Source organism: Prinia subflava, chromosome 1 (assembly GCF_021018805.1).
Source record: "Prinia subflava isolate CZ2003 ecotype Zambia chromosome 1, Cam_Psub_1.2, whole genome shotgun sequence".
NCBI lineage: Eukaryota > Metazoa > Chordata > Aves > Passeriformes > Cisticolidae > Prinia > Prinia subflava.
In genome coordinates this window covers 110,416,686-110,993,082 of record NC_086247.1, presented here as the reverse complement: position 1 = coordinate 110,993,082, position 576,397 = coordinate 110,416,686, and the positions used below count along the sequence as shown (strand labels likewise).

Below are 576,397 nucleotides of genomic sequence, written 5' to 3'. Positions count from 1 at the left end.
AATAGTCTATGTTGATGTTTCTCAGCCTTTACTAGTTGAATAACAAACAAAATTTAAGCAAAGAGAGATTTATCTTACTTGTTTTGTCATGATTATTTTCTTGTGCAACTGAACAACAAATGCATTGAAATGGGATCATTCATGCTTTCATTTTTTATACTACCATTTTTATTAATTTTTTGCTTGTATTTGGCTGTATATTTCACTAACATGATGGGATTTTAAATTGTTGGGAAAATGAGCCATCTGAGATATGATGAGACAGTGGTGAAAAGCTGTTGAGAAGCCCTCAGCTAGGAAACTTCTACAGGTCCTTTCTATCCACTTGCTCCACAGCCCTTTGATATGTAGTTGTTTGCAAGTAGCTGTTCCTTGGCACCTGACGTGCACCATTCACTTCCGAGCACTGAGAGTGAGGATTCAAAACTTCCCCTGCATTGCCCTGCTCTGTTTACACTGTTAAGCTACCAGGGCAAACAGAAATGTTTACTGCTGCTGTCTGCAGCCTGTTCATCCAAATTTCATTATTTCAGTGACCTTTCTTGTAGTAACAGTATGTAATTTTTGTAACAGCAAATTTCGAGGCAAGGGATTTATCTATAAATTCTCATTTGCTGCTACCTGCTTTATTTCTGATGAAAGGTTCTGACTGACAAATTAAGTGTAATTGCTTTAAAAAACAGCCTTGATGCATGCTGCCTTACAACTAATACTTCATGAGGTGTTTGTGAACTCAGAGTCAGTATAAATGTCAACATGGGAAATATATTTAATCTTTCTGCACAGCTGTTTTTATCAACCTTTTCCTCAACTATTAACAAATAGCTGATAAAGCCCTCAGGGGAACATGCCGTGACACATAGTGAAATTAGTTTGCCCATCCTATCCCTTCTCTTACCTAGTGGAAGGTTAATGCTTTAAATTGGTGAGAGAGTTTGAGAAGATGGACTAATTCAGGAGCAGTTACACAAACGATGAGAGGTCTGACCTTGTCCCACCATCTGGTATGAAATTAGAATACAACTCATTTTACTGAAAACAAGACCCCTCTTCTCATGCTGGGATGAATTTTGTGATTTGCTAATTTATATCGATGGCTCAGCTGCTCCAGATGGAAATTCCGACTCACAGCTAGTGGGGTTGCAGGTGAAGTGAGGGTAGAACATTTCCCATTCATCTGCAAGTTCCAAAGGAATGCTGTAACTTTGTGAATGCTATTACTGACTAATTCTTGGCACTATTCCTTTAAAAAGATTGTGTTGAAATCTTTCCCTCATAAAATTGATAAGAACATTTCCATTACTTTCAGTACAATCAGGATTTTATGCTGAAGAGGAAGAAGTGTATTTCAGAGTGACTTTTTGACAGTAGAGACTGTATGCCCATGATTGACCTAGGAAATCATTTTTCTAGTGCCTGGGAATTTCTGTTTTTCATTTTTGTCAAAATTGCTCTGTTGACAATGTTTATTCATGACACATTGCACTGTAGGATATTCTTTGTTTGCTGCGTTTACCTGACAGAAGTGACTCAGTGGGACAACTGTGCTCTTGAGTAAATGACATTTAGGGGAGAATGTTTGAATTGTCCTTTGGCTGAAAGACCGTGGGAGTCATGCTGATTGTTGTTCATTCTGGCCATTTTTGAACTTAAAAGGTGCTGGGGAGTGCTTCAGTTCTGGAAAGACATATGCTTTTGAGGGACAAAAAGGATAAGATTGTACATTACCTTTTTATTGGAGTTTTGTGACCTAAAAAATAATATTGCAAGAGTGACAAGTGTTTTCCAGTGAATTTATGGCCTTGTTCATAAACAGGAGCCCTCACAACATTATCGGAGGTACTCTGGATTTACACAGAATTGTTTAATTTGGAAAAGACCCTTATAATCGAGTCCAGCCATTGCAGATGTGCAGGAGCTATAGAAAGTAAAGCCTTTTATTTGCAGCCAAGATGTAACAATTGCAATGCTCTTGTAAAATGCCTCTTTTCCCTTCTAGTGTCCTTTCAGCTTTTGGTGTGGAGGATCCCAGCTGAATCTAAGAATGGAGGCAAGGTTTGGTTTTCATGCTTTTCTCAGAAAATGCATGTGGTAAACACTCCTTATGTTACCTGTACGTCTACTTCTATGTCACTTACATGTGACCTGTATGTATGTGACCACCACTGGACAAAATACATGAGGTAATTTTGCAGCTCAGTTACCTTTCATAAAAGCTGGAATCCAGGGCAGTGGGCAGAAAGAGTTTTTTTATATGACTGTTCCATCATCATTATGCAATGAATCAGTGATGACAAAATCCACTTTATAGCACACAATATTCATTTCATCACAGTGGCCATAATGAGGCTGACTGGGTACTGGGACTTAAAGATCCTCTTACCCTTGAGTGAGATTTGGCCTGTGTTTTTAGCTGCCTGAGATTTGTATCTCATGAGTAGACAGCTCCTTGCAAATGCATCAGATAAATTATGCACAAACACTCTATCTTAAAAAAACCCCATTCTATCTATCTTAAAAAAACCCCCAGATACAAATGCTGCTTTCCTTTCCCTCAAAAGTGCTTGTTTCTATCCACACAATCTCCTCCTATCTCACACAGTACATTTATTTTATTTCCATTAATAGCCACTCTGTGCACTCATTTCATCAAGGGAATAAAATAACTCTGCACTATTGAATGAAATACTGATACAGTAGAAATAAATGCAGATGTTTCCTATATGCAGGCTTTCCAGCTGGTTAATTGACAGTCTATACTGTTATTTTCTGGCACCGTTAATAATTTTTTTTGTGATTTGTGTCATAATCCATTTATTTACAGAATCTATAATTGCACTGACAGTGGGGAGTACAGTGTACTTTTTGTAAAGTCAGCGTGAAGATTGTTATTTAAAGCAGAGTCCAAGGCTTACGAAGAAGATATCCCAGGAGGTGATAAGGGAAATTGCATTGAGACAACAGAGCAGGAGGTTAGCTTCCTGTGCTCTGGAATGGAGAGATATGAGAAGTAAAACAGAACAGTAGTAAATCCCAGGGTAATGGCATCATGTTATTTCCTGGAATGCCATGGAAAAACAAATGGAAGAAGAATAGTAATGTCTTACAGATGCACTGTAAGTACCTATAGGCAAATTGAGTGACCCATGTGGTGAAGATGGGTTTTAAATAGAAAAATGGGGGAAGACAGGAGTGAGATGCCCTGCTAGCTCCAGTTCCAAGTCCACTAACTCCACTGGAAACCCTGTCTTGAAATGATCTCCTGAGTGTACAAAATGCGACTCTTCATTTTCCCACTCAAAACCCATAGCAGCTCAAAAGCTCAAGAGCAATGTTCTGTGTACAGGAAGCCCTCGAGATGACTCTTGACAGAGAACGCTTAAAATGCAATCATGAGGAAAATTGAGTCTTCCTGTTTCTTCAGTGTTTTAAAGCCAGCAGATCACCTGGCATCAGCTTTCTGCATCAGATAGGGAAGTGGGTATCATCTCTTGCAAGATAAGCTGCTGTTGGGGAGCAGCAACAGCCTGGAAGTGCTTTGAGAAGCTCCGGGTAGGCTGGGAATGCACAGTATGTGCCAGCTTAGACTGGGCCTTGTGGCATTTACTCCTGGCTAACTTTGCCAATAAGCTCTCACGCTCCATCCCTGAATATTTTTTCTTGGTGTTACAGGGTTTCTTGCACTTTGAAAGGCAATGCAAATCAGGTATAATAGAGCATCTTATCCCATTGCACATTCCCATTGCAGAGACATGGGGAAAAGTCCCTGTGTTTGACAGCATCAGAAGATGATCCCATTCTGCTGATGTCTTAATCTGTTGTAGCTCTGCAGTGTTATTTTTCAAATTTCTCCATAATCCATAGAGTTAGTAAGCATTTCCCACTTACATGCTGCACTGAATATCCCAAATACAGTGACTGTAAGGAAATTTTCATTGCTGACTGACAAATTGTGTACTCTTTCTCTATCATGGAACCTTGACTGAGTCTCGAAACAGCATTTGAGCATATTTGGTGTATTGTATTTATCAAAACCAGGAGAAAGGCAAAAAAGGCGTTCTCCATAGAAACACAAGGTTACAGTGGGAACACGGAGTCTTCTCTTGGTGATAAATGGCACTGACAGTGTGATTGCTCTGCTCTTGTAATCTCTGGAGGTGTCTCTATGCAATAAATTTTCTACTAGCATGCCCTCTATTTTCCTTTTTTAATCTGCTCAACATTTTGGCTGCCAGATTTTACATTAAGTGAAACACACTGTATCATTTTTTCCAAGAGTAGTTTTGCTAATAATTCTAAGCCCAAAATTTTATATTTACATGTGAGCACAGTAATATCAAATCATTCAAAGCAACTGATACTTCTAGATCAAGGTCTGTTCTCAGTTACGGGTAAGAATCCAGCAGTAATTTAGCTACACAAATTTATAGTTTCTGCTTTTTGGAGTGATTATACAAGGAATTTGACAGCCAGAGGAATGATAAGAAAGGGAGCTCATTGCTACAGAATGCCGTGGGCACCAGCAGTTTATATGAGCTCTTAGAGGAATTAGAGAAATTCGTGCAGGAAAAAATTAATCTGGGCTGCCACACCTAAAGACACCCCCCCGATGCAGGAACTCCGTGACCTGGAGACTGCTGGAAGCTGACGAAAGTACCTGGGGGAAGCCATGCTGTGTGCCTGCTCTGCTCTCAAGTCAGTTTGTGTGCATCTGCTAAAAGCCCTTGCAGGAAGCAGCTCTCAGGGGACACATCTTCTGAGCACGTACGGCTGCTCTTGTGAGCCACTTCTGGCAAAGGCTGAGACCTGCACACCCCCAGAACTGTGAGCTGAAGTACAAGAACACAGCAGTGCTCCTTCTGTTTGGCAGAAATGGATGAGGACAGTCTCTGCCTCATGTCAGGGCCTTGAGGGCACCCTCTGCCCCTCCTGGGAGTTTGACTGCCAGGGCTCAGGGCCAGTCTAATGCCCTGTGACACAGCTGCTGGGCTTAGGGTGAAAGTTGGTCTTTCCTCACCTGCCATTCACACAGGATCTGGTTTTAAGCTCAGGCTCTGTCCCTTTGGTCCCAACCAGTCTGCATTGCAGCCACATCATGGCCATGCCCGTGCTTGGCTGTGGACCCTTCTGATGGACTGCCCTTGACCCAAGAATTGGTTTCCCAGCCTGACCCCAGACTTACCTCATCAGCCATGGCCTTGCTGTGCCTGGCTGCCCCCTTCCAGCCTGCCCTGCTCCCTCCTTGAGGGCAGTGGGATGAGCCCTGGCTGGTGCAGCCATCCCCCGTGGCTCTTACCTTGGGAAATCCCTCCCTTGCTGTGCCCCACCGGTGTCCAGTGCCACAACAGTAGCCATTCTGGGGTGCCATGACCAAGTTGTTGACCCAGTCTGTGATCCATTGCAGGTGATGAAAGGTTGGTGTTTTGTTCACCTCTGGTTTTTATGCACCTTTAGCTGTAGGGCATGGGCACACCCTCCAGATCTCACACATCCTAATCCTAGCCTGCTTACCTTTTGTCAAGTGAATCTAGCACATGTGGTCCCACACACTGGGACCAAAAGTAATGGGTCTGACAGTAATATGCTCGGTCAAACAGTGCCATGATCTTATAATTCAATTACATCTTTACAGAGATTCTCCTACAAGAATTTATAAAGTTGAAGGTTGCCATGCTAAACACAAAGGTTAAGGGTATTTATGGGCTCAGTGAACTTCAGTAATAATTGTAAAGTGACTCAGACATGTTTTGCCTGGGATTTCTAGAAGTTTGTCAGAGGGTCCTTTTGACTTCAAACAAAGATAATAAAATGCCCTGGGCTGAAACATGGCTTGTGGCTCACTTGTAGTCATAAACTAGGATAATGAAGATCACTCAGCTACCATCAGGTTTTGTATTGACATAGGCTGTGTTCAAAGTTGAGAGAAGTTAATAACACAGCAAACTCTGCAACTGGAATCTGTTCATCTAATTTCCCTCATGAGACAGAAAATCAGTTGCAGGTTTTCTCTTTCTACGTTCCTTCCTTGAGAATTCATTGGCAGAGGAAGCTAGTGTCAAACAGCCCTGACAAATTATCATTTCTGTGCACAAAACACATAATTCAGATTTCATCACCCCTTCCTGTCAACAAGTTTTAGTCTGCTGGGGAATGATCATTTCTATATTACCTTCTGCCTCTGCTAGAACTGAACTATATTCAAGCTCAGGATGGGAAAATACATATAGGAAATCATTTAGACAAATTGCCTCCCTGGTAAACCATCAACTTATATTAACAAAACTTTAAAACTTTTAATATTGCATCTGCTCTGTGATTTTTGTTTTAATAAAATTCCATTTATTCATCTCTTCAGTATGTCACATTTCTGTTTCACCCTCTCTATAAACCTGATGTTCTTTTACTCAAAGATTTGGAGCACTTTTCTTGTCTTTTCACAGTTCCACCTCATTGGGCCTAACCTCAGAACCTCGAGTTGTTTCTCTCTGGCTGATTAACTGATGTTTCATCCCTTTCATTTTTCTAAGGACTAAGTTGGGGATTTTCTTTTTAAGTCACTACATGTTGATTCATTTGTCTATTTACTAATTCTGTTTCTATGTCTTTTTGTCATCTATATCCTCCCCTTGTGTTTTAGGTCAAAGGCATTATAAATGAATTAACAATTCTTTTCCTGCCTTCCAGAATAATTGTTCATAAAAGTCTGGTTTCTAATTCCTTAGAGTTGATGAGAGACCTTTGCCCTGAAGCATACAGTTTGATATCCCAGCCTGCACCTGTTCTAATGAATGTTCCCATTATACACTCACTTGTTCAATCTTCCTTTGAATCCGAGTAACATTTGACCCCTGAGACGACATGCAGGAAAAAAAAATCCACATTTTAATCACTTCCTATTTTATTTAAAAGAAAATCTATTCTAAAAAAAACAACAGACTTCCTTCCTGTGTTTCAGATGTGCTGTACCTAGTTCTTCCACAGTCTTTCCTTCTGTGTCTGTCTCCTGCCAGCTCTAAACAGTTTGCTTCTTTTCAGCCTTCTTCATATAAAAGCTTTTGTAGGACTATTCATGACCACTGTCTGTCTCATGTCTTTCCATTCCTGCAGCTGGTTTTTGTGAGATGATGATACATCTGGCTATGGGTGCTCTCAGTTAGACACATCCTTCATTTGTAAAACAGAAAATAATACAGCCCTCTATTATTCTCTAGGCACACTTTTTTGATCACCTGTGCATAATGTGAGCAATAGCTTCTTCTTGATGTCTTTAAAGTGACTGTATATTCTCTGCACTAGAGATCCAGGCTATCCAAAACTGACAGATAATTCAATTCTAAAATAATTTTCGGAGTGTGTACAAGGCAGAAAGAAGAGATTGACATGTAGCTACCAGGAAGAGTGTCCTTTGATATATAAACAGATAAAATATAAACCAGACACAATTTTTCAGAATCCATTTTCTGAATGTCTTTTTACTTTCAAATACCATTCTTCAAGTCAGATGTTTGCCAATTTACAACATGAAATTCAGAGCCTGTTGGGTAAGCTTTTATTCTAAACTATCATGCTGGTTCTTCCTTTTAGCTGTATGTAGGTTTTCAACACATTCTTCTTTTAATCTGATCAATAGATAAATGAACTGCCCTGAGAGATAGATATTTCAAAATGGAATCTTTTATGAAGTAGGAGATGGGTTTTTTTTTTTTTCAGTAGATGCTACGGAGCTGAATTATTAATTGCACCTGGAGTTTCAGGTGCTCAGCAATTGGTCCTTACTCTCCACTAGCTTTCAAATGACATATATGCTTTCAATTAGATCCTTTATATCCTGTCAGTGGCAGGATTCACATTCTCCACTGTAGGATAAGGCACATTTCATGCACTCACACCATCTCCTCTCCTTGCTTGCTTAACTCAAATCTGAGATCTTCACAGAGAGAAGAAAAAAATCTGGAAATACCTAGCAGTAATCTCCTTAAATCATATAAGCTAGGTGTTTATAAGTGAGAGGAAGGGAACTTAAGGTGAGCCCTTATAAAGCCAATGTTGCAATCCTTTTCCTTTCCTCCTCTGTTGTGTGTAGTATTGATATAAGAGAAATGTTCCTAGGGGATCATTTGGAAGGGCCTTGGAAAGGAAAAAGAATTACAGACCATGAGAAGATGGGAAAAAAAGGTTAGTTATTTTTATTTCTCAATTGTTGAATTATCTTCAGAATGGTAGGTACATTCAGAAAGAAAAAGGTGTTTGCACAGTTATAAAGTCAGAAGAAAATATAGCAGAAGAAATTGCACAACAAGTTTGAGGAGTAAAGTTAAATTGCTAGAAGGGGCTGCTTTCACTTGAGTGAAGAGACTCCTTAATTTCATGGAGAAAGTTATATGCCAAATCTGGCAGAATGCATGTTGAATTTCCATGTTATCTTTCCCTAGTCTGATGAGGGGAATATTTTGAAAAGGTAACACTAAGTATTTAAAGGTGAATTGCTGAAATCAGGCTCAGTTTGAGAAAGACTTTCTTCTTTTCCTACAGTCTCCTATGGAGCTCTTAGCAAGTACAAGTCTTGTATCCCTGTGTAAACCTGCAGATCTAGTCCTTGCTGTCCAGGATGCAATTTCTGTAGAGCTTGTACTTGAACAGGAGAGGGTTTTCTCAGTAATCTGACCTTGTGTGTGTGTGTCTGATTTTGCCATAAATAAGTGCACTTACCTGGACTGTACTGTAAATGTTCTTCATCTTAGGCAAACCTGCAGGGGAGGTGCTTTTGCTTAGGGCTCTTCTGAGTAAGATGTGGAAACCGTTCAGGTGAGTCCTCCTTGGAGCTGGAAGAGTTGTGTGTCTGAAAAAAGGAAAACTAATGAGTAAAGGCCCTCTTCTTCCACCCTTTAGGCTCTTTCTATTGGCTGGGAGCTTAGTGGGCTTTTGGATGGGCTGCTACCTGCTTTTGAGTGTTTGAAGGCAAATCTGAGGATAGTAACAATGCTATAGGAAGATTAACTGGGCTAGACAGATGAGACTGTGGTGATGTAATGAGTTAAACCTCAGATGAAAGAGTTAGAGGTGAGAAAAAGCTCAGCTGGCTGCCAGGTTCACAAGCAGTGAACTTCTGCCTGGTCTTTCTAGCCCCACTGCTAAAACTAACCCACAGTCCATCAGTGCAGTGGAAAGGAGGTTTTCATGCTCCTTTGAGATGTGTGTGAATAATTAGTTGAACTTTTTTGTTCAGATTAAGTTAATAAGCTACAGTATATTATGTGTTTAGTAGACAAGTGAAAACACAGTGGATTTCTGTTATCTACCTCTACCATGGCTTCTTGTTGCTATGTGTGGGAAGCACCTTCAGGAAGGATTCGGTAGGAAAAAAGCCCTTCTCAGCTTCACAAACCTGTAACGTGAATACAGAATTGCCTGGGCTGCAATGTCAGGATAATTAACAATGAAACACTCGTGGTGAGGGAGCTATCAAATGGGATATCTCTGAATCAGTATCGGCTCTGGTATTAATTAATGGAAGGACTAATTAAGGTTTCTATTAAACAATCTGGAAGACAGAATGAAGCATGCATTGATCAAATTTGTAGAGGCTAGGCTGAAACTACAGAATGATTGATCAAGAGATTTTAAAGCAAGAGGCAAATTTTAAATAGGGTGTGATTTTAATTTAGATAAATTTAAACAACGCACTAGAGGGTGACACTTTATAAAATGGAAGGCTGCTGATTACAGCTCATTAATGCAAAGAACTAGGAGAGTGGGTAACAAATGGGGCCCAAATCCGAATACCACAGAGTTTTAAAAAGACAAATAGCTTTCCTGGCTGTGCAGAGAGTAAAAGGTAGGTCGTTTGTAGGACAGTGGCTATAAGAATATCTATTCTGTGTTTCTAGTGTGGCAGTACACTAGGGTGTAAAACTTCAACCTCTTATCCATGTGAAATTAACTCTTTGATTATGACCTCAGGGTTGGCTATTAAATGAATTAAGTTTCTGCTAGCAGTGCTGGGCTGATAGATCTGTACACAGCCTCTGAGAGGCAGATGAGCACAGTGTGTTCCACTGACAGCCCCTTCTCAGCCATGTGACACCTGATCACACACTCTGGTTATGATCCATTGACTTCTGATGCCTTCCTTTCCTTGGCACAATGCAGTGAGAGGAAACTGCTTCAGTCAAGGAAAATGCAGCAGGACACAAGTGTAGAAATCTCAGCCTCTGTCTACCATCTTATCAACCTGTTCCTTCCTGTTCCTGCAAAACTGAATATTTGACATTATCTTCTGACTGAGCAGGGTAAATCAGGTGAACATGAAGAGCATATCCAAGGAAAGAGGTTTTGAGAAATGGGTGCTGGGTTTGGAGCTTTATTTTACATCTGGGGTCTCTCTTTTCTAAGAGTGACATCATCTAGTTTGAAGCCCTGGTACAGCAGAAGTACTGGCTGCAGCCAGTTGCTCCTCATGACTTTGCATTCTTGGGAAATAAGGAAGAAAAGGGGGAAACAAACTGCTTCATGCATGCTTGGGAGAGGTAGAAAAAAGTCTGAAAATACTTCAGCATCTAGGAGGAATTATAGACCAGTTATCTGGTCCAACAATTTCAAGTAAGCTGTTGGCAACCAGACTTGTAGTGTATGTAGTTATTTGATGCCTGTGTGAATGCCTCTACACAAGAGTGCTGTATTATGTTTGAGAAGCATTCTGGAAACTTGGACAAATTTTCTTGCAAGAAAATGAAATACTATTTTTTGGAACTTCAATGAATCTATATATTTGGGAATCAGTTTACTGGTGACATTTCTTTAACCATATCTTCTTTCTTTAAAAAGCTTACTTACTTTTATGCGGAATTAATGATGCCATTTGCATATCCTTAGGGGGTTTTAATAGGAACAGCTTATAACTGCACAGAATTACAGAATAGCTGAGGTTGGAAGAGACTCTTTGTAGATCATGCAGAACAATACCATGCTCAAAGCAAAGTCAGAAAGAGCAGACTGCTCAGGATTGATAGCAAGGCTTTGAACATGGCCGAAGTTGAAGACTTCACTACATTTTTAGCAACATATTTCAATGTTTCATCACTATAACAGTGGTTTCATAAACAAATAATTACATTTAGGTGGAACTTCCTGCATTTCAGTTTCTGCCCATTTCCTCCAGTGCTTTCACAGGGCACTGCTGAGAAGTCAGGTCCCTCCTCCTTCATTTCAGCTTCTCAGGTATTTATGCGTATTAAGAAAATCTCCCTAAGTCTGCTTTTATCCAGACTAAACAGTCCACGGTCTTTCAGCTTCTCCTCCCATAATGGATATTCCACTCCCTTAATTATCTTCATGGGTCTTTTCTGGACCTGCTCCAGTATAATCATGTCTTTTTTGGACTTGGGAGACTGTGACTGAACATAGAACTAAATTTGAAGCATTAAAGTCCTAGAAAATCTAAATTAGTGATGCATATCAAAGAGTTTGCATCATTCAAAACAAAAGGAACTGGATCAAGTTTTAACTAGAATTGAACTAATTAATCCTGCTCAAAAATACAGAAAATTAGATTAGTTGAAAATGGACTAACAGCTCTGCTGGAGTTAGTTATTTATCAAAGCAATGAGGTAGGGGGTGATGGGGAAAGAAGCAAATTCTTATTTGACAGCACACAAAGCCAAATGCAATACTTCCTTTATACATATAGATGTCCTATATGTATATAGGACTTCAAGGACTCCAATGCAATGCCTTCCTTGGGATCGAGGAGCTTTGCAATGGAAGGCTTTAGAAGGTGAAGGGGTCTGCCTGAGATGCCCAGATGGTAGGAGAAGACAGTTAAACAGCTCACAATGAACAAGAATTTCACGTTGCTGCCTGTCCTGCTGCCAGCAGCTTGCACTGAGTAGTAGGATAAAGTCTGTGTTTGTTTGCTAGCTCCTTAGATGTGTTTTCAGGGTGGGGGCATTGTGTATATATGTGGTACCTGCATCTCTACAGATATACACATATATCTGTGTAGATGCATACATATCTCTGTTTTGGTGCGGGTTTGTTGGGTTTTTTTCACGCAGTGAAAAGAGAATTATTTGCTACTTTTACACAGGATTTGGATGCTGTTTGTGGATTTTGGCTGCTAGTGATATATTTTATTACTGTCATTGGAGAAGGTTATAATACAGGGCAGGGGTTGTCTAAATGCTGTGTGGGAGATGCTCAATTCACCTTGACTGATACCACAAGAATTAGTTGAACAAATAGGTTAGTGCTGTTCTAGTTGTTACTGGATAATTGTCAGGCCAGAGCTGAGGAGTTTTGTCTCTGTTCTTTGCTGTTTTATTAGCACATAATAGATCATTATTTTAGTATAAATTTAATTCATCCCTAGATTAAATTCCTTCCATTTTCTTTTAACATATCATGACATGAGAAGTGAAGGGATTTCTTTAATAAAAACACAGGGCACAAAAAGAAACTGTTCTTTCAGGTGTCAGAATTCATGTTTGGAAATTTTGTCACATTATTTTATACCAGAGAAAGGAGACTTTTTCACTAAAACCCTTAAACTAAAACATTCTGACAGCTGATATTGTATGTTGAAAGCTTGTCTTTGCTTTCCTTGGCTTGTTACTGCTTTTCTTAAACAGGGTGGAGGGAGGAAGAGCATTTGTGACACGTACCCATTGACTTACTCTTGACTGTGCAAGTATTTCCTAGTTAAGAAATCCTTCTCTCTGTTCCAATAAAGCCTTTAGGTGCTCATCAAGGAAATGTAGAATTGGCAAAGGCCAAAGTATGGCTCAACCAGGTGATGTTGACCTACGTTCCTGAGGCTCCATCCATCTGGATTACTGCAGTTGTCTCCCTTTGTGCTCCCCAAGCACCCACATGCAGCATCGAAGGGGTGAGTGTACAAGTGCCTGCTGAAACACTGTTAGGCCAACTTGAAACCAGCCTAGGGTGCCCCATTCCTCTGAAAGAGCTTGGTCATGCACTTCAGAACTTCACAGAGAAGCATCTTCAGCCTGGTATGATTTTGCATAAACATAACACTGGTTTTAGATAAAAGTCTGAGATAATACAAAAAGAATATGTCCTAATTGATGTCATTTAAAAGGAACCACTACAGCAAAATGGAGCTCAGTGTTTTCCCCCGCTTGACTCTTTTATGCCTGTGCCTTGTGTTTTTGCTTTTACTATTCTTGTTCTCTTGCTTGTGGTGATCCTGGCTTTGCAGAGCAATTAAACTTCCTAAAATTAAGTGCTACAATGTGTCACTGATCCTTCTAACATCCCCCTGGCTTCACAGTAACCAGCGTACTTGGCAATTTACAGTGCTGACAACTCCAGTTTTCTTCCTCTGCTGCTCAGGTGGTCAGAGTCACTCAAGTGCCAACAAATTTTATAAAGCACAGGAGCAGTGTTTCTAACTCAGCAGGGCTTTGTACCAAAGTGAGGGCAGGAGAGGTATTGTGCCCAGAGCCCAAAATTGGCTGGCATCTCTCGATAGGAAGCGAAACAGGAAGATCACCTTGTAAGCAGGCTTGCTGCCATCCAAACAGATGGGCTGAAGTATAAGCTGCCAAACAGTCATTTAGGAACACAAAAAGGATTTGTTGAAGGCACATTTCCAAGCATGAAATGTCAGAATGGTTGCCTGTGTCGAGCATCAAACCTGAAGGGAGGGATTTGTGCAAGTAGTGTGGGATGAGTTAACACTGAAAACAAACATGTAAATCTGTCTTGGATTCTTTCCTGAATCCATTGAAAGATTTTTTGTAGCTGTGAGACCTAAAAAGGAGGAGTGGGAGAAGAGTCCTGCAAAACAGTATTATTTCCCTACCATATGGATCACTTTCCCCAAACTGTGCTGATAAGGTAAAGAACTTATTTATTTTGCTTCTCACAAATGTTGATGTGCAGGTGGCACATAACATTCTCTTGCTGGTTAGTCTTTAGCAGCTGTATTTAACAGCTTCAGGATAAATTCTGTAGTATTAGCCAAGCTCTAAATAATAGAATCCTAGAATGGCCTGGGTAGGGAGTGACCTTAAAATAATTTATTGTGCATGGAAACATACCTTAGGTAGATTTAAAAAACTTGGAGTTAATGGCTCTGGAGTTGTAGCAAGGACTGAATTGCTTTACTGTATTAAGAACCCAGCTCTCTGACTTCTCTGCACAAAAGGTCAACAACAAAAGGGAGAGGGAGATATCCACCCAAACTTCCATAACTCTGAAACTCAAGAACTCAAGCACAAGAAATGTGCTTTGCTGCTTTTCCATCCACTACAAAGGCCAGACAAATACTTGTCTGCTGATCAAAGGTGCAAAGTAGAGAAGGGGTCATAAAGAGAAATGTAATGACTTGAAAGGAAATCAGTTTGCAGGTAAGATTCAAGGCAAAGCCCCCTCTTGCAAGCTAAGCTTTATCTGAGCTTGCACTGTTACGCTCTGTAACTGGTGCCTTGCAGTTCCAGTTTAGAAAGCAGGGAATGAAAGAAAGCATTAATCTGACTGAAATCCACATAACAGGATTGTGTGTGAAACAAAAGTGAAACCAGACAGTGCAGTCGGTGAAATACAGCTTGAGGAGGAGGGGTGAATGTGCTGGAAACAGCAGTTTTCTAACCTCTTTACTGCAGCTGAACAAGCTTTAAGAGGCATTAGGCATTAGGAGGGGTAGGCAAAATCAGTACCCAGTTACTGTTATTTGATTTTTGCAGCAGAATGTTCCTACCAGAAGTAGAGCTGATAGAACAGGCTGCCAGGGAAATGATTTGCATTTGGTAGAACTGCCCCTCAGTTCTTGCAGCTCACACTGCCCCTGTGGCACTTTAACACTAGCCATTTGTTTGAGGCTCTGCATTTGATGTTTTGATTTTCACCAGTTCCTCTGCAGAAAAGGATTGTGCAACAGTCGAGGACTACGAGTCTTTGGGAAGAGGCAGAAAACATGCATTCAGAACTCCAGACAGGGAAGCAGTAAGAGAAAGTGCCTAAATTATGGATAATCTGCTGCATAAGTCTGTCTTCTCCTGTTTTATAAAGCTTCCTATCCATGCAATTTGGAAACTTATATCGACAGTGAAAGCCAAGAGGATTCAAGAAAAGGTAAAAGCAAATTAAAAAAAAGGAACTACTTCAGTTGTAACCCTGGGGGTGACTTAGCTATATCTTAAAGGGGAGGATCACAATTTCAGCTGCACTGTTTTCTAAATGTCAGTACCTGTGAGTAATGGTTCTATTTAGGATTTTATGAGAGCATTGTGAATTTGAAAAAATTTGCTCTGACACCAAATAATTTTTGATTCTGAGGAAATTACTGGACACTTTAAAATGATTGGGGTTTGAGACCATGAAGCTTTAAGAAGTCATTACCTGCCTCTTGAAGATCACAGAAGCCCATATTTCACTGCTGTCATGAGTAGCTTTCAGTGTAATTCCAGTTTATCTTGAACCACTCGTCTCCATACTAGCTGTGTAAAAAAATTGTTAAACTTCCTTATATTCAAGATAGTCTTGTTATGCTAAGGGGGGTATATTTGACAAAATTAATTTCTAAATAGTTATATAAAATAAAAAAAAAAAAACCCAGACTTTCCCTCTTTTAACTCTTCTCTTAGCCATAGGCTTTATGCTGTGCTGTTCTCTGTTCTGTAAGGGCTTTATCTTTGCTAAGAGATGTTAATTCTTCTGAGATCAGGTGTAGGCACTGGTCAGTATTTGGGCCCGTTGTCAGGTAAATCTGTGTTAAATAAAAGGTTGTCTTCTTGACAGTAGGGCTTGTAACATGATTTCTTAAATGTTTTGGTAGATCATGATTTCTTGACTGAAATGCAACACAAATATCCTTAGGAGAACTAAATTGTAATCTGAAGCTGTTGCTGTTTCACAGAGAAATGGAAGCTGTTTAGCACGGGCGGGGGGAGAAGGGGTGAGTCTGCAATGAGGCCGTCTCAGATGAGTTCCTTTTCACCCAGTATGTGCTGGATATTAAGCTGTGTGATGAGCATTCAGAAGAACTCTGTAACAAGAGCTGAAATACTGCATTCCTTTGAAACAGTTAAACTTCTTTGTGTGCTAAATGATGCTGAATAGCATACTTCTCCAAATCAGAGGTCAACAGGCAAAGAAAGACACATTCCCACATTCCTTTGGCGTGATATATTTTGGAAAAAAAAAGGACCAGCGCTGTAACTGGCAGGGGGTGGGTGGGAGGGAAATCTGCTTTTCCTGTTTTGGTACAGTAATGTTCATTATTTTCTTTCATGCTCCTAATGTTTTTACAATGGCTAACAGCTCAAGCACTGCATGCTTAAAGAAACATCGTGTTCATTCTCCTTGGGTTTGTCAGATGTTGGCAGGGCTGATACCACATAGTAACACTTGCTGCTTTGACTCTACAAACACAGAGTGCAGTTTTGCTCTGGAGGCTGCCCTGCATGGTGTTGAAAATAGGCTCTTTATTTCACATGAGGATCACATTCTTTTATTTAGCAGGGTAAGTCCTTGGGATGGCTTGCTTAATACTAACTATGTCTTTTAATAAATGTTATCAGTAGATAAATGCCTTTTTCTTTGAGGGTTTTTGTTGTTTTCTCACTATTCACCCTTTTCTGATCTCAGTGGGCATTAAAGTTCCAGAGAGCTTAGCACATTCTAACTGTGCTATTGTCATGTTCTGCTCAGATAGATCTTGTCTAATGTACATAGTGGTGCTTGTCCAGTCACAGAGGCAAAAATCACAAGCAAAGGATGCATGCAGGCCTGGTTGGCTAACAACTTTTGAGTTGTTCAAGATTTTTATCCTGACAGCTGAACTTCAGAGGATGCACAGGCCAGTTAAGTTGTAACTTAAACATTCATTGGTGGAATTGAATGAGAAAATTAGAGATTGAATTAGAGAGCAACCTGTACTTTGCTGCTAAATTTAATCATTCTGCTTGCATAAGGATGTGAATATCCTGAGTGCAATATACTTCTGGCACTGCTGCTTCCACTGCTGGAAGAAATCCATTTAATCAAAACAAGCATTGATGTGCTTATTAGCATGTTAGTCCCGAGACACAAAGCTTTATCGATATAAAATGAACTGAATGTGGTGCTACTATTCATTCTCTCTACATTGCTTGATATTGTGCACCGAATGTAATGAGGCTTGTTGAAGAACTGCTGTTCACTCTGATGTTCCAGAAAAGTTATGCATCCTAGGAGACTTGTTCTCTGATCAAACATTTTAAATGAAATAGAACATTAAAATAAGTGTAATGGCTACAATCTGAGGTTAGCTTTGCATGCTCACTTTAATGAGTTGCAATTTCCTCTGGAAACTGACAACTAAAAAATCCTGTTTACCAGTTGCTTAGAAACTGATCATCAGTAAGAGCATTAGACATCAAATATTTCAGTAAAAACTAAAGCAGGGAAATACAAGTGTATTGTTCAGAAAAGATAGATTCTGGAAATTACCAGAGATTTTCATTAAGTCAAAGACATAAACATTATACAAAGGACATGTGTATAGATAATAACATCCAGACTTACACTAAGAAGGATAAACTTGCTCGGTTCAGGTATACAATAAGGTTTAAGAAGACTATTTCAATACTGGCAGTGTATTAAATGTTTCCTTTCTTGGATCACCTTCTGCAATCATTCCTTACTGAACACACAAAGCCCAGGAGCATGGACTTCAGGGAGTATGAGTATGATCCAATAATGGAATTATTTACGACATTTGAGATTTCTCTGTTATTTTTAGTTCAAACTTGAATGTTTTAAAGCAAAGAAATCTGAAAGCTTTTTAACAAGCCTTATAGAAATGATATGAAAATGTGTTTTGTGCCTACATGGTAAAGTTTGTTGAGATCAAGTGACATTTTAACAGCATAGTTGAGTTTAGGAGGTAATTCTAGCTAAATGAGGCTTTTATCTAGACCTCTATAGCTTCTATTTCTTAGTGGAATATGTATTTTTTTAAGAGCAATTCTTATCTAATTCTATACATTGAATTTTTCCATTAAAATTATTATGATTAAGTTCTTGGAAGGTATGAGGTTTTTAATATTAATTCAGTCTGAGTAAGGAAATGAAACATGCCACTTATTTTCTTGTCAAACATAAAAGGCCTATTATTTCAACATGTTTAAGCGGCCTCTTGGCTCAGATAAAAAACAATAGAAGGCATGTATGTGGCTTATTTAATGGTGTTTATGCTGGCAGGATTATCTCCTTTCCTTGAAGTCATTTTTCAATCGATTTGGCAAAGCAAGAAATTATTTTCTTTTGCCTTTGTTGCTAGTTAGAGTATATCTCATTAACATTTGAGGAAATTACTTTTCAAGAGTATTGTAAGGTTACCTCTTTCCAAAACATGGCCATAAAGCTTAGACTTCCTGCTGAAAATTCCAGCTGGACCCAGATAAAATCTTTTTCCTGGAAGGAACTACAGGATACTTTTTTCATTCACGATCAGTTTCCAAAGGGTGTGTGACCAACGCTAAAGGAAATGTAAGAACTATCATTTTGTGCTGAGAAACCACCATCTTTCCTCCTGAATCCCAGAAGTAAATAGACATTTCTTACATCCTTTCTGGCCAGTGCTTCTTTAGAATTATTTCTCAGCTACACACCAGCCACAAGATGAGTGCTAAAATAATTTCTCTAGTTCATGCATAAGAGTGATACCATCAGTGAGGTTCTATATATGAGGAGAATTAACAGATGGGCCTTTGTCTTTTAGAGAACCCACCAAAAGAGCTTTGGGAGTTCAGAACTGAGGCAGCACAAAGTGATTTGTACATTGTGCTTGGCATTGGGAGTATGTTTCTTTAACAATTAACACAGCTGCTTTAGCAGAAACCTTTTTAACCCCTTTTCTGAAGGAAGTGAGCTGTATCTGTCCCCTTCCCCCAGTAACTGCAGAACTCATGGATAGAGAGCCTCAAAGACGTGCAACACCCACACACCTAATGAAAATGAGGCTGGTTGGTAAGAGGGGAGGCATCCCATTAAAACTGCCTTTAAGAGCAGCATTACATCAAAGAGATCACGCAGGGGAGAATAATCAGCAGTACTTCGTGTACTGGGAAAGCTCCCATCAGTGTTTGCACCTCTCAAGTATTTAAAAGAATAATTCCCAAAGCCTACCCTGGAGAGGGTAATTGAGAACATCCTTGACTCCTATCCCTGGTAGTGGGTGATTGCTGCAGCTCAGTCAGTTTACCAGATACCAATCAAGCAGAGGATACCAGACTGCTGGAGACCAGGCAGGACATTCCCCTACTCATAAGAAAGCTACTGCCATTAAAACATATTTGTCTTTCTCAAGTTTACCAATCAAATTAATTTAAAAAGCAGTGACTGAATTGGGAGTAGAGCTGGATAGTAGCATCTAGGCTGAGTGGCATTAAGCTGTCTTTCTTTCAAATCTCGGTTCTAACTGTGATGGGCAGGATTTGTAGGTCCTTCTAAGGTCTGAGTAGGAACAGAGGACAGATCCTCTTGTGAGGATGTTCTCCTAACAGAGCTTATCAGATGCTTGCTTGTTTAGTGCATTGTTCTTTCGCCTTATCTTTAGTTTTCCTCAAAAATGGCAACTTTATTCAAGTCAAGGTCTTATCTCAAAGTAACTGAGGATTTAACACTATCTTTGAGGAAGAGAGTGCTCACAAAGGATGGGTCTTTATTCAAGGAGAAAAAAAGCTCACAGCCTGCATGCAAATAGGATATAAGGATATAAACCACCTTTCAATCTGTATTTAACATCTGGAATAATTTATCTCTTGTCAGCCCATACTCTGAAGTTGTGGTTAGAAGTGCTTATGAAAGACTTTGTACAGATGAAATAGAGGTTCTAGTCCTCGTGCACACTTTGCACAGTTTGCAGGTGGAAGTTTTCTGTTACATATACAGTCAGACTGAAATAAAGAAATAATTCCTTACAGCTTTAAAACCTTAGCTGAATCAAATTGGCACTGTTCAACTTTGTAAATGTAGTTGTATTCCAAGCAACATTAATGTAACTGAATCTGACATATATTTGACACCTAGTTTCTGAAATTACAGGACTATAGGCATTTTAAAATACATATTTCATGTGACAATCTAAGACTTTTGCAATAATCATCCCTTCCAAGTGGAAAAGGATTCAGACATCTAGTTAGTTAGCCTGCAGAAAAGATACTGAGAAGCAGCTAAGGGGTCTGAACAGGACATGACTTTATCCAGTAAAAGATCTGGCAGCTTTTGCTGAAATAGCTGGCACTTGATCTCTGCTCTGAGATGAACAATACATCCCATTCCACACAGGTTAACCTCTAGCTAGAAGTGATGTCTCCTAGCATGGAGAGATGCTTCTCTCAGGAGAGATGGCATCTGTGGTTGCTAGTGTTGTGATAATGCTTTTATTACGGCTGTGATAGTTCAAGTGCTACTGCTGGCTCACAAAAAAAAAAAAAAAAAGAAAGAAAGAAAAAAAAGAGGCAGAAAAGAGAGAGGCACTCTGCTTTTGTTTTGCTTTTCTAAAGATTTCTGTATCTAAAGATTCTAAAGATACATTTGGTGTATGTGCCTCAGGTTTACAGTGTGAGCTCTCTATGAAATACACAGGTATTACAAATGATACAGTACTTCTCTACTAGGACAGCTAAGAAATCTGTATAGCTAATACATATACAGATTTCTTAGCTGTCATTTGTAGTGGCTTTATCATGACTAGTTAGTTGTGTTTAACAGCAGTGGTATTTTTACTTTTTGGTATGTAAAAACTAATGTATATGTTAAATTTGAGGCGACTCTTTAAAAATGCTGCTTGTTTTGAATGACTAAGGCACTCTGATTTTTGTGGTTAAACAGAGGCTTGACTAATTTTTCTAATGAAGCATTTTCCCTCATTTCTCTTATTTGTGTACTGAAGCATAAAAAGCTCTGAGTGCTGTGTATCCATGTGATGTGGTATGGTGTGTGTGTGTGATCTCAGCATCTAAAATATTTTGATTCTCTGGGGCTGATGGATATTATGTTGTTTAATATTTTATACTTACATCCATTGTGTCAACACAATTACTATGGTCTAACTGTTCCTTGCAGTTCACAAATTCATTTGGAACACTAAATCTGATAGAGATGGGTAGCTCAGGTATCTTCTTTGCCACATTAGCTTCTCCTAAGCTCACTTAGAGGAGTATTTGAGAGACTGCATCAGAACAAATCCCCATTTGGTCCAATTTGGCTTTGTGTTAGACTTTCTCCTGTAGTCATAGAGAAATTTCTGTCAGGACTGTATGAAGTTTTCCAAGCATGTGTAGATTTTTTGTTTTTTACCCAAAGCAGATTTTCTACTTGAATTATGATCAGTAGCTTGAATGTTTTGCTGCTTCAGATAAACATCTTTGTTGAATCTCCATCTTCTATTTCAGTCATTGGCTGGGTCTCCACTGATTTGTGTCAGACATGACCAGAAAATTTTTCCAGCACATGCTATGTCTCTCTATACAGACACATTTTAAGATGAGCAGGTTTTGGTGTTGCCATAAGATACCAGAAAGTAATAAAAACCACTTGAAGAAACCACTAGGCTAAGCAAGGATCCTAGTCATAAGGCACTGAGCTTCTGCCTTTTTCACAAAAGCAAAGAGGAGCTGTTTTCCAAACACAAATCATAGAACTTATCTAGCTGCTGATGGACTATGGCAGATCTTGCCTAATGGTTTATTCAAATTCTTATTTTAATTTGTTGCAAAAGTATTACTCTAAATGGTCAATGCTTATTTATCTTTGGAGTCTAAGTCTGAGATGATCTGGAGAAATTTTACACCACTGACATTTTAAATAGAATAGTAGTACATTTCCTGAAATACTGTTTTTCATTTAGGCACTTTTTGTGACACAGATGTCACCTCAATCAGATATGGCCAGGTTGGATGGGGCTCAGAGCAACCTGGTCTAGTGAAAGGTGTCCCTACCCACGGCAGGGAGGTTGGAACTAGATGATGTTTAGGGTCCCTTCCAACCCAAACCATTCTGTGTTTTGACAGTTCTTCATTTAGGCCAGTATCAAGACTGAAGGGTTGCTGCTGACAGCTGTTGCTTGGAAAGGGATGGAAGTGGGGCAGGCTGACTGCCACTTCTCAAATCTAGTGAAATGAAAAACCTTAACAGAATAGGCTGTGCAGTAGAAAGCTTATTCTCTCTTTAATCCTGAAGCTCAACTTTTACAGCTTTATTTAAATAACTAGTAGAACAGTGCATGAAAACAGAAGTATGTCAAGGATTGAAAACCAAGAGAAATACTTGAAAACTAAGATATGTTCAATTACTGAAGCTTTATTTGATTATAAATGAAACAAATTGTTTGTAAGTAGAAAAAAATCTGTCTTATCCTACTGTTTCCTCTCTTTTTCATATAAGAATATGTCATATATATATGTCATATAAGATACAGATGGATTAGATTTAATTTTTGGAGCCCTCATGTTCGTATTTTTAATGTCATGGAAAGACAAGGAACCCAACAAAGGAACAAAGCTTAGGGAGCTTTTTAAATTCTGAGACAGTCAAAACAGATGCTTGGTTCCTGTCTTCTTAACTGAATTTCCTCAGCTGTGCCCTGTCAAATTATATTCTTGCACCATCAGATGTACCAAACATGTGCTACAGTTAAGAGGTACTGTGCTCATGTGCACTCAGTAACATATATATTTATTTACATTTCTCCCCAGGAAATTAGACAGAAATATAGCAGTGCTACTTTTTAACCACATTTTTAAAAAAACAGAGCAGAAACTGCTCAAGAGGCATTAAAAAGGGCTAGGTGAAAATGCTTTTGAATGTTAGAAATTCCAGGATTGTCAATCACAATCATTACAAAAATGAATTACCCTTTCAAATTCTGATTTCTATTCAGGGAAATTTCATTTGGCCTTTCTATTCAAGTTTTGAGGTTCATGCCTTCCAGATTTTCTATTCAACTAAAGGGATTAGAAGCTTTTTTCAGCATAGGCAAAGTTCTTTGATATAATGGCACCGTTCCATGAACCAGCTTGTAATATCAAACAATACGATATTAAAGCCCAGGAACTACAAAAGCTTAAACACAGCAGTGTTATAGGCATCAGGCTTCGGGTTGTAACCTTCCTCTGGCATTCATGACATATCAAGCCTCTTTATGATATTTGCTTTGCATCCACAGGAAGTTATAGGCAGCTACAGCCTATGTCCAGCCCTGTAGACAAAGCAAGGAACCTGAATTAGTAAAAGCAATCTTAATAATAGTGGTTGCCTTTCATTGTAACACATGGCATTTTCACTGAGGGCTAGAATTAAAAAAAAAAAAAAAAAAAAAAAGCAACCATTTTATGTATAGGACTCAGAAGTGCTGGCATTGCTGCTGGAAATGTTTAAACCTGACCAAATTTCACATTGCTGCTCCTTCAGTTACAGGGCTGCAAAAGGCTCTGTGTTTGGGCATGTTTCACATGGAAGGACAGGATGTCATGCCACAGCTGTTTTAAAAGGTTGCTTGGAATTACTGTCACCAGTGACTAGACTATTTCAAAATCATTTAAATATATTAAAAAAAAAAAAAAAGGTTCTGTTTAAAGAGAAATGCTTGTGATGCTTGCATACCTGCAATAAATCTGAAACTCATCAGAAAATATTTGCTAAGAAGTTCCCATTGGGATCAGAAGCCATTGTGTGCAGAACTGCAAAAATGAAGCCACTTGATTTTTTTTCTTCAGCATGGCTGTACTTCTTTGGGTAGCCTAGGGCTTGGTGGAGGAAATGGTGGTATTCCTTTTGCTACAAACTACTAGAGGAAATGCTGTTTCAGAGGTTTTGGCAAGTCTGAAAATGGACTTTATTTTTCCTCACCAATTTTCAGTTTCTCTGCTAGAGTTCTGCATTCTTTATGTTTTGACCCTAGGAGCAGTATCTTGATTACACTTTGTAGAATGTAACAGCTGAATTGATGCAAAGCTTAATTTATTCAAACCTAACTCTCTTTAGATATTGAACTGAGGCTATGGTTTCAGATAAAACAGACTTTATAAACAGGAAAAACTGCAACACCAAGGTTAGTTTGTTCTACATCCTTTGTAATCTGTCCCTGGAAGTGAAAAACAGCATCACTGTACATTAATGTTGAAGATGTGAGGCTGTAAACAACCAAAGATCAAGTTTTCAAAGAGGGAAAGCAATTTGGAGTGAAAATTGTGGGAGACATGAAAGATGAATTCTTAAAAGCACCTGGCTTACTGAAATCTGTATCTAATGAAGAAAATCCTCCAGAGCTCTGTTTTGCAACTCCAAGAGAAGCAAAATCAAGATTTTGGTTCTCAATGCATACACACGTAAGTGATTTCTGATTAATCCATGCTGCTACTACAATGTCAGGGGCTTCCAACAATTGTTTTGTTTTTTCCCTGGATGGATGATTTTCCACAAGTGAATGACTGATGAATCAGAAACATTTACATCTTGGTATCTTTTTAATTCTTCATATTAAATACGTCATAGTTATATGGCTGGATAGATTTATTATTAGATATATCATAATAAACAAATGATAAGCAGATTTATGATTAAGTAAATCATAGATATAATAGGAATCATATAAATATAAAATGTACAATATATTTGATGTGATGTGATAGATATGTTCTCATTACAGTATCTTAATACAACCTAAGATAATCTTCTGACCTTAAATTTATTATATGACTTATGAAAGAAGTAGGATAGAAACCACGCCTCTCATTAGATATCAAAATAATCTGGTCAAGTATTAAATAGTATATAGGAAATCCAGGGGTTTAATTTACTTTAAGCTGAACTTCAAAAAAGAAACAAGATTTTTGCTGATTTATCACTACCAGTTTCTGTACTCTATTTATAGAGTTGTATCCTCAAAACTCCTCAACAGATCTGGATTAGGCTGGAGGCCCTTAAAGATGGAATGGGAACTGCCTAATTTTTTTCCTGAATGAGAAACGTTTTTTTTTTAAAAAATTTCCTTTTGAATAGGCAGTTGTCATGCTGAATTGTACTGAATGTCCCCACTAGCCAGATGGTGGGGAGGAGGGCCTACGATACGATTTTCAACTCTTTTTAAATTAAATCCTCCTCTGGTGCTTCTTGGCTTGTTGCAGGTGCACAGAATGCAGCTGATGTTAGCTGCTGAATTACTGGGAGACAGAGGGACATCTCAGGGCTCTTTTAGCCTTCCCATTGTGACAGGCTGCTAGAATATACTCTCCCAATTCATATGATATAGCTGTGGGGCTTGTCCCTCCCATATCCACTCCTGTCACTTTCAGCTGGAGCTGTACCCAACCATTGGTGATGCATGAACCGAATATGGGATCTATTATTTAGAGTCAGGCTACTAAAGATGGTGATGTAGCTATTTTAGCACCTATTTTCAAGGCAGACAGGAGCCTTCTGTGAAATGTGTGTTTGTTTTTTAATTCCCTTGTGTTGAAGTTTGATATTCATTAGCAGCAGGGTATGGAAACACTCCCGAGCACTTGCTCCCACCTCCACTTTGTCCTAGCACAAACTTGTGTAGTTGGATAGGGAATTTAACAACCTTGTTAAATTCGGGTATTTTTTCAAAGTGTACTTTTCTAAGTTTCTAAATGTTACATAACCTGTGTGTGCAGTTTTTATTCCTCCCCCTGCAGCCTTATTGTTAACTTTGACCAAGAAAGAATCTGAATACAGATTTAGTCTTTCAATTCACCAGTTGGCCCTATCTTAAAGTTAGAGGTCTTTATGATAGAACATGTAGTTGCAATAGAAGCATGCTACATTAATTGCTTTCATCAGTAACCTTTACCAGCTTTAAAAATGTGAGCTCAGGCCACTCTTTTTAAGACATAAAGGAGGAAAAAAATCTTCAGTACATTTGACTCAATTTACATGAAAATTGTGGTAATACTAAAAATAAAAAGGTGTATGTGTTCTCCTGTAAAACAAAAGTTTGTAACAAATTCCTCCCAACCTGAAAAGCTGCCACATGCTTTCACTTGATAACATTTTTTTGGCTCCGAGTCTGAATAAAATTTTACAGTCCCACATATTATGCTTAAGTGTGTTATCAAACAAATCATCATATTCTTGCCAGGAGCCAAAATCATATAACTGTGTAAACATCTGTTTATTAACTGCCAGCTCCTCATTGAGTCTTACCTTTGCCCTGTTTTGCTCTCACCCATAGTCTTGAAGAATTTCCAAGAGGGTCTTGGCAAACTTACTCGTCTGTAATATATGCAGCATTCCTGAAATTCTTGGCACATTAACCTTGAATCAATTAAAATGAAAGTACTTTGCCATTGCTGGTGTTTTTTAGCTGTTTATACTTTCATTGTTGAAATGTCTTTGTTCTTCACCACAGCTTGCTATAATGTAACTGAAAGAATTTAAAAGTAAATGGGGTGCCTTCTTTGCTATGTAATAAATTTTGGTAATCCTTCAGAAAGACATAAAGCTTTACTAGGAAGGAGTTTTCCACCTTCTGCTGTGTTCAGGCCACAACACGATGGTAGCTGCAGCTGGCAATGCAGGGGAGTGGAGTCTTTGTCCTGTAGCAGACACCCTAACAAGGCATTTTGCCTGCCTCAGCCAAGACTTCCAATAGTAACTTGCTTCACAGCATATTCCAATTATAGAGCACATGTTTCTTGGCTGTCTTTTACAGGCAATGCGAAACTAGATCTTTACTTCCCAAAATGTGTCTGGAAATGTGAAGCCTCCAGGAGATAGGATAGAGGCGCTTGGAAAATGTGCAATTAATATTTTTAACTATTTCAAAATAGTGCAGCTGAAGAAAGAAAATAGCAAGTGAATAGTGAGTATGTGTGAGATGGAAGGTATTAAAGAAGAAAAGCATGGAAGATGAAATTCAAGTTTGAGATAAGTTGAGTGCTATGGCCAGAAAATGAATTAACTTTGCCTCTCCCTGAAGGATAGATGAAACCTGATTTTCTTGAATGCTCTGAGTATACATTCACAACAGTTCAAACTGATTAAGGGTTTTAGTCCTGTCACTGCTCTACACTGCCTTCCTCCACTAGTTCTGAGAGTTCAGCAGTAGAGCATTTTTTGAGGCAGGCTTTCTTCTTGGCTAGATCAGTGCTCCTGAGCTGTGTTATCAGAGGAGGAGAATGCAGAGCTTGGCACCAGCAGAGGGGCAAGCACAGAAGCCTGATTTTATGACAACTTAAACTACTGTGGTGCTGCACTCCTCTGAATGCAGAATATTGGTAGGGATGCTGCTTAGGGATGGGATGACATGGTTAAATTCAAGTGTTTTAAAAATCAGTGAAATATAATTTAAGACTCTCATAAACCAAAGTTCCTTAATTAGCATAATTGCACAGTGTCAAGACAGGGCTGAGCCAAGGTAATTTGAAAATGTAGTTATGTTTCTTACATCTTAACATGCTCAGAATTATAAAATTAAATGAGCACTTATTTCCTCTGGGAAAACGGTATCATTTTTCTTCTTTTAAACTTGAACTGATTTTATACACACACATACATGCACACAACATACACAAAAACGTTTGAACTTTAGTGGGTTTTCCTTGGATTTTCCTCTGGAGAATTTGATTTGGAGATGAGGTGATTGCTTCTATCTGTCATTAGTTGAACAGAGTGGATGAAAAGGATGTGGAGATGAAATTTGCAACACACACTTTACAAATGACATGCCATTTAAAGCATGTAAATGAGAAGCTCCAGTATAATCCCTATCCTGTCCCGACTCCAGTCCTACAAGAACTCTGTAGAGGACTGTAAAAGCACTGGTGAGTTTTTGACTTCCAGATGAAAGACAACAAAAAAAGTGATTAAATCAAACGAAAGTCCGTCTTACCAGAAACCAGGTTTTTTTATTCCAAGAAAGCTAATTTATGCTCAGTGTATTGAGGGCTGTTTAAGTTATACCTAAAGCAAAGCAAGCAAGCAGTGAAGAAGCCTGTTTTGACAGAAGGATCATATATTAACCCAAACTGAAGTGCTATAGAAAGTTTTGTCCATATTAAAATATTATCAATGATATGGTTCAGAAAAACATCTCTTGTTATAATGTATAAATAAATTCTTATGAGATTAACAAAATTTGGAATAGATTTCAGTAGCATTACTCAACACTGACAGACTTTAAACAAATGCAAGGATAAGGACAGGATATTATAAAACAATACTTTAAAAGAATTTGGAAGCTCACTTCAAAGCACCAAGTATTTCAAGTGCTTGTTATGGTCTGAAAAGTGACTTCAACAGAATTCTGTGTAATAAATCTCTAATCTGTGAACCATGCAGTTATAGTTATCCTTGTTATGTTTAAAATACATTTTACTGCTTTTGGTAGTATTGTAGCACATGGGAACTATTGAGATAAAGCTGAATTGATCGAGATCCCAAAGACTAAACCAAACATGAAGTTCAGCTTGCAGATAAATAAGCTGCAGGTTAAGGCCTAGCTGTTTAAAGCCATTGGAGTGAATTCTCCCTTTTTCTCTTCCAACTGATTGATGGCGCTTCCTGGATTGCAATGTATTTCCTACTTTTTAATTTTTCCAAGCTTTCTAGATGTCTTTAATTCTTCTGAAGAGATAGAAAGGCAGCTAAAAACTGGGGATGGGGTGGTGGTGGTGGTGGTTGGGTGGCAGGAACTCTTTTTTGTTGATGCTTAGTATGGACTAAGCTGGTGCTGTGTGGCATTGAAACCTGGTAACACAGAAAGAGAAGGAGAATGCCTGGGGAAGGGGCTGCTTAAGCTGCCGTTGAACCCTCATGAAACTCTGCCCTCCTGAATGTAAACCTATTTCCAGAAGGTTTGCTTGTTTTTATGAAGTCTTTTCAGGATTGTGAACTAGAAAGAGTAACTTCTAACAACCACCAGTGTTCAGTCTCTTTTCTCCCCCAAACCTATCAGCAATGCATATCCTTTCAAGTACTGTTTTTTCAAAAAAGAGACTCTAACTGTGGCATTTAAAGACTGTTTGTGTGTATTTTTCTGGTTTGTGTATGTATTTTCACAGGAATTATTTTGTTTGGACTAAACATGTTTGCTCACTGGATATTCAGAGGAGCATTTCATTGCAAGATTTCTTTTCAAGATTAAAAGAAGTAAAACAAATATTATTGTAATTTGTGAGTGCAACCGGCTAGGACAGGTTACTGTAAGTAAAGCCTTTTTTTAAATTTCAGATTTCTCTCTACAATCATATTTTAATAATGTGCTTTGGTTTGCCAAATAATGCCTTTGCCACACACTTTAATGAGGCTTCCTGAAGATATTAAGGCTGTTTTAATACTCTTGTGAATCAAGCTCACATTAAGGATGGGATTTTGGAAGAAACAACATTTACCAGCAGTTGTAAATAAAATACTTTGAGGTGTTTATTAAACAGCCACTGTTTGCAATGTGTCGAATATGGCAGAAACTGTATTATCATTTTCAAGGATGGATATAGTCCTTGTATAATGCTGAAGTGGCACTTCCCAGCTGCCTGGCAGCGTCACAGGCTATAATATTGGCAGATGTACATGATGTGAAAGAGATTAAGCCTGAAAGACACAACTTTTTTAGTTGTTGCTATAGAGTATGACTTGCTTTTGGCTTCTCTTCTTGTGAGATAGGTGAACACAGAATGTTTCTTAGTATGCAGACTTTGTCACAGATATTTAGGTCTCAATTATGAACAATCTCAGTAATGTTCAGGAACTCCCACTCTTGTCCCCAAAACTTCACAATGCAAAGAAGTCCAAACATGTTGTGGATGTAAACGGTATTAGGACCTACAGGCTTTGTTTTTTTCTCCATGAAATATTTACCTAAGTTTTTAATATTTAATGATAGAATATGATATTGAAAGCAAGACCTACCTGTTTTAGCAAAGTAACTAAAGGTTTTTTTTGTTGGGTGCATCAGTTTTGTGTTGAAATTGTGGCATTATAACTGTGAGTGTGTCATGAGTATCTTGGAAGGGTTCTTAGTTCGTGTAGTTCTTACATACAAGTTAAAAGAAGCGCTGTCTTGGAGGACAGTCACTGCTACTTTTAGTGGGATACTTCATGGAGTAACCACGGAGATACTCGGGTAACATGGCGACTACACGGGACAGGTCAGAAATTATGTAGTTAATCTCAAACTATTAATCTGCCTGTTGCCATCTTAATTTCCTGAATGCAAATATCTGGAGCCTACACTTTAGGACATCACTTCTAACTCTTCTTTACTTCTCAAAATATAGTGACAAATCTATATTACATTAGCATTCAAAGTTATCTTTAAAAGCTTCAAAAGAAGCAAGGATGCTCTTTAGCTTCAAGAGGCATGCTATTATGGGTTGTGAGATTCATTTGAAATGTTAAAATTCAGTTCTGTTAAATGCTGCTTATGAACTGACAAAGACTGGGTTTGGCTTCTGCCGCTGCTGAAGGAAAACAAAACCAAGGTGACAGGTCGTTAATCATGAGATGTCAATGCAAGTGCTTTTTTCAGACCATGTTGTCACTGCTCCTTTAGAAACGGGATGTAAAGCCTGCAATTAGCACGCCTTCATTAGATTCTGACCTTGGAAGTTGAAAGGTATTTTGTTCTTGCTAGTAGTGTACATCATACTTTAAATTAAAACTAATCATCTCAGTGGAAGTTATTTTTACTTAAAAACTTCCCCAGCTGAAGAGCTCAGCATTGCAACTATAGTTTCAAATATTCCTTTGGTGTCTAGATGAACATAATTGAGTTGATAAAGTATTTTTTCTCCCCAGAATTCAACTAGTTATTAGGGTTGGTGGCTCCATAATTGGTAGCTTTAAAAGAAGTTACCTGATGTGTTTTAAGATTTTGTATTGTGTTGGGTTTTTTTCTGCTAACATTTACAAGAATATAATGCAGTGGCACAAAACCAACCAGGGCTGCCAGCCTAGCCTGGCTGTATTGTAACTCTAGTAGGAGCTACCTAAGGCCTTAGGATGCCACTGGGGAGATTCCCATTATTAGGAAAAAAACCCCACAAAACAAAACAAAAAACAACCAACCAACCAAAAAAACCCCAACCAACGAAACACCGCCCCCCCTCCCCCCCCCCCAAAAAAACCCCCAAAACCAAAAATTAAAAGCTTTTACGGTGATCAGGCATTTGAATGGGCTGCCAAGGGAGGTGGTGGAGTCACCATCTCTGGAAGTGTTCAAGAGGCGTCTGGATTTGGCACTGGGTGTTATGGTTTAGTGGTTTACGGGTCTCAGGGGTAGTGCTGGGTGCACAGTTGGACTGCATCATTTTCAAGGTCTTTCCCAGCCTCGATGATTCCGATTCTACCCCGTGTGCGTGACCCCGCTGTTCATGGGAGGGCAGCAGAGCCGCGCTCGGAGGCGAGCGGGCATCACGGGGTTGTTTTCCCCCGCCAGCAGGGCCGGGCTTGGCTCCCGGCGCTGGCGCCGGGCCCGGCGGGGCCGAGGGCGCGGGCCGGGCCCCTCAGCACGGCCCGGTGCTCTCGCTCCCCGCGCCGGCCGCTCAACGCCGCTCCCGGATCCGCCTTCTCGCGGCGCCGTGCGGCTGCTGCCCGGGCAGGGGCCGAGGTGGGCACCGGGCGGGCCCCTCCATGGCTCCCTGCAGGGGCTGCGCGTTCACACGCGTTCATTTTCAACCGCGGCGCGGCTCCCGCAGCCTGCGGAGCTGCCCGGCGCTGCGGGTGAAGCCGCTGCGCCGTGCGGTGGCACCGCGGGCCGGCACCGCGGGGCTGCCGGCGGGGAGCGGGCACTGCCGGCGGGGGCGCGGGCGGCGGGCGTGTGTGGGCTCCGCCCGCCCTTCCGCCGCGGCGCCCCGCCCCGTCCGCCGCCTCTGCCCGCGGAAGTGAGCGGAGCGGGGATGCGGCCGCGCCGCCCCGGCGCTCCGAGGTGAGAGGCGCGGCCGGGCGGCGGGGCCGGGGCGGCGGCCGTGCGGAGCTGCCGCTTGCGCCTCTGTGCGCCGCCACGGCCGCCTCGCCCGCGCTGCCCCGCGGCCTGCGCTGCGCTGCGGGCGGGGCCGAGGGGGCTGCGGGCTGGCGTCGCTTCGGGCAGGCAGCGCTTCCCTTTGCCGCTCCTCTGTCTCCCGCCTGGCGCCGAGGATGCGGGGTGCGGGCAGAGCCGGGAAGGGGGGGTTACTTGGGGTGAGGGTTTATTTTTAGGAGCGAACGCCCCTCCCCGGGCGGGACGAGGCTGTTAGAGGCGCTGGTGGCGAGGGAGAAGCGGCGGCGCTGCTCCTCCGGGTTGCTGGAGCTGCTGGGCGGCTAATCCTAATCCTCATCCTCGGTGGTCTCTGACAGCTGTGCGGGCTCCCTGTGTGTGCGTGTGCTGCTCTGCGCTGGGCAGCATCTACTTTATTTGTTTATTTATCTAGGGATTCTTTTACATTATTTTTTTCCTCTTTTAGCGTTGGTTTCTCTTGCAGATGTTGCTGCAGGTGGGGGCAAAGGGAGCACTGTGATTGCCTGGGATCTTGGGGCATTCCTCTCTTCACCTTTCTGCTCCCGCTCCAGCGCTGCTGTTGCTAAAGACTTTTGTAACTATCGACTCAAGTACAATTTCGATGGAAAATGAAGGTAAAGGTCTCATCAGAGTCACTGACTTCATTGGAGCTAAGAGGATTTTTGCATGCAATTTGGTGACTACTCCTACTGGTGCGTGTGTATGTTTTACCGTTCCAGGGGTTCGCAGGGTTGCTCTCGTGTGTTAATCTTGTGGTAGGGATTTTGATCTGCATTTCGAGGTTTAAGATTTGTAGCATCATCGTTTTTCTTTATTTGTGCTGCTGCTTGCTGAACTAATCGTCAGACAGATTTTATTCCCTCTTGACAGATACTCAAAGCATCTATTGTGCGTTTTAGTGTGTTTGGAATAAAATATTTTATTTAGACAGAAGCTTCTTAGCATTAGTTGCTTGGTATTTGCTTAGATTATATGACTCTCTTAAATTTATATTTTAGGGGGAAATTGAGAAGCATTAGTTGCATTTTACATAGAAATATTTTGTGTATTTATATTCTTGAAAATGACTCGAATTTGCTGTCTTGGACAGTATTTAATTGAAAAGTGACACTGAAGTTTTGAGTACTGGAAGAAGTTGCTCTGTTATGTTTTCCCCTTCTTGTCTAATTTGGAAATTACTTAGCCTGGGGAATTACTACGTTTTTTTTCCCATTGGCCTTCAGTTTATGCTGTGGGAACCTTGAAAGCCCCTTTGCATTGTGACTGTGAACTTCACTGTTTTTTTTTTCTTTTTGTTTGTTTCTCCTTGTTTGACTCTATATGATGAAAATCTATAAAATTAATTATTTTTATTGCTATATATTTAAGAGAAGAACCATTGATACCCCCTCCCCCCCATGCCATCACTATTCTTTGAAAATGGGTGGTGTTTTAGGTGGCTACTGGATTTCCTTTGCTATAAGTTATTACATGACGTGTTAGGTGCTCCTTTTCCTCCCACCCCTGTCTGAAAAGAGGAGTGTTTTTTTAATGGTTTGACTTGAAAGAAGACCTACCAATTGAGATTGGTAGACCTAAGTTATTTTTTATGGTTGGATATTTTTCTGGTTTGAAATATGTTTGTCAAGGATGACTGAAAGTTGTGGTAGTTGTGAAGTCCAACCCAGGTTGAAAACTATGTAGGTTGCTGTCATCTGGCATTTCAGAACTTTCTTCTAACCTTAAAATCATGTTAGAATATTTGAAATTCTATTGATCGTGCCTCCAGGTGGGTATTTGTAAAGAAGAGCGTGGCCCTTGTTAGGTAGCAGGAATTTTGAAGTGCTCAGAGCACCTCCAGAAGATTGGTCTTTGTTTTTAGAGGCAGGGTAGCTGACAGAAGTGGGGTCAGTGCCTTTGCATTGCAGTCACTGTTGCAAGTAAAAGGATTTTGAATGGGCAACGCCCAGGAGCAGGGGAAGGCAAGCAGAGATAATATCACTGAATAGAATTACTCTTAAGGGAAAAAAAGTATCTCTGTGCCAAAACCCAAGTGGCAGAACGACTTTTAATGCCTTACAGTTCTGCTACCAAATACATGGTATGTCATGGATGTAGTGCACAGTCGAGTTGTGTGTGATAGTGTGGCTCTGTTGTATTCTTCCAAACGCACAAAGATGGCATTTCTTATGAAATAAATAAACTTTGCATAAAATTTAGTAGTATTTATGTGATAGAAGTAATATTTATAAAGCTTTAGCTAGGAGAAAATGCTTTAAAATATGATCAGATGCATATTTCAAAGGCAGAAATAAAGGCTGTGGTTTATTGAGGGTTTTCAAAATGAGGTAAGCTTATGGGGGTAGGAGAAAATGATATATGATAAAAAGACTGAAGTGCTTCTCTGAACACATGAATTGCTTCTTCTCCACTGTTTCTGCTCTCATATCCCTCCATCTCATAATTAATTGAGTTTCCAGATGGGCATGGATATTTGGAACTGTGTTCTGTCTGTACTGGTGTTCTTGGTATTTCTGAGCCCTTCTTTTTCTATCAGTGTGACATTTTGAGGCAGCTAGACACCAACAGCTTTCATATTGGAACTTTTCAGCACTCTTGACGTTCCTTAATGTATTTTTTCCTGGTGACAGCTGAATAATCTTTGTAATCTTGTAGAACAAAGATTTCATTTAGAATATTTTTAAGCTTTTTTTTCCCTCAAGTATGTGTTTGGAAAGTCTCTGAGGTTTGGATATTGAGCAAGAGATGGCAGATTGTGAGGGGTTTTTTTGTCATGTACTTGAATGAATATTCAATATGGGGAAGTGATGAGATGGTTAGGAAAACTGATGTTTTTCTGTGTTAATTCAGTACTCATAAGCAGTGTTATGTGTTTATGTCCAGGCTAGTTAATGTTTTGTCTCGAGACTTTGTGGTTCCTGTTTCTTGTGTCAGGTTGATTGAACTTCTGCAAAAATTCATGTTTCTCATGGTAATGAGGAAGAGAGAATTTCCCATCATAGAAAGACTTCTGCTTGATCATAAAACTATGATTTAGAGGAATGATGTTTGTATTTCCATTTGGAAAGATGGAATTTTGTGACTTCTTTCTGTAAGAGCTTTTTCTTAAACGGTAGGCAGTTGAGGAAATCTTGCATGGACAAAACATAATTTTGTAATTTTTGGATCTCTCCGTTGGTACCTCTGGGCCATTTGAAGTAATTTTCTGTAGTGTAGTCTTAAATTTTTTTCTTCCTCTTATCATATTTTAGGTTGTGACTTAGGCTGTTTGCTTGAATGAGATTTGTCTTGTAGAAGTCTGCCTTTTAGTAGAAAAATTAGGTACACCGTTTAGGTTTCACAGATTTTGAGCTTCTTTGAGGTCAGACTTGATGACAAATACAAATTGTGAAGTAGAAGTACTGTTTTGTGATCAAGGCCTTAGTAGTATTTGTTTTCATATCATTAAGAGCTGAATGGGAGTGGTCAAAGTAACATTTTACTGCAAAATGTTTTCCCAAAATCATATGGAAGGTTGTTAAAAAAACTTAGACCAGACTTGCTGCATGTAATAAAACATCATGTGGTGATTCAGAAATCCCCCTTAATCCTCATTGTTTTGAGTCCTAGTTAATTTTAGCTAATCTTCAAAGATGATGGTCGGCTTCAGCCTATAGTCTGTATTAATTTCAGGATAATTTTGATGGTTGGATGAATAGAGTGTGAATAGATGTAAGTGAAGACTGTTTTATTTCTTAGAAAAAGATACTTTAGTTCTTCATAAAATCCTGGCAAATTAATAATTCTGTTTGTCTCATGCATGAAGTGCAGTTGAATTTCCTAGTGAGTTTCATGGTTGGTGGTTTTTGGTTTTGATGTTTTTTCTAAATGATGAAAATGAGCTTAGTTGCTAAACTGTCAGGTTGAAGATCCATGAATAGATTTTGGGGTTTGGGAGCAGTGAGTTTTAGCACCCTGGGCTGGCTCATCATAGATTAGGCAGCCCTAAGTACTAACAAAGGGGTGGAGCCTGTGTACAGCGGGGGGAGGGATGCCTGCGGCAGCAGTGGCTTGAAAACAAATTAAAGGGTTCCAGAGTGGCATCATCAGTTGTTCGTTAAGTAATATCCAAAATAATCAGATTGAAATTTGCAGTGGAAAATGTTGGAGTTTCTGAGATGGACTTAATGTTCCCACAACAGTTCAAGTTCCTCTTAGAATGTAGATGATTTCTTAACAAATTAGTAGGTGAAACAAGAAATTTGATATTCATTGATTACAGTTTTTACTATCTACAGCTTGTAGAAAGCCAGAAACTAATACTTTACACTTATGTTAGCAGAAGTTACATCTTTTGAACTTGGAGGTTAAGGTGAGAGAAGAGAATTTTTCTTTTCTTTTTTTTTAAAGTGGGAGTCTTCACTTAAGACCAATTCCATTCCTATATTTAAGCAGTACTTCGTTTACTTAAATAACTGCTAATTTATTTTTTTATATAGTTCAGTCTTGCATTAGAAACGTATATTTCCTTTTTAAATGAACAGTGAGAATCATCTTTTAATCTGTTTGGTTGATGGAGCATTAGATAGTTTTAGCCTTTTTTCCCCATGCAGGTAACTTGGAAATGTTAATGTATAATAACCTAGAAGTGATGTAACATGGTGTCAGTTTGAGTTCAGATGTTGCAGAATGTATATGTAGTTATTTTGCTCGCTCTGTAACTTCTTTACTTGCAGAGTCTATGGCGTAATCTCCTGGTGAGGCAGGAGAAGCATTGCTGTAAGGAAAATGCAGATGAAATTCAACAAAAGGGAAACAAACACTTTTGGTTGTGTTTTTGTGGTGAAGAGTGTCAAATATGCAGTGATTTTGAGTGTCTTGGAGTGCTTTTTTGTAGGACTGAATAAAAAGGTCTCCTTGTTCTTGAAAAAGATCTGTTTCTGAGCTGTGTTCCTGCGCTAGTGTTGTGTTGAGTCTGGTGGCTGTTGAGTTTGTCTGGCTTGCAGGCTTGGCAGAAGGTTAGCCCAGCCCTTCCTTCCCCTTGCCCTTGTTGGACAGCTTTCTGTTGAGTTGGAAAGTTGAATGGGTTTGTGAAGTGTTCAGGTAATGTTGACAAAGGTGATGGACAGAGGAGTGAGACCTGTTAGCTCGACTTGGTTCCTTACGTAATCATGGCTTCCACTCAGTATCAATTCACCCACAGACCGTGGTGGAATTTTGCAAGAAGTGGCATAAGTTAATAAATAGATTTTCAGTTGTGAGAGCTGCTTTTGATAAGCTGAAAGAGTTCAGATGATAGCTAATTGACACTGGGTGATAAAATTGACATTTGTAGTGTGGTTTGTAGAAGCTAGAAGGAATGATAAAGGTACAAGGTATAAATTTAGGACAAGCATCTGTTTCAGTTATTTGTTTTGTAAACATTCTGCTCTAAACAACTAAAAGGGATGAAATGGATAATGGGTTAACAGTTGCCATCTACAGAATCTATTACAAAGGCTTTTAAAATATTTGTAAATCATAAATTTTTTGCGGCCCTTTTTCTGCATATATAATTCACAAAAAAAAGGGAATCATTGTCAATACAGTGTTGCTGCTTTCTTGATACTAATTGTAAGAAAATTTAGTGCTATAAGTGGAATAATTATTCAGTGAGTTATGTTTGCATTTAAATTGACACTGACACTAGCTTGGTCCTGAGAACTGTTGTAAACAGTAAGTTCAGGGGTTTTTTTACTTAGAATTTTGTTTTGTTGCATTATGAAGAGACTGCATAGCTGTCAAAGACATAATCAACTATGGGATCTTGAAGCTTCATAATTTTAAATGAATACTGAGAGAATTTTTTTATTGGTGTTTTTGCTCAATACCATTATATGGCAACTAAAATCTGCATGTCATGGGTACATTAGTAGCATATCACAGGGTGATGAAGTTCTTCATTTTAGTGTTTGCCATTCAAGTGCCATCCTTGATTCAGAGAAACTCAGCACTTCTGAATGTTATGAGATACAGGCAGACTGTTGGAGAGCAGCCATATGATCTTATTTCTAAGTTTAAATGTTCTCTTCTAGAAAGTTAGTGACTCTCTGGCAAGATAAATGACTGATACTTAGACCCAAAGATTTTTGGCCTTTAGCTTCTAAAGGGCTTCCCATGAATCAGGATTTAAGCTGAAGCAGGAGCTATTTAGAGTCAAATGAGGTATGGCCAGCAGCGCTCTTTTCCTTGGTCGATGAGTTTCTGAGCTGATAAGCTTTGCTTTCATCGAGGCACTAGCATTGATTTGGTCATTTTGGTGTGTGCTTAGGAATGTTGATCTTTTTTTTCTTCTGATTAATAAATAATGACAAATGTAAGAAATGTCCAAGCAGACTTTTCCAGTGTTCAAGGAGTTTTTTTGAACAGGAAGATTGAAGGTTTTGGCCAACCAACTATAGACAGGTCTGATGTGTTTGTCAATGCCTTCTTGGTAAAGATGATGCCATCTCTGGGCTTGCAGCAATGAGGCTTTAAGCTCATCATAGTACATACTCCAGAGTATGCTAAATGCTCGAAATGGTAAATCTTTTGTAGAAATGAAATAGAAAATGTATTTGGCATTCTTAAGTTTCCTCTGTATTCTACATCAAATAAGCTAAAGGAAGATAAAGTGGTGTTGGAGTTTTAGTTGGATTATTTTGCCATTACTCTGACAGTCCACAGCACTGCAGTCAGGTTAAGGTGTGATTATTTTGTGAAATATTTCTCTAGCTAGGGAGCGGGCAGTTGTCACTCACAAGGTTTGCAAGATAATCACATGGTGGATACTATGATTACAGCAAACTGCCCATTTTTACTCTTTGCTGCTAGCCTCAGTTGAACTAGATGTCCTACTTTCTGTTTTTTAAATTAAAGAAGACATGGGGAAACATCCTGAAAGAGCAAAATGTATTCCAGTTGTGGAGCCGTGTTTCTCAGAGAGTATTCTTGGAAAGTATTTTTAGGACTGGAAAGTAGTTTGTGAGCTTTATAGACTATTGTAGAGTTAATAAATTGGATGTTAAATGGAGCATCTTAGTCTTCATTACACTGCCTGAAGTAGATGGGGTTGGGGATAGTTCGGTTAAATATTTTATGACTTTTAAGGTAGGACAAACCTTGAGATTTAAAATGGACAGTGCCAGTATTCAATTTCTGTTTCTTATTTGACCAGAAATGCCAAAGTGTTGTGTATCAAAGAATGTGGTTCTGCATTATGGTTGTTTCGTGGCCATAGTGAAGGAAGGTCCTAAGCACTGGTGAAGTGGTCCTGGAATATAAGGCAGGATTTTTTTCAGGCTTACAGAGCAGCTTAGCAGGTTGTTCTCATAATTTAGGTGTTTATATTTCTTTGGTTAATGGGTGGTGTCTTACCCTTTTTCTATTAAGTATTATGAAATGACACACAATAGCAAGGGGCTGAAACTGTGACCTCCCAGGATAAAATTACTCTGCAAGGAGAACTCATTAATACAAGTTAGTGGTTTTCTTTCCTTCTGGCTTTTTTAGAGTCAGAACTTTCCTGTGTGAACTGCCTTTGATGTGGAGGCTCCTGGTAAATGTTTTAACTAAAGTACTGTTGAATAGGAACAATTTTTTTTTTGACTGTTAGAATACAGGGTTGCTGCAGCTCTTTTCCCAGAAGTGAAAAATCATTACACTTTTCCAGAGGAGTACATTCAAAAAAGACAGTAGACAGTAATTTCAAAGCCTTCAGAAAGTATTTGTTTTTCTGAGCAAACAGTGCCTGGTAGAAAACAAGAGGCTCGTTAGTTTGCAGTCTTCAGTCTTTCAAGGGGTGGGAAGGGACAGCTCTTTGCAGTGACAAGTAAAATATTCTTTTTGCAAGTCGGTTGTGGGTGTTTGTGTTGAGTGTTGGCCCTCCTTGTTCTAAAAGCCTTATTTCCCACAGAGGTGTGTGTCAGAGTTCAGTGCTCTCTGAGCATGTTCTTTGAGGTAACCCACAAGAAGGAGGGTACAGCACTGAATATTAGGGCAACAAAACTGGTGAAGGTCTGAAGCACAAGTCCCGTGAGGAGCAGCTGGGGTTTAGCCTGGCGAAAAAGAGGCTCAGGGGAGACCTTACTGCCCTCTAGAACTACCTGGAGGAGGTTGTAGCCAGGTGTGGGTTGGTCTCTTCTCCAGGCAACTCATGACAGGACAAGAGGACGTGGCCTCTAGTTGTGCCCAGGGGAGGTTCAGGTTGGACAATAGGAGGAGTTTCTTCACAGAAAGGGTGATTACACATTGGAATGGGCTGCCCAGGGAGGTGGTGGAGTCACTGTCCCTGGAGGTGTTTAAGGAAGGACTGGATGTGGCACTCAGTGCCATGGTCTAGTCACCATGGTGGTGTTTGGTTGTAGGTTGGGTCCTGATCTCAGAGGTTTTTTCCAGCCTAATTCATTCTGTGATAGCAAATGTGTGTGCTTGAAGGTACTTGATGTTGTGTGGGGTTTTTGATTCAGCAGAAGGACACATTAATATTATGTTTTCAGTGTATTTTGTAAGTGTAGTTTGTAATTAGCAAAATGTAGAAATTTCAATACACAGTTCAGTCACAATACCAATGTGATTCCCACTTCCTGTCTCTATAGTATGTGCACCATTGTCATGCTGGGCATCCCTCATGGCCAGAAAGGATCATGTGGGTTGAAACTCCATAAGGTGCTCCTGAAATTTTGTCAGTGGTTTAGTGCATGTACTTCACCCTTGCTCATCTCCTCCTAAAGCCTGGTACAGGGCTTTATTGGTCAGTATTTATCATACCTAAATTAGAGCCCGAGGCTCATTTGAGAAGTTGCAGGTTGCTAGTCAATCACAGTTGGTGCTTGTGATTTAATCACATATAAAATACAAACAACTGTATCACTGTAGTCTGTAAAGATAAAGTCTTTCTCAATATAACTTCCAATTTTATGCACATAATAAAAATATAGATAAATTAGGTCAAAAGCCAGGAATAAGACAGTAAAAATCAGAGTTTACTTAAGGTAAATTTGTAGCTTGACTGCATTTATAGTTTGTGAACTTGATTGCACTGGGTTTTATTTATTTAATTAAGTCTCTATTTGCCATACTCAGCTGCTTCCACCTGCTTCTTCTGTTAGCATAACTGGTTAATTTCTCTGGAGATTTAATTCCTGTTAAAATCTGGTGGAATCTCACTGATAAAATCGTGTCGTAGTCACAACCATGTTGAGTATTGCTGGTTTCAGAATGGTCTGAGGGCTATTGGTGTGCTCCTATCTGCCTTACCTCCACTTCTGGAATCCTGCTGTTGCTTCAGGGGTTTGCTTCTGGCTGTACACTTGCTCTAGGATTTACTGTAACTATTAAATGTGCCTAATGCATTTTTGGCGGGGGGGGGCTTGGCTTTTTGTGTCTTGTCATCACCTGGACATGGTTCTGTGACTGGGACTTGTATTGAGGTTCCAGAAGCATTTTGCCTTCTAGACAAAAGGGGGAGGGAAAGATGGCATAAATATCTAGTGAGATAGGTATTTTTAAGGTTAGTTAATTTTAATTGTTAGCCAGTGACTCTGTAGAATCACAGCTGTGATGCTGAGCAATGATCTATTGAAACAGAGATCTTGATGATGCTTAAAATAGATAAGATAGTTATGCTTTAAAGAAGACAGTTAAAAAAGTGCATCTCCAAAACCTCTAGCCACAATGTCCTAATCAGCAGGAGAGGATTTTGCAGTGATTCCTCATATCTGATGGAACTGACAGGAAAAAAGGATTACTTGTATTCTGGGTAGTCTTTTCCTTAAAGATGCCTTTTGCATCTTTAAGCCAAGAGTCTCTGCCTAGTGGGAACTGTGTCCCAAGTCTGAGTGCATCCACAGACCACTGTGCCCAGTGACATCTAGTTGAGCTCTAGTTCTGTGTGCTTTCAGGATTCCAGACAGTGCAGAAGAGGTAAGCACTTGGTATTTAATTATCTTTCTATATCCATGGGTATCTGTGTTGCCCCTGTGCACCTGTTATCCTGACTCTGAATTGAACAGATTTGGAGAAGAACATACTTTTTAGGATCTGAGCTTTTAAAACCTTTCAGTGTATATCACACATAGTTTGATCATATAGAAAGTTCTGGAAATGGGAAGCTTGTACGTTTCAGTCTGGTGTTCAGTGAAATACCTTTTATTGTGTTGAACACTACTGTTTTTTCAGCGTGGGAAAGGTAGATAAAAAATGAAACCTAATTCTTACAGTGAGTGAGGAAGTCCTTATTCTTTTGGGATCCCAGTAAAGAAAGGCGTGAACACTTGAAAGGCAGAGCACTACTAATAACTGAGAAAAGGCAGTGGCAAGGTATGAAATCATATGTCCTTTCTGATGCTGGGAATCCTGAGATGATACAGCTCTGGAAGGATCTCTGGTCAGGGCATGGCAGACTGTAGATCTTGTTTGCTCATTGCTCATTTGTACTGTTATGGGGTTTTAATTACAGTACAGGCATCCATCACTGATAGTCAGGTCTGGAATGAGAGCTTTGAAGTGTCCCATGGACAACGTGCTCTAATATCCTTATCTCATTAATAAAACTGCAGTTCCTGAGCAAGGTGCATATAATATTTCAGGTGGGAAAGATGGCATACTGTACACATACTTAAAATGAAATGCACATTGATTCCATGGGCATTCATTAATTGTGCTATTGATTAGACACAGCATGACTCAGTAAGGATCACATGGGATCCGCCATAATCACATACCTGAATGTGGGTCACTGACTGCTCACACAATAATAATCTTACAGGCAGATCTTTACAAACAAGTTGAAAGGTCTTTGTAGTACTTGAATTGGCTTGAAAGGGGTTCAGTTTTACGGGGATTGTTGGGACAGATTGAGGCAGATTTAGTGAGCTGTTCAGATGGACCTGAAGATTCAGAAGGAATCTCAAAGCATCAGAATTTCATTCAGTACCTCAACTGTTTTGTGAGCATCTGGGGTGTTTTTCACTTTTGCTGTTCTCTATAGATTTGTTTCTCTACTATGTTTGTATTTCATACTTTGTAGGTCAGTTGAGTAGCCGTATGTAACATTTGCAGGGCTTTATACTACCTAATTAGCCAAAATGTTTTGGTCACCAGCTTGTCTAAAAATAGATTTTGCTATGAGACTGTTCTAAATTTTTAGACTGCTCTCGGTGAATGTGGGTCTTTCCAGTTGCATTCTCTGAGCAAGAAGAGGTAAAATTCCCCTTAAAAATAATTATAGGAGTTTATTGGTATCAGTGAGCCCTACTGATAAATAATGGACTCATCCTGCTAAGCTGAAAAAGGCAATGGTAGAGGTAAGCTGTTGGAACTTCATATTGGTCATAGTAGAAGGAAGTTAGGTAGGCTCTTGTAGCCTGTGATGAAGAAGAAACAGTAACACATTGCTGCTAACTACATTTTTCTTCAGAGAAAACAGAAGAGAACTCTAAATTTCTGGGTAGTTTAAGCCTTCCAGACAAATTTGTATTAATTTTGATAAACATCCTTTGGTCACAGTTCCATGGTCGTATGACTGATGCATATTTCTTGGCCTAGAAATGATGGCGTGTACCTTGGAAGCGGTCCAAGAAAAGCCCTTCCTGAGGCAGTGGTTTATTTTTGTTAGTTAGCATCCTGCTGCTTTGTTCCTTGGTGGAATTAGCTGCAAGTGGAGAGTGGAAAGCTCTAGATATAGAAGCTTCAGTGGTGATGTGTGTTCTGCCTAATACCCGATGTTGGCCAGCATCATTTCTTAGCCCTCATTTTCTTTATCCATAAAAAAACTTGGCCTGCAATGAAATACTGAGCTATTTTAAGGTATCAACTGATGAATGATGGAAAATTAATTTCAGCATAGGATGGAAAGAAATTTTGCTCTATGTGGGTTGTCTCCTTTAATACAGAGCACTGTGGTTCTGGGAATAGCTTCTGTTGGATACCTTAAAAGGTGTTGCGGAGGCCCAGATCTCTGGTGGGCAGCAGTGCAAAGGACTGTAGAGAACACTTGCCAACTGTATTGAATAAGTAATTTTTCTAGTTTTGTGAAAGTAAAAGTGAAAGCTGCATAATAAAAGCAAAATCATTTGCTTGAATACTATAATTGTGGTCCAGCAGATAGCAAGGACAGCTGGTTTTCGGACCTGAATCTCTTGGTGTAACCCACTTTATATTTTGTGAGGGGAGCAGTGATTGATTTCTCCTTGGTAAGCAATTGAAATTTAATTTGTGGCAGTGTTAGATATTTGAAGCTGTTCTTTTCTGAACTACAGCTGTAGTTTAATGTACAAAATTGTAGAGGTTTTTTAGAAATTAGATGAGGATTCATCCAGAATTATTGTACAATGTGTAATTCTGCTCTGGTGAAAGGAGCTGGTTATGAAAAGACATTCTGAGCCTTTATCCTTCTGATTCTGTATAAGATTTTCTGTGTAGATTTTTTTCACCACATACTGTACAGTGTTCTTCATAAAAGTGGGAGATAATATGAATGAAATACATTCAAAATTACTCATTTTTTGAGTCTGTCACAAAAAGGTTGTCAAAATAATCTTTGCTGTTGCACTGTAGTTCTGTGCTAATGAAGATTTATTTGGAAAACAAACCTAGTCTGTGAAAGAACCTTAACATCTCTGTTTAAGGATACTTAAATTCTTAAAATAATCTTAAAAAACCATCTTATTAGACTTCCTGAAGTCCTAATTGATAATATTAGGGAAATGACCAGTAATGTGTCCGGAGTTGTTGTTTGTGTTTAGCAGTGATGTCAGTTGCTACAGGGAAAAAGGTTTTTCTCAGCACTAAAATTTGTAATGGCTGTCAGTTCATTTCTGCCTGCCCTTACTGGGAAAGCACAGTTGTTCAGCTTTTTTGTTGAGACTGTGGAGTCATCTTGGTCAAAGTCGTATGTTGGTGGGCTTGTTTTGGAACAGCACTCAGGCTTAATGGTTTCTGCCCTGAACTGGTGTTTGGTAGCTGTGAAGAAAATAAGCTACAGTAGTAGAGTACATGGCCAATAGTGTCCAATATAGAAAATGAAGCTTGCCATACTTTTTGGGGGGCATGAAATGCTGGAAGCTTCTAATGTGTTGTCATCTTTAGGTACTTGTATTTTAAGTATCAGCACCCACAGAGGAGATATATACAATACAGTAATTATTTCCTAAACCCTCCAGTTGAAATTCTGTGCAAGTATAATGTGAAAGCCATTTCTGTGGTCTGCATGTTTGCATGTTAGATCTCTTCCAGTTAATGATGGGGGGATGTGTGTGCAGCATGAAGTATCAATTGTGGGTGCAGTGGCACAGTCAGCAGGAAAAAGAGAGTATCACTCTAGCTTCTCACGTGAACAAAAATCAGCAACTCTAAAGTTTCATTAAATATCAAAGCAGTGCTGACCTATGTAATCAATGTTGCTATTGTGCTCTTCTGCAGTTCACAAAATTTTAGCTTCCTAAAATTACAGAAAACATTACTTTTTATAGCATTGATTTGAAACTTTTGTGCTGTAGTCAAATTTTATGGCTTCACTTGCAACTCTACTCTTGTTTGAGGTTCTTACTGGCATTTCTCCTTTCTTTATGTACAACAAAATGTAAATAGACCTGCTTAGAGCACCTTCATTAATGATTACAAAGTAGGAGCAGGGAGTGAAATTTATCTAGAGCGACTTTCTGACTAGATATTGATGATAACGAGCTAAAGGATTATTAAGTTATTTTGCTGTTATGATTTTGCCATCACTAAACACATTGTTACAGAAATTAGTGTTCTCACTTGCATGTCCAGTGTTTTATTATTGCAGGTGATAAGAAATGAAAGTGAGCTGAATTGTAGATTATTTAAGTGCAATGTTTATAATAAACTGCCTTTGGAAGGTATTAATACTTAATTGCTCTGACGTATGTTGTTTAAAATAAAACATTAGCACTCTCCTTCCCTTCAGACTTTTGTTGTGTTTCTAGGTTGCACGTCTTCAAAAAATCCCTGATGGTGACAATGAGACAATGATTCCTGTACTGTCTTCAAAAAAAGCAAGTGAATTGCCAGTTGATGAAGTAGCAAGTATTCTGCAAGTAAGTAATTGTTTCATATCTAAAGAATGTACTGATGTTAGCAAACAATAAATTTGATATTTCTTAAGGACAGATCTTGTAATTGAAAGTTGATGCATTATCATGCAGTTTGATGTTAGCTATTACCTGCTTCTAAAAGCAAGTTGAGTTTTAAATTGTTACCAGAAATGCTCTAATCTCTTAATATTTAAAAAGAAATTGGGCATTTGCAGGGGGAGTGAGATTCAGCTTGAGAATGTTTGGATTTCTCTGCTTTGAAAATTGCAATTTGTTGATAAAAATCCTAGAGTCAATATTGCTATAAAATTCTGTCCTGGGTTTTTCTTTTTTATTACTTCCATTTCTCAAAGGAATCTTTAATGTTCTTTATTTATTTTGGTAACCTCTGTCTTAAGTGGAGAAACAGGACTGAGAAGGCTGCTTATTGACAGATTTATGAACCATTCAGTCTGGGTTAATTTTCATGATAGATGGTCTTTTTTCATTTTCTCTATGCTTGACTGCTTGAGGAGTGTACCATGATAAATGTTTGTCACTGACAACTCAAGATCTTGAAGCTATTGCTGTCATTTGGCTGAGTCACTGAACTCCTGACATAACCCTCAAGAGGCTGAAGGATGCCCACAGTTTGATTTGTTGTAGAGTTTTTTGCAGGGAAGATCAGCAGTCATTTACAGATGTGAAACAACATCTGCTTCCGTAGTTCTTCTGTGAATTTTTGATTGAATCCCTTAAATATGGCCAAACAGAGTTTTAAAATAGTAGTTAGTTAGCTTTGATTGTCATACAAACCTTAGTACCAAGCTTGTCTTTCTGATGTTGCCCAAATTTGTATAATCTAAGGCTGTGTATTTGGGTGTGAGAATTTACACTAGCTTCTCAGTGTAATTGCTGACTGTTTTATTCTTTGCATATTTTAATAGGCTAATCTTCAGAATGGCTTAAAAAACTGTGAAGTTTGTCATAGACGGGCATTCCATGGATGGAATGAATTTGATATTAGTGAAGATGAGCCACTGTGGAAAAAATATATATCCCAGGTGAAGATTTTTTGTCCTTTCTGCTTTTTGGTTTTAATACTTTTCAATAGTTTTGCTCTTTATTTTGTTTTGCTTAGCTTTTGTGTACATGAATTTATTTTGATAAAAGTGGGAGAAATCTAATAGAGTGGGAAACTACAGCTTGTATAATTTGTATCTGATTTACCTATTAAAAAAGCTTTTATTTAGGCATATACCTATAAACATCATAGTGTTTTGATTGTGATTTGTTCTTATATGTATGTTTATAGCTATCCAAAGGGTGCCATTCATAACTAGCCTGGGGGCTAGAAAAGCAGAATAAGTGTCCCTGTAGTCAGACTTGGTCCTTAATTGTACTAAGGTCAGAGAACAGTGCGTATGACCATTGGTAAATATTTAAATGCAATGTGAAATAAGAATAACTTGGTAGGAAATTTCAAATGCAAATCACTGCCTTTGATCTGAGGGTGGAGGTGGGACCAGCCCTGATTCTGGTGTTGAGCAGAACTGGCAAGAGTCAAGTGTGAATTTTTGACTTACCAGCGTGATATATCTCAAATACATATGTGCATATCTGATGTGAAAGTGTCACTACTTTCTCCTGCCCACCCGTCCCACCCCCCAGCTGTACAAGATATTTACACAGATGATTCTTCCAAGGAATTTGTAATGTTAAATATTTTGGTCAGTGTTTGCTGCACCTTGGCTGTGCAGCTGTGCAGCCCTGAAGTTGCACTCTGTGGTTTTGACTCTGTGTTCCTTGGGAGAGATTAAGAAGACATTCAGTGCTCTGATGATGGCAGTGGTGGGAACACATCCCATCCTGGCTGTCCTCTGGCATTTATGCTTTACTTCCAAATGTGTAGGGTCAATTCCTCAGGTACATCAGAACGCTTCTAAGGCATATTGCCCAGGCTTATTTTAGATAGGATTTATTAAGATTCATACTTGCTTGAGTGTGCATATCAGATTTGCTTTTGGAATGTTCTTCAACTCAATTGTAGTAATGTTGGTTTTTTGTAGTGTTTCTCAAAAAAATCACCACGTTGGCAACCAGCTGTCATAGAAGCAAGATCCTTTGTTGTTTTAGCCTTAAAAATCTGTGGAAATGATATGATCTAAAAGGAAAACTTTTATCTTGTAAAGCAAGAAATCATGAATTGAAAGTTAAGAAGTATATTGCTACCATAATAGTGATTAGTTGCTGGAACAACTAATTCTTTTACCTCAAAGTACATTTTGAATGTATTTCAGCTTTTTTTTTAATGTTTAAATACAATTTAAACAGTTATAGGAGATTGTTCTTTTTGCATTTAAAATGTGAATCAAAAATGTAAGAAACATTTTCTTCCTGTTTAATATTGAATACAGTCTATTCAAGGTCTTTGATATTTAAAAGAAAACGCCTCAAGTAAGCATCTGAACTGTAGAGTTCTCTTTTCTTTGTACTGTAGGTTATAAATATTTTAATAATAGCATAATATGTTTCAAAAATAGATCTGGTGTGCTTTGAGGGGTAGGTAAAATGGCCTTTCTGTCAAGAGTGTGGCTGAATTACTTTTCTGTTTCATTTCAGTTTAAAAACCCCCTTATTATGCTTCTCCTGGCATCTGCAGTCATCAGTGTTGTAATGCATCAGTTTGATGATGCTGTCAGTATTACTGTGGTAAGCAACTAAAATTCTGTCTTGGTCGGGAGTACTTGGGAATGTGTGACCACCTGTGTGTTCAGCATCATGGGAATGCCAGTGTGGGCTGGGATCACTGGCTTGCAGTTACTGAGTTGGATTTGTGTGTTAATCATTAAATCCGTTTAGTTCATGACTGGATTTTGGTTTTTTTTTCTTTTCCCTGATTGCTAGCAGCAATACATATCAAAATACATCCATGAATAATTTAATGACTGCTTCTTGCACTTTTTCTGTTGGTTAAAATGCCTGTCTTTAGGCATTTGTTCAGAGAAGCAATTTTTGGCATAGTCTGTTTAATTTAATCTTAAATTATGCTTTAATTTCAAATTGAAGCCAACATAAACCTTCTGTGAATATACTTGAAAGAAGTAATCTTTTAAAACATGGAGAAGTAAAACCTGAACTGTCTAGAAATCACAGAAGAAAGATAGAAGCTGAAATAATAAATTTTTTGTAGAAGGTTGCAGTTAAATAGGGTGCTAAACTAGTGAGCCAAATATAGTACCCGTAACTGTTCGTCACTGCAATTGGCACAGAGAATAACACTGTAATCCCTTTGACCTTTTAGAAGTGATAGGTGGTGACTGAAAATCATGATTTCTGTATGGCTAAAAGCACATTCTAGCTGTTTTTTTTTTTCCTGTGTTGCCTTACCTCTGCACTTTCTCTGTTGACTTTACTTCTGTACATAACTTAGGGTAACTGGAGGTTTGCTCCTAACCCCTCTAATTTTTTATAAAGAATAGTTGCCTATGAAAGATAAATTGTGTGGCCTCTTAAAGATAAAACTTTTTTATCTTTAACTGTGATTTTGAATTTGAGTGTAGTGTTAGTTTGGAATAGTTTGTTATGTTCCTAAGTTGGATATATATAATTTGTTGTATTATGAAATATATTTAATTCTTGTGGCTGAAAGCTGAATTATTTCATGTGTTTCACCTTGGTTAGTGCCCTCAATTCTATTTCTTAACCCTCTTGAGCAAGGCAAGGAGAAAAAATCAAGACAGTTAGTGTAAGAGAGTGGTAATTTCTGCATTCTTTGTTGCAGCCTGGGGAAGAAATCTTTCCATAGCCTTGTCAACATTGGTAGAAGTATCTTAAAATACAGAGAAAAAGTGTGATTGAGTTAAAGTTATCAGCTGTGGGTTTTGTCTAACTTCTGACTAACTTGTACCATTTAGTCTTGTTATTATCAATTATTCCCACTTTATCACCAAGTGAATATTTGTTTTACTTCATTTTCAGATGATAGCAAAATTTTTCTATGACTATGCATTTGTGCTCAGAGCCTTGGCAACAAAACTCATTTGCTACAAAAGATCAATAGCATATATTACTTTTGGTAGCCTTGCTGTTTTGAGCTGCTTCAGCCATCCTTTTAGCTCTGCTGGTACAAATGTAAAACCTCTTGATCTGGACTGGGAACTGATGAAGATTAAAAGAAAAAGAAAATCATTAAATACTTTCCATTTGGCTTCTTAATGCAAGCCATTACACACAGACACAAGCTGAGGGACGGATGTGAGGCTCAGAATGCAGAGCTTTGTCGGTGGTCTGTGGAATAGAATATAGCCTCCAAAAACCCATGCATCAGTGGTGGAAATATTCCATGGGCAGATGAAACGTATGTAGTTATTTCCTCATACTCAGCTGGTGAGGCTAATGTAACTATCACAAGTAAAGTAGATTTATTTAAGAGTTCAAGAGAGTTTTTCCCTTGCAAAATGGTAATACCTTGGTTATTTTTAGTAGTTGCTGTGTGAAAGGCTTAATTAATATTTGTTGAGTTAGAGTTCTGGAAGAAATCAGTGTAACAACTCAACTTAAGTAACAAATTCAGTTAATGTAGCAAAACTCAATTTGAGAGAGTATTGAAAGAGAAGATGAGACTTGCTTTACAACAAACTGATCTTTGTAGTTTCCTGGAACAGATTTATTTCATTTGCTCACTTCCATGTCACATGGTCAGAAGCCCTGTAAATTTTGATGTTGAAGTGTTGCAACCATAGCTGTATATGTTAGAGGAGACTACAAAGGCTGCTCTTGAGGCCTTAGTACTTACCTTGGATTCTTCATAATAAGCAATATTTTTTAGTTTTTTTGTTTAGGGTCTCTGACATCCTGTCTGTTCCAGTTGTGCCAAGTGTCCTGTTTCACTCTGTGGGTGCCTTGGGCAGAGTTTCTGAGGCTCATCTTCCTCAGCTAGGCTGTTTTGTGGCTCCAGACAGGTTCTTCAGCTTGCTGCCTCTTACCTAGTCTTTCTGTTATCTTGGTATTTGAAAAAAAACCACATCTGTGATGCCCTGTAGCAGTTAACACACCTTTGTTCTGGTCACAGAAGACACCAGTCAGTTTTTCTGTTTGTGTCATGGGTCTCTTTCCATTGCTGACTCTTACTCAGTGTTTAGAAACAGGAAGCAGAGGCAGATTTTCAAGTTTGCTATCTAGTTATTAATCTTACTTTCAGTAAAATCAGGTTATTGCATTCTTGGACATCACTGAAGCAGGTGCGAATAGATAACATTGCTTTTATGACAGACCAGAGAGACACCGTGTGATTTTGAGCATGAGAAAATTAGTTTGTTTCCAAATCATCTTGTTAATATGTAGTTACAACCATGACTGAGCAAAATCAAATGTGATTGCTTACTTTCATGGTCATTTGGAATGCTCTTGTCTCATCCACTTCTGTTCTCTTGCAGGCAATAGTCATTGTTGTTACAGTTGCCTTCGTTCAGGTAAGACAGCTGTTGTCCAAATAAGATCATTGCTTTTATGTAAAGTCTTTTATTAGAAAGACTGAAGTGGTTGTCTTGGTGCTTTGTGCTGTGAATGGTTGAGTAATGTGCTTTCATCCAAGTCTTTGCCTTGTCTAAAGTGCACGATTTGTCCTGCTTTAACCATGTTGACATTTATGCACCTGTATCAGTATTATACTCAGCAATAAGAGTACTTGTAAGGAAGCCCTTGCAATAAACAGTGTAGAAGTACTTAAACATGTAACTTCATAGAATCTGAAAATGTAACTCTTGCTTTAATTTTGTGCAGAAGTGGGAAAAAAAGATGGTCTGCGTTTCCCAAGTCATAAAAAAGTTGTTTTCATTTTGTCAATGCACAGCTTCAGTCAGGGTGTGCCTAAACCAGAATTGCTTTGTCTGTTTGTGCTTTATAGTTTTAATTACCTTAATTCTGTAACCTGTTTATCTAGTTAAAGATGAGCTGTGTTACCTTAGTTCTCGGGGTGGGGGCTAAGAGCATGAACACAGTATTCTTGGTGCTTATTTGTTAAACTGTAGCATTCAATAATGTGTCTGATCCCTGACTGTAGAAGCATTTTAGCAAGTGTTACAAAGACTGGAAGATATTGAAGGAAATGCAAAGCACCTCTGCTTTTTTTTTTGATTGTTTTGCATGTAGGTAAATCTGTAAATTTTTCAGTGTTTGGACCATATTTGCTTTTTAACCTATCTAATACAGAACTGTTGAAAGTAATCTCATACCTGTTTGGAATATTACTTAATGCAACTTTATTAATGAAATGAATCTCAGTAGCCGCATTTTATGTTGTGTAAGTTTTCCGTGTTTAAAACTATAATCTCCTTTATTTTTACAAAAATGTCTCTGCAGGAGTACAGATCAGAAAAGTCTCTTGAAGAGCTTAGTAAACTAGTGCCTCCAGAATGCCATTGGTATGTAGTTTTGTCCTTTGAGTTTTTGTCCTAACGTAAATCATAAGAAGTTTAATCTAGAATGAGTGAATGGGAAAGATTTTATTGAACTTAGTTCTTTTGTATCAAGTTCTTGTGCTGACACAGAACACAATTTGCTTTTGCTCATTTTAAAGATTGTTTTATAAGCCTAAAAAACTACACTGCGGGGTTGTGTCTCTGAACCCTTCCCATGATGTTACTGATGTGTAAGCTCTCAGGAGGAAGCAGCAAATTAGAAGTATTTTGCTGAAATGTGTAGCAGTGCAATGTGCAATGTGCAATGTGAATGTTCTCAGCCAGAATGCCAGAGAAGTCACTGTTACTGCTCTTTGTGCCTGCAGCGTGCGAGAAGGTCGGGTGGAACACACACTTGCAAGAGATTTAGTGCCAGGTGATACAGTCTGCCTGTCAGTGGGAGACAGAGTCCCAGCTGATCTACGACTGTTTGAGGTACATTCCTGACTTGGATTTAATATTTAATAACTTTAATTTTTGTGGGACACAGGGGAAGGGAAGATAGCCACTGAATACTGAAGTGCAGTAAGTGGTCTTGTTTGGAGTTCACAGCTATCGTGATAAAAATCTGAAATTATTACTTTCCAAATGTCACATACATTCTTAACCAATGTATGTAGTTTCTTACTGCAGGACAGGAGAAGAAAGAAATTTTCAATTTTATGTATAATGTATTCTTGAAAATGTTGTTTTTTCCCCCTCAATGTTAAATATGTTGTAAAAACATTGTTTTCAGTCTGAATGCTAAGATATTTTGGCATCTGGTTGAAGGTGGTTTTCACTCTTACTTTGCATTACATTTTAAGGTGTAGTTCCAGTTCTCCAGTAGTGGAATATCAGAAAAACTTGTGAAATTGTGCTGGTGTAATCTTTTCTCTCTGATACTTTTTCATCAGTGTGTGTTGTTACATCTTCTAGTTTACTAAATACTTAATTTGTGGTATTAGCATTACTGGAAGTGCTGGAGTTGAAGCAATTGCACTATAGCAGTACTTGAACATTCTCTAAAAATGAAGTGGAATGTGTGTATATATTCGTCTGTCATATTTTGGTGGTTTTAGTTCGATAATGTCATTTTTCTATCAGATTGAGCATCCTCAGTTTGCTCAGTATCTGTGCTATCTGTCCTGTAAAAGTAGTGTCTGGATATAAAAACCTGTATGTCTAGGTTATCCACAGTTGTTACTTAATTAATCAGTGTTCATTTCATAGACAAGTTCAAAATCAACTAGTTTCTTGACAGATTTGTTTGGATTGTGTTTTTAGCCTCTGTGGTGTAGTTGGTGCTTGAGTGGGTTCATTTTTTATGACTGCAAACACTCTGCTTCCCTTGGCAATTGTGAAGTTCCTGCATTGTTATGAAACTGCTGTTGCAGCGGCACCTACTTTCTTGCTCATATCTGATACCACGGTGTGATAGCAGCAAGCTCAGAGCTCTTGCAAAGGAAAGCAGAAATGGAATTAGAAGTTTCTCAGCTGTCTGCAGCCCTTCACTGGATGAGAATTTTTGCCATTGTAAACTGTTCTTGCACATTATTGGAAAATAAGAGCATATCATCTTACTTTCCTCTTGTGTCTACTGGGCATTGCTACAGGGTGGTGGGTTTTAAAAAGAAATTGTATGGAGATCATTTTTCCAGAGGAGGAACTAGATTTGTTCTGCATATTCTGATTGATGCTGTCCCAGAAAACAGTAGAACTGGTAACTAGGCACTATTTGCTTTGGGAAGGCATTTGTATAAGTGAAAACTTTCTTCACTGGCCTGATTTTTTGGGGACAATCTTGATTTTCAAAATGAATTTGCAGATCTTTTCTAGCCTAGGTTTTCTGTATGTTTATGAGTGGTCCATCAAGTTTTGTGATCATCTTCTCTAAAGCCAGTGTATTGAATCAAAAACTAACATACCTATAACAGTGTAGACTTGAAACACAATTCCTTTTGCTGGTGGTGATAAACATTTCAGAACTCATAGCTAAATCTGAATAGTAGCCAAGCGGCATCTTCATCTTCTGTCCTTGACTCTGCTGAGAGCTTTGTAGAAGGGCTTGTTGGTTTGTTGGTCCTTAAAATACTGACTTATCTCCTTATCACATGAATATATTGGTTGTATTTTAATGGTCAAAATTGTGAAACTTACCTTTACACTTTGGAGTACTTACAAAATATTGTCATGCTTTTTATCTTTTTTGTTTTCAAAGGCTGTGGACCTTTCTATTGATGAGTCCAGTCTCACAGGTGAGACAGCTCCTTGCTCCAAATCTACAGCTCCTCAGCCAGCAGCAACCAATGGAGACCTTACTTCTAGGAGCAATATTGCTTTCATGGGGACATTGGTCAGATGTGGAAAAGCAAAGGTAAAATCATTATTGAGAGAGAAGAATATATTTCGTGCTTCAACTATTTGAAGGCAGTTCTTACTTTTTAAGTTTACATCCTGGTGATTAGTGTGATACTTTGCAGAGCTTTTCTCACTGGTGCTTTCTCATACACTAGTTTAATAAGAAAACTATGGCCATGAGAGCTCAAATTCATTGGGAGCACATGATGTGAAACTGTCTAGGTTGTGGTGTTTTGCTTCTAGAGCTACACTAACATGTTTAAAAATGTGTAACAGAAAATATAGTTCTGGCTAGTGTTAGGTGTGACCAATTTGAATTTTGCTACTGGTAGTTAGTAAGTACTTCTGCAGTGCACAGAAGAAGTTCCCTACTTGTGACAAGAACTAATTCTATAAACCAATTTAAAATTTTTATTGGGCTGAGTGGCATTTGCCCATGATTGGAATCAAATCTGTCAATAACAATGACTAACATTAAAACTTCAGATTTGATTTGGTGTTGTCTTTATGTTGTTTTTTGGTTTTTTTAGGGGATAGTTATTGGAACAGGAGAAAACTCTGAATTTGGGGAGGTTTTCAAAATGATGCAAGCAGAAGAGGTAAGAGAAGATATTTAGAAGCAAAGACATAGTTTGAAAGTGTGTATTTTATTCATTAAAACTTTGAATTTATTCCATAGAAACTTAGTTAAACATACATTGCTTTCAGTATTTTCCTTCCCTCTAATGAAGCAAATCTTTGCTTTTGGACATGAAAGCAGTAATTGAATGCAGTGCAACAAAATATCTGCAGCTGACCTAAAGATACTAACTGTGAAAATAATACTCTGCACCTGTCTAAATATTTACATAGCTTTCTCTTTTGGTAAATTGAATTTTCTGTAGATGATTAAAAACATTCCTTCTGAAATATAAAGGGCCTTCCAGGGCTCTAATGCCTCTATTTTGAAAATCAGTTTTATTCTTGCTATCAAGAGGTTTTTTGGCCTTGGAGGAAGTGCTGTGGCTTGTAGTTGGTATGATGTTTTGTTTTTTAAATGAATTTTTTGATAAGACCTTTTATATTCAATTTGTTACAGATATCACAAAGCCCTTTATTATTATTCTAATAAATATTTCATTTCATTGAATTATTTTTGAATCTTGTTGAATTTTGTAAAAGAACAGTCTATTTTCCTAAAGTAAGTGTATGGAAATATAGGGTATAACTGCATCTTATTCACTGGCTATCTTGAATTTTGCATCTGTGAAGTAAAATGTGATGCAGTCCATTTGTTAACTGCTGCATGTTTGCCATTCATCAGGCTCCAAAGACACCTCTGCAGAAGAGCATGGATCTCTTGGGAAAGCAGCTTTCCTTGTACTCCTTTGGTATAATAGGTAAGATAATTTATGTAAAATAATTGCAAAAGATTATCTAATGGAAACTAATGCATAGGCCTGGGAAATTGAAGACTCTTTTGGCTCCCGATTTCATTGGTCACTTTGAGTTCATGTCACTAGTCATAAGAAAATGTGACATAACTCTGATCATAAGGGTGTTTACTTGCTTCTTCCTGCAAACGTAGTTTACTGACTTTTTGTCCCCCAAGTGCTTCCTTTTAAATCGCAATGTGTCTTGGATTCTGATTCAAGGTGTGCATAAGTGAGTACCTCACTTAGAGATATGATTGGGCAACTTGACTGATACTTGGCTGATACTTTCTTCATCTCTGCCGTACTAATGGAATCATGATGGTGAAATAAATAATCATTTTTTATAGGTAGCACAATGCTAAGCTTTGTTCTGGTTATTTGAGGTTTTTTTCTTGTCCCCATGAAGCTACAGTACATGCTGATTTTGCATTTATCCCCTTGACTGTTTTCTTTGCAGGAGTTATTATGCTTGTTGGCTGGTTGCAAGGAAAGCATATCCTTGATATGTTCACAATTGGTGTGAGGTAAGATTTATGTTTTGAAATCATGTAGATCATGCATTACAGCAAGTGTTTGAAAGCTAGTGGTCTGTTTTATAATATGCTTGCATACACTGCTCTTAACTTCATGTAAGTAATTCAAAATGAAAATAGAAAAGCAAGTTCATACATATTTTTAATGATGCAGTGTGTTCCTCTCAGTCTCTTAAACTTTACATTCATATGGTGATTTCTGAGTGTCTTGTGGAACATCTGCAAACAGGCAGTAGAGTTGTACAGTTTGAATTTTTGTTGCTGAGTAAATGAAGTAACTGTAATTTTACACAGCATATGACAAAACTGAGTTATTGTAAGCTTTGTGTCATGTAGTTCAATAACTCATCTTCTGCTATATTATGCAAACTTAATCCCAGTGTGTTTGCTGAGAACAGCACTGAATTTAGATGGTCTAACTCCATACTCCTAGAAAAGCTGTTGGGTTGCTGGTTACATGGCAGTGCATAAGGCAGAAGGTTTCTTCAAGTGACAGGATCAGACTCTGAAGATCTATGCATTTGTGGAGAGGAGGAAAGAAACCCAGGAACTGCATCTTTGAGCATTGCCTAATGAGTTGTGATCTCGTTTATGCTGTCATCAAGTTCTTTGTTTGTTTTTTAAATGTCCTTAAAGGCCATTCCTTCACTTAATTTGCTGCCACATCATGATCTAGCAGTAGCAATTGTGGATCAGTGGTGGCATTTCCCAGTTTGTTTAGTGCTGACTACACTTTTTCTCCACAATCTAGGCTGTTTTGTGTAGCCCTAATGAGTGTTTTGTGTAGGCAAAACAGATGTACAATTGATTTCTCCCCTACATTTCTTTGTATTTTTCCATAAATAATGAGTAGAAATGATCTAATTTATTTCATTTGTTGCTGTCTTCAGTGGGTTTCTTATAATGAATGCTATACAACTAGAATCACATGGAAACTCCTTCCTTTCTGTTTTAATCTCAGTGACCAGTCAGCTACAGAAACAATGTTCTGAACTGTAAATTCATCACTACTGTGTATCCCTGTACGACATTTGAAAACAGATCTGTGTATTTACTTTTGTTGCAGTTTGGCTGTAGCTGCAATCCCTGAAGGACTCCCAATTGTGGTAACGGTGACACTGGCCCTTGGTGTGATGAGAATGGTGAAGAAACGGGCTATTGTAAAAAAGCTGCCTATTGTTGAAACGTTAGGTATGACTAGACTAACTTAAAGATGGTGTTTTTGATGTAAATGTTAGGAAATATTGATGACTAATGAGGAAAACAAAGCTACCTTTACTTGTAAGGTATTCTTATACAAAGGTGTTCTTATTTTGCTAGCAGTGTGGTGGCATCTTTAAAACATTCCTGAATTGAATGTGTGTTACACAGGAGCAATTCAAGGAGATATTTTTGTTTCTAACTACTTCTTTTGAACTGAAATACAGAATCTGCCAGTTAATAACATGCCACGCTAGCAATACACTAAACTGATTGTTTGCTGTAAGATGTTCTTGTTAAACAAGACGTGTAAAATGTTTGTTAAATTAAAACTTTTTGGTGTAAATTTAGGAGTGATATTGACAGTTGAAAACAAATCCATATTTGTAATAATAATGCACCTTCAGGATGTTATATTAGAATGTAAAATCATTTAAAAACTTTAAAGCTCAAAGAAGTTCTGTGTGCAGGTTGAGTCATAAAACATGTGAAGCACAGAAAATGGAAAAGAAATAGAAATACTAAGTTAAATAATTCTGTTGCATCCGAATTCCTTTTTGCAATTTGAAGACTGAGAATGTTTTTTCCAGTGCCTCTAGCAGAGTTTCATTAGTGTGGCAAGGTTTTGTGTTGCTTGTACAGTTCCTGCTATCGTTTTCAGAAATGTCAATATGCTGCAACGCTCTCTCAGAATCTCCATCCCAGAGTTAAAAAGGCATATGCAAATCTCACATTTTTGTAATCTTTTCAAGGTTATTAAAATTTGCAGATTTATTAGTAAGTCACATTTGTGACTTACTAGTGTAACACTTGTGTGACACAGATATTGTGGCTAGTGTTAAATACATGGACTTTTTAATAAAGAAGAATGATTTCTGTAAAGCAGACTCGTAGTTTTTCTCCTCACCAGGAACCACAATTGAGATTTCAGTAGTGTAGCTTGAGGTGTACAGCAGAATAAAATAAAGGAGAGGTAGTGAGTAGACATATTTTGTATAAATTGTGGATTTGAGATTTAAATTAGTTTGGAGGGGTTTTTTATTTATTGGACAAACTCTCAAAGAACCTTGTACAATTACTCATTAGTAGTTGAAAATTTGCTGTCTCTCACTTGTTCTTGTTCACAGACAGCTGCAGTATTTCTAGAAATTTGCTCAGCTTGCATACTTTTCTCTTTGTTAGTTACTCAGATTATTCTGAACAAGAATTGTCTTATAAATGTTAATTTGTTGTTTTAGGTTGTTGCAATGTCATTTGTTCAGATAAAACTGGAACTCTGACCAAGAATGAAATGACTGTTACCCATATTTTTACTTCTGATGGGCTGCATGCTGAGGTATGTAGTGTGACACTTAGACTTGAATTTGCCTTTTTATTTTGTTGAGTGTATCAGCTGAAACATGCTGGACTATACTGCAGGTAAAGCATCAGTTAAGAAAGCATAAATTTGTTGCACTATACTCCTGTCCCTCTGTTTATTTAGTAGGCAGCCTTTGAGCTGTGCCATTCAAGCCTTCTCTGGTTACAGAACTTTTTTTAATATATGTTAAGTTCTTAAAACTTTTGGTGACTGTAGTCACACATGATAAGAGACAGATGCTGAAATACACAGACAAGTTGAGAGATTGTGTTTTTCTTCAGTACAGAAAGTTGAGGCTATTTTACTGTTTCAGGTACAAAGAAAACCTAAAATTTACATGTTTCAAACATGGTTTTGTTTCCACAATAGACTTGATAGATGGTCTTGTAATTACATTCTGTAAACAAAAATACTGGCATTTTTCACATTGTTTCCTATTATTTACCCATATTTTCTTGTATATCCTGATATTCGGTTTTTTATTGCTAGAAGTCTATATGAATACTGCCACTAGCAGAGTTGTATCTGGGTCAAATCAGCTCCTTTTTCCTAATGGAAAGAGAACTTAAAATGGCTGTGAAATATATTAGCTGTTAATGCTGTAGATATGAAGACTTTTTTAGGATCCTAGTAGGATGCCTGATTTTTATGCACTAAAAATAATTTTTTACTGATCTAACACTCTTCTGAGGTCTAAACTGAGAGGCTGTTCAACTGTTTCTTTTTTTTTTTTTTTAATAACTCTATGGAAGTAGGAGTCTGCTCTTTAATTCCATTCCCCTGCTGGGGTATGCATTATTAATCAGGGTAAAGACAAACAGGAGGAAAAAGTTAGAAAGCAAAAGAAAGAAGAAAAAAGAAAGCATGCCTAGTATTGTAAGGAAACACATACTGCATTTGTTTATGCTAAGGAATAAAATTCATACTGTTTAAAGAAATTAGTCTCAAATATATTTTACTGAACTCAGTGTTGCTGCATTAGAAGCTGAGTAAGAAGAATTCATGCACACTGAGTAAAAGCAGCCATTAGAATGGCCTTTTGAAATTCTTCTGTAGTTTATAATAAAAAGCTGAGAGCAGTTAACCTGGTGCACACTACATTGCATGTTGCCTCTGGCCGCTTGTTTTGCAGGTTACTGGAGTAGGTTATAACAGGTTTGGAGAAGTGATGCTCGATGGTGAAGTTATTCATGGTTATAACAACCCATCCATTAGCAAAATTGTGGAGGTAAGATCTTGACAAAAAAAGCTGAGTTTTAACTGATATAGCACAGAAGCTTTGTATGGCATTTACTTGGTGTTCTGTTTTCTCCCCTTTCCTTCCTCATCTTTTAGGCTGGTTGTGTGTGCAATGATGCCTTGATTAGAAACAACACATTGATGGGGAAGCCAACGGAAGGGGCCCTAATTGCACTGGCTATGAAGGTGTGTACTTGATGGTGCTTTTTGGATTCATGGCAGGTGGGAAATATGTAGAAATAAGTTGTGGCTTTGTTTTTCTCATTTTCTTCTCTTTTGGATCTCCTAGATTTGTATTGCAACTGCTCATCTCCTATGTTTCTTTCTTGTAAATCTTGGGCGTTCTGAAGGATCAGAAAAAAAAATTTACGAGTGAAGTAAAATCTCTATTTTCATCTTTTTGCACTTAGTACTGTCTTTTTACCTGCCACAAACTGTTGAATTCTGACTGTGCCGTCTCTTTCCCAGTTTCACATCAGTAGCAGAGGAAAGTTGATAACTGATGTATCGTGACTGCAGAATTTTTAGTGCCTCTTAAGGGCTTTTGAACAGTGGACACTGTGCTGAACTGTTTGGGTTTTTTCTTTTGGGAAGGGAGGGGGGTTGTTGTTCGTTTTTTGTGTAATGCTGTGACACACCCATTACAGCTACTGAGAAATGTAGCAAGGCCTCATGCTGAAGCCTGAAAGAAGTTTCTAGGTGTTCTCAGTGCTAGTTTGTCAAGAAGTCTATCTAAATTGGAACAGTGTGCTCAAAAGGCAGCTTTGGAGACCAAATAGTTCTTTATTTAAGTGATGTTTGCTAACTAAGGTGTTTCAACAAGTCACATTTCATACCTATTTGAAAAGAAAAGGTCCTCACATGGTGGTGGTACTTCTGTTTTATACAGATGGGTTTAGATGGAGTCCAGGAAGACTACATAAGGAAGGCTGAATATCCCTTCAGCTCAGAACAGAAATGGATGGCTGTCAAATGCATTCACAGAACACAGCAGGTAAACTTCAATCACTGTTTCCATGGGCACTGGCTCTGTAGAATGGTTATATACCTTGTTTAATATCTTTCATTTTTTTTCTTCAGAAGTTTTGGAAGGCTAGCAGTAATGCACAGTCCTAGAAAATTCGTTTGATAATAGACACAGGCTTAGTTTCGAGCTCTGAAATAGAGAAAAGGAATCACAAGAAATAATCTTCATAAAAGGCATCCTGGGAAATTATTTAAGTATTTTGAAAACTGAGACCTTGACTGTATACTTAGCTATTTTTCCAACCTTTTTTTCCTTCTCAAACATCTAAAGCAATTCTTCCAGTCTTGTGCTGTTCCAGTGCTTCATAGTTATATAATGAATTAAGAACAAGAATGTGCATTGATGTTCAGTAGTAAAATTTCATTTGTTTGAAAACACAGGGTTTCTGGTTTTGATGCAGACATCATGTCCCCAGTGTTGACAGATCTTATTGATGTCATCACTGGCATGGATTATCAATAAAACTCACTCTTTAACCTCTTTTTCTGTCTTCTGGTACTTTCACAGATATGCATCCATTCATGTTTGATTTAGATCCATATGAATGTTGTTACAAGTATTGACATAGTCACTGCCAGTCTGGTAACTGGAGCCTTCTAGACAACACATGCAACAACAGGCCTTATACTGGATTTATGAAAAAACTTCCAGTACTTCACACCAAAACCAGGCTTGCTGCAGTGTTCCAGTACCACTGTACAGTCTTTGCTTTGGAAAGAAAGCATTTGACTCCTTTTAGCCATATGGGTTATATTGTTGATTATCCATGTCTGTGTTAGAATGGTGAGCAGAAAATGGTATAAGATTTTAATCTATTTAAAGACTTACTGTGTCTGTGTTTTGAAATCAGCAATTTTAAGTGAATGTTGGAAAATTGGTAATAGATTTAAAGGGAACATAAATTATTTGAAGAATAAGAAAATACAGTGGATTTAGAAACTTGGAACTCTCATCAGTTAAGCCTGTCATGAAAGGTTGAGGTAACTTGACTGCTGTGCATATAAATAACTTCACAGGAAGAAAAGGGATATATTAAAAAGGAGCTTTTTAGTTCAGCTGGAGAGAAGATGAGTAATCAGTGTTTGGAAATTTAGCTGAGGCAGCAGTTCTTAATGGAAAGGGGGGGAAGGGAAGGGAAAGAATGAGTTGATTAGAATTGGAGTTAAGTGTTTGAGGTAGGTGGTGGACTCTCAGTCCCATGATATCATATCAAGGTTAGATGGCTATCTGGAAAATATTAGAGTTATTAGGCCTTGTACAAGAATGGAGGGGATGTTTAATGACCTTTGCAGCTTAAGGTCTTTCAGGTCTAATGTCCTGTGCAGATTGAGTTCTGTCCTTTGCGTGGCCTCTTAGTCTGTAAACTGTGGCTTGCAGTGCCTGTGTCTGATGTCTGCTGAAATGAGATATTGATTATTACCTGCGCTCTTTTGACTTTACCACTTTAGAATGTACGCTGTCTAGAGACACTCAAAAGAACAGATTTTTATGTTTGGAAGGGTAAATTTGATTTGCGTGAAGTTCTTCAGATTTTTAACAAAAGTACTCATCTGTCATTCTTATGTATCCATGTGTGTATGTACTTGTGTATGTGCAGTTGTGCATACACACACATGTGCACACAACAGCTCTTTCTTCTTTTAGGACAAACCTGAGGTTTGCTTTATGAAAGGTGCTTATGAACAAGTCATTAGGTACTGTACATCGTATAACTGCAAGGGGCAGAGCCTACCCCTGGTGCAGCAACAGAGAGAGCAATACCAGCAGGAGAAGGTGTCTATGGGTTCTGCAGGCCTTAGAGGTAAGGCTGTTTCAATCTCTCAGAATAACAATCTCCTTTAAATGGCGCCGCTTCTTGTTAAAAAAAATCAAAATAACGCTAAACCAACAACAACAACCAAGAGCAACCCAAAACACAGGGGTCTGCTTTTTTGTTTGGATGGTTGGTTTTTTTTTCAGTAAGTGCCACTGTGTTGTTTAGTTTTTAGGCCTGTATAATATGATTAAACTGCAGAGAGTGAGAAAGGGCACTGTTGCTTGCTGTCATCTCTTGCATGTGACCATAACTGTACAGTACATTGCTACTTAATGTCTTCCATACCTTATTAAAGATGCCTGTGGGTTTTCTATTTTTTGTGAATGTGTTTATTTGTCCATTACCTTGGCTCCTGTCACCTTCATGAGTTAGGCTAGCACAACTGAATACAGGTCAGGAGATGCCATCAGAATTACCTTCTGTTTTAACAAGCTGTGTAGAATTTTAGATAAAACAAAGTATTTTTCACAAGATGATTGACAGGAGTTAATTATGGGACAGGATTATACATGACTGGCTTTGTTTGGCCTCTGTAAAGAGATCTCTAGGCTGTTAGGTCCATGCACAGCTTTTTAGTTTTGTTTTTTTTTTAAGGGAGGGGTACTCTGTGGCTTGTGAAATTCCTAAGATGCAAATTATTAGAAGCTGAATGGATATGCTAGGAGTGGTATTTTTTTTTCTGTTTTATTTGAACTGTCATTTGTTCTGTCTGTCAAACAAAAAAATCAAGGGTATTGTTTTGAAAAAAGCAAACTTGCTTTTTCCTTACAACTCTAATGACATTTAAATATATTTGAATTAAGAATCGTACTTGAAAAGATATTCAGAAAATATTCAGCACGTACTCTATGAAATCTGCCTCTCAAAAGATAAAAAAAACCCCAAAAACAAACCAAAGCAGAAAATAAATACGTTGACTGATCCTCCCTTTCATCCTAATGCATAAAAGAAATGCACAGAGAAATCACAAAGCTAGATGTGGTTCTCTTTCCACACAGTCAAAATATAAACACTTTCAGATGAGAATAAATAGGAAAGTTATCTTTAAAACCTGGCTGTTAGGTAAAAAATTCTTTGGAAGATAAGAGTGTATGTAAGTACATTATTGTGAATGCTCAGCATTGCTACTACCAAGGTTTAAAAAGAGGAAAATATCAATTCCAGCCCTTTGCTTTATGCTGGCCTGTTAGGTTGAAAAGTTGTTTTAAGTGCTGATGTAAACATTTATGCCAAATTTTAACATTTTTATTTCTTTTTTTTTCTTCCTGAAGTTCTGGCCTTAGCTTCTGGTCCTGAGTTAGGACAGCTGACTTTTTTGGGGCTTGTGGGAATAATCGATCCCCCACGGACTGGTGTAAAAGAAGCTGTTACTACACTTATCACCTCAGGAGTTGCAATAAAAATGGTTACAGGAGATTCACAGGAAACTGCAGTTGCCATTGGTAAGAATAATTCATTTCCTTTCATATTTCCTTCAATTCAATTCCTAGTCAATTGTTATGAAGTGTGGGTATTGAAGTGTGGGTATTAAGTATTTAATGTTTGTGAGTTCTGTATTTTGGGTTTAATGTGTGTTACAGTGGAATTAGCAGGGAGAAAGACCCCAAAAACCCAGGACCCTAGCCTGAGTGATACTTTGATTTCTGCTTGAACAGTGTTTTTTCTAGTTTGGTTAATACATGACCTCATCTGTTTGAAACTGTATTTTTATGGTGTTTTCTTATTACATGTGCTTGATTCTGATTCTTCCTGTTACATCACCACCACAACCCCCCTGCCTACCCTCAGCTTTGGATGGCTGTCTCTGACAACAGGGAGAAACTAAAATAGCCAGTAAAGGAGTAATGACTCCAGACAAGGAGTAATGATGGATGGCACTTCAGTGATGTCCAGTACAATTTTATCCATACAACTAAGTTTGAAACTTAAGTATTATTAATAAATATTTAAGCAAACTGTTTAACTTCTTTTAACAATACAGTGCATTAAAGAACAAGCACTTTAACTGGAACATTACTTCTTTACAAACAGGATAATGAACAGTTGAATAGGCACATTAAAAATATGCCTCCAAATTCAGAGTATTTTATCAGAGGTTTTTTTTTCTTTCCCTTGTCCCCCTCTTGTTATTTTTCATTTTTCTGTCATGTTATTTTTGAACGGTAAATTCTTTGAGAGGATTGAACTCCATTTTGTTCATATGACACCTGACATAATCAACTACAGACCTTTAGACCTAAAAGGATTAAGCAAATAATACCTGGTTTAGGATAGACTTTGTAGCATGTTGTTGTTACTCAAGAGTTCATCTCATTTACTCCAGCATACTGAATGCATACTGAATCAATAATGTAGTAAGATCTTCTGCTCCAGGTATTTCAAATCTGAAATGCTGCAGTAAATATTAGAATTAAAAAAAAAAAAAAAAGTGGGTACCTAATGTCTTTAAAGGGTAAATTATTTAGGGTTTTTTATTACTTTTTTACAGCTAGTCGTCTAGGATTGTATTCCAAAAATTCACAGGCAATCTCTGGAGAAGAGATAGATGATTTGGATATTCAGCAGCTTTCTCAAATAACACCAAAGGTTTGTTTCGATATACTACTTACTGAAATGTGGCAAGGAATACATTTACATATTTTTTTTTCTGTGGCAAGCTAAAATGTAATTTCTGAGTTACAAATAATATTGTTCTAATAATGGTCTGGCATATATGACCAATTTGAAAGTCTATTTATTTAAGCTTACATAGCTATCTTTTTAGGGAGTTTATTACTTCTGTCTCTTTTCATGATTCAGGTTGTTTCTACCTTTAATTTTGCCACCTCTTGGTGAAGATCACCTTTTTGTATTATAGGCCATTTTATTTCTGAGCAACTCAGTTCTTAATCTTAGAGTCTGCATGCTCAGACAGTCCATTCTTTTGCAATTCATACGATCACTTGTCTGTGCTTTTAATGATTTTGATGGATCTGAGGTCACTAGTTGGGAATTTTGAAAGGGTCTATTTATTAAGTTACTGCTAAATACTTTTTAGTTATTAAATAACTAAATGGATTAACCAATGTCAAAGTAAAAAATGTGAAGACAATCAAATGCAATAGGGATTCAGTTTTAGCTGTGTTGCAAAATTCATGCACCAAAATGCTCCTTTGTTTGCAAAGGACTGCAAAATTAGACTGCAGCATGCTTGAGCCTGGTGTAAGCAAGCCGAAAGCCAATATTTGCAATCAAGAAATGTGTGTGCCAGCTTTTTGTCTTTCCTTAGTGACTCACAGAACCTGAGAAAAAGAAAGAATTGGGTGGCAAGTAGTAATTTTTTGATTTATTTGGAAATATGTGTTCTCAAGGGCTATCCACATTAAACAACTGAAATAGATACAAGTTTACTTCCTTGTGTTTGACCTTTGACCCAATTGCTTTTCTAGGTATTTGCTTAAAATCTTATTAGGAATTAATTCAAATCAACCAAAAATGTTGATAGCTATATACAGTCTAAAATGATTGATGAGAAGTCTAGGTTTTTGTCAGGCTTCTTGAAGAGGAAAAATGCTAACTGTATGGATGTTGTGGAAAACTAAATTTTACGTGCTCAAATTTCAATTTACAGAGAAGTCCAGAGACCGAGAAAAATCAGAAAACTGGTCCTTCCAAGTCAGAATTTTTAATTAGCTTTAAAACTTCAATTGTTAATAATATCCTATGAGATAGGAAAATTGAAAGATCCTGAGTAGCTTGTCACTTGTGCTCACAAGGAAAAAGGATGTTGATTGTAGTGTCAGCATCACAATTTCCAGGATGAATTTAGTCAGGAAGGCCAGCAGCAAGCCATTATACCACAGTTGCTTCATTATTTTAGAAGGCTTTTAAATTGCACATTCTATCTTGAAATCAGTAGCACTAACTTTGTTTACTAGAACAAACTTTGAATCTTCTCTGAAATTAATGATTCACTCAATTAAAAACACAGCTCACTGGTGCTTCAGCTTAAGAGCTAACAAGAATACAGTTGGCCTTTGATTGTATTTTTTAACCTCTGCCTTAATAGAATGCAGTGCAATTCTTTACATTTTCACCCTTACTTCATTATTCTTTTAATAGGTTGCAGTGTTCTACAGAGCCAGTCCCCGACATAAATTGAAAATTATAAAGGTATGTCTTACAGAGGCTCAAATGCTGGACTGTTGCTATGAGTATTGCCTGTGCTGCCTTTACTTAAAGTAGAACGTGGTACAGTGTGTCAAGATGAAATCAGAAATGCATCTGATTTGACAGTGAAGTGTACTTGAAAATATTACCTAGAAAAATGCATAGTTGCCCACAAGGAATAGGTGGGTAACATTGTGCTTTCTTCTGTGCAGGGAGCTGGGGATTGATTGAGATTTTGTGTCACGTTGCAGTTGAATTGGCTAGGAGTTTGAAAGAACCATATCTCTGATACTTGTCAGATGAGATAAAAGGGAATGAATTTCAAGCTATGTCTGTGGCAATGCCTCTATTCAGAAGTTAACAAAAGAAGGTAGCAAAGAGGGACACAGTGTAGCAATTGGAGCAATCAGAAAAGTAACAGTAAGGAGAAGTCAAAACACTGAGACCGTGGGGATAAATGCAAGACTTATAAGAAGATGATAATGGTAATACGTAAATACAATATCTTCCACCTTTCTCGAGAGTTTTTTTGTTTCCCCTAAAGGAAAATTTTCTATACCCTAGCTTTAAAATTTAGGCTGTCTGAATATACAAACTGAAGTTTAACCCAAAATACTGCATAAATAGAATAGAACCAACTACTTTTTTCCTAAGGACTTTATGATGCAATTATAAGAAATGGGGGAGGGGGAGTAATGCCACAAAGCTTGTCTGTGGAATAATTTTATAGGATGGGTTATTTCAATCCCTGATTTAAGCTCTTTTCCCTCTCTTTAGTCCCTGCAAAATAACGGTGCCGTGGTAGCTATGACAGGAGATGGAGTGAACGATGCTGTTGCTCTGAAGGCTGCAGATATTGGGGTAGCCATGGGACAAACTGGAACAGATGTTTGTAAAGAGGCAGCAGATATGATCCTCGTGGATGATGATTTTCAGACAATAATGTAGGTAGCCTTTATGTACATATCTTATACTATACAGCATTAATGAGATGTTTCCTGGGTTAAAACCAATAGAAGTTTCCCTGAACTTGTAAGTGTAGCAGCTGTAAATGAGTTTTCTGCTCAGTCAGGAGTATTAGCATGGTTGGAAACATAAATTAAGTGAAATTGTGAGTCTATTAACAGTTAGTAGATCTCATTCAATATCTTAGTTCAGAAGTATACAACTAATGAAAAAATGACAGAGCATTCCACTCAAGATTTTAAAAATACATGTAGTTCTCTGTTTTCAGCTCTTAAATCTAGTGATTTCAGAAAAGAAAAAAATATAAACTATTTAGATATTACAGGTGAAAGTGGGTAATTAGCATCTGGTAACCAGCTGTTTGTCCTTGTTTAGGTTTTTTTGGTTGGTGTATTTCAAAAAGAGCTTAGCTAAACTTTTCCTATTTTGACTTTAATTCATCTGACTTTTGAAGGTAGTGATTGTTGACAGAGCTGACCTGCTGTCTGGTGAAATAGCCTTCATTTTGAAATTATGCATCAGTCTCAGAACACTTCAGTTCCAAAGTATGGCACTTAACCCTTGGGAAGAAGTGAAATGGAGAAGGACAGTAGAAGAAAATCTACTTATGTAGCACTATGGCAGAGGATGGTCTGAGGTTGTCATACTAATTCAGCCAACAGAAATGTGCTGTTATGCAAAAACAAAGCAGAGAAGGGAATAATTTTAACATAGTCAGAAGAGTACGTAGGAAGGGCATCTGTAGTAAGTACTTCACACGGGCTTGGTGAGGTTTTCGTTGGAATGTGTTATCCAATTTTGCTCACTTCATCGGGAGATTTCAGTAGGAGAGAGAAGAGAGTTGTTAATGCTAAGGAAAAAAGAAAGAGAAGAGTTGTTAATGCTAAGGAAAAAAGAAAGAGAAGAGTTGTTAATGCTAAGGAAAAAAGAAGTATGAACTTCCATTGTTTTACATCTTTTTCCCATCCTTTTTTTTTTTCTTTTAAGTTACCAAAGGAATACTGTTTAATTATTGGGAGAATGGAAGAAAAAAAAAAACCAGTTTTATTTGCAGCAAAGTAGGTTTGATTTGGATATCAGAAAACCCTTTTTCACTGCAGTGATTGTGATAATGTGATAGGCAAGTTGTGACACATGCTAGAGGTTGTGAAGATGGTCTGTACATATTTCGTTCTGGTAGAGGAAGAATACATGGTCCTCTAAAGCCATGTTTTTTTTAAAAGGGGGGGGTTGTTGGCTTTTTGGGTTTTCTGCCTTTTTTTTGTTTTGTTTTAATTATCCAACTTGATTGAGGAGCTCTTATCAAGGATGCTGGTGATTTTTGAACATAGAGGAGATCTTACTAATGATTGCATTTTCAAAGTTAAGCATCTGGAAAAATAACTTGTGATTATTCACAATGACAAAATAGTTTGGGTTCTTCTAGTCAAGTTGAAAAACAATGGCTGTCAAAGTTAAAAGAACCTCAACTTCATTTGTTTCTTGTTGGTTTTATTGCTGCTTAAATTAATAGCTTTTTTGGTTTGTTTTGTGCTTTTCTTGGCAGTAGATTAATTAGTCTAGTAATGTAATCTTTGTTTTTAATTGCAGGTCTGCAATTGAAGAGGGTAAAGGAATTTATAATAACATAAAAAATTTTGTTAGATTTCAACTGAGCACGTAAGTTTTAAAAGCTGTCAGTATCAGAAGTTTCTTGTGAATGAATCAAAACATGAAGCAGATGCATAAATTCATGTTAATAGTGTAAATTTCAAGTGGGATGCTGATATACTGTGCTTTTGAGTTTTTACTGTTTTGTGTTTGGTGGCTTATTGTATTTTTAAAGACCCAGAAGACAGTGCAATAAACAGACATGTAACTTTGTCACGGTTCTTCCTGTTGAGATGTGTAAAGTCAGCTACAAAAGGGATAATGAGAAACAGCATAGCTGCCTTTGGGTCCCTGTTTAAATGAGAAGCTTGTAGTCAGTCCCTCCTTAACCAGAACATGTATTGAGATGGAGGAAACTAGGAAATCAGGAGGTTCGTTTTTCTGAAATCATGTACTGGTTTGTGGAGTGAGCTAACTATATGAAGCTGACTTCCTTTTCTTGGACATAAGGATTCATGGGCTGACTGTATAATAGGTATATAAGGCAAGAGGACAAGAGTTTATTAAGCCTTAGTTCCAATTTTTTTGTGGGTTTATCTTATTGGATCTGGATTCAGGGATATGGTTTTTCTCTTCACCATGTTGTTCATGTACTTTTTTGAAGCCTTCATGGCATTTCAGAGAGGTCTAAAGTTTGCAGAGTTAAAAAAAACAAACCAAACCTAAGACCTCAAATAAAACAAACCCAGAAAAGCCTCACAAAAACCCCAACCCACGAACAACAAATACTACCCCAAAAAACCTCAGAACAACAACAGAAAAATTCTGAACAAAAATTCCCAATCCAAAAAAAGTCAGAAATTACCAATTTGTTTACCTGCATAAACACTGTAAGAAGTGGTATATACTTTCAATCTTACCAAGTGTCCTGTCTAGTCTTACTCAGACTAGACTAGAAATCTGCTGCTGAAAAATAACAAAGAGTAGATGTTCTAGGAAAGTGTGCTTACCTGTTTTTGATGAATCAGTTACCCTTTGGTTTTTTCTGTCCCTCTTTGCAGGGGGAGCATAATAGGATTCAGTACAGTGCTAAATTGGAATTATTATAAGCCTTGCTCTCTTCTTCTTGGTTATGAAACCACTTAATCTTGCACTGAGAGCAATCAGCACATACTTGTGTATGGAGGTTTCTAATGCCGAGCTTGCAGCCGGCTAATCTGTTTTGCAATCTTTGGCCTGGCCTTCTCATCTTGCTAGTAATGAGGAGTGGTTGTAGGTATTTTTAGGGAGCTTGAGTAGTACCTTGCCTTGGCTGACCAGGCAAACCAGTGACAGGTGGACAGTGTGAGTTTGTTTACATCAGGAGTGGAAAAGCAGTTTGTTTTTCAAAACCATATTTAGAGGTTCCACTTTTGGCACAGGAAAAGTACATGACCCAGTTCCCCATAAAAAAATCAGTTAGGTGATGGTGAGTGATAATTCTCAGCTGTTACCTAGAAGTTTGGAAGGTGTTAAAATGCCAATTTGCTGCCTTTTTATTGCCAGAACAATGCTGTTTAAATGTGGACTGTGTCAGAATGAGTATTGTAAAGGATTTCATGCTCTACCTTTAAAGTTCGACTTAACATCAGTCATGATTCACACTGTCAAAATCTGTATCTACTCTTAAGCAGTGGAAGTGTTGATTACAAAGCAGTTGTCAGTGGATCTTCAGAAATATTCCATACTGACAGTTGTAAAAATGGATTCTTTCAACAGGAGTATAGCAGCACTGACTTTAATCTCACTGGCTACCTTAATGAACTTTCCTAATCCTCTCAATGCCATGCAGATCTTATGGATCAATATTATTATGGATGGACCTCCAGCTCAAAGGTAAATAATTACTCTTTAACTCTGTTAGGTTCTGTAAAGCTTTTATTTCAACAAGGGAAACGATTGCTCATGAAGGAAACCATGAAGTGTTAAACTTGAGTGAGATGTTTCAGAAATAGTGAACTTCTCTTTACAGCTCCCTGGAAGGTGTTGTAGTCAGGTGGGGGTTGGTCTCTCTCCAGGCAGCAATTGACAGAACAAGAGGACACAGTCTTAAGCTGCGCCAAATATTATGGAAATATAGGTTGGATATTAGGAAAAAGGTTTTTACAGAAGGAGTGATAAAGTACAGGAATTTTCTGCCCAGGGAGGTGGTGGAGTCACCATCCCTGGATGTGTTTAAAAAAAGACTGGATGTGACACTCTGTGCCATGGTTTAGTTGAGATGTTAGGGCTCGGTCGGACTCGATGATTGTGAAGGTCTCTTCCAACCTGGTGATTCTGTGTGGTTCTGTGTACTTTCTCTGTGAACTTCAGTGTTTGCAGTATGTTTCTGTGTTAATTCTATTTAGTTTGCTTTAGTATCTAATTATATGGGGGCAGCAAGGATACCTAAAGATCCATGGATATGCCCATGGAACTTGAATGCAGGGTTCTGGCTTCCCTCTGGATTCTTCCTCTGACCCTTTTCACTGCAAGTAGATGGTGGAGGGAGAGATGGTGAGGAACTAGCATTAAATCCTCCTTTTTTTCAACTCAGAAAATCTAATCCTTAAGTTAAAAGCAGTGAATTAACTTTATAATGATAAAAATGTAAGATGTTCTTTTAATTGTAAGCCTTGGGGTGGAGCCTGTGGATAAAGATATTATTCAAAAACCTCCAAGAAATCTGAAGGACAGCATTCTGACCAAAAACCTGATTGTTAAAATACTGGTTTCATCAATAATTATCGTCTGTGGAACACTGTTCGTCTTCTGGAGAGAGGTATGACAAAAGTGCAAAACTTAGAGCACTAACAGCCTAATTTAGAAGAAATCCTTTTTATACCAGCAGTTGGAATTCGGAGTTAATATGAACTTAGTTGTGAGTTTTGGCCATGCTTACTTAATACTAGCAGAGTAGAGAGGAAGATTTTCAAAATAGTTGTTGAAATGCAAAATACTGTTTTGTTCCCCAATCTCTATTTTGACATAGACTTTTTCAGGTTCCAAATCTACTTTGGAAATTTTACCCATAGAAAGTAATTATGTAAATCTTCTAACCAGATTATTATGAAACAGCCGTTTGACTTTGTTTCCCAGTAGAGGAAAATGTTGTGGGAACATTTGATAGTGCATCATAGAATTCCTTCTATTCCACATGCTTGAATAAATGTTGGTCAGGAGGCTTCATTTAATCATAGCTTGGACTTACAAATTTTTATAAGTTACAGGTATGTAATATTTGCTCTATGATTTAATAAATCAGCTTGGGGCAAACAAGTTACTTTTGCTTTAATTTCTTAACTAGTAAAAGTTATTGTAGACTTATTGTAATAATTTTGTTTAATTTACTTTGTTTATTTGTGGAGGGTTTAAAGCTTGCTAAATCTATTTCATTTTATTTTGTTGGCAGTTAAGAGACAATGTAATAACACCACGAGATACAACCATGACTTTCACCTGTTTTGTATTTTTTGATATGTTCAATGCTTTGAGTTCTAGATCTCAGGTGAGTGATTCATATTGTCCATTTACACAGTATTAACACAATAATAAGAGTTTTCTTTGAGAGAAGATCTTGCTGTGTTTGTTTCAAATGTTTTTCTGCAGATTTACTTCACATCTGCTATTAAGTACAGAGTTTCATGTATTTAATAGGTAGGATTCCTAAATTACAGATGAGTTAATTACTTAATTTCTTTACATGGTGGTGTCCTGACAAAAGCAAGAAAGTAACAACTTAAGTAACATTAAGAGCTGAAGTGTGATGGTCCTTTGTATTGCTGTGTATACTTGGTTGGTTTTTTTCTCTTCCTGGAAATTCTGTAAGTTCAGCAGCCTTATCAGAATGTGAAATTTCGTGAAGGCTTTGGCTTTTATATTTTGTAATCCTAAACCCATAGTCCAAGGAAAATTTCTGAAACTGTTCTGTATTTTTTTATTGGTGTATATTTTTTCATTTTAAGGAAACAAGTCGGAAATTTTGTGATAGTACACATTATTACATCCGCTGTAATTTGCAGTCTTATCTGTTATGGACTAGTGTAGGGGTAACCTTTTCCTGATGAACTGTACTTGTGGAATAGTGAGCTCAATATGCAAGCTGTTGACTATGAAGACAAGACTTGTACTCTGTTTACCAGGGAGAAAATGCAATTAGCCTATTCAAGAACTTGTTCTGGATTATCTAAGAGGTCAACAGTAATATTTTACATTTTTCTAAAAGTCTGGGTGAAAAGAAATTGTAGTTTCTTGTCTAGATAATTAAGATTACATGTACATTGTAACATATGTTTTTTTACAGACAAAATCTGTGTTTGAGATTGGACTTTGCAGTAACAAAATGTTCTGCTATGCTGTCCTTGGATCTATAATGGGGCAGTTATTGGTCATTTACTTTCCTCCACTTCAGAAGGTTTTCCAAACAGAGAGCCTGAGTGTCTTGGGTAAGAACAGTTCCCTTTTCAAAGCTGTGCATGAAGGATTAATTTATAAATGTGGTGGGTGGTGGTTCTGTGAGAGCACCTTCTGGCTGTTCGCATACAGCAGGAATACAAAGCCTGCTGATACTTTTTGTTTTGTGGGTAGGGTTTTTAGGAGGTTTTGTTTGTGTCATTGATTTGGTTTTTAGTTTTTTGAAATGTTCTAGAGGTTTTCTTTGGAACCATGATTTAAATGCATATGGTACATAACTGATCAGTGTGTCTTTAAATTTCTGTAAAGGTGCTTATTTATTTGGGAGTTTTTAATATAAATTTTGTTGCAGGCAAAATTATTGACTTTGTAGGTTTCTGAGCACTATTAATTTAACCATTTCACAAGTTTTTTCTCTAAATATAAACACCTTATTTAGAAATCCTGATCCTTCAATATTGATTGCATTGATATAGGGTAAATAAACAGGAGGATTTAAAAAAGCTACAGATTCATAATCCTGTTGGCCTCATTAAGACTTAGATTTATTACTTTTGTGGTTTTCTGGAGTTAAGTGATTGTAATGAAATATGTGTATTTATTGTAGCATAATTTCTGATAATATTCTTTTTTCAGAATTAAGTTAATTATGTTGCTAAAAATAAGTTTATGCATGTTAATCTTCTGGGCCTGCAAAAAAATTGAATCTTGCTTAATTTGTCCTGAACTTTCCCAATGACTGGGAGAAAATTTGAAAGCCTTGTTCTTTTGAAAAATCTCCCCTTAGCCTTAAATAGCAATTTTAAAGATGGTTAATCATCTCTTCCAGATTTACTGTTTCTTCTGGGACTCACTTCCTCTGTGTGCATAGTGACTGAGCTAATAAAGAAGTTTGAAAGAAGCAAGGAAAAGATCCAGAAACGTGGAAGTTCTTCTTCATCAACTTCGTCTTTTCTTGATGTATGATGCATATTGCATTCTTGTGTTTGCAAACTTGGCGATTGCTGTCTGAAGATGTTGGAGAAAGCAAAACAGTATCTGGAGGATAAAGAAATCCTGAGGGCTTTTGACAAGTCCTTTGTTTCACTGGCTAACAACGAACTTCATGTTTCAAGACTGTTTAGAATTTAACTTCCAGCTGTGGAAGTAAAAAATGAAATTATGCAACTTTGGTAACATTTTTCCTCAAACATAAATTTACTTTTAAGATTGAATGGTATTGTGGGGGGGAGGGGGCGGGGGTTAATTTAAAGAAAGATCTAAGCCCAAGTCCCATTTTCTGCACTTAAAAGATATAACTGTGTAAAATCCTTCTCTTAGATATAAATATTTTAGTTTGTTTTTATTTAAAGCATTGTACTATTCTACTTTTATGGTGGTGGGACTTTGCTACTAATACAAGGATAAAAATATTTCAGAGGCATTCCACTGGGTTTAGAGTCTGTCACAAGAGTGCCATATTCTAGCTACTGTATTTATTTACTTTATCCTGTAATGTGTAAGCGGCTCAAGTACCTTGTGCTACAGGTTTTTTGTATCCCAAATTTGGTTTTTTTTTTGCACAGGATGTGACCGCTGTTGGATCACTGTTTTTCTTTTTCTGTGATTGAAAAGCCTATACTGCAATTTGAAGTAAATGTTTGCTTTTCTTATAAGTGTGTTGTCTCTTTGTTTTAAAAGAAGCTGGCATTTACACCAAATGAACGAGCTTGTTTTGATATGATTGCAGATACAGGCTCTGTTTCATGTCTTGTTCCATATTTACTTTAGCTTGTGACTGTTAGATCACTTGAGTGACTATAAGACAGTAGTTATGGAAATTACTTGTAGTGTACTGAATTAGAAAATTAATGCAATAATCCTCACTGGGCAAAAAACCCCCCATCCCTTTCTCAAAGAAGCTTCATTTTCCTTCCTTCCTTCCTTAAAAACAACACCGTTTTCCTGGTAGGGTAACTTTGAATTTAAACCCACAGAATTACTTTTGGAGCTAGAAAAGCATTATAATAGATTTGTTTTGACATTGTGAAAGTATTTTTAATATATTACAATGTCTGAATACTCTAATATTCACTAATTGGAAATAGTGTTTTTCGTCAATATAGTCTTGTCCTGTTGTCATCAGTGCCATCTCATCAGAGAAGAGAGTGTCATCAGTGTCACTTCATCATCCTTTCAGGAAATACAAGGAGCTATCACCTAAAGAATGTTGAAAAGAGGATGTCCAAAGATCTCTGTGGGGGTGTCACAGACATGGTATCTCTCTCCATTGTAAACTTGTGCATGTGCATCTCTCCTCACTGTAGCCTGAAAATGTGGCAGAGGCATTGGCTCTGGCCCTTGCTGTCACAGGGGTCATCCTGTCATTGGAGGAGGAATTGTCATGAGCAGACACTGGGATATTTCTCCTCTTGCCATCGTAACTTGTCCCACATGCCATGCTTGAAAGTGCAATATGAATTTCTCTGTCAATGTTGCTGGAATTGTTTTCTTCTTTTTGCCTGTGGGATTCCCAGACTTTGACAGGAATGAGTGGGCAGGCAGGGCATGAGTGCACTTTAAGTCTGCTTTATACATGCAATTCATCCATGGCTCTTCCTGACCCTCAGTATGCCCATACCTGGACTACCAATATGCTGGAAATGTGGTTGTGTAAAGACAAAGATCCTGCAGCACCTGGCCCTCATCTCCTCCTGGGGCTGTTACCACTGAGCTGGGAGGGCCTTAACAATGTGACCTCTTACAGAAATGCTCTCATGTCTTCAAGGAAAGTTTCTTACAGCACATCTGCCTTTCAGAAGTTGGACAAATTTGAGTTGTTGAACCATGACTGTCTTTGGCAAGTGGGGCTCTAGCTGTTCAATATTATAGCGTGTTCAGTATTTCAATACAATTTCAGAGCACTTCATTAATAAAATCCTCAGTGTTCATTAATAAAGACAGATAGTAAAAGCTAACAGTGCATGCTGATGAAGAATCTTGAACAAACTTTGATTTTGGGAAGGGACAGCAACTTTGTACCTTTCACACAAGTCTTAACTTGTGGTTGGTATTCTTCCAATGGTGTTTGACTGCTTTGTGCTCTGCTCTTGGTCTTGGAGTCCCAGATGTCTAGGTAAGTACAGGTAAGTACAGATGACTGCTAGATTCTTGTCTTAGCTTGGAAATGTAATTGCCAAGTCTTTGAACAAATGTTATCAAGTGGCCCTTTCCCAGCACAAGTCCCACTTTCTGAATGTCATTCTAGACAAAATTTTAGTCTCTTAAGGACAATTTTGCCATATTGCAGGATGGGCTTAGTTCTATGTAGTTGCCAGAAGTTTTGGTGCTGTGTTTTCCAATGGAAGGCAAAATACAAACAAGTAATAAATCTAGTTCAATGTCATTATATATAAAAAATGCCTGGACTGAATTCCATTGCCATTATTTTGGCTCCTCTCATGATTAATTACCCCTTTACAGCAGGCTTCAGAGATTTTTTTCCAGAGCAGTTGAATCAATAGTGGAAACTTTTCATAAAAATCAAGAGGCATTTCTTATGGGGTGGAAATAAGCAACAAACACGGAATTTACTTGCTTCTACTGAAGCATGGAATAAAGAATTTTGGTTTTAATAAGTAAAAGCCCTTTTTATAAAATTTTCCTACAAAGAAGACAGAAGACCTATAATGAGTCAAAAAGGAAAACTGTAACCCTTTAAATTCTGCATGGTAACTCTAGAATCAATAATTATTTTTCTCAGTCTACAGGACTGGGTTTTGCAATGAGTGTGTATCATTTCATTAGCAATAAAGAACGGCTGAATTCTGTACTGAGAATATTTCCACTACAGCAGTTCTTGAGTCAGCTTTCACAAAGGTATTCTCACAATGCTATGTGGTCATAGCAGTGTTTTTATCCCAAAGTAAAATGTTTGACCTTATTCCAGTCTTCTGAATTATCTAATTGAAAATATGACTTCTTATCAAGCCTCAAGAACTTTTATGATCTCCAGCAATTTTCTGCTGTGGGATTCAGAGTAAATGAAGATCTCTTCTCACCAGCACTAACAAAGTGGAATCAAACACACCTGTATTTTTATATTTAAGAACTTATTTTGCATGTGATTATTTCTGATGATTAAAAACTCCAGCAAATTACAAACTTGGTAAAATAAAGCTTATGGGATCCTAATGGAGAAGAGCATGATCTGGACAATTAAAAATTTCAGTTTTATTTAGTAAAATCAGTAACTTTAACCCCTTTCAACTTTTATTTAAAGTCATCTAATGGAAATGTGATGTGTAGGCTGCTGTACATGGAAACCTATAGAGAAATGGGTTGTGAGGTTCTGGCTTGTGGTGTGTTTGGGTGTCCGTGCCATCTGCTGGCAGTTCAGTAAGCAGCAGCTTTTGTACTGGAAAAAAGTTACATCTTGCTAGGACAGGCTGTATCTCAAAACTAGATTTCTCTTTAATGTCACATTTTGTAGATTGATTCTTTTCTCAATGACTATATTTGGGCAGTATCAACACTTAGGGTATAGGAGATCTTTCCTTTAAATCCTAAGATATGGTGAGTTACTTCCATGGGAACAGAGGTAATAGGGAGTATAAACAGCACTGAAAACCTGAGCACACAATACAGGAATCAAGCTTGAATTCTGGAAAGTTATGGGCAAAACTTTGATTATTAAGGGTGGAAGTAATGATTTTCCTAAATGCATGAAAAGATATGTGGGTTCTTGAGAAGAAAAAACCCAAATGTAACTATATTTTACACAGGGAAAACCAAGAGTTTCATAAGGAAAACATTTATATAAATTGACTGATTATGCTGGAAAGTTTGCTAATGCAAAGCACTGAGAAACAGATGATGTATGATTAAAAAAAAAAAAAGTTTTTCAGTATTACCGTATTGATAGCAAGGGTTTGTCAAGTAATTAATGTACATAGGGGAAATCAAAACAGGTCTGGTTTTAATGTAGCCATTGTAGAAAGAGTAAGAGTGACAACAGCTTAATAGCAGAGGATTGTACACAGTTACTGTGACAACTACTGAGAATTAGCAAACTTGTAGAAACTTGCTCCCATGTGACAGCTTTGTGTGTGCATGCAACTTTCTTTAAATCCATCACAGGGGGAAGGGGGAGAATGAAAATCTGAAGTTTCTCCCTGAACATTGACAGAACCTGTAATACTGCAAGCACAACTTACTCAGTTGTCACTGATCAAAGCTACGTCTCCCTGTGAGTAAAATACTCCACCAGTAATGACTGATTTTACAATATTTTTAAACCTGTCAATTTCTATTTTCATCTTAACTGTTAGACTGTGACCACTGTGTTCCTCAAACACAAACTTTAAAGTTGGATTTTTTGTAAATGAAGTGTTCAGGGAGATGAGGCAGAGCCAACTATAAATCAGGAAAATAATTCCTCTAAAACTGTCCTGAAATGCTGAAAAACTTTGCTCTCATTTTCAATTAGTGATACCCTTAAAAAAACCCAAACCATCACAACTTTTAGACAGCATTTCTTTTATACAAATGTAAGTTACAAAAAGGTAAATAAAAAAGATCTCCTGAAGCAAGTTTTTTGGTAAAGACTGAATCAGGAACTTGTCTGAAAACAGTTGAGCAAATTCCAATACAGTCACATAATTTAATGTTACTTCTCTCATCAGCATGGCATGAGAAGTTATTCCAAGAATAATGTTTTCAGTCATCCACTTCCAGTGATGCAAACCTATTAACATTGCAGAAATGCTGAGTTTCTGGCCTAGCACATCTGGTTGGTTTTTTCTTGTTAGATGCTTTCCTCTTTTTGCAGGACCCTGATCTGGTCTTCATCTTTGTCTGAAAGAAGTCTGGAGATACCACTGACTCCACTGTATTTAACAAAACCAGATAAAGCTGAGCCATTTTTGGAGACGAGATAAACAGATTTTCTACTGAAGGTGCTGATTTGAGCTCTTGATACAGTCTGTGCACAAGGGTCCCAGTGTAAAGCCTGCTCAAAAGAAAGAGAGAATCTGCATTTAGAAATGCACCTCAACAGGACAGGTACAGAAACTTGTTGCTTGATGACAATATACACTATCCAACAGTGAACTCCTATGCTAAGAGTATTTTTCTTTATAATTCGTTTAAAGAAGGGAGTTCTACTGCAAGTACTGGACAAAGGAGTTTGACAGAGAAAATGAAATGTTAACACATTCCATCAGGGGCTTGTGTGGAAGGCAAATCTCTGGAACAACCTTACCTACTTAGGTCTGGCTCAGAGAGAGGAGTACCAAGTAGCTGGTTGAGATACAATCCCATTTGAAGACAGCACTGCCACTGGCAAAAACTGTGTGCAGCATCTAAATCGAAGTCGTTATTTTCCAGTTTCTTTTCCTTCCATTTTAGAAATTCCTTATATGCAATGTTGTCATCTTCAGCAGGTAGAACTGTGGGATCTAGGTTATAAATAAAAAAATAACTTGGAAATAAATGTTCTGCTGTGAGCAGTACAAAAGGAGGGTGAAAGGAGGGTGTAGCCAGGTGGGGTGGTGTCTTCTCCCAGGTAATAATCGATAGGCAAGGAGAAATGGCCTTAAGTTGCACCAGGGGAAGTTTAGCTTGGACATTAGGAGAAATTTCCTGACAGAAAGAGTGATTAGACACTGGAATGGGCTGCCCAAGGAGCTGGTGGGGCCACCGTCCCTGGAGGTGTGTAAGGAAAGACTGGATGTGGCACTCAGTGGCATGGTCTGGTTGACAGGGTTGTTTTTCTTCAGTCATGTGTTGGACTCAATGATTTCAGAGATATTTTCCAACCTAATTGATTCTGTGTGACCAAATCCAAACAAGCTTTCCATCTCACTACAGCCTGCTTGGAAACCTTGTCAGTCTGGTTTCCATAAACCAGAACCTAAAGCAACTGTGTAACCCTGGCATGCACCGTCTTTGCCATCAAATGAAGTACTCCTGGAGGAAATGCCCATAACCCTAACAGGTGTAAATGTTACTGAAGCAATTCATGTGATTATTTAATAGTTTCAAATACGCAATGCACAGGCAGAAAAAGTGTGCCTTTTCTGTGAGGGCAGCTCAGCATATTTAAGTGCAAATGATTTTAGAAAAACTCAAAAGCAAAAAAAAAGTATTGGAATGCTTCAACAGTAGTTTTTTGATGCCTGGGTATGTTAAGCTTATGTTTTTGTAATTTTTATATATTAATTAATATTTTGTTCCTAAAGAAAGTATTTATAAATGCAAATTAATGTTTTACAATGTGGTAGAGTAGTTTTACCTATATAAAATGTTAAATTGATGGTTAGCATTTTTTCTTTGTGCCTCTCAATGCAAAGAGTGTGACACCTCAGTGTAAATCGAGTGTAAATATAGTGTAAATCGAGACTAATTCCTCTAAATTTGGGCAACTCCCTGTAAGTGCAGAAAAATGAATTATGGTCTGGAATTTTGTAGTAACTGAACACCTAAAACTGTATTCTTTGGAGACACACCTGGATCATCGGTTATCCTCTGCAGTTCTCCAGAAACTATCATCAGAAGCAGAGCCTTTAACTGGTTCAGCTTCACTCGTGGTTCTGAACAACGTATCCAGTGACATGTTACAGCAATAGGCAGTTGTAAATGACTTGGGACAGGTTCTAGGACACTCATTTTCACTCCCAGAGTCTCCAGCAAAAGCATCTGACGGCATGACATGGGCACCTGAAAAAAGATTTACAAATTGGAGGTAAGAGACTTGATCTTTTCTGAGCAATTTCTAAAAGGTTAATATGTTCCTGGGTAAATTAGTTACTGCTTTAGGTTTTTGATAAAAAATTATTTAAGTTCCATAGATATTCTGAACTGGAAATATTTTTTTAAATACTACTTAAAACTTTAAAAATTACACAGTTAAACGTCAGGTAGAAAGATAAAAGTAACTAATAAGTAATTAATTCCTAGCACATGTTCCCTTTTTGCTGAGCCATTTAACTTCCAGAAAGTGGTGTTATAAGCTTTGTCCATAACTTCATGCATGTAGAATTGCAGCTGTTCAACTGTAATCTGAGTGCTTTGTAAACCTTGATTAGGATTGTTTTGCCTACTCTTAGGCAGACATTCCCAGAGCAGAAGAGAAACTGAAGTCAGTTTTGTCTGGAGTACTTTAAATGCTAAACAACATTACTTCTTCTAATCTTTTGTTCGATTGGTAATTCCCATATATTCACTAAGGAAAACTGTTATAGTAGCAAAGCTCAAATTCATTAAACAAACAGCACACACACCAAGGTTGAAGTAAGGTGTCATTAATGTCTCTTAACATGAAACTTGATTTTCCAAAGTGTTATGTATTGTTTAAAAGGCGTGTGCCAATAACCTATGTAAAGTAACCTGTACTTTGGACCCATAGCTATCTGTAGCATTGAAGGAGTGTAGCAGTGATAGATGTGGTTCCTTTACAAAGACGCCACCAGGAAGTGATAAAAACATTGAGCACTGCCCACACACAGAGATGTGTTAATACTCAGTCTGAACGCCAGAATGGATAGAGCATGTGCCTTGAAAATGCAGAATTAAAACATACGGTTTGTAGTTCTACATGTTGCAGAATGTTTTGCTACTCAACATCGAGAATGGGAGATTACATCCCATTATGGCAAGAGTTACACTCTTAATCACTAGAATTTACACAGAAGTGCTACAATGGTGACTGGAAGTTACCTAGTACAAGTTTCCTGCCATTTTCAGGTGTTTTTCAGGTGCTGTTCTGCTCTGTCTGGCAAGCACCAGAAGTTCCTGTTAGCAGGAGCATACTTGGGGCAGGTAAAACTGCTGGGCAGCTGCAGCATTCACACGTGAAATAATGACTTCTAGTAAAAAGGCACGGGTCAGATTTTGTTTCAAAACACTGCTCTGAAACATTCCACAGCTTGATCAAATACAAATTAGGTTTTGTAGTGTTAAAATCGATCTTTCTTAAACTACAATGCAACTGAATTCCTACCCATAAAAAGCAAGTATTGGCAGCAAAAAGCATAGGATGAAATAAGGGCTTCCAATGGAAAATTCAGGGAGTGTTGCATATACACACACTACAACTTCTCTTATAATTTGTCTTGGTACACTTGGAGGGGGCAGGAAGGAAAGGAGATGAAGACAACCTGATGTAGCTTCTTAAATATCAGAGATACTTCTGTGTTAAGTAGTTACTTACTGAGGTGCCTTAGTTCAGACATCACATTTAGTAAGTGGCCAGATGGCAAACGTGAGTCCCAACTATTTCTGTGTCACTCGTGAAACACTGTTAAGTGTGATCTGTTGTGACAACCATTTACCTCCATTAACTTGTCCAAAGGAAAACGATCATCAGAAAAGTCTGGGGGTAGGCTTGCTGCTTGAACAAATGTTTTTTTAAGTGTCTTTTGGCATCTGTCAAATTCACATACAGTAGGCAGCTCGTTGGTCTGCTTACTCGGAGAAGCATCTTCCGTACTGTGAGATACTCTCAGAAGCAGTCCATAGATAACTTGTCGGATGGGCAGAGCTGTGCTGTGAGCACTGGGTCTCTGCATGTTCTCCACCTGAACGCGGAGGAAGGTACTCCTAAGCATCAGGGCATTGATGACGAACGGGGCCAGCTTACCTTTTGCCAAAGCATCGAGTACCCACCGCGGTACGTCTGCTTTCGTGGCAGCCTCGCACTCATAGCTCCCATTCTGAAAGAAGTCCTCCAGATTCACCTCAGACGGAGCATAATCCTCCATTGAAGCGCACAGAAGTTCCCGTATTTCTTCCCTCTGGTGCTTCTTGAGGTATTTCAGCACGTTGTCGAGGGCCTCGGCGGGCTCCGCGAACTGCGCCAGCCAGTTCAGCAGTCCCTGCAGGCGGAGGTGCTTCCCGCCGCTCCGCGCCACGCAGCCCCTCGGCAGGCGCACCTTGCTGAAGAACGCCTCCAGCGCTGCCAGGCCCGTGTAGTCGTTCCCGTTCATGACGGCGAAGAGCGGGAGCAGCGCCTTGCGGAGGCGCCCGAAGTGCCCGCAGAACCTCTCTGCCGAGAAGCACCGCGCGGGCACGTAGCGGCAGCCCCGCGGCCCGGCGGCAAGCACGCTCTGCCACTGGAAGTGGGACAGCGGGCAGTACCCGCCCGCCAGGTCGAACACGAAGAAGTCGCTGTCGAGGGACAGGACGGGGCAGCCCCAGCGGTTGGCCAGCCCGGCGATCTCGCGGTCGGCCTCGGCGAAGCACTGCACGAAGGGCACGCCGAGCCGGCCCAGCGCCTGCACGAAGGCCTCGCGGGTCAGCAGCGGCACCAGGCAGCCGCCGGCGCCGCGGGCCAGCCCGTGGGCCGTCCGCAGCTGCTCGGCGGCGCGGCCCCGCAGCGTGGGCAGCTTCCTGTCCTCGGCGCCGCGCCCGCCGTCCAGCACCACGAAGGGCGCCACGCCGCAGGCGCGCAGGACGCCGAAGAAGTCGCGCACGGCCGCGGCGAAGGCGCCGTAGTCGCCGCCGCGTCGGAAGTCGGCGTCGGGGGCGAGGCAGAGGCGGTGGTAGAGGCTGCTGCCGTCGATGACCAGCTTGGTGTCCCGCACACGCAGCTCGGTGAAGAACACCCCGCGCTCCTCCACGAAGCCCGTGAGGCCCTGCACGCCCATGGCGGCGGAAGCAGTGCCGGCAGCGACAGGCGGAGCGCTCCGATCCCGGATCCGCTTCCTCTCGCTCCTCCCGCCCGCCCGCCGTCTCCTGGCGACGGGGCCGCGAGCGCCGCCAGCCCCGGGGGACACGGCCAGCCCCGGGGGACAGGCCAGCCCCGGGGGACACGGGCCAGCCCAGGGGACACGGGCCGGCCCCGGGGGACAGGGGCACCCCGAGGCACCGCAGCCCCGCCGGGACGGGCTCTGGGGGCAGCGCCGGCTCCCGGGGAGTCCCGCCGCGCCCGGAGGGGTGAGGAACGGGGACGCCGCCCTCGCCCCTTGCCGTGCTGGAATGCGGGTGCTAACTTGTGTGTTTCGGGTCTCACGCAGGCTTGTAACGAGGTAATAGCAGCGCTGAGCTATCCCAGGGGATCTCGGCTTCCCGAATGCGCGTCAGGGAGATACTAAATTTAACAGTCGGGTACACTTGACCCCGTTTTACCATCACCCTCAATCTCCTTTGCTTCCAGCTCTAATAATAAAATATAGTTATCATTTCTTTAGGAACACTAAAAACTGAGCTAAGTGAGATGATGTCACTTTAGCCTTGGGTGAGTTTATAAAGATGCTGCAGAAAATAATGATGGAGCCAGTGTTAAAAAGTTAATTTTATTTTTTTTTCATGAAGGGAAAAAAACAAACAAACAAACGAACAACGAAAATATAATTTTTTTAAAATTTTCAAAACATTTAAAGGAGCAGGCCAGTGAGGTCATCAGCAGGAAAAAAATCAAGTAGTAAATACTGAAGATATTTAGAGCTAAATATAAAGACTTCAGAATTTGTGCTGCAGGGGGTGGAGGGTGGCAAGTGAACACAGTGGTTCTTTAGGAATATAAGGAAAACCTGATAAAATTGGAAAATGGCCTCTATTGGCAAAGAAGGGACTATCTTAGAAGGAGAAAATGTCAGAGTATCTTAGCTGTTGCTAAAGAAACCTGAAGGTTAGTCTTACAGAAATTACAAAAGGTCAGGGAAGAAATTGAGATGGTTTGCGCTTAGCATGTGTAGGTGGTACTATGAAACCCTAACCAGCAACTTTCCTTTAGTTTGCAGCACAAAAAGCAAGATTTAACTCTAGCCAAGGAAGAAAATATTAAAAAATAGTGATCCAGGCAATGTAATTGCATCAGTTTGGTTGGCATCAGCAGGCTGCTGGCTCTGGAATGAGACTTGGGAATAGTGGATGGGACAAAGGAAACTCCTTACCAAAGATGCTGGATAGGGTATGCTGAGATTTTTTTAGGAAAAGAGGGCTGGAGACTTGATTGCTTTGTTTTATCTGTAGTTGTTCTGAACTTTAATGAAGCAGTTGATGTTTCTGCTTGGGAAGCACCTGCTCGGTGGGAGATGGACACTGGTAGGAAAGGAACACAAGGAAGCTTGGGGTAAAGGTTTGAATGATGTAGGAGAGGCTGTGGTTCATAGACATCTTGAAGAATCCATCAGTCTTATGACTGAGTCAATCTTTAATCTCTATTGGCTCTTAAAAGGCATTGCTTTCAGATGCAGTGCTCAGCAATCCACCTCTTCTGAGTCATTAAAATGCACCTGAGATGCCACAATGGCCATTGCTGGCCTCTGCTTTATAACACTCTTCAGCAGAAGATGCTAAAGCATTTCAAAAAGTTACATGATAATTATTACTATTATTATATAGGGAGGGGACTTGAAGCATAGAGAGTAAAAGGTGGGAGGCATTATTAGAAATAAAATCCAGAAGTTAAACTCAGTGAGCTACTTGATCTTAAGCATGGTTTTGTGGTCATACAGTCCTAGGCCCAAGTAAGTATAAACATTTGAAGGTGAGATGTGTTAAGTGACTGCAGAAAGAAAACAAAAATAGGTATAGAGAGCTCAGCTGTTTTTCTAAGTGCACATATTTCTTAAGGAATTTATCAAGGCATGCAAAAAACAGCAATTAGGAGACTAGAACAGGAAATGAAAATTGCATAAACTTTCTACAATTGGCAATATAATATTTTATGGAGTTCATCTTTCTGCCCTCCCCTACGCTACACCTCAACATGATCTATTTTTGCTCCTTCAGAAAGATTTGGAGTTACAGAGAAATGATTTTCTAGCTGACATTCTTTCCTTAGCATTGGCATTTCAAAATTTTTGTCAGTGTTGCTGAAAGAGAATAAAGAAACAGTATTAAAAGTGCTGTAGTTTAAAAAACATGCAGGATTTGTATTATTAAGATATCTTATAGTACTTAAAGTTTATCTGTGTTTCATAAGATTAACATGGTGACAGTGCAGTGTAGTGTCAGGCTTTTTGGTATACTGTGACAGCAGCTCATGAGATGGGTATGAAAGTAGGTTCTTGTGCCAATACACACACACACACAGTTTGTTGTTGCAAGATACAAATCTGTAATCTTAATTTAGGCTCTGCATTCGTTTGGAAGAGAAGCTAGTGACTTGGAACATAAAGTTGTACAGCTTTTAAAATTAGGCCATTTGTCTGTGGTCTTCCAAAACCACCACCACGAAAATCCTGTTTATGTGCTTGCCTTGGCCTTGAAATGATGTGAGCAAGGCCAGTGTGGGCCTGCTGCTCTGCAGAGCTGATGGATGGTAACAATTGTAGCACTCATCTTGCAAGACCTGTACTTGCTCTAAAGGATCTTGGAGTAAAATGATGCATATAGCATCACATAAAGACAAAGTAATGAAAGCAATACTGTTTTCTTATGTGCAGTGAAACACTTCTCCTTTTTCATTTGGAATGAGAAGGGTTGAGTAAACAAAGTTACTCTAAACTTTTGAGCTATTGAAAACCATAGAAATGGTAGAGCTTGGCCTTTGCTGCCCTTACGTTTGCAGGATTACGACCTCAGACAAGAATTCCCAACCAAAGCTAACTTGTTGGAAAGGTTGGAAAGGTGAGTTATGAAAGGACACAGTGAAGAAGAAATGAACTTTAGGGAGCGTTAGGTTTTTTTGAAAGTCTTGCAGATTTTTTGTGGAACTAATTTGCTGAAGATAGTAGTAGTGAGTCACAGTGGAGCTGTGAGGTCAGCACTGGAACAGATGGTGAGATCTGAGGGGTAAATGAAAGAGCAGAGAAAACAGAGATGGGAGAGAACTCAAATTATGGGTGGAGGTTATGCCTCAATATCTACAATAATCTTGAAATTAGGATCCTGAAATGCATATATTTTTGGTGTCAGGTCCTGTGGTGCTATAGACAGGTGGTAAGGAAGAGTGCCATATCTAGGGGAAATGTACTATCAGTTCAGTGAATTAATTTAATGTTGATTTACAGATAGACTGACTATGTCACATCTACATTATCTGGAGTTTGTTTATCAAGCCTGCTCTTCACAGTTTAGCAGCTAATGATTCCACTTAATTTGTGTTTGCTGCAAGCTGGGTACTGTAAACACCGCCACAGAATTAAATGAGAAGTTTAATAAGAATAATACAATGACAAATCAATATTTTTCTGTTTCAAGTGATTTCTGTGAGCATCCATGGAAGAATAAAAGGATTTGAAAGCTACATCCTTGAGAAATTGGTGTCATTTTTGTTGCACAGAGAAATGCTGAAATTTCAAGAAACTGCTAAGCATGCCACTGTTGCCAGATTTAATTCTGCTTGCTCAGATGCTGTGATTGCAAGAAGATACACTATTCAGATGAAACTTGGCAATGGAAGCTTTGGAAGTGTGTATTTGGTTAATGACAGAAAAGCAAAACAAGGAGAAGAACTGTAAGTAAACTCTTCACATGCTTTAAATAAAAATGTTGGGAACATATTTCTTGCACTGTAGATATTTCCTTTGTATTTGTGTCTCATCTCTCAGTTTGGTGTTATGTTGCAACATTTACTGTCTAACTTTAGTGAGGATGTAAGGTAGACACAGACTTTTTTGATAACATTTCATTGATTGCCTTCAGGAATTGATTCTATATTACTGTAAAGACTCAGACTGTTGGAGGGATCTCAAAAAAACCTTGTACAGTATTGGTGACCTAATTTTTATAACTGAGTTGTCTAAAGGAAACCTGAGAAGGAAGAGTTACAGAAATTCCAGTGAACAACTTTCTATTTGCTGTATACCTAACCAGTAGAAGGTTTGATCTTTTTTTTTAATTGCCAGCAAATCTTGATTGTTTTATAGCTTGCCTGAATTTGGACAAGTCTCATCAGTTTTACTGATGAACCCTTTGGGATCCTGAAGCCACAATGACAAAAGAAAATTTTCCAAGTGTTGACATTCCTGTATGTGGCTTTGGTGTTGGTTTTGTGGGTGGGCTTCCTGTTGTGTAGAACTGTGTTTGTCTACCTTGATAATTTCACCAAGTGAAATTTTAACTATAAATATTTCTTTGTATCCAAAAATATTTGTAAGACTCTTTGTCTAAAGTCAGAAACAGCTAATCAAGTTGCTCCTCAGCCAGAAATGCATAATTCCTTTAAATAGGGGGTCTGTTGGTCCTTATTGATGGACACATTAATGAGCACTTATGTGATTAAGGAGCTTTCTCTGATTCATTTGTGCCTCACTTTTGCTACTTACGGCCTCACATTATTGGCAATTTTGCTTTAATAAGTGTACAACCAAGACATAATTCTGTTAAATGTTTTTTTCTACATCAATTTGCAGCTTCTCAAGTCCTTGGATTAGGGTTAGGGTCCACTAAGCTCTTTGCTTTTGTCACAAGGCTTAAGCAGTTTTGACTATCTCATAGCTTTAGCTGCACTTTTCTCAAGAAAAAAAGTTCTTTAATGAAATATTTCATTAAAACCAATAAAGAGTATTTTTAATTTTATTTTTATGTTAAGATAGTCTATCATGCACATGGGGTGACAGGAACTACCTGAGGTTCTAAGATGCTTCGGAATTCAGCTGTTACTAAACTCATTCTTAGACTATTAATAGTGAAATCACACATTTACTGCTATAGCACAACCTGCCAAACCTCAAAAACAAGGACCATGCCTTAAACTTTTAATTGGCTATTTTAATGTTTTTTTTAATTATTATTTTCTTAAGAATTTTGAGTGCCTTGAACCATCATTCACTGTCTGCAGCATTTCATGCCTGTGTTTTGTTAGGGATGAGCCTGAGTGTGCCCTCTGCTATCTTCAGGACAGAGAATGAAGATCAAATTACTTATTTTTGTTTTTATATTTAATTTTTTAATTCGTGTCTTTTTGTGACCACAGTACAATAGAAAGACACAGTATTTAACCAGTCCAAGTGTTTTAAGATGTGCAATGCTGTGTTTAAGCCTTCCATCACGAGGGGGTGCTCGCCTATCACAGTTCATTCTTTCCATGTCTCAAGCGTGAATCGACGAGGGGATCCCCCCAAATTTCTACCACGTATATGCTAGTAGATGACAGATATATGGTCCCAGTTGGGCAGGAAAACACAGGTAGCATAATGATATGGAGTGTAGGATTTAGAAATTCTGGTTTCTTAAGGTGGTAAATTATGCTACAAGTCACATTCTTAATACTGCTTTCAGATATTCTCATAGGGAACCGTACTGGGTGCTGCTTATGTTATATATATTTTTTTGAATGAAAATTTATGTGGTTAAAAAGAAAGATATTAATACAACTCTGAAGGAACTGACAGAAAAAAAAAAAAAAACACAACACAACTGTGACCGACCTCAGCAGAATCAGAATTCTATTTTTATTGTTTCAGAGATGATCTGACAGAACGAGAGGATGCAGTCTTAAGTTGTGCTAAGGGAAATATAGGTTGGATATTAGGAAAAAGTTTTTTATGGAAAGAATGCTAAAGTACTGGAATTGTCTGCTCAGGGAGGCGGTGGAGTCACCATCCCTGGATGTGTTGAGGTAAAGATTGGATGTGGCACTCTGTGCCATGGTTTAGTTGAAGTGTTATGGCATGGGTTGGACTCAGTCTTGGAGGTCTCTTCCAACCTTGTGATTCTGTGTCATTCTGTTCAGGGATGTCTTTCTTGATTTGCCATTAGTGCAATGTCCACAGAATGAGTTAATGCAGAGACTAGCAGTGGTTATCATATAATTTCAAGTATGCTCAGCAAAGCTTCTGCATGACTCTAGAAACAGTTTTAGATTGTGCCTTGTATTTTGTTACCTCTCAGGGATCATGCCTGTAGTGGGTGAAGTGTTATGCAGAATTGCTTCAGCATGGAAGGAGAGAGAGTTGATTATTTAGGGCATACTTCAAACTAACAGATTTATTTCACATAAAATTTTCAGGGCTGCTCAGGCCAGCAGTGTCTGCCTTTCTAAGAAGTACATGCCAGCTTCATGCATCTTCTGGTTCTTTGTATGGATAGAATCATGATTATTGATGTTTGCAGATGATATTAGATGAGTATGATATGGTTGACCTGCTTACTCTATAAATAATAAGGTTATGAAGTACCACAAGTGTAGTAGCATATGGAGGTTCCTTACTGTAAGTCTCTCTTAAGTGTTGCATTGTATGATATATCCCTTGCCTGTTGCTTTAACTTCCTAACTGGGATTTTTTTTTGGTTTTTTTTTGGTAAATCCTTTTTTCTGGTGCAGGAGCTTTTGATCCTGTTGTATGATTCTCATCGACTATGACAGAGGGTTAAATATCTCAGATAAAAGTCCCTGCAATTTTTGTGAAAGCAGCAGAGGAGAGAACAAAAAGGATGCCCTCATAGAAAGGTCAGAACCTGAGAGATTCTTCACTATGAACAAAGTTTATCATGGACTAAACAATTTATACAGGAGAGAGAATATCCATTTCTCCCCTTCTTTTGGAAGAAACTAGAATCAGAATTCATATCTTAGACCCTAAAGTCAGTTGAGCACAAAGGACACATCTGTACAAAAGCAAACTTCTTAGTTCCAGTTTACACAGGATGTCTTAGTTTGTGGATTATTTGATATTTATTTGTTCCTGGACATTATGGACCTAGACCTACCCAAAGCAGGTAACTTGGTTTGTATAAGGAAAGTAGCAGGATTGTACCAGCATTTTTACAACTAAGCAATATTCCTGCAGTCACTTCTATACTAGTCCCCCTGAATATCTTCTCAGATAATGCTAACAGGTAGTTATGGTTAAAGACAAAGTCTTTTACAGCAGAGTTCAGCAGTAGTCTTGAAGGACAGTGCCATCACTTAAAGAAAATGAATGTCCTAATCAATTGTGCCAAGGGAACCTCTGGGTTAAGTGTCACTGATTCATAACCATGTATGGGCAAGCAGCTGAAGTGCACAGTAGGCAATAGGAACTTCGAGTTCATAAATATTCACAAGGTATTTACGTGTCCCTGTAGTGGAAAGGACACGCTGACAAGTGCCAAACTCCCTGGACTGCTCCACTGTGTGCTAGCTGTGGGGTGTCAGCTCAGCTTCTGCATCTGACTTGCATTATTGCTTTAATCCAGACTCATGCTAGGATTCCTTGGAAACTGTGCGCTTAGCTGAATAATTTATCATGTGACTTTCAATTATTTATGATTTCTTATAACAAATGATATAAAATCTGAGGGTGGGAGAGATTGGTTCCTTATGAATATCCAAGTGACCATCAGCAGATTGCTGTGTTGTCAAATCCTTGTGTTTGCTGTGTGTTTGCTTCTCTGAAGGTATTCCAAGGGAATGGTCATTTGATGCTGAATTGATTAAAACAGAAACAAATTACTCCCTGCCAATTATTGTGTGCATATTCAACTAATTACACTGCTTTCCTTTATTCTTATTCATTGACTAATAAAAACTAGAAATTAAAACTGGAATTTATTGGGGCATTTTAGATTTGTGAAAGAATATTCACAATCTCCTTGAAAACTGATCAAAGGTGCATTTGCTGTAGGACATTCCTGATTGTGGCTTTTTTTTATATAAGCTTTTCTTAGTGAATCATCTTTTGCTTGGTTCAGTCACGTGTACCTGTGCTTTTGCATGAAAGGCTCAGCTACCATGCCATGCCTGCTGACTGGGTACTGTCATGCTTGGCCCAAATAGGAGACCATAAAAGCATTGACCTTGTGGATTTAGCTAGAGCAGTTTGAGAAGTGAGCCTTCATGAGCTTTCCACTTGAGTGGCCAAGCATGACTTTCACCTTCTGTGAGCCAACGTTACAGGAGTCAAGGCCTAGAGCTAGGTGTGCAAGCAATTTCCTTGCTCTGTAAGGGTGGCTGATGCTCTCATACTTTATTCCAGACTACGCCTGCAATGGAGGTTGCCAGGGAATGAAACTGTAAATATTTTGCTTCAAATTTAGCAGGCAGTCCCAGCTATGACCACAATGGTTTCAGGTCATTTCTAGTGCAGGCCAGTATGATCCTGATTCAAAGACAAGTTTGATAACCTTGGGCTCACCCAAAGCAGGTCTCACAGGAAACCATGTGGGAAGGTGCTTTAGACCCTACCTCCTGCATCCCTGTACGTGTTCAGTTTTTCCTGCAACCCAGCATGGCACAGTAGGGCTCCTCCAGCTCAATGTAAGAAAGTTTAGGAAGCCTCTGTGCTGGATAAGGCTCTAGGGGTGCTGCAGGGTGGCTTGGCATTGAAGCACAAGGTGTAAGATTTCATCCTGCCCATGCTGGTGATGGATTTGGCGGTTTAAAGTCACAGCCATGCTGCAGTCCTTTGCGCAGGGAATTACTGTGTTAAATTTCCTAGTTCCCTCATATTCAAAAGCATAAACCCCAGCATTCTGTGGCTTCTTTGGAAGCAAAAGGTCCATACTGGAACATGTCGAGACCCTTTGTTTGGCTTGTGTAACACAGGTGTCTGTGAAATCCCCCTCAGTGCTGTCTGATACAACTTTTACATCTGCTCAATCACCTTTATAAGCTTTGGTGGTATCATTATTGGTATTTCTCTTTTTTTTTTTTTTTAGTGCTCTCCTTTTAATAAACCTTTCTTAAACTAAGCAGCCTACCTTTACATTATTGGTCCATTTGACTGGGGAGGATTCTAACTAGGTCTTTAACATATGTAAGTGGGAGGCAGCATGCACTAAAGGAAATACTACTTGGGTTTACAATAAATCTTTTCCCGCAACAAGCCAAGCTCCCAGGAGCTCAGTGCTGCAGCACTCACCACATTCTGATCTGACGTGCGGGCAGTGAGCAGTGCTGCTGGTTTAGCTTATCGTTTTGAGAATTGTTTACAAGTCACATTTTCAACACTGGGTGGAGAACTGTGCTTAAGGCATTATTGGTGAATTACCTTTCTTTGAGATGCACGGCAGACACAGAATTTAATGATTTTGTAATTAAACAAATGCCTTGAGATCACTTCTGTCTCATTCATTTTGCTGAAACTAGTTTTCATGCATTTGTAAGCTAGTTTTAGTAAGAAAATGGGGAATGAATATGCCTGTCTCCTGTATCTTCTTATGGGTTACTCTTGCTGGCAATGTGTTTCCTCATAAGTCTGCATCGGGGTGGTTTGAACTTCTTTCATTCAGAACATTGTAATGATAAAACTGGGCTGCAGTGGGTGGAATAAATTCTAGATTTGCTGGACAGTCAATGCACTTTTCCCTATTTCTTTTCTGGTTTGTTTTGTTGTTGTGCTTATATGACTTACTAGTAACTGCAATTCCTAGTTCATTGTTTCCCTTGCATCCACTGTGTGCCCTTCTAAAACCTTTTAATCTCGCTGGATAGTTGCTTAAGTTTTGAATTGCATGTGTTTCACTGATTGTTAAGATCAGAGAATCATACTCAGGAGGGCTTAAAAGTATGAAAGGATTTTATCTAACAAGGGATGTTATATTCATTTCATTTCCCCAGCATTGCTTGATTCCCTTTGCCTTTGATTATAGACTATCTTGTAATGTGCTTTTGTAAAGCTATAAACCATGCTTTTATATTTTTCTACGCTTCTCTCTTTTTTTTTTTTGTACTATAGATATTGAATGCATATCAGAAATAAACATTGAAGGAGATGCCTGATGGAAAGAGACATGTAGGGAGAGTGAATTTTCCTCATTAATGTTGCAGCAATTACTATTTAAATTACCTTTGGGAATTAGTTCCACTGGAGGGACAATACTGTTGTCATAAATATCCTTGCAACAGTGAAAGGAACATAATTCTGCTTACAAATATACTTAAATTAAATTTGGCATTAACAAGTGTTTTAGTTGAATTTTTATGGAATGCATTCTTACAGCAATTTTTAGCATGTCTTTCCCTTCAAAACTCCTATTGTTCAAAATAGCCTGTTTGCTGTGAACTGATGAATATAGATCATGATATGAAGGTCTTTCTTCAAAATTTCTAATTGCATCTAATTTAAAAATTCAAACTAATTCTTACAGAAGTAAAATTTTTTTGGCAGATGCTCTAGCCCAAGGCTACTAGTTGAAGAGTTGTAACATGACAATTATGAGATGTTTAATCATAATAAAAAGCTTGAAGACAAAATGCTGCATTCAGTCTTAAGTTCTGTAATGGTGTTTCCTCTTGTTTGAAAGAGAATGTTAATTAGCAGAGAGCAATTAATTTTAAAGTATATTGTGTGTGTAATGAAATCACAGTGCTGGTTTGGAAGATTTGTTGTGTGATGAAAGTCTTCAAAAATACAGGGAATAAACCAATTATTTAGTCCTTGTTGTATTTCTCAAAAATCCCCTTTAGGTTAGGGTGCTAAATTGCATTCTTAAGCAAGACTGGGCTGTAGGAAAAAGGTTGGATGAACAGTAGAGGGGGATAATGCAACATGTAAGCATAAAGTATTGCTAAATATAAGTACATTCACAGGTATTAGTCAGTACCTCATCATCATTTTTTGTAATTTTTCTGTTAAGACACAAATTTCTTCTGTTGAATCACAGTCTATTAGTATTTGATTTAGAGCTGAAACATATGAATAGACTACAAATGTATTTAGATTTTATTTTTCCATTTTTCTATAGGAAAAAAGTTCTAATTTCAAAAATGTGGCTTTAGAAAAAAATTCTTCCTTTATTAATCAATGCCTACTTTTATTCTGTCATTTTTAATCAATGTAGATGACTACCCAAAGTATGCCAAAGAATTATTCACAATAAATGCACTTTTATATCTAAATAGATAATTTCATTTAATCACTTGTTTAGTTCTGTGGAAGATAACACAATTGCTCTGCTTTGCTTTATAATTACTTATTTTTTTCCAAAATTGTCACATATGGTTGACCAAAAATAATTTAAGTTATGCCCCTTTGTATGAAGGAGAATTTGCTCAGTGCAGAAGAAAATGATATAAGTTGTCTTCCTGGAGGCTAACTTATTTCAGCAGTATTCTCTTTCCAGAAAATATATTCTATATTTTCTGAGATACTAGTTAGGGACTGTTAATTTTCAAATAAGCATAAACTGTTTTCATCATGAGTTGGCCTATTCAGTGTTAGTGCATATGTTAGAGCATTTGAAAATTTGGCATCTTGAAAAATATTTGTACGTGCTATAATTGTGACTTGCTGATGGAAATGGAAAGTGAATCATCCATTTCACTTGCAAATTTAAGAAATCTCATTGTCATTCAAAGATATTAAAGCGAGGTTAAATTAGTTAAAGTGCTTATTCAAAAAATGAAATTATATTTAATTCATCTGCAGATATTACAGTGCTCACATAGTGACTGAATTCGTAGTGGTTAAGTCAGGGATTAGTTCTCAGTGTCTGTGGATGTTCATGAACAGTGTGAACAGGATGTTTTGGAGAAGAGAAAAAACGAGTTGCTGATGACTGGCGTTACTAGGAAGTCAATAATGTCCAGGGAGACAACAAAAGAAGTGCAGGATTTGATTTAAGAAGCTGTGCATCGATACTTGGTATTGAAAAGGGGTTTTGGCTTACTAATAAATCCACACTGGGCATGGGAAGCCAAGATTCAATTTTAGAAGTTGCGTAGTAATACTTGGGTCTGAAATGCTTTGGGTAATGGGTAAGTATGTATATGTAAGGAGTAATACCTAACAGCACTTGTTTGCTTTTCACTGGAAGTGTAAGCTAATCCTCTTGATTTTCCCACAGAAATCAAGTGCTCCTAATTTACTGTGTTTCTTTCCTTAGCTAAAACCAAGAATTCTTCTAGGCAGGACTGATTTGGGTATTCTGACTTACTGTATTTCATGGTTGCATCAGCTTCCTCTTTCTCTAACAGATAGATACATGTCTTAAAATTATCTGACCATGTAGACATTGGTGTTCCAGAAATGATGGATAAACTGTAAAGAATGACTATTTGAATTTTTGTTGCTAAGCTGTCAGCTGCAAAAAAGAAGCAGTAGTGATGGTGGGTGACTTCACCCTGTCTGTAGGCACATGGTGCCTTTGTTACCAAATTCCCCTAACAGTTTTAATAGTGTAGAACCTTTATGCAAACTTTCTGCTAGAAGGTTGTCACCACTTCTTCATTTTGGTCCCTCTTTGCAGAGAGCTGTACCTTCTCTGTTTGCCATTTGATAAGTAGAATAGAAGGCATCCTTAATTAGACAGGCACTCCTTTAATTTTATTGTTTGTGACCAATTTCAGATCCAGTTTCAGACCCAGTAAGAGGTGATGTGTTTTTACAGAATCACACCCAGTCCTTGTACAGAGGAGTTACCAGGTGAAGGGGTAGTGCTGCAAAGGTCAGCATGGATAAAAATAGAGCACACAGTTATGGGTTATGCTACAATTCTCCATAGTGGCATCTCAAAACCTAAATGAAATTATAATTAACTGCAGTTAACTGAAAAACTGCCTGTGTAAAATGACGTTTCTGTTTAATTAAAAGCTTCAACTTTTGATCTTATATTCCTAGATGACAATTTTTCCGTTATTTTATTGGACCTATTTATTCTTGACATTAAAAGAGTTACATTTGTTTAACTTCCTTCTCAGCAAGAAAATTTACCTGGGCAATAATTCATATTGCAGTTTGCTCAATAAACAGAGTGCATTTTGAGAAGCACTGCCTTTTAAGAATTGCATCTGATCCAATAAACCAAATTATATAATAATAAAGTATGTCACCGATGTAAACAAATACCAGATGGGTTGTAAAACATTCAATTTTAGATCAGTGCAAATAGCCTGAGATAAACACTGCTGTGATGTATTGTCAGTGACTAGTAAAGCTCAAAAAGGGATTCCCAGGGTGAGCCTGAATCCTGGCAGGTTCCACCTTCATGTTTGTTTTTCTCTTGCTCTGTTTAGCCCCACTTGCTCCCCATTATTGCACTTTCAGACCCAGTGCTTGGCTGCTTTTCAGAGTGTGAAGCACATGCCAGCAAGGTTTTGCTGATGGAAATCAAAAAGTGTTCCCAGAGAAAGATGTTGCTTTCTGTATTTTGGGAAGAGGGAGTGGGCTCATCTCTCATGTTATTTTCCCACCCCGAAAGATGGATGTTGTGGCCTGTACCAGGCCCAGCTTCCTCCAGGATGGATGTACATGGTGACAGTTGGATTTTTTTACTCTCCAGATATGAATGCTTTCACAGCAAGACCCGTTCAGTTGTGGCCAGCTGAAGATAAAGTTTAAAGTGTGTTTCCATTATTGACTGAATTGTGAGGCTTTTAAAATCAGTTAAAATCCAGAGGCCGTTGTTCTGTATTTAAGATATCTGCTAGTGCTTCTGTAATAATGTTTTCTTGTTGTGTGTTCATTGACATTTTATCTTATCTTTAGATATATGGTCTGGTGGTGGACTTGGCAGTGTGAGGTTTGTGGTTGGACTCGATGGTATTAAAGGTCATTTCCTTTAATATTTAATAAAATTTCTATGATCAGCTTCTGTGTTGTATTCTACGCTAAATCAAACTTATAATAACTTAAATTAGCATATCTCATTTAGTATTCTATCAGAAGCAGTAGTTAAATATTGTATTTGGAGGATATCCACATTTTTGTGTCTTTACCTGGTTTTCTATATATGCCACCTAAATCTCTATTTTCTGTGTTCATATGATTTCTTAGTTCACGCAAACAACTTTAGACCTTTAAAATCCTGCTTAATACTTGAACCTAAGTGGCAGAAAATATAGGGGCAGATTTTTTTTGAAAAAACTTAACTTTCAGGTGGCTCTGTATACTCCAGATGGAGTCTTGGTAAAATCTGAACCAGAGCGTATATTATTCCCAAGATCCAGAATGAGTGTTCATGTAACACTCTTCAAAATACTTGTTCAAAATACTTCAAACAGTTTACAAAAAATAGTTAAATATCACAATGCAGGCAAATTTTCAGCAGATTTTCAGAAGATGATGTACTAGTACCATTTCTGAGTTATCAGCAATGATGGCTCACTCTTTATTATTAGCCAACCATAAAATGCAGGTTGGATCATAGAAACAGAAACCCATTTTCTCCTTCAAAATGCAGAGCTGGATTTTATTGGTAGAGAGGAGATGCAGTCAGGATGGCTTAGTTAAGAAATGTTTGTTGTTTTCTCATGATTGCTAAGCTTTTATTTGTGGATCTATCAGCCTATCACCAGGGGTGCCAAATTTGAGTTATCTTAGGAGTCCTATAAAGCACAGAATGTGCCAATTTTAGCTGCCTCTTCGGGTGGGATTTACTTGTAAATACTGAAATGGGGTAGGGTGAATTTGAGCACTCTTTAGGTGTTTCATGTATTAAAAAGTATAGTTAATTTATATAGGTGAATTTCTGGTTGCAGACTTTAATTTTCCTTGTTTTTCTTCTGAAGTTAACAGAAAAAAGCCACTTCAGATCTGGAGACTTCTTCATTTTCTCTGTGAGGCTTCTGAGAGTCTGGCATAACTTCTTTGTCAATACTTAATTAACGCAGAGGTTTTTTTAGTACATATCTTAAATTTTTAAGTGTATTTACCAAAATATTATCAAATGCTTTGCAGAAAGTATGAAAACTAGTTAGGTTCTTCGTATTTAATGCAGTAAAATCAAACCTTATCTGCATAGAGATACAGTACACGCATATACCAGAGGCATGCAGCTATGCCTAATCTTGATTGCATCCAGAAGTTTTCTTTCTAGAAGCAAATGCCTTCCAGCTGTGGGTATGAAGTAGAATTGTGTTGCAGAAAACCAATATCTTATTTACAAGAAGTATATTTTTGTGATTTCTTATTCTGGGAATTAATTTAAATAAGAAAACCACCTGTCATCTTGTCTGACAGCTGACGACAGCATTAAGATCACTGAGTGACTAAGATGATAAACTATCTGTACACATCAACACATCAAGCTTTTATTGCTGTCTTGGGTATGCAGAAAACTTTTATTAAGTGGTCTTTAACAAGGACTCATCCTGGTTGTCAGTTCTGTGACATGATTTTCATGAAGGAAGGGGTAATGACCCATGTCAGCTGAAGATGAAGAGATTACAGGGGGTATTGCCTATGTTCCATGAAGCTTGTCTGCAGAGATGGAAACAGATCAAAGGGCATGGTTTTTACATCACAGTTCCTGATGGGGATTAGGCAAGTTTATACGAAAATTCAGACATTGCTAGGCAGAAACTGCTTGTTCAGACTTAGGAAAAATTTTTCTCATAAAGAAACACAGCTTTTTTTTTTTTCTCCTTAGATAAGGTAAATTATTGTAGTTTTATCACTGTCATGTTTAACTACTGTAACTTTACAACCACGCTCTATTGAATGGGGAAATTACTAAAAGCACTGTGAAAGCTTCCATTCAGTCTGAAACTTGCCTTTCATGTATTCAAAAGTTTGGGGAAATTCACCATGGAGAGACTTGGGCAGAAGCTGCATATGCAGTTTCTTGCTACTCCTTATTTCATATATGAATCTTGACCATATGCTCTGAGTGGGTTTGGAATAACTTAGATTTGATTTTTTGTTTATGTTTATTATGCAGTAATCCATAGCACTGAAAACATGTTCTAAAGAAAACAGTGCAGTAGGTAATTAGTGGGAGAAATATTTGAAAACAATATTTTTAATAGATTGCTTAATCTATATGGTGAGTAGCATATTTGTTTGATTTTTAATGCATTCTCATTGTTTACCCATATTTTCCTCATCATTTCATGTTGCCAATAGTTGGTCAATGGAGCTGTTTTGCATTTAAGGAAACTTTTGGAAGGGATTTTGAATGTTACGTATCTTTGTATTTTTCTAGTTTTATTAATATGAAGATTTCTTTTTTTTTTCCCCCTCTAGCAAGGTCCTAAAGGAAATCTCTGTTGGAAACCTAAAGCCTAATGAAACAGTTGAAGCAAATCTGGAAGCACAACTACTCTCCAAATTAGACCATCCAGCCATTGTCAAATTTTATGCAAGCTTTGTGGAGCGAGATAGTTTCTACATTATCACTGAGTATTGTGAGGTGAGACTGAAGAAATTTGAAAAAAATGTATGTATTAAAATAGGGTCTTCCAAGAAGCCATTTTATAAAATGTTTTAGTTTGAATTTTAGTCTTTATTTGTTGCTTGTGGCATCACCTGCTACTTGTTAGGTGTGTTCCTCTCAGATAAGGAATGTTACCTGCTCATGTGAGACTCGTAGACAAATAAACCACAGAAGAAGAAATAAGTAATATTAAGTGCAAGTTCATTCGGTGTTACAAGTGCTACAAGAAAGACTTAAATGCAGACACACTGCCAGATCTGTGGGAGAACTCAGGAAGGTTGTACCATTTGTCTGATGTGCTGCTGATAGGTGAGAGAGGATGAGATTGCGGGCATGGAGGCACGATGTAAAACCGGATATAAATGAGGAGGGGAAAACTCACTCGTGGCTTGGAGGTGATTACAAGAAGCTTAAGCCTGATCACATGGATGATGAGTTTGGCAGCAACATTGGCTTTATAAAATGAAAAACAGTGTAAGTCAAAGACCAGAGTGTAGTGGATACAACAAATATTACAGCAAGATGTTCTACAGTATAGTTACCATTAATTTTTTGACTCCAGCATTTGGTTAAAGAACATACTGCTGGAATCTGTCTTAAAGCTTTCAAATAAGAATTTAAGCATATTTAAGCCAGTTTTTTAGTAGTTTATATAAAACAAGTGCCTACTTTGTATTAAATATAGATGCACTCTTTCAAAAAAAATCTACATACATAAAGTGATCTTTTTATGAAACTGTGAAGCAAACTTCAGTTGTGCTCTGCTAGACATGCTGAAATGCTTTGGAAGATAATGAGCTTAGACTGCTGGGTTACCTATACACAAATCAGATTTGACTTAACTAATCACACGTCTTCAAGAATTTAATTTTCATGGGAATAATTAGAGAAGTAGCATTCCTGTCATTTATTTTATCCTTGGAAGCTTTCTTTGATGACATTAAATGTATATTTATTTCTGGGATATTTAAAAATTAAATCTGAAATGTTCAGTTCTGTGATACAATCTAAGTATTTGTTCACATAGTATTTTAACACCCCTGCAGAACTTTTTGTGCCATTCCCTGAATGTCTGACAGCTGGGGTTTGAAAATATTGTCAACTCTTTGAGGAAATCCAGACCTCAGGGCTGAAGGATTATTCTAACTCTCTAGCCATTCCCATGCACGCATAATTTGCTCTCTACTAGCAGTACAAAGTGGCCCAATACCAGATCAGGTAAACATGTAGGAATAAAGGAGCCTATTTCAGGAGCACTGTAGTGTTTTTTATCTATCCACTGGTTTTTACTCTTCTGTTCATTTGGCATAAATTTATAGATAAGTAAGAAAGAGCATTATAGCAGAGTAATCACAAGCATCACCCCTTGGAGCTTTGGGGTTTTTTATGCAGGCAATATAAATCACCCTGCATGAAAGAAAGTGTTTTGGTACAGAGTTACCCTAGGATTTGGGAGTCACATCCTCAAACAGGTGAGAATGTATTACAGCAAGGCAGGTGAAGGAAGAGGAAATGGATTCACTGGCTATGCTCTGAATCTTTTCAGTTTTGAGTATGCCAAGTGAGGTCGGGATGATACTTGATCCAGGATGTGCTTCTGACTTTTCCCCAAAAGACATGTTCTGTGGTATCGTTGAATTGAAGCCATTACAATGTTTCATTGGATGTTCAGACAAGGATAAGTACAAAGCAAAGTTGCACACAGTGCTTTAAAGTTTCTTTTCTGTTTTGGTTGGAGTATTTCCAGAAGGTATACTTCTGTATTTACTTGTTTATAACCTGCCTTTGTATGTGGTGGGATTTGGGTGTTTTGACCTAAAGGATGCCTGTTTAAACCATGGATAAATTGAGAATGAGAAAAATACAGTGCTACCTGATCCTTGCTTGGAAGTCTAGTACGTTCAGTTTCTCATGCATAGACTAATTACCAGATTGGCAGTAATTGCTACTCTTGGGCAGACTCAAAACAAAGAGCACACATTATGTTGGCATGGAAACGGAACTACCCCCCTGAGCTCTATTCTGTTTTCTCCAAAGTACTGTGACTTATTCATTAGCCACGGTGCTTTGTTCATTCTGGCGTGATTAGCATAGAGTGAGCCTCCAGTGCAGCTGCCCCATGCTATAACCTTGTCCTGTGAAAGAAAAACACAGAACATTGGTCTCCATGGCTCAGCTTGACATCTTTTATTGCAACTGAATTCAATCAAAATTATAGAAAAGTGTATTTGTTCTGTTTTGATCTTACTTGTTGAATTTCTTAGACACTTCCCCCAAATCAAAATCTTATGGGTAGTATAAACATTATCACCTAAGACTGATTTCAAACAAAAATGCCTTAATGAACCTTGGACTTCATTTTGTAGTACAAATTTGACTTCAATAGGACACAGTTTTTACAAAGAGTTACTTTAAAAATTGCATGATTTTAATGTATTATAAGGCAGAACTTGTTGTACTTTTCCCCCAGACAGTTATTTATGTCTCTTGACTGTGGTCTCAGCTGTGGTGTGTGTACACATATGCTAAGGAAATCTGAGCAAAAGGAATAACTAAAGCAGTCAATGCCTGTTCACGTTATCAGCTCTAGATGCTAAGCTGTTTTAAATAACTTATTGGTGTGTTTGATACTCTGATATTTAAATAGAAACTGCAGCTTGGAAACTCCATATGTACTTAATTTGTTATATTGTTGAATTCCTTATGAACTTCATTAGACTGACCTTCCAAAATGTGAAATTGGGTTAACAATTTTTTTCAGAGTTTCACAGCAGCAGTATTTCAGCATATCTTTTATTAGGTGTTTTTGCTTTCTTTCTTTTAGACACAAAGTCAAGGCTAAATTAATTGTAGGACATTGAGACCACTCTTCCCTGCTTGAAGGTTATGCAGTCATGGTGAGGGCACATGTAGTGCATCATTCAACTGTTCTCCTTAGACCTTTTGCAGGAACTGTCCCTCAGCTTCACAGTATTCACTGCCGTAACTCTGTAGGTGCTGCACTTATTTTTCTCTGTGTTTTTCATGGCAATGTGTTATTGTGAGAGAGGGCACACTGGGACAGGGAAAAACAGTCATTGGAGCTTTCTGCACTTCATCTGTCCTCACCTGGATAGTACACAGTCCCCTGAGGCCAGCAGCCAGCTGACACATGTTTGAGCACCCCCTCAGTCCTGGGCTCTGCATGGTCTGGGGCAGCTGACTGGAACGGTTTGTTTTATAATAATGACTCATTGTTTTCGAGGTTCTATTAGCAGACTCGGTCACAGCCCTTCTGGCTGCCATGCAATGGAGTACCCAGCAACAATTTTTCTTTCCTTCCTCTTCTCTACTGCAAGCAACCAGGAGGAAGCTGCTGAACATTTGGAGTTGCAAAGGGGAAGCAGCTGCTGAGAGTTCCAAGTTCCCAGAAGAGCTTCTCTCAGGCTCCAGTAGGGCAGCAGATGGAGAGCTGAACCCATATTCCCTTCCCTAGTGTATGAAATGAGTCAGACATTTCAATTAAAAAATTGTAGGACATGGTCAGGGAACACATTTTTGATAGATGACAAAACAGATTTACTTTGTTTTAACACACATTTTTGAATGCTGTATCTTAGAACCAGAAAGGCCATAGAAATTACTGTAAACTCATATCAGAAGCACATGAATATATAGATCTGTAAAGGACAGAATCTGCTTATTTTGTAGCAGCACTGCGAAGCACTCTGGTGTTGGGAACAGAAAACCAAGAAATGCTGAAGACACCATAAAATGGTGAGAGTTAACGGTGCAGAGGAATAAAGGGATGATGGTGGGAAGTGATGGTACTGTTACAGCTGTACAGGCAAAATAGTTCCTTGTAAATGGCACATAAAACTTATGATATTATGTAGAATGTATAATGCAAAAGTAATGATTTATGGCTAATAAGCTGTCCTGATGCAAGCTAATTAGTCACTAGAATGTAATCAAACTCACAGTCCATTTGCTCTGGGGTTAGCTACCTCAATACATTATGTGTGTATGGCATTAATGTGTGTGCATTCTTGTAGACAAAACTAATTTATTTTGTAAACTGGATAAACAATCAGCTGACAACCATCTGTATATTTCTGAGCAAAAAGAATGGGTTTCCTGGAAGTCTTAAAATCCTCTTTCATTGTGTTGTTGTGCAACTGGTATTTCCAAATTTCTGGATAGCAGTTTTCAGGTAGTCTTTTCCTGGATATATTATCTGGTTTATTGGCACTCTCTGTTGTGTGTCCCATTGTTCCATTCATATGCTACTTCAAGATCAGTTGTTGTTGTTTTAGTGAAGTATCACAATAACACATGCTATGTATTCTTGAGGCTTTAAATGTCCTGGCAAGAGTTTGAAAGAAGGCAAAGTATCATAATTAAAGGGACTGTATTTTAATTCTTAAGAGAATAACATGGTTTCCTTGATGCTGATGTGGTTATTATAACAAAATAAATGACTATTGCTTGAGTATGCAATGTTTGACTGGAGTGGAAAAGTTTTTTTTCAAATTTATTAACATATTCAGACCGACTGGGGCAGATTAATTTTACTTACCTAAATGTCTATATCATAGCCAGTCAGTGTAGGCCCTCATCATAAATTTGGCAGAGAAACAGTGTCTCCACAACATGATCCATTCCTTCCAAAGGTTGACGACTAGATGACAGAGATAGTTGCACTAAACAGGTGTATGTTCCTTTGTGTGGACACAAACGTTTGGGATGACCAGCTCAGATGCTGAAGTTGGGTGACATGAAGGAAGAACAGTTGGAAACTTTGATGATCTTGTGTAATGCTAAGAGAAAACTACAAGGCCAGACTGGTTGATACCATTTTGATCCTCCTTTGCGTATGTGTTTGGTGCTGGGAAAATTCAAAATTCACGTGCATATGTTGATTTTACAGATCTACATGATAGGATGCCTGAAGGCCTAAGGAAATGAGGTCCTGTACTATGATGAAGGAGATAGCATTTTGAAAACTTACTTTAAATGTACAAATATGTTGTGATATTTTTCAGGGTGGAGATCTAGACTTTAAAATTCAAGAGTACAAAGATTCTGGGAAGATGTTCACTCAAAGTCAAGTAATAGACTGGTTTATACAGTTGTTACTCGGAGTCAACTATATGCATGAAAGGTACAGTCATTTGATATGAGAGCATTTGGCTTGGGAGGGGAGTGAATGGACTTACTGACTTGGAGGTATTCAAACAGAAATGAAAGTTCTGTTCACCAAACTGTTATAGTTAGTTTATGTCCAATATGTCAAGTGTAATTAATTATGTACCCCACAGGAACATTGTGCCTTGCATCTTTTAGCAGGACCATGTTAATTTTCTTTCAGCCTTAGACACACTTTTTTCAGAGCCAAATGGAAAACAGAGCACAGTGGAAATAGTTCAATATTGTTAGAAGAAAATGGATTAAAATGTTAAAACAAAGTCATCTTTTTAAAGGGGAGTCAAGAAGCATATCCTGCACATATTTAATGTGAAGCATCCAATATATATGCTTCATGGACTCCCAGTAAAATCAGTGGAGTTACATACATGCATTCTTTGAAAAGAGATGTCACTCTTAACAGCACATCAAAGATTAACTTTAAAAATTACTGCAGGTCATCCAGATATGAGGAGATCACACATGACTGGGGCAGGGGCAGTGTATATAGATGAATACTAACCTGGTCATCTCCATGAGTGTAGCTCTTGCCTGCAGTGTGATTTAGATAGGCTGAGTGCAGTGATGGAAAGACTTCCCTTATTGCCAGTGTGCTGGACATGTACAATGCCTGTCTGGTCCCTTTCTGCATCATCCTTTGCAGGGCTTGGGCAAAATTTGCTTGCCTGAATTTTAGGTGCAAGCAAGCAGTAGGTAGAGAGGTCACCTGTCGTCAAGAACAACTATTCCTGAGCTGAAGTGAAGCAAAGTGTGTGGGACGTGTTTGACCTAAAGTGATGGATGCCTAATGAGTTTTTGCCAGTGTCAGACTGTAGAGGGAAAAGGGCAGAGTGAAGTGCTGCCGAAGAGGCAAGAGCATTTTTGTTCCTAAATGCCAATTTATCTAGGGCTTGTACATGAAATGCTGCGCTGGCAGTGATGGGAGGACACAAATAGAACTCTCCTGGGATGCTGTGCTCTTCAGCATTCACCTCAGGCCAAAAGGACAGAGGGAAGTGGAAATAAAAGTCCTGACAGTTTAACTGAATTATCAGTGTGATTTGAGTTTTTTTCCTCTTTCGAACCTCAATTTAACAACTTATCATTAAAAGTTTTGGTGCCCTGGAAAGTTCCCTTTTGACGAAATCTGCTCATTAAAGTATGTGTTTAGAAGATGCATTGTGCAGAATAATGCAGCATAATAATATAAACATTACATTTGGGCTGATGGATTGTAAGCCCCTTCCAACTGAACTACTTTGTTTTATTCTGTGAGTTATTATTTTTGTCTTTCATTTTCCATATTTCCTTATGCCTCTTTTATCTCTTCTCTCTATTTTACTTATCTTCTAGTTGTTCTCAAACAAATCTTTAAAATCAAATAAGATCCTAAAAATGAACTTTATTTAGTAAATATGTATATAAAATTTGCTTTCCTGAGAAGTCATTTAATTCTCCAATTAAAGCAATTTGATTTTCCAAACAGGATTTTATTTTCTTCTTTTCTATAATAGCTAATAGTACCTCTCCAGACACTTACAAATGACTTGACATTTATTTGTATTTTGTGTTATTTGGTTGTATGTACATTATGAAATACAACCTTTTTCTCATTAGTATAGAGTCAAGCAATAGCTTACGTGGAAAAGGTTAGGCTTAAAAGAATTTAAAACTACCTACAGAAATTTGAAATACTAAAACGTAATAACAGCTCTCTGTTTCTGTATAGAGGAGTCATGCATGATTTCTTCTCTACTGACATGGAAAAAACTGTAATATATTTGAATTCTAATGCAAAGAAAGCTTTTCCCTAGAATTTGAACCTTAAAGTGTTTACAGCCTGTGGGTTGGTCCTTCCCCATGTCATTCCTAAGAAAACTCAGCTGCTGTGGATGGAAGATTTTTTTTTTCCAGAGCAGCAAAAATTATTATTTATGGTTTTGAACATAGACTATTCACTTGTCCTTCTTGCACAACTTTAGTTGAACTTCCACACTTTTTGAAAACTCTTATGCTGGAAACTTAATCTAATTTTATTTAAAATTTGAAACTTGAAAACCAAATTATCTAGAAATAAACAGATTCAATCCTTATCTGTCTTTGATGCAAAGAAAGGGAGAAATAAAAGAGAGACGACACAGTTCCGTGGTCTTATCTTGATGGAGACCTTTAGCATGAAACCATCCTGTAGTCTCTTGTACACATGGCCCGTTGCATGTAAGTGCACAAAATTAATCCCACAGCAATCAGACAATGAGGCCATTGATTAATTTAACCTCAATTTGAATAAGACTGACCAGGATGTTTCCCTCATTTTGCTAATCTTTATGAAGAATTTATGAACACAGATTTTTATAAGGTTACTCTTTATGCAAACAGCAGATAATACAGGGTTTAGACTTACACAGAACCTCTCACTCTTCTGCAGAGTTCTTTAGACAGAGAAAAGAGAAATTAATTGTGCAGTGATATACCTCAGCTTCCCTCAGCTTCACTTGCAGCTCATTCTGTTGCAGGCAAAGCTTCATTCAAGGAAGCTGCCCACTGCTCAGGACTGGTCCTGTCCTTTTGTGACTAGGAGCCAGCAGGCAGGTACTCTACAGAACACAGATATATTTACAGCCCAGATTTGAAACTGTCCTCAAGTGTTAATTTCTGCCCAGAACAGCTACTCAATAATCACTTCTCTGTCCATCAAGTAAAGTTTTGCTGGAGCCCAGCCAATTCATGTTGCCTTTATAGGTCTGTCTTTTCCTACAATAAAAGAGTTGCTCTCTTTCTGTAGCTGGGTTTACAGTGCAGGCTTGATATTAATTTCTTACTAGTATTAAAGAATTCTTTTCAGGTAAGATTTCAGCTGCTACCTTGTTTATCTTCAGACATATCATAGGAGAATAAGTTGCATTACAGTGAGAGATATCATCATGGAAAGCTGAAAAAATCACCCCAAATATTTCTTTGTCATATTAATATATGAAAGCATCTTATAATTATTGGCAATGTAAATAAAATACATAACATTTCATCAATATGTTGCAAGATTACAGTAGCATTACATTGTATTTCAAACTAATATGACCCAAACATCTTTTTTTATCTTCTTTTCAAATAATATGCTACTGAAAGCTTTCTGGATCATTCTTTTACTTCAATATACCTGTTATTAAAATAACAGATATTCAGAAAAGTTTCAGATTCAAAAATTCTGTGAATATATTTCTACAAAGGAGTACTATTAAAAGAAGACTGAAATCCACCAATTCTCAGCAACAATGTGCAAGAATAACTTAATTCAGTGAAAGCAAATTCTTTCAAAGGATCTGTGTGATTAATAGTAAGAAAAGTCCTTATGAATCTCAATTAACACAGCAAGGTTTCTGTAAAAGTGTGTGTGCATATATACACACATATATATACTTATGAAAGAATAACAAATATCACCTTAGTTTAATTTCCTTACTGATGTATTTTATGAGTGTATGTGTATTGCTCACATAATTTGTCAAATAGAGAACAAATTATTTATAAACAATATTTTATAAACATGAGTGGAGGCATATTGAATAAAATTTTCATTTTTCCCAATGTGCAAACCTTTTTCTAATGAAGGTAAAGGCATTACTTTCAGGACAAAAAAAAAAAAAATTGGAAGAAAAACAAGTGAAAAAAGACTGCTATAAGAAACATGAAGAACTCTTTTTCTTGACCCATAAAAACAGACATGTTCTTTTTTCATGTTCAGTCTATCTACATATGGCAATGAATTCTACTATTATTTTTCATGGTTTTTTCCATTTGTAAACTGATTATATTGAATTGCATTTTTTTTTCTCCTGTTGCAAGAAATATTTCCAAATTAGTTATGGACAAAATTGGGTATTTAAGTTGTGCTTTAGAATGCATATTTTCTGATCTTAGTCTAGACATTATGTTGGAAATAATTTCATTATGTCAATGCTTAAGACTATTAACTCAAATTTGAGATAATACTTGAGGATTGCTCAAAAAACAGGAAATTGACTATTATATATTTTTTTCTGTCCTCAAAAATTGTAAAGCATCAGTTTCTTTACATTGTCTAAATGGCTGAATGACTACTGTGTTTGCATTAGCAAATTCAGTTTCTGTAGCCAGCATGTAACAAATGCTATTCTAACCTATGCTCCTGAGCAGAGCTGCTGACTAATCCTGTAGGTTAGTAATTATTTGAGAAATGGATGAATTCTGGTTGAGGTGAGATTATAGGCAGCAATGCTTTTGGAAGCATTAGTAGCACAAATTAATTGAGAATGTTTTGTATACTGCAGAGATACTTTGTTTTCCTAAGAGATTGCAGAATTACTGTCACACATGTAAGACTCATAGAAATAAGGAAGGTTCTATATATCTTTACATGGTGTGTAGCTTATAATTTTTTTTTTCAAAATCTGATGGAAAAATAAGTCTGTACAAACTAATTGTTCTGTTCCTTTTCCTCTTCATCTTTGTCTTTGTACAGTTCTTTCATCTTCCACACTGTTACTGTAAAAATTGAACTACTAGCTTAGGCTATATACATATTTGTCTTTGAAGTAATACTTTTGCTCTGTAGGAGGCTTTGCTTAGCTTTGAGAAGCTCTTATTGCTGTTCCTCTCTTCTGTTATTCTCTTGTGAGACATCTTATTCTTCTGGCAGAAAATAAGATGTAATACTTTTAAGTCAGATAGGAAGACTTGCCTTTCTCCCTTCTTCTGCAGCTCATGCTATGTCTGTATCTGTATTCTTAAGCTGGGATCCCCAGGTATATTTTTATTATCCTGCTTAGGCGCTCACCCTGCATGTGGGTGCCTGTGAATGCAGCTCTGTGAAGCTCCTTGATGCCGTTGTCCATGGATTGTCACTGGCAGAGTTAGACTGTGGCAGTGGTGGGCTGGCCTTTCTGAAAAGGGCTGAAGTTAAATACCTCAAATACTTAATACATGACTCTGAATGCTTCCATTTGGATAAGGCTGAATTTCCTTTTCTATTCCAGGCGGATACTTCACAGGGATTTGAAAGCCAAGAATATATTTTTGAAAGATAGTCTTCTTAAAATTGGTGAGATTTCCATTCTTTTTAAAGATATATTTTCATGTGATAGAACATTCCAGCAGACATTCTGTCAATAAGGAGATTTAAAGAAAATCGTGTCTGAAAGAGCATTTTGATTTGTAGTCAAACGTTTATGTGACAGATGCAGGAGAGGCAGTGAAATCTCTAGCCTTGAGGATGCTTCAAGCTTGGCTGGACCTAGACCTGAGCAGCCCCATTTAACTCTGAGCCAGGGATTTGAATCAGCTGACCTTGTGAAGTCTCTTCAAACCCACAATGTTCTATGATATTATGCTTTTGTGGTGTTTTTGTTTTGAAGAATTACAGAAAATAGTTTTTCCCATTTTTTTACATACTAACCGAATTTTCTGGATGTACAGTCACTTTATGATGTTTGACAATAAAGAATTATGTAAATAGATATATGTTTATATTAATAGATTATTGTTTCTACTGATATTTTTAGGAGACTTTGGAGTTTCATGTCTTTTGATGGGTTCATGTGATCTTGCAACTACTTTTACTGGGACGCCATACTACATGAGTCCAGAGGTTCTGAAGCACCAGGGATATAATACAAAATCTGACATTTGGTGAGTAGTCATAATGCGCTTTTGGTTGGATTAGGCATTTATCTCCACTAAAATGATTTCAGGACATTAGAATCAAACGTTGCAATCTGAAGCCTTGCCCTTTTGTGTTAAGAAGCAGATAGTTGGCTTTTATTCTGGGCTATCTGAGACTTTAGAGGAGAACAGGATTCAGGTCCAGTCTCTGATGTGATACAGGATGATTTTGTAGACAAAGTTCAGGTTTTTCTAGGAAAAAAACTCTTTTTTTTTCTCATATTGAGATAGATGAATTGAAAGAAGCAACTTTCTGTGAAACTTTAGGTGGATGAGCAAAGAGTGATTCTGGCTGAGGGGATAGAAGACCTTCATAAGAATTAAATTTAAAAATATTTTCAAATGTTAAAAGCAAGAAAGTATTTGGAAGTGGAACAGAAAATGAGAATAACTGTGGTGTTAGAACAGAAACAAAAAGGTGCTCTATTTTAGAAAAAGCTCAAAGGTAGAAAAAAAGTGTCAGTTCTGCATTTAGATGGGACAAATTATTGAGATCAGGACTTCTGAGGTGATGATTAAAGGATCAAGTTTAGGAGCTGTGGTCTGTTGCAAGACTTTAGGAAACTCTTAGGTGTGCAGGTGCTCTTTCAAGCTAAGATTAAGAATGATTTTTTTGGAATGGCAAAAATATCTGGCTTGTTTATATGTGTGTCCTAAAGCATCTCATGTTTTAAGATTATAGTTAGAAGTGTTTTTTAATTTTATCATAGTATTTTATTTAAGGGTCTTTGTTTCTTTTATGAGGTGCTTTGGGTTTTTGTTTGTTTGTTTGTTTTGTTTTTGTTTTTATTTTCTGCAAGTATGTATATCACAAGATTAATTTTTTATAAATATTTCAAATATTTCAAAGGAAAGTTCCTTTGTAAAACATTTGGCCCCTGGAATATAGTTTGATTGCATGATAATTTACTCTAGCTTTATCTCAGTTCTGCCTTTTCAAAATTTACTTGTGGATGCAGGATATAATTCTAAAAGTGGAGAACAGTCATCTGTATTTTTAAATGGTAGAGACCATTTTTCACAGCTGACATATTCAGTCCAGTCAATGGATATGTCAGGAATCTCATTTCATGGCCTGTGTAGCTCACTGCTATGGATTTGATGTCAGATTCTCTCTTGTTCATCTGTAGTAAATATCAGTTAATACATGCAGTCAATAAAAATATGTTGGGAGAGGATTTCAAAAGATGTTGAAACAAATTAATTTGTAAAATACATGTTTAAGTTCTATCTGTGGTTACTAGTGTTAATCCATGTAGGTCATTGAAGCTGTATGGAGTTTGGTCCAATACTTTGATAAATCATGTGTTGATCACCCTTTCAAAATTTACAAAGACACAGGAAAAAAGCCCCCCATCCCAAACTCAGTAGCTACCAGCTTTCTGCTATACTTTCTGCCTTTTGTGATCTTTCCAAAGCATTACCAAGAGCACTCACCTGAGGTTGAAACTGCGTTCCGCAGGAGCTGCTTGGCCCTCTCTGTAGCAGCACTAAGGAGAAGGTGTGCCCTGACTGAGTGCTTCCTCAGCCCACAAACCCCTTCCTTTTTTGAGCCAGGAAACTCGTCAGATCAGTGCTTGATTGACATTCTCATCTTTTAATCTTTTAATAATGATTCTATCTGATTTTTTTCCACTGTCCCCATTTAACATGGGCCAAAAGACAAGAGGACACTGAATATACAGGGGAGCCCACCCTGGAGGCTCCAGGTGAGATCAAGTCCTTGGGCCACTGTGCAGGAAGTTTGGTTGCTCATGAAGAGTCAAAGACTCATGGAATGGTTTGGGTTGGAGAACCCTTAAAGATCATCTCATTCCACTCCCCGCTCCTGAGGACAGGAACACTTTCCACCAGATGAGGTTGCTCAAAGCCCCATCCAGCCTGGCCTTGAGCTTTCTCTCAGTTTGAAGTTGTTACCCCTTGTCCTATCATTACACACCTTTGTAGGAAGTCTCTCTCTGACTCTCTCTCACTTTATGTGCTGGGAAGTGTTCAGAGGTCTCCCTGGAGCTGTCTCTCCTCCAGGCTGAACAAGCCCAACTCTCTCAGCTGTTTCCATGAGGGTGTTCCAGCCCTCAGATCATCTTTTTGTGCCTTCACTGGACTTGCCTCAGCAGGTCTGCATGCTTCTCATCTTGAGGGCTCAGAGCTGGATGCAGTACTCCATCTGAGGTCCACGAATAGTGGAGTAGAGGGAAGAATCTCCTTCCTCAGCCTGCTGGTCACACTGCTTGTGATGCAGCCCAGGATGTGGTTGGCTTTCTGGGCTGTCAGCACACATTGCCAAGTCATGTTGAGCTTTTCATCAAGCAACATCCCCAAGTCCTTCTCCTCAGGCCTGCTTTCAATCCCTTCTCTGCCCAGTCTGTATCTGTGACCTAAGTGCAGGCCTTGCAATTTTCCCTGTGCTCCATAAGGCTGGCATGAGCCCACCTCTCAAGTCTGCCAAGGTCTCTCTGGACAGCCCTTCCTTCCAGAGTGTCAACCACACAGCTGAGGATACGCTCAATCCCTCTGTCCATGTTGCTGACAGAGATGTTAAACAACACTGTTGACCCCTGAGGAATTTCACGGAGCTGCCCAAGTCTTTTATATGTAGGTGAAGTGAATTCTCTCTTCAGACTTGTCCTGATCCTCTAGCAGGACCCAAAAATTCACATGCAAAAATTCAGACTTACAAGTGTTCCCATGTAAAACGTAAGATAATGTAAAATATCTTCTGGAAAAGACAATTAGTGCTATCTCACCTTGTTACCATGATCATCTCACTGTTCCATTCAGTTCATTGGAAAGACCTTAATTTATGCTGCATTACTGATGTGCTCTAAAGAGATACTGTGCTTTTCAGGTTCACTGAAACATTCTGCAACTGACTTTTCAAAACTGGCTTGAATATTCACAGTGCAGCAGCTGGTGCAAGAAGTATTGTCCTTTATAGCCCAAGGTCAATAAATGGGGAAAAACTTCATGTTTTACAGTTTTTCTCTATGGAAGTTCTGCAGTTCGGCTCAGAGAAGTGGCTGAATTTGTTTTTCTTCAGTTGAAATGTCAGGGCTGGAGTTCTCTGCCATTCCATGCTTTATGTCAAATTCAAGTTCACAGGAGGCAAATTAAACATATTTTCCCCAGAATCCCTGAGCTTGGACTGGCCAGGCCATGAGAGAAAATCTTTGCAGGTGACACAGTCTGGGCTCTTCTCTTCTCCAGACACAGAGCTTCTTCAGGGAGCTGATCTCAGGTCAGCAGTTGCCCACCCCCTCTGCCCATCGGTGTTTCCCCCTGCAGATCTGGCAGATGATTTGTCTGTTGTGTTTGGGTAAATTGAGCTGCCCACAGCACAGATCTTGAGGCTTTGATTTTATTGTGCTTGCTTGTCTGTGCTTTTCCCCTACTTTGTCTTTTTCTTTAATATTAACAGTCAAAAATTAAGCAATGTGAAGGCTGAGGGGCTGGGGAAGACAGCAGCAGTGAGTTCTCGTTTAAGGGCTGATGAGTGAGTATTGTGGAAATTATATTCAGAGACATATTCCTCACAAACTCTGAAGCCAAAGAATTCTTAAGACCTTCTGATATGATCAGACTGAGATATAAGCCATAAAGATATATGCATTTACATTACCTGACTTTTGAATTAGAAGCTAACTTGGATCTGACAACCTTTGAAGAACTTTAACGTTTTTACAAAAGATAAGAAGACATTAAAAGGATGACAATATTTGGGTAAGCAACACCTAAAACCTCAGGGTGATTTCTCCTAAGAGGGAGAAGTCAGAGGTCTGTCAGTTGAGACTGGGGAGAGCACACTGAGGCCTGTCCAGATGCTCCATTTTATGATGTAATTGAGCATAAGTAGCTTCAACATGAACTGGTCATGCCACAATTTTGCTGAAATTATGTGCTGTTCGGGAACTTTGTCAAACCTATTTGTGAATATAGGGAGTTATCAAATCAAATGTGCAGGCTGGTTGGTTTAATGACCATTTTAGAATTTTATGACATTGGCACTTATGCAGGCTAAGATGATAAAAGTAATTAAATTATATGTTTGGATCATGTGTGGATTGCTTACGGGAATTGGGAAGCAATTTTCTCCAGCTCTTCACAAGGTGCGTAGGCCAGAAATGTGGAAACATCACTCAGAAATGCAGTTTTGAGCCAAAAGCTTGTCTGTTACTTTGGGTGTTTGCAGCTCAGCAGCTCTCTTGGGAAGAAATAGCATCGTTCAGGAACCCAGGGCAGCATTTCTCAGCTTAAGAGATATTTATTTAATTTCAAAGATTTTGATCCTGCAGAAAGAAACTTTATTCCTTTTCCTTCACTTTTCTTTACATTTTTTCCCTGTTTTTTTTCTTTCATGGGACAGATGGGATTTTCCCTGGGTAGCCTCTTCACAGCCCTGGCTGCAGCAGAATGCCCTGGGCATTCTTTTCATCTTTCTCCACCTCAGGTGTAGTCAGAGTACTAAACTAGATGAATAAATCAGCCTCCCTGATGTGTCAAATCCCGTGTTCCTAATGGCTCATTAAACAATTTCTAGCTGCCAGAATCAAGCAGCTTCCAAAACAGATTGATTCTGCAAAAATAAGTTGTAGTACAGTCTGTCAGGTTGGGATTTTCCTCCTTTTTTTCTTCTCTCTGGCTGATTTCCATTTTTATTTGATGCTTTCAGATGCTGTGTGCTTAGGGTTTTTTTTGATTGCTCTTTTTGCTTTAAGTATTTTCTCATGTAGTAATTATCTTGTTTCAGAGTCTGAACAAACATAATCACACAGATCATAAATACAGATTCGTGTCTTACTGTTTACTGATTTTGAAAATTTGAAAGCTGTTTGACAGTTAAATCTTTAAAAAACCTAGGCAACTATTTATTTACCTCAGTAGTTGTTCTTTAGTTGGTTCTTAGCAAAAATTCTCTGCTAATGGTTTTCACATACTTGCTTGAAAAGTACCAGTGAGTGGAGTGCCCCCTATTCTCTCTCTTCTTCCTTATTTGAGCTGATTGTAGAGCCTGGGTTTCAGATTTAAAATTATTTGCTCTTGTTCTTTTACTGCCAGATGGACCAAAACAACTCCTATTCTTTAACCAAAATGAATAATTGAAACTTTTTTCATTATATGCTTTCAAAGATTTTTAAACCCCTTTCCTGAAAGCTGTTCACCATACATATTTCTCATCATTATGCTTTATTTTCTTACTTCTGGAATCACAGATTAAATTACAAATACCACAGTCAAATATAAAGATATTTAAGCTGGTTTCTTAGATGAGCCTCAGCCTGTGTCTGGCTCTCACCAGCATTTTCTGCAACCTTGGTCCAGTCAATCATTGATCAAATTAGCACCCCTGACTGGAGAAAGAGCTGAGCATCCTCCGAGGCCTGCAAAAACTCCACTCCCCTATTTTTAAAAAAAAAAGTTCATCAGACAGAGCTCAGCTAAAGTGCAAATTGTTACAAATAGCCATTATATAAAATTATTATGAGAGTGTTTCTTTTAAAATGTTCAACTTGGTGACCTTTTATGATGGCCGTTAGGACTGGTGAATAATACATACTATTCCTATTTGTTTATTCTTCAAGGTCTCTGGGATGCATTTTGTACGAGATATGCTGTATGAACCATGCATTTACTGGACAGAATTTTTTGTCTGTTGTGTTAAAAATTGTGGAAGGTGAAACACCTTCTCTTCCTGATAGATATCCAAGCCAACTGAATGCTGTGCTACGCAGGTATGTTATTTTCTTGTTTAGCAGGTTTTCCAGTAAGTTTGGACAATTGCTTATTTACTACTTTTGGTTTTTAATATTTCAGTATGTTAAGTAAGAATCCTTCACTGAGACCAGCAGCAGCAGAGATCCTAAAATCCCCTTATATTGATGAACAACTAAAGGTATGTAAGAAAAAGCAGTAGCTACACACTTGCCATTTGATTATGTATTTTGCAGAAGCAAAATGGAGGCAGGGAAAGCATGTTGAGAAAAAATAATTTGATAGCTGTTGATGGGAACATTAATCTGGGGAACTTTCAGAGCTGTAGTACAAATATGACAGAGGAATGAAGCTCTCCTCACTTGACAAACTGAATGTATCCCCTCTTAAATGTTACGAGCAATAGGAAAAATAGGTTTATGTATAACTAATGTAGATCACTTGGGCCTGGGTACATATATCTCTAAACTGTTCTGGTTAGTCATAGTTTTAATGAAAACCAATGCCTTTTGGTCTTTTTGCCCAGGCTTCAATGCCTGTGTTATTTGGCTTCCTGAGAAGGTGGAGAGGGAAACTGCTCGGTCAGTTTTTATATCAGGATGGTATTTGGTAATAGCTGAAGTTTCTGGATAATTTTAGCATCAAGTCTTGATACCCCTTATGTTTTATTTTGTTGCAGAAAATACAGTACAAGTTTACAAACGTGACTGTGGAAGACAAGGCACTTAACTGGCAGAAAGAAACTGCTCCCATTTTTGGTGCTGTGTAAGTATTTTTAACAGTTTTATGGGCAGTAGTATATGAAATTACAGTGTTGCCAAATGACACCATGAACACTTGTGTCAATCTCATAGTGCTTTATGTTTAGACAAACTTATTCCCCTGAAATACAAGACAGCAACCACATTAGGGAGATGCATAATTAAGATTTAGGGAGTAACAAAAGATTTGCAGATGAAACATTTTTGTTATCTGACTGTGTAAATTGCACATGCATGTGCAGTATATGTTTATGTTAATTTAGTACCAATTGGTATATAAATCATGACTTTTTTCTTTAAATTTTGGAGGTTTAAGCTGTCATTTTAGTTAGGTCATCATCATTTGCTGTGCTGCTGTTTCTCTACCTACTAAAAACTGAATGTGAAAGCCAGGTTTCTTAAATGACACCAAGCTAAAAGCATATACACTTAAACTAATCTTCATCTAATACCTCTGTAGGCTACTGGGGTTTTTTATCTTGCAACTACAGTGAGAAATCAAGACTAGCAATGTTTCTTGGCTCTTACATAAGCAGTGTCTTCACACATGATCTCTCTCTTAGGCACTGAATATATATTGATTTAATTAATTGCATTAAATTACAATACAGCAATGTTTAAAGCAAATTCCAGCATGGACATTTTAATTTTGCCTTTGTAAATTAGCTCTGCAGTTTCATGGGCAACTTGCCCTCCCCTTTGCTCTCCATCCCTGAGTTTTCTGTAAAGGTTTTGTTCTGGTGAGAGCTAACAGGAGCAAAACCAGAAGTTTGTGATCCTGTGAGGAAGCAATGAACATCCCTGTTTCCTGTTTCCTCTAAATAACTGTCATGATTTTAACAGCTCTCTGAAATTAGTTTTGAATTATTAGGTAACAGCAATGAAGATTAAAACAATCCAGAACTGGCAGTGCCTGTGAGGCTATAGAACTTTCACCTTTGTTTCTTGTGACCTCTGCTCTTGTACAGGACCCACAGTTTTGCAGCTGTGATCACTTTTGAGATGCTGCCAATTCTGCAGCTTGCAAGCCTCCCTTCAGGAGAGGCAACCACCTTCAGCTTTTCCAAACAAAGTGTAGTTTGCTGTCAGTGGTAGGAAGAAAGCAGAGTGCAGTTGAACTCGGCATGGTAAAACCTTTTATACATCATTTTACCATGTTTAACTGCTGTCAGTGTAACTGTAGGCTCTCATCTCTACAAACTGTGTTTTGGGTTTCTACTCAACACTTCTATCCTTAGTGTCTCTTGTTGACAGATGAGTCTCTGTCTTTTTGTGAGACCAAAGTTTTCCATTTTGGTATGAATAGGTACCTTTAGTATAAATACTTCACTGAACTTTGCAAGCCTTGATGTAAAATGAAACAATAAATATATATATTCAAGTTAATTCAGTTAACTTTGAGAGGATTCCTTCCTTTTCAAATTAAATATAATAACCACAGAGATGTTCTTTAGAGATATACTGTAAATGGTTTTGGGGCACTGAAATGTTTCTCAGATATTATGCCAACTCTCTCTGAATTATATTCAGTATTTCATGCTTGTTGAAACATAGAGTGCGAAAATCTTCAGGAAACTTTTAATTCTTGCCTTTATCTTGTGGGCACAAGATTTCAGATTATCTATATGCACCAAAACAATTGAATCCACTTTGGGGAAGCAGTATTGTTGCTTGCAGAATATATATCCAGACTTCAAATATCTCATGCTTCTAGAAGAGACTGATAAAACCACTTTGTATTTTTTTAAAAAATATATACTGTATTCTATACCTGATGCACTGTCATTAGCTAGAATGTATTGAGTCTCATCTCCTTCCAAATGCACACAATTTTCTGACAGAGGTAGCATGTGGGAAGGACATTTATGTATATCCCAGAATCTTTAAGTATACTTTTTCAAAATCAAGTTTGTAGTCTCTAAGAGGGAGAGTGAGCAGTTCTAACTACAAACATCATGCTCTTATACTATTGTTAGAAGGAAATAGAAAGTCTGCTTCTGTGCAGAGGTCCAGAGTTCCTATGACTCGTGAAGCAATGAATGGCAGTTTGTCTTGAGGTTTTAGAATTCAGGGCATCAATTACAGAAAAAAGTCCAATGAGAAGCTTTACTGTTATTTATCCTCCCTTGTGCTACACTGTGATTATTTTTGCCTGAGTGTTTGGAATATGCAAGAAGTCATATAATCTTATAATAACTCTCACTGAGAACATTAGCTGCATGTGTTGTCACTGGTAACCAAAATGCCAAATAGTTCCTGCAATCCCAGATCTAAAGAGGTAGGCAAAATGAACTAAAAATACCTGAAAAATGACAGAGAGCAAAAAAGGGGAGGAGAAAAAAATTAAACATCGTGAATTCCCCATATCTGCTGTCTTGCAGCAATACTCTAGTCCCAGTGAGTGTACAAGCAGTTGCTTGCTGTGGTGTTCTCCTCAACCATTGCTACTTTATATTTATTTTTACTTTTTCTCACCAGGAATTCTTTTTGCCATGCAAAGAAAAAAGGTTGAGACTAGTTTCTTCTAGTAAAGGCCTCCGATGGCTTATTTTAATCTATTCCCATCCAAGTAATAAATTTTAAATATTTAAGAAAGTATAAGGCTGTACAAGTTCAGTTTCAACTTGAATGAAAAATTGCTTTTTCCCCCCCATGAGATTCTTTTAATTTAAATTGGAGTTTTTTACAGGAGACAAGAAAAACGTCTACATTATACTTGAAGAGTTAGTTCCATTCTTATGAATAATTGAACTCTTCTTGTCTTTATCCTTAATCTTTCATATTTCACACTAATATTCATATCTTTGCACTATTTGAAAAACGTAATGAATCTTCTCTGCTCATTTATTAAAATCCTGATTTCAAAATGATAGTCCTGAAGCAGTGGTACAATTTGTATGGTTACAAACCTGGCCTCTTGGATTATCAGAAGTGAATTTATCTCATAAGAGCAAAACCAGTAATTTGAAATGAATACTTGGTATTATAAATACGTGGTATAATAGATACATATTGTGTAAGTGAAAGGAGACTGCTAAGGCATTTCAAACTAGGGTTTAATTTTTGTTTTAATTACTGTAGGATGTGAGATATAAATCTGAGATAAGTATCCTTTTTCTGATAAAGGACTACCATTGCTCTCCTCTGTTGATAAATACAGCTGGAATACATAAGTCAATAATTCATGCTCAGCTTTCAGAGATGGTCTATAGAGACCATTTTACCTGTGAACTCTTATTATTGATTAGGACCAGAAATTCAAGAGGACAACATGATAATTATACCTGTCATTAAGAACACATAAATATTCTCTTTTATTCCACACAGCTTCTAACAATCAATGTAAAAAGTACAAGTGGTATTAAGGCTCTCATTTACAAACTGCCTTTGTACTTGGAATATGCCCAATAATGAAGCCCAGCAGGGTAAATATTTCACTGTGTTTCAGTATTTATTCTTTTAAGGAAATGAATCTACCTTTTCCCATCCTCACCTGAAATGATTCACCTTCTTCACCAATCCAAGTTTAAATATTTCAATTTAAAGAGGCATTTGCTTTCCAAACAAAAGTCTATTTAGTCTGCTATAGTTCCAGAGACTCTAATTATTCCATTTGAAATGTCACTGTGTTTCAATATCCAGTCAAAATACCAAATATTTAAATTTTTATATGAAGATGGGTTTGCTTGCATTCAATTTCAGGCAGAGGAAAGTTCATTTGCAAACTCTTCAGGAACTTTCTGAAGTACAGAAAATGACACCGCGGGAACGAATGCGGTTGAGGAAGTTGAATGCTGCAGATGAGAAAACAAAGAAGTTGAAGTGAGTTGTGCCCTAACCATGTAATTTTCCCCACCCAATAGTCTAATTGGAGAGTAGAATTGTCAAAGTAAAAATAAAAACAGTATGGGTCTTTAGCTACTAAAAGTCAGTGAGGATTTTGCATGACAATAAGTCACGCTAATTATTTATGTAGGAAAAAAAAAGAGAACGTTAGCCCCAAACTGGTTCTTTGAGTACCGTGGTTATGGCTAAATAAGTATGTGAGAGATTTTTAGATGTGTTACAATAGGAGAGGTTTTTTTAGTGACTGGTGTCAAGGGTTGACATTAGACAAAATGCCAATGCACCCATGAGGGTATATTTTACCCAATGAACTACTGTGAGATGTGGTCAAGAACAGAGCAGAGCAGGCCTAATACTTGAAACAGACAGACAATTTATTATACTACATAACAATGGACAATAGAAAAGGAAAGAAAAACCCAGCCACCCAAAAGCAGAAGAGAAAACCTCCCAAAACACTGCTTCTCCTCCCCCCAATTTCCATTCCATACATGCTCACTCAGTTGACTCCAGCACATTACCTTCATCTACTTGCTTAATCCCTCAACAACCCTGGGTTCCTAATCCAAATCATCATCCTTTAAAATTCAGACAATCCACATTCCATCCAGGACGAGAGGAGTCTCTCTCGCACCACAGACCCCCCCCCACAGGAAACACAGGTCTGCCATCCCGTGTTCCCACGTCACCCATGGCACTGCCTAGAAGAGTCTGCCAGGGTGACACCCTCCTTTCCATGTCCAGCACTCTCACTGCCGTCCATGGACCTGAACTGCAACAGGGCTCTTTTTAAGGATGTTTTGGCCAAGTACCAAAAACCAGCCATCTTCTCATTTTGGGACTCAGGTCCCCCCCATTTACCCCTGGGGCCGGGGGCTCCAAGAAGCAGGCCAGAACGTCTCTGGGTTTGAGCCAAAAACATCCACCCAAACACAGTCTTATTTATAGTCAGGAGGGTCCAGGGTCCGTCTATGGCTATCATTATGCAAGAAAAGTCCAGCCTCATAGGCCACTCCTCTTCATTCCGGCAATCGAAGGGGCTTCGTTTCATCTCACATTACCCTCTCGGTCCCAGGCTGTCCTCTCTCTTCTAAAACCACCAACTATGAGAATTCAGCATCCAGGGATAACTCTCTTCTGCCTTAGAAAGAGTTAAAAGCTTTTATCTCCCACCACCAAGGTCAGGCACAGGCGATCGCAGGCACTGCAGGTCTCACAAGCAGCTCCAGCTCGGCACCTTCTCTCTGTGGGGGGAGGAGAGAGACGGGACCGGGGGGGGGGGGGGGGGGAAGGGGGGGGAACGGGATGGGACAGGGAGGGGGGACGGAAGGCACCTCCAAAGTTCTCCCTCCACCCCTCCATTCTAGATGGAAGCTGGACCAGCTCCACTCCAGCTCCCTCTGTTCCCCACCCCGAGGCCCACCTTGCTCAGCCAGGCCCACCTTGCTCCCCTCCCCCACCCGGCCTAGCCAGGCCTGGGCAGGGGAGAGGAGAAGACGCTCCCTCTCCGAAAGCAGAGCAGGGAAAGAGAGAGTCCTGCTGGGAAATCCGGCTTTTAACCCCTCGTGTCCTCAGAGGCGTGTCCAACCTCTTAGTGGCCAACAAAGGTGCCAATACTCAGACCTAAGGAGTGATTGGTTTGACCACTACTTCCAAAAAAACTCAATTCCCTTCAAACCACGACAACTGGTTATGTTAAGAACAGCCTGGTCTGAGGAGCTGGACATTTAGTTACAATCCAGCTTTTGTCAATTGTTTTGGCCTCAGAGGTTTTCCAGTAGAAGTTAATACCTCAGAGGATAGATAGTCTTGTCAAAGGATCAAAGATGGGTAATGGTTGGGTTGTAAAGGCTTTATGATTTATAGGTTTTTTTATTAAGTGAGACATAATAAAATGTTTTGGAAGAGATTAGGTACAGTTTCTGATGGAATATGAGAAACAACTGGAAGGTTTTGTTTGGGCTTTTTAAATAAAAACCAGAATATACTGTTTTGATGACACATTTGAAGCAAAGAACTAAGACTTTCATGTCCTTTTGGAAAATATGTCTGAAGAGTACTTGTGCCTGACTGGCATTTGCTACATAAATTGATTCTCATTTAAAAAAAATCTTCTCCTTGAACTGATATAAAAAGTCTTAAATTTAAAACCTCTTCTGCATGGTTCTTTCAGTAATATGGTAGGCCAATTCTTGTACTAATATAAAATTTTTAAATAGGAAGTCTATCTCTTTCACTTTTTAAAAATGAATGGAGAATAGGAAATAATACTAATTGTGGGATGTTCTAGTTTGGTTTTAATTTTCATTGCTTTCTTGCATTTTGATGTTTTCTGATGAGATTTTCATATGGTTTTCTTTCCCTCAAAACCAAAATGAAATATATTTGTTTTGTAATATGAAGGCAACATTAATATTCAGACCTTCTTCTCAGTCATGAATCTTTAAAATGGATCAACATTGAGTTCTAGATCATTGTCAGCTGACTCTGGCTGAAAATGTTGAAAACAATGCAAAAATTATACCTTCTCAGACTGGAGATCTGCTTCCAGCAGTGCAAATCTAGAGATGGGTGGGAAGGGATTATATAAATGGAAGCTGGAAAAACTGCTTAATGTAGCACCTGTCTTAAGCGATTCCACTCAGAAAGCCATGATTGCCAACTGTCCCCCAGAGGAAGAGTTTGTAGCACACAAATGTTGCATGCCTGTCGACAGCTGAAAGGTCCCTGCACTACGAGGTGGAATAAAGCCCAAACTATTTAAGACCTTTGGAAGAACTAGAAAAGTCTGGGACTAATAATTTACTATTTTTTAATTATGTTACCCAAGTTGTGAAAGTAAAATATAATAGAGTTTGGAAATAAGGTCTGAAATGTCTTTTTGCATTCATTAAAACCTGAGAAGATGCTAAGAATATTTGTCAGCATGAAAATCTCAGTACAGAATTTGTTTTTCCACGTCTGCTTTTAGAAGATCCCTTTGTGCATGCCCTGATAACACATTCTAAGTACAAGTGTTCTGTGTTTACAGGCAGCTGGCGGAAGAAAAATATCAACAAAATATCAAAAAAGTGCAAGAATTCAGGTCCCATAATTTTCAGCAGCTGAATGTCAACATCCTACACGTAAGTATGGGCTGTTGTTTTGGAGGTCTCATTTATGTGCACCCAGTGTATAACACTTTTCTGTTTTCCACATGGTTTCTTCAGCACCTGAGGCACAGGCCTGTTCTGAGACTAATAACTGGGAAGTTCATCAAAATCTGGACTGCTTAGCTGAACCTGTTGATCTGTGATGAGGCATTCAGTTATTCAGATATGGTTCAACAAGCTCTCTATTCATTGCACGGTTTTATTTTTTTAAGTTACCCTTTCTTAATTTACCCTTAAATATAAATCTGCTCTCTGAAATGTTTTTACTGACTATATGGCATCAGAATTCAAAATACATTTCTTTTCAAGATGTTTAGAACCGTGATCCTTTGAACTTTTTACTTTGGCATGGCTGTGAGTTCTTTTCGTTTGGTTAAGCTATTAACATTTCAACTGGCTTTCTAGTAAGAATGAAGCCTTGGAATGACTCCCAGAATAAGCTGTCCTTTGCTTTTGAGCTATCTGCAACAGAGGATGAGCCAGTTCAATTCTAGCACCACATCCTATTGTAGAAAGAAAAGGGTCAGTTTGGAAATAGTTGGTGAATGCATCACAGAAATAATTTTTTGTGTGCTTTGTATTCTGTCTTTTCTTTTGCATGTCCTCTGGTTTCCATTTTCCATTGTGTCTAGAGAAAAAATATATATTAAACCTGTGTCTTCTTATGGCTGAGTCACTACTGTTCATTTACAAAAATGTTAAGATTTTTTTAGTATTTGCCTAATACAAATCCCAGAAATTGTGTAGATCAGAGCAACCATTTTGTTGTGATCCTGCTGAAAGCTCTGTTCCTGTTTCTCCATGCTGCTTCATCATTTGGCTAAGGAATCTGATGAGCAGACTTCAAAACAGCTCATCCGTTCTCAGCCGGGCACTATGGGCAGCTGTGTATCCACAGGAAATGATGAACCAGGAGGGAACGGGACAAGGGAGCTCGGCATGTCTGAACTGACAGACCATGGTAAGAGTTCAAAGGCTGATGTTAAAATGAAAATTCCTATTAAGAAAGAAAGATTCTTCCCTTGTAGTTGAGATGCAGAAGGGAAACTGCGGTTTAAAAAGTGGTCAGATTTATAAAGTTGTCAAAAAATGGCGAAGAGAGAAGGAAATTAATCTGGGTGAATGTATGTACAGCAGTTGTATGGCAAGGTTACGTGGCAGGAATTCTATGTTCCCAAAGGTTGGGTGACATGTGAGCAGAGATAGAAGTGAATGTACTTCCTCCAAAGGAGATGCTGAAGTAGAACGAAATACCTTAAACTTTCCACAAATGAGATGACTGGCATTAGAAAAGCATTTCCTAACTTATCTCTCCAGTGAAAAAGGGAGTACAGGAATTCAAAGTGTTTGCACTTTTGGTACACTTCGATGCCATTTTCTTTATCTTTAACAGTGAGAGAAGCAGATGGAACCTCTGTAAACTCTGCTTATCTATATTGTCCACAAATACTTAGCTATTGTCTAAAGAATATGAAGTACTATATAAAATGTATTTTTCTGTTATAGACAAAAAAATAGTCAAGCTTTTTGAGAAGGGTCAGACTGTGGAAATCTTGTGTCTAATGAGGAGATTATTTTTAAGATCACATTTATATGTATTTGTCTACAATGTTCTGAAGTAGTGTCTTACACTTAAATATTTAAAAATCATTGTGTGATCACTATTACGGTGAAAGATTTTTTAATTAGATTAGAATCTTGCAAATATGCATCAATGTACTTTAAAGCAGGAAGAATACTTTTCTCTAATAGCACTGCCTTTTAGTGTTGGTTTAAGTACATCTGTGAAAGCATAGGTCATTAAATTGAAGGCATCAGAATCAGTTTGCTTGTGGTGGAGGTGTTTGGGAGTTTTTTAATAGCAAATGGCGCTTTTTTTCTTTCAATGTACCCTCATTTGTGTGTGTGTGGTTGGCTTGCTGTTTCACAGTATGAGGAGGGATGACCTGTGTAGGAGAGGACCCAGCTGCTAGAAATACATCCTGGGGGGAGGGTGGGGAAACGTGCAAAGGGAGGAGTGAGAGAAAGCAGTAAACGTGGGTGAGAGATGGACTGGGAGAAGCATACAAAGACTCCTAAACAGAATTAGAACAACATGCTTGGAAGGAAAGAAACAGATTTTTCTGCCTTTAGAGGTCATTAAGCTGTTTAGCTGTAATGACAGGAATGAGATGCATTTATATCCGTGATGCAAAAGCTGGGTCAGTCCATTGTACAAAACTGAATGCATGTTTAATTGCTCATGCTAGAATCTCTGATGGAGGAGTGGTGGGCTCATGACAAAAAGGAGTTATGGATAGGCAAGAGAAATTACATGATTTCTCATCTTTGCTTTGTGAACACCTTGTTATTCCTGAAGCTGATGTCAAAGCTTGTTCTTAGTCTATTCAGTATTCAGCCTCCTCTTTTCTTTAAGCATTTAGGTGCAACGATGCATGTCCTACATGTCTAATTATTAAGTTATTAATTGCACCTTTGTATTTGAAAATGTAGAAACTGTTCCAGCTATTGATTTTCCAACAGAACTTTGTTCTTGATCAATGGCTATACAGTAATGGAAGAAAAAAACTAGAAGCAAGGCTATAAAATGGTTTTAGCAGGTTGTCTTTCATGTTATTTAATCTTGCTGACCCTTACTATGTTAACAGTAGAAGTTAGCATGTGAAAACCAGACTAAGAAGCTCCCTTGTTACACCTAATAACTAAAAACTGTTTAGAAAGGAGAGAAAAGGCAGGAGAAACTTTTAAATTATCAGGGCAGACCTAAAATAAAGGAAATTTTCTCAAGAAAAGCTGGTGAGGAATGGCTGGGGATAGTACCCCAGACCCAGCAGATACAGAGGAAAGGTCAGAATATCTGTGGTCCTTATAAAATTTTCATCATGAGCTGAAGAGAAGGGTTTGGAGTATTGAAAGAACAAGCTACTAAAGGATTAAGGAAAGGAATAGAGAATAAAAAACCTTGCACTTCTCTTTGAGTGAAAATTATCTAAACCATTATGAATCACATCTGTAGGTCATTGTGGAAGTTATCAAATACAAAGCTTAAGTTTTAGCTTAAGTAAGTAGTTTTGAATACTGTGTCAGATGTAATAGTGGTAGTTACAATTAACTGAAATTTGGGAAAAACATGGCAGTCTAGTTAGATAAACAAAACCCACTATGGCAGTTTGGGGTTTTGGACTTCACAGTGGACAAGTTTTAGCAATAACAAAATCATTCAACTGCTATAGACTTCCCTAGGAAGTTTAAGCTTCTCTCCATGCTTTTTTTATGTAATCAGCAATGATATTCTGAACATTTTTAATTCTAACTAGTATCCTTGTGCAATTGAGAGACATTTGAAAGAGTTCTTTGGAATCATCTCTAGCTGACCAATTTGTTGGTCTTCAAGCACATTTATTTTCTGGAAAATGAGAGATGTGAGTGGACCCTGTGGTTTTGATGTGGAGATGAGCTCATTGAAAAGCTTGCTCAAGACTGTTTACAGCTGGTACAAGTTCTTGAGAACCTAAAGAAATTATCTGATTCTTATTCCTAAAGAGAAATGCTTCAGGCAATGTAAATACTGTTTTTCAGCATTTTTAAGATGCATTGCCTTATTGCCTAGCAGCTGAAGTACTTCTGCTGTGTATAAACCTCCATATAGCACTTCTATATTGCTCATGTTTTAGCACTGTTCACTTTTAGCATACCCAGACCTTCTGTCCTTATTCTTTCCTCAAGATGCTTCCTAGCTCCTACCTCAGAATTTATAATAGATTATTTTGGTTTAACACCTTGAGTTTTGAACTCACAACTCTGTTTTTTGAGTTTCCTCATTTTCCATTATTCTACTTCTCAGGGTATTCTAGTATTTGTTCTTATCCTGGTTCTGGGAGTTGGTCTCTCCAGCTGGTATGCATACTAAAACAAAGGATTCTGGTGGTTTGGCTATTACTTTTCTCCACATTGCAGATTTTCAGAGAGCTGGGTGGGGTAAAATTACTTGCAATAGTGAAGTTTTAAAACTGAGCTTTAAATTTCTATTTCTCTGAAGTCACTATAATAAGTTTCTGAACAGTTTTGCATCTTTAACCATACTATCTAAAGTAAACAAATATTCTCCTTATATGTAAAAAGACAGACAATGGAGTGGCTGAGAAAGATCTAGAAAAAAATTACTTCTATGATTACTGTTACCATATTAAGTAAGTAACTGAAGTATGTTGATTGTATCATTGGAACAGTAAACGTCCTTACCATATTATTTCAGCTAGTTAGACCACTAACATGTTCCTTAGAATACTAAACCTTTGTAAATAGAAGAAATAAGTACTTCTGCTTTGCAAGTCTTTTATATAATAGTTTTAATCTGCATTAGGTTTTTAGATTGGTTAACTGGAAACAAAATGTAAATTATATTTTGCTAATGTGATATTTATGGAAAGATATTTTATAGTTGTGTTTAATATTAGTTGAAAAATGTTGATACCTCTGTCTTATGTGTCCAGTAATTTATGGAATTGCCATCATGCAAATAATTTAACTCTGTGGGGGACAGATCAGTTAAGAATATATTATATTACTAAGAACAATTTTGGGCTACTGTAGATATCTTTGTGTCTCTTCCATCTTCAGTTTCTCCAAGTACTAGCAAGAGACAAAGAGAGCTGAAATAAGATTTGTATATAGATAGTACACAGAAACACTGAGCCACTGAATTGTTAAATTCAAATATTTGTGTTGAACATATATATATATATATGTATAGATCTGTACATGTCGTTTGTTTTCAATAAGCAGCGTAAAAAGGAATAGCCAATGATTAGCATTAGGAATAGCTAATGATTAATAACTGAATTTCCTTTATATTATGATTTGGATGTTTTGTTTTCTGCTTCGTTTCTCCAATTCATTTTATTGATTAACTATTTCTGAATGTTAAAAAGCATATTTTGCAAGTCATGGCAATGATGCAGGAATGAGCAATGCAAAATGAGAAAACATCTCAGGATAAACTTGTACCTATGTTTCCTGTTCTTGCTGAGGGTTACCTACAAAGTAAATTATTCATCTTCTCTTGTTATCATCAAAGAGAAAAGCCATTCAACAATAAATTGCTTAACACCACCCACCCACATTCCCCAAACCCTGTCTCTTGAGTTATTTTTTATAGAAGCTGTCTCCATTTGGACTAGGACAGATAGGCCAATGCACATTTTTCTGGATATTACTGCATTTTCAGTGGATGTACTTATCTTTCAATAGTGGGTTTGTGAAAATAGTGGTGAAGCAAATGATATTGTAGTGCTGGCAACCAGAGGTCAGTTCATCTAATACAAAAAAACCAACAAAGCTGTGAAAAAGAACTCTGCATATTAAACTGCTCATTTCCATTAACGATAATGACTGCAGCTGGAATAAAATCATTCATTTTATAAAACACAAGGAAAAATTATCAACAAGATAATAGGACCATCCATGACCTACAACCCAGCCTTGTTGTTATGGATGAATACAGTCAGTGTCTCCCCTGCCAGTTAGAACAAGGCAGTTCCGTCTGGGCAGGTTCATTACATGTTTAAAGTTTAATGATGTGACCTTCCTCTAAAAAGCCACTGGAACCATCACAAAAGTAATGCATTGCTTCCTTATATTGCATGATAATTCATCTTCTAATTTACCTGATTGAGCTTGTCATCCACTTTTCTGATTCAAAAAGAATAACCAGAGAAGTAGATACCCCCTTTTCCAGAGAACTGGATGTTGACATTTTAGGATGCAGAAAGTCATCCTTGCCCTAGATTTTCCACTGATAGACCACCTCAGCTTCTTTTTGTGTGCTATTGCACACTGGGCTAGGTAATGGCAGATCTCTCACTGCATCACATGAATTGAGTGCAGGTAGTTTCACCTTGGTTGCAATGTCTTCTAATGAAGCCAGATTTTATAGCATAGTTCCTCTCAACTCTGTACAACTTGATTCCTTTTGACTTGCCTGAGCTTGCAGAGATATTGAATAAATTAGGAAACACTACTTATGAGGATTTACTGTAAAAAATCCACAAAAGTCTGTATCAGACCATGCACAGGTCCCACCTATGTGGGGAAGCAGTGTGGAATATCAGAAATTTCTTAGTTTACTAGGTGGAAAATCCTCTAGGTAGAGGAGCTCAGGTTTTGCAGCTGAAAATAGCATGAAGAGCAAGACATAATCCTATTATACAACAGTAATAGCCAAAGGTTCAGGGTTTCTGATTCAATTTCTACAGTACAGCTTGCCTTGAAATTGGCTACAAAATCATAAGCTGTATCTAAAAGTGCTTCTAGATAGTTCAGTGCAATTACAGATGCAACAAGTCTACCATTTCCTTACCATCATTGTTGATCCTTCTGGTTTGCATCAGTGTTTACAGCTGAAAGATAAACTGGATACAAAGCTATCTTCACTACCAAAGGCCCAGACCTTTACAGGAACCATGAGGAGTGTTGAATTCAATGAGCACACTCTAACAGGCATGAAAACGTAAAGCCATGCACTGGCATTCCTCACTAAAATTGCCACTTTATATTCGTATCAATTTCACAGCTGGTGACACATGGTAAACAAGAGTGGAGAGGATTTATTTTTAAAAAAGGGTATTAAAGAAATGATATATGCATCTATATTTTTAAGGGCTTGTCCTCATTGTACCACTTCATTGCCTGGAATGAAAGAAAGCCAAAGCAAAACAACACTGGACATACTAATAAAATATTATATCCTGCATTTTTTGATTGCCAGCTGGGGCTTCTGTTGTGTTCACATCCATTTTTGTAAGACTCCCAGCTCTGCATGGACTGCTACTGCAGTTAACAAACATATTTTTGTGTGGGAAGAGGTCAAGTTAAAAGAGGAGAATAGCTTCATTTAAATACTTGTGGTATTTAAATTCTTTCTACAGAAAAATAATGTAACAAATCAAAGCTATATGAATAATGGCACATATTATATGACCTCTCTGATCCATATTATTTTGCTTTTTATTTCTGTATACTGCAAAGATTATAACTTGATAAATTCCTTAGCTTCATATCTTGCAATACATTACACCTGGCAAACCCCTGATTTCATTGCAGTTCCAAAATAGCTGAGTATGTTACAGTAATTGTGTACATTATTCCTATGTCTCCATGGTTAATTTTAAGTTATGGATATATTGCTTTGACTTTCAAGTGGGCAAAGTTCAGTTGGCCCTCAAATAGGAAATGTTCACTCATTATAAAATACTGTGCTTTTTTCCCTGGCCTGTTATTTTTACAAGCTATGTTGAAGGATTTTCAAGGTAGTTTTGTAAATCTTGGAAGGTTAAAAACCTATAATATTTCTGAGCAGATCGTCTGGCATCTATGCACACACTCCTTTGTTTAGGTGCCTGTAAAATGGTACTTACTCATACTCATGGGTAACTGAGTAACACTCTAAAAGATGACCATACAAGTGATCACAATGCTCCAAGGCTTTAAGGCAAATCAAGTCTTGTCTTGTTTTTCAGTCTGGCAAGTCAAAATAAAGCAGAATAGTACTTACAATAAGTGGCATTAAGCACCTTTCTGCATTATTCTTGTTACATTATCCTTTGTAACCAGGAAATCTTGTTTCAATTAAGAGGAGAGCATTGCTGTGTGTTCTGCTGTGGTTAACCATTGGTCTCCTCTTTCTTGTGGTTACCCTACTTCCAGGATCATAAGGTGCATTCCCTGACTTGCTGCAATGAGAGCGTGGGATGCTTGTGGAGAGAAGCTCACTGGTTTAGTTCTGGCATTTGCAGTTCCCAGGCCTACACTTGTCCTTGGAACGCGGGGTGACAAACTGCTGAGGCTCTTGCAGGATCTGAGGGCGTAGCATGCTCCTCTGACCTCCTCATCTGTCTCTTGTTTTCATTGCTTGGTTTCACACTGAGCTCAACTTGTCCCAGATTCAGTTAAAGGAATACTAAATCTGATTTATTCTAGCAAAATCAAGATTTAATGAAGATTGCAAATTTTAGCTGGAAATTGGAAAATTAATGAATGCTTTTTTTTTTTAATCATTGACTAAAGTATTATTGTTCTTGTTTAAGGAGTTCTTCCCTTGAAGGTATTGCCTTTGGAGAGCAGGAGTTGAACTCTAGCCATAAGCTCCTCAGGAACCCTTTTCCAAATCCATCTACTCTTCAACATGCCTAGCTACTAAAATCTTTTCATAGCTTCACAAAGATTCATAGCTTTCTTCTTATAAGAGAGAAGAAACCTGCCTTGCTCTTGCAGATTCACAGAGGAAAGCTTGCAGAATGAAGTCTACACAGCAGTTATATAAAAAACCCCAAACACCTCCAAACTGTAGGGAGAGTAGATTATGTTACTGTGTAGCTCCTACTTTTTTCCTAATACATTTTTCATCCTGGTTTAGTTTGGCATTAATAAAGAGAGTCTACTTCAAAATTCAACTTGGCCAGTGGCTACAGTTAAAATTATTCTGGTCTAGTATTTTTAAAAATGGCACAGGAATTCCCTTCACTCCATCCAAAGCTTTATGTTAAAAAACATTTATGAAACACTCTGTGAATTTAGGAAGCAGTTAGAAGCAAATGCACTGAGATTGTATAAGTCAAAAACTACTGCATACTGGATTCTATAGCAAATACTTTCAGATGATTTCAGTGTTTTAAATCTTCCTTAGAAAGATGCTAGTTTTTATTCCAAGTTGTCCTTCCTACAGAGCAACATAGCTTTACACTGCACCTTAGACACAAGGTTAAACCGATGTCAATAAAGATGCACCAGGCTTTTGCTTGCAAACAAAGCATCAGTGAACAGGATGATGTTGAAAATCATTTTGAAAGGACTCCCAGTCCAACCCCAGTTGCAGTTTTATGGTCTACTTACCAAACTAGAGGACATTTCTGGGGAGCTGAGACAAATTGGTGATGCAAGAAGCTGGAGGCATTCCAAGTAAGGAAGAATTCGCTCTGAAAGAAGCTGTAAATGCTGCATTAATTTGTATATTCTACCAGTTTAGCTTCCACTGCATGCAACTGTCAGACAGCTGGGTGGAGGGAATGAGAAGGTGACAGCGATGAAGATCTTGGTTGAACTCTCCTGCTGTATTTTCTGCTTCACAGAGCAAAGTGTGCCCCTGTGATCTTATGAATATGTGTTTTCACAAGTGAGCTTCATCTAGGTGTTTAAGGGCTCAATACCTTTTTGCTTGGTTGCAATCATTTTCTTGTTTTTCTTACTTGTTCAACATATAACTTGTATTATTGCTTATATCCAAATTAAATGCATTTTGCATCTTTGCTACATCCAGACTCTTGTGTGCACAACTGCTTACACCAAGTTTGGATATGAGCCATTCTCGTTCATTTTCATGTCTTTCTGTAACTTCTGGTTGTGAAAATATCCCCAATTTAAGTCTTAAAAGTGGCATTCTTGAACCAAATCTCAGGGAGAAGGAAGTGAGTCTCTTAAGGGGCAGATTTCATGTTAACATGTGGACTTTTTCCTTCCCAACACTGTTGTCAGACTGACGGGGAAAGTGTCAGGAGGCTGGTGTCTGCCAGATTCAGGAGGAAATCTGAGGTTTTATTGGAAACTATACTTTGACTGATAAAGAAAGTTTAAAATAATTCAGGGAGGAAGGTAGTTTTAAGTTGATGTCATTAGGTCACTTTTTCTTCAATTTATATCTCTTGGCCTGTTCCTGCTGGAAGCAGTAGAGCAACTTTTACAATAATAAGGACTCTTATGCATAAATGAAATGGCTTCCAAAACTCACTAAATGCTCCCTTTTATTAACTAAATTGTTGTCTCATTTTTGGCTAATGTTGTTCTTTCTCTTTATTCACCCATCATTACTAAAAAGATTTCTGAATATTTGCAAGATTTTAGATTTGCTGAACTTTAAGTCATGTTTGAAAGGCAGCATGGATTCATCTTCATCATCACTGCCTACCAGAGCTCTCATTTCTGTGTACGTGACAACTAGGAAATCAGAAGAAATAGCAAATTATTCAGAAAACTAGGGAAAAATGTGATTAAAATCTTCCGTCTTGCTGTTCATTTTTGTTAACCACTCCTTTTAAGAGCTTCTTTTTTCCTTTCATGCCTTGTCACTGTACTTATTGATAAAATTCCCCAGGTGGTGGAATGTTTGGGTAAAAAACCCTGTGTCCTTCAAATAAAATATTTCTCTTGGAAATTTAATTTTGGTTAAAAAGAGGTAATTTTTCCTTGGATAAACACCTTGAAACTTGCTACTTTCTTTCTACATCAAGTAGTAGATGATTCCCATAAGGCCACTCTGATTTATACCCTCTGTATCTCCTTTTCTAACCATTTCACTATAGGTAGTTCTTCACTCAGTGACACCCATAAAATAATTGAAGCTTTTTACTTTTTTTGAAATACAAAGAGGAGAATTATAAAATATTAATGTTTAATTTGGTTATTTTTCCAGTTATCATTTAGAAGAACTCACTTTATGTCTAAGCTGCACATGGCCATGTCAGAAGATGATTCATTTAACAACTTCATAGTCCTGTGCTTCTCCAGAAGGATTGTACAGAACTTGCATGGGCACAGAAGTCATGTACATCCTCTAGTTCATTTCTTAAATGTGTGTTCTGAAAGTCTGTTTCAGCCTAGTTTAGAAGAGATGGACAAAACATTCCTCTGTCTTTCTGAACAATGAATCTTCAGAGCTTGAAAATGCATATATTGTCTATTCCTGACCATAGGATGGTGATTCTCTTTGACTGAAAGTTTTAAACTTCAAGGGTTTTGTCCTGCACAGGGGAAAAAAACCCACCTCAAACCCTCAAACCAGTATGAGTGAGCTTAGATTATTATAAAGAAGTTATTTTGTTTTTTCTAATCATATGGGTATTGTCCTGAGCTGCAGATGGGCACAGAGCCCTTGATCTCCTTTGTGGAAGAATTTCTTGTTCAGGATGAGGTAGCTCAGAGAAACATCTCTGTGTTTCAAACTTCTCTCCCACTGAGAGTGCTTCAGCTCTTAATGCTTTCTTCCTTGAAGGCAGAAATCCCTTTCTGTTTTCTCCCTCTGTGCTAACTGATGCACAGTTCTGAAGAGAAGCTGCCCAGCCCTGTGCACCAGCTCCTCTTGCCAGCTCCTAAGTTTCTGCTTAGCTTGTTTAGTGTGTATGTTAAATATGTGCACATACACCAGTAGATGTGGGGTGATTCTGAACTGTTTGTGAGGAATCAAATAGCCACAGCATTATGAAATAATATAGCTTGGAAGGAGCCTCTGGCAGCCTAGTCCAATCCTCTGCTCTAAGCTGTTCTTTTCAGATCAGGTTATTCAGGGGTGTCTGATGAATTTTGAACACCTCCAAGGGTAGATTGAGCTTTTGCAGGTTCTTTAAGCCCTATTCCAATATTTGATCACACTCTCTTTTTTTTCATAATGTCAAATTGGAATTTAGGATGTTCCAGGTGTTTGTTGCCTCTTGCCCTATCACCATTCACCCCTGCGAAGAGACTGGCTCCATTTTCCTTTTATCCTGTGCTGAGGCAGTCACAGACAGCAGCAGGGTTTCCTCTTTATCTTCCCTTCTCAGAGCTGCAGGGACCCTGCTCTCAGCCCCTTCTTGCACCCAGGTGCTCCAGCACTGTGCCCAGCCTGGGTGCCACTGTGCCATCTGCTCCAGTAAGTAACACCTGCTCATTTGGGATCAAACTGGTATTTGCTGATGAATTTCCACAGAGAGGAAAGGATCAGGGGCAGCTTTGTGTTACTGACAGGGCCCTGCCAGTGGCTGCCTTGCAGCCCAGTGCAGCACAGAAGGAGAAGGCAGAGGAATAATTTTCCCTGCTCTTGCCTCAGTGCCCAGCATGGCTCATGTACAAAGCCTTGCAAGGGGGACAGTGCATGGGTGTTTGTCCTCAGTTTGCTGAGTTCCCTGTGTCAGTCTGTGGTAACACTGCTTTGTGGTGTCCTGGTTCATGTCACCATCTTAGGAGTCCATTATGTCTCTTGACAGTATGTGTCAGAGCACTTGAGGGATTTGCTCCTCACTTTCCTCTGTGTGATACTGTGCAGACCCAGGAGTGTAACAACATGAAAATGTAGCAATTTTTTTTCCTTAAGGAAGGAATGTGGCAGCTGAGAAAATCTGCCTTTTTCCAGAGCTGCAAGGAAGCCTTTGGATCAGAAAAGTACAATAGTTCTTAAGAGTCAAGTGTAACTCTTACTGTGAATACAAATGGTGAAAATTTACATATGTTACACCATTCTGTTTTTTTTTTTCTTTTACTCTTTTTTTTTCTTTTAATAAAAGAGGCTTTACTTACTGTCTTCTGCATGCTCTGGATCGTGGGAATACTACATCAATGCAACAATGACAAGTATGACTTTGAGGCACAAGAAAATTAAACATATTTATCAAAGTATTTTCATCTCTTTGGAGAAAATTGTTGTTGCTGAGTTACCATGCTACCTGAAACAAGCTTTTGGTGGATTTAAGCAAAATATTATGAGTATCACATTCCTCTGTCTTTTGTTTAGCTTGTGTTCTTGGGAAATAACCATGCTTTTATGGCTTTTTTAGATAATGTTTTTTTACCCTTCATTCCACTATTAGCATCATGTCTCAGCTGGTCTCTGAAAGCCCCTTGTGCTTTATCCAGCTGAGACATATAGGGCTGTGGGGGGGAAGAAGCAGCTGCACAGACCCTTCCTTGAGCACCCTATGGAGAATATAAGTGTGCTGTATCAGAGATGTTCAGCTGGATGCCAGTCCAGCTGTCAAAACAGAGGCAGGGTCCCCTGGGTTCTGCAGCAGCAGTTTTGTTTCCTCTTTCAGCACGATAGACTTGACATTGCCCTCACTAGTACCACCTCTTTACCTGAGTACCTCCCAGGCACAAAGAGGGTTAATATCTATTTTATTTTTCAGTAAAAAAAAAGGAATGGGTCAAGGTCCTGTCACTGGAGTCCATGCTGGCCTTTGCAGTGGTCAGAGGTCAGCAGTCAAGGCCAAAGACCAACATTTAAAAAAAAATACTTCTCTGAAAGCACAAACTAAAGAATTTTCTTCTGTGCTACATTACCAAGTGTGTAACTTGACTGGTAATGTTCAGGAATGGGGCAGTGACCTTTTGTCACGTGGTTTGTGGAAATTGGAGGTGTATGGAGGTGGAAGTATGGGAAAAATCAGGTAGCAAATGTTCTAGAGGATGGACTGCAGACATGGAAATAGAAGCTTATGGGGCCTGAACTCCTCTGACAGTGCCTGCCCTGAGCTGAAAATTCCACCTTGCTCAAGCCATCTGTGCTTGGGCTTTACTAGCACAGGTACAGCTTCCCGTGTTGATTTATGGTATCTGCTGTGCCAAATCCACTTTATCTGTTCTTGAAATTCCTCTGATCCTGGGTCTCAGCTCAAGAAGCTGTTCTGTACTCAGATAATTCTGCAGAGAACCAGAGATGTCTTGTGCATCTCTAATACCTAGAGGACTGGGGGCTGGCTCTACTTTGGTAAGACTCAAAGAATTGTTATGTGGAAACAGTTTAAATAAATGTGTAAATGCTTTGAAGGCTCCTTCTTTAAAGATGCTAGTCATAAAACTAAAAAGTTTTAAGAACTTTTATTAGGTACATGCCAAATTCCCCTGCACTGGACATGCTGTCTTCTTTCAGAAATGCCACTTGGAATTGGCTTCTGAATTGGAGCCACTAAACTTCCATACCCTGGAACATCTCTGGAATCTGAACCAGAATTTCAAATTGCATTACTAAGCTCGGATTAACTGACTGTCTATGAACAGCTGTCAAAACCAATTTCACAAATGGTGAGGTGAATAATTCCAACAAGGATGCAAAAACTGGCGTGGAAGTTGGATACAGCCACTGCCAGCCTCTCTGCATAGTTCAGGGGCATCACCAGTTTTGTGTGGTTGTGGGCTGCTCACAAAGTACAGAGCTTACAGCAGCCAGAGCAGACATTTTAAAGTTACAGTTATGAGGGAAAAGACTGATTTTGATTCCTTGTTTGTTTGGAAGGGGGAGGCTTGCATTTTTTTAGTACAGCAAGAAACAAATGCAGAATGTGGGAGGAGAAGATGACTCAGAAAACACCAGCATGGTCTGATGTTTGTATTGCAACATAAGAAATGAGCTGTTTTGTATGTATTTGAATGCACATAGCCAGAATGCAGATGAACCTAATAAAATCATCCTAATCCCTGGGATGACAGCCGCTCCACAGGAAGGAAAAATTGATCACCTCACATGGAAAAGATGTATCTTGAATTTGTAGTGTTCTTTCCATGTAGAAAGGATGATATTTAAGATTCACTTTTTATTGAAGTGCTGGACTTTTCTGTCAAATGGCACTTATTAGAATTCGAGCAATTAAATAAATGCTTTCTTTGTGAGAAAATGTTTTTGGGTTGGGGTGTTCTTCTTCTGGAAACTCAGGTATTGATTAGCTGTTTGTTTGCTGGTTTGGGTGTTTGTTTGTTTTTTCAAACTAAGAAAGGTGAAAAATAGAAACAGAAAGGATTAGGATTAGAAATTGTGACAGTGGAGCATGGGGTTTTTCTGCAGCTTTCATTAATATCTTAAAACAGAAACCTTAGTGAAAATGTGTCAGCATTTTGAAGCTAAATCAGGTTTATAAAGAAAGGAAGTATTTTTGAAATTACTTTGGAGACAATAGATAGTAGACCTTATATCTCAGTAGGAGATCTTAACCATCTACTACTGCAGACAGCTACACTATTTTTCCTGAGTTCTCTTTCTTTCACCTTAAAGATTAGAATTATTGCTTCTCCCCAAACTCAAATGTCTTTTTATGGATTTTGACTGCATTCCCCTGTTTGAATCCTTTTGGTTTTTTATCCATGTGAAACAATTAAAAAATCGATTAATAATTTTTATGTCATACTGTTTGTATTTAATTCATGTCAATGCAGTAAAATTTAAGCTAGTTCTTATGTCTCTAGAGGGGCAGACTTAATTGAAGAGAGTGGTTGAAACTAGCATTAGCTAAAATTATGACAATGACAGTGAGGATTTATGACAGTGGAACATTAAATATTTTTTGTCTTCAACTAACATTTCTTGTAGTAATATCTCCCTGAAGAAGATGGAATCAGACTTCAAGCTGTTTCACTAATTCTTTTGTACAGAGTCTGGGGTGCTAAAGGATTTCACCCACTGCAGAGTGGCTGGAGTATCTTTCAAGCTGTGATGAATGTGTTGAGTTTTAGTACCAATTATTATTCTTCACAGGCTCATTGGCTATATTAATATTGCACTCACTGCTATTACTAAAGCTTCTAATAGCAATAAGTTGAGGGAGCATGACACCACAGTGAGCATATCTTGACTTTTTACTAGTTTATTTTATTTTATTATAGTTTCACTTCAAGAGAGTTTGGAAAAATATATAAATTTAATTTCTCGTATCTTTTAAACATGTACCTGATATATATTATTTTCCATTTTAGCTCAGCAGTTGTATTCACCACAAGTTATGTGTGCGTTAGAGAAAACAAAACTGAATTATAATTTCGGTTCACAAAAATTGGATTCAATTTAATACTGGCCCTGCTTTGACTAAACGATCCCTTAAGGTCACTTCCAGCTTAATTTATTGTATTGTTTTGAAATTTCACTGCAATATCAATATAGATCCCTTAAGTTCATTAATTCACACATGATGAGGTTTTTCCTTTTGCCAGAGCCAGCTTTAACACTGCTCATCATATCATTAAAGACAAACATTTTAATCTGAGAACCTATCCTTTGCTTTCAATTACAGAATGCATTGCAATTGACATAACATTGGTGCTATAAAGTTAATTTACATCTTTTCAGATCATACTTTTTTTTCTCTATATGTGCTATAAACTCATAATCGCCTTTAGAGATCCCTGAAGATCCAGAAATTGCAGAAGAATATTATAAAGATGAGTTTGAATCCTGTTCAGAAGACAGTGAAGAGGAGGAAGACGCAGAATTGTCATGGACAGTCTCTAAGACAAATCACCAGGTATATGTGACCTTTGAGAACACTTTATACACTTGATGCTCATTTTGCATGGGAAAACTGAGTTCCTCCCAGAATTTGTCCTACTGACATTGCTGAATTTTTATTTTTTTGTTAGGAATGTGTGTATATATCAATAGCATGAATTAATTATATGTGTATTATAAGATATTGATGAGAAAGATTTTGCATTCCTTCAAGATTAAAGATAACACTCCCATGAGTGCCTTAAGGTACCTTAAGGTAGATCATTGTCAGAAAACATCCTTGTGATTCTAAAACACTCAGGATGGGATCCTCTCAAATGCTAGTTATGATTTAAATTAAAGCTGAAGGTATACTTCAAACAAGATCTAAGTTCCACCTCTAATTCCCAGGCAAAGATAGTCACCCCTAGTTTCTGCCTATATTAGACATATTTTCTAGGACAGTGTGATGAATGATGCTGCAACACTTGATCAGCAAATCTGTAGAATTTCCCATTTCACAGAAAGTGTCAGTGAAAACTTATTGCTGAAAGGCTTAAAGTAGCTTTATCAGTTAAGGCTGCCACAAGAAAGTCAGAGATTGCAGCATGAAGGTTGAAGATTATTGGAAAAGGCACCTAATTTAGATCTGATCAGAATGAGCTGAGATGAATCTTGTCTCCAGTGATCAAGTCTCAGTTAAATCAATAAACTTAAGTACTTGAGGCAGTTCTGAAAATGGATCTTCCTAAGGCATTCAGGAACTATTAATTTCTCCCATGGGCCACCAGTTTCAAGCATGGCCTACAGTCCCTCTGAATGGTGCTAACTGGTTCTGCCTAGGAGCAGTTACTTTATTCTGTGATCTTGTGCAAAGTTTGCAGAACAGGGTGCAATGTCTTCTGCATTTCAGGGAACTGGCCAAGTAGACTAATACTCTTCACTAAATTAGAGATAACCTGTGGGTTTTGAAAAATTTGAACTAATAGCTTCTTTGAGATGGAGTTTGAGAAGGCAAAAAATAAAGTGTGAGAAATCAGAACTCTACTTTTCCCACAATAGCAGGGCATTCTGAAATTGTCCCACAAGAAAAACTTGAAGTTTACTCAGAAACAACTTCATTCAATCTAGACATGTCCTCCTAACTTTCAAATTAAACACACAAGATGCCTTAAAATTCAGGAGCAGTTTGCGCAGTAGTGTTCTGAAGAAATAGTTATTCTATTGTAAAACAGTGTATTATCTTAGACAATACTTTTTTTTCAGTTTGCTGGATTTATGCTTATCCACAACACATAGACATGCAAAGAAACCATTGCCCAGAAAGTCTATCACCAGATACTTTTGAAAACAAAATTACTGCTCATTTTCATCAGACTCTGAGACAATTTTTCTTTTTTAGAGTGCCTTTTGAAATTTTCATTCAGCTTTCATTGATGGTATCATTAAGTGTCAATCAATAGTGTTTTTGAACAGGCAGACTGCTGCTTAGAATTAATGAAGGGCAGAAGACAAAAATAGATTTCTCAGTAATGCAGAATAAATTAGGTGTTGGCATTCAGATGTGAGCTGCAACAGTCCCTCATGTTGGACTGACTAAAAATTCCATGATGAGAAGCAGCATGGTGGGCTGGAAGAGCCATCCCACTGCACCCTGCTGTCTCTGTCCAGGGCCCGTGGCCCTGAGGCTTTGCTTCACCAGCACACACAGCACTGACCCTGAGCTGGCCTGCAGGGGCTGACTGGAATGCACCCCCATGACCATTCGCCTTTTGGGACTTCCTCTGTAAAAGAGGATAATTATCTGTGCTTTTCTCATGTTGACCCCAGCACTTTAAGATATTCACTAAGTGAGTTTCTGGGTATTGGCACAATTATCTTTTCTATTTCTTGGGAAGTGAAAATAGGCAATTTTTGCTTTCTCAAGTGAAAAATTCTGCAGTTAGTCTGAGGTGAAAGCAGACTGAACATAGCTGTGCAAATCTGAACATCTATGTCTGAACTCAATAAAAAGAAAGGCAGTGCTGTGAGGGGAAGTAAGCAAACATTATTAGGGAGTAAACATCTAATACACGTTGGATGGAATATGCAGAGACGTCCCTCTTTGGTGATTATAAAGGGATTTACAGTTATTAGCATGCACACAACACCTTCCTTTGGATTTCAGCAGTTATGTGAGATGAATCCCACTCAAAGGTAGGTGGGATCATGCTCAGTATTAATAATAAGCTTCAAATCCTACCAGAATAGCAAAGGTTTGCTTCTGCTGTTTTTTTACTTAATACCAAAACTCCTATTTCTATTTCCCCTATCCTATGGGATTCATACTTGAAAATCCTTTCTTCAAAGATACCTGAAAGCAAGCTTTTGGAGGTGTGTGCTTATAAAGAAATCATTCCACTGCAACACAGTAACAGCTTATAAGGTGATTGCTGCAAATCTCTTAAATATCCAATCCCCAAATTGCTTTACTAGTTACTTCTGTGCAGAGAGTGCAGAAATGCTGCATCTGGTTGTGCTCTCTGGTGATCCCATTATTTCAGACAAGGATTAAAAAAAATTCCAATGTTCATGCAGTAGCATGGTGTTGGGGGTTAGATTTGGTTTTTTTTTCTCTTCTCACAGAATTTTTTCCCATAAGTTTCCAAAAGCCTTGATGACTACTTAGTCAGAACAAAAAGAGTGCTTGAGGGATATAGCAGCACGAGGCTACACCTATTGTTTCTGAGTCCCTGGGAGTGTCCCTCAGAGGGGAGAGATGATGAGCTTTGGGAAAGGCAAAAAGACAGATCTGGGGGAGGGGGAGGCACTCTTGCTCTCAGCGCCGAGGAGGACGGTCAGGCTGCCCTCTGCCTCTGCCTCATCCTGGGAAATCTATCGTCATCTGCTGTGTACCCGGGAATCCTGAACTCGCTTTCTCCAGCCTCTCCCCCCACCGCCGCTGCTTCTTCGGACCTTTGAGGTTCCACTGCTACTCTGTAGCCCTGCACTGCCCAGCCCTGCCAGGACACCCCTGCTGTTCCAGCTGCCAGCGCAGAGCTCCTCATCTCATCCACCAGCCCGGGACTTTTCCTTCCTTCCAGTTCGGCCTCTCGGAGTCCTGCAGGGGCACCCAGATCAAACTGCTCTGGGCTTTTTGTAAAAGAAAGCCCTCAAGGTTCTTGATTCTGTTTATTATTGATACTGTAGTTGTTGTTTGTTTGTCGTTTTGTCCTATATACTAGTAAAGAACTGTTATTCCTACCCCCATACCTCAGCCTGAAAGCTCCTTTAATTTTCCTTTTAATTGGAATAATTTGGAGGGAGGGGATTTGAATTCTCCATCTCTAGGGAGGTCCTGCCCCTTCCTAGCAGATATCTGTCTTTCAAACCAAGACACATGGGGTCAGAAAAGTCATCTTTATGAACAACATTTTAAGGTGCAAGATGTAGAAAGGGATATGAGCTGTTTATTCAAGCTATGTTAGGCTCCCATAGATGTCAAGACAGATTGAGAAGTAGCAGCCTCATGTGGGATGTAAGACCACTTAGGAAGGTCAAGTTAGGCACTGAAACATTGTAATTTTAGAAGTTTAGGATAGGAGCCTAGAGGGCTTTTTTTTTCTCCTCTTGATACTTTTCAGTAGAGCCTATCTGATCTCAGATACATTGGCCAGCACTGGAGTTTAGTGTCCTCTGTTCCTTTCTTTTGGAGCAGAAAGGCACATTGACAGATTTCAAGCAATTTGCCAATTGCTTTTCCAGACCTCCACCTCTTCAAGCCAGTGGCTCTTTTCCACATTTTTTATCCCTAGGAAAATTAGTTTCTAATTAGGGGGAAATCATGAAAGGGAATGACAAACTGTTTTGAAAAATATTTTAATATGTGATGCTTAACAGAGGTTTCACCTTGAAAAGTTGGTGTGTAATAAAGCTTCCATTGGCTTTGATTTAACCCAGATGCTGGTGGATGCTCTTTACTGCAATTCATCACCATGCTCATAGTGTTTTTTCTAATAACAACATAATAACAAATTCATAATAACAAATTTACCCTCTTCATTATGACAAAGTCTACTACTGTGATGCAGTAAATTCCTATTTTCAAATTCCAAGTTGCTTCTGAGATTGTCAACCCAGACAATCAGCTGACATAAATTATCATAGCTTCAGCAGTTCTGGGTGGTCTGTGTGCTGTGACCCCAAAGATGCTCCACTGGTTTCCTTACACATGTTTTGGCATGGTTAGTGGCTGTTAGAATTGGGGTTGTGTGTTCTGAATCTGAAATGTGCAAGCATTCACCCACACTGGCCCTTATGCATGTAAGTGCCTTTCTTCTGGGCATCTCTCACAGTCCCTTTTCCATTCTGTAGGGCTTTGCTTTCTCTAAAAAAAAAAAAAAAAAAAAAAAAAAAAAAAAGGAGAAAGATTAAAAAAATATATTAAATGAAACAGCTAAATTCTCTTCCAATGCTAAACCCAAGTGGGGAAAAGACAGGAGTAATAAAAGAGGAGAAAATACATATTGTGCCTTACAGCAAACAAGGTTTGTTGTTATAACTGGAGTAAATATGAAGTCCTGTTGTGAAAAGTCAAAGGTTTTAGGATTACAGGCTTTATCCCATTAATTTTTTTAAAGGTTTTATTAAAGCAATAGTATTGTATATGGTTATTTACTATGTTTTGTCTATCTGTCTGTAGATTTGTGGTTGACTGTTAGTGATAATGAAAATAAAAATAATTACAAAGTAATATTAGCAGAAAAATCAATATAACTTTTTCATTTTGAATGAAAATTATTTAATAACTTTTTTATGAAGTCCTAACAGTTCTTTTTTTTAGAATTACAGAGAAATTATATCTGTAATACTAAATCTATCTTAATTCAATATCCAGTATGTACTGTGTGCATTAACATAATGAATGCATTCCCTAGCGTTTCCCAGCTGCAGTACTGGAAACTCTTGTGCTGATTTAATCCAATCAGGACCCCACAGGCTGCTCCAAAAGGACAAAGAGGCTCCTTCAAACCTATAAGTTTGTGGGTTACCTGTGGTTATGGCCAACCAAGAAGCAGATTGCCACCTTGCAAACCTCAGCTGAAGCAGCAGAGCCCATTTCAAATATAAACCCATGAAACAGCTTGGGGTGAAGAACAGTTAGTTTGTGCTCATCCATAAGAGCTCCCACTTGCACCAGAAGATCCCTAACCAGCTGGAAGTCACTGCCAACTATTATTGCTGTCTTGTTTAGGTATACTGGAAGTTGCTAAGTTGAGAAATTTAGAATGTGCATTTTAGTAAGATCACAGAAGGATATAAAGCAGATTGTCCATTGTAGAAGTGGAGGTCAATGGTGTTTCTTTTTATTCAATTATTTTAAGTCTTAAAGGCATACAGTACTATTTTTTTAAAACATATTTTTGACATATTTTTTAGCAAGGTCAAGATTTTGACTGTCAGTTTTAGATAGTCAAGAAATGCTGTGTTATTAAATGTAATATGGCAGCAGCTTCTACACACTCAAATTCCAATTTTTTTTTTGGATTTTCATAAAATTGTGATGTACTTCCTGGACAACAATCATTGGTTAATGGCCAGAATTTTAAATTTCATCTGTGTATGCAAACAGCATTTCATATGAAGGATAACATGGCAAAACTGTTACCCATCTGTTTGGTAGCAGAACATATGAAATACAAAAATGTTAAAATCTCTTCTTAATTAATTATTTTTATTAGTTGCTGTTTCTAGACATGTAAGTAGATGCAATTACATGAAAGATAAGTATTAATTTGCTGTGGGCAGCTATCATAAGCATAAACATTTTCGGCATAGTTAAAAAATATATACTTGCCTTTTCCAATGTAATATTGGTTTAGATATTCCAGCACTAAATGATGATAAAATGCTGATATATTTTCAGAGACTGCACACCACCCTCCATAGTAAATGTATCTTCTTTAAATTCCATGCACAGTTGTTCCAAACACTTGTGTTCTACAAGGAATGTGACTGAAACAGGTGTTTGTTTATATTCCAAAGCCTGATGTTTTAGCAGAAGAAAACATAGAAAATGTCCTGGGAAATGTAACATTTTACAGTCTAGTCTTGCCGCTTACTGTTGTGATATCCTCTGTGTTTGTGGGATCGTACCTCTGGGACATAGTGTTTGTATTTAAGTTAGTGCTCACACTAATGCTATTCCTATTTGATTTATTCACAGGACAGTGATATGGAGGCAATGGTTGAGTATTTGGAGAGTGTCTTGAATAGCAGCTCTTTGGGTAAGATGATATATCTTCTTTAGATAGCAGCAGTTATTAGCGGTCTGTATGCATCACTGTCCAACTATTTGCGTTTTGTAACCAAATTACTCAAAAAATGTGATCTCCTTGAAAATTACTTCCTTAATCTACTGCAGAGAAGTATAACTATGCCAAAAGAAAAGGCATAGGTAGTTAAGTGCTTTTGTTGGAGATAATAAAGCCATAAAGCATGCTAGTCAGAAGCATAAAATGTTATAAAAATTTTTTTAAAACTTGGCTATTGTCATTTTTTTCTCCAGAGGAAAATATTTGAGGACGTGGAAGCTATTTTATAGCTTTTAATCCTGGTAACAATAAGAGAAAATGAATTGAAATACTTAATTTTTTAAAAATTATGGTCAAGGTTTGGATAATAATTTATGTAACAGTATCTCATTACAGGTACAAAGAAATCAGTGAGAACTTAAGTTTGTAATTTAATCCTAGAATCTCTGGCAAAATACTGTCTATAGACTTACAGTTTGAAAACCTGGGTCTTTGTGGTCTACGTAAACGCTGAAAAGCAAACTTACATGAAGGAAGGCTATTTACTGTGGCTGCCACAGTCACTGTCCTCAGAGGCCACCAGGTGGGACCATGCCAGCAGCAGCCCCAGTGTGACCTGCATGAAAGGCTGGCTGAGTTCCCAAAGGCTCCCACTGAGCTGCTTCATTTGCATTTTTTCAGCTGGGATAAACCTGACTTGGTATGATCTAAATCCACAACACAGGAGACTCCTAGGAAGTCCTCCTTTCAGAGATTCTTCCAGGGCTGAGCACTGTTTCCCCCCTGCTTGTGAGCCTGGACAGATGGGAAGAGAGAGTCAGAGAAGAAGGATGAAAGGGGGTAATCAAAGTTGTTGCCATCACAGTCTTGTAGCCACTGGTCACCTTCTGGGCCCCATGTCAGGGAGACCCCCAGGACTGAAGGAAGGAACATTTGCATCCAGTTTCCCTTCACACTTACAGAGAATCCCCTCTCCAAATTCTGCACTCATCTATGCAGTTGCAGCATCACTGTCTGCAATGGGTTTGCAGAAGTTGAAATAAGAACACAATTTTGCTCTGTGCTTCAATATTCCATCATTTAATTAAAGAGAGGAATTACCTTGAAGGCTGCTGAGAGCAAACAAAAATATAAGCCAAACAGTGGTGTTTTAAAATCGATCTTAGTATCAGAAACTCCCTTATCTTAATCTTTTTCATTCAGTCTTAGGGAGAAGAAGATGCCTTTTTAAAAATTGTAATATTAAAGAATTAAATTGTACTTTTATCACTGAAAAAATCTCCAACCAGTCTGTGCTGAAACTTATACCCTTACTCCAAACTAAGGTAATAATTAGGTATGATTTTCTCCAAAGAAATATATGTGATGATAAAAAGAGACAAATCTCCAGGTTCTCTTTTATCTTTCTCAGTGTCATTGAGAAAGTTTAAACTTCCATTATTTTAAGTTCTTCCAAAATCAAACTATAAACCTCCAGTTGGGGTAATTTTTATGGGTTTGCTAATGTTCATTTATACCTTGCATATTGTTCACTGGGGTCCAAATTCCCATTACATCAACATTTTCTGTACATGGTGCATTTTACATAGGTTAGATACTTGCTGTCTTTTTCACACTAAAGCTAGGTGTGTCGCCTTGCAGGTCTGCATTTCTTTAGCTGACCACTAGCACATTAATTGTAGCCATGGCATTGCCAGTACTAGGCAGGACCTCCCCTCTTGTCATCCCATGCCTGTAGACCTTTACAACTCATCCTTTGCTCCCACTTTTCAAGGCATCTGCTGTTGTACCAGGCCTGTACTTTTCCACGTTATTTGAATTAACTTAGTTATAAATATGTCTTTCTACACAGAATACTACTACCCATCTAAAAAATCAGGTTATATGTTACAAGAATAAGTGGAAATAAAACAGCCCACTGCACAGTAATTGGAAGAACTGCTGCTATAGCTTAAGCAATTAAAGTTTCTGTCAGACAAGACCAGACAAAGCCTGAAGCCTTTCAGACTCTGTTCCAGGTGTGTGGCTTGGTACAAGCAGAGACAATACCTTATTAGTAGGCTACAGAGCTACAACAGAGTTATAATGGCTATTCCTGAGACAGTATGGATTTCATGGCAATAATAGGGCAATAGAATCAGGAATCTGGCCAAGACAGAATTTCTTGTAGCATCTTTCATTATTAAAGTATTACCAAATAATTATGAGTCATTCCAAGTGGTTGTTAGAGAACAACCAAGAAGAAAAAAGCTAGAACTTTTTTTAAAAATATCAACCAAGGCTGTAATAAAAAGAATGCAATAAATATAATTTTTTTTTTCAACTGGTGTAATTTGTTTAGTATAAACCTCAGTGTTTATAAAAGGACTTGGGAGGTAACTGAGTTTTCTCCCCAAGAGGTCCCTGAACCACTCCAACTACCAGAGCTTTTGTGGTACACAATTGCTTTTGTGTTGGCTATCCAGGTCCATGAGGAGTGCATTTGAAATAAGATAGGCCATGCTGATAAATTGAAAAATTGAGAAGATCCCACCAAAAAACTGCAAAATATAATGGAGTTTGAAAAATTCATTTTAAAATTTACTAAATTTGCTTGGCATTAAGGAAGAGAAGGTTAGGGGCAGTTGGGTCACATTGTATTGTTTATGAATCTGGGAAACACATTTGATTCAGATCTTTTATATCTTGTACAAAAAGGCATTGTAGGATCTCATATGTAGCAGTGAAAGCTAAAGAAAAGAAATATGACATACAAACATAAGTTTGTGATTCAGTGGATATAACAGTTTCACAACACATCATGGCTTATGAAGAGATGCAGTAGATGTGTATCACCAATTCTTTGGTCATAAGCAGCAATGTTTCTAGGAGTGCCTTTGGACTATAATTTATGAAAACTCTTACCAGATAATGCACCTGTGAATAAATTCCTTTCTCTACAGATCCTCAGTGAAAACCTCAAACTGGTGCTCTATCACCTGAGAGGACAAAGATCTTTTGCCCTTTGCCCCATGTTGTTTCTGCAGTACTGGGTTAGACACTGGGAGACATTGAAATACATTTAGAAACCACAACACCTGGTTTTGAAAAGTCAGTGTTGTTGTTTCATTTGATTTTGTTTAATGGATCAAGAAGGATATATTGGATAAAAAATGCAAATCATTATCTGGTAACATTTTGAAGAAGCATAGTTCCTTGTTGTGTGTTGATATGTGGGTACACAAACTACCTGAAGCTGGGTGCAAAATATATTATTAATCCAGTAATTGCTTCTAAGAAAATACCTTTGATATAGAAGTTGGTGTGATTATGAATCACCCCAGCAAAATTTGTTGAGGTGTGCTGTAGCACCAATGTATCAAGCTCTTAGCAGTCTTCACTGAGAACTCATTTTTTTAATGATTAACCACACCTTTGCAGCATCCTACCATATTCCGTTTGTGCTGCCATGCAGTAGCCAAAAACATCATATTAAATGGAGAGGAAGATAGAGAGTTTGCACGTAGAGACTATGTTTTTCTTGGCCAACTGCCAATGTGTAAAGTAGACAAAATATGAATTATTTAGCTAGAAATGCCAGGGGAAAAAACCCAACCAAACAACAAACCAAAAAAACCCAATCCCCACCAAACAAGAAGGATGTCTTTAATAGTGAAATGTCAGAGGAGAAGGAAATATTGTAGTAATAAATATACTGAATTCACTAAACAGAAAGAATATGCTGAGCTCTTACTACAGTGATATATCCTGTAATAATAGTAATGCCAGAATTTATCTGGTGCCTATGGTTAAATGTACTCTTCCTTAAGAGAATGCAAGGTTTATATTTTCCTTAGGCCACTGGTGCTCAGGGCATCAATTTTTAATTGGTTTCAAAGCACCAAAGCCTTACATCTGGACCTTAATACTGTGCCAACAGAGAGGAGCATGCAGCCTAGTAAGTCATGAGCTCTGCTTTGCACAGCACCTGGGGTTTCCTCTGAGCTATCCTGAGGATAGCTGAATTTTCCAATGCTGCCAAAGGAGTTGAATGCTCCCAGACTCCATGTAAAACCATATGGATATGCATGTGCTCTGTTACAGTAACTGATCAGGAAATGTTTTTTGCATTAATAGGTAAAATAGTTGGTTGCCAGTAAGAACTGGGCTTGTCGTTTTTCATCTTTTAAACAATATTAACTATGCCTGAGTTGTCATACTTAGGCACCAGATACCTCCTAGATATTAGGTGTAAAATAAACTAGGAAAATGTTTTTAACTGTGCCATCCTGCTAACAGAATCAGAAATCCATTTCTTCTGTGCTTCCAAGGTTCTCAATCCAGCAGACACTCACTGTGAGTGATTCAGGAGGATCACTCACAGTGGAAAGTTTTAATCTCAGTATTAAAACGGATGTGATCAGGGTCTAGAATCATGTAAGGCATAGGAGCTTAACTGTTGGGAGAGCCATGATTACACATTCCAGGGAAGCATTTGGTGTTCTCTGGAGGTGTCTATACCACCTCATAGAGGGAGGGGAGCTGCAAGCTCCCTCTGGCTGCATCTGATCCCTGCTAATGCAATTCAAACTAAGCCAAACCCCAGCTGAGTCCAAGCTAAAAACCCCTGGTAGGAGGGGAGTGTTAGACAAGGCATTGTGTTAACGTGTTTGACTTTTGGCTTGCTCCTATCCTATGCAAAGCCCTCCCATGCCTGTTCAGAACTTGGGTCCTGTGTGGCACAGCCCACACATTTACACCCTGATACAGCTCCTGTTTTGGGAAGTGAAATCCTAATGCCAAACAATTTTCAATAAGAAGCTAAAAAAGCTGCTTTGTTCAGCACAACAAATTGAAAGCTGAAACAGGATCTCTTTTCCCAGTTATAAGGAAATGAAAGCATATGCAAAAGGGAAGGAAAGACCTTCATAAGCCAAGGGATAGAACTGGCACAGGAGGAAAATGAGCATGAACTGCTCCCTAAAGAAATTTTATCAGGAAATAAGAGGGAACATTTTAGCCACTAGCTCCCACTGAGGTTTTGAAATTGTCTTCCAATGGGAGTAGTCAGGGCAAAAAATACATAAATTTCTTAGGAAAACCACAGACTTGTATGATGGGATGACTACATGAAATTGCAGCATATTTGAGCTGATAACCCTGACAGTGCTCTGTGATTCAGCACTTCTGTGTTCCTGTGGATGAGTGCCTCAGTGGTATGTGAGCCCTAGGTCCTGAAATATTGAAACAGCTCACAAGGCCTGCAAACAGAAAGAGTGGGAATGTGTGTTTATGCATATGTATCTTTCTTAAATACATACATATGTATTTACATATACAAGTATGTTTATATATATATATTGATACATAAAAAGAGTACCTTTATCTGAAGGAGAAACTGATGTCGTAAGAGAAATACTTCCAGTTTACAGTAATGATCAAGCTCAAGGAGAGACTGGCCTGTTAGGAAGAATGCTCTTGCTCTTAAAGATAAGTAAAAAAACAATGAAAGAAAATGCATATTGTCTAAGCAAATTTAATTTTGTTGGATATTTGTCCATCCCAGCACTTCCCCAAGTGATTATCCTTTCTGTTGTAATTCCCTGTGTATTCCTTGTTATTTCAGTTCTGGTGCCTTTAAGCTATAAACCTACTTGTCACTCAGAAAGGAATTGCCCTTAATGTACATTTAATAATCTAATTAATCTTTAATTAAAGTGGCTCTGCCTTGTGAGAAACAGGAATATTCTTCCTCCTTCTGACTGCCCTTGATTCTGCAATAGAGCTCAGGGGATGAAGGTGAATAAGGTTGTGTGTCTGTGCATTGATTTGTAGGCTCCAGGACTGTCACCAGAGTGTCTCCAGGGGTGCCCCAGGGATTCAGAGCTCTCGACAGTACAATGGCTGAGACCAAGCTGAAACACATGAGGGAGTAAGTAGCATATTTATGTGTTACCAATGTGCAGGCAATGAATATGGATTTTAAAAACTGCGAAGCACAGCAAATGAAACCCCAAAATCCCATCAACGAAAAGAAGTGGATGGTAAGGTGTTTAGAGGCTTGCCTACCTGCCTCCAGAGAGGATGAAGGTTCTGATTGTTTTCTTGTAAGCTGCACAATCACTGACATCCTTCCAGAATCCCTTTTGCCTTTTGCCTTCCCTGCTGTTGTTGTCATTCTGGATTTCACTTTCTTTATTAGCACAGCCCATGCCCATAGATCACCTGCAGATGTACACATTACCACCACCACGTTTGCTCCCTCACCCACATTTCATTCTTGTCTGGAATGAGAAATAAGTGGGTTTGTTTCCCATGGTGATATGATGTTTTAAACTAACTAAATTTGCTGCTGTTGGCTGGGATTTTCAAATGAGACAGAGGAATGTACATGGGCAGTTCCCTTTGAAACTCACTGTCTACTTGTTTTCAGCATTGCTGAAGCCCCAGCTTTATTTATAAAGGTTTCAGTGTCTTAATAAAACAAAAATCTGTGCTACCTTTCTAGAATGCACTGGTTAATGTATCTTAAGCCTTTATCTTGATTCAGTAATTTCTGGCCTTCCAAGATTTATTGCATCCTAATTTAGGTGCTGATCTAATAATCATAGCAATGTGTATTATTTCTGAGCTCAAATATTCTTTGCAATATTGCAAGATTCAACTGCTCTCAGAATATAAACTCTTTTTAAAAGGGCAATTTTTTTTTCTTGTGTAAGTGGACAGTGCCAATAATGTGGTGGATGTTACTGGAATACAGATAAGCTCAAACAGTAGATGTTAATAATTTAAGTGAGATCTCTGAAGAAAATGAGTACAATTCCAACACCATTGATAGCAACCACTGGTTAAAACAAATCACCATGTACTCAGGAAAATACCAATCACATTTACTCCCAACAGAAGTTGTTTGGTTTTACAGTATTTCGAGATGCAGCAGCTCCCAGGGTTTCACTTCATGGCTTAGCTTTTGTTGTGGAACCAGTCCCAGGTCTCACAGCCTTCCACTTGTACTGCTTTCCATTCTCTTTTCATGGAAACTACTTATAAAAATAAATTAATGCATTATGTTGTCCCAACTACTTACAAGGTGAGATTTTTAGTCAAAATTCCCACTAAACTTACAGATTTCACCTGGTATTCTCATGGCTCCTGGATAAAACAAAATACTTGAACTTCATGGTCATTGCTTTTAGGGCTGAGGTATGATTAGATCCCTTCCTTCAAATTCTGTTTTTCCAGTGCTGTTTCATGGTTTTCATGGTTTGTTGTGACTCACATTATTGTCCTTTCTCCAAAGCATAGCATAACTTTTTCATTTTCTGAATATGTGAATATGAGAAAGGACTTAATTGCTTGGAAAGTAAAGTGTTAAGGAACAATGAGCAGAGTACCCAGCATGTGTGTAGTCAAGGAGATCCCTGCAAATGCTGACCCATGGCCGGTCTGCACACAGGGCACTGTGGGGTTTTCAGTGGTGAGAAAGAAGCACATCTGGCTATGAATCAACAGATGAAGCCACAGCTTCTCTGCTCATCCCTCAGCAAACTTCATATGATGTGTTTGTTGAATGTCATCCTCACAACTGTGCCACAGAAGCAAGGCTAATATAATTTAGACTTGTGCTATTCAGTTTTACTCGTGTAGATGGAAACTTTTGGGGGGCGGGGGGGTCTTCCAGATGACAGCTTCTAATGAAAGAGACAATGTGAGGAATTTGTCTTACAGAAACGGAGTAGCTGGAGTTCCTAAAAGGAAAGAGAAGAGCAGAGCAGAGGAGATAATGTGGAGGTGCAGTGCAATCTGGTTGGGTGTCAAATCACTCTAGAAAGAGGACTATGAAGGTTTGGGATTTGCACCATTTTCAGATGTTAGGAGCAATAGATTCTGGTGAGGGAGACTCCTATGTCGTGAACTGCTCATAAAGAAACTTTGTGCCCATGCATTACAGATGACATTACTGGAAGAAAGTGTCAGTAGCTCAGATAAAATGGTAGATTAATCTAAAATAACACAGGGTCTAACCACAAAAGTGCCTTTTAGCCATTTCCAAAAGTCACATGAATAATGTTGGCTTGCAAACTACTGTAACAAGGCAGTCACTTGACAAGAGGTTATGTCCACATTGTTAGAGTTACTGCAGCATAATTCACTAAATGCCTTCTTTGACTTGCTGTGTACAGAGCATCAATTTAGGAGTTTGTACTGTATTCTTATGCAGAACTTGACAAGGATACTCCTGTGAGAGGGAAACTGTGCTAAAATCTTTATGGGAATATAGAAGGGAGCCACTGATATTCTTGAAAGTGGTAGGTAGGAGTGCTTGGTATCCTCCAATTTCAAGTGAAAAGAAATAGCATTTTTTTCATTATAACCCCTAAATATTTCCCCTGACTTTTTCTTTCCAATTACCATTGCACTCTCTGTTCCAGTTGATCACATCCAGCATCAGTGAATTGCTGTCCTCTGAATAAAAGTCATGATAAAACCACCAACTCCAGTATCAACAATTTCTAGTTTGTTATATTTGGCATCAGAATTCATTATAAATTTTATAAGAGCAGAGATTTAACTTCACCTTTCAAGCAGATTTCATTGTCTCCACAAAAATTTCCACTTCAATGCTAAGCATTTTGATATTAGGTTCTGCAGTGTTGATAAGGAATCTCCATTTTTTGAGCTAGCTCCCACTGTTATCATTATGCTCCTCCCCAGCCCTGCATGCCAGCAGCGAGAAGTCAACCAAATATAGAAATCAGAGCTGTGAGACTCTTATTCCTCATGTTGGGCTTTGAAGCTGCAGAATCATGTTAGATGCAGGAAATGGGAGGAGCCATTTCCTGGTGTTTTCTGTTGTGGCCACCATCTAACTCTCGTGGTGGTTCCCATCCTTGGTGGTACGAGGTAACTTGGTGCATGCTGAGTCTGAGAAGCGTTACTGCCACGTGCTGTCCAGAGCAAGTTATCTTCATGGAGAGATCTGTGAAGACAAAGGAATAATGACTTTGCACTCATGTTCCCCTATAGAGACTTTCCAACTGTGCATCTCAGGAGAGAACCACGCTGTTCTTCAGAACCAGCTCCTCAAGCCAAAGCTTTTTCCCTGCCAGATTAAATTGTAGTAGCACCTATTAATTTTTTTTCCCCCCAAGGTCCATACAAAAAACTTAGTACAGATCGTTTTGTTCTCCTTTGTGGAGATATCCATGAATATCTACAATGAGTCATTTTAATAGCCATGAAACTTAATACACACTTTAGAATTCAATAAAATGTATGGCAGTAAAAGGAAAAGGCTTTTATGCCCCAAATTTTAAGTAAATTAAAATCCTTTTGCCCAGCAGTAAGCACCTCTTAGTCAGTCCCCAAAGTCTTATGCACAGCAGCATGCCCTGATCAGGCAAAAGACTTCATCATCCCCTGCTGAGTGTAAGTAAAGCAGTCTTTCAGAAGTCATGAAGAAAAGGCATTGGGTGATATTTTTATTCTGCTCCTCTGAATGCTCATAACACTATTGGTTTAGAGTTGTGAGCAGTATGTAGGTACGCTTCTTGTGCTTGTGATGCTGCCATCAAATGCATCCTTTATCTTAAAAATTCAGAAATAAAGGTCATTTTGAGGTCGTTCAGTAGGCACTGGATGTTCTTTGAGGTAAGTAGTCTTAAAATCCCAGAAGTATAGATTTTTTGTACATTTATTTGTGCATTTTTAACAAATTATTACAGTAAAGAAAGTGTTTACATGATGTAGTATTTCAGTTTATGCAGAGTGGACCTTTCTGAGCCAGCTGAAACTGATTTTGCTATTGACGTTATTGAGGGCAGCTTAAGTGAAGACAAAAGGAACAAATACAGAAAAGCTAATTGTTTTTTAAGATTTTTATTTTAAAACTTATCAGTGACCTTTTGATTGCCATTGACTGTCATGTTGAAGGTCATTATGTAAATGTGCTTGAGGAATAAGATGTCTTCTCACAGACAAGACATACTTGGTAAGGAAGTTTATTGACACTGTCTGAGCTACCATGTTTTTTGCAGGTGAATAGAGTACTCTTGAAGGTATTGATCCTGATATGTTTTTGAGCATTGAATTTCCTCTTACACACACCACAGTGTTCTGTCCAACACTCCATTTTCAGGTAATAATTTCTGTCTGGTGATCCCAAGACATCTTACAACATGACTATAGTTTTCTGCATCTCATGGGCTAAGCCAAGATTTTATTTACATATCCATCTTCCTTGTCACAGTTTCTCACACCTCATTTTTAAAGGCCAGTCTCAAATGAGTCTAATGAGTTCATTATGGAAACAAATTAAACATCTTAGTCCATGAGTTTCTCTTTCTTTTACTGAAAATCTATTTGAAGATAATTGCACCATTACCTTCCAGACCCAAATTTGAAAAAAGTATTTTGGGTTTTCTCCTTGCTTTACAAGCAAGTGACAGTACAGTAAACTCAGCAGGAACACTGAAGGATTGAACCCTAGTGAGTGAATGCTCCTGTCTCAGGAGTCATTGCTGTCCCAAGGCAATCACTGAAAGAGAAAGTGGGAACTGGTAAATCCTGGGCCTCTCCTGCCTAAGAAGAAATGAAGGTGAGCAAGACACCTCAGCAAGACTGCTCTGAAGTGCAGTAGAAGCAGCAGCAATCCCTCAAGGCCAAAGTTGGAGCTGATGGTCTAATTCCTCAGGCATTTTCCATGGGTCTTCATTCAGCTTTTTCCCACTGTCCATACTTTCCATGACAAAAATGGGCTGCTTCTCCTGTTGGCACTTTGTCTCTTCTGCTGCTCCCCTCCATCCTGCATTGGAGGATGGGGAGAGCATGTCACCTGCCAACACCATAATTTCAGCAGTTCTTAGCAGCCTTACATTTGTTATGGTGCACTTTGAAATGAATAATGTGAACAAACTTGGTAGTTAAAATGAGGGAGTGTTGGGGCACAATTAAAGTTTGATGCATTTTCTTGGGATGTTCATCTTTTGCCCATTTTGCAGATTACTTTAACCTCAGGTTGTACCCTTAAAACAATGTGTAATATTGTGTGTATTTGCTTAGATACATAAAGAAAACACAGATTTTTTTTTTTCATCTTCTCTGCTGAGCTGTATGTCATAGATCCATGAGTCATTCTGTTATTCTGAATTTTTAAGAACTTTTTTTTAAGGGCACAGTAATATTATGATTGCTTTAGCACTAGAGAGAGTTTTTATTCACTTTGAAAATTGCATCTCAGTAGCAAAACACCTAAAATTTTAAGTATAGATTCATTCATTTTAAAATGTCAAGTGGCCCCAAACACTCAAAACATTCAGAGGATTAGGCTTATACTTCTTTTTGTTTTGCACACAAAGCATAGCTTGCCTGGTTTGTCATGCTGTGCATACATAATGCATAGATTGAGCTGTTCAGATTTCCAGCACCCTGATTTTGTCAATAGTTTGCAAATGTGAAAATGCTTTCACACAGCATTAATTATATAGTGTGTTTTCAATATGGAACCACTTGAAGAATTTTGACAGTGTTTACTAGAAGTAGCATTGCAGCCTTGGAATGTTTACTTGACAGAAATATAGATAGGGAATTTTCCAAGAGGTTTGACACAGGAATGACCAGAACTCTCTTTTGAAAGATATTAATTGTTTGCTTTTTTAGGAAAAAAAAAGTGCTAGATTTCTATCTATGTCTTTAAATGCCTGAACAGCTCTGTGAAGCTTGTCTTATTTTGATACAGAAGAAACTGAATGCATAAGTCTTTGTAGGCCTTTCTGAAAATCATAGATCTACTGCCCGTAGTTGGTAATTGCTTTTCTTTCTTTCTCTATAGAATAATGTCATCATGGAATTGTATGGCTCTGCCAAAACTTGAGTTTGCCTTAGTCCTCTTTAGTGCTAGGAACTTTTAAAAGGGCTACAGATGTGAAAAGAGACCTGAAAGAAGTTGTGGACTTAATCCACCTGGCTTCAGGCCCCATTGCGTGGATACAGATGTGAACTAAGCCCAAATGGTTGATGTTTGAAAAACTGTTTGCATAAAATCTTATGCAAATGGATTTGGGAGTCTTTTTGTGTATGTTAGTGTCTATTTTTATGTATATGTGTATATACACGCTTAAATATTTGCCAGAATTGGACATCTCACATTCCACAGCAGTTGGGGTTCTTTTAGCTTTTAAAATGTGTAGCAGGAGCAGGATGTCTTGTACGGTAGAGCTATCCCAAACTGGGCCTCAGACCAGGCCTTAGACCTGGGCCTGCTAGGCCTCAAACATTTAACCTACGTAGGTCTAGATAAGCTTGTAGTGCTGTAGAAGCTGCGTTAAGGTATATCTATCCACAGAATAGAGTAATTACACTGAAACTCCGTAGCTGCCTTAACTCTAGATTGTTTGCATATTTCTTTACTCTCACTGCCTATCAGAATGCACCACTTCTTGTAAACTATGCTGTCTGTATTTAACCCGCCATCTCAAGCAATAAAGGGAAGAACGTGCAACATACCCACATTGGGTCAGCCCCCGTTCTTTAGTCCCCGATCTTTATCTGCTCCCAGCTTCAAAAATGTCTTTTTGATTGGATGTTTAGGAGTGTTTTTACTTTTACTGTAAGCTTGTATGGGTGTTTAGCATAGCTCAGAGCTTGAATGCTGCTTCACCTCCCTCTGTGGCTGTACAGTGCTCAAGGCCAGCTGGAAATTTTGTGAGTAAATTACTGTGATGTTTGTGATATTTCTATCAAGAATTGTCCATCTCCGTACCAACTGTTTACATTAATCTCTCCATTGAAGCACTCGACTCATTGACAACCTTTTAATGAGACTGACTTATTGCTAACTCAGAAATGCATTGTTTTATATCCAGAAGTAACACGTAATGGCTAAAGATAGTGCTTGGATTGAGAAAATATATATATAATAATAGTATTCTCATTGTTTCATTGAAATGCCTAAGTACCTTCTCTGTTGGAGTCCAGAGGATCCCTCTGACAGCCCTGGAGAGTCAGGGGGCTGTACAGGGGGGTCTGGGATCTGTACAAGGGGGTCAGCCAGCCTCCCACAGAGCCCAGAAGGACTCTGATTCTGGCTTCTATCCATGGAAGTGAATGCTCACATGAAGGAAGAATCACAGATCCTAAGAATTTAGAAGTAGATAGTAGTTTGTTATAGAGTATAAATATAGAGATTAGGATTCATAGTATACGGGGCTGAGAAGACAAGATGGAAGAATTGGAGAGTAGCCCCTAGTTTCCTTGTTCTTGTTCTCATCCCCCATCTTTTGCTGATTTGGACTTTAGAGATTGGTTTAGAATAGAACTGACATGTTAGCGTAGCAAGTTAGTATTGGTAATGTTCTGTAAACAATAAATACGTCTTGGACTGTGGTTGAGTCGGGAGTACGGTACATAAGGTACGGGGCTCTCTGATCCGCCCCAGTCCAGCGGCAGCCCAGCGCCAGTCCAACGGCGTGTCTTGCTTTGCTGGGGACGCCTTGCAAAGCCGAACAAGAACTGTTAGATAATATGAAATAAACAACCTTGATAACTTGAGCTGCTGGACTCACAGTGTCGTCTCTGCCTTTAGTGTGAAACGCTCAAGGCAAAGAGAAGACAGAAAACCTTATTATCTTGAAGAACAGCAACCCCAGGGAAATACCCAGAGAACAGCAACCCTGGGAGAAGATTTCACCTCCTCGGGGAACGGCCGCCCCGAGGGGAATCTCGGAGAACATCAACCCCGAGACTTCTCCTTTCTCTGATAGGCAAATTGTTGGTTTCAAAACTGTCATTTTGGTATGAAATCCTAAGTCAGGAGAGACCCCCTCCCAATATTAAGGCATGTAAAGGGACATCAGCATTAACTCTGTATTACCACACAGCTGAACAAAGGAGAAAGCAGTTATATTCTTAGATTCTTGCAAGATCTGCATATAATTATTGACACTTCAGAGGCAACTACTGTATCCTCCCATGCCCCCATTCAAGAAGTAGCTGTATATTGTGCTGCTCTTCAGATATATCTGTCTAAAACAAATGCATTGATAAACAAAGAAAATAGCATCAAGTATGTGTTAAGTGTGCCATGAATTCCTGCTTCATCCTGATCAGTGATGCTGAAGAAATTAAACTGATGACTTTTCAAAGATTCTTTGAATGCCATGGCACTGTTAAAAATCAGAATGTTGTTTAAAATAATTATAGAAAGACTAAAATATTTCAGACTGTGCATAAAGCTACTGCAGCCCAGAGAAGTGTGTTTCAGGTAATTCTTCATGGCCACAGTGAAACTGTCATTTTCACCCACCCTACCTCATGAAGAATAGCTCTATAGAAGCAAATATATTTCCTCTTTTTAGTATTGGTAGTAAATTTCTTAATATAGGAAGACTTTTAAATTGCAGTATTCAGGTTTGATTTAAATAACTGTGTTTTGTTGTAATTTGTTTCCTTCTGTGGAAATAATGAAAGGAAACACATTTTCTCTGGATAAAGCATCTTCTAAATTCATAGTAGCTAGAACTCAACTAGCAGCTCTAAATTATAATTAACACTTCTTCCAAGAGCAGATGTCAACTCCAATTCCTATTTTATAAATTCATTTATCTCTGAATATGAGGTGCATGGAGAATATTATTGTTGATATTTTTTCACCTATGTGTCTACATATTTTAATAATAAGATCCTTCTTAACTCATGGGAAAACATGTCCTAAATACGCTTTAGATTTTGCAGATCTTTGAAGTAGGACATCAGAGAGTTTTGTTTGCAATCAAATTAAGGTGCTTTAATTCAGGAATTATGAAGTAATTAAGGATGAATTAGGAAAATTATCATTGTGTTTTCAAGTGAAGAAATTTTCATTCAGCAGTAATGTGAGGATAGTTGAAGTCCATTGAGGCTTGAAGGTGAAGGTGGGGGCTACTAATAGTAATTCATATTGCTTTTCTTACTAGCTTTTATATAATAATACTTTCCATTACCTTTTTTTATTTTTTAATAAGCCTTTTTCTTACACTTAGCCATTTTTTTCACATTCCCAAGATTGAACAGCTGTCAGAACTAGAAAAGTGGTACCCTACCTTTAGAAATGAGTTCCTAAAACCTGAATCATGGAACTTATTATGCCCTTCTCCCAGCAGATCTTAAGGGGTCTTTAAACAGCAACAGAGAAGTTATGCTGCAAATGGAGGTTTGAACCCAGGGCCATTTCTTTAAAGTGTCAAAGTTTTAATCATTCATAGTTAGTAATGCCAGCAAACAGAATGACAGAAAGAGAGGACAGAGATCTTTTGTGTTCTGACTGAGATAAACCTGTTTGTTTACTGAACTGTAAGATGCTGTAGCAGATATCTTAAGATTTTCTGCTACAGTTAGAAAACAATATTTTGTATGAGACCAAGGATATGCAATTTCCTGATTCTTTTGCAAAGTCATCTCAGGAGATAAATGCAACAATCTTTTTCACTGAGATTCATATCACTACTGCTTAGCTTTTTTAAAGAGAAATATGGGGTTAATAAATTGATGCTTGGAAATAACATTAATTCAGGGACAAATTCTTGTTGGATGTATTGATGAGAATCCTAAGTAATATTGCTGGAGTCCATGGGGATAGCTCCTTGACTTGGAAAGAACAGAATTTAGAGGCACCTACTGACATTATTCTTTCAAAGATCCCTGGACTTGCTTTTATGCCCAATGAGCCAAAATCAACAAAGTTTTGTTCTGTACTTTACAATGTGCTCTTTGGTGGTGGATGCAGGTAGCCTCGCTGCATTCAAAAGGAGAAATAAATGCCCAGTGGAATGGGTATTCCAGGTCCAGAAAATTTCTTTGTTAAGGTTTGCATTGATGTAGGCATGAGTAACTGGTATTTTGAAATAACTGATTTTTCTGTGTTTGTCTTGGGAGCAGTGTGTTTGTTGCCTCTTATGGCAGAGGTGAGGTGTTAGAGCTAATGCCTGATCCGGAGGGACTTTCATGGTGTTACTACTCCGGTAGTGTTCAGCAGTGGCTTGTGCAGAGCCTCTCTTTGCACAGACCGCACACAGCTCCCTAAAGGCACCAGTGAGACCAGGATGGCTTTAAATGATAGTTGCCATTAAATATAGTTTAAATGATCATGCTAAGTGACACTGGAAAGTGAGGAGCTGAAAAACCCCTTAGCTGCTGATTTGTGTCATAGTTACCCTTCAAGGCAGGTCATGACAAGTTGCTGAGAGATATTAACCCGGCTGCTAGTGCCCATGGAGGAGCACAAACTTCAGTATTAATCTTGTTTTGTGGCTTTTGTCAGTGTGGCATAAATGTAGGGGTATTGTAATTGATCTCCAAGCCAGAAAGGAGATGTTAATATGTAGCTAGTACCAGAATAGTCAAAATGAAGACCTGTGGGATGATAGAGAATTCTTTGTTCATCTATAGAAAGATTTACAGCTTCCTTGGCCAGTTGAGAACACAACATTATTATATTGTCAAATTTTAGTAATTTTGTACTGATGCCTAGAAAATCAACTGCGAATTACCAGACAGCCTGATAAATTCAGATCCACTAAATGACTTGGAATGGGTTTAGGCACCCTGTGTCTAAAAATTGCTGTTCTCAAGGCTCCTATTTAGCTCCCCTCTAACTCCAGCAGTGCCTATGTATGATTTTGGTGATATTCTTTACTGCATCTCACATACTCAGAAGTGCCTTATCCTTGATAGAACCAAGTCTCTATTTTATGTCCATGCTCCATCGTTATCCACAAATCAAGTATCAATATGGCCTTTGGGTCTTGTTGCAGCTAATTTTCTCAGGCATGTGTTGTGTGCTGCATGAGAGCCGGCAACAAAAGGTATTTTTTTTCAGGCCACAGTGTGGGATAGAGGTCTGGCCCACAATTTTTCATAGTAATGAAATCCCAGATGTCAGGTATCCCCTTCACTCGTGTCGTCTTGGCTGAAAAAGAGATGATGACTCACAGTGAGTTTGTAGGTGAGTGAGCTATAAGATAACGTGAAGAGAGTAAATGCCAGCAAATCAGAAAACATGGATGGCCAAATGGGACAGTAAATGGGAGTTCTGCATTGCCTCTTGTTCCCACAGCACTTTTTGGTGGTAAGGCTTTAATTCTTTTCAAAGAATTAGTGCAAGTGTCCCATATTTCATGTGAAAAAGCAATCTGTAATTGTGCCTCTCTAGGATTTTACATGGATGGACAAATATCCCCTAGCACAGGACCAGGGCCATAGTGCACAAACTTCACTTTCCAGGATGCGCCTTCCCCCCTCCCTCCATCAGGCTGATAGATTGACTCGGTGACGCCTCCTTGACATTTACTCCCCGAGATCCCACACTTCTGCCTCTGTGATGCATGATGTGGTAGCAGAGTCAAATTAATGCAGCTCTCGGGTCCAAACAGAGCCTGATGTCTTCTTTTGTCAAAGCAGGTTATAATTTTTGTAACCTACCCTGTAATTTTCAACCTATGAACATTTTCCCCTTAATTCTATTGTATCAGCTATTATACAGATTAGCTGATTTGTGTGCTCTGCGAAGCTGAACAGAGAATATTCAAGTCTGCAGGTCACAATTTATTAGCAGAAGCAATACTCCCAAGGTATTTGTTTGCTTAATTTTTCATCTTGAAATAGACAGGACCGCCAAAAAATTAAACATACTTGTCTAAGAGGGAGAGAGGAGTCATTAAAGGCACTGATGAAGTAGCAGTGATTTCAGGATAGCTTTTCATGTATTGATTTTTAACTGTTGGAGAGAAACAGTGATATTTTTGGTAATGTTTTGTGAAGAAATGTACATTGTCAAACAAATTTCCATTTAGCTTTCAGTGGTAATACAATCCCTAGGCTTCTAGGGTCTGAGAATTAATTATTTCCAACAGTTTTTATTTTCTCCTAAACAACATTCTTGGTAGAAAATAAAAAGATAATTTCTAATTATAGAAAGCAGGACTGAGTTGGGTCTAGACCTGTAGAGATTCCAGGCCCTGTGACTTCTGATCCTGGGTCTTGGCTTTCTCTGCCCCAGGTTCCTGATCTGCCTCTGTGTCAGGAGCCAGCAGAGGGGTGACCTGAAGCCAAAAGGGGATCACACCTGGGCATGATCAAGGTGCTAGAAAAGCAAAGAGCAGGTGGGATGGGAGAAGTTTGAGAAGCAACAAAGTAGAATTCTTTGCAATGTTTTCCTAAGGATTGAGGAATTTACATAATATGGAACTCTTACTGGCTGACATTTAATTGTGATGATGTTTTTCCTCAGCAATAACAGGCTGACTACTGATAAAAAGCAACTACACCCTTAGGTTGATTATGCTATTGGGTGAGAAGAGTTGACCTTCCCCCGTGTTAGACATGGAGCAAAATCAGTACAAAGCCAGGAAAAACTACAGATGCAGTTTGTGAAGTTGTTGTTGGGAAGTAGGTTTAACTATTTAAACTTCCATGGGAAGTGTGCCTGCTCCCTCTGAACCTACGTGCACATTTACTGAAGTTCTAAGCGTTAACACTGGCACCAGGAGACATCTCTGATCCCCTTCTCTGCCCTGTATAGATCATTCTTGGTACAGCCACAAGCTGAGGGTGTCCCAGCTCCTGCTGCCTCAGGCACTGGCTGGAGAGCCTGCTGCTCAGCTCAACTACTCTCAACTGCTCTAATATGGAAAGGTTTAGTGGAAAAAAATCAAATCCTCTGTCAGGAGCCTGAAGAGCAGGCAGACACTCTCTGATGTGCAGAAGGAAAATAACCCTGGTATTTTCATCAAAATATGAAGCCATCTTTTTCACTGAGTGAAAAATTTTATGTTACCTGTGATACATGAATTTAAAGATGTTTTTCCTTTAGAAAGAAGAAATGCTGTTCATTGTCTTGCAGTTTTCAAATGGATCTTTTTAATAAATCAATATTAAGATGCTGTGAGTGTGTGTTTTGTCACTGAGTTACAGATCTGTGTTCTGATAAAGGAAAGCACTGTAGGAAAGAAAAAAGTGTGAAGTTATCTCATGCTGAGCTTGTACAATGGTTTTCTTGTATTTGATAGAAACTAAAATAAAGCAGTGAATAACAAAGTGTGCTCATGTAAAAAGCCAGTGGTGTTCAGCTGAATGGGGTTACTTTTTTTGGCTTTGATGAAATCCAGAGGCAGAGAAGATTCAAGTCTGCAGGTCACATTAGCAGAAGCAATACTCCCAAAGTGCATGTTTGCTTAATTTTTCCTCTTGAAATAAAACGTGTGTTTACCAGACTTGTAGATAAAAGAGTCTGCCAGACTCAGCATGAAGAGAATTCTTGGATTGTAACAGTGAAGATGGCCATGCTTCCCATGACTTTGCTATGGCCAGGTTTTTACTCTTGGGCTCTTCATATAGCAACTAACCATGGAGAAATTTGCCAGGAAACTTTGGTTCCTTTTACTGTCAGGTAAACAAGGTGCATCGTGATGTAATTTTACAGTATTTAGAAGAAATCTGCACCAGTAATGCCTGTGTACTATATAACATGAATTAACCTTTACTTGACCTTTTCTGTAATGTTTACCCCCAGGTCTGCCATTGGGAAGCTGGGAGTGGAGACATTCGAGGCAGTGTACAGCTGCCTCAAGCAGGCGAGACAGCGGAATGCCAGTGAGGAGGAGATCAGGAGCTCTTTGGAGAAACTGGTTTCTAGAGCAAGTGACTGCTTCGAAGTGGATCAGCTGCTGTACTTCGAGGAACAGCTACGGCCGTCAGAGCCACATCTTCAGCTGTGACAGTGTGCCAGCAACAGCTGGAAATGGCACTGAGGGGGAAGGGGCCTCCCTCGGGCCAGCACGCAGGTACAGGAGTGTTTGCAGGACACCGCTGAAAATGATGTATTACATCAGCATGTGGGCAAGCTCCATTTGAGAGTCCAGGCTGCAGTCAGAAGTGGGTAAATACAACACGAATTCCAGGGGCAGGAAGAAGTGCAAATGTTTGTGACAGTGGAGGGGAGGATTCACAGTTGCCCATGTCCCCTTTTTCTGCCTCTTAAAGCATGAGGAAGGGTGTTCTGGGCCGTGGCTGGGCATCAGTCCTGCACTGAGAGCATCGCTGGCAAAGCTGCCTCTGATGGAATGATGCAGGATTAGACTCCAGCTGCTGTTGATTTCTGTGCTAACTGGTCCTTATGACATTTAAGCCTATAATTTTTGTAATTTGGCAGTTTTAGTCTTAAACATACATGTATATGTGTGGCCACTCAGCCCCGAATTGTCTTGTTATTACTGATTGTTCAAAAGGGCTGTATTTAATCTGAGCTTCAATGGAACTGTGGAAATACATGCATATGTGCATATTTATATACATATATGCATGCTCACATATACAGAGATAGGTGTGTATATTCATAATGACAGAAGTATGTCTGGTCATACACTGTACTTGTATAAAGAGTTTTGGATTAAATTCCTTCTTCAAAAATGGAACAATAAACTGATTTTTTTTCTGCCTTGCACATTGTTAGTGTTAATATTCTTTCTTAGTTTTTATGCTCCCTTCTTCATATGCATCCCACTCCTGCTGATTTCAACTGTGTATCAGGCTCTGATTATATACCTTATATTTTCCTTCTACCTCTTCCTTCCTTATTCTGCATTCTGAGCTCCTTCTTCCATCTGTGTAGAAGAGTAAAGGTTAACAAAGTCATAGGATTAGTAAAGGAATCTAAAATGAATTGTAGACCAAATGAATTTTAGGCATTGAGCTGTTGTCATAATCCTTATGCTTCCTGCTTTTTCACTGCAACTCTTAAAGGATTTTGGGACTGTATTAAATAAATTAGAAGAAATTTGTATTAAGAATATAAAAAAAAAAATCTGTTTGACCTGAGTTATTTATAGTGGAGTATACCAGTATTGATGGTAAATTAAGCAGTGTTACTGATCCATCTTTATAACATGTGTTAAGAACAATGCAAAAGCCAAGTAGAGTCATCTAAATCTATTTTAGCAGCAGCATAAGCTGGGGAAGCAAAAGGCACATCCAGCTTCCTCAGCTTATTATGGTGTGGTGCTATACTTCCAGCTCAAAGTAATAAGAGATTCTGGTATGTTTCAAGTTTTTCTAGCTTCAGCTTTTATTTAGAATACATGATGCTACAAGCCAGAGACTAAAGTCCACTATGATGTTCACTGAGGTAGGGAAACATATTTGTTTGTCAGGTTTCAGTCTCTTTCCAATTATTTCTTATTGACTTACACTTCCTATCCTTCTCAATGTGGTGCATTTGTGCCTGATTCCATATTTTCTGCACAGAACTTAAGACCATTTTAAAACAGAAGTGCTGAAGTTCAAGGTACAGGAGGAGTGCTTGGATGTTGCAGGGACTATAAAGTCCAAAAGCAAACAATGAGTAACTGACACAGTGACAATAATGTCAGAAGAAGATAATCTTCACTCCTTCACTTACCTCTGCTGCAGTTCAAGGTGATTTACCACAAAAACTTCAAAAAGAGCCTCTGTAAGCAGTCAATTCCTTTTTTACTAGTGACAAAGATTTCTTGAAGCTTTTTTCCATGCAGCTTGCAAGAAAAAATACCTGTGTAAGAATGGGTCAGGCTCCTTAAGGCAGTCAAAGACTTGGGAGATCATTAAAGGGAAACTTTTAAAACCTGAAAAACATCGTTTAGTCACTCAGATTGACTTCAGGGAAATGGTTGCTCTCTGATGAGGAGTATTTTCTTTTATTTGTTGCACAGGGAAAGAACTCACAGTGCCTTTTGCACTTACTTAGTTGCTTTCTTCTCTCTGCAGGGAATGACCTTCAAGGCATGTGAGGATCTGGAAGTTACTGGTTTACTGCTTATATGCTTTAAACCATACTTTGTTTCATTTTGTGGGTTTTTTACATGAATCATACCACAATTAGCCAATGTAGTACACATATTAAACACGGCAGGAAATTTTTGGCTTTGAGCTAAAATAAAAGCACAGAAATACAAACCATGGATTTGACAGAAATTTTTACATTACTGTTTAACTTGCAAAATCCCATTGCTGGTGGTCATTAGTAGAAATCTAAAAGGTAGGAGGAGGATTGTTGATATCACAATCAACTTTATCTTTAAAAACTTTATCTTTAAACAACTTTATCTTTTAACAACTTTATCTATAAAAAAGCAACAGAACTGCTGGAAGTATATGTGAGGAAATAAATGTGAAGGCATTAAGTAGCTGTGTATAAATCTTCATAAAAAGTCCCATTTAACCTATGTATTTGTACCAAAAGTTTGCAAGCATGAGACAACCTTGCTGCCTTTATTGATTCTCTTAAAAATGCTACAAGATGAATTGCTTGATGAATAGATATTGAAAACCAAGGAAGTGGGTTGAATATTTTTTTAATGCTTTGAGGCCTTAAACCTGGTATAAAGCTGCTTGAACTAGAAAGGGAAAAACAACACCTGCGTTTTCTGATAAGAAGTATAACTATCAGTTTCTTGTTGACAGCTGGATTAGGAGGCAGACCAGTTCTATTTTTCACAGCAAACAAAAGGGAAATCCTTTCTTAGAGGCTATTGTTTGCTGGATAATTTCTAGAAAGCATCAGAATTGCCTCTCTGGCAAGGTGAAATAGAGGTTTCCAGTGCTTGAAAATCCTGCCTGCAGGAGAGGACCTTTCTCCTCACAGACCTGGCTTTGTGACTGTTGCCCTGTGATGACCAGCTCCAAGGAGCTCTCACAGCCAAACCACAAACCTGCACCTGGCACAGCAGGACCTCACCCTGCTGGATCTCCAGTTCCACACATAACCAAAGCAGTGCAGCATCAAGCAGATACAAAGGTGAAACACAAGGGTAGGAGGCAGCAAAGTGGCCACACGGATAATGCAAAGGCTGACCTTTCATCTTTGGTATAAATCAGCTCAGATTGAGCAGCTGGTGCAACCACTGTTATCCGAGGGAGTTTAGTGGGCAAGAGAAGAAAGGCTCAAACAAGAGATTTGTTTGGAAACAAGATCAATATGCACAGAGGCCCATTCATCTTTCATATTTTGTTTGTAATATGTGTGCACAACACAGCCTAACCTGAAAACTCCTTAGCCTGTCTCCACTGAGTACTCTGGTTTTTCAGGAGGGAGAAGTACAGCAGAAAGTTTCTGCATGTGATTATTGTTAACAAGTAGGAGTATAATGAAAATACGGTCTCCAAATGCTGATTTGGCTGATGATTATTCCTGTTCAGGTGTATGACTGCCTTGGTACTAACTATCCAGATGTGCTGGATATATACACATAAGAAGAGCTGGTAAACAGCAAAGGCAGATGTATTTGTTGTAATTTTTATTATTACATGCATAGCTGTAATCAAACTACAAAGGCAGTGGTGTGCAAACAATAAAAAAAAAAATACCTCTGAAGAAAAATGGCAAATTAAAGAGAAGATTACTGCTTTGTACTAGTTAACTGTCCTGTGCATTGATATATTTTAACATTTAGAGACTGCAGCCTGTCTTAGGGAGCCTGAGAATGTTGTATCTAGGTACATGTATCTATCTACATGGAGAAATGAATTGTGACTCTCTCATGAACTGTCTATCCATTAGTCATCAGTCATCTCCCTCTACATCTATGCCTGCACACACAAACATATTTATATACATGTGGGCATGTATATATCCTGATGCACAGCATGTCCCCAAACTTTCAAGAATATGCTTTCTCTCTTGATAAATGAAATATCTGCCAGCTGCTCCAAAAAATTCTTTTGAGCAGGTAAACACTCAGCTGAATGCACCTTGAGTAGAAAAAAACCTGAATGCTTTGATCAGGCACTGCACTAGGCACAGTACAAAAGAGCTCCAAGGCAATCCCAGCCTCCCAGGCTTCCCAGCTGAATTGTCCAGCAGGAATATGAGTGGGAGATAGTTCAGAGAAGCAACCTGAGCTTCTGTAGCAAAGTGCAACAGGAAGCCAACCACGGTGAGCACTCCTGATCCTCACCTGACGCCGTGCCAGGCAGTCAGCTGTGGCTTGTGGGTACCGGGGTAAGGCAAGGCGTAAAGGAGGATGCAGTGTTTGAAATGGATTTTAGTACAGAAAACCAGTATTTAATGAAATAGGACTCTGTGACTGTGCATGGAAGTGTGTGTGATGGACTGTCAATAAGGTGATTGTGTGCCACAGCTTTATGCCCTAGAGGTGACCGAGTGCTATGAAGAAGCTGAGAATCAATGAATTACTCTCCTCTCTCCATTTTCTTCTGCTGATCCCTCAGGGACTGCCTTATTGTACCATGGCATGCAGATATTCCCTTGGGCTGTGTTATTTCCTCTCAGCATTTCTGAGTTCTATTTCAGTTTTTTTCGTATGGAAGTCTCTTTCTGGCAGAGGCTGCTCTATTGATCTGCATTTATAAAGGGTCAGCAGTGTGAGAGTAGTCTTAAATAATGCATTGGAGTTTTCTCCCTCTGCTCTCAGTGAGTTCTGGGGAAGTGCTTCATAGAACTGCCATGGAATCTTCCTAGCTTGAGCTGTCTCAGTTGTCTTGTCTTGTCCTCTTTCCTCCCCAAATCCTCAAGGACAGAAAGCAAAGCAAAGTCAAGGTGCTCAGTGTGTAGAACGGATGCAGTTATTTAATGTTCAGAGGCAATCCTTTAAATCAAGAGAGGCTGCTTCTCTTGTTTTGTAAGACAGTTTTTGAGTGTGAGCATTATTTTATTGATGCCTTCAGGCATCTGACAATCAGTGGCATACTTTTGCCATCCTGTCTCTGCCAGTGAGTTGTTTTTTTCCCCACCTTAAAATGCAGCCTGCTTGTTTTGGATGCTCTTTTGGCAGGAGCTTGACTCCTGAAGCTGACAGCAAATGTTCCTGACTCCCTGGAGGCCTAATTTTGCCAGTTACTCATGTGTGTCCTTCTACAAACTGTCTTGGCAACTGGGGACTGTGTTTCTGGGAGGGAGTGGTATTCCAACAAGCTAAAGCAAGGGTGTTGAAATGATCCTTCTCGTGCCTGAGGATGACAGGAATCACTTCCAGGTAGGACAGTGGGACTGGAGGCAGCCAGAGCAGCCCCAGGCCTGAGCATCTCCCTGGTGCTGCTGGAGGAGCCCCCGGGGTTTGCTGCATCCCAGGTGGGCCAGGAGACTCGAGGACCCTCTGGATTCATGTTCACATCCTTGTGCTTGCTGTTTTGAACTAATACTGAGAGAGGAGATTCATGGAGAGCAAACCCTTGTAAAGACAATGGATCTCCAGACTACCTAATGACTACTTAATGAGTGTCTAAGCACTGCACCATTACTGAATTTTAATTGCCTTCTTTCTGACTTTGTGGTAGAAAATGAAAAAGCAGCAAACACTACATGTAATGAGGGTAGATGACTAAAAAGTAATATCTAAGAGACACCCAGGCATTCGTGGAAAAGACCACAAGCATAATGTGATGAGAGACTGTAGCAGGAACAGGATAACTTAGATCATAAGGCAGAGCTATCCACAGCTGGGCCTCAGGCCAGGCCTCAGGCCGGGGCCTAGCAGGCCTATTACGTCCAGCATACGTAGTAGCAGATAAGGTTATCTGGTACTGGGAATGTGTTAAGGTAGGGGTGCTGCTAGCATGGAACAGTTACTGAGAAGACACGGTGGCTACCTTAAACTGCAATAGCTTACATACTTCTGTATGTTCACTGCCTATCACAGTGCACCTGCTAAATGTAAACAACTCACTCTGTATATAACCCGCCATCTGGGTGAATAAACCGGAGTATGTGCTTGTAACCATATTGGTCTGGACGCACGTTATTCTAGCCCCCGATCTACCAGGCCTCAGCCAATTAGAGACCAGCACTGTTGTGTGTAGCCTGCCACCTCCTTAGACTATTACAGCTTTTAAAAATTGAATTTGTTTTCAGCATGATCTAGCAGAAAAATAGATATTTGGTATCAGCAATGTAATTAAACTTACTGATTTTATTAAATCAATAAATATTGGTTAGTTACCACTGAATGGAAAATCCAGTCCACATCACCAGGTCAGTGCAGATGGGCTTTTCACAGGCTGCTCTTTAGCACTGTGCCCTTTCTGGTGTCTGCTCACGTTATTTTTGACTGCATTCAGTGAACGTGCATTACTTTGAGCAGTAGACAGCAGAAAGGCCCAACTGAGAGTAGACCAAATGAGCCCTAAATCCATCAAGCATTTAAACATGTGCTTAGTAAGAATGCCAGTCTCACTGCTGCACAATTGCCAGGGAAACAGGGAGCACTGGGCTGTTGTACAGAGCAAAACACAGCACAGGGACTCTTTGCTCATAAAAGAGGTAAATCTCCAGAGCTGGAAGCCCACTTTTGAAGCTACATGCATTCAGAAGTCTGAGAAGACCACTTCCAACCACTGAGACAGTGCCTCAGCCTGGTGGTCCAATCAGCTGAAATAAATTAATATAGGTTTATATAATCAAAAGATAAATTTAATTAAAATGTGCATAGATTAAATAGGTTCCCATAAAAAGAGCTAAACGGCAGAAAATGTGGTTTTGAGGAAAAACTTGCATAATTTTACTCTTTTCAGCTCTGAAGGGTGTGCATTTGTGGGGTATTTCAACCTGAACCAACAGGAAATTCTGGCCAGATGTTAGTGTCTCTAATTTTACTCTTGTTTCTCTCTTTCTCTTGTCATGCCACACATTTTGTCACCAGGCACAAATCTGACAAGTCTCTCTTGTGCAGCTTCTCTCTTGACTTCTGCTTTGCTGGAGTTTATGATAACTCTTAGTGACTCTTTTGTACTCCGATGTTTTCATAGTGAAAACTTTTCCTTCCTTCCTTCCTTCCTTCCTTCCTTCCTTCCTTCCTTCCTTCCTTCCTTCCTTCCTTCCTTCCTTCCTTCCTTCCTTCCTTCCTTCCTTCCTTCCTTCCTTCCTTCCTTCCTTCCTTCCTTCCTTCCTTCCTTCCTTCCTTCCTTCCTTCCTTCCTTCCTTCCTTCCTTCCTTCCTTCCTTCCTTCCTTCCTTCCTTCCTTCCTTCCTTCCTTCCTTCCTTCCTTCCTTCCTTCCTTCCTTCCTTCCTTCCTTCCTTCCTTCCTTCCTTCCTTCCTTCCTTCCTTCCTTCCTTCCTTCCTTCCTTCCTTCCTTCCTTCCTTCCTTCCTTCCTTCCTTCCTTCCTTCCTTCCTTCCTTCCTTCCTTCCTTCCTTCCTTCCTTCCTTCCTTCCTTCCTTCCTTCCTTCCTTCCTTCCTTCCTTCCTTCCTTCCTTCCTTCCTTCCTTCCTTCCTTCCTTCCTTCCTCTCTCTCTTTTTCCCTTTTTTTCTTTCTTCCTCTCTTTCTCTCTTTTTTCTTTCTTCCTCTCTTTCTCTCTCTCTTTTTTCTCTCTTCCTCTCTTTCTCTTTTTTCTCTCTTTTTTTTCTCTCTTCCCCTCTTTCTCTTTTTTCTCTCTTTTTTTTCTCTCTTCCCCTCTTTCTCTTTTTTCTCTCTCTTTTTTCTCTCTTCCTCTCTTTCTCTTTTTTCTCTCTCTCTCTCCCTTTCTTCCTTTCTCTCTGCATTTGACTCTAAGAAGCTTTCTTCTAAATGCATACTGTGTGTCTACATCCCTGTAACATCTTCTAAAATTCTCCCTTCAGATTCCTGACAGGTATAAAGCTTACAGGTAAAATTATTCTGACACTTTGGATCAGTTGTTACGCTTTCTATGTATTTAGTAGCAGCCTCCTCTTAAAAGACACCAGAACTATATTTCTGTCACTTTCCTGCTTTTTGCTTTCCTTCCCTTTTGTAAGGGCTCAAATACGCTCTTATGCTTTCCAGTGTTCCCTAAATTTTAAATTAGTTTTGAGCTTTTGAAATAATTCCAAACAACATTCTACCTAGGAATGAGAGTTGACCACCAAGCAATACTTCAATGCAAGACAAACCCACCCTTCTCACTAAAGAGACTCTGCAAAGCAAAATATCAGAGAGACGAATCATAAAAACCAAGTTTTTTCAACTGCCAAAAGAAAGGACAGATTTTCAGAATTCATGCTATGAAATTAAATATCTGGCAGGCAATAAGAAAAATGGGAAGCATCATTTCGGCATTATTCTTACAAAAAATCTACAGTATTTTAGTATTATCATGACATGAATGTAATTCCTTGTCATCAAGCCAATTTTTTAATTACTGCATTTATATTCAGAAGAAACACGAGAAAGGTCATCCCATTATTGTCATCTGAGAAAATATACCATTTTTTCACCTTACTAATCTAAGTCTGGCAGCAGAAAATGTAAGAGACTAAAAGCAGGTGACTTTGAAGAAAAACACTTTTCTTCGAGATTTACGTATTTTTCTAGGAAAGTGAAAAGAATTTGAAAATGTCTAAAGTGTGAGCTGCATCAGCTGATCCTGTGAAAATGAGCTTCAATCAAACAGGCTTTGATTTCTCAGAGAAGGAAGCACACTTTCAATATACTCATCTGCAATCAAAAAGCCTAGACAGATTTGACTTTTTCAGCAACAGATTCAGGGATTTTCAGAACCTGAGGATGTGTTGATTTAATGACAATTCCCATGAATTATAATGAGCAACATTCTCACACCTGTGAACATTTCCATTTCCCCACAGCGCAGCACCAACTCAGTTAAAATTGCCCAAGAGCAAGAAGATATTATTCCTTGGGCAGTCACTAACTGGAAGAGCCACAAAGCTCTTTGTGTGGACCACATCTCAGGTTCAAGAAGATGGAACCTGGTCAGGATGAGGAACAACAGGACCTTAGGCCAGAAGCAGAGTCCCAGTCCCACCTCCACCTGTTAGAACTTCGGGTGCTATGGTTGGACCTCCCATGGGCAATGCTACACTGGCAGTGCCCTGAAGGCAGAACATGATCCTGTTTCTGCCAGGATGTCTTATTGCAGAGTTAGTGAAAGGAGATGATGGAGAGAAATATGTCCAAGGGTGCAGGTGGTGTGATTTTGTTGGAGCACAGAGCAAGGACAGTCAAGCACACAGTTTTAAATGGTGAGGATGGGGTGACAGCCCTGAGCTGGTCTGTGCAGGCCAGCACCCTGGTCCAGGGCCATCCCAGCAGTTTTCAGGCTTTTCCCAAAGGGTAAAACCTCAAAGTTGGTGCTATTGTGTAAAAGGAGCCTGCATTCCCACTGCTGACATCTGTCTGGAATTCCAACAAGGCACCAGAGACTCAAACAAATGAAGACAGAGCTAGTATTAAGATGTTTTGTTGCTTAGTGCTAATGGTTTCTGCCTTATTGTAGCCATTTATCCCTTTTCCCTTTCCCTTTGCCATATCCTTCTCTCAGGTACAAGTTGCTGTCCCCAAAGATGGGAAGCTATTTGCTGGGGCTGTTACCTAAGCACAAGTTGCCAATTATAGACTAGGAGCAGGCAGAAGGAGCCAGGTACATTGTGAATGTGTTGATTAATGAGCAGGCAGCTGGGCTGAGGGTCTCCAATTATGTTTTGCATGTCAGCAGACTTGCTTCTCTCCTGGCTTGTTCAGGAACCAGAGCAGCAGCCCTGCTGGGTGGATGTGTGTGCTCCCATGGGAACTGGCCTTGCGCTGATTAGCCTGCAGGTACAGAGGCTGAAAGCAGCACATCATGTGCACCCAGTGGCCTCTAAACACCCATTTAAACCAGGTGTCCTCAACATTCATTGTGAAAACAAGACAAAAACTCTTTTGGTGGTGAGGTGTGTTTTATCCTCAGAAAGAGATTTCACTCTTGGATTTGTGACTTTGTACTGGCTGTCCAGATAGAGCAGTGGCTTCTTAGCCACTGCTGCTGGCCATGCCACTGCTCTGTCAGTGTTGGGTTGGGGGGGAAGGAATGCTTCATTCCACTTGGACCACACAGCACCCCCTGGGCTCAGTAGATGGTTGTATTTCCAAGAATGATGTGGGTGAAGATGCACTAGGAAACAGTTTCTTGGAATGGAATGCGTGAAGAGAGAGGCAGAAACTCCAGATGTGCAGAGGATATAGAGGGGAAGAGGCAAAATGCCTTGAAGAGAATTGTAGACCTCAAACCCAGCCTGGTAAATGAGGATACCTCCCTTCAGCAGGTAGGGTCTCCTAAAAAAGAGGCACATTTCTGAAAAGAGAAGAGAGTGCTGCTATCCCTGTGGGTGTATGTCAGTGTTTGAAGTTCTCTTTTGAATGAAACAGCAATCAAGTCTTTTGAGTATCAATAATACCATAATCCTGCCAGCCTCTCTAAATTCAGAGAGGGCTGATGTGGCTGACCTCATGTTTCTGATAGCTGTTGGCACCAGGGCCGTGTCTTAAGTCATCTGATTTCAGCCAGAACAGGGCCCAGGAAAACACTGGAGAGAAAGTGATTTCCCTCATCCTACTCAGCAAATGAAATGTGAATAAGAGATTTCACATTGTTAGCCCTTCCTTAATATCTGAGTATTGCTAGATATGTCTGAGTTTACACTGGGTCTGATGAGTTTAATATCAGCTATCAAACATAATGGAGCAGACTGCCTGAATTCCCTTCCCAGGATAATAAGATACACTGAAGTAGGGATGATTCTTTTCGTGTTAATAAGCCAAGTGCCTTTCATTGCATTGGCACCATGAGGAATTTGAACTGGATTCAGAATAAAGCCCTTGATCTGGCAGCAGGCTGACTGTAAGGCTATTTGAGTGACTCCTTTGTTTTTAGTTTGCCAGTGTGAGGGTTAAGCTTCAGTGTGAGTTCTTCAGCAAAAGGTTGTCAATGAAATTTCAACTCCTTCATTAAGGGAAATTAGGAAAAAGGCACCATGGATAAACAGTGTGCTCTGAGATGTTATTATCATTAAATAAGCTTTGCTTTACCTGGAGGCTGGATCACCAGCAGTGTACCTGTTTGGCAGCAGAGCTATCTCCAAAGGGTGTAGAGTTGAAAAAACAATTTCTGACAGGTGGTACAAGGTCCATAGTGAACAAAAAGTGATGTGGCTAGAGGGCAAACCAGCAGGAAACATCAGCACAGGTAAGTCTAACTGCACCACTCATCTCCCAGAGAAGCACTGAACTGCTATTGCGTGACAGCAATTAGTGCACAAGTTTGAAGAGGCAGGGGAGTCAGAAAAGGGATATTGGCAACTGAGGAAGTCAAAAGTGCTGGCTGGACAATCAGACAAATGTGGCTGCTCTCATCAGTAGGGAGAGAAGGCAAGAACGTGAGGTGGTAATGAAGGAATTTGAGATAAAGCACAGAACCAAACCTACAGCTGACAAGGTCTCCAGACATGTTCAGGCTGATGTGTTTAACCACAGGGACCAGAGAAGATGTTGATTCTCAGCCTCTGCTCGTCTGAAAATCAAAACTTGGCAAACAGGCTCTAGCCCTCTACTGGCATGAGTATGAACAGTGCAGCTACAAAGTTCCAGTCACTTGACTCAGTGCAGAGCTTGGTAGGTGAAATAAAAGGATCTGTACAGGGTAACTTGTATATCACAGTAGCAGTCTGTGGTATCTTTTCTGCCTTCCCAGGCAGCTCTGCAGGTATGTTTTGTATGCAGCAACACAAGCAAGAAGCGGTTATTTTCATCAGCAGGGTCTTTTCTGTGTTTGAAAGTGCTTGGGTGAATGTTAGTTGATTGAAGAGGTGTACTCCTAAGGAGAATGTCAACCAAGTGACTGCCCATCTTTTCCAAGCAAAAAGATACAGACTGACTATATTTCTGAATTCTGCTACAGTGTCCTTCAGGCAATCAAGAAAAAATATGTTCAGAGGTGTTGCCAAATTTGATTGCAAAGGTAGAAATCCAAGTCTTCTCTAGTTTCAGTCTATTTACTTCTGAAAATTTGATTGCATTTCAATGACAGTGCACCAAAATATGTAGTGCTGAAGTTATTCATCTAGAAACAACTTGCTGCTGCTCCTGTCTGTTTAGTCTTCCCCCACTCAGCTCATGTCACTCCGAGAAGGACTTCCATTGAGAGGAGATGCTTGCTGGGCTTTCCAGACTGCTGTTTAATTGGCTCTATTCCCCAGAGACCAAGACTCAGGGGGAGCTTTCGAAGCTGAAATGACAGTGGTGCAAGAGAGTGTTCCCTCCTTCTCCTTCACTCGAGCATCCCTGCATGCAGGTCCTGTCCCCTGAGGGGCCCACATGCTGAGGAGCATTCAAGCCTCAGCTCAGGAAGGGAGGGCACGCAGAGGTGACAGCACGCGACAACGTGATTCCACAGAGATGCGGATACTCGGGAGAGGAGCAATTCCCAGCTGGGGCAGGGAGATGTGTGTGAGCTTGAGCAGAGCCGAGGAGAGAGGCAGGCAGGTCTCAGCTGGGTGAGTGCAGAAAGACTTCTCAGTAGCTGCCCCCTGACAAGCTGTCAGACAGAGTTCCCTTGCTAACTACAATATCTCTAGTACCTCCACAGCGGGCACAACTCAGACTTTGAAAAGCATTTCAGAGCCACAAACAGGACTCAGATATACTGTTCTATTACTTTCTTATTAGTTCATTTAATTATCTGCTTAAATTAATTTATATTGACTAATTAGATTGAGCCTATTCAGATTAAGACTGTTTCTTCTTATGTCTTAGTTCCAATAGTTCAGACTAGCTTCTATCTAAAACAATCCCAGGCTCCTTACACAAGTAATGGATGGAGTATTCACTGTGGAGGCCAGAACAGTTACTTACAATAGCTTGTCAGAATACACCCAGTGCCCACAGACAAGCTGAACACTCCATCCACAATTCATGGCTATTCCTTGAGACAAGGTCTTGACCAGATTCTGGGAGCTGAAGTTGTTGCTGACTCCCAGCACAGGTTAAGCATCTCCTAAAGCCAGAGACAAAGACTACCAGGTCAAAGAGGGATATTAAAGTGCGAAGCAAACAGTGCCTGGAAATTATACCTTACACATTACAAATATTTGTTACTGTACTCTATATGTACATCAGGCTACTGGAGACAGCCCAGATGAGGCTCCTTGCCTGTTATCTGCCTTTTCTTGGGCATTTCAGCCCCTTCTCAGCTCCAGCGTTCTTGCCCAGGGAAAGGCAACAGGCATTCTTCCCTGGCAGCCCATGCACAGAGGCTTTTTGTAGAGTAAATACCACAGAAATCCCTCCCCACACTGATATCTGGATTTGAGGCAGCACATTTATAACTTCCTCTGAGAAAAGCAAAATGACTCAGAAAAGAAAGCAAGTGCCCAGCCCACGAAATTTTCTACTGTCCCCTCTTGTTTCAGAGTGCAGAACTGGGGAGGGCTAATTCCTGCTGCTTGTTCTTTTGCTTCGTTTTCATGAAAAGTGTAAGATAGGATAGGATAGGATAGGATAGGATAGGATAGGATAGGATAGGATAGGATAGGATAGGATAGGATAGGATAGGATAGGATAGGATAGGATAGGATAGGATAGGATAGGATAGGATAGGATAGGATAGGATAGGATAGGATAGGATAGGATAGGATAGGATAGGATAGGATAGGATAGGATAGGATAGGATAGGATAGGATAGGATAGGATAGGATAGGATAGGATAGGATAGGATAGGATAGGGAAGGGAAGGGAAGGGAAGGGAAGGGAAGGGAAGGTGCGGGAAGGTGCGGGAAGGTGCGGGAAGGTGCGGGAAGGTGCGGGAAGGTGCGGGAAGGGAAGGGAAGGGAAGGGAAGGGAAGGTGCGGGAAGGGAAGGGAAGGGAAGGTGCGGGAAGGGAAGGGAAGGTGCGGGAAGGGAAGGGAAGGGAAGGGAAGGGAAGGGAAGGGAAGGGAAGGGAAGGTGCGGGAAGGTGCGGGAAGGGAAGGGAAGGGAAGGGAAGGGAAGGGAAGGGAAGGGAAGGGAAGGGAAGGGAAGGGAAGGGAAGGGAAGGGAAGGGAAGGGAAGGGAAGGGAAGGGAAGGGAAGGGAAGGGAAGGGAAGGGAAGGGAAGGGAAGGGAAGGGAAGGGAAGGGAAGGGAAGGAAGGGAAGGGAAGGGAAGGGAAGGGAAGGGAAGGGAAGGGAAGGGAAGGGAAGGGAAGGGAAGGGAAGGGAAGGGAAGGGAAGGGAAGGGAAGGGAAGGGAAGGGAAGGGAAGGGAAGGGAAGGGAAGGGAAGGGAAGGGAAGGGAAGGGAAGGAGGAAGGGAAGGGAAGGGAAGGGAAGGGAAGGGAAGGGAAGGAAGGAAAGGAAAGGAAAGGAAAGGAAAGGAAAGGAAAGGAAAGGAAAGGAAAGGAAAGGAAAGGAAAGGAAAGGAAAGGAAAGGAAAGGAAAGGAAAGGAAAGGAAAGGAAAGGAAAGGAAAGGAAAGGAAAGGAAAGGAAAGGAAAGGAAAGGAAAGGAAAGGAAAGGAAAGGAAAGGAAAGGAAAGGAAAGGAAAGGGGAAAGGAAATCTGAAAGCACTGCAGCACTGGCACTGCTCAACTGCCACACTAAGTCACAGACCCTGGGAAGGATCTGTTGAGGTATTGACATGAACACACTGTAGATGCAGCAGTTTTTTGCCACAGGTGTATTGCAGCAACTCTGCAAATTCCTACGCTTCACTGCTGATACTTTCACTTGTCCACAGAGGTGTGGTACTCACACATTGTCTAGATCACCCAGAATTAGCAAAACTCTTGTCTATTTTAGGACATTTAGTGCTCTCTCAGCAGTCTTTCTTGGGATAGCAGTGCATGCCCTGGTTCTCATGTTCTTACTACAGTAGATCAATGCATTGCTGAGCATACCCAGCACGCAGGTCTGCTTTCCACAGCTGTGCTGAGGGGCTCTCTTGTTGCTGAGTAACAGGCAGCTGGAAAGGGCAGCTGAATACACAGCTCCATAAAGCCTGGTAATTCATCTAACCAAGCTTTAACAAGCCTATAGCACCTTCTGCTTGGATTTGGCCATTTGGGCAGAGGACTTGCTCTGTGTGTAGTCTCCAGGAAAGAGCAGCATGTTTGCATCTTCTCACACTGCTCCATAAAAAAAAAGCAATGTTTAAGGGTGACAGCTTACAAAAGATTTACTGCCTGATCCCTGATATCGGTATTCACACTCAGCTGCTGCTGCTCAGTCCTGGAAACCTCACTTTCCAAGTGTAACGCATCTGCCAGAATTCAACTGGCAACAACAGAGGCTGCACTCAACAGAATGAGCCAGAAACAAGCAAAAGATTTACTACTTGATGAGTTTATTCTCCACTTGCAAAGAAAAAACAGATATCTTAGTATTTTGTTAAAGGAGACAAAAAAAATCTCTAGCAAGATAGGTAAGCAGTAAGCATTGCAACTATTTTCTAAGGTAGAGCTAGAGTTCAAATAATTTTACTGTATTTTCTTTTGGTGAGGCAGCTTTTAGGACAGAGGCTGGCTTTCCTCTGCTTTCTTGCACTAATCTAGATGAAGAAATCAGGATTCACTCTGTTGAGTTACAAGACCTGTACTTGTCGGAGTCTAGAACATCCCTCTGGCCACCCTGGAGGGTTTGGAGACCGGACAGGGGTGTCTGGGATCTGTACAAGGGGGTCACCCAGCCTCACACAGAGCCCAGGAGGACACTGCCTCTGATCCCTGGCCATGGGAGTGAATGCCCACATTGTATGAAGAATCACAAGCTGAGAGAATTCAAAATATGTAGTATTTAGTTTATCATAGAATGTAAATGTAGAATCTAGGACTTTTAGTATATGGGGTTGAAGAGACAAGATGGAGGAATTGGGGAGTGGCCCCTGTGCTCCTTGTTCTTGTTCTCATCCCCCATCTTTTGCTGAGTTGGATTTTAGACATTGGTTTAGAGTAGAAACAACATGTTAGCATGGGTAGTAGGCATTGGTAAAATTTTGTAAATAAAAAGTACGTTTTGGTCGGTGGTTGGGTCAGGGGTACTGTACATAAGGTCCAGGACCCTCTGATCCGCCCAGTCCGCCGCGTGTCCTGCTCTGCTGGGGATGCCTTGCAGAGCAGAGAAAGAACTGAGATAAGGTACCCTGCCAGGGAGGCCTGGCAGAGCTGAGAAAATGAAGAATAAACCACCTTGGAAACATGCACTGGCGGGCTCAGCTTGTCGTCTCTGCCTCCGGTGTGAAACACTTAGGGCAAAGAGAAAAAGCGAAACCCTATTACCTCCGGGGACAGCAACCCTGAGATGTACTGACCTGTGCAACTTTGTTGCAGCCGTGAGGCCTGGTAGGCCACTCTGGCGGTCAGTCACCTAAGGGCAGAAATGCCCAGTCATGGTGACTAGGACAAAATAACCCTTCTCCCGCGCTCGGACCCTCTCTTATCTCCCTGTAAGACAATAGGTCACTTTCTACCCCAACTCATATTATTGGGCCACTTCTCAAAACCTCAGTACCCTATAAAAACCCCACTTTTCCCCCAGCTCAGTGGAAGAGCTGTCCCTGAAACCCTTCACGGAGGATGCTAATAAAGATTCATCTGTGGAACTTCATACGGCGCTTCTCCTCTCTCTCCTTGTGTCTGCCAAGGCACCTTAGCAACCTTATGAGCTGAGAATCACTGCAAAGAGCTGATCACTGCTAAGAGCTGAATATCACTATAACTGAGCTTGCTAAGTGTTGCCTGTGCCTGGGAGCTTTGCCGGAGTTGCTTGGGCAGGGGGGTACGTAGGTGCATCCCTAACCAGGAACAACCAAGGCAGCCGAGACTGACTGAAGCTACCGGGAGAAAAACAAAACAACTTGACTCTGTCAGCTGCTCCTTGCTCTGTTAGCACCCCTCTGGCCAGTCCACCCTGGGCAAAGTATGTCCCAAGGCTGTTTGCTGGTCATTCTTAAGCATCCCTCTCTGCTTGAGCAGATAGCAACAGGCACTTTGTTAATGTTTTCTGCCCAGGGAGTTCTGGAGAAGGGAGGCTTTGGAGAGAATGGTGATGCCAGACTGGAGCTGGTGTAGAAAGCTGAAGGGATCTCACCAAACCATGCTGGTGTGAAGTGTCTGATCTGTGTGTGGCAGCCATGTGTGGACACTGGTACATGACCAGCACAAACCTCCCTCACTAATCCAGAGGGAGATTTGTGTTCCCACTGAAGATAAAAGCGATCACATAATTAAAGACAAAGTGCTTGGGCAGGATGGCACCATACTCTTAAGTGGGTGCATTATCTCTGTTGGATTTATTTGATCTGTTTGCCACATCTCTTCAGCAAGGAACTGTTTAGCAAATTCCCTGTGTCTGTCAACCTCTTTCCCTTCTCAGCAGCAGTCAGATGTATGAACTGCTGCTAGTGTTGTTGCACTCATCTATCCCTGAAAAGAGAGAATAAGTTGTGAGACTACAAAAATCATCAGGAGCCAAAAGCAATTTTTTTTTGGTTTCAGGGGAGAAATGGCTTGACCCTTTAGCTGTGTCACCATAATATCAGCTTCCAGCAATGGAACAGCCTTTGCTGTTCAGCTTGCCTGGATGAAATGATGTTGTTCCTGCTCTCCTCTCTCTTCCTTACTGTAACCCTCATGCTGCTTTAGCCAAGGTACTTATCTGGGTCCCCCCTTGCTGTAGGGAGGCTGTTAACTGCATTGTTCTGCATCTCTCTTTCTTGGGCTGCTTCCCCAAGGTGCTCCTAGAGATTAAGGGTGTCTCTTTCAGGGATTTGGAGAGACCTTTGCAAGAGTGGCATTTGTTCTTTCTGAGCCATGAGGAACTCGCTGAGGGTACAGATCTGGAGTACCACTCTTCTCCAGCAGCACTGCTGGTTAAACAATGCCTGCTAGAGAAAAAGAAAGAAAGGGGAAAAAAGAGAATGAAAATAATGAATCGGTGCCATCCTGAACCACACCAGTTCAGTTATGCTGGTAAAGGAGGAGGGATGACTGAAAAACTGGTAATAAGGATGTCCTAGAAAGTAACTGGTAGATTTTCTATCTGCTTTCCAGAGGATGTATCTTTCATTCTCAGGAATACAATAAACTTTCTTCCTTGTGCACCGTCAGCTATGCCAATGTCAAATCCACTGCCTTCACTGAAACTTCCCTTCTTTATGGCAGCTGAAGGCCTGGCTCCACCACATACTGACTTAACAGACAAATCCATACAAGGACTCGACAAGGTTTGAGAGTTTGAGCCTCAAAACAAAACCAGAGGTTCACAACCAGTGCAAATGATTTTTCCCAAACAGCCTAAGGGAAACTGTATTCCTGCATCTCACAGGCTCTCTGGGGGCCTGCAGTGTGTGCAGCACTGCAGCACTGCAGCCCTGGGACACAGAAGCACAGGGGTGTGACAAGCTGAGAAGACACAGGTGCACACAGATTTAGATCTCAGGTTTAGCCTGAGGCCAAAACAACAGCATTAGTGATGCCACCAGTTGAAAGCTTCATCTTTCTCTTGACATCCCATCCCTGCATGAGGCCAGTGGCACACACATCCCAGCAGTGGAATAGCTGAGCTCCTCTGAGTTACACAAATCAAACCCCCTTCCATGTGCTGAGCCTCACTCATAGCAGACCCTAATTTCTGTGTACTCAGTACCCAGCAGCACTACAGACCACAGTGAGCCTTGTGGCAGGGAGCAAGTGGGTGTCTGAAAGGGCCACCAGGTCATCACTATGGCCAGGGATCTATACAGGAGAGCATAAAAGAACAAAGAAGAAAATAATAACAAAAATAGAGCAGGAAAAATGAAGCCCAAATTGCACAGGAAACAGCAGCAAAGAAAAAGTGTTGGGAATAGAGTTGTTGAAAATGTCATTGCAAAGGTCAGGGCAGGCTCAAGGAGAAAGCGCTGACAGGAATACTAAGCGCGCCAGGAAATGTAAATACCTTCTTTTTGCAGTGTTCACAGAGGGATAATGAGAGCAATGCTGGGGACAGCCTTACACTTTCAGGGGGAATAAAAGAAATAATGAGGGGACTCAGGGTAAAACCAGAGTGAGTGATGAAGGACTTGCTCTTGTTGCAGATTGTTAAAGTTTCAGGGCAAGGATTCAGCTCCTGGGGATCTCATGGCTGAGGAGGAGAGGGGGCTGTGCTAGGTGGACAGACCTTGTTGTGCTGCCACTGTGGTCTCGTGGCAAGGTCAGGCAAATGACGCAGGTAGCAATGAATCAGGGTCCTTGAATTTAGCAGCCAGTGGGGCCAGCCAGATGGAAAACACCTGGAGAAGTGTCATTTGATTAAAAATAGTCTGCAAGGGCTAACAAAACAAAAAAACATATTTAACACATTCTATGGGAAGTTATTGTTCCTGAAGTGGATGACATTAAAAGCTGACTGGCAGATGCTGTGGGTGTAATTTACCTGGCCTTCAGTATGGAATAAATGAATACATTAAATTTGCATTTATATAGCCCCTGTTCATCCACACAAAGCACATTGCAGACATCACGTGGGCCATACAAAAGATACGTCCATCACAAATTGGGACAAAGAAATTATTGGGAAAGCAGATTCTGGAGAGGCTGTGGGTTGGAGTAATGGATGTCTCCTGTTAGAGGTGCATGATCCACACCTGGCTACCCATAGTCTCTCCATGGAGAGCCACTTAATAATTAGAACATAAACCTGCAGACCACTTGGAAATTTATAGAAGTGAATTCCTACTGGCCAACTCACACAGCCCCTCCCTCTCTCCAAGGGGAATCCCCAGGCAAAGGGTATCCAGGCTGTCCTTTACCTTCTTCTAGCTTTTAGGGTCTGAAGCAGCCTTACACCTCCCAGGTCCTGCAGCAGCAGCTGGAGCTGCATTAGCCAGTACATCCTGCTGCTGCTGAGGATGGCTCATAATGAACAAGTCCCTCAGCAAAATGCACATAAAAGCTTCTTAAAGTGTCCTCTGCCACAGCAACAAGCAACATACTTCCCTTTGTGGAAGCACCTAAAAGCCTCATTTAGAGTTGACCAAGTATTTTCATAGATGATGAACATTTTTCTTTAGTGAAAAATAGCAGAATTGTTTCCAGATATCTGAGATGTGGTTTATATTAACCTTATCAAAATATTAGTATTTCTTTTTTATTTTTAGTAAAGATGGTTGTTGCACAGTTCTGCAGCTGAAAGTATTCCAGCAGTGGAACCCTGCTGGAAATCACTTCAGTGTTAAGAAAGGCAGGAAGAGGATTTAGAAAAAGTCATAATCATGACTTATGTGGAAGAGTTAAAGATGACTTCCATGTCAGCCAGGCTGCTCATGGTCTCTGCCCTCTCCTGCTCGATGTAGCCTTCGTTGCCCTAGGTAATAAACTCCATAGTAATTGTGGCAGCAAGGATTTCAGCAGTGTGTTGCCATCAGGGCTGCACTGGACTCTGCAGTTCCTGGTTGTTGGTTTATCCTGTGGGCTTACAACCCCCTCATTGTCTCCAGGACTGATGCAATCCCATGCAAGCACGAGGCTGCAAATATCTCTGTGGAAGGACTATCAGTAACTTCAATGGTCCTAACCAGCCGGTTGTAATTTCCTTGTAGTTTTGTTGTTGTTGTTGTAGTTGTTTCTGTTTTAAAGCAGTATAAAGTGCTTTGCCAGTAGAAATAACAGTAACTTGAAAATCTGCCTCAAAGTTTTCGCTTCTTGAAACAATCCCTGACTTACTCCAAAAGCATTTACTATGTGAAACTATTGTGAGAAATTACACTGGCAGCCAAAGACAAGCTGTCTCCAGAGTCTGATTTTAACAGATTATTTTTATTAGAAAACACTGGGAAGAGTCAGTGAGTGACAACTTGGAGAACTGGTTTATGGCAGTCCTTTCAACAGCTATCTCTCTGCACTTACTCCACATCAATCTTAAATGAGTGGCTCCTTCAAGGCTTATCTCATCTACTCCAATTTTAGAAACAACTTAATAAAGTGCATTTATCCCCTCTTATCCCCATGGAAGCGTGGCTAATTCCACATTTATGTAACTTTTATGTGCATCTCAACCTTGATCTACTTTTCCTAAAAATACACTTATCAGCCTTTTGATGAAGGGCATTTCCTCCTCCTTTTTCATTCCCTGACGCTAACATCTCTGAGCTGTACTCATGCTGTTGCACTAAACTGTTCCATTTTCACAGTTCAGCTTTTAATGAGGGTTGGTAGTGGTTGTAGCAGGGTATTTGTGATCCCACTGCCTTCATGTTTTAGCAGGTAAGGCATGAGGCACAGTCCCAGTGCTGTTTTGCAGGAAGGCAATGTGCCCTTCTCCCAGGCTCCCACAACCACTTGAGGTCTGTGCACAGTGAATTTAGGACAAGCTCCTCAGATGGGCAGAGAGTCTGCCTAAAATCCCAGATATTACATATATGTTCATTAATATCCATATTGTTTAATTGTACCCAGTGTGCATTTTAATGAGACTCGGCTCTTTAATGAGCCTGGCCTTTTGTCTGACACTCCACTGAAGAAACTCATATATTTATGATGTAAGAAAAATGTGTTTTGGCACATTGCAAAGATTTACTGTTTTCCTTCTGCTATGGATTCAGGAATTTGCATTTGCAGCAGAAACATTGATATTCTTGTTTATAATGGGGAACAAGGATTTGTAATTTGGACTGACTCAGCTTCCAGGAGGTTTTTATACAGCCTCTGGATATTTCTCAGCAATGTTTTGTTATTGACTGGCCCTGGGGCCTCTTCTGTCCAGCCCTGCTCTTGGAAGCACTGATTGCAATTTTAACTTTGCTCAGTCCCTGTCCTTCAGTCTCTTGAGGATGGGGACAAGGTGGACCCACCTGCATGGAGGGGAAAAACCCAAAGCTATCTGCCATCCTGTAAGGAACTAGGCTCCACCTGTGTCAGTCTCACAGGGGATACTGAACAAGTCCCTGGCCCTCAGGGCACCCTCATTCTCACAGGGTTTTACAGAACTCTACCATATGACTCCAGCAGCAGTGCTGTGGCTGCTTCACTAAGTTTATGTTTTTTGCTCTTTGATTTTGCCATCATTGTGGCCACAATACTCACATATCTAATATCCCACCCTCAGTATTTTATACAAGATAGGCACCCCCAGCAGAGCCATGCACCCCTCACTGCCACCCAAGCTGGGCACTGGAGGATTCAGATCCTTTCACCCTGAAACAGATCTTGCCTCTCCCCTACCTCATCTCATCTTCCCTCTGCTGCCAGCCTTTCCCTCCCCTGGGATCCTGGGTGCACATTTGCAGGTTTGTTGCTCTCTTTCTCCTGATATCAGCAACTGTACCAGATGTCACAGATGTGTGTTGACGAGCCCACTCAAGTGTAAGGTGGTTAAATGGTTTCAGGAATAAGCCACAACTGAGATTTTAGGAGGTCAGAAATGGAGGCATTTCTCTCACATATGGTCTTGTTTTGTGTTCGGTTCACTGTCAAAAGCTACTGCTGCACAGCAGATCTGTTTGGACTTGATGAGATCTCTAGCATTCATGTTTTTTATGCACTGGAATAATGTCTGGAGTGACCTTCTGCTAGCCCATGTGTTGACCACTTTTGAAAATAATAGATTCCTTTTGACCCACCAAAACAGAGCAGAGTGTGTGTGCCTGGTGGCATTAGCAAGATGATTGAACAACCAGCTGTCCTTTCACCACAGTGGTGGGAATAGGGGATGAGCTGAAGAGGTAGATTAGTCCTTTGCATGTTGGAATAGGGAGCATGTAATAAAAAAGAAGACATTTGGAAATAAATAACTGAGATGGCATTTCAAACAAAGCAAAGATACACACACTCACCTGTTCCCACACAAAACCCTTCAGACTTACTGGGCAGAGTGAAAGCTGATCTTTGCTTTGTTCTCACCACAAAGATGCAAATGGGATGAGAAATAGCAGGAATTCAATCTCATGACAAATACAAGAGTAATACTGAGCTGCTTTATACACATAATCCGACTTCATCCATTTTCCTGCATGACAGCACTCAGTGCTACATGCTCAGGCTCTTCCTCATGGGCTGCCTTTTGGAATGACTTTGGCTGGGCAAGTGTTGTCAGAGGATAACCATGATGATCTCCTGACTTCTCAAGAAAGGTCTTGAGATCTTTCTCAAGAAAGATTTTAAACCCCCATCCAGGCAAGTCAAGTCATGCTGGCAACACTAGAGTCTGTCTTTGGTCTTTCCAGGGAGTCAGTAGTGTGTGTCCACAGAAATTTAATCACACCTTAGAGAGTAGAAAAGTGTTTTTTAACTGATTAATTAGCAATGGTGAAGTGGATTGGGCAGGTGGCTGGTTAACCTCTGCAACAGCAAAGCCTGGAAAAAATTTCCTGCAACACTCACAGGCTCATGGGACACTCTGCATGATGGGGGCCATCACACTCCACTGCAGGAGCACAGAAATCTGCTGGACACCTGAGCCCAGGCTGCAGCATGGAACTGTGGGGCCACACTGTCCCAAGCAGGGTTGTCCAATTCCTGGGAATAAAATGTCCCTCACCTTTCTTACAGTGGCAGAGCCCAGTCCCAGCCTTTACATGCTTTATTCTGTTTTGATGCATTGCATGCAGAGACCAAGGGAAGACTAATAACAGGGTGCTGACCAGTGTTTTTCCTCTTAGAAGTCTAAAGACAGAGACCAAAACCCAAAGGCAGGTGTTTGGGGTGAAATGATTTTATTTCTTTATATATTCCGAATGGCTGAGCATTACAAATACAGCATATGTCACTGGTAGTGCAAGTCCCCAGCAAACACACTGCAACTCCCCACAGTTAATGGATTGAAATAACACCATGTCAGTTTTATGAGAGGTCTCAAAATGTACAAAAGCCTACATTTATGTCTGAAAATATCCTGGTCTTACCACATAATTTCTTAAAAAGCAAAGGACCTGAGTTACTTCATTCCATTTCTAATCTTACTGGTCTGTCAGCATTGTGTAGCAGGACTCTTTGCCCTTGCATTGTGATAAAACAACTGAAAATTACCCTGTTTTGGAAGCTACCAGTGGTGGGCTGAGAGGGGCTATCGTGTGCTGCTTTTGGTGTTGAATTATGCTGAAACCTGTCTCACTTCCCAGCCCCAAATCAACATCCTGACAGTGGGGCAACCAGAGATATGAGACTGGCAGCCAATCACTTTATGTTATAAAAATCCAGTCCACTCTCATATGGTTTGGTTCTTCCAACATATTCCTCCTTGGAGTCTGTGGAGATTTCTCCCTTGGGTAGAGAATGCCCCCCCCAAGGACAACCCTCAAGGCTGGTTAAAAGAGATTAAGCCCATGATCACTGGTATGGATATGTTACATTGATCTCTATTTTAAAAATTGTTTCTTGCCTGTTTGAATATAATTAATGTAATGGCTTTGGTAAAGTGCACTATCCTATACTATACACTAATAGTCGTTTTAGCTGTGCGGTAAATAATTCTGATTAAGATTTTTTGTCTAATCATTAGTCACAATAAATAGTTCACTTTATATTTCTGATTTGCCATGCTTCATCCTTCTGGATTAAGTAATTTAAACTGCTGATAAAGTCTGGGGCTAAGATGGGATCCAGCTGCCCCCAGACTCCTCCATGAGAAGTTACAAAGCAAGGGAGGTCCTTTCTGCACCTTGTGACTCAATGGCAGGGCTTCTCCAAGGAACTTTTCTGAAGCTCCCACTCACACCCATGACACATGTGTACCCTTAGAGAGGTAAAAGATTTTATATAAAACCTTTCACCTTTATTATTTAAGATGCTATCCAGCCTGTCACAGCTATCCTGCTGTGCACAAGGAGCCAAAAGGAGAAATTCAGTGGACAAAGAGCTGTCTACATTAACTCATATTGCAGTGCAATAGGAGTAGATCTGCGGAGTGATGGAACTGGTACCAAGGACCAAAGCTGGCACCATCCATCAGATTACTTCACTTGTGGAGAGTTCCAGTCTGGTCATGGCAATAGAGGCTAGAATTCATTAGGGACGTCCCCACCTCTTCTAGTTTACTTTCATCTGAAAAAATTCCAGTTTGTGCACTCTGTAATCATGCCATGATGCAAAGCAATGCATAGGAAGTGAAGAGGATCAGAATAATAGTTTTCAAATTTCACTGCTGATTTGAACTAGAATTTGAACTAAAGCAGGACAAGTCCCACACTGACTTCACACATTTACAGTCTATACATAATTCTCATCCAGCAAAAACAAGTGACAACAAGTCACTTCTTACAAAGGTTGTGCACATATAATGTCACATGATAAAGTTCTGGAGTTTGTTGTGACATTGCATGAGCAGGGATAAGCTGTGCTGGGGGCTTTTTAGTTTAAAAGTACGGCTATTTAGTAAATGCTCAAGAAGTCTTATTGTATGATACGAAAAGGGAAATTTAAGTTCAGTTTAGCATTACAGTTTTCTCCTTGCTTTATGTACCCATTCCTCTTACCATCCATCTGATCCTCAGACTGAAGAGATGAAGCTGCATTCCTATTTCATGAGACTAAAGAAGCACATATTGCATTGATGAGAAATCTTTATATGTCCTTGAAGAAATCCAGAAAACCTCTGCCTGTAAGGACATGGAAAACACAAAACAGAGAAGATAAATTGTGGCTGACAAGGGGCTGTAGGATGAGGCCTCCCTTTGAGGAAAGACCTAATAAATTAAAGGTGACAAACAAAAGTTTTCTTTTCAAAAGGAGATAAATTCAGAGGTCTGTCTCACCAGAAGTGTGCATACCAGGGTACACAAAGAGCCTTCCTGCTTACCAGGGCAGAGGTGACCCACCTCCATCTTCTTTCACTGGAATTTCCTACAAAAAACCCTAGGCTCATGCCCTTGTGAATTTACCTTGTGTCCTCAGTCTTCATGTGACAAAACACCCCTGGAGGATTGTCTGTTTGTCCAGTTTGTGCTGTGGCAGCATCTCCTGGGAACTCGGTGCTGCCCAGTGCTCCAGCAGCCTCTCATGGAGTGGGGGCAGTGCTGACAGGTCAGTGCAGTCTAAGATCCATGGGACCAAAAGCAGTTGAATATTAAGATGAGATGATAAGGTAAAACCCTGTGGCCTCAGCCACTGGAGGTTGGGTGTATTTTCGGTCAAAACCTGGCTGAAGAACTTAAGATAAAGCTTGACTCCCAGCACAGCATGACAGAGAGGAGGGAGGGAGGTCAAGAGCAGGGTTGAGCCTGGCTGTTGGGCTGGTTGGGTGTTAGGGTCTGCACCAAGGTGTGTAACTACTTTTGATGCAATCCTGCAGTGAACAACAGAAAAATTCAGGCCCTGAACATGTTTCATGGATTATAGAATAACAGAAAGCCTGGAATCATCTGGTCCCATTTCAATCCATAGCAGGGGTAAACCTAAAGTCAGTCGAAGAGCTGATCACTCAGGGCCTTGTCCAGACAGTCACTGTCAAATCTATGCTCCAGCACTTGACCTCTCTCATGATGATTTCTTTTTCCTCTGCCTAAAGTATGCCTTGCTGCAGCCTGTGCCTTGACTCTTTACAGTCAGTTCTAGCCCCAGGACTGTCCCAAGGAGAGGATTTTGCATCTGTTTTTGCTGAACTTCAGGAGTTTACTGCCGGGTTCTCATGGGTCCCCAGCCAGCCTTTTTTAGAGCAGACCTCAGCTAGTATACCTAATGAAGGCTTACCACAATCAGCAGCAAAACCATTAGGACCTGTCTTTGAATCTAGAGAAAAGTACTAATGCCAAGGCAGTCCTCTAGAGGATGTCAAGAAAGAGAAAAAGGACCTGAAAAAACATATAAGCTGTCCTTCTCCCTTCAGTCATTTCTTGGATGATTAGACCAGAAAACTTTGGTGAGCACCAGTTCTTTACACACCGTGGCTGCACACAGACATGAGCTACCCTTCAGCAGGGCCTGATGCCATGGTCCCTGCTGCAGAGCCCTCAGATCCCTGTGCTGTGAACAGGAGGGAGGTGTCCACTCCCAGGGACCAGCCACTTGAGGGAGCCAAGGTGACGTGCACTAAGAGCTGCCAGATTACATAAGCATTTTTGGAGCGCTTCAGCTGGAATCGCCTCTTCTTCTGTAAAATTAAATCTGTTGGGTCAGAAAACTGTGAGCTTCTCTCCCAGATTTAAATGGTTTTTATCTGGTTTCCAAATGAAGTCTTGCACAGTTGTGTTCAGTCTGCCCCCTTTGATAACTTTTGATGGTGTGTGCATGTGTCCAACAGATTTCATAGCTGTTCAGAAAGTTTAATATTAACTTTCTACAGGTTGCATGAAAATAGAAAATAGTAATGAAAATAGGTAAAGTAAGGTCTTTTTGTCAGTAAATCAGTTAATATAGTTCAAAAAAACACACAACCGCTTGGCCTGCAAAATTTCCTTCAGGTCCAAGCCTACCCTATTCACCATTTCACTATTTTAAACATTAGAGACTCTCCAGAGAAGAAAGTTACTAGGAAATTATAGGGAAGCAGTTATATGCCATAGGAAATCAGGATGCAGTGGTCAAATAGACACTCATTTAGATATCACACAGCAACTTTTTCAGTATGGTTCACTTTTCCTCTCACCTTCTCTTCACAATTTCCCTTCCCCAAGACCCAGGGACTATTTTCTCCCATCTCATGAACTCCAGCTGCTATCTTCATCTTAAACCAACATTTCAGGAGCATAATGACTTGAAGAAGAAAGCTCTAAGACTTAACTTGTCCTAGATTTTAGCCCATGGGATTTACCATACAGTGAAGACTTCTTCATGGAGTCAGGAGACTTCCCCATTTCTGAGTCTCACAAGAATCCTTGCCTTTCCTAATAGGACTTTGTACTACCCAACTCAAGAGTTTCAGTCTGAGTGTCTGAATTCCAAGCTCCTCAATGACCTTGGATGGGGGTGGTGGAACCTTGTATCCATGGCAATCTTGTTCCTGAAGGGCTGTGGCGTCTCCAAGTCACGACATGAGCAAAGAAGAGAGAAAGCTAGGAGACAAGAGGATGAAGAGCAGCCTAAAAGAGAGGATTACATGCAATGCTTACCTGGTCCTAAAAGGACCACCACACTCCTCCTCCCAGATTTTAGTTAGTTGTAGACTTCTCTGGGTGTGTTATGGACGAGACCGGTTCTTGTAGAGACTCTTAAAGGAAAATGGCAAAACACTGTTAGAGTTTTGTAAACCATTGTTCAAGCATCCTTTAAAATGCTGTTCAAGTTTCAAAAATTATTGCTGAAAGTCTATGGAAGTGACACGCAACCCTTTGATTATACCTGTAATTCATCTCCATGTGTACTGGGAAATAGCATTAGAATTTTGGCAGTGGTGTTACATTATGAGCTCTCATTTGTGTTTCCTTTCCCCCCAGGTAGATTTATTTCTTGCCCACACCAAAATGCAGAGACTGTTCCATCCATCAGGACAATGGCATGAAAAGAAGGTGCCACCAAAATGCATCTTGCATCCTGGCATGGAAACCTTGTTGTCAGTAGAGATATTTAGCAAGTGGACAGAAACAGAGAGCTTCCATATCAACAGATAGTGTATCAAATAAATATATAAAGATAATAATGAATGACAGCACTGACGTCATTGCTGTACACTGAAATATAGCAGCAGCCACTTGACTGGAAGAGTAACCTGAGGAAGACCACGTGGGGATACCAATAGGATTAGCACATGACAGAAGGATGATAACAAACGACATGTCTCTTGCCCAAAACAAGCCTGTCTTCTGAAAAGACAGAAGGTATATATTCAAGAGCACTAGAGCCATGTCCTTTTTTAAAAGACCTCATTTTGCAGTGCATGTACGCATGTGTCTCTTTCTCTCTTCATACCCCTATATATGTAAACACTCATTATTTCCTTCCTCACCATCAAGAAAGGTGAAATGGCCTATAGCTAAAATGCCTATGCATGAAGCTTCATGACAAAAAAATCTGTCTCCTCACAGCAGTTCCAGGTATATACTGAAGAAGCTGTTCCAAAAGAATAAAAGCATCAGTACCATTCACCTTCTGCTGTCTTGTCCTTGTGTTCAGGAAAAAAATAGTGCCTTTATTTAGAAAACAGAATTAACACTGAAGCAATTTTCACATCACTGGTCCTTCAGCCGCCTCAAATATTGTTTGTGGTATCTGCTTTCGTGCAAGAGAATGGGGCCACATAAAAGCAATCACAAGGATGAAAATGTTCTCAGCAGGAGGAAATGGGATTATCAAAAAGCAAAGGAATAAGGCTTATGAATGTTTTGTACTCTTGGGCATCCTTATGCCATTTGAGCTATGTAGAGTGTTAATAGATAGATCTAAAAATAAAGAGTACATTATTTATTAACTTATTAAGCTTTCATAATCAGGAGCTGAATACATCTGGCTAATAAAGACATCAGAGCACATCCATAGGAAGATACAGTACATAAGGTGGCTGAAATAGAAATCTGTGGGTCTTTAGGAGGCCATTCAGGAATGCAGACACTGAGTTACCTTTTTTCTGGCAAAAATACATAGAGTTTATGCTTAGGAACAAGTTTGATGGCATCTCTTTGATATCCTATACAAGCCCTTGCCCTGCTTCTCCATGGCAGACATGAGTAATTCCATTTTTTTTTCAGAACAATATCTGTCCAAAGGAAAATATGATTCAAGGGAAATATGATACCGGAGAGCAAATTAAATGCAGAAAATAAACAACTGAAGGCTGCTTGTTAGGATCTCATGACCTTCCAGGCCTTTGGCTGAGCAAAACAAACTGCTGGGTGCACCAGAGTAGAGAGTTAATTTACAAACTGGAGAGGTTGGACCAGCTTTCTCAGGCCACCTTCCCATGAAAGTTGCATCTTGATTTAAGGATCCTTGCATCCTTGCCTAGCTATGCTGAAGGAGAGATTGGCAGGAGAGGCTGGAGGTTATTGAGTCTGTGACCTGATGTCTTTTTCAGATCCAAGGAAAGTGGTGCACAGGTTCCTGGGGAGGTCTGGTCTGTCCACACACTGATCCGTAAGCAGGCCTGGTGCAGGGGCAAGGCAGGGGTCTTGAACATTGTGATGACATTTGTGGGAATCAGACTTTTATGGAGACTCCTCACTGTTACCATTCAATCCCCTCCACGATAGCTACTCATGGCAACCATAGCACAGAGATTATATAAAAAGCATCAAAGTTGAAGAGCTTGTGGTGCTCTTCATGGGCTCATGGGCTGTGAAAGGCACAAAAAGGCTCTCTTTTTGTCCAGTTAAAAGTCACAGATTTTACTGTCTTTTGTGGTTATAAAGTCTTCCTTCTCACTCCTCCAGCCAGGCACCTCCCTTTCCCCATGCTAATCATCCCTTTCCCTCATGATAAGACCGCCTCAGGACAATCTGACTGTACACCTGGGGAGGAAGGGAATGAAGGCCAGAAAGAGCACAAAAACATACATCAGAATCATGGAGAATTCTTTTTCAAGGGGACAAGCTCTGATGAAGAAGGAGACCTCCTGACCATAAAAAACTTGTTTGGTGATGAAATGGGAAGGGAAAAACTTTTGCCCCGGATGTCCCTTGCTGCCAGCTGAACTCTGCTCATCCTAGAGAAAAGAGGTCTTTACCTCAAAGCACAAAGTCTTAGTACAGGCTTCATACTTTTGCTCATGAGATTATTTATTCCCTTTGGTTTTTTTTAACCCCATTACCTCCAGATGGCCAAATACTGGCGTGATCTGAATTGAAAGATCAACCATTGCTTGTATTTTAAAAGGAAATAGTTTAAAAAAAAAAAAAAAGAAGAAAAAAAGAAAGAGGGGCATGTTTTGAACTCATGAGTTTAAATTTTGTATTTTACGAGAAAAAATAATTTTTCCCTGTTGTACTTGCAAAATCATATTACATCTTTATTTTGAAATGTCACATCATCTAATGTAGTAATTGCATGCAGCTGTTATGTAATTGTTCCACCTATTTCTATAGAAGATTTTATTTCTATATTTCCAATTTGTATTAAAAAAAGCAGTAAGTGGAAGATTTTTTTGGGGGGGTGTTATTATGTGGCAGGTGCCTCCTGGGGACAGTAGCTATTCATCTGGTCTCAACAGGCCCCCAAAAGGCAGCTCAAAGCTCAGGAGTTACATCCTCCAGCGCTTTGCATGGAATGTCCGTGTTGGAACCAAACATCAATATCTCAGGGGTAAAACCCCCACCCTCCTCTATGTTCCCTGTTGCTGTGTGCAAAGCCCTCTTTTGTCCTCAGCCTCCTCAAGCCCCCAAACCAGTCTGCTCTCTCCAGCTTCACCTGGAAGGTCAGGCAGTAAAACACAGGATTTGCCTGTTGCATTTCGGTTAGGAAACTAACTTTAAATGGAGCCTCATACTTTTAACTCAGTGTTTATGAGTGCATCTTCTCAGACAGAGGTTGAAGAGAAGCAACACATTTTCTTTCCTCAATTGACTGAATTGGGTGTCACTAATTTCCATCTCCTGAAGGCAGGCAAGAACAAAATGACTGATATATACAGGAGCCTCCCTCAAGGGAGTAAGTGCCAAAATAACTCATCTGAGGAACTCCCCTTCACTGGAATGCCACCTAATGCTAACCATGATGCCAGAGTTAATTGCAGCAGTCAGCTGCGGCATTTCATCTGCAAGTACTGCTCAGTTTAATTAACCTTTAGGGAATTAGCATTTTGTTGACTTACAGTACCTGCTTTGAATTTCTGGCAGTATTAGAGAAACACTGTGACTTGTTTCACTCAGAGAAGAGTGATGCCCCAAAGCAATGCCTTTAAGGATGGTCCCATGGCAGCAGCAGGCTGGTCCTGAGTCAGAGGAGCCTGCAAAGAAAGAGCCCAATACATCTCCTGGCACCTGACTCATGCCCCACTGTTCTGGAATTACTCACTCACCCCCACCATGGGGTCAGGTGTGAATTTCTTACTCCTCACAGAGTCTCCCTGAGCGTTTTTCACACTTATCACTTTGTGTTCACAGTAATTTCCAAGCACCTCCTTCCAGCTGGCAGTGCTCTGCCTCCATTTACCAAATAACACATTCTGCCTTAGAAAATCACCAGGTGACCACCTGCAGGTGGCAAGAAATGATGCCCATCCCGGGAGAATGCAACCCACTGGGCACATCCATATGTACTCTGTCCTGGTGCAGTGAGCTGTTGGTAGCTCCAAGAAAGTGTTGTCTGGCCAGGAATGAGAGCTGAGTTTGGCTAAGCAGTGTATGTCCTGGGGCTTGCAGCTGTCTAAGAGCCACCCTGGCCTTGGAAAAGGTGTTGCTCAGGCTCCTTAAATCAGGCTGGCAGGATTACGTCCATCAAAGAAGGTGTTTCCAGCCTCTCTGAAGAGAGCTGTACTCCCACCTTCTACCATGCCTCACCTTTTTGACCTACACTTGTTCCGTGGCTTTTCCCCTCATTTTTTATCTCTGGGCAACATCTGAGGAACCACTGCAAAGGGCATGAGATGAGGTTATTTCAGGTGGCCAGAGGGAATGACAGATGTGAGAGCTGTGGCAAGTCAGACTGGTGCTTGGGCTGGAAGGGAAGGATGCAGCCCTGGGGTACAGGGCAGGGAGGCCATGTCAATGCTGACTCACCAGCCCTGGGACTGTTCAACAGACCTGTGGATGTGGTGCTTAGTTAGGGACATGGTTTTGTGGTTTACTTGGCAGTGTTGGTTTAATGGTTGGACTTGATGATCTTAGAGGTCCTCTCCAAATTAAATGATTCTACAATTCAGGGTTGTGGCACTGGTTGGTTGCAGGCTGAGGATACAGGACACAAAAGGTCTCTGAATGCTGCTGAGTGGTGTTCACACTGGCATGACTGACTGCTCCCATATCTTGCTGCCACTCACTATTTGTCCTGTTTTTTACCTGATTCAGCCATCACAAATATATCTGAGAGGAGACAGCAGCTGGCCAACGTGTTTGTCCCAGAAGATGGGGGAGCCCAGCCCAGCTTTGTCAGCTGGTGCACAGCTCCAGCAAAGGTAGTGGGCCTGGCCTCCCAGGACTGGCTTAACCAGCCTTGTCCATGAAGTGACCTCCTCCTGTTCTCCATGTCAAATGGACCCCAAGCTTCTCACCTGGGGATTAAACACTGCCTGCCTGAAAGTCTCCTTCTTCCAGCAAGGGAGGACATCTTCAGGGCAGCAGAACGCAATGCACTCTCAGCAGCTCCCTCTGCAGCAGGCTGACCCTGGCCTCCCACCATCCACTCCGTGCTTGGCTTCTCCCCCTGTCTTTGAAGAGTGCTGAGAACAGAGGAAAACCAATGGGGTTTTGTGAAATAACTGTGGATTGTGCTCTGGGCAGAGATCTGAGAAAGCACATCATAAATATTCTGGATCAATAGGATTCATGCAACATTTGACCTTCAACCATTAGCTCTCATACTAATGTGCTTTCATCTTTACCTCTGATTTGGGGGACTTTAATGTGATCTACTGTAAAAACTGTTTTGTGCAAAAAGGGCAAGAAGACTATCATCTGTGAGAAATGGGAAGTACTGGTTTTCCCATAATCACTTTTTTTTCCCTACCAGAGATCTATAAACTTCTTACTCAGAGGTCTGACTATAGTTTAAGAGCACAAGTAAGAAACACAAGAGACAAAATATAAAAAAGATGGATGTCGGTTATTTGGAAAGCTGATGCACAGGCATCCAGACAGTTTCCTGTTAATTTAGCAGTCACTTCAGAAGACAACATAACATTTACATCCTTTGCAGCAGAAAAAAGCAAAACAGCTTGCTATCAAAGGAGTTGTCTCTGGCACATTTTTTGACTGAGGTTTGGTGAAGTTTTTTATCCTCTCTACAGCTGTATCAGCCTTGGTGTGAAACAGACTAATTGCTGATGGTTTGTAGGAAAAGGTGATAATCTGAAGTATATTTTGGGCTGTTTTTCTTGGGAGGGGTTTAGTTGAAAAACTGTTCTTTTTAACTGCAGTTTTCAACATTGCTAAATTACTATACCATTCAATATAGGAGTTGCTGCCATGTTGTCTGAGACTGCATTTACCTGACTACCTGCCTGTTTATACTTGGAAAATTCTTTGGCAGCAAATGATACCATTAATTTCCTATCAACTTGTTATTTTATGAGGAAGTGAATAAGGGTTATTTTGACTGTTTGTGTTCTGCAGTTACAGGGTGTGAGGGTTCAAAAGGGTCCTTGCTTTATTTACCTGCCATATTTCCTATAAACAGAGATGGTCACAGTTTCACAGATTGAATCTGTATTAGTTACTTTGCCAGGGAAAATATTTTATCATTCATTTGTTTTTACAAATAAACACAAAGTTTGATTCACCAGTCCACCTGCACTGTTTTGTCAATGGAGCTGCAACAGAACAGCACTGGTTTTATAAAGGGAGAACCTGGCTTGGTACAGTCTAGTACTAACTTTTTTCCCACTCCCTCTAGCTAATAAAATTCTTTCATTTGGGATTTTACCAATCCTTCCCTGCCCTCCTCCAGTCCAGGATATTCCCCATACTAGCCTGGGCAAGAGTGGAGGTTTGCATCTTAACAAAACCATGTGCCAATTCTCTTCCAAAATGCAGCTGACACATCCCACCCTGCCACATATTTCTTAGTAAGAAGCGTTTGGCTGGGCAGCTCAGGCCTTGGTTTTTCACCTAAAATACAAGGAAATGCTCAGTTGAGGTTATAGTGCCATCTCCATTAATTATGTACCTAATTCTCATTGCTCTGGAAGCAGAGACCATCCCCTGAGCTCCCTGGAGTTCAGTCCTGTTTGATGCTTGTCTGCACTGGCTCCTTCTGCTTGGCTGGCTGCAACTCCCACCCTGCCAAACCTCTCTAGCCCTGTGTCAGGGACCAGGCTTTCAGAAATCCTTTTTGAACATTAGCCATAACAAAAATCCCTCAAAACATTAGCATCACACTTGGCTGCAACTGCTTGGGTTAAACCTCTACCTTCCTGGAACATTTTATTTATGACCTTTCGCATTTCACTTCACATGGTCCTTCAGTTAAACAACAGCAGAGAGTGTATGAAAGTGAAGGCTGCTCTGGAGATGATGGATGAGGATGCCCCTGCTCCCCACCGCTTGCAGCCCGTGAGTCATTTGCTAATTTCCTCAGCTAAAACTGACAGACAATTACCTGGCATTTCATCACAGCCAAACAGATTTTTTTTTTCCCAGAGCTCACTGTCTATCTTTTGATAGCAATGTCTACTGCCTACAACACTGTCTCTCAAATCTTTAATATTTTATTGCTATTGCTTTGAGTTCTTGCTCTCTTTTCTCTCCCAGGGTTAAGATAATTTAAATGTAGTACTGCACAATATGATGTGTCTTGTGTCTTTGCTGCTCCAAACCTTTCTCTGTATCTGCTCCTTTACAGCACATTACTCAAGAACTATTCTGTTAACTGCGTTATATAGTATTGGAACAAATCATGTTATTAATGAGTATTTTTAAAGGTTAGGGTTTTTTTCTAAATGTAACTCAGCAACTCTCCCAATTGCTTCCTTATTGCAGAGGATGATGATGTTTAATTTAAATGTAGTATTTATAGTTTTGTGCAATATCTAACAACAATCCCAGAGCTCCCCTCTCCTCCAAACCCTTTGGCTGGACTCTCAGCTTCACTAGATGGAGCATTGCACTGTTTGGCAGACAGCCCAAGTGCCAGAGGGCCTCTTTTCCCCTCAGTGGGAAGGTCTCCTTCTCCAGATGATCTGGGCCTGTAGTAAATCCCTCCTCAGCATGCCTGGTGCTCAGGGCAGCCCTGTGCTCTGCAGCTGCTGCCTGTGGTGGCACCCCTGGCAGATCCAGCCTGTCTGAGCCACTGGCTTCCCACAGCCCAGGAACCTCTCTGCTGACCACATGTGGGACTGGGAGCAGCTTTAGAGATGCTGCCCCAAACTGAGGAGCCTGTATAAGTAGAGCCATGGCTGTGGGGGAAGGACCCTGTGCTCTCCCAGCAGCTGATGCAGGGGAAGATTTTTAGAGCCCATCTAGTTCAAACTAATAGCAGAGGATAATTGGCCTGGGATCTGCTGTAACAAAGGCCAGGGATGTTTCCTGCTCAGTGAGAAAGCCTGCAGTCACTCTGCCCCACTAAGGACCTCTAGGAGATTTTTATAAAATCATGGTCATCCGATATACAGTTTTGATTCCTTTCAAACTGATCAAATGCCCCATTTTAAAACATAAGATTTTCCCTTGCAGAGATTCTCCAGCTTCAGAGAAATTATGTCCCCCACCGTTTTAAAAGACATCTTCTTTGGCAGTGCGAAGAATGTACACTCTTCTCAGAGAAGTTCTGGATGTTCCATCCCCGAAAGTGTTCAAGGCTAGGTTGGATGGGGCCCTGAGCAACCTGGTCTAGTGGAAGATGTTCCTGTCCATGACAGAGGGGTTGGAACTAGATGATCTTTAAGCTCCTTTTCAACCCAAATCATTGTATGATTCTACATCTGGGAAGCCAGTCAAAGCTAAAATGGTCCCAGAAGCTGAGGATATTTTCCCTTCCTAGGAGAGCCTGAAGAATCCCAAGCTCTGTGTTTTCATTTCATCATGTTCTCTATATGAAGCCATCTCCCTCTCAGCTTTTCAACCTTTTGATATGCTAAACCCTGTCATTTATATGGCATTGGTTAGCTGTGAATGCAGTTTGGGAAGTGACTGCATAGCCCTGGCAGGTGTTGTACATGGCCAGGTGGGCTTATGATCTAAAAAAGTAGTGTGTTAAAACTGATTAATACTTTGGTCTAGTCCTTTACACTTTTTTCATGCTAAAATTTATTCCTGGCCATCTTAAACCCATGTTTCTTTCCTGGTAATTATTTTCACACCTTCTGTCACTAAGTGCTAGAGAACAAGCATCTCTACCCTAAAAGGGCCCTCTTCTCATCGACAGCGATGTCTGTATCCCTCTGTCAGTTCTTGTGACCCCATCTGCACCTGCATCCACTGAACTGCATCTTCAACACTACAATCAGAGCTGCAGAAAATGAGCCAGGCTTTGGAAGACAAATCTTGCTGTAAGACATAAAATGTAGAAGAGCGGAAAAATTAACCAAATCAGTCATAATTCAGGAGTAAAAATATGATGTTAATTAATCTACTTTCAAAACTTACACACACCTCTTGCTCCTGGCTAGATTTTAACAGCTGGCAAGAATTCAGATGCTGGAAATGTTTTCTGCTCTTATTTACTCAACTAAAAATAGCTGTGAGTGTTAAACCACCCTATCACTTCAACATAGCACTTTTGCATTCTGTACATGTGTATATATAAAGATATATATAATGGTACATATTCTATATTTATTTATATACATGCATGTAAAATGCATATGAAACATGTATATGATATACAAATGTGTGCACACATGTATTCATACACACACATGAACACATCAACTTATATAAGTGCTTTGTTGTGCTATTTTACATGAAGCAGAATGTCCAGCCAACAGCAGCCACATAAAAATTTCATGTATTATGTGAAACTTCCTGCAGAACGAATGGCTTATCTGCATGGTGTTTGTTCACTCCAACTTCTGTAACTTTATACAAGTTGAGCTGTCACTTAAGCTATCTTGCACTAAGGTGATTAATTCCTCTCCCCCCACTGCAATTCCAAAGCAGCACTCGGTAACAGTGCGGGTCTGTAATCATAAAGTATTGATGTCACAAGCATTTATTGCCAGGGTAATCAGAGGAGGAAAGGTTACTGTCTATGTATGTGCACATTCATATGTATGACTTCTGCCTATTCTTTGTGTCTCTCCCTTTGATTCCCCAACACATCAAAAGCCTTGTGGAGGACCCAGCTGAGCAGCCACCCGTGGTGGGGAGGCGCTCCAAGATAGTTTGCCATCTTATCACAATGGCCCAGGGAAGGCAGGTGGTCTCTCCATCTGAGCTCTCTGAAAAGGACTAACTAAAAGCAATTGTTTAAATTTCAGTGCTCCCCAGGAATATGTTGAGCCCTCCCTTTAACGTGCCTGGGTTTGTTAACACGCTGTCCCAGGCTGGAGAGCGGTGCCGATCCTCTGTCATTGCATGAAGAGCAATGGCTCGGTGCTCGTGTGTGCCTGTGGAGGGCTGTGGGGAGGGAACTGGATGAGTCCCTCTTGTCCTGCATGAGCCAAGCCTGGCTGTGGCTTAGAGCTGCCAAAGGAGCTGCTCTGGCCTGTAGCCCTGGCAGAGCATCTCAGTGGATTTCTGCCCCACTCTGCCTTCATCTGATCCATGTTTCTGGTCTTTGAGACACACACTGCTAGGAAACATCCTTGCACCTTCCAAATTATTCACGCTTCTTTATCAAGCCAGAACATGACAGATCCTTGGGACAATGAATCTCAAACTCATCTCACTTTGTGAATAACCTAGGTCAAATGAAGGTACAAAGATCTTGGGAGCATAAGGATGCCAGGGAGAACAAGGCAAATAGGAGGGCTTTGTTTCACCGTGGTTAACATCAGCTGCTGCAAGTCACCCTTTCACATATTGTGGGGCCATGCAGTTGGTGACCCCAACTGATGATGAATACATCCTACTCTGACACATCTTTATTCCTGAAGACTCTTTTCCTCTAACCTGGTCTGTGGGCTGTCTGTGCAGTTAGGTCAGTTGTACAAGGACCACTGCTGATCCTGGCAGCCTTCAAGTTGAGAGCGTCATCGTACTCCGGAGTGAAAACAAACCTTGCCTTGATAAATACATCAGCATGAAATAATAATAATAAAAAAACCCCAAACCCAATTGTGTGAATCTGAGAACTGCTCTTCTTGGAACTGGCTTCAAAAGAACTGATGATCAAATCCAAAAAGTTTGTAAGTTATGAGAATGGAAAAATACCTTTTGTTTCAAGAAGCCCTGTTCTCTATAATGGCCTAATACAAAGGCTCCAGGAATCAGAGGGAAGTGTTTACCGACTCTAATGAGGGGAAGGCAGAGGCACTGATGGCTGTAAGATAATATTTTTTTCATTTGGTGCAATTAATTTAGACAAAGAAGAGTATTTTTTTTAAAGGAAGAAAATGTGCACATTATTTGACATGGCTGACTAAATGCTAAGCCACTGTGATCAGAACTTGTGCCATTATTAGTGACATGAATAAAAAACAAGAGCATGCGGCAGACATAATTCTCAAGTTTGATTTTTGTATACAACCATAACAACAGATGCATGAAGAATACTAGCCAGAGAGAGCTGAGAAATGGCAGAAATAAACAATTATCTCAAATCCTGTGGAAAAAAAATGTTGCTACTCTTAATGAAAAATAGTATCATCTCTATTTCTGCAGCGGGTAGGGGTGGATGTGGGACATAACACACAACAGCCTCCAAATCTACATCCTCACAATAAAAAAAATCTATGAAATCGTAAGAACAAGATGGAAACACTAACCCTACCATCTTCAGAGCTGTTGTGTGGATTAATATGGTCCTTGAACCACTGCCCTATACAACAGAACTCTCTTAGAGACAACCCTTCAGCCCAGTGAGCATTGGTCTGTCTTCATGCCTATCTAGATGAGCATCCTCAGCAGAGTGAGTTTCTCTGAACTTCTGTCCTCAACAGGTGTGTTCCCACAACAGGGCTCTGGGAAAGACATCTTTACAGCTCTCCTTCAACTGTGCTTCCCCAGCTGTCTCCACATCAGCAGGATCAAATGCTGTTTGTAAAGGGGAAAAAAGAGGGCAGAAGCCTACACAGAAGCACCTGAGCATCTGCACCGACACCAACTCTGTCCTTTCTCGGTGACCCAGTACCACATCAAGAGTTTTCACTTTCTCAAGATCCTTTTCAAATGTCACAACACGGCTCCAATTTGAACTCTGATCACCAGCTAGACTGAATTGCCATTGAAGGGTGTGGTAAAATCAATTCCACACCAAGCAGCTCCCAGTTAAATATGGGAAGGGAACACCATCCATTGCAGCAGACACCCCAGAGCCGACCTCCCTGGGTACACCTGGATCTGGAGACAGGAGACAGCTCTTAGGCGTTTGCAGCACACAAGGATGGCAGTTGCCTGTATAGATGGGTGAAACCCCACTCTCACCTAAAGGAGCCTGGCAAAAACCTTACAAAGATCCCAAAGAGGTTTTCTTCCTTTAAGGCATCTTGAGACATTTACGGAAGAAGGCAGTTCCTGATGGGAGAAGAGGAAAGGATGAAATCCTTGGGAGGACATGAAGCATTCATAATTAAGCAGGGCACTTACTAGCAGTGATGAGAGGAACAGAGAATATTAAAGATGTCTCTTCAGAAAGCTCTTTGCAGTTTCCAACTAATCCATGCAGCAAAAATGTTTTTAGGATCAAGCTTTAAATACAGCCATAGTTCACTACCAATTTATTACCTGTTGTTGCATCTAAGGTTGCACAATACATAGAGAAGTCACTGTTTTACCACCCCAGGTCAGTGAGGAGGCACAAATCATCTGGTTTTTTATTATGTGTTGATAAGCTTCTTGCTCATCAATATTTCTGTGCTATGCAAAATTAGACCATTGAGTCATACGCCCCCCTCTCATCTAGTGCTAATAAAAGGCCTGGCAGCCGTGTAGACACAGCAAATCAAGAGTCTGTGTGTGGGGGCAGAGGAGGAGCAGGGACATCAGCTCTATGATCTCACCCATGCAGTGTCTGGAGTAAAATGACACCCAGGGCACACACCAGCCATGACGCTGGGACACATCAGAGCACCAGCCCTGGGTGGCCTCACAGGAGGTCTCCTTAGGCACAGCCAGACTCTCCTCTCCACTCTACCTTGATCCCAACTGGTAATTCTGCATGGCTGAGCATCGTGAGGTTGTGCTGCATGCTTGAGGTTCAGGGACAAGCCTGAGTAGGTAGTACAAGAGTAGAACATTCCCCAGGCTTTGGCCACTCTTCCCTGGGGCAAACACAACCATCAAGAAGATCCAGGGTGGGTGGCTGCTTCCAGCGACCAAGCTCCCAGTCCAATCAGACTGCTGGGAAGTGATGATGGATGGAGGGGTCAGAGTGCAGAGCCAGGGAGAGGCTTCATTCCCCAGAGCCACACCACGTGTCTGCCTCACCTTCACCTGAGGTATCCATCCCACTTGACACAAACCCTTTGTGTTCCCTCAGAGCTTTGTTTTGGCCTCATGTAACACATGGGGAGCTGCAACTCCCTTCCAAACTCTCCATCTGGACTTGGCAGGAAGTGCACCTCCCTGAAGGACTTTGTACCATGTACATCTCTCATCAGGAATTAGAAGTAATTGCTATTTACAGAGCAACCAAACTGCAGAAGGCTTTTACAGACAACCAAGGATGAAAACACACCCACCCAAAGTGTTTATGCCTTTAGTGGGAGTACACAAACCGTCTGCTGAAGCTGGCTCAGATTTTCTAAGGGGCAACCAGTGCCCTCTCACCAGGGCATGACATTTTGCTGTGCTTCAGGGCAAGGGTTGCACTGTGGCACTCGGCCTGCAGGTTTTTACAGACTTTCAAAGTGGCTTTGGTAATAATAGACACAGCAGCAATTGAGACTTCTCTCTCTGCACCTCCAGATTGTAAAGCCTAAATTACATTGCAGTCTCCCTCTTCTGCTTCTGAAGGAAGAATCCCAGCAATCACCGGCACTATGGTGATTTCTGTTTTCTGATGAGCCTGTGGAGGAAGCTAAACTGCAGAATGAATGGAAATTTAGCACCCGGGTAGAAGAGTTTATCCTCTTTTTTTAATATTAACTGTATTTTGATTAATGTGACTTGATCTGTCCACCAACAGATAGGGAAGTGCCGAGCTGCACCAATGGAGCCAACAAGCAGCAGCTGCCTTCCTGTTATTTTCATCTCTCTGAAGCCTCCCACACCTCTCATGCAGACATGCATTTGAACTCTGCTTAAGTCATGAGTATAAAAGGGGAGGGAAATGGACTTCAACTGATGCTATATATAGTTCACAGCCAGTTACGGGTGAAAATCAGAGAGAAGGAATCTCCAGCCTCTCTATGTTAGGCTGAAGTTGTTTATCAGGAGAGGAAGAAGTAAACACATGGAATGAGAAGGGAAAGTAGAGAAGATGGACCAGTGTGCTGGCACTCCACTGAAGAGCCAGAGGTGAAGGTCTGGAGTGGGAGCCCTGTCACAGGACACGCACTTGGAGATGTTACTGGAGCTAGGACAATGCTGGTCAGCTAAGGGTGTATCCCAACAATTCCCAGTGGCCCAGGCTTTGTCATCCAGCCTCACTGTGCAGTGCAGCAGGACTGTTCGTGAGGGCTGTCAGGCCCTATTCACATGGGACAAAAACAGCTGCTCTCCCTGGGGGAAGAAGCTGGTGCAGAGCCTTGGAACAAAAATTTTGGAGTCTGAACACAACTCAAGACCTGGCAGCTCAGAGGTGACAGCTTATCAGGGACTGTCACAGGAAATGGTAAGCCATCAGTACTTTTCCATATCTCATGGCATCTAGCAAAGAATCTTACACCTTGGGAATTCTGTAGAATCCCTTAGGAGCTGCCCCAACCTGTACACAAGTCCCTCCTGCTCAGAGCAGGAACTCACAGCAGCACCACTGCTCCCCTTCACTCACACATCCAATGAAAGCCTGGCTGGGGAAGGACCAAGGCAAACCTGGAGACAGAACCCAGTGAAACAGGCAGATCCATCAAGTGTTGCTGAAGATTATTGGCAAAAACAAAGCAACTTTCAGACTGAGTTTATATTTGAGAACATGATTGTACCACATGGCTTGCTCCAGTAAGAAACATAGCGAGTGATTAAGCTGCAGCTATAGTCAGGAGCAGCAAGATTGGCTTATTGGGGATGGACAATGCACAGCAAGGATTTTGATAGTACATTTCATTAAAAATGAAAATAAATCCCATTGTTATCTGAATACATAGTATAACAAGTATTTGTGTTGTTTCTGGCCATTCCATAGCCATGAAGATCAACTTTCTGCCTGTATTTGAAATACAGACAGTCTAGGGTAGTTTTCAGAGTCCCAGAAATGTTGGCTGAGCACCACTCATGCCAATGTGCAGCAGTTACACATCTCTGACTCTCTATCAGACACTGGTCTAAACTAGACACTTAATCTGCAGCTTCTCAGTAACTTCTTTCAGTTCTTCTTTCAGGAGAAATTTCTTTCTAATGTCCTCCCTGAACCTCTCATGCCACAATTTGTGGACATTATCTCAGCTCAGACAAGAGTTTGAGGAGCAGAATGCAAAGATCTAAGTCCAACACAGCAGGTCTGAACATTTTTTCAAGACTGCCTTAAATATCTTACATCTAAGTTTTATGTACCTAAATAAGCAGTCAAATTATTTAAACACCTAGTGAGAAGTCCATAGTTCTGGAAAATAAGCAAAACTGAATACAGGAGACTAAATTTAGGTGCTTTCTGCAAGTTCCCTACAAGCAGAATATGGAGTGCAGTCAGGGTCTTAATTATCTGTTTCACATTGTTCAGTAGTACCATTTTGTTGGTTTGCTTCATCGATCCCAGAATTCACATAGGTTTAACATCAGGTCCTGGAGAATGCAGCTCTTCCATGGGAGCCACCACCCTTTGAGATCTTCCTTCTCTGATCTTCCTTCAGCTCAGTTAGCTCCACTGAGAGAGCTGACCAGCAAAGAGGCACAGCTCCTGTGGCTCCTCTCTTGCAGACTTCTGTAGCATTTCCAGGCATAATCATCCCAGAAGTACAACAAATTCTAGGCAAAGGCCACCCCAGAAGTACAGTGAAGGAAGGAGCCACTTTGCAGTCATTACTGATGGTGCAGTTGCAATTATTGGTGAGAGTAAATAGTAATATTAGGCTCAGATTAAGGATTTCCAGAGAAGACTCTCAACAAACAATGAAGCAGATAGGTCAAACAAGCTTAAAAGCTCAAAAGACAGAGGTATCCCTGGGTAAGGGAACCCCATTCAACCTAAACAGCAGATGATGCATGAAAAGTGAATACTTGTAAATCAAGGGGCACCCTCTGCACATTGTTTTGCACCTCAATTAGACAGGGATGATAAGAAAGAAAAAAGTGTGGTCAAACTGCAATGAAAAGGAATGGATTGATTATTTAGATTTGTTGGTAATGATGCTTGCAAATAGAGCTTGTCTCCCACTCTCTCATTTTCTTGCCTGGGACACTTATGGGACTGTGGGACCAGGACTGGATACCAGTTGCATTTAACAAGGTACTTCATATGCTGCTTGGATTTCACAGTGTTTGTGCAAACATGAGATTAATTAAAGGGAAAGATGATGAGAAGCTGCTAACAGTTAATTTAAAAAAAAAGAAGTTTTGCTTTCTGGTTCTTTCAAAGACTCAAGTATATCTTCTCATTTGAGTCTGTTGTAGCTCCAGTGATGTGGTTCTGTTGTGGCATCAGCAAAAATCGATTAGATTTTTCTTCTACCCAGAGACTGCATCACTCTGCTGAAGGAATTTGGATCCAGGGCACGAATAGAGACAGCACAAGCTTTCCTGAACACAGGCAGTGCAGGGTGAGCTGCTCCGTTCACAGGGAGCACCAACCTCCAGTGTGGCCTGGACGTGCAGCACAGAAATGTCTTGGAACAGCCTCAATGGCCTGGTTGCCCCATACTTGTTTGTTTCATGGAGCTGTGAATACGATGGTGCCAGCAAACCTCGAGACAGCTCACGAGACAGTGGGGGCCATTTGTGGGCTGTGAGGAATGGGAAACAGCTCTGAGCTCAGGGAAGAGCTGTCAGCACTCCCCATAAACTCAATAACAGGAAGCAGCTTCACTGCTGGGGCAGCAGTGCTGATACCAACTCCTGCACATCCCACCTGCATCATCACATGCTGAAGCACTGGGTAAGATAAAACTCATCTTGAAGGTTAAAACAGAGGTGAGGAAAATTTTCCAACAAGAACTTGTTTTCCTACTGTCACTGCCAGTGGTGCACACCCCATAATTAGATGACCTGAAATTTTTTGGCACTGAAGAATAGCCTGCTCTTACTTTCTGAATAGTAATTTCAAGTCCCTTAGGACTGACTTGGCTTTGTTGCTTTGCAGTCTGTGCCGCTGCAACTCATTTGAAAACTCCATTGCCTTAGTGTACAAAGGGGAGCTGAACTGCATCTGTCCCTGCAAAGTACATACATGAGGTCTCACACTTTTGTTAGTAATAGATCATCAGGTCATCAGGAAAACTAGTTTGTTTGTTTGTTTGTTTGTTTGTTTGTTTCTTTCTTTCTTTCTTTCTTTCTTGTCTGGCTGTTTTACAGAATCGCAGAATGAGCCAAGTTGGAAGGGACCCACCAGGATATTAAGTCCATCTTCTGGCTCTGCACAGGACCTTCCCCAGGAGTCACACCATGTGCCTGAGAGCATTGTCCTTGCTTCTTGAACTCTGTCAGGCTGTGACCACTGCCCTGGAGAGCCTGTTCCAGTGCCCAGCCACAATGTGGATGAAGAACCTTTTTCTGATATTCAACCTAAACTTCCCCTGACACAACTTCAGGCTGTTCCCTCGGGTCCTGTCATCAGACAGATCAGTGTCCACACCTTCATGAGGAAGTTGCAGACTGCAGTGAGGTCTCCCCTCACTCCAGGCTGAAACAAACCGAGTGACCTCAGCCACTCCTCACCAGGCTTCCCTTCCAGACCCTTCACCATCCTTGTTGCCCTCCTCTGGATACTCTCTAATAGTTTCATGTCTTCTTTACATTGTGGCTCCCAAACCTGCCCCCAGCACTTGAGGTGAGGCTGCCCCAGTGCAGAGCAGAGCGGGACAATCCCCTCCCTTGACTGACTGGTGATGCTGTCCCTGATGCACCCCAGATTGGCCCTCCTGGCTGCTGGGGCACTGCTGACTCACATTCAACTTGCCATCAACCAGAAGCCCCAGATCCCTTTCCACAGGGCTGCTCTTCAGCCTCTCATTCCCTGGTCTTTACACACAACCAGGGCTGCCCTGTCCCAGGTGCAGAATCCAGCACTTGCCCCTGTTAAACTCCATAGGGTTGGTGATTGCCCAGCTCTAATTTATTAAGGTCTCTCTGCAGGGCCTCAAGGAAATTGACACCTCATCCCAATTTTGTATCATCTCCAAACTTATTATCCCTTCCAGTTATTCATCCAAGCCATTTATGATGATGAGAAGCACAGGGCCTAAGATGGAGCCCTGTGGAACGCCACCAGGGGCAGGTGCCAGTCTGATGTCATTTAGCTCCAAAGGCTTTCCTGTGCCGCAGCAGGGAGGCCCTTCCAGGATGTGAGACATTTGTGTCTGCAGGGCTCACCCCAGGCTGCACTGGGATCAGTTTTGAGGTTGAAAGCACAACCCTGCTGTCACCTCCTGGTGACAGGAAAGTGTTTGGCTGGAGAGGAGCACACGTTCTCTGGAAGTGGAAGCACATGTGGTCCCGCAGTCCTCCAGTACAAGCCATGTCTTATAGTCACTGCTATCCCAGTCCCTCAGGTGAAGAACTGCCTTGGAAAAGCCTGCCCTCCACTTTCCTTTGCATTACTGATACTGGGGAGATGGTACATCCACATTCAATTCTTTCATGCAGGTTTGTTTGGTTTGACTATGCAGAAAAACATGCAAAAATGTGTATTTCTATATCCAGGGATTTTTTTTAAAAGTGTGTCTTTGCACAGATACTACAAGAAGTTAGAAATTATATCTAAAAGGTAAGTTTTAGTTAACTTTGACTATGGTTACTTAGTCTGTGAACCTGGAGCTAGATTTTATGAGATCCAGTCTCTAGCCTGTAAAATTCTCCAAGGCTGATCAGTTTAAGTTTGGCTTTTGAATATTTGGACCCTCAAGGTGTAAAAATTGTCAGATCCTGTCCTGTCTCCTATTTTAAACACAAAGTAAAACTGGACAAAATAGAGTGGCAAAAAGGCAGCTGAGGACAAGCAGGTTACATTAATGTGAAATAAAATCTATCTTCCAGCTCTGCAATGAAGTAGCCAAGCATCTTTTGCTTCTCACAGGAGAAAAAATGCTAGAATTCTATGTGCAGAACCGAGCCTAAGCACCACTGCTTTCACACCAAACCTGCATTGCCTAACAACAGCTGATCAGGGATTACTGACCTAGCTGGCAGTTAGAGTGAGGTACTGAAGAAAAAAAAAATAAAGAAAGGGAAAAGAATGAAAAAAAAAAAAAAGGAAAAATTATTAAAACAAGGGAAGGAAAAAAGAAAAAAGGAAAAAAAGAAGAGGGAAGACAGCTGAGCTGTTTTCAATATATTATCACCTTTTAGGATTTTGTCTGTCAACAGCTTTCTGGAGATGTTAACACAACCTGTGCCGGATAAGAACTGCCAGGAAGGCACAGATGTGATCAGTCACAGAGCCTGTCAAGCACACGCTAAATTCCAAGTGAACCTCCAATATTGCACTGTAGCTACTTTTAGGCACACACCAGATGCAGGATGAAGTCTTTTCTCTGTGCAACTCCTTCCACAGAACTTTCTCTTCCTCCACCAATCTAATGTGTTGCACTCGATTTCTCTGCTTCTTGCCGGCTGTTGCACTAAGTTCTCCGGTCACAACACACCCAACAAGTGTTGGCAGTAATTAAGTTTGTTATTAAATGAGTGGCAGCCACTGTCACAGGGAGGCAAACAGAGACAGATGAAAGGAGAACACAGAGGCAGAGGCTGATGGACTCCTCGGGGCAGATCACCCTTGCATTTCAAAATGTGAAGTCTGTACATCCTGCTGGCCCCTTTACAAAATATTCTTGGTACCAAGTGTGCACAGCAGCAAGCACAGCAAGCTGGGGATTACTTAAGCCAGCTAAGGATGGGGCTTAAATTTAGATATTGCCCTTAATCAGGGAATGAAAGCCTAGCTGCAGGCAACCGGCAGGCACTTTCCTCAGGAAATAACTCAGTGCCTGGATATCTCTTCTGAAGATTATGTGCCTGAATTTCTCGTTTCAAGAGGATTGCTTATCTTTTCAGCTGAGTTAAAGCAGGCTCACCAAGTGTGTGGAGCATTTTTATCTTCCCCATCTCCCTCCAACTTTGTTCTCCTGATAGTTCATCTATCTGATTTTGTCAGGTTGCTCTCCCAGATGATGCCCAAGTTGGATCCTTTCAATGCAGCCCTTAGCTACAAACACTTCTTAGGTTTGCCACCCACCTCCATCCTGGTTTTGCAGCCTGTTCCCTTCCTACCAACCTGCAGCACAAAGCCATGTCTCTCCTGTCAGAACTGCTTCTCTGCAAATCCCTCAGTGCCTCTTTCCTCAGTTGCTCATCTCCACACCATGCCTCCAGTGCCTGCAGTGCTGGGCTGCTCACACTCCTTACACACATCTTCCTCCTCACTCCTTCATTGTTCCTCTCTCTCCCTCAGTCTCCAGGTGTTGCCTCCAGTGCAGCATAGCTCTAACAACATTTCCAGTCCTCAGTGTCAGGTGTTTACTCTCTTCTCCTTCAAAGCCCTTTCAGAGCAGTCCCTGCTTCTCCAGCACCTCACACGTTTGTCCTGAGTCTAGTTTAAAGTCCACAGTCTGTGGGAAGAATCTTGTGATACACTGACATCTCAGACTTGTGCTCTCTTGAAGCCACTACTTACTAAATTTAAGCACACGTAAATAGCATTTGGAAAAGTAAGAGTCTGGTTTGAAAAATACTTCTTAAGTAAAGAACTGGGCACTAGTAATGCATTAGGTTTCTTGCAAGTGAATAAGCAGATACTTTAACATTTTTAAAACACCAATTATTTTCACCTGATGATTAATAACTGTGAAATTGTTTTGTCAAAACCTCTCTGTGTTTGAAAACATGCAATTACTTTCAATCATCCACAATAAAGCTCATTAAGCGATTAATAGAAGATGACCAGTTAAAGCACTGGCTTCAGATGACACTACCTGGTATTTCGAGTACAGGCTGCATTTCAGTCAGGAGCAAGCTTTGTGTTCACATCAAAGCACGCATTTTGGACATCAGTAAACATGGTAGATCTGACTGGGGGGATGCACAATAGGCCAACACTTTTGTTATGTGTCTGCACTGAAGTTTCAGGACTCCATTTGAATTTTTTCAAAGAGTGTAGAGAACAGACTTTCACCAACTGGAGCAGTTGCATGGCACCGTGAACAGGTGAAGCTTGAAAGGCTGAGACTCCTGATCAGAAATAACATACAGCCAGCACTGGAGGACAGGCATGTACATACACACACAGTTTGTACACTGTGGTGCTTGGGTTATTCAGCTGCTAACTCAGAGCTTGTAATCGTTCCCAGTTTTAACAGCCACTGTGCAGGGCACTCAGCAAACTGTGCTTCCAAAAGCTTTTCAGTAGCACGAGAAGACAAAGCCTCCCTGAAACTTCTTCCGTGGTGAGTGCCCTTATTGCAGCCCACAAAGGCAGGATTCAGCAGCCACACCATTAAAGGGTCCAACAGCTTCAAATAACAAGGCTTGAAACATTCTGTCTCTGGTGCCTGCAGGATGATAGCCTTTGGGCTCACAGCCATGGCTGTATGGATCCAAGATTGTGTGACAAAGAGCCGAAGGACATTTCACGGCACCTTGTTCTGAGGGGGTGAAGTAGCAGGTTAGAAACCAACTGGCAATTTCACAGAAAACAATTGATTTTCTCTTTAAGTGCCATACAGGAAAAGCATTTCTCTCTCAACTTGTGATCAAGGGAAATGAAAGACAAGGGCAATGAAATAAAATGTTTCTTTTCTATCAAGCTAGTTCTCATATGCAGCTCTAAAATAAAGGAAATATTCCAATAAAGGAAAATTTCAAGCTAGCCTAAGGAAGAACATGGCAACTCCAGAGGAAAATCTCCCTTTGGAAAGAGGTGGTGCAATTTAACAAACTAGTGGACAAAAATGCCTTGCTTGCTTGCTGCAGAGAAAGGAACTGTGATTTTGAAATATGTACCTTGTAGTAAATCTCTTGTTGTCCACTGCCAAATTTTCATGCATATTTTGTGTGGTGCTAGGTAGATGTATATTAAACAGGACTGAGGCACCAAAACTGTAATTTGTGCTGGAAGCTCACTATTGCATGGAGCAACAAAAGATTTCAGGCAGGATGTGGTGGGAATTTGTGGAACATCAAGAGAGGCCACATGCAGAAAAGACTGATTCAGCAGTCTTGATCTTTCCTCTTGATCTTTTAGAAAGGAAGGAACTTGTATAAAATGACTCTTGCCTGTGAATGATGAGTCATTCTGCTATTCAACAGAGCATCAGGTTGCCAAGGGACCTTCTTCAAAGTTTTGAGTGCCTGAAAAAACCCACATTTTTAAAGGTTTTCTACTACTTAGAAAGGAAGTGAGGAAGGAGATGAAAACAGACAAATGAAAACTTGACTTAGCTGACTGGAAGACTGTGTCACTCAGGGAAATGTGAAGCAAATTATACAGCACAACTTGATTGATATGAAATTGGTTTAAGTCAATTTTTTTGTTAACAACCCCCTGTTGCAATCCTGCCTCTTTCAAAACCCCGAATCTTGATTTGTGCATACTTTAACTTCGATATGTACATGTCATGCCACATTCTACACACAGGAATTTGAGAAGCAGCAGGAAGCACCACAGCACAGAGGACCCCATCTCCAATATATACTCATTACATTACAGCAAATAATTCAAGCTGTTTTCTGTTTCTAAAATCTGCACTCATTTTCTCAGCTGACTTTCCTTCTGGGTTCTGTCATAGTGTTCAAAGTTACTGCCATGACAGTGAATGCTAATTTAACCCCTGAATGGAATTATTCCCAACAGTGATTTTCAGTTCATGGGCAGTGGGTACCACTTGGATGAAAAAACAAGACCACAGCTCAGGTCTTCAGTATTCCAACACAAAACATTCTAGGATGTATCAACCCTGCATAAAGGTGGGACCCCGTATGTAATACCTTAATGGAATGAGGAGGAACCAGGACATTACTACGGACATTGACGCTGCTGGAAATCTTTCTTGATGCCCACTCCAGAGTCACATCCCCACTTACCATGCACACACTTCTGTGAAATGAGGGGAGAGATGCAAGGAAGGTGCACTGACAGAAGGGCAGGGGACTGGAGCAGTCTTCCAGAGTTCACATCCCACACATGAAATGGAGCACTTCATGAGGTGGAAATCAGCAGGCTGTACTAATTTGGAGACTACCAGTCCTGAGGTATCCCCTTCCTACCTGACATCACAATATGGCTCAGGACAAGAACATTCCTCAGGAAGAACTGCCATCTGTCTGTTTTTCTGCCACATCTCAGATGCAGCAGAGCTGCACCCATTGAAATGAATTCTCTTTCTGGTGTGATAACATAAAGGCTATGTGTAATCAAATTCCTCCCCCAGAAACTGCATGCCATCTCCAAAACCAATAAACACCAAGGCCAAGGTCAGCATTCCTGCATGTTCTTACAGCTGTTAAGTGCCTTCAAGCATCTTATATAAATAAATAAAATTTTTATATAAAATATATATAAAATTTATACAGAAATAAATCACACTAAGCTATGCTACATGCTAAAGGTGTGCAACAGAGGAGGGCAATTTGCTGCACGTGAGAGATGTTCATTAAATGCAATTAATAAGCACTACCTGTGCCCTGAACAACAGAGGAGCTAATTACTGGAAGACACCGAATACAAATGATGTTTACAGTTGTGAAACCAAGGCATTCCCACACAAAATCTCACCGGTTGGGAGGAGAATAACATAAATCAGAAAAAAGACCCACGTCAAGCCATAGCTACAGACACAGCAATCCTAAAATTAATGAACCTCAGCATTGTCCTCACTGTGGTTACTGGGCTCCTCTATTAGCCAGATTTCATGAAGCACCCTAGGATGGGACCAGCAACTTCCATTGCATAGTAATTACCTTGGCATTCCAGGGGAATCAGGAATCAGTACATCAGCTCATCAGTTTTCTTTTCTTTCAATCACAGAGTCTTCAAGGTTGGCAAAGACCTCTAGGATCATCTAGGTCCTCCAGGACCTCTAGAACTCAGCAAGGAAACAGTATGGAGGGTGGAATTTTACATATAAGCTCGTCACCCCTTCTGTTTACTAGAATAGTATTTGTTAAACACTAACAGAGCAAACCACATTTTTCCACATGAAGTGAAAATAGCAAAAAAAATCTTTATCGGTCTCACATAAAGACAGAGCAATGGTATTTGAAAGTACAGTATTTCAAGAGAAATAAACTTTCCTTGTTTATCATCAATGGCTGCAATTATGTTGTCAAGTGATACATGAGTGTTTTGATTTCCTCTTCCTGCTGTCGTCTTACCTTCAACTTATATTGTAAGCTTGACACTGTTTATTCACGGACTATTACAAAACCACTGAGAGGGGTTATTATTGAAGAGTACTTATTTGTCAAAGCAGTCACACCAAGAAGCCACAGATACAGCTAAAGCTTAACCCTACATCCTCCTCCAGTGCAGCATGTTCCTGATGTTAAAAACACTCCACCAACCCAAACACAAACAACAGCACAAGGAGAGGGTTAATGAGCTCCTGGACATGCAAACCCCAGATCAGTGCCTTGACCACAGCACAGGGGCATGGAATTAACTCCTAGACTGACTCCAGGAAAAGGCCACAAAGGGGATCAGATGCTGCAGCACCTCTCCTATGAAGACAGGGTGAGAGAGCTGGGGTTATTCAGCCTGGAGAGAAGGCCTGGGGGAGGCCTTGCAGCAATCTTCACAAATTATGGCACTGGTAGCAGAGCTTGCCAGTGATCACTTCCTTGGGCAGCATAACAGCTCCCAACACTGGGTAGGATGTTGTCCTACAGAATTCAGACTCCTGGTAACATGTTCAGTTCCTTCTTTAATAACTCTGGTACTATGGAATAAGAACTTCTTTTTGTTGCTGTTGTTGCTTGCCTGAGCAGATACTGCCTGCTGGCTCTGACCTGTCTTTACTCAGACACAGCAACAAAACACACAGATACATGTACTTGCAACAGAGCCCTTGGTCTGCCTTTTCACAAAAACCAACACATCCTTTTGCATGAGAAACTGCTGGCTCATCTGAGACATGAGGACTTGGTATTTGCCTAATTTTGTCTTTTATTTGAAGCTTAAAAGCACATCTCGATTAGCCACAGCCTTTGGCCACACTGAAGAATAAGTATTGAGCTCCAACACCTTTGAAAATGTCTGAAAATAGTTTATTAAACACCCTCAGCCTTTTCTAAGAACAAACTTGTAGGTGTTCTTGGTGGCATTACACTTATGAACAATTGTGGTCCTTGAAATAAATTCAGCCTGGTTTTCTCCTGCTCAAAGTGACCCTCTTTACTCAGAAGAACAGAGATGGGAACAAGGAAAATTAAAACACCGTAAGCCTTCCAACGTCTGATGGAAGAATGGGTCTAATGGATGTTTATGTTCCAATCTGAGTTGCACTACTCTGAGCTAACATCAGCAGATCTTACCCATCTCACTCTGCATCTGCTCCACAGAAAATACTTTGGGACATCAGTCTGCAGTTGAGCTGTGACAGTTCTTGTCTTTGATGTTCAAGCACTCCTGATAAAGATAGAAAAGGTTTCACCTGCACATCTCAGTACAAGTGGGAACTCAATAAGCAGCACCTCAAAAAATCATACAGCTCTCACCCAGCATACATTTCAAAATCAAAACTGAAGATTACTCTGACAGAATATTGGCTTCAACAGAAACTTGAAAACTGAACAAATGGAAGGCAATATTAGCTGCAGCATTCCCTGAATGGCAACACTCCCTGGAGCAACATGATCATTGGAATTTCACTTTTTATGCCAGAAAGGATAAAGTTCTCTTACCAAAGAGACAGGAATTGTAGTACTTAGTTGATTTTCCCCACACTGAAATGTTATCTGATACGGAGTTCACCTTAATGTACTTCCATAAACCTGTGGCTTTCCTTGAGCTCATAGCTTGTGAGGAAGCTGCACAGATGAGCAGACAGCACTGCCAGGGTATTAATGGTAACAGTGTATGCAAATTCCTGAACTACTGCAGGGCTTGAGAGTGAAGCGCTCAGCCAGCACTGACAGTTATGAAGGTACTTCTGTACGTGAGAGGATTTACAGAATCCAAAAGATCAAACTCATAAATAGTAAATCATGCAAAATGAAAAGTAGAAGGGGCATGATCCCAGCTGCTATTGAAAGGTGGGGTAGAAGAGAAAAATGAGCACTATCACAAAGGCAAACCTCTCACATTTGGCCTCTTTCTTTGAAATTGCTCTCCCGTAACAGCACAAGAACCCAATACAAAGACCATGGTAGATGCACAGAAACTTCTCCAGACAGCATTCAAGGCACCCTCTGTGATGTTCAGAACAAGCTGTTAGTAGAGGTGACAAACAGGTGGCCCCTGCAGTTCTGGTGCTGCTCCATTACTGAATGTTTCCCACCTGAACACTCTCTCATCCTCCTCATGGCCACCATCACCCTCCCTCTAGAAAATCTGTTTGGTATCTGCTACATTAAACACCACAAACGCAAAAGGAGAGAAAGAGCTCTGGATAAAAGAAGGAAGCAAAACAAGCCCATTCTGCAAAACAATGCTCATGCATTTCCTTGTTTTATTTTGGATTACTACTCATGGATCTCCCCACCTCAGATGCCAAGGCAGATTTGGAACCATTTTCTGATTGATCAGAGTTGTCCAGTATACTTTACATAAAAGAGAAACAGAATTTGTTTACATTTAGAGAATGAACTGGAACCATCTTCAAAACAAACTGTTTTTCAGGATTGTGTAGGTTTTCACAGCCTGAGGCAGAGGACAAAAGGTCACTGAAGACACACGATTTGGTGTGCTTTACAACCTGTCCCTCAGACTCACCTGTTGCCTTAACTACAGGTTTGAGACTGACAGAGGGAAATCTGATTACCTGACCAAAATGGCAATACCTGAAGTGTTTAAGTCAGTTGGCCAGACTGCAATTCATAGGCTTGCTTTTATACAGCATCGCAATGTACATGAAAATAACAAAACTGTGTTTTCAAAGATGTGAGGAACTCTATGCGAATGTGACAGATGGATCTGTGAACTGGAAAATCTCCTCATCAAAAAGGTCTTCTGGCAGTTCTTCATCTCCATCAGTAAAAAACGTAGGGAATGGAGGATTTTTATTGCACTCCTTGTAAGTGGGCAATTTGCTATCTCTGACCTGAAAAGCAAGAAGGGGGAGAGTACTGTTAATAAATCTTACTGATTTTTACACAGTGATACACCAGAACTTAAAGAACTCTGCTTGCATGCATAAGAAAAACCCAACAGCATTCACACTGCACTTGTTTAAAGAATTCCAGGTATAATCATCAGTTACTTTAACATCAACCCCAGCTATTAAATTTAACATTTTGTACTCATCCTTAAAGAGATTTTAAAAAACAGCATAACTAAAAAAAAAATCCCAAAAAACCCCCAATCCCCCCAAAACCTAAGAGAATTTGTCATTACAGCGAATCAAAACCCACTGACTGATACGAATTCATTGCTCAGTATTTTAAAAATTATTAAAATAGAAGTTTAGTTTCTTTAAGGAGTGCTTACTTCCCACAGTACGTTCCTACATGACATTCCAAGGTACATTATGTGGCATAATCACCTCTTCAACAAACAAGACACGCGTTTGTATGTGTGATGCAAACTAATTATGGCAACTAATTCTGCAAAGAGATGTGCAAGTGCTGTACTGAATCCCTCTGGCTACTGCAGAGATGTCCAGTGACTGCAGAGTTAAACATCTAAAATTCTGCACTCAGGAATCGGTACCTTGGTTTGCCAAACATAAGCCTCTAACACAGTTCATTTGCAAGAACTGTAGTGCCACAGAGAAATTCCTTTACTGACCTCTCTGCATGTGGAAAGATTTAAAATCTAGCCCCTGAAACTCCCAATCTCTGAAGAAAATTAGTAGCTAGAATTATCAGCAAAAAGCAGTTTGTCTGCAGGAGCAGATAGAAGGCTGGTATCTCTGAACAAAAAAAAAAGCTACAAATTCTTAAATTTGATTTAAAATTGAATTATTTTTTTCTATATTGTTACATATGATCCTCCTCCTGAGCTGTAATAATCTCTTTTTTAATCCACTTATACGCAAGTGGATTTAAAAAAAAGTGCAAATAGATTGGACAAAATTTTAGTAGAGAGAAGATAAGATCTTCCTCTTATTTTTTGGTGGGCTTGTAAAGAACAGAACTCTCGTTCTTACTTGGTTGGACAAAGACCTCACATAGAACAATTCTGATTTATGCCAAAAATTAAATTTAAAAAAATTATGCCCACTGAATGCTGTTCTGGCAGCACTGAACTTACTAAATTCATATCTATTATTACTTGAACCTTTCCCAGAGTCCATGAGGATTCTTGCAGAAGGCATGTACAATAAATTTGACATTCCAATATTTTTTTAAGGGCAGGCTTGATAAACAAAAGAAATTCTTTTACTAAGAATGAGAGGATGAGGGGCTCAACATGTTGCACTGGTTAGAATGGCTAAGAAGCTTTTCAAGTAGATCATTCCTCTTCTATAGAAGTGTTCTCTATGGCCTTGTGAACTGCCAGACCTGTATTTTTCAGTTTACATTACAATTTACATTGGATGGAATGAACTAGGCTGAAGTCCAAGTCCACAGACCTCTGCTGCAACAGCTCCAGCACCAATGAGTTCACAAGAAACAGTCAGAGAGCTTCAGCAGTGCCACCTGAAGGATGGCACCTTCAGAGATGTCATCCTTCCCCTTCAAAATGCTGTGGCTGTTTCTCTTTTACTACATGAAACCTCATTTCAATTGCTTCACTGGTTATCTATTATTTCCCTTGCTAATTTCTCCTTTACTCTCTAATCCTATTACGCACCAGAAGTTTTCTCTGCAAAATCCCCCATGATGCCTACATGAGCTAGTATTAGAAAGATCAGAATAAATTATTTTATTTATGATAACTTACTCAATTAATGTGTCTTTTATTTAAATGTTTTTCATGTCTAGTTTTTGTTATTTTTGATTATTTTCATCATTAAATACTATGTGCTGTTACATATAGGCTGTGTCATTGCAGGCAGCTCTGGCCACCCAGAAAATGAAAGGAATTGAAATGTTTGTTTTCCTCCTATTTTTTTTCCATTTCTTCTTTAAACAACTTCTTATGACAAGACCTAGTAAGACATCTCCTCTTAACTGAAGGTAAATCCAACAGTCTAATCTTAGTCCTACATTAGTTTACCTAAATGAATTTAAGATTTCTGTCCAGACTTAGCATTGTATGAATTACATATTAATGCCAAGGGGCATTTTGGACATAGTATCTCCAGTGTGTTACGGAGAATTCTTAAGATAGTTTTAAGATTCTCATGAAACATCTCCAACAGACCATTGTTGCTCTCAGAGGAGTACAACACTGTTTCATTTTGCCATTTCCAAACTCTTCAAGAAGCTTGACAGATCCCAGAAGCACAGGCCACATCTGATGTTAAAATAGTTTTCTTCTGATATGCTCTTTTTTTTTTTATTGGTATGATTGATGCAGTATTTCTTTTGACTGGTGAAACCACTGCTCTTTTTCCATCTTATTCTACATTCATAGCATTCAAATGCAATTTAAAGCAAAAAAATGCTATCTTGGAGCATCAGTACCAAACTAAATGAATCTCTTTCTCCTTGAAATTTAAAAAAGGTAGATATTATTATTCCATTACCAGGTATTATCATTATCATTTCTATTTAAAGGAAGAACTCAACTTCATTTTACACCTGAAAGTGTCGGTTAGCAACTAAAGCATGGTATGATTTATTTATCTTTTCAAGAGGATTACTTACATTTAAAAAGGGCCCAGCATACCAAAGGTTTCCTGTATCTCTTACCTCAGATTCCTGAACAGCAATTTCACAGTGGTATAAAGGGGTTCACCGCTGTGCAGCAGCAGCAGCTACACTTGTCTGTATAAGCAGTACACAGAAAAGAAGTGCAGGTGACCCAGCACAGGTCTACCTGCTCTCCTACTAACCTTCTGAGAACATCCCTAATAAAGGAGTAAGTTTTTCATGGTGTGTTATTAAAATCCAGTGAATTTGGCTTTCAGCCACAGAAGGAATCAAGCTCATAGCCCAAACTGTCACTGCAATCCATAAAAGCATTTGCTGTATACCTCATATAACAAATGCTTGGCTTACTCAACTGCTGTGTTAATAGCACTATATATTACAGTAGACTATACTACAGATGATGGTTTAACCACTACAGTGTATTCTCTGACAGGTCATTTTACTAAGAAAAAACACTAGAGAAAGATGAAATTGGAGCTGGTTGGGTTTTTGCCACTGAATCTTTAGAACAGTCATAAAGGGTTTTGCAGACAATTAATAAACTGCACTTATGCATGTCCCCTATATTGACAGCATAGTAGGTAATATAAATGAACACAAACTCAGAAATCTATCACCACAAAAGGCTTAATGGGGTCTTAAAACAAGCATTAAAAACGGATGCTTAGGTCACAATTCACATCGGTAGTTTAACAGGGCTTCAGGCTGTGTTAGCAACCACAGCAAAGAATGCAAGCTATTTGCTAAACATAAAAATGTGTTTAAATACAGAAAATTATTAGAAATAAGCTCCCCAGGTGTCACATATCACCTAACTCAGCTTCTCTGCTATTTTTGAAGCTAGACATAAAAATTGACCCCAAGAATCATATCCATTTCTGACCAGCCTTATTCTGTCTTAAAAAATAACCCAACGATACAACCTCCCCCTAAACCTCCACACAACTCTATGAATGAGCACAGGACAGAGAACATGAAAGAATTAAAGGCATCACACTATTCCTGCATGTCCTCAACTTGAGCAGAGTGCACCCAACCCAGGCACCACCAACTAGAAACACAGCACAGTAACACTGGAAGCGTGATACAAAATAAGTAGGATGCAAATCACTACGAACATCTTAAAAAAAAAAAAAAAGAAAAAAAGAGCGAGACAAAAACAAGGAATCTCAAGACTTAAGTTACTAGCTCAAGTGGAAGATCATACTAAAGCAACCTGTATACTTCAGTTTAACTCAGGTCTAGCATACTAATAGACACTTCAGTATCTGACTGGCTAAGCAACTCTTATGGACGACAAGATTTGCCAGAATTTCTGCCTTCACTAGAAGTGATACTCATAGTGATCAACACTGAATATCCTAAGAAAATCAGGTGCCTTCAAATTAGGGCAGGTATGAAACACCATCAAAGCCAAACTATAACATCATGAATTATAATATATTACCCTCCACTATAAGGTATCTGCTTAAGTCTAGTGCATCTCTCTTGAATGACAAAAGAGAGAACTTTTTGCTGATACACCTGGGAGAGCAATCCAGAGCCATAACCTTTAGAAAGAGAAAAGCTATTACAGATGGTGACTACAGGCCCTAAGAAGATACCCCAGAAAGAAACAGGTGTTTCCTGAGGTAGGCTATCTTGATAGGCCCAACACACACATTTTACAAATGCTTACTGTGCAATGTTACTCTTGTAACTGAAGAGCTCTGTGCATTCCAGCACATTCCTGAAGTTTCTTAATTTTATCAGACCTTGCAATGGAGAACGAAATCCATGCTAAAGTAAGCTTTTTTCCATTAGTTTTCCAGTTGGCTAGAAACATTACTGATGTCAGTTATTTACCTGTGTATTTCAGTGTGCAATATCAAATGAAAGCTGATTCTAATTAAAACCAGAAATCCATCAATACGGGTATTCTGCAATTTTATTCTGCTGAAAACAAAACTTGAAAAATTTAAGTGCTTCATCTCTGTCTGATACAGTGCTGATGCACAAAGTTTCCAAAAATACAACATACAAAAAAAATACATGCTTTAAAGGTGCACTATGGTTTTAATGGTTACCAAGCAACACAGAGGATACTGAACACAAATGCCTTCCCCTTGGAGGCACACAAAGAGGAGAGTGTTATGCAATATTTCACTCCAGAGCTCAAAGACAGATGGATTCAAATTCCCTAGACATTATTCCTACTTAATTAAAGGCAGGTATTTAGTGGAATGAACAGTAATTACAACAGCTAATATCCCATAATTCCTCTGCCTAACTACAGATCCAAACAAATATACAACAATATATATGGGAGTTGATGTCCATAAGCAAACAAGGAAACATCCACGAAGAAAGGCATAAGGCAAGCTAAAAACACCACAGGTGAGTGCAGCAAGATTAATGGAGAAAAAAACCCAGAAATCAGAGAACCAAATAGCATTGCTTTACCTGATTTTATAATTGAAGCCTTTTCTACTCTTTGCAGATATATTTGAAAAAATAAAGGAAAAATGAATGTCATGTAATTCATATGGTTCATGCAAGGAAAAAGGCACAGAATGGATCCACAGCTCAAGGAACTGGAATGAAATGTTGCTTACTCCATACTGCCCTCAATCTCCAAGTAAGACTGGAAGCAATTTTTGGAAACCCATTTCTTAATAGCAGTAATACCTACTGCTGTGTCTTATTATGTGTCAAACAGTGTTATTTATTATTAAATGAAAGTCACGAAAATTTGAGTCTGGAACACTTTGGTCAAGATCTTTCACATACTCTATTATCCTAAACTAAGAGCTCTAAGGGAAAAAAAGCCTCATCCTTCCCATTTATGTTCTTCTCCAAGCAGAGTGTGCAGTGTCTGATCAGCAAGGGAAGAATGATTTGCTTGAATGACATCTTCACTGTGTACATAAGAACATGCAGTATTAACACACACAGTTTTGTTTTTAAAAACAATTTATATTACATGTGTGTAATAAATGTTTGTTTTCTTAACTCAAAATCAGAAATAAAAATTAGTTTTTTGAGTGTAGTTAGAATCAAAGTTATAATCTGGTAAAAACAGGTACTGTGTTCAGTCTCAGTGGCTTCATAAGATGTTGCATCCTTAGAGATAAAACATGTGAGATGTGTACCTGCATTTGCCACCAAGTGTGGATTTTAACAGCATGACTAGGATAACAAGATGCACAATCTCTTTCAACAATTAACTCGTGCTTAAGAGAACTATTAAGATCAAAGAATAGAGTCTGGGCATCAAACATTTCTCAGTTTTTCAGCTACATTATGCTGCTTGTATGCATACATTATAATTTAAAGCTACCATCCTAAAGTAAATTCCCATTTAATTAAATTTCAGACTGACATAGAGCAACCAGCTTCATGCCTCAGGATTAGAAAAAAATACTGTGAACACAGTTAAGAAAAGGTCATTCAGTCCAATATACAGATTAAAAGCCAGCCAGACTACTCTCTTAATACTATGTAATTGATGTCATGCCCAGTAATTTTGCAGAAGTTGTCCTGGAAACTACTTTTCCTGGACATCTCTTAACCAATTAAAATAAAAACAGTTTAGAGATACCTTGCCCATGAGAAAAGGCCTTATTTGCAGTGAGAGAAACATAATTTTTCTACGGTTAAATGCCTGTTTGAAAGCAAGGTTGCTGTACGTAAGGCCCAGTAGCTGGAGAGTTTTGTTCCACAACTAAGAGACAAAAACTGGACATCCACAGTAAAAATAAGATAATAAACTATTTGAAAACACTTGAATTTGATGAACTCTTCAACTTTAAGTCCTGAACCATTTAAATCCCTGCAACACTTCAGAGGATTTAAAACTGTCAGACACACAGGTCCATGCATACCAAACTCTTTACAGTCCTTCATAGCAAAGGCATTTGATACCTTGTACCCTATTCAGTCAGAAGGGAAACAACTTCCTCCAACTAACTGGTGTTTGCAGGTGTGCAGAATATACCCAATTAGAAAGAAAAATCTACTTTGAAAACCTCCCTTAAAGAGCACTTTTCTTGCTTTGATGTGAATTATTTAGATCATAAGAACACTTATTAGACTCTCCATTGTTTCAAGACTGTCTACTGAAAACTGAAGGAATCTCCATAAAATTTGAAATGAATCCTGAAGACTGCCACAGAAAATACCACTGGCAGATTTATACTGATTCCAAAGGGAACTCAGATCTTTATTGTGAACTTCAGCTGTCTCTTCCTGTACCTCAACTGCTTCTTGGAAAGGTAACTGCTACTGGGTTTGGGAATGCTTGAAATAACCTCTAAAGCAGGCCTTGCTGTGCATCTCTGTTCACGCACACAACACTCAAATAACCTTCTGGAAATGTCAACACCATGTTACAGGCTCATATTAGCATTGAAAGGGGATGGACACAGCCTGGAGACACTAACCACAGGGTTCAGCAACTGGTATCATAAGGTACGTGGGTACAAATCTAAGAAGGAGCCATTTAGGGTGCCCACTGCCCCTGCTCACCACACAGATCTGACTCCACTGCCCTTTAATTCAACAGTACAAGACTTGTCAGAAGAAATGAAAATTGCATCCTACCAGTGTTTTTCCATTTTTCAATTGACTTGTACAGAGCTTACGAGTCACCAATACCAGTATTGAAACTAGCAAACATACCTTCACCAGACAATTGGTGTGACCTGGAACAGACCCATTTACATAAATAATGTCATGTTTTGTATTGATCCTCCACACCTAGGAGACAGAAACAAAAAATCAGACATTGAGTCCTGTTTAGAGACTATTCCCAGTTTTACAAAAAGCAGTCCAGCAAAGCCCAAACTGAGTAAAAATGTTCTGCACAGGCCTCAACTTGCCACAAAATTCACTCCACTCCACACGCCACTCTGGGTGCAAAGCTTCCTAATGCAAGAGGCTGAAACAGTTTTAAAGGGCTGGTGACCAGGCTGTATTTGGGAAAGCAGCTCTATGTTCAGTGTAACACCAACCAAAGCTCCTAGGTCTCTTTTCCCTCTAATAGCAACATGTTGAAATACATGAAAAACATCGTAAGTGACAAAGTGAAACAAATGTCCTCATGAAAATGTTCCTGTGACCATGTTAATTTCTTAACTCAACTGAATGCACACATTTTCTGATACAAAAAAATAGTTGTAGTGAACTGAGAACAGCAGCAGTACATTTTAGCAAACTAGAGGTCAATATGCTTTTTGTGCAAACTGCAGAAGTTGCCTGCAGAGACTGAGCTGCTTTAATAGCTCAGGAGCTGCTGTAGCTATGCACAAATCAGAACTGGGACAGCAACTATAACCCCCTTTTTGCACATGAAAGTGAAAGGCCATGATCAAGTTAAGGCTTCAAACAACTCAGATTTGGGTTGGGTAAGAACAATGGAATAGGCATGAAGACATTAACAGAAGTCAACAAAAGCCTGACTGTTTTCCCTCTTCAAAGGCAGAAGTCAAGGGACGTACTGAAAAACACAATGGATGGGGAAGTATCTCCCAAAATCCCAGTTCCCATGGTACCACAAACATAAAGGATGTTCAGATAAGTTACTTGTAACCCACAAGAGACCAGAACACATTTGCTGCTCTGGTATTTCCAGCTTGCTTACTTCAAGATGCTGCTGTCTGGATTCTGGCAGAGGTGACACGCAGGACACCATTGCTTGGCAATGCCACCACCTTATACAGGCACTGGTATACCCAGAACTCACCTTTAATCCAAAAGATGTCCTGTAGACGTTACCCATTTTACCAGGCATTTTCTTTCCACGATAAACTTTGGCAGCTTTCTAGACAAAAACAAGGCGAAACCCACCATGTAAACTGCAAGAGGTACACCAACAAACTCAAGAAGTGTACCAGAGAAAATACTCTGGTATTTCCAAGGCTGAAAATATATAATATCAAAAAAAATGTAATCCTGATAAGCATTTTAAATGCCTCCTGCCAGAGGTTAAGATTTACTCTACATGTGTTCTGAAATACTTGACCACAATCACAAAATTTATGTATCTATACACACATACACACACACAGAGTAGCTTTTCTCTCTCTCTTCCCAGAAAGTTTTTACACTGATGTCAATCAGATCTTTTTTAACATGTGTATTCTTGAGAATGGAGTTTTCAATTCCATTCCCTGGTATTCCTTAGTTTCTGTACCCCATTTTTGATTGGCTGGGCATAAACTGGACAACATAGGTGGGGTAAAAAAGGCAGGAATAAGAGCATTTCTTTTCAATTCTACACTGTTATCAAGGGATTTGTATCCTGCACCTCTCTGTTATTCCTTAATAATGTTTCTTGGGGTTTTTCTTAATTCTTGTGAAAATCACGATTTCAGGGAATCAGTTGCAATGCTGTTCTAGGGAGAGGATTCTCTACTGAACAGTCCTGGATTCGAAAAATGCCTGATATGGCCAAACATAAATGTTTGAAATAATAAATGGGAAAGCAATATCAAGACATTGTTTTCCCCCTGTTGCATCCTTTCACCTTGCTTCCTTCCCATCATACCTATTTCCAGTACTGTTTTTCATTCTATATACTTTGTAAAATTACATGCAGCATTACTGCTTAGGAAATTCTAATTTAAAGAAAAGTAAAGAGGGCTTATTTTGTAATGATGAATACCATCTGCTAAAATCGTGTTTGGTGTTCAAATATTTACATTCTTCAGTGAAAACAAGTGCTAGCTGTCGAATTCTTTTTCCAGCTGAAAATGAGGACTATAAATCAGTAATGCATGCTCTTACACTCTCAATTACTCAAACTTCATTGACTGTTGCCTTTTTGCTTTTACTATTCTCTGGAGCATTATTAATCCTTTTTTATATTTTAATTTCTCTAAGAAATTTACCGACAGTTCATGTTCAGTACTATGACTCAGTTGATCTTAATTAGTTTGCAAAAAATTTCTCTTAGTTCAGTCTAAATATTATACAGCCTTTATAAGACAAAGTCTAAAATTAACCTGCTCTAAGAGCTCTTATACTAATATTATTTATAGTTTGAAATGCAAAAATATGACTCTGTACTCTGCTTAGAAATGCATAGAAGCTTACACACTTCTGGGAATAATTCCCTACTAAATTATGGGGATCAGTTCATTAAGCAGCTACACATGCCAGACAAGGTGATAAAAGGAACCAGGGTTCCAAAGAACAGCACAATATCTGCAGGATAAAATAACAGGCAAATCCTTTCCAATCTATAAATGCTGTGATAAAAGACTAAGACTATTCCTCTCACTATATTACAAAATGCATATTTTAGCTCAGTTAAAATATGTGCTATTATAGCTCAGTTAAAATACGTGCATTTACCAGCAATACAGAAAATGTGCAAATCAAGGCCTAAGAGAACAGCATTGATCCTTATACAGGTTTCTGAGCTTCCTTTGCTGCTAACACAGAGTAAATGTGGCAGCTAGCTACTGTACATTTGTTCAGTTTTAGTAAGCTGTTCTAAAAACACTGAAGAATGTTTTAATGGGAAATGAGAATCCTCACATTGGTGGAGATTGCTCCAGGTCGTCTGTGAGTTTTTGTCTGGCCATGGCTTGCAGGCTGACCTTTAAATCCCCACCTTTTCACGACACCTTGAAATCCTTTACCAATTCTGGAAAAGAAAATAATTAAGAAACAAACCTGGGTTAGTCAGACATAAGGTTTCTAGCAATAACTAACAATTTCAGTCAGGCTCATGATTTTTTTACCTTTAACAACAGTCAGCTTAGGGAAGATACTTAAATAAAATCTGTATTTTATACCATGAATATATTTTTGCACAATGCCTAAAGATTGTTTTACAGAATAAGAAGCACTAGAAGAGAGTCAAATAGGCAAGAAGACTAAGACAAAATGCTCCTTGCTGTGACTGTCCTCATTAAAAATTACCATAATCAATCTGGCACGGAGTGAGCACCACAACAAACAAAAAACCCAGTCAAAACCCCAAATAATACCATATACCACAACCTAATGTCAGGCCCAAGCACTGAGAGAAGAAAGCAATGGCTACTTGGAAGGAACATTTCTTTTCCATACTACAACTCATCTCTTGACAGCAGCTTTGTGTATTATGACATGGAATTCCCTTGATCCATACTCATCCAGCAAATAAGTCCTAAAACACAGCACCAAACAAAATACATTTTCAGAGTCCATGTCCTTCATCTCTGAGCCACATGACAGCATTACTGGCTTTGGAATTCTCAATTTACTGCAGGGACAGACTCAATAGGAAAAATTACCTCACCACTGCACAAAGGAAAAGCCGAAAAAAGAGTGTGTTAAAGTGGCATTGTCTGAGTCCAAAAGGAGAGGTCACACCAGAGTGTTTATGGCTGCACTGGTTACTAAATTTAACCTGAAACTCACTCAGTTTGTCAGAGCATGGTGCTAGTAACACCAAGGCTGTGGTTTCCATCCCTGTAAGGGCCTTTCACTTAGGGAGTTGGACCTCATGATCCTTGTGGATCCCTTCCAACTTAGAACAACCTGTGATTCAGTGATTTCACAAGAGAATCGTCTTCCTCTGATTTACAGAAATCCTTTCTCTCCTAATGCACTTCACATGAAAAACAATGACATATATGCATTTTGCATGTAAAATAAAACTGGGTACGAGCAAGCACGGAGCATGCTCTATGCAGGAACTGCACTTGGCTGACTCCCTGCTCAGCACTGCTGTGAAAAGCTAGAGAACACACAGAGAAAACACCAACATTCATGAAAACTAGATTCTTTCCTCTTCCCACTTGATTCAGCTCTCTTCTAACTGCTGTCCTGCTTGCCCCGAACACATGAAACCAGTCCAAAAAAGCCATAAAGAAAGATTCTCTAAATCTACAGAACTGTAAGGGAACATGAGCTGTGCAACCACTGTGTCTGTCTCCTGGTCTTCCCCTTCCCTGCTCAGAACCTATGGGTCAATCCCAGTTAAACTTGGCAAAGAAACGTGTCATTGTTTGACTAAAAAAGTTACTGCTTAGAAGCTCCTGACTATTTTTTGCTCCTTCCCTACAGCTAAGGAAAAGCTAAAACTTAATTAAAGTGGTGCTATCTTCCTTTGAGCTGCCAGCTAGCCACTCATGCAAGTGGTTGTCACCAGCAAGGAAAATCCTTCCAGGCCAGCAGACAGTGGTGGGACATGAGGATATGAAGGGAGTCAGGGCCATGGGAGGAAGCTGAATGAAGGCACCTGTGGGAGGGAGGACCTGGGTTACCTGTGATCAGGAACACAAGACAGGAATCCAAAGGATGTAAAGCTTTGTAACACCACTTTCTGACAGAATGAGTTTATTTTAAAAGCATGCAGTAGTAAACAGCAATAGCCGTAAAAGAAGGTTTGAAAAATACACTTCAAAAGAGGCTCAAAACGTGTGTTTTTCTGTTTTCATATTGCGACGGGAGCAATAACTATGAAATACATGCAGAAACTAAGCTATAAGAAAACCCATATCTGTTCTGCCAAAACACTGTTTTTTTTCTTTTAAACTACCTATTAATGGCCATGTTTTCCAAGCAGATGACTTCTGGCATCTCTAGCTGGAAGATGGACTTAGCAAAGTCTCCAAAACCAACCGCAGGTGGGTTGCAGCTGTGCAGTCAACAGAGCGAGCAGATGGATTCTCTCTTTAAATGATGGGGCATGATAAATTCTTTACCTGCAGAAATGCCCTTGCAATTCAGAGGAAACCACACAACCATAGAAAGCTACCATTTCAAAAGTAAACTCTAAACTTAGCCAAGAAGAATAAATCTCTGATGTCATAAAACCACTTCAACATTTCATTCAGCTTACTCATTTTTTAACATGACCAATTTAGAATACCGTTAATTGTGCTTTAAAAAATTAAAACCATAAATACTTAATACATGCAAGAGATGTATTTTTAAAAAAAAAGAGTTTAGTACATCAAATATTATAAGATATCTTAAAAAAAAAAGTGATTATATCACAAGATAGAGTTGCTAGTGTTTAATGATTCATGCAATAGAGAATGCTTGGTGGCTTCTTGGTCCTTCCAATTACACACATGTTTTCTGTGAACGAAGACTCAGATTTTACAATACTGAAGCCTTAGGAAATTTACAGAAAGTGTGATCAGTCTGAAAAAAGAGCACCCTGGTAAACCCGAAAGTTCTCATGTATAATCATGGAATACGAAAACAAATTTTCAGCCTCTGAAATATTCTGCATGAAGTCAAGGAAAGATATCACAATGCTGAAATTAAGAGTATTTTCTAATGTACAATGCTTTACTATCTATCATTTTTCATCATATTAGTTCAATAATGTTTCAGATTAGTTTAATTTCTTATTTGTAAAAATTGCTCAATTACCGACAAGGACGCTTTACCTTATGACATTCTGACATTCATTTCCTATTCAATATGACAGAGCCATTGTATTTGAAATAATTAAATAAGCAGCTATACGGTTTTTTTCAATTTGGAGTTTTTTACTTTAAAAAGAATAAATGATGTGTAATGTTTTTTAAACACATGTCAAGAAGACAAACAATTACTCAGTGTATATTTCTTATTTGGTTCATGCTCTATCTGAAATAAAGCTGGACTCAGAGTACAAACAGAATAAGATTATCTAAACTGAATGTAAAGTTCAAAATAAAGTAAGGAACTACTAACATCAGGTTTATAATAAAATTGAGAACTGGTCAACTAGGCAATTAGTAGCTCAGCCAATATACCTCAAGCATTCTATAGAACAGTGTTTTTTCAGCCTAAGTTGATTTGAACAAGATCTGCTATCAGACAAGTGGTGGATTTCTCCACTATACACAAAAAAATTATGATGAGTACATTTTCCACAACCCACAATTTATGTATATTTCTAATGCACATATTTTACATTCTTACAGTTGTATGAAATACAACATGCTGTTGAAACTAATACTTATATAAACAAGGAGGAGACCTTAAGATGCATGCTACTCAACACACATTATGGAAAATCAGAGAAGGGTTTGATTGCCTCCTTTGCCCTTCTTAAAAACTACTAGGTGCAAATATATTCGCAAATATCACCAATAGAAGAAAAATAATTACTGAAACTCAACCTAAGCCAGTGGAGTTTTTGAAAAAGCATTAAGATCTGTCAAAGCAGGATGTTAATTCAGTACTATATACTGATTTAACAGAATAAATAACTAGAATCCATTCAGAAAGAAACGAATTTGCTACAGCATCTGAAATATGATAACCAAGAACCTACACTGAAGTAGAATGTTTAACATCCTACTTATCCTGTTGTGATATCATGCTAAGACATCTTCTACCTCTTGTCTTGGTTTGAATCAAGGGCTATATATTTTTAATGTTCTACCAGTAATATTAGACACCACGTCTGAATACAAAACCCCACATGCATGAGATTTATAAAACTAGATTTGAAATGTAGAATGCCCCCGTTCTTCAACAGATGCAATTTAGTGACTTAGTTTAGTTGGCTTCACTGAATGAATCATTACCTGATTCCCATGAAGTAATCACAGGGAGCAACGATGATATGAAAAACTAAGACAGGCAAGAGTTAAATAAAAGGAAAATAATCTTTCTGTAGAGTTAAAAACAGAGTTTAATTACAGTTGTTCTGGTCTCACCTGCAGGAAAGCCAGTGTTGAGGTCAGCCACCTAATTTTGTACAAACCCTCATTTTCCAGGTTTGATACAAGTTAAATGCCAGTACCTAATTAGAGATCTTTCATTTAGAAAGCTACTGGAATAAAGCACTCTAATTAAGCAACAATTTATTTTGCTAGTAAGTCTTCAAATGTAGCTAATTGAAAAGAGCATTATTTCTGTGCCACAGGGGAGATGTATTCCAGCTACTTACTCAAGTAACTTTGGGCAAATGGAGAGTTCAGATTCAGGCTCAGATTATACTGTTAATTGAGCAAAACTTAAATAAATCATAAACACTCCAGACTCACCACTTAATTCTGGCCCATTTCCAACAAAACTACTCTTGACTTTTTCTTGGGACTGACAACCTTTCTGATGTTCCTTACCACCCACACAGTGAAGGATTTCTTCCTAGTATCTCATCTAAACCTACTCTCAGTTTGAAGACATTTGTCCTGTCATCACATGCTTCTGTAAATAGTCTTCATCTTTCTTATAGGCTCCCTTCAGGTACTGGAAGGCTGCAATTAGGTCACCCTGAAGCCTTCTCCTCCTCCAGGCTGAACAAACCCAATTCCCTCAGCCTTTCCTCACAGAGGAGGGGCTCCATCCTTAGAGGGGACCCCAGAGTTGGATACAGTACTCAAGGTGGGATCACAGGGCTGCAGCCTGTGAGAGAAGTGTTTCTGGATGGTGTTATACATTTTAGCTCCAAGCTTAGCAGGGCTAAACTTAAGGACTGAGCTTTTAAATTGCTGAAAATAAATACTAAGGAAAATACTCAAGCACTACAGAAGACTGACAGCATGCAGACACATTGCCTACTCTCGGTGTTCTAAAAGCCACTCATATCACGCTGAACAACTATGAGACTTCAATAGTTATAGACACCAAATAAAAATGAAGTGCATACATAAATCTTTAACAGAACCCTCTCATTCCTGTGAAAGTGTTTTTCTTTACAGAGGTATAAATGAATCAAAATATTTCAAAAGACTTTGACAAAAACATTTGTAGGGAATATTAAAAGAGACAGTCATAAAAACCCCACCTACATTTTGGTAACCAAATTAAGAGGCTAACCCAAGACTCCTGAAATGAAGTTTGAAGTTTGCTTACTTAAAAGCAGCATATTTTTTTATTTACATTTTGGCTGAAGGAAGTACACAAAAGGATATCTTGCTCATCTGAACAATATAAAATTGGTGAAATATTAAAATATCTTTTATTCCTCTATATCATCTCCTCAGTGAGGTGACATTAGTTTTCCTTCTTTCCAGTTTAAAAGACTTACTACAATTAATCATGCTATTATCAACAGTACTGCTATTTTGATCCACATGATTTCTAACATTATACACTCTGGCGTTTCCTCCAATTAAAGCAAAATTACTGTCAAACTTAAAAATGTAAAGTACATGTTCATGTACATGGGTTTTTCTGAAACTTTACTTGACAGCATGTTTTTAGCAATTAGTGTTTTTCAAGTCCATAATGGTTTGAATTAGAAAGACCCAGGTCCTCCCTCCAAGTCCTTCCCCAGGATGGATGGGACTTGGCTGGATAAACTGCATGGAAAAAAGTAAAATAATAGAATAAAAACTGAAATGTAGTAACATAACTCAATTCTTGCCCAAGAGCTAAGGGAACATGATAAATGAAGCATTCCAAATAAGCAGAAATCAGAATGTGAGTGAGCCACAGGAAAAGGTTAAAAATTTTTGATATAGAAAGACTGGAATGATTAGAGAATCCCACTGACAGAAAATCCATTTCACCTTTCTCTTTAGTTAAAGAATGTTTCCTTCACCTTTACAGAAGGATTGCAAGAAATACACTATCAAATCAGCAGTACAAACACAGTTAATTTCTGAAATGGAATCATACAAATATCTGGAGAAAACATATTAGAAATACTGAATTAGAATCTAGGATGGATTTGCTGAACAGGACCAAGAACCCAGTCTATTTTTAGTTTGCTAGTATTTTCAAATACTAAAAGCAAGATAAAAATCAGCACCCTGTGGCTGGTCACCAGTATCTTCTACACTGCTAGAAAATCCCTTTCTTAGTTCTTGGAAAATCTCCTAGAAAAACAAAGCTTTTCTGTCTTAACAAAGACTGACACTTAATCTCCATTAAATGCCTGTATTCCTAATGATCATGTGTTTTGTTTTGCAGACAAGCAATGGTCTCTTACAGGATGCTCACTGAATGCAATTTAGAAACAGAATGAATAATATGCCAGATCTAAGTATTGCATAAGGAAGTCTGACATGGAAAAAATACTGATTCCAGTCAACTCTTTAAACTGTTTTTCTCAACAGAGTGCCCTCACAAATGCAGTGAGGCGTGGATCTGTTAGAATTGCACACTCAGCTCTGTTGATAGGGCTGGTTTCCCCATATATACAAAATCCTGTGAACAGCATTGGACATTTACAGGTATTACACCTTACATGTGGGACAATTGCAGCTGGGTACTATCTCCATTGCAGAGAAAATAAAACGTGTAATGGCAAGTATTATCTTGGTATCACAACACTAAAACATGCAGACAGGAGTTCTCCTGGCCAGGGGAAATCACAGTTGTACTACAAGAGCCAGCATCAGTCTTTGCCACAAGATGCCATTTTTCCTTTTGAACACCCTCTATTACTTGAGCTCTAATTTGGCTTTCACAGTGGTCTGAGAGGAAATTATTCCTCCTGCATTAAAGATCTTTAGCCACTGCTGGCAAGGCTATGAGCTGGAATGTGAAAGAAAATAAACAAAAAAAAAAAAAGAAAGAATGACAGCTCTGTTGTACTGCTAAATGTATTCACTATCTTTTGCTACCCTTTCTGTACACATTTCTCATCCCATCTCTTTGCTAAATTAAAATGAAGCGGTCTTTTTGAGAACCGATGCCTTTCAGTATTTATTCTCCATTTTTACTTACTAGAGATACTGCATTAAAGATCTCTTTGCCCATGATAATCATGGGCATGTGAGAGACAACAGAGGCAGAACCTCAGCCTTAAGAGTATTAATAATCTACCTGCCTTGTTCAAAATCAAGAGTAAACCTCATCAAGAAATGTAATTTGGTATTTTTGACCCTATGACTAAATGGACATCAATTTTCTGTCACTACCATTGCAAATGTATTTCAGCTTTTGTGAGCCATGGGTTCAAGCCAAATTAGAGAGGGGAAAAAAAGATCAGCCAGTCTCTTCAAGAGAGATTCAAGACAGGTCAGGCACCTACGTTTTCGCAGTAACATCCACAAACTGCCCGGGGCGGAAGTGAGCAGCATACAGAGGAGTACCTGCAGAAGAAGAGGAGAGATCATGTTCAGCTCAGTGCTGAAATCCTCAAACCACTCCCCAAGTCATTATCCTCCAGGGTAGGAGTCACAGGAACTAACAGAACTTGTTATTTACATCTTATTTGTTATTCTTTATCAACCTCATTGACTGAAACAGATGCTTTGTATTTACTATTCCAGCACACTTCTTAGGATATAACCCAATTTCAGATGAGCAGGAAAGAAGGATCAAGGCTTTACTCAGATATATTGCCCTTCATACACTGCCAAAGCCCAAAGTGCCTAATTAGTTAAGACTCATAATACATATGCTTAGCAAGAACACAGAATATGCTGCACTTAGAACTACTAGTACTTCACAAGAAGGAGGGTTTTAAAAAAAATTAAAACAAACCAAAAAACCAAACAAACCACAAAACCTCCCCACTTACTATAAAAAAATGGGGTTAAAAAAATAAATTTGCAACGCTTCCACTATTAAGACACAGCATTTCCAAACTAAAGTCTGTGGCAAAAGTACAGCTTCTTCCCCTGGGGAACTGTCTACATGCTAACCTTTAGCAGAAAGAGTGCTACTGTAGGTCAGTGACATCACTCACCTCACTGTAATTACACTAATTCCTTAACTACCTGCAGTACCAAAATATTAATTTTACATTTGTTTTGTCTTCACTGATTTTTTTTATCTAAGTGCAAACTTTCTTTCATTAGCATCTTAAAAAAGCCAACAAAGCAAAACTGATAACTTAGCTCATTATAAATGAACTTTAATCTGAATATCCATGTGGCTGCATGTTTCAGTTTGCAGTCTGTTATACATCCAGTAAAAAAAAATTCTAATTGCTTCACGTTTTTTCAATTGCTTTCATGCTTTCTCAAATCTGTATGAATGCAAACTCAAATGATGTAAACCTCTCATAAGTCTCAAGCATAAAAACTTTCATATTATTTCATGTTATATTTACATAATCCACACACTGGATAACTGCCAACTGCCACAACATCACGCACATAAAGGCTGTTATGTACAAAACATGCCCACTGCAAAACCACTTTATCAAAAACTTGCAATTCTGCTTTATCTCAAACTATTGCTTCCATTTAACAGCCCAGACTTCCTCTTCATGTCAGATTTGATTTTTATCAGTTACTGCACTGTCTTAAAAAGGTCTTGCAAAATGCTCCACTAATGGCACTGAAGAAGCAACATTAGAATTTCCTATCCTACATAAGTCTTCAGAAAATACCTGTAATTGCCAAAACCCACAATATAAATGCAACCTAAATACACTACCCAATAAAACCTCAGAAACTTAAAACTTTTCACTTGATCTCCAAACCTCCGATATTGACTTTTAGTGAGAATGTTTGTTATAAACATGTTTTAGTGTGCTTACTTTGCAAGCTGTCAGAAAAAGCAACTATCATCCTACTTTCGAATGCAGCAAGAAGAAACAAAACTCAAGCTGCCATTTCAGGGTCCTGAGAAACATTACCACAAAATTCTGTGTCCCTCTCGTAAGGATAAACACAGAACTTCCAGCAACTGTAACCACATTTATGCCCAATAAATGAGTCAAGGTTACAGACCTTTACTTCTCAATGTTCAGATTAGTAAACTTGGACTGGATTTATTTTCTCATAGATGGAAACACAGTATCCTGGAAAAAGCAAAAATCCTACATCTCATCAGCTAAAAAGTAAAACCCGTCTTCTAATTTTCCCTATCAAAAAATTTTGCTTGTGCTTAATAACAAAGAACTCAGCAATTTCTATTAAAAATAACACTGAAATATACATCATAACTTCATTTAGGGTCTACAAGTGGCAGATGCTACTAAATGATGCCCATAATACTCCGTAACTCCAAAAGATTACCTGGCTTAATTATGGCATCATTTGTTACATTAAACGTTGTAACTTTCTGCTTCGGTGGCACTCCAGCTTCTTTAAAAATTTCATGTGCAGACTCTGGTTTCTGTAACAAAAAGCAGCCATAAAAAAGAACTCCTCTTAAAATACCCAAGAATCAACCTAGCACAGAAAACGATTACAGACTGTCAACAACACTCAGAGAAGCAGATACATCACACTAGAATCTCATCCTGAGGCTAGCATTTTATCTCTATATAAAGATTATTTAAAAACTCCTGTGTCTGCCTTTTATTTTCTGTCAAGTAGTTACCCTAGAGTTACCTAATATAAACAAGAAATATAGGAAGATACTGAAGATCAGAAAAGGAAAACCAATCATTCAGAATGTAGATGACAGATGCTACTTTTTTTTTTCATGGCTTACAAGGACTTCTGTAGTAATTTAGAAGTAGGTTCTCTTTTTCAAAGCTTCTGATGGCTTAGTTCTACACCACAATAAATGTAATTTATTTAACCAACAAAACCATAGAAACAAATTCTCGTCTTGCAGAAATTTCTAAAAATGCTTAAATTTCCACAGAAGAAAATTTTGTGACTCTAGGCAAAAAAAGAAAAATTAATAACAGGTTTATGAACGATGTATTTTTAGGATATAGCAAGTACACTCAGTGTCAAACCACTGCACACTTATTAAAGCAGGGATTTTCTTTTCAGACGAGTCTGACAAATTTAGAAGTACCTAAAATTATTCTCAGCTGTTTTAAACAAGACATCTCACCAAACAGCAGACCACTGACACAAAACCAAGCAGTAGAAACAGTGATGCAGGAAAATTGTGGCCACAGGAAAAAAAAAGGCGATGCAGCTGATTTTCCTGCAAATGATTTCTGGTAGAAAGCAATTTACGCATCTAACAATACTGCTACACTTGGATAATCTCATCCCTGAGGTTTGCTTCTCAAAACTCCTGTGCAGTTCCCTCTCTCTCAACAATTATTTTGTGTATTTCAGGAGCAAGTAATGTGGACAACTTTAAAAATGTTACTGAAGTGTATTTGAAAACATAATTTTGAAAATCTGCATGTCGCCCTTCCTTTTTGTTTTTAAACATTTGTTGAAAAGTGTTAGAACAGAGGAAGTTTTATGAAGAATGAGGAAGCAAGATCATGAGATCTTTGATTTAGAAAAAACCCAGAAATTTTAAGTTTATGAATCTGTCTTCGGGAGTGAAAAGTGTTTCTCGAGAGATCTGTTAACATCACAGTACAAAATACTTCAAATACCTTTAAAAAACCATCATCAACTGCACACAAAATCTCTCCTAAGACCACAGATATTTGACGGATCAGTGGAACACCTGTATTAATCTGCAGAACTATATGTGAGAATGAAAAATAAAGATATAGACTTCCTAGTAAGTGCCATCAATCCTTTATTTCTATCTATGTAAAACTGCTGCCTTAAGCTACAGCAAGGGGAGCCCTGTGCTCAGCACGGGTGGCTGCAAAGAGCTACCACAGCTGAAGAAGAGCATCGTGAATTCAAAAGGGTAAAATTCACCTACATCCCAGGGCTCCTACTCTAGGCTGTAGCCTGGCACTGTTCTACTGTAACAGCACCTCCTCTTCAGACAGCCAAGTCAGAGAGATGTATTTTTACAAACAAAACCCTTCCTAAAAAGCAATACTGAAGACATGAAGACTGAGTGAATTCTCAGATGTTTCTTTTTTTAAAAAACACCAACAATATCTTCCAGTATTACAGGAAAATGATCGACATGCCCTCACTTACAGGAAGCATATAAAATAGTTTTGACAAAAAAAAAGTTTGAGCACTGACAGAACTGTACTTTTGTGCATAATTTTGCATTAAAAAATCATGAAAAATCTGTTCACTTATAGGAGAGTGACATACATCACGCTAAAAAGGAAAAATGAATCTTGCTAAAAATGCAATACCCCTTATCAGTTTTAAAGCAATTTGACACTCCAAAGAAATGCAGGAAATTCTTTGTTAGAAAAATTACTGAAGGAATCTTTTGATTGAATTCATTAAAAATCAGTAGCTGTGAGGAATCTGAGGAAGGCAGATGTTCCTATGAGGAATTAACAAAAGAGAAATTGCTTATGCTAATAGAAGACAGTATCAGTCACCTTTAATTCTCACCTCTGACACTTCGCGGAGAAAAGAAACACAAAAAAAGGCTGATAAACATAGGAAAACAATGATCCAAACTTGCAGCTAAACCACAGAAATACGTAACTTGTAAACAAGTAAACAAGTAAAACTGCTCAGAAGCAGTATGTCAAATTCTTCCTTAGGAATTATCTAGTTTAAACAATGATGATGTAAAAATAATAATACAGAGCTCAGTACAATAATAATATTAATACACAGTTCAGTCTCAGGCCAGGACCTCACCAAAGACTGCTCAAGGGATATTTAATTAATTGCTTTATTAAAATGAGTCTAAGTTCAATCAAACTAATAGAAGCCAACTTGGGAAAAATTATGCCCAAAGAAAGTATTTAACATAACTCACACTACTACGAAGTCCTTGAGTTGACTTTTTAGGTAGTTCTGCTTTGAAGAAATTTTCATAGAAGCTGTTTCTTTAAGAAAGAAGAAGCTGTTTAGAAACAGCTTTCTTTAGCTGTTCCTAAAGAAAGAAGTTTTCTTCATACCTCCTCACTTCTGGTGAGGAATAAAAAAATTTGACTCTGACAACATACTGGATTTACTGGCAACATCATCTTCATGAAAAGATCAGCTCTAAGTTGTCTAATGAGCAAAATACAACTTGAAAATTATTATTCTCATGACTCTTGCATGTCTTAGATCAAAGTAGCAGGAAACAAAAAACCACAGCTGTCATTTGTCCAGGAAAAATGTCATACCTGGAAAGCAGAAATGGACTGAAGTGACAGGGTACACACCTGAAGAGTACAAGCTGTGACAGTCAAACATGGCATAAACCAACGGAATAAAAGAATGGCATCTTGAAGTATAAGCCTGCTCAAAATCAGTAGAATATACTAAAAAAGCCAACAGATCCATCAAAGTAGAAAAGGTCCTTCTTCTCTTACATCCACTAAAGCAGAAGCAGCTACACAGATTAATTTTGAGGCCCTGGCACAACCATCTGTTTGAAAAATGGAAATCTATGTCCTCAAAAAGCCACAATCATGAACTGAGATAATCTGCTTAGTAGTTATGAGCCCTGGGATTTTTTTACTTGCCTAAATCAGACAAGTGAGTGTCAGGATATTGCAAGAATTGAAAAATTATATTTTCCAGAAATAACGCATCACAGAAACTGCAATCCTTTGAGGGAATATTTTGTTCCTGCTTGATCTCTAACTCATCCTGGGGAATGACAGCTCTGCCAGACAACGTCAGCCACTAGAGATATCTGGGAATTCCACATCAAGCAACTGGGATGTCTAAACAAGCGAGTGGCTTTGATACGGCTGTTGATGAGTTACAATCGTAAGTTACAATCTTCTTGAAAAGGTAAGTCTTAAAGTTACTTATCAGCAGAACTACACGCAAATTAAACAAAGTTGACAGACCTGGGGAAAATCAGAACTATAGCTAAAAAGACAGTACAGAAGAGTAAGCTAGAGCACTAAGTTGTAAACAACTGATGAAGCTGAGTAAGTTTACAACAGGCCCTTGAAGCGTGTATCTTGCAGTCCTCATCCCAACTGCATCTCCACAGACGTGAAGAACACACATTTCTCCACTGCTAGTGGTCCTTCAAACCCTGGACACCGCATATCAAAACAAATTCCTAAACCCACAGCCTTCCTAGAGAATTAAGAAGCAAAACTCTCAAAAAGTTCTTGCTATTCTCTCGACCAAGAATTTACACTCGTTTTAGGAAATGGCAGAAGTGAATGTGACAAAAGATCATTCACGGAGCACGCTTGTCTGCCAATAAATCTTTCGGAGAAGTCTGCTTATGCTACTTTTGTATTGTGATCATAACAGAAACAACTATTCCAACAGTGACCCCCAAAGTGCTTCACTTACAGAAAAAGGAGATACATTTTTGCCTCCAACGAGCAGCTTAGCCGTTTTTCCACCCGACTCTTCCTTTGAAACATATCTTAAGACATGGCAATCTTGAACCTAGAGAAAAGAAGTGTTAGTCTGAGCATAAGCAGATGTGTACACTTTGAGACAACAAAACACCAAAGTCAGTCTCTGTTTTCATAACAGAAGTACAGCCTACAGGTAAGACAGCGTGTTACGTTTTTACCACTGACATTGCTTTTCCAGTGAACTGAAGGCTTATTTTAACACAAAAAAAAAATTAGTAGGATGAAAACTAATTCCATAAATGCTCTAGAAATTATAATCACCTTTTTCACACAAGATCTGCAGATCCCCTATTATAAGCATGCAAAGCACAAAGTAAGAGCCCTCATTTTAGACTCCTCCTGCTTTTCCCTGTGAACCTGATGGAGCAGTGGCTCCTCTTATGGCAGCAGCCAGTCAGCAAAAGGCTACACCACAAGAGCAGCTGCTGCAGAGTATGAAGCAGCAGCCTCAGAGCTACAAAGGCTCAGAAACCAAGGTGAAACTAATCCCAACATGCCTGCAGGTGGAGAAATAAAAGCAGTGAAGTGGGACAGTTAACCCCAGCTTTGTTACATCACCTAGGTAACACCACTCACAGCTCTGCAGCATTTGAATAGCTGAGGTAGTGGGGCAGACTGCTCCTAGAAAGCCTGGATATAACCAGAATGGGCGTGGTGCACTATACAGCAGTGAAAGAAATCTTCACTTTCTTTCAGGATTTCCTACTGTTCAAGCAGTAAATTTCACTTTTCCTTGAAACAGCTGGTTTGCAATCTGAATACAGTGTAGGGGATGAAATTCACGATGCTTTATTTCACCTTAAGCAGTGTGACAGCACGCTTCTCTCCTGACTTGGTCCATATTGGCATCATCCCCAGTTTTACTGCAACAACGCCAACTCTGATGGAATCTGTAGATCAAAACAGAACAGGGATGCACCTTCACACTTAGTAACTGAAAGAGTTCATCTAATTATCTGCAAAGTCCCATTAACTCTCATCCCTCCTAAGGAGGTGAAGGAGAGAAAACACCACTAAATCCTTGCAGGTAGGCTGGGGGTTTTTAACCCCACCAGCAGTAAACTTGTTCCTGTTTCAGTTGTGTTTGACAGGAAATGCAACTACTTTTGGTTCTATGTTTTTCCAAAATAGAATACCCATATATTAGAGCCAAACTAACTACAGAAAAGGTCACTGTAGGAGGTTCCTCCCATCCCAATCTTTGCAAAGGCAACCTGTAAAGTCTGCCACACAAATGATGTGACCCTTTTGAAAGCTTAAAAACTTAATTCTAGTCCATAAGAATTTGTAATCGCAGACCACAAGTGGGATGTATTATATACTAGACTTTTCCTTCAGAATTCAGCAATATTAACAAGAATATTTTCAAGTTAATACACTTTATGTTCTAAGGAGACTTTTCTGACAAATCCTTAATTTATTATCTTGTTGTTGTATAGGAGTGGGATGGGCCAAGTCCTGGACTAAAAACTAAAAGTTCTTAAAAGGTTCTTAACATCTTGTAATGTTTTAAATGCTTTTTAGAGAACTGATGCATTATATTTACTTATTTACTAGGAGATTTATTGATTGACTGGTGTGAAAGACAAAAGGAGAATACTTCACAAGACACAATCCTGATGTTACTGAATGCAACACAACAACAATAATTTCAGCATGAACAGGTATTTCAGAAGAGAGCCTTTCTCACCTGGTGTCCACTTATTCAGTGGCCACGGCTCATCTTTCAGAGGGCACAGCTTGCTGGCTGTCTGAGCTTTGTAATCCTCTGCAGTTATCTTCTTAAGGAACTCCACATTCTCTTCAGAAAGATGCTCGTGCCACCACGTTGAACTGTTGATGTTCCTGACTACAAAGCCCAGCTGGCACCTTTCCAGAGGTGGGAAAAGGTTTTGAGTGTCTTATCAGTACAAGAAGTGTCTCATAACATGTATGTTACCTCTAACTTATTAAACACCTAATTATCTGTCATTTGACTAAGTGTTCTGAATTGTACCAAAGGGGAGTGAAAAACAACCAACCATCCCTTTAAGATAAAAAGACCCCAGCTAGATCCAGGAACTAAAGAGGTAACTGTAGGTACTGTTTACCTTAACTTTAGCAAGGCTTTCTAAAACAATCTCTTGTGGCATCTTTCTATCCAAGATGGGATGTTATGGCATGGATGGGCGGGCTATCAGCCAAGCAAAAACCTGGTTGGATCATCAGCTGAAGGTGTCACAGCTGATGGTTTGGACTCTTCTAGAAGGCCAGTTACAAGCAGAGTTCCACAAGAGTCTGTTCAGGGACTTGCCCAGTTCAGTATCTTTACCAGTGGCCTCTGAGAGGGGATGAGTGATTCAGTTTGAAGGGAGCAGTGGGTGACGCTCAAGGGTGTCCCTCTGCCAGCCAGAGGGACAAACCAACAAGGAACCCAGTGAAATTCACAAAGGAGAAATGCACAGTCCCATCCACAAGTGGCATGGAATAATTTGTGAGAAAGCCACTGACAAGACCAAGGCAGGCCATGTCAATGACGTGCACGCCAAGAAAGTGAGAGAAGTGCTATAAACTGAAACGAGGCATTCAGATTTGACGTAAGGAAAAAAATACTCAGCCTGAAGACAGCCAAACACTGGCACTGGGTTCTGGAGGGAGTATGAGGATTCATAGGAGGCTGGAGGCTTTCAAGGCCTAACACCACAAAGCCTTGAGCAACCTGGTCTGACCTCAGGGCTGGCCACGCTGTGAGGAAGAGCTTAGACCTCAGCTTAGAACTTGGCTCCTCAGCTCCCTTCCAGCCCTGACAACTCTCTGATTCTACAAACACTGCAAAACAGCTTAGTGTCCTGCATAAATTTTATGAGGGCTGAAAAAGGCTTGAATGCTCCCCAGTCCTTTGCAATGTCAACAAAAGAGTATTTAATAGTACAGGGAGTGAACGCACGTGGCCAGCAGGCCAAGGTGACCCCAAACATGGCAGGTCAAGTCGCTCACTACGCTGCAAAGATGCCTTGGATGTGAACACGCCTGTCCTGCCTTAACTCCCACGCAGTTGGGGCTACTTCTAAGACCGGGACTATTTCTAAGGCTGGGATGCGCCGGCAGTAACCCCTGGGACCACGAACAAAGCTTCCAGGCGCTGCCAGCGGGCTGCACGCAGAGGCCTCTGCAAAGGGCGCCCAGGGAAAAGCGCCGCTCAGGTGCCACTCACCTTCAGCACCTGAAGGGAATTTACAGGAAAGACGAGGCAGAGCTGCTTACAAGAGGATGTACTGGCAAGACCGTGGGGGAATGGGTTCAAACTGAAAGACAGTAGGCTTAGATTATATATTAGGAAAAAATCCTTTGCTGTGAGTGGTGAGGCACTGGAACAGGTTGCCTAGAGAAGCTGTGTGGATGCCCCATCCCTGGCAGTGTTCAAGGCCGCGCTGGATGCAGTTCTGAGCAACCTGGTCTAGCTGAAGGCGTCCTTTTCCATAGCAGGGGGCTGGAACTAGATTATCTTCAAGGTTCCCTTCCAACCCAGGCCATTCTACAATTCTGTGACCTCGGGGCTGCGACAGGGGCCGAGCCACGCTCTGCTCTCCGCTCTTCCTGCCGCTTCTTTCCCTCTCCTCCCCCAGAGCAGCGCCTCCCCCTCCCAGCCGTACCACTACCTGTGTCCGGGAGCCGGCGCCGCCGCTGCCCAGAGGCGCCCGCCGAGCCGGGCCAGCCGCCCCCAGCCCGCCATGCCGCCACGCCGGCGGAGCCGCCGCCTTCCGGCCGCGCCGCGTCCGCCGCTGGAAACCTTCCGTGCTGCCCCGCACAGAGAGTTCCGCCCCGCGGGCGGCGAGCCCGAGGGCGACATCAAAGCTCCTGAATCACCCCAAAGATGGGCGTGGGCTGCGGCAGCCGTGGAGCTAGGGGGAGACCCGAGGGGAATACCGCATGCAAGGGCGAGGACGTGCAGAAATAGGCACGGGCCCCTTACCCCCGCAGCCCTTCCATCATGCCATCCTTCCTCTGCCTGCGTGCCAGCCGCGAGCCGGTGAAATCCGACACGCAGGTGTCTAAGACGGGAAAATGCCAGCGGCTGGAGGGCTTTACCGCTGGCAGGCACCCCTCAGCACGCAGGGTGGCGGGACAATGCACTCAAAACCTTCCTACAGGTGTTGAGCAGAGGCCCTCGGGGGTCTGGTGGTGCCCGGGAAGAAGCGACTCTGCTGTGTCAAACTTGCTCGGGGTGCGGGGCTCAACTGCAGCGCTTTGCTTCCATGGAAATGAGCGACAGAACGAGAAGAAAAGGCCTCAAGTTGTGCCAGAGGCAGTTTAGACCTGATACTGGGGGAAAGTTCTTCACGGAAAGGGTGCTCAAGCGTTGGAACAGGCTGCCCGGGGAAGGTGGTGGGATCCCGTCCCTGGCAGGGTTCCTAACAAACGTGGATGTGGCATTAAGGACGGGGTGATGCGATGGCCCCGGCAAGGCGGGGGTAAGGGGTGGGCTCGATGCCCTCACGGGCCTTTCCCAACCTGAACTTTCCTATCACTCTGTGATTATGTGCTGGGCTGGGCCGTGTGACAGCGGGAGGGCAGCGTTTATGGGCAGTGTATTTAATAGCGTAGCGAGAGAAAGTTCCTGGTAAAATTGAAATGGGTAAGGCAGAAGGTTCTGGGCAGGCTGACACAGGGGTGGTACCTGTGACGCTCTGCCTTTGGTGTGGTGTGGCTTTCTTTAGTATTCAGAATTGACTCAGCTTTTTTTTTTTTTTTTTTTTTTTTTTTTTTTTTTTTTTTTTTTTTCCTTCCTGCCAGGTAACCATCCCAACTGAAAGTGCAGTAGTTAGGACAGTGAAGGGGTATGACCCCAAGATTCCCTTCTGGTTTCAGCGTAAATCCCTTTTTATAAAAACACACGAGCTTTCAGCATGGTCAGCTGGTATCTGTCCTTGCTTCTCTTTACCCCACTACTCCATCTTTTCCCCTACTATGGTATGTGTGTGTGGGGGGGAGGGGGGTGTTGCTCTTGAGGCTTGTAACTGGGCTGTTTTGGTGTTCACACCCAAAACTGTGATCCAGAAACTTCACAGTAGCTTTCACACACGTTCCTTGTCCCAAATTTACTTCTTGTCGTTTTATGAAGTAGCCACGTCGTGTGTTCAGCATTGCATCTCCTGAGTTTACAGTCCAATGACATTCCCTCTCTGAAGCTGGGCAGTCATCTCTGCTATCACAGTGATCACTGCATCTTTTTGCTCTCTCCCTGGCATCAAGAACATCAGGGATGTTGCTGAATTTCATGTGGATGTGTTTTCTAATGGGGTCCATGGGTAGCTTATGCTGCTGCTCTGACAGAGTCCTTTATAGCAGGAGAATAAAGGGTCTAAAAATGATAAAGGTCTTATGTCCCAATTTCTGAGCATTGTGGCAACCCTACAGTGGTGGTAACCTGACCGAAAGTCCCCAGGAAGTAGCAAAATTCTGTTTGCCCCCATTTTCGAGATCTGGAATGAAGGAGCATTGCAAGATCAAGTAACTTGCCAAACCATGGCAGATGTTCCCAGGCAAAGAAGAGTGCTCCCTTGATCCTAGCAAGCCTTGCTGCCACAGTATGATGCTTTTCTCAGGTAGGATCCTGCACAGCTGAGGTGACACAGGATTTCATGCACAATTATCATTTGTATTGTTCTGTAATTGCTGAAATTGTCTCTGGTATAGTGCAGCTCCTCAGCTCAGGACTGAAGGTACAAATAAGACCTCTGTGTGAAGGAGGGCAAGTGGTGCTATAAACTCTATTTTTCTTGTGGCAAAAATGGCACTTCCTGTAAATTAAAAAAAAAAAAAAGTAGAACACTACATTGTTCATCATGGTAAAACCTTCATATGGAAAGGTTTAACCTTAGGGTAATAAGCACTTAGTACTGTATTAGTGTTTTTTTCAAATCTCTTGTGGATGTAATGTCCCCTACAAACTAAAAATCCCAGTATCTGGCTCAAGAACTTTAGATATTAATGTATTTTGGGCTAATAGGAGTTTTCTGTGACTTCGGTTTTTGAATTGGATTTGAGATAAAAAGGAAGGCAGGGTTGTAGCTGGCAGAGCACATATTTTAGATCATTGGTTATCCCAAAAGGACAAGATGTAATTTATTTTAAAACGGTTTTCAGAATTTAAAATGATCCATCAAAAGGCAGTAGAAGTTTAAATTTGCATGAAAAATCTGCAGCAGAAATTGATGGCAGTTCAGCCTAAAGGCAGAATGGCCTTGCTAAAACCCTAAGTAGATAAAACAGGAGGAAAAATACCCCATTTCAGAGATATATTCATATATTTAATGAGGTTACCCTGCACAAAGTCCACAGTATTTTATTGCAGAGAGTAGCTTGGAGCAATGAAAATAACATCCAAAGCCTCATTAGTAAGCCTTTACCTTATGGCCAGTTTTGTCTTTTGTGCATCCTACACCAACTCATCACACCATTACATGTTTGTCTCACATGCTGAGATCTGTACAGACTGAAGGAGATTTCCAATTGATTTTTCAATACCATGAAGGTATCTTTCCAAACACTTGAGGGCTGCTACAGAATTGCTGACTTATACCAACTGCTGATAATGATTTGTTTTTAAGTAGAGAGCAGTTATAATAAGGATTGTGTAAAGTAAACAGAAAGATCTGCAGCAGCTGGGGTTCTAAAGACACATACACCATGTGCAGCCATGAAAATGACTGATGGGTTATATAGCTCAGCATACAATAGCCTGTTGATCTCTGCATTTTACATGATGCCACATTTTAGAAGCACCTCGTAACAGCTGTGGAAATGAAGAGCTGTAACCACCCAATTCTATGTAACCATAAACATTTCAAAAATTAGTTTAGTCAAAGATCACATGTACCAGAAGAACAATTTATCGGATTCCTAATTTTTCTTGCTGAAAGCTTTCTTTCATTCAGTCTGCAAAGGATAAAAGAAAAGGCTGAACTTCTCCTCAACTGTAGATGACATCCCTTAATGCAGGTGCCAGGGTAATGTAGTACTCTTTACACGGTGAGAGCACCATCATGCCTCTGAGGAAGGATCTCAAATCACTTTTCAAGTCTTAAAGACCCCCAGTACTATTGAGAGATATTTATGATACATGACAGTGACCTTCATTTTACAGATGAGGAATCTGAGGTGCAGAACATTTAAAAATCTTGGGCAAGAAAACAAAATGAGATACTGGAGGAGGAAAGAACACGGGGTCATTGGTTTTTCAGTCCTGAGCTAGAAAATGCTCCTCCTGAGAATAAGGAAGGAAAGAAAATAGGGAGGAAGTGGGATTAAGAAACTCGAGGTGTTGTATGTAAGAATTAAGAGTCATTGGCAGAATGCTGTGTGACACGTAAGGGGAGATCACAGTAGCTTCCAGATGAAACACACCCACAGAGGGAGAGATGTGCAGCCTGACAGGGTGAGCTCTCAAATGAAGTGTCAGCCATTACATGGAAATCTGCATTTGAGATCTATCAGTTTGGACATCTCCAGACAATTTACACCCATGACCAAGTAATACTGGCTGCTGCTCAGTATCTGATCAGCTGAAGAAATCTTTGCAAGCAAGTGTGAATGATGGCACTGCAGGATAGAGATGAGGCAGGACTGAATGTGCTGGGGAGGCAGCCCCATGCATCTTGGCTATCCCACTGCCTTCATTTAAGAGTACAAAATCATCAATCAAAGCTGCTCCTATGGAAGTTACCTCTAAAGGAGAATTACCTGCAAACTCATTTAAAAATATGTATTTCTTAATCAAAATCCCTTGCTCACAGGGGAAGGTTTCCAAAATATTCAGTGCTGGCCCCAAACAGCTTCTTCAGGAACTAGCAACAAGAATGTTTTCAATTCAGCGGGAGAACAACTCATCCAAAGTTGTGCCTTTTGGACAATCCCACACAGATTATTTTTTGTGAAATTTTCTCCTTAGTTTTTAACAAGTCATCCTTCAAACACAAAAAATACCATTCATTTAATTTCTTCACTTACATAGATAAATATTTCAGTGGAAAAGTACAATCCACCACCATTCTGTTCTTGTGTCCTCTATCTTTTTTTTTTTTTAAGGTGGTTTCAATATTCTTTTGGTAAAAACCAGTTCTATCACACACAGGTGTGAGAGGATTTGTCACAAAATCAGGCTGTGCAAAATTTCATCTGGAAAATGTGCCACACGGAGTTCAATACTACCAGTGAGATTTAAAAACACAAATGGAACAAAATAAGACTTCCCAAACAGAAGATTATAAATTTGGATAGCCAAAATACACCCTGTTTGAAAGCCAGCCAAACTGTTTGTGTTAAGTAGGCGTGTTTTAAGACATGAAGTCATGATGGATCATGCTTTCCAAGTCAGATCTCTTTACAGCTGTGGTCTGAACACTTTGTAACAGCTGGATTTGTCAGGCTTTTGAAAAATTACTACTCAGGCCACAGGCTGAGTGGGCTTTTTTGGGTGTCCATGTTATAAGGTGCTAACATCAGAAATGCCCAAGCTTCAGGTCAAGTATGTCTTGAAACACTTTATTACCCTTCCCTTGGAATATGAAAGTTGAAAGCAGGCAGTGTTGTGGCAGAGAGAGAAATAAAGACAACTGCAAAACTGTGTTGTTTTTATTTTAAACATGCAAAATACAGTTCATGCATCTGCCATTTTGAAAAATCCCTCAGTTCATAACAGATTAAACCAAAGACATTTTGGCTACCGACTCTCAAGAAATATTTCAAAATGCTTTACAGTGTAAATATAAGAAATTTAGCAAAATTTCAACAAACCTGTATAAAAACCAGATACAGATAACTTTTTATTTCAAGGCAACATGCTGTAATGTAAAGAGTTCACCTTTTTTTTTCTGGATTTTTTCCTCATAAAAAGTTTTCAACAATACAACTGCTTAACAGATTTAAGCCTTTAGGCTACACATGCAAAAAAAAAAAAAAAGGTTATTTTAGTTAAAAATCACCAAAACGTGCTATTTTTTTGTTTCCTTTTTTAAATACAGTAGTTGTAGACAGTAGCATTTTTCTTTTTGAAGTTTGTAAAAGAGTGCAGGCAGGTTCATGGAGCTAGTGTCCTGGAAGACTCGTACTCTGACATACATTTTGGTTTTATCCCTTTGCCATTGTAATAGTCCACGACTTGGTTTGGAACTTCAGCCAAAACACTTTTTGCTAGAGCAGCTGGGGATGCCTGCAGGAAATGGTAGAAAACACAAGCATTAACCTGGCTCTCTGCTGTAAGTGCCATGGGTTTTAGAGGCATTGGTGCCATGAGATCAAGGAAGTATGGTGCAGAAATGGAAGGCAAAAAAGACTTAAAGTGAATCACGCTATTGCTGGAAACTCATTTGATGAGTCAGTTTAGGTATGAAGCTGTAGCTGCCTAAAAGTACACTAAAGCCAAAAGTGCTCTGTGTGACTTCGGGTCCATTTGGACTATTTTAAGTTCAGGCTAACTGAACTTCCCTGCACTCTGGGAGAGCCCCATATCACAATAAAAAGCTGAAAAGACTCCATTCATCAGTGTTCAGCAAGGGACCCTGCAGAGCTCCAAGCTGAACATGACTGGACAACACTGTGAAAGGGAGGCCTTCGTCACCATTCTGCTCTTCACAGTCTGACATGGTGTTTTAATGGCTGGGAATGTTTTTAATTCAATAAAAAATACTTTTTAAAGAATTGGAATTCAACTGTGGTTACCAGAAAGGTTTAAGTCTTGGTGGAGGCTTTAAAGCTCTTCCTGAACTGTAAGAATGGGTGGTATCAACCACACTTAAGAACTGATGACCCTGAAAGGTAGAGATGGATACAGAGATGGCCAGTGGCTTTCACCCCAGGCAAGGGGTGGGCTCTCCATCAGTGCAGTGGGAAACCCTGCCCTCCATCAACAACACAGAGCTGCTGCCTCACACCCTCACAATGGGCTTTAAGCAGAGGGGCCTGGGTGTTTTGTGGGCGACCATTACCTGTGTGTGCTGCATGGTTATTCCTCAGCCCCTGAATTCAGCAGTGACAAAATGGGACCCATTCTCCCATGCACCCTCTTGCCCCATGTTTTGGATTTTCTTGTTTCTAAGCGTTTGGGTAGAACTGGTTCCAAGTCCTCCAGAACCAGCCTGCTTGACCATGTTCCTTTTGAGCCCACCACAAAAATGCAGTAAAAATGCAAGCACTTAAATTTCATTTTGAGAGGTTTAAATTGATGTATTTATCTCCACAGAGTGCAGACTGCAGCTCAGACAGAGCAAGGGAACTCAACTGGTGGCTGGATCACACTTCTTCTGCACACCAAGTATTTTTTCCCAAATTAATGAACACTTTCCTCCTCACTGTCTGTTGTGTTATCAGCCAAGTTTTAAACCTACCATCTCACAAAGTAGTTGTATTGACTGTTTTTTGACCTACTCCGTTTTGTGGGGTGGCATCCTTATCCTTACAGAGTCTTAAAATTTGGTTTACTTAGAAAAGTAAATGGTAAACTATTTGTAGGCAGGCTAATCCAAGGGTGAAGAAAACCCCAGGCTATTAGAAATTCCAGTATGAAATAAAAAGATAATGCTAGCAAAACCAGAATCTTTTCTTGTGGTTTTTTTTCCTGTATTTTTGTATTTTGACTCACTTTTGGGATTAGTAACAAATAAAATTAACTGCTGTTTCCCTACTGTGACATTTACACCAAAATATTTGTGCAGCCAAAAAAGCCTGGAGAAAGAAGTTTCTTCTGAATGAAGAAACTGGCAAAGCATAGAGCATACTTTATGTGACAGTGCAGCAAGTGCTCTAAGGTGTTACACAGTAGCAGAACCCATTCATTTTAATCCTGAAAACTGAAATGCACGGTTTTCCAGTCTTGCCTTAACCTGTTTTATAGAATCATGGGATTATTTGGGTTGGAAGGGACCTTAAAGTTCATCTAGTTACAGCTAAAATAATCAGAAAATGCCCCTTGGAATCAGACAAATGTCTGATTTCTACAATGCTATTGAAAATTACTGATTTTTAAAATCTCCTTCCCAGTGTGTCAAAGCTGTACATACCTTAGCCTGCCTCTGTGCTATCTTACCAAACAGACAACCCTACACAGAGGAAGAAACGGAGTGGGGGAAGGCGCCCTGAGCCAGCACTCCACACACAAGCTATAGCAACCAGGAAACTTCACTCTGCTCTGTCTTTAAAAATGCTGGCCAGGAGCACTGGCATCAGCTTCTCTGGATCTGTGCAGTTCACATGTTCTGAGCTTTGGGCCAACAGTACTCGCTGCTGTGCATCATCCTCCCTCCACCACTTCTCTCTGCAGACACCAAATCCATTCCTCCTGAATGAAGGGGCAGCCCTTCAGAACAGGCTCTGTCAGGGCTCAGATGCCCAGCTGAATCACTGCCACTTCAGGAGTCCTCAACTGAAAACCTTTTGTTGAGATGTAGGTGAAAAACATTCACTGTGCCCGCGGGCTCACAGGCAATACGTGCCCCACACAGGGTTGTCCTGGCGTAGCTGGCTTGCTCCATGCTTCAAGTCTGAGCATGGGAACTCGTTGCTTTACTCAGTTTCATCAGGCCAGTGATGTCTCTGTCCTGGGGTTCTCTCTAGCAGGGAACATCCCCAAAACAGGCTTGGGGTTGGTTTCCTCTCTGATGGTTTGAACCACCCGTACCTTACATAGTTTTTGTGGTGTAAAGCCCTCTCATTTTCAGATGAGATGGTGCAAATAAACCTTTTTATAAGTAAGAATTACACTCAGTATCTTCTAAGGTAAAACACAGACCTAGTTCATCAGTGTATAAGTGGTATAAGGATTACCTTTGCTGGGTCTTTAACACAGATGAGACATTAAATTAATATTTTTCTGTAACGTTTTCTCCCCTGCTTGAAGAACATTCTAGCAATAAGCACCTCAAGATGAATAGTTCTCAGTTGATAGCTGATACACAACAATCAGATCAGTGGGCACTAGGAAAATAATCCCCTGTGATTCCATAGTTGGTGTGTATTACAAATGACTGTTGGTTCAGTTCTACAGCTTCACAATGCTTAAACTTTAATTACAATGCACAGTGCAAAACATTGCTCCTTGCAGTGGTTATGAGCTGTGCTTTCCACACTCCTTTGTGATGTATGTTCCAAAGTCACAGCTGTTAACCTTTGTGATTAAATACAAGGCAGAATGGATCACAGCCTACCCGTGGCATCAGATTTGTGTCCAGTAAATATATCATACATCCCAAAGGCAGAAAATTTCATTTCTTAAAATATGACTGCGAATGGATTGAGGCAGGTGATTTTCTTCCACTGCATTTCAGTGACACAGCATCACTGTTCTACAGTTTCAGGTGAAGGACTCTCACATTACTGGGGTGGTGATGATTACAGAGAGAAAAGAGTAATTTAGATTCAGGGAAAATATGTTTCCTTTGTTTGTTATGTTCCCCTTTAGCAAATGACATTTGTCACCCACTATACAATGGGACATTTTTTTAAGTGTTAATGGTTGCCTTGATTTTACCAAGCCTCTACAACCACAGGACTTGCCAAGAGTCACTACAATTGCTATTACTCTTTTGACACCTTCAAAGATGTTCCTTAAAGAGAGGGAAAAAGCTTAGATGTTTCACTGAAGTACTTCTGCTGCACTGTATCACGCAGGAGATTAAACCCCTATAATAGAGCCTGCTGTCTACACTGAGTCTTAAGCCAGTAAAACATTGATAAGGTATAAGATTTTAGATATGTGAATAGCTGATTGAAATGTGTTAAATGCCTGTATGAGTGCTGTGCAGGCTCAGAATCTTCTCTGAAGTCAAACTTATAAAATAAAAGGAATTCATTCTATAGGTTATTTTTTATAGCTTTCTTCTCCCCCCTTCCATTTTCTCAAAGGGGAAGGTTCTGCACAGATTACTTTTGATCTCTTTGGATAGATATGAGATTTTGAGTTCTAAGCTGACCTGAGAGTAGAAGTAATGAAAAAAAATATTGCTTGGGTTGACTCCAAGAGAATTTTGGTTTACTCTTCCAGCAAAACAAAAAATAAATGCTCACATACAACATTTTCTTCTCTCCTTTTGTCATTAATAGATATAATATGGATTTAGGAATAAATAAATACTTGATTCATCAGAAAAACCCATAATCCTCACACTATTTGATTTTCAGTCTTTCTAAAAAGATCCTTCAACTTCTTTTTTCTACTCTAATAAATTAATACAAGGTACATTGTCAAAAGGAATGGGATTTGTATCTAAATACGCATTTTGCTTAAAGCTGTCAAAAGTAATATGCTGATATATGTAAATTCTTGTGTTAGGTCAGAACTGATCTGACAAAAATCTCCCAATTGTGTTAAATCTGCATTTCCTCTGTGGGAAAAATAAGTTTGAATCAAAACATCACACTCATTTCTCGCATGGAAAATTATTTCACTAGCTGCTGATGTATGGTCTTTTGTTTGTGCTAAGTAAGCAAGGAAGCTGTGAGTGTCACTTTGTTGAGAAAGAGAGATTATTTGAGATATGACAATAAAGAAATTCAATCAGAAGTGGCTATTTTTATGAGCTCTCATCCATTACACTGACATTTGTTGAAAAGCTGAAAGATCACAATAAACAGACTAAATATCATGTTGCATAAGATATATTAACTTTTCTGATAGAGCAAATACAAATCTCTCTCTATACCTATATTATCTTTACTACTGAAAGAGGGAGAAAAATATCACTATTTAACAAGAAGAATACATAAAGATTGCTTTCCTCTCCCAGCACTGGGGAAATTAACCTAAATCAGCTAAAAAAGAATATATGCTTGTCATTTGTCCAGGGCTGGCAATAACAATGCCACAGGTTCAGTCACAAATTAACACCAGGGGAATAATATATTTAGAGCCCAGAACTGCAACTGTCAGCATAAATCTATTAAATCCAAGATGATTTTAGCTTTATTAGAAAATACAAAGTGAAACTGAAAATAACAAATGTAGCTGGCTTTGCCAGTTCCTTGCAGAAACATTTTTTTTCACCTAATTAAAAGTAGCTCTCCCACTAGCCCATAAATAACTCAGCTCTGGACACTTTTCCAATGACTACAGTGCAGCACAAAGCACTTGTGATTATATGCTGAAGGAATCACAAGCTGTGAGGTGGTTGTGCTCATACTTTGATTCAGCAGGTGGGTAGGTGACTGCGTGCTCCTGTCAGCACAGAAATGTGCCTGTCTACAACTCAGTAGTTAATCTGCAGCTATTTGGCATGGTGGCACCAAACTAATGGCATAAGGTGAGTTTTCCTTCCTGTGTGCATCCATGGCTTACATAACGCTAGAAGGAAAAGAGGAACAAGAAGTTTGTTTCTCTTGCTCCTCAGTAGAGTTTGTGAAAGGAAGAAGTGTGTCTAGATCTAAGCCAAATGTTGCAAAATTGCATTTTGGAATGAGAAAAAAAGAACAATCCTTGCAAAGAGAAAAATGAAGCTTTTCCAAAATTGAAGTATTTTCAAAAAATATTTTGGAAGTAGCAAACAGGAAAAAAAAGCTCTTGTGGTGACAAAATTCCCAGAAAAACTAAAAGAGAAGCTAAATAAAAAAAGAAATGTAATCAGTGTGAACACATATGCAGATCAAAACCAGCCCAGAGCTGAGAACTTGGCTGTGACATATCCAAATCTAAGGATCTCTAGCTATGGGAGCAGATTGAAAAGAGCAATCTCATGAGGAGAATGAGTCAGTTGAACTGTGAGGGAAAGAAATTCTCAAACCAAATACTGAGGATATCCTTCCTAGACAGAGCAAAAAAACAGCCTGGAGAACCAAGTAAATGGTTCAGTAAATAACAGAAGTGAGAGGAAAGAAGGGAGAGAAAGATGGAAAAAGGGAAGGAAAGGGATGGGATCAGCACTGCAGAGGAACATAATGCATGCCTCCATAAGGAGGAAAAGGGCTCTGAAAAACCCCTGTGTGTGTGGGAAAGCCCCTTCTGCTGGTGAAACTCTGCCTTACCCTGCTGCTGAAAAGTCCCTGGAACAGATGGTACAATGTAGGGCAGGTGACTGAGACGAAAAGTTAATGACCAATGCTTTACTTTAGATTTGGCAATCTAATGCTGGTTCTATTCCTTTCTTTCCTGCATAGTGTCTTCTACACCACACTGGTCTCAGTCAGGAACAGCTGGCTGAGGGCAAAGGGAAGCTCTCAGTAATGCCACTTTCTTGCCTGTGTTCTTGTACAGAATTCGGGAAAGGGTTTGGAGGCAACCCAAATGCTGTGGGTGGATAGTCCTGCATTTGAGAACTCGGGGACCAAACTTCAATAAAGAAACAGCCTCCTGGGGAACACTATGAGGACAAGTTCAAAGCCATTTCATCTGCCTGTGGAAATGAAGGAACGGAAAGCAGAATATAGCAGTCCTAATAGAACAGGCGTAAAAGAGAATGCAAAACAGACACCATAAACAATTAGGCAGGGAAAGTAACCAAATTAAATCAGGGAGAAAGTGGAAGCAAGGACTGGCACCACAAAAAGCATAGGGATTCTGCCTCATCTCTTCCTTTCCCACCCTTACCAACTCACTAATGGAGGACATTGCATTCTGATTCCCTTTTTTCCACTATTTCTAACACATTTCTAACATTCTAAGAATGCCATAGATTTACTCAACACTTCATGCATATGCAAAGTTAAGCCCAGCCTCATGAGTCATTCACTATACCCATTCACCCTTCTGAGGCAAGGATGGAAAAATCAGCTTACATGTTTGAAGTTCCTAAATGGCACAAACTGGACGATGTCTCGGAGCACAGGCTCGCCCTTGGGAGACCTCAGGATGCCATCATCACCATCCAGCATCTGCATGTCACTAAAATCAGCGTTGCCCACGCCGACGATGATGACCGACATGGGGAGGTGAGAGGCGTGGACGATGGCCTCTCTGGTGTCAGCCATGTCTGTGATGACGCCATCCGTCAGGATCAGCAGGATGAAATATTGCTGAAGTTGTTGGCCAAGAAGTGAAAAATTATATCAATTGGTTAATATTATAAAGCTGCTTAACCTTTCAAGTTAAAAAGTATAAAAGTGTTTCTGATAACTCACTCATGGACCTTTTTAAAGAGAAAAGAGCCTTTATATTGACTATATAGAATTTTTTGTTCCAAGCTCCTCAGCTACTAATTTCTTCTTTTCAGAGTAATGGGGTCCCAAGAGGACCAAGGCAGGAATATATCCATCTTCATATTCCTCATACAGAGCCCCAAAGAGAGGTTTTCTCATTCTCCCTAGGAGAGCAAGCAATTTGGTGAGCTTGTCATTCCTTTCCCAAAACTTCAAAGCCTGAACTAGGATCATGGCCTATGACATTTCTTCTCTTGGTAATCGTGAAGAGTGGCCCTTACTGGGATCCCTTATGAATTGTTAGGCAGCTGGAGTAATTTAACAAATGTACATTAATAGGAAAAATTAACAAATCATAGCATTTGGTCATTCTGCATGAGCAATACCAACACACTAAACATCAATAATATTTATGTATATACAGTGGTATAAACTCAAAGTGTTCCAATCATCTTGTCCTGTCATGAATAAAACAAAATATGCAGGGAGAAAACTTCATCTTGAACATTCATACTCTAAATTGTTTTACAGATAGAAATGGGGAAGCTTAGCTATACCGTGAAGGAACTTATTTGATAGGGCACATTAGATCAGAAGCAGCACTGGGAACAGAGTGAGCCATCTCAAGATTAGGTGGGTATGAAATTCAAACATAGCAATTCCGCATTTTCCCCCATTTTAGGACTGGGACCCTAAATACTATCAAGATTCTGGAAACAACAGTAGAATCATAGAATCATGGAATGGTTTGGATTGGAAGGGACCTTAAAGATCATCTAGGCTGAACAGATGATGAGGCAGGGACACCTTCCACTAGATGACGTTGGTCAGAGCACCATCCAGCTTGTCCTTGAACACTTCCAGGGATGGGGTAACCTTAGCTTCTCCAGGCAACCTGTTCCAATGCCTCAGCACTCTCACAGTAAAGAGGTTTTTTTCTAATGTCTAATTTAAAGTTGTCCTCTTTCAGTCTGAAGCCATTACTCTTTGTTCTGTCACTACATGCTCTTGTAAGTATCAGTCACAAGCCCAGACTCATGAACAGAAAGATTTGGTAACTGCTGCCCTAATAGGACTTTAGAAAGGCCCAGCACATGAACAAAGCTTAGAGAAAGCTCTAGGCCAGGTGATGAGGCACATGCCAATGCACAGCTCTGTTTTGTTCTGTACTTGGGCACTTTTCATGTTGCACACATGCACGTGCAGTCTGCACAATGTCTCTCTTACATCCTTTACTTCTTTACAGCACTGCTCTTGTAAATGGCTCACATCTACTCGCTCACACATTCCCTCCATTTCTCTTGTTCCCCCATTCTCCCATTCTGCCTTCAAGGCAGGATCAAAATAAACCTAATGCATTTCAAAGGTGTACATTTAAAACATGATCTATGTGTAAGTCTTTTAGCCCAAGAAATCTGTCCTGGGATTTTTATCAGGTGCAGGCTAATGGACTTGTCTTCCAATTTCTAAAAGGCACAAATTACTTCATCAGCAATAAGAAGCTGAAAACTGTGTCCTTACCATTTTCAAATGAATAGCTAGAGAAGTCCCTTAGGTGAACAGAAAAATTTTAGTACAGCCTCTGCAGGAGAAATAAATTGCGTAGCCTGAGTAGGGAAATTATTTGAACTCATCTCCTGGTACAACCAAGAATTTTAGGGTTTCAGTGCTCAATTTTTGTAACCTAAGTTGCATCATTTCTATTTCCACAGTGAAGAACTGGGTGTGCTACATTAAAACAGTCCTAAAAGCAGGAAATAGATCAGTGGAGAAAGAGTTTAAAGCTGTGACAATCGAAGCTATAAAGACTGGATACACTTTTCCAGCTAACACAGGTTTAAGCTCCCTTCTGTGAAGGCAGTTAATAAAAACTGTGAAGGCACAATCTGCATTAAAAGGCCTTGTCTTGATTGCCTACAAGAGATCCATCATAAGACAGGAAAAAAGGCAAGCACAGCTTTTTTCCCTTACCGAGGCCTCCTTGGTGTTGGTCTCCTCTGATGCAGATTTTGCCACTTTCTGGATGATGGGAGCAATGTTCGTCGGTCCATACAGCTGCAGCTTGGGAAGGCAGCTCTGATAAGCTTCCACAACTCCTTGTATTCCTAGCATGGAAAAAAAAAATAATTGGAGCACATTGTCAATATCAGGCTTGTTTAAAACGTAGATGAAAGGTGGATTCCTAAGAAACAAATTAAAAATACTACATGATTAGCCAGGACTAGCAACTTCAGATAATTACCAGGAATCTGTCTCTAGCTGCCTTGAATCTAGTTTGTAATATATAATTCATTATACCATGCTTCTCCTTCCCAGCAGCTTTTAATGTCTATTTTTCAGATATGAGCTTGCAATGCCATGGCTTCCATTCTTCTCGGTTTAAGATGCGATAGCTTCCTGATCAACAGCTAAGATTCATGCTGAAAGGCTAGACACACATTAGGAAACACTTCAACACTTCTTTCTCCTCTTCAGATAAATATTTTTGTTTATCATGGCAATTTGGCAACAAATTTGTCCTTTGTACTTATGCCCTAAAGCTGTTAAGGAATTCAAAACATCTTTTCAACCACCTGACTCCCCTGTGCTAAGAAAGTAATTTTTCAGGGCTAATTTGCATAATCACTCACAGGTTGAATTTGACTATGACCAAAAGCTGTGAAATCTTGGAAGAAACAGCAGGATGCTTTGCAGCCCACAGAAAACGAGCTTTAGCTGAGAAATTTTGATGGAGAACTAGCTATTTTTGGCTTTTTCATTTCAGAATATATAGTCAGACCAGGGAGCAAAGACTTCTGCTGACACACTTGACAGATCACAGAATGGAAATTGGTATTTTCAATCATTGAGAAGAAGGATTTCTTGAAGTGATGCACATTAGCCTCCCCATTCAGAACTCCCAGCTTACCAGACCTAAAGGATTAGAGGTCTAATGTGGGAAAGAAAGCTATAGACTGAAAAGCTTTACAAAGGATGCTGAAGAATGAAATTACTTCAGTAAGATCCTAAGCCAGTTCCAGTTTGCACTGAGACTCGCTCACTCATGAGAGTTTTTACTCAACCATATTTACAGGATAGATGAGTGCAGACTTCTTACTACAAATGACAGGGAGCTGTAATTGTTTTACAATGACACACATATACTCCTATGAAAAAGTGGTGGAGAACAGAGTTTTGTCTCCTTAGAGACAGCTACAGCTATATTTTTCCACTGCAATGCCAACAGACTAAAGAACGTGCTCCAATTATAGCTGTGATTGGCTGAAATGTAAAGTAGTGTTACAAAATTTCCCTTGGTAATTCCAGTGACTAAATTACACATTGCAAAACTGACCTTTTGTTAACTCCCAATTTTATACTTGCTAAGGATTTCATTACATATACTTAGTGACGATGTTGCATGAAGGCCTCATAAATCTTCCCTAAGATGATGACAAGATACACTGCACTTTTCTTCTTATGCAGTCAAATAATATAAGATAAACCTTACTCCCCGCATTCCACAGAGTTTTAATGTTGTTCATATCAGAAAGTTGCTCTCATCTTCGAAAGAGACACATGTTCTAGAAACATAATTTCTTATTTGCTTTCTCAGATTAATATAATTTAGAAATATCTACTGTCCATCCAGTCCCAGCTCAACAGGATATATGAGTAGATTACTTTGTAGCTTGCTGTTCTTGTACTCCTTTATCTTAAGACAGAATCAATGTGCATTTTTTTTTTCACAATTCAACTCTTAACATTTTTATTTGGAATCCATTTTCAGCATCTCCAATGAAATACAGTACACATACAGATATGGGTTTAAGACAGATGTGTACAAACATTCATGTAGACTACAGGTTGTTGCCTACTTTCTTCCTCAGATAACAAACTAAGTATTAATTATAAGACCATAAAAGTAGTATACTATAAATATACTAAATATAAGACTATAAATACTAAAGTTTCCAAGAATGGAAATGGTAACAGGTGAGGATATCCATATTTTACTAATTCCAGTGCTCTTCATCCCAATATAAATTCTCTGAATGTAGAGTGATGTTTCACAATACCTTGTGCCAGCAAAAGCTCTACTTCCACAGAGAAAAGGAGTTCATTCCTCAAAGGCAAAATAAACACGTACTTTTTATATTGCATCCAACCGCTGTTTCTTTGTGTAAAACAAGATACTCTTAAGCAATTTTACTTTATTTTCTGGCAAGTATGCTAGATATTACAAGGTAAAATTGCATAATCGCTAAGCACTTTATCTCCTTCTCACCCTTGCATCCTTTCTCCACATGACTTGCTGATATTACTATTCCCTGTGACACCTAAGACAGTGAGAGCATCTCGAAAACATCACAGAGCAAACAAGCACCCATGACAGGCAGACGAGTGAGCTGCAGCAGATGATTAAACAACATGTTTTCTGGTTTGTCGTCTCTTCTTGCTTTCACTCAGGTGGATATTATTTAAAAAGGTATCATTTAAGACAAGCAAGTGCTTTTAATATCTTGCAGATACAGGTGCAAATGCTGCAGAATTTCTTCCCTGGCATTCTTTCATGCTGCAAAGATTTTTAATGTTTTCCTAGGACTAGAACTCCTTTCAGGTGATGGGCCAACTTATCAGATAATTCAGTCTTATGCAAAGATACAAACAAAGTTAAAATTATTAAGTGACATAAGCCAAGCCTCATAGGGCAGCTGCTTCCTGGTTTTTTTACCCGCTTTCATTTCCCTTGTTACGTTTAGTTTTGCATACAGAGTGTGGTTTGGATAGTAAATCCCTTGCTTACAGAAGGTTTGTCCAAACTCTGCTGCTGGCACCACTTAGATGTGGCAGCATTTTCAATCAATAAAAATCATTATATAACAATGCCTGTGGGATAAAAGAAGTAGCCTTGAAGTCAAAAGAAGCAATAAAGGTCGGGGGGAGGATAAAAATAAGTCTTTGCATGGACTGCTAGAGCTTTTCTTTGAAATTTGCAGAGGGTCACAAATATTGCCCAGTTAGACTGAGAAACAAAGCCCTATTTGAACATTACATGCATAAATATGTTACCACCTAATGCTGATCACTGTTAACTGTTTTAATGACACTTTATAAAATAGAATGGTCCAGATGGAATTCTTAGGTCTCTTGTGCTTCCCCACCCCATCCCCACACTGAAGTCTCAACATCAAGCCGGCTGACAAGCTTACAGGCACTTCTGGATACATACATGTAACTTCTGCTTCTTTGGAGACCTTAAAAGCAACATGAAAAGCTGTTCAAGCAGCTGTAGGACTTCTGCTCAATTGCATTTCAAGCATATGACCTGCAAAGGCTGGGGCAGTCCAATTCAAGTGCAACAACAAAGCAGGAATGCCCACTGAACCAAACACAGGTGCCTGGACTCCAAATTCTTTTAATGTCTCTGTCCCTTGAACTGCTTGTCCTCTCTTCATCACTTCATGTCTTTGCATCTTAGTTCTCATCCTGAACATGTTGGCTCCCATGCCTGAAAGAAAGCCACTAATAAGCCTGAGAAGGGCTGACACGAGCAGCTAAAAGATTTGAACAGGAAGAGCATTTTGAAATATCCAGTTCAGTATTTGGATGGAAGGAGAAGGATAAGGGAGAATAACAACCTGTGGATTTTAGACAGCAATGATCACCCAAGCAAGACTCTGAACTGTTACTCTGCTTAGAGGTTATTTTCCTGTTACTGTCTTTTAAAAAATGTGTGATTTGTGGCAGGAGATTTCAGAAAGACAGCATTCAGTCACTGCAGATCTCACTTAAAAATGCAAGACATACAGCAACATCTGCTACATAAATCTGGCCTCTGATTAACAAGGATTAATGACAGTTGGTAGAACATACCAATTTCTTACTCTGTAGCCTCCTGCTGCATTTGCTGTCAGAAAAGTAGGTTTCTTTCTACCACAATAGTCATCAGCTGCTTCCCTGCCCTTGACTTGCAGCAGACTGTAGGTCTGGTCAAAGAACTGGCTCTAAACTGAGGGAATTTTTGATCACAGAGGTTCACAGCCTGCTTTTTCATATCTTGCCCTTCTTTGCAGCACAACCTGTGATGCTGAGGTAGCTGAAGATTTTCAATTAGTCTAGTTCTCAGAAATGCTAGAGATTCTAGAAAGTCCAAGTGCTGAATTCTATCTACTTTTCAGGAAATGAATGTATGGCACTTTCCAAGATTTCTAAAGTTAAGCTCAATGGTTTGGAGCCTATCAGGCCCCCAGATCCTAGCTGCCTTCTTTAATAAAACTACTTTGAATAATACTCAAGTGATACAATAAAAAATGTACATTTTGCACACAGCAAAACTATGGCAGTCTGTCCTACTGTGAGCATTACCTGCACATTCTGGGTTGTCTTCATTGAAATTGATTGCAAAGTCATGAGAGACCTGCAGTTAAATGGAAAGAAAAGAAGACTGTTGTCAGAAAAATTATTCCAAGAGGACTTGTGGTTAAACACTCTTGACATTTTTTCTGTGGCAAACCTGAGACCTTTCAAGCTTTCAGCCATTAAGTGTGAAATACAGTCCCAGCTGGAGCTCCCTACTGAATCAAAGTAGCAAAACTCGAATCAAACTTGTCAATAACAACAACAAAACAAAAACAAAACAAAAAGGCACAAAGAAAACTCACCCAAATACATTAAAAAATCATATAAACATGGTGTCAGAATTGGGCTATCAGTGCTGGGCACAGAAGAGGAATCTACTGCTGAGGCGATTTAAATGCCAGCTCTCCCTAGCTCAGGATCTCAGACTGCAGGAGAGAGAAGGCAGTTGTGATACAGCAGTGACAGCAGAAACTCAGCTCACTTCTGCATCCCGACCTCACTGTGTGAGCAGTTCCTCATCTAAGGCCAAGGAGTACTGGGAGAGTAATTCTCCAGAGAAATCAAAGACCCACTGTGGAATAGTAGTGTAAGAAGTGTAAGGAGTCTAAGTTGGTAAAAAGTTATATTAGTCTAGGGGGTAATAAATAAAAAAAAATCCTGAAGACTCTTGGATTTCCTCGCGTGTAGTGAATATTCCAATCTCTCTCTCTCGCTCTCAATCTATCATTAAATCTTACAGAGCTGTTATTAAAAAAAATCACTGTCAATATAACAAAGTTGTTGATTTTCTAACAAAACAAAGTCTTTTTCTTTGGTGCCCTGGGAAAATAATACAAGACTTTTGTATGCTTAAATAATGCCAGACACTGTAAATCTCTAGTTCCAGAATTCCTCTTTAAGGTTTATTCTTGCCTGCATTTTTCTTTTTCAGATTCCTTTTTACTTTCTGTGATCACTGAATAGTCTTGATTCCTTTTAATCTCTTTGGTTCTGAAGCCCAGCCTCTTAATTCTGTTTGTCTTAATTTTTCTTGAATGAAAAGGCTCAGATTTTGTCTCACAATGCATAATGTGTGAATACATATATATATATATATATATTTGAATTGCAAAAAGTGGATATGGCTGAGGGTTTAGCAGGTAATTTACATAATTTAAAGTTGAATTTAGATGTATCATCCCAGATTTAAGAAGGCATTTATATAACTGCAATTATACACATTTAAAGATTGATAGATCTCTGTAGGATCTTCAAAAGTGCCAACAGTCCTAGTAATATGGGAAGCAACCTCCTGTACAATGGATTATTTGCAGGAAGAGATTAATTTGTTGGATTTTGCTGTTTTATTTGCTAGTTGAGTCTCGACAGCAGAGTATGGAAATTGCTCCATGACTAAGGGGCCCATAGATCAAATATGTGACTGCAGAGAAGCTTCAGTGAAAGTGAAGTGCTGTAAGTTGGCTAATTACTGACAAAGAGAGTTCTTCATAGAGAAATTGAATTTCCCCATCATGTGCTAGTCTTGCTTACCAGTGATGCCTGCCATTATTAAGAGGTTAAATAAAGCAGTACTTCTACCATGATGGGAAAGGACTGAAGCAAAACCTCACTGAGAAGTCTGCAGTTGCCTCAGCCCAGCCAGGTATTCAGCATGCCTACACCAAGCATCAGTCTTGGGGTTTTACATGGTCCATTCAGTCTGTCCTGCTTGTCCATGGAAGGTAATACAGGAGGTCACTATTTATGTTCCTCACCGAGCAGCACAGAAGATCAGGGCTGCCAGATTCGCTTCAGAGGTGCTCCAGAGCCCTTCTGCCTGGCTGCTCTGGATGTCTCTCAGTGCACTTTGCCCAGCTGGTATCTGCCATTCTCATGACCAGCTGCAGGCCAAAGGTAATTGCATCTGTCAAGAACTGTTATGGGAGTTTTCACTCATTGATATTTTTTGTTGTTCTTCACTAGCCTTTCTCTTTCCTTTAGGGTTTCTGTATTTTGCATTAACCGCATTATAAAAGCAAGAAGGATGGCAATGCGTGTTTATGTATTGCAGACTGATCCTTTTAACACTGCACCTCTTCAGTGATTTTATTTCTTTATTCCAAATGCACTTGAAATTATACCTAAAGGAAAATACAAATCTTTTCAAAAGCTATGAATACAGTATTTTGATTTCACATGCAAGCATGGTTTGGATGCTTTTGTTGCCTTACCTCTTCCAGAATCACATAATGCAAACAATTTATCTGGTTCAGAGCTATGGCACGCAGGCTATTATTTAGTAAAAATGTTGACAGCAGCTCAGGCCAATAAGAAAAGCCCAAGTCTAGTCAGTGTGCACAATGATCCAAAAAATACTGTCTGAGCATCAGCTGCTATCCTCCTAAAGCAAATGGCCCCAAATACACTGTCATCCTGATTCACAAAGAGCAGTGTTAAAATGTACCCTGAGGCAGCACAGGAAACACAGTGAATGTGCAGAAGCATTGGCTTGTTTCCTATGCTCTCTGGGCAATATATCACAATTTAAACAAGATTTAACTGTAATGTGAAGGAGAGAAGTTCTTTGAGCAGCTCAATGATGGTTCACAAACAGGAAATCATCACCCAAGACAAGCCAGCAGCAGATATTTTTTAAGCAGAGCTTCTCCAAATGTTCAAAACTCATCCCCCACTCTGTTAAGCAAAGCCAACTGTGCTTCAACCTGCCCCTTTTCTGTCTTCCCTGTGGTGGCCAGAACTCAGGAGTGTCCAAACCAGCAGAGACTTCAGACTTACACCATGTACTGAAGGCCTTGCTAAACTTGGGCTGCTACCTCATCAGATTCCATGTAAAGCTCATCCATGTCAAAAGGTGGTTTGGATCAAATTCAATGCTTTTGCTTTCTAAACAGTGCAAGGTGTTGAGTTTCTTTTTTTTTTTTTTTTTTTTTTTTTTTTTTTTTTTTAATCTTTTTCTCTTTTTCTTCTTTTCTTTTCTTTTCTTTTCTTTTCTTTTCTTTTCTTTTCTTTTCTTTTCTTTTCTTTTTCTATTTAAACATGCAAGGGTTTTGTGACTGAAAGGCAAACCATGCTGCTGACAGAGAACCAAAAGCTGGTATACTTAATGGCATCTTTCTGATATTGAATGAACAGCCCAGATAAATTAATGACAAAAAGAAGGCAAAATTTCAACACCCAAGATACTGTAGACTGAGAAATCCTCGGGGAAACAAGACACTTGGCTGTTTAGAAGCAGGCAAGCAGAAATGTTTATATAATTTATTAGGGTGGTTTGTATTGTGGATCGATCTAACAGTCAGGAATTCCTGGAATGTGCCAAGTCACACAAATACAGAATGACTGCTTTACATCAGTAGCTGGCATAGAGAATTTTGCCAAGAGCTGCAGACCATGGTCTGTGGTGGAAGTCAGCCTCACATTAAGGAATGTCCTCACAAAACCCTGAGTGTGTCACGGACCCTGGACTAAATTTCAGATGTGAAGCTGACCCTCTGCTCAGCCCTCCTCTCTTAACATCGATCCATAAAATCAATCCATAAAAGGGAGGGAGAGAGAAATGCTGGTGTGCTGAGGTGATTACACGGGATCAGCCTGGTGTCCCTTGGGCTGCTGCACAGAACTGCACTCAAAGCCTGTAGCTAAGACATTCATTTGCCTTGGCTGTTTTAATCTTTTCCCTCTGCAGGGCTCCAGATACATTCTTTAGCAGATACTATTATAGATGTGGGATTATTAAACCACAGCTGTACAGGAACTTCCTAGACCAGGAACATACTATTTCACAGGTAATTCCTTTGAGGTTTTTAACAAGCAATTTAACTAACTCTACCATACATTATGATATAGATTACATGACAGCATTTCTGAGGATATGGCAATTAAATAAAAAAGTACAGAATAGACTATTTTTGCAAAGGCAGGTTATAGACATGTTGTTTTTTACCACTGTACAATTCTTCCACTGTCTGTACATATCCAGTGACAAACACCTGCAGTTTTCCACCAATGTGATGGTCCCCATGAGACTCTTGGAAGAATCATAATGATACTTCCACATGCTTATGACCACTTTTGTAGAAAAATCCCATTGATTTAACATAGCAGGTACCTTATTTCCCTCATATTGGGATGTGATGAAATTCATCCTCAAAGCATAGCCCTTACTAAAAATGCTTCTAATTTAGGCTGAAAGGAAAGGAGAATTTCCTAGTTGATGAGAATTACTGAGATTTCTTTAAAAAATATTTTATGAATTTAGATAGAAACCTCAAATCACATACAAAAATCCTACCTTGGAATCTGAAAAGAATAAATCTCCCAACATTGATGAAGAAAATTGCTGGAAAGCTTTTGAACTGCGCAAAGGCATTTTATTTAAGTTTCATTGCAACTTGTTATTCTAGTTTGGCCTACACATTTTTAACCCCCTTTAACTGAATTTCCATTTTTAAAATAAGAGGCTATTGTTTTTAATTATTTCCAAACACTGAATATGGATGCCTGAATTCTGAAAATTAGTAATCCTTTCCCCCCCGCCTCTCCAGATTATCAAATTTATTTAAATTAACCTGCATGTCCCAAATAGCTCCAGCTTTCCACTATGGTGATGGTACTAGGACTATTTTACAAACAATCTGATGAATTCAGATGTTTAGGAATGCTTTCTTAATAATTTAAATAGAGATTGTCAAAAATCCATGAACAATAGATGCATACAAGTGTAAATGCCAAAAAAGCACTATGTTGGACACTTATCTGTGAATAAATTGAACACTATTAAGCCACTGCCAGTCAGAAAACTAAATATGAAATGCCTACATATTTTGCAAAAGCTTAGGACACGAATGAATTTCAAGTACTCTTGGTCAAAAGCTATTATTTTCATTTCAATTTTTCATTACTATTTTCAGAATGTTCATTAATCAAATAGTTTGGGAGCTGGACAGCTTGTGTTTCTTGCTAAGATACATTGCACACATTTCTGCTTGGCAAAGCTGGGCCATTTATTTTCCTTTATACTTCATTTTTGTGCTTGCTGCACAAGTTTCCATGTCTAAATCCAACTTGCATGGATAAGGAGACTAATTCTATTTTGTCCTTTGGTCTGTTACACATCCTTTTTTTGTCAGGTTTGCATATTTTTTAGCCATCAATGTCCTGAAAAGTGCAGGAATCATAAAGACCACAGCACTTCTCAAGTCCCTCACCCGTCGCACAGACCAGTGCAAGTTAGGGTTGTAAAGATGCTGCACTGTGTCTGTTAATGCAGTGAGTTTGTCTTCAGCACACATTCATGGCAGAAGCAGGGGATGAAGCTTTCACTAAAAATACAGAAATAACCAGGAGTCTCTTAAAACAAACTGCAAGTTGTTTAGTACCTATTCAGGTGACAGCCTGCAATTCTCCTTTAGGAAATAGGCCTTCATTAATGGCAATCCACCTGTCATGGGGCTGACACAATTTGAACTTGCTTTTCATTTTAGCAGAAAGTTTTGTGCTGCTGTGTGGTTTTTCAGCTCCTTTGAGTCCTGCCTGCTAAGAAGTCAGTGTGTGTGGTGTGCTTTCTTTCCTCCTCTTCACTGTGACCTTTCACAGCCATGTCTGAGTCCATATTTTCTACCACCTCTTCACTTTACATCAGACTTCTTAGATGCTTCCTTTCATTGGGGAAAAAAAAACCCCAACAAAACAAAAACCCCGACATTCTGCAAGTTTTGTATGATAGAAACTCACAAGGGAAATACTTCTCTCAGAGGTTTACTTAGATCAAGGAGCAGGGTGATGTGTTTGTCAGATCTTGGTGGAAGAAGATCATATTGTGGAATATTAGATGAAAGATCTCTAGACTGATGAGGAATGATATGTATGGCATGACTTGCTTCCTTCACTCCCACTGATTCCTTATGCCACTAAGAAGCTGCTGGTTTTCTGCTAACAGCTGAAGTGTGTCATTTGGAGCTGAAATGAGGGAAAGCAAAGTCAACACAACATAGCAGTGTGCTCTTGAAATGGAAATTCTGTAGAAAACATAAATAAAAATAAGATTTAAAGGGGTACAGCATCAAGAGATTTATGAAGAGCCTGCAGAGATAGACACTGATGTAGTTGAGGAAGGAAGCTACGTTGTTTAGGTTGTATGGGGGCTCCATGGTTACTTAGGAACCCTTGGCAGTGGGAATAATTTCTTCCATAGCCCTAGCAATTTGTTGTCTACTGACAGAAATAAAAGACCAGATGCTGGAGTGCAGAGACCAACATGCTGTGAGCAGGTTAGATCACTTCATTAGGACTGGAGGCTTGAAAACAGACACTCTAAATTAATGAGAAGCTGATTTAGCACACGATGGGGTCAGAACTTAGAAGTTCTCAGAATAATTCAACCTAAATTTGAAGATATAAATAGTTACAGGACTGGCATTGCTCTCCTTTAGTAAAACAAATGTATGGTATGTATGACTTGTAATACCTGTGAATGAAAACATGAAAAGATCATTTGAATAGCACGAGATCTGCACTGTTGCTGTGGTGTCTAGAGTGTCACCATATTTTTGCAGCAGGAAATAAGAGGTTAAGGAAGAAACTTGGGAGCACTGTTTTTTTCTGTAGTCCCTTTTACTTTTAGTTTTATCTGCTTCTTCTCTGTTTCCTATGCATCTTTGCTATGTTCCAAATCAGACACTAATCACTGTTGGCTTTGAATTAACTTTATACCAGTGTAGACTAAATTACTGAAGGATTTTCTGGTTTATTGGTCTTGACTTAATAATGTATCATGATGAAGCTGACTCTTCACTCCTAAAGGATGTGTCTTTCAGAAGTGCAAAGCCAAGCAGGGACTCAAAATTATTGATATGGTTTATTTTAAGAAGCCAGATTCTTTTATGGTCTGTGTAGAGTATCACAGGGAGGGACTGAACAATACAACAGATGACTGTTAACTCCTCATGCAGTTCCAGCTGGATGTACCCATGACAGACACCAAGCTGATTATTTATCCCCATCTGTTGCACAGAAGAGTTAGTCCCATGCAACGTTGTTCTTGTCTCCTTCAAAGTTTTATTATGTTTGTGAGCTGATGTCGTGTTGTTCTGTCTTTGCCACTTTCTGTCACAAGTTTCCATAGCAGAGATTAAAGATGTTGTTCTGGCCTTCACTTGGATCTCCATTTACTTTGGGACTTGTTTTATTTAGTCCCACATATGTAATCCACAAGCAAGCAGCCCTATCTTCTGAAGTTTACCCTTACTTTTCCTGAACTTTTCAAAATCTGAAGGTCCTGAGTCACATTAATTTCCTTGCTTTGAGAAGTTAGCAGCAGACAGGCTGTTCAGGAGAGCTCATGCTACAGGATAAGACTTCATTCATGCATGGATTACTAAGTTCAATGCAAGTCTCTGAGTTTCTTAAGGGCATTTGTCAGAAAATTATCCCAACACTAATTCTGCCAAAGCGGAAAATCAGTTGGTGTTGGTGATTGCAGGAATATCTGGTTACACAGACCCCTGAACTTACTTTCTGGCAAGACATCTGTTTTCCAGCTAGCACCTGAAATGTGCTCTCACAATCAGGTGAGAAGGATGTCTAACAAAGCAGGTATGTTGCCAATAGGCTCCTGTGATCTGAATCATCAGTGCTACCAGCTGATAATTTTGGCTGAGAAGAGCAGCTTTGTGCTGGGATTTTTATTATACTTCTGTCACTGTGAAACCACTGAAAAGACTTCAGCTGACACAATAACACCTTCCTTCCTTCAAGCAGTCCTTAGATGAAGATGGCTCTCTATGAGTAGAAAAGTGGTAAGTTCTCCCACATGCACTGGTGGTCACCTCGCAGACGATGGAACAGCCAGGCTCTGACACATCACCTTAAACAGCAGTGATGGTTGTCAGCTGCTGCAGCTGGAACAAACAAGCAACAGACACAGATGTTCTGAGCTCCTAATACCACATTAAAATGTATATCAAAGCTCTGGAAGCTGTCTCTGACTTTGGAAAGCAAGAACATTGGTCTTACCCTTGAGGAACAAAGCAAGGCAAAACACCTTGCCAGGCACAGACAAGCTTGGAAAGCAGTTTGTTTTAACATTAACTTACCTTAGACATCTGTTTGCAAGACAAATATCAAATTTGCTGTACATTACTACTGTTATTCTGCAGGTACCAAGCTGTGAGGAACACTGGTGCATTTCTCTTCCATCTGCTGATTCATGCCTTACAACACTGAACGCACACAATTCCACTCAGAAGTTCTTACCTGTCTAGAGTTCACCTCCCTACCTCAGCCTCAGCCCAGAGCAGGGCACACAGGGATACTGGATGAAGTCTGCATGATTAGATGGCTGATACTTCTCCTTTCCACACAGCATCTGACTTGCAGAGTCCCCACTTAGACTTTGGTTACTTATCTATGCAGAGTTACTTTACTGCCCACACAACCTCTGTGAAACAAGGGATTTGAATTTCTATTTATTTCCTCTTGGGCCTTTGTCTGTTGGATATTCCTTCTTTTACTACACTGTACCAGATGGCATATTTATGCTCACAATTGCAGCATCACTGCAGATCACTCTTTATTGTTGTTTTTGTTTATAAATACCACTTCTCTCTAGCATGGCTCTCTCTTCCTGGTATTGACCATGTCCACCATGACATAGACATTTGCCACAGCGAAAAATTCTTCTCAAGTCTTTATTTTCAGGAAGATGTTTGAAAAGAGATGTTCAAAACCTAATTTCTCCTCTAGCAAAGCTTTGCCAATACCATAAAATATTTTGGGTGTTGTCAAACAATTATTTTAAGTCTAGCCCTGCCTGATTTCTGGTTTCAGTGAGGTATCACTAGGTGAGAAAGCCAGATGGAAGAAAACAAGCAGACGAGCTGTTCCCATTTGCAACTGTCCTGGCTTTCACCATTTCTCCCTTATTTTGTGCCCTATAACTCAAGGAAATTAGAAAATTACACTTAGGCACCTACTTTGTATTCTGGGGGTATTCTTGCTCCAAATCCAAAGGCTGGGAACATTTTGTCACTGGAAAAGAACAAAAAAAATGTAAGAGTACCCATAGAGAAATATTGTTACAGTAAACATTTATTCCTCTGTATGCATTCATGAGAAATGCAAAGCAGCACAACAGCACAGAAATGGTCTGTTGTGATGTCAAGTTAAGTCAAGTGATGGCCGACTGGAAGGGTACTGGATTGGAGAAGTAGGATGTGTGCTGAACAGATTGCAGGGGGGTGAAATGCAAGATTTTTCAGTATTTCTGGGCAGTTAAAATCACTTGGAGAATACTGAGAGATCAGGATGTCTTGTACTTCCCCCACAAATGCAATAACAAGTCAGTATTACCCACTCTTTTGCATTACCTGGCTGAAGCAAGAGAGTTTATTGACTGAATAGCCTGTAACAACATTTATTTCATATGAATATGGATGTGCTCCCCCAGCTCAGAAAATGGGTCTAGCGAAGATATAACTCAGATTAAAAGTGTTTGCAAAATTGGGTTCTAGTCCAGTTGCTCAAAAGTGACTTCCTAAAATATCCAAAAAGGGAAATTTCATGCTCCCAAACCTGCAGGTTCTGTAAAGCTTTCCATCTGTGTCTTCAGTATTTCCTCTAAAACATGAGATTATTTTAATTATGCATAGATTGACTGATAACCCGCCAAAATGCCTTGGCATGGTCAGTTTGTTTTCAGACGCTATAGTGAGGCTATTCTACCCCAGTTAGAGAGAAAAAACACCTGATTCAGAGAACCTGGAAACTTCAAGGCTGTTAATACCCTTTCAGAAATGCAATAATGTCTCACACAGCCCACATGCTGTCAAGTTGCCTCTTCCCAGATGGCAAAGTGGAAAACAACAAGCTGCAAGGAATGTCTTGTCCCTGAGTCAGCAAAGCACTTGATCACACACTTGAGGTTAACAATTCACTCAAACATATGCTTAATTCCAGACATATCCTGAAGTCTCACTGATGTCACTGAACTGTACTCCAGTCCTCTGATGAATCAGACTAGGTTTACCCTAGTCTACTTACAGGGTTTCGAGGCCCTAGGAAAAATTGAGTTCCAACTACCACGATTAGAACATTTAAAAATTCCCAGGACAGGTCCAGCAGCTTCAGTATTTTTGGTGTAGTTCAAGAGATGGTCACTCCAAGTATCACCTGAATAATTCACATCCCAGACACACTCCAAAAAGATAATAGCACCCATTAAAGCTGCTTGGTTCTTTTGTCTGCCGTAGGCTGTTAAAGGCGTCATGATATTAGTGATACAACCTAAAGAAAAACTGAAAGAAAGTAGAACTGTGTCCCCTCTGCTGCATAAATCTTGGGAGCACAGTTCCGTGGACCATATGTTACACCATGTGACAATGGATCTTGGAAAGGAAGACTAACATCATTTGCATGGTAATGAAACATTTTTTTCCCAAGAGATGTCAGAAACAAAGTAGCTGCTGACATTCCATGCTAACTGCCTGCTGATAGCATTCTCTTTGATTGAACACTTCTGGAAGTGGGAAAGCCCTAACAAATGAATGCAGAGAATTCAGGCACACACTTTGAGGGCATGAAATAAGAAACCATTAGAAAAGAATCTGAGAGGGGGGGGAAAAAATCTTGTTTTACATCAATGATTAAGCATGGCTGGATTAGAAAATCAAACAGTGGAGCTGCAGTTAATTGATTTGGGGCAAGAACAAACAAAGAGTAAAAAAGAATTTTACTTAGAATTTTACTTAGGTAGAACATGTGTCTAAGTTCAATGTTGGCAGCAGTAATACAACTGGGAGATGGCTGAACCCATCCAGTGCCTGAAATCTGCTGCAATGTTTCTGGAGTGTAAACAAGTGTAGGCACTCCTGTATCTACAGCTCCATCCTCTGCTCTGCAGCAATTCAGAGGCAGCCGTAACTCATGCCTGCAGCAGCCTGGATTCTCTTTCTGGTGGCTAGACTCCCACATTCCCAGTCACACAGTGGCACAGCCCCCAGTGTAATTCTGCACCCAGAATACCTTACCTCCACAGTCAGGACACTTGTCTTTATGTTTGAACCTCCCACATCTCCTTTCCTGAGTAACTGCAACCATTACATTGTGGAAGAGTAAAGCAGGATCGTGTACCCCCTCAGGATGGGGGTCCATGTGGCTGCTTTTTAGAGGGAAGTACATGAACTCCAGAGAGGAGGGATGTCCTAAGGTCTTCTGTGCTTAGTACTTTCTGTTGTCTCAGCCAGAATCGCTTCACACTGTCATTAGGTAGCTCACCAGAATTTAGTTCCATACCTCTGGTAATCTGATTCAAGCTGCTGGGACCAAGAAATTAACTCTCATGTGCTATTGGAGCTTGATTTTTAAGGTAAGAAGGGAACCTTTTGACCCTCGTGACATCCCTTGCATAAAAGAAGAGTTCATCATATTATGCCCTGACCACACCTCAAAAATTGCAGCTGATAGCTTTCAGAATAAAAATAAAATTTAAATGTATGGAAAACTTTTCCTTTTATCACACAAAACAAAGTGTTTAGCTAATATAAAGGTCTCACTCTTCAGTAAGTGAGCAGTTGAATAGCTTAGTGGTGTTTTGTGATATAACCCCCTTGAGTCTTCCCATCCACCCCTCACTTTATCATATGAGAAACAAATCCAACAGCTGAGCCTGCTGCCCTCATTCTGCTCATCCTGCACTACTGAGACACAGTAGGGAAAAAGTGACCCAGAAGGGCAGAGAAGAACTCTCTCACTTCCAGGATAATACTTCATGGTATGGAGGTGTGAGAGAGCTGCTCTAAAACACCCAGGGCTATCACGGCAGCAGGCAGAAGGAAGCAGAGCAGCTTCCCAGCTTCTGGAAGCTATGTCAAGGGTTAGGCCATCCAGAGACTTCAACTACAGTCAGAAAATGAAAAGAAGGTTTTCTCCTGCCTCAGGGATGAATCACATGCATCAGAGACTCCAGCCCTGTTTCCTAGCCTGGCATTTCAGTAGGAAAGGGATCTGCTCTAATGACTTTTCTTCCTTTGTAATTTAAACTCACTCATAAGAAGAAAAGTGAGAACCAGTTTTCTTCTTCTTTGTGTTGCTTGCTCAGACATTTGGGTGTCATTTATAGCAGCAAATAGGCCTGTGACCCTGGCTGAAGCAATGGGACATGGCCTCAGACACGATCTGTGAGCACCCCACCGATGTGCTGGCTCCTGCCCACCAGCACCCACAGAGACTTCCCAGGGTCCAGCTGTGCCTGACACTGCTCCCAAATGCAGTTTGGGCATCACCAGGCTGTGCTGGGAGGAAGGGAGATGAGACACAAGGACATGGGCAGTGTCATGTCCTCAGCCTCAGGCCACCTCAGGACCTTTGACTTGTTTTGTTTAAAGCTGGCCTGAGTGTCCTTGGCACACAAAAAGAAACTGCTGGCCCTGTCCTGCTGGAGGCAGATCCATAAAGGCAAAGGAAGGGAGAGAAACATGCAACTGGAAAAACAAGCTGGTTCTGTAGAGCCTGGAACTTACAGAATTGAGTAAGAAAAAGAGGACTGTGACTTGGCAGAATGTTTACAAAATTACCCCGTCATGTCTACTTCACCTTTTATATTTTCTTTGTTTTGCATAGGTTCCCTTGAAAATTTAAATGTGGCATAACCTTCAAAAAGCTGAAGTACCTGACATGAAGATCAAAAAAGCAAAAGCATCGGACTCTGAATTTTACACTTGGTTATTTAAGGACCATGAGTAGTCATGCAAGCATACATGTATATGGCTTCTGGCTTCTGGTACATTTTCAGTCAAACATATATTGCTGAAAGATACCCAAGTCTGAGCAGATCTCTGTTATACCCTGAAAGAAAAATCAGGGAGAGGGTTCAGGTTCAGTGTTCATATTGATAAATGTAAATTAATGCACACAGAAATTAATTGTCAGGGTCCAAGACTGCAGTCTTCTGAACAGAAATACAACCAGTTAGAAAAAAAGTTTGTCAGTAACCTCAGCTATAACTTAACACATAGCAGAAAATACTATCTGGAAATATCCCATATTGTCCTTTGGGGACATTGCTCAGTTTTAAACACCCATCCTTCAAGCTATCTACTGGCAACAGAGCAAGAGCAATGACAAATCAAAACACTAACAGGGGCAGAGAGAGGAGAGATTTCAGAGAGCTGTACTGCACCTACAGGAAAAGAGATGAATAGAGGTAATACTGTGGTTTTGTGAATTGGTAAAAGTGATACAGATAATGATCCTGTTTTCTATTTCACCAGGAAGCCTAGTGCTACTGGAAGGAAAGAAATATGCTTATTATAAAGAGACAAAATAAAGAACATTTCAAAATTTTGTCTCATTAACCACTGGTGCCCTCTGACATGTAGTATCATTGAAACCAGGATATTACATTTATTCTGAAAAGGATTTGGTATTCCTACTAATGAGATGGAGAAACCTCTTCCACTAGGTAAAATTAATTAGTCAGACATTAAAGACACTCTGCAACCTCATCAGAAGCCTCAGGGACAGACATGCTTGAGATATTCAGCAGTGCAGCAATACCTGTATTCAAAAAGGTTGCCACTACTATGCTCTCTGAAAACCAGTTGCTTTTAAAGATTAAAATTTGAAATCTGAGTTCTTACTGTGTGGAGGAAAAAGGCCTAAGCCATTCTATATTAATTCTGAATTTATTAATTCTGAAAGATTAACTCCTAGCTAGCCACTTACACAACTTGTGCGGGACTAATTGTATTGTTCCCATTAAAGCCCCTTGGTATGTAGCTATAGCTGTGCTTAAGTTTATTCTCCTGAATTCAATGCAGCATTTGTATGGATGCTGCTTAACTGACCTTGGAGACCATCAGCATGAAAACCTGCTCACTTTATGTTAGAATGACACAGTAGCACAAACAGTACTAATGATGAAGTGAATGGGGGGAAGGGAAAAAACAGAGTGAGGAGAAAGAAACACTAAGAGCTCACTTTTAGTTGCAAATACCTGAGAATCTTAAATTTACAGCTTGCAAGGAGAACAGCAGTCTAGAATTCCTGGATATTAAGCTGTCACTTGTAATTTTAGTCTTAGATCAGATCAGAACTACCAGGGAGATATTTTCAAAGTACTGGATGCAGTAAAATCAATTATTTTGCCTTTTATTTTCAATTCCAGTCTTAAAAGAATAAACTGTGGATCTGCCCTGCTTGACATACTTTTCTCATGACAAAATCAGATCATTTTCCTCTGTTGGAAAGAAATTTCAAATTGACAGAATTAAAAAGGGAGGTGTGTGTTACACATGTAATTGAAAAAGGCATGAATGTGAGGAGAGAAAGAAGTAGAGGAAAATGGCATGGAAAGAGGGAGGAGGAGAACAGAGAGAAAAAGGTAAAGGAAAAGATAGAAGAGAAAACAGCAATGCCACAAACAAAATAGAGCTATCTCTAAACTCAATTAAAATTGTAATCTTTCATGTTCAGGGAGTGAACTGGAAGACTACGAGATGAATTGTTTCTTTTCTAAAGCATATGAATGAATCATGTTTCTGAGTATATTATTTAGTACTTATCTGAGAAGGGCTTGATGCCAGTAAATTCTGAATCATAACAGCTTACAGGGATTAACAGGAGTTCCAAAGAAAATACTGAAATAATTTGAAATATTTAAACATTTTCAGCTCCTGCTATGCAATCAGAGCTGGGCAAATAAAGATGTGATCAGGCATGGGGGTTGGAACTAGATGATCCTTAAGGTCCCTTGCAACCCAAGCCATTCTATGATTCTATGATCAAATAGGGCTAAATAAAACCATTTCAGTGGAAGGGAGCAGAGCCCATCCATTTCACCACTTGCAGTCTTGCACAGCCCCCTGTGCTCCTCAGGGTGCAGAGCCAGGCTGTGGTCCAGCTCTCAGCCTGCCCCAGTCAGAGTCAAGAAGACCACAAGGGTTTGGCAGTAGCAGTGTTTTCACCCACTGACCTGTATCCTTCCCTAAGGGGTTGCTACTCTGTCACCACATCTTCACTGTGTGGTTATGCCTGGTTCAATAGAACCACATCCCTGGTTTTGGCCAGGTTACTGTGTGTTTCAGCAAACTTGCCCTGTGCCTAACACAGCTTGGCATTCAGTCCATAGTGCCCAGTGAAAAGCAAGGATGCTTATCATACATCTTGGTCACAGAAGAGATCAGGGAGCATGCAAATCAATGGTAAATCACTGCAAGAGTAGACAAGAGTACATCGTCTGGGCTGTCACAGAGCTGCTACGTCACTGGGTACAAAATCCTGACATTAAAATTCACTCACTAGCTTTGATTACAGCTCTCAGGCACCTTAGGGGAGCTGGAATCTGCTGAATACTGAAAAATAGATACTGTCATGCAATTGTGTTTCAAAAATATGAAGCAATGCCTTCAACATCTCACCTGAGGGAGGAATAGTTAATGAAGCAGGAGAATACAAATTCCCTGAAGCTAACCACCAAAAGGCATCAACTCATGAAATAACTAACAAAGCCAAATCCAGGTACAATGGATTTAAACTTCTCCTTGTTAACATTAAAAGAATTGAAAAAGAAGCTCTGCAGGGTAAAAATATCAAGTAAACTCAGAAATTCCTAGGCTGGGGAATACACACAGAAAAAAAAATGTAATTAGAGCTTGAGGGAGGAGTAGGTTAAGCAAAAGGAAATGGCAGCACGATCTATCACTTGCTAGAAGGATAGCCTAATAAAATAACGTACTCAGGAAGGTGAAACAAAATGTCAAGCTTCCCTGCAAGATAACAAATAAATTGCAATGACCTGATTTATGCCTATATGGATGACCCAATTCAGTAAAATACATCCTGAAAAAGAAATTAGGCTCTACAACTGGGAATAAACTAGGAAAGGAGATGCTGCAAGAGGCTACAAAGTCGTCTTTAACTTCTCAAGTTAAGGTAGGTTTCAGATAGTCTTGTATTTTAAGGGATTGACATATGTTTCTATACCCTCCAAAACCCTAACTCTATATATAGTGATTTGGCTTATGTGTGGGATTTTATGTAGAAAACTATGCCATCACTGAAAAGGTAGTTCTCACACAAACTGTAACCTCAGGTGTTTAAAACTGGACATGTCTTGAAGACAACACTGCAGGCAGGAGGCTGAATTCCATCAGGTAAGGTAAAGGTTGTGAAGAGCCCCAGACTGAACAGCGATGGGGCCCTGCCCTCCTTACAGTGTGTACTGCACTAGGCAGCCACAAGAACAAAAACTCTGCCACCACATATGCACATAATTCTGTCCTTTTTTTTACAAATTACATTGAAAAGGGTTGGTAAGAGATCTTGCTCTGCAACAATTTTATATCAGAAAATATCTGTCCATAAGGGGTGTGCTGGGAAGAGGGGATAACAGGACTGCATTGGCATATATATACAGAGAATTGCTGGAATTTCTCATCAAATGCTCTCAAGATACAAATGAACTTTCCAGAATGAGCAGGATAAAACCTTTATAGAGATGATACAGTGACTTAATGTGATCAAATGAGCTGTTGATATAATTTTACAAGAATTGGAATGACATTAAGTCAAAATGAAGAACACTAACAAAATAAGTTAGAGCAATACCATAATTGTAGTGTACTGATGTACAAATTCAAGTAGGCATCATTGAATATGCAGGAGGAAATGGGCTACTATCTTCTGTTCATCTGATAATTCGGAATCTCTGACCAAAGTCAATTTAACAAATGCAGCCTAATCCACAAGAATTGTCTGGCTTTAACTGAGAGCAATTGGACACGTAAACCCGTTAAGGGCAACTCAGGCATGGTGTTTATTTACCCCACAGATGGGTTTCCAAATGTGAACAATTTGCCTCTCAGCTATACTCTAATATAATGGAGTGGCTGACTAAACGACATATATATTTAACAATGCAAGGTAAAGGAAAGGTAAAGGAAAAGATAGAAGAGAGAACAGGAAATGCCACAAACAAAATAGAGCTATCTCTAAACTCCTTTAGTTTTGGAAAGCCACACTTCCGAAATTGTAGAAATGATTGTGTTGACTAAAGGCACACGAGATCTGTATTAAATGGCATCAGTGAAAATGACAACAGAAATTGCTCTTTTCCTTATGCATATTTACTTATTATTTACACAGATTTCTAGTTGCTACAGCAGTAGGTGGAATGCAATTGTTGCAGGGTTTTATATGTCATGTTGTTTTCTTCAGAAAGGGCTTTTGACAGAGAAATCCCTTCAGTACCAGTTTGCACAGCTGTAGAAAAGCGTCAAGCTGACCAAGGCTCTTCAGAGGAGATTTCAAGCTGAGTTGAGAAATAGTAAAGACCACACAGAAAAGCCATGTAGAAGGTTCAGATTTTGAGGTTTCTACCAGCTGACAGAATGCAGAAGAGGTCTGAAAAGCATTTGGAGGAAACTGCAGCTAAGCAGTTTCTTAACAAAAGTAACTTCCAAGGGACTGCTCATGACTGGTGCACTGGCATAGGAACTCAGTTCCTGGAAGAAAAGGCACAAAGAACACACAAAGATGAAAATCTGGCAATGGAAAAGGCAGAGCTGTAAGAATTGACAGGGCCTGACCAGAAAAAGGGACTGCATAGAGATGTCTAAATGTGTGTGTGTGTTTAAATACATGTGTACACACAGCCACACACCTCTATGTATGTACATTTGCAAAAGGAGACATTATGAAGTCATCTTCCCAATACAGTTGGTGTATGAGACTAATTCTCCTGTATTGATTCTTGGGATAAAAAGTGGTGATTGTGGAAACCCCATGGTGATTGTGGAAACCATTATGTGGCAGCAGTCTACAAGTGACAGGTTCTGCAAGGTCAAATATTTAATATATGTTTGTATTCATTATGTAATTGTGCCAGTCTAGGTCCTCTAAACTTTGTTAAATCCAAGGATTTTCACTCCAGTTTGAAAATGGAAACTATTAGTGATTCCTTTTTGCCAGTGCAGTTCTAGATCTGGGTTATCCAAACACTTCAGAATAAGTTTACCCAAACCTGAGCTTGTTGACAAACATAAGCGACAAGTTTTTCTGTATAGTTACTGTGTCTCTATTTTTCTTTTGTTGTATGTCTATGCAAATTTGGCCCTATTAAAGCACTAAATAAAAAGATTCATGTCTTTTCCCTGAAGATTTTTAAATTTGTTTAGGTATGTTAATCAGCTTTTTTGCTAAACAGCCTCTAGAAAGGTTGTTTCTGTAATTAAAGTGATAAAGAGAGATGCTTAATAATTTAGCATATTTTTATTTATTGATCTACATGAGTAGATAAAATTTTAACATCTACAGTTCTATGTAGGGAGTTCATGAAATATTTAATGTCGCATATAGTGCCAGTAATTCTAGGCATCATTCTTTTGCCTCAGTTTTATTGAACTACTATTATACCACTATCACAAACAAAACAAGTTTCTGTTTTTCTCTTTGTTTGTGGCAAAATTACCTCAAGGTTTTTAATACAGATCCTTCCAGTTGAGGTAACTTTGTGAGTTTTCATCAACAAACCCAGACAGAGCTTCAGGATGAAGTGATCTGTGAAGTTATTCTTGGGGATGAGGTTCTGATTGCTAAAGTAAGGTGTAAACTCTGGGATCTCTCTCCCTTTAAAGCCTTAATTGAAACCACAGTGTTTAAATATGGACTGATATTTGTGTTTGGGACTAATTGCACTGATTTATATACGACTTCCATAGCATGTACTATGTTACACATCCCTTGTTCTCTTTCTCCTCCCTAACTGCCCTCTGCTGGTATCTCAGGAAAAATATTTTTTTCACTAAGACCTACACCAAAAGCAACATGCTGGGCTGAGAACTGTGGTCCTTTTATTTTCTCCTTTCATTTTTTTTCTTCTAAATTTTAGAAATACTGAAAGTGCAGTTTACAGGGAAGGAAAGGCTTATATACAGTTTTCAATCATAGTGAACATACTTGCTCAGGCCTAATATATGAAAAAGAAACCATAAAAGGAAATTTTTGCATTTACTCAGCAACTGCTGCAATTCACTGTTTGCAGCACGTAATGATGCAACTTGGACTGACTTCAGGAGTTTCATGTCTTTTGTGGAATGTGGCCTCGTTTCTAAATTTTCAATCTCAAGTATTTTGTAGAGCTCTACACATAAATAATTTCTGCCCTTTGCAGGAATAATATACTCTTTGCTCATTAGTGGCCTTTGGGGAGGTTGCTAGTCATGTATGTTTTACACAAGCAGTTTATTTCTTAGCATATGATCTCAGTGTGAATGCCACTTTCAAGAAGCTACATGAGGATTTGGAGTTAAGGAGACTATTTGCCTAAATGAAAAGAAAACAGTAGTGTCAGGAAACAGAGTTTATCTTCCATGTGTTTCAAGGGCTCTTGAAACTGAAGAAAAATCTGCAGTATCTTTAAGAGTGAGTAAATATATTTAAAATAATTAAGAACTAAGATTATTTTGAAATAGATTTTGAATAAAACGAAGATCAATTTGACAGGGTTTTACAAAACGATGTGGTTAAATAGATGGAATCATGCATTGAGTGCCTAGATAAGAATGAGGATGGCCCATTAAGAAAGGGAAGTTCCACAAATACCCAATGCAGTAAATGCTTTTGCAACTGATAATGCAGTAAAAGCATTTGAAAAAGTACATCTAACCTTGTATTTTTCAATGAATGAGTATTGATTTGACCATGCAAAAACTGATTCTCCTACTTGTTTGAGAATGCTTTTTATTAATCCAATGAAGAACTCTAAGTGTATGCACCAACATGACACTAGGTGTAGAAAAAAAATCAACTGGGTAAATGGGAGGCACTGGACATTTGTGTGTGGGGTAAACAATTAATAATAAACTTTAAATTCAGTGAAATTCTTAATTCCATTTTAGTGCCATCTATACTTTGCATAATACCTCAGGATTTGTTTGAGTCAGACTGAATTCAATGGGATTAGATAATAAGCTCTAGTGTCTTGCTGATTCAGAACAGAAGTTTTAATGCAAAGATAAATATTTAATGTAATTTAATGAGATTCTTAATAAGCACAAGCAAAAGAAAAGCTACTAACTGCAGAAATCAGATTTCAAAATGAGGAGCAGATTTGCAAGACCTGCCATGGGCTTCACCCACAATAACATCATTAAAACCTGCAATAATATAAAGTCCATTTAGGAAGTATTTCAGCCTTCAGCATTGAGTACAAGTAAAACATATATCCTTACAAACAAGCTATTTACAGTCCCATTCCAGTCCCTTTTTCCTTCGATAGAAACAGCAATCACTGCAGAATGAAAGATGAGCTACACTCATGGCTACTTGCTTGTATTCCAGCACCAGTAAAACAAATCATTAAAATCAAAGCACCAGCCATTTTAATAAACTGTGTGCACTGTTGTTATTGTGACTTATGGCTGTGCTCTGCACAGAGGGAAGATGTAAACAGCACAAAAGAGAAATCAATTTTTTTTACTGAATGGCTCTGTACTAGCACTAAGTATTGTACATACATAAGTACATTTAATACCTCTATGTTATAGGCATACAATATATTAATCTATACACAAGTAGAACTCCAGTTTTACGTATAAAGAGGTAGTTCAGGTCCTGACTTGCAGTCAGGACATGGCCAGACATTATGCTGGAACAAAAGGGGAAAGCAAATGTTCCCTGATTCCCCAGTTTAGCCATAGGCTTCCCTGGCTTCCAAAATGGTGTTGTTGCATGCCAAGCATTGTCCAGTTCTATGATACAAATTGAAAAGCTGTGGGGAAGAGCTGCCATGCAGAACAAGACACATTCAAAATTATTATATAACTTAAGAGAGCTTCATGGCTTTTATAAGATTTTAGTCACAGCTGCTTTATTTCAGCTGTTGAACGAGTGAGTTTGTCTTTGCTCATATCTGGGTATTCAACCAGCAAAGACACCTTCCACCTACCCTTTGAAAACAGCATTCTCTTGAAGGGGTCTCCACCAGCCTCCAAAACAAATGGATGGCCAAAACCATTGTTCAAACAGAATTGTTGAAGGTTAGAAGCCCTAAACCAGCACAGAGAATTTGGTTTAACCCCATCTGCCTTAAGTAAACTTGCTAACTCATTGTGCAAATCATGTGGAGGGAATACACACATATATAGTAGTGATTAAGTGATTTTTCAGGATCCTGGCTAGGCTGGTATTGCTGGTCATTAGAAACCATTTTATTTGACTTCTGATATGGAGAACTCAATACAGAAATTACTGAGGTAAAAAAATAAACATGAAATGATACAGAAGCAAATATTTTAATATTAAGCACTTCAATGCCCAATGATTTTTCATCATATTCACCTGTTTATGCTAAAAAAGGTGGAGTAGACTTGCACAATTTCAAGGTAGAATTATGCCAGTGGTGTAACTTTTAATATAAAAGAAAGCATCTGAAAATATTTAAAGAGAAACACATATTTCTCACTTATTACTTCATGATGTTGTTTTTAAAGATTCATGAGTCATTTATCTTAAAACAAATTCTTCCCCATGAAACTGTTTGCTTATTTTTAAGTTTTTAATGTGTTTCCCCCTTTCCAGTATTTCTAACTACATTTTAGAACCTAATTCTTTAAAACTAATGAATGTTTCTCCTTCCTTTACGATCCACTGCTGCTGTTGCTTAGCCACTGGTTATATCACCTACTTACTCTATCTTCTCTCTTATGAAAAACATTGTTATAGCCTGAAACAATTCCACCATATAGATAAAGTATTAAGTATTGTGTGCAGGTGAATAGCTCTTCTATTTCCCTTATCGTTATCAGACTGGCCTGTTCCTACAGGACTGCAGCAATTTGGCAATCAGGATAATAATCAGTGTCTCTCTCATTCTCTGAATATTGCTGATAAAAGACTGAATCTTATTCTTTCCCGCTTAACTATGCAAAACGGAACCACTCATTTAACTGTTTCAGGAATCTCTGAACCATATGGATAAAAGTGCTTTTGGATGAGCAGGGTTCATTCCACTGTACCTAGGGATGTGAGGCGACACTTAATTTGGAGCATTAATTGCTTACAGATGCGTCATGTTAGGCTGATATGTACAGAAACCTAGATTATGAGAAGATTTGGCTTGATTGATTGAACTAGCTAGAGTTTTTAAAAGAAAATTTTGCATTTTGAGTGTAGTCTCTCTATGTATTACTTGCCAATCCAATTCCTCCCAAAATACAAATAAATTTGAATGTTTCTAATGAAAGAAGTATTTTACTTAATAACCATATGGGTTTTTATTTTTACAATTTAAAAAAGCAGTCTGCTTATATAAGTAGCAAAAGTACTTAGAATTCTACAGCTCTGCTATTGGAATGCAAACAACAGATTTTACTTTAGTCATCTATTCTTTCATTTGATGCAAATACATTAATCCTGAGACCGAGTTAAAACCATTCTATTTTTCTTGGTTTGGATTGAAACCAGCCAGTTCTGCCTATTTAATTGATGGGTACAAACTATAAAACTTCATGTAAGAGCACTGTCACTGTGTGATCTCATATTCTAATCTTAATAAACACATGCCCCCAAGCAAATGATGACACTCTGGCTCCAAACGGCCCTTAGGTTCAGCAAGTCTGTTTCTTTTTACCTCTGGCTTGCCTTAATCTGGAAACAGATGTCCTGCTCCATTATCTGAAGCACAACAGGACTCACTGGTGCAGTTATGGATCTGTGCCACATTTCAGATTTTTACTGGATTTGTATTTTTTTTAAGTGTATATACAGAAGATTTGCTTTGTGGGTTATATTTGCTCAGACATACAAAGGCTGCAACTCAACCCAAAGAAGCTCTATACAGAACCTGTAGATCATTTTGTGGGAAGGCTTGCTCCTCCTAATTTATTTTCTTCTTTTGAAAATTTTAAGTTCTGTTTTCCAATTTACTGGATTCAAAATGTGCAAGCATAAAGAAAAGGTCCTCACTTGACATTTTGATCAGAAAGCACTGACCACATTGAATCGACTTGTCCATAGGAATATATTCATAGTGTCACAACTTGAGAACATGCACAGGTCAAACACATGCCCAAAATGTGACAACTTCATGGGGAAAAAACTGGCTTTTGTTCAGCCCTAGTTCATAGCTCACAGACCCTCAGTTGTGCTGATTAGCATCAATAGGCATTTTCTGCAGCACAATAGAACAGAATGATGCTGATGATTTCATTTAAAAAATAACTGGCCGTTTTTTTAGTACTGATTGAAATATACTTATTGAGAGAAAAATCCTGATTTGGAGTTAATATTTCCATATAGAAGGGACTGTGCCACTTAACTATTCAATTTTCAAAAAAAATACAACTTAAGTGATAAAATCAAAAATTCTGTGTGCATAAACCAGCCCTTTTTACTCCTTTCCCTATTTTTTGAAATTTATTAATACACTGAATTATTGCTAGTAATTATTAAATTACTGCATAATCACTGGGGAATTCTCAGCTCACTCACAATAAAATATTAATTTTCTCTGACTCATTGACTAAATCAGACCATCAAATTCTTACAGAACTCATATCAGAACAGTATTTTTGTCATTCTTTGAGAAGACATTTCATTACCATGCAAATGGAAGTGCCTCTGAGCTAGTTGGTATATGCTACATGTAACATGCAAACCATAGTCTGAAGTCACCAAAGCCAATTTATACAGAAAGTGTAACTCAAATTTGACTGAAAATACCATTGTTTTCTTGAGATCTGGTATTTACATATGGCAAAGTGGTGGGTGGGTATCTATCATATGTGCCACTATTGGAAAGAACAGCTTTGTAAGGATACTGTGTCTCACCACCAGAGAAAGAACATTTAAAGGAAATGCACTTGGTAATTAAATTAATATTTGGCAATTAATTTGATAGAAGCAGGCAGCCTATTTGAAAGCAACAGAAGTACATAAGGCAATCAAAGGATATTTGGTCCAATTACTTGCATTTGTTTATTTATTTAAAGGCACGTTGTGTACACACACTACCTTTCAACATTTGATTTAGAAGAGAGTGCAATGTTCAACAGACCAGGAGAACACTGAAAAAGACCATGGGTTTACTTCTAAAAATAGACATCATCAATAAGCAGTCTAGGAAACTACAAATTCAGTTTCATAATGTCTCAGGAGCACTCCTCAGCAGAACAGGACATAGATTCCCAAGTGTATCAGAAAGGATGCTGCCAAAATCTGCTAAACTGGCCCCAAGTTGTTAATCCTGAACACATGAAAAATCCACTCTAACATGTCATTTTAACATGCAAATAAATATAAACCTAAAATTTAACATACAAATCAGCCAAACAGCCAAAGCCTGTGACTTTCTTTATCATGAAACTAATCTAAACCCAGTGTCACTCTCAAGAGCAGGTTAAGGCAGACTAATCTTTCTGACGTGCAGTCATTCCTCGTGAGTGCCTAAACATGGAGCCTCTGCAGCCAGCTACAGGCAGTCATTAATTTCACACTGTGAAAACACTTTCTAAAGACAACTCTGTTACCAAACGTGGTTATTTACCTGTCATAGTCTTGGCAAATCTCCCCAACAGCTACCAAAGCTTTCAGGTACTCATTGGGCTGGTAGGGGTGGATGTAGTGCAGCGAGCAGCTGTTCCTGGGATCGCCGTTCGATGCAGTGAAATCTATAGCTACCTGCAAAGGGAGGGAAGTCAATGTGTTCAGAGCTCTTCTGAGCATAAATACACCTTCCTCGACTGTATATCCTTACCAGAAATAATCTGCCCCAGCAAAAAGACAGCAGCCTCACAGCAAAGGTAATTTTACAGTGTACTTAATCAAACTGGAACTAGGATTGTACTGGTAAATATATGTAGAAGCAAATGGCAGTTTATAAAATAAGAGATAATAAAACTAAAATGCCATCATTAGGTTTAAAAAATTACCTGCATTGCTATTCTATGGGGGAAATTATGTTCTGATACAAATGAATCAAATTAACTATCTCTAAGTTCTCGTACTTAATTAAATTATTCCAGCTCAGGTGATGTTCAGGACATAAAAGCTTTGCAGCAAAAACGTCCATTGAGAGTTACAAGTCCTACTAAAACTATAAATTAAAACTCAAATTAGGGACATTTCTACATCCTTACTGTGGCTGTAGTAGTAGTTATTGTTTGTCTGGTATTTTTTCTCTAACCATTAAATAATTAACCCTCCCAATTTCACAGTTGATAGCAACTTTAACATGAGCTGCAGGGTAAAAACAAAGCTTGAATCCAGCAAAGATTTTTTTTGTTGTTTTTTTTTGAAAAACCTTAGAGGAGATTGTGGGAAGTAGTCAATGCAAAAGCAAGTATTGAATCATCTTAAAATTAATTTCTCCCTTGTAAAATGCTCTTTCTATTTCTCTCTGAAGGTAGCTCTGGAATGCATCTCCCTTTGTTATGGATCAGAAAGTCCTCTGCTGAATTTGTGATGCTGCTTTATAGGAATTCCTAAAAGGAGCAACAAGAATCCCAAGGGTCTTACAGAGGGAACAAGGCCATTTATAAAATGTCCTTGTGTCCAATAACCTATTCCTCTAAAAATCCCATGAAACCTGAATATTCAATAGACAAATGCAGCAAGTTCAGATTTCAGTTTTACAGTGTTGCTGAAAGGTATGAAAGGATCTTGGTAAAGGCTGCGAGAAGAACTCTGAAGGCACAGCTTGCTTTTGCAAATGTTCAGCTTCCCCAGCTGCAGCCTCTGCTTGGCACAGGGAACACTGCTTTATGCAGCTTCAAAATGAAAATGAAACATGACATTTTCATACTTCCTTAAAAAAATTACACAGCCCTTCTGAAAGTTATTTTTTTGCTAAAAAGTTAAAGGGAAATATCATACTAGGTCAACCCAACATGGTTTTCCTCCACTGGTTGTGATTTTCCACCTCTTTCTTTTAGCTGAATAAACTAAGTAGGCTTGGAAATCCCTTCTTTGCCTTGATCATCTATGAACCCCTGGCACCTCACCACATCCAGTCAGGAGAGAGATGAGCTTTTTGGCTTGCAAATAAGAGTAAACTTTCACCTCTGCTTCCCACTCACTGTTCAGGCACCAAAGCGCTGAGTTTGTTTTCCACATAGATCTTTTTCCAAAAATGGTATCTGGATTTAACTTGAATAAATCAATGGAGAACCTCTCCTGACTTCACTTGTAAGGGCACATAACTGAGGAACACTACATGTATTTAACTGAGGAAGAAAGCAACACTAGCGGTTTGTGAAACCCGTTATAAATCCATGGATGCTTGTATGGACAAGATTAGTTTTGGGACAATTATTAGTAAAAAAATCTTATTCAAGGTATGCATATTTTGTTAAAAATAAGTATATTTTCTCTGATATTAATTCAACCTTAATTTGATTATAGAAGGTGCAAAAATGCCACTGTATGATAAGGAAACAAAGGGGATTACTGTAAAATTGTTAAAAGCAGGTGTTTTTACTGATAATCTCAAAACACTAAAACACATTAACAAGACTTTAGTGACACATAAAACAGAACTAGACAAGTCTTCCTTTATGGCTAACTGCTTTGGAAATGAAATCAAGAATATGGAGTAGGAATAAGGAGTGGGTTTCATAAGCTTGGAAAAAAGCCTGTGGCTAGTGTTTGGGAAAGCAAAAAAAAAACCTTCCTGGAACAAGCTTCCTTTTGGAAATGGTCCTTGCAGTAGAGGTCTGCTGATAAGTAAAAAAATATCCTAATTTCCTATGATGAAGAATTTATGAATATCTGTACTTGGATGCAGTGTGCTTGAATTTGATCCAAATCTCTGTTTGACTCCCACAGGGAGGACTTACAAGAGAGATGACCGCTGTAAATTGCCACGATTCCAAAATAACAGTGCAGAGCTCTGCTCCTTTAGCATTACCCAACAGGACTAAGGTCTTGTGCAAATACATTGGAGAAGGATTTGTAAAAATAAGTTAATATATGACAGAAGTTGTTAATATCACAACTGAGCTTATCTTTTGGGAAGTAAACTAGGAATCTTTCTTATAGTGAGTACATTTGATTTTTATCAGTGTATCTTTAAATGTATGTTCCATCGTAGCAGTCATCTTCTCTCAGCTAAATAAGAACATAATAGAGCAATAACTACACTCAATAGCAGCTTATTTTTTTCCCTCAGACTTGTAAAAGGGTGATTTTCACTACACTCAAAACATCCTACATAGCTGGGACCTCCTGCTAGGTCTGTCAGCAACAAATCACGGTATGCCCAATACCGTGACCTGCCTGAGACAGCATCTGTCCAATATATCTTTCTATTACCATTCTTTTTATGCATGTTACACATCCTTTCTGCTGTATTTCCTAAAGTGATGAAAATGTCTTTTGACTACAGACCCGTTTGCACTGCCAGCCTCTGAACATTTCTTCTGCAGCAGGGTACACTGTCTGATAAGAGATACAGTGTTTGGCAGTAAGCTGGGCATAAAAATAAAAGAGGGCTGTAATCAGCACTATTGATCTCTATAGATGAAAGCTTTGTAATAACTGGTGTTAAACCAAAGGAAAAGTTTACTTCCATTTTTCAGAGACATTCTTTCTAACTACAAACCATGTTTCTACAATCAAGGTAGAAAGTATCCCAAGAAGACACAGCATGATGTTACCCAGGCTTTCATTAGTGCCTTAAATTAGTGGGCACATCATACTACAGCTTTTTGTTAACAAATGTGTGCATAGCATCCCAGTTTCCTTCCCTCAGCAAGTGTTCTTTCAAATCTAAGTTGTATCATACTGCCTGTACACAGCATGAGCTCAACAAAAATGTCATTAATATCAGGACAACAACTACAACAATACACGTATCAGGAGAGTTTCAAACAATCCCAAATCCACTACAGTTAAAAAAAATGGAAATCTGGGGAAGTCCAAGGAATAGGCCTCCTCTGTTTCAGTGGTCTGCATTAATCAGAGTAGGACTATGTGAAGAGGAGATCGTGTGATGCAGGCAGAAAGCAAGGGAGAATGGAATATCTCCCCAGTGGCTGCACCCTTTTGTTTCAGTGACCACTGGAGAATTCATTTTGGAAAACAACAGCACATCTCACAACCAGCCTGTTCTGAGGACTGCTGGAAGAAGAGTGAAGGAAAATCTGTGGAGAGTCAATTTGTGACCATGTTTAGGTAGAACCACTACGCTCTGCATGCAGCTATAGGCACAGAGATGTCACAGGGGCTTACCCTGGGTGGTGCAGGTTGAAAATTGATAGCGATGAGCTTACACAATGGATTTACCATTAAGGGCAACAGTAATTCAGGGATCTCTGTGGTTGACAGTATAATGAATCTTCCATTTCTTTTATGTCCTCACTGCCCATCCTTGAAGATGAGCTTACTTAAGCTTTCTAGCACCCATTATTTTGTTTCATTTTAGTAAAGTGAAATACAGTAAAATATAGTAGAAACCACTATGCACTTTAACCCTTTGCCCTAGGACTTTAAAACTTGTGCTTTGCAGCCTATTAATAGGAAACCTGTAACAAGTAAATAAAAGGCAAGCAAATTGCCATAACCCCTCCTTGCACTAAGAACTTGCTCTTCCATTGGAAAACAGTTATGAAGAATCAGAGTTTGAAAAGCTGTAACTGAATATGTAACTCCCTAGATACTTTCTAATGGTGGCAGTGCTCCTGTTCTTGAGCTGGAGTTGTGGGAAATGCATATGAACTGGTCTTTGCATGTGCCTAACCACATGCCCTAATTAGAAAAGGCTTTCAAATATAACATGAAGGCATTAATGTCTTTCCGATAATGACCTTGAATACATTTGATAGTTGAGTTCTTCCAGTCATATTTTAGGGAGGAAATGTCAGAAAAGATAAATTAAAGGGCTTTCTAGTGACTGCCAAGTTTCAGATTTGAAGAAGAAATGTGCATTGCTGGTACGTGGGGGTAAAAGAAGAGGTAGCCAGGTAAGGCTCAGAGGTAATTACACAGTATGCTTTATATGAGAGAAGACAACTATAAAGATCTTTGTCCACTGCAGAAGGTATTTCCCTCAAAACCAAACCAGAGCCCTCAGTTCTGGGTGTTATCCGATGAGTTTGTGATGAGTATGGGCAAAGTCCAAGTTTAACACTTCAAAAAGCTGACCTGTACACAGGAAGACAATCCACTGCTGTCTATCGCTGCTGCTGGAACTTTCTGGTAGAATTAAAAAAAATCTTTCTTTTTTTGTCAAATCTTTCTGGAAAATGAAGGCTTGTCTGGAAAATGTGAAATGGAACATGTCAGTAGCATCCAGTGTCTGATACTTTATATGTGGGAGCAGAAGTAGGACAGGATGCTACAGGAAAAGATCTCCAGAGGAAGAATATTACCACTGTGCATTAGATTTTAGCCCTTTAGCTGGCATAAATTAGAAGTCACATAAACCAGATTGGAACTGAGCCAGAATCCATATTCCTATGCTATGGGAAAAATGGATATATCATATTACATTATATTAAGTATATTAATTTTTAGATACATGATATAAAAAAGATCAAACCCACACACCATTAAATGTTTCTAAATTTATTAACTGGAAATACAAAAAACTGTATTTCTGTTTATGAAGAGCACCTTTTACACCCTGTTCCTTGAACTGAATAGCTTCTGAGTACACTCTAAATTAAAACTGTGTCCCCCTGTAGTAGCATCTTACTTGGTAGCTATGGCTGAGAAATGAAACACCAGAATTTACCCCAGGCTGACAGAGAAAAGTCCCTGCCTGGATCTCTCCGTGTGTGACTTTCAGAATGGCACCATTTCAGGGGAAACTAGCAGAGGACTCATTCTGGAAAGGAAGACTGGCCCTTAATACATTTTGCAAGAAGAACTTAATAATTTACCAAGGAATAGCATGCAAGAATCATTTCTCTGAAAGTAATGAATTGGTATCTAATGGGATTCTCTTTCTTCAAAACAAGTTAGAGAAGTGAGACACTTACTGTAAACTGTATTTGGCAGCCTCCCATGATATAATCTAAGAAAGAATGCATCTTGTGTATCTGCAGACAAGAAAGCAAGACATTCAACTTAGCTGTGTACTGATATAACATAAGAGAACTGCCTGAAAAAATAAATGGGAAGGAGGAGAGAGACCAACCGAGAATAAGGTAAAGGAAGAATCATTAAATACAGTTTGAGCCAGAAACAAAACTATAAACAGAAAAAAATGTCAAAATTCTAAACCTAGGGAAAGGAAAATTCACACAAAAAGTAGAACCAACTTCCCAGTGGGAAGTCAGAGGAAATGTTGCTGTTTGTTTAGGAGGAACAACGTCAATTTTGTAGAAATAATGGAACTATTAAAAGGGATACACACAAAGTATCACAAAGTTGGTGAGTCTTTAGGTATTAGAGTTTAGTATTGCCTTTTCCATTGTACAAGAGCAGAGATAGGGCAAGAGAAATAAAAAGAGAGTTGAGGACAGTCAACTTACTTTTGAGATTCAAGTCTTTGCCTTTACTTTTTGTAGGGGATAGTTTCCATTGCTATTCTATAGGCAGTTCCACTTTGTTCCAAGCACCATTAAAATATATCACTGGGAGCTTAGTAAAGAAAGAGTCAAAGAGGAAAACATACACTTACCTTGCATTGGTTAAGGATGACAATGCCTGAGTTCTTGTAGTTCTTCTTCTTTGCTTTGTACTTGGGGTTAATGCATTCCCATTGTACCTGTGGGAAAAAAATAGCAGTCACTCTCTGCAGGAAAATTTTATGTATTCATTGAATAGTTAACAAAAACTGCACTGCCCAATTTCCACAGTTGACAAAGTCATAACACATAATGGTGCACAGAGAGGGAAAAAAAAAAAAACCCTGTTAACCATGCAGAGAATAGTTAATAGAAAAGGGCCCAGGGCAAACATCAGTCTTTGAACATATACATTGGATGTGGCACTAAGGGAGACATCCAGATTCATTTGTTGTCATCTTCCACTCTTGTAGTTTCAGGTGTCACATAAGCAAGATTGAGGGTCTTTTGAGATCATTTAAGAGGACAAAAAAAGAAGGAACTTAATACAAATGAAAATACTGGAGAGAGCAACCTGATGCATTGTATTAATTACAAAAGTGTTGCCAGAGTAAGTGAGTTTGTTATTAAACTCATGAGTAGAAAAACTCTGGTCAGCAATCATCTTGCCTTCTCCTTTAAGTCTGATAGCAAAATAAGAAGTTAAGAAAATCAGTAAAGTGTTCACAAAGATGCAGCTAACTAATGATACATTTGAAATTTATCCCTAAGAATAGATTAAAATCCCCTTTTCAATCCTTTTCATAGTTTTATTTACAAATTGTCAATTTTACAGCAAAACAGTCCTACCTTGTTACTGAAATACATCTCCTTGTTCTCATCATAACATCTCTCAAGTTCTTAATCATTTCCACTTGAAATGTTCTGCCTTCCTTTGGTTTCAGGCAGAGTGATAAGTCCAAGCTTTCAGACACTCACCTCTAATGTTTACAGTATTATTCATGCCTTTTACTGCAGGAGTAAAATGTACATTTGTACACACAAGTGTCTAGTGGCATTTGTATACACAGATTTTTATCTGTAACAAGCTGTTAATGTGGTTAATAACATGACTATTTCCCTTCAGGGAGCTGTTTTCAAGTGTGGAGGCAAAACATGTGATGCTGTGTAACAGAAAGAAATACAATTCCAAAAGGTACCAGAATGATCTATTATCTAAAAATCTCTATTATGACATTTTGAAGTGAAACATGTCTTAAGTATTACAATGTTTTGCCTACAATGAAAACCTGCCTGTGTTACAATACATTGTCTACAGTGAGGTACATATGTGATATATCTTAGCAGTGTCTGAGCAACAAAAACTATTTTTACTTTATGCTCAGCCCCAGAAATTTCACTGAGCTTCAAACCATTGTCTACCAGCAATTATTGGGATGTCTCTGAAGTATTCCAGACTTAGAGATTTTGTCAAACATCAAAAAAAAGGGAAGGCAAACCGTATGGCTTTGGAGCAATATGAGACCATTTCTGCACAGGGGAGGAGGGGTATCTTCATCACAGTGAAATGGAGAGAGGTGGCAGAGTGAAGAATAGGAGAAGACAAAAAAATTCTCCAACTGCAGGGAGCACATCTGCTTGCTCTCCCAGCTAGCCTACAGCTCAGTTATTTGTCTTGTGAAACTAATTTTCCAACTGAGAAGACAGGCAGATACAGGCCTTCATGTTCAGGGGAAATCCTCTGCAAATGTTTTTTCTCTGCTCAAGAGTAGCAGTCAGGCTCGAGAAATAAAAGCCCTTCTCTCCAAGCAAAGAGAGTGCTCTGTAACACAACACTGGAGTGCAATAAGCTCATATTTTGGTCTGAAAGTAAGGCAAAAGCACTGCCCACTCTCATCTTGATAGGTTGCTGTCAGGCAAAACAGTTTAACACAGAGTTAGTTGTCTCCAGACTTACTCAAAGCATTCCTACATAGAAATCGTGCTATCTGTATTTTATACATAAACTGTAATATATCAAATAGAAAGGAAAATAGGAGACGGGATTTGCATTCCTCCCTTTGACACTGAAATATACTGGAGAGGTACAATAGCTTTCCCCTGAATATCCAAGGTGAACCTCCTTAATTGTAGCATCCTCCAACATGAATATATTTTCAATGTGCATATCTAAACAAGGTCCAACCTATATGAAGTAATATACTATGCACATAGTTTCTTTCTTTAGGAAAAGGATTATTTAGGCCTGAAAAAAAATTTCCATGGTATTTTTATGGAAGAAGTTTACAATAAATAAGGATCAAATTGGCATAGAACATTACTTCAGGAGAGAAAAAAATATCTCAGGTTCCCTTTGCTAACTGTAAAATGCAATTATGAATTTTTACCTACTTTGCAAAGCACTTTGAGATGTATGGATAACAATTCTCAGTAACTACCTAAAGCCCATTTAACTAGGAATATTTAAATATTCTTGCACACAGAAGTGCAAGTCACTAACATTATTGGCTTATATGGATAATAAAGCAAAGGAAAGAACAGATTAGAAATTTTCCAGAATGTAGGAACAACTGTGCACTTATTAAATCTATTGATGATAGTATAACAAAGGGAAGGGAATAAGAGAGGAGAGAGAAGACATTTCCCAGTTCATAGGCTTAAAAAAGCCAATAAGACTGTTCTACATAAAGCTCAATCTTCACTTACCCACCAAGATCCAGTTCTGACCTTGGCAATTCTCGCAGTTCAAGCTAAAGATGTAGCAAGCATCATTTGAAGGAAATTCCCTACACAGGTCTTACTGTTTATCCAGCTTTTATAATGAGAACAGAGTTCAGAATACAGATCTAAGCAGGTAAGCTATAACTAGAAACAATTCTCAAATATTTTGCTTGCACCGTTGAGGCCAACCTCAATTTCCAGTCTGTTCCTACATTCCCAGTATTGATTTGGTATCTGACATTGTTTTTTATCGATCCATTTTTACTCTTAAATTAACTTTTCAGTTGAGAGGAAACTAATGCAATAGTCTGCAATCTGACACTAATGGTAAAAATTGTGAAGTTTGCATTTGTCATTCTGAAAGTCACTTAGCATTTCCTCCAAGTGCCTGACAGCTCTGGGCTGTGCAAGCTCTTTCCTATCAAACAACACAGAGAATCTGAAACAGAAAGCAACCTGGTTTTAAACCATCTACTGTTAATTTAAGTAATGTTGCAAATGTTGGTAATGGATCCTAAGACTATACTGTGCTGGCGTTTCTTTTATACACCTAAATTTAAACCACTGTGCGGGGAATTTCTGAACAAACTCCATTCAGCCATTCTTGACGAATAGGGCATCCAGAGGAGGCAACGAGGCTGGTGAGGGGCTTGGAACACAAAGCCTGTGAGGAATGGCTGAGGGAGCTGGGGTGTTTAGCCTGGAGGAGACTCAGAGGTGACCTTATCACTCTCTACAATCTCCTGAGAGGTGGTTATCTTCGAGGTGGGGCTTGATCTCTTTCTCCAGGCAGCAACTGACAGAACAAGAGGACGCAGTCTTAAGCTGTGTCAAGGGAAATATAGGTTGGATATTAGGAATTTTTTTTTCAGAGAAAGAATAATAAAGTATTGGAATGATCTGGATGAAGTGGAAATTAAAGCATTTCTTGTTTCCCCAGCCAAGCCCGCAGCCTGCCCTGTGCTTCTGGGGCTGTAGCAATGGTTGCCTCCTCACAGGGATCTGGCAGGTGCCTGGTGTGGCTGCACCCTCTGCTGAGGCCTCTGCTGCCCTGTCTGCTGATGGTGCAGACAGTCCTGGGTGAACTGGGCTGTCTCCTGATAAAACTGGAATTGTCCATAGGTGGCAATAACATCTTGGCCCATTTCCAAGACCTTAAAAGGTCTCACCCTGCAGAGTGAGACCTTTTAAGAGCTACCAGATGGAAAAGCCCTCCCTAATAACACCCTGAACTTGTGGGAATGTCAATGGAGATGAGAAGTACAGCAGGGTTTCTTCCTCCTCTTTCCTTCTGTGTGCTTTCCTTCTGTGGACATATGTGCAAATGCACACATGTCCATTTTTTATGTAATACAAGCACAGATTTTTCCCTTACATAACTCCTGTGCTGCATGGGGATCCAGGTGATTTCTCTGACTTCTTTCCTCTCAAATCCCTCTGGTTTTATTGCCTTGATTAAAAAAATCCAAAAAAGTGGGGTTTTTTTTCTCATTAATAGAGGATTTCTCCTTTCAATTATGATAAGCTTTAATAGTATTTATATTTATATAATCTCAAGCTTCTTCTTGTCCTGTTTAAATATGCTTGCTAGATTAATATTAGAACACCTTAAAAACTGCCCCTGTACACACATATTAAGAACATATATTATATGTATTCTTGGAAGAAATCCTAAGACACAATAAACTCAGAGTATTTATTAATATTTCACTTAAAAAGATAAAGACACGCTTCTTTTTACTGTCGTGGGGTTTTCTTGTGTCAAGACTATGGTGAAGGAGTAAATAATAAAGTTTGGAATGGTGTAAAGTGTTAATAGAAGATTTAGAAACCACAGAATTACATGTTGGAAAAGAGTTCTGAGATCATTGAGTCCAACTGTTAACCCAGCACCAGCAATTTCACCATTAAACCATGGCTCATGCAAGGGCTGCTTCAGATGTGCATTTGAACAAAAGGATGTCTTTGTGCTTTTTTTAATTGGTGGTCAGAATGAAAACAGGCTAGGTGTCAGAACATAACAGTCTATGACTGTAAGGTAATTTTTATGGAGCAGAAACACATAAAGTTATTATCCTGAGGTTGTTCATGATAAAAAGTCTTCTTAAAACAGAAGACCAGCAAGTTTTCCCAGAATTCAGTCCTCTCAGCCATGGAGAAGCACTTAACACTCTGAAGGAGTCGCAGTTCAAGATTTGTGAATCTCACCTAAGACATACCACATTCAGAAAAGAAATTCATAAACAACTTATGCCAATTCCGGTCAAAAACAAGTGATCTCATTCAGGTAAGGAATTTTTTCTTCTCTTCATACAGTACTGGTTCAACCACTCAGAAGATACCAGAGCTAGATGCACAGCATTTATCTAAATGATATCTGGTCTCAAAGAAGCATTTCTGAGAAATCTCGCAGCCAAGACAAGCCACTAAGCTCATCTGAGGCTGACACTCACAGGTTGGGATAATCAGTACATAGCCCAGGGATGGAGCAGTCTTAGAAGCTATATAAGCTCATATAGGTAAGCAGGTAACACATATCCATTCTGTCCACCTCAAATGGTTCTGTAGCAGTTAATTGATATATGGGCTACAAGACAAGAATATCTTTGCTTTTAGAGGGGGAGGTTGAAGAATGGGTCAGAATGCTCTGCGCTGTGTGCTTTCTGAAAGATGACTTATGTACAATTAAAAGGCATCTTCAACATCCTTGTCAGCTCCTCTAGAGATGAGGTGAGCTGTGAAATGGTGAGAAGCACTAGCAGTTCACAGATGCCACACAGTCCATCCTGCTCACCAGCACCAACTCCCACTGTCACTGCTTAATGCATTTATGGCCAATTGTGCTGCTGATTCCAACCAATACAGACATTGCTGATGGGCAGAGATGGACATCTGTGCCACTGGTGTAGCCTCCTTTAAAGCCACACAGATTTGCAGCTGAAGTTTAAACAAAGGTCCTGGATCCCCTACCAATGATGAATGTTCCTTCCAATTCTCCCCAGTTTCCTGGGAAAGTGAAAAACCCTGGCTGCCAATCACTAGGGTGTTTTGATTATCTTTTGACGGAACTATAGCAATGTACTGTAGCTGGCTGTAAAGTCTACTGCACAAAAGAAAATATAACCAGAACAAGAAGCTTCACTGCATCTCCTAGCAACTCAAATAGGGACGTCAGACCTCAGCTCTGCTCTTTATTATGGCTTCCATAGCATCTGAGATGGAGTTCCAGGCTTTGGACCTCATCTTCAACACTCAACACATGTGAAAGGATGTTAACACCAGGGGCTGGAGGATTTCGTTTTATTCCTCTGACTGAAAGGACTACTACATGGAAAACAATATTTTCTGGTCTGAAGCTATGAAAGGGTCTCTTCTAGGTACAAAGAACTATGTTTAACCTACTCTTCTCCCCACCCACATATAATTACCTTTCTCTGACATGGCCTTCCTTATCACAAATAGCTAGCAACACATCTACTTGAAGGCAAAGCACTCTCCTTCTCTATAATTTCCTCAAGGTTCACCTATAACCTCTTTATTCAAAGTAAACACTCCATTGCACATGCTTTTTCTTTAGGGAGGCTAAAACTAAAGAAAAGAACTGACAACTGCTAATCACGTTACTTAACGTTACACAAAGGATGGTGATATAAAGTATGCACTAAGATGTTTTTATGGGGTCTACAGACAATGGCATATATTGCCTTTAGCAGCAGTAATTCCTTCTGCAGAATAGAGAAAAATGAGATAGGATGAGGGAGGGACAGGGAGAGAGTGAAAGGGAAAGGCAGATTGCATTGTGGCTCCATCCAAGTGAGTAGCTTCCCACGCAATCCACCTCTCCTGTACAACATGTGATTACAGCATTGCTTTCCATAAGTACATCATCTCCACCAGGACCTGCTCAAACTTCTACTGCTTGTTCTTGTCTATCATGCTATTAGTGCTCACCAAACCCTGATTTCGCCAGGGGCAAGAGCCATCTAGCATGGGCATTTATATTTTTGGATCACCATTTATCAGTCACTTAAATGACTAATACTTTCTATGTTATACACTCAGTCATGCTTTCCTCTAGAACAGGCTACAAAACAAGAATTAGGAAAAAAAAAAGAAAGGAAACTGATTCCCACCTTGGTGGTAACTGAGAATTAGTTATACCAATGGCAGGGGTTTGCAGGTGCAAGCCCACAGAATAACTTCACAGTTATAACAGAATGAGAGGAACAAGGAAGAAAAAAAGGCATAATTCCTAGGGTGTGTGGAGGAAGATTGCAGGTAAAAGGTTACAGGTAAAAGACAACCTGCAGAATGGGAAATGGGGGACCCATAGCAAGAGTAAGATTCAGACACTCAAATCATAGGGCAAAATTAAAACATTTCTGGACAGCACTCTGATACTGCAGTGACAACCTAGAACAAGAACTGACAAATGGCTGTATTAATTTCTTATGCCTCTGAAAGAGTAATCATCCTTTTTGCTAGCTGAGAATGGGAAAAAAGCATACTATTTCTCCATCATAATAAAGAATACACAGTTTATCCTGCAGAGCCATTCCTGGCATTCTGGACTGCAAGGCTCTTGTCTTGGCCAACAAGCTGTCACCTGGGAAAGACCATGGTGTGGTTTTAAGACATTTACATTGAAAATACACACCCTTTACCACTCTCACACAGTCCCTTCCTGAGCCACAGGTACTCGTGTAAAATTCAGTGTTGTCACATCACTGGCCTTGTTAATGTTATTCATTCTGGGATTTATTTACCTCTTTATTTCCACTCAAATTTTGTTTGATAGAAGTTTTGATCCTCTGGCTTGATTTGAGAGAGCTAACAGGGTTTCGTTTACACTCAGGTTGTGTTCAGAAGTTATTTATAATGGACTAACAGATGACTGATACATATCAGCAGTATTTTACACACATGAGCAGCATTTGCCAAACTTTAGTGTATTTTAAGAACTTCAACAGAAAACATCTAGAAGAGCCATAAATGTTTCTTGACCTATGGCATAGACTGACTGCTTAACTTTTATCAAACACCTTCTGACTCTATGTTAGATTTTTACTAACACATTATAAACAGAACCTTAATATAAAACTCTGATGAAGCTTGTTAGGCATTTGTGTTTGGGACTGAGATTGCAACAACAATGTAATGATGAATACAAATTATATGCAGTATTAATGTTTTTAACTCCTCCTCAGAGAATTTATCAAAACTAACACCTTTAGAAGTAAGTAATAATAGAAAATGACAATTTCTGGAATTAGATATGCCAAATCACTTATCACATTAAGTAATTACTATCAACTGCAATATGAAAAGATCAGGCTGACATAAAGAAGTGAAATTATTGATAAGCTAACAATTTCCTTTTCCCTTAGGATTGTAAATCATGAAATATTTAGAAAACCAATTAGTTTCATCATGATGGGTTCTAGTTAAAGGTGGCGGCAATGAATGCAGCACATGAGAAATGGAGAAAGACAGGGAAACATCCTCACCCAATTTAGACCAGCAGGGAAATGCTTAGAGTAGCCAGAATGGGCATCTGCTTTGCAGCACAGCACCTCATGGAAACCATGTGCTTGGGCTCACACAAGGAAATAAATCTTAGCAGAGAGAAATGCCTGTGGAATGGGAACTGCTTTATGACAGGATTGTCTGGGGAACACTGCCCTACATAGATTACACACTGAGATTGCTCAGGTGGTTTCCACTTACCTGTCTTCCCTCCATAGCTCCTCGCATTTCCTTGAAAGTCGAGCTAAATTCTCCAATGAAGTCATGCTTTCCATTGGAATCCCAGTCCCAAACTATGCACTGGGAAGACAAAGGGAGAAAGAACAAACCAGCACATTTTTCTTCAGACAGAAAAGAAATTCTATTGAAAAACACTACAGGAGAAATTATGATATACACTGGGTAGAATGTTTTATCTGAAACAAAGTCACAAGACATATTAAAACCCTATTCTTGTTCTGATCAAAATAAAATGGAAAGTGGAATCAACACAGCTTGCTGCTGATAGTTCTGTGTGACAGAGTTTGCCTAATGAAGCAAGTCATGTATTTCAGAAGGAAAAGTTTTCTTGTTTGCATCATTTTACTAGGTATGAAAATACAGGGTCATGCGTATTTGTATATTCATGGTCAAATGGTGTCCTGACTTACCTTGTTGATGTGCTTTACAAATATAAATTAATATTCAAAACCCTGTTTGCCTTGGGCAAACATTACATTTCTCATTTTTACAGTCAGTGAAGGTGAGACAATAGTTACAGACATAATTTTTTGAAATGGGTTTGAAATTATACACATCAGTGTTTGGTGCCCATATCTTGGCTGTTTCCCACTGTTGCTCAACAGTGATTATTCAAACCAAACCTCAGTGGTAGTCTTGCCTAAATTCATGCATAAAGATGAGTATCTCAACGAATTTGAGCTTAGAGAATTTTATTTTTCAGATTTTGCTACATACAGCTCAGCTAGCCAAGACTGAAACACATAGCAATAACTAAATGCTTTGCTGAATTGTAATTTTAAAACTGCTCCAAAGAAAACAAAGGGCCTCACAGCTTTGAAGAACAAAATCCCAAATTCAGCCTCATGCTCTCTCTAGATAAAGGCCACATACATTGACTGAATCAGGAGGTCTTTACTGAAAATCTCCTGCTAAAAAATATCTTTTAGTGTTTTTTAAAAGCAGAAATGGGTCAAAGCCATCTGCCCTGTCATGAGGAGTGCACTGCTGTATTACTCTCAGATGGTTCTGAGGGCAACAGCAGTGGGTTTTATCTGGCTTCTTGGTCTCAAGTACTTTTGACCCAGCCCTGGTGGTCAGACAACACAGGAGGAAGAGCCAGGTTTGCTCCTCAAAGACTCCTCAAGCTGTTTGAAGTTTGCTTGGTCCAAAGGGGCACTGAGTTCACTCAGAAGGAAACTGAAATCATTGGATATCCACTGGATTTAGAGTTTTAAATATTTCCAAAGAAAGCACTTTATTAAAACATACCTTCCTGTCCACCAGTTACGTTTTCTAACCAGCCCAAATAAATACAGTCAAAGCTGGCAGGTGGAAAATCCCTTTTCAGAGTGCTGGAAAGACCTTAGAAAGCTTGAGATTTCGACCATAGTATCACCTCCTATTTTACTTTTTCTTTTTTTTTTTTTTTTTTTTAATGCAGGAATCCCAGACTAGAGGAAGACCTCCATATCAAAATGTGAAAACATTTTGGTCCAATACTTGGAGATACTTTTTGGGCAGCTTTGACATTGGGGTAATAGGTAGAGGGAGAAAAGGGGCAGTTCCTGCATGTGTTTGTTTACAGGCTACATTTCATACAAGAGTCATCTAATGACAGTGGGTTTCTGATTCTGATGGTGCTAATACTGCCTGGAAAAAAACTAGGCACAGTATTTTCAACACTAACAGTCCTGTCTTTTGGATGAAATCTTCCCTAAAAATTATTCCCTGTTTCTTATCAACAGAAATTTTTAGATGAGCTGGTAACAAGAAAAAATATCCAAGAAAAACTAATTTAATTTACAAAAAAACTTGTAACCAATTTTGTTTCATAGAGCTTGAAAAAATTAATTTTATTTTCTTCTGTGGAATTTCCTGCTAATATAAAATGCTTTTTATTAATTGAAATTACTTTATAAATATTTAATAAAAAATGGATTTCACAGGTGAAGCATGACCTAATTTTTTTTTCTAAAATGGTAGCAAAAACTATTTAAGATCTAAGAAGTAATACTAAATAAAAAGATTTGTCCAAATGCCATAGCAGAACTGTGATAAATGTGCAAAAAGTACAGTTTAGTAATGCTGGAAACTTTGAAAACAATGTTTTTGAAAAAGTTACTGTTTCACAAAGAAAAAGAAAAAAAAAAAACAGAACCCTTATTATGAAATTATCCAACCAGATTTCCTTTTCAGGTTCAGTCTTTAAACTCCATTGGAGCACAAATACAAGAACAGACCCAAGGCTATCAGAGTTCTCCAGGAAAAGCTACTTTGAATAATTTCTATTAGGATACCAACTCTAACAAAGAGGGAAAAGCTCTGAGTGCTTATTTGTGGTTAGAACTTTGAGTGGAGATGAGCAAGGTTAAATTACATATAAAATATCCACTCAACAGGGATCCAACCGCTTTTTCTTTCAAGCTGGAGGTTTTCTAACTTTATTTTTCAGAAAGCCAGATGGTACTTTAATCTTCATATTAGCTTCATGGAAAAGGCAAACAATTACAGTATTATCTAAGTGCCATTTGTTCAATTACAGCTAAGGGAGAAAGGGGATTCCTGCACGTACATCCATCATGACTTCTTTTTTTTTCCCTGAGTTTCACATCTGGCCATAGAAACTAATTGTTACTGTCTGAAAAACATGTTGAACACAGTAATGATCCTGCATTTCAAATGTATGTGAAAAGCATTTCTGAAACATAGAAATAATGTGGTCCAGACATTTTTATAAAAACCCACTCAGACAGATCAAATAAGCATGGAAGGATTTTGCAAATAATCCATAACCCATAATCAGGTAAAGACCACAGATGATAATCAAAGTATTACTTTCCTATGAAAGACTTTAAAGGGTTTTTTGGTCTCTATTTAAATCAAATTCTCCACAATGTAAATCATACTTTATCTTTAGGCAAACCTTAATGTGTTATTTGGTCTCTACTCTTAGAGATTGCTTAAGTAAATGATTAACAGTATACCTACACTCTATTAAAAGTCTCATTAATTTATAGAGGCTTTCCATACACTTAATTTGAATGGTGGTAAATCAGTATTCAGATAACTGAAAGAATTCAGCCTCCTACCTACTGCTGACAAGCTCAAATACAGGGAATAAAAACCTCTGCTAATCCTGCGTGGTGATGGAATAGCACTGACTGGAATGATTGAGAACATCTTTTGCCCCTGTGTGATCTTATCTTCCTCCTCAAACACCTGCTGAGCGCAGGGAGAGGGAACACTGTGCTATCCCCAGAAGAGCTAACCAGTAGGTTCAGTTAAAATGACATCAGAGCATCCCTTCTGGGTATCCACATCTTCATTCCTTCAGCTTCTCTTGTCAATAGCGCAAAATCAAAGATTTCTTTCCAGGCTGAAACTGAACCTTTCAGTGGAGAAAGGTCCATTTTAAAAAGAAAAGGATATCTCAGGTGGATGCTGCTGGAAATTTTTCCCTGGTTTAATTTCAGTTTTTTCACCAAGATTAGATTTTGCCAGTACTCTCACTACAAAGGGCATTCTCTAAAGATTGCATTGGCACTGGAGCTACAACAGCACAGGCTTCTCTGGCTGATTTTCTTAATGCTTCCAGAAGACGACAGCCAGATTAATGTTGCTACCTCTGCATGAGCAAGAACTCACTTGCATGATTTCTGATTTTATTGAGACTTTTTCCAGGTCTCAATACTAGAGCCAAAAAAATTCCAGTACAATTATCATAAAGTAATTCTTCCCATAGTCATAATCCTGGCTAGCTTTAACCACAAGAACTAAGTAAGAGAAAAGACTGGCTACTGTAAGCGTGTGTTTGTGTATGGGTGTCTGCAGATACTTAGGTTATTTTCCCTATACAGCTTCTGAGAAATGCTTAAAGTGATTTGTCCCCATTAAATTTTTACTATGAGAGAACTATTATATACAGCACCGTTGGGTATGGGTAATGGAGAAATGTGGAACTTAACCATGCAATTTATGAACAAGCCCAAAACATGCTCTGAAGGTGAGTTTCTAAAAGACTGGCAGTGAATGTCCTGACTAAATCCTATCAGGAGGCAGCTGACAGCCAGACTGTGGAAATGTAGTTCTTGAAAATAATCCATTCAAGTTTCCCTCAGCTAGCTAGACACTGCAGATTACAGCATGCACAAAGCCACTAAAAAATTGAAAATTCCCAGTCTTGCCAGCCTGAGTTTCTCCAGCTCTGTGTGTGTATATGCTCAAAGTCCCATTATGAAGAGTTAGCATGGCTTGTGCTGGTACTACTTGCCACTGCGTTGGAGAGCAACAGCATTAGACAGCCCTCCTGACAACCTAAGAGCTTATTTAACTTAAAACACTCGAATAACTTGTGACCAAAAGATATTGGCTTGGGTGGAAGAGCAAACCAAATCCTTGGCCCACTCTCCAGCTGCTCCATGCCAGCAGAAGTGCCAGACAGACAGAAATGCAGCAGCCTCAAGCAGTCATAGTCAAGTCCCTTGAATAGGAGGCTCCCTACCCTGATCTGGCTCTGATCCAGGTGAGATTCTAGTTCATATGTGGCATCAAAAAGGAGATTTTTCTCTGTGATTTTACTTCAGTATGTATCCCCTGACACTCAGTAGAGGCGTGGAAGGGATACCTTTCAAGGAAGACAACTTTCTTTATCCATTAATTGTCTGTTTCCCCTAGCTACATTTTAGGGTAACAGTACTGAACAAAATGGCTAAATTTCTGAACAGAAGCTGTCTTGGATGGTTCTTCCTTGCATTCTTGTGAAACAAGGTATGTTGTGGCTAGGCAAGAAGGAAAATGCCCATTGTTGGATTTGAATGGAACAAATTACAGCACAGTCAATCATAAAATTTTTACCAATTAAATCTAAACTAACACCTCAATAATTTTTATCCGTAGAGTTTATATGACACTATGTCTCAAAGAAATGAGGTCTTAAGACAACATCAGTGACCTGCTCTACTTCTTGTAGCCCTCAGAACTGCAGGTGGTATGAGCTGGCAAAAGGCTACAAACAAATGCTTCTTTGGTTTAGCCTCTAGGATGAGTGAAAACTTTAAAAAACCAACCCTAAAAAAACAAACCAAAACCCCACCATACACACAACCCCAACCCTTCCCCCAAATCCCCACCCCCCCAACCCACTACGAGACAGAGAAGATAAAAAAATCTCAGAAAAAAATTTACTTGATTATCAAAGTGATCTTTCTGGAACAGTCCATCCCTCATCAGAGTTGTTACTACTTGATATCGAAGCAAATATCCTACTGTACCTTCCCTAATTATCCATACCCAACCTGGAATACTTAAAAAAATGTCTTTTTGTAAGAAGACCTTTACCCACTATCTACCCATTCTCCCCACCTGGGTATCAGAAAAACCATGTAAAACCTTCAACATAAAAGCAAACACTTCAAGTTATCCTGTTTCTCTAGTTATGATGTTCCAAAGCCAAACTCTACATTATAAACATCACAGTACAGAAATTTGGTCTTTTCTGATGTATATGAAATACTCCACTCTTTTTTCCATCCAAGTTGGTCATCACCGTTTTATCTTTTCAGTAGTTGTGTTTCTCTAGAAAGTGAAAATGAACTTTTTAAGTCTCATTTCCAATTTCCTCTGAAGCTGGCCTCCAGTGGGAATAGAGTAAAGCAGCTGAAATGAACCAATGTTTCTTGCAAGTCTCTCACTAGTTGAACTAAAGCCTTCTTCAGAGCACTGTAGATAAAATATTTTAACTTTTTCTTCTCAGAGAGTTTAGCTCAATTCTTCAAACTAAAGTCCTCAAACCCCCCTGAACTAATGGAGGAAAAAAGAGTTCATACATTATGCTGTTAGAATACGTGCAGCTTCTATGAAGCAGAAGTAGAAGAAAGTTTCAAAGTTTTATTCTTGACTACAGAGCCACATTTTTTTTTGAAAACCACATCTTCTGTTCTTCTGAACTGGAATGGACTGACACCAGTCCAGTCCACCAGCACAGATGTGTTTGCTCCTTAAACATGGCTCCTTTGCAGGCAATGAGTCTTTTCATACCATCTTCAACAAGTGCCAGGATTTCATTAACACACACACAGATGGTTGTAACTGATATGTTAAAAGTTTCTAGTGTTCTACTGGACTCAGGTCCTCTGTCTGTTGAAGGACACTTGAGATACAAACTCATTGATAGCTTCTTTTTGGTTAATGTCAAGAGATTCTGCATTGCCTTTGACATGCTGCAGTAATTATAGGAGCCAAGAAAGACCCAAAACACAAAGAAAATAATCTGCCTGTGTATATAAACACATGGGAAACTTGATTTTAAAATTATTTGCCTGTAGAGAAGAGTGAGGGGAAGGAGAATTCTTATTTTTCTACAAAATGAAGCAGGTACTCTGACTCAAAATCAAAGTGAATGAGTAATTTTTGTTGACAGCTGTGATACGACAGCTGCCTGAGTCTACTTCAGTTCTTGGAAAGTGAAAACAGAGATTGTTTACAGAACCACTTTCACTGAACCAGTCTCCCTACACCAGCACCAGAGGTTTAAGTACATCAGCAGTGGCTCAGCAATGACGGAAATCCTCACAGTTGGATGTTGCCCTTTCTTGACAGCTCACAGCACGTAGGAATCATTGGGGTCATTTCAAAACCAATTACTTAAAACCATTCAGGGTCATTTCAAAACCAATTACTTAAAACCAGAGCTCGTTGATTATCCTTATCTGTATTACAAGGGTGCCTAGGAGCCTCAAACACAGATCTTTCAGTGCTGACTAATGAAGCCCACGGATATTTCTCTGAAACAGAGAAACATGCTACAATAAGTTAGAATTATGTGAAGGAGAACTTACAACTGGATTTTCAATGACTCTCTAGTTTTTCATCGTGAAAACATAAATAAGCTTCTACTTAACAGTCACAGCTAGGTTTATGCAACAATATCCTCTGTATATATACAGGCAATCATACAGTTACTAAACAGGTTCAGCATGAACACAAATGCATGCACACTTCCATTTCTGCAGATGAGACCTGACATACAGATCTATGTAGTTGTATTACACCTTCTTTATATTAAAGGACTCCATGTTAATAACATTTTTTGGATATGTGTATATTTCCCAGCCAAAAAACCCCTAGCAACTTACTATGCAACACAGAAATTAGGCAAGTGTTTTAGTGTCCTGCTTGCAGTCATGAAGATTTAGTTGCTCAACCATTAAGAGAGCAGGCTGGAGCATTTTTAAAGTAAGTATAAAATGGTGACTTTCCATGTCAATCAATGAGATTTAAGTTTCTGAGACTGTCTTTGGCCTTGTAGTCCACAACATAATGTGCAACATTTTTTCAAGTACAATAAACCAATACCAAAGTACAATAAGAACAAAAACTTCAGCAAATACTCCCCTTAGGCTCCTGTTGTGAGATTATCAATATGCTTTCAGTAGTTTTCTCCACAAATATCCCTTCTTGTAGTTCAGAATCTGTTCTGTCCTTATGCAAAAGGATATTTCTAAACTTTTGTGAGAGATTATAAACTAGTGCACTGACCCAGCAGTGCCTCCTCCTATTAGATGTATCTGGGATCTCTGCTCATCCAAGTTACCAACAATTCTCTACATAGCAAAAAAAAAAGGGCATTACTCATTGGCAGGCCTCTCTGGGTTACCTTTTGGAGAAGCTGCAAGCACAGTAGGGAAATTTACCATAATTCATGGCTGAGTATCTAAAAGCTCTCAGACAGAACAAGATTCTATCCAGTTCCCAATATCTACTTTCTGTTCCTAAAAAAAGCTCGTTAGCTTTATCTTGCCCTCTGAAAAGCAACAGATAAAAATCAGCCATTGCCTTGTATGTCAAGCAGGAAAGGAAGATGATAATATTGGACAGAAAGAGTACAAAATGCTCTTCCACACCACGGCAGCATCAACCTGTCCCAAAACCCCAATTTTAATACTGATGAGTGTTTACAGAAAGTATCTGATTACACTGTTTGTTCTGTTGTCAATCAGTGGGGGAGTTAATGACACATCTGTTGGATATCATTCCAAAAGAATGACCTGGCAAACAGGTTCAATGGCCCTGAACTGGCCAGTGGATAATAACACAGGGGAGGTGGGTCTCCCCAATTATGGGTAAGTTCTAAAATGAAGACAAGCAGAGATTTCAAACATAGAAAGTTTTTAGTATAAAGTGGACAAGAAATCAATTGAGAAACACAAAGCAATTCTAAATGTTTTTTAAAGTAATATTCTAGACCCTGTTTCCTATGGAAAATCAAGAGATATAGGTAGAGACAAAGCAGAGGCCATTGTAACAGAAATGGCTAAAGTTAACCTGAGGGGTCAATATGAAAGGTTAAATCTAAGCTTAATTTAAGGGTAAAGGTCTGAAAATAAAGAGCACAGTTCTTTATTTCATAGTCACATATTTGATTTTTTAAATACTTGTGAAATTCCTACTGAATATGTTGCACTTCTTTTAGCAGTCATCTCCAAGTACAAATGGCCTCATTTCTGGGGTGAGGTTTTTGTTCGTTTTATTTGCTTTTTGTTTGTTTTTCTCATGTTCTGAGCTTCAGTTAGTGCTTTCACACAGATGCACTGATGCTTCAAGGTGAGCCCTCCATACAACATCTTGCAGTAAGTGCACAGAACACATAATTAAAAACAAAACCACCAGCCTTTTTCAGCACTGTTATAGTTTTCTGTCCAGAGTTTTATTTTATTTCCTATGCTGTGTTTAGTGTTGAATTCGTCTCCCGTATGGACACTGAAAGCATCTCCATGAAGAATGTAAATCCCTGCAATGCCACAAGCACCTGAGGCAACTTATTATTGAAGATTTCTGGTAAAGAGTTAAATTAAGATCAGGACATGGTGTCTGGTGATCTTCCCAAATACATAATGTATCACCTAAAGATCAGATATTTTCCTGTTTCTTGGAAGCTCATGAACATGCCAAAACTGTGAAATGGCAACACTTGACAAATGTAATATTTTTTATGTACCTCCTGATATTTTTGAGGGATTTTTGTACACATTTAATAACCTGGTTTCTGATTTTTGTTCTTGTACTAAGTAGAAAATAACACTTTAACGGAATACACTAGAATACCTGTTTAAATCTATGCACACTTCCTTTCCCATTTGTATTCCCCTTGCATCCATTCAAGTGTTTAATAAGTGTTCTCCATAATTACGAGTTCTTAGTAGCTGCTCTGTATTTTCCAGGTTTATCTCTTTCCACAACAATGGATGTGACACTTGGTGTTAACAAGCAAGTTTTATGGTGAGGTAGGAACATGAGGATGAGCTTCCTGGGAAAGCTGGCACAGGAGCAGAGAGCTCTTGTGTTTGCCTATCAGGTTTGTTTCCAACATCTCAGGAAGAATCAGGGTGAAAACTTCAAGTGCTCAGCGTCCTGGTTACCCCGGATGATTGGCAAACCTGAGGGTATGGCCATAAATGGATACAGCAGTCGCTTCCCTAAGAATATTTTATAAGGATAGAGGCAAGGAAAGAAAGGAGAAAAACAGTGGCAGAAAATTTGCTGTGGAAGATAGAGCCAATGAGGCTTCCACATGGGTGAAATGATCTAGAAATCAGATGAAAGCTTAAGCCTGATGAGGTAATTGAGTGCTTTGCTGTAGTATCTAGGGAGGCCAGATTCTTCCCCTATGAATAAGATGAAACACTGTGAAATATACCCGTCTATTAAAATGTTACATATTATAATTCTATATTAATGAAAGAATATAGAATTAATTTATCAAACATGGTGTATATATATATAATACATATTATATACACATAATATATATATTCAGTAATACACATTCTAGAATATATATGTCTTCCAAATCAACAATTAAAATAGTATTTTAATCTTGCTTTATATGGGTCCTTCTCTGCTTTTTATCAAGGAAACATGATGGTGTGTAAACTCATACGGAAACTCAGATACATACACTGGAACTAAAAGAAGGAATCTGACAGTCAGCTTTCTGAGAGAGTAAAAATCCTGCTAAGACACAAATAGTCTGCTGCACACAGAGTGCTCCAGAAAGTAATTGCCTTAAATCACTATTGTGATTTTCTTTTGCCAAATATACAAAGCAAAGCATACGCAAACAGTAATTAATTTGATTAATTCTGTCTCCCTTCCTCTTCTGAACCATCCAGAAACAGATGATGATTTTTGTGAAATTATATATTTATTGTGAAGAGTTTCTGTGCTTATCCTGCTTCTCACTCAAAAGCAATATGTTGTGACTTAAGTGAAGGTTTGAAGTTTGGTACTAAACAACCTCAACAAAATTCTGTTATATTCACAACACAGGAAAATGAAGAGCCCAAAGTGCCCCAGAATCACTGATGAGAAGCCCAGCACTAAGATTATCAGGAAGGAAATATCATTCAGATTCTGTTTCTCGGCATGTTTTCCACTGACAATAAGAGGTGATGTTGTTTAATACCAGGTTTATTTTTGGGATTTCTCTATTTCCATTGCATTTTCAGATTTCTAACAGTTACTTGGCAGTTTTGAAAATAAACCTGTATCCAACCACCTTTCATTCCTTCAGAATAAGCAAACAAAGAAAGTGACACACAGCTATCATCAGTGGCATCTGAACTAGGTGACAGAGATATACCTTCATCCTAGAGACAAGATTTTGGCAAAAGATACTAGTGAAGAAAGACAGTGACTTTATTTGGGTGAATCCTTAGGTAACAGGGTTACGGGGTGGGCTTTTCAGTACAAGGAAAACCCTCTACACATAGGATGGGATCGCAGCTTGCTGCAAAAATTTTCTGCTGCAACTCCAAGTGCTGCTGCTGCATCTGTGATGTGCCAGAGTACTTTTTTTCAAAGGACAGGAGAGCTGACCCTGTTTCCTGGCCTGATTCCAGCACAAGCAATTAAATTTCTGCCGTCTCAACAACCCCTGCAGTTCAGGCTGGCACAGAGTGATTTGCTGCTTCCCGCCCCAAAGTGCTGCAGAGCATTTATGCCAGCTCGTGAGGAGGGGCCAGAGTCAATTCCGGACTCGGCGGCCCAACAGCAGCGCGTGAAGCCTTGCTCATGTGAGAGACTTTGCAATTGCTGTGTTGAAAGCAACCAAGATCATCACTGCTTGTCCTTCCACCATCATCTCACAGCAGCTGAAGAAAATCTAGCTCCTCTTTGTTATTGAAAATGACTAAGTATTGAAGACCAACTTAAAATACATAGAAAACTTCCATGGCATAACAGCATAGAAAGATAAAATGAAAACATTTGTACCTATCACCCATATTAAGTTTCCTCCTCTGTGTTTCAAATCTGTTCCCAGGGTGTCCAGGAGCAATGAGAATAAATGAAAGAAAATGTCTGATTCTGTGAGAAATTCCTGTAAAGATACACCCCATACATTTCAGTATGCTTGGTCTCAAGTTACAACTACCCACTAACACACCCCAGACTCAAGAACACAAGAAAAATAGTAGGGTTACCATACTTGACTATTTTATAACATATAAGCCTAGCAAACAGGTTTGGAAAAAAGCAGCAATGCCTGTTTCCTGGGTTTAGCAGAGGGCTCCTGTGTTTTGAGAATGCCAAGAAATGCAGCATTTTGGAAAAACAAGAACTTCCCTAAAGAGTGCAGCTGGTACTCTAAACCCAGACTTTCAATAGCTGATCTCTGTGATTGTATTCCAAATAAGTGACAGGAAGTAACAGTGCTCAGCTATCTAAGTATCTTCTCTGAATATGCAATCAGGATTGCATAAATTACAAAATTATACAAAAAAAATAACTGAAGGTGAATAAAAAGAGGTCCGGTTAAAACGGAGCTGGCAATTCATTCCCTAATGTTAACATTATGTCAGATTAATGTGCAATTTCCTTTGCGTCCAGGAAAATCATGTAGGTGCGGACATCCTTTCATTACTCTGCTGGGTGAATTAAGAAGCTGTCATTAAAATAATTACCAATGGAAGAAAAAGGGGGAATCAAACATTTACTTCAATGTAATTATAAACCCTATTTCCTACTAATGTAGGTAATTTATCTCACTACTATTAAAGGAGGTAGAGTAAAACATGTGCCTGTATCAATACCCTATTAAACAATGATCACATATCAGTGAAAAAGAGACCCTACACAGACAGAATATTCAGGCAGAAAGAAGTGGTTATTCTATCTGGTCCGCAGATAAGTCTCTGAAGACTACTCACATGGAAAAGTAATTGAAAAAAAGATCCAAGTCATAAATACCTTGGTTCATCCTATGAAACAACTGCAACTGGAACTAACAAGATTTTCTACTATCTTCTTTATTTGACCATATTTCTTTTCCCAAACAGTGCGGCATGTTTGCCCATCATCTCTGTACTGGTTGCCACTTCTTATTTTCATTTATTTAGATAAAACACAAATGCACAAAAGTCTATTTTTAACAACTGTGAAAAGGAGCTGGAAGAAATGTCAAAATTCACATATTAAAAGCAATTATGACAAAGAATTCACAGCAGAATACTTGATAGTTGGAAATAGGTTTCCCTATAAAACAGAAGAAGAGAAAACCAAATAGATCAGAAAGACACAAAATAACTACATTAATCAGTTAATCATTCTGATTTTACACTGCTAATAAAAAAAAAAAAAATCTCAGATTCAAACTCAGTGTACAGGGTACGAGCTTGCTTTATTGGTGATGTGTGCACAGGGACTGACACTTGCAATGAAGTGTCTTAGCGGGTTCCAGAGCGCTTGGGATCATAGAGAGCTACAGAGAATACTGTCCTGAGCTTTATTGGATGCCTCTGACAAGTCACCAGTGCAAACATTATTGGTGCAGTGACTACATTTTCAAGGAAAACAGTGAGAAGTTTAAGGTCTTATTATGGTAGCTGAAATTAAGCCTCTCAAAATGCAATGCCTTCTACAAATAACTGATGATTGCTGTCCTTCCCGTTTCTGTTTTTTCAGTGCTTTACTATTGTGAGCCACTTTATCTCAAACCACTTGTATAAGGCTGTGGACTGCAGGTGGCACCATTATGTCATTATGAAATGGAACAACATTATTCCTGAGACAGGTAGGCAGAAGAGAGTACTGTAACCTAATTAGTGACGTACTCTGTGAATATGAAGTATGCAATCTAATACTACTCCTATACACATATAGGAAAAACAATTCTCTCTAAGGTAAAGATTAGGAGGTATCATCTTATGCACCCTGTCAACATCAGCTGAAGTAAATGGAGCTCTATAATTTACACCAGCTGAGAATGTCCCATTGACCTTCAATGGCCTTTGGATAGGGCCCTCAGAAGGAACACCTGAGGGAAAAAACCCAAACTGCAAGCATAGTACTGTAAGAACTCTATCCTTAAAGTACCTGGTCAGGAGTAAAGCAGATGCCACACTGCAGTCAATTCTGCTATGCACTGGATGAAATGAAGAGCAGATAATAACAATGAAAAAAATCAACCTGTGATATTTTCAGGAATGTTAATGAAAAGAAAAAGGTTCCTTACATGTTCCTGATGACATTGTAAAAATTCTATACTCATGTATTACAAAAGGAGTAAGCAGTGTACCAGGAACCCATCTGGTACACAATTCCCATCCTCCTAGGAGCTGACTCTATCCTATGAACAGATAACAAGAAGTTTCTGGTGAATCTGGCAGGAAGCCGGAGATTGGCTTCACAGAGCTACTTGAAAAGAGAAGGAACACGTAACACCACTTACCTTATTTTGTGCTATAACATATGTGAAAAATACATTACACCCATGGCTACATCAAAATCACTAAACATAGCGCTCTAACCATGGAAGCTCTGCAGTCAGAAAAGACTTCCCTCTGCCTTTCACACGCACACAGAGAAATATTTCCAGTCTCCGATGACTCTGCTGTGTACAAAGACACTGATTCCTAGGAGACTTCTGCTGAGCACTCAAAAGAGTGCTCTTGCTGGCAAAGAGATCAGCCTGCAATGTGTACAGCCCACAGAGGCATTCATTTCCACTAAGTGTGCACCAGCCTCTCAGCAATTCGCTGCTTTGTCTTCGCAGGACCATGGGGAAGAGTTTTTAAGTCAGTAACAGCTGTCAATCTCCCTGTAAACTAGCCCCCACCAACCAGTTTGATCAATTATTCCAAAGCCATGCAAACTGTCCCTGCTAGACCTCCTCTGGATGCAGAAAAAGTATTTTTGCTCAGCAGTCAGTCAGTTAACAGTCAAGATGCTGCTGGTGAGGCTCAGTAGTCGGTGGGGATTCACAAGTGGAAAGATGAAATTGAGGGTAGAATCTCTCAGGAAATATAGAGAGAAATTGGTACACAACCTTTCATATGAATAGGCCTGAGAGTACTCGAGGCTCAGAGAGATCTGTATTCCAGGAAATCTAACATTATTTAGAATAGAATTTTCTTCAATATTTGTCATACACTTTGCTTTCTGACTGCTCACAGACTAGTGTTAGGCTTAATTCCAGTAGTGTGTAGAGAGTTGGCATGGTCCTTAATGGAGATTCAAATTACTGAAAACAGATCTCAGACTTGAAAGTGGATTTGCTCATTTTGAAGTCATAATTTCATTTTAGTACTGCACCGTGCAAGTGTGAGCTTGCACTCCCTGACATTTGAAGAAAGATGTCAACTCGTTATACATCATTAAATTCTCATCATTATACTGCTACATTTGGTTGGGGAATATATGTACAAAATGCCTCATATTCTCAAAATGACCTGTATGTACCTAAGCACAACACTCAGGGACTGGAACTCCTAGAATAATTCTGGGCCAGGAGTTAACTTCTGTGGATTTGTTTCACTCATCTGTTAAAACAAAGTAACAATAATCAGGCTGGCTAAGTACTTTTTCCAGATATGTTAATGAGGGCTCCAGGCAGGACCTGTTGCTCCTCTTAAAGGGATCAATTTTTATTAAGACTTGTTGACTCCTCATGCTATAATTCTAACTCATGTCCTTAACCAACAGCCTGGATATCCTGCAGGATTATATCCTGGATATAAACGCTTTTCTAATGAGAGCATAGGAAAAATGTTTTTATCTCCCTGAAGGTTTTTCAGGATTTCAGAATACTCCCTCCTCCTGTATCAGGACAAACCCATGATTGTTCATATTTCTTTTAGGGACGGAGGGAAGGAATAGATGGGGGTAAGGGCCTTTTTCATTTTGACTTCTTGCTCCATCATTTTCCCTAGCTTTTTAGGCATGGCTTAATCCACTGTTATAGAAACTATTCCAGGCTTCTGCTCTGTGCTTCTCTCTTGGTCTTCTCTGTTGAAGCTGCTTTGTTTTGCATAAATCTTTAAATATTTATTAGGGCAAAGTTTTGAATCTGAGTTTCCCACATGAAAGAGAAGCATTTAAATATCATATGATGGCATCAGCCTTTTCCTTGTTCACTCCCCCCCTTTTAATTATACAATGTGGATCTGCTTCAACAGAAAAGACTGGGAAAGACAGCTTCCAATTAGTCAATAAGTGAATGACTTGTATTCAAATGGCTTCTCCAAATCTCAGCCAGCTGTTCTGGGCCGGGGACTCTCACAGTGCTAATTGCTTCCTCACTTTCTTTCTCTCTGTTATTCCAACCAGAATTTCCCATCCTGCTTAAAATATTTCTCAGGGAAAATTTTTGTCAAAAGAGGAGTTTTTCCATGAATTTCCAGATGCAGTTAATCAGTCTTTTTTGGTAAAATTCTCTTAATCTATGGAAAACATCTGTTGATGCTTAGCAGCCATCACAAGTGTTAGGCACAAGTAGCAGTGAGCCCTGGCTCTACCACTGATGAAATCTCAGTCAAACTATTTCTGTACACATTATCACTCTTCCCATCCACTGGCACTAGGAAAAATATGGACTTCAGGTAGAGAACTTCCTGGCTATATAACCTGAGTGAAGTTGTCCCTGCATTAAACCAGAAATGTGCTGCAACTTGTCCCAAGTACTGTAAGCTTGTAAGCATTTTCAAGCATTTTTGTAAGCATCTTTAAGCTTGACCTCCTGGAGTTTAGTGACTGTATCTCAACTGATGTATAAAAATGAGTCTTTGTATATATGAAATAATTTCAGAATCTGATCATAAGGTAAGCATTAGAATTTAAAAATGTTATGCTTTTGTTTTAGTTCTGTCACTTGCTGAGATCTAATTCATTGTTTTGGACAACGGTGCTTTGAGTTAAAGGCAGGGTTTGGGCTTTGCTTTCTCTAGTCCTCCTCAGGGTGGTCATCTTGTTATAAATCAGCTCCAACACCACAAGTATACATAATAATTCATTGTAGGGTGTTTCAAAATCTTTCAAAGAAATGCTCTGAATAAATGCAAAATATTAAACCTATCAAGTAAATGTGTTATGAAAAGATTTGTTAGTTCCACACATTGGAATTGTGAAATAAAGAAATACATTTAATGAATGCACAAGAAAGCAGGAAAGAAGAGGAATAGCTTCTTTCAGTGGGTCATAACTATAATCTCCCATTCACTTACATAAAAATGGCTATTTATTACCACAACATACCAGCAAGAATTAAAAAACCAAATGCAGTTGGCATAATTCTCTTTAAGTGATGTGCTCTTTACTGTGTTAGAGGATCCTGTCTTTCAGAAGAATTGAAAAATACCATAGGAATTAATCAAACATGACAATCAACTGGCCCCTACCAGGAAACATGATCTTTGCCTCTGTTTTGTAAAATTCAGAGTCAGTCAATTTAACAGACAGTTGAGTTCAGAGGAGGCCTAGATGTATATCTAGACAAAATAATACAGTTGAGATACAGAAGTAACTTCACAAATCAAAAATTTTCATTGGAGACTTGTGATTTTTGATTTCTCCGGTTAAGTCTCTTCAAGAGATTTTTCAGAGGAAAGTACTGAGAATAAAGCTCTTTGAAAAATCAAATCTTCCTAGACTGCCTCAGGTTAGGTACATAAAAATAATTAGTACTTTTGAAAAATCCCAGCCAAAAATCCCCAGAGAATTTCAGTTAAAAGCATTTGAATCAGGCGTCACATGGTTTCAGTTTACTTCCAGTTCAGGGACAAGGCCTCAAGATAAAAATTTCTTTCATATTTATTCTCTAGTTCTACAGATTCATCTAAGAGAAATACTTTTAGAAAGGTCTTTTGAATTCAAAATATTAAGGTCCCTTCCAGGCTAAATTATTCTACAGTTTTGTATCCATCTGTGGGTATCTAGACCCAAAACAGTAGCCTAAGACCACATAATTACTCTCATTTTTCCAGGGGAGATTTAGGGAGGTCTATTATCCAAACACTCAGCATAAACCCAGGCCTGAAGAACACCTGCAATTTCATCCCAGCTCAGAAAGCCTTTCCATGGTTTAAGGCACTACTCTGATATGCTTTATTCATGGCATTGATACAGCAGGTAAAATATCTATGGAATTCTGAAGGGGATTTGGAAGTAAATGCAATGCTAGTAGAAAAATCTTGAGGAAAAATATGCTTTAGGAGTGACAATATCACATTGGCTAACCATGATGTCAGAACTGAAACAGAAATGGATAGAAAAAAGTTAAGGTACCATTCCTGAATATTATAATATATTATCCTTTTTGGAAATGTGATTGTCCTTCTTCAGTTATCAGTGGAGAGAAAAAAGTAAAACAGCAAAAAAAGTGATGCTCAGACATGTATTTGCTTTAAAATAGGTTTGATACATAATTCAAGGTAATGTAAGAATAAGGTGAGATATAGACATTAAAATCAAGTATTTCTTGACAGATCGGACTTCACTTGTCTTTCATTACCTGAGATGTGATAACCCTTGTCAAAAATTGAAAAATGCATGAAACAATTAACCCCTTTTTGAAATCACTATGAAACAATGGAAATGCCAAAGGAGAAGGAGATTCACATCATCTCATAAGAAAAACAACTTGAAAAAGGGAGTCTTGCTGAAATGTCTCTATTTCTGTCTCTATGAGTTAAGTATGGGAGAGCAGAGGAAAAGGTAGGCTAAAAAGCACTAAATCAAAAATAAAGTTGTAAAATAATTTTGTTTTAGCAGAAAATAACTTGAAAGTATGAGCAAGGATACTGCCTGCTGCCTGAGTGCTGTGTTCAGAGTGAGAGGACTTTGCACATTTTCTGCTTTTTAAAACACCCCTGAGTTCTGAAACAAATATCCATCTCCGAGATGCTTAAGATTAGCATGGTCAATGGGAACAACTTTTCATTAATAACAACACACTGGACATGGGTCATAAGCTAGAAAGGAAGCTTATGAAGGAAAGATCATGACCATTTTAACTAAAAGCATGTATTTTAATAGAGGCAAAGAGGAAAGAGGGAAAATAAGTTGACAATTTATTGTTTCAGGGGTTTTTTCCAGCAACTACTACATCTTTTTATAGATAAAATCACTCAGGTTTGGAACAAGAAATGGCACTAAGGAATTATTATTAGCATGGCAATGTCACATGAAAAATTGATTTTCAAGGAGAAGCTTTAGGAAGCTTGTTTAGCCTTTATAAAAACAAAGTGTGAAAGAGTATAAAAGAAGTGATCTATTTTTTAAGTAATCATTTTTATAAACTCCAAGCACAATTAATTTCAATATACCAGTCTGTTCATGTTCATTGAATAAAATCATTCATGCTCAACTATGGTTCTATTTCTCCCTTGCAAGATAAGAAGGTAAATGGAACATGCAGTTGCTCCTTGTAGTGCTGTAACATTCATTTTAGTAGCACTCTCCTCTAGATGAAAACAGTATTTTATCACAAAGCCAGTGACTATGTAACATCCTGACTAATATTCCAAATTTACAAGGTAATTTAAGATTCCCAGAATATAATCAAGATACATCATTTACGAACTGTACCAGGTAGAAATTAAAATGACAAATGAATGGCCCCTTTTCATACATGACAGCTGGGAGCTGCAGATCTTACTCTCATGAAATGTATTTTTCCAAAATATGGTTTTCAGCAAACTATGAGGGAGCTTGGATCAAGCACTTGAACAGGCAAGAAGCTGAATTCCTACTGCCTGTTCCCCAAGGATGTCATCCTGAGCTCACCACTATTCAGTTGCCTGAAAGTGGAACAGAACTGTGGAAAGTGCTACTTTGAACTGGAGGTTGCAAAACCTATTTCAGCAAATTTCTCTGTTTGAGCCAAACTGATAAAATCAATAAACAAAAATATAATAATAATAATAATAATTTTAAAAAAAGAGTAATGGCTTTAATTCCAGTTTTAAAATTTAAAGTAAGAGAAGAAAATGTATCTATGAAATGCGCTTTTGAGTAGCAAAAAATAAAGACATTTAGTTTGGGGAGCACTTCTTTTCATTAATAGTCTGGTGAAACTGTGATAGATTCAAATTGTTTAATGTGAACCAAACAACATCTTTGGGGGAAAAAGTTGGGATGAAAATCCTGACCAACTTTAGCCCTTTGTATTTATGCTTGCAAGAGGTGTCTTCAGCATTAAGACAGGATAAGCAGAGGGAGGGGTGAAAAAGGGATCTGAAAAAAGGATGGGTGAAGAATCTGCGATTATCCTGAGGTTCTCCTTCAGCACAGCATTATGTTGGCATAAACAGAGCATTCACTAAGTGCTCTTGTAGGACTTTTGTTGCAGACTTGCACAGATGCTTCTCTTTCTCCATGACAGCAAGTGGAAGAACATACACCTACAAGTCACAAAAGGATCCTGGCATCACTGGACCTTGTGGAAACTTTTCTAGACGATGCAGGGCAGTATTTTTGAAAAATTATCAGTAATTCTGATTGTTTTTGACAAGTAAAACTTGTGCAATATTGATATATTCGAGCAATGGATATCCCAAGAGCAGCATAAATTGATGGACAGATGAATAAGGAAGGTAAAGGAACGAGATCTTTCCTGGCAACAATTTATGGAATTGTGCTTACAAAAAGTGCATCTTTTCATTTTTTTTTAGTCCTGGCAAACAAATAAGGGAAGTATGAAAAATATGCCCGTATTTTGCAGAGTTCAGTGGAATCTGCAGTGTTTGGGGTTGTGAAGGATCCCTGCATCTGTAATTGGGGGACATATATGCTACAGCCAAAATACCAGAAGCACAACTGACTCCAGTACTGGCCTCTGCTAATACTGCAGCCTTTGAGACAGAACTATTAGAAAATTAAATGAAACAAACAAACAATCCCCCAAACCAAAACAAAAACACCCTAACAAAAACACCCTAACCAAACCAAACCTAAAAGAAACCACTGGCAAACCTCTGCATGCCTTTTAAGATGAAAGAGTGCTTAAAAGTAATATCCTATAGAGAAAACACGTGGCTTTACAAAAATCCTCAGCTTTTTGCCTATGCAGGAATGATAATCTATACAAGACTGACAAATAAGTATCCTTCTTTGACTTATTTCTTTTCCCCAAACCTCACTTTTACATCCTAAGCTCCTCTGATTATCCAACCTGCAACTAATCTTGATCTTAAGTTTGGTGGCAAGCCTGTCCCTGGGCACAGGGCAGTGACAGTGACAAAGTGGTGATCAGAATGATGGTTTGCCTTCTGTAGGAATGAAGGAAATTAACAGCCAGAGGAATCAGCACAAGAAGCTGTATGGAAGACAGATCAAGCTCTTATTTCTGTGTCTTTAATGATTAAAGATTGAAGGAAAGAACTCAAATGTCAACAACTTTATGAGTACATGCTTAATGCTCTGAGCAGCCAGGAAAATGGGAGCTAGTCAGACTGGGAGAGCACACAGCGAACATCACATTACCAGGAGCCTGGATTTTACTTTTGCAGGTCACCTTAAAGCTATGTAGTGTAGAGGATTTAAAACTCTTAAGGAGATTAAGAGTTCAAGAGGTGTGAACAAACAAATTTAGGCTGCTAAAATCACAATTCTAGATTTTAAAATGTGCATGAGATGATTATGAGTATGAGTTAGTGATTTTTAATTATTTTGTGCAAGTTTTGCATATTCATAAGTCTGCCTGGAGAAACACACGCTGCATTCTGATGAGGAATGCCATTATCTCACACTCTTAACACAGCCTCAGTATAGCACAAGACAAGGTTTCAGGGGGAGGACATGACACTGCAGCAGACTCGGTTTCAAATGCCCACAGTGACACTGGGGAGTGATCCTTCCAACAGCCTCAGTTCTAACCACATGTGGCACCTTCTGCTGCCCAGTCCGCTTCATCTCTGTCCTCCCCAGGGCTGGTAAGATTTAATCTGCCCAAATTCCTCATCCCCAGAATGGCATGGGGAATGGCTGGAGCCAAACCACGCTTCTGCTTCTGCCGCCTCAGCCAGCCTCTGCCAAGTGTCAGAGCTGGGGCATCCAAGGCTCCCGAGAGAGGAGCAAGGGATGGAGGAGGTATGACCTGTAGCACAGGGATCCCACGCTCAGGAGAAAGGTGGAAGGCATTTAGGCTTTGTTACCATGCCCAAGACAACCACAAGGTGAAGTCCCCCATGGCCAGATCCTGACTCTTCCCAGGCAGCTCAAACTGGTGGGGAGCACACACCTAGGGAGGAAGGACACACCTTCCCCACAGGTATCTCTGTCAGATAAACTGGTAGTGTCCTTTCACCTTTCTTCCTTAGTGGCAATGTCATGAAACATTTAGGTGATAACTTTCAGCACTGCTTGGATCAACATAACTCATTTATTAATAACATTTATCATCAGTCTGAAGCAATGTTCGCACAAACTTCCCCTCCCAGTTTCACTTTATTAATGAATAATACTTAGGGTATTATGGAGAAAATACTCTTGAAATCTGAAAATTGGCAATTTTTTTTACTCACATATTTTATACTGGTTGAAAACTGAGGACTCATTTCTGGCACGACTCTAATAAAATGATTCTTCAAATATTTTGAAGTGCAGGGGTCTGAAACACTGTTGTCTGTCTGGAAGAACAATTGTGTCTCCCTGATGTGAGTAGTCTACTTCTCAATTAGCCTGTAAAAATAAACCTGCCTTTCCAGACATTAGTCACCAGACTCTCAGATGTTTTGCTTGCAACTAGAAATGGATTCATTAAAAAAACAGAAGTAGCTGATATCAAGCAGGGATTTCGTTGAAGGGCAGTATTTTTATGAAAAATGTATAAGCTGATATGTACAAGAAAGGAAGGCAGCAGAGGGCTGTGCATGTGTAACCAGGGTCAGTATTTGAATCAGGATGAGTATTTGAAGGCATACACAGAATTCCCTATGCTCTACTGCTGCTGCCACAAAATAGCAAAGGACTAGACTGGCTTATCTGGCTTATCTATGTGTTTATGAACAGCAAACGAGAGACACTTCAGCCCTAAATAATCCATTTACCTTTTCATAAAATTTTACTGGAGCAGGAAAAAAACCAACCAAACCAACCTTGCAGCATGACCTACTAGCAGCATGCACATCACCTTGCCATGAATATGCAGTTTTTCAGATAATGAAGCTCTAACCACTTAAAGGTTTCTCAAATGAAAATCAGTGAAAAATCAAGCTTAAATTTCATTTTGAAAGCTCCATGCATTCATCATAAGAAAATAATAAAAGTACATTGTACCAGTATCAGCCTTCTGTCAGATGCTAGTGAACACCTAGAGAGAGGGATATTTCTCCTTACTTCACCACATTTTCACTGCTGCTGGCAGTGAACAGCTTTGCACTCTTGTGAAGCTGGAAAGATCATCTAAAAGACGCTGTTAAAAGCCAGTCGGAATGCAACTCATGAATTTGCCTACTCTAATTCTTAGCATATTGACAGATTTTTGACATCCTTTGACAAAATACCCCTGTCCCCTGTCTCTTTGTATAAAAAGAGAACTTCCTTTGTGCCTGGTCAGAGGGATTTTCAAGTTCATGTGCCCTGAGGACAAATAATCAAACCATTCCCTCATCATTTCCCCCACGTCATTCATGACTTCAGAGCTACCTCTTTATCTTTTCCTACAACAGAAGAACACCTGCTATCAGCAAATGCTGGAATTTCTCAGAAATAAAATCAATAAGGAGACTCAATAGGAACTCTAGGCTAGTAATGTAATGGTCAACAATGTAAGAGGTGATTAGCAGATCTAAACAAACCTGAGGCATTTGATATCTAGAGTTGTCTAAGAGATCAACTGCTGATGCTGTTGCTGTTCCTGTATTGTAACTTCAGACCAAGGCAATTTGGAGTGTGTGGGGCAGGCCAGCCATAGCCTTTTATATCACCTCTTCTAAGAGCAGCCTAGAAGACTTGACAATGTGTACTGGTACTACTGAGTAATGATTTCTAACATTACTTACCTTCTCTTCCACTTGAGGATATATGGACAATTAATGTGCTTTTCAGGAGAGGAAGGATTTGCATGTTTGTGAAAGGAAACACTGTCACTTTGCTAGTCTCAGGCAAAGCAGATAGAGTGGCTGCCATGCTCAGGACACCAAACATCTCTATGGTCACAAAGTCTTATGCTCAAAACAGCTTGCACATCCTTTAAGGTGTTCTGTGGCAACAATGAGCTAAACACACCAAGCTCTGGACAATTCTGTCGAGCAAAACTTCTATGAATAGCATGGTGGAAACAGCTAAGTGGAAAAGGGAAAGGATTGCAGCATCTCAGCTGGCTGGTCAGGGAGGGGCCCTGAAGAGCGCAAGAGCTGGGGCTGACACAGTGGCAACCCAGCAGATGAGGGGCCAAGGGAACACCATCCTCCCAGGCCTCCTGAAGAAGACAGCTGTGGCACTGCTCCTGGTGAGCAGGCCATTAAAATAACTCCACTGGCCCTAGTGAACAATCAGCTCTTGATTTCTTTGTCTGAGAGGTACTGGGATGAAGGTGCCACAAAGGAACTTTACCCTAACACCCAATCCTGCTCAAAGCTCTGTGCTAGTGACAGTAAACGCTGTGGCAAAGCTTCCCTGGCGTGCTTTAGCAGCTGTAACACACTAACACAGCAGCAACTACCCATAAACACACCAAAGCCTCTGGTCCCAAGAGCCCTGGCTTCGTCCAGTGTCACCACAAGGTTTTTTTCATGGAATCCTGTAGAGCACTGCCACTGAGCAATTTCAAAATCATTGTGTGAATCAGCATACATGACAACCACACTTAATTTAGGGTAACTAATTTAGATTGGGTAAGGCAGATAAAGCATTTTTTACTGCAAAACATAACTAATTATGTAAGGTGCAGATACATTATACACATGTACTTACATAACGAGCATTACAAAATGCGTGTAACATCTAGCTGGGAAAAAACATGTTTTTGTTAAACTAAAAATGCAGATCTAAATCTTAGCAGAATGCATGTTAGACGAGATCCCAGGGTACAGAAGGGCTAAATACATATCTTTACTGGGAGACAAAGTTCACCATTTTCAAGTAAATACTGTGTAATAAGACATCGTCTAAAATATTTGCATTTAGACACACTTAATACCTATTTCTGCCCTAGTGATGCCTTGAATATCACAAACAACTTATAATTAGGCCCCTGAAGATACTATTTCTAATTTTTTAAAAACAAATGTATTATTTTGCCTAAAATTTGACTCTGCTAGGTTTTCTGAGAGTACTGCAATTTAAAATTCATGTCTTTTATTATCTACTTTTATTATCACACGTAAACTATCTAATATCATTTATGAGTAGAATTTTAAGGTAATCTTTCTGTTTAAGTAGTTCATAGCAACGACTACATTTCTTACAAGATTTAACAACAAAGAAAGAATTTCTGTGAGTGTCTAATTTTCAATTTACACAGTAAAAAATACATCTGGAAAGAAACCAAAGGCCTTTGTAAGTTGATTATATATCAGCCAATGCAAGGCTTTGCTACTTTATAAGAGACTGAAATGAGATTGTCTAGAAATTGCCTTCCCTATTTTTCCCAATCTCAACAGAAAGAAATGAAAAAAAGAATATGAAAAACTGGTTAGACTTCCATTTCTAATATCATGGGATGCTGTAAGTCACACAGTAAAATGTCCTGTAGACACAAAGGCATGAAAATGATGGATTTTCTTTAAGATATGCAAACTTAATATTCTCTCACTACAGCATTCAGTTCCTTTACAAGGTTACAGCTAGGCCTAATCCTGATCTGTTTTAGTGAAAGCAGAGCTTCATTCTATTCTTTTAATTCAGAATGGTAGCACTTGTCTGTAAACTTACACAGTAAGCAGCTCCGAGCTAATTCTGGGGTCTGTAAGGATGTTCAGTGCACTATCAACACAGAGATATGAAAATTGGGAAGAATGTAGAGGTCATTTAATTAATTGGCATCCCATATGTCCACCCTCCAGTATGGAATGATCCTCATTACTAGGGCTGTGCTTTGTTTCATTTTAAATGGTCCCAGGGATGGGGTTTAGTGCTTTATCAGCTATTCCCCTGTGAAGGAACCAGACCTCTGATTTGGGTTACAGTCAGCAGCACTTATAGGAGACTCTGCTTCATTTCAGAGGATTAAAACTCAGTTTCAAAGATAATGAGAAAGAGCCCTTCAAAACATTTCTCATTCTGATGACTTGCATAGCAAAGCTGTAGAAGCCTGTATTTATTTGTCTTGGGATGGAACCATGGAGACGGTAAGCAATTTGAAGGAAGCTCACAAGAAATGCAATGCACAAATCATTTGGAGGCAATCCTCTTATTTGCAAAAGAGAAACAGAGAAAATACCCCCCAGATCCCCTAATCAAGACAAACATATTCACACCAAATATTTCTGCTTGTTTGTTGCCCTCTCTGCCCTTGTTTCAGACTATGAATTCTCCTTGGAACCTTAGGGGGAAATTTCATTTCTACCTGAAAGGCCACAGAACTGGGGGTTCTGCTAAGGAACAGGAAGTTAAGAATCTCTTTTTATAGGGTGAACTCTGAAATTTGGTCTGTCAGAGTCATCCAATGGTTGGGAAAAAGGCTCCTGTCGCTCACTACCCTGCCCATTTTATTTAATTATACAGCTCTTCAGCCTTCTACCACCTTCTGCCACCTTTTCCAGCACCCAAGGCCCTTGGAGATGTGAATATCATCTCTTTTCTTTTTAACAACAGTGTATCAGATGATCTCTCCTTGTGCAATTCACTTCGACCCTTACTTATTGTGACAACACTTGTTATTTAGAAAGCTCAACTTCAAAGCACTTCAACTTTCAACTTCAAAGCACTTCACAAACATTAATTAACCCAAATCTAAATTAATTAATCTGAAAATTAATTTACTATATATCCAGCAATTCCCATAATGGAGAACAAACTAGTGGCTATTAAAGTCATCAGAATGAATTCACTTGACTCCAACAGATATGGGATCAAGCTCATTTCTTGAGTCTGCTTCTCTCTCCTAAATCTTGACTGCAATATGGTATTTCCTTCCCCAGCATCCTCAGCTGGTTTATCAAGAATACAAATAAGGAATGGCAAGAGAGAAAAAAACCAAACTGAATCTGTACGCTGAGATCACACACACAGTAGAGTTAATCAGTTTTGTTTTAAGGGTCATCTTAAATCTTACACTCCACCTGCCTAGAGTTTATGCAGACTGATCAGGTCAGTCCTTGACACACTCAGACAAATCAGGGTTCCAAACACACTGCTGCAATTAGTGAATTCAGGAGGCACTCCTGTCACAAGCTGATTGCTAAATTACAGATTAACCCAAACAGACAACAGGGAGAGTGGCTGCAGCAAATTCCCCACAGTCACTGTAAACCTTATGAAATAGGCACCTAAAGTTTTTAATAATCATTGTAGAGCTCATGATAACATTTCTTTCTCACATGTAGAGGAAGCAAGGGGAATGTGAAAGAAAAAGGAAAAGAAACATTTACTTGAAATGAAGGTTTGATGGTATTTATGCAAGGAAGTCTCAGACACTGCCTTTCAGAGTGTGTTGTTTAATTTTATAATAATCCTCAAAATGCATCATTCTCTCTGAAGACTGTATTGAAACTCCTATGCTCATGAAGCAGTATGCACTTTAACAAATATTTTTCTGAGCTTATTAAATATATATATCATTCTATATTTAAGCCTAATTTTTTTTCTTTCCAGCACCAAGAAGGAATTTTTAATTATCCAAAATTATCAGCTGCACAGTTAGCTCTGGAAGAACTTTGCTAAAAATTCACAACATCGTAACATCCTTGAAGTGGCTAATACATAAATATTATTCAGACTATAAAGAAAGAGCAGCATTTTCCAAGAGTGAGGCAATTATTCTACAGATTCCAGGAAAATGCTTTGACCTAATGAAAAGGAAACAACTTACTGAAAAAGAAATTTGAAAGTATCTTTTGATTCATACTAAAGGCATGTAAAGGTTGAGTCCCCCCTTCTTATTTCTGAACATTTTCTACAAGAAGGACTTCATTTGCAAATACCTCTTCAACAACACCAGGGTAAGCAGGCAGAGAATGATTGGCTCCACTGGCATTCATTTGGTGAGTAAATTGAAGGGAAAATGTAGAACTGCTTAGTTAATCAAGTATGACTGAAATCACACAATCAAGTAAATAACCAGCAAGTCTAGCCTGCACTGTAATTTGTTCTTGGTGCCAGTCTCTTTCTACATAGAATTAAAAGCCCAAAGAAAACAGCAACAATAAATGAGCCTTCTCTCATGGAACAGTAAAAAATCCTTCAGGTTCATGCCTTTCTAATCATCATTTGACGCTGCTTGAATTGCCTTTTAAGCCACATGCTTTTTAAAATCCTGCAGAAATTATTGCTGTTGACCACAAACTGTATTTTTCCACACCAGTGCTTCAAACACTCCGACAGCTAAACTGTGAAAGAATAAAAGCACTAAATGGATTTGTCTGACTATATTATTCTTTGTATTTTAAACTTTATTTGGTCTTCTTCACAGGTTCTGCTCAGTTACTTTCACTAGTGGCTTTCAGAGATACTGAGGGGGTTTATTGAAGGATTACAGTTTATAATATACCCGTATAAGCAGAGCTGTAATCAAGTATTAAAGGTCACTGAAAACTTATTGATCTAGAGAACACAGCAGCAATAACTCAGAGAATATTAAAACAGCCACTGCTATTTGCTTTTCCTTAACTCAGAATGGAGCAGACAATGCATAAGAAGCAATTTCTTCCCCTAATGATCCATCATTTTGAGTGAAAGAGTCAACGCTTTTAAGAAATCAGGAGAAAACAGAAGGTTTCAACTGTCTGAAGAAGACCCAACATTCCACCCCCAAAAATGCCATAGCAGACACTGGGGAAGAGATTATTATATTAATAACAAATTCTCATGTAATGATTTTATAAAATAACATTGAAATAAAATGATTATCTATTTACATCCAGAATAATGTCAAGATCTTTCTTGTAAGCTGTGGAGCTTCTATTAATATTGTAATGAGGTTCACATGATATAATAGTATCAACAAGGCAGAAGCAGCACTGCATAGATTACTCATTTAAGAGAAGTGCAGGTCTCTCAAGAAGACCTTGTTAACAATGACCTACCAAAAAATGTAGAAAATTCACGGTCTGTGGAAATTCACATTGGAAAGGCACCTATTTATCAAGATCTTAGTATGGAAACAAATTGAAAATGACCTTTAAAGTCCTGAGTGCACCTTACTAGGAGCTAAGAGCATCATAAGTACACTGGTACCTACAAGCACATGGAAATAGACTCCTCAGCAGAAACCCAAACAATTCCTGTGCTAAGACACAGCTACTCCAACAGATGAGATGGACAGAGCCAAGGGAGTCAACTGGACATAAAAGAAAACAGGAAGAATGGCAGAACCACATTTTAACCTCATTAGAAGTGGTTAAAAAAGAAAGAGGCAACCTTCCCATGGTTACCAAAAGAATGCAAAAGAACTGTCTGGGGGCTCCAGGCTGCAAAGAGCTGTTCATACACACGGAGAGAGGCCAGTTTGTAACCCGGTGTGTGGAACAGCCCTGGTAACCACGGCTGCGTGTCCCACCACTACTGCCCCTGCACCAGCGTCCTCAGAATCATCACCTGCCATCTGGGCCACACAGGGATGAAGCAAGAAACAAACTGACAGCAATGATATAGTTGAAACATACAGATTTTTGAAAGGTAGAAAAATACCTAATGGACATGCTTCTTTGGAAAATTTCCCCTATGTAGGTGGAAGATGGAAAGGGCTTTCTATACAGATATGACATGTGCTTCCCACTCTCCTAGCCGCTTATCAATTCACCTCAGCCACATTTTTATTCCAGCTTTTTTTTGCCTCAGTTCCTACTTTTCCTTGTGAACAGAACTTCTTTTGGGGAAGTTCTCCATACAACCTCAGCAGAAGATAGAATTATTGAATGTCATACGCCCTGTTTAGCCTTTTCCTAACAAGCACCTTGTTAGCTATTTATTTCCCAAATATTATAGCACCTAATACCAAAACAAAAAGATTATTTTTCTGTATACATTACCAGTACTTCTCCAGAAAAAGAACCCTGCAACTATTAGAATGGGTGGGCAGTAGATGATCCCTACCAGAAAGTAGCCACAATACAATCTTGTATTTCAGATAAACTTCTGACAACAACATAGCTCACATGCTGAAACCAGATTTGAATGTCAAAGATTCCCAATTTACAGGACTCTCAGCACAACAGACTAGGATAAAACCTGCCCTCAGAAGGAGAACAATCCTCACTCAGCTTTGTCAGTGATTATTGTTGTGATTTGAAAATCTTTACCTATTAGAAAAGCAATGCACTTCTTTTGGACAAAGAGGTATTTTGGTCACTTCAATGCATACACTAATTGTCCTGTTAGCATTAAAAGAAGGTATGATGGACACTGAAATGTGATCAGACTTCTTGGATGGTTTCAGTGCCTGGGAACAAAAGCTCAGCAGGTTCATAAATCTAATATATCCTTTTCATCATGAAATCTAGAGCAGCAATAATTGTAATAAAGTTTTACAAGGTGTCCTGAGAGGAATAAAATGTTCATTATTCTCAGCACTGCAGATATATGAAGCAAAATTAGTTTTTTCTTTAAAAGCCCACAAGGAATTCAAATTAAGAGACTTTGTAAAGAATGCTAGCAAAACATTTTGGCAAAACCTAACTTTGGGTTGCTTTGATTTTAGTGACCTTGCTCATCTTATCTTTCCAAACACACATTTAAAACCAGAAAGTTTCAAATGCCCAGACAGTGTAAAGACTGCTTTGGGTGCAAGACTTATGAAGAGCAAACTTCCTGTAAGTTGAATGACTTTCTGTGAGTTGTTTTAGGGTACTTTTCCCATGTTAATCCTCATTGCCCATAACAAAAAGCTGACCACTAAGCTCAGTACCCATGTGAATTCAGTGGCAGAGAGGAAGGGCCAGGACTTCACGCTTCCAAATAATCTACACAGGTAAACCAAAGGTAGGTACAATTGCAAGGCATCTGCAGTAAAGAATTTCCATAAGCTGACAGCTCCCTCTGAGCCCTTCTGGTGCCTCCTTCAGCATTAACACAGATTATGCTTTCAGAGTATGTTAAAAACTAACAGCAGGAAGAGACATAAAACTACCCAGCCTTATGCAATTATTGTTCACAGTGATCAAACCATCTTGGCAAGAAGCTGGTGCTCAGCAAGGCAGCTGGAGTACACTAAATATCCCCCACGTTAAATAAGGCACAGGGAACTCTTCCAACACTTAGCAGTAACATATTGCTATATAGTTTATGAAGTGAAACAAAGCAACTGAAGTCAGATTTTCCAAAATATGGTAATGCAAAGAGTGGAATGCTTAGTCAGTCAAAGTAAAATCAAAGTAAATCAAAAATATTAACATTCATACAGTGACATACCAGTCACAGACACTTCATCTAATTCTTATCATTTTCACTCTTCTGTCCTAGCTGACATCCAATTCCTAGGTTATAGACCATATAGAAAAGAAGCAAATAATTATCTGACAAGTATTATATGCTATCTCTCAAATACCAGTGATTTGGGTGGCTGCTCTACCATAACAGTCTTATCTTACACCCACCAAAAGTTATAAAGGGCCTGAATTTGAAATAAGTATCAAGCTTCTTCTTCTTTTACAAACATAATTAGTTTTAAAATATTCCTGTACTCATGAATGATCTGATGCAAATCTTAGTACTTTTAGCTTTTCTGCAAATGGATGAATTAGCTTCAGGCAAATACTCAGATATCTAAAGCAGGGCTGCAAACATTTGCATACGCAAATGAAAAACACAAAAAAAAATCTCCCAAAAAGAGGAAAAAAGGATTGTCTTGAAAATTCTCAGTAGGTTCATAAGACCAGTCTTGCTCTGGTTTTCTTCTTCAGCCATTCTTTCACTGACTTTCCCCTCATCTTGTCTACGGGAGTCCTAAGGGGCCTCTCTTGCTCCTCTTCACTTTTCCCCTTTCAGTCTCTTGGCAATTCATCTGCAAACAATTTTGACTACTGTCTCTGCTCATAGCTCAAAAGACCACCTTTATTCCCTGACCCATCTTCTTCTGCCCATGCTGAAATCTGAGCCTTTCTTACACCTTCTTACACCAATTTTAGAGATAAGAGCATTTTTCTCCCTGTGGAACCTCAATCCTCTACCCTTATGGACTTGCCACTTTTTCCCACATTCTAGACTTTATATTTTGTTTGCTTCTCTTCCTAGGTTTTCTCACCTAAGTGATTTAAAGACCACATGTATACAATGTGATGAAGGCACTGCTGTACTAATTCTGCTTTTCATTTCAGTAGCAGAAATCTGATCCATCTCTTGCCTCAAATTTATATGTTGTTCCATATTAACAGGGCTAATTTTGTGAATCTAAACATCCATAAGACTGCTTTTACCCTTCCCACACATCTGTGATGTGCATTGTAATATATCCACACCAGCATTTTATTTTTTCTGTCTTCATAGTACATCCTGCAGTAAGTAATGACTGAAAAATTACAACACTCCTTCTGCTGGATTTTTGCAGCTATAATAACGAAAGAAGAAATGTTTGCAAGGACAAAATAAAATTCTATCAAGCAATTTGGTATAGTAAGAAAAAAAAAATAGCCATACTTTTGGGCCCAGTATCCTTTCATCAGGTCTAAGAGCCTGAATAGACACTGGGAACCAGTGCTCTTTGTTCAATGTTTTTTAATTTAGTATTAGCCTTAAACCTGGTCAGAAGACATAAAAAATTGGATAAAGACCCGATTTAAGCCAAATTAGTTAAAAGAAGATGATTCTTTTCCTACACAAATCTCCAGGTTCCCAATTATGTGTCTTTCTGCCGACTAGAAACATTTCCATTACTATGGCACGTGTCTTTTTGTGGCCATCCTGTTCTTCAAGTATAATAATGAATCTCATATTTCAGTGTTTCTTTTACAGAAGGTTCCAGGTATAGAAGTGAGGAAATAGTAGCTTAAATTGTGATAGGGCTGCCTCTTCCCTTAAGTATACTTTCACCAGTTAAATGATGCTGGATTTAAATTATCCAACTGATTGGGAAAAACAGCCCCATAATGTTTTGAGATTACTGTAAGAAATAAAGAGCATAATCTACTGATTACAGTGGATCACCACTTCTCTGCATCCTTAATTTGATTATGGTAATCATAATGCAGCTGTGTGATCATCTTTTCCATCAAAGAAGAAGGAAGTGCAGAATAGCAATCTACAGTTGAAAAAGAAAGACCGACTTTTGTTTTCTATGAGTAAAACTATTAAAAAAGTGGGAATTGCTTCTGACCTTTAGCCTGCGATCCTGGTCTCCACTGCACAGAGAATTTACAGACACTTTAAAAGTCTTCCATGCTGGATTTAAGTTATTCATCACAACCTGTAAGTGAAAAGAAGAAAGAGAACCCTTAACATTTCCACATCTCTCAGCGGAATGCTAACGAGAGCCACAGTTCTCAGTACAGTACATTCACCAGCAAGAGAAGAAAGCAGAGCTCAGCTGGAGTTTTCAGAACTCCATCCAATGAGATATGAGCCCTGGAGCAACTGGCAGGTTCCAACCCTCTTCCTCTGGAAAGCCCCCAAAAGGAGCACAAGTGGGAAATGGACCCGTAGACCCACAGACACTGCTCCAGCACTGCCACGCCTCAGTGGGAAGGAATTCACAAGGGAAAGGTTATGGAAGTGAACTGGAAGCAATGGAAAATATGCAGGACTGGGCAATGGGGATGAGCAATATCAATTTATAGGCACATGGTTTGCTTTGCTAGGAAAACTCTATGGAATCCCTAACACCTGCCACAGCACCACCCTATACACCTAAATGCCATTTTTCAAGACAGTGCCAGTCATTACCGTGGAGCAGTAATGTCACTGGGTGATGGGAAACAAATGTAAAGAACCCAGATTACTAATCCCTTTAGCACCAGGAACCTGGGAGAAGGTGGGGAAGAAGCAACATAGTATTCATGGGGAAATATGATACAGTCTCTACCTGGTTTTGGCTAAATCTAGTGTTTATACCTCCTGACCTTCCAACAGAGTAACTGCCGGTTTAATTAGGTTTGGACTTTTGGCTTCATCTTCCTTTACTGTAAGGTGCATAAATCAAGACCTGATACCCATTAGTTAATAATTACATTAGAGTATAACACTAGGAAGTGTTTTTAAGTGTGGGTGTTTGCACACCTGCATTTAAAAGCACTTCCCTCTTTGACATGGGAAGCATAAACTGTGCCTCCTGACAGCCCATCTGTGACCTTGGAAACTAAATTCAACTCTATTCCTTACCTCAGTCCTGTGTACAAGTTGTTGGGTTGCATCATCATTCACCCGAAAAATCTCCAGAAAAGGATCAGATTTGCTGAAAAAATCCTGAAATAAAATGTAGGACAGGTTACTCTTTAGGCTTCTCTTTCTTTGAGCTTTTCCGGCACAGTGCCCTGGTGCTGCCCTGACTGCTAATGAAAAGGAAGAGCCTGAGTAGTTTTAGTGAGACCTCTTGCTGTTTCTCAGCAACACTTCATTCTTGTCCTTGCCTCACAAGGATTCCCTTGGTACTGTTCTCAGTTTGACTATTTAATCACGGCATGCAAAACTGTAAAATGTCCTTTTACAACCTCTTCCTTTCTTACACCCAGCCTAGTCTCCTGAGCATTAGCTCCATCATCCACCTGGCTTGTTTCTTTCTGTCTCCCTACCTGTTTGGTCTTTTGATTTTTGATACCAGTTTTCTAATGCATTGCACTTTGAAGCATATTCCACACCGGGGTTGAATTTCACACTGTTCACCTGCCCTCTCAAAACAGAAGTTAACTGGCCAAGACATTGTGCTGCTACCAACTAACACAAGTACTGTCAAAATGGATTAGAGATGGTTAGAGAAGCAAATCCTCTTCAGGGTGTGGCAACATGGCCCACGCTAAGATGACAGAGCAGGGACATGCAGGAAATAACTTGATATCTCGAGGCAAATCTGTGGCAGACACTGAGGTTAAAAATCACACACTGCAGAACCTTCCCCTAGTCTTGTATTCAGCTAACAACCCTGAACTTTCTTACACAAACCTAAGTCGCCTTCTATAGTGCTGCTTCAGTTTGGCCACAGGCTCTTTTGCTTCAGCATATCATTTGTTCAGAACATGCTGGCTGTGGGGGGAGAAAAGTAACTGGCTGTTAACCCAGGAGGAGGAAAGCTTCCAATTTCTAATTATGCCAGGCTGAAAGAGCAAGATGTAAAAGCACTGTGTCCATTTCCTGTAGTTTCAAGTTCCTTCTTAATTTTATTCTTCAAAAAAGCCACATGATTAACTTTGTGCATATGAATATTATTCTTCTCTACAGGACATATCAAAAACCACAGACCCCCATGTCAGTTTGGGGAAGTGAGAAATTCTGTTCAGTATCCAATTGTTTCTATGATAGTGTTAGTGTAAAAATTATTCTAATATATATAATTCTACAAATTTCACCATACCTATTTTTGATTAGCTGCAAGGCCATTGGCTTGGGAAGAACTTTGGATAAGAGGCTAGCCAAAGTCTGGGCTTGGTAAAATTCATTTTTAGGACATTTCTACAATTCCACAAGTTCAAAACAAACAAAGAATTCAGGGCTTTGAAAAGAGACACCTGAATTTGAATGTCTGGAGAAGGAAATGAGTCGCTATGGAGCACAAAGCCTTGGGCAAGGCTCAAGGAACCTAAAGTCGTGTCATCCCCAAGAAATGACATAATGTTGTGTTGAGAGTGCTGTTTTGTCAGTGATCTGTTTCTTTACTTTCTAGAGAAAACCTAATGGCACATTTAGCAAACTGATGCAAAGCACATGAAGATTTATTTGTTAAATCCTATCACGGGCAGCACTGTACAACAAAGCTGTATGTTTGGCTACTTGTGCCAGCTACATGGTAAACAGGACATTTTATGTCACACTGTGTAAAACCAGTGCAAAATTCAACTAAGTATCTCTAGAGTTTGCCTCAAGGCCCTGATGTAGATTTACTATCTGGACTCCACTCAAAATGTGAAACTGCTACTATATAGGGGGGTTTTGTGATCAAATTCTGCCAGATCACCAGTGTATAGCAAAGGGAACAAGCACACAGAGAGGATGCTGGTTTAATCATAGTGACATGAAAATCCAGAGAGCACAGGGTTAAAAAAGATTGAGCTGCCTCTTCTCACACATAAGCATTCTAATTGAAGCTGAGTAAAAGCTTAATGTTAGGAGTTTCCCATCAAACACAAATTTGATAAGTTGTTTGAAAGAAAATACCTCAAAATGATACATCCAAAGAATGCACCCTGGAGTTCAAAAGAATTCAGAAAGGAAGCCAAGATTTCATTTAAGGCATAAAATATAGTATCAGTCCTAGTCATAAAGCTACAACAGCACATTAGCACAAAGGAAATAATTTTTAATACCTGGTTATAACTACCAAGATAATATCACATAAAGGGAAAGATTTTAATGCTGGATGGTGGCTTATATCACTCCCACTCCAATGCAAAAACAAAGCCTAATTACTTTCAGAATTCAGGTACAAACAAAAAAAAATCCATCTATATTGAAATGCTTTGCAGTATGTAAAAAATGAGAAGCTGAAGAAACATTTACCTTCACAATTAACATTTTTGGTTGTTATGCTGAATCTAATAGCCTTGCATTATCCCCCAAGAATATCCTCTGAAAGAATAGCAGCAATATATTGTGCTTTGTTAATAATATTTAAATGATTAATGTAGCATATCTGCTAGTGGTATAATTCACATCATTCTTTCAGTATGTGCAGCAGTTACACAGTAATAACACAAGTACATGGCCTAAACTTTAAAAATTTAGATATATCTGTTTCTAATCACCTAGTTTAACACATTTTTAGTAGATAATTTTCAGAGCCAAACAATTTTTAAAATTCAGGATTGGGGATCAAGTCAAAAGTCTCTTAAAAAGGGCTGAAGCAGCCAAAAGACTAAAATTTGGAATATTATTCAACAGCTAAACAGGGCATTTGATGAGAGGGTTTTTTTTTTTTTGGTAGTAATTTAATGCCAGGGAACTATATAAAAAAGCAATATTAGCTTGTATTTTGTAGATACTTGCTGGATAATCTTTCCCAAACAACAGTAACTGCTTCCCTCAGAACAGGAGAAGAGGTTTTCCTGCCTCAGTGCTCATAATTTATTATAGCTATCATAAAAAACCTAGCTGCTTGTTATGGTAATTGTGACACAGCTATTAATGCAATAAAACCTTTCCGAAAGTTATTGTTTCACAGTGAAGTGCTCTCAGTGGATCTCTTGAAACAAAGATGTGCCATTTGAGCTGACAGGGCTTCAATAAAACATGAAAAAGCAGTTATACCTTCCAAATAAGCACTGTAATAAAAAATATAACCATTATTTCTGCTAAAGTCAGTTAACTAAAGGAAACTCTCCTATCCGTCATTTTCCTATAATTTTTCTCTGAATGTTTCAGCCACTCCAGTAGGAAAAAAAATTATTAGGCTTTGTTTTGTAGTTTCTCTAAAATTCTTGCAGTTTTATGTCAAGAGAGTAAAAAACATGCAACAAACATATCCTGACTGTTATATCTTATCAACAAATTTTGTTTAATTTTCTAAAAATGTGTTGTTCACATGGTTTTCCTTAGTGTAGGAAATACATACACTTAAGGACCCAAGTCTGGATCAAGGATCTCCTTTATGGGATGGAGGAAGAATATTCCTGTCCATTCAAGATGGCAATGGACAGAAAGAATTTATTTTTCTTTTTATCCTGAGAGCACATGACATTCCTCCATCCCTTCCTTTATCCACAAGTTGTGAGGCATTAGGATTCTACTTGTCTTCTGCCACTCCCACAGCTACCAGTGCAGTGACCCCAGGGCTCACACAGGTGACCCCACAGCAAGCATGAGTGACTGCTTCCAGAGGCTTCCTCTGTTTTTCAGGAGATTCCAAGGCCAGTTTCAACCCTCTGTTTGTTTCTCTGATATTACACCTCTAATCTACTCTGAGTAGGGAGAGGCATGCAAAACATGCTTAGGATTTTACAAAATGGGCTCTTCTCAATTCTTTCATTTATTTATTTTTTACCTTTATGCAACATCAGAGTACTCATTCTTTTTTATCAATGGCTGAACTACGTAATTTAAGTAATTTCAAACCTTAATAAAAATAATTACTAATAGTGCTTTGCATCTAATGATGTCAAAATTCATTAGAAGCCATACTTTTCTTACAGAAGAAATAAACCAAGCTTCAGCCAGGTTTAGAGCTACATCTTTAGCTGGAGGAAATTGAAAGACTGCTTTCAATGCAATAGGCTTCCAGAGATTTTCATCAGTTGAAGACAGGAGTTTGGATTCAGATAAGACACGATGAGTCACTGCTTGACTTGCACACTGCATCATCCAAGAATTCTTTATTAGATGAAGCCCACCTTGACTGGACATGTTAAAATGGCAAGAATGACAATACTATTGCAATATTTCAGACTGATCCTTCTCACCTTATCCCTATAAAGTCTTTCCATCACTCTCTAAAACTGTTACCCAGACAACACTGACCTGGCTCAGAATTGCACTCTGGAAGTATCCTTGTAATTTATACCAACAAGAGCTAGAATCAACATTTAAATATTTAAAGCAGATCACATTTTTCATTTGTGGAAAAGCAATAACTAAGTGGAATCTTATTATGTTGTTTATGTGCTGTTCTTTTTCCTAGATGTAACAGGATGTGGGTCAGGAAGAAACTTGAGTACAAGTTTGGGAATTACCGCCAAAGATATCTGGCTAAAGAAAGGTTGTCGAATTTGCATTTTGACACCTAAATAAATTATGCAACTCAAAACCACTAAGACTCCAGCAGCTCTGAAAGAGGAAAATAATTTATCTTTCAGATGAGAAGCAACTTCAAGTCCTGATCGTTTATGATTGTTAATGATCCTGAGCACTGTAAAATTTTATAAATTTTATTTTAAAGTTATTTATCTTTCTGTATACTTTCTGTGTACTTTCTGCTTGCCTGAGATTTTCCAGTAGTTTCAACTGAAAATATTTTTCGTAAGTTACAACCTGATTTTGAAAACCTGATGTATGTGTATCCAAAAGTAGTCTCACTGATTCGATTTGAAGATACTGTCTCTCACATCAGATGTTTACAAGAACACACTTGGGGCATCACAGTTCTAAACCTTTGTATAGTGCTGCCATATTCTTCCAATCAGAAGCACCTTCATACACAAGAAGGGACTATATATCTCAAAGAACTCTATGCCTGCTATTGCACTGAAGTAACAGAGGGGTACAAGCAGTCATCAGGTTTTCTTGGGCTGTGAACTGAGATGTTTATTATATGTAAATTTCTAAATAATAACATATTTTCAGAAAGAGGTCCTCCTTATAATGTAAAGCAGAGTTTGAGTCAGTGGAAAGCTTTTTAGAGAGGGAAAACTTTTAATAAATATGCAAGTCTTTTTTCACATTTGAGCTACATTTTGCTGAACAAAATGTGTATCATGACTGAGCTGTTATGAAGTTTTCTAGCTGTATTTCAGGAAACTTCAATGATAACATCACTGACTACTCACAGAAAGTTCACTTCTCTAAACACTTCTGATCTGTGGCATTTTACATAATTAAATTGTCTTGGTTGTAGTGTAATTAACTTGTCTTGGTTTTAATTAGATTCCCTCCAGGTTTTTTTTAATTACTTCGCAACTCGAGGAAAGCCTCATTGTGAACATTCATCTGAAAACCCTGATGTGTTTAATAACACCAGGTAAAAAAAATCTGTCACAGAAAATCTCATCAAATTCTATTTGCAGGCATTCTTACATCTTTCAGAAAGGTTAATATCAAGCAGCTTACCTTGTCATCCAATTTCCGTGCACTGAATGAAAGTTCAACGTAGTCATCGTTGCCAGACAATTCCTCAGCAATCACCTAAATGGAAAGCTACATTTGAGTTGTGCATGGTGTAATGGAAGGGGAGAACAATGCCTTTTTTCAGTGTGTGAAGACTCCAGACCCCATTTAGGAAACTCAAGTGTGGACCAGGTTAATGTGTTTCTCTTTGCTGTCAGGAAGAACAACACCTTGGTCAGCCCACAAACCTGAATCACTTTGTGTCACGCAACTGTGTCCATCACCTGTCAATGGACAGACATCCACATCCACCAGGGATCCCTTCCCTCTGGCCAAGTACTCCTCCTCAGAGTGGAAAACAGAATTCTGCAATCTCACAGTGTCCAAGGGGACAAAAAAGCTCTACAAGAGTCGTACTGCTCAGGTCTAAAGCCCAATTATTTTTATGCTACTTTGACATCATTTGGCAAGATAAATGAGAAAAGGAGTGAAGACACCTGGTATTAGTTGCCATGAAAGGCCCATTTACAAGCAGGAGAGCTCTCCTGGTATAGTTTTTCTGCAATAGCCAAATGGGCAAAACAATTTACTGTAGACAGAGTCAGAAACAAGTAATCCTAAATTAATACAGCATGATTCCTTCAGATTGTGTAAGCTGTATCAGTAATGATGTCAGGCACTGTGCAGTGCAACGTTATAAAAAACCCCAGCAGAACCAACTAAATCAGTTTCATAAGTAAGCCATTAAAATGCCTCAGGGGAGAGAAGGCATTAACCAAACCTGGGATATTTCACTGAAAACTATTCTTTGAAACAAACTACATTATATTCTATTTGACAGATTTAAAACTTTTTTCTTTATTGTAAATGTTCTCCTGAGGGATTAAATCTCCCCAAAGGATGTATTCCCTGGGTGTTTCATATTCATGACCACAAATATGGCAGCCACGCCACCTTCCGAAATAGGCTCTGAGTGTCTTGACCACTTCAAGTCCTTGAGAAGCTGCTTGGAAAACCCAAAAATTTGCCAAACTGGCTTGGCAGCAGATACCGGCTGCACCCCAAAACATCAACCCAGCAGAGGTGCATACAGCACCTTTTGTGAACCTCTTATTTCTTCTTTCTTCTTGTTCCTTCTTATTTCTTCTCATTTCTTTTTATTTCTTCTTATTTCTTGTTATTTCTTATTTAATTTCTTATTTCTCATTTCAGAAAGCGCAGCAGCTGCCAGAGGCAAGAGACACAAAGGAAGGAGAGGCAGGAGGCCTGCAATGCCACCCTAAAGAAGATCCAGGAGGAGGCATGGAGAAGGGGCTGCTGTGGGGACACAGCTGGAGGTTCTCTCTCAGAAGAAGGTGCTCTGTGCTGGGGGAGGCACCTCTGAGTGTGTACACCCTCAGGTAAGGCAAATGATCCTGGAGAAAAGATGCCCCTGAAAGCTATGTGGCCTGTTTGTAAGTCCAGAGCAGAACTATGAAAATAAGTTTAAAAAAAGTCAAAAAACAGCAGCAAAAAAAACCCCAAAAACTGAAAAATCCCTATTTTTCTGATCATGACCTGTATAACACAGCACCTCATCAAAGGGACTGAGTACAACAGGAAGAGAAGGCAAAGGCAGTGAAGACCATGAAGGAGGCAGGAGAGGTGTCAGAAGTGGAGCACAGGGAAAGGGCAGAAAAAGTACTTTCCCTAAGAGGTTGTTTTTGGGTTGGTTTGTTTGTTTGTTTGGGGTTTTTTTGTTTGGTTTTGTTTTTTTGGGGGTTGGGTTTTTTTTGTTTTGGTGTTTTGGTTTTGTTTTTTTGGTGTTTTTTTGTTGTTGTTGTTTGGTTGGGTTTTTTTGTTTGTTTGTGGTTTTTTGTTGTTTTGGGGGGTTTGTTTGTTTGTTGTTTTTTGGGGTTTTTGTTTGTTTGTTTGTTTTTTGTCCTACTTGTTTCTCAGTAATTAAAAGTTTACCTGGATTGGCAATTAATTAAATAAGTAAAATTCCCTGAGCTCAGACTATTCTGGCTGCGACACCTCCCAGCAGTGAGCTGTGGTGTTTCTCCATGCAAAATACTCACATGCAGCCACACAGGGGCACAGATGCTTAGCTGGGCATTAAAGTACCATCACACAGGCACAGATGTCGTGTGCCACATCCTCCAGGCAAGCATCAGCATGCTGGAAATTTGACCCATGGAGCCTGACAAATTTCTCTTTCATGTAATCTGATGGTTTAAAAGATCTGGTTAAGCTGCCTATGATCAACAGTGCTCTGGGATTTGCACACCAAATTTCACTAGTATTTTTACCTGAAAATAATGAACCTGGTCTTATAAAGGTTTGCAGACTTCCAGCTGGAGAAGCTGAACAATGTTCTGTTTGCTTTCCACAGACCCATAGAGACATTACACAGTCAGAAGGCTAATAAAATTCAAGTTTCTAGCAAAACTTGCTAAGATAGGAACTTTCAAAATCCTATGAAAAACTCATAATTCACTACGCTGAATGAATTAGGAAACTAGTATTTTTAATTCCCATACTTGACAGACACTTGGTATGTCCCCAGGTCCAGAAACAATGATAATTAATCAGTTTTTAATTATTCTGTTGAGACAAAAAGCTTTTCACACAATTTTCTTTTTTGTCTGGGTTCAGTTTTCTCCCATTCAAGTGAATGCTCTTTATAACTGCTGGACAGAAGCCAAAGCACGTAACTAAGGTCCATATTTCATGGTTACCATCCAGTGTGAGGTCAGCAGGGACTATTAACTCATTTTCTCCCATCTTCCCTTTATCCCAGTGATTTAATTTTTGCCAGAACACTCCCCTAACAAGCCTAATAACTTTAGTTGTACTAGAGCATTTGTGTTTTCACAACACTAAACTACTTTGTATTCCTCAAAGAGAACAGAAGGAAGGTCCAGAACACCACAGGGATGGGCGAGATGAAGTATGCCCAGATTATCCCAGCAGGCAAACCACACCAAGTTATTTAGGGAACGAAATTCTCTTCTGGTTCTATTCAGCCAGATGAGAGGGCGTCTCCTTTCCAACCCCACAGTGAAACCAAGTTTACTGTATGCATTTAAGCAAATCAATTCCCAGCCAAGCACCAAGGAGGACATCTAAGAAATCAAACTCCCTGGGCTCTAAGGAAGTATCTCAGAGTCCTCTGTCTCTTTTGTGGCTGAAAGCAGAAAAAAAAATCTAAACAATTAAGCCAGAAGAAAACCATCTGGCAGATCACACATTAAGGAAAAAAATCCTTCTCAATCTCATGAGGCAGCAGAGCAGATATGCCCAAAGCAGAATATTTTATTATAGCCTTCATCTTAACACAGAGCTGCAAAACTATCAAGGTTCAGTGCAGACAAGATTGATCTCCCAAGCAAGACAGCACAGAGGAAGATGAAAGAGAGGTAATACACTGGTTTTCAGATTTCAAGATACACATGGGGCTATGACAATCCAGTCCTTAGTTGCATTACAACACATCTAAAACTAATCTCATAAAACTTTTTTTTTCCCTCTGAGAAACTGGAAAAAGCCCAAGGGAAAAGAAATATGAGGTTCCTTTATGTGTCAGAGTAGGTAAAAATTAATTTCTGAAGGTTCTAGTCCTTCAACTAAAAGTATTCAAGCAGCAGAAGTTACTTGCTGTCATCCAAGTACCTTAAAAGTAGTAGTAGTAAGTAGTGTGGCTTTTTTACAAGTCATACATTATTTGTTTCCATTTCCTTAAAACAAGGAAATTTGTCAGAAACACTGTCAAGTCATCAAATAAAAAATTTAAATAAATTTCTCAGTCAAGGGTTGGTGGTGACTTAGCAGGATGCTTTTAGAGAGAATTAGTCACTTTAGATATTTCTAAATAACAGGAAAACAAAAGCAAATTAAAGACTGACTTACTGTTATAGATGACTTTCCTGCTGTGTTGCCATGTTTGAGTAACGACTTGGAGAGCTTCCTCTGAGAAACAATCTGCACAAAAATAAAAACAAAGGGAAAAATAATTAGAGTCTGTTGTAAATACATGGTTTATTGTGATTTCAGTTTTACATTGCTTTCTTTTTCTTTTCTCCTTTTGTATCCAGGTACTTTCTCAATCCATGATCAGAGTTGGCACAGTAAGACCACAACCAACAAGAAAGGTCCCCCAGGAAGCTTGCACAGGATGCAATGGAAGGACAAAAAAAGCAGTTGGGGTCAAGCAGAATGGGGAAAACACGATTCACAGCATTGAACAGAATAGCGAGATACACATAGATTTTCCTCAAGTACTGCAGTGATGGTGACAAGAGGACAGAACTAAGGTTTAACTGGACTTAAAAGACAACAAGAAGGGAGATGTACACAGCAAATCTATCAGAGACACCTCAAAAATTCAACTCATTAATTTTTATTGGAAACTGAAGTCCATTTACAATGAGAAGGAATTTATTTTATCTCAAAATATCAGCAATGCTGAATTCAAGCCAGAAGCAAACAAGCTGCCCCATATTTCAGTTTCAAAATTGTCTCCTTTGCTTCCCATACACCAGACCTCCCCTAGAACTCAGCATTATAAATGAACTTAGTCATTAACCAAATTGTAAATATACTTCAAATAAATGGCACCAGAGGGACCCTGACAAAAGATGTTATTTGCCATATCAGTAATAACTAGCATTCCTTACAATTTTGAAACATTTAAAACCAGACCAGTAAAAGTATTATGAAAAGAAGAAACCTTACAATAATGTAGAACTGCTAAGCTACAGTGATATCCTAGGCTATTAGTCACCAGTAAAATTAATGCTACATTAATTTACTTATTTGCTAAGTGGAAAACTTCAAAATGTAGACAGATGTAAAGGTAACTCAAATCATTGCTTAGAAATCACAGTATGATTTGTAATCTGACAGAACTGTAGTACAATTGTACTGTGCAGATACTGAGCAAAAGATTCATTGTGTCCTGAGAAAAACCCTAACCTCCTGAACGTGGCTTTTATACTAGAAGTAGCACATCCTTTCCACCTTTCCACATCCAACAGCACTTGGACAACTTCATCCCGACAGCTGATCTAAGTGATCCACAAATTCACATCTTTGGCAAATATGCCAAAATATTAGTTGTAAAAGAAAGGCAGTCACCGAGTGAAAAGGAGAGTTCCAAACCCTTCATGAGAGTCCTGGGCATCATACAAATTTCAGCAATAAACCACAACAGCAGGTGTTTCAGCCAGAGCTGAAATGCTCTGAGTAATACAAAGTCAAAAAATGTCCTGTGAGACAGCAGTGAATAAGATGCACATTTTAGCCAAACATCAGTGTGGGGAAATATGTTTGTCCTGCCCATCGAGTTGCTGAATTGAACAGAAAATCAAAATATTATTTTGATTATCCTCAGCTACAGTTGTACTAGAAGCAGCATGAGAGATGCAAGTTTTAAACAGGCTTTAAATGTGGGACAGGAGAATCACCATATGACAGGACAGCACATCTGGAATCACTGTGACCAGCTTCTTGTTTCTATTGCAGCTATACCTGACAGGGGTGGGTCTAATCAGTTCTTAGGCAACTTAAAGGCAAACACTCTCCTCTGGAAATTTATTGTATTCTGTATCCTTATGTAAATATATTTTCTTAACAGCTAATCTAAATCTCTGTGGTTTAAGTCCATTATTTCTATCTAATTCACCATGAATAAGTAAAACAGTCTTTTTCCCTTTTTCAGGCAATCTTTACATCAGAAGACTATTACCAACTCCTCACAGTCTTCTTTACTACATAACCTGAGTTTGTTTTATCTTTCCTTCTTGTCCAAATTTCCTAGCCCTCAAACCATTCTCTCTACACTCTGATGAGCCTTCATGGACTGGCTCATAAACACTCTTAGAATAATGCTCAAAATTGGGCATAATAGCCCTGGTCCTTCCCATGAGACGTAAGAAGAGCTTCTCATTGCAAAGCTGATACACTCCAGAATTACATTTGCCTTATTTTAAGAACACCATGATACTGTTAACTAATGTTCATAATAGGACCATTTCAGATTGCCAGCTGCATTTTTGCAGCTGGCTATTACTTAAATGAATAATTTAACACTCTTTTTTGGACTGCCTTCCATAATGCTGTCTGTTGCAAATATCTCACTCAATTTTCCAAACTAATTTCTGGATTTCAACTCTAGTGTTGGTCAGTGGCAAGAACAGACAGGACTACAAGTAAGATGACAGTATTGCTAGGATTTAGCAGTTCCTTTTCTTCCCTAGAATCTTGGAAATATTGTTTCTGGTGACCTTCTCAGTCATCCCTACATTTATTTTCTTGCCAGCTAGACAGGTTCAGGTACAAATCATTTCACTCTTGTGAACTGTGAGGTGCAATTCAGAAAATCTTGTTTGAGATTCTCAGATAGGAGATAATAAAGAAATATGACAGATTATTCTTAATATATAATTAAACTATGGGTTCTGTACCAGCCAGACAATGAATTATGGCAGCTGAGGAGCAGGGCCCATTTATCTCCATGGCCTCTCCTCCTTCCCCAAGATGCTCAGGCAACTTTGTAAAATACATTAAGCTTTTCCACTGAAAGCTGTGAGCATTGTCCACCAGAAACCTTTTCAGACAGCTTTCATATACACAGCCATGGTATGAGACAGAGCTTGGGTGGGAACCTGTCCTAGAGTAACCTCTTTAGAGAGACAGCAGCACTTTTCCCCCTGAGCTACTCAAACTTTTCCAGCTCCCTTTGCTGCCTTCCGAAGGGTCACAGCTTTCATGAGGCATTGCACAGCTTGGGAGCTCCTGTGCAGGTGGCAGATAGACGGCTCAAAGTTCCAGGGAGGATAATTTATTCCGACGTTCTCATTAGTAGGCTGCATTAATAACACTCGCTCTCCAAGCCAGAAGCATCGTTCTGACACAGTAAGCACTCTGCATATGTAAATATGTGTATTTGGGTGCAAGTGTTTACCAATTGTTAATTAAGTGGCCACTAAAACCAATCCTCCATCTGGCAACAATGCGCCAACATCGTTGCCTCGAATTGTAATTGTAATTGCAATAACTATAAAGGAGTCTGTTTTCCATAGCAGTAAATTGATTTTTTTGGTCATGCACTGTACAAAATAGGTCTCACTGGTTTAAAGAACCACTTCTGCCATCAGTTACCTATCATATTTTTGTTAATGTCTCAATACAAATCATCTTCCAAACATTATTTGGAAGCACTTGCTGACCTGATATCAGACAGCAAGTCCTAAACAATGATAACTTAAGGGACTAGCAAGCATTAGTCTTAGTTCAGAGTTACAGAGACAGCTGAGCTGGCAAAATGTCTTACAAGAAGGTAATTGACTATAGGTCTTTCATTTGTCAGACGTTTTCGGCGTGACTCTGACTTTAAAATCTTGCAATTTAAATCTTCTGCTTCAGAGAAAAAAAAAAGGGTTTATCCGAAACTGATGTGAAGAAGTGCAGAAAGCAAATGTCTAGAAAGAGAATGTAGAATGTAGAACCCAGTTCAGCCCTAGAAAACCTCGTTACATTTCCAGAACATGTATTTTCACAAACATTTTATTAGAAACATGACCTACCAACCAGCAAATGGATGTAGAAAACAGTCCTTGTTCACACTGGAACAGAGTTAATTTTCTTCTTAGTAGCTGGTACAGTGCTGTGTTTCAGATTTAGTATGAGAATAATGTTGATAAGATACTGATATTGTGGGTATTGTGAAGTAGTGCTTATTCCATATTAAGGACTTTTCAGTTTCCCATGCTCTGCCAGAGAAGGTACACAAAAAGCCAGGAGGGAAGACAGCCAGGATGGCTGACCTGAGCTAGCCAAAAAGATATTTCCTCCCATAGACTGCCATGTTCAGTATATAAACTGGGGAGAGTTGGCTGAGAGCTGCTGATTGCTGCCAAGGGATAGGCTGGGCATCAGTCAGCAGGTGGTGATTGTATTATGCACCACTTCTTTCTCTTGGGTTTTATGCTTTTTTCTTTCTCTCTCCTGTTCATTACAGCTGCTGTTATAACAATAATAAAATTTTATTTTGTTTTAATTATTAAACTGTTTTTATCTCAAGCCATGAAGTTCACCTTTTCTTTCTGATTCTCCTCCCCACTGTGGCAGGCACAGGGCAGAGGGGGTGTAAGCAAGCAGCTGCATGGTGCTTTAGTTGCCAGCTGGGGTTAAACAACAACAATACTTTTCGGGTGCTCAGTGTGGGGGGCACGTACAAGGACCAGGCCTCAGGAATATAAAAGGTATATATAAAAGATAGAAGTGAAGTCAAGTTCATTTTCAGCTACATATAAAGTACCACCCAGTTCTGGCCTAAGAGCACCACATGTCCAATAAAAATGTTATACTAATATCTTTGCACGAGGTGGAAACATGAATGTAAAAGCCACTGTTCTGTTTCTGAGAGGAAGGATATGAAGTTATTCCTGTTTATCAGATATGCAATCAGATATGCAATCATCTCAACAGAACATTATCTCAGGTAGATTTCTGGTCTGCAGTGATAAGGGATGTCAATTCTGTGGTAAGATGGGAGTGAGCAATTCCTTTGAAGACGATCTTAATTTTCCTTATTACATATAAGCCCTTATAGGTTAAGGACAGATGCCCAATATCATTGTGGAGAAATCTGGACTTACATCTCCATTTGATCCTACGTCAAATTTAAAACAGCTAAAAGAGGCTTCGCACTTCTTTTTTTTCATTATTTTAAAAGTATGAACAGATGCAAGACTCCAGATAAAAGCACCAAGGCGCTGACACCAGCTGTGTACCGAGCATTGCTCAGCAGTCACTCAGAGACAAGGACTCTGATGAAGGTTTCCTCTCTCCTGTGCCTGAGTCGTGACTAATCAGCACTGTGTAAGATGAGCTCTGAAATATAATGACTTGTTTTACCTGGCTTGTTTAAAAAACTTTAAAAATGTCTTTCTCTAGGTGATCCTTTTTTAACCAAATATAGGGATAACGTGCAATGATATAATGCAGAATTCCCAATGCTTATAAATTGAGCCAACAGCAAGTTTTCAATATGGCTTTTTAATTAAGTTATTTCAAAAGCATTGATTCAGCTTTGGAAGGTGCCACCCTGAGCCAGAGGTCAAGCATCTCAAGTTCTCTATTTGGACTGTCCTCTTCTGCACATTGCACTTTCTTACAGGAACCCCAAATTTAGTTATTTACACCGACAGATTAGGCACAAGTTTCCATCAATCTTAACAGTACACAACTTGAAGAAGTCTTTGTATCTCTTCCTTGCTAGCAGGGATAGCCAGAGAAATAACTTTTATTTCCTAGCACCTCTGTGTTAATTCTTCCAGATGAGTTATTCCTGCTACATGGACTTTCATAGTTGCCCAGCTTTCATCTAGCCAATCTAACTCTTTTCACGACTTCAAAGAGCACCTAGTCAGTTTAGTAGCATTTTTCCCTTTATCCAAATGTCTTTTTCACAGACTGAAGCTTCATAACCAAATATATTTAAGTGCAGAGCCCTTGGTGGTAAACACACTTCAAGCCAGGAGAAGCAATTTCCCACCAAACAGCAGTGGTACATACAGGAACAGAGGGTTTTTCCAACAGCATCCGCTAGCACTGTGTTGATATATCAAGGAAAGAAAAGTAACAGTCTTACTCTTTCAAAAAGAACATGCCTCAGATCTTGCACCAACCCTTATGTCATGGTTTAATGGCAGCTTAGCCAGCAGCTAAGCTTCACACAGTCACTGCTTTACTCCACCACAGTGAGATATAAGAGAGAATCAGAAGAGTATAAGTGATAAAAACTCATGGGTTGAGACAATTAACAGTCTAATAGGTAAAGCAACTGTTATCTTGTCAAGTTTGTGTGGTGATTTTAACATATACAATCAAAATGACTTGACTGTATTCACCAAATAGTTTTAATCCTCGTTGTACAGCAAGAGAAGGATTCTGTGTTACATAAAACTTGAGATATAACCATATCAAAAGTATTTGCCAGTTATGCTACATGCTCTCTAAAGCTCTTCCCTTTTAGCATAAAAGTACAACCTTTAAAGCACCTTTCTCACTGCTACAAAGTCTCCCAAATGAAGGACAGCAATACTTTCCTGATATTGCTGTAAGTGGAATGATGCAACCAGAGTGACTAGACAAATGACTGGAGAGTTAACATTTATGAAATATATTCTGCAGCTTGTAAATTAAAATACTAGTGCACTCTTACTATAATCAATTCAAGTCAGATACTGTAAGCCTCTAAATATGCACAAATATAATGTCAGACCTTAATGACATTTCACTTGTATAGGTGAATATGAAAGACCAATTTTAAGCACTGGCAGCAGAAGTAGCTCTGCCTCACAGTGTAAAAACTCTCCCTTTCTTCATGCATTCCTCTTCAGCCTGGTTTGTGACAAAGCAAGGTTTATACAACTCTGATGTGCTTGTGTTTCTCTTACTATTTATCCCCCAGCTGTTTTTGAACCCACCAAATCGTTTTCATGAACGTGGCACATATCTGCAGATGCACCAAGCATGCTACATTTCAACATGAAGAGAGACCAGACCTTATGTAAATGTCAGTGACTGTACTCCACTCTCATGGAAAAAAAACCAGTTTGGGGAGAGGGTCACAGACACTGAGAAATCCCTTCAAGTGATCAAGTTCAGATGTATAGGTCCACGGTAAAGAAAGTTTTCTTCTGTCTAACTGCTCACAGAATTCTTGTTCCTTTGTAGAGCCAGTTTCAGTGTTATAATCATCCCTCCTGTACATATGATTCTTTCTGTACCATACTCATGACTCTTCAACACTTCTTTTGTTTTCTATAATATTGTTCAGCTCAGAGTCTATTTACAGCTGAATTATACCTCTCCCTGTCTTTGTTAAAGACCTGTACTTGACAATAGTCAATCAAAACAGAACACTGAGAATAAAGATATGCCTATCACAAGACGCATAATCTTATTACAGGAAATATCTTTTCAATAGCTTAAAAGGTCTTTGAATTTAATTAGTGTGTAGAGTAGCAGTCCTTTTAGAATTAGTCATAATAATATCTCCTTATAATAGCAAACTAAATTTAAATTACTTTTCTAAAGACTGCTACAGTAATTCATACAAAAAGATAAAGCATGTGAAAACAAAGCAGTACAAACTGTACAAGAAATTCTATTAACTGTGGCAAGATTCATCTAGAAAATGTTACAGCTTCAGAGATCATGCTGCAGTGGCAAACCAATATCCTCCTGAGGATAACAGAGGTGCTGAAAGGGTTAGACAAAGTTAGGGAGAGTGCTTCACTCATTATTTCCTTCTGCTCTGAGTCAGCGCTGGTAGAAAATGACATTCCTATCTAATAAAGTACATTATTCACCCACTAATGAATTGAGCAACTTCATTTGGAGGAGATCAAAGGCCAAGTATTTAAAGGTACCTAGATACCTAAGGAGGTACACAGACATCTAATGAGATTTAGGAATTGAAATACCTTGAAAGAAGCTGGTCCTGTCTTATGCACCACAGAAGCAGTCAACAGTCTATTAAACAAATATTCTCATGCAAACTGTTTCAGTTTAATTAATTCAGGTGCAGTCATGACTCTTTTAGCCTTTCTCTAATTCAAGAGCAAGGGGACTTGCAATGGCTGAAATTGAACTAATAATCAGTCAGCTTTTTCAAGTGCATAATCTGCTAATGGCATATATTACGAAAAACATGAGAAACAATTATATTCATTACTGAGAAGGAAGATTTTCAATCCAATTTGTACACAAATATGTGTAGGGGTAACATGAAACCTCAGAATAATACTTGAAAATGTTCTTGACAGGAAAAGATTTACATCTCTGCAGTTTTCTTCTGCTACTAGTCGAGCAAATAAGGGAGTAACAATATTTTAACAGTTCTATAAATTGAAAGAAACTAAACAAGGGATGTAATCCCAGATTTGAAAATAGCAAAGACCAGCCACAGTAAGTAATAGGAAAAAAGCCACAAAGCCTATTCTCACAAAATATGTCACAGAGAATAACCCAACCCACAGAGCTGGGGTGGTTCACAGCATTTAAGAAATGAAAACTTTATTAGTTCCCATAATTGAGTGATGTTGCATGCACAGCAGAGTGGTAATTAAGAATGTCTTGGCAATTTCAGTTTGTTTAGCTCTCATCAGAACATGGTTATTCATTGAAATAGTTTTTGTGAGCTCTTAAAGAACAAGACCAAAATTTCTGGGTGAAACTTCAGAGGAAAAAAGTCTTTATAAGCCACCCACCTGATAGTTCCAATGTGGTTAAGAAATTAGCTCCTGTTATTAGAAAGTTTGAGCCCTTACTGTACTATATGATGCAATTTCAATGTTCTATAAAATTCATGGACTATAAATCTGAACGATTCCAATAAGAGAACCCTAGAAGGTAATGACATATGAAGGCACTAACATATAAATGGAATAGGACCTGGGTTTGGGGTTTTGCTGTCTGTATTGGGTTGATTTTCCTACAGCAGCCCTCACAGGTGTGTACTGTGCACTGGTATCTGGAGAGGTGTTGATAACACACCAGGGTTTGGTGACTGCTGAGCAGGGTAGGCACAGCATCAGTTCTGTCTCTCAACATTTCCCCCTCTCATCAAGGGGCTGAGGGTGGGCAAGATCCTGGGAGACCAGCTCACCCGAATTAACCAAAGGGATTTTTCATACCATGTATCCCAGCCAAGATCAAATCACCACACTATCCCGGCTGAATACGAGGAAAATCAGGCTGTTAAATTTCTGCCAGTGCTTTTCCATCTAATCTAATCTAATCTAATCTAATCTAATCTAATCTAATCTAATCTAATCTAATCTAATCTAATCTAATCTAATCTAATCTAATCTAATCTAATCTAATCTACTATGTTGCTTTTTTCATATACATAAAACCCTGACCCACTGAACAAAAATCAATCTATCTCCTGACACTCAAAACAATTACAGATTTTGCAAGCAACCAAAAAGCAACAGAAGTACAAAACCCTCAGTGACTAGGTGAGGATTCAGTTGGAAGGGATTAGTCTGGGTGAGTGGAGTGCCTGAACACTTTTCCTAGGCACAGGGAAGGAGAACAAGAAAAACAACGAGGAGAGAAGGAAGAATCTACTCTCCAAAGTTACAGACATCTCTAAAATCAGGACAAGGCATGAACTGATTCAAAGCATCTAAAGGAAGCTGTCACCAGTGTGAAGGTGCCAAACACTGGGAGCAGTAGGAACAAGAAGAGTCCTTCAGGCTACATTACTGTGAACAGAATTCACACTATTACTTTTTCTTGGTTACCATTAAAATTACACTTCCTGTGGCATGGAAGTTGGAATTAGGTGGTCTTTATGGACCCTTCCAATCAAACCCTGCTGGGATTCTAGGGATCTAATTTCACAAATATGCTCCCAACTAAAAATAATCTTTGTGAGGTTACAAGCAACATGGTACAGTTTCCTTGATTAAACAGCTACCATATGACTCTAAAACTTAATTGTTAAAACCTGGTATTATTAGATATTAGCTTTATGAATTTAGTTAGAAATTAAATGCAAAATTAAAAGTAATAACACATTTTTAAAAATTATAGTTTTTAGTTATGCACCTTAACCTACCATTTAACAGTGTCACTTTATTTAAACAATACAACACAGACAACTTAATTGCTTGGAGTATGGTACATTCCCTTAATGGGAAGTTCCTTGAGAAACTCCATTTTTTAAACTATATGTAATTGCAGACCATATTTTAAGATTATGCTGCTAACTGGGATAAATTTGTTTGCACTTTCAACTTTCCTACCTTCTCTAATATTTTAGGGTTTTTTGATCTGGTTATCATTCCAACTGTAGAGAACATGTTTGTTAATATTCTCCAATCTGCCCATTACCAGGACACTCAAGAAGCTGGGAAACTGGAATGTAGAAAGAGCCTTTCTCAGTAGAAGGAACAGACTTTTAGTTCTGAAAAACACACCAAAAAAATCTGTCCTAAACACCTCACACTAAGCCTGCTCCTGTCAAACCTTTCAAGAGATAATCTGCTATTTTTTTTTTTTTCTTTTGGAAGAGAAACTTTTGAGTGTGATGGACAAAACAAATCACTTTGAGGAAATGTCTCTATTTAGCACATTGACCTTTATGTAATTACACTCATCAGGTATCTACCTACAACCATTTGTTCAACCATGTTTAAATGCTGTGGCATAAGAAATTCCTGTTGATGAATCTGCTTTTCACATCCAGGTATGACTGGCTGCATACCAGAATGCTGCTCACCACAGTATTTTACCAGTAGAGGCACAGAATTAACCTGTCCTGGCAAGAGCAGTATAAATAAATCTTGCTGAAAATCCAGTGGGATGTCTGTAGACAGTATATGGCTCAGGATCTAACAGATTATAAATCACTCCCCTCATCACTGTCACGGAACATAAATTTACTAGAGCACTTGAAAGGAGATTAGCGAGACCTTCCAAAGGAACGCATTTTTTCATCATTCGCATGCAGGACCCCAAATTTCTGACAAACTTGTGCCTATTGGGTGGGTTATATGTAAAACAGGTCAGAATAAAGATAACATTTACTCCTCTCTATGAGTTTACTGTATAACTGTGCTATTGTCTTTCCCGGCATTTATTATTTGTACTCATTTTGGTTTTGATAGAAGTATTACAGGATTTGGGTAAAGATCACAGATCTAAGTGATGATCTCAAAATAGGTACAGGTAGCAGTGACTCTCTTAGGAGATCAACTATTACCTAAAACAAAGCAATAGACCTTGGCACTTTTATGGGGGGTGGGAAGAACATCAGTCTTTCAGACTATGCATAAATTCTACAGCCTTCCTGGATGTCTCAGTAAGACCTGCTCACATTAGGAAAGTGAGCTGGGAGGCAGACACACACTCACACAAAATTCTGTTTTATTCAGGCATTGAAGTGATGTAGACAAATTCATGTCAAAATTGTCTCAAGAAAAGCCATGGGTCTATTATCGTCATTAAAAGAATGCTGTAATTCCACCACACAGCTAAGCAAGAGTAAGCTCCATATGTACAGCCTGTGCTGTAGGATTTTCAACTTTGGAGTCTTCACTTGGCTTGACTTGGATGATAATTCTAGTGTTACTATTCTATCAGTTTTAAATTCTATATAGGTAAAAAACTAGAAAAGAAGGGGAAGGAATACCACCAAAAAAGTCTAAATATGAGATAAGAGTCCTCCAGGCTACATTACTGTGAACAGAATTCACACTAGTTTTTTTCTTGGTTACCATTAAATTACACTGCAAACAGCCCAGCTGTGTGCTATTTATAGTGATCAAATCATTATAAAGACATTTATGCTACAGGCAGCAGCAGTGACATTTCCTCCCCCCTTCTTTTTCAAGCCAATTAAGCAAGAAGAACATTATAATAACATTTTGCTTTGTTTCTCCTTCTCCTTGGTGTTATAGGATAGCTTATTTTCATTGATTAAAACCACAAGAATTCTGTCAAAAGGAACAGACGTTATAGTGCACTGTAAATATCCTAAATAGCAACATCTTTATTTTGAGCTTCCAATTTAGTAAATGCATATATTTCATATTATTTCTCTTGGTGAGAGGACTTTTCCTCATCCAGCATGTTTGGCATAATAGGTGTGGGAAGAAAATCAAAGGGATTCCTGTGTGGTGAGGTTGAGGGAGGAGCAACAAAAGGTGAGGAAACAGGGAGCCAACGCTTTGCAGCATCTTCCATGACACGCTATCCTTTTCATAACACAAACTAATGTGGAAGCACTGCAAAGGATAATCTAAACAAAAGCACTTCCTGCTCTTGGCACACAACTCACCACAGCATGGAGAACAAATTTACGCTCAGCTCAGTGAACTTTGGCATTGCCATTATGGACAGAGCAGAAATCTGTGCTATGAAACCCTGCGTGACAAAAACTGAGCCAGTCTGAAATAAAAACTGTCATGTCTGGGACACTGTAGTGTGCCACCAGTCAGCAGTATGGGAATTCACCACAGAGCTGGCTATGATGACATCTAGATATTGATCTTGTGGGTAGGGCTGCTCACCCTTAAATTTAGGAATCCAAAAAGTTAGGTATATCCCCTAAGCCAGCTGTCTAGACTCTCTCAAGAACTGATGAGGAAAGACAGGTATCTCCTGAAGACAATTTATCCTAATCTATGGTAAGTGTCTCAGGCAGAATGAATCGATGGTTGGAACTGTCTGTTTCTCACCACTGAACTGAAGATGGAAATCAGAAGAGTAACTTAGTCTAGACACCTAACTTTTGGATGACTGAGAGTCAGGGAAAGGAATCCAACTCTATCTCTCTATTTGCCACATCACCAGGCACTACCCTGTGTAAATAAAGTGCATTTTTAAGTGTTTCTTGGACTTGGAACTGGCTTTAAATCCCATGCAATGCTAGGAACAATAACTTTCTTCAAAATCAGTCTATTTAAATAGTCTATTTATAGACCATCAGAGTATTTTCTTTGCTGGTCTGATGAGCATAAGCTTTCAATGTCCAAGGCCAGTCACTGATCTTCTATTTCCTATAAGCATTGGCTGACTTGAAGCTGTACTACAGCAGTAAAAAAAAAACCCAAAACAACAGAAGTCCTCAATTGTCCCATTCAAAGCACCGATTAAGAATTCTGCCACGGATGACAAACCTCATCCATCAGTCACTCAGAAAAGAACACAGTTCATATATATATACAAAAAACGAGCAACAAGGGGGGAGATGGCAGTGACACGTACTTGTCCGAGAGTGCACTCCATGCCACCGAGGAAATCGGCTTCCTTCAGCCCGTTGTGATTGCTGCTAATGTCATGGACCTCGAACCGCAACCGCTGCACCTCCTCAAAATAGAAGTCCACCGTGAACAGCTTGGAGAAGACAGGATTTATACAGGTTCGAATCACTTCCGTCCTGTCAACCTGTCAAATCAAAGAGAGGTCACGTGAGAGGCTTCCCTTTCTGCCAGTGATGGAAAACCATGAGCTCCTCAAACACACTTGGCTCATTTATCAGGACTGACAGCTGGGACCGTGGCCATGGACAGTGCTGTTTGTACTGTCAGCAGCAGCTGCCCTTTCTGTGCTGGGCTGACCACAAGCACAAGATAACACCACCTTCCCTTGCCTCTCCCTTCCAGCAAGTCGTTAGCAGAATAACTGGGAAATACACTACAGAATAACCACGGAATTTACATCTCCAGCAGTATCCATCCATCACTACAAAAAAGCAGCAGAGTGGTACAGTTTCATCAAAATAAATGGAAAAGAGGGTAACACCACCAGTAATTACTCATTTCAGACAATTTGCATGATTAAGGAATTGGATCCACAGCAACAGCTTTTCTTAAAAATATACAAATTTTTCCATCCTGCTAAGCTGCGTCACAAGAATCTGAAGGGTTATACAGTGTTTATTCCTACCTCTGAGTCTTAAAACTTCTAAAGAGACATCATTAAATCTATATTGTAATTTCTTTAAAAAAAGTGCTCATAGATTACTCTTTAGTTCTCTTAAGATGTAGTACTTGGGTTTACTATTTTTGAAATAGGCTTTGCTATTTTTCATTATGATGCATCATTGGTGACAACGTAAGCAATGAAGCAATTTCCTTTTTTCCACTCTCTTTGCCCTGGCACAGAAAAAAACCTTAATAATTCTATAAGATTAAAGGAACTGATCCTGAAATGAAGTAGGACTTGGGCACATCAGTCACTAGATAGGAGGTGGCTGGTGTGCCACGGAACAGACAAATTAAATTGCTCAGAGGAAGAGTGATGAGATCCTTTGTCTGATTCCCGATCAGGAACATCTGTTGTGCAAAAAATGACAGCCGCTTGCTTCACTTTTCAGAGTTTATAATGCATTAGCCTTTCTAGTAGTTATCGGCAAGGACACAAAGAGTCAAGCAAATCGACAGCAGGGTAAAAAATGAACAGTTCCTCATAGAACAGGTTTATTTTAGTGCTCATCAAAGGTGAGATTGACAGCTCTGACAGCCAAAATCCTTTAGCTAAGCATCAAACAGATGCTACCACTCCTGGAATAGACAAAAACCCAGTGTTACCACTGCTGCCTTCTCACACAGCTGTGCCAATGTGCTCTGACTATGCCAGGATGAGACCATCACAAAGAGGAAAGCAACATTACTTACATATTCATTCTTAATAGATTTGCACAGATTAACTGAAAATGATGGGTTTGATATCAGTCATGCAAAGAATATTAAGAATAATATAAGGTGATAAAGGATACCGATTACCTTCATTCAGATGCTATCTCAATTTTTTTTTGTTATCTCCACCAGCAATCAGTAAGACTCCAAATCACCCTTACTGCTACAACGAGAAGTATTTCTTATGTCAGTTAACAATGACTAATCAGTTTACTGAGACATTCCTCAGACCTCTTCTAACTGAAAAGTCATCTAATTCACTTCAGTGGTCATCTCATAAACTAGTGCTTCAGCAGACCCAATAAGCAAAACATTTAAATGTATGGTTTAAAATCTTTTTTCATAGCCACAGCAATCTCCTAAACTCATTCCTTGAGTACAAACTGTTAATTCAATGGCATCATTCATCGGTACAGATCTCAGGCAGTAACTGAAGTTTCTGTTATTGTTTCACCTCATCTCTTCCTTTCTGCTGGAAAGGGTTCTCCACTGTGAAATACATCAAGATTTACACTTGCACTCAACACAGGTTAAATATGTGGCTGCTCAAGGGAGTAAAGTACCTGAAAATGGAGGCACAGGTCTGCACACAGGGACATTAAGAATTTCAGTCTCACACAGAGATAAGACATTGTTTGCTTTTTCCAGCCTGTGATTGACTGACATCCCCTTGACAGACACTGTACTGAAATATAGCCATTTCACTGTATTTCCCCAGTCTTCCCACATTATTGAGATGATACATCAAACCAGCGTGTCAGAGAATGGGATTATGTGAGAAAAATCTGTATCGAAAGAAGAAAAGCCAACAGCTCCACAAGCAATATAAAATTCCTTGTGCCTCTCTCTGCCATCAGCTGTAGCACTTACCCCTGTCAGTCTACCTTGCCTCCAGTCTGCTTTGTCAGCATTTTTCAGTTACCCTACTCCCTGGCTAGATAGTCGGGAAGTGTCCTCAGCATGGGAAGCCCGGCTCCATTCCCTGGCTTTGATTACTGTGCAGCAGGGCTGAGCACTGATAACCAGCTGGAGTGACTCGTGACAAAGAAGCCTTGGCAAACAGGACAGCTCAAAAAATTCCCCGACTCTCATGGAACACCCTGAGGAGCGTTAGGAGATGGTATATAAGCACAAGGAATAATGTCCACTTGATTCCTGCCGCTTTTTAAAGGCTGTTCTTTCTTGAGTATTCTTGCTTTCATATTCAATCATAAAGCCTTAACACTCTCTTTAGAAATGCTGAATGAACATGAAACCTTAATGAAAACTGGCAAAAATACTATTGCTAAGTGCAGTTTCAAGCTGATAACCATCAAAAAGTTCATGATCCACAGGGCTGCAGACACTTACAAAAACAAAACAAAACAAAATAACAAGAAAAACCCCTGACCTGGTTTTGACCAAAAGTTATCCTGGCACCTGCAGGACCTGTTTAATGTCAATCAAAAATACAGTGTCATCCTCCACACTGACCCAAAATACAGGTTCATAGCTGTCTGACAAGATGACAGCCTCAAGCCAGATGCCCTTAATCCTGCTGTCACCCAAAATCACTTATAGTACTTTCATTTATATGGATGATGAAGGCTCAAATGCTTAAAGAAAACACAGTTTAGCTTTGCCCAGCCTCATTAACTGAGCACTCAGGAAGTTACAATTTCTCAGCATGAATGTTTTCCAAAACATAATGAAGAACATTAAATCTCCATTACTTTTGGGACAGACAACTTTAAAGTCCAACAACAGTATGTCACCCAGGAGTGGAACGTGCACTTTCGGTCTTGTTACAGAACACCCTAATCCTGACAAGAGACAGATTTTTCAACAGGACATGGACAGGGGTCATGCCCACAACTTGACGATCTGCTGACGCCTGACATACGAGCCATCTGGTTTTTTTGGGACTTTGCTAGAACGAGGAATTTCTCCAACTCACTGAATCAGAACAAATTTTCAAAAGAAACAATTGACAGCTACATGCACCTTTGGGGTGTGTCAGGGGGTAAAACTGACCTTAAAAAGAGCAGTGTTCATCTGACACCACGATCCGAACATCTGCTTCATGGTGCAGCTTCATCTGCACTTTCCCTTCAAGGACAATTTAAACAGAGAAAAGGACTTGCATCTTCACCTCCTGGGATGGATTCACACTGCTTTCCCTCTTCATCTCTTTAGGTCCTTGTCACTTCACAGAAGGTGGCACCCTGCTGAGTAGCCAGGATTACTTGGCAGGCCCATCTGGACGCAGCCACCCTGTGAGCTTCCCCTTGGGGAACTATGAATGACATACAAACACCAAAGTTGGCATCCACAGTGCAAAGTGCCATCTCAACAGCAGGAATTAAAATATAGGAAAGAAAGCGGGCCTTCTGAACCCTCTTGTCAAACTTGCAGGGAGCTGGAAGCTGAGTCTGAAAGCTGTTTTCTCTGTGTACTGTTGACACGGATGGACAGCTGTCAGAAATGTTTCCCTGTTCACCCACCACCACTGCTGAAGAACAGCAAAACTGTCTTTGCAGTCAGACAGCATCATATTAAAGAAAGCACAAAGGACAGATGAACAAATACTAAAATCCAGGCTTCTTATGCTGTTTATATCTTTCGTCTGTGAGCTGCTGAAAAGCAGTGAGTTTTGCAGAACTGTGATAAATATGGTATGTTCAGTGAGGAAACAGTTCTTTATCCTAGAAAAAAAATCACTGACAAAGAAGTAATTCAATGGTTGAAGTATCAACTAAGGATCTCCATCTTCCACTATTAGTTGAGAAGTGAAGCCAAGGGAAAAGATCCAGTCTGAGGGGGATTTTTTTTAATCTTCTTCTATCAAAACTAGATGAAGTTTAAACTATTGCATATACAGGGATGAACAAGAATTATGTAAAAGTTTAGAGTCACCTGGTATCTAGGGCTTTCAAGTGATCATAAAAACAACTTTGTCATTATGTCCTTGGGAATGAGGAAAATGGGAAATTGCCCACTGGACCCAAAGCTCTGCACCTCAGTGCCATGCTAGAGTGTTTAGCACAGATCAGTCATGTGGAGACTCCATGTCCCACACAGATAATTGGTACCTATCTGCTCTCCACTGTATTTCTAGCAAACATGCAACTAGCACAAAAGGAACACATCTTTACCAGTTGTTTCTTGGCATCTTTGAGGTGAAGAAGACAAGGGCCACGAAGAATTCACTGTGTTCTCATCAAAAGGACAATTCTTGGGGGGAAATTGTAATCAGGCTCATGAAATGGTATAGCTGCCTCATGAGGCAAAGAAGATCTGTGGTCTACAAAACAATGGCCTGAAAATTCATACAGGTGCTGCAGTTCCTTCAGTGTTTGTTGTAAAAGCCTTGTTGAAGAGCCATAAAAATTCAAATTCCATTAAACAGAGAACGCCTGTGCCACCAGAATATGTTTTTTGTGGTTGTTACATTTTTAGCAATTTCTTTGTCCAACAAATTGACCCATTGCTCCTTATATATTTTAGAGGCCAACAAGGGAAAACCAACAGGCTCTATTTTCTGTAGAAGTCATTATAAAATGCTGATTAAATCTAGTAGAATCACATTTGTTAGCTGAGATGACAAAAAGTACAGAGGTGAAGGGGTAGCATTATTTTTAGGTAATGTGAATCTTAACAAGACTGAAAATTTCCATGATACAGTACCGTACATGAAAATTTGATACCAAGCAGAAAGCAATTTACACTTTGCTTGCTGGTTTCCAAGAAAGTTATTAATATATTTTTTATTATTCACAGCGCTTTCACAGCATCACATTTCTATCCCACAAATGATAAGTTATTGCAAAGGTCACCATAATTTATAGCCCTTATTTTAAGTTTAATTGATTATTGAAAACAGTGGAAGGAAATTAATAGATCTTTAATTCTTTTCAAGCTGTAGAGCTCAGGGCTGAGCAAAATCTTCTCAATGTCAGCAGAAACCTTTTGCCTCAGGCTGGCTTGAAGAGAAGCATTTAATGCGAATGGTCTTAAAATTGCAATAATTTTGCAATAATTTATTTTATTTGTGTATCTATATAAGAATTAGCTTGTAAACCTCTAAGTCACAGCCATGAAGACTCTCTTTCCAGCACTGGAAAACTGATATATAGAAACAGCCCAGAGAACTTAAATTACAGGAAAACCAGGGTTATCATTTCTTAGTTGAAAAGTTCTTCATTAAGAAAGCCCACTTCTCTGCTGACAGCCACTGACCAGCCTCTGCTTGATTACTTTTACTTGCTCAGTTACTTCTCACTGCTCTGAAGCAGGAAGAGGATAATTTATTATATACAGTATGCAAAAATTCTGTGAGGAGTTCACAGATGGAGCTGCCTTACATGCTCATAGCTTTTAAAAGAGGAGAGAAATGAGATTGTTGATGGGTACTTGCATGTGGTTTGTCTCATGCAGAAGCAACACACACAACAGCTCTAAATTCAGTGCACAGTCCCTCAGTATCAGCACCTGAGGGCTTGTACTGAACCCTGTCAGACTTGAATCCTGCACAGGTTTGAGAGTCTCATCTGAGCAACTCCAAGCTCGAACAGCTAGAAAACACAAAAAAACCTGTGGGTGCAATACAGGTAAATTCTAGTGCCAGGCAAATTGTGGTGACATTGTTAAGGATAAGAATGAGGGAGATTCACTGGACTGGAAAGAGTGCTGCTCAGACCCCAGTAGGATGAAAGCAGGACCTAAATTGGTTGAGAGCCCTTGTGCCAAAATCACTGGTTTTCTGGAACAAAGATCTCTGAGGAAGCTACAACAGCCCCCTTCAGTTTTCAGACCATGTGCATTTTTCGTCACTGATTACCTGGGTAAGTCTAAGCTTTCTAGGCTGCATAAAAATACTGGAAAGTGTATGGGTATCCCTCCCACTCACTGTCCCTTTTGAAAGCTCAAATACAAGAGAAAAAAAAGCAAGAGCTCTGCTAGTGCATTAATGCACAGTCACACTGCTCCTGACTGCAGTAGCTACTTTATTTTAGTTTTCTCTGGAAAGAAAAACCTTCATTTCATTCAAATAGTTCTGGGACTAAGAGAACACCAAGTCTTCTCAGCCTAATGTCACGAAACCCAAATATTTTGGGACAGAGTGATAATTTTTAGTCACTGTATGGACTGCTATGAAAGCAAACAGATTAAAATTGTTATCTTGTTGGACTTCCATGTAATACTCTTGGATTTTAAACTGTTTTCCTGGTAGCTACTGGGACTCCAGCTGCATCATAGGGAGTGAGTCATAGCTGTTGTGTCCCTTAAGCAAAGACATGATCAGGCATATTACAGGGAAAGAGTCTGCAAACATTAAATTGGGTTAAACAAGAAGTCAGGTTAAACAGAGGTTTGACAAAAATTTTGCCTAGAAAGGTTTGAAAATAAGCCTCCTGGACACCATACTCTGTCTGCTCTGATGTAGACCAGAAACACCAACTTTAATCTCTCACGCCATCGGAGACCATCTGAGCCACCAGGCCATGGGTTATTTCACACGGCTCCCTCTGCATTCTGTTCTCTATACATTATAAAATACTATTTCTCCCAGAGAAACACACTGCTACCATATCCCACCACTAACTTTCCTGGCTAAGAGCACCTTAAAATGCCACACGCAGCCTTCTGTTTTCTTGGCACACGAATGCAGTGCCACAGCACTGGAGGCATGGGAATGTCGGCAGAGCCCCCACAACATCAGTGTCACCACAGGGTGTGTGAGGGACACCAGGACAGCGGCACAGCAGCGCCTCGGGGTCACGCTGGGCTGGGCTACCAGAGAGCCCCAACTGCACACACACAATCACTGACTGACCCCTGACCCGGCCTGGCCTCTCGGGCTCTCTCTGCCTCGGCTCAGCTGCCAGCACTGCTCTGACTCCTCTCTGTCTGCTGGATCTACAGGGGGAAGCACCAATGGGAGGAAAGGGTGGGGAACTCATGGCCTGGCCAGTTGGAACTCAGGGATGCTGAGGAAAACGTGTGAGCCAACTTTAAACTGGTCCCTCTGAATTTAGATTTGACATAAAGCATGGAATAACAAAGAACTCCAGCCCTGACATTTCAACTGAAGAAAAACATAAATGCTGCCACTTCTCTGAGCCCAACTGCCATGGGGAAAAACTGTAAAGCATGAAGCTTTTTCCCATCTATTGACCTTGAGCTATAAGGAACTATGCACCAGCTGCTGCACTGTGAATATTCAAGCCAGTTTTGAAAAGTCAGTTTCAGAACATCTCAGTGAACCTGAAAAGTACAGTGGCTCTTTAGAGCACATCATTAATGTAGCATAAATTAAGGTCTTTCCAATGAACAATGATTAACTGGACTGAAAAGTGAGAGGACCATGATAAGGTAGAGAGATAGCACTGTCTTTTCCATAAGATATTTTACATTATCTTTCATGTAACATGGGAGCACTTGGAATTCTGAATTGTTTTGTGTAATATTTTAAGTCTTGCTAGAGATAAGAAGGACAAGTTTGAAGAGAGAATGTCAAATGAGGTATGCATAATAGATTTGGGAAACTTCTTGACAAGCAGTGGAAATTCCTGCAAAGCAGTACAAGGATTGAATCTCATGGATTTAGCCTTCAGGGTAGGCTCCCCCTTGGGCATAAGGGGTCTCAGTCTTTTGGCCCTATCACTGTACAGAGTATTGCTCATTCCTCAGTGGAGAGGCCTTTTTTCCATATCCCTGCTTAAGCCATGAAGGTGTCTTCAGAATTAGCTATGAGCTATCACTCAGAGGTGACCTAACACAATACCCTCTTGGGTCCTGAAAAGTTTAGGCTTACATTTCCAAATAACTAGTTTCCTTTATAATCTCTTATAAAAAGCTTGACCATCTGCACTTGCTGTGTCCTGGTGAGGAAACCCAGCAAACTCCTTGACTCCCTCTACACAAGGCCTGCAGCTGCAGGAGCTGATATTCTGGAGGTCACACATTCCAGAGTGACCATGGACATGCACCAAGTTGTGTTTGGAGCAGGTAGCAATAAGAGTGCTGCATCCTTGCCTTCACTAGATTACCTCCTGCAGGGTGATTAAATAGAGACAAGCAACGATTATGCCAAAGCCCTTTATCTTATTCTGGTAAAATTTCTGAGCCTTAACAATCACATAAAATTGACAACTGTAGAATTTTTGGGATGAAAGAGTGCATCTTCTGAGGTACTCAAGACATCCTGACCCTAGTCAACACAGAAGGCCCTAACAGAAATCACACAGTGGCAGAAGATACCCATGTGCTGTGATCCCTGCATATTCAACAAGTGCTCAGCAAACAGCACAAGAGCATAATGACCTGCATCAACTCATGGGATAAGGTGTAATAACTCACTCAGATGTGATTACACTGGCATAAGAAAGAAGAGAAATAATTTTTTCACTGAAAAGTCTTGAATGCTACCTCCAAGCTGAGCCCTGAGCCCTCAATGCTAGATCTTTCTTTACTTGATATCCCAGATACAGCCCAGTCATTCAAAGGCTATGATGACTGCCATTTACTATTCCACAACCTTCATTTGATGTTAAGAGCTTCAATCATATCTTAATTTACATGTCCCTGAGGACACAGGCTTTCTGTAGAGGACAAACAGAAGTGGTTTGAAGTAGTAATAAAAATATTCATATATATCACCATTTAGCTCCAGTTTCAACTTGTCACGAACTGCTAGGAAGCAGTTTAGTGCCTGGCAGCTGCCTGGAAGTCAGAGCACTATGCAACCATTTGGAAGTTCTTCAGCCATATATTCTCCACACAGTTTCCCTCACAGATTAGAAAGTGAACCTTGGGAATACAGGTTTTCACTGAAGCAGTTTCAGTTTCATTGTTATTTGGTTGCTCTTTTTTTATCTGCTTCTACAGAGAAACACAGTTCTGTTGATTATTTCTGTCCGAAAAGGGAGAGTTTTTTATGTGTCAAATACTTGGCTGTTTTTCCCCATACTGATGATATTTTAATGTCGCCTGATAAGCTAAATTTTAAATTCTTTACTGTAAAATGAAATTGTTTTGATAATTCTTTTCATTCAAAATGCAACAGATGGCCTTGCCTGCATGACAATAACAAAAAATGGAGTATGATTTAAAATTTGCTAAGTACCTGATGGCTGAGTTTTTCAAATGCCATTGCTTGGGAATCTTCAGCTCATGAACAGAATACTGTACTCACACAATTAGATTCTGCTACACCATGGGGCTACAAAGAAATTAATTCAAACTTACTCTAATCAGGATGCAAAGCATTTATTTGCTAAATCCACCTTTCGGTGCTCCAAAACTAACATCCAGAATTAATTTTTAGTACAGCCAGATAATCTCACATCCAGGGCACCGAGCTTCTACAGCATTTACAGTCATGTTTCTTCTTTTCCTGATGTCCTGGAGGACAAAAGATTTAGCAGATTGACAGATACGTTGTAGTGCCAGCCCACTGGAACAGTATGGCAGACATTTGATGTTGCTGAACAGCAGCTAAGCCTGCACAGAGACCTTTAGGGGTGTTCATGGTGGCACAGGATTGATCAGGATAGAAACCCGACATTATACAATTTTTCAGGAACTGACACATAATTGAGAACAGAGAAACATCAGGTGATGGAATGATCTTTGCTTCCTGAGTATCAGTAGGGCTACATTATACTACACAAGAAGTCTACGCTGCTTCAGTAATTTGCTCTTTAATTAACTGACTATAAGAAGTATTTTGATAATTTATTTATCTTGAGAAAGATTTCCTGCCTCATATACCCAGGTAATAACTAATATAGATTCTCAGATGGGTTAATGAATTATGTCAATTGATACAGCCCTAGTCAAACTGTTAGTTTAAGAAATTAATCTTCTAATGAAGCGCTCGTAATTAAAGATTTAATAATTTGTTTTTAATGTTGTATTTCAACTGCTAAATCAATTATATCATGGAGTCATTAGCACTGGAAAGGCAAAGTACTATTACACAAGATAAACTGTGCTATACCAGTTTTTCCTGAATTCCTATACCAGAAGAAACAATATACAAAGTCCATTTAGACCAGCTTGAGTCTTCACACACAACTGGGGAATTTGGGCCATGCGTTTGAATGACAGCCTAGAAAAACAACAGATTTGTTGTGACTAAAGTCCATTATAAAGTACTCTGACTCTTTCTTTTACACATGGGTCTTTTGAACGGGTTTACCACTTGCTGAAACCATGACATCCCAACAGCTTGATCCACTACACAGAAACATCAGTGGAAGCCTTTCTGTGAACTACTGCAAAATCCAGGAAAACAGAGTAGGGCATTGTTCTTCTCCCATTTATACTCACCAGCACACATTCTGGCATTGAATAGTACAGAACTAATTGGAAGTAGAGAGCAAGTTTAGCTGAGTTGTATTACAGTCTTGCTGACAGCATCCAGTCAGACTTCTGACTTGGGACCTCTTTGGTTTGTACTGCAAGGATCTCAGTGAGTTAAGGTTGCTGTAAGTATCTGGTAATATCTAATTCAAAATGGTTTCTAAGAAACAAGAACATTGGGATCAAGCCTCATATATATGTATGCTATCCAAAGATGTATAAACTCAATCTGAGATGACAACAATTTTCCCTTCCCTGAGAATGACTGGTGCCTGGGAAATACTACATACAGGGATCTTCTTTACTGCACCTGACATGCCTACACAACCACTACAGGCAATAAGCAGCTAAAGTTGCTTCCTGTAATGGCTTCAGGTCCTCCTGGAAAGTGTTATGACTTTCCAGGAGTTATTTGTAAACATTATGTCCATAAACATAGGGTGTAAATTATACATGCTTCACCATGATTCAGTTTGTGTATATCCCACCACGAGATCTTTCAGCCCTGGCACTCAGGGGTTTTAACTTACGATGAAAGAGCCAACAAAGAAAGCACAACATTCTGTGGAAGACACTGCCCACTAGGAGGGTGGTCAATACAGATTTACAAGAAACCTAGGACAAAGACATCACAGAATAGCCAGATCCAAAACCTTCAGACAAACCCCATGGAACTGCCAGGAAGCCCCGTGAAACTGCACATACTACTGGCCACAATAAATAAGCAGTGCCAGCAGGATTTGGTCCTCCTGGTAGACTTTAAAATTGAGCTGTGACTGAATCTATGAAGAAGCAGCCTCATAGCAAGGTAGGTTTTGATGGACACTTGTCCCTGTGTAGTTCATGGCTTCCCTTCTGAGGCTCTTGTTAAGAATGGCTTTAGGGACAGACAGTCCCATAACTAACTAGGCTCTTGTTAAGAATGGCTTTAGGGACATACAGTCCCTAAACTAACCAGGACAAGACACATAGACAGGAAAAAAAAAACAGCTTCAAAATGGAAACAGGGCCCAGGCTGCTCTGACTGTGAGAATAGAGGCAAAACACTCAGCACACCCCAGCAGTTCAGCATGCTCAGACCATGAAAGAGGATCCCAGTTCCCACAGTTTGCATGCACAGCCCACCTGGATTACAACCTGGTGGCTCAGAAGTCCTGTGCTCAAGGCTATTCACAGCCCTCACAGCTTCTTGCCCCTGCCTCCTGTTCTGGAAGACCACTGCAGTGGAACGTGCTTAATTAGTTACTAAGTATTTCATAAGCCATTTGGTCTTTATGCATTGGGTCTTAAAATTTGGTTTTGCTGATACTGCTGAAAATCTGTGAGTTGTATCAGTGATGAAAGGCATCCCCAAGAGCCATTTTGGATAAAATATCCTGAATTTTATTGTGCCTTTTTTGGAAAAGAGAAAAAATTAATGCAGCTAAATATGATCATGTATATTCTTGTCCCGAGAGAACACTAAGCTTGACTCACAGAATTACCACATTTGTCAGTGAGGCTCTTCCACTTTCAGGGGCTGTAAAACTGTAATAAGCCACAGAAATCTTTGATTTCAGTTCTCTCTTTGTGTATTTGAGATCTTTTCCTGACACAAGCAATGTTGAAGTCAACAAAACTCAAATATCCATTTTCATGTCTTGCTAAACAATGGAAATGAAAAGTAATGGAAATCAGCAGCACTGCTATTATGTGGCTGTAGTGTTGAATGTGTTTATTTTCTTTGCATAAAATAGATGGCATTTTATAAACCAGCCTTTCAGCATAGTTAATATATTTCAGGCTTTTTTTTTTAAATTGGTATATTTGGGCAATTTATCCAACGCTTCCATAATAAAAAAAAAAATTACCTGCTCTCCACATATCTCCTCTAAAATTCCCTTTGACAAGAACACTTTTCAATATCTTCTGTGCCCATCATGGCATTTTCTATTAACAAACTAATACAGAAATGAGAAATGTAAATAATGCTTGACAAAGTTTGTCTTTAGAGCTGGAATACTGTAGAAAATAGCTTCTCTTGTAGATGTTTGGGGAGAAAACACACTCTTGAATTCTGTTCCAAATTATGCGACTTAGAGCAATGCACTTCTCTATCAACATTCCATCCCCAAAACCTGTGAAGGTTGGACTGGAGGATGCTCTTGGTGGTAGTTTCAGATCAGAGCCTTGTGCAGCCCACAGGCTGCGCTTATCAGGGCCAGATTTAATAAAGGAAGGGGTGGGTCCAGGCACACTGTGTGTACCATCATTGGGGTGTACTTTTCTGAAAACTACCACCAGGTGCCACCCACCCAAACAAGCTGGCACTAGACACACTCTGTCTATATAAGGTGCAGAAAATCATTATAAGGTGCAGTGTGGTGGTGCATTATTTTAAGTTTATTATGATTTCATATTTGTTGTAATAACTCAGTTTTGTGTACCCCATTTTCCTGCTTTATGTGCCCCCAATTCAGTTCTGTGTATCCCTATCCCCCTCATTAGTATTCCTTTGTCTCCTTCAGTTGCTTTAAGTTATGTGTGCACCTGTTATGTTATGTGACTTTCAGTTATCTGTCTATTATCTTTCCTGCCTTATGTAAACCCATCCCAACATCCTGGATTGGTTTCTGTTAGTTTTACCCACTGATGCAACACCCTAGATACAGACCCTAATTGGTTGCTTTAAATTTACCGCTCCCTTTACCCCTCACCTAAGCCTGTTGTATAAAACCCACTGCCCGAGCCCTGCTCGGGGCTTCTTGGGGTTTCGCTTTTCAGTTGCTCATCTCCTTAATAAACCGCTTCAGTTCACCCCAAGACCTGTCTCGCCTCCACTCCATCTCTGCTTCCAAAATAGACACTGCCGAGAATATCGGAGTCCCTGGGTGGGGAGGTGAGAGCTCCCCAGGGGGAAGGTGTCGCACCCCTGGCCGCTGTGTGCCCTGGGACTGAAGAGAGTCACACACCGTGACAGTGCAGAAAATCCTTCAGCACCTTATAATGATTGCAAAAGTCAAAAGAAAACTCTCCCTTTAGCAGCTGAGTGCAAGAGGGATTTTGGCTGAACCATGCAGTGGAAACCAGCAGCAGCATGTCAGGGGGCAACTTGCATTGATCCTATTGCTGTAAAAATATAGTGTGCACACAGCTACCAGTGAGACAGCCTTTAGGAATTTGATCACTGATGGGACACAGGGAGGTTGCAAGCTACATGTATGAGAAATCCAGCCTGTAATCCATTCCCTGTCAATCTGCCATGTGTTTGGAGCTCCAGGTGACAGCCCTGAAAGACACATAAACATCCTGCACTAAATGACTCATCCCAACACAGCACTTCATACCAAAACAAGGAGCCCATTCTTCTTGCACATTGAGAAACAAAAGCAGGACTTGGTTTTTGCCAGGTGGAAGCAGTGACATTAGTGATGTAGCAGAGTGATGTGCCATGCAATGGGGAGAAGAACAGGTGAATAGCTATCATGGTTAGAGGAAAAAACAGTCTAGGGAAAAGTGACAGCCAGAGGACGAAACTCCCATTATATAACCAGGAGAGAAGCATTGTTCATCCTACTATCTTATTGCAGGATAAAAAGATGGTGGTATTACCACAGAAAAAGAATTACCACAGGCACACTACTCTCTTCAGCTTCAAATAGAGGGAAACAAGGGCAGTAGATACCAACCATGCCAAAACATGCCAATATTCAGATACAGTAGAGACAGAAGCGGTCTTCAAACATCCTGTATCTCCAGAAGGCAAACTTGTTTTAAATCAAGAACTACCCCTTTTAAAATATTCCTGCTGTAATTTTTTGATAGGAGAATCCTCCTATTTACTCAGAAGAAAGTAGTTCAAGGAGAATGCCTTTCTTCATCTAGACACATTGAAAAACAGGAAGAAAAGAGTACAACCAATCATTTATTCATTTAGGTCGAGTCCTATGGTCTTTACCCTTCTTTCTCTACTTCTAACTTCTACCTTTGATTTTATTTTATCAATTTTAAGAAATGATTTCACATTTCAACCAGTTAGCAGATTTTATTTTGTCTCTAACATCACTTCCTGCATTTGCACAAAGCAAATCTTGTACTGCTAAATGTATTCAGCAGCAGCCTTTCACTTCAGGCATCTTTGTTTCAGCGTCTTCCCATCAAGATCTGTACAGTCTGATTTTTAAGGCTGCTCTGTTCCTGGTGCTCCAACTGATTCCAGCAAGGACTGCAAACACCCAGCACTTTTGAAGGTCAGATATAAAGTGGTGACTAGCAGGACAGGCATGACCCAGCTTGGAGGTTTCCCACAAGAGAATGTAGCTCCTCCGAGCCATGGAGGAAATACGGGAGATAGAAAAGCAAGAGCATTGCATGAAATTTGTCCTGAGAGTTACACCAAGTTGTGCTGGAATGCTGCTGAGGATGATGGAAGGCAGGCCAGGGAGCTGGTAAATGCATGGAAAACTTACTCAGAGTAACCTTCTCGATCCTTTACAGTGCTTCCAGCTGCAGGAATCATGAGTTTTGGCACCTCTCATTAAGACCCCCCCGCAAAAATAACTGTTTTCTTAATTAAAGCTACTTTCTTTGTGTTTTTGGGAAAAGTTCTAAAATATAAGGAGAATAATCTAGTAATTTGAAAACTGGATGATAACAAAAAAATGAAAATTGAGGTAACACTGATTTTTCTTAAACCCTTTCTTTTTAAATGATCTCTTAAGCTAGGAAACTTGATGCAGTGCCCTGAAATGTGTGAACTTGGTTTTGTCAAACTTTGTAATTCCTGCTGTAATGCCATGATTTGTTGGGTCACATGTAGGGAATCAGGCAAGGACTTAATGCTTTTAGGTTTTGGTATGTCAGGTTTGAAACTCTGGCATAAACTGCCAGAACATAGCATCCCGTTTGGTCCTGTGAGTTACAGTATCTTGGATGAGCATGAAACCATTAGTGAAAATTAAACAACAGAGCTGGCAGCCATTATAGCTACAGAGTCTTGCTGAAAAACACATATGTATTAGCAACTCCCCATTATAATTCAAATTGATTTAATGCTAGCTACCAAAAAATCTGCTGGAAGTTGCATGCAACCATCAGGATGCCATTAGTAATCTAATCCATAGCAGTCTGATGGTTAATGAGCCCTTTGGAATGTAAATCACTTATCTCAATTTCAGCATCAGTCTTGGTGCAGGGAAGGACAATCTTCTGCTAATCCAGGCTCAGCACTAAAAAAAGTTGGGTTTTTTCCTTTAACTACTTAATGATGTTGCAAACAAATCTAAATGTTAATATAATATGTGGAAACATGGCTGTACAAGCTGCTGCCACAAAATTTTTAAGGGACAGGTGTACCAAAACACAGAGAACAGCTGAGAAGATAATATTTCAGCCATGATTCCATTAGGGATAATGAGCTGGAATCCTTGTGGAGCAAACAGCTTTGATGAATCAGATACATTGGATCCACAACTTTGCAGGATGAATATTTGTATATGCACTGTTTATGAAAAAAAATAAACCAAGAAAATAAACTCACTTTGAATCAAAAACTATAAAACAAGACACATGAGCTATAAACTCTATCTGTTGTTTCATTTCTCCCCACAATCCCAGTCTTTATTTTGTCTTCCTAACCATAGACTCTTCAAGGCAAAAACTGATTCTTTTAAGATATGGTGAGGATGTTTCTATAATCTAATTCAGCAGCAGATTATTTCCTCATAGGCACTCATATAACAGGGGTGGAAGATTTAAGGATATCCATGCAGCTGCACCCTTGTCAGCTAATATGGAACTGCAGATCACACACATGAATGATAATGTGCCCTAAACTGTTTAAACATGTTTAATACTGCTTTCCTGCCAGTAAATCCATCAATTGATCTATCAATATTCAGAACATATGTAAACCCACAATGCAGAAAAGATGGTCTTGAATCATTGCTAAACTTTTCACTGCTTCTACAAATACTAAAAGAGCAGTGCCTTTTTTTCCAAAAAGGTCCCTTTTTTTATTCATGGGCTGCTCTATTTATTCTATGAAAACTGTTTATCAGCATATATATGAAATCCTCCAGACTTTGCAAGGCTTGTCAGAAACTAAATTTTCATGGAACAGTAGGTAGTGCTGCTAGTTTAACCCTGATTCAATAATGCATTTATGTGCCTCCTTTCATGCAGGCTCAGAGTTCTCCTATTTTAATGGATGAGCAGACTGCAAAAAGGTAATGAAGCACCTAAGTGTTCTGTGAATTGGAGCACTTCATAATACTTATGTAGCCATGTAACTCTTAAAAGTCTTCTTTTCTAACAGTTACAATACTGCTGTTCAAACAGCATTTGAGTCCTGTTTTAATTAGCTATTGCTAGGTAGAACTTTAAAAACCTTTCTGAAACTACAAAGACACAATAATTATTTAAATACTTTAAATCAAGCTTATTTTTGCTTGCTACAGCTATAATTGGTTTGTTTAGTAATCCTACACAAAAATGGCAGAAGTATTTTCCTAAATTCCTAAGTTTGAGCACTGCTCATTCCAGCAGAAAAGCTTTGCTGTTGCTTATTTTCACACATCATTTGGGCTGAAAACTACTGCAGCGAGGCAGGTTGTGTGGACCCTGGCTTCAGCTAGCATGGCCTGTGAAGCAGAGAAACTCAAAAAGACCTAGGTACTCCAACAGGTAGCAGGTCTGCCTTTTTTGGCATTTTTTTGAAGGACTTCCATAAACATACTTGCTTACACAGGAAAAAAAATCCACTGATAAATGACAACAGATTTCGTCAGCAGTAGAAAGTTACGGTTCTTGACATCTGCTCCTACACCATATGGAGGCAACAGGAATTTTAATCTAATTTTTAACCTTTAAAAATGTCTCACCTGTATCCTAGAAACACTGTAATACCCTCTATGGAATTGCCACCAGGCAGAAGATCTTTCAGCATCTGTCTTAATCATGACAATCGCTTTAATGAAAAGGGGCATTGAATTCATTCGCTTACATTCTGTAGGGAACACTTGCATTTTTAAATGTGATTTCTTAATTGTAATGTGGCATGGAATTACTGTAAGGTAAAGGCAAAAAACCCCATCTAATTGCAAATTCTTTAAAACATTATCTTGGATTTTTCACCCCTGCAATACAAACCCACAACACTGTACACTCAAACTCTTAATATATCACAGTGTGGCACAGCTAAGTAAATGGCTAGTCTCAGAAAATGAAAGGCTGGGGTCAGGTTATTTTTTAGAAGGTAACTTATGTAAAGAGCTCCAAATGAAAGCATACATTGTAGTTTTCCTCAGCTATAAGACCAATCACGGAATAAAAGAAGAAAGGAAAAAGAGCTAACATATTTAGAAATATCAGCAAGTTTCTGAAGTGGGTGTTTTTGTCATGCTACTCAGTTCTGAGATGTTCCTGGGTTAAAAATTGACGTCTAAACTTGTGCTGGTGATGTTTGGATGAAGCCCTGGTACCATTAGGGAAAACTGCACAGGGTCTGTCCACTACAGATTTCAAAATTAAGTTGAAATGGTAATTAAATACCAATTTCTCTGGCTAAAATATCACAAAAGTGACTGTTACGGTGAGTCGTCCCGAGGCTTGGGAATCAGACGGAAGGGGCCACGTCAGTGTTACCTGCTGAGACACACTTCCTAAAGTCACAACAACAAAAATAAGAAACTAATACAGTGCCCATGTTACATACCACTTAGTATCTTCTGAGAGATTTTTTTTGCTTCTGTAATTACCTATGGAGACAGCAATCCTGGAAATATTGCATGGAAAAGGTGCCAGAACACCTAAGGGGCCAAAAAGACTAGAAGATGTTGTTGGTTTGTGAGGGTGGCAGACTACTCACTGTATACTACAGAAACCTGAAAATCTAAATCTTTCAGGAAAGGAACTGCTCATGTGATGAGAAGGTCTGAAGCCTTCGTGAAATATTCTGAAGGGCAAAGCATTCCCAGATGACACATTTAGTTAAGAGAAGTGGGAGTTACTCCAAGGTGGTATAAAGTGCCTTGGAAAGCTTGTCAGGTGGCATATGGAAAATTTAAGCAATGTGTGCAGGAGTGCACATATGGTTGGGAGGCTCTCAGAAGCACTAGCAGAAGTGGCCCACAAGCAGCAAGATGATGTCTCTGACACTGCACTCATCAGTTACAAGAACAGACTGGTTGAACCCGGCTTTAGGTGCATCCTGTGACAAACAGCAAACCAAGCCACCAGTGTCACACAGATTGTCCTGTTCTCAGCAGATGTGCATTATAACAGGGTGTCTTAGTGACACAGTACCCAATCCAGCATACACCTTCCTGCATGTACATCCTCCTGGATGAAGTCAGGAAGGTGCTGTTCAAACACGGACTGGTTTTGACAGTATTTCATAAAACTCCTGAAGAGCTGGGGGGCTGAACGCTCTCCTCCTGAGCACTAAACAGCTACCCACACCTTCTGTCAAGTACATCTGTTATTGCCAAACGTATTGTCAACACTTCTATTTACAACTTAACACATTTTTAATTCATGCCACTTCCAAACTGTGTGCAAATACTACTATCCCCACCCGCTCCCCCAAAACTCAACCCTACACAAGTAATGGAAGAGTTTCACACAAAACAGAGAACTGGATTCTTGGGCAGCCTGCGATGGATGCCACAAAGACCTGGGCTCCTTTATCTGAAGAGGCTAGGTAGCCAAAAGCCAGTTCTGCTCAAGAAACCCACCCTCTGCCTTAGGGGGCCTACAAGTTTCTAAGGAACAGATGCTGAGAAGTCATACAAAAAAAGGATTAGTAAATATTTGCCCTGCCTCCTGCACAGGCCACTGCAGGAGACAAGCAGTTGACTGCTTGAATCTTTGGTCGGACACTGGTCACTTTTTGTAGGATCTGCTATCGGCATAAAGCTATGGTATCCAAACATTGCTAACTCTCTTTGGGGAAAGAAAAGCAGAATCCAAGCAAATCCTATCATATCCTGACTGGTTCAGGGGGCTTTGGGTAGCCCAGAGCCAAAGTGGTGTGCAGTGACACTATGGAGGAAGGCTGCTCACCCCACGGTTCTCAGCTGCAGGCTTGTGCTGAGCACACACCACAGGCTCTACTTCTCTCAAAGAAGTAACAGCAAAGAGAATTCAGGAGAGGCAGAAGTGCTGCTGTAAATCTATATGCACATATGCACATGGAAGCTTATTTAGATATGTCTCTGGATTTTCACATATGTAGAATGTGCTCTGAAATCTGCTTTCCTGAGTGAGAATCTGCTCTGAAATCTGTTTTCCTGAACAACTGCTAACAGAAGTGATATTAGCCATCCAATATAACACTTGCTAATTATACACACTGTTTACTACCATTGCATGTAAACACTGAAATTTGCTTCCCATTTTTTGTTTGCAGTTGGAACATCCTATTGCCTTCAGGAAGTGTCCATGTAATATGAAGGATTTCTAGGAGGGGAGGAGTGGCATTGAAAGATGTTGAAATAAAACCACATCACTTCTCCGTGAAATGTTCAAGAGCAGATGATGATTGTTCTAAAGAAGTGGTAGAAAAGCATAAACCAACCTCCATAGTGTTTAGTGAATATCTAGCCCACTTGCAATAAACCCAAGATCATTCAATTTGTTTTACTTTTAAAAATCTCTTTCTCTGTGTTGACATTGCAAGAACAGGGACTTTACTGTTCAATCCTGTGTTTAGGTTCTTTCCTGCTTTGAGTGTAATGTCTTGTCTCACAGGGCTAAGAGGAAAATAAGCCCATCATGCACATATTAAGCATACAATAATAAAGCCCATTTCAAGAAATTATAAAATATTGCTCATTGCTTTCACTGTTCTTCAAGGAGGATGATAAAAAAATATTTGCAGAAGTCATTTAGCCACTAAGATTTATTCTGATGTCTATCATCAGTAGGGAAAGAACTGGACCTAATACAGATATGAACACGATGGGTGTCAAGGGACAGCACCAGTATTAAATGGGCCATTTAATTTTGGATAGAGTAATTAAAACAAAAGCCAGAATTTCTCTAGGGTTATAAAAGCACTCGTGGATAAGCTGTACTCCAGGAAACCTGTGGTGTAGCTTCTGTGAAATTCTGATTCCTCTAAAACGAAGACATCATGCTGTGCATGGAGAATTTTGCCTCCAGAATATTAAGACATATATTAGGACATTGTGAAATAATAAGCAAGAGTCATTAGGACTGTAGAGATCCTTTGAGAGAATCTGTCCATACTTTCCCTTCCTCCTGACCTCAAATATTATTCCTCTAAGATATTTTGCTTTGGACAGTTCCTGGTGAACAAGGAAAAATACAAATAAAACCCTTTATTTCTCAGGAAGCTTTCAGAAAATGGAATATGGAAAGCAAAACTCTTTTAAGAAAAATTAGGACAGTCTCAGTATTACTCAGGCTTACATGGTTATTGGGCTAGGGAGCTAGAGAAAGTAACTGATATTTTCTAGCCTGTACTTATCAAATGATAATTGAAAGGTGGGATTTTTTTATACAACTGAAAATATATATCTCCATATATTATATATATATATGCTTTTAGAAATGCTTTAGTCATATTTACAAAAGACTTATGCATTTCAGTCAGAGAAGAAAGCTTCCAGTACCCCGAACCAAACCATACTTAATATTTTTTTTCTCTTAATATTAATTCCTACATTTAAGGAATTTTTTTTTTTAATATTCCTATTCAAATCTACGTTCTCTCTTACATGGGCAAACCTCGCTGCAGGGCCCTTACACAGTGCAGGTTACCAGCCAACACATTTGTCCATCTCAGAGAAATGGACATGAGAGGCCAACAGGGCTCCAGAGACCACTCTTCATAGTTCAAGTGCACTGCCATCCCACCATGAAAGATTTCCAGGAATTTTCAGATTCATTCAGAGAAATATTCATCTGCTTAAACAACAATTAAGAAGCAACCAAAACACAGAGGGGAGGAAAGCCAAGCATTCTCAGGGGGCTCAGAACCTTTCATTTATTGTTTTCCACGCCATTACTCATCTCTAATCGCTCTTTACATCTTACTCATCCCACTCTGAGGGAGGAAATCACAGGTTCACCATGAACACCCATGTGGGCACATCCATGTCTGAAGTGAGACTTCAGCTACACAATATTCTCCTCCCACTCCATCACAGCTGAATGCAAAGGACAGCAAGGTAAAACGAAATACATATAAACCTTTTTAGTATCAAGGAATGAAAGACAGGATGTCAGGGAGAGGAAGAGAGGTATTTTTCCTCACTCTTCCAATCTAGCAAAGGTACTACCTGACTCCCACAGTGTTTTCATCAGCTGTCAAATATCTCACATTATGTGACTGTTACAATAGGTATTAAATATCAGCATGTTACCAAACTTCTAAGTACTGATTGCAGATTTTTCCGTAACAGTAACAGGGGTTTAATGACAAATAAATATTCTTGGTATTTAGGTTGTATCTAAGTCAGCACTACATTTGTTACAGATTTCAAGAAGAAAGATTTCAAGACAAAATATTTCTCAGTTCTGCGAATGTGAATGACTGAGAAAAACTAAAATGGGAAAAATAATTAAAAGATTTTTTTAAAAAAACCTGCTTTTCAGTGAGAGCTAAAGGGAGAAATATTATTCCTTTCCCTTCCATTCACCTCCCATTGCAGGATGAAATTGATTTAACCTCATTTACTGCTCTCTAGGAAGAAATCATTCAGCCATAAGCCTCCCAGGGAGCTTCCCTTGGCTGAACAAAAGCTCAAAATGTCACTGCATTTACAAATGAACAGAGCCTCTCACTCAAAAGGCTTCAGTGGAGTCACCAGGAAGAGCTGTGGCCTACAGGTCTCTTCCTCTCAGGGTGAATTTATTAGCAGGATAATGTGCATGTTTCTCTCAGTGAGGAGAGGTACCATGGGCTTGGCAGATAAAGCAGTTCCTGGCTTAGGTTCAAATGCATTTATAGCCAGGTGTGACCTCTCAGTTCTAACAGTGTGACCTGGAGCAGTGTCCATGAGGTTATGTAAGATCAAATGTACTTGGTCTCAATTTCATTGGGAGACATTGCCAACTGCTTGAGCCTTTTCCTAAAACTGCAGCACACTATGCTCAGTCTCCTGCAGTAATGGTGTGATGGGAGCAGGTCACACAAGAAATCAGGGCACCAAACAGTACTGAGCTTTCCAATCTTCTCCTGGCTTTGCAAATCTGTTCCAGTGTCTCTATTACAGTGTTAGCCACCAACAGAGATGGCAAGAATGGGCTCTCTTGCCTCTCAGACCCATCCCATACACACACCTCTTGCACATCTACTGCCTGCAGACACACTTGGACCTTTTTATCTTTAGTCCCACACAAAGCACGACTGCAAGCAATCTCAGCTACCATGAGCCATCTTTTTTACCACTAGGCATTTCCCCTCTTGTTTTATCACTGCCTTCCCCGTGCATGCTGCTTGCCACAGAGGCGCACATATAATGCTGTCAACAGAGTGCAGCCACAGAATGCTGATGGTGGCTGTTTCCAGCTTGGTCTAGATTCCCATACAGCTGCTTAATTTGTTAGGGGAACAAGGATGTTGGTGTACATAGACTGAGACACATACAGAGCTGGTCAAACCTTTCTGGGAAAAAAATTAAATAAATCTTGTTGGAAATTTTGGTTCTTGTCTCAGACCTTCCTCCCCTGATCCTTTGTTGATGTGTCTTTGCCCTGACCTTGTGCTGATGTAGCCCTATCAGGTGTGACCTCCAAGTAACACACATGTATCCCAAGTCCCACCAAATAAAGTTCTACCAATAAAATTCTTCTTTGCCAGTAAGTTATTTTGGATGTTTTCTGGGTTTCCACAGGCTTTGCCAGCCAAGGGGCAACATTAGCTGTACCCCCTGGAAGACGTTTGGTGGTAGAGCTACTCAGGAAAAACACTGGTTACACGGATCTGGCCTGCGTTTGCTCCCCGCTGACTTTGCTTTGCCTTGAAATGGTTTCGCTGGGGGTGAAGAGCAAACATATGTTCCAGCAGTATCACTTGCAGCGCTACACAGGTGGCTAAATCCATCATCATATGGCATCCACTGCAGGCAAACTAGCTGTGAAACGGCACAACGCCAGCCCAAACCACACATGAATAGACAAATTAAAAAAAACCACAACAACCCACTCCTTAATCCAAGGCCACGAAATACGCAATTCATGAACAGAGTATTTATAGTATGTGAATTCACAAAGCAATTGAAGGAAGAGGGACAGAGAGCTGGGGATGAAAAATTCAGAAGGTGCTTTTTGCCAGTTCCCATTGCAAAATCCCACTGCACAAACAAAAATCACCTGCCTAAATTTTACTTCATTTTTGTTGTTTTGGTTTTGGTTGCTTGTTTTTGTTGGGTTTTTTGGGTTGGGCTTTTTGTTTTTGTTTTTAAATTGTGAATACAGATGCTTCATGAGTATAAAGTGCATATACAATTAGCCATTTAGAACTGACACACTTGGCAATTAACTGTGAATTCTCCACAGACCCGTGCATGTACATACATAAATCATTTGTGTGTACACTTATGGAGATTTCACACTTTGGATACCTGTGCCTTAGAAATCTAGTAAGTCGTGGGTACTTGATGTTGGGCTGAAAGTAAGTGTGACTGCCAAAGGGAATTGGTTCACATAGAACACAATGGAAAAGGTAAGAAAAAAAATGCTTGCCACAGTCAAACAAGTCCTCACAACAGTCTTTTTTGGTCTCTCAGGAGAATAAAGAGATTAAAAATTTAAAAGAAACATAACAGAAAACAAAATGAGGCTTTGCAGCCTCTTCTGTTCAAGTGATTTCTCAGTTGGCTAAGATACAAACATACACACAGTTCTCTCTTCACACATTCTTCTCTGTCAAGTGCCTGTGTACCTGCACAATGCCATTTTAAAAAGGCAGAGTCCCACTTCTCACAAAAAAAAAAGGTTGGTATAGCAAAAGCATCCACCTAAGAGATGCTTCCCACCAAACTGAGAGACTTGCTGAAAACCTTCAGAACAGTGTCAGTCATGAAAAGAAATGCAAAACAGTTGCAGTTTCTGTCATAAATGATCTCGTTTAAGATGAAAATATTTTTAAATTGCCTGCTTTCTTACTTACATGCTCTACTCATAGAAACTTTAGTGTCATGACAAGGATACTTAGAAAACCTACACTAGCTGATCTCATAATTTGCATTGTTCTGTTTCTGTTTGAGCAAAGTCTATCACATTCCTTCCACAATAACTATACTGCAGTTTGATTTACTGATATAGACCACAAATACACTAGAAAACCTACTTAGGCACACACTACAGTATATAATCTGATTAACAAAATGGTATAGGATTGCAGCATTCAAGGACTTGATTCAAGCAAATTCAGTTTCAAGCACACCCTTAAGTCTGCCTTAATTCTGTACAGTATCTACTCAAGCCCAGCTGATATCCAGGAGGTTTAAATACATACTTAAATTCTTTATGAAAGAAGTTGAGAGGAAAAGCATTATTTAATTCTAAAGTGAATTATTCTTCAGTTCAGACTGTGTTCTCAGGAATTTGATTACAAATGTTGCCAACTCCATGGTGAAAAAACCACACTGCTTTTAACATCAAAAAGCCCCTTCTTGGTATTCAAGGAAGACCTGTTGTCATTTTGGTAGACAGGAAGAAAAAGTGTACATGCTCCAGCAGAAAAACACATTAGGCAGGCCTGCTCAGCATCTCTCCTAAGTGGCCGTGCTCTTAAAGCTCTACTGCCTTAAGTATAGAGCGTGGCCTCCACAGGATTAGTTAGGTAAAGCTCAGAATTTCACTTGGATTTAGCAAAAAAAAAAAAAAAAAAAAAAAAAAAGGGGATAGATGTATCTGATAAGTCATAAAGAAATACTGGTCAATGCTGGAAAAAAAAATCCACATGAACAAAGAGAAAAAAATCAGCCCCATTCAATCTACATAATGAAAATCTGGATTAGTGCCTCATACAGGAAGACAGAATTGAGCATCTTCTCTCTCAAAGAACCATTGAGTACAAATGAAATCAAACTATAAAAGGTTCAGCCAAGTCACATTTTGAATTTAAATTGATCTTATTTGGTTGGCTTTAGTAATAATTGTTTCTGAGACAGCCTAGAAAGCTATTACCTGAAAGATTCCATATGCATTCATTCCCTTATCATTTTTTTTCCAGTTTTCTTAAAGCAAACTCACTTGCTAAATTTATGCCCTATAAACCCTCTGCTAGGCTTTCACAGCACGCACTTCTCATTAGCCTTCAAACACTTGAATCAAAGATGATGTAAAAATGAGCTCAAGTAACTGCAACTTTCAGTTCCTTAGATTTTGTTAAGACTGTAGCCTGAAATAAAGAAAGAAACTACTCTAAAATCCAACACAAATATAATTCAGCTTCTGCTTAAGCCCCAGTTAAACCAGGCTTCTGATTTGCCTTTTAGTGACTTCCCTCAGCAATGCAGTCAGACACATGTTCAATAATATGGTTGCATCCTGGTAATAATATAGATAAGTCCAAACAAAATAATAGTTACGTGCAAATGAAATCAGTGTGGCTTAAAAAGCAGCAGTTAGAAGTTAGTGCGTATTATAGAATTTTACTAAATATAACTGATTAGCTGAAACAGATTTCTCTTCTAAATGAATACAATTAGGCATATGTATTATTTAGAGGCAGCTTACAGAAGCAGTAGCTACAAAACACTCCCTTTTTATTAATAGCAATAGCAATGAGTTAAATAGCTAAAAATATTAGTATATAGTATTATATAAAATTAGTATAAAGTTAGTATTAGTATAAAGTATTATATAAAATGAGGTATTTTCATTCAGATAGAGGTTAAATCAGTTTCATAATTTTATAGTTCTTTGCATGCTTTTTTCCTTCAAATAACCTCTAATCTAAGAACCTCATAAAACTGTCTTTGCAGAGATTCCATAAACCAAACACTGCAGATGGCAAGACCAGGAATGTATCAAAAAATGTATACCCTGAAAGAGATCTCTGATCCCAAACAAAAAACTCTGAAACATCTCTGAGTTGTGAATTTCGGCCAGATGTGCAGAACAGGTGCTCACAGTTTTCTCTGAGCGCCTCTCCTCTCAAAAGCCAAATCAAACCAATCAAAAAAGTCTAATTTGGAATCACAGATTTGATTCCAGCATGGCTGAGCATCTTCCAGAACCCTGTTACAAACTACATTACTTTTTAAGAAATTGAAGATGAAATATTTATTTCATCTTTTCCTAGAGCTGTCAGTGGCTCTGAATACCTGCTGGATGACCCGAGACTCAAAGAGATGGTGACACCGTATTCTCAGACTTGAAGGAAAAAACTAGAAGGGAGGTGAAGCTGCAGAAATTGTAGCCTTGCCGCATTAAAACTGGACATTTCCAAGCAAATGGACCATATGCATTATTCTGTGTGGCACCTGCTGTTCCATTAAAGTCTAATAAAGCCAGTTCAGAGTAGCTTCTGTCTCATGTCACAGAGGCTCTCTGACCTGGCAATTTCTAGTACTCAATAATTTAATACTGTATTAGCACATTTAGTGAATGTTCCCCGAACAGTAGCATGCCACAGGTCACTGGTGATTTCAAGAGCAGGCAAGCCAAAATGGTTGTGACTTCGTTTTAGGACAGCATATCCACAGGATGGGGAAAGGTTCACAGCCCCTGCACGAGTAAACACAGCATACCTCAAGAGCCAAACTCTTATCTTCAGCTTTCAAAGATTACTTTGATCCAAAGGACAATGGAGTGGTGCCAGCCCTGGTCAGGAGTCCCTCTGTAACACACTGGCTGCAGCACTGGGTGTTCAAGCCTGCAATGACCACCTAAGATTCGATACCAGTGAAGAGTTTCCAAGTGCCCAAAGGGTCAGGGAAGCTGTGGAGAAGAGTAGCCTGCTCAGGGGACTGATTTCTACAAACTTTCATACCATAGGATCCTACCAGCTTCTTTCCCCCTCCCTTTCAGGCCATAGAACTCCACAAGCCGAGGCAGGTGGGTGAGGGTCAGCTCTGCCTCCAAGAGGATGAGACCTCAGATCTGACTGCAATGGAGTGAGCTGTACCTGCAGCCACAGCCAGCACCATGGAGAAGAGATTCAAGAGCAGCTCTGAGTTGCTAGTGCATGCTGAAGTCCCTGTAATTCCCTGCAGATTAAAGCTATTGCTGCCAAGCCAGAAAAGCTGTCAGGGAAAGTAGGACTGAAAAATGAGTCTCATTTAGACTGGAAAGAGGGCAGTACACAGACCCAACACTCAACCCTCCAACCTACTGGATATGCAATCTGAGATGTGTAAGGGTACAATAGCTCAGATCTGAAATCTATAGTGTTGTTGTGATGTAGTGGGGCTCATTGGTTTGGGTGGCTACCTTGCTTCTTAGGGCAATCTGGTTTAAACCTGTATGTCTCCATACTATAGGCTAGTTGAACAGAACTGGCAGCTATGTACCAGAAGACAGGAAAAAGGAGAAAATTATCCCAGCTCTTACAGTTGGCTAGCAGCAAAATGAGAAGAGAAGCCAAAGCCCACAGGAGGGCACTCCCCAATCTGTATTTCCTCCAAGGAACCATTTAAGTCTATCTGGCATGGCTCTTACAAAAAGAAATGGTTTTAGGAATGCAACAAACTGAAGTGTAGATACTATCATACTTGTGGTAAGTGGAGCTAGAGAGAATCAGCAGAGCTTTGCAGAATTCAGAAAGTGCAAAAAAGTTTCTCTTAAAAAAATGGCTGATTACAGCAATAGTTATTTTGGAATGGTGAAAACAGTAGGCAAGCAATTCACAAAAGGCTGGAATACCCCGAGGGTGGTTAAAGTAGGGATGCCTCTGAATTTCACAGTACAATCTGAGTAGAGTGAGGAAAGGTCCAGCACCGTATTTTGGCACTGCAGATTGCCATATTTATTTCACTTTGGACATCACTAAAACCCAAAGCAAACTAAAAAAGTTTTATCCTGAAATTACCTTAAATACTAAGCATACTGCCAGCCACAGTACTTCACAGCTGAAGGGCTCCAAGTGGAAACCTACCACCCAAGCTCAGAGCTCCAAAGACTTCCTAGGCCCCAGGCTCATGGCAAATCCCATCTGAGGAAAATGTCAATCTGAATTACAACTTTTAATGTGAATCATACTGCATTTCCTTTGAGAGAAGCAAAAAGCTTCTCTGAAACAAGACTGCCATTCTAAGCCGAATTCCAGGCAGATGTAAAGGCTGCATTACCCCAAAACCTGCGGTTTTGTGCCAAAATTTATATGATGCCTGTGGGATTGCATTTTATGGAAATGGTTTGCTCTTGTTCACCCCTGGAAAATGCATGGTTTATCCCAAGTCTGTACCCTCCCTGCAGTATCAAGTTATCTGTAACTCTATTGGCTGGAGAATGTTACCGCGCCCCTTTGAACCTCTGTGATAAGAATGCTAACGCAAGGGGGTTCGGTCTCTTTGCCCCTCTTCCCCCTGGAGGTCTCTGGATGCTCCCTTTCCCTTCCCCCACTACCGCAGGACCATGCTCCCTGCCTAGAGTAAAGCTCTGAATAAACCCTCATCTCATCAGCACCCCACCGGCGTCTGAAGTCTCTTTGCCTGCCAGCACGGGAACCCCACGACCCAAGGACCCGGGGGTCTCCCGGGGGACCCTCCCCGGGAGCCCCCCAAAAATTTAAACAACAATAGATGTCCAGGGCATTGCACTGCACAGTAAAAACCACATACAAAGCTTTGTGATCTCCTTAAGGAAGAGAGTGTTTTTATCTGCAGCGTCTCTCTAAATTAGTAGGTAAGACTTCCAGTTGAGCTAATACTAGGATGGGAGAGAAAGGCAAGCAAAAAGAAAAATTGCACAGGGTAAACACAACCCACCATTGTTGCATAACTTTGCCCTACTGCAATACTTTTCACACAAAGATTTCCCTTTGCAAGCATTAATCAGCAGTATTTGCTCTTGCTTTTAAGTGTGCAGAGGTGGAAGGAAATTATCTGACTGTGATGTAATTTTAATTGCATTAATATGCAGTAAAAGTAAGTCTGTGGCAGAAAATGTTATTACTATACTACTTATTGGTTTAAATATTAAATACAACTCTCTCCTTCAGAGCTCCTCTTCTAATTACACTTTTTATTTTCCAACATATATTTGTCTTCCTAAAAGCATTTTGGAAACTAATGACAGCTTTCAGGTTGGCCGGATTCCATCCTTTTTAATACAGCCAAGTGACATTTAATTTGAAATCTGACATCACTTTAAAATATTAATCAGATCAGGGTGGTTTTACAGTGCATATTCATCTCAGTGACTGAAAGGAGCTTCGTAAAGTTGGTGCAGGCACACCTTAAAATGTGAAAAATTTGTATCAATATGCAGATGAATCTAAATCTATAGAGACAAAATAATAATACAGACTAAGCTGAGAGGCTAAAGAGCAGATTTTGTTGCCAACTATTATTAAAGCCAGAAACTCCCTGAAAGCTACCCAAAGGGAGGCAGTTCCTGGAACTCTCTATGAGAGAGGAAGGATGTTACGTCCTCCTATAGGGAACCATATCACCCAACTCCTGGAGCAGCTCCACACACAGCTACTGCCAACATCACACCTTCAATGTCAGCTCCTTTGCTGACAAAAACTGGAGTTGTCCAAGGCATTGTTATGGATGCAGTACGTAATCACTTGAACTGCTGGCAACTCTTTTCCTAGGGAAACAGTGACATTTCCAACTCACCCTCCCATTTAAATCACTCCATTTTCACCCAAATTCACTTCAGTGGCTTGGACCATGGTGGACCAGCTAATGAGAAAAAAAATTGTGAAACTTGTGGCATAACCCTGTTAGGTTTGAGGATATGTTAAACTCCTTTTTAGAACCATATCATTTGAACAGTAGGAGCCAGGACACAAAAGCAGAGCGTGTGTGCAGGAGCAGCAACGAGAGATTGGACAGAGCTCCTCTGAATGGCTGCAAGAAAAGGTAAAAATGGGCTTTGCTTTAATGGAATCGTAAATACTGAATGCCAGAAAACAACACAAACACAGGAAGGGCAGAATGCCTGGGAAATCCACAGAAGCATGCATCATGACCCCAAGAGGGAAGAGGAGCTGAAGGACAGCTTTTTTCCTGGAGTGCTAACACAGAGAGAACTGAGTTTTTGAATCTGAGAGAAGAAAAATGCCTCCTATGTTACAATTCCTAGTGTGACTCATGAGAGCAAGCTTGGCATACATTTTTTTCACAGAAACATGGCCAGATCAAAAATGTAAAACTGACAGATTTACTTTTTCCAGAACATCAGGTACCAAAGACATACAGCCTTAAAACTGCAATAGTGACAGACAGTGCAATGCATTCAGTGCAAGACAAGAAGGATGGCAATGGCAAGTGATGAGAAATCCTAAGACTGGCAGAGTCAAAACCCAGTTCTATCTTTATTATTTTAAGCACATACTGTGCCAATCCAAGCCATCTTTGGAGGTGATGGTGCTGCTTAGTGCTACAAAGCAGTATAAAAGTTGTACTTTGGATATGTAATCAGACTTGTAGAGTCTTCCCTCAGTTTCTGAAGGATGGATATAGCTTCTTTGTCTGAACAAAACAGAATATTGTATTTCTCAGGAGCTCATGAGTTATCACTAAAACTGCACTTGTCTTCCATTACACCTAATTTCAGTATCATGCATAGCAGTACTCAATTTTCATCTCCCCAGTCCTACACTCCTTGCAACAAGAGGATGAAACATCCTCTGAACCTTTGTAATGGAGCACTCTGTTGTGAACATTGTTTCTGTCTCATTATTCTGACTCTGCCTCGTCTTTGTCACCCAAAGATGAGACAGCAAAGTAGTCTGTGTGAAAAAGACTGAAGAAAGTAAAGCATGGTGATCATTATTGCCACTGAAAACTGCTGAAGGTACAACAGTTCTGAAGGAAAACTACTTTGAATGTCAGATTTTTCAAGAAAGCAATCAAATCCAGACTCCGGGCTAGCTGAAAGTCCAAGTACTGTCACATGCAATGATGACACAAAGGATCAGAAATTCCAATAAAAAAGTTATGCAGCCAATAGAATAAGATTAGCAAACTCAGTTCAATCCCATCTTTTTGTGTTGTGGAGGGGTTTTTTTGTTTGTTTATTCAGAGTTTCTTATGGGAAGCCGTAAGAAAAAATAAAATGTTTGGTTACCTACTGCTGACAATTGCTGTTTCAAACACACAAATACTATAGTTACTTAAAAGGTTCTAATTATCTCATTTATTACACATTTATTAATTTCTTTCCTCTTGAAATAATTCTTGGAGGCATTTTCATGTAAATGTAAGCACCCTTCAAAATTTTTCATTTATCACTATTTCATTCTTGACACTTTAACCCGCTTTATTGTCAACATTTTTTGCCTGCCAGAAAAACAGAAAAGGAAACAAGTTTCAGTGTATTAAAACACTTCAGTGGTACCTAATGCTTCTCTGCACAAGTAAAACTGACTCAGAATTACCCTAGGTGCCCAAAGAATGTAAAACCACTAACAGCACGTTACTTTTTCCTTGCACCTGTTGAAGTTCATGTACAGTCGATTGCCTTAACATTTGATAAGGTAGCCACCTGACTTACTGTTTTATCAGTGGAAAAGTAAAGGTACTTAGTCTTCAAAAAACCCTACCATAAGCATGCTATTGCACTAGAGGTATAAAAAAAGACAGCACAGATCTCATTAATTTCAAGTAGACTAATGGACAGAATGTGAAAGACTGAGGCTTACTAGAAAGAAAGAGACTGTTACTTGTGTAACCTCCACTTTCATAGTTTCTTGCATTAAAAAAAAAAGCACAGCTCAGATGATCATTCTTAAAAAGCAGGATATACTAAAGATGGCTAAGAGAACACTGTGGTGATTTAACACCTCAGTCTTTCTGTTCTGTTAACAACAGTAATACTTAATTAACATTATTTGTTCTGTTTTCACAAAAGCCTTTCACAGACGTTTATCAGACAGAAGCAGATAATCAATTTAATTTGTCTAGGATGATTTTCAGTTTAGCACACCCAAGCCAAAGATACTAGCATCCATCCTAAAATGTGACTTACTATCTAAAAAGCAACAAATCCATCTCTAAGCATCAGATTGTTTTCTATGGATAACTTGAAAAGGCTAAATCAGCTAAAATAAAAACAGCAAGGATTGTCGTCATTCCCCCACTTGCATTTGCCATTCACCTGACTTTTCTTTGAAGATAAATGCAACTACACATGCAAAGGAGAAAAGAGGTTGAACACTGGGAAAAAAAAGTGCACGTTGTCCGGTGTATTCATTCAATCTATATGTGCATTTAAACTTTTTTGGTACTTCAAAAGCAAGTGCTGGTACTCATTGAATATAAATATTCATATTACAAGGAAATTATTTTAAGACAATATTTAAAACTGCAAATTTTGGTAAACTAGGAAACAATTAAAAACATTGGTAAAAAGTGCTATGAGATTATGCTTTTACTAGACCCCATCTGGTTACAAAAGGATGTATATACAATATTACAAAAGCTATTTTCTCTCTCAGAAATGCCAAACACTATTCTTCATGAATATGTAAAATTAGATGTTCTCTGTGAGTGAGAAGTAGTAATTAATTCAGTGTTAAACATCACAACCTATTACTTGAACTCCATGGCAACCAACATTACCAAAAGAGAAAATGAAATTTCAAACCCTATTTTTAGGTTATTACAGTTACACATTTCCCAAAATTTCAAAGCAAGCTTGTGGTGTTTTTGGATACAAACAATTTCACTTAACCTCTCTAATTGAGAAAAGATCAAAGTGACAACTAATGTTTTTTGTTTTTATTTTAAAAATGGCTTGATGTCAGTGAAAAGGAAAGTGGCCAATATTCACAATAGTTACTCTGTGGTTCACCCAGCACTCCAAGGGCTGTAATCCCAATGGTTTTCAGTTTTGGATGTCACTGACTGCTCTGAATAAACAGGACCTCACTGGGGTTTTAGGTTCTGACCTTAATGCTCAAACCAGTGATTTTTACCCTTGAACACACAACAATGAAGGTAGGCCGAGGAAAGCTGCAGAGAACCAGCATATCTCCAAAATATGAATAGCCTGGTTTAAATGGTGATGTTTGCACCTTTGTGTTTTCTTCTTTATTCAACCAAAGCCATAAGGGACTACAACAGAGTTCAAAATATTTGGCTTAGGAAGATGGGAACAGCAAGTTAAAAATCAATGACATTTAGAAAGGTAAGTTCCAGCACACAGAGAGGTGTGACTACAGCTCCCTAGGAATGCTGGTGTAAAGGAAAAGGGCAGTAAAGAGTAGCATTTCCTCAGAGAAAGTACAGTAATGGCAGAAATACAAATGATCCACTTGGTGGAGGTAAGACAGCATACATAGCTAGCGGCCAGATTTGATCATGCACTGAGAACATGCTGCACCTTAAATTCAGCTGTTTTAAAAGCACCAGCTCAATCTGTTGAGGACAGGTAAAAAGTACAGTATGAGCTGATACTTTTCAAACTCAGGCAAGATAAGGCCATGGATGCAATTAACAAAGCATAAGGAATAACATGAAAGTGTCAGCAAATATTTTAATATAAGAAGAAAGCCAACAAAAGTGTCTGTCTGCTACTCAGTGGAACTGGAACCTCGCTTAACAATATCACTTAGCAATGTCAGAAGGCTTAAATTGGAATGCCTGTTTTTATTATCTTTTTATTTAACATCAATTAGCTCTCATACTTAATATCAGTAATAGATGGTGAGAGATCAGACTTGAATCAGGAAATAAAAGGATTAAAGAATACCTTGGTCAATCAGACATTTTCAGTTTGGTCTGGCTTTTCTTGAAGAGCTGCTGGATGAGCGGCTGGCATTTATCTTGGGGGTCCTCTGGGATACATTGAGTTACCAAAGGACTGCAAAATGGCAAACAATTAAAGGAGGAGCCACAAATCTGTAAATTCAACACCCTAACTTCAATTCCCTGAGCTGTAAAAGTATAAATAGTTAAACTACTTGTAAATTCCTAAAAAAGAATCCAAGAAGATGAGTAACAGACAACCAATTTGTCAGGGAGAAGAGCCATCAAACCAACCTAATTTCCTTCTATGACAAGATAATGGCCATTGGGGAATAGGGAAAAACAGTAGCTGTCCCATTACTTTATTAAGTAGTTTTGACTTTGATTTCATGTGAAATTCTTTAAAATAAGGTGGAAATACTAGGATGCTCTAGAAATGTTTGGAAAAGGCTATTAAGAAAACATACTTGGCTCACCATAAGTAAAGAGAGTTGCATGCATTCAATGATATTCCCCAGGGAAGTGTCCTAAGTGTGGCATTATTGAATATTTGTCTTAATGAACTGAGGGATGGCAAAAAAAAAGCTTGTTAAATAGCACTCAGCTCTGAGGGACTTTAAGTATATTGGAAAGCAGGACTTCAAAATTTCTTAGCAAACTGGAGAATAGGCTGAATTGCACGTGCTGCCTGTGAGCAATATAATGTTTTATACCTCTCCAGAAATAATTAGGTATATCACTGCAAGTGAGGAAACACATGGCTACAGGGAAGACAATGTGTAGATCAGAAATGTACATATGACAACTGTTTCATCATACTGTTGGGAAGACTAAAACCATTTTACAGAGGTGTATGAGGAGAGGTAGAGCTTATGAGATGCACTAAGTAAATCTTCCCACTCAACTTCAAAAAGGTGCAGGAGCAACTGTTCAGCTTGGTGCATTGCATTTCAGAACAGGAATGACCACCTGAAGCAAGCTCACAGGCAAAACTGTGAAGCTTGATCACAGCTTTGGATGACATGAATTAAGAGGAAAAACTGAACAAACTGAGCTTGCTGTCTTGAAAAGACTGACAAAAAAGTATGAGCAGCAGGTACTTCAGAAAAGGAGGAAACCGTCTGTTCTTCATGCTCAGAGGATTTAAGTGCTGAAACTGCACAAAACCGCCCTAAGGTTAGATGTAATGGAAAGTAGAATAAAATGAACTTAAAGAGAAACAGTGCTAGAATAGGATGCCTGAGGGAGCTCTGGAGGTCTTGAGGAATAGGTGAGAGACACATCAGCTTATAGAGCACAGGTCTTAGGACATTTCAAGTTCTGAGAAGGACAGAGAAAAGGATCCTTTACAAGGTATCCAGAACAGAACCAAATCTGGATGACCTTTAGAAATTACTCAGTATTAGACATGCCTCTGTCCTCACCAGAATGTGGAAGGAATAGGCATTACAGTTCTACAAAGAGAAGCACTTTCTTTAACACAAAACTAAGGCTAAACCAGGCTGTGCTGGGTACTTTAGTGATTCCTATTGCTACAGTCAGAGCACGTTGTGTGTGTCAGAGATTGACAGATTAGGTTTCGTTTAAGGATCAGACACAGTCAGAGAGGGAAATTTCATTAGACACAGGCAACAGGTGAGTATTTGAATGAATAAAACACTCAGTTGCCAGGGAGCTCACACCATCTGCTGGATTGCTGTTCCTGCTTTCTGAGCAAGTCAGCACTCCCTAAGAGTGCGGAAGCTTCTGCCTGCAGTGATCTAAAGATATTAGCAATCCACTTCCAGCCTCAAAAGGCAGCCCTTTGGTCAAGCTCTCATTCCACCTCTGTTCTTTCTAAATTATTTCTCAAGAAAATACAGAAAACAGTTTTCCTTTTCAAGTCACAAGATGCGTTTTATCAGAGAAGAAAATACTTTTGACATTAAGTGGACAAGAGCCCGAATTCTCCCAGCAGGCTGTTGGATAAGGAAGGAAATCGTGGAGCTAGGCAAAGCTTCTGCTGATTTCCCTCTCGAGCACATCTCTGAATAAAGAGTTGCAGTGATTAGTCAGGTAGTTGCATTCTGCTCAAAAGCAAGACTTCACCAATAAATCTTACCAGCTGAGGTTTAAAAGAATGATCAGCATTCTCTCCATTTTCTGAGATGAAGCCATTTGGGGAACCTGGAGTTGAAAGCAATTACATTATGGATGTACTTCATATATGAGCAAAACTACAAAGCATCCCACTCTGCAACTTGCTGATATTCCAAGGCTGCTCCTCAGCTGATAGAAAATGGCCTGACTCTGCATGCTGCAGGGGAGCTATGCCAGTTTAAACTGCTGATGATATGCATTTACATTTTCATTAGACTACTGAGGAATGCCCAGAGTACTGGAGCAATCAGTCAAGGAGCACACCTGCTGAACATGCTAAGACACTGAAGTGGTTGATATTGTGCTGAAAAGGAGTGAATGAAACATTCATCCATGTACACCATTTGTGCCATGAGCAGTATTTTTTATGCTTTTTAATCTAATATTCTCATAGAGTTTAGGCAATACCTCCAAAGTGGCTAAACCCTTGATGGTTAATCCCACTGGAAATATTTTCATATCAATGAAATGCACTGTGTTCATTCAGGAGATACCACTAAAATTTACACCTAAATGGTACCACTGCCATCAAAGTGTAGGAAAAAAATTACACCACACCAAAGAAACAGGATAAGGAAATAGAAAATGTTGCAGTGCAGGATCCAGCAGTCTGCTGGCAGTGCTGGGGAGGGACAAGCATGGCAGTATGAGGACATTACCAGGTGAAGTGAGATGAAACCAGTGGACACGTCATGAAGGTTTTAACACCACTGCTTCTGCTGCTGATTTTTACACACCTAAGACCGGCTCAGTAACAGTGACAAATCTTTGTTTCTCAAAGTGTGCAGAATCAAGGCTTAAGTACATAACTGGGGAATAATTGCAACAGGCAACAAATGAGGCAGTTTGAGAGTGGCACTGAGTCTCTGAGCTGTGATATTTCTGATCAAAGAGCAGTGCATTCAACGACAGGCTACCCCTTCCCTGCCATGAACCATGGCTTTCACAAGCAGATCCCAGCTTTCAGCTACCTAATATGAAACGAGGATTAAATTGGTATGACTCAAGCTAGTTAATTTTAAGAAAAGATCTTAGACCATCTATAAGATGTCCTGTAATAAAATGCCACGAACTTTAAAACATAATCAAAACCACACTGGGTCCTCCCCAGTCACATCTGTGGCTCTCAAGAACTCTTTCTCCTGAATGCTACTGCAACTCCTGCTGAATATTTTTTTACTCATCTAGGCAAGCTCAGATGTTTAGGAAGCCCATGCTATGTGGTGTGAGAAGCTGAGTTTTTCAGTCAAGGAAAGACCATTGCGTGCACCACAAAGGCAGTCAGACTGTACAGCCAAAAGGACAAGATCCTTCACTTTCAAGTTACAAAATTAATTCTGTTTATACCATTCTTTCTCTTACCACGGTGGAGAAATAACTCCAAGTAATTAGAAATAAAAGAATTTGCAAAAACTGTGCATATGAAGGATACAGATAAAAATAACAGAAAAAGTAGGTTTAAAAACCTTACTAAAAATATAATTTCTTTAAATACTCCTTTTCTCCACAAAAACACAAGGCCACTGCATTTTAATGCATGTCTCTCGAACAGTTCCTGATTTCCTAAATCAGTTCGAGGGCTATTTTAAGGTTAATTTGATATTCTATTGCTATTTAATGACTGCCTGGAAACTGCGCAGGAGTGTCTAAAGCAATAAAGCCATTTCTGAAGTCAAGTAAAAAAAAAAAAAAAAAAAAAAATCAGATGGCAGTTGGAGAATACTCATCAGAAGAAAGGTAAAATTACATTAAGTTTGTTTTCTCCCTTAAAGTCTGCTTGCTGATGATGTGAGGTACATAATAAAAAGACATCCATTATCATGTCACACATTCTTCAGATTCTTATTTTTGTGTTTTTATGCTACAAAGTGTAGAAATAAATGACATTTGTTCAAAAGAGAATACATCTTCCTGAATGAAGTACTGAGAATACAACAGATAAGGGGAAAACACAACAATTTAAACTCATTTGAAAAGTAATTTTTCAGGTCTTAGTTCCAAAGATGATGCCTCAACACACAGAAGTCAGGTATCCTGTGTTTGCAGGAGTGGGATTTTTTCTGAGATTGAAGATAGTTCAGTTTAATTTGTGTGAGAGACAGATTTCTAACCATCCCCTTTGGAGAGGCCAGAGAGCCATCACCTGGTGTGTCTTTCCCTTAGAGTGAGATGGATCTGTCTCCCTGCTTCCAGGTCTGGAGAAGGCAAGGGAGGATTAGAGTTCAACATAGAAAAAAACCAAACCCGAACAGCCAGCAGCTACACAGGAGCCCCAGGGCCACTCAATACTGGCTGCTGTCACAGCTTTGTCCCTTTCTGCAAGTGCCTCTTGATCAGCTTTGGATGGCTTTTGAAAGCTTTACCCAAGTTTGAAAGAGGAAGAGAAGTCTTCAAGCTGAGTGACTTCCTACAAGTTTGGTGAAAATTAAAGACTTGAATTAGTCCTCAAAAGGTCCAGGGTAGTAGGGACATAACTATTTCGTTTTCTTTTTGGTGGTATTTCCATTTGACATGATGCAGAATTAATATTTGCCCTGACACAGCGAGAAAAAATTGATGGGAGCAAACCACATATAAAGTTCAGCACTTTATGATGTGCAATAGTATTACTGCATATTAATTTTATTTATGTAGCACTGTAGCACACAGCTTAAATAGACACACACAAACCTTGCATTAGGAAAGCATTACTAAAGTTTTACTACATGAAATAGACTTCTCTGCTTCTCAAGGTTGCCTGTACAACCCTAATTTTGGGCCTTTTGCCTACATGCTTTATAATACAGCTCTCGATTACATGTTTTTCCACATCCTCCTTTTTCAACCTAACCTTTGCATCATTCAGCACACAGAATAGAAGATGAGAATTCACTTAATGAGCAGCTGTCTTCTTCCTTTCTTCATCTTGTTCAATGTGTGACCCTTTATCTTATTCACTGTAGATTGTTCAAACTGGGCTCTCAAAGGAGCATTAAAAATTTCTTGGGGGTTTGTGAGCTGTATGATATTTTAGTTCTCTATAATCAGTGACAAGATTATACACTAAAATCTAATAAATCTAATAAACAGTAAACATAAGTTTACTGTTTAGAACATGCTTGTAAGTTTTGCTTATTCGTTTATAAGGGCAGATTTGCCCAGACACAGAAATGGGCATTCCTTTCACCAAACTGCTGGTGGGAGGCACTGCCCCTATCCCAAAAAATGAATTCATCTTTGACGACAGGCAGGACAGCATAGTGTATAATTGGTTCTCCCTAGCAGAAGGTTTGATGAAAGCGGAGCTGTAGGTAAAGTCACTGTGTTTGGGCTGGTGCAGCTTACATGGTGGTGTGTGGCTCAGGTCTGATCCTGAAGGCTGGTTTGGGGATCTGTCCAAAATTTCACACGAAATAATTCACCAGAAGCTTATACCTGTCTTGTAGCATGTCAGTCCAAACAGAAGTGGTTAGGCAAAATCGTAAGCAGCTGAGAACAAGACTTTAGCACGGAATCATGAGAAGGCGTTTATAGTCCTAGTAGTGATTTTGTTAGCAGAGGAGTGTGCTGTTAGCATTTGTGGTGGGCTGATTCCAGGATAAAGCACTGTGGTGAACTGAACTGTGACACCTTCTTGGCACAGAAGCAGCGATACCTAACCCAAGTGGTGTTCATCCTGTAAACTGGAAATTGAACAGCGGCCACTGAGGACAGCAAAGGCAAAGGGAAGCGTGGACCACAGGAAAGCATAATGCTGATAATGAAAAGGCAAAGCTAAAGGGAATTCTGGACAAAGATGCCAGCTATTGCTACATCTTGCTTGACCAGTACACCAGACAAGCAGGAGCTGAATTTGCCCATCCTTTGCCTTACTAAGGTGTAGTCTGTAAAGAATAAATCAGTCCTTGGAATCTGAAATGGCAATGGTGGCTTCAAAAATCATAAGTTGTTGATTTTGTTTGTATTTTAAAATAGGTACATTGTTCAACAGTTCTAAATTTGCACTGTTTTGTGACCTCATGGATATAGTCTCTCCTGCTTTCTCCACACAAAGTGGAGAAGGGGAAATAATTTAAAAAGTAGACAGTCATTGTGTCAGGACATTAATGCTGGGCATTAAGAAAAGCAATGTATTTTATGAATTTCCTGTGGGACTCAAAACATCCTTTTTCCTCGTTAGCTGCCCTCTGTTATTAAGTTGGCCTTTGCCTTTCCATACTGTTAGATAGGACAGTGATGGGGCTGAAGAAATCTACTGAAAGAAGATTTAGTAGCCCATTTCTCTTGACCTCTGGCCCATTTTCATAAAACTCTGAACTACACGTTTGTTACAAAGTAACTTAGAGGCACAGGCACTGAGGTTCAGCCACTGCACTTCTGAAACTGAAGCGGATGCATTCATCTAGAAACACAGATTTCTTTGAATGTGAACCATTAAAATTCTGCCTGTAGCAGGATTCTCCTGGAGCAGGAAACACAATCTGGTAGAATTTTGTTTCATATTCATTTAGATTCCAGTAGTTATAGCATTGTACAATGTACTGGCTGTTTTCCAGAGAATACATCCTGGGAAACTTTTCAAGAAGGAATGGTAAATAGATCAGTGAACTTATATTTCCATGTCAGTAGGAGGAAGACAAGTGAGAAATCGGTCTGACAGTGTTGCTGGGGTGATAAAAGGATATTTAATAGCAACCAAGTATAAAAACCAAATTAAGGATTTGAAAGCCAAACAGGAGTCAATTTGACAAATACCAATATAGCAATGTAAATATAAATCATCCATTACTCTCATTTCCTAGGGGACTGAGAGTTTATCAGATTTGTGCATCCTCTTGGTAAGACACTGTGCCAAACAGCAGTTAGGATTTCTAAACAGCCAGAGCTCCACATGGCGTGACTAATGGCAACCAGGCTCTGGACCAGCAGCCCAGAAGTTTGCCACCCACATTGCTGCAGCCTGCTTGGTTAAACCAAGCCTCAGACTAGGAGGGCAGAGAAGCACTCCACCCTTGTGAAACAAAAGCAGCTGCCTTCACACCACACAGATGATACATCTTTGACAAACTGTGCTTTCTCAAGCTCTTTCAGCATGAAAGATGCAGCTGTAATGGTGTGGATTTGCACTGAAGCTGGCAGCTGCTTCACTCTCTCCCTTCCCGTCTCTCCTTCCAGCACCTCCAGTGAGTGAGAAGTGGCTGTGGTAATCCCAAGGTTTTAAACAACACGTGGTAAAGAAGAGGTGGTGTGTCTGGGGAAAGACAAACCGGTCCGTATCTTTCCTGTACTGAGAACTCCAGAGCTGGACCCAGTACTCCAGGCGGGGTCTCACCAGAGCAACACAGAGGGGGAGAGTCACCTCCCTCACCCCACTGGCCATGTTTCTTGTTGTGCAGTCCAGAACATAGTCGGCCTTGTTGAACCTCACCTTGAGCACACACTGCTGGCTCATGTCCAGCCTCTCATCCCCCAGCACCCCAAGTCCTTCTGTGCAGTGCTGCTCTCGATCAGCTCATCCCCAGCTTGTGCTGATACCGGGAGCTGTCCCAACCCACATGCAGGACCTTGTACTTGGCCTTGTTGAACCTCACAAGACCTCACCCACTGTTTGTACCTTTTCCTTTAGATTAGTTTAAATGGGTATTTATTTGCAAAAAAGTCCCTGACATTTTATCAGGCTGTAGGATCATCTGAATTCCAGTTGATAGGTAAGAAACCACAGCAGCATACATACAGTATAATAAAAGGGCAGGAAGCCCAGGTTTGCTACCATCAGCTGCTCCAAATAACTGCTTAACTGACTAGGGTCCTTGATTTTCCTTTCCTTGCAATTCCAAACACCTTCCAAAGCAGCCTTCCATCTGTACACTTACCAGCTCGCAGCTATGTAGAGGCTTCAGCAGAGTGGATGCCACTGGATGAACACCACAATATTTTTACCTGTTGATCAGCTTAAGTCCAGACAGAGCTGATGTACCAAAGCATGCACCTTTCATAGCACCTGATGGTTATTCTTCTATAGGGAACACCCTTGCAGCAAGAAGAGTGGTTGTTATCCAACACAGGTGACATTTCATAGCCACTGCACGTGTTAGCTGGCCTTGATCCTCCCCGGCCTCAGGACCTGCAACTATCCTACACCACTGTGCAGAGTCACAAGACCCCCAGCAACAGACAGGCTTGACCACTCCTGCATGTCTGTCTGTCCTGCAAGAGGCATTTCAGCACCTCTGAACTGTCACACTTACAGGTGAGTAAAATCCTTCTCCAAATGACAATGGCAGAGCAGTAGAACACTCTCCTCCTAAGCCAAGTACCATTCTGCACTGCAAAATCTACCAATTTCAGATCCTACCCTTTTACTGACTAGACTTCTTGCAAAGCATCCAGCCCCTCTCTGCTCACTTAGCACTGGGAATCAGAAATTAATGTTTGATTACTTTTCTTCTAATGCTGAGGGAGGTAGGTAGCCAGAGAACCAGAGCTTTTGTATCTATCCAGAATACTTTTTTATCTATTCAAATGGATGATTAGGAAACTCGAGTGGTACAAAGCCTTTAAAAGTAGAAAATACAGAAAGCCAGCAAACTTGACAAAGACACAATTACCTTGCACTTGTAACACTACCCCCTCATATTCACATCAATTTTAATGCCGCTTTTTTAAAGATAAAATTCCAATAAGTATTCATGCATACTGTACTTTTTCAGAAAAACTGTTAAAATGTGTTTAAGAAACAAGTAGTATTTCATTGCTCAAAAACCCATTCCATAATTCAGAGAAGCAAATTTTACTGTTTTCCATATGTATTTAATAGCCTTCAGGAGACCAGTTGTTTTTTACATATTTGGAGAGCAGCATTTCTTTGCTGCCTGTTTTGCTCAGTCTCTTTTGAGAAGGTAATACAGAGTGAGGTGGGGGGGCCGTGGTGGTTGGGATTCACAACTAATTTTTTCCATTTCAGTTTGTTAGTCATTCCCAGCTGAGAATTACATATACAACACACTGCTCTAGAGGCTGAATGTCTTTACAGAAGCAGCATGGAAATGAAAATATCTGGAGCAATGGGCATCTTGGTTTTCCCAGTAATTTAAATCATAAAATGGTTTGTGTCATTGCAGAGAACTTTATGGGCATCATAAGAGACTTATTTTTGACAAGAATTGTCCTTCCTCACCATTAAGGCATATTTATGGGAAGGAAACAAATCTTACTCATTGCTTATGCCTGGTTCTCCTTCCCCTTGTAAGTATCAAGTTCGGGGAGTGGGAAGAAAAAAACAACACTACCTCCAAATATTCCCCCACCCGTGTAAAATAGCTTATTAGAATTTTTGATGAAATTCACACAAGAGGGATAGATTTTAAGAAATTTTACTTATATGGGCAGAAAACCTCAATAAAATAAGCCTCCCTCTCTAATATTCAGTGAGATTAAATATGGCTGAACTGCTTCCAAAAATCAGCAGGATTTTTTTGCCTCCCTTGGAGTCAGCCAAGGACACAGAGGTAGCATATATGGATCAAAGACCCATAAAAGGAGGTGTTTGGGAGCACACATTGAACTTTCCCCCTCCTCTCCACACTGTATAAAGAGGGGACACAACTCCAGTAAACCTGCCTTAGGATACTGCATCAGACACCTGACATACATCTGAGGTAAAATGAAGGCCTGCACCAGTCAGGGCTGCAATGCCAAAGAAACTCCTCCAATAAGTCTTCATTTTGTGGCAGAATGGTGCACTGAAGTGCCTGCCTTGAGCTGCTATCTTGAAGTTAAAAGCTCTTTTATTCAGCTGTGTCGCTATCCATATCATAACAAACTTGAGGCACTGCTGTTCATTTCAATGGCCCAATAACATTTTTGAATTCTACAACTTGCCTGAAATACTCATGTGTAAGATAGAGTTTAAGGAACAAAAAAGGATATTTTACAGTAATTATAGCTGAGTACATGTTTAAAGACAAAGTTAAAAATTAGACAATGAATCCACCAACTCTTGCAGAATCTGGATCCAAAATCACATTCAAACTTTAGGGCCTGTCTTACTGTAGAATCCATTTGTCACCCAGGTCAGAAGCAGCTCCTGAGATGCTGGGACAGGTTTGGTGGGCTCATGAAGCAGTTCCTCTGGTTATTGGAAACCAATCTGCAAACTCTGAGTCTGCTTACAAAGCCCACAAACAGAGGCAGACATCGGTGCCAAGCCACAGGCAGGTTATTCCAGAGCATATGACACAGGAGGGCAGGGCCAGGGAGCCAGCACAGCACTGCATGGTTTGGCACTCTCACAAGCACTGGGTGCTCCACAAAAATCAGATGTAGCTTAAGTTTTGCCATGAAGAAACATCATCTACCCTGTTGCATGGCCCTGGGCCGCCCCTCAGAATCTCTCTGTCATTTTTGTCTCTTTCTCTCCTCCTTGATGTTAAGACATAAGTCCATGTGGTATTGTGGGGTTGGAATTGGCATCCCATGAAGTCTTTCACTGATTGTGAAGCTTTCCAAAATGACTTCCCACTTTGTATTTACATTCACTTTGATTCTTATATGAGGAAGGATGTGCACATGTACAGAATCCATACTGAAACTCTTGAAAGCAACTCAGCATTTGGGCTTCTTGTGGCAGATGCTTTCTTCATAGCCATGTGCTTATTTATGGCTAACTTTTCAGGGTCAGAGTTATCTGTTCCTTCAGGCCAAAGCAGGCTACACTTAGCTGGCATTTGCACTCTAACCACAGTGTCAGAATGAATCCCCATTTCACATGTCCAGTTCCTGAGTGACTATAAAGAAATTATTATTAACAAAATACTCTAAAAACAACCTCTAGTTTTATGCCCCCACCATTGCAAGGGCAAACAGCTACGGATATCTGGTTAGCACAGCACATTAATATTAGTTTGTGCCTTCAGCTTAGATCATTTACAGGTCAGAGAGACATAAATCTGTCCTAAAATACTTTGTGTGGGCGTGAAAAAAACAGCACCTGAAACACATCTTCTTGCTCATACTGTATATATTTGATGTATTTACCTAAACTGCCTTCACCTTGCAAAGAAACAAGGGCACTTATAAACTTCAGTATAAAGCTAAACCACTGCAGGGTGCTTATTCCAGCAAGTGCACTTCATCTGAGAAATCATACCTTTAGGGCTAGTAAAAGACTATTATTTCTAAGACACTGGTTGGCACAAAGCCACAGGATTTGCTATTAAAATATGCAAAACCAGAGTGGAATAGTGCTGTGTGTGTAAATTATGCATGTTTCTTATTAAATCAAATCCCTTTACCTCCTCCCCTCCTCCACTTATTACACAACTTGTCATCTCTTATTTACATGCCATATGATACACAACCCAAATAGAGAGGGCAAACATCCACAATATGTGCAGCAAAGGGAGATATTTGCATTTAAGACATGACTATGCATTAGGAGGCAACACATTCAGGATACATATTTTAAAAGTGAGGCTGTGTATTTTGACAAGCCTATTGCTAGAAATGCCACTATATGCTCCCCCATGCCTCCCAGCATGGCATTTGTTCTCTGACTGAATGCACAACACCCATCCCTAGAAAGAGATCTGGCTAAGCCACTTTCAAAGCCATGGACTGAGAAGGAAGTCATAACACTGCAGGTGGAAGCAGGAAATTCCTGGGGAACAGAGGGAGAATCCAATTCATAGCATTTTCTCTTTTCTCTCTCTCTTTTTTTTTTTCCCCTCAATGTAACTTCTCTGTGAAGTCAGAGAATTTCTCAGCTAGAAAAAAGCACCACTTATGAAATTAGAATTGAAAAAGGCTGGTGTTTGCTTCTGAAAGCAAAACAGGAAGCCAGCTTTCCAGGGGAAAAAAGATAACCCCTTTCTGCTTTCCTTTTTTTTTTCCTTTTTCTTTTCCCTCTGGCTTTCTCCCAAGCAAATGGGTAAAACCTAAAAAGTTAAGTTTTTTACTTGAGATTTAGCTAAGTTTTATGCAGTCCCTTTTATTCCATAGATACTTGAATAACCATGGGCATTCACTTAGATCACCTGTTCTTGAATTCTATATCTATATAAAAACACAACAGTGCAGTTCAACGTCACAGAAGTGGTACAAGTATAAATCAACCCATAAAAATGTTATACGAAGAGCTACATAAGCTAGGCAGATAAACAGAAAGAGAAGCCTTCTGAGTCAAGGCACTGAACTCTAGCATTCAGGCTCTGCCACTGACCAGCCTGAATTCTCAATCCTATTTAATTCTCACTTCCTCATCCACAGGTACAGAGGAGTGATGCTTACCCTCCTCTCTAAAATGGCTGAAGGAATTAGACAGTTCTGAACTAGCTGGCCAAAGCTTAGACAGGATGTAGAATGCCTTCTTTTCGTAAAAGGGAGATGACAATTTTCTCATTACATTTTTCAAACATTTATTTAAAACCATAAAAACAGTGAAACACACACTTCACTTTCAGCCAAAATGTTCTAACATATGGCTGCTTGTGTTTTCCCTTCAAGTATTTTAAGATAGCAGCTTCCTCACAAGTCTCTGTCTCCCCCTGTTCAGATTTTGCTAAGGCTTTGTGAAATCCAGGAAAAACCAAATAATCCAGTTTCTACTCCCCTATTTTCCTTTTTTCTTACTTCGAGTTAATACAAACTTAGAGCTCCCTCTTCTTTCTGCACATCTACATGTGGCTTTTGCCACTTTGTCCAGAGTTTCTGAGCAGCTGTCTAGAGGCAACAGTTCATAAAGTCAAATATGAAAGGTTCTGAGTGATGGGACTTGCAACGTTCACCAGAATGAAGGCACTGAAGCACTTACTCTGTACTATTGCACAGTGTGGGCTGTGCAGTGTGCAGCAATTTTTAATGTGGCAACCCTAGAGAACTTGTCAGATGTACCAGAATTTTATAAGGGCATTGCTGCTCTGTGAGGTTTTCCTGTTTGGTTTGGCTTGGGTTTGGTTTTTGTGTTTTGGTCTTTTCAACCACATACAACATCATAAATATGCATGGTGTTTTATGGAAATAAATTTGCACTACTGTATAAGGCTTACAATATGAGGGGTCTGGTTGGTTGATTTTGTTTATTTTATGCAAGAACAAGAAGAGTGAGATGTAGAGAGGGGCTGGCATAGAAAAGACATGGTTTGCATAGGAATGTAACTAATGGTTATTTGACATATAACTAGCATATTATTCATAGACTTTTAAAATATAAAGTCTTATAGGCTTATTGCCTGATCAGAATCCAGAAGAGTATACAGAAGATAAATTTACAGAACCACAGAATTGTTTTGGCTAGAAAAGACCTTCAAGATCATCAGGTCCAACTATTAACCCAGCACTGCCAAGTCCACCACTAAACCATGTCCACAAACACCACATCTACAGGTCTTAATACCTCCAGGGACTCTACCACTTCCCTGGCCACTCTGTTCCAATGCTCAAGAAGCATTTTAATGAAGAACTTTTTAATAATACCCAATCTAAACCTCCCTGGGTGCAACTTGGGGTCATTTCCTCTTGTCCTAGCAATTGTTACTTGGGGGAAAAGAATTTATTTGAACTGCTTAAACTTTCTGGCCACCAGGAGAGAAATGTGCTATCTACCCTTAAGAAAACAGCTGAACTTCAGAAAATTTGTATCATGACACATATCACTTAATGTGCTTTTTGTTGTTCAACTTCAGAGGTTTGAAACCATGTCTGTCACTGGTTTTACTTCATCTGAAATTCACTGATATTTGGTTGCTAAAGTCCTGATTCAGAACAAAAAGTTTACAAAGCAACCAATACCACAGGATGTTCACATGTGTCAAGGCACAAGAGCCAACACTACCAAATCAGAAAGACAACACAACAATACAGGAAGATTTTCTCTGTAAAAGTTATGAATCCACAGTTAATAGTAAAAGTATCATAGTAGAAGGGCATGTAAAATGATACCTGTTTTTGGTCCCTTCTATGACAGAATAAGGAGATATTGTGCTGGCAATTCTGTCTATCTACAAAGTTCTTGAGGTAGTTATTTTAGATTCAAATCACTGCTCCAGTCTCCTAGTGCTGCTCAAGGTGTCACTGGCAATTGGAAGCAGGACCAAGGCTCAAAGGCAAGGACGGCTTCAGTGCACTGGGGGATGCACTGGAGCAACAGGATACAACTAACACCAAACAGGCAAGATCAGCCTTTGGGAAACAACAGGTCCTGGGCTGAACTAGTGAGAAGGTCATCTGGGACTGGGTTCCTGATAATGGTGAAGGAGAGATGCAACTTTATCAAACAGTGGATGGTTTCTGCTTTTCTGGATAGGAAAGAGTATCTGATACATCTTCACCAAGTTTTCTAGGGCACACAGAATACTCAAGGGAGCACCACAGTTAATTTTGTGAACCACTAAGTAAGGCCATGCCGTGACCCAGTCCTACCCTGCAGATACACCACAGTCCATTATTTTTATTTCAGTCTTTCTGGCAGTATCCGCAGTCCTGTACACCACAATAACAGAAATCCTTCCAAAGCTTTTGCTGAATCACATATTTTTATGTTACACCGTGTACTGCATGCCAAAAAAGAGATGTGAAATTAACCAAAGTACAATAAAAATAATAAAAAACTCCCTTTCTGGCCAAGAATAATGAGTTTAAACTGTAAATTGTCTTACAGTTTAATCACAGTCAACAGTACAGAATCTACTGTTACAGTCAATTAGACTATCAAACTACACCAAAGCACATTAGTATATGCTACAAGAAGAAAATCCTAAACATGTAGCAGGGCTGCCTAAATATGTTTACAGGATCTTCTCTAGCATTAAATTTGCTATCTGTCATCTGTCTGCTATCTGCTCAGGATAAAAAATAATTTTGACACAAGAGACAAACAAGGAAAGGAGAACAAGACTCCCAATGTTACTTTCTCAACAAACTGGAAGAACCTAAAACTGGTACCATTAGGCAATTAAATTATAAATCATAATGAAATAACCAACAGTAAAATCTACTATAAAAAACAAAACAAACGAAAAACCTCAAAACCCAAGCAAAAACCAAACCACTCTTCTAGAGATGAAAAAGGGGATCCAATGATAGCATTTGTGAGTATCTATAATAACTGCTCAATTTTTTCAAGTTTTTCCACAGGGAAAACCAAAGCTACCTAAACCCAGGCAAGCCTAACCCACCCCAGGCCCATTCTTCCACAAAGCTCCGTCAACTTCTCATCCTCACTTCTCACAAACTTCAGAAAGTATGCACAGCCACAGGCTGAACCTGCTCCAGGAAATGATCCAGCATAGCTCACAAGAAAGCAAGAACACAGAGTCTTCCCCATGGTTACTACAACTGTGTCCTTTCTCCACAGCAGAGGAAACACAACACAAAGGTGCCAAAATAACCTCGCAGAGAGGACACAGGAGGAGTAACCCTTTAGAGACCAAGACACAAACAGAGCCACAGAGGACATGCCACCACCTGGTCATTCATAGTTACTGTCCTTCAAGAGCAAGCAATTGCTTAAGGGAGAAAGCAGTCCCTTACAGAAGGCATCCCTAAAACACTGGACTTGCCACGAATCACATGGTCGCAGAGAGATGCTGCCCATTGGTGAGGCTCAATTGCAGAAAGCCCCTTAGCCAAAGGAGAGCTTCCTTTCCCCACTCAATGGGATGACACTGATTCATGCATGCTGAGCTAAGAGCATGCATGAATGTTTGCAGGATCAGTATCAAATATCCACATTCCTCTTCAAAAGCTCTCTATATAATCTGCAGGAAGATTCACACCAATTATATATTTCATTACTAATTATTCTAATTAAACTGACTGGTAGCACATTAGTGATTCAGACAGAAAACAAAATATTCAGACTTTACATTCTCCTCCTCCACACTCCAGTGAAATCTCTAATGTATCTTATGATTTATTTATCTCAGACCAAAAGCAAAACTACACTGAGAGTTTTTTAAAAAATCATCAGCTTCCTCCAGCCTCTTACAAGAAATCCACTCTGTACAGGGAGATGGTGATGCTGTTCAATTCCATCCTCACTGTTTCACAGTTCCAGTTTATAAAACCTTTCTGTACTGGTGTACACTTCCCCACACCATCTCTGAGCACCAGAACCATTAGTTGTAATCTGTTACCGTGAGCTGCCTGTTGGCAGCTTCTCATATTGCAGCTACTGTATTGTAAAGGTTCTCATCTCAGAGAATTTCCAGTGACTTAATGACTCACTTCTGTAGCCCCACCTGCTCACAAGCCCAACTGTGTTTGCATATAAGGGGCTGAGTGCCCTATGGAGAGCAAGAACAAAAATCCCTAATTCCTGTACTTAGGAGAGCTATGACATCTTGCTGAGAATGGATCTTGCCACATTTCTGTAGTTTTGAAAATAAAGCTAAGAAAGGACAGGGTTCTCTTGTGTCACTTTATATGAGTAAAGCACCATTACATCCCTGTATTTCTACAAGGCTTTCCAAAAACACCATTAGGGTGCAGACTTGTAGTTCAAAGTCAAGTGCTCAGAGTAGTGATTTACAGAATGGAGATGACCTATGCAGCCACAGTTTCTCTTTTTGCCTGTGAATAATGATCAGCCTTCATTACATGATGATTCTCTCGTTCCCTCCACCTCATTCCCACAGGTCTCACACGGGGCACAGGAGAGATCATACCCTCAAATCGAATATTGAATATAACTAAAGGATTGTTTCTTTCTCCCATGCCCCTTTACCCTGGATAAACCAATACAAAAAATTTGCTGCAGTGCTTCTGAATGTTTTACTAATGAAAAGACTTTCTTCAGATGCTGAACAGACATGGTATAGTTTTGCTACTTTATGTCTGGGTTTTTTGTTTTTGTTTTTTTGCAACTTATAAATGTCTTCCTGTTGACATAAGGAACTTCTTCTATGCATAAGCAAAAAAGAAAAAAAATACATTAAATCAAATGTTTGATAAATCAAAAGAGTCTAGATTCATTTCTTTGTCTGGGTGATAGTCTTAAGATGTCTGGCTTTGCAGAACCAAAAGAAGATCACGATCTTCAGCTATATGTGACTGGGAATTGGAAGCACTTCAAAATCTGAAGATCTCAGCACCATGCTGTTCAAATCAATTCCTTACCAAGTACTCAAATAAAATAATAAAAAAGAAGAATTTAAATTGCCCTACAAGGTGTTGGCCCAGAGTTCCAGTTGCTTCTAAAAAAAGATCCAGGTGCTCTTAAAAGTCTAAAACAGCTTTCTAATTTTAAATTGCTCTTCACTGCATGTGCCATGAATGCTGATCTTTAAAAAGTGTGTCTAAATCAAAACACTCCATTTTGCAGGATAATTGTTTATAAAATAAAAAAAAAAGCTGCACGAAGATAGCCCCAGCCAAGTTAAGTGGTAAGCCATGTTTAATATTTTCTCTAAGCAAAAGATAACAAAAAATAACCAAGAGTGTTTTGCTCTCTTTTCTCTGTACCTTCAAATAAGACAATACTACCCCAAGGTAAGTTACTAGTTCATTTCTACTGTATCAGACTTAGTACTACTCAGAGACCCATTGTTACAATTATTTTATTGCAATGACACCTAGAGACTTTGAAAGGTTCTTACTAGTCTTTGCAAATAGAACAGAAGATGTATTTCCTGCCCCTAAGAGCTCATAGCTAAGTATTTATAAACACAAACAACAGCATGGCAAGAAACTGGGGACAAAAAATCACCTCAGCAAAAGGACTATATTAGGTCTGAATTTGCATACATATATATTTTAGAATAAAACTGCAATTTGTAAAACCAGATAGAAGGTCCTTGAAGAGTTTAAGAGAGCACTCTTAGAAGTGATGGTGAAGAATATGTCCATCACACCTATACCTGCTGCAATCTGCTGCATGAAACATCGCTCTGCAGACACACCATGACGGATTGGAGGTACTGCCACTTTGGCAAAAAGGATCAACAGGGAGAGCATGCATCCAGGTATAAACCTCGCTGAAGTATGATCCCACTGAACTACATGCCAAGACTTGGGACCTATAAGATTATTCCACTGAGAATGAAAACATGATAGAAGCATAGGATTGTCTACTTCAGAAAACACCTTAAAGATCACCAAGTCAAAACATTAACTCAGCACTGCCAAATCTACCACTAAACCATCTATAATCTGAAGCATCACATCTAAAGAACTTTTAAATAACTCCAGGAATGGTGACTCAATCACTTCCCTGAGCAGCCTATTCCAACGCTCAATAACCACTTTGGAGAAGAATATTTTCCTAATAACTGACCTAAACCTCTCCTGGTATAACTTGAGGCATTTCATCTTGTTATCTGGCAGAAGAGACTGACACTCAGCTCTCTACAAACTCTTTTCAGGTAGTTGTAGAGAGTAATAAGGTGTCTTCTCAGCCTCCTTCTTTCCAGTCTAATAAAGTCCAGTGCCCTTGGACACTCCTCACAGGACTTTTTCTCTAGAACAGAGTGGCTTTCTAGAAGTCTCTAGAGTCAGGAAGCTTTAATGCAGCTGTTTTAAAGCATTCATAAAGAAGTCAAATGAAGAAAATTTCCCTTCCTCACAGCCATAGATGTCCTTTAAAATAATCTCGGATCCAGAGATCTATTCTCTAGGTTTCTCTTGGAACATCACTCTGCAGCTCTCCAAGCTGTATTGAAGTTTCCATGCTATTGATTTTTAGATATAATCTCATTTTGATTCTACCTTAGTGTCTGTTCCATCTTGTCTTGCACTTTCTCACATTCAAAGATACATACCATGCCCAAATAAAACTAACGTGAGCCCTTGCAGCCAGGTCATCCAGGACTTTCAGTAGCTCCCTGCTGGGGAAGAATGAGGACCCCCAGAGGTGTCACAAAGTAAGGTGTAGCCTGGGATTTTGCATACAGTCTGAAAGCAATATAGAGTTATACAGAAATCAACAATAATGTTATCAAAAACCTCAACTAACTGCTTTTGGAATGAAAAAATCCTTCATAAATACTTCTCTTCAATGCTGTGTGACACAGACCAGCTCTCCTTTGAATTTCATGTAAAAGCACCAACTTCTGGCAGAAAGAGGATTTCTGAATGACAACCACAGTATGTAACTTGGTCAGCAACCAAGTTCTACATAGGTATTACATCACCACCTTCTTTTCAGCTTTTCCTCTCCATATCTGCAATGAAGGGAAAATGCAGGCAGATGGTCATTAAATTATGTATTCTCACCACAACAATCCCCAGGAGTAGCCAAATTATGCAACACTTCACAAGAGACATTGAGATAAAAGTGTGGGCTCTTTAAATAGACTGACCTCCAAACTCCAGCTGAAATCGGCAGCAAAAGCAGAGTGATACAATGAAAAGGAGGAAAAAGCAATTAGCCTGCATCCACTGTGCTCCAGTTAAATGGGTAAGAGCACGTGGCTGCTTTGAAAGAGGATATCCAGATGGAAAGATGCATACTGTGACAATGTAAACTCTGTGAACTTCATCATTATGTCAGAATCTTATCTAAAAATATTCCCAACTGATACAATTAAAATATATTCAAAACTACAGACTTCCTTGATTTCACAATTAATTAAAGATGCATCTATTCCTTGGGGTTCATAGTATTACCCTTCTAAAAATAATACGAACATAAATTGCTGATGCCCAGCTGAGGACAGTATATGTACAGCTCATCTAAATTATAAAGAAAAATTTTGAATGGTTCCATAAAGTGTTATAATTATTTCTTTCATTCTTTAACTCAACCTAGGCAAATTGGAAATGTTTCCATCATAAAAGCTCAAGGACCAAAATATTATCAAGTGGGAAGAGTTACACTAAGTGTGTTGTTTTCCACTGAAATTGGGACTTGAAATCACCTTCTTTCCCACACAATATAGGGGTACTTGAAGGTCAGGACATGGCTACTTTAAACCATGACAAACGTCAGATCAAACTTGAAAAGGCAAGTCTAGAGTATAAATTGAAAAAACAAGCATGTAAGACCTGTGAGCATTTTATTTATTGTGCCAATGCAGTGATTCAATGTTCAGCACCAAATTCAAAACCAATCAAAATCTGGGCAAAAATCTCCAGAAGTTGCAAAACAGCATTACATGCATATTGAATTCAAAAATAACAGTTTTGGTTAGAATCAGAGTTGTGTGTAGAATTTCAACTTGTTAAAGATAAGCCTCACTCTCCACCAAACAGTTAGTTATCATCAACATTTTCCAATATTATTAGAGAATCTCAATAAATTCCCAGGGAAAAAAAATAAATTATACATACGAAAAAGGAAAATTTGTCTGTAATATTTTAGACATGACTTCATTGTGGAGCTATAAGGCTAAATATGGCAGAAGACCAAGTAAGTCCCACCAAACTAAGGAACAAAGAATAGACATTCCTTACCAAATGGCATGAAGCTGTGTCCAGGGAGGTTTAGGCTGGATATCAGGAAAAGCATTTTTACCTAGAGGGCACTGGAACAGGCTCCCCAGGGACGTGGTCACAGCACCAGCCTGACAGAGCTCAAGAGGCATTTGGGCAGCTCTCTCAGGCACATGGTGTGACTCTTGGGGATGGTTCTGTGCAGGGCCAGGACTTGGATTCAGTAATCCTTGTGGGTCCCTTCCAACTCAGGATATTCAATGACAGCTTTTTTATTACGAGAAGGAGTAAGACTAATGCAAAGATGGTCAAGAATCTACTTTGGTATTTAAATTAAAGAATCAAGGAAGCAAACAGGCAAGCACATGGCCTTCAACAAAATCAGGCACACATGGGACTGTAAAAAGAGTACATTGATGACAATGAACATAATGCCAATAACTGCAAACAGAGAAACAAAGGCATGGGAATTTATCTTGTATATTCCTGTGCAGAAGGGGAAAGACACATACATGGCAGCTGAAAAGCTCAATATACGCTGGAGAAGTGCAAATACAGTTTTAAAACAGCAAATGCCACAGTCAGTGAAAACAGTTCCTGCATCCATGTGGAACTTGAAGGGCAGCCAGGGGAGTAAGGCTGTTGAAGCTAGTCCAGTTCATTTGGCAGTGACACAGCATAAGCTTTTAAGTTTACCCCACTTACAAGGCAACGGCAGACTAATCAGCCCTCAAACAGCATTTAAAGTTAAATATAACACGATACAATGATCAACCTGATGTTTCCCTGGAGAGATATATGGAAGGCATGCAGTGCATCACTTGATTCTGCACCAGCAGCTGGTTCTACACCAATGGCATACACAAGCCAGCTGGTGCCATAGCTAGGCGATGAGTTCTCCCAAATATTTGGAAAACAAAAGCCTCTAACCTCACAATTTTAATTGACTTGTTTTATAATTGAAATTGACTTGAAAAACAAACCTCAAATCCCTCTGATTATGTTTATCATGACAAATTCAGATTACCACAACAGACAGTTTTCTGCTTCAAAAACACTACATCTTGGGTTGGTGGTGTGGAATGAAACTGAGCATCTCACAAAATTGTGACATTTACCTCAGATAGTTGCAGTTAATATTTTATGATGAATTTTAAACTAAAAAGTAGCTGAACCATACATTGTAGGCTTTTTGAATGCAAAAATTTTTTGTAAGGAGCTACAGCAATGACTCTAGTTCCAATGACTTATGTGCTCTTCTAGAGGAGACTGTTCAACCCAAGAATTGGCTTGCCACATATCTTTATTCTGCCATCTTGAAGTGTGACATTTTGAACAAAAGGCAGCTATATTTATATAGATCACCTACACAATCCACACCCAAATATTATGGGCTTTATATGGATTGTCCAAAGTGCCCTAAAATTTTCTTAGCAAATAAGCTTCTTTGTAGAGCCAAGATTGGTACAATTTTGCATTGCTGTCAGCAGCATGGTGGCATGTCAGTGGCGTGGTGGTGGTAGCAGCCACTCCAAGCTCTCTGCCAGAAACAGGATATTTTCAGCCCTGTGGTTTCCTCTTCTTCAGAGGCTAGTCTTACTACTTTACATCTAGGATCTTCTTTTGGAGTACACTATGACTGGCAAAGAAACAAGAGCAGAAATCACAATTCTGGTAATTGATGCAATGTGACTCTCCTTTGATTACCTGTTTTTACATGCAAAATTGTAAAGTTCTCAAGGGGAGAAAGAAAAAAATCAATCCATCCCATTTTTGAAAAAAACCCCAAAAATCAGGTAAAAATCAGGAAGCTATATTCTGAGCTGGTTACAACATAATTGATACAATATATTCTTAAGCTACTACCGAGCATGAGGGAATATGGAAAACAGCTGTTTCAGGGAAACTGCTTTTACTTTCTTTTGCATAAACTTGAACTCCATCAATTTGTATCAACAACAAATTCCCTTATTATGTAATGGTTTTAAGCCAAACCAGCTTAATGGACTTAGTATCCCTGGTCAATCAATATTTGAATAGAAGTCTTTTCAAAACATATTTGCAGTAGTTCAAACACTGTTTTCTAAATCACTTATTCCCAGAGTTCCGTATGTGCTCTTTTCCTTCAGGAGACAATTTGTGTTAAACCCTAAAACCCCTCACAGTAAACACAGAAGAGGCTCACGCTGCTGACAATCTCTCAGTTCCATTCTGATGCTACAGGTGAAGAATCAGTGTACTGAATCAATCAAGTCAATTATCTACTTACAAAGTGGTTCCAAAGATTCCTGTTTACTGTAGGTTTATCAAAATCTGTCAGACTACTGAAGTTAAACCAGGCTTAAAATCTGTCCTGGAGATGTGTGAAGTTTGCGTGTCTGTAAAAAGTAGCTCATGTGAGGAAGGCATATGACTGAGGTAATCTGAAATGTGCATCTGCCTGCCCATGATAAAGCAGCCTTAGACTCTCCATCCAAGTTTAAAATACTACATATCTGATAGGTAATTAAACTTCAGGTGAAAAGAGCAAAAGATTTTTTTTTTTTTTTAACATTGAGCTGCTGACATTATAGAATTCCTCCTGTATATATTCCTACCAAATCTGTTATTCAGGTTATTATTCTATTCATTTATTATTGTAATTATTCTATTCTTTTAAGAAAGGGTGGGAGCACTGTAAAACTTTCTTTTTCCTGATATTTTTCTTAGATAATTTTGAAAACATTTTCAATGGTCTCTTCTTTCTTTTTTTTTCTTACCCTACTCATACAACAAAACTCTAAGACCTGACATGGTTAAAAAAAGGTAAATATTAGAAATTTCTTGTTTAATTGCATATGTGTATATATATGACTGAGAACACTGTGTAAGAGTCACAGATTTCATGGAAAACTGTCCTGAGAAAAAGTTGTGCAAAGTTAATGAAGCATGAATTAAGAATCATCAAACAGACAGCATGGCTAAAGGCAGTATTTACAAGAATGTCTTAGGATGATTAGGAGCACTGATGAAAGTACATTAACAAAGAAATATCTAAAGCTGCATGGGAAGAGGAAATAATTCAGCTGTCCTGTTAATGAGGTAAAAAAGCGCTTTTATTAATGTAGAGTAAAATATTTTGTCAGCCATTGTACTTCAACATTTTAAATGTCATAAATACAAGAACAGATGAGAACTCCCCTCAGTTCTTTCTTAGTATTTCATGACTGTTAATCCAGTTACTCCAAAGTTAAGATGAAGACAAAATTTTCAAGTAGCTTAAAACAGTTCAAACTGTTTCTACCAGCAACAACACACAAATGTTTGCAAAGCCATGGAGAAATGTGACCACAGAGCACCCGACCCGGTTCCTTGGCAGGTACGAACGGCAAGGTCAGCACGCAGTGCTGCTGGCAAACACAGACACGCTCTGCCTGAAGACATCTGCTGGAGAAATGGCTGTAAAGAAATTGTTCACCAGGAAGGAACAGAGTTCCTCAAACATTTCCATAATCCCTGATCCTCTGGGCATTGAAATAGGATGCAAACAAGTACGGGCCATTCAGATTTCCATCTAAGCTAGTGCAGTATTGAACAGATTTTTAAGCATGTAGCTATTTCCTAACATAGCAAAATGACTACATGATCCCACATTTCATTTTCACAGCTCTCCTAGGGGCTAATTTACGAGGCAGAGGGCTCCTGGAAATCAGCCCCACCAGAAGATCTTTCTGGGAGAGGATGCTCCAGGCCACAGGTTCAGGGAGAGATCATGCAGCTTTTACCACCTCTCATACATAAGCACTCCCTCCTGACATCTCAGGAGTACACTTGGTTTTATTCAATTATGTAAACTATGAGAAAATAACTCTTCAGTCTCCGTAGCTTGAACATAGGGGACCTGAAGAGGTTTAGTTGTACAGATAGAGAAGCCAGCTTCCAGCTCTGGTAGAGAAGAAACATCCCACCCAAATATGACCACTCTCAATGACAACAAAGACATCTACTTTCTAGTTTCTCTCCTTTGCACATGCATTACATTTCACAAACTGCACTACAGAGGCAGAAAATTATGTTTGAGCTAGTGGAATGATATGATATTTCATATATATTGACTCAACATGACAGTATTTGTTTTCAGTTGAGGCAATCTGTCTGAAATGAGTTCAAGCTGAAGGACTAGCTGATTTAAAAAGACAGGAAAAAAAGCACTGTGGCTGTCTTTAAATGCTGAGACACAAAGGAGGCTCAAGAAAAAGCAGCAGTGATGGATGAGATAAAAACAAGAGGGCGTTATTAAGAAATGGATTTTAAATAAATAGATACAGTACTACTTGGGGTCTAAAAAGAAAAATCATCAAAACCTAATGATGTTCATATTTCTGAACTAGGCACAGGAGGAAAAAATTCCCAGTACCAGCTTCTTATCAAGTATTTGCCAACATAAGAAAACTACACCCTTTAGTTTTCAGACTTCCAACTTTGCATAAGTAGTTTGGAAAGATCTGGGAGCGAGTTCTCTTTCTTTTTAACAAGAAGGGTAATATAAATTACAGTTCCAGGTTTTCAGCTTACACATGTATATATTTGTAAAAATGTACTAAGTGCATTAGGGCCTGAACAGAAAATGATGAATGATGCTCTGTTGGATATGGAGGAAAACTGAACAGCAGATTCCCTCCATGTGGAGAACTTTTCTTTTTCCAGAAAGGGTTAATGACAGGAGGTCTTCAGCAGGCAAACCCTTGGAAGAAAGGGTGCCTCCAAAATATTAAGGCTTGGAAAGGAAGATATCTGATTAGATGAATTCAGGCTGAGAATGGACCAAGATAAAACATTCAATTAGCCTGCAGTCTGACCCCACAGACTTCCAGTGGTGCTTGAAAAAGATGAGCTGTCTTTGACAGTCACACCATACAAAAAGACTTCAAGGAAATGTACCAGGAACAGAAAGCAAAAGCTAAAAGCAACTCTTGGCAGCAACAGAGGTTACAAAGTAGTTTGGTGTAAAGAAACTTTCATTAGCATCAACAGAGACTTGATGAAAAAGGAGAAAAAAAAAGGTATGATATTAAATTATGAGGATGAAATAAACCATGAAGGCATATACACAAGCACAATGCTACGGTGTAAATAAAATCACAGCTTTCAGTTTGATGAGTGAAAACAAGTCTAATGGCACCTAAAAAATTCTTAAGCATCATCGTCTAGGAACATCTGTTGGGAAGTGAATGCAGCAGGACTGCTCTCATTTCTTCCTTGGTCCAGAGGTCAATAATCAACTCACAGATCATCACCTGCAAGTTGTGCAGGGCATAGACCTGTGCTCATACAAGACCAAGTGCTCTGAAGGCCTGAATGATCTGGGCAGGAGGGGCCAATCAACTTGACTGCCAGCCCTGAGTCAGGAAAGGTAGGACTTTGGCCACCTTGTGGCTTAATTAGAAAAAATCCCATTGCCTTTATTTCCTCATTAAAGTCTGATCATTTCAGTTAAAGACTCAGTTCTTCCCCATTGGCTTACATCAACCGTGATCTCCATTAATCCCATTTTACAATAGATCTAGTATTTCATTAAAGACTTTGATCTAAGCTTCCACCAGAGAACTTGCAGGTAGCATTTCCAATTATCAACCCTCTTCTACATCCAAAAGAGCAAAACTCCCAAATCTGCAAATGAATCAGAAGCTTCCTCACAAAGAGAAGAGCTAATTTCATAACCTCTATTCAGTGAACGCACCTTCTTGCCACCAAATTTGACATAATCTGATATAAAACATCTCATCAGAACTCTGTAAGTTCATTTCTTTGTCAGAGAAAGATCTTCCTAAGATGATATGTTCTTATTACGGTAACCCCATTACTGAAAAATAATTTCATACAGGCTGTTTGTTCACCAAGTTGAAATCTTAAGATTGAAATCAGAAAAATGGAATCTAGAATCTGCTCTAGCATCGACTAGAGTATTATTTAAAAAAAAAAATCCCCAAACCCATCAAACTTCCAATAAACTAGCCCACCATGAAGCCTTGCAGTTCTTTAAAGCAGAGAATAAATCCCAAACTGCTGCTCAGAAATCTCTGTGGAACAGACAACAGGTTATGGCACTACATCTCTGCAATGCTCTGAAATAAACACAGCTCAAATAACTACCCAAAGAAATCCATGTTTCATGATAGGTTAGGTATGCTGAATCTTCAAAATATGGGTTGCCTTTTTATACAGTCACAGACAAATCAGAAGAATAAAATCCCAAATGGCATTGAGAAAATGAACAGGGATTTTCTCAGTGTCTCCTTTAATAAAGGAAAAAAGGAACTTAAAAATAATCAACAAGAGGCAAGTTCAAAAAATACAAGTAATATTACTTTATTCAACCCCCACTTAAGCTGCTGAACCCTTATGTCCCATTATATCCTGAAATTTTATCTTTTATATACAAAAACTTTTAAAATTATTTGAACTAAGCCATGGAAGTTATTCTAATAACTTTTTTTACAATTACAATGGCATAAACTCATGTGTAAGAACTCCCTGAGCTGCACATCACTGTGAGCTGGAAGAACAATCTGGAAAGACACTTTTATATTTCTGTGATCTCATATTTCTTCAGCATCACCAACTAGATGCAAGATGGGCAAGACTAGACAGCCTCAAGCCTCATTCTGTATGGCTACTGGTGGTAGTTCTTGTTTGTGATCATTGAAACCTCCAGTTCCATCCAAATACTTCATATGTTTGCTGTTCATCAAAATGAACCAAAAATGATGTAATTTTTTGTGTGTACTTATATGCGGGGGGGATTTTTCCCTCTTCACAGTATTTTTGTGTGCATTTTGGAACAGTTTGGTAAAGTCATGGAATATATCATCACACAGACTCCCCTATTTCATGGCTTGTTGGCTTTTGCAGTGGGCTGTAACAGCCACAGATGGGTAACATGAAAGCTACTTTTGGGTATCTATGGAAACAAATAGCTGAAGTCTGCCTCAGGGTCTTCTCTTCAGATCCTTCACCCATGCTAGGAAGGGGCAGAAAATTTCCCCCAGTCTCCAATACACAGAGGAGAGAAATGTGGCAGCAGGTGCTGGGAATGTAAATGGGGAGCTGAGGTGAAAAGGCAGAGGAAGGAGAAGGATGCTGGAATTCAGAAAAGATGCAAAAGAGAGAGCAGGACTACTAAGGGGAAAAGCAAATACAGATAAAGAGCAAGACTGTCCTTCCTATAGCTTCATCCCTATGTAGCCTGTTTAGTAGGCTCCACGGAGTATCCTATACCTTAACTAGTTCCATGCATTTCCTAGCTCACTGCTCTCTGCCATCTGTTTGCATGAAGGTCTGTGTGGATGTGCAGGTTGATGTGAAAGGAAAAGGAAACACAGACAACTCAGTTTTGTTTGTTTAGTCCTGCCAAGCTGATCCTCCAAATGTCATGCTTAATTACAAGTGAATAACTTTTATTTTAGGAATATCAACACATTCTTACCAAAGCTCACTGAGTTTTTCACAAATTGTGACTTCAGAGAACATTTCAAGGAAAAAATCTATTTCAGATTTTCAGGTTCAAACAAACTTATCCATTCTAACGATTTTAACGAATTCCATCAAGATGGAATGGAATTTTAGCAAGTTGTCATGGGTTGACATTAGACAAAATGCCAATGCACCCATGAGGGTATATTTTACCTAATGAACGACTGTGAGATGTGGTCAAGAACAGAGCAGAGCAGGCCTGATACTTGAAACAGACAGACAATTTATTATGCTACATAACAATGGACAATAGAAAAGGAAAGAAAAACCCAACCACCCAAAAGCAGAAGAGAAAACCTCCCAAAAACACTGCTTCTCCTCCCCCCAATTTCCATTCCATACATGCTCACTCAGTTGACTCCAGCACATTACCTTCATCTACTTGCTTAATCCCTCAACGACCCTGGGTTCCTAATCCAAATCATCATCCTTTAAAATTCAGACAATCCACATTCCATCCAGGACGAGAGGAGTCTCTCTCGCACCACAGACCCCCCCCCACAGGAAACACAGGTCCACCATCCCGTGTTCCCACGTCACCCATGGCACTGCCTCGAAGAGTCTGCCAGGGTGACACCCTCCTTTCCATGTCCAGCACTCTCACTGCCGTCCATGGACCTGAACTGCAACAGGGCTCTTTTTAAGGATGTTTTGGCCAAGTACCAAAAACCAGCCATCTTCTCATTTTGGGACTCAGGTCCCCCCCATTTACCCCTGGGGCCGGGGGCTCCACGAAGCAGGCCAGAACGTCTCTGGGTTTGAGCCAAAAACATCCACCCAAACACAGTCTTATTTATAGTCAGGAGGGTCCAGGGTCCGTCTATGGCTATCATTATGCAAGAAAAGTCCAGCCTCATAGGCCACTCCTCTTCATTCCGGCAATCGAAGGGGCTTCTTTTCATCTCACATTACCCTCTCGGTCCCAGGCTGTCCTCTCTCTTCTAAAACCACCAACTATGAGAATTCAGCGTCCAGGGATAACTCTCTTCTGCCTTAGAAAGAGTTAAAAGCTTTTATCTCCCACCACCAAGGTCAGGCACAGGCGATCGCAGGCACTGCAGCTCTCACAAGCAGCTCCAGCTCGGCACCTTCTCTCTGTGGGGGGAGGAGAGAGACGGGACCGGGGGGGGGGGAAGGGGGGGGAACGGGATGGGACAGGGAGGGGGACGGAAGGCACCTCCAAAGTTCTCCCTCCACCCCTCCATTCTAGATGGAAGCTGGACCAGCTCCACTCCAGCTCCCTCTGTTCCCCACCCCGAGGCCCACCTTGCTCAGCCAGGCCCACCTTGCTCCCCTCCCCCACCCGGCCTAGCCAGGCCCGGGCAGGGGAGAGGAGAAGACGCTCCCTCTCCGAAAGCAGAGCAGGGAAAGAGAGAGTCCTGCTGGGAAATCCGGCTTTTAACCCCTCGTGTCCTCAGAGGCGTGTCCAACCTCTTAGTGGCCAACAAAGGTGCCAATACTCAGACCTAAGGACTGATTGGTTTGACCACTACTTCCAAAAAAAACTCACTTCCCTTCAAACCACGACACGAGTGCATGTTGTCTTTGGGTGCTGCTTCATGTGCTCTGCAATTATTAAGGTTTAATAAACGTTTTGAGTTAAAAGCAAAACCTCCAGCTGGCTGTTCAAACCCACAAGGCAGCAGACACTCTCTGTCCTGCTGCTGAAAACCAGAAGAGTACAACAACAGGAAGCCCTCTCTGATTCACAAACACGGCTACTTGTCTTCCTCAGCCCCTCTTCCCAGCTCCAGACATCACATCCCACCTGGTTAAGTCAGGCTGTGTGACACCTCCTGATCTCAAGTAAATCTTGGATGACCAGACACAGCTCAGCAAGTTACAGAGCTTTCAAAATAACATGTATTATGGGTATTTGTCATATGCAGATAACCTGTGAACGGGCCCAGGCTCCTTTCTTGGGAATAAGGAGTTAATGAGCATGCCAGTGCCAGCACATCTCAGCTGAAGGCTCCAATGCTATATACATTAGTTAACATTCATTACACATGGATATTCACACTCTAGATGGGTAAAATAATCATTGGAGCAAAGGAATTTATCATCATGCACCTCCGTCATTCACTATCTGAAACTCAGCACAGTATTTAAACTCCTTGAATACATTCAAAACAGGATGGAAAAACAGCCATTAATTATCCTAAACTAACACATTAAGTACAACATTTGGGCACTGTGCAAGTTTGCACCTGCCTAAAGTTATAGCCAGAAAAACTAAAACCCAGTCCTGGATCAGCAGATTGGCTTTTAGTACATAAACATATGTACTAAAAGTACATAAACATAGCATAATCTTAAATTCTGGTGTATCACACCCTGTCACGTTAGGCTGCCTGTATGAGAAGGAGCAAACTGACGATTTTCCTGGGAGCCACAACATATCATTTACACTCTAACTTGGTGGAGACAGTGTTTTTCAGCCAGCACCAACATCCATACACAGGGAAATGCAGTGGGCAGGTGTGTGTGCACACTTGTGTGTGTGCCGGTTTGTTTACAGAGAAATATCTATCCAGAAGAAGAAAAAAAACAACAGGCATATCTGTCTCAGAACAGGGTACAGCACCAAGAACCATTTGAGTATTTATTCAAGTTCCCAATGGTTTCACTACTGAGGAGTTTGGTGTCCCTTATCAAATCATCTAGGGAATTACAGGCCCACCAATTTCGCCTCAGTTCCTGGGAAGTTGATTAGCAGTTAATCCCAGGCACATTAAGGATAAGAAAATCATCATGAGTAGCCAACCAAAAAAAAGTCATGCCTGAACAGCTTGACAAACTTCTGAAATGAAGTATATCTACCTGGCCTGGTAGATGAGGGAAGAGCAGTGAATATTTTCTACCTGGACTCCGATAAGGCCTTTGAAACCATCTCCCCTAAGATATTCATAGAAGAGCTGTTGATGCAGGGAATGGATGAGCAGACAGACAGTGAGGTGGACTGAAAACTGGCCAGGCAGAGGTTGGTTACAAGTGAGACAAATTCTAATGAGATGCCAGTGACCAGCAGTGGGCCACAGGGGTCAGAGCTGGATCCTGTTTAAGATCTTCATGAATGACCTGGATTATGGGGCAGACTGTACCTTCAGCAAGTCTGTAGGTGACACACCTGGAACACTCAGGGGGCATCTTATCAATGTAATACTGAAGGGAAGGTCCAAAGACAACAGAGCTGGGCTTCTTTTCACTGGTGGCTAGCAACAGAACCAGAGGTAATGGGCACTAGGTGAAATTTAGGAACATGTTAGGAAACTTTTTTCACTTCTAACAGTGAAAGCACTGGCACAGGTTGCCCAGGAAGTATACAGAATCCCCATCCTTTAGTAATATTCAAAACCTGTCTGACATAGTCCTGGGCAACTGGCTCTAGGTGTCCTCACCTGAGCAGCACATGGACCATGGAACCTCTAGAGGTCCCTTCCAACCTCACCAATTCTGTGCCCAGGAAACAAACAAACAAAACCCTCCAAAACTAAACAAAACAGGAAAACCTAGTTGAAAAAAAATGAAAAAGAATATTGAGATGTCATTTCCAATCTCTGGAAATGGCACCAACCCACTCTACAAGAGCATCAACACATTTTCATTCTATATTTACATGTGTGGGTGGCATAATTTACACACACACACATATATGCACACACAGAACTGCAAAATTTCCTCAGCAACAGGCTGAGAATTTTATCAGAATTCTCCCAGAGACAAATGTGCACAGATCACTCACTTCCAGGGATTGTCTGCATGTGTGGAGTGACTGCCTTATATCCCAGTATCTGTACATGCACAGTGCAATCCCATCAATCTAAGCCCACATGCTTCAGCTGCATCTGGCCCAAGAGGAGCCAGCCCTCAGTACTTTCCATGGATTTCAAAAGCACTTATATGCAAGAGCACAACCTACACAGACCACAGGCTGTACTTCAAACACTTCAATTCAGGTACTCCGTGCTGACAAAACTCCACACAACCAGAGTATGCGATCAGTACATCCATTTCAGTAACACTGTATCTTGCTACAGCACACTTGGATTTCCAAGGGGTTTAAGGCATCTGGAAATTCAAGATAATTTATGAAGGCACTAAACCCACACTCCTCAGTTCTACTCCTTTTTCTGGGTTGCCTTTTTTATTGATTTCTATGTTGAATATGCTCACTTCACTGGAAGCTGGGCTTTATTATTTTTTAATTATTACTTTGTCTGTTTTTTCAGGTCTTGTTGGATCATTGATTGCCATCAGCAGAAAATTCTTCCAGCCAAATTATGTGTCCAGCTATATCTGAGTGACTCTGCTCAATTTAGCTCAGCAATTGGAACTTAATTAAAAATTCTGTTAAGAAGGTGCTGGCCAGAGAAGTCTCATCATGGCCGAGTGGCATTCACTTTGCAGCATTGATAGGAACATGAACTAATAAATTTCTTTTTTCCCATACAAAAATTAATTGCCTGGACTCTCACTAGACAATAGGAGCAACTGACGTAAGATGAGAATCCTATCAATGGGCAGATCTGTTCTTCAAGAATTACTCTATTCAGGCAATCACTTTCTGTATTAAAAACCACATCAAATAAAGGGAATCTCCATTACTACATCAGAATATATAATTTAAATCTACTTACCCTGCCAAACTGTATATAAATGCACCCAAAGCTATCAGAGAACTGAGACAGCAAAGAAGTTCTCATTGTGTCCTTTCCAAACGGGGCCATTTCATTTATGTTGACCTTTAATCCATTGCTTGGTTAATTTCTATTATTTGTATGATTCCACACAGTGCAGCTAAATGCTTTTTTACCTACACAGAGAGCTAAAATTACCCTTTTTAGGATAACTTTTGTATCACCCTAAATTTCAATTACATGGACACATTGATTTTATAGCAATAAAAGAATGGTGAGAGTTTTATTTTTATTTATAGTCTGGTTTTCTACCAGGGATATGTCTAGTGGTTCTACAAGAGTAAACTAAGAAAAGTAGAATGCTATCAAAACCCCCTTAACTTTCCTAGGCTGGTGCTGGCCTGAACTGGAAAAATTTCATAGGTCAAAATGATTAGAATAAATGGAACAAAATCCTTGAAGTCTGAAAAGCTTGGCTGAAAATGCTAAATTAAAAGACCCCTGCATTTAAAATTTTGCTTTCGGCATATGCTCATCATTATTATTTTTATCTTTTTGTAGAGAAGACAATTCTATGCTGAATGCTAACACTTTTGAAAAGAGATGGATGAATATGCACAAAAAATTAACTGGATTTAATAGATTCCTAATTTTCTCTTACATACTTTCTATTCTCTTTTTAAGTCACACCTTTTAGCTTGATTAACCACAAACACTCAACTGTAACTATTAAGTAAAATAACTAACAAGATGTCATCAAAAATATTACATTCCATTCTATTTTCCATAGTTACAATTTGAATTTTTTTAAGACCCCATGTTTCCAGTTATCAAAGAAATTATTTCCATGATAAATAAAATAACACAAAGCAGGATTTTAATCAAACATGGAACCTACAATACAAGGCAAATTGATTAAGGCCTAAGTAAAACATTAGATTTACTAATTCCAAAAACTAATCCAACTGTAATGCTCAAAATTTGCAAGTCAAGCTACTCTGTCACCAAATCCCTCGCCAACTAATAATAAATCCTCCTCTCTTCCACATTATTCCTCTTCTTTATATAGTAATGACTGGTGGTCACTATCATTATCTATGCTATTATATTGCTTTTATGAAAAAAATAAGGCCTAAAGGGAAAAGTTCTATGATGCTTCATGCTTTATTCAGCTTGATTTTTAATCTAGATTCCAAAGAGAAGTTCAAAGTTTTTGATTCAAAGTGTGTTAGGGTTAATGGAATATCTCCCTTAACACTTGCAAGATTATGCCACGGGCTTCAAATTGCGTCTTCTCTTTACTGCTCTTGCTATTTCAATTTGGCCCCAGTTTGTCTATGCCATCCTAAAGTGCCAGAAGAATCAATTTTATTTTATTAAACACTCACCTCAAACCACTGGCCGTGCGACTGCATTTTTAGGATGACACAAGGATCTGGTTTTGAGAGGGCATCCCTGTCTGATATGCCTTTGCATGCAACCCGCAACTCCACTTTAGTCAGGCATGGGCTGTTAAAAATTCCCAGGGTATTGGCTGCTGATTCATAGATGTTGCTCATTTTCTTCATTCCTTGTTCTGAAAGAGAGAAAAGGTCTGTTAAGGATGGTGCACACACGGTACAGCCCCTCCTTCCACACAGAAGCCAATGCAAAGTTCTGCTAGACACCAACAGTGAATGAGAACCAGAGCATGAGGGGAAAGAAGAAAATCAAAGGAATACCTATTGAATAAAGAAATAATCATCTCATATGTTTATAAGTAAGCCAAGTTCAGAATGAAATTTTTCACCACGCCTCTGAACTCTCGGAGTGAACTGCGACCTCAACTTCCATCTCTGCTCCTGCTTATAGAGTCACATTTCCCCAAGCCAAAGCATAGATAGACAGGATGGTAATTCTTATATTCTTATGACAGCACCTTAACAAGGGTAAATTACATTTGGTCAAGACTCTGCCAGTGTGCTTTTATTTCTCCCTATTTTTTCTAAAGAGTATGCACTTTTTACACAAACTTTTGGCATAAATGCCCTTTCATACCAACCCTAAATTCCAAAATACATTTCACTGTTTCCACACTTAATGCAGAAGATCGTCTGCCTCCATTCCTAAGCAGGTAGCCAAGACTGATGCTCTAAACAGAAGGGCAGGATATTTATGCTGCCATATCTTGTTGTTATGGAGTGTTTGCTCTTTTGGGTCGGGAATCAGAGTTACACGAGCATGGATAGCTGGAATAACAGGGACCTCCAACCCTCCTTCATTATGAACATCACCATCAATCTTGTAGCTCAAGAATTTCTTGCAACAGAAACAACAAAAATATTTTAACACAGAGTTTACCAAAAATCCCTATATAACTATTTTTGAATAAGGGAACACTACAATTTGTTCTGAGCTTCACAGCCTGACCCTTTAAAAATCTGCTTCCTAATACATGGATTAGTGCCTTCATCATACCCTATGCATAACAGCCACAAAAAATAAACCTCATACTTCTTGCAGGCAGATTTGTCTTGCCATTTTATCCGCAAGACATTCTAGTAGTCTGTTTCAAACCTTTTCACTGTCTATTCCCCAACACTCTGTTGTCAGATGTTAATGATTTTTGAGAACTGTTTTGATAAAAATTCCATTTCTGAGATACGGAAATGTAAGTGAAGTTTTCTTTCCCCAAATCTGCTAAGTTAAAAATAAACTCAAAACCCGCAAAGTCACACTTATCCCTTTTTCCTATGGATTAGAAAGGTAAAATTAGAAAGATGTTTCTCAGTTCAGAGTAAGGGGAGATAGCAATAGTGTAAACCTCTAATCTATACAGACAAATTTCAGGAATGCAAGTCTGAATGATGAGGCAGATTCTCTCAGCCCCTGGCAGAATGGATAAAAGCTTTTTAACAACTTACAATTCTTCAAATCTATACAACAACTGACTGTATGACCACTGACATGCAGTGACTACCCCATTCAGATATAGGTGCAGTGAGCCTGAGTGGACCCCAATCACCCTCTGAAGCTCAGGCTCTACAGGCATATTTAAAAATGTGAGCCCCATCACAAACATAGCGTCTGACATCCTGAGATCAAAACAGTCACCTTCAGCCCCTTCCAGTTACTTGTAAATATTGTCACCTAAACTACTGCTCCTTGGACTTACTGCCAGGAAAGAAACATGACTGAGGAAATAGGCAAAACTAAACAACACATGGAAAAGGTAATGATACTGGGCTACATTATAAAGAGAGGGACTGGAGAGACTGTTGTCTAATTATTCATCATTTTGTAATCCCATCTCCTTCAGAAAGCTCATCCCACACATTTACAAGACATTTTTACATGTTGCCCTTTCCAAATTGAAATCCATTTGAAAATTGGGTTAATTCTGTCTCATACACATCATGCATCATTAATAAAATGTCATCCTTTGTGCAGAAATAGTCTGGTGATTTAATTAAACTAGATGATTTCAACACTGAAGAGAAGAGGAAAAAGTAGCACAGTGAGGGGGAGAGATGTATTTTTCTCCCTCCTACAATAATTATACATTGGTTTTTCAGAACAGCAGGTAAGTATAAAAATTATATTTCTTTTTATCACTACAACTATTATTTCAGCTTTTGCAAGTTCTAAATTTATCAATGGAAAATATCAAGCCACAGCCTTATTCTTTTGTCTCATTATATTCTTCTTTTAATATAATCACCATCTTGGGCTGTTGTGCTGATGTCACATCACCAGGAAGCTGGAGGCCTGGAAAAAAGATTTTGAGCCCACTGAAAGCAGCTAAAAACAGTATTGTTTTGCACAAACATAGACAAGTTAGACTGCGTACGAAGTTTTTTTGTCAATTAACTATATATATTATTGATGGAGGAAAAAATTATTCCTTTTTCTTTGCTACAAACTCCTCCTTTTTCAGTTCATTAGAACCTTGTTATTCCTTCAAGTCCACACAGTTTCAATGTTCACTGAACAAGACTGTACCCATTAGAGAAAAGCATTAGCACAGATACAAAAAATAAATGAAATAAGTGATAGGTCACATACTTCTAAAGTTTTCATTTCATCATTGCATACATTCTCTCTCATTTCCCCTGCAAAACAGGAGAGTGGTGGATCATATGCTTCCCACACAAACTTATTAGCCAGTGCTAGACTGAACAGAATGGGGAAGCAAAATCAGGCCTTCTGTTTTCAACTCGCCATAGTGAAACATCAAGAAAACAGTACCAACTGGAAAAAATTAAAACTGCACTATGCTGAAATTGAAATTTACTAGGCTATAAAAAAACCCAACCAACCAACCAAAACCCTAACAAACAAACAAAAAATACCAAACCAAAGAATGTGTCAGCTACAAAGGAAAAGGGAGAACCTCGAAGACAGGCCTCTGTCTCCAGTCTCTCAAACATGTTCTATATCTGGCATATTTAGAGCTCATTTACTAGAAATTAACATGCTCTTTCAACCTTTTTAAAGAGAGTCATGGCTCAAAGTGACCTTACTGATATATATGATGAGGTGGGGAACTAAGGATATGAAGCCAAATTCTTGTCAGTAGTGCCCACTGACAGGACAAGAGGCAACTGGCACAAACTGAAATTCAGGAAATTCTGATTAAAGAAAAGGAATTTTTTTACTATAATGTTGGTTGAGCACTGCAACATGCTTCTTGGAGAAATTCTAGGGTCTTTATCTTTAGAGATATCCAAAACTTGTCTGGACACGGCCCCGAGCAACCTACTTCGAGCACAGGCTTAGAATAGATGATCTGCAGAGGTCCTTTCCATCCTCTTCTGCTCTGACACTAATCAGCAAACAATCAAATTATAAACTTTTTAGGGTACAGATTCTCTCTGTGATATGTTATTGAATTAAATGATTATTTGGGTCCCCTGGCTCCAAAGCCACACAGAAAATCAAAACATATACATGAGCCCAGCATTTCTGGTACAAAGTAATGCTACAAAGGCACCCATGTGTAGGTATTTCATTAAAAGCAACAGCACAAGAGTTCAGAAAGCTGTGCCTGCCTAGATTACTGGATTACAATGTAAATCAGTACTACACATTTGACAGCTACATCTTTCTCTATTCAGGGGGACTAAATGGCTTAAAAACGTTCAGGTGTCTAGTGCCTGCAGAAGTAAGGATCTTTGTGGCACAGAACACAACCAGTACATGCTTCTCTCTGGGAGATAAAAGACTTGAATTCAGCTCACACAACCAGATCCAACTCATTACAAAATGGTGATCCACATAACCTCACCACAAACTCATAACCAGGCTCCTTAGATTCACCATGAAATAAATCTAAGATGCAATCTGAATTCAGATTTCAAGTTTACTCCTTTGCCTGCAGTGTCATTTTGCCCTCCTACGCACACAATGTCCAAAATGTTTTTCTGCAAGTTATCTGGGTGAAAAATGAAGAGATTGCTCCCTACAGCAATCTTCTTCCCTACCTTGGGAAGAATCAGGAAAACATTCACTCTCAGCCTCACCTTCAGTTCAGGTAATAAGTGAGCAGCAAATGAGAAAGATGCTGAGATTTAAAGCAGTAATCAGTGTGCTTTGCATTTAGAGAAAGGTCTTGCTATTTAGAAACCTGCACTCCAGACCAAACCGCACACAAATGAATTTGGGGGTTGCAGGTTTCTCATCACTATAGAGTGAGAGCTGTGTCTGAATTATTTTACTGGCACTTTGGTCATGAAATGAAAATGAGCTAATAGCATCTGTCTGCTTCTACAGAAGTAAACAGCAAGAACCTGCTCCTGGAAAGGTAAATTATGTTTGCAGTATGTGCACATGGTGGGAAATACTAATAGTAGAGCTACATGAAATAAGAGCTGTGAAGAAGTGTCTCCAAGAGAGAGCAGCCCTAAAAGCACTGGATGTTGTGACACTAACTGCTCCCTACGTAGTCACACTTCTATATGGGAGAGACATTTAGTATTCAAAACACATGAACAGCTTAACTCTCTAGACAGAAAGCTTTGTACCTACAGTTTCTGGATCTTCCAGGGTTTAAAGCCTAAGAAAAGGAAGTATGAAAACCAAGTCTACACTTAGAAGCTTAAAATGAATAAAACTCAGATCAAATTAAACAAAATACAGTAAGAACAAGATTTATAGAAAAGGCTGAAATTATGTTGGGTGTTCAGGTAGAAGAGTTTTTAAAAGTTCCTCTGTTTAGTAACTTGTTCAGCTCCAGCAGAATGTAGGCCATGGATCCCTTCAGGGAATGATAGTAATTGAGATAAGTAATTATTTTTCTTTAAGAAATTTTTGTAATTGGGAATTCCCAGTCTCTAATAATTATTGTATCAGATGTTGGCACCAAGGCTTTCTTGGCTGTGAAAAGCAAATCCATTCCTTCTCATTCAGCTGTAAATAAGTTTTGTACAAATGAGGAAAGGTGGGAATTCATCAGGAGTTCCTGATTCAGCAAGTTCATTAAATTAGTATTCCATGTGCTTAATTAGGAGCTCATTAAGACACCTAGCTTGCCCAGGTCTGAACAGAGACCCCAGCATGATACGGAAAGCAGAATTACCTTTATTATGATATGTATTAAGGTTTTTTCATTATGTCTAATCTTTATTGTTGCTCTGGCCATTGCCTTGGCCTTTCTTTGTAAACCGCTCATGAACAAGCAGTGCTATCTTAAAACAGTCATGCAATTATCTTTGGACCACGTTCCTATGCTCCTGGTTTTCAGCCATATCTCAAATCACTGCATAAGACTCTTTGTCTGTTGGCATTTAAAAATTATCCTGGTCAACATCAATTATATTATAAATTGCTACAGAAGTTTAAATGATCATAGATAATATAGACAAAATGCAAGCTGCCAAAATTAATTTGAATATGAATTATTACATAATGAAAAGTCAATAGGTTAGCTAGACCCCTTCCACAGGATAGTCTGTGCAATTAAAAATACAATTTTTCCTCCTTCAGTTTGATTATCTGACAACTATTAAAGAAGATTTATTTAAAGTTACACCTGAGTTTGATAAAGGCCTTTGAAAAATGAGCAATAAACTCAGTAAGAAAGGGGGACCTGAAGAATCCACAGCAATGCTATTGTGAACAATGAGACAGATCTGATAATGCAAGTAATCTATTTGGACAGAAGGGGAGAAGGTTCGGAACAAAGTGCCAGCAGTGTAAATGGAAATATACACACACTGACAATTCAAAGGGACTCATTACCATAGAACCAGCTGTCTGAATTATAAGGGGAAAGGGAAAGACACTGAAAAGAAATTGAGACATGTAATGCATAACAAAACACTGTACAAAAGTGTGCTGCACCCATACAATTTACCCCATTTCAGTTAAGAGACAGAACATCCGCACGGTAACTGGAGCACTGGGAGATGCTGGAGTGTGCCCAGTTCTGGATGCTCTGAGTGGCTCCCACTGAACTCAGACTCAGTGCAATGCAAAGCACCTGTAAGAGTCAGTGCTAACATACATATATTTTATTATCTTCCACTGGAAGAGCAAATCTAGGATTCACCCTAGCTCCTTTAGCATGTAGCTAATGCCATCAGTCACCTCTTACTTCACAGAGTTCCCACTGTCTTCCTTCTTGCAATGCTGTAAAATATGCGGGAGAAGAGAAATCAAAAACTCACTAATACAAAAAACAGAAGACTGAACAAATACAAGTTCAAAATAACCTTCCTAGGGACAAATGTAGATAACTCCCCTACCAGAAAGCAGACTTGATGCTTTTTACTGGAGAAGCAGTGGAAGGTTTTTTTTCACAGAGCTAACCAAAGTCTGGTTCATTTACCTTCACTGGATTTGTACCAGTAATAAGGAGGCTGCCTCTCCTCCAGCAAGGCTGGCTCTCAAGCTGGCTACAGAGGGTGTGTATTTGGTCTTGTTTATAAAATGACACATTCTAAGACAGTGTGTTGGTTTAATGGGATAACAGAATGTATTTTATTTGGAACAGTGTAGAAGCTAGAGAGAAAACAGACTGGCTCATCTATATGCTGACACACCATTACACACACAATTGTCCTCTTAGCCAGTCTTGTTTCCTCAAATATGCCCATCCAAAGCCTTCACTTGCAACTCAATACTGTCAAGCAAAAACATTAAATGGTCTCAATGTTCCACTTCCAAATCATGAAAATGACATATTTTACCTTAGAAAACATTAACGAAAGTGGGTTTGTTCTTGATTTCATTTCTATTTGCAAAGCAATTAGAACTGATATTCTACAGCCCTTTCTCACCATTATAAAAGTTAAAAATGCATTTAAAAAGCAATAGAAAGAAATGCCAGCAAAGTTCACACTGACTCCCGGTGCTGATGATTTATAAGCAGGACTGAATAACATGAAACCCCAGCAAAATTCGGGCTTCCACAAGTAGATGATTTGCCTGCTGGTTTAGATATTGGTTCTCAGAGTCTGGCTTGAGTCTGTGCTGCTCTTGAGAGAATACCTGAAGCATAGGCAGCTGTAAGAGCAGGGATTAAGGAAAAGCTCAGGACCATTGATTCAACTTCAGACACCACACTGAGCAGTTACACACACACAAAAGATCCAAACCTACAATGTGCAAGCAGTTTGCTAATATAAGTGACATGTAAGCCTAGTAAATCAGAGAAATGTAATTGAATCTCTCTAATCAACAATTTCAAAGCTACTACCATGTGATACTTATTTGACTGCTTATCACTAAAAGTCATTACGATTTTCTTAGGTCATTTTAGTTTGCTGCTTGCACTAAGTGAGATATCAAATGAAACACAGGAACAAAAGTATATTCACTAGAGGATATGTCTTTGCTGCTTTTTTAAAAGTAGTTCTCCCAGTTAAGTATTAGAAGGAAAATAAAAGTGTCTTAGCAAGAAACAAAGCTTTACAACACAGTTAGTTATCCAAGAATCTTAAATAATTGGGTATTTTGCTATACTTCAAAGAAAGATAAGCCTAGAACAAAATCAAATAATCCCAGCGCTCTAAGGTGTAGCAGTCAAAATTCTGATATCATATAAATCCAACTGAGAACCTTCAGAACATGTTTGAGGCAAAATAATTCTTGAAATAATTAGACAATTCTGAACAACAAGATAGATGTATACTCTACTATGTTTATCCTTGCCTTATCATCTGCACTTGCATAAAATACATTTGAAATAAAAATTAACTTTATCCACCCTAAAAAGGCATACTATCTATCAGTTGGAGGAGAATCACAGAACTGTTTACGTTGAAAAGACCTCTAAGATCGAGTCCAGCCATTAATCCAGCACTGCCAAGTCCATCACTAATCCATGTCCCTAAGCACCACATCTACACATCTTTTAAGTGTCTGCAAGGATGCTGAATCAACCACTTCCCTGGGCAGCCTGTTCCAGTGCTTTACAACACTCTTGGTGAAGAATTTTTCTCCTAATATCCATTCTAAACCTCCCCTAGTGCAACTTGAGGCCACTTCCTCTTGTATGGCTTGGGAATGAAGCAGCAAGTTGTGTTCCTCAGCTACACTCAATTACTCCAGAGTATGCACATAAACACATGTAATGCCTGGAAGAGCTAATCCATTTACAGATGTAACATATTGCAAACTGCTAATTTTCCTCAACAGATGGCTACAGTGGCTCTTCCCGCAGCACGAAAATGATTCTACAAGAGAAGCTGCTTCCTGCTCCTGATCCAAAGACAGGCAGATCAAGAAGAGCGGTGAGGAAGGACATCCCATTTACTGTTTAGTTATTGCATTTGCAATAGAACCAGAAGGTACACCTGTAAGTTAGCTCAGGGTTTCCTAGCAGTGTGAGAAAAACTGAATTTATTGATTACACAGGAGCCACGTCGAGCCCAAACCTGGGACAGAATTTTAAAGTCAAGTTGCTCTGTCAGGTAGGGCAGGAGGAAAAGAACAAGAGAAATTGATAGTGCTGCAGGCAGTTGCTCTCTCACTTCATAATTGCTCCCCCAACATGCTTGATCCCTTCCTCAGCAACAAGCAATACTCCTATGGCTTCCCAGGACTCTGACAGACAAGGAGCAACCTGCCCACCCTCAGGGGGTTTCTGAGTAATGAACACCTTTACCTGATTGCTGGAGCCAGTCCCAAGTTCATTCCCTCTGCAACAGAGGTTCAGGGACAACACACTGGGGTTCTACCACCAGTTAGTTAGACCCTGAGCCTTTCTTGCCTTCTTGTCATTTACTTACTTTCTATTTTCTTTCCAAAATCCTTGATCAAATATTTGAAGAGTCACCCATGAGACTTAGGCCAAGCACAAATTGCCACTGTCTCAGCTAAAATCAGCAAGGAATACGATCACATTGTAGCTCCAACTGCAGGCACGAGAAGAGCCATGACAGGCAAATTATATTTATATGGAGAGTGTTAATTTCTTTCCTAGTTTAATTTCTACTACCTTATTCTTACTTTCCTCTAGGAAGTTATATCCTACTCCATATTGGGAGTGCTTTGCAATCACAGTACCACCAATACCATGATAGACTCAGTCTCTGAATAAGCCAGTAGCTATTTTTGGTATCAAATTGATTCAAAAAGAATTGCAGCATGCTGTCAGTAAAAAGTCCTACCAGTGCCAAATGTACCGCTGGTGCCAGTGCCGTGCCACTCCTCTGCTGGTGTGTCCATGCTTCCCAGGATCTGAGCTCTACTGGGCTACCAAAGATGGGTCCTAACGCGTCAGGACACAGCGCAGCCTCACAGAGATCCTAACCTGGGCCCTGGAAGCAACAAAGCTTTGTCAGCAATGTTATAGCAGACCTACTTCCTTCTGACACAGTGCCAAGACTTTGGCTAAATAACACTTTCAAAAACAAGCTCTAGAAATCCAAGCCACCAAGAATTTTCAAGTGTTTCTCTCCCTTGGGAATTCTTGAGGTGTGAGAAATATCCATGTTGTCAACCAGTAATAAAGATGAGAAAGTAATACAGTAATAAAGATGAGAAGCGAGATACTTGGAATGTCTTTTATAAAACTTTGTCTGACGTGAGGTTGTCCCTCAAGCACTTCTAAAAGGAACCTATGAGTACACACAAGAGTCAGATTTTCCTTTTGAAATCTGCAAGTCCCCATCAGTCTTTGTTAGCATATACTGACAAGAAAAGAGCAAAACAAAAATTCAGCTCTTACAGTGATTACAGAATCAGAGGTAGAGGGAAGGGGTTCTCAGTTTCTAAAATGATGCACGCAAAAAAATGAACTCACATAATCAGTATTGATGGAAGTCCTACTGCCAACTGCTACACAAAAAAACACTGGAACACCTGCTGGTCTTGACACCGCTGCCTGGTAGGGGAACACTTCATGAAATTCACACAAGGCAAGCAACACCCCTGAGATTTAGGCACATATTGCACAGGACTTCACCTACATTTATCTGTCCCTAAAGGACAACTTTATACAAAGTGCAATAAAGTCCATGAACAACCCACTGCTAACAGAGAGAAAGGAATGTCTATAAGCAAGCAGTGATGGCATTCATGGGAGAAGAGACAAGAGGCTGATAATAAAGTCTCAGACAATGTTTCCACTTCACAAATGCAATCTCTATGGTCAATTATCTATGACATAGTTCTGTATGAATTGGGAGTTGAAAGTTATTTCCAAGCTTTCTCTCCAGACCCGTGAAACTCTTAATTCCTTCCCTCACCTGCCCTCTGCTGAGTATGATTGCTCTTCAAACAGAAATTTTTCTACTCTGTTACAATGTGTGCTGAAAGACAGTTGCAAAGCATCAGAGACATAAGGGATGGTAAGGTAGAGTCACCATGATATTTTCTAAGAGCACAGAGGAGTAGAACTAGCCTCAATAGATATCCCATCATGCCAAAAAGGAGTGCTGGTAACTAAACTCAAATACTGGTCCCAAATATTCCTGAGAGATGCCAAAAAATTTAGAACATGCTAAAACCTGATTGTTGCTCAGAGCACAAAGCAATGTCTTCCTTGTTCAAGTATTTATATCTCTGTTCACTCTGAATGGATAGCCATGGGCACCTCTATACCTACATATACTGGGAATTAGGAAAATGGATGTTTTTTGGTTACTGCATGAAGACAGTAACCAAACTGCAACTGTACCAACAAATAACATTCAAATCAATCTTTGAATTCCTCAGTCATACACAAGGCATTTCCCATGTACTGTGTGTTTATCTACGTCTTATTCCTGATCTGCACTGATCCAGTGCAAATAGATCCAATGGTCAGAAATATTTTCAGTAACTTAAACAGAATTATCATTTTATAACTTCATATAATTACTGGTCTAATATACAAGTATAGGGTAACTCCAAAATGAACAGATTTAAAAGGCCTTCATCAGTATGGAATCCAAGATCTCTATTTTTGTTCCACTTAACTAGTAGAAGATTTAGTTTCTATTTTCTTCTCTAATGTCAGCAACTGCCTTAGGTAAAGGTGCTTGGAGAGGAAAAGAACAAGTAAAAACCCCATACAAATTAATACTAGAGAACATGGGTTATAGTAAATGCATGTCCTCACCAATCAGCCCACCCAATGCATGTCATCAAAATCTCAGTGACAGATGCCTTTGTAACTTCTTTATGGTATCAAATCCACCCTTGGATACCTGTGGAAAAGATGTACATAAAATTTCTAAAACATTTTGAAAAGACATGCACTTTTACAAGAATTTCACTGTTTCAGTCATAAGCACTCTTTTCCAATTACAAAGATTACAGCAATCCAGATCTGACCCAGTGAATGATGGATGACACTCTTTATGCTCCGGAGTCAACATGTAAATTTTTTCTATAATTCTACCCTCCACAAAAATTGAGTTATACAATAATGAGGTTCCTGACGGCTGATGCATTAAGTCTGTAATGAGATTGAATGCACAGTCACACCATTTAGTGTTTTCAATTGCTTCAACTTCAGAGTAAATACATCAACAAAGGCCAAGCTGGGATATTAAGTGTAGAGCAGTACATCATAATAAGATGTTAACTTGCTGATGTTACATGAAAATTATTTCCATATTTCACTGAAGAATTATTCAAGTTATTCACTAGTGTAATATGTTATTAAATGAAGCACATAGAGGCATCTTAAACATTGCCTTAATTGAAGGTAGGAATAACACAGGCAAATATTCAATACTTGCTGTAGGAAAATGCCACTTCTTCTCATGAGATTTTTACCATAAGTTAGAAAGCCTGATATGAATTACATTTCCTATCTGTGCTGGCTCTTAATTTTACCTTTTACAAGAACATGAGCATTTTACAACATTCTAAGAACTATTTCAGTCAAATGACTACTGCAGCATTTCTTATTTAGCTACTTCCAAGTGTGAAGTTTCAGCTTGTTTTTTCCATTCCTCCTCCTTTTTGGCCTCTGAGCAGCCATGTTCTTCCCATCTATGGTAAGTAACCTATGACCATTTTAGACTTCTGCCAAGATTATGCTTTCAAGTGAAATAGGTTGCCCAAGAAAATTTTAAGATCAGTTTGAATATACCTGTGTGGAGGCCCAGGGACCTGCTACCAGGAAAGATACCCTTTTGTTTAGGGTGAGAAAAACCTTCCTCCCATCAGCCTTTGCAGCCACATGTTAATAATTTTTAGGCTTTTTGTTCTATTGGTTTGCTAAGTTTATACCAACCTCTTCAGCCCATGTTCACCCATCCTAGAATGCTCTTTCTTCCCTTGAACCCCACTGGGTTAACTTCACTGCAGTGTCCCACCCCTGTAACCCTATTTGTCCCCCCAGTTCATATTTACCCCTCTGCACCATTTTTTCCCATCCCTATTGGACCCTGACCCTCAAGGACCACCCCTTTATCTGCTACATAACCCTGGATCCTTGGCACAGATCACTCTCAGCGACACGCAGCAGCACAATGCTACATACACCTACATCATGTTTTCCAGTGATACCACAAAGGAGCTCTTCAATTCTCAGTCACTTCGACATCTGACAAGTGCTGCAGTCAAATTGCACTGAGTCTTCAGTACAGTTAATGCAGGCCAATTGTCTAATAAGAGTAGTTTAGGTTGAGAGGGATATCCGGGAATTTCTAGTTCCCATCCTTAGCTCAAAGCAGATCTGGTTCAGGTGAGTTCTGGCAGTCTCCAACATGGAAGATCCCACTGCCTCTCTGGGCCTCTCGTGCAGCATTTGACCACCATCCCTGATAACAATTTATTGTTAATTTTCCTTGTTACAGCTTATGCCTGCTGCCAAACATCCTACCACTGTACCTCCAAGAAAACCCTGGCTGCATCTTCTCAGATGGCAGCAGTAAGGTCACATTCCCTTAGCCTTCTCCTTGTAACACTGAACAAATAATTTAGGACTAAAAAGGAAAAAGATCTCTGCAATTTCCTGCATGTTATGGGCAGAAGACAGTGTGTAGAAGACCATAGTTACACTAAAAAAGCAGTGTTTTCCAACTGGGACCTGCATCCATACCTGGCTTTTCAGAAAGCCATTTGCAATGACAACTTTGGCTGGTCAAACTCTACCAAAAAAAAAATGCAAGCTCTCGAACACTTCACTTACACATTGCCTACAGAGTAACTATTAATACAGAGACAAGCATCTTTTATGGGGGTGTCGTACTTCCCATGCAGTTCTTCAAGGGACACTCAAGAAAGGTTATACAAATTATTGTAAGTTTAGTCTGGTTGTTATAGTGATGTTTCAGAGCAAAAAGGTGGTTTAACAGTGATAATAAAAAGGGAGGATTGTTTAAAACCTTATCTTTCACTCCTTGGTATTTTGAATTCCTGAATAAGTCCTTTCAGTCCTTTCAACACATTTTGAACTCAGACAAATGGCTTTTAAGATTTTTTGCCCCCTCAGAACTTTGTTCAATCAAAGATTATACTGAGAAAATTAAACAATTAAAGTTGCTTTTACTTCCTGATTGTTCAAAATTAGTTCTAATTTCTGTTTGACATAGTTTCAAATTAAAGCCATAATTAAAATTGCTGTGCAATTTAAAGGGTACTAACCTTTTTTGTTTCCTCAGCTTATCTATCTGCTGTCCAGTACAATTAGTACTTCTTATTATTGAAATGTAGCAGTCTGCTAGAAAAGCTTTTGTCTAAGCTTCAACCTGCTGTCCAAAATGAAATCACTTCAAATCTGCCCATTACATGAAATTGTCTAGGAAAATTAAAAGTAGTTTGGTGACAAACTTACTGAAACAGACTCTGATAAAGCCTCTTAAGTTTCTTATCAATATAATGGGTTTTTTAATTGCCACAGAGATTGCAATTTTTAACTTTGCTGGATTTTGTGTTTTCTATTGGATGCTGTCCTTGCCTTTCCCCAGTAGTTAAAGCAATGACCAAAGAAATAGCTCAGAGAAGCAGCTGTATTTTCTATTGCCTTATTTTCAATATTCTCATCTTCAATTTTTTATCTTTAAAAATTGCTTCATGTTTTGTACTTTTCAAAACAATAGCCTCAAACTCCTCTAACACTAAGATAAAAGCTCCAAGACATCAAAACCTAATTTTGTTGTCCCCATCTACAAACAGAGAATACTGTCCTTAGAATTAGACAGAGGATCACACAAAAGTTTTCTGTCAAAGAACAAAACAGAAAATGTTACCTCAAAAACAGCTTTAAGTAAGTAAAAAAAAAAGTTCCGATTATGCTTTTTAGTCTAGCAAAGGTTAAAGGTCACAAAATCATCTTTTTGAATCTGGCTGCATGAAAACTCAAAATATTTTGCCCAAATATAACTCCATTTCTCACCCACTACTGAGGCATTTTGATTTTTGCCATTTTATTTAAGCTGTGCTATTTGCAGTGGTGTGTTTCAGGAAATGATCACTCTTAATTTACAATGACCTAACGTCAAGGAACCCTTGGTATTGTCCCTCAAGCACCTACAGGCTAAAAACTCCTAAGCTGACACAGCATAAAGCCCAAGTGGGAGGAACTCATCACTGTTCTGTCACTCCAATGTCCTCTTCATTTACAGTAAAATACACAATAGCATGTACAAATACCAAACAAATGTGTAAAACTGCATTGTTGACCTAACAGCCAGAAGTCAGCCAGCTTCCATGAGAGCAAACCCAACTCTTCACAGGAAGGAAGAAACAATTTCAATCTAGCCTGGCTTAGCCAGTTGTCTGACGTGATCTTACCCAATACTAAGCTGGCAAGTACTTGTTACCGTTGTGTCACCGAAATCAGGACCTGACATCAGGAGAAACTGAGCACTTCTTCGCATTTGATGTGCTTTGTTCTAAGAGGGGGAAAGAGACTTCCCAAAGAGTAAGCTGATTGAAACTACCCCAATGAGAATGCCAAACTGCACCTCAGCTTCTCTGTGTCTTCCAACCTCTGTGTCCAAGGACCTGACATTTCCAAACAGAAAATAACTCAAAGACCACACTGTTCCTCACTTTTTCTATCTGTTAATAGGGATGGAGTGTCCTGTTTCTGTCCTGGTCTGACGCTGTTGGAAGACTAGGCTGAGGAAACCACTGATGGATGCTACACTTGGTTGTGTCATTCCAATCTCTGCCCTTTCTAGTTGTAAGCTTTATGCTTTATTTTCCTTTACCACTCATCTCCAATGTCCCATCACGCACAGCTGTCACTCAAGGTCAAACCATACAGAGACAGGTGAATCCCTCAGATAATTAAGTTTTGGCTTCATTTAGCACTATGACATTCAGAATTCAAACATTTAACTAACGCAATTTGGTGGAAAGGGTGTGGAAAACAAGAGAGACATATTAGTTGGTGGTTTGTTGCACTACAAAACTATTAGCACTCACTTGTGCCTGTCCAGTTCATTCCATGCACTGCTCAGATAAGCTCACAAATGCCCATATATCTCTGTCTGATTACAGGCAGACCACAAATACCCCTGTAAATACCACATTTACCACTGACCCAGAGAGAGGAAGCAGCACCTCTGGCCAGCTGTCTCCCTACTGATCATGGGGAGTCAAGACAGGCATCTGTCCTACAACCTACATTTTAAAATAAGGGAAAACATCAGGTGGAAGGCCAGCTCCACATTGTCCTTCATGCAGTCTGTGCTTACCAAAACAACCTGCAGGATTTCCTGTACTTGTCCACCTTAGATGAGCAAATTTTTAGGTACAAATTACTGCACTGGATCCTACTTCACTAATTCCAGTTCAAAACACAGTCTTCACACAAAGTAATGCAGGTCATTAATCAACCTGTTGCCTGAGAGACTCAGAGATGACCTCCAAGTAATCACAAGATAGACAACGACTCTGCCTATTCAGAACCAGGACAGTCTTTACAAACCACAAAAGGTAAGACTAAAGCCTGTTTCCCCTTTTTACCTCAAAATAAAAGATCCAAACCTAATCCGCACACAACTCTTGTCCTCAGAGAGGATATAAGGCCTAAATACACAGTTGCTGTGACTGAACAAGCACCTGTGAAATTGAAGAGGAGCTATTCTTTTTCCAGTAGCCAATGTTGTTTTCCAAGACTAAGATTTGGGAAACTCATTTTATCCTGTACTACCAACAGAGTAGCTGTACCCATGTGCTCTTTGGTTAGAAAAGAGGTTTTTGGCACAACAGCTCATCTTGCCAATTATCAAAAAGGACCAACCCTTTTGGAGTGACAGTGAGGTTGCAGTGGCTGTGACTTCCACAGTCACACTGACCACAGTCAAAATCCTCGTCCTCTCCAGAGCCAGAAGCTTATATCTGATACAGGCAGTATTCTTCCAAAGGTATATTGTGCTAGAAAAGCACAAACTACCCAAAACGCACCTTTTAATTCTCCTAGATCAGTTTTTCTACGGTATTTAGTTGGATTGTTGACACTGTGGCAATAGCATGGTCAAAGGGGACCACAAAAGTCACGTGAGAGGTAAGAAAAGGACACAGACCATTAGAGATTAGTTATGAACAGAGCAAGGTGTTCCTGTCCTGAACACCACTCTAGTGGGAGCTCAGACATGTAACATGCAGCATTGAGGGCTCTTGAGAAGCCAGAAGCCAGTGTTCCCCTCAAAAAACCACAGTAAGCAATGGTTTCTCATTAAACTCTTTTAAAAAGTATCTGCCTCTGACTTTCCTGTTCTATTTATTTTTCTTTGCCAAACTTATCACAGTCCTTCTGTCCCAGCTCCACCTTGGCCAGCTGCCCAACCTTTTTTGACAGCACTGCAATGTCACTCCTATTGCCAGCTATGGACAGTGGAGTCTGCTGGTCTAGAATAAAATCTGCTAGAAGAGAGGGGAATGAAGAGAACACACACACACTGTGGTCCTAATGTTCTCTCTCTCCAACACAAATAAGAAAGTAGATCTGGGCTGCTGAGTCAAATGTATCCTGTAAATTTCCCTGCACAGAGTCTGCATCTGCTCCAAAAAGGGTGATGATTACTACAGGTGACCATAACTATACCAGGCCCACCTGTCTTCATGCAGAAAAGAGAAGAAATGTCTCCATATTTTCCCTTCAGAGCAGCAAGGAACAGAACTCTAAAACAGGTATTTTTCTATGCCAGTCTAAGAGAAAACCCTCTTTCCATCAGATTTTGGTCATATAAGGTCAAACCAGAATGAAGAAATAACATCCACTGGCTGGTCACAAGTATACAATAAAAATGGAAATCAATGTTTATGGAAGAATGTTGTTTGCTACCTAAATTTTATTAAACAGCAAATACATTATCACTTTCTTCATGGACATTCTGCAAACACAGAGAGAGGCATCACATGAAGTATCCATTCAAAACTATTTGCTCAGTTAATATCCTTTTATGGCTATGGAGGTGTTTCTGCAGGAAACAGAGTTTTTCCTCCTATATCCAGGTGTTCCAGTGATTTGTGTGAGAGCCTTACCCCCAGCAGATATGCTCTGCTGTTTTGGGCTGGGATTAAGCTAATTTTTCTCACAGTGGCTAGTTTGGGGCTTTGTTTTGTTTTGCAAAAACATCGTTGATAATAACAGGGAAGGTTTTTTTTATTGCTGAGCAGGGCCTACACAGGGTCAAGGCCTTTTCTGCACCTCACACCACCCCACCAGCAAGTGAACTGGGATTCACACAGGGCTGGGAGGGAACACAGCCAGGATAGCTGACCTCCACTGACCAAAGGGATATCCTATACCATATAGCACCATGCTCAGCATACAAAGCAGGGGCAAGAAGAGGGAAGACAAAGGCATTTGTAGTGATGGAGTTCATTTTCCCAAGCAACCATTACATGTAGTGGAGTCCTGCTTTCCTGGGGATGGCTGAACACCTGCCTGTCCAAACCAGATTGATTCCTTATTTTGCTTTGCTTGTGCGTGCAGCTTTCACTTTACCCATTAAACTGTCTTCTTCTCAACCCATGAGTTTTACTCACTTCCAATTCCCTCTCCCATCCCACTGGGGTGAGCAGCTGTGTAGTGCTTAGCTGCCAGCTGGGGTTAAACCACGACAGCTGCTGCACACTGAGAAAGCAGATCAGACCCTTACAGTGAGTTTGAAACACACATATGGAAGTAGGGAGCACGTGGTAGAGGAGAGACTCTCTTGAAGCAACTGCTTTTAAAAAGCTCAGAATAACTTTATGCTTCTTTTTACACCAACAATGTTTTAATTAAACTACAAAGATTTCCAAGATCCTGAACATTCTCTGAAGTGATATTCTAAGGCTTGAGTATTGTGAATCTTCCATCACAATTACACAAAGCTTACACTACTTACCAAATGCTTTGTTCCTTGCAATTCCCTTGATTATAAAAGGAATTGATTTTTTACCTAATTTTAGATCCTTTACATCACTTTAAATTGCATTACTAGATTGGAACATAAATCTTTACTGTTTGTGGTTTGTTTTCACCTAAGGAGAAGTCTAATAATTGTGTCAAAGATCACACCTGAACAACGAAGCATCCAAATCTTAAAAAAAAGAAAAAAAACACGTCAAATAATATATTTGAATATAAAACTTTGCTTTATATTATTTAGTGTCTGAAAGAATGCAAGAAAAAAAGTTTCTGAAACTAAAGGAGCAGTATTGAAATTGTTCTTGTATGTGTCTTCCTATCAATAAGTCATAGGAAAAGGCAAAATTCAAGTCCAAATTTTACCTTATTTTTATTTTATTCAAGTGAAATTTTATAATTTGAAGCCCACTCTAAACTCTACTGTAGACAATGAAAAGATGCCATTCCCATCACAGAGCTGGGGAGTCCCTGTATTGTCTTGCTTTTGCAGAATTTGACCTTTCCTACAGGCAAGTTAAGTAATGAGTCACCCACAAACCCATTTGCTCTTAAAAGGAGTGGTAGAATTACTACCACAGATGGCAAAGACTCTTCTGTTGCAGTACTATCACAGCAAGGCATATGAACACTTCAAAAAAAACAGTGTCATAACACACACAAACTAGAAGGCTCAATTAAGTAATTAATACAGCATATTTTGTTCTGGCATTTGCTGACCCTTGAGAGCTTGGCTTTGCTTTTCAAAGCAGGGAGCTCCTACATGAAATATGCCACTTATTCAGAAAGCGAACCGTAAGCAGACAATCCATCCAACAAACACTTGGTGGTACAAAAGGCAGGCATCAAGACAGAGGGGTTGTTATCGCACAGATACATCCTGCTCGTGGTGAAGTGGAACCTCACAGCAGCAACAGACTTTCCAGTCTGCAACAGGACCTAGCAAAGTAAAGGCTGTGCCAAAACACACTCCATGGCAGTGGGGTCTGTACAAAGGAGCTGTGCCCATCCACGCTCAGTTCCTGTCAGGAGAGCAATTACTCCCAGACAATGGCTGCTGGCACAGGCATACAGTACTCGGACCTGTGCAGCAAGTACACTGAATGCAAAAGCTCTTCTGCCAGAAAGCACAGCAAGAGCACCAGAGGTGATAGGAGGCAAGCATTTCATTAGCAAAGGGTTTGTTCATTGGTAACTCTGCTATAAATTATAGATGTAGAGAAAAAAAAACAAAAAAACAAAAAACAAACAAAAAACAAAAACCCAAAAAAACCAAACAAAAAAAACCCAAAAAAACAAAAAACCCCGAAAAAAAGAAAAACAAACAAACAAACAAACAACAACAAAAAAAAAACCCAAAAAAAAAAACCACAAAAAAAAAAAACCCACCACAACAACCCTCAGGTCCTAGTCCAGACTGTAGCACAGCTATACATTGCTCATTTATGCGTTGTTTCTGTTTGCTGCCATCTCTGCCTACCCTCTTTCCTACTCTTAGCTCACTTTCCATTTCTGCACCTCATTTGAGCTAATATCACCCATCTTCTACCAAATTTCCTTTTTCAAACAGCTTCCATTCTTGAGTGCTTCTAAACCCACTCTGCTCTCTCTCTCACAATAGTTCTTTTGGTTTGTTTTTTTTTAAATTTCTTTTTTGGGGTAGGGTTTTGGGAGGAAGAAGAACAACACACTGGTTGGTTTGTTTCAAAAAGAAACCCTTCCTTGCCTTTTGCTCCACTCACCCAAATCATCTTGATCAGGAGGCTCCCAATCATCATACCATCTAACCCTTTAGGATTCTATTTCATAAATCTGAGCTCAGACCTCATCCTTACCACTGCACCAATCTCTCCTCTGTTCTCACCTACTCATCCAAGCTCTTCCCAAAGACAACCAAAGTGTTGCCTAGCCCTTCCAACTTCCTTGCCTCGTGTAGAGCTCCCCTTTTCCCAGAAGTTAATCTGTTCCTTTCTCTTCTCATAAAAAGCCCTCACTCCTTTTTGCCAAGAGAAGAACGACAAACTTGAACTAACTGGTAACAACAGACAAGGAAAAGACTGAGGTACTCAACTTTTATTTATCCAAGTCTTCATTGGCACTCTGTTCCTGTATCTCTAACATGGATGGCCTGCAAGGCACAGATTGAGGGAGCAAAGTCCCTCCCACTCTAAGAGATCAGGTTTGTGACCACCTGAGGAATCTGGACATACATAAGTCTGTGGAACCTATAAGATGCATCCCAGAGTCCTGAGGGAATTGGTTGATGTAGTTGCCAAGCCACTCTCCATGATATTTGAAAAGTCGTGGCAGTCAGGTGAAGTCCCAGGTGACTGGAAAAAGGGAGACATTGTACTCATCTTTAAAAAGGGTAGAAAGTAGGACCTCGAGACCTACCAACTTGTCAGCCTCACTTTTGTGCCTGGGAAGATCTTGGAACAGATCCTCCTAGGAGCTATGCTAAGGCACAGGTACAACAGGGAGCTGATTTGGGACAGTGGCACAGCCTCACCAAGGGCAGGCCGTGCCTGACCAACCCAGTGGCCTCCTGTGATGGAGTGACTGCAAGAGTGGGCAAGGAAAAGACCTACGGACATCAACTGCCAGGAGTTCTGCAAGGCTTTTGCCAGGGCTCCCCAAACATCCTTCTCTCTAAACTGGAGTGATACAGACTTAATAGATGGACTGTTCTATGGATGAGGAATTGGCTGGATGGTCACATCCAGACAGTAGTGACCACAGCTTGATGTCCAGATGGAAATGAGTGACAAATAGTGTCCCTTAGGGGTCCCAATATGGACAGAGACATTCAGAGGGATGGAACTCTTCTCCTGTAAGAAAAGGCTGAAGAAAATCCCTCGTTCTCTGTCTACAAAACAGAGAACCTAATCTTGTTCAAAGACAAAACCATTGTATTTTATTTTAGAAGTTTAAAAATGTCACTTTCTTGGAACCTTACTTAACCAATGTTTGGGCTTTCCTTTGCAGTTAGGAACCTAAATTACAGCATAAAAGTTTTTTAAGTCAGTAGGCAATTCAGAATGGAGTAGTGTAGTATGAAGTGTCAGAAGACCTTAATAATAACTTTAATGTATCTTTAGTGTAAAGTGATTCAAAACAGCATCCCAGCTTCATTAATATCATAGATTCTGAAGACAAAGTGTTGTGAAACCTGCAGTAAGACAAGCATAAATGTTTTCTGAAGAAAAAGAAGTTTTAGGTTAACATCAGATGATGCCTATATTAAGAGAGGCATTTGTCTCTCCCACCCAAAACATCAGAAGAAAACCAACTCCTCAGAGCTTCTTTAAAATATTCTTTAAAATAACATTTATACTTGCTTTCAGTATCTGCCAAGATGAACTTCTGCTGGCATTACTGACAAATAATTTCAAGTGACTCATCAATTTGCACAGGACTCTGTGAAGGTTCTCCATATTCTGAAGAAAGGAATTCCTTAATTCAATCCCTGTGTCTTTCTCTGGGTTTTCTTAATTATTCACTTATCCACAAAACCAGAAGGTTACAAGCCTGGAGTTATGCATAAACATAGAAGCAGAGGACTGGAAAGAAGTCACTTGCCCATGTTTGCTTATTTTGCTGGGAAAACTTAACACTTAAATGAAGTAAGAAAGCTGTTAAAATAGTATTTTTCCCATCCCCTAACTAAAAGTCCAAAGAGCTACACATATTCATTCAGAAAAAAACCCCAAAAAAATAAACCAATCAAAAATAACTTGGTAAATAACTTGACCTATTCGGTCAAGCAATCACATTATATAAGATCACAGGATCACCTAATGCTGGAGTTGTCCCAAGTTTCTCTAATGGTACCTGGCAGCTAATCAGTACCACTCAGTCCAGTTCACACACTTATCTACTGATAAGCACCAAGTGATCAATCAGTCCCAGTGGGGCACACATCAGATCAAATGATGGTGATAAAAGCTATCTGAACCCTTCACAATCACAGCATATCCCAATAAATCTTTTTAGTGGTAAGGTATTGACAGCTTGGCTTCTTTACAAAGGTAAAGGGGAGCAGCTCATCCAAATAATTTCATCATGGAGGTTTGGCCCTGGTAACATCCTCCCTGTTAAAGAGCTGGCCAGGAGGACAGACATCTTAATGCTTCTCAAATATTCAATGAGCTGTAATATTCATTCTAAAAGATGTATTGCAGCATCCTTCAAAGAGCCCATGACAAGAGGAGATTTAAAAGAAAACCGTGATTTGTTTGTTAGATGCTGTGTTATTTTTTTCCCCTTAATATTACATTTCAGCCATTGCATTCATCAATAAACTTAGCAGGACGCTGCCTGACATTTTTAAATATGCAATCAATTATGAAAAGTCATGCTGTTTGAGAAAAATTTATCCCACACTGAAAATACGTATTTAGTGGTTCTCCAAGCTTTTAAGCTAATCTTATTATCCATATAATAATGTCCAGGGGCATAATAGTCTCCAGAGGCACCATGCCATTGTGTTAGTCACAGTGGAGTAAAGTCTACAGAAAAAAAAATAATTGCCTTGACCTTATCTAAAGTTTTCTGATGGAAACATCAGAAATCCAGCTGTTCAGCCACAAGTGTTTGCACCCTTTTTGCAGTGGCTGAAGAATATGTGGAATTCTGGCCTCTGCTCTCAAGTCCACTCCCACCAAACTGCAAACCCACAGAGCTTGCTTACACTACCAAGGCCAGTCTTCTCACACAAATCAAAGAAAACATATCCTTGAATGATATAGATCCCCTTCCTAATGTCTGTGACTTTGACACTAAGAGAAGATCGGGTTTGTTTGTTTGTTTAATTATGAAAGTGCAAAGAGCAGGCTGTGCAGTGAAAAAAATCACAGTTACAAGTGTAGCCCTGCACCCAGGTGCACTCCATCCTTGCTGTATCTTATTTGCAAAGATCAGCTATTTTACATGTGAAAGTGTTGGCAGCTCCTTTCATCTGAAGTGAAAGGACCACTCCTGTGACCAGGTTTAAACATTTGTGCAAACAAGTCTTGCTTAGAAGAGCCAAATTCCAATCTCCTTATTGCTCATCTAAGGCATTTGTTGTGCTTGGTAGGCTGTGAAGAAGAACAGCCATATTGATCCCATGACTGTGGGACTGAAACTAGAGGGGATTGCTATAAAATTTTAATATATGTCATCTTCCAGACAAAAGGAGACTCCAGGGAGCGCTGACCTTTGTGTCCAGAAACCTTAGTAAGTGGGGTTACATTTTCATACAAAAACGAATGACAAAATTGGGGAGATGGCACTACAGTTGTACTGTCTAGAAATAAGAAGGTTTCTCCTAGGCTTAAGTAAATTTGTGGGTTATATAAATTGAAACAATATTAAAAAAAATAGAGACAAAAAATGCTGATGTAGTTGCCATTGATTTCAAGCAAAGCTGTGCCCAACCACAGTTCATAGTTGATGTGTTATCTCAACTTCTGACTAGACACCCACAGCATTGACACTGTTTTTAGCAGTCCTCCTTCAACTTGTACCTTTCCATTCACACTCATTATTATTATGAGGGAGGAAAAAGCAACCGCCTGCTCAAAACAAGCAGTATATTCCCCACGAACAGAATTTCATGGAAAAGAAAACTATTTGAAACTAAATTTAGCAAATAGTTTTGGCCAGTGGAAAAAAAGGTGAAAAGTCAGAGTAAGTTAAAACTTCAAGGGATCTCAGGAGGTCATCTAGTCAGACCCAAAAGATGAAATATTTAAAAAGCCTAGAAGCCTAATTTTAAAATTTCAGAATTATTTTGTATGTGAAACAGTCTGTGGCTGACTACCTGCTTGTTTTTTAACATTTGCCTTTAAAAACATGCTTTGAAAATTGTTCCTTTCAAACTGATCTTGCCCTGTTGTATCCCAATTGCTCAGGAAACCTTTGGCAATAAACCTTTTGAAACATTATTCATCATTCTCCATCATCTCTAGATTAAGGGGCTCTACCCAGATTTATATCCCCTTATTTCATTAATTATAAGCCTGATATCCCCTTATTTTATTATCAGCCTTAATTCCTCCCCCCAAAAATGTCAATCCTCTCTTGCGTTTGACAGTAAGAAAGGTATTAAAAAAAAAAAACCAAACACAAAACAAACAAACAAACAAAAAACCACAACAAAGGAAACAAAATCAAACAAATGCTATAATCCTCAAAAATATTCTTCAAGAAGAAATTCAGTGCCTTCAGAGGAACAACATTCAAGAAATGGATATGCTTCAGAATGATCAATAGTTCCTTTCACATTAAGAATATTTCTTATCTAGCTGTTTTACAGAATATATTCCATAGCACTGCACAGTACTCCCAATGGTTTTTATTAAAAATTCAGACTATAATATGACAAGTTTATTGATTCTTTTCTGGTGTTTGAATTTCCTATGACTCTGTCTGGCATCCACCAAGGAGGAGCTGACAACTGACCTCTGGTAATAAGGGAATTATACAAGCATATGTAAAGCAAAGGCTGTGACCATCATATATTTAATTTAACACTGACCTGGAAAACACTTAATGCATTAGACCTACAAATAACAATAACTGGAATACTCAGCCCTTTGCTACAAAATCACATCAAGACAACATTACTGAGAAAAGTGCTTTTACTGTAGTCAAGCTTAGACACCTTCCTGAAAAAGCAGTGGAAAGAGAATATGTATGTTTATATACAGCTTTGGAGTAAAGCCATGTACTTCCCTGTTTTTACCAGCTTTGTTGTTATGAGATGACAGTGATCCTACACAAAGTCTGTACAGCAGAGATATTTCTGCCTTTGCACTGTGTGGAACCATTTGCAGAGGTTTCCTATTTACTTTCCTGATCAATTATTCAGTCACATATGTCTGTGCAAAATAAGAGTTTTTAAAGCATACAAAGCCTAATTATTGTCCTAGGTTAAATAATTAAAATAGGATGGCCAGAATGTTTCTCTGGGTATTTGCATCCAAGAAGGACTGCTGGACTACCAGCAAACCCCAAATATTTTGCACATAAAAACATTACCAGGACGGATAATGGAATTAATTTTCAGGACCCAATACTCTTCCTGTTCTGCTAGTTCTCTCCTGCCAGACCTCACAGTGAAAACTGAGGAAATCATGATAAGCCTTTGTCACACAATGGGCATCAGGAAGATGATTTCTGCCAGCTCTATTTAAGGCACTCCAGAGAGGGATGTGACTTGTGCAGTCATGCTGAGAATGAGCAAGAAGTAGGGCTTAGGCAGGCTTAAATAGAAATATTAGTATAGATGTTTAATTCATTAAATTCTTGTAAAAAAGTTGTTACTTTAACTGATTGATCTATCAAGACCACAGAGCTAGGACTGTACACTCCACAGCAGGTTTAAGTAGAGCTCCTCCATGTTTTATGTGTTCTTTTGCTCAGAGGTTGCTAAATGGATTTTTGTACTCAGCAACCCCAAACAATCTCCTGGTACAAATGATTTCATTTGCCCTTTCTGAACTGCGATGTCTGGAAGTTCTAGACTATTTAAAGCCTTCCAGCACAGGAACAGTCCCCCAAAAGAATGGCAATCTTCAAGATGAAACAGATCTAAGGAGCCATAGAGACCAAATGCATGTCGCTTGCAATTGTTCACATTCTCCCTCCAAGTTAAACAAGCAGTAACTTCTATTAGGGGATGTTAAAACCACAGTTAAGGTACTTTGCTCCTGTACCTGCCTCTTACCTCCTCTTAGGGTCACAGCATAAGGGGCACTGATGAATACCTCAATGCTGGTGGAAGTTTCATGCAATCAGCTTCAGGTGACTGCTAATTTTTTTTTTCTTTAATTAAAGACAAGACTAACCAAAGAGTTAGGAACAGCCCCAAGCTATTGGTTGCCTAACTTCTCACTAACTGCCTTTTTTGTTGTTGTTTTCTGCTCTGTGCATTATGCTGGACTTGCTGGATTCTGGCAATCAAACTGCAGACCTTATTTTAGTTTCTACCTGTTGTTTTCTCACATGATGTTTTTGCCATCTATCTTTATAAAAATACTCAAATTGAACTCTAGGAGCCCTATTTTTCCTAGCTAAAAGTAGTTTTTAATCTCAGCAGGAATCAGTAGCACAGTGTTTCAGGCCACATAGGAGTGTTGCTGTAAAAGGTTTTCAATGATTTTTTTTCCTCTTCTTTTTCTTCACCCCTAAGAAGTACTGCAAGCATATTGTAAAGTAGCAGCAATTTGGAATGTTTATATCAAATAATTTCTTAAAATTCCTAATTCTTTCATAATTTCATTTTTTCTACACATGAAATATATTTAAAAGTCTGTATAAGTTTTTAAGTAAAAAATCTCTTGGCAAAACAATCTCAACTTCAGAGTATATCAAAAAAAGAAAATATTGAACTAATGATATAAAATGATTATGAACAGCTGAGTGTACCCAGTAGGCCAGAGCCTTACTCTGCTTCAATAGGGAGAGTATGTAACCTTTGGACCTACTTACCATGGATTCAATGACTCCATTGCCATTTTAAGTTGTATCGTAATTCCTGTCTTTTTAAAAATTTGTCCTTTGACTCTGATAAATCACAGGCTCACTTCTAAACTTCAGTGATTCTGATGCAGAGTAACAAACTTCTTGTACACAGTGACCTATTCCATCCTTAAGACAAGGGCTGGTTTCTGGATCAGCACTTCAAGTTGCTGTCTTTGTCAGGGGGAGGGTAGTCTGTGCATGGCATGTGTTATATTTGTTATACTGCACTCCCCTTGTTGAATCATACCTGGATTTTTGGTGTAATTAATGTGCCTCCTGGTTTTTCACAGGCTAAACCAGACTTTTGCAGCTCTTGGGAGAAAATGAAGCTGCTGAATGAGAAGATTAGTACATGGCACTGCTTAGGTATTAGACTAAGGAAGATCTGATGATATAGTAACAATGATATATAAGAAAACAGAAAAAGAATTCTACAGTGATTAACTTTCTTATCTCTGGAAGCCATAGAAAAAGATCTGAGAGCTTGTATCTCTAGTTACTGTGTCTAGAGAAAACTGGATAAGATGATGGGAAAACAGATCTTTACGAAAGACTACTAGTTAGTAAAGTGGAGAGAGATTTTTTGATATATGTAAATGTATTTATCTGTCTATTTCCTTCCTGGTTTCTGGATGCTTTATTTCAGAAGGGTTTCTGCAACTCTTCTCCACCCCTTTTGCTTTGCTGCTAACAGAAAGTCAAGTGTGACTACCTGAGAGTCAGCATTTTTTTTACAGGTCTGCACCACATATCCTACGAGGAAGATAGGAGTGCAAAAGGAATCTCTGCCAAAGGTTTCCAAAGCATCATGAAAACAAATGTGTTTAAATCAGGTCTTCTTGAGGGTGTGTTGTGGTGAGGGTGGGGAAGGGCACTAACTACTCGTACACAGATAACCGTGTTATCTGTGGCAATAGTGTCCCATTTTAGACTTTCCTGACCTGAATCTGTCATCTGTAGGGAAAGGCTCTTTAAAAGAGCATGGAGTCCAAAGAATGTTTTTCTCAGTCTCTCCTGTACATTATTTAATCCTCCTTTACCTTAATTGGAAGTAAGTAAAATACAAACACTATGCAAGCTGTAGTAGTTGAATTAATATCATGACTGATGGGCGTTTTAAAAAGAAAAAGCAGTTTTAGGAAGGGCTGTCTTTAATTTGTGAGATGATAGTTCGCCAGTTTTGGTAAGTATCCTAGACCTGTCAGATGCTGTTCATGATTTAGAAATGGAGATGGGAGAGCTGTTAAAAGGCCTAATTCTAAAAGACAGAATACATGCATGATGAATTTTGAATGAGGAGGCAGAGCTCTGCTTCAGGTCACTGATGCTTACATGAAGGCTCATCAGCATTGTGCACTGGAGGGAATTTGCTGGTGCCAGGAGCTCCCTGTGCATTTGTGCAAGAGGCTGCAGCTGGGAGCACGTGTGCTGGCTGTCAGCAGGCAGAGCTGGGCACACAGCTGCCCCCAGGGCTTTCCACTGTGGGAATGTGGGATAGCCAGCAGCACACAGAGAGGGGCTGCAAGGCAGGGCAGGTAAAGAACTGCCATTCAGCAATCCTGCAGGGAAACACAGTAACTCATGAAGTGTAGGGGTTTGCTGTTTATTAAAACAAATCCCAAGCTAACTAAATAAAAGAAAAGTAAGAAATTACTCCTTCAGGTCAGAAAAATGTCCATGTTTCCTCACAATTGTTTCTGTCTCCCTTCATCCCTGGTTCTTGCTCTGACCTGTGGTCCATGAGGTCTGCTATTTCCCCTGTTCAGAAGAGGTGGGTGCAAAAGACCAGGCTGCACCTCGATGACCCTGTCAGCATGGCACATGAATGCCCATTGCATGTCCAAACCCCCTTCCTGAGCTCTGTGCAGTATTTGAATGGCACTCTGAATGCCTCAAGTGCTGGTATCACATCTCATTTAAGGCATATCTAGATAATGATGATGGAATATTATGTGACTAGTCCAGTAAATGTTGTTACTAATGCACTGCTCCTAATACTATGGACTTGCACTGCCTCTAGGATGACAATGGGGAGAATTGCTTCTAATTCACACAGCAATATGATTTGCAGTGTGGTCATGCTTGAATTGATCTTTTTTTGCTCTAGCAATGCACTGATTGCTTTGCAGCCCTTTTATCAGGGCATCTTGAATAGAAGCTGGAAATGTGAAGTAGGGGATGTGAAAATGGAGGTCTGGAAATACTGGTGTGAAAACTTGAAAATGGTAGAAGGAAGTTCCTAGAAAATCCTAGTTCTGTTTCCCTCCACAAGAGGTGCCGGTGTTCCTCTGAAGTGCCGATGTGTTGGGCATCCCAGCACTTACGGTTCCTTTAAAGAAGAACAAGAATATTGTCCTTTCTATTCAATCTATGTGCTTACTTTCTCAGTTCAAGCTCAGGCACCCTCACTCACTCATGCAAGTCCTTTTGATTAGCGAATTTACTGCCCTTATTGAATACCATTCTGAAATTAAAAGGCTGGCACATAAAAGCTTCAACACAGGACCTCTGCTGGGCCTATTTGTTGAGCAGCCCAGTCCTTTTAGTCAAGTTACTGAATTGCTCTGTTCCATCAGGCATGGTCTGGTCTCCTGAGCCTCAAGGAATTTGGATGCAGGAAGAGGAAAATGTTAAACCTATTCTAATTTAATGATCTATATTCAGAAAAGGGTAAAATTGCTATTTAGCTAAGTAGATAATGAGAAACCAATTTTTTAAGGGATTACTAGGTCTGGAAATATGCTTTGGCAATTTTTCATGGCAAATTGAAGTATTACAGTAATGCACCTCTCAAGGATTTGGCTTACATGGCTGATGGTACATCTCCATTACTCTGTAGAATGGGGTAGAGTGCTGCTGCAAGCATCATCCTGGGGAGTTTATTCATGGTATTATATGAGACAGCACTTTCAGCCTAATAGACTCTGCAATACACATGATGTGCACCCTTCTGGAGGGGAAGGGGAACATCTTGTTTGGTACCCTGAAGAATGAAAAAAATTAATCCTGAAATTCCTAGATTAGATATAGAATGGATGTCACCCCAGGACAGTAGGATAAAAAAAATTTCCATGAATATAACACACACAAAAGACTGCAAAACACTCTAAGGTTTCTGAGCCCCAACTTGTGTTAACACCCTTTCATAGAAATATGCTATACTGAAAACCGACTGGATAAATGCCCACTGTGGCTAAAGTTATTGCTGTCATACAATACTGGGTGGGAAATAACACTTGACTGAGAGGTCAAGTGGTAAACTCATATGTAGTCTCCAAAATGGAAGATCCAAAATTAAGAACCGTCTTTTCAGCATGTCATTTGAAGGATGTGTTCTATCCCTCACCATGGGTTTTCATCATCAGGGTGATTTAAAAAAACCAAAACAACAACAAAAAAGCTTCAAACACAAACCACCAATAGGATAGGGTGATTAGCTGTAGCTCTGTTGGGGAGACGGAATTTGAGCTTCCCAAGTCCTGTTTCATTAACCTGTCATTCTTACTTTCTAATAGCAAATTTATAGAAAATTAAAATAATGAAAGAATTTAAAAATTTATGAAATTGTTTGAAATAAGTATTCCAAATTGCTGCTGCTTTATAATGTAGTAAAATACTAATTTATACTTTATAAGGGTGTCCTGGCTTATGGAAAATTTTGTGAGGAAACCTTCAAATAGGGTCCCTCTAGAAAAGCAAATTCACCCCTCCCCCAACTGGTTTGGGAAAAACCAAAGGGGGAGGATGAAGAAGGAAAAATATAAATAATAAAATACTTTTCACAGCTATACTCTTACATGGCATTAAATGCTGTGCCACTGATTCCTGTTGGGATAAAAAAATTACTTTAAGCTGGGAAAATAAGGCTCCTGGAGTTCATTTGAACATTTTATAAAGATAGAATGCAAAAACGTCATGTGAGAAAGAAAAAAGGTAAAAAATAAAATTAAATCTGCATTTTGAACTGGGAACTGCAGCTTGACTGCCAGAATTCAGCAAGCAGAGTATAATACACAGAGTAGAGAAAACAAAACAAACCCACCAGCAATCAGCAGCTTCTCAAGCCAGGGTCCCAAACTGGCTTGGTTGAGCTTGTTGGATGTTTAGAGAGGAAAAATCTCTTACATAGATCTGCATGCTTGAAAATAGCTTTAAACTTGTTCAGCTGGACTCAGAATAGGAAGCTAATGCTATATTACTAGATAGGGTGAAATTCTTATTAAGCAGAGCTTTCTAAAATAATCAAAGCTAGATAAGGAAGAGCAATCAACACTGTGCCTTTGTCTACAATGAAAACACTTTGCTGGGGCACTCAATTTAAAAATTCCTCTACCATGGTCATAACACATCAAACCAGACTTGCTGGCAGAGTTTGGACCAACTTGAGATTTTACACATTTTAACCTCTTCAGCCTGTATGGATGTAAGACACACGAACTGGCAAAAAAATTACCAAGATATCTTCTGTAGGCAGCTGTGCTACCTGTTGTTGTCCCTTCCCTATGGCTCTGATGATAAAAAGTACTCCCTAATCTCCTTCCAGAAAATTCAGTGAGCTAACTCAAACCCACTTTCCCACACAAAGCAGGTTAAACGTGTCTAACAGATTTAGACTGAAGCAGACTAGAATCATCAGACATGTGCTTGCACACCTGTACAGAAACAATCTCTGTCAACATGGTGCTGGCAAGTATCTGCAGATGACATCAACTTAAAATAGTGCAAAAAGTGAATAACATTTTTGCAGCGGAAAATTTTTAGTTGGAGTTAGTTTAGTTAGTCAAGTCAGGAGTTCAGAGCATAAGCAGGGACTTAGCACATTAACCTGACTCACAGTAACTTGTCAGCCCTCCTTGACCCAAAATTTAGAGCCTGGTATTGAATCCCTTTCCTGTGCTTGGCAACAGCTGATTAGAAGGAGGGTGGAAGAGGACTCACTGAAGTACAGGTGAATGTAAGCTTTAATGGACAACTGTCACAAAGAAAAGAAAAAGAATCTTTGGACAAAGTCCCAAAATTATATTTTTTGCTTTGTCTTTTTAAAACACCCTCATTAAAAAAATTAGGATGCTACAGAGGAATACCCAATCTGTTACAATCTTCATATGATCTCATGAAAAAATACACTCGAGACTAAGGAAAAAGTGTTCTCTGACTTCACTGGGCTGTGGCCCCATCCCTTGATATCTCCTCAACATGTAGCAGTTCTTTGTGCCACTTAATGACCTATCCCTTAACACCTGGGAACACCCAAAAGAACAGTGAAGTTCAGTTCTAAGAGAGAGGGACAATTGTACCAGGGTAACATTATGAGCCCCCAGATCCTCTCCACCCACACCCAACCCAGAACACAAGCCCAATCCCTCTCGTTTCCCAGTAAGGCCCACACTTCCAGGCAGGTCTCCCCTGCATCACCCTCCTCCCTACTCCCACAAGCTCTGAGCTCAGCGAGCTCATCGGTTCGGCAGTGTATTTTCTCTTACCTTCAACCCAAGGCACTGCTTGTCCTCTCAAACAGTAATCAAATGCGATGCTAATTCTCAAACATCATCCACTGCTGTAGGCACAATGTTTTTAAAATAGTATACAGTATTTGAAGTAAATACCACACAGGCTAACTCTGTATTGCAACATGATTGAAGTCACTGTCTTCAGCGTTGTTCTACAAATCCATTTGGCTGCCAGGATGGAAAATGCCAAAGCTCTGAAGACTACTCTTTATAACAACGGGAGCGTGAAAGTCCGCAGTCATAATAACATACAAAACTTAAAAAAGAAGAAAATTGAGGACATCATTCCAAAAACCCCTTACACACAAAAGATTTGACTGTCCCTTTATGCAGCTGACAAAGGAGCTTTCTTCCCTCCTTCCCTATTACCTCATGAAAAAAAATTAATCTCAAAATATAATAAAGACTGAGAGCAGCAGGAAAAATAATTTTATGGATTTTTTTTCTACATGCATTATACAGGGCAATTTTTAGCCTAGAAAGAGGTATTGCAACTTACCTAAATTGACTCTTGAGAGTATTGTACTTAGAATGAATGTTTAATAGATGTTAGTTCAGTTGAAGTGGTAAATAGTTCACAGAAGAGAAATAGCTCTAAATCTCTCCATAAACAGTAATTTTTCCACAAGGGCCTCTGCATGGGCTAAAAGCATATCTGCACTACTGATACATCACAAGCAACTATTTCTGCCTGTCAATTTGTTTGAATTGAAATTAATCAAAACTTTGAGATCAAGCTTTCTGCTCTTTTTGTTCAATATGCACAAAATACTGAAAAATACCTTTTTGGCATTTTGTGTTAATGTGTGTGCTGGACTGGAAGTCCAGACATTCCTCTTGTGGTGCCTCACTGCCACAGGTCCCTTGTATGATTGCAGACAAACCCCTTAACCCTGCTGCCCCTCAGTTCCCAGTCAGAAGAGCTGGAGTAGCCTTACTTCCCTTCCTCACACAGATTTGAAAAAGCACAGCAGCAATGCTTGTGACTCATTTACCACAGCACAGAGGAGCCACACTTATGCTATGGTTGTAAGAATTCAGGGGCTGGTTCAAAGTGTGACTTCAAAGGCAGTTTTTCTTTTTAATCTTCCTTTCCTTTTCTCCCTGTTTCAGCCTTTCATATTGGCTCTTCCTTCCCAGGGGGTTAAAACCAGCTCCCAAATACACACCTCAGGTAAGCAAGTCCATGACAGGGAGATCTGTCACCTGGCATTGCTGCCCAGATGTACCTCACACCCGAGCCTTGCTTTCCCAGAACACCCTACAGGAACAAGTGCAAAAGAAGCTGAGGGTCACCACTTCCCTTGACAGCTGGCACAAGAGGTTCCCAAACAAGTTGAATAGGACAGGGTAAAAGCTACCAAAAATGTTTATTCAGATAAACAACCCAATAACCCATAGTTTCAGTTCCTCTGATACACCAAGTTATTAATGATTTCCACTCACTTTGCTAAATCCCTTCAACTAAAAATTGAATAACAATTTTGTTCCAGACACTACAGCTATTGATGCTGCCTCAGTCAGTGTGCCCCTGCCAGTGATGTACTCCAACACCACATGAAACCAGGCTGAAGCAGAGGCACTGCACCTCCTCTCCCTGCTGCAGCCAGCTGAGCAGGGAATCCAGGCAGCTCTCTTGTCCTCTGGCCCTGCTCCAAGTACAAACATTTTACAGAAAAAGGAAAGCTGCAATTTACCCTCAGAAAGTGGTCTAACCACCAGCCCATGCACTTAAGGACCAGCAATCTTTGCTGTTGACTTTCAAGACCACCTATGTGTTCTGCTGCCATGAAAGCTACTTCAGAAAATAAATTTTTCTTTCAGGAAAGGAATATTTAATTTGACCCTCCCAAATCTCACCCGCAAAAATAATCTCATTGTTTTTTCAAAATAAGTAACAAGTTAGATGAAGATTTGTATCAGAACAAAGCAAGCATGCATTTATGGTTACTTGGTTCAACGGCCAATTAAAAATCAAATACTTTATTCACCTGACCCTCCAAGCAAAGACAAATGTTTCCTGACAAATGAAAGCCAGAAAGCACATCTGCTTCAATCCAGGTCAATGGTTTAGAAGTATAATTCAGGCTTCTCATATCTCTCTAGTCCCTGAACCTCTAGGCTGGGCTTGGGGTAGCGATGTTCCTCCCACTGTAAGCAAAGAGCAGGTTTGGGACCATTTGATGAAACTGAATAGACACAAGTGCCCAGGCCTGATGAGATACATCCCAAAGTCTTGGGGGAACTAGATGATGTTGTTGCCAATCCCCTCTCCACCATATTTGAAAAATCATGGCAGACAGGTGAAGTTCCTGGTGACTGGAAAAAGGGAAGACTACTCCTGCTTTTAAGGGAAGAAAGAAAACTACAAGTGAACCTACCTCTGTGCCTGGGAATATCACAGAGCAGATCTCCTTGAAGCAATGTTAGGGCTTCACACAAGAAAAGAGGTGATCCAAGATAGCTTTACTGAGGTCAAATCATGCCTGAGCAATCTTTAGCCTTCCATGATGAAGTGATGGCAACAGTCCACAAGGGAAGGCCAATGGCTGTAATCCACCTGGACTTCTCTAAAGCTTTTGCACAGTCCTAAATGACATCCTTATCTCCAAATTGAGGAAACACAGGTTTGAAGTATGGACTATTTTTTGGATGAAGAAGCATCTGGACTGATGCAGCCAGAGTTGTGGTCAGTGGCTCTATGGCCAGGTGCAGGCTGATGAAAGGGGTGCTCCTCAGGGCTCTGTCTTGGGATCTCAGCCCTATCACATAATTATCAATGACAAACAGCAAGACTGAGTGCACCATCAGCACGTTTCTGGGTGCCACGAAGCTGAGCAGTGCAGTTGGTGCAGAGAAAGAAAAGGATGGGATGCCATCCAGAAGGATGTGGACAAGCCTAAGAAGTGGGCCCATGAGAACCCCATGAAGAAGTTCAACAAGCCAAGTTGTTCAGCCTGGAGAAAAGAAAGCTCCATGCAGACCTAACTGTGGCCTTTCAGTAAAGAGGGTTTATAAAAAAGAGTGACAGCAACTTTTTACATGGGCAGATAGTGGTAGGACAAGGGGGCAGATTCTTAACTAACCTAAATCTCTGCTCTTTCACATACTAGGAAGAAATTCACTGCTGTGGGGGTGGCAAGGCACTGGAACAAGTTACCCAGAGAAGCTATGGATGCCCCATCCCTGGAAGTTTCAAGGCTAGGCTGGGGGACCTCACCTACTAGATGATGTTCCTGCCCATGGAGAGGTTGCAACTAGGTTATATCTAAGATCCCTTGCGACCTGAACTATTTTATGAATCTAAAATAATTTTAAAATCAGAAAAATAAAAGTTATTATACAAATACAAAGTAATTAGAAGCAAGTTTTGTTTTTAATTTTTTTATTGTAATCAGTTTAAAGAGAACCATAAACTCCTTAAAGTCTGTTTTAAAATAGCCTAACAAAAAGAGCAGAGTAGAACCAAGAGCTAGATATTTAATGAGTACTAAAAGGCTATCCTCTTTACTTCTGAATAAAACAAAAATACTCCATTGAAAATCTTTAAACATAATTTGTTTAAATAGAAAGCAAAAAAAATCTGAAAATTTTCAGATGTTTACATTTGATTTTGAGACACTGATCACAACTATTTCATTTCCACCAGTAACAAGAAAACAAGATGACAATACAATGCAAAATATTAAACTGTCACTGCAGTTTGTTTCGTTTGCTTTCTTTTCTCATCTTCTACCCAACTCAGTGTTGTTTGGTGCTTTGTGAGCATTTTTTATGATGGAAAAAAAGACCAGTAAAGTCACAAAACCAGGCTCTGCAAATGCTGTAATTCTGCACTGAGTTCAAAGAAATAACTGGAAGCCAAGAGACCTTGCAGTTCAAAAATTATACCAATAGATACTTTATCCTAGAACGGTTAAGAAACACAGCTAAGTCACAAACCAGTCATACTCCTCAAGTCAAATCCCCACACTATGCACTGCATAACAAACCCCTAGAGAAAAAAATACTAGAAAACAATGTTCCCCATCCCACTTTCCATTTTCAAAGCAACCCAGATGGATGAAATCCTTAAACCCCACACCCAGCAAGAAAGAGTTAATGAAGAAAATGCTCTTAAATTTTTTGCCTAATGTTTCTTCTTCATGAGCTGTCATGAAAATGTGGAGTGGGGCTAATGCTTCAACTGTTTCCTTGAGATTGCTTGGTTTTATTTTTAAGCATCTTTGCTTCTTACTTGCAATAGGGAAATGTTCTGATCATCTCCTTCCTGAAAAGTCACAAAATCAGTGTTCTGAAACTCCACAGCCCTCCTTTGTGTTCCCTTAAAACATGGGTGGTGACTAGTGCAGCACAGAGAGAGGGCCAAGTGACAGCTGGAGAAACCTCTATTGCTAAACCATGCTCATGCTCAACATTTATTTAATCTTCTCTGTTTAAAGTCTGAGTGCATCTCTGAAAACATATACAGATGCTTGCAAGCACCAAACACGATCTAGCAAACTATTTAAAATGGGTATGGCCAGCCTTCCTTGTCACCAGAACCTCACCCCAGCATCCTCACACAGCTTCAAGCATTGACCCACGCTGATGGCTTAAGTTTCAACTTTCATATTTTTTCAGTTTCTGTGCTGCCTAGGTGTGTAGCTCTGAGCTTCATATTAAGTGTCAGTAAGTTCTCTTCAAAGGGTAGGTAGACAAAAGAATCCCTTTCCAGCTTGAGACCAAGGACAACTGTTACAAGTTTCAGGCCCAGAAGGTCTAAACAAGGGAGAAGTGAAGGGAGCTGTAACAAAGAAGATGGAACTTCATAACCCGAAGCTGTTATTGGATAATTAACCCCAATATGCAAATGAACCAAAATTTACAAAAGTGTGAAACCTCATGACCAGATGTCCATTTTGTGACCATTTTGAGTCCACCTTGGGTGCAGCCTCTTGTCCTGCCCAAGGTGCATCCTTTAAGGCATTTTGATAAATATCTATTTTATTCTCTTAGCTCGGTCTAGTCCCTGTTCCAGGTCAGCCTTCTCAAGGCACCAATACCACTTAAAGAGAAACCCCAGAAACAGAGATCATTCAACAGGAAAGGGATGACATGAGCTGTCATGAATCACACCCTGGTAACACCAGGGATTTCACCATGGGAGCTGTCACACGGGGCCCTTTCAGAAGTTTATCATCCACATAAACCCAACGGTACTGGCAAGTAGGGATTAAAAGACAATTCCGGCAGGACTTCCTGCAAAATGCTCAGCAGCTCCATCCATCTCCACCCGTACTGACACCTTTGAGTTCCTCTGCTCATGCGCTGTTTGTTCTGCAGAGGAATCCTGGCAACCCACTCTCCATGGTGGATTGCAAGAAAAGAAAACCAAATGTAACTACCTCACCTTTATGAGGCTCACAAGACATTTTACTCTGACAGCTAATGCGCTACCTTTTCCAGAGAGGTCATCTTCTGTGTTTTCTTCCTAATACATGGCTAATAAGAGCATTTAACACCCATCACTCACTCATTTCCAAGCTTTTGGCTGCATACTATTTTTTTCCTTCACTTCAACACAAGTGACATGAACTTCTATCTTATTTTCCACCTGCAATTCTGCTGGGTGTTCTCCATCTGCTTACAGCATCCATAATCAATTTTAAACAAATAAACAACAAACACAAACAAAACAACACAAAATCCAGACTACAAAAATTCTTTACAAACAGAGCTAGGGATAGGTCACATGAGAACCACTTCAGAGAAACTGAATTTGTGGTCTAATATATATATCATCCCTAAGCCAAGGAAACCACAATCAATAACAGGTTATGTTCAACTGAAGTTTCTTGGCAAGAGCTGCATGGAAAACATGAGGGCTACTCTCCCCTTCATTTACCCATATCTTTCAGTAACCACTGGTCACTGCCACTTCTACAGAACTTGTGCATTCTGTTGGAAACCTACACACTGGTAATCTGTGAAAATTCCTGGAGCGCAACTCTTATTTTGTCAGTGAACTTAAGGAGATCAGTTACACTGCAACTCACTTGCTGCAGCCATCTTCCCTAATTGTCTTGAACTGCAGGAGAAATGGACCATTTCAAATTAATCAAATTCTCAACATTCTTTCCTTGCTTTTTCATTCAACCCCAACTAAGCCTCCAGACACAGTTAAAAACAGCAGTCTTAGAAAAAAATCACATCAGACAATGGATGGTCACTGAGAAATGGATGCAATAGCATGAAAGAATTATTCACCTGCTAACTGGGTGGTTAAACATAACTAGATAATAGAACATAATAAAACACCACCAAGACATAAGTGCAAATAAGGAAATTAACTCTGGGTACTCACTTTAGAGAATCATTACAGACTAACTGCCCACAGTGAAAGCAGTTGTCGGAGGAAGGCAGTAAAATTCAGGTCATGCAAAAACTCTGCTTCATGCACATTATGACCCAAAATTCCTACAGAATATCTTTATATGGCTTCACTATTATCACTTGTAAAAGTCATGTTTCATCTTAAACTTACTCAGTAAAAACCTGGTTTAGACCTCCTTAATGCCACATAGGTAGTGTTTATGTAAGAAAACTGTCAGAAACAGATTTATTTCAGTAAAAGAACGACCAGCATTGTTTAATAGGACAGGAAAGCATACGAATACATTCAAATCATGAGTATCAAGGTGCAGAAATTAAAGATTTAAGGCAGGAGACAAATAAATATCTTCATAGTGAAAGTACTTTTTGTGAGCACCAGTTAAACTTTGGTTCAGAGCAAATCCATATCCATTACAGATTAAAACAGCTAATTTTAATCTACTCCAGTCAACCCTTCTGAGAGTCACTGCTTGCCTTGAGCAGCTAACTCAAAAAAGTTTAAAGAATGCTGCTTCCAAAGAGGTTTTAGAGAACTTCAAAACAAATTGTATCTGATATTCCTGACTGTTTTTAAACAAACCAACCAAATCCATTTACTTAGGTGACAAATTCAACTCCTAATTAGGGAAAAACCTGGAAAGAACACTGCCATAAGAAATTTTGATTGGATACAAGAAACCCTGTAAATTTTTGGTTTGCTACAGCAGGAAGCAAAGAACATGGATGGGGAAAAGTCATTCTTCAGCATCACATACTAATTAAAAAGAGAATTTTAGTGTGCTTACAGTCTTGTCATCCAATTGGCTGACTGCTTTCGAAAACAAAACTAGCAGGAAACATCCTATAAATACTTCTGCAATTTAACTGCTCTCAAACTGAACACTTCACAAAAAAGCAACCAACCCACAACCAACCAAAATAAAATAATAAATCATACAACCCTCCCCCTCACCACACACAACCACCACCACTCCAGTACATAAAATAATCCTTAACAAAGCAGTAAGTAGAGGATGACTGATGTGCCAGTCACTTTGATAACACCTGATTAATGCTTATGCCACCATGTCTGAAGCTTTAAGTGGCATCTCTTTGAGGAAGCTACCACAGCATCTGTCCATCTTCATAAAGAGCAGTGGGAAGTCATTCTCATCACACTTTCCATCTCTCCAGCAGCAAGAGGGGTGGCACTTTTCAAAGGTGTCAAACTAGCACTTGACTAGCAAATCATAAAAGCCATTTCAAGTAGTCAAGTACCTAAACTGCAACAGCAAATAGATCAAAAAGCACTAATAAATAGTCAGTTTACAAAACAGGACCATTACCAGCTGCACACTATCAGAACTCTTAGCTCAAGGAAAAAAACAACATCAAAACCAACCCCAAACAAGCCCCACTATTTTCACAGTTTGTTAACTCGTGTGATTTTCTGTCAGAAGCATCTTGGCTTCCTTCATGTACTGCATAGATATTAACAATTTAAGAAAGCTATGTCTCCTGTGTAGAAAGGATCAAACAAATCTGAAAGCCTAATTTCTGGAAGATTTCATAAAATCAAAAAGGATGGGGCTGAAATACCATTTGTCCCCAAAACTGAACTTACTGTATCTGAAAATTTCACAGTAGACACTCTCTGCTCTTCAAACCTTCAACTAAATGAAATCTCAATTATTTCAGATTCTTTTTCTGTTCCACTACTGTTCTAATGAGAAACACTCCCAGTGTTTGACCTGATTTTCCACTGTAGATAACAGAAATTCCAAGTTTATAAACTTACCAATACAAGAAAACATTTAGTTTCTTTCCTGATACTCTCTTCCTTTCCTGTCATTCAAGACAGGAATAATTCTAGCACCAGTGAAGGCAATGTAAGTTTTGCTTTGCATTTCAAGAGAGTGAGAACTTTACTAGCTGTTTTTACATTAAAACACACTTGTAATGTTTCATACTTCTATCCCTTGGGAAATACTAAAAGTATCACCTTCTCTCTTCATAAAACTTGTTCTTATTTTTAACTTCCTTCTAATTTTACCTACTGCAGCACCCTTTCCTGCATATAACATAGCAGGCACATGTCCTGATTCTCACCCTCAGCCTGTTGCTCCTTTACAACTCCTGTCAACATCTTGAGCTTCACCTTCCTCTATTTCCTCTTTTTCACAGTTTTTGTGGGTTTTTTTAGAATTATAGAATAACTTAGGTTGAAAAAGACCTTCAAGATCATTGAGCCCAACAGTTAATCTAATGCTACCAAGTCCACCACTAAACCATGTCCTTAAAGTGACACATCTATGACTCTTTTAAATACTTCCAGTAGTGGTGGCTCCGTCAGTTCCCTGGCCAGCCTGTTCCAGAGCTTGAGAACCTTTTCAGTGAAGAAATTCTTCCTAATATTTAACATAAACGTTTCCTGGCACAAAAATAAGAGAGTTTTCTTGACCATAGACAATCCACATTTGTCTATATCTAAGATCAGGTAAAGAACCAATTACAAACCACATTAGTGTCACATATAAAATCACATTGACAGGTAAAAGTCCAGCACAGACTAAATTACAAGGCTTCTGCTGCAGACATCCAGTTATTTTGAAAGTAGTTCAAATAACCTTGCAGCTACTATTCACTGCATGTCCTCCTAAGGGAATTGGCACAGCACAGCTCATTTCACACCTCAGCTTTGTGTGACTCCTCCTCCTAGGGGTTCAGCTATCTGTGATTCAAGGCCTAGTTTTGACACAGCAGAACTGCGTAACCTTGAATGAAACTTCTAAGGAAACTGCCAGCTTCCAAGAAAGCTGTGCATCAACACTCAGACTAGAGCTTTGATAGACAGGAATGGTAAATCTGCAGCTAGACACAAGGTCTTAGGTCTTTAACAGTTCAAGGAGTCAAAAGAAAAACAAAACACCAAACCAAACAAAAACAAAACCCCACAACCACAAAAAGCAATACTGAGAATCAGTCCATCCAAGGCACAATAGAAGTGAACTTTCCCCAGTACTGATGACTGCCAAGCCAGCAATGGTGCCAGGATGAGTGTGACCACACCTGGAGATCCGGGTTCCTCAGTGAAAGAAAAATACACTGGAGAGACCAGCAAAGAGCCACAAGGATAATGAAGGGATGGGAGCACCTCACATAAGAGGAAGAACTAGGACTGTCCAGCCTTGAGAACAGAAGGCTCAAGGAGGGGGAAATTACCGACACAAACAAACACTTGAAGAGAGGGCACAGAGAGCATGGAGCCGCCCTCTTTCCAATCATGCCCAGTGACTAGAGCAGATGTGACAGGCACATCATGAAACACAGTAGTTCCTTCTGAAGATCAGAAAACAATTTCTGCACTGTGAGGGTGACCAAGCACTGGCACAAGTTTCCCAGGGAAGTTGCAGTTTCCCTCACTAGAGAAATTCAGAAACCACCTAGACACAGTTCTGGGTGACTGGCTCTAAGTGGCCATGCTTGAAAAGGGGAATTGGACCAAATGACTCCCAGAGATGCCTCCCAACCTCAGCTATCCTATGAGGCTGTGAAGCATGTGTCGTACCTAGAAGTAGTACGTCAGTGCTTTCCCTGGTTGCTAGACACCTACCACACTTCTCAGTCAGTAAATAACAGTTTTTAAATTATGTATATCTTCTTTTCATACACTTTGTAAGTAAAGGGTGAACAAAGTGGCCAAGGGAACATTACACCTAAACGTGTTATCTTCTCCCCACAGGGGTGGTTAACAGGAGCTCCAACTAACAGAATCCACACTGCCAACCAAATTCACTGAATAGTTCATAAAATTCTGATTGTGAATGCACTGATGAAATCAGTTCATAATAAGTCCTCATGAACCAGACATTTTAGCTTTGAGTGCAAAAAGTGAAATATCATTTCCTTTGCTAGTCCATGGAAAACATTTAAGATTAATCACCTGAAGAGTACTTTTCCAATTAACTTATCCTTGCAATCTATTTTATTTAATGTTGCAGTTTTTATTACATATTGTTTGAAGTTGATGGGGAAGCATTGCATCAGCTTATTCAGGTACCTCCTCCTTGAGTCTGCAGTTGAACATAATTCATAAATAGGACTATTAAAATTCAACACACACAAAAATTATTTTCTTGTATAATCAGTCACTTTCACTTCATTATTTGCACTTAAAATAATTACAGAAGCGAGACAATATTTCATTCAATACTAAGGGATAATCTCAAAAATATTTAAACATTTTCATGCCTTTTTGTGTACATCTTATTTTAAATCAGCCATTCATTACAAATCTATGTTCAGAGATGAAGTTTTAGTCTCCTGTTTCTAATCATAAGCTGCATCTGATATTTCAAACTGCAGTTACAACCTGCATATAACGAACATTTATTCTGCTTCATCTCCCAGTTCTTGACAGAGAGAGATACAAAATACCTGAGCTTGTGAGGAAAAAGTGACTTTCAAACATAGATCACCAGTTTCTTCATTTCTGACTGCTCTGCAATCCTAACCCAATTTTTTCTTAGGGAAGATAAGATTTTGACGGATAGGAAAAGGAAGGATTGATACTATCATTTTTCCTATAAGTTGCACTTGATCTTTTAAGATATAAAATCAAAACTAACAGAAATATTTATTTGGAATCTCTAGCAAAGTTAGCATGATTGCTTATGTCACAAAGAGAAGCAAAATTACAATCAGATAGTCAGGCACCCCTTAACCTAGATGAAGAGCCAAAAGGACTTTTCCTAAATGCAGAGAAAATTACAGGTGCCTTAAAGGTTTCTGCTTGATCTTTCTTCACTTGACTTTGGCCACCTCCAACATAAACTGTCATCCCCAACATAGAGAGCTGACACTGTATTTTGTCTGCAAAATCATACACACAAAAAATTTTAAAAATTAAACTTTAGTACAGCAATTTTTTTCAGTTTTTTCTGTGCAAGTGAAGCTGAGCCTCAGCTCAGCTATTTACACAAGCTTAAGATTGAAAGCTTTCTGTGAGTTCAAAAATAACATCCCCAAGCAGTTACAAGCTGCCTGCAATCCCTCACAGAGGACTGGACCCTACTTAAAACACTCTGACAGGCAGGCTATTCCAATTTTCTGGTTTCTCTTCTCCTTCATCTATACACTCATCCAAAATAAATAATTTCATAGATTTTACAGATTTTCCATTTTCTTTTCTTCCTACTTTCTTTGATCACTATGCAAAGATGAGTCTGTCTGGCCAAATGTCTGGCAGGATCCCCAAGTCATTTTCTATCTTTTTCAGTGAACTTTAATGATCCCATAAAACTTGCACCATAAATTAAAAGCCAAGGAAAAGCATCTGCTGTTATCAACACATGATGTACCAGGGCACCATTTGCACCCGGAGTATACAGATGATGTGCAACTCCATCAGCTCACAAAGGCAATGTAATAGCAGCAGCAGTTAGTGTAAAACTGAATAAGAAACAGCTGTCTGCATTACTTAGCACTCTGTTAGCTGCAGGTTATTCATCTGTCCACATTTCTGAGGATTTTACTGGCAGTGACTTCAAAGGGCCAGTCACAGTCCTCACATAATTGTACACATATTACCTTACTGCAGATATCGTGCAAGATATTTTTAATTCAACAAGCCAATTCTGCACTTTTCACAATACTCAGTTGATTTTGGCAGGGTTCTAGATGACAACCAACATTAGCAATCCTAGTCCTTCACATAACACTGAGCCACAGTGGCAAGCATTACTAAAGACAACAATCTTGCCAGAAGGCTCTAGAAAACGTAATGCAAAAGGAGAAACTTTCTCAAGTAAACAATCAAAAACAAAGAGTCAGAAATTAATTCTGGGACCGCCCTTGTCCAAGCTGCACCCCACAGCCAAACTGGCTTTTTTCACCTGGGAGAAGGGTGAGCAAGGCACCAGTGAATGTGTCTTGCTGCCTGATGACTTTCAATCCAAGTAACTTTAAGTGATCAATTCACAGGAGAAAATTACAGAAAGCAGTTCCCCAGCTCAGTCTTTTACACAAACTTTTCTTACTTAGGGTACACCTGCTTTCCATTTGCCCCTGCTCAACTAAAGGGAATCTCACTATGCACTATTCCAAGTCTCTGTAATAGCCACTCCTTCCAGGCTTTGTGCGGTCACTAGCAAATAACGCTGTGGGTACTCCCCGCTGTGTCAATCACACATTACTGAGAGTAAATGAGGAATCAAAGTCACACAGCCGGGAATCACTGCTTTAGCCACAAAAGGTTGGTCTAGCCAAGGTTCCTCTTAGTGCCCCATCCCGAGGCGCTTCTTGCACTGCCTTCAGTCAGGCTACCAAAGAAGCCGGCAGATATTTCATTTCCAGCTTTGGAGGGCCTGGGCTGGCAAAGTAGGAGAGGTTAGTGGAAACAGTAGGGCGGGAGGAGGGCAGCGAGCTAAGTCAGGAGAGGAACCTCCTTCAGCTGAGACCAGTTGCTACACATAACAAGGCTCACAATGAAAGAAAGCGCTTTGCTGTCGCTAGTGCGACCCAGGTAAAAAGCAGGCGATCTCTGCGAACGGGAGGGTGCGCAGGATGCCCCTCACCGGGGAGCGGCCCGGGAGGCTCGGGAGGCGCGTCCCTCCCCGCACTCCCTCCGGCATCCCGCGGGGAGGATGCCCCTCACCGGGGAGCGGCCCGGGAGGCGCGTCCCGCCCCGCACTCCCTCCGGCATCCCGCGGGGAGGATGCCCCTCACCGGGGAGCGGCCCGGGAGGCTCGGGAGGCGCGTCCCGCCCCGCACTCCCTCCGGCATCCCGCGGGGAGGATGCCCCTCACCGGGGAGCGGCCCGGGAGGCGCGTCCCGCCCCGCACGCGCGCCGGGATCCCCGCGAGCTCCGCCGGTCCTCGGGCGCCCCCCGGCGGCTCCGCCCCGCCCGTCGGAACGGGAGCGCCGGGAGCGCCCGGAGCCCCCGACCCGCTCCCGGAGCCCCGGCCCCGCTCCCCGCCCGCCGCGGAGGTCGCGGGTGGGTTAATGGGACCGAGACCGGCTCGCTACCGGCACTTCCATACTTAGCGCTGGTCCCGCGTGTGGAATCAGTTAACAGGGACTGACACAAAAACGTCATTATTGGGCAAATCCCAGCGTTTCTGCAAGCCGCGGGTGGAACTACCAAGGCAGTTTGCTTAGACGCACCCTTCACATAATCATTTTCTTAAGGAAATCAGTGGGAATTGGGTCATTTACTGCATCAATTTTCACTCAGCATTTGAGTATCAGAGAGAAAGGGAGAAGTAAAATTTCCCAGTAAAACGACTTGCCAGGTAATGTTTCCATTCCTGTCAGTAGCATGTACCGTCCCACTCCTGGTTAATTTTTGCTGTCCGGATGCTCTCCAAACACCTGCCCTGAATCTAACTCCAAGCGCTGCACTCAGCTGCAGCAGACGCTGTAGGTATAGTATTTCTGCACCCTCACAGCAGTGATTCAGCAAAGCATTCCAGCTTATTCACCAAAACACTTGGCCATGTGCTAGTTTTTAAGCATGCATTTTGCTCCCCTTATCTCTGTGTAGCTCTTTTCTAGGCCACAAATGCCGCTTCCAGACCTACCTTTCTCTCTGCAGGCTGTTTGAGGACTGCACACCACTGGGAAGAAGAATGTGTCCTGAGTCAAAGCTAGATGGCAACTTCACAGCTGGGTAGCACTTGCAGCATAAAAGGGCAAGCAGGAGCAAATTAGCACAACCTCATTTGCTTAAAGACAGCAAGTAAGTTGGCTGATTAGTGGGAGACCACATGAGGGTCTTTAGTGACTCAAATATGAATTTAAACTGAATAAAAACCTCTCGCTACCAACAACTAGCATCGTTGGCAACTGCACCAGGACAGAATGCTTCAGTTCCAAGAGCAGACAAAAGCAGAACTCCTCACAACAGCTACTTTGCAAGTTTTGCGTCTTGCAAAAAGACTGAAAATAAATAGCCAACCTAAAGTTTTACACTGCAGTTTTTAGGAGCAAAAATGGACTCAAACTTTGGAGTCACAAATGCTTAAACCCCAAGTTACCATTTTCACATGAGCCTCAGCACAGCTCTTTGTAGGCATCTAGCCTTCATTCTCCAGTTAGAACTTCCTGCTTACCTAAAGTCACCTTTCCAATGAGATACACTGCAGAGGGTGATATTAAATTTTAGACTGGGTATTTATGCAAAGTGTTGCTGACTAATGGTTGCACAGGAACCATAATGCTGACCACTGGCTATCTCACATTCAAATTTCACCACTCTAACTATCCATTATCAGAGTGTTGTTTTTGCATGGAGTCTAATAGAGAATTTTAAAACATTAAAGTAGTAAACCTAGGAAAAGGGAAGCTATGATAGCATGACAAAATACCAATGCCTACCAAATACCATGTGCATGCAAAGAATAGAAAGGAATGTAACAGAAAAGCAGTTCAAACTTTAAATATTGTCAACCAACCATTGAATGCAGTACCTAGAAAGTGCTGTTTAATCTATAGCAAACAAGCCAGATTGAACTGCCAGTCTAGACCTTTTACAATGTGGCCTCAATGTTTTGCTCTTCCAAACTCAGCAAGGCACCCAATCTTTTCACATCCATGACACTTTTTTAGCCCACCTCATGAAAACAAATCAACAACTATGATATATCAGTGATAGCTGCCATAGAAAAGACTCCTTTAAACCACCACTGAGCATGGAATGCCACAATGTGCACCACTTTGGATTCTCTGTGTATGGAGAGCTCCAGGCTTTGGCACGCTGCTAAGAAGATAGTTTTTTCTGCTCAAGGTGCAAATATCTAATCTCTTGAGTAGAATTCGTTCACCATAATTCACCTTCAGTGTTTCAAACTGGGGTATGTTTAAGCACCCTGGTTTAGAAAAATCTCTGCCCAAAGGTTAGGAGATGGACAGTTAAGCATAATAGCTCAGCTGCTTGCTGGCTACTGAGCTACACAAACTGATAATGGTCTTCACATGCATATTAAGGATCTCCTTTTGATAAGTATTAACAGCTTTCTTGAATACTTTTAACTTTAGTGATACACAATTTGTTTTCCCTTCTCCTAGCTCTGGAAAGCTGTTCATCACACACCTGAGTTTTTTCCATAGACTTATCCTTAAAGATATTAGGTATCCAATCTCCAATGAGGTTAGCAATACCAACACGTGTATCTGCAGACACTGAATTTACACACAATGGATTCGTACTGGGTTGTGGTCTCAGTCTGGGAACACCAGCACTGAACACCAAAGCTAACAGAGGTACACCCTGCTTCAGAAACACTCCGTATTCTTTTAAATGGAAATGCAATTGTCCCAAACACAGCAAATACACCTGCCCCACTAAAGACTGTTTAAAGGCTTTTTAAGCTTTCCAGTAATGTGCACTTTGAACTCCACAGACCACAATACAATAAATACCTTTTCCTCACTTGAATAGCTAGATCGATCAGACCTACACCATCCGATATTTCAAGGAACCAAGAACAAACTTGAGAAGTGCCATCCCAAAGCAGTTTTTCTCATCTCAAAGTAGTTACAACCCCAAAGCAAAATGTTGGGTTTTGTTTGTTCCAACCTCCCCACGTCTGGTATGTTGCTGCTACTTGAAGGGCAAGAAAGTTTCCATTTTAATTTACCTACCTTAAAAAAAAAAAAACAAAAAACAAAGGCAATTTGACAAAACCTCTTGCAGCTGCAGCAAGAAGAAAAGCTCCACAACCAAGCCACTGGATTCTGTAAACTGCTTACTGTCAGGTATTTCAGCAGCACAGAAAAAACAGAACAGCAGTAACTGAATAGTCAGCTCACATGTGTGGAAATTGCAACCTCCAAGCTATTCTGGGAGCAACGCTCTGTTTTCTGTAACATTTCTGCATAATCACACCAGAAAGCATGCTCTTTGCTGGAGAGACTATGATTACATGCATATCTGCACACCTTATGTTACAGCTGAGTCCCTGGTTATCAAACAGAGCATCTGAGGCTTGACTGCAACACAAGTGAAATAAAACACACTCAGGATGAAAACAGTTAACCTAGCACAGCCAGCAAAACACATGGAGCATTTCTAAATTGCAATCGCTATCTCTCCAAAGGATGTCTTCTTGCTAAACAGCCTCCCAGTTTACCCAACACATTTACTCTTCTTTAAGGCAGGTATGAGAGTCCTCTCACTACCTTGTACACGTCGAACAGAGAGGGCTTAAAGCAGAGAAATGAAACAAATTTGACTTGAAAGTACTTCAGCTGGACCAGTGAAAACAGGACCCGGTTGCAAAGTTACCTAACTGAGTCCGTACTGCACGACTACAGCCAGTTGTGTAACAAACCTCAGGACAATTTTGCAGCTCTTAATCAGGCAAAACTCCCCGCTGATTTCCTCGAGGGAGCTCTAATCAATCAAAAGCTCTGAGAACTGATTCCGGTTTTCTCCGTTTTAATGAAAAGGTTTATTTTGAGCTATGAGAACATCAGATTATATGAACTCGGCAAACCCACAGCGCTCACTTTTATGGCATAAGGAATTCGTCTGATGTTTTCATCTACCAACTTGGTATTGTACAGGAAAAAAAGAAACCACACCTGAATTGTCATAGAATAATTTTACAAATAACGGACCTGTTCTCCCGACATGCAAAAGAAAAGATGGATCAGACAGAGGAAGATCCGCGGCTCTTTAATTAAACTCCATCCCCTTTGGGCGAACGGGGAAGACCAGCGTCCCCGCCCGGGTTCCTCCCTGAAGTTGCGCCGCTCCCCGCGGCAGCCGGGAAGAGAATCCCCCCGCGAGTGACCGGCGGAGGTCCCGCGAGCATCCCGAAACCGCGCAGGGAAGACCCTGGCGAGCGGCGGCACCGAGGGTCGGAGCGAGGCGGGCGGGATGCTCCACGTGCGCCCCCTCCGCGCCCGCACCGCCGGCCGGGGCGACCGAGCCCGGCGCGCCCGTCCCGCCGCCGCCCACTCCCCGAGTCCCCTCAGGTGCGCCGCCCGCCCCTACCTGCCCGCCGGCGGCAGCAGCGAGGAGCCCCTTCTCCCGCTCCGGGTCCCTGTCAGCGGTCGGCGGGAGAGCAGGAGCGCCGTCCCGCCGGCAGGGCAAGCCCCATGTGAAGAGGAGCGGGGGAGCCCGGCGGCTCCACCGGCGCGGCCGAGGGGAGGGGACGCGGGGAGGAGGCGGGAGGGCGGGACGCGCCCGGCGCGGCCCCCGCGCGGAGCCGCCCCGGCCCCGGCCCTGCCGGAGGCGCCGAGCCCCGGCAGCGCCCCCTGCGGGCAGCGGCGGGCACGGTCGGGCGTGCTCCGGGATCCCGGCACCTCTCTGCCCTCCCTGTGGGCAGCACTGAGCTGTTCTCGAGAGCCCTTTCAGCACACCCGGGCAGGAGATGAAGTTTGCTTGTACTGCTGAGGGGCCGCCACTAAGAGGCTAAGTAAGTCCAACCAGTGTTTCCAGTGAGTTGAACGTTGTTGTAAATCCGGCCTGTAACATCACATGCCGGCAGAACTGAAAATGCATCGGGGCCCACAGGGTAAGGAGGCAGCAGTGCCAGCCTGAGAGAGTGAAATAAGCTTGGATGGCTGCTGTGGGACCAGTGCTTCTCCTGGCATCGGGGCTCTTGCTGACTCTGCAGTGCCTCCCTAAATGTCCTGACAGGGAGAAGGGATAGGATGGCCCCAACTAAGCAAAAAGAGAGTTCTTACAGTTAAAAAACAGCACAAGGACTATCAGGATTCACTGTTTGACTTTGCCCACCCGTGGCAGCCGCTCAGTTCTTGATCTAACGAGCAACTGTGGTGATGCCGAAATGAGTTCTTGTTAAAAGTTTGGCTGACTTCCCAGAAATCCTCATATTACACAGGGAATTGGATTCATACATTTCAGTTAAACAAGTGCCCTAATATTTGCAGAATATGGCATCTTTGTGCCGTAGCTCCCCGTCTCTATTATCAAATCCCCCTCTCTACCCCACAAGAGTCAGATGAATACCTATCTGAGGCACAATGATTTCACAATGACAGAGCTCCTGAAGCATATCCACTGAGAGATGGATGGTGCAATTTCACCCCATTTTCCTCCAAACATGCATAAAGACATAAACACAAAATATTTGGAAAAGAAGGCATCGCCAGGGATGCAAATTTTTCAGGAAAGGAAAGGAGTGAGAGACAGAAACAGGTCAGTGTGTGCTGTGAAGTTGATACCAGGTGTTTGCTGAGCTGGCAAACCCTGGAGTGCTGCTCCTGACACTGTGAGGTGTGAAACACAGAACAGGCAGGCAAACACATTTGCTAGCCCAAACCAGGAACGCTCATCACAAATCTTCCAAATTAAAAATTTTAAGAGACATCTCTTGGGGTGTAGAGGAAGTCCTCTCTCAGAACCCCATGACTCTTTAATTAGAGACTTCAACATGATACTGGTGGATATATTAAAACTATACATGGCAAACCTGATCTTTTTTCACATTGCTGATAAAATGCAACAAAAAGCAGCACTTTACTGAGCATATTATGCAAAAAATCCTGCTGATCAGTAATTTGTTCACAGCATTAAAATCAAAATCATTCTACTTATGCACTCACAGAAATCAACTTATATTACTTTTATGGTACGGTGAGAATTATATATCTAAACTCATCTAAATATAATAAATGTTATAATTTCCCTTGTATTTTCTGCTTACCTCTACTCTGTTACTGTTTTGTAAAGCTGTGATTTTTGTTTTTCCCTTATGTACCAGTACTTAATAGCATAACCATAAATGTAATCAAGTTCTCCAGGAAGCCAGGATTTCCCTTAATTCCACTTGGATCTCACAAGTCTTTTGTTTAACAGCAGCAGGACCATATTGCACATACAGGCATAGGTGAAGCCTCCAGGGAAGATCTGTGAATTAATACGAAGGCAGGTTGTGCAGCCCCAGAGTAACTGCTGGGCGAGGCTGCTTGGCTCCCAGGCTCTGCATGCTGTGTCTTGGCTGGGAGCTGGGACAGCACACTGGCACTGCTTCCTGCTGGTGGGACACAGCCTCTTGCACACCAGGATGCTGGATGTTGTGCTCAGCTCTCTAGAAAACAGCCAGAAACACAGGATGCCCTGCAGGAAAAAGGGAGACCTCGTGCATCTGTGGCTTTGGCAGGGCTTCCACAGAACATATTTGTGGTCTAGCTGTAGGCTGGAGCCTACCCGTGGAGTAACCTGCTGTAGGGAGCAGGGTCTAACCTCCATCTGTGTTTGTCTGAGTCCAGATGAACACGAAGAGTGAGCTTTCTGTTCTCAATTTTACACTCCAGCACTAAAATAATACTTCTCATTCTGAGGCACGGATCCAGTAAGGGCTTTGAATATCACCCTGTAGTTATGTGCCCACACAGCTACATGCCTTGACGTCCCCTCTGCTTGCTAATATTACAGGCTTGTAGAGCTAAATCACTCTTAAAAGGGCAGAAAGCTGCTGTAAATTAGGACAGAACTGCTGAAAGTACCTGAGTCCTCCTGCGGGTGGCATCAGAATGTCTTCAGTGGATCAAGGCGTGCCGAGGAAAGAGGAGAGGGATGATACTCCTGCTCACCAACCGCCAGAATCATTGCAGTGCGAGTGCTGTAAATCAGCAGATCTTTAAATTAAAAGGATGATTTAATGTAGTAGTAAGAATTAACATCATTCCATCAGCCCTTTCAATTCTGACAAAGAAACCTTTATTAAACCTCGCAGCCAAGCTCTGTACAGGTTACATTTATCACAACAGGAGGATGCACATGCATGGTTTAAACTCGCAGCCTTTACAGCTTCAGCAAAATGAGAACTTCATCACCACCAAAAGTAGTTTCATACTTTTGCATGTAGGCCTCGAGGAATCAGTTACAAATTGATGAACACAAATGAATCACCACAGTTGCCCAACAGGACACAGAAGGTTTAAGTGTAGCCAGGATAACAATGGCTACAGATGCAACCAGAGCAGGGCTGTTCAGGGTTTTTAAACTGTTGTGTTACAACTGTCATGCTTGTTTCTGGTATTTATATAGATCAGGAAAGACCCTATCACACTAAGACAGGTTAGTGCATACTCCAAAGCCAATATACATTTTGGAAACATTCAAGTGCTATGGGTCTAACTGCTGAGGAAATTACTGCCTTACCTGCAGAGTATCTTGTGCTCATTTGAGAATACATTTTTCAGAATTTGAGCATGCCTTGTACTGCTCCGTTGCCCATATGACTAAATTGCACTGCCTGAGACCATAATCACAACAAACCTTGGTCAAGTTCCCAGCAACCATCATCAGTTGTAAAAGCATGACCTTCAAAAACACATCAGGAAAAATGTTTGTTACTTTTTTGTATCTTTTTTTTTTTCTTCCTCTTCTTTAAAAGCATTTTAGATGATCTACGTTGGTGTTTGTTGCCCTTGCAAGCATTAATCTGCTCGCCTGACATTTACATCTGACTTTCTTGCCAGAAAATGTGATTTTGCTTAGGAACTTCATTGACACTGTTGCTTGCAAAAGGCCTGGATTAATTTAATTAGAGACCAAATACTTGATCTCTGCAACAACTAGTAAGGTGATACCCTTTCATTTATTAAAGTTTAGGTATGTGAAAGAAGGCTGAAGTTCAAATCATCTGTCTTCTGAAAAACTGGGTCCTTTCAGGGTATTTCCAAGAAATCCCATATGTTGCCCTAAAACTCATCTCTGATTTCTACTGATAGAGGATCAATTCCAGCTTACCATTTCCTTCCATTAATTTGTTCTTAACAAAGTTAGTATAGAAAAAAAAAAGAAGGATTTGTTCTCATGAGATTTAGAGCTATGAGTCTGTATGTACAATAGTCATCACAGAGAAAGAGTGGGTTTTTTTTCTTGTCAGCAGTGATGCTATTCTTAGTTTTGTATGTGGTCCTTATGTGTGTCATAGATAGGCACAATAGATACACATTGGCAGCTTTGATCATATTCGGAGATGGGCTGATCTCCCAGTCCAGGAAATTATCCTAAAACGCTCATCATCTTGGCAGCAGGATTTTAACCAACACTTCCCAAGAGCCTCTATCAGCACATTGTTGCCTTTAGAGGATTCAGATCTACTAAACATATTAGAGGAAATGAGAAAGAAGCAGGAATTATATATTAAAAACTCAAACCCACAACAACAATAACAAAATCTACTTGAGCTACAGCGATAACTCTGTATGTCAAAGGTTTTAGAAATCATTCAGGCCGTTGTGTGATGTGTGGCACTGTCTGAATCCTCACACTGGACTCTTTTGCCTTCAATCCATCTTCACCCCGTGGTCCCTCAGCACAGCTTTGTGGCACCAAATGGCAATAAAGCTGGCACCATTGCTGACACTAGGATGTGGTATTGAACAGTGTGACAAGACAAAGTACACATTAGCCTGAAGGCAGGGCTGTGTTTTGAAGCAAAAGAAAGCTTAGTGGTACAATCTCTTTCTGCCTGCCACTGCTGAGTCACGGTCACTCATGCCATGGCGTGACTGTGAGGAGCCTGAGTAGTGCCCAGCAGCTCCCATGAAACAAGAGATACCCCAAGCAAGACAATCATAAGCAATAACTGATGCAGAAATTGATTCCGGCAACTTTTCAAGACCATATTATCTTCAGTGTCACCTGCTGAGCTATCTGACATCTCTGGGAATTGACACCAAGTGACAGAACATAAAAAAGACAAAGATATCTTTGTTTCTCTAAAAGAGTCTCTTCTTGAAGAAAATTATTTAAAAAGGAAAACAACCAAAGAAAGTGATAAGGGTTGAAGATTCTGAGGCACACAGAATCACCTCACCTTTACCTACCCATCTTGCTAGGGGAACCTCATACCATTTTGCCATGGGTAGTACTATTTCCCCTTCCCCAGTATATTCATCCCTTTTGTGCAATTTCACAGCCCTGCTTAGTGACATCAAATTGACCAACAGAAAAAACAGTAAAAAGAATCCTACTTCTGAATAAAAATATTTCTCACTCCCCAAAACTTAAAAAAGGAAAATTGAATCCTCCCTCATCCTCTCCAGAAAAGTCACAGGGGATTTCTCATGGCTCATGACAGTGGCCATCAGTGATGCCAGAGAGCATCCTGTAGCAATGCAATGCAACTGTAGATGAAGTGCAATGTGGAGCTTCATGGCAATTGTGTTTCCACCTGTGAGGTTTAGGTGCACCGTTCTCCTGGTTTCAGTACCTGCCGGTGTGGTTCTGGCTTTACTTGATGGTTAACATTTGAACAGCCACATAGCTCAGCAGAAATCAGAGTGAGCAGCCAACCATTCCCTTTGCACAACTTGCAGGACTTGTGACCATGTTCAGACTTAGCAATGACTGAAACAAAGGAGTCCATTAAAGGAGGGGACCTGTAGCTTCTCTATAGGCTCTGTAATTACTGTCAAAACATATTCAGCTACAGCTACTGCACATTACAGATAGATAATGTTAAGGACTTGCCTTACTGCAAGTCCCATAGTGCCACACCACCCAAATTTTATAAGTCTTCATGTCATCAGACAGGTAGGGGAGGCAGTTCCTCCCTATGGGATCACAGTTTTGCCTCCATTTATCCCTACATGGATCTATCCCTGTACATTTATACCTGTACATTTATCCCTTCAAGCTCAATACAGGCAGCCAAAATAGTCTTTCACTGGCCAATGGTGTGGTGATGCAAGACCTATCCAAAAAGTATGATGCTGTCATTGGCAACACTGCAAACTGGCATTGCTCAGGGTGCCATAACCAAACTTCCACACTGTGAGAAGGGATGGAGAATACGAGTTCAGTGTGCAGAAGGAAGATGTTTGCAAGCCTTCTGGTCATGTCTGAATTTAATGTGGGGGAATTTAAATGACAGTTAAAAATGCAATCTAGCTGGCTAAATATTGTGTGAAAATTAAGACAGATCACAGCATCTAGACAGAGATATAATGTTTTTAAGTGGTACTCCATTCTTGAATAAAGTTTTCCCTATAGCAATGGTGAAAATGGGAGGAATTATAGTAGGACTTATGTAATATACTTTAGTGATAATTTTTCAAGGATATGGTAATCTGCCAACACCTTTTCCTCCTGCCAGCCTTTTCTGTGTTTTGGCAGCCCATAATATATTTTCTTTGCCCCTTCCACTGCCCCAGAGCAGAGCCAAGAATGAGAAAAGGTTCCAACCTAAACCAAGCTGAGAATAATTGGTCCATCATAACCTTTTTTCTGAATGAAACATGACATTTCACCTAGAAATAAAGATTCAATTTAGCATGGTTTTTTTGTCCATTAGTTAATACAGGGTAAAGATTGCACTTTGGTCATGCTGTTGCCCACATGTGCTCGGCCTTTTGCCATTCGGGCTGTTTCCGGACAGATTCTTAGCTACTGTGTAACGTGTGCATTTCTATTACTCTGTCAAATAGCAATTGATTACGACAGCTTCATGCTGTTTGCCTTGGAACGAGAAACTCTAAAGCTGGTTTAACAGTAAGAGTCTGTCGCTTTTTCTCAACAATAGTCTGAGAGAGAAAAGGCATCTTTTGTTACAAATGGTTTGCTTAAAAACACCCCAGCTCCTTTTGTGCTGAAGTTTCACACACAGCAGGAGGCTATCTGTGTTTCAGTAAGAAAATGTCTCTACTGTCAAGGTCAGAGGTGGTTTTTTGCCACCATAGTTCCTGGCAACACTTAAAGCCCTGATACTATAGAAGATATTTAATATCCCTTATTCCCTGTATCCTACAGATGGTGATTTTTATTGGCTTTTATAAGAATATGAATAAGGAGGTACTGTACTAAATGGGAATTTACCAATAAAAGTACATTTAGAATGTACATTTAGTACATTTGTTATCTTCACCATTTAAAGACATCATTAAGCCTGTTCTCTATAATAAGGTAATACTCTATGAAGGTAAAAATCAGTTTTTCACCATCACAACAGAAAATTCCTCTTCACATATCCTCTTAGTATCCTCTTAGCAAGAAACAGAAGAAAAACATGATTTCAGTATATTCTGATGCAAAGCTAAGACTCCTAATTGCTATGCACAGCTTTTAATAGAAAAAGGGGACACCTTTATGCAGTTGACAAATCCCAGTTTTATTTATAAGATTCTTTAGTATTTCATCACAGAAAAAAAAGTTAACTTATCTAACTTGTTCCTACATTCTCTTAGGGGTTTATTATTATTATTTTAAACATCAAAAGCAGCTTTTCTAAGCCAAAATGACCTCTAGTGCAACTCTCTTCTAGTCATGCCATTAAGCAATGCCATCTTTCTAGCAGTCATGATTATGGAAAGCATTGTTTCCATCTTCTTGCTATGGAAAGCCAGTTGTGATGTTCAGGGCAAACAAAGGCTATGAAGATGGGACTCTGAACAGGAAAAGATTTGGCTTCACAACTGGAAGAGAAGGAAGAATATCCTGCAGCATGAAAAGATTTGGCTTCACAACTGGAAGAGAAGGAAGAATATCCTGCAGCATTTTCTCTTTTTCATTGTCAAATTTAAAAACTCTTTGAGATTCCCTGCAAAGCAGCTGGGAGCAAAAGTAGAGAAGAACATCATTTTACCCTTAACCCTTGCAACTAGCAAATCAGAACTAAAATCACTGCTGGCTGGCAGGGAGCATTCACAGACTAGTCACAATTACATGATTTCCTGCTTCTTTCAATAGCTGACCCAGAAGCAACCAGAGCCTGGTTTTCATTTCCTTATTGTGCACTGGTATTAGTCTGGTCATTTGAAGTGTTATTATTACACATGGCTGCTTCAGTTCTTTTCCCCTCACTTTTTAAAGGGATGCAGGTCTCCTGGAATAAGTAAGAGAAGGCAGATTTCCAGTGAAGAAGCTGCTGAATGGGAGCTCATAGATAAATGCATTAGAAGGAATTATATGAGAAATTCAAGACTAATGAAAAATTAATTTTCTCTCTCTTAAAGTATCAGATTAAATTCTGCTAAACTTGAGGTTCAATTTTTATTATTGCAGAAGCTGGCCTGGACACCAGCTCCACTTCGGCAAAGCATAAGTTGGTAAAATTAATTGCTGAAGCCAGAGATCCCAGCTGAAACTGAAGCCCCCTTTGTCGGGGCTTTACAGGAATAAAATAAGCAGTTTGTGCCTAAGAAGATGCCTAGAGAAGGTGGATGTGAGAGGGAAAACAGTGGCACAGATTAAAAATGTGAAAGAATTTGTTAACAAACCAGTGTCAGAGCCAACAGTAGATCCATAACTTCTGATAATAACCTTCCCAGATCAGCACCTGGAGTGCAAAAACTCCACAAATAACAAAATGGTCTCGACTCACCCAGAGGTTTTGATCCTAGGGAAGTATTTACTATTAAGCAGCTGTTCCTTATTCAAGAACAGGATAAACTTTACCTTTTGAAGTGCATAGTGATCCCAGTGAACATTTCAGGCAATACGAGCAATCTGGCTTGGGATAAGCCCCAGATTTCCAGAAGAGAGGAAGAGAATTACCAAAAAATATGTGTGTGTACACAACATATTTTCCAAAACTGATTAGTAAGAACTGTAGCAAGGGCAGGGTGAGGAGGTGTCAGATGTTAACAGAGAGGCCTGAACCATTCTGCCAGCTGTTCTGGCTAGTGCTAAGAGAAAGAATTACCACGGTGACAGGGTTGAAAAGGGCTTCAGGGGTGACGAAAATATACACCAAAAACATTTTACACAAAAGGATGCTTGAAATGTGTTATTTGCAGTTATTTTAACTAGTAACATGTGAAGCAGGATGCATTTTCTCTCTTGTTTCTGCCCTCCTAGCAACAGAATAAGTGTTTTAACAAGTGGGAGCCACAGAAATTCAAACAGAAAACAAAATATGCTGAGTGAAACAAGAATAAGGTGATCCTTACAGGGAGATCCCTGCCTTGTCAGACTACAAGGATGAATTTAAATGCAGAATTTGATTGGGATCAGTCACAGCAAATCACACAACAAGACAAGGACTTGAAAAAAACCCACCCACTATATTTTTAACTACATTTTTTAAAACTTATTACTATTTAAAAATCTGCTTATTTAAGAGTGCAACTTTTCATATAGCTCAGCAAATCCCAAACCCTTTCTGATAAGATTAAGAAGAAATTCTGCCTATGCACAGGTGTTTCTACATGAATCACCTGCCCATCATGGCAATGGTAGCCTTCACAAAGATAAGGTGTCAGAACAAGATGAAGCATTGGTCTGATTCAGCATGAAAAGTTCTCACATGTTGGTGCTTAAGATTTTCCCCAAAGTGCTGACTTTTATCCTCACTGACTTTAGTTCACACACAAATGTATTAAATAAAAAATAGACAGATTGTCATCCTCCTTTCTGCTGTGCATGCATGTGTATCTTTCAGCCTTTGACAGGGCTTCCAAAAATGAGGTCTGTGATATTTCAATGTTTCAGCCGTTTTGCATCATAAATAAAAGGGTTGAGGAATCCTTAGATTTCCCACAGAAAGGTTTTCTTTTGTACTGTGACTAACACTGCTGAGCTGATATTTTTCTGCATATTTGCTGAAGATGGAGGTTAAAGGTAATGAGAAGGACTTCAAGGGCACTGTGTTTTATACCTAAGATTTAATGAGAACAAGTTATCTCCTGTTGTGTCCGTTTTCAACTTTTTTTTTAGGTTAACAAAATATTTCCAAGAATTTACCCTGATTCACCCGAACTGTTACCTGTGAAGACATTCAACTATCTGCTAAAATCATTTTTATAAAGCACCTTGCTTAAATCAAAAATGTTAGCTGAAGTTCTAATTCATGACCAAAGGGAAAGGGCTCATGTACATCTCTGCCTCAGATCAGTTCTGACAGTCCATGCAGCAAGACTGAAAAAAAATCAGGATTTTTCCTTTCTAGGATCTTTTTTTCATTTTCTCTGTGTGTGTCCTGCCTCCCTTCATGAATCTTACCTTTGGCATGTCATTTGGGCTTCCACTTTGTTTTCTGTCTCTTTCCTCAATCCCCAGCTATAAATCCCCAGCTCTGTTTCACTAATCTTAGGCTTGGGTTTCCTCTCTAAACAATATTCAGGACTTTCAACATTATTATTAATGACATATTTTATCATTTTATTAATAATCTTTCATATGCATCTGCTGTACTGTTGAAGCCAATTAGAAAAATAATTATCTTCCTGTGCCTGAGCAGAAAATTGGCTTAGCTCCAAAAGGGAGTGTTCTCCAGGAAGGTTCCCATTAAAAAGTAGCTTACAACATGCAGTAGCCTAAACATTATTGATCCTACTTACTGAGTCCTACCTAGGCACAGTGTTTATTTCCCATAGCAAATCCATCAGTGATGAATAAGTGGGTTCAGCAGCTCCTGTCCAAAGATTTGCACTTGCTTACTGGAGGGAATCCTGCATCATCTGTTATCCACACGCTGTCCTCAAGGGTCATCATTAGCTAGGAAAGAGCCTGTTATTTCTCGTATGCCATTCTCTAGACACACTCAGGTCCGCTGCTGAAGTCTTTCTGGGTTCTTGGAGGCCATCCACTGTAACAGCCAGGCCTTGAGGGCCTCACCAGCCTTGACTGTCTCTGTCTCAGTGTGACCACTGCCCAGCACACCCAGGACCATCAGACCCTGCCCGAGCAGTGAAGCAGCAGAGCTGGTCTCTGGCATCCCACAGCCCTGGCTGGCCAAGGGCCCTGCTGAGTTGGGCCCCCCTCCCCTCCCCAGTGCCCAGGGCTGAGGCTGCCTCACTTCTGGGATGGTGGGATGAGCCCTGACTTGTGAGGTCCTGTCCTGCTGCCCCGGGAAGGAAGTACCCTCAGGTCCTTGTCCTTTAGGGAGTAGCTGGTATTTCGGCATGCTGACAGTAACCACTATAAAATCTTAGTATGTTAGACTCACTGGAAGAGTTGGCAACTCTGATACTAAGGGGCTAAACAAAAAAATCCTGCTATCTATGAATGTTGAGAACTAGGGATTTTCTTTTCAAGGAGGAGTTAGTAAGTGAAGTATTTGCCCAAGCTATGGACAGAAACAAATATGGGTCACCAGGAAGAAATGAAAGGGGCCAGGATAACAGCAACATGGAGATACTGCAGCCATCATCTTTTCTCCTGCTCCTCTTTGGGCTGGTTTTTATTCTTGACTCCACCTTGGCTGCCCTCCCAGCACTCTAAAGTCCACACTTCCTCACTGCAGGGGCAACAGGACAGAGGTCTCTGTAAGAGCCCTGACAGGCCATACACAATCATGCTCCACCATTTGGATCCACAATTGCAAATATTCAAACAGTTTGCTACATCTGTTCTACAGCCCAGACCACTGTCTGTCTTGATCCATCCAGGATTTAACCCTCAGCTGGAACCTGCCCTCTGTCCACGAGAGGGAAGGAGCGCATCCCCCACATCAGCCACATCTGTGATGCAGTCCCCACTTTGGCTGACCATCTCCAACCCTGGTTCCAAGAACCCTCTGGATTTCAGTTTGACCAACAACTAACATGAGCTGTTTCACAGGAGATCCCAGGCTCTGCTCACAGCTGTGTGAAATCAGAGGGCAGCATGTTCCTACCTTTGCTGGAGCTCTTCTCCCCAGGCCATCCATCTTTTGCTTTCTTTTCTGTGACTCTTCCCAAGAGACTGGAGTTGCTGGGTCTTTCATCTCCAGTGCACTGCCCATCAGTCACATTCCCAGACATGCTTTTTGACCTTCTTTCCAGCCTGCTAACAGGAGCCATTTTACATCAGTGTTACACAGCACATTGTGGAAGGTGAGCCTTCCATACCCCTGCCAAAGCCACCCCTCACAGCTTTCCATCCAAGCTCTCTTCTCTCTCCAGCCTGCCCGTGCTTGGAGAGCACCCAGTTAGGGTGGCAGCAGCAAGAGCACCACCTCTGAATCAAACATTTTTAGCTGTTACTTTCAAGTTTTATTAATGTTTGTTAATTCCTGTTGATATCTTGCCAAAAGCATTTTTTGGGGAACGGCAAAACAGTTAGACGGTATCCACACTCCTCTTCTTTTTTTTTTTCCTGGATGCAGCACAAATTGATTATTAGAGAAAGACTAATTCATTATCCACAAATAGTTCATAAGCCAAATGCACTGCCACCTGAACACATTTATTTTCAGCTGAAGTATTTTTTTCTGTTGAAGTATGCTGCTTCAGAAACTCCTTCTCTTCTGAAGCGTGACAACAAGAAATTGCTATGTAAATCTGGGGGCAGGAGGATGACTAACCCTCAACCCCAGCACTTGGAAAGGTTATAGGTCTCTATTTATCTTATTTACCAGCTACAGCATAGCAAGGGAAGAGTTTACTCCTCTCAGTCTGAGTTTTCAGCAGGAACACTTGGACAACTCTCTGCATTTCTAAAGAACTTTAGGCAGTAATACTTTAAGCCTCACAATTTCTCAAACAAGGATAACAACAGGAAAGAATACTACAGCAACTTGCCATTGAGAAATCACCCAAACCACAATTATCCTTCAGGAGCTCAAAATGTATCATCACACTTTTGTCTTCAGTCTGCCAGTGTCCCAGATAATGCATTTATTTTCTTTTTCATTCTCCATATAAATAGGCTCATTATCTGCAAGCAAAAAAGATACTTACACTCTGACAAGGAATCTGGAAGAACACTCCCCAAGAAACCAAGACATGGCCAAGTATTAATGTAAGAAAACACACAACTGAGTATAAAGGACAAAGCTGAGACAATGTGCCATGGTCTGTCTGTAGTTGTCAAAATGGACAGGTGTCTACTGCCTTGTCACAGACATTTTAAACATGCACTCTGCAGATTGGAGCTGAAATATAGATCCCAAGGTAACTCTGAAATATCCTTACTTTTATATTTCTGTTTCACCACCAACCAAATGTATTTACCTATTCATAAGACTCAGATCTGAGTGTACAAAGCAATCCCCATTCTCAGTGCTACAGAAATCTAAATAGAAAACCCTCATGTCTTCATTTTAAGACCAAACAAGGTTGCTATACAAGGACTCGTCTCACAGACAAGTTTCTCGTGAAGAAGTAGCAAGTCTCCCATCTCCTCTCATGACATTAAATCATGACCTGCCAGCTCTTCCTGGCTGGAACTACACACTGGTATTGTCACACCCATAGATCTGTCCTGATTGCACATTATTGTTGTCCCAGGGCATGCCTAACTGGTGAAAGCGAGCAGCAGCTGCAGAGCTACCTCAGGGTGGTGACATCTGTGTGCAGAACACTTCACAGTACATATCCCCTTCCTCAAAACCATTATGACTCTCCTTCTGGGGGGAAATAGATATTCTGAAATACTACCGCCTTTACTCAGAAAGTTCACATAGAGGAGCGTTCCAGTACTACTATGGAGGAATAATTTATGTCAGTTCTGCTGGGGAGGCTTTAAACCTCCTTTAAATTCATCCCACAGTTCTGCAAACAGAAAGGAAATGTAAGATACTGTTAGCAAGTGGAAAACTTTCACATCAGCTCTCTGAAACAAAAGCAGCACTTTTTGAGTCTGTCCAGAAAACAAATCTAGAGACACAAAACAGTAGTAAAGCATGACTACTGTTGTGCTGTTTTACTATTCACTACTAAACATTTTTGTGCTGACAGTAAAACTCTGCTGCACACTCTCCAAAAAAACAACAGGATACAACAGCAAATTTTCACTTTCCAGAAACAGAGAGGAGGATGAATAAGCACAGAGAATATGTTTTCTCTCAAACTGACAATGCTTTCCTTCATTCTACAATGACGCAAAGTTTTGATTACTTTAGAGTTTCATTTTTGGAAATAGGAAGTTCTTTTTCTTAGCCATTCCCAAAGCAAAATGGGCTATTTAATTAGTAAATTATTGAGGTTTAGTCAAGTTACTTAGAACATTAGTTTTAAATCATCTAATATCAACCAGGTCATTAAACACTGACAATATTCACTGGCATTACAAAACCACAAATATTTCTTATAATTCCAGAGTAGAGCTATGTGACTCATAGGGCTTTTCTGTATTCTGTAATGTATACAGGGTAAATTCTGTTTATTTCAGTTCCACAGACTAACTCCAAAGATGAGGAAAAAAGCGACCATCATGTCACTACCTGGAACTGCAAAGCTGTTGCATACAAAGATTTGCTTTTTTAATCTATTTTTTCTTATTTTGAAGGACAATCTGTATTCCAAAGGTTTCAGAGACACAGACAAAAAGTGTCTGGGAAGGTAAACTAAGGCAACATAGAGGAACTGTCTTTTATTCAAGGTCTCACACCAAGTCAAAAGCATCATCAAAAATAGCAGAACTTCGCAATTCACAGTGCAGTGCTTATCTGAGTTTTGGAGACCACAGTGTCTACAGAAAAGAAGTTTATTGTTATGAGCCTTGAAAAACCTCTACCATTCCATACTATGTAGTGGCAAGATGACCAGAAATCACTGTGCATTTGTTATGTGTCTGCTGGTAAACATGGTGTCAGCAAGAGATTTTATTTTTAACAGAAGGAAATGTAGGCAATATACAGATAAACTATTAATCCTGAAGTAAAATAAAAGTTCAGAAGAATGAAAGCTCTGAATTTCTTACTCCATGGCACATTCTGATAATGTGTTTCAGTCTTCTGAAACAAGATGGACACCCTCAGAGGATTCCTGATGCCAGATCCTTGCTGAGGGACATTTTAGGCATCCCTGGAATTGATGGTAAAAATGGAATTCAGAGCCCACAGGGATATGCCCCTGCCCTATAATGAATATCAGACTGCTGGTGACCTCATTACCACCCTATCAGAGCAAAAATTAGAAAAATCACTTGCAAAGTAAGGATATGCAGAGAATGAATGCATTAAATTTAGGATTTTTCAAAAGGAAATATTTTTACTTGCACAGAAGTGCTTAAATTGATCGCTTTCCAGGACTAAAGTGTACTTTGGGTCTTCTTGGTGAGTAAAAGATAGTAATTGAGGTGTCGCCCCCAATAATAGTACAGCGACCTGCAGACAGTCCTGTACTGCCAGATAATAGTTGAGATGGAAATGATATTAGTGTGGTTGATGAAAAGGTGCAGCACATTTTCATACTTCACAACTTGGTCAGCTTCTCTGAAGAGTGAACAGAGGAAGGAAAAGGAATATTCAGTTCCCTGCTGCCATCCTGCCTGCTGAAACATCTGTAGATGTTGCACTTCTATTAGCTCCATAATCCAGACAAGTTTGAAGAAAGCAAAATCTGCCCTCAAGAGCTGGCACAATTTTTCACAATTTGTTTCTGTGCAAATGTCAAATAAATATCCTGGACTAGAGGAGAGCATTTCAGGATGATGCTGGGGTACAGGACCATAACCCATGATTTGTATGGTTTCCTTTCAGCACTGATTTTTGCTTAGTGTTACATCTTGTGTCATTAATGGAAGCTTTGAGCTTATATAATAACTGGGCAATATTCTCTAGAGGATGGAGTGAGTACCTAGTGTATTGATTCATGTAATTTCTCTATGGGCATTTCCCAAACCTACCTCTTCAGAGTATCTGACTAGTCTAATGCATCCTCCTATTTTATTGTTCAAAATGGCTAAAAATGCTCAGTAACTTCATTATAGTTTTCTGCTAATGAGGCTCTGTTTCTTTTTTCATGTAAAATGATAATGTGTCAATACTTTATAACTGAGATGTGTTGTAGAGGTTTTCTTCCTTAAGCCAGATATTTAAAATAGCTAGTGATGTGTGATGTATATTTTTAGGGGCTGTCAGGCAATGCTATTTTTGATGATACAATATGTCTGTTTTCCCTTGCCACACAGGAAGACAGTGATGGTGGACTGAACATGTTTTTCTCCTCAAATAGCATGTCTTTGGGGAAATATCAAGAGAAGTGACAATACATAAACAAGACAAACAGTCCCTGCCATAAGACCCATTATTTAATTGAAAGAAAGGAAATCTTTCCTGGCTTATTTTTTCCAAAGAAATTAGTTCCTTATCAACCTTAAACCTACTCCTGCCCTCCCTGAATTCAGTAGAAGAATTGACTGTGTTCAGTCAGACCTCAGGCAATGCACTTATTAGTGTTGTTGCTGTTAGTGGATTAGAGAGAAGAGTCTGCTAATAAGTCAGCATTCTAATACCAGGATCAGTATCACAAAGGAGCAGAGAGAGGCTGTAATTTGTGAGCTGGTTTGTGGTGAGAGCGCTGTAGGTGTATGCAGTGGGAGTATAATATAGGCACCAGGACTGTGTTGTGATTCATGTTATAGATCTTAATATAAACTAAAAAGGAAAACACATGTATTAAGGACAACAGTGTGCCTAGCCCTTGCAGGGACCACCGAAGTAGAAGAGGAGTGTGCTCTCTCTACCCAATGGTCTTGGGATTGGCAACTAATGCTGTGCCAAAGGTGTTCATGGCAGCACTGCCTTTGCTGTTTAAGACCAAATGTAGCAGACAGCTAAGTTTAGCTTTGCCCTTTGCAAACACAAACACAATTATTCTGCAATTAAAAACAAACAAAACCCCAAAGAAAACAAGAATCACCCATAGAATTGTAAAGACTTTTAGTAAAATGAAACAAAATCCTGGAAAGACATCACTACAACATGGGTGCTAACATCAGCTGAAGACCTCTCAGTTTCTTCAGTAAAAGGAAAGAGCAGAATCTGCCCATGACATAAAATCCCTTCTGGGTAACAGCGCTGGTTCAAACCCTGCTCAAACTGATGGTCTGTAGAAAGCAAGCAGCTGCTTGTGACTTGATTGTCTTCTACAGGACTGAATATTTGAACCACAATCCAGTCTACTGCCTTCCAATCTCATCCTTTAACAAAACAATTGGCCAGAAGACTGTTCTGACACAAAAAAGAATGAGCCTTGGCAGGCACATGACACTAGCAAAGTACTCCAATTCTGAATGCTGAAGTTAATATATTGTTCCTAATTAACCCCAACCAAACCTTCACAGACTGCCCTGGAGCTAAAATAAAAATGAGTTTTGCCTATTGTGTGGAAAACGAATAGAATTCAGACATCAGATAAGAAATTGCTCTAGGTTGATGGCAAGTAAAGAATCAGGGCTCCTCCCATAAGAAGCTCTCACAGTTGCAAACCTGCTGGAACACCAACACTGGTGTTTCCTAGCATAGCAATCTGCTTCTGAACAGGGGGGTTCAGAAAAAATAAGTGCAAAATAACTCATAGGGATATTCCATAATCTGAATATAAATAATGTCAGGAGTCAAAACATTGTAAACCTATTACTATTCCACTGTAGTTATGAAAACTTAAAAGACCAGATTTCTATAACTGATCCTTATCACACAGAATATGGTCATACTTAGCTAGACTTTGTCTGATGCCATTTAACATAAGAGTATGTCCTACAGATGACTAGAACTAAGTATGGCCAACAGCCACAAAGGATTCCTCTCTTTTCTATTTCTTGGTACTCAGAGCTACAGGTTTTCATTAAGTTGATGGGAGAACAGAGACTAGAACAGACAATTTCATTCAAAGGTGTGAGCTGTAGGACTGACTTCTGGCCCAGCAAATGAACCACCCTCTGCCTTCCCAGTGTCAACAGTCTACTTAAGTACCAACAGAGACCTCATTGTTGTATTCAAATCCAAGTTCCTGTGCATTGGATACTTCAGAAATAGTGAAAGACCTTGCCCAGGGCCTTAAAACCTAAAATAAGAAACAAGCAATATTTCAGTGATGCCTCCACACTCAGTTTCTTTGTTACATGACTGTAACTGAAACGTGCTTGCCAAATAGATTTTAAGTGTGAATTAGGTGAGATGCTTTCATTCTGTCATTGTTCCTCACTAGAGATGTGGCCCAAACTGAGTTTATTAGGAGAGAAGGCTCTGATATTTTGCCCATGTATCCTCACAACTCAGAAAAGGAACCTACTTACTGCATGATTTTCCCCAGGAAGAGCAAGAGCACTTGGTCCAGATGCACAAACAACACAGGACCAAAGAGCTACAGGTATGTGGAAGGGACATGTAAGTAGCAATGCACCAGAAAGGTGACTGCAAATGCAAACTTCCCTGAAAATTTTCCAGTCTCCTCCACCAAAACAAAATTTCACAAGTTGAATTTGCTGCTAGGAAGTTGCCAAGTTCATAATGCCTTAGGTGGCTTGGTACAGACAGTCCTACAACACTAGCTGAAGTTCCTTCCAGGGAAATAAATTCCTAACTTCTTAAAAACAGCTGATCAGCCTTGGCCCCTGATTTACCTTGTAGAACTGCAGTATGGTAAACTGCCAGCTGCTGGAGAGCAGCATCATGCTGCTGCCAAAGGAGAAGGTAAGGAAGCTGCAGTGACGAATGACCTGCAGCTTGTAGTTAATTGCCTTTTTTTTTTCTTTTGTTTCTGCACTGGCTTGAAACAGCATTAGGGGTCTGAGATGAGTAGGAGAGAAGAGTTGGAAGGATGAAGGATTAAGGATGAAGAAAGGAGAAAGTGCTGGGGTGGAAGTGATGCTTCCACTTCAGATGAAAGGGAAGGATTGGTAGAAGTTTTGTGAAAAGTGATATATGGCTGTAAATATTTCCAGAGTGGCACAGATAGATTTGGTCAGTTCCACAGCTTGCAAAGTATCTTCTACATGTACCTTTTCCCCACAGAAGGGTGAAAATGTTTCACTGTGAGTAAAGTTATAGTGGAAAAATTTAATAACTGACCCAATAAACCACCTTCTGCAATTCCATGTCTACTTTTCCTTTCCTGCTATAAAAGTAGAGTTTATGTGTTTGTGTGTAGGTGGTAATAATTTCTTTTGCAAACTTCCTTGGACAGTGAGGAAGTATCTGAGATGTATTTGCACTTATAAATGTTTCTACATTCAAACTTTCTGGATGATGTGCTGCATAAAACCATCTTCCCAGGCCACTTTCTGTCAGTGTGGTTACTGTCAACGTGGAGCAGACATGAGACACTCAGCAATCACAGGCACATGCAGCCCAGTGCACATACTTTATACTTCACACAATTGCTTACAAAATCTGATTCTCCAATTGGCAACTTTTCACAATAGCTATTTTATTTTATTATTCCTTCATAAATAAGTTTCTTCCTCTTTATTTCAGTGGGCTTTCATTATTAATTTTTATAGGAGAGTTAGCTGACTGCAGTTATGTTCTCTTATTAGATCATCTGTTCAACCCACGGTACCTTACAGGATTAGTCAGGAAACAGGAGAGCACACACTATTGAATTTTGGGCTTTGAATCTCTCATGTGTAGCTCAGATCACTAAAAGGGCCTCTACAACTTAATTACTCACTAAAATCAAGAAGACAAGTGCTGAGCAGTGATGGCTGCATTTTTCCCTAAGTCCCCACCAGCAGTCAGCATCTATTGAGAAGTGCTTTATAGGTTCTTTTTCTGGCAGGGAATAAGCTGCATCACATAATTCTAAGGTCCAAAGTACTTTAGCTTTACACCCCCAAATCCCTCATCATTTTAAAGTGAGTGAAAACTTAACTTGTCTCAGTAAGCAAGCATCAAACTCCCACAAACACCTTCAACCTTCCTTCTATATCCTGCCTTAAGTACCTATACACATATAAAATATTTCTTTTTAGTTGTACTAAAGTAAAATGTGACACAAGCATTTGGTTTATGCAATATATCTGATAGAGCTGTGTTTCTGGAAATTTCTAGCAGCCATTCTTGGGCATCTGGACTCTTATGTAATAAACTGTTTCTCAGACACTGCAATTACCAAATTTATACCTGATATGCCCAGTTTTCTCATTGGAATGATATAAAAGATGATGCTTGCTTTTTCCCATTAGCAGTCCCATGGAACATCTTAGAGGAAAAAGGAAGCTACAAGTTCATTGCTCTATCTCAAAGCATTGGACAAACTTAGCACGATGGGTGGCATTTCCATCCTTACCGCACACACAGGTCCACGTAAGCTGGTTGTTTTGCCAGCTCCTTCTTTAAACACAAATCTCTTCCATGCACAGAACTAATCTGAGCAGTGACCACCATAATGGGGATACAACACTTTCTCCTGGAAATACCAGTCTTGTCTTAACTGCTGAATCTCATAGTCCAACAATAAATAGTCTTCATTCTGGTCTAGTGCAATTCTAATCTGATTCTAATAATGACCATCAGCAAGTTAAACATTTAACACAGTCCCATGTAAATACGAAGCCTCATTTTCTCTTCATAGCCTTTGTTACAAACAAATCCTGTTACAAACACATCCTCTGTTCTTATTTTCAACAATTCTCATCTCCCTGCAACTCTACCTCCCTCTAGCAGAGGAACTATGATGCTGCTCAAGTTTCGTACGTAACACTGACTCACGGGAATCACAACTTTACTTCTAGGCATTTAGGAAGAAATTGTTTCATTTATCCTTCCAATATTAATTAACTGATATTAACCCCTACCCTTTCCTTGGCAGAGTGCCCCAGTCATCTCACAAACTGCATATTCCACACTGACATGCAGAGGAATGAACTTTCACCCTCAGCTTGCAGGCCACTCTGAATCACATTAGTGTGGTCTCTACCTCCCACAACCTTATCAGAAAATTCATCTGGAGTTTTTCTTGTCAGAATGAACTTAATATTAGGAAAGTTTTGGGCTCTCAGAATAGACTGCTAGGGGAAGGCTGTTGCCTCTGACCTCATATTTCTATTTCTTCCAAACTACATTTCTATTACTAGATGTTTGTTTTAAAAATTAAGTTTGTGCTCTTCAAAATATGACAGAATGATTGTAGAAAAGTGAAATTTTTCTGTCCATAGAAGGCTTACCTGTCAAAGCTCATCATCACAAAAGCAGAGAAGATATACCCATGCTGTTGATTAACTGCAGTGCAAAATCTCAAGGGTAAAACATTTCAGCCCCCTAATTCCTTCAGACAGGAGTGTTTGCTTTTTTTCAGGAAATCCTCAAAGTGTTCAAGTTAGTATTCTCATATCAGGATCTAGACTTGCACTCCTATCTTAAAACTGCTCAAATAGTTCAGCCATCTGAGAGCTTGTGAAAGGGGTTTATCACCACCTGAATGCAATACATGGCTCTTGTTTAAAATTAAGTGTCAGAACCATCCTTTTGTTGTTTTGAATCAAGAGGATCCATTTAAATGGCATGACCACATTCCAGGCTTTGGGGAAACAGGTTTCAGGATCTTGTCAAGAAGTAGAATACTTGCCTAAGAGTCATCCTCTTACAAATCAAAGTTTGAGTAGGATATTTCTCACATATAATTATAGCAGGCAAACTCCCTCGCTCCTTTTTTTTTTAATTATTCACCAGTCAGTCAAGTCCAGACAGAGCAGTATTTCAGAAAGAACAACTTGTTCTTGGGCACAAGATCTTTTGTGACCTTTAGAAACCCTTGCATGGACTGTCTTGTGGATATAGATGTTGCTGCCAGGGTTCATTTTTCTACCTTTGTTCATTTAAGACTGGCACAGATTATCTGCAAAATCAAAACCTGCTAACCATACAAATATATTTATTTGCTTCTTTCTCCAAGAATGCAGTATTTCAGTGAACAACCTCATAAACTTTTAAAGAAAGCTGAATGCAGATGGAGCTTCCACTGCATCACTGTGTGTCATAATGCAGATTCTCAGATGAATGTTACTGCTCTGAGTAGTAAATAAGTAGAATCTTCTGGTCCTCATTATTTCAAACTCAATCATATATCAGGAACCTGAAGTTGTCCATAAAATAACAAAAGAAAACAACAAAAAACCTCCTCATAAACTCTCCACCCCCAAAACAAAAGCACCACCACAAAAACACCAAACAAAACACAAAATCCTAAAAAACAAAATAACGCCACAAAAAAGCCAACTGAAACCCAACAAAAAAACCTGTATGCCCACCTGTGCCAAAATAGGAGTCCTAAAATTTTATTAAAGTAAAAGTACATCTTATACCACATCTGCTCTACCTACTGATTTTTTCATAAATACAGAGTGCAACTCAGGACCATCTAATGCAAAGTCTTAATGTTAGGAGATCTGCAGCTTGTGGTAGTATCTGTTTCTAACTTATCTTGATGAAACTTGTGTCCATATTTCAAATTTCCTATGCCAGAGCAAATATTTCCAACCCTTTAATTTATTAGTTAATTTATTAGTAAAAGAAAAAGTAGTATCAATTCATCTATACACTAAACACATAAAACTTCAGGATAAAACTCATGTTTTGTGCCATCTGGTGCCAAAGGAAATTCAGATCGTATTAAATAGAACTATTTTTTTTTTTAGAGAAAACCAAATCATGAAGATGTTTTTATGTAAAATGTGGGAATATGAAACAATGTCCAATTTAACCAACACACTCAATGAATCAATTTAAACCAAAGCTATGTATTTTCAGCAGTATCTCACAGGAACAAGATTGAATGTATAAAGATAAACAAGTAATTTTGGTTTCTGCTTACCCCAGGGAGTAGGACAACCATTTATTGAGTTCAGTTTACAGCTATTCACTCCTATTACACACCAAAGGAATACATTCTGCCAAACAGAACCAACATAAAGCAGTCAAGAAAAAGCAAAACCACTGGCAGTCCATGCAGACAGAAAACAAACTAGATGCTGCAACAAGGGCTAAAGAGTGCATATCCTTAAAATTAGCATAGACAGTTTCTCTGCAATGGCCTTGCAAGAAGAGCTGGAAGAAAACAGATAAGATGCATGATATCAGCCAGCCTTGCAAAATTACATCACACCAGATTGAAAAAAACATAGAAAGCTGAAGAGATTGCAGCCTTGGTCATACTCTTTGGACTTTGAGGCCAAATTTAACACAAACATTCAGTTCAGAGCTCATCTCAGTCCATCTTTCAGAAGTACTCCCTTCTACAGTCACACATTAATTAACACCAGCTTCTTATGCAAGTATGGTCATGCCAAGTTTAAGCAGGTGAACTTTTTTTCTCCTAACAGTATTACTCATGAAATCAAGAAGGTACACTGGCACATGTGTGTGTATATATATGTATATTTCAAACTCTGGTCCACATTAACTCCAGCCCTTTCATACAGGAGAGAAAGTTCCAGTAACCAACAACTAGCAAAGGGTCATATGAAAAAAGAGTTAAGTTAAATAACTATTTGAAACTACTCTTTGGCTGTCAAATAGCAATCATTTCATAAGTATGGAGTCAGCTGGACAACTTAGAGGAAGCACTCTCAAGACTCTCATCTTCATTCAATTTTCAACACTAATTTGAAAAGTGTCTTAAAATTGTATGAAGAAATATTCATCTTCTCTTCACCCACAAGGTCAGCAACCCAGATCATGGTGATACTGACAAGGGGATGAGAAATTCCAAGATGATCTATTAGGTCATATTTCAGCACTAAAAATAATGAAAGACATTTCTACACATAACAGAATATAATGATAAAAATGTCTTCAGGCAGTGGTGAGAAACAGCTGTTCTGTACTGCTAAGTACCTTCATTAGGAGTTTGGATTTCCATCTTCAAAGCTCATTTGGGAAGGAGCTGAACAGAGATTTGAGGAGCCAGCACAGATATCCACATCCAGGTCTTTTCTACTTCTTCCAGTGAGTCAGTGATCATGGGAAGTCACTTTGGATCTGAAAAGTTAGGAGAGATTTGTTGAGGGTGCCTGAGGAAGGATACTGAAGTTAGGAGACCTCAAACAGTTAATAGCAGAGACACTGAGATTTTCTCCCAGTTTTCAGAGTCTACCCTTTTTCTGCTTCTTAAGCATGGAATTTCTCACAGAACAGCAGAGAGAATTATCATCTCTACTGAAGGCAAATGAATAACCTGACTAAACAGTCCATGGAGGCAGAGAAAGGAACATTTCACAAGACAACAAGAAAGAAGACAACAGTTCCTCTTCCTGTCACATTGCCCACACCAGGTTTCCTTTTAACTGTGGTGAGAAGCCAGCTCTATAATTCCAATTGTGCTGTAATTGTCTGCTGTGTACGTTTAACATCTGCTTGTGCCATAGCAATCAATGGCAGTTAACTTTGTTTTCCTTTTCCCCCTTCGTGTGATAAGTACTGTTTGTTTCCAGCTTGTGCCACAGTTTGTATTATCTTTGCTGACAGCCCAGCTTGCGAGGGAGCCCTCCTTAGTGTTATGTTAATAATTTTAGAAGGGAAATACACAGTGCTAATTCCCAAAACCCAGGGAAATTAAACACCACTGTGTACTTGGCTACAGCCCTAAAACTGGAATGACAGAGCTGTTTTGTCTGAGTGCAATGGCACTGATCTCTCATAAAATTATGCAACCTTACATCAAAGCAGTGGTTCCATTATTTGAATGTCTAGCAAACAAAACTGGACATTATATCCTGCAACCTGAATGTCTGCTATATGAAAGCTACACTAAATGTTTGGCTGCTGACAGATCATCTGCAAGACATGTCACTATAAATTGATTTATGGGGGACAGAAGGTAAAATTCTCTGGAGACAGAGAGTAAGTTACACTTGCAGTTTCAGATTTTCCACCTTAACTACTGCAGTAATACTGAAGATTGGCAAGAAAAAGCAAACACAGATGTTCCCCTGTTTTGGCTACTACTTGGTGATTGGCAGAATACAAAAGTACCAAATCTGCCTTTGGTAAAAGGCCATGAGAACTCTGGGTCCTTGTCTTCGTTTTAAAGGTGATTCCAATAAAACTTCCAGTCTAACAAATTATTTTTCCAGATTTTTCATACATGGAGAAATAAGCTGAAACATTGAAAGGTCAAATATAAAGTGGTCTGTATAATAATTTTTTTTATCTTTGAATAAAGCAGTGACAATCTCCAAATTTTTATCTACAAAACATAGCATTTAAAATGTATTTAAAAATCTCCCATGAAGAATATAGATTACATAAGTTATTATTTACCAGTGAAATCAAAAGTTTTTCTCTAAACTTAACAGTGAAGTAATACTATATTACATACTTTGGTATGCCTGTTTTCCACAGGATAAAAGTATTGAAATATTAAAAGGCTCTACTCAAGATAGTCCTCGTTGAACAAAACTGAAGAAGTTTATAAAGATCTATTTCCAGTTAATGGAGTTTGCAAAAGTTTAAGACAAGGCATCTAGCCTCCTAAATACTTTTTAAAATCAAAGCTCTGAACCATGACAGGTAAAAAGCATTCAAGAGTGTAAAATATATTAAAAAAACCCAAACAGCCAAAGCCAGTGGGTAAAATACAAAGGCTATGTGACATCCCGTAGTTACCTATGACAGCTTAATAGCATTTCAGGGATATAACAAATGCAGGCAAGATTTCTCCAGAACATTAATTCTTGGCCATACTAGCTCAAAAATAAAATGGATTATTTGATATTGATACCTACAGAAAAAACTTACAGCCTTTTCCTCCTGTCATAAACATTACACATCTTCTTTACAGGAATATCCTTAACAGTCTCATCCTCTCAAGTACCACTTTAGAAAAAAAATTGCCATAGGGTTGGAATATAGCCTGTGTTATCCATCTATGCAGCTCTTACTTCTGACATTAATGTCCATGGGAACTAGTGGAAAAGAACAGCAATAGAAGCCCATGAATGTGAGAACATTAAACCATTTTTTTTGTTCTGTCATTTTGATCCCTTTGCTGCTCGAATTTTTGTGGTTATATATTGTTTTCCTGTGTAAGGAGAATGACATGACAATCCTTTTAGTGTATTTCTTCATTCTCACACAAAACTAGCTTGACAGGTTAGCTAAGTATCAAAACCTAACTCAGAGATAAAAATGGAGAAGGTGAGGAGGAATACTTTTCCCTAAATAGTTGAGCTCAAAATAAAGTCTTCAGTAGCTCTTCTCTACAATGAAATCTGCACCTTCATGGCTTTGTGTACCTCTTTATTCAACACTAAGCTAGAAACACACACTGACAAAACCCTAGCGGTTTTGCCACACTTACAACATCTCGAACTAAAACAAAGAGTTCTGAAGGGAAACTATCAAAGTATTTACATTAATTACATTAATTACATTAATTACATTCACTGCTGCCAGAAACTGTAACTTCAAAATTGTTACGCAGAATTTAGTAAGAGAAAAAAAAGCTGGTACAGCCAATTCAGAAATGAGCAAGCACTCCAACTGACTCTTTGAAATACTAAGTCATGAAACATCAGAAATAAAAGATAATTGGACAGATACCGCATAGGAATGGTTGCAGGCTATGAATGGTTGCAGGAAGAAAAAAAAATCTTTGTGAAAAACACTGTACAGGTAAAGACAGTACTGCAGAAACAGCCAGGCTTAATTAAACACATCAGAGGGTAACACATTTTGAGGACAAGCTTAGCATTAAATGCATGATTCTTGTGAGAAGCTGTGGGAGACAAAATCCAGATGGCAGCAAATCATGACTGCAAGAGTAAAGGGACTTTATACTTTATCATTTTGATCATTACCACTATTGCTGTTTTTGGTAACAAGCAGCATCTTTAAAAGTGAGCAACATTTGGCTAAGTGTGATACACGCACAGTAGACTACTACCTCTACATCCCCAAGAGCACATCACTTCCCAGCCTTCAAGACAGACACGGTGCAAAACAGGCGGCCTCTTGTGCAATGTGCTGGCAGAAGTACTGACTTCCATTCAAGTCAGGCTTTTAGAGACAGTCAAAATTCTTAAGAAGTCTAAAGATTGATTTCAGGCTGCTTATGACTATAGGCTTCCTTAGGAAGAACCCTGCTGGAGGGTTTCTCCCAAGGTGCTTCCCTCAGACTCAGTCTCTCTGGAGGCTGCTGCCCAAATTCAGAATTCCCACAGAAAAGCCCATGGATGACTGCTAAGGAGCTTTACGGTTTTAGCTTTGTGCCAGGCCTGCTGTTGTAATGACCAATTCACACTATTCCTAACTCTATTCCTGACCAACCAAAATTTCAGTTATTAAACCTAAAATCTCAGTGTTACAAAATTGCTTCAGAGAGAGTTATCAACTCAAAGGGAGCTAAGGGAGGGCAGAGAGTCATCCTAGTCACCATACAGACTTCTCCTGGAGGACGTGGGCTGTATAGTTAATTCATCACACAGAAAGCAAGGGGGTAATTAAGATGTCTCACATAAAGAGCAGTTGAGAACACTAGTCCTGGCTATGACTCCCTGTCTCTGTCCTGACACACCAATGCTATTTTCCCTCCTCTCATCACCAAATGCTAAAACCCCCCAGGCTTTTCTTTGTCTATAACTAATCATTACTGGCAACTGGCCACAAAGTTAAAAACATCCAGTGGTAGTGTCCCATGTAGTTTTCAGAAAAAAAACCTTCTTAAGAAATTTATATTGTGAAACCAGGATACAGAGAATAAAGATCATATTTTTGACTCTGGGATCCATACTGTCATTTCACAGTACCACATTTCTGTATTGTATATATTACTGTACATACCTGCACATGTATTTACAATTTGCAGGTCCAGATCTGGATACAGAAACTACAGCCCTTCAAAGAAGGACAACAAGAAGAAAAGCTTCCTTCCAAACACTCAAAGTAATTTACTTGAACCTCTCATTTCTTTTTCATATATTAGCATTTAGAGAGTAGGGCACAAAATGTGCCTTGATTTTAAAGGGCTTACTTATCTCTGGTGTATGTGGTCTTTCATATGGAAATCAGACACTATTTCTTCCCTTGAAAAAACCCCATGCTCAGTTTATACAAAAATCTAGATTTACATGCCTAGAAGAACTATTACCCCCCCATTTATTTCCAAACTCATTTTGAAGTACAATCCAAACTCTAGTGATAAAGAGACTGACCCACAACCACTTACCATTGGTCCAAATTTACCCAGCTTTGCAAACCTTCTTTGCCTACTTTTCTAGGATTTCTGCATGTTGTTTGGACAGAAGTTCACTCAAAAGGGCTGCTACAAATCAGCAGTGCACAGCTGGTGTTTTTTGTGGGTTTTCTATACAAAACCTGGAATTCCCAAAGTTTTTGGTTTTTCACACATTGTGAAGATACAATACTGATTTAACAGCCCAGAATTGCCCAAATCATTCACTTCTGTGAGAAGAATGAATAAGCAGTAGCACATCAGGACAAACTAGCATCAACTATGCCAAAATTCAAAGCATTTACATTTGCTTAGAACCTAAACTTTGACCCTAATATCCTGATCCAAATGAGCATTAAATTTGAGAATGTTCTAGTTCAAGCCACCCACTGGTAGCCTTTCAGAAACATATAAAACACATTCAGATCAGCATTCTGCCATATGAATGTTTAATCCTAGACCCATTAAATTCAGCAGTGAAATTTTAGCTACTTTCTATGGTGTTGAATAGAAATAGTCTGAAGTAAATGGAATTTTTCTACTTACTCCAAGGTGGCATTCTAATACAATAACCCACAGAGATTATTAATATAATATGAAGTTTCTCACCCTTAGGCTCAGTCTTTGAAACAAACAAAGACTGCTGGTTCTCACATGGCATTTTTAGCATTAGTTAAATATAATCTAGAGCAGGGAGAGTCCTGGGCTAGACCGGGGTAGGTGGGAGGGATATCTGTCAGGAGACTATTTTGTCCAGACTTAAAAACAGATGACTTGAGGAGTCCTTGTTTACAGCTGTCAGATGGGAGGGAGTAGAAAATTGGTCAGACTCCACAACTACACAGTAGGTAGAGGAGAAGCAATAGACACAAGCTGCAACTTAGGAAACTTTCAATAAAAAAGAATATATTGTCAGAGTGGTCAAGCACTTTGCCCCTTGGCAGTGTTCAGTACTTCAGGTCTCACTGTAAAAGCTCATGCATGCCGTAATTTTGATGTTTATATTTGTAATTTTGCTCTGAGTAACACTTAAAAGGCAGTGCACAGAAAATATTTTTTGAAGATGCTATATATGTATTTTTGCAAGGATATCTGAAATTTTACAAGCTGTTTATTTTTTCAGAAGTTCCTTTCATTTATTCCCCATCTGAAATCATCCTGAGGTGCATCATCATTCCCGCAGGAACCAACTGATTTCACAGATTATTCTTTCAGTTGAGAGGTAAGCAGGAGATGATGAAATCTGCAGGGAAAAAAGCATTCTTGAAAACTTTCCCCCTTCCCAATCTAAAAAACAGAACAGCAGGTAAACCATATATAACTTTTTCCGAACTTTTTTTCCTGAGAAGCAAGTAGACAAATGATAGTCCTAATTCAGCAAAGTAATGAGGTATCTGGACAATCTATGAATCATGAGTGTTGGCTAAGAAGATGCCTCTCTGAATTTAAGCCAATGTTGAGTTATATTGTGTCCTCCCATTTTCTCATTTTCCTTGACCAAAAGATTCTCTCCTATGTGGCAGATATATCAGAAAAGCTAAGGAGGCTTCACAGGTACCAGCAACTGGTGAGTCCCACTCACAAGTGGAGTGTTAGTATATACTAACTCCATGTAGCTCTGCCCTCCCCCACAGCAGTTGAGTTAAGCCAGTTCTAGCATCTCCAGAATGCCATTTAACCCAACACTCTATGAGAATAAAGTTGGATTATAGTCTTCTCTGCACATCTGCATCAAGTAATAGAGGCACCTGAGGCAGAGTCTCTTCCAGTGTTACATCCCTTCCCTAGTTCTTCTGCTTCCCAGGGTAAGATATCACACCCTCTTATTAGCTAAAATCCTGCTCATTACACTGACTCAATCAGAAATACAAAGAGCAGGTGCTTCATAGCGACAACCAAATGCAATGGCTCTGAATCTTCTATGTGCCACTTTCATACAAGGCCAATTGCACTTATAATTAATTTATACAAGCTGAACCCTCAGCTGCTACCTTACACAGCCTTGCAAATGCACAGGCTGCACAAAACTTGGTACTGTATTGGTAATTAATTTGTCAAGCAAATGCTAGAGAAGAACAACACTGGTAATTTATACCATAGATATTCAAATGAAACATCTCGCCTGAGTAATCTGATGTCAGAAAGTAGGAGAGCTGCAAAGCAGAGCAAAGAATTGGAGCCTTCCACCAGCTATTTCCTCAAGAGACATTAACATGTTATGAGCTAATTTCAGACATAGAAACACATGCTTCTTCACTGAACTGTTCTGGACAGGTTTTGACATTAAAAATTGTTGTAAAATTGCAGATGCACAGCACCTTAGTTGCTGTCCATCCTCATGGACAACTAGGATGACAGAGGATGATAGAACTCAACCAGAAAAGACCTGTATGGAAGACACTCTGTGTTATCCTGAGAAAGTATGGGTTAGCTATTGAAAACATATGTTGCATTCTAGTTCTTAGCAAAAACAAAAAAAAAAGGTGCATGACTGCCCCTGTGCCCTTTCTTCTTGTTCTTTTCTAGTATATTGTCATAGGTATTAGGACCCCCAGCATTTATTACCAACAAGCCTCTCCAACAATAACACTAGTGATTGCAGTTGTTGTAGTGTTACTTTTTGTGTGTGTGAGATAGAATTTCACTTTTTTAAAAAAAAATATTGGGGTGATACTGCAGCGCTTTGCTAGGATATCCTGGATTTAGTAGACTTCAGGAAAAATCAGAAGTGGGATTCCCTGGCTTTAACTGTGCATTGGACTTGCTGTCTTGAAAGCTCTCACCTTAGCAGTCAAGAAGAAGGGGAGAAGAAGGAATTCTTGCTGGAGGCAGAAGTTAGGTAAACCATTTCAAACCTTGTTAACAATAGAATAATTTAAACTTTATAATTTAAACTGTAAGAAACATATTTTTAGATGTATTCACATGAGATGATGGGGAAATCTATACTTCTATGTAAAAATAATCAATATGCAATACAAAAGAGCCCTTTCATTTTCCAGGAGTATTGCCAGTTAGGATATTACAGCCATCTGAAACAGGCATCCTTAGCACCAAGGTGATCCATTTTCCTGACTTGTGTGTCTTAGGATGATTTAGTGGGATAAAAAAGGGTATTTCTGAAGGAGCAATGGTAGAGCAAGCAAAACACACACAAAAAAATCCTCTCAGCTGTTGATCAGGTTATGAAACCGTGAAGAGAAGTAGGTCCTTTGGGGAAAATATGAAAGCAAGGAAGGATAATTTGGAAATTGCCTGACCACTGTTAAAACCCCTTTCTCCAAGCAAAATATGTTGCTAGTCTTGAAAAAATTTGTGTTAATATAGGTCTGATTGTGGGATTTTCCCCTTAATTTTTTACACAACCCATTTGACAATAAGGCATATCACTACTAGATTTTAATCCAGCTGTACTTTACTCTCGGCAATATTTCTGAAATATATCCTGCTGAACAGAAAATGATAAAACAAATGAAAGGTGGGATCTAGAAACAAGAAGAATATTTAAAAAGAGGCAGGTAGGAGATATAATTCATGGAGAGTTGAAAAGTCTTTGAAAAAAGTGAGAGGAGATGAGGGAAGCTCTGCATACAAATTCTGCAAAAGCATAATTAGTGGATCTCCTATGTGATAAAAATATCACTGTTCACAGACACTCTAGGTGTACTTCAGCTATACAAAAGACAACAAAAGAGCTGTATCTCAAGCAGTGTGGAGATATATATTTAAAAGTCAAAAACAACAAACAGAAACCCCACAAGATCAGCTGGAAACAGTTTGAGGAATTGCTCAGGGGAATGAAACTATCATTGTTTAATGGTAGGGTACAAATTAATTCAGTCACCCAGTTTGACAATTAGGGTAACCAAGCCAAAAATATAGGATGGATGAGACGTAATCATGAGTAACTCATCCAGAGTATTATACAATAACTATAAAGCAGTGGACATATCTCATTATTGAAATATCACTCAACTTTTTGGCCTCTCTCTGCTGCCATCAAAGGACTGAAAACAAGTCATGTTCCCAGCAAGTGAAATTATAGGTAGTTTTAAAAGGGAAAAATGTGGCAGAAAGAATATACCAGCTTCCACAACATAGGCTTTAGAATGGGAGAGAGAACCGAGAGCCAACATATCTGGCTTTGAAAACCCACCTTTTCATTCATCTCCTGGGAATCCATGAACAAATCCTCTTCCCTTGCCTTCATTTTCTTGTGAAGAAACTGGAACTGATGCATGCATGATGGGAATTTGACAATCCTGATGTGATTATCACTTGAAAAGCTTTTTAAAATGTAATACAGGAATGTTGGAGAAGTTATACCTCCTCCCCAGTTTCTATTCACAAGTGTATGAGATGGAAGACCAACCTGGGGTTTTTTAAATTAAAATTCTATTTACTTAAAACCTGGATTAATTATTCCTGCTCTCAAGAGAGAAAGTTTGAGTTAGTAGCTGTTGGGAAGCTTGAAAATGGTATCAGTGGCCATAAAATGGCCACTCCATGTCCATTACACTATTGCCTGATGAGAAATGCAGTGTGGGCACTCCAATTAACCAGCTGACTAATGCTTCACACCCAAGGAGAAATAGTGTATTACAATGCACTAAGAAAGGAGACCATTTCTACATAGTAATTGTTTGATGGTTTTCAGCTGGAAAAAAATATGCTAATAGTATCAATAAACAAACAGAAAAAAGCTTTGAAACAATGATGAATACGGATGAAACAACACAGTGAAACAGAGCTGTTCCCAGAGATATTTCCAGATGGCAGCCAAGCATGAGCTAGGAAGCATTGCAGTGTCTTTTCTGAATGCAAAGAAAGAAGGAAATGCTCAGAAACAGACCTTAAATTTGTTCTTAGACAACGAGGAAAAGCTTAGTATTAGTTAGGGGTAAGGATTGTGAGGTTGAAGCAGACAAATCTGTGTCATCTCAGCTCATTTACACTCAATAAATTTTTTTTTTTTTTGACACTTTGGCCAAAAGTGTTGAATATCCTGCTTTAAAAAAGGACTGTGATCTATCATGGAGGTCACTTTTTCTGGGTGCTGTACTTCATTATTTGTCTAGGTACCTTCATTTCACACTTTTTGCTAAGATTTGAAAAAAAAAATCTCCAGGAACTGTCATTATTCTGACTGAGTTTCTCTGAGTAATTCCGTTCACACTTGGAGATTAACAATAAAAATTCTTTCAGCTCTCTCTGGGTTCTCATCAAATGTTGCCTGAAAACACCACAGTGCTATCCATCCATTCTTTCTGCCCTCAAGTTATCAACCAATATTGCTGACCAGAAATAGCCCTGCAGATGGCATGATATGAGAATTTATATTCCAAGGCTGAGAAAGAGCAATGGCACAGTGTCTGTTGTGGTTTAGTGCAGTGGTTGGATAATGGTTAGCTTCATTTCATGTGAAAACCCTACATGTTGAGTGCCTCAGCTGGGAAACAAAAGGCATGAAGTGGAAGTGTCGTGGCATTAGATTGTAAAACACAGAGCTTGCCAAGAGTAGTAAAACAGAAGAAAAGACCTGCTCCTTAATTGCTTTTTTTTTCCAGCAGAAAACCAGAGACTGGCCAGGCAATGCCATTGAGTTGTACAACATAATCTCCTGATTCAATCTTATCAGATCACTCTGGCTTGCAGAGTTACTGTACGAGGCCATTCCATCTTTCAGAGTATGTAATGGAAAGTTGGCAATGCAAAAGTTGCAAAGGTGGGTCATTTTGTATTCAATGGATTTCAAAAGAGGGATGGTTTGAGGAACAACAGCTTGTACGCCTTTCCTTATATTGTGTCATTTTTGTTACACAAACACAAGATTGTTGCTTTCAGTCACAATTCAAAGCTGACGTGAAAAGTGCACAGGTCTTGGTGCGGATAAAAGGCCCGTGTAAGTGTCCAGCAGACAACTGATATTACTTTGTTTACCTTCTGGAAACTGCACATTTCACTTTGATAGAACATTTGTCTGAAAAGCAATCACAGATTGAGCTGGTGCTTTGAGATGTGCATTGTACTAACATAGAATAGGTTAGAAAAAGCTGAAAATTACTACAGAAATGCTGTGAGCAAGATGAGATTGTTGGATGGGCCCCATTTGACACAGGAAAAAGTGGTCACATACAGCATGAAATCACAAGGGTCCCAATTGCAAAGACTTCAGAAAAGGGCAGCACTTCAGAAATATGTACTTTCTCATTATTGCCATTTGTTGGTTTTGTGTGGGGGTTTTTTTGTGGGTTTTTTTTTTTGGTTTTTTTTTGTATAGTGGAGTTATTTTGTGAAAAGAAGGAAAGTTGAGTAGTTTGCAATATGGAAGGCTGCTCTTACTTCAGAATAGCCTACAACAGCAATTTCTAGAGTTATAGGACCTGTCAGATACTTTGCCATAGCCAGGAAGGACACTATCCTTGAAAAGAAAAGAAACAACTTAGAAAATAAACACTAGTTCAATTATAAGACCAGCGTAAAGCAGTTTTCAAAATATTATTGACATGTGGACTTTTCCATCTGATGTACAGTAGGAGATTAAAAAAAAAGTCATCTATTCAAATACTGCGCTGCCAAAGAATGTGGTTTTTCACTGTCTCCTCCCTCAGTTTGTCTCACAGTTTCTCATACCAGTCCTTTCCATTTCCTTCACTGTAACACAGTTATGCCACATCTCTATGTAAGAAATTGAAAACATTCAATCAAATAATTACTGCTACATATTATACCAGAAGTATGTATGTACTCCAGTGTCCTCTCCAAGTTTACCCTAGACTTACTTCTCTTTTATGCTGGCAAATTCAAAGGAAGATTTTCTCCAGGGTAACCCGCATCATTTGTATGCAGCACATATTATGGACAAAACTGAAATCCTAATATTTCCCTCTAAAAATCATGAAAAGAAGAAAACTGTTTGGATCAAATAGTAATACACTGTATAATTTATCCAAATTACTTTAATCAGTGAGGTCCACTATAATATTTTATAAATCGGTACAGAATATTTCATGTAATTTAAACACTGACAGAAAATCTATGCTTGCTTGCTCTTCTTTTCATTATTTAAATGCTAATCCTGGAAAATAATTCTAAAAACATGAACAGTTTGTTGACTTTGCAATATTTTTTTTTAATACTGCAAAGAGGGAACAACTACATGTAATTCAATGATGTAGAGCATAAAAGACCAAAAAGATAAAATCAGATGAACCAGACTAGATCTTTTTATTAATGGGTTTCATTTGTTTGCTACTTAGGGCAGGAAATGCACCTGCTTTCATAATTGTATGTGCTTAAAATTACCTTTCCTTAAGTCCTTGGCTGTTATAATAGCCATTTATTTAACAGTCTTTCTCTCCCAAGTGGATGGCAGAGTTTTCCCCACAGCTTCACAGTTGGAGAGGTCACAGTTTCCAATTACTTTCACACTGTTGATGTGACTGACATTTCTTCATGCAGCAGGACTCTGTTCACATGGAGAAAATGTTTTTGTGCTCAGGAATCAATATATTTATCAGCAACAAGACATCCAAGGTCAAAATTTCATCTTTTAGTCAACAATATTGAACATAAAGGGTGTGAGTTTGTCCAAATATTTGACTATGTGAAGAAACAAACCCACAAAGCTTCTGGCACAAAGAGTGCTGAGAAGTAGCTGCATATTTGTTCTACTTTTTCCCTCAGCAAAGTGTGTGATCTTAAGAACACAGGTATTGTCTCTTCCCTCAGAAATACTCTCAGAACTCTCAAGTCTCCCAGATATTCATCTTCTGGCTCTTTGCCATAGGAAAATCTCAGTCTATGGCTCATAGGAAGTTTGGCCATCTCTGTTCTTACCTTACGTTTAGGAAGGCAGCAACAATCTCTGGCCACAGCTGACCAAAAAGGAAGGGGAAATTCAGTTATCCAATGCACAAAACAGCCAAATCAAAATGCACTGAAAGTAAATTGCAATACTTGCATCACAGTTCTGCAGGGTTCAATTGATATAATTCTACAGTGTCATTTACTCTACAGAATACATCTGGAGCCATTACAGAACACAGGTATGTCCCAGAACATTGTGATTGTCCCACGGGTTTAGAGATAGGTGGTGACTCAGAAATGCATAATGATATCTTTCCTTTCCCCATTTGCTTAAAAGAATGAAGAAATAATACATGTAATTTATATATATATAAAATACATATATGTTATATATATATTTACTGCATTTACTTGCAATTTACCCAAAATGTCTAAGATTGCCTTTGTTATTATCACAACCTGATGTGTATGATACAGTGACTTCAATAAAAATACATATTTTCTTGAATGGATTAGAGATAAATCAAAGCCATACCAAGACTTCCAATACAACTTCCAAAATGTTGTTTCCAGGAAAATAAAATTTTAGCAGCAGGGGGGAGATTTAGATATTTATAGTTTCACAAGGTGACAATGAAGGGGAAAAAAGTAAAGAAACATGTTGGAAGTAATTTTCTTAGAGCATTATTGACAGGAAGTGGTGAAAGTGCTATGAAATCTGCCAGAAATTACAAACTTACCAATCAACAAATGTTAGTTCCTTAAAAAGAGTATATAAGGATCAGAGCTATGTATCAAAAGATAAAGACAAGGAAATAGAATATGGTAGTGTAAGAGTTCCATTGCAGCCACGATTTTTCAACAACAAACAAAATTTAACCTGAAACCAAACCACCTCCTTATAATGGTTTAGTCAAAATACCAAGCACAAGAGAGGCTGCTAACTTGACTTGGACAATTCTGTCCCAGTGCAAGCACAGAAACTATGCCTGCCATAGAGTTAAGGATGCTTCTTCATTCCTTGTTCTCAGGATGAAAAGAGCCCAGCTGTAGTAGCAGTCCAATAGTTAATGTATATATATGTACATAGTTAGGAAATGAATAAAAGTCCATATTTACTTTTACCTTTCCAAGGTGAGCAGATGATGAAATGTACAGTGAACTTCTCCCTATTGCTTTTCTTTTCCTACCCAGCAATTTTCAGCAAATGGTTCCATGTAAATACATTAGTCTGAATGGTTGAAATCTGTTTCTTACCATCAGTTGAAGAAGATGTCTTAACAGAGAAGGCAGTGTTGCTGGATATACTGGAGCTTTCTTTATATGTTTCTAGATGAATTTTTTTAACATCATACAAAATACAGCTTCAATCACTGAAGTACTGAAAAATTTTATACATCTATAAATCAGGATGTCATAGAGGTAAAAGTTCTTTTTAGAAGGGTTTCCAGCAAGCTGATAAAGTTTTAATCTTCAGCTCTCTATCTGAAAGTCATTGCTATGAATCAAATGAGTTCAAATTAAAAATAAAACATGGAAAGAGAGATGTGAAAGCTATGTCATCTTTACTGAATACTATCAGTAATAAAACATATAAACTTTCTTTCTCACATTAAGTAAAACCAAGAGCTCAGGGGCACAGAGGAGAAAAAAAATCCCAACAAACTATGTGAAAAGAGGAAGAGAAGAAACTACATTACCTCAGCTTGATCCCTGTGACCACTCAAATTTTCTCATTTGTAAAATTAATCCAAAAGCCTCTTTCTCTTACTGAATGCCTATAACAACACAGATGAAAATATACAAAGAGAAAATTATTTAAGAGTTAATAACATAAGTGTATAAAAATCACGGCATTGTTTTTCACCACTTCTCACAGTGTTGAAAGAAGAACCAGATACTGACTTAAACTCTTAACTTCTGGTGGGGACATGTATATTTTCAGCAACCCTTAATTAAAACAGTGAAAAATGATTGAAATTAATCTTTATTTAAGTTTGGAAATGTGGCCTTGTAGTCTTAATGTCTGATTGCAGTAAAGCTGTTCTGTATTTCTCAACACATTATGGGATTTCCAATGATTCTCACAGAAGTGTCCATCAGGAACCTACTGCAGCTACAGTGGCCCAATGCACAATGAACAGAAGAGGGTTTAAACACTAGATGGCAATATGCTTTTGCAAAATATTTATCTGAGGTGCCTGTAGATAAAGGCAAATATTCTCCAAGCTATTGTACTATTTCTTGGTTCTCATGCATGTTTAGACATACAGTTTTTCTTTGGTTTGCACTAAAATAAATTTTCATTTCATGTTATTGTTTTTTTCTCATTGTTTGCTTTTAATTAAGTTTAAATCATCCTCTGATCCAGGCAGAAGAGACTCACAGTTTAGCTGAAATATGTTATGAATTATTCACTATTCTGTGTGTGTGGAAAGCATGTGCAGAATCACATGTGGAATGCTGACCAAATCTCTCCTGCTTGGCAAACTGTAAATCAAAAGGAAACTTGTTTTGCGGGCTACCATCTTCCTTCTACTGATGTAAATCAGAACACGAACATAACCATGTATCCCTTAAACTCAGGATTCCTTTGGGTAGCTTTTTTTTCCCATTACCTGAAACATTAAACTTGCTTATCCACTTTTTGCCCTCACCTAATCAAATAGCTTCCACCAAAGACCAAGTCTGTTACACTGTTGGAATAGCCTGGATTTTGCTACAGTTATCCAATGTACTTTGGATTAAAAAATCAAAGCATTCTCTACTTTGTGTAGGGCTTTTCCCAATTCCTTGGAAAGCTCTACATGTTATAAATCAAACCAATAAACCTACACTTTGTAAAACTAAACCCACATTATAATTATCAACTAAGTTGCTAAATAATGGGTAGCTTAGACATATCCAAGTATTTATTGGTATTTGAAGGTAACATTAACTTCTCTCAGCAGTCGCAGCTCAGAAAGGCCTTGGTTAATTCCCTGCATGATTTTAGGTGCATCTTCCTTTTACTGGCACTCCTTTCTCTATAAAATTAGGTCCTTGAAGCTATTACCACTCCCACATACAACTTATTCTCTCCTCCCTATCCCAAAACAAAACAACAGAGTGATTGCCAGTACTATTTTGTATGTTATCCATTTCAGCTATTGCCCTCTGGATAGCTTGTCCCATATTTCTGCAAAAGGCAATTTTACACCTTTTGTGCTCTTTATGGATGTGTCTGTGAAGACAAATATGGACAACACAAGATTATAGTAGGTAAGAAAATGGGACATTATTCAAGGTACTTTGTTGAGGCCGATTGAGATACCTGACAGAACAAAGTCATTGTTATTTCTAAATTGAAGTAAAATTTGAAGATTTCTATTACCCTGATATGCAATATTTATTTTAGTTTGATTTATAGTGAGAGAAACTGGACATATGACCTAAAGGAAAAATATACAGTTTGTTTCTAACAGCCATATTGACAGTCAATGCAAATTTCCTTGGAAATGCCAAGGAGAGCTTTGACACCACCACCAGGCAGTTTAGTCAGTATTAATAAACATAGAGTAGTGACATAAAAGCACAGTCATCCATTTTAACAGTTTTGACAGTTTCATTCAGAAAACTTTTGTGGCAATATTTAAATAAATCACCAGCCTCTCAAGAAAATATCTGATTGAAAAAGATTTGAAATGTGCCATGAAAGCATGCCTATTTCCTAGCATAAAATGCTTTATTGATTTAAATGAAGAAGATCAAATATAACAAAAACCTCCAAGAATCCAAAGTCTCTGAAAGATGGTAACAGTACAGGAACAGAACAGAAAGGAGGACAGGGAGGAATTAGCTCTGAAGAACAGCTAATTTATTAAATCTTCACCACTAATTCAGGGTTTAAGTACCAAAAAGTAAATCACTCACAGGGGTCAATGACACTGATTACCAGAAAGATGCAATGTTTATGAGAAATAGTTGGCTTATATTTTACCTCAGATAGTAATTTTATAAAGGACTTTTTGTTTTTTATTCCAATAGAAATAAAAAAGTTATTGAGAGAACATTTCTTCCCTCCCACATATTTGCATTTCAAATTCTTGCAACATGGTGCTAGGGCATGATCAGAAATCATTCCAGCTGAGCAGAACAATTGCTTTAATCATAGTTATTGTAGCCTATCTCAAAGTTAAATATAGTTATTAAAATTTAAAGAAAGCAGCAACCCAAACCCCTCAGGTATTCCAAGGTGCACAAGGACAATAGCTTGATGCTTGATTACACACAGGGAGGTTGTTTGGACTGATGTCAGCACCTGCATGAAACACTTCTGCTTTATGCCCAAGCTAGACAGCTGTGGCGATGGCTGGCTGGAAGAAAATGTTCTTTCAGTACAAGTAATACTTCATCTCTCATTGTCAAAACAGCATGATCCTGTTGGTCCATACAACCCATTAGCAAGTCTAAATAACTACATAGTGTCAGGGGTGCAAAGGCCTCCATCTCCTAGCCATTTGCTACAACCCTTACTTCTTTCCTGCAGTGGCAGTCTGGTTATGGGATACAGTCATCCATCACACTCAGGCAAGGTTACTTGAATTTGTTCACAGAATTTGGGGGAAAAAAGAATAATGGAATTTTGCACTGCACAAAATTCAGATTTGTGACTCACTGATGGCCCAAGACCAAAACACGCAGCACCACTCTGTGGAATACTGCCAGCTAAACCCCTTTGTTCTGATATTATAGTAATCATCTGCAAAACACAACTACCAAACTGCATCTTAACTGGCAATTCATCCATGTCAGTGTATTTTATGACCACAAAGTTGATGAATCATACAGAACTGGAGAGATAGTGCCCACATTTGAGAAGAGGGAGTTTTACAGTCCAGCAGAACTCCAGATGAAGGTGCTGAGAACATCATCAATGGAAGAAAAGCTGTGTAAAGCTAAAGGAAAATGTATGTGGAATAAGTTCATCAGCTTCTAAACAGTTACTCTATATTTGCACCAGTGTAATGGAGAAGCAGCTGGCCACTGTGAAAAAAAGTACTTTGTTTCAGATGACATCAAGAGTGCCGCTTTGAACCCAAAAAGAAGGCAATTGCCTAGAAGCTGAATGGCCTGAGAATAACCACAGCCTATTCCTTACAAATCCCAACACTGACTGCTGTCTCCTCTTTTCTTCTGCATATCAAGGAAGGATCAGAGAGTATGGGGCAATAAGTGCTGTATTCTCCCAGCAGGAACAAGGACATCATGCATAGCTCATAACAGCCCCAGCTGCCAGTGAAATTCACTTTATTTGCAGGACAAAGGTACGCCATTTTGTGATATTCATAACAAGCCTTAGTCTAACTCCTCAAAGTGCTGGACGTGCTTCTAACTCAGACTGAAAACATGCAGAAAAGAGTATTATTGAATGAGTATTCTTGCATGCCAGCACTGAAATCATTAACAGCAAATGTGTATCTGATTGAGGCAGAATTCATGTTGAGGCAGGGGTAGTGTGTCCCTGAGGCAAGGCATGGTGACATGACATGCCTTTGTTTTCCTAGCACAAAGGGCCAAAGAAGTCTATGTTAAGCATTAGCCAAATAAAGGCAGCTGATTCCTATCTACTTACCTATTCAGCCAGTGTCTTGGAGTTGGATTTTTTTGTTCTGTTAGTTTATTGCAGCTGAAGAAATGATACCATCATTTTTGTTCATCATTTAACCAAAGGGTGTAAGCAGGAGACAAAGATGTACACTGTAAACCAGAGCAAACCTTGAACTCTCTTGACACATATAGCTGTGATCTGACTGGAGCTGAGAAAAGATGAGGGAAAGTCATGGAAGCAGACATATGGACATCAAAACTGTGCAGAAGCCACAGAATCATGACTTCAACACCAGACGCTGGAGTAACAATTCCACTAAGAAGTTGTTTCAGGCAGGGGAGGCAGGGTGGGCAGGTTGAAATCCTCCTCCATCTGCCTTCTTCTTCCCACACTAATTCTACACTGGAGTCATCTTCTAACATGCTTATCACTGTATCTTCAACCAATTCTGATCCTTCTCCATTGTTAAGGAAGAAGGAGCATCTCAAGCTGCAAGTCCAGTCCTACCCTGTGTTTACAGATTTAACCCCACAATTAAAAGTGAGGGGAGAGGGTAAGCATCACAGCCTGGAAAGGATTCTTCATATTGTAATCTGGGGTAGAGGGTCAAATTTTGTTCTTTGGATTAATAAGCTTTCAAACACAACACTAGCACTTAAACGATGAAACAATTTTAACACACTGGAGCATTGTTAATGAACATTTACATTCCCTCAACAATGTCAAAGATCCAGCAGCATCTCTTAACAGTCTTTAGATATCACAGTACAGAACACAACACAAAGCTGTACTTTTACTTGTTGAGTAATATTTAGTTTATCATGATCCCATAAATATTTCATCAAGTTTATTGGTAAGATAAAGGCATGTGATCGACACCTCATATATTGTCCTTTGTACTCCCAAGGAAGTGAGAGAAGTACAGTTATTACCTTTATCATTATCTTTTCCTCTTCCACCTTCAGCTGTTGCTTTAACACAGGCTGCAAGCTTATTAAAGAAGCAGTTACCTTGACTTTGGAACAGCTATAGTTTACACACCTCTCACCATGGCACAGCACATTGTTTCATTCTCCCTCTGTGACCTTCAACAGGAACAGATTTAATCAACATGGTGTACTTAAAAACAATTCCAGCCCTTTACATGTCTCTTCTCACAGAATTAGAAGCATCAAGATCAGATCAAAGAAAGCAAGTACCAGCCTTAACATCAATATTTTTTCACATTTCATTTTTTACACTAATATTTACACTAATATTTTGTCATCCTCAAAGTAAGGGTAATTTTACCTTCCTAGTTACAGAAGTCTCACAGAAAGTGTGAGGCAATGGATGCTTGAAAAGGTGAAAGTTAAATCTTTCTGTTTCTTTTGCAGGTCTGCAATCCCTCCTAGACATATCTACAGTATATGAAGAACCTGAAGGGAATCTTGCAATTCTGAGAGCTTGCCTATTTTTTATGAGTTGGTCTATTTAAAAATCTTGTCTTGCAGAGTAGTGTATTTTAGGAGTGGTGTCTAATGCCATGTTCTCTAGAAACAGTAAAACAAAGACTCTTCAGAGAAATTTTTGAGGTATGAAGGGTGTGAATGCACAGTGTGAATAGCTTTAATCAGTTGACCCATATGTCCCCCCAGGTACCTCCAAAATTTAAAAAAAAAAACAAAACATTTTCTTTCTCAATAAATGTAGCTAACTCCCCACATTTTTATATTTCTGAATCTCTTAAAATTGTCAGAGATAAAGGCAGAAATGAAAATGTGACCTCTGGATGTTTCACAGAGGAATCTCTTTAGCTCTGACAAATGTGAAAGATACAACATCGTTACCTCCGGAAGGAGAACTGATCCCCCTAGACAAGTCTCTATCTAATAATCACAAGAAAAGTTTTGTTTTGTGCCTTAAACTAGCTTGAGATTATATAACCTTTTTGGGTAGCAGCATGATAAATTTTTTTTCAGTAATTTCTTTTAAATTCTTACAGAGAGCATTTGATTTGATTTCTTGACTAAGAAATCACTCTCAATTTTTACATATTAACAGGACTTCCATTAACACTAGTGGGACTGAACATAGATCAACAACCTGCAAGAATAAATTCTGTCTCTCGCAACAGTGTCTCTGAGCTAGATTTTTTTCTTATTTAAAATATACTGGGGAAATGACAGAAACAACTCTTGATATATGCACGTTATACCGCTGAGAGTGTTTGCAGCAAGAGAAATTTAAAATTTAAAAATTTAACTAGCTGTATGAAATTCTGGAGGATAGTTCTAGAGACCAGTGTCACATGCTTTGCCACTAGAGACAGAGCCAATCTACTAAAGAGATTAAAAGTTCATTCATAGATCTTTATATTTTTTGCAATGAATTTAGGCTTATTCCTGTTCCTTTGCAACAAAACCTTCTGTTGCTTATTCCTCCTACAAATCACAGCCAAATCCAGAGATATATAAAAGGACATTTGTTAGCACTGCTCCTTCTAAGTACAAAGTGTTCAGAGAAGCACTAGGAATGCAAATGGTTTAGTAGCTCTTTTGCATACAGTAAGATATCCACAGCATTTTCCTGTTTGGGAAGGCTGACTGACCCATACTAAATCCTAGTTAAATAATAGAGGGCAACCTCAAGTTCTTTACATTTGCCTGCCTTGCCAGGGGCAGGTATTAGAGTGCTCAAAGATTTCACTCCATGCTATACAAGGGACACAGAATCTGAGTACAAATGTTAAATATGTTTTTCATTTCATGAGTTCCCTGAAAAGCACTAACCCTAGAATGGGATAGAGGCAGGAGGAGACAACTTCACAGCCCACTCTCAGATTTCACTAAGCACAACTGACTCCACCCCTCTTAGCCACATATCTACTGTATCACCACATCCAGCCAGGGACCTTGGTGTGCAAAACAGCTGAAAGCTACCCTCAGGATGAGAGCGAGGCAGCTGGTCTGTGGAATCTGGAGCCTGTGTTTCATGTTCTGTCTTTTCTGCATCTTTCTTCACCAAACAACAGCTAAAAGGAAACTGAAGTTTGTGTCCCTAGTAAGTATGGGCAAATGAAATTTCTTCAAAACCTGTCACTTACTACTCTTCTTGTACTCTAGGGTAGGGAGGAGGGGGCACCTTTTCAAATATTTAAATGTTTCCTCCATATTAAAAATTCATTAGTGCATTGTCCAAAAAAAGTCAATTTTAAATAAGATTTTATCATTTTGTCTTCTTTGTGCATTCCTAGATGAACTTACTTTCTGGATGGATTTAGAATGTCTATTTTATAGCAGTAAGAGAAAAATAACACAGGATTCTGTTTTAAAATGTAAAAGAAGATTTCATAACTAAATACCAAGTGTGCAGAAATCCTCTTTACCATGGAAGAGTTTCCACTTTTCCAGTGGTTTCAATAGATTAACATGCAAAGTAAATTTCAGTATGTGAAACTCAAACAAGTGTACAATGACACTGAACAAGCAACCCAGAAACCAGCACTGTGGAGCTAATGCTATTTGCAATGATTATGATGCACCATTTGTTTGCAGGAAGCCTGAATCCTATTCTGAACATCACACACACATATAAATCATTTATATAATTTTTGTCCTGCAGTTTTTGATTACATTTCTCCCTGTTTGGATTAAGAAATTAAAAAAAAAATCTGGTGTTAAAATTTTAGAATCATATAAGGCATATATCTACAGGAATTATGCTGCAAAGCACACAAAGCAAAGAATTCATTGTACAGATGAAAAAATCCAATGTATTAGTATAAATACATCTTTTATCTGAAGTGAAATTCCAAAACAGGTTCAATGTTTTAAGAGCAACGGTTTGGCATGTATTTACACATTAGATAATACTTTTATCACCTCTTGTGATGAAAAAGCCAACATATGACTTTTTAAGGTTAATTCCTGCCAAGTAAGAGAACTTCACAGCAGTCAGCCACAGAACTGTTATCTTGAGTAATGGTTTGGGGTTTTTCCTTCTGAATTCCAGCTTAGTCATACCAAAGTACCAATGTTCAAATATTTCTGCAAAATTACTAATATGCTTCTGTTTGTTTTCTTTTCATTTAATATTATGGTCTATACCTCCTAAAACACATAAAACCTCTTTAAAATATAATAGGGTATCCTGTAGTTTTTATAACTCGCAAGAATTTATTTGAGCTAATTTATTCTCAAATGCCAAGAAAAGAACCAGTTATATTTGTCTAAATAAATTAAACAGGAAATGTAGCTATCTTAACTAAAGGCAAGCACCACTAAAATACTTAGCACCTGTCAGATATAGTACTCACTGTCATTGCATATTCCCTGTGACTACACTAGTCATAATCACCACAAAAATACCAGTAATACAAAAGCAATTTCATCTGTTTTATCAGGTATTTCGCCATGGTGAGCATACCCCACAGGAGTTTTTTCCAACTGATAAGCACAAAGAAATTGCAAGACAACAGGGATATAGCCAACTTACCAAGGTGAGTTTTTTTATCTGGTCTAAGAACTGAAATATTGGGAAATGGTGTGGTGATATTTGGGGGTTGGAACTTTGCTTTCATTTCGAGAAAGCCCTTATTAAGTTGCCATTTAAGGACAGCAAAAAAACTTACTAGAAAAATACAGCAACAGCACTCACTAATTTTAAATGAAGCTGAGTCAGTCTATTCTGGTCCAGTGTCAGTATATGTTGAGTTTTTGATTGCAGACTAGAGTCTTCTGGGAGGAGCCAGACACTGGTGACCACCTCAGTTCACCTCTGACCATACAGGAAGCTTTAACTATCAGTAGCATAAGGTGGTGGAAGTGCTAACACACAACTCTCCCTCAATGTCTGCCAAATAGGAGTGCTTCCTAACTCATGAGCTGTTCAGATCAGTCCTAGCAGTAACTTCTCTCATGCTATGCCCAAGAAAATTGATTTAACACTCAGCTATTTTAGTGCAGGGATTTGTGGAATCAGCTGTTGGTAGTAACCAGAAGCAGCTGAAACAACCAGAGAGACTGTATTGGACAGATGCTGTGCCTGCCTTGACTGTCACTTTCATGAGCTGCCAAGGGTGAAGTGTGCTACCAGACTGGAGGGTAATACTTGGCACTGAGTGGTTTTAACCCCACTTCTGCTCCCCTCGCACCAGAAGGACCTACCGTGTCTGGGTACTTGTGCTTCATTCCTTTTTCCCCAAGATATGTTATTTGGATGGACAAAAGCTATGAGTTATTTGTCCAGTAGTCAGAACCTGGCAGTCTTCCTGAAGTAGTTTGGAAGTGCCAGGAGTCTGGTTGTCCCAGATAAATGGCTACAATGCATGTGGAGGCAGACTGTGAGGTGTGACTCTCTGTTAGGCACATACACCTTATGTCCAGTGGGTCTCTTGCCTAGAGGAACTTGCCAGGTCCCCATCAGAATCAGAACAGAACAAACTACCTGAGGGGTTCCTTTCCCCACTGTTCTGAAGAGGCAAAACTGATCTCCAAAGCAAAATCAGGCCTGTTTCTGCTCATGTCAATTCTCTTGAAGAAACAGGAGTAACAGACCAGCTTCCCAACTCAGCTGTGACTCAGTCATTCCACATAAACACTATGCAAGTTTAGCAATCCATGCCAGCTTGCTCCAGGGCTTGGAAGACTTCAAGACCCAGGTGTCAGGACTTCACAACATGCGTATTAGGCAAGTTGGGGCAGAAGCCTAAACCACACCTATACCCTAGGAAACTGGATGCACAGTTCCAGAAAGAGAAAGAGAAAGAGGTGATCCCATGCACACACAGTGGGGCCTGAGCAACTTAGTCTGACCTCATAGCTGACTTGGCTTTGAGCAGGAGGTTGGACTAGAGACTTCCTGAGGCCTCTTTCAGCCTGAATTATCCTCTGATCCCATGACTTAGAAAATTGCTTTAGGAAGCAATGAATAAGCACTGTACTTGGGATCCTAGTGTATAGTAATTATTTCATGAACAAAGTGAAATATATTTAAATTTCGGCCAGGAAACACCAGGTACAAGTAAAAAGATGGCAATATAGAGACTTTTACAGGGACACTGTGTGTGATTGTGGTGGAGTCATCAGCCCTAGAGGTGTTTAAGCAAAGTCTGGAAACGGTACTTAGTGCCATGGCTTAGATGACATGGTAGTGTTAGGTAATAGGTTGGACTCAGTTATCTCAGAGGTCATTTTCAACCTGACTGATTTCATGATCATATGTCATGTGTTCACAAAAATATGTAGGTAAGTTGAAAGATGTTCAGCTAAGAGCTACTAGAATGTTGAGACTGAAAAACCTATTTTGCTTTGAGGGTAGAGAATTTTCATTAGATAATTTAACACAGATAAAGTGACTTGATTCCATTTTATGGATTACTGTTTAACTGTGAATAAGATCTGGGATGGTGAATGTTATTCAAAAGTGTAACAAGATTCAGTGACTGAAAGTTGGGAACATAGTCAAGAATCAAAAATTGAATGTTTTAGACTGTTGATAATAATTAATATTGCAGCAAAATGCCTGAAGGCTTGGAGGACTTTTACTTCAAGTCTATTCTGAAAAATTATATCTTGCCCAGGCTAAAACTAGCCCCCCTAAGGAATCACTGGTGACACTCTATGGGATTCATATCCTGGATGTGTCTTCATAGACATGTGGCTGCTCTGTCTGCACTCCCAATTAATCAGCTCTGAGACAGCAATAGAGTAGAAACAAGACAGATGGTGTTGGAACATCTCTATGCCTACTTTAAGTCTCACCAGCTCAGATAAACATACACATAGCTTTCCACAGAGCAAAATACAAAACTGCATCCATCAAGAGTCATATCTAACATTATCCAACACTGTACATGCAGCAACTTCACTACTTTTTTCTCATGTCTTCTTTCCTACTTCACTTTGAAAAGGAAAATGGTCTTTATTAAAATTATATCAAATATTACTGCATTCTTTTTTGGTTGCATATCACATTTCTTTAGCCTCTTACACTCTTGTGTTACTTCTACAGCTTGGCATACAACAACAGTATGAGCTTGGCCAGTACATGCGGAGGAGATACTCTCATTTCCTGAGTGTTGTATACAAGCAGTGTGAGGCAAGTACTGGATCTGGGCAGGAAGATGTTTTTCATGGTTGTTAATGGGATTTCCTGGAGGCATAAGAGTCTAAACCTGGTGCAGTTGGAGAAAATTTAATATCAATTGAAGTCAATGTAATTCCAAAGTGTCCCTGAAACTGTGGTTCAGTTTTTATCCTGATGGTTTACTGAAATCAACATGAAAAGCTTTTCAGGCTGCACACCAGATTCAGCTCCCTCACTGCTGTATGGGAGAGCATCTATGCCAAACACCTCCAATGCTACATTTCCACATGGACTGCAGATACAACTCCGTTTTCACTTGGGTTCCAGCTTTTCAGCACACATATGATGTCCCAAATCCTAGAGAGTCAAATAGAGTCAGTCTCACGCTGTCTAATAGGATTCCTAAGATAAATGTTACCATGCTGTAGCTCAGGTGTCCAGCAAAATTTTACTCCAGCTGCAGTCTTTTTCCCTCCTCCTTCTTTCTCATAGTCCTTCTTTGTGCCACTCCATTTTAATGACAACTTTCCCAGTACCAGCCCCCTTTTTTCCAAACAAGAAGACAATAAAGTAAACCTAATGGAAGAAATCACCTTCCAATTTTTTTTCTTCCTTCAGATTTATGTTCAAAGCACTGACTGTGATCACACACTTATGAGTGCTCAAGCAAGTCTTGCTGGACTGTACCCACCGACACAGGATCAGATTTGGAACTCCAGAATCCTTTGGCAGCCAATTCCAGTTCACACAGTGCCATTGTCACATGATAATGTGAGTATAAACCAGGGGCATCTGCTTCCCCTTAATCATTAGTAAAGTACATAAGATATGAGATGAAGGTGCAGCAAAAAGCACATGGTAAAGGCAATGAAAAGTACATTGTTACAAGCATTGTGCAGAAAGGCCTAATAAGCTGAATAGAAGTACTGGCATGGACTTACATGTCAGAGACACAATCTTAACAAAAGAAGAAGAAAAATGGAAGTGCTGGGTATAGAGAAAAAGAGTTAATTTGTAAGGTGAGTAAATCACTGTAGATTAATCCTAAATTTAACCAAACATGAATTTTTTTGTCTGAGAAAACGTTTAATCTCACTAGTGCTTCAGTATTGCTTAGTCCATAGCCAACAGAAAAGACAAAAGCATTATTCTGGGACTTACCTTATGGTGAGAATTGAGTTACAGGATTGTTTTTCATGCACTTTGCAGCTCAGTGCATGCACTTCGAGGATTGGTGAAAAAAGTAAAAGGGAAAAGGAACGAGGACTCAGCTTTATGCACAAGTTCATAGGGCAGTATGTTTATTCATCTCCCTTCCTCAGCTCCTCAGTTTGGAGTTGTAAGGAAACCTGTGGACAGCAGCTCTGTAGCCTGCATATACTTGTCCTAGAGGAGAAAGCTGTGCAGCTGACTGGAGCTGGAAATCTCCTGTGTGTGGAAAATCTATGATAAAAAGTTAAGATCAGGGGTGTGCAGTAGTCCTGGTTTGCAAGAGCAGGTTTACACATGTGGTGCAAGATAAATTGTGTGGGCTTTAAAAGTCTAGTTAACAACGTCTGTGACAATAGGGGAATCACATTAGATGGGTCATGGAGCAATAGTTCTCACCTCGGGGTGATGAGAGCATGAAGATGGAAAGTATGGAGACATATCTTCCTCTTCACTCACACAGCCAGGCACAGAGTCAGGAGCTGCTTCTGACACTGTCACAGGTGGGGATATCCCAGCAGACAGTCAAGAAAACCCGGCCGGTATCAACACAGGCAAACTCAGCAAGTGCTGTACCTCCTTCACATCTAGGGCAGCAAGGAAGTTGATTCAAACAAATCATAAAGTCATGAACACATGCACAATTTTCATACTTTTTTCAACTATTTGTGTTTAAACTTTATTCATCCTTACTACATATACAGGCTAAACCTGAGACCACATGCATCCTACAACACAAAAGAAGTGCTCATCATTTATTGATGAAGTCATGCCTGCTCATGAATCTATGGCTATAATTCACAAATACCTTTCTATCTTATGGAATACATAGATTGTATTTCTAAAAAGATCGAGGAACTGCTGTGAAGCATTCCAAGCTAATTATCCCTTCAAAAGACTCAGGGTCTTTTCAAACTTCTTTTAACATTAGGACTATATAGATGGAGCTACATTACTGGGAAAAGGACAAAAAAACACATTAGAGAAAAGCATTAATAATGGCTCATTGTCAAATTTTAACTTGTGTTTAAATTTAACACAGAAAACAAGAATAAACTCAATTTAGCTTACATATAAATAATATAAATGAAATAACACATTCTTAAGTCATTCCAGTAACCTTTAACCTTCATATATCTTAGACTAATGAAAGACAAAACCGAGTTACAGAAAGTTCACAAGCTTCTACAATTCAGCTGAACTAAATGAAGCTGTGTTAAATAGACTCAATACAGCTGAGTATGCACAAAGAGTGGATTGCAGTCCACCTGCTGCTTGGTAATTTGTTGTAAAAATGTGATGATGTGTTTAAATCAAGACTGAACACAATGAGTGAAATCATCCCTGGAGAAGCTAAGAACAAAGGAGCTCATGAGGGCTTGTCTTAGTCTTCTGTCAAGGGTCAAATTTCATCTTGTGTAAATGAAACCTTTACTTTGAACTACTGCAGCTATTACTCCTCTGAACATTTAAAGATGATTTTGTATGTAGTCATCAGTATGACTCCTAGAGTCCTGAAGATGAATATCCTTGAAACTACATTCCCAAATTATTTTTCAGCTTGTCCTTACTAGTGCAGTCAACCAGAACAGCAATCCAGCATGGGTATATTGAATTGCAGAACAAAATGCACCTTGCCTAACAAGGATTTTGCAATTTTCTTTTCAGTTGCTATACCTACCTTTCTCACACTGCTCAAAATACAAGGAGCTTCTGAGAGAAACATTTGCAACAAGGAATTTCCAAAGGCAATTCAAGCACTACAAGGTGAAGTATTTTCAGTTTTGGAAATCCAGTTAAAGTGTACCATTTCTTCAACACCATCTAACACGTAGGTTTAAAAAATAGCAGTTAATATGCTCCTTTCAGATCTCTAATATTCACAGTGGGTGTAAACAATACCCCAGAAACAATTACAATATTACAGATCCAGCTGGACCGGGCTATTTCCAGCAATTGAAAATGGCAAGTCATAGAAAAGATAAATTACTGACCTACTTGCAAAAACTTAGTTTCTAGGAGATTAGACAAAACAAAAACTCAGATAAAATCAGTGTCAATGCCTCTCCGATTATTCCAATAACTCTCTCTGTTTACTCCCATGTAAAGCAACTCCTCTGACATCTCTGCCTATATAAGTCTGTAAGCTCAGATTCATTTTCTTAGCTCAATTCCCCATAATCTCTGTAAGAGTCTCAGAGTTTTTCTCAAGTATCTATTCATGTTTCCCACCCAAAATCTTAATTTAGGTGTTCTCTTACGTTTTGTGCTTGTCTTCATGTGGTATCCTTCCCTTTGTTTCGTTACCATCAAAACCTTTGCATGACTACATAATCATATGTTTATTCTGCTGCAACTTCACATTGTGTTCATAAGGACACTATGTACCTCACCTGTTTTTCTATTATCTTTCACCTCAATCATCCATCTGTGGCTCTGCATCTGAGTACTGTATGCAAGTAAATCACAATTCCCATTTTATCAAATTTACATCATACCTCTCCTTCTGCTGAGTACCAATATCAGAATAATTCTGTTTATCACACTTTCTTTAAGCACTTTTTGGATTTCTGCCAGACTTCTTCATATGTCTGTGTTCCCTCTGCTTCCTTCTAGACATTTCCACCAAGCATAAACAATCACCATACTTCCAATCTGAACTAACATCACCAACATTGTCTAAATGGATAAGCCAAATTCTCTTACATCTAAGCAATGGTTCATTGCTTAAGTGCAAAGTTCAAAGACCATCTTCTTTCTGAAAATTCCTATGTATTAGTATGGCAGTTTGTAGAAATCATGTAAAAAGGCCCTCAGTAGTACAAATTTGTGGTTTTTTTGTATTCCAGCAATTTCTGAAGTTTTTAGCCACTCATACAGGATACCCATTGAAGAAGTTGACTACTGAAAGGATTTGGAAGCTCTCTGACACTTTACAATATGAGGTAAATAGAATCATAGCATCATTTGGGTTGGAAAAGACCCTTAAGATCTTTGAGTCCAATAGAAATTCCTACACTTCCTTCAACCTGATATTTTTATTTGGTTTATTTTTTTATTGTGAGTCATAAAAAGATCATAGATCTGTGCTTCAAAATTTTTTTAAACATAGACTATTTTCAGCTTCTTTCCCAGAAATCCTCACTTAACATCAAACTTACAACTGAAAATCCTGCAAACACTTTATGTGTGAGGCTGCCGTGGGTCATCCACCACTATAAAGAACACAAATGAATGACCTTTCATATTCAAGATCCAGGTAGTGACTGCATATGGAGACTTAGGTGAAAGCATACCTTTAGATAAAATTGTCCTGTAACTCCTCCAGACTCCACTAGGAGATACACAGTGATAAAAATATGCTCCTGGCAAAGAAACATAAACATCCTTCCACAAAGATTTTATGCAAATTATATAAACAAGAGAAGCCATTATTTGTACATGGTCAGTAATGGACGGAGTGTTTTCAGGAATTAAGAAGCCATTGGAATGACACAAGTTGCTATTTATGGAAGTTTGGGAGCTTGTTCTAAGCAAAAGTACCAGGCATATCACAAAAAAACATGGATTTTATAACAAAAGGGGTATTGTGGTGCCAAACTGGCATGGGTATCTGGGTTCCACAGTCTGGAAATGTCATGATTTGAAAAAATCCTGACTGCCCTTAACTCAGCAAGAAGTCCCACTTCAAATTCTAGACTTACCTCAGCTGAAACAACTGAAAATTGCAGTATTGTGTTAAAAAGTTATTTTGGAACGCAGCTTTTGCTATACTTTCATGCCTAACTATTTATAAACTTAAATATTAATGATAAATTGGTCATCAGTTCTGGGATATTAGTAAGGGAGTTTTCAAGCGGATTTCAGAAGCAACATGTAATTTTTTACAGGGTGTGATGCTAATGAGTTTACCTTCATTCCTGCAGTTTTTGCAGAACTCCAACTTTGATCAAAGCCGACTTGAATAGGATGTTAGCCAGGGCCTTAAGTTAAATGAAATGTTAACACGTTGGAACATCTCACTGTAATTTCAGTGAGGTCACCCTCTCATGTTTTCCAAATACAGGACCACAACTTTCTATTTCAATAGTTAAATCATACTGAGAACCTGTGTCACCAGACACAAACCCAACAACTCCCATCAAGAATCTAGCTAAACACTAGAATTAAAAAAAAAAAAAATAATTGTGGTTTTCCTTCTAGAGTTAAATTTGATGAGCCTTGGTCTTTGATATTACTGACTGAGAACTCTGAGGGTATCAATTAAGACATCTGCCATAAAACCCTCTCATTTTTCAAGCATATAGAGAGAACATTCTTACACAGTTTTTAATACAATTAATGAAATTACAATAGTACACATCTCTCTGTATTTGTTACTTTCAGCTAAGTGTTATCTGACTTTCAGGTAAGTTGGAGATTGAGGTGTTTGCTTGCCTACAGACTGTCTTAAATAGCATGCAACCAGCCAATTCTTTCCTCAAGACATAAATCACATTTATTAAAAGAGAAATGGATAACGTTGTGATCTGAGCTGGTTTAACCTAGCATGTTCTATTGTTTTCTTGTTTAAACAAACCCTTAAAGTAGTTGACATTTTCCTTTGAGCTCGCTTGTTACCAGAACACTCCTTTTGCTGAGCTCGGTCCAAAGGTTACATTGCTCTGAAGGAAAGTTACCAACCTTGTTTAAACAGGAATTCAGGGTAGTGCAAACCAGGAGTGTTGTACATACCTTCCCTTCTCACAGTTGTGATCACTAATATACATTGGACTGCCTCCCCAAGGAAAGGCTAATCCATTCCACTTTAGGTTGAGGACTGTGAGAGTATCCAATAGACCATAATAGGTAGGTATTTAATTTATATCTTATCCTTGTACATCTACCCCATACTTGGGTACATCCATAGCACAGCTACACATACTCCTATTTGACCTCTGTATTCCTCTTACATCTGAGTGCTATCTACCCTTAAAATCCTGATGTTTATATAGGATTTGTTTCAGTAAAAATATATCCCAGCACATGACTGAAAAAGTAATATAGTGGTTTTTTCCCCTGACAACATAATAATGCCAAATTTTTTTGCATAGTTTTTAGTATTATAGTTCCTCTTCCAGTTGAACACTGCCCTTCAAATTTCTTTTAAGCACTATGATACTGTAAATAGGAATTCTACAGCTGTCTAAATGCAAAATACAGTCATCATTTTATTACAATGAAAATGTTACTGGAGTGAAAACATTCAGAATTTGTTCTGAGAAGTATTTTGTGCCAGAATAAATAACAGTTAGCAGTAGGAATCAGTAAGAAAATCACCATGTTTTCTCTCTTCACTGTAGGATATTAACAATTACACTTTACCTGTTTGGGCTACTCATGGTGTCAGGACCAAGCTGATAAAGCTGTCAGAATTGTTATTGCAGGCGGAATTTGGGTTCCACAAACAAATACAAAAATCACGTTTGCAGGGAGGTAAGCTGAATTCTTACCCCATTTAAAACCAAAATTAGGATGGGAAAGAAGAAAGGGCATATAACAAACATTGCTGATGATTCCATAGTAGAATGGTGAAAGATACCATTATGGGGATATTTGCGGGCAGCACTGAAAGATTTTAATTAATGGGGAGGGAGATGGTTAACACATGAATAATGAACATCCTAATCTTGCATTATAACTGAGGTATCATTTAGATTACACTATATAAGAAATTCAGTATGACATACAGATTCATGTTGAATTGAATCAAGTCTGAACTTAGCCTCCATGTGCAACTTACTTAAAAAATATTATTTGTAGTAATGTCTAGAATGGTGACTTTGGTGCCTAACAGTCTTCATATTCCACTACTGAGAGTTCTAAAATGAGAGTTCTAAACTTCTTCTAAACCTTACTCTGCTCAGAAAACAATGGCTGAAATTTGAAAATAGTCTGTACCTTTTTAATCACTCATTTGTCTCCATTCATCCACTGTTATCTTTTGAGCCTCCTCTGTGTTTTATATGGGCAGTTTACAGGCAGGATCTGGGAGCTAGGAAGACAAATAAACATATAAGCATGAATCAATTTGTTGCATTTTTCAAAGCTCCAACTTGCAAAACTTGGCACAAAGTTCAAACCTCTGGCCCTGCTTTATTAACAATTGCTATTAAAAATGTGCCAGGAGCTAAACACTAATTCTCATTTGCTAGCTGGTACAGTTCTACTTTTAGGATTTTAATTTGTCGACATCCCAACCTTATATTAACATACGAGCGCAGCCATTGATTTAAATCAAGTAGTTTGTCTTACAATTTTTCAGCAGTTAACATTAACAAAATACAGACAACCACACAATTTATAAAGCCCCAGAGTCTAGAGGATATGCTTTTTCTTTTTTCTTTGGAAAGCAGGAAATCAATCAAGCTACATGCACAATGGGGTTGTATTCATTACTGTGCTCTTCTTGCACTGTTCTGCTGGCACAAAGTAACTGTGAATGCAGCTTGAAGCTGTTGAGGCTATTAGGGATCCCCAAAACATTTACACAGAAGAAAAACAGGCTCACTGTTCATTTGAAATATACTGTCACTCTTAATCAAGGTGCTTTGCACAAATTACTGGTTAAGTCAATTTAAAAAATCTGGTGCACTTAAAGACAGATTGCTAAAATGGCAACAACTGATACAGATATTACCACAAGCATCTCTTTCATTGTCACTGCTTCCCCATTTTCTTTCAGGTATTCTTTTAAAAACTATTCTAAAGCATATCTTAGATGCTAGAAAGCCTTCGTACCATAAAAAAATGGTTATGTATTCCACGGTGAGTGCTTCCTGTTTCTCTTGTGTTTCCTTTCTGCAGTTATTAAATGCAGCGAAAGCCATGAAATTTTATTTCCTTCATGAAATACAGCTACAAGCATTTTTGATTTGGTTAACCTTAAATATCATCAGGTTTTTAAATTTTTTTAATGAACAGATACTACTTTGAAACCTGAAGCATTCCATTTTGCACTTCATGTCATGGTTTTTTCATTGTAATGATACTTTGGTTGTGCCGGGAATGGGAAAAATCTCATGTTTTATTAAACCTGGATCATAAAGTTAATTTAAAATAAAATCTTCTTCCTGCATCTTTTTCAAGTGCAACTGGGGAAAGAAAAGAAGAAAAAAAATTAGGTTACAGTTATTTTAGAAGGCCTTATGAAGGCAATTACTCAGTTGTGATCTTGTGTTTTTGTTTAGAATGTGCAAGTGCTGTCCTCTTCCTGGAGGAGGAAATTTTTGGATTGCTCTCGCTAAAAAGCTTCTGTTTCTAAACTGTAGTTATATCATGACCTATTGGGTATATATCAGCTAAAGAGCTTACTGATCTGATCTCAAATACTGTTTATTTAATAGGCAAAACCACTAGTTCATTTTAAAAGAAGCTTTAACCGCTTCTATTAATTTTGTAAGAAGTTTAAGTGACTAAGACTTCTTAAATATTTACATATATGTATACTTTATACATGCAGTGCTTCAGTTTATATAGCCATAAAGGGGCACTATTTGCTCAACAGTGCAGAGAGCAAGTATTAATGAGGCCACACAAGTTAATGTTGAGTGGACAGATAATGTGCAGGAAATATTGTTTAATAATAGGTTCATGCAATCATTTTCAGAAGACCTTTAATAAAGGTTTCCTCTGTTCACAGCATGCAGCCACCATTGCTGCCTTACAGATGGCACTCAACGTCTTCAATGGGAAATTGCCTCCTCACAGCGCCTGCCATTTTTTTGAACTTTACCAGGAAAAAAACGGGCAAGTATCTGCAAGCTATACTGCTAATATGTACTTTTTCTAAAAACGAATTTTCTGATACCCAAGACTAATTAAACTGGATACATGAGGTTCACTATTCGGGAAAATATTACACATTGATTTTAATTATTGTAATTGCATTCAGTTTAGTATTCAGCAGCAGAATAAGCCTGAAAACCGTTTATTCATACATACAGTTATAGTTATAGTTATAGTTATGAGAGGTTTTACTCCATCCTTTTTATCTAACTCCTTGGTAAAGCCAGCAAACTACATGCAAATTGATGTTGACTCCCAGTTGCTTACAAAGTTCTCTTCAGAGTACGAATTGTATTAGTAAATCATAAACATATTAGCCAGACAAGCTGGCTAGAAGTTTGTCCCCAAGTATGATAACTGCAGCATGGAAAGGCTGTGTGGTTTTTGTACACCTAACTTTATTTTGACCCTTCTGCCTGTATTTTGAAACAGGCAATACACCATAGAAATGTACTACCGGAATAATTCCTTGAGGGAGCCTCATCCCCTCACTCTCCCTGGCTGCAAATTTCGCTGTCCCCTGGAGAGATTTACTCATCTGGTCTCTCCCATCCTCGTACACCATTGGACAAGAGAATGCAGAATGTAGGACATCAAAAGAGGTAAGCGAAGTGCTTTGGGCACATGTACTCAAAAGTAAAGGCAGAATTACTTCTTGAGCCAACAGCTCATTTGAAGTGACAACCGTTTTCACAAGGGTCTGCTCTGACATGAAAAATACACAGATCCAGGAAAAGAGAATTGTGCCCATGGCTGTCATTTCTACTCCATCAATAAATTTATCTATTCCAGACCAATTTTCTGGTGAAATGAAATCAAGGCTGATCTGACTTTAGGGTACTGTTTTTCATGTGGGGTTTTTTGGCTTGGTTTGGTTTAGTACAAAAAGACCTTCGGTTACTGAAGAAGTAGATGTAAATGCACTGACTTGCAACAGTCACCTTTTCTTCTCTAACTGAGTATTTGTCCAAGCTGATTAACAACAGTCAACAATTATGCATTCTCTTGATTTTAGCAGGCATCCAGAGATCACAACAGATGAATAATGAATAATACAGCAGATTGGTACTTACCAGAATGTCAAATGTATATAGACACACATTGGTATACTAACTTATTCCCTCATAGGTTGTCTGCATCTTCATTTTAGGATGTTTAAATTTCCATTTTGACCACTTATGATATTTAGTTTTGCAGAATGAGGGAACAGGAAGGCAGAAAATGACATTTTCTGTCTTTTATGTAGCTCTATATTACCTAAGGGAAATGAAAAGCTAAGAAACTTCACTTTTCTAATGTTCAAATATTGTACCCAACATTAAAAAATCCCATATGGCTTTCTGAATCACTGATCTCAAGAATTTGAATCATTGGAGATTATAAGAATGCAGACCAGCCAACTCATCTGGTTGAAAATAATTTCCTGTTAAATATCTTAACAGAGTGGAGATAGTCTGGCCAGAATAAATGAAAAATTAGCAAATAATGATTCACTAACAAATTTCTTCACTATAGTCATTGCTCACAAATTCTCAGGAAATATTTCAGGAAATTACCACATTTAATTGCAAAAGATAATTTGGCAGAGAAAGGGGGAGAGTGTTTCTGATGAGGTTTTTTTCCAGCCACACTACTAATACAGTCATGGAAGATAATAATAAATACCTCATGTTTATAGTGTGGTGCTTAATAATCTAAGATTTGTGGAAATTAATCCCCCTCCTTCACAAAGCAAACTGTGTAACTGATCAGATAAGTAAAGGAAAAAATTATCATGTATCAAAATTTTACAATAATAAAGACATTAAATATTTAGCCTTTAAATTTAACACAAAGGTTGTACTTTTTTTCAATCTTCACATTTTGCTGAAGTAGAAGTTAGATTGTGTTCAGGCATTTTACACCAATTCCAGCATCACTGCTTTCATTAGCAATCCTGAGTGCTGAAAACACATGGACCACAAAAGAGATTACAACCAAACCTGATACTCCAATAAAAATGTTTTCCATATTGTCATATCAAAATTTGACACTTTCAACTATTTTATACATGTTCAGAATGGACCTGTTGGGGCCCTATCCTAATTTTTTTGACTAATGTAGGAAACATTAATTTCACTTTTCCTGCAGGCAGTTTTAAATTCTCTGCTGTGCATGATTGGTACTTGGGAAAAGGCCAAGGCACACTGATCCACAGGCTGCACAGTGCAGTATGCTGACAGACTGCCCTGTGCTAAATCCCTGTGCTCTACCAGTGAGATTCTCAATGAATGCAGACAGCCTGGAACAACTGACTTTTAACACCAGTAAGCTAAATTATGGAGAAGATGAGGCAAAGAGTTTACAGGTTACAATTACACGTGACACAGAGCTGCAAAATTCCAGATTTCAGCTGTTTCCAACTCTGTCAAAAATCATCACAACTATTTTTCTTTCTTTGCTAATGCATATATTACTAATTTGATTATACATGGATGAGAGCATTTTATGAAGCCCATAAATATGATTTTAAAAATCCAGGAGTGTGACTGAGCTCAAAAGTCTAATTTATATAGACAGCTATTCTACAGGGAGACTCCAGTTCTCAAACATACAGATGTTTCTATAAAAAGCTTAATTGAAGTTTTATGGAAAGGATTTATCTCCCCACTACAAGGAAATAAAGGGGTTAGCCAAGTATTGTTAATCTAGGTCACTCAATACAATTTTAGTATTTGAGCGTGGTTTAAATCAGAGTTAAGTTTCTCCACCTCTCAATGACCATAGGGTGAAACATATGAAATGAATAAAGTTCAGCATATTGGGAAGGAGGTAAAACTGTGAGCTGTCCCTCTGCTCTTTTTGCTGCTCAGGAAGATTTCAGCATGGATTTACTCAACATTTCAACAGACTTTTCCTAACACCATCAAACAGGGAGCAAATGTGCTAACTCCTTTCTACTTAGTCTGAACTGCTTACTTGTTGAGTTACTATTAACAGGTTTGCCATGGTTTTGAAGAATGCTGTACACTAAGAATGCATCTCTGTTTTTGTTTTACTTTAGATGTTCCCTCCACTATCTTCAGCTTGGGTCACTTTATGAAAGAACTCATCTCACACTGTGATATGACTGTGGTCCAACATTTCTCATTAAATTCCATCAGCATGACCAACTGAGTTTCCTGATCTCTATCAAAAGAAAACATTCCTTTATACTATAAATAAATATTATAGAAAGCAGGGACTTATTCTTCATGAATATTTGCTTTACTTTATCACCTGGTAAAACACAAGTGCAATATGAAACCTGTGGGATTTTCAAGACCAATTCTTTTCAAAGGGACATTGTCAGAATTAATTCAACTATGTAATTACAGTTAGAGTGTTTTGAAGGCTACAGCCTTGATTTACAGCAAAACTGGAAAATACCTCTGAAGGAGTGTGCCCTCTTTTGAAGAATGAGACAAGAACTTTCAGAACTGGTGACAGAAGCAATGCTTCAAATGGAGACCCTAAAAGAAGGAGTCATTCCACTGTCCTTAGACTTTATTTGATTTAAGAAGTAATGAATCATTTTAGTCAAAGAGATCTCAGAAGCCACAAGAATTAGGATAATGCCTGCTTACTTATCTAAGAGATGTCTTTCTTCTTTTCTCTGCCTTTTACATGCATAAATATCCCATCTCTACATAGAAGGAAGATGAGACTTATGGAAAACTTGGACTGTGAATCTAGACCTAAAATGGGCCGAAAGATAGCCAGGCTAGCTACCATGAAGACCCAGCAATAAATGATTGGCCCAATAAGGCTTTCAGATATTCTTTCCAAAAAGACAGCAAGGCCAAATGTTGATTTTAGAAGAAAAATAATTTTTGGTTTAAAACAGCTTTTTAACACCTTCCTTTTGTTATGTTACTTTGATTGTTTATTCTGATCTGATCATATAAAGTCTGTTCTCCTGGGAAATCTATAAGTAGACGCTGTTCTTGACATGTACAACACAATGGCAATAAAAAATAAAAAATTCAGAGCTGCTAATTAAAACATGCAGAACATGTTGGGAAATCCTTCACTAGTTATATTTTCTAATATTGCTATTGCAAAAACAGCTTGTGTTCTTACTACAAAAGCTGGATCAGAACAATCAGATACAACTAACTTCTGAAAACAGTGGACATGTCTTTCTTTGAAGAACTAGGATTTCTTGGGTTTTGTTTTCTCACAGTGGATAGGACCTTTTGTCAACAGTCTTATTGCCCAGAGGTCATTTCAAAGAGATCTAGAGTAACAGCTGAGATGCAGAAAATTTTGCCATTCTGTCTTCCTTTTCTCAGATCAGGCTTTTAGAATGGATGCTAAACCTATGAAAAGTATATTCCTTACAGCATAAGGAGATAACTGCCACTCCACAAGCTAAAAATTAATCAAAATAATAAAAAGATCCTCTTTCCTTCCAACAAGAATCTAAGTTTCAGAATTCTCACTGTAAATGCCCATTCTCCTCTCAGCAGGTCCCAATTTCTCTGCTTCTTAAGCCACCATAGGAAATACAGTTCACCAGGAAAGCTGTAGTTAGATTTCCAGTCAAAAAATGCAACCTATTTTACCATAGCATACAAACAACAGTAAAAATGTTTTCTGACAACATGTTACAACTAGTTCTACCTGCTTCTTAATGCAAAGAAGAGCAAGCTTGTTTATTCTCTGTTACCTTAATGTCCCACAATGGACACCAGAAGAAAGTTTTCCCAGGTCTGGTAGCCCTCACAGGAAAGTTAGTGCAAGCTCTTTAAGTTATTCATCTCAAAACCACGCTGATCATCACACCTCCCTTCCTAAGAAGTAATTAAAAAAACCTGCTAGACGAAAGCAAATAGAAAGGAAAAGCCAAGACTCCATCTTTATCAGTGTTAGACTTCTAACAGATTGTAGCCTTGGCTGTCAAAACCAAATTTCTAAGCACTTTCTCTTCTCAACCTGTTCCTGTTTCTTCTTTTTTTGAACTTGTGCCAAATTGTGCTGCTTGAGTTGCTTTTAATGTTTTGTTTGCCAGATGTTTAGAAGTGGAAGTTCAAGAGCTGTAAAGGGTAAGTTTCATGCTTCTCCCATCAAAGGCAAGGGTGACTTTTGTGTTGGTTTCCTGAACTGGACAAGGCTCACACAAAAAATGTGATAGAGACCTGGAACATTCTTCATTATTATCTTTAAGCTCCAGTTCCTAGTTCCTCCCCTCCTTCCTAAACCAAATCCATTTTTCAAAAACTTTCAAAACCTCCTGAAGGTCCTTTGTCCCAGAGATCTGTCTGGTGGGGGGATCATGGACCTGGATAGACCCTGGCCTCAGCACTTCAGTTCAGTTATGGAAGTACATCCTATGTGAGGTCACAGTACAGCAATGTAAGGTCCCCCTTTTCCATCACATGTTCAGACAGTGTCTTCTTCCACGCTACATGCCCCAGTTTATATAGCTTGAATAATCTCATTTCTGCAGAGCAAAAATAAATTTCAAATTGAATTTACAAATTAAGACATTTCTAAATTATTTTCCTCCCCCATTCCTATTGAACAGAAACCCCTTCACACACATTCTTTGTAATGTTTTTTGTTCTTAAGGCTATCACTGTAGAAACACAGAAAGGAAGATTTCGTTTATACATCACTCAGAGGGAAAATAAGCATCAGTGTTTATAAAGGCTGGAACATAAAGCCCAGATCTGTTGTAGGAATATAAATTGGGATGTCAGTGAATGAATAATAAACTGCTCTAAATTATGTTTCCCTACAACTTCACCAGCTGACTTAATTTAAAGAATCTGTCTTATAGTCTTTTGCAGGCTGTTTATGAAGTCATAAACAGGTTCATTTCGGTTCCTCTTAAAGAAGAAGTCAGTCAAAATGAGTAAAAAACCCTTACAGATTGGTTTTGGAATTACTTAGATTATTTCTTTTTTAAATATGTTGCAAAAGCAGAATCACCTGGATACGCAATGCTTAGACAGACCAGTCATACTTTAAAGACTTGCTTCAATAACCTGAATAGTCATAGCTGCTGCAATATAGCTGGATATAACTTGTGATCATTATTTTTCCTTTCATATGCTGAAGCAGCATCAGCAAAATGGGGAATGAACAACAGAAAATCAACAGTAATTTTGCGCTGCCTGGGAAAGGTGGCACTGGACAGTTGAACTATCATTTTCATTAATGTCATCACCTCTGCTTCTCATTGGGTTATTTACTGAGCTGACTGATTATCAAAAATGAATGAAAGAAAAAAACGCAAACCAACCCAAACTCTGATCAAATTAATCAACGAATTTATATTTGTTTCATCATAGTATTAGAAGTAGGTTTTCCTTCTTTTTATTTAATGTTCATAGTACTTACCCAAGATGTGGCAAACACAAGTTCAAACCCCTCCTTTACCAAAAGGATTTGTCTCCATCTCTTCCAGAAAATACAATCACCACCAAACTGCAGTTTCAGAGGGGAAAGAGAAAAGGAATAATGCTTTCTGTTTCTGTCTTATTTGCTGTTCACTTTGTTTTTTGCAAAAACCTGCAAATTAGGTTTCCCCTGTCTCAGGCAAACATCTTAATCTCATAAGATCAAGAAGAAATTCTCTGAATGTCTTGTAACTTGGGACAACTAAGAAATTACTAGTAGACAGTGAATGGACAGTGAATGGACAGTGAATGGACAGTGAGGAAGACACTTTCTTCCCCCCACTTGCCTTAGATTAGCAACTGGGCTTAGGGAATTTTTTTCTGTAGTGTAAGATATAGGTTCATGCACTGTCAGCAATACAAGTAAATGAACTCTTTCTGTGTCACAAATTAACCCCCTTGTCCCTTCCCACTCCGCACAGCTGGGTGAAAACATGCCCACATAGGACTGTGAGACAGTCTTGTTTTCCTCGTGTTTCAGAATGGTGCTTGGAAAATGTGTCACCTTGTTTACTGAAACCAAATCCTTTCTTTCCCTTCTTCAGCTAAAAAAAAAAAAAAAAAGCTTTGGGAAAAAAAAAAGAAGATTGGAGATAAATCCAAACAAAGCCAAGTGCTGATCTGCACATGCAGTCAGTAGCAGGACCTGAGCTGTTTTCCTATATGAGCAGCCTGGTACATGAGGGCTGGCAGCAGTTTCATACGTGGTGCTTTGACTGCAGTGACTTCCACCCTTCCAGGGTGTAGTTGTGCTCTACCAGCAGCGGTTACCTCAGGTAACCCTTGTGTACAAAAAAGCACAGCTTCTTTTGCAAACAGCCACTTCAAAGCACATATAAGCTTCAGCAAGCCTTTAAGATAGGTACATGCACTTAAAATTTGTAATTGTGTTTAATTCTACTTAATGCCATAATGCCATAATTAGAACTCATGACAATAAGCCAAATTAACATAACCATGATTTAAATTGTTTAGGTTCACTTGCATTATAATATTTCAACAACCATAAATAGATTAAGAAGGACTTTTTATTATTTTGTTGAAGCAAATACTTCCTGAAATATTTCCTGAAAAATGCCAGGATTTAGTTTCTGCAGAATATGATGAGTTCATACCTGCCAAATCTATCTCCAGTAGAAATGGAGATAATTCCAGAAAGGCAAGGAAATTTCCAAATTAACATGCTACCAACATACTTACAGATTGCATACAGGATTCCTACATGACTCTATCTTAACCAGTATGGGATATAAGGGGATATTTTTCCATTTTGGAATGTGTAGACATTTACTTAAGTTGCTGTGGTATCTATTCCTTTGAACAAAATACCTTCCCTAACAAAGTATGTATGCCAGGGGAAGAGTGAAATCACAGAAATCACTACTACTTACCATATACCTGGTCTCGTGTTGAAGCATGATTTTTAAGAGACATTAACAAACATTTTCTATAAAATCTCATTGTCATATATTTTTAAACATTCTTAAAGGATGCCATCCAGAATCGCCCCCGCTCCTAAAAAATGAGTTCAGATCCTAAAGTCAAGCCATTAGAATGGTTCCATAATAGTGAGACTTCAGTGGTCATAGTCACTCATCAACGAAACACAATAAACAAGCAAATCTTATAAAAAATAGTTATGAATTTCATGGTAAGGTCATAAGAAGGATAAGAAAAGATTCAAAGAGCCAACAGTGATCCTTGATCAAATAGCTTAGAAACCACCTAATACATAGATTAAAAAAGTAGGACATCCATTCTTGAGTTTTGAGACATATGAAAGTATTCTAAAGAAAGTGTATTTTATGACCTACACTCTTAAATAATGGAGGAAGATGATCAGCTTATGTTTGTTTTCAAAAACACAACATATTATATATTTATGAAGTATAGATACTCTCATACACCTTCTGCATAGGCAAAGATCACAGCAGGAGAGATCAAAAAGGAGGGTGGGGACATAACAGTGGAGGAAGAAACAAGTCAAACTGCTGAAAACTGGGAATGGACTGAGAAGACAGACAGGAAAGTTTGGAAGCTGTCATGCTCCTCCCATCCGGTCCCATCCATCAGACAAAGTGGATACATAAGGACATTCACACAACTCAGAGGAGAGAATACCTGAAGCTTAGTGTGCTTTAAGGCCCTAAAGATGGAATTTCTGGTAAATGGTAAAACATCTGTTGTAGAAAATACTGCTGCAGAGAACTCAGCAGAAGACCTTGAGACAGGTTTGAGTACGATAGGAATGGAAAGACAATACACAAAGGATCTAAAGTTTTCGCATTTAAAGAACTCTACTTCTAGATCTCCACAAACTGTTTCATTACTCAAAAAATGCTTATGAAATCAAGTCTACAGGTATCATTCTTCTTACTTTATAGAGAGGAAGTCAGCAGAGACAAGCAGAGCAATCTCCTCAAAGACATTGAGCTACTGTCAGAGTGCTTTTAATCACTAACAATAAAAATGTGAGATCCAGGGCTTGCTCACAAGAAATTTCTTAATCTGAGGCCAAAAAAGATCTTGACATAAGCAGTTACAAAGGGGAAGTATAGGAATACCCCAAAGGAAAAGAAAACTGACACTCACAAATGGAAGAGCAAATAACTGCCCAGCAAGGATGTTAAAGAACGAACCTGTCGCAAAATTTATTCTAGCATTTTGTCTGAGGGACTGGTAATTTTAACCCACATGAAATGTTGTTTTAAATAATTATTCTGATTTCACAGTGATAATGTGGGAGAGGGGGAAAAAAGGGAAGGGAAGGAAGCTGAAGAGTGGATTAGCTGAGCAGCAAAGAGAAACAATATTGCCTGACTCTTGGTTCATCCTTGTGGCCATGCTATAGTTTAGAAAAATTCCAAGCATGAAGAAGTCAAAACAGAACAGGTAAGCTGAAACATTAGGAATGCTTAGCAATTCCTTTGTATTTTAACTTCATCCTCACACTCCAAAAGAGAAAAATATTACAGGGAAAAAAAGGAACTGAATTATGATTTGATTAAAAAAGAATGTAAACAGTAATTTGAAAACAAAGGGCAATGCAATTTGTTGCGTAGTCACACAACATTCCTCTTGGAATGCACCAGCAGCTGTTCCACCCCTTCTGAAAGTACAGCCTGACGTCTTGCAGTTCAGCCTGAGCAGCAGCTGGAGCTACAAAATCTTTTTTCCTCTTCTGTCAGGATGGGTGTGATACAGCTTCCCAACTTGTCTAGGATCCTGTGTTTGTCTTTGCACATTATCCTCATTCTGCTTCAACAGACTACTGCAGCAAGAGAACTGAAGTTTGTGGTTGTAGTAAGTAGATCTGTTTTCTGTTTTGTTGTGGGGAATAAAGGGACAGAATTACATGTCTGTTGAATCAGACAAGGTGGACAGTTTCTTTGCCTGTCTTGAAACTTAGAAATAAGTACTGCTGCCCTTTTGCTTACTGAGTTTAAAGACCTTACCTAAAGGAAGATAAAAATGTGTCTAGTTATTAGAATTTTAACCTCTTAATCTCTAGTTATTATTTCAAGATAACTGACTTTGTGGTAGATGCATAGTGCAGAGGAGTTGAGAGATGCAAAGTCTACATTTACCTATTCTTTCTTAGTTTAGCTGACACTCCAATGCATAGTGTGAGAGCTGGTGATTATGGATTACCTCTTCTATGCTTGGAAGCTGAAGCTTATGACATTACAGAAATTACCACACATAAACACACAAAATGAATATTTTCCATTTCACAATAACTGAATTGTCCCAGCAGTACACTCAGAAACAGAAATAGACAAGCACTTTTAAGAAGAGATTTGAGAGACATGTTGCATTGACTTCAGTTAAGCTGAAAACAGACCGTAATAATTCTTTTGCTGGGCCATTTCTTACTTCAAAGTACCTAAACACTACTTCAATGTCACTTTCCAAATACCTCTAGAAAAAGAGGGATTAATGCAATGTAATACTTTGGATTATGAAGGTTGAACCATAGTCCTTCTCATTGTTTTCTAAAATTAAAAGTATAATGATAAAGCATAGTTAGTCCAAAGGAATATTTTCTGTAAAAAGTTGAGGGAATTGGAATGAAATTTTATAAATAGGCAATTGAAGATCTTCTCCTTCAGCTTTTATTTGAGACATTATTGGTGCAGACAGGTACGAGGCAGAAATACTGTGTCCAAAACATATCATCAGACTCTAGACAAAGCACTTCATGTACAGCCATCTATTGGCTGCTTTGTGAATGCACAGCTTGGAGGAAGGCCAGAGTGCACAGGAAAAACCAGTTCCTACTCCTGCTGAGACACCACACACAGCAGTGACCTGACGCTAATTCCAGTAACATTCTGTATATAGAAATATACTTGCATGTTTTTTCAGTGATAACAGGGAGAACTGGACACACAGGTGAAAACAGGCTGTCAGCAAGCCTTGGAGCATTAACTCCTTGAAAGGAATGAGATTTTTATTGAATTGTAGCTGTTACTGTGTTTTGAGAAGCAAAGGTTTTGCAGAAAGTTACTGAAAATGTTTACCACTATGGAGATAGAGGCTTCTTATCCAAAATCTAGGGTAGCTTGTAACAATAAACATTAAAATAGTAGGTAAATTTAAGCTGTCTTCTTTTTAATCCTGTTACTTTAGCTTAGGCTGACCAAACACATAAAACATTACAATAGGTTTAATCTTATCACCATATACATGTTTTTTCTCAAGGCATGGTTTACGTATGCTCTATTGAATTTCACCTTCTGAATTCACTGATTGAATTTTCATAGAAACAGAATTGCTACTATAAATAAATGGCATAGGAACTGACCCCAGAATATATCACTGATATGATGGGATATAATGAGGGCATTGCTACAGTTGAGGTAAGTCTTAAAGGCACTTTTCTGACACACTTCAATAGCCATTGTCCAGCTGTCCCCTGTAAGTTACTATGTTTTCACCTGGGAGTATTACTGCATTGTGAAAATTGTCATAATGACTTTTAAAAACTTCCTTAGCAGAACTGCACAATATAAAATACATCTGCAGGGGAGAAGAAACACAGATAAATGTTTGCTTTTCCTCACTTCTAGAATTCTGCTGTGCCTGGGAAGGTGTCTCATTCTCTGCTCACAACTTCCAACTTTGTGCGAATTCTGTGTGTTTTCATCATTGGCCACAAGACCTTTTCTCTGAAAAGCTAAAATGCAAGCCAGTTTGTCAAAATGCTTTTTAAATTTCTTTTCTTATATGTAAACATTAGCTTTTATTATAACTCTTATGCACTGAATTTAAGATTAAAGGCAGAATTTAAACTTAAAGAACTCAAACTTTAAATTTAAAGAAAGAAGAAAATAGGAAATATGTAGGACAATCAGGCACCCAAGTAGAAATGAAATACTGATATATTGGCTCTGTTGAAAGAAGTTCTGACCTGGACCTTCTGCCTCTATGCACACACACATTTCACCTGTCACATATACAAAGAGGTGTGGTGTCTGAGGCACTGTGGTTTCATTATGTCTTTCTTCTTGTATGTAACTCAGGATAGGAAGCGTTGACTGAGCATGTTATCTCGGAGCGTGATTTGGCTAATCAAGCCAAGCCATCTGAAACCTTGACTAAACATGCTCAGTATTTCTACATCTCTGTTTTCCCTAAACTGGCAGCATGATGGTTTCACCTCACTTTTGTTTCTTCATTCCTATTGCTGGCTTCAAAGTAGGAAATCTTTTTGTTTGAAGTTAAGTCTGTCAATAAAAGTGTCTTCAAGAGGCTCACTTTTACTCAGAGACAGCTACTTTGCTGTAATTCATGGCATTTCTAAATGAAGATGTTCTGTATATATTTGTATGCTACATATGCCATATTCTCAGTGCACCCTCTCTCCTGCACCAGTTTGTCTCCAATATGATTTTTTATCTGACAACAATGGAAGCAAATGCTGGCCAAAGTGTGAGTCATGTGACCATTTTCATATGAAGTGATCGTGCTCACAAAGTTACCAAGAGTGAATGGATGAACCCAGACACCAAATCAGATTCAAGCTGTACCAGAGTGCAAGGAGAGGGTAATGGATTTGGTAATTATTCACCTACTGCTTTTGAGATAGGGTGAAGCACTTCAAAAGGAGTGCCAAAATTAATATACCAAACAGATCAGCTTTGCTCTTCTTGTGTACATTCCCCTTACCATCCCTTCCTTCTTGATTTCTGGTATCTTTTTACTTTTTATGATGTGTCCTTGCTCCTCCTCTCTCTTTCTGCCATGTTCTATATCTCCTGAAAGGTCAAGAAGGCAATCTGTAGGCCAGGAAAAATAAATGCTGCAGTACACATATTTTCAAATTAATTTGAAGAATCAACTAATTTTTAACAAAGTTGAAATTATGAGAGTTGAGAAACATATATTGATGAGTAAGGCAAGATCTGTAGGGATACACTTTCTTTTCCTATCAGGTGTTCTAATGACAAACAGTTTCAAATTTTAGGAAAAGTCTCCTAAGATGTAGCTGTGAGTGAACAAGTTAGTCTTTCAGGTTAAATGGTTGTTCATACGTTCATTGTTTCATTTGCTGCTGAAGCAAGGTCATTTTCAGAAGTAGCAAGAATGTTTAAGCACATACAAAAACCAGTTAGCTAAGAAGCTTTGTCCTTCAATTCTTAAAAACAAGGTTCTGCTTTTTTAAGTGTTTGTTCCCTTTTTGCTGCTTCCAGCTTAGTGCTCATATCATATTTATGTGACATATTTATGTGCAATGAAGGTACATAAATATGAACAAGGAGCTGAATTATTTCCTATTTTGTGAGGACTTAAAAAAACTGTGCTTCTTTTTAGAAGAGCACATCCTCCACTCCTTCAATTTCTTAAGGTTAAAAAGAAATAACATATTTTTCTTTATATCTCCTGCTCATATATTCAGTATATCTTTTGATCTAGATCTTTTTGCACACTAATCTCTATTCAGGTAAAATGTTACTCTGTTCTGGCTTATTGAAAGCTGTTAGGGCTTGACTGTTCTGACTCTTGTGACACACTCAGGGTTATGTAATACATTAAATAAAAAAATCACAAATCAGTGTTTAAAATCTAACACATTGCCAGTAATTTTTCACTAATAAAGAGGGCATATTTATGGGCAAGTGTCGATCTATTGTTAAGTATTGCCTAAAATATATGTAAAATCAGTCATTTAAACATGTTAGTCAGTTTGAACAATTGTCAGCTACCCTTAAAAATGCTTTTCTGTGAAGTTGGATAATTTAACAACAGAGGATGCAACTATATTCTAACTGGGAATTTAACCCTCATTCTTGTCCAGAAAAACTAATGAATCCTACCTGACACCTATGTACATCAACATAAGGAAATGAACAGTTGTACAAAAGTCCTTCTCACTCATTTTTCTTGCACTCAACTGAATCAGCCACCAGACAATGTAGCTCTTTACTTACTCTCCTGTTCAATACAGGTGCACTGAGAAATTGTTATAAAGAACCAACTGAGATTCCAAGTTAGTAAGAAAAGAGACTTACAGAGGATTAAAAATCCAAACAACAAATTTGATGATGAGGGTGAAAAATCCTCCTTGAATTGCTGCAAAATATTCATTTCAGGTTGGCCACAGAGTGAAATTCAACTAGCAAAACAGAAAATGTAATAAGCAGTCTTCTACATGTTCTAATGGTAACTTATACTCTAGCAGACTTTGTTGTCTATTGTAGAAAATGAACAGAGGGAGAAATCTAATTATATTTGCCTTTAATGGACAGTATTTTCCATTCTGAAGTACCTGCACTAGCACAGGCTCGTGTGCATTAGTAGAAGAGGATGATGGAAAGGGTGTGTATTTTAATTAAAACACTAAGTTACACCACTGCTATTTACTTTGAAAAATATAAACATGAAACACCTCCCAGTGGGAGTGGCAATCTAACTAGTGTGTACAACCCTCTCTGATGTCTGAGCAAGAATGATGTGGCTTAATGAGGCAATGGAGAGTATTAATTATAAACAAGTTACGTACCACTGAGGTATTAGGGCATAAATGTCATTTTATTAACAAATGTACTATGCTGCTACGTTGTCATTTTATTGTGCTAAGTCAGGAATGAAGTTGGTGATGGGAACATTGATAAGCAAAGGTAACTTTTCCAAGAAATGGGTCAGCATCCTGGAAGGTTGTCTGAAGCCCTGTGAATTTGTATTACAGCATTTCCTTTTATGTGAAACTTCTGTGGATTTAATTTTTCTAAGCCCACAAAGCATATGCTTAGAGGTGATAATTCAGTTTTTCAGAACCTTTTAATCTAGGGCTGTAACTTCCTTTGTACACTGGAATAAAAATACAAAAAGGTTCATTTAATTTTTCTGATTAAAAATAATATGATTGAATGTGTCACACTAATACTCACCATGCCGGAGTGTCCAGGATAGTAAAGCATCCAAACTCTTTGTTCTCCCTTAATTTGATAGAAATAAAATCCTACAGACTTTAAAAAAAAAAATATATATATATGCATGTAAAAGTATTAATAAATTAAGTATTAATTAAGTAAGCTAACAATGTTAATGTTTATACTCTTTCATCTTTATATTTCAGGATGATTGAGAAACTGAGCATAAGATCCATGTGTACATATAATTACTTTTAAATATACTGCTTTAAAAAACAGTTACTAAAAAATTTCAAGTGTCTATGACAAAATAACTAAATACCAATCTAAGCATGTCAGTAACTGGTTTAATACTCAGAAGTGCTGAGTTTCCAAAATTCAGTCATATTTCCTGTCTAGATGCCTAGTGAACACAATCCCAACATTAACATCTTGGGTGATTAATTTTATGTTCTAGGAGGAAGAATCATCAGGCTTTTGCCCACCTAATTCCTATATAATTATACATATTCTTGATTGTAAAGAATGTATTCATATCCCACTTGACCAGGTTTCTGCAGACTCTCCAATATTTTCGTTTGAAAAATGACACTGGAAGTATAATGTATGCCTGACTTCCAGTTAGATAAGAAAGGAGTGTTAACAGTAATGAACTCAAGGGGTTTTTATTGCTTACATTGTCAGCTTTTCCGACACGGTGACCGAACACCAATTGTAAACTTTCCAACTGATCTACACAAAGAAAGCGAATGGCCCCAGGGATTTGGACAACTCACCAAGGTATGTTGACTTTCTTAGAAGAACTTAAAAATGCTACTAAAAGAGGAAGTGGGAAGATGTTTTGTGTGTGTGTCTCAAAAGCATAAGCAAATCCCAGGTTCTGATAGTTGCTATCAGCAAATACCAATACCAGTAATTCATAAACATTTTGCAATGTTATTCATTCAGCTACTGTTAAATTCAAATCTTGTTCATCATAGCTTTATAACTACCCTCCTAAAAGCAAAAATTTCTTGATAGTGTGTCTGCATTCAGATAAATGGCAAGTTTAAACACTGTACTGTTAACATTGAAGAAGTTCTAATGACATTAAGTCCTGAGCTCTGTGACAGGGTAAAGGCATGACACCTGCCCACCAAATCAAATGAGGAGTTCACACCTCATCATTGGACTGACAACCACCAATTCACAAAACAAGAGAAGACTTGCAGGAGAAGGTTGCTTCTGGGGGGACAATGTGTCTTCTAACAAGGCCACTTGCATCCCAGAGTTTCACTAGGATGCACTGAACCTACTTGTTGCACTGGCATTTCAACATCAAGCCTTAGCTCTTTGACTGTATTTGACATATGAAGCTCTGGAGCAAAAGGAAGCCAATGCATTTCCTAATAACACTTTGTCAGGGTGCAGAAGTATGAAACAGAGACAGTTCAGTGTTTAAAGTTTGAAGGGAGGCTGGAAAGATCTGTAAAATTCAGACACTGAAACAATGCATTATGATCTTACTACCAGCTTATATACTAAGAAGATATTCCTGCTTTGGCACTGACTTTTTTGAGAGCTCTTTGCTATTTGCCTATCATTTTAGCAACAGTAATAGGAATGTACTTCTCCGACAGGTAGAAGTTAAAAAGTTCAGCTCAGGCTTTAGAAATTAATAACAGAAAAGACAGTGTGCAACCTAAGAGAACTGCAGGCACACCAAGGCAAAGATGGAAGAATGCTACTTAAGGCATGAAATACAAGCCACAAATTTATGAAGTTGAACAAATAACAGAGCAATGACAATGATAAATAGTAAGTTGTCAATCATCCTCTCTCAGCTGTCACTAAATGACATCTATTGTAAAGGACAATGTTGATTAGTGTCTACAGATCTACAGCACTGTGGAAATGGTATTGGTATAGAAGCAGGGGCATTGCCTTTCTGTAGCAGAAGTTGCAATCTTAGCATTTCAGAACATATAATTTCTTCATAGATATGAGTGAACATTTCTGTTAAAAATTCTAAATCACCTGCAACATACACAGTTGTTCTGGTTTTGGCTGACAGAGAGCTGGTATGGGGCTCTGCCTTGGGTTTGTGCTGGAAAGAGTGCTGATAATGCAGGGATGTTTTTGTTTCTGCTGAGCAGGGCTTACACAGATTCAAGGGCTTTTCTCTTTCTTGTATCACTGAGTTTGTCTGGGGGTGCACAGACAAATGTAGGGAGGGGATACAGCTAGGAGACAGCAGATCTCCACTGGCCAAAGAGATTTACTGTACCCTATGATGCCATGCTCAGCATATAAAACATAAAAACAGGAGAAAGAGGAAGGCGCAGACATTCAGCTTGATGTAATTCCTTTTCCCAAGTAACTGGGATGGAGCCCTGCTTTCCTGGAGACTTAACACCTGCCTGTCCATGGGAAGTAGTGAATAAACTCCTTGTTCTGCTTTGCTTGCATATGTGACTTTTGCTTTGCATATCAAACTGTCTTCAAACCCTGGAGCTTTCCCACTTTTACTCTTCCCAATTTCACCAGGGGTGAGTGAGTGAGCAGTTGTGTGGTGTTCAGTTGCCAGCTGGGGTTAAACCACAATAACAGTAGTTACACAAACAGTTAATGATCACTTAAAAGCTCATTGCTGAAGACAAAAACAAAAACAAAACCAACAACAAAAAAGAAAATAGAAAAAAACCACTTCTACATTACAAGTCTGACTAGTTGTCACCCATATGCTTGCCTTACAGACTGGAATGCAGCAGCTTTTTGAACTTGGGCAGTACATGAGGAGACGATATTCCAGCTTCTTGAACAGCACATACAACCGGCAAGAGGTATAGAGCAGATCTGTCTGCAGCACATTTCTCTGGCATAGCAGAACTATGGACTTATAAAAGCACATGATCATACCCATTTCATTAATGGAGAAATTAAGGTAATAGAAGAACATTTTTGAAAGTCAGACTGATATCAAGGTGAAAAAGCAAAATAAAGTCTAATTTTCAGCTCTTACATTCTGTTTGGGTCTTCCACAACCTAATTTTCCCAAGCTGAACAGCTCTAGGATGAATGAGTTGGGAATTTACACCGTGATCCATTATTATTTTACCCCATTGAAAGACAAATGACTATCCAGTCATGTGATAGGCCACACTTACATACCTCCTCCTATAACAGAGAGGTCTAACAGCTGTTTCGATGTGCTTATCATACAGTACAGATCCATTGTGGGATAGATCCCTCTAACATTTTGGTCTGTACAGGAGGCATGCATTATGGGAAGGTATGAAAGACCTTTGCTATGCTTCCGAGGGAAGTTTATGTTTTTTGAGTGCTTTAACATTTCTGAGATATCACTGATAGATCATAGAATCATTTAAGTGGGAAAAGACCTTTATGAATTTCAAGTCCAACTGTTAATCTACTGTCTACCACTAAATCACATTCCCATGAAAAGATCTTTATGAGTTTCAAGTCCAACTGTTAACCTGTCCACCACTAAATCACATCCCCATGTCTACATGTATCAACATTCCTCTGAATCTCAAAAGACAGAGAATGTACTTCTTTGAAATTGCGCTTTCTTATTACTTCAGTTCGGTCTGAGGGTTAGATTCCAAATTAAAAGATGCCTTGGAAACTCCATTCGTGAAACTGAATTAGGGCCCTGAAAAGCTGAGTTACGGTTTCACTGTTTTGACTTTATGCAAAAATATTAAAAATGGAAAACAAAAAGTCAGTATTGACAAGTTGGGTAAAATTTCCTTATTATTTTATAGTTTCCATTTTATCTTTAATTCTTTGCCATTCTATTTTCAGTTTTACATCCAAAGTACAGATTATGATCGCACCATTATGAGTGCCCAGTCATATCTTTCTGGCCTCTTTCCACCAACTAGCAGCCAAATTTGGAACCCTGAGCTTCTCTGGCAACCCATTCCAGTTCATATTCTTCAAAAAACAGCAGAGCAGGTGAGTACTGACTAGAAGCATTCTATAAAGTCTTAATCTTTCACGAAAGCAAAAGAACAGAAAAAAGGAAAATAGCTAAAAAACATATTTAAAGCTTTTTAAATTAATATAATAGAAATATAATAGTTCAATATAATAGAAAATATCAAATGCAGCTACTGGCTGACAAGTATGTCATAGGTCAACTGTAAGAGCTACATGAAAATCCTCCCTCCGTAGTTGTGGAATACCTGAATTGTCACACACACTACCATTTTCTCCAAGGTCGCTTCTTCTGACCAGAACACTTATGGATAGTACTCTAGGGAAGCTGCCCTAAATCCTTACAGGAAACGAGTGTTTTTCTAAACACCACTCAACTAGGCAGACCTTGTCTCTGGCAAGTTTGTTCCATAGTTTATTCAAGGAATTGAATGTTCACTAGCCACTGTAATGACCTCAAAATTACTACTTTCCTATTCTGCTAGCACTTAAACATTCTAATTACAGACAAGGGCTCTTTTATGCTCAATGCTATAGAAACATTTAATGAAACCCTAGCACTTCTCCTGCAGATCGTAAGAGTAGACCTGCCTGAATAACAGGTCCTGTAGAAGTTTTACTTCATGTAGGTCTCTCTGGCTGACTCAGGTTTAGATTCTAATTTCACTTGCTCTTGAGACAAGGACTGTGTAAGGAAGGCCAACAAGGATAAAAAGCTATTGAGTGTAATAACAGAAAGCCTCATTTAGTTCTGGCTTTGAGGACAGAAGTTGATGTTAAGGAAATTTGTACAAACCCCCCTATTACATAACTGGCCGTCACCAGCATCAGAGGATGGACTCACTCATTAGGGTGAGTCCACCTCTCTCCCTCTGATATTGCTCCATTCTTGGAGACCACCCTTGAAAACAGGTACAGAGAGAGAGTTCTCACAAACTGGATTAGGCAACATGTGATTCAGCCAGAAACTTAACTCTGTTCATAAACAGAAAAGAACACTGTCACTGTTATTTAAATAGGGGACACCAGAGGAAGTTCTTTCACCAAAAGACCAGAAAAGTAACAAAGTGGTCAGAGCTTTGGCCATATCATACCTCAAAGCCCTTAGGAGAATCATAGTGCAATGAAATAACCTGTTTGAGAAAGGCAAGCTCTTTTGTAGGAGTTTCTAGTACTACATCACTTCTGTGGCTGCTTTAGGAATGGGTATCGAGCTCTCAAAAACAGCTCTGCAGCAACACAAAATGCCTTTTATAATGCAAACCACCTGGAAAAAAAACATTGTTTCCTTGTTAAACCAAGCAGATGTTTGAAGGTATTTTCAAGCCCCAAGCAACACAAAGTGGAGAACTGAAGCCAGGTACAGTCCTGTAAAAAAACATAATCACAGTTTATTTTTAAGCCACTGAGATCTATCAAGACTTGACAGGCAACAATACTGAGCACTGTTTAACGAAGCCAAAGGGAGTGGCTTAATTAGTAACACCTAGAGAGGCACAATTAGGACACAGAGCAAGAGAAACATTTGTTATTGTGTAATTAAACAACATTCCCCAGTTTCATATTGAAACTTTGAGCTTTCATCCTCCAGTGTGCTGCTGTTACAGAAAAATTGCGCCCTTGGAAACCTATTCAAGTGAAAGTGGGCTAGGGTCAGTTGGTGGCTGCTGCCAGCTTCCCACTGGAGACATTCTGGGACTGTAGTCTGTTAATGTTATAGGATAATACTAGTTCTGGGTCAAAAATGCCCTAGTGATGTGACAAAGTGCTGAGCCAGCACAAGCTTGTTTTGTTCACCATGGCTGTATCAGGTATCATTTCTCTTTCTGCAATTGATATAAACCATATTTGCCAGAGCTCAGAGTTTGAAGGATGCATGTATTTACATGTTGTTCAGATGAAATACGTATCATGTCAGCTTGTAATGCACACACTTGAAGTAACTAAAAGTGAAACATATCCTTAAAGAGGAACAAAGCCCTTAGGCTCATAGCTTTTTGATATTTCAGGAGAACAATTTGTCACTCTTGTTTCATGTTCTGTCCATTAAATGGTACTTAAAATGCTTACCATAATCCACTGCTTATTCCAAAGAGAGGAGACCTGGATGTGTAGATGGAGAAGCAATTCAGGTGCCAGTACCAGGCAGAGTTAAGTTACATCTGGGGGAATGCAGAAAATGAGAGGGAAATGGTAGCTTTTTAAAATTTCTGATCATGGATCCTGACTCATTTCTAAAAGCAATCCCCAAATTGCTTTTAGATGTGTCCAATTTCTTTTTGCCAAAATCAGTTAAATTGAGGGAAATCAAACTATCACAGACACAAGTAGCCATGGAAAAGTCAAGTTACCACAGTCAATCACTTATGTTAACTGAATTAATGATTAAGGTACCCAAACAAACAATTATTGAGTAGGTCTAGCATAGCCATGAATCTGTCTAAAAAAATTACACCATTAATCTCAGCAACAGAAAAACCAGAGGGGTGTTGATAATTTTAGAACTATTCTGTTTTGCTTTTCACGTTTCAGAGGCTGAATTTTCCTCTACCCAACTGTCCTCGTTTTGATGAACTTCAGCAGGAAACACAAACATCTAAAGAATTTCAAAATAGAATACAGCCATACATGGTAAGAGAAAACAAACAAACAAACAAGAAAACAAACCCACACCCAAGATGTGAGAAAAAGGAAGGCAACTAGGTTGTAGAAGTTATGGAATTGCGTTTTTTCCTTTTGTTAAAATGTAAAAAACAAATTGAAACAATTAAACCCCTGTTTGGGTTAGATACTAGAGAAAGGTTCTTCACCCAGAGGGTGGTCAGGCACTGGGCTCCCCAGGGAAGTGGTCACAACACCAAGCCTGACAGAGCTCAAGAAGAATTTGGACAACTCTCTCAGGCACATGGTGGGATATTATGGGCAGGGCCAGGAGTTGGACTCAATGATCCTTAGAGGTCCCTTCAAACTCAGCTTATTCTGTGATTCTGTGAAAATTCTGTGAAAAGGTTGGGTGTGAGAAAATCTATCTGCATGTATGTTCCATATGTATTGAGTATTTGTGGTATACTTTTCACTTTCTCCCCACAGGATTTTCTACAAACAATGGCAGTTAACACAGGGCTTGAACTAAATCACCTTAAAATACTGGACAATTTCCAGCTCTGGAATACGTATGATACTCTATATTGTGAGGTAATAATAAATCAATAGATGCCAGGGAAAAATATAGCTCCAGCTTTGGGTTTCAGTTAAACCATGGCAATGTGTTTTCACAGGAATGAGTTGTATTCTCACCTACATTTTCTTTTTCTCTTTTTAATTTTTTGTTGTTGTTGTTGTTTTGTTTTGTTTTGTGTTTCTTTGTTTGTTTGTTTGGGTTTTTTTGTTGCTGTTGGTTTTTGTTTTGTTTTGTTGTTGCTGTTGTTTGTTTTAGTTTTATTTTGACTCTGAGTTATATTTTAGTGCTTTGGTAAAAGATAACTGAAAAACATGGCCTGCATTTGGGAGACTGTCATTTCCATTTCATGTTTTAAGAACTGTTATCATTCCCATTATTCCCTTTTCCCCCTTCCCAAAATGCTGCTATAGAATTATTCAGCATGAGGGCTATAATATATTTGTGATTTTTAACAGAGAAATGAAATTATTAGCTTTAAACTATCAACAGGTAAACATCAAAATACTTAAGATTTTGAACACAAGAGATCATGAAAGATCTAACAGTCAAAAATTTTTGAGATGGGGATTGCTACCAGTTAAAAGCCCAAACTGACCCCAAGCATGGAATAATTCCATTTGGTCCCAGTCATTACCAGAAATGCATGACGGATTTTGAACATATCTCTACAAACTGAGGTAAATAAACATGATGAGACACTGTCACTGTTTTACATGACTGGAGAGTGACACTTGTCTCTAGTTGCCCAGTGATAGAACTGGGCATGTGGACAACTGCATGGAAAGGCAGAAAAAATTAGATATTTATAACATGAAGACCCAGAGAAAGGAAGAGCAGAAGACATTTGTCTGCAATATTTCCCACCAAAGACATGTATGTCTCTAGCAAGAACACATTATACCTACAAGGAATCTCCTTCACAGAGGTGCTTCCGCTCTGTCCATTCACTCACTTCAGGCTGATCCCCATTCCTACAAAATGTGTTTAGGGCATACTCCAGAGTAAAACCACACTGTGCACAGAACTGCAGGACAGCCTCAGAAAGTCTGAACTAAGTAGTGTGAGGGTAGATGACAGGATGATGGAAAACAGTGAATTAGAAACATTCTTTTGTTTTCCTTTATCACTAGGGTATTCACAATTACACTCTCCCTGTATGGGCCACTGAAGATGTAATCAACAAGATGGAAAAATTGGCAGAATTGTCCTTATTCTCATTATTTGGGGTTCATAAAACAGAAGAGAAATCCCGACTACAAGGAGGTAAATCAAAAAATGTATAGCTCTAAGAAAGGAAGAGATAATGCAACATCCTGTAAGTTTAATAATGCAAAATTATTCAAAGTGTCATTATCACCAGTTCTCAGGATGGTTCTAGATGATTTCCTGTGAATCCTGCCTCTTCACTTGACCTGGATGATGAATCATATCTTTCTCCTCTGTAATATCTTCTCTTACAAAAATGTAGTAAGCTAAAAAAATGTATATGAGGCCTTAGTAGATGTCTTACATTTGATACTCATAATGTTTTGTCTTTTTTGTTTCCATTCAAACATTATACCTTCATTTTCCACTCCCCTTTTCTCCATTTTTAAGGTGTCCTTGTGAATACTATTTTAAACAGTATTAAACAAGCTGTCAATTCTTCAAAACCAAGAAAAATGGAGGTCTACTCTGCAGTGAGTATTTTAATCTTTTATAAATCTTGTTTTGATTTTACCAGTAAAGTTAAATGAAAGAATAATATAATACAGTTTCATTCAGCTAACAAGCTGAACACCAATCAGTACAAGAACACAGTATAGGCATGGATCTCATCTCAGTTTTAGTTAAACTATATTTGGCAAAGAAAAAATATATATTTTATCATTCATTCTTCCTACAACCTAATGGTGCAGTTTTTACTAGTAGAATCTCTCCTGAAATGCTCCAAAGATACTGGCACATAGCAGAACTTCAGCTGTGTCTCCAACCCTCTCTTCTATGGGTTCTTTTTTTTACTACTATTATTATTTTATTTTTTTAAGAGGGTGAAGAGGGCCACTTCCATCAGGCCAAGATCTGCTTAGCTCGTTCATTATTCTGTCCCTAACAAGGGCCAAAGACAGGGATGAATGAGAGAATAAAACCAGCAGAGAGTGATAAAACCCTCCAGCAATCTGTGTCTTAGGGACTTTGTGGGACAGAATTTGTCCTTGTGTTTAGTATCTCTTGACAGACTGTCTTGCATCAACATGCCTAATAACTTTTTAAATGCATTTATACTTTTGGACTCTGTAACATCTTGTGACAATTACTTGTGTGTTAAAGAAAAAAATACTCCCTCTTTTATTCACTTTTTCTGGGTCTCTAATAAATTTACTATTTTCTGTCACTCTTCTTCCATATTTCCTTTCCCAAGACAGAGTCCTACCCTATTTAATCTTTTCTCCTACAGAAATTACTTGATACCTCAAATCTTTCTCACTGTCCTTTTTATGTGATTCTAGTAGTATCATGTTCTTTTGAAAAGAAAAGAGTAGTACATCCAGGTTTTTCACTTCTGCTTTAATACCCTGAGTTCAAGTATACTGTTATTTTTGATACTGATAAGCCTAAAAAATTCCAGAACCTGAATAATAATTAAACCATAGCTGCTAGACTATAATATAAATAGGTCTAGCACATATATATATATCTATATATATATATCTATATATATATATATCTAAAGATGCTTGCAAAATTTATGCACCAAAGTGTTTGGACTTCCTGCCTTCAGCTCCTCTTCCTAGGATCCCTGCAAAAGCGGGTAAGATGAATAACGGGTAGATGAAGAAACTGTATGTGGGTGGGTAACTGATCCAATAAAAATAGAAGCCAAACCAAGATTTCATTGTATGAGTCCAACAGAAGGAACGATTGAAAAAATGCTGAGGTGGAAGCAAGGAGACAACTATTTGTCTGGTATACTACCTCAAAAAAAATACTTTCACTTGAAATGCCCTAGATTATACTACTTTACGCTGCCTTAATCTGACCTTGGAGCAAAAAACACTACCTAAGGAAGGAAAAGAGAAAATGGACTGAAAAATTGGATTTATTACTCAAACCACATCTTGCTTTCCCTCAGTATCTGTCTCCAAAATCCTGCCAGATGGCATAAGACACATACTGCAGTAACTCTTCGGAAATGCCTCCTGCAGTCTGTAGTAATCAGTTAACATGTTTTTCCCAATGGTGAATTATGCTGAACATATTTTTATGGTCAAATTTACACAGATTTTCTTTTATCTTGATTTCCACTTCCTCTCTACTCTTGTCTCATTACTGTGGATGAATGCTAGTTTACTTAATTGACTGTAAAGGATGGATTTTTTTTTTTCTCCAATAGCATGACACCACAATTGGGGCCCTCCAGATTGCTCTCAATATTTTCAATGGAAAACTGCCACCATATGCTGCTTGCCAGTTTTTTGAACTCTACCAAGAAAGCAATGGGCAAGTATCTTCTTATCTATTCAAGAAAGAGTGTTTAGAATTTGCTACCCTCTTCCCCAAAACCATTTTTCTATCAAATATTGTGAGAAGATACAATTTTGATTTAAATAGATACTTCACTGACCAGCCCATAGGCACAATGTCACATTAAAGCTAGGGAAAATTACATTTTCTGGATGTGCATGTGTGCTTTGAAATACAGGAAGAGGAGGCAAAACAAACCTTACAGGAGGGAAGAAAATGGTAAAATAATTTTTTCTGATCCTTTAGGTGATAGCAAGAATATTTCCAAGACATAATTCCCAGAGTAAGCCAGTTGGCTTAGAAGAACCCAGTGCTGGTGCCATTCAAGGAGCCTTTAGAAGGATCTTTTTCAGCTGATTGGTGATCTGTGCTGTTAAATAACTAGCTTTGGCAAAGGGGGCTTTGCAGATATCTTTCACAAATACTCCACTCTTGGAGACCAGATTCTAAAGCAGGATGTTAGAGCCTATTTGTAATATGCTGTCTCAAAGTCAGAAATCTTCTATTTAAGAACTCTTTTTAAAACACTTTTCAATGTTGTTAATCAGGCAATATAGCATCGAAATGCATTACCGGAACGACACTTCAAAGGATCCTTATCTCCTCACCTTGCCAGGGTGCACCTCTTCTTGTCCACTTGAAAAGTTTGCTGAACTAGTTTCTCCTGTGATTACAGAAAACTGGTCAAAAGAATGTGGGAGAAAAGACAAAATGAAAGGTAGTGTAACAGTTCTGTATTTTCCACATAAGACATGGAAGCAGATATTTTATTGGTGGCTCTGAATTTTGTACCTTCCACACAATCAATAGATTTCCATTTAAGTGTGGGCCAGATTTACTATGGACAAGGAATGTCAGTAGAAATTAAATTAGCATATTCACAAAAGGAGCTGCCTAAAGACTGTGGTCAAAACCAGATCTCCACTTGCTGAAAATGCCTAAGAGAAGTATGGATGCGGGTGCTTATACGAGGGTCCTGTTCATGTTGGGGACATCAGACTCTCTGTAAATGCAAAACAAAAATGAATTTCAAATGCATGGTAAGATTTGTGCATCTATTTCTGCAGTTGTACTGAGTGCAGCTGATCCATGATCTACTAACAGCTGAGAGATGACAACCTCTTCCTGCCTGAATATTATTTCTGGGAGGGAGGAGAAGAGCAAGGCAATAAATGTTACTTTTCAATAGTCCCATTATTTCCCCCTGCATATATTCACCATTTTGCTGATCCCTGATGAAACTATTTTTCTTTTTCCATTAACTACACATAGTCCCTCTTGCCCTATGGAAAGCTGGGATTAAGATTTACCTATGCACAGGAAGCAATCTATAAATTTCTAGGATTGAATTATATGTTGTGTTGCATATGTCAGTAAATGTGATCTTGCCAGAAATATTTCCATTGTATATACATGTAATTAGACTATTAGCTTTGCATATAAAATGGTATACATATATGTCTTTTATTAACTCCCTTTCCATTTATTTTTTGTTCTTCACAGATATTTTTATTGGATTTAATGTTGCTGTTGGCTTGTTGTCCATTTTTAACCTTGTACTGCTCTACCTCCTTTATCATTATGGACACTGCAGGCGCAGAAACAACTACCAAGACATTTAAAGTGGAGGTAAAGAAATGAAAGAGAGAGCAGCTAGACATCAAAGAATACTTGAAGTTGCAGATATCCATCAGTTTGCTCTGGTCAAAATAATCTCCAAAGCTTATTCAATAAACCTGAACAGCTGAGGTATCTGTGGCCTAGCTCCTAAAATTTTACACAGCTGAAGTGAGAAATACTGTTGAAACATGTTATTTTAGGAATTACTGGATGGATGGAATTACTCCAATTTATGTCTTTATTCTACTACTACTATTAATCAATCTTGCATCAACCAGTGGGGAGAAGGAATGTTGTTGCCTATGCTTTTTTTATATTGCCTGTTACCATTTAGCCCTCTGCTGCTCAACAAGTCTTTCTTCAAAACTGCATTCTGTAATATTTGTCTTACTTCCTATAAATGGCTATTTTGCTGATGCACAGGAAAATAGTTTTAGTGAGCAGAAGTTGCAATTACTGTATGAAAAAACTCATACCAGCATCTGGACATACTGTTCCTGGATTTATTCATGCAAATCTATGCATGAGTTTTGACCTTGGCCTTCAGCTAATAAAAGTCTTCAGCCTGCTCTTTAAAGGAGTTACACCTCTACAGCTCTCACGGAAATTAGTAGAACTGGGATAATCTGTTACATAGCCAGACATCAAACAAAAAGCTTAGTGCAACAGCATCTTGGTCAGTGTCTGTAACTTCAATAATATGGATAAGTAAATATGTTAAAATCTATTTTCTGTTGCTGCCCTGTTTTCCTGTTTTTCTGAGCTCCCAGTCATGAATGATCCTTTGCTCTGCATTTCTTTGAGACACTCTTAGTATAATTCCTCAAGGTATCATTCTCTTAAATATCTTTTATTTTAAATCACAATAACTCCTTTAACTCCTTGCTCTGTTCACAATCCTGTATGTTAGCAAGATGTACACTTAAAGTAAGAAAACAATGATTCTGCTTTTTGTATGTTGATCTCTTCTGTGCAATATATTTTGTTTAGATTGTAAGCTTCTTATGTCAGGGAATGTGTTTCTGTAACTGCTCTTGGGTGTCACAAACTATATGCATAATAAGCACTAATATTGCTGTATAAAATCCTACTTATTGTCATATGCTTCAAGACTGAATCAAGACTTTTTCATCCTGCAGTCCTGCAGAGGATACTGTGAATTACAACACCATGGAGAAGTCTCTTCAAAAATCAAGACAGCCATACAAACAAGTGCCAACAGCAGGGTCAGCCCATCAGATATAATGTGTTCAAGCTTATGTGTCCTGTTGATATTTAGAAAGAGAGAAAGCTGAGGGATGGAGCTGCTTAGCTCAGACATAGCATCACAGCAATGTGAATACACTGCTTCTGGACTGACTTTCACTCACATTCTGTGGGTTGCAACAAGGAGTCCAGGAGCCTCAGCAAGCTATCACTGAGACAGTGATCTAGAGATCAGCCCTTAATATTACAGCTGAAATGTGATATAATTATATATAGTGATATTAAATGTCATATATTAAACAGCATAAGTCAGAGTAACACATGCCTGTGGGAATATAGCACCTCCCAAACATTGCATTTCTTGTAACAGCTTCAGCTACCGAAGTGTCCACCTTTTGAAAAATATTTCTCACTCAGTGAAAAGCTTTTAGTAGTATCCATGACATTTCCATTTTTATCTATTTTAGGAAATATCATAATATTAATACCAAAATATCAACTGGTAGATTTGAGTCTTACATGTTCAGGATTTTTATTGTAAAACAAGTTGATGCAAAGCTGTGAAAAAGATGAAAGACTGTCCCTAAATCAGATGGTTTAGATGTACAAGCTTCAGCTTGTAACTAGCCATTTTGATCCTCATGCAAAAACTTGAAGGAATATCTATATTGCAGTCAAATGTGTTAAAGCAGCTCTAGGAAACAAGCCTGAGCTGGCTTGGTTACTATTAGAAGTGTACTCACAGTGGGGAAAAGTTCAGAACAAACTGAAAAACTCACCCTGGCTCCTGTATGTGCATATATATATACAAAAATAAATATATGCACTGTCAGTGGTTATCTGATACTGAGCTCTGCATTACCACAGCCACAGTGCTGCCAGTACTCGTTTAAGGATAAATTATGTTTTTTATTAGAGGAAGTCAGATGCTTGACAAATGAAGATGTACTGACTGATAATGTGCAGTAAGAACCAGTTTTGAAATACTAGAAAATCAGTCGATTACACTTCTCGAGAAGCAGAATGGGACGTGTTTTCCCAAGATTGATTCTTACAAAAAGAAGTAGATTCAGACAGAAGGTAAAATGTGAAATGCCTGAGACATCTTGTCTGCTTTATTAAGCCTAAGCTGTAACAAAGAATTTCAAAAGATAAGGGAATTCTTATTGCAGCAGGAGCTGTCAGGAAGGAGTTTTATTGTAGGGACATGTTTTTGCTAACAGATAGTCATACTTGAAAATGCATATGCACTTTTAGAAAGGATCCAGTGAACACAAGTTACAGAGAATGTGATTACAGGTTCAGATGATGTAACTTCAGAATTAATGAGGGTACATTAAGGACATAATACCTTAGTCAAGTAGACCCTGAATCTCACTTATAGGAAAGATTTTTTGTCTTGCTGTGATCAAATCAAGTAAAATTTCTCCAGTGGAGCAAAAGGTAGTACATGTATACATAGCTTTTCTTTTTTTTTCAGGTATGTTTACAATTTGCTTAGTATAATCTGCAAACTGTGATTAGAAAATACCTTGTCTCCAAGCAACTTGTGGCACTGTGATAAAGTACTTTAAAGAAACAATTTAACATTTGCCATTTTATCTTATTGAAAAACAATAGAGCTCTCAGTATGTCTAGAATTTCCAAACAAAAGTAAATGTTCAGATTTGTTGCTTCTGTAAGAAGAGATTTTAAAGCACTTCTGCTTTGATATGAATAAAGTTAATGACATGAAGCTCTTCAATTTGCCCTCTAGCAGTGACATCACCTGTCTCTACAATAATTACAGTAGCAACTAGATGGTCTGCAGCAGGGTTTTCTGGTGCCCATGGCAGACAGTAGTGCACATGTAGCACTTTTTACCTCAGTAAGCAACAACCTCCTCTCATTGAACTGATTTTATTCAGGAACTTCTTTGTTTGCTGGCTTGAATATTGCACACAGTGGGTCAGCACAGAATAGGCATCTGACTTCCAGAGTAATATCAGCCAGGAGCACTCATGTTCGTTTGTACCAGTAATGTAGACACACTGGATCCAAATGACATTATTTCCTCTCACTGTAACATATTTTCTTAGCCATGGTAAGAAAGCAGAATGACAAATGCATTCTATTTGAATTAAAAAAACCCCAAACTATTCAGTCCAAAAGTTCTGAAGTCTGGATTAAACCCCACAAGACAAGAGGTATGTTTCTAAATTTTTCTCAAAAAAAAAAAAAAGCAGCTAAAACTTCTACTCTACAAAGAATATTAATGATTTACCATGCTGGAATTTGAGAGTGATGATGAGAGCAGAAACTCACTTATTGTTAGGCACACAGCCCTGACCCATACAAATCCATGCCGAGGGGGATGTCAGCAATATTGCATAGGATTGTATTCTTGGCATGGAAGAGTTGAAACTACTGTAGTCCTTACTGCATTTCTGCATTTCTTATACAGATGGGGACGAAAGATGGACATTTACCTACAAACAGCTAACTTTATTGATTTAGACACTAATGCTTCTTCATCAGAAATTGCCAAGTATTGATACTCAAACAGATAAACATGAGTTGCTATTGAAATAATAGCGTATCACTTGAGCTATTACATTACATGGTCTCTTCTATGACTAGGCAACTTCACCTCCAAAGGGATTAGAGCACTGGAAAGACCTGCAAGATCATGTGCACAGTTGGAATGACAGTTAAAAAGACTAAGTCTGTTTTGCTAATTTCTGTAACTTCTCTTAATAGAATGACACTATCTTTTCTCCTGAGACTCAGTGCATTGTCAGGTTTTTTTCATCCTGTAGACTGAGGTTCCAGTGGTCTTTTTCAAAAATCTGTAGAGAGCAGAATAATGTCATTTATCAATTCAAAGTAGATAGAGGCAAAATAAATTGTCCTGGCTTTGTCTCTGGATATATTTAGCTGCAGTCATGTGCATGGCAAAAAAAGGTAATTTCTTTGTGCTCTGTTTACAGCAGCTAAATCTCTTGCTGTCTTCCTACAGTGAGCCCTTGACTTCAGAGGACACAGTAATTCTCCCAGCTCATCTACCCTGTAACTAAAACTATGGAAAGAAAAGTTGTAACAGGCAGTCTGATCATAAAATCTTTTCTTTAGGAAGATGAGAATAAATGTGGGTTATAATTTAAGCTCCAAACAGTTAAGCTCTCCACTCTCTAATATACAAGCATTTGGATCAATAATTACAGGCAGACTAGCAAAATTCCATAACACCCACAACTATTGAGCTCTCTGAGGACAGTGCCAGTACTTCTTGGAAGTGGAGCTCCTTCATTCTTTCCATTCTAAGGCATTCTCACATTTTCTCCTGGCTGCTCTTCAGGAAGCAGCAAGAGCTGAAGCAGATGTGAAGCCTACACCTTGTTCATAATTTTTGAAAGATGTGCATTTAAGATTAAAAGAGGTGTGATAAGTGGATTACTGTTGTACTTTTTGTAGCTTCTTCACTTGTTTTATTAGAATCTGTATACGGAAATTCTTTTGCAGTCAGACTCCTCCAGGGCAGTCAAATGAACAATTCAGACACAGCATGTTGCACTTGCGTATAGATGAGATCATTGGCTACTGATACAAGCAGCTCTACATGGGAATCTTCTGTATCCTCTGTAATATGGTGGTGGGAGAGAGCTTTCTCAATCCATTATCCACAACAAACTCTTCTTTCTTGGTAAAGGAAGATGTGGATGAAAAAGCAGAGTAACCTGCAATACTCATCAAATAAACACATAGAAGTCTCCTTTTGCTAAATGAAGGCCTAATTTTCACTTCGTTCAGTTAAATGCTTGGAAAGAAGGATTCGGAAAAGACAGATAATACTAAACCATGCTATGCTGTGGTTAGCCTCCCACACAGTTATTGGGTTGTCTTCTCTTGTAAAGCTATTTGCTCTCACTTCTGAGTTATTGATAGTATAGAGGTAAAGGACAACAATACAGTCAGTACTATAAGCTTATTTCTACATATTTTAATGACCAAAATATTTGGCTATCTACGTGACCCAAATGAATCATTAATCCCCTTGACTCCTCATTCTAACTACCACACTGAACCTCAGTGTATGCACCAAGCATAGTCTCTGTTGACTTATCTCACTCCCTTTCTGGCTATATATTCAGTAATATCAAGACTATAAAAAAAAAAAAAGAAAAACAACAAAAAAACCAAAACCAAAACCAAAAACAAAACACTAGCTGGGCTGCTTGCACTGTTATCTGGTTGAGGTTTCACTATGGTTTGAATACCAACCCTCTGTAAAGACCATTCTTCACTATGAAGTGCTTTTGTCATTAATGACTGCCTGCCTTGAGCCCTAGGAAGAATCCTGTATTCTGCAGAATTGCATGCCAGAGTGCAATTACTTAATATTTATTCACTTGACGCTTCAAACAAGTAAGTCTGAACAAAATGTTAGGAGATTTTTATAACCATAGCTTGCATTATCAAAACAGACTGAGCTCAAAACAAACTTTCTTCTTTATTTCAGTGAAGTAACTGCCACTTTGGAAAGTGCAGACAATCCTCTGAATCTTCTTAATTGCATTATTTATAATGATGGATCTCTCTGGTTCAGGATGTATTTTTAGAATATAGTCTATATTTGTCATCAGAGAACACAAAGTCTAACATGAGGCTCCTGATGAAGATAGGTCTTGACTATTCAAGAAAAAGCTGTGTATCCTGAAATAATAATGATAAAATTTAAAAGAACTGTATTGCAGAGCAGAAGGATTGTTCAGACTCTTATCTGTTTCAAGTAAATTCTAAGAAAACTGGAAATACTATGGGAATGGTCATTGGTATGGGTTGGGAGATTTCTAATAATAAAATATAAAAATTTTGAAAATGGGCTCTTCTGTCAAGGAATGCTTGGGGTGGTCCTGAAGCTACTCTTTCTGTTCTTCTCAGAGACATTTTTTGCTTTCCACCACGTGCTTACATATTCACTGTGCCCTTGTAAATGTTACTGTGACAAGACCACTCCTGATTTCCCCTGAGAAAACTCCTTGGGCTCTCTGGAAAGAGTCAAATAAGGAGGAGGGAGGGGAACTGTGCACAGCTGGACAACACCCCATTCTCAAATCAATCTTTCATTTATACACTAAGCAACTGATGTAAAACTGATGGCAAGCTAACATGACACATGGAAAGGGACTCGGAAAATCTATGTTTCATCATGTATGATTTCTAAAGAAATGCCATCATGTTTTAAGGAAGATAAAAGCAAGAGAAAGCATCTTGAAGATGAATGGCATAATCGCAGTCTAACCAAAGCATGCAGTAGAAATGTAACATAGCCTGAGCAGGAAAGTAAACCCAAAAGAACTGTGATTCTGCATATCCATGGGATGTCCCACTAACCACCAGCAGAGCCTAAAGGATCAGCCTCAAGAGTTAGCTTAAATACAGAAGCAGCTAAAATTAGCAGAATCTTAATAAAGATATAAATTCCATAATTTTTTGTACTTTTATAATGCATTTCCTAGTATGAAAACCTATTTTTTTAGATTCTTTTGCTTTCAAATCTTCTCTGGTGACAAAACAAGTTCTAAATAAACTGGTGAATGTTAAGCAAATCATTCCATAAATCAGATCCAATATTTTTGCATAGTGGAGTGGCAGCTCCCCCAAGTGTTTACCAACCATTGGATTGTGTGGTTTCCAGCAGTCTGAGGACAGTCCTCTACTTTGATATGTGAGCCTAGTTCTAGGTGGGTAATGAAATGTCTTAGTATACACCAGACAGAGTCTCTGACAGTCAGCAAAATAATGGCATGAGAAACAAGCGTGATGGGAAAGGCAGCACCTTTGTGTGTAAGCACACTTTGTGTTTGTGTAAGCATCACAGGCTCCTCTTGAAATGAAACATGAGACACAAGCCAAGGCATAAGGTGCATCCTTAAGTACATTAATTATTAGCAGCAGGGCACTGAGAAAACCCCTCAAGGTTTAAATTCAAAATAAAAACTTCTATAAAGAGAAAAGATTTGTTCCACCTTAACATCATTTAGGTAAGGGTAAGCACAAAAAAACCCCAAGTTTTGTCAAAAGACTGGATCCCAGCTTCTTGGGTACTGTTCAGAAACTACTTTGTGTATGTAGAGATCAGCAGAGGCTGTGGTGTATCCATAGGCATCCTCAGACACATCATTCCACGTGTTAAACTCTTATTTTGGTTTAAAAACTCCTTGGGGTCTCTGGAGTTAAGAGGGATTTTCAAATGGTCACAAAACTACAGGCACACTGTTGTGTAGAGGTGTCAAAGCCATGGCCAGCGCTGGCTTTCCGTCAACAGTGGCAAGTCCTTGACAACAAGATCGAGGGCACCCGGCTGCTGCAGGGCAGGGTAACCGCCACAGTTACTTTAGGAGCTGATAACACGTGTTATCAGGAACGGGACGCGTTGGAGAAACATCCCCTCGCCTGGCAAGTGCTGACTCGAGTATCCCTGGCGTGCTCAGGGAAATCAGGTAGACTGCTTGAACCGCAGGAATCTCCCTACCTTTACATTTCTCATCACCTTTAGCTGCAGCCCCACGGCCACTAAGAAGGGCTGAGTTACAACTTCCTAAGGATTACTGGGAGCAGTCTGCCACCTACTGCTTAGACAAGAGCTTGGTGTTTGCAGCTTCCCATTTATCATATGAAAACTTGTTTTCATAATTATAAGAAAGCATAAGAAAGTTTGTTTTAAATGGGATCTAGCCTACTCTGATGCTTCTGAATCTGAAGCTAAAATCATCTTGGATGGTAAAAGGTCAGTTCTGCCCTTCCAGAACTAACTTTTGTTTTACAGGAGTAGAAAATATATTAACAATTTTTTTCTAGATAACATGCAGAAAGTTGATAGCTAAGTAAATGTCACATGAACAGATCTTGCTGCCTCAGAAAATGCCAGACTTCACTACTGTACTCAGGGATTAACCTGTGATCTTCCTTTTCACAGACAAGAACTTCTATTCAGTAAAATTCAATGGCAAAACTTCAGAAGATGATTGTTTTTCTGACATCTGTTAGCCTGTGTTCATTTTGATCTGTGCTTAATTCCCATAGTCAGTTAATACAAGAGACACCTTAAATGGAAGAAAGAGGAAAAACATCTTTGATCAGTTTGCTGTTGATTACAGGCTTAGTTGTGCTATATTAATTTTCCATGCTGACCACAGATTTTCCACCAGCATTTTCTTACCTCTTGTTGATTAGAGTGATGAATCCAACCCATTGTCATTTGGCCATTTCATCTAAGATTGGGAATTACAACTGGGGATTTTTCAACAGTTTATTTGAAGTCCAATGCTGTTGCCATACACAGATACAAGCTTTCTATCAAAACTGACAGAAAGACATATTTGTTCTAGAAACAGATGTATAGGACCTAGCAAGTTTGAAACTTTGTATATTTTTAATTCTGGGAAAATCTACAGCATAAAAATTTTAAAACCCCAAGCTATTAATGGTTGAGACTGTAGTAATTTGAGAAATAATTCATGGCAAGGAAATTCCCACTTCCAAATTCTCCTTCAAGACCTAGCTCTAATGTAAGTACAAAAATAATGATACGCTAAAAGAAAATTTATTGTTTTAACAGATTTACATTGCTTTTAATAATAGTATTCACATTTTTAAAAGGTATTTCTTGAGGTAGATGAAGTTAATGATCAGAAATTAATTATTAACTTTGTGTTGCCTCCTGCAGTACAGAGCAATACTGCTTGGAGCACATTCAGACAAGACATGAAGAACGGACACACAAGGGTATTCATGAGATAAAAATAGCAAAGGAAATGTAAAGATATGCAAAACACTGGCCTTGCAGCCACCTCTTGGAAATCTTTACCTGTGGGATTACTTATCATGCATAGTTCCACTGACTGATCCCTCACACTGAGAGCACTCACCTAAGCAAAGGCTGGAAGAGGTAGGTCTTTCCAGGTGGTAAAGGCAGGAGCAGTGAAACAAGGACCAATGTGGTAAGCTGCAAATATCTCAGATTTTGAGCAGGGATATTAAGTCTCTCTAGGAAATCAAGAAGAAGAAATAAATTCTCCCAGGGAAGGAATAAATTCCTCTGGGGGAAGAAAACACACAAACCCACAATGAAACAGTAATAGTCTACATAGGGATGCCGGAAGCCACAAAGTAAAAGGAAACAGAATCCCATGTGTTGACAAACATCCCTGGTTACAAATTGGAACATTGTCAAATGCAGCTTCAGGCTCTTAAATTTTGCTTTTAATCAGCAAAGTCCATGCTGTGTCCCTGTTTACTGGTTGAACTAAAATAAATTTAGGGCCACAACTGAACAGTTTGTCCTTTGTCTGCTATGTGCCAAGTCATCACTTTGTGCTTCTGTCAAAAGCTATATTAGTTTTCCTAAAAAACTGGGTCCACCAGCTCTCTAAGCACTGGTTAGAGAGAAAACCAAATTTCATTAAAATACATAACTGCTAGTCACTTTTACATAAGAAAAGAACAGCAAATAAATGGTTTGATTTTCTCTTAATGGCTATCAAAATGTTAGTTTGTCCAAATACAATAAACCAACAATTCAGTTTCAGTCTATTTCTGTACAGAGTATTCTATACCTTACTTGACTTCAATCTTATT

The 576,397-nt window shown here is 39.2% G+C and overlaps 7 protein-coding genes across 35 annotated transcripts; 4 read left to right on the top strand and 3 right to left on the bottom strand.

Annotated features, from left to right (window-relative positions):
* The first annotated feature begins 14,892 nt into the window (after positions 1–14,892).
* Positions 14,893–76,184, top strand: ATP2C1 (ATPase secretory pathway Ca2+ transporting 1). 10 transcript variants are annotated; one of them, XM_063407981.1, is made up of 28 exons: positions 31,446–31,579; positions 32,430–32,580; positions 45,916–46,026; positions 46,950–47,066; positions 48,625–48,714; positions 51,441–51,476; positions 52,366–52,427; positions 52,790–52,898; positions 54,664–54,819; positions 55,334–55,402; positions 56,107–56,182; positions 56,676–56,742; positions 57,818–57,942; positions 59,190–59,287; positions 60,444–60,539; positions 60,647–60,736; positions 61,440–61,544; positions 63,222–63,378; positions 64,665–64,835; positions 65,882–65,979; positions 67,495–67,545; positions 68,320–68,486; positions 70,099–70,167; positions 71,857–71,973; positions 72,751–72,898; positions 73,529–73,624; positions 74,420–74,561; positions 75,359–76,184. In XM_063407981.1, exons 2-28 carry the CDS (start codon positions 32,575–32,577, stop codon positions 75,493–75,495), a joined length of 2,766 nt encoding a protein of 921 aa, XP_063264051.1. In that variant the 5' UTR covers positions 31,446–31,579; positions 32,430–32,574; the 3' UTR covers positions 75,496–76,184. The 10 variants fall into 10 exon arrangements, with proteins under 10 accessions (XP_063264001.1, XP_063264010.1, XP_063263991.1 ...); XM_063407949.1 differs by lacking the exon at positions 31,446–31,579 and adding an exon at positions 31,770–31,897; XM_063407990.1 differs by lacking the exon at positions 31,446–31,579 and adding an exon at positions 31,770–31,897 and having other exon boundaries at positions 32,430–32,658.
* A 3,845-nt stretch (positions 76,185–80,029) lies between these two features.
* On the bottom strand, positions 80,030–83,856 carry ASTE1 (asteroid homolog 1). Its single transcript, XM_063408053.1, has 4 exons — positions 83,720–83,856; positions 82,017–82,227; positions 80,771–80,966; positions 80,030–80,518 (listed from the first exon to the last, which is right to left on the bottom strand). The coding sequence occupies exons 2-4, from the start codon at positions 82,219–82,221 to the stop codon at positions 80,227–80,229; spliced, it is 693 nt and encodes a 230-aa protein (XP_063264123.1). The 5' UTR covers positions 82,222–82,227; positions 83,720–83,856; the 3' UTR covers positions 80,030–80,226.
* A 1,077-nt stretch (positions 83,857–84,933) lies between these two features.
* NEK11 (NIMA related kinase 11) lies at positions 84,934–168,540 on the top strand. 4 transcript variants are annotated; one of them, XM_063408032.1, is made up of 16 exons: positions 84,934–85,302; positions 85,360–85,535; positions 88,739–88,912; positions 101,286–101,451; positions 106,500–106,618; positions 111,654–111,718; positions 112,179–112,305; positions 117,918–118,067; positions 118,150–118,228; positions 118,727–118,812; positions 122,511–122,630; positions 125,686–125,779; positions 126,632–126,767; positions 141,710–141,834; positions 148,003–148,063; positions 167,613–168,540. In XM_063408032.1, exons 1-16 carry the CDS (start codon positions 85,069–85,071, stop codon positions 167,951–167,953), a joined length of 2,253 nt encoding a protein of 750 aa, XP_063264102.1. In that variant the 5' UTR covers positions 84,934–85,068; the 3' UTR covers positions 167,954–168,540. The 4 variants fall into 4 exon arrangements, with proteins under 4 accessions (XP_063264102.1, XP_063264091.1, XP_063264081.1 ...); XM_063408021.1 differs by adding an exon at positions 153,905–154,001 and having other exon boundaries at positions 84,934–85,535; positions 167,613–167,954; XM_063408011.1 differs by having other exon boundaries at positions 84,934–85,535.
* A 52,224-nt stretch (positions 168,541–220,764) lies between these two features.
* Positions 220,765–250,453, bottom strand: MRPL3 (mitochondrial ribosomal protein L3). The gene is made up of 10 exons (XM_063407909.1): positions 250,127–250,453; positions 248,179–248,357; positions 247,287–247,378; positions 246,418–246,516; positions 242,386–242,485; positions 240,447–240,507; positions 233,060–233,168; positions 231,261–231,338; positions 230,198–230,275; positions 220,765–222,879 (listed from the first exon to the last, which is right to left on the bottom strand). The coding sequence occupies exons 1-10, from the start codon at positions 250,315–250,317 to the stop codon at positions 222,730–222,732; spliced, it is 1,137 nt and encodes a 378-aa protein (XP_063263979.1). The 5' UTR covers positions 250,318–250,453; the 3' UTR covers positions 220,765–222,729.
* Positions 250,454–253,857: 3,404 nt separating this feature from the next.
* On the bottom strand, positions 253,858–534,541 carry CPNE4 (copine 4). Of its 14 annotated transcripts, XM_063407749.1 has the most exons (29): positions 533,960–534,541; positions 531,651–532,285; positions 524,354–524,506; positions 523,446–523,629; positions 519,532–519,609; positions 517,862–517,899; positions 517,328–517,490; positions 505,687–505,830; positions 504,665–504,740; positions 493,819–494,840; positions 492,552–492,698; positions 485,415–485,576; positions 484,757–484,872; positions 441,769–441,918; positions 432,565–432,752; positions 363,938–364,117; positions 351,056–351,127; positions 347,168–347,242; positions 341,582–341,665; positions 340,581–340,670; positions 307,880–307,978; positions 299,545–299,631; positions 298,901–298,960; positions 293,467–293,600; positions 277,901–277,955; positions 268,935–268,986; positions 264,558–264,691; positions 262,227–262,463; positions 253,858–255,678 (listed from the first exon to the last, which is right to left on the bottom strand). In XM_063407749.1, exons 14-29 carry the CDS (start codon positions 441,824–441,826, stop codon positions 255,547–255,549), a joined length of 1,737 nt encoding a protein of 578 aa, XP_063263819.1. In that variant the 5' UTR covers positions 441,827–441,918; positions 484,757–484,872; positions 485,415–485,576; positions 492,552–492,698; positions 493,819–494,840; positions 504,665–504,740; positions 505,687–505,830; positions 517,328–517,490; positions 517,862–517,899; positions 519,532–519,609; positions 523,446–523,629; positions 524,354–524,506; positions 531,651–532,285; positions 533,960–534,541; the 3' UTR covers positions 253,858–255,546. The 14 variants fall into 14 exon arrangements, with proteins under 14 accessions (XP_063263819.1, XP_063263843.1, XP_063263849.1 ...); XM_063407773.1 differs by lacking the exon at positions 533,960–534,541 and having other exon boundaries at positions 517,862–517,961; positions 531,651–533,336; XM_063407779.1 differs by lacking the exon at positions 533,960–534,541 and having other exon boundaries at positions 523,446–523,570; positions 531,651–533,336.
* LOC134555865 (prostatic acid phosphatase-like) lies at positions 526,285–543,557 on the top strand. Of its 3 annotated transcripts, XM_063407878.1 has the most exons (11): positions 526,286–526,463; positions 527,806–527,901; positions 530,415–530,501; positions 531,108–531,260; positions 533,367–533,465; positions 534,548–534,643; positions 537,041–537,173; positions 538,423–538,505; positions 539,380–539,486; positions 539,958–540,127; positions 542,569–543,557. In XM_063407878.1, exons 1-10 carry the CDS (start codon positions 526,350–526,352, stop codon positions 540,112–540,114), a joined length of 1,125 nt encoding a protein of 374 aa, XP_063263948.1. In that variant the 5' UTR covers positions 526,286–526,349; the 3' UTR covers positions 540,115–540,127; positions 542,569–543,557. The 3 variants fall into 3 exon arrangements, with proteins under 3 accessions (XP_063263957.1, XP_063263967.1, XP_063263948.1); XM_063407887.1 differs by lacking the exon at positions 530,415–530,501 and having other exon boundaries at positions 526,285–526,463; XM_063407897.1 differs by lacking the exons at positions 537,041–537,173; positions 538,423–538,505 and having other exon boundaries at positions 526,285–526,463.
* Positions 543,558–549,041: 5,484 nt separating this feature from the next.
* LOC134555855 (prostatic acid phosphatase-like) lies at positions 549,042–571,540 on the top strand. Of its 2 annotated transcripts, XM_063407864.1 has the most exons (12): positions 549,042–549,253; positions 555,010–555,105; positions 557,061–557,147; positions 558,133–558,285; positions 560,800–560,898; positions 561,358–561,462; positions 562,579–562,711; positions 563,045–563,127; positions 564,822–564,928; positions 565,501–565,670; positions 566,456–566,581; positions 567,712–571,540. In XM_063407864.1, exons 1-11 carry the CDS (start codon positions 549,140–549,142, stop codon positions 566,572–566,574), a joined length of 1,266 nt encoding a protein of 421 aa, XP_063263934.1. In that variant the 5' UTR covers positions 549,042–549,139; the 3' UTR covers positions 566,575–566,581; positions 567,712–571,540. The 2 variants fall into 2 exon arrangements, with proteins under 2 accessions (XP_063263934.1, XP_063263924.1); XM_063407854.1 differs by having other exon boundaries at positions 549,043–549,253; positions 566,456–571,540.
* Positions 571,541–576,397: the final 4,857 nt, after the last annotated feature.

What these genes read in the sequence shown, in the direction of transcription:
- ATP2C1 (XM_063407931.1), top strand. Translation starts at nt 14,986, where the DNA reads ATGGATAATCTGCTGCATAAGTCTGTCTTCTCCTGTTTTATAAAGCTT. An exon ending in AAATGATGCAAGCAGAAGAG is followed by an intron (nt 55,403 to 56,106) that starts GTAAGAGAAGAT and finishes GCCATTCATCAG; the next exon opens with GCTCCAAAGACACCTCTGCA. An exon ending in GATGATTTTCAGACAATAAT is followed by an intron (nt 68,487 to 70,098) that starts GTAGGTAGCCTT and finishes TTTTAATTGCAG; the next exon opens with GTCTGCAATTGAAGAGGGTA.
- ASTE1 (XM_063408053.1), bottom strand. Translation starts at nt 82,221, where the DNA reads ATGTCATGCCGTCAGATGCTTTTGCTGGAGACTCTGGGAGTGAAAATG. An exon ending in GAGGATAACCGATGATCCAG is followed by an intron (nt 80,967 to 82,016) that starts GTGTGTCTCCAA and finishes TTTATAACCTAG; the next exon opens with ATCCCACAGTTCTACCTGCT. An exon ending in TCTGAGCCAGACCTAAGTAG is followed by an intron (nt 80,519 to 80,770) that starts GTAAGGTTGTTC and finishes TCTTTTGAGCAG; the next exon opens with GCTTTACACTGGGACCCTTG.
- NEK11 (XM_063408011.1), top strand. Translation starts at nt 85,069, where the DNA reads ATGACCAGCTTGGTGTCCCGCACACGCAGCTCGGTGAAGAACACCCCG. An exon ending in AGATAGTCTTCTTAAAATTG is followed by an intron (nt 111,719 to 112,178) that starts GTGAGATTTCCA and finishes TGATATTTTTAG; the next exon opens with GAGACTTTGGAGTTTCATGT. An exon ending in ATATTGATGAACAACTAAAG is followed by an intron (nt 118,229 to 118,726) that starts GTATGTAAGAAA and finishes ATTTTGTTGCAG; the next exon opens with AAAATACAGTACAAGTTTAC.
- MRPL3 (XM_063407909.1), bottom strand. Translation starts at nt 250,317, where the DNA reads ATGTCGCCCTCGGGCTCGCCGCCCGCGGGGCGGAACTCTCTGTGCGGG. An exon ending in AAAATGTATCTCCTTTTTCT is followed by an intron (nt 242,486 to 246,417) that starts GTAAGTGAAGCA and finishes TTTTTGTTACAG; the next exon opens with AAACCAGAGTCTGCACATGA. An exon ending in TGATGCCATAATTAAGCCAG is followed by an intron (nt 240,508 to 242,385) that starts GTAATCTTTTGG and finishes CTTCTTCTGCAG; the next exon opens with GTACTCCTCTGTATGCTGCT.
- CPNE4 (XM_063407749.1), bottom strand. Translation starts at nt 441,826, where the DNA reads ATGGACACACCAGCAGAGGAGTGGCACGGCACTGGCACCAGCGGTACA. An exon ending in CACGGAAATTGGATGACAAG is followed by an intron (nt 341,666 to 347,167) that starts GTAAGCTGCTTG and finishes ATTTTATTTCAG; the next exon opens with GATTTTTTCAGCAAATCTGA. An exon ending in AACTTGTACACAGGACTGAG is followed by an intron (nt 340,671 to 341,581) that starts GTAAGGAATAGA and finishes TTTCACTTACAG; the next exon opens with GTTGTGATGAATAACTTAAA.
- LOC134555865 (XM_063407878.1), top strand. Translation starts at nt 526,350, where the DNA reads ATGAGAGCGAGGCAGCTGGTCTGTGGAATCTGGAGCCTGTGTTTCATG. An exon ending in GATATAGCCAACTTACCAAG is followed by an intron (nt 527,902 to 530,414) that starts GTGAGTTTTTTT and finishes TTACTTCTACAG; the next exon opens with CTTGGCATACAACAACAGTA. An exon ending in CTGACACTTTACAATATGAG is followed by an intron (nt 534,644 to 537,040) that starts GTAAATAGAATC and finishes TCTTCACTGTAG; the next exon opens with GATATTAACAATTACACTTT.
- LOC134555855 (XM_063407864.1), top strand. Translation starts at nt 549,140, where the DNA reads ATGGGTGTGATACAGCTTCCCAACTTGTCTAGGATCCTGTGTTTGTCT. An exon ending in GAAATCCCGACTACAAGGAG is followed by an intron (nt 562,712 to 563,044) that starts GTAAATCAAAAA and finishes TCCATTTTTAAG; the next exon opens with GTGTCCTTGTGAATACTATT. An exon ending in CTCTACCAAGAAAGCAATGG is followed by an intron (nt 564,929 to 565,500) that starts GCAAGTATCTTC and finishes GTTGTTAATCAG; the next exon opens with GCAATATAGCATCGAAATGC.